The following is a 549,316-nucleotide window of genomic DNA, read 5'->3' on the forward strand; positions in this document are numbered from 1 at the left end:
TTTCATACCTCAGCCTCCTGAGTAGCTGGGACTACTCGGGTGAGTGGGCGGGCGGCGCCGAAAGGCAACCAGGCACTCACCTCCACGCCTGGCTAATTTCTTTCGTATTTTTAGTAAAGACGGGCTTTCACCATGTTGGTCAGGATGGTCCTGAACTCCTGTGCTCAGGTGATCCGCCCGTCTCTGCCTCCCAAAGTGCTGGGATTACAGGAGTGAGCCCGCGCCCGCCCTTCATAATATTATAGATAGATAGACATGTTTATTTTTTTCCGGCGCACCGTCTTTTGGAATCGAGCGACCACAGAGCGGCACGCGGCTGTGAGAGCGCACGGAGACCCCTCCCGGGGCCTGCGGCTGTCCTGCCCCTCTGACTCCCGCGCAGGAAGAAACTGGAACCGGGCTCCCGCCCTCCCTAGAGGGCTGAGTCCGAGCGCGGCGGGGGCGGAGTCAGTGAGCGGTGGGGGCGGAGTCAGTGAGCGGCGGGGGCGGAGTCAGTGAGCGGTGGGGGCGGAGTCAGTGAGCGGTGGGGGCGGAGTCGCTGAGGACGGGGCGGGGCCTCGCGCTAACGGTCGCCAGGCCGTCGCACCTGCACGAGGCGGTGGCCCGAGAGTCCTGTGGAGAAGCCGCGAAGCGCGGGTGACCCGGGGGTCGGGCGGGCCAGGTCCGCGAGGCCGCGGCTGCAGCTGTGCAGGCCCGGGGAGCATCTGGCCGGGCGAGCCTCGGGTGAGCAGCAGCGTGGACGGCCAGGTGGCGACGCCGGCCCGGCCTCCAAGAAGGGAGCTCGTGCGGGTCAGGGCCCGGCGTTCGGCTGGCGGAGGCCCTGAGGGAGCGGCGGGCGCGCGCGTGCGGGGAGGGGAGCGGGCCGAGCCGCGCAGCGTGTGGGGTACGTGCCTGCGCCCCATGCGGAGTCCGGTCCTGGCCGCATCCTCGGCTCACCGCGGGGTTGGCGGGGGCAGGTTGTCCTGTGGCGCCGCCCGCCCTCCCAGCGCCTCCCGCGGCCCCCGAGCTTTGCCCCTGTCGGAGGACACGCGGGAAAGCCCCTCGCGGAGCTGAGAGCGGCCGACATGGGGGTCCTACTTTGAGTTTTTCAAGCCCCGACCTGGCAGTTAAAAAGTGCAGTGGTGGCTTCTAATCGCAGCACTTTGGGAGGCTGAGGTGGGCAGATCACCTGAGGTCAGGAGTTCGAGACCAGCCTGACCAACATGGAGAAACCCCGTCTTTACTAAAAATACAAAATTAGCCGGGTGTGGTGGCGCGCGCCTGTAGTCCCAGCTACTTAGGGAGGTTGAGGCAGGAGAATCGCTTGAACCCGGGAGGCGGAGGTTGCGGTGAGCCGAGATCGCGCCACTGCACTCCAGCCTGGGCGACAGAGCGAGACTCCGTCTCACAAAAAAAAAAAAAAAAAAAAAAAAAAAAAAAAAAAAAAGCCGGGCGCGGTGGCTCAACCCCGTAATCCTTTGGGATTACCTCAGCTTTGGGAGGCCAATGTGACCAGCCTGGCCAGCACTGTGAAACCTCATCTCTACAAAAAATACAAAAATTAGCCAGGCGTGGTGGCGGGCGCCTGTAATCCTCGCTACTTGGGAGGCTGAGACAGGAGAATTTCTTGAATCCAGGAAGCGCAGGTTGCAGTGAGCCGAGATCACGCCGCTGCACTTCAGCCCCGGCGATAGAAAAAGAAAAAGTACAGATGTCTGCTGGGTGCAGTGGCTCATGCCGGTCATCCCAGTGCTTTGAGAGGCTGAGGCGGGAAGATCACCTGAGGTCAGGAGTTGGAGACCAGCCTGACCAACATGGTGAAACCTTGTCTCTACTTAAAAACAAACAAACAGCACTTTGGGAGGCCGAGGCGGGTGGATCACGAGGTCAGGAGATCGAGACCACAGTGAAACCCCGTGTCTACTAAAAATACAAAAAATTAGCCGGGCGTGGTGGCGGGCGCCTGTAGTCCCAGCTACTCCGAAAGGCTGAGGCAGGAGAATGGCGTGAACCCGAGAGTCGGAGCTTGCAGTGAGCCGAGATCGCGCCACTGCACTCCAGCCTGGGCGACAGAGCGAGACTCCGTCTCAAAACAAACAAACAAACAAACAAAAACAAAAATTAGCCGAGCTTGGTAGAGGTGCCCCTGTAATCCCAGCTACTTGGGAGGCTGAGGCAGGAGAATCGCTTGAACCCGGGATGCAGAGGTTGCAGTGAGCCAAGACTGCGCCATTGCACTCCAGCCTGGGCAACAGACCAAGATCCTGTCTCAAAAAAAAAAAAAAAAAAAAAAAATCATGGGAAATCATGGGAACCTCATCACTGAGCTCCCCGGAAACTTCATTTGTCTGCAGTAGCAAGATAGAAATCACACTTGTTCCCATAACTTTAATGCATGTTATAAATGTAAAATTAGCTGTAAACTAAAATTCTATTTCTCCAAAAGGCTAATTGTAGCAATATTATCCTCAGTTTACAAATTAGATCGCTTTTAAAAGGGCTCATGTATTCATTTAGTGAGCACATACCCGGCAGCTGCTGCGTGTGAGGCCCTGAACTGCGTGGTCACTGTGGGGTGCAGTGAGGACGTGGCTCTGTCCTGACGAGCTACCGTGTCACGAAGGAGAAAGACAACACAGCAGGCAACTAGCAGTGTCCGGAGGGGAATTCAGAGGCATGGCTGCATGAGGCAGGGTGGCAGGAAAGGCCTTTTCTGGAGACCTGAGGATAGCCTGTCCTGGGACGGCGGGGATGCTTGAGAAAGAGGCGCTACATCCGCGAAGGCCCGAGGCCCAGGCTGAGGAAATGCAGCCAGGGTACCGGAGAGCGGTTCTCAGGGGAGAGGCCAGGTCAGCTGGGCGTGGCACACTGCCGCAAGGAGTCTGGATTTGAGTCAGGGTGCAATGGGAAGGGTTTTTTGTTTTTTTTTTTTTTTTTTTTTTTTTTTTGGTGACAGAGTCTCGCCCTGTTGCCCAGGCTGGAGTGCAGTGGTGCAGTCTTTGCTCACGGCAACCTCCGCCTCCCTGGTTCAAGGATTCTCCTGCCTCAGCCTCCCGAGTAGCAGGGATTATAGGTGTGCGCCGCCATGCCTGGCTAATTTTTTGTATTTTTAGTATAGACGGGGTTTCACCATGTTGGCCAGGCTGGTCTCAAATTCCTGACCTCATGATCCGCCCGCCTCAGGTGCAACCCCATCTCTACAAAATACAAAAATTAGCCAGGTGTGGTAGCAGGCTTCTGTAATCCCAGCTACTGGGGAGGCTGAGGCAGGAGAATCGCTTGAACCGGGGATGCAGAGGTTGCAGTGAGCCGAGATTGCACCATTGCACTCTGGTCTGGGCAACAGAGCAAGACTACATCAAAAAAAAAAAAATTGGCTGGGCACGGTGGCTCACGCCTGTAATCCCAGCGCTTTGGGAGGCCGAGGCGGGTGGATCACAAGGTCAAGAGATCGAGACCATCCTGGCTAACACGGTGAAACCCCGTCTCTACTAAAAATACAAAAAATTAGTCGGGCATGGCGGCGTGGGCCTGTAGTCCCAGGTGCTGGGAAGGCTGAGGCAGGAGAATGGCGTGAACCTGGGAGGCGGAGCTTGCAGTGAGCCGAGATAGCGCCACTGCACTCCAGCCTGGGCGACAGAGCGAGACTCTGTCTCAAAAAAAAAAAAAAAAAAGCCGGGGCGGTGGCTCACGCCTGTAATCCCAGCACTTTGGGAGGCCGAGGCAGACGGATCACGAGATCAGGAGATCGAGACCATCCTGGCTAACACAGTGAAACCCCGTCTCTACTAAAAATACAAAAAATTAGCCGGGCGTGGTGGTGGGTGCCTGTAGTCCCAGCTACTTGGGAGGCTGAGGCAGGAGAATGGCGTGAACCCGGGAGGCGGAGCTTGCAGTCAGCCAAGATTCTGCCACTGCACTCCAGCCTGGGCGACACAGCGAGACTCTGTCTCAAAAAAAAAAAAAAAAAAAAAAAAATTGTAGGGTAAAAGAGACAGTAGTTGTCGATGAATGAAGTCATCTCTGAATTATTAGATTGAGCTCTTTAGTTCATGTTAATTTTGTGTCTGTTAAAGTGGCCAGGTAGAGAAGCAAGTCATATTTTTTGTGGGCAGACACTAATGTCTATTACCATATACCTCTAATGGTAGCAGACAAATAAGGGAATTCAGAGAGATAATAGGATACCATGTCCCACCAAGAGATGCTAAGGGGTAAAAATGTGGAGAAATCGCTTGGTGTGTAGGTAGTTGTGTTTGTACAGAAAGTTCAGCCACTGACTCAAATGTCTGACTCATCCTCTAGACTCACATGTCTGGCACTTTGGGCTGTAAATAAATATTGGTTGAATGGTTGGCTGAGTGATTGACCTTGTCACAGTTCCGCAAGTGTTTTAGATAGCGACATTGCATTGTAAGCCACATCCGACCAGGCCAAAGAATGAATGAAAAATTCGACACAGCTTAATTCCCAAATGTTTCTTCTGGCACTGGAAGGCCTTGAATACAAAAACTGTTACATTGGATAATATTGACAAGCAGCGCCGTCATTGATTGTGAGCCTGTGAACATCTAGGCATCTTGTATACATTGTTTCTATTTTTCACTGCAAGGTTGATGTTATCGACAATTTAAGGATGAGGAAATTAATGTTTAGTAATGTTAAAATACACGACTACAAACTAGAGGTGCTGCAATTCAAAATCATATTTGACTAACTCCAGAGACTGTCTGAAACTCAGGTGTCATGAGACACGTCCTTGAACTGGATCATGTGGGTGTGGGCATTCCCAGAGTTAAAGAGGCCCTGGATTATAAAGTGAAGTCAAGGCAATCTGTTTGGTGTAGCTTACAATTTTTCTACAATAGAACCTTTTAGAGTGGTGATATTGAGGGACAAACCACCATTTCGTTCATCTGATATTTATGGTTTTCAGTTATGAAATACATACATAAAAATATGTAAGATGCCACCTCTGCCCTCATGGAGTTTTACTATGTAGAGGTGTGTTTAAAATCACTACCTCTCCCGGGCTGGTCTCAGTGGCTCACGCCTGTAATCCCAGTACTTTGGGAGGCCGAGGTGGGTGGATTATGAGGTCAGGAGATCGAGACCATCCTGGCTAACATAGTGAAACCCCATCCCTACTAAAAATACAAAAAAATTAGCCAGGCGTGGTGGCACGTGCGTGTAATCCCAGCTACTCGGGAGGCTGAGGCAGGAGAATCTCTTGAACCCGGGAGGCAGAGGTTGCAGTGAGCTGAGATCGTGCCACTGCACTCCATCCTGGGCGACAGGGTGAGACTCCGTCTCAAAAAAAAAAAAAATCACTGCCTTTCCCTTCACACAGTATAATCAAATACTCAATTTGAGGTGTTTACAGTAGATTTTTGCTGTATTTTTTGAGGTAAGCTTGATGCTAATATATATTTAAATCCTTAAATGTCCCATCGAGCCCGGGCGCGGTGGCTCATGCCTGTAATCCCAGCACTTTGGGAAGCCGAGGTGGGCGGATCACGAGGTCAGGAGATGGAGACCATCCTGGCTAACACGGTGAAACCCCGTCTTTACTAAAAATGCAAAAACAAAATTAGCCAGGTGTGGTGGCAGGCGCATGTAATCCCAGCTACTCGGGAGGCTGAGGTGGGAGAATGGCATGAACCCAGGAGGTGGAGCTTTCAGTGAGCTGAGATTGCACCACTGCACTCCAGCCTAGGCAACAGAGTGAAACTCCATCTCAAAAAAAAAAATAAAAAAATGTCCCATTGAATCATTTTGCATGTAAAACTCTAAATTTGGCTGGGCTTGGTGGCTCACGCCTGTAATCCCAGCACTTTGGGGGCGGGCGGATCACTTGAGATCAGGAGTTCGAGACCAGCCTGGCCAACACGGTGAAACACCGTCTCTACTAAAAATACAAAAATTGGCTGGGCGTGGTGGCAGGCGCCTGTAATCCCAGCTATTTGGGAGGCTGAGGCAGAAGAATCACTTGAGCCTGGGAGGTGGACATTGTGGTGAACTGAGATTGTGCCAGTGCACTCCAGCCTGGGACACAGAGTGAGACTGATGTCTCAAAAAAAAAAAAGTTAAAAAAATTAAAAAATAAAATAAAACTAAATTTACATGGTGCTCAAAAACTACTAAATTTTACATGGTTTTAGAAATGAAAGTTAAAAATTGAAACCTATAATAGCTATATCATTCAAAATTATAAAAGGAGATTCTGAACATGTTTTCTATAGGTTGAATTGATATTAATTTACATTTTACCATTATAATAAAAATTTTCCAAAGCAGTAAACTATCCAGTGCGTTCCCAAATAATATTTTATTTTATTTTATTTATTTATTTATTTTTTGAGATGGAGTCTCGCTCTGTCATCCAGGCTGGAGTGCAGTGTCGCCATCTCAGCTCACTGCAAGCTCCGCCTCCCGGGTTCATGCCATTCTCCTGCCTCAGCCTCCCAAGTAGCTGGGACTACAGGTGCCCTCCACCACGCCCAGCTAATTTTTTGTATTCTTAGTAGAGCCGGGGTTTCACCATGTTAGCCAGAATGGTCTCTATCTCCTGACCTCGTGATTCACCTGCCTTGGCCTCCCAAAGTGCTGGGATTACAGGCATGAGCCACCGTGCCTGACCAGTAATATTTTATTTTATTTTATTTATTTTTGAGACAGAGTCTCAGGCTGGAGTGTAGTAGTGTGATCTTGGCTCAGTGCAACCTCTGCCTCCCAGGTTCAAGCACTTCTTCCTGCCTCAGCCTCCTGAGTAGCTGGGATTACTGGCGCCCGCTACCACGTGAGGTTTCGCCGTGTTGGCCAGGCTGATCTTGAACTCCTGACCTCAGGTGATCCACCCACTTCAGCCTCCCAAAATGCTGGGATTGCAGGTATGAGCCACCATGTCCGACCCTAAATAATATTTTTAACTCTTGGAATTTTTTAAATGATTTATTTCATTTATTCAATGTATATATCTAAATTATATTTTCTAAAATGCAGATTAAAAAAATGGCAAACTCCTTTGCAACGAGGACCTTCACTACCCTTTCAGGTCTGCAGCCAAATATGGCTAATCTGGTAGGTTTCAATGATGTGGTGATTTGCTTACTAATGACATTTTATGTGATAACATTACATCAACATTATTGATTCATTCAACACATGCTTTTATAATTGACAAGTATATAGATACTCATTGCATTGGTATAATTGTTAGATATTAAGTATATCTAAATTTCTTTGTATTCATGCCACCTAGATGAAAATTAATCTTTACTTGTGTGTAGAGTAGAAGATATGATTGTAGATATGACTAGTAATTGTTCAAAATGATCAATAGATATATTATTTTACTTGAATATTTAATAAAGTGAAAAATTTAATAAATGCTCAAATTTAGCATTGTAAAATTAAACCAGGCCGGGCACGGTGGCTCACGTCTGTAATCCCAGCACTTTGGGAAGCCGAGGCAGCTGGATCACCTGAGGTTGGGAGTTAGAGACCAGCCTGATCAACATGGAGAAACCCCATCTCTACTAAAAATACAAAATTAGCTGGGTGTGATGGCTCATGCCTGTAATCCCAGCTACTCAGGAGGCTGAGGCAGGAGAATTGCTTGAAGCCAGAAGGTGGTCTCAGTGAGCCGAGATCGCGCCATTGCACTGCAGCCTGGGCAACAAGAGCGAAACTCTTCTCAAAAAAAAAAAAAAAAAAAAAAAAAAAAATTAAACCGTTTTGTTCAGCAGTAGCAATTTCAATTTTCTGACCAAATTATCCAATTTATGGTCTAAGTACTTGACATTATGCTGCTTTTGTGATATAAGGTTTATAACAGGTGTGTTTTCTAAAATGCTTATGTGAAAATTGACTTTTTGAGTAGGAGTTATAGGGGAATTCAACGATTTTGAATACACCTCGACTGTTACTTATTTAAAAGAAAACTAGGTGGAATCATCTTTTTTTTTTTTTTTTTTTTTTTTTTTTTTTAAGACGGAGTCTTGCTCTGTCACCGAGGCTGGAGTGCAGTGGCGCAATCTCGGCTCACTGCAAGCTCTTCCTCCGGGGTTCATGCCGGTCTCCTGCCTCAGCCTCTCCGAGTAGCTGGGACTACAGGCGCCCACCACCACGACCGGCTGATTTTTTTTTTTTTTTGTATTTTTTGTAGACACAGGGTTTCACCGTGGTCTCGATCTCCTGACCTCGTGATCCCCCCGCCTCGGCCTCCCGAAGTGCTGGGATTACAAGCGTGAGCCACCGCGCCTGGCCGAGTGGAATCATCTTATAAGTTAAAGAACTTATTGTAAAGCAGCTACCACACACCTTTACCTTCCCTGCCCCTGAGCAGTCTATTTATATTTTGCTTTTGCAAACTAGATTTCTTACAATGGGATACATTTACATGTAACTTTAATAATTTAAAATTTAAAAATATCAAAAAATAACAATTGTTATAGTTTTTCTTGAAAGGTAAACTATTTGCTAATAATGGTCTCTTCAGATAGAAAGTTTTACTCAACATTTCCATTAGTTGGATTTTCCAACAAAATTCAGTGAGATCTGCATGTATAAGGAATTGAAGAAATAATATCAATGTGTCTAAATAAGCAATAAGGCTAGCTAATAGCTCACCTGGAATGTAGGAATCTTAAAAGCCTGCTTGTAATTTAAATGTCACAGATTATTGTAAGGTTAAAATCAGTTGCTGCAATTAGCAAGATAAGTTTAGTTTTTTCCTTTCAGAAAAGGTATTCATTTTTATTTTTATTTTTTATTTTTATTTTTTTTTTGAGATGGAGTCCTGCTCTGTTGCCCAGGCTGAAGTGCAATAGTGGGATCTCAGCTCAGTGCAACCTCTGCCTCTGGGTTCAAGTGATTCTCCTGCCTCAGCCTCGCGAGTAGCTGGGAGTACAGGCACCCACCACCACACCCAGCTAATTTTTTGTATTTTTAGTAGAGATGGAGTTTCACCATGTTCGTCAGACTGGTCTCAAACGCATGACCTCAGGTGACCCACCTGCCTCAGCCTCCCAAAGTGCTGGGATTACACGTGTGAGCCACCACGCCCAGCCCATTTTTATTTCTTAAAACACATTTAAAATTTTTCTTCAGTAGTCACTAAAGAGAACATTAAACATTTTAAGGAGATGTTAATATCTGTAAGGTTTAAGATCTAGGACTTTAGAATTTAGATTTATTAGCAGCAAAATATAAGTTTTGTTACAGTCTGATTTATATTACTGTCCAGCATGTTTGGATTAAGAAGCTAAGCGATTTTATGTGGATTGTTAGAAAACCCCATATAAAGGAAAGCTTTGAAGACCGTGGCAAATTAAATTGCATTATACATCTGCTTTGGGTGAATTCAGTAAGGATTGATAGCATAGGGCAGTTATTGTGCTCCATCTAGTGATTGAAAATAAAGTAGAAATATGCTAAGTATTAAATGATTATATTTGTAATAGTAGTTAACTTTTAGATTACTTTGTACTATTCCTTGTGGAATTGAACATTTATGAACTTATTTTAGATGTTCGCCTGGAATAAATACATTTAAATGGTGCCTAGTCAGAAATGTTTGTTAGAGCCAGTAAAGTATAACAAGCCCATGAAATTAAATTTACCAAGTACATCTGTGTTTAATATTGGTCTTCTGTGACCTTTTTGTTTTTCAGAAAGTTATCGGTATAGTTATTGGGAAAACAGATGTCAAAGGCTTTCCAGACAGAAAAAGCTGAGTTCTGTTTAACTCTTTGCTTCATTTTTCATCAACTTTGGCTTATGACTACAACAAAGTATATTTAAGTGATTAATTTTTCTATGCCTGTTTAACTCAAGAGCAATGGTCATGCTCTGTATTGGATGGTCAAGTACCTGATTCAAGGCTCTCTCTCTCCCTCCCTACCACATTCTCTCTCTTATATATATGTATATATACATATGTGTGTATAGATGTATATACACACGTGTGTATATATGCATATACATATGTATATATATGTATATATACATATGTGTGTATAGATGTATATACACACGTGTGTATATATGCATATACATATGTGTATATATGCATATACATTTGTGTATATATGTATATATACACACGTGTGTATATATGTATATTTGAGCACATGTGTTCTCTCTCTGTTTTTTTTTTTTGAGATGGCGTCTAGCTCTGTCACTCAGACTCCTGTCTCTCAGGAGCGCAATGGCACGATCTCGACTCACTGCAACCTCTGCCTCCCGGGTTCAATCGATTCTCCTGCCTCAACCGCCCGAGTAGCTGGAATTACAGGCACATGCCATCATGCTCAGCTAATTTTTGTATTTTTAGTAGAGATGGGGTTTCATCATGTTGGCCAGGCTGGTCTTGAACTCCTGACCTCAAGTGATCTCCCTGCCTCGGCCTCCCAAAGTGCTGGAATTACAGGTGTAAGCCGCCACGCCCAGCCCCTGGCTGATTTAAAAAAACAAAAAAATTTGTAGAGACCGGGTCTTGCTCTGTTGCCCAGGCTGGTCTCAAACTCCTGGGCTCAAGTGATCATCCCGCCTCATCCTCCTAGAGTGCTGAGATTAGAGGCATGATGCTTTCATCTTTAAGGTAAATAACCAAGCTGTCATCTGGTACCCATATCATTTGTGTGTGCACTTTATTTCATCTTAACTAATTAGATCAGAATTACTAAATAAATAGTTTGAGGAAGTCTATATATCTTTTTACCAAACTTCAGAAGGCATCACTTAAAATGTGTGAATTAGAAAAAAGTAGTTATTAAAATACTTGCTAAAATTATAAAAATGAAATATACGGTTTTTTGCCAGGCACAGGGGTCACGCCTATAATCCCAGCACTTTGGGAGGCTGAGGTGGGTGGATCACCTGAGGTCAGGAGTTCGGGACCAGCCTGACCAACATGTAGAAATCCCCTCTACTAAAAATACAAAATTAGTCAGGCATGGTGGCAGGCGCCTGTATTCCCAGCTACTCAGGAGGCTGAGGTAGGAGAATCGCTTGAACCTGGGGGGTGTAGGTTGCAGTGAGCCGAGGTCGTGTCATTGCACTCCAGCCTGGGCAGCAAGAGCGAAACTCTGTCTCAAAAAAAAAAAAAAAAAAAGAAATTCACAGTTTTTCACCTATCAGACTGTGAGGGAAGGAGAAAAACTTCTGTGTTGTTTGACTTCTTTTTATGATGACATCTGTGGTATTCCTTTTTTGGAGGAAGTATGCTTACTGACTTAAGACATTGTACATATAACATTATATTTTCATCAAAAATTCCAGCAGTACCAAAGCTCATAGAGTTGAAAAGTGAAATTCCCCTTTCAGCTCCTCACTCTTCCCAGCCTAGTCCTCTCCCCAGAGGTAGACACTAATAGATAGTTTAGAATATGTCTATAATTTACATGTATGTTGGGTTATATTACTTTTTAAAAAAATTTGAGATAGGGTATCATTCTGTCACTCAGGCTGGAGTGCAGCAATGTGAATACAGCTCACTGCATCCTCAACCCTGGGCTCCAGTGGTCTTCCTGCCTCAGCCTTCCATGTAGCCCGGACAGGTCCATGCTACCATGACTGAATACTTTTTTAATTTTTTTGTAGAGGTGGAGGGTCTCACTTTGTTGCCCAGGCTGGTCTCGAACTCTTTGGCTGAAATAATCTTACCCCCTTGGCCTCCCAAGGTGCTGGGATTATAGGTAGGAGCAATTGCACCCAGCCAGGTTGTAATTTTTAATTAGCAAAACCAATATGAAATTTCTATTTTGGAAAAAAAGTATTTGCTGACCCCTAGTGGTCCTCATTATGTAGCACATAAATTGTTTTGAAATAACTTATTTTAATTATTTTTAAAATTTATTTTTTTTTTTTTAGAGACAAGGTCTCACTCTGTTCTTCCCCACCTCTACTAAAAAACCTTGTCTCACCAGGCGCGGTGGCTCACGCCAGCGCTTTGGGAGGCTAAGGCAGGCGGATCACGAGGTCAGGAGTTCGAGACCAGCGTGGCCAACATGGTGAAACCCCATCTCTACTAAAAGTACAAAATTAGCCGGGCATGGTGGCAGGCGCCTGTAATCCCAGCTACTTGGGAGGGTGAGGCAGGAGAATTGCTTGAACCTGGGAGGCAGAGGTTGCTGTGAGCTGAGATCGCACCATTGCACTCCAGCCTGGGTAACAAGAGTGAAACTCCGTCTCAAAAACAAACAAACAAAAACAAAACCCGTTTTTACTAAAAAAAAAAAAAAAAATACAAAAAAAAATACAAAAATTAGCCTGGCACGGTGGTGTGTGCCTGTAGCCCCAGCTGCTCAGGAGGCTGAGTCCCAGCTGCTGGGAGGCAGGGGTTGCAGTGAGCTGAGAGATCGCGTCACTGAACTCCAGCCTGGGTGTACATTTCATGAACACCCTGAACTCATTCTTCCCAGGCTGGAGTGCAGTGGTGCATTCAAAGCTCACTGCACACTTAAACTGGGCTCAAGCAACCTTTCCTCCTCAGCCTCCCAAGTAGCTGAGACTAAAGATGAGTGCCGCTACTAATTTTAAAATGTTCTGTAGAGATGGTGTCCCTCTATGTTGCCCAGGCGGGTTTTGAACTCCAGGCCTCAAGTGATTCTCCCACCTCGCCTCCCAAAGTCCTGGGATCACAGGGGAAGCTGCTGTGCCTGGCCAATTTTTATTTTTATTTTATTATTATTTATTTATTTTTTTTGAGACAGAGTTTTTCTCTTGTCACCCAGGCTGGATCTCGGCTCACTGCAACCTCTGCCTCCTGGGTTCAAGCGATTCTCCTGCCTCAGCCTCCTGAGTAGCTGGGATTACAGGCGCCCACCACCACGCCTGGCTAAGTTTTGTATTTTTAGCAGAGACAGGGTTTCACCATGTTGGCCAGGCTGGTCTCGAACTAACCTCAGGTGATCCACACGCCTCGGCCTTCCAAAGTGCAAGGATTACAGGCGTGAGCCACTGCGCCCGGCCTATTTTTATTTTTATTTTTGGGATGGGGTCTTGCTCTGTTGCCCAGGCTGGAGAGCAGTGGTGCAATCACAGTTCACTGAAGCCTTGAACTTTTGGGCTTAAGCAGTCATTCTGCTTCATCCTCCTAAGTAGCTGGGACTGAAATAACAATTTAGATCTGAATTATGACTTAGGTTCAAACAACAGTAAGAGAGAAAAGGAGAACCTAAGGTAATACCTGGATGGCTCAAGTTTACATGTTTTTCCCTCCAAATGCACAGATCACCAGGGAAGGGAGCAAGGGGGCAATCTGTTACCACTTCAGTCTGAAATTCGTAGAAGCATAATGTTATAGAAAATACATCTAAAAGAACATTTTGTACCATGTATTTGAGTATTTTTATTTTCATAATCAATAGTTATTTGATTAAACAAATAATCATTTGTTCATAATTGAAATGAAACTTTTCATGTAACACTTATCAAAAGGCAGAGAAGCGATTGAAACTCTTCATTTGAAAAATAAAAGCATTGGCTTTCCCTTAGATATTGGATCAGAAAGGTACACTTTCAGCTTCACCATTCGGGATTCACCAGCACATTTTGTAAATGCAGCTTCCTGGGGCAATGAAGATTACATCAAGTCTCTTTCTGACAGCTTTAGGGTTGGTGACTGTGGTAAGTTGGCATTGATTCTTAAACTTTTTCCATTATAGTGTTATTCCTGTGGTATGTTTATGGTAACTATACTGAAGGAGTTGAAATGAGACACAGTTCATAATTCTCAAGAACTTTATCAGAAAAAGTTAAGTGTTAAGAGTATAATGCAGTGGGGCACGGTGGCTCACGCCTGTAATCCCAGCACTTTGGGAGGCCGAGGTGGGTAGATTGCGTGAGGTCAGGAGTTCGAGACCAACCTGAGCAACATGGCAAAATCCCATTTCTACAAAAAATACAAAAAATTAGCTGGGTATGGTGGTGTGGGCCTGTAGTACCAGCTACTAAGGGGGCTGAAGCAGGAGGATAGCCTGAGCCCTGGAGGTGGAGGTTGCAGTGAGCCAATATCGTGCCTCTGCACTCCAGCCTGGGTCACAGAGTAAGACCCTGTCTCAAAAAAAAAAAAAAAAAAAAAAAAAGACTGCAATGCGAGGCATTCAGAATGTTACTTGAAGCATACAAACATGATAGTTATATTTTTGCTAGATAACCTTACTGTCTTTGGTTTATTACATATTTCAATTTGCATCAACCCATATTATTATAATTGGTTATCTTTCTATAGACATATAATACGGCCACTGAATATATTTTGATAAGAGTTGACATTTGACCACTGAATAGATTTTGATAAAAACTGATATTTAAATTGTTAATGGGATTTTAAGGAACATTACTTTTAGTTGAAATACCATATCTTTTACATCTGCTCACCCTAGTATCTCTGACAGAACAGCCTCATATAGTAGAACGAACAGGAGACTTTGAAAACACAGAGGTCTAGATTCAAATCCCAGTTCCAACATTTACTTACATTATGGCTTTGAGAAAATTTCTTAATCTTGTTGGGTCTCAACTATGAAATAGTATCTCATTAGGTTCTTGTAAATATTAAATGAGATGGTGTACTTAGTATAACATGTGGAACTTAGTCACTCAACATATAACTTTTATGAGCCTCATAAAAGGAACAAGAAAGCATGTATACTAGTTCTTCACGATAGAAAAAGAGAAAAGAGTAATGCAGGTAATGAAAACACTCCTCTTTAATACTGTGGTCTCAAGCAGCCCACTCCCCATACTGCTTATTTAGAACCTAATCATATATTGCCTTGTATTGTTAACTTTCAGGACAATGTATGGTATCTCTCTAGTTGAATAATAGGGTCATTGAACACATGGACTATGAAGGCAGAAATCTTCACAAACTTCATAGGGCCCAGTATAGCTACAGACATCCCTTGAATAAGTGCTGGAATATTAGTTACATATGGAGATAAAGATTTCAATTATGACATCTCAGTATCAAAATATGTTATATGTTGATGATGGAGAAGATGAATGATGTGAGGAATTTTTAAAGCCTAGGGTCGATGATGATCATAAATTAAACAGGATGTTATTTAGGATGTTAGTGTTTATCTTGTTACTGTTTTGTAATATCATCATACTTTGCCCTCTGTTTTAGTGATAATTGAAAATCCTCTGATCCAAAGAAAGGAAATAGAAAGAGAAGAAAAATTCAGCCCTGCAACTCCTAGGTAAGCATCTGTCTAGCACAGAGATTGTGCCAGAATGATCATCACTAATAATGTTGTATCAGATTAGCAGAGATCTTACTAAAAGTGTTCTGTTTCTATTTCAATAAAAATAAGGAGTTTAATTTTCTCTTACAAAATTCATCTTTGATTATGATATAATTTACTTTGATACAGAGTCACATGAAAAATGGCTTTGGTTTTAGTACTTTGATTCTCATTCTTAGATTTACAAAAATTTGACTTTGTCATGTTAAAACTGAATGAGAAGAAAAGATAAACTTTGGAAATTACATCTATCTTTTTTCATGTCAAGGTATCCTTCTACTCACAGGCTTACCATCTTAGGGGAGGCTCCTTCGAAGCAGAGCTTGAGAGGAGGACTCTTGTGGGAGTGGTAGGTTGAGGGTGAGCTCTCAGGGGAACCCTGCAAGGATAGGTGGGGGAGAAGCTGAGCAGAGAAGTGGGTTCACCTGGAGCCTCAGCAGGAGCCCGGGAAGGAGCTCTGGAGTGGGAGTGGCCCCTTAGAGCAGTGCCCTGTCTGTAGTCCATCCACTCCCCAAACCCCAACGGTGGGGCGGGGCATCAGCTCAAAGGCGGGTCTGGCAGTTCTGGAGAGAAGGGTGTAGCTGTGCCCCTGTGCCAGCCTGTAAAGGGCTCTTGGTGGGCACAGCAGTCTATGGCATTTACACTTGCATCAATTGTGACCCATTCCCACCTTCTTTTCTGACCTCATCTTATGCCAGACTCTCAAGCCTCATTTCTCTGGAGCCACAGTGAATTTCTTTACATTTCATGAACACCGTGAACTCATTCTGCACTAAGAACTTTTGTATTTCCTTTTATTTTTGTTTTTTATTTATTTATTTTTTTACTGAGACAGAGTCCCACTCTGTTGCCCAGGCTGGAGTGCAGTGGCACAATTTCAGCTTACTGTAACCTCCACCTCCTGGGTTCAAACGATTCTCCCACCTCAGCCTCCCAAGTAGCTGTGATTACAGGCACACGCCACCACACCCAGCTAATTTTTGTATTTTTAGTAGAGGCAGGGTTTCACCATGTTGGCCAGGCTGGTGTCGAACTCCTGACCTCAAGTGATCTGCCCGCCTCGGCCTTCCAAATTGCTGGCATTACAGGCGTGGGCCACCGCGCCTGGCCAAACTTTTATATTTTCTATTCTCTCTCTGCATAGAACATTCTCCCATCTGTTTGACTATTTGCTTCTTTGGGTTATTGACTCACAGCTTAAATGTCATCTTCTTCAACCTTCCCCATCTACTCTGTTTGTGGTAGCGCTAATGGTCAATTACTGGGATTTTGCCCTGGCTTTTGTCACCATAACCCAAGTCACCGTCTGAGATTGTTTGATTCATTGTTCTTGGGTCTCCCCCTCACATATGTGAGCCTCATGAGATCAAAGGTCTTGTCTGCCTTCTTTACCACCATATCCCTTGTGCCTAGCATAGGGTCTGGCATATAACAGATTGTCAGTATTCATGGAAGCGATGGATGGATGGTTAGATGGAGAGAACATTCTTGGTAGAGGGAAGAAACAGGAAACCTCCTGTCTTTTCCAGAACAGTTAATATTAAGTTGAGCCATATGAAACTGCTGATGTTTTACTATTTTTCTTCTAGAAATACCAATTTCATAATGTAATAGTCTGATACGACTGGAATGCAGGGCATGGGCAGGAGGAGAAGCTTAAGGTGGAAGCAGAGATATTTCACAGACAGCTTTGCTTTCATACCGAGTTATTTCCTTTGTGTCTGGTAGCCACAATGACGGTCTTTGAGCTGGGAAATAATATTTTCATATTTGTGATTTAGGAAGATCACTTTGCTTGTGGAGGATGGACTATAGGGGAATGAAGCTTAGTTAGGAGAGCAAGGCAGTGGCTTGGGAGAGAAATGATGAGGTAGGTAAGTGAGGCCAAGCAGTGGGGAGGAGGAGGGGCTGGGTTAGAGGACTGCTGGGGCACAGAGTCCAAGGGCCGGGAGGGACTCGGTGCAGGAGGGAGAGCTCCTCAGTTCGGGCTCACTGTGCCAGTGTTCTGCGTCTGCTCCATGCAGAGCTTAGCAGGGGTAGGAAAAACACAGTCCCTGACCTGAGGTACTAAGGCAGAACAGCCAGGTCCATAAGAGACAGAAAAACCAGTCCTTGGGTTTGTATAACCCCTGGAAGTTTCAGAGTGCTTTTATGCTCCTATTTTTTTGGAGAAGGAAACAAGCGCAGTCTTGGGCAAGATCAGACAAATGGTATGCTTAGAACCCCAACACGAATCAATTCTCAAAACATTTCCTTAATGAAAGTGCACTGTAAACAAAAAATGTTTTGCCATATTATTCAATGTTTCTAAGAGTAAAAAGTATATATTAGTATTGTCTAAATTTCAACCAAAAATGTGGTTTAAATGTGGACCTGGAAATATTTTTCTATCCAAAAATCACTTTCATGTAACTTTCTTGTGTTTTTGCAATTCAGCAGTTGTAAACTATTGCTCAGTGAGAATCACTCAACAGTAAAAGTTTGTTCCAGTTATGAAGTGGACACAAAGTTACTTTCTTTGATACATTTACCTGTTAAAGAGTCTCATGATTATTATTCACTGGGTGACATTGTTGCAAATGGACAGAGTCTTAATGGGAGGATTATTAACGTGCTTGCAGCTGTGAAGTCGGTAAGTTAAAACCCCAACAAATCCAAGTGCAATTTGGCAGGGGAGGTGCAGTCACTTGATTTGTGTTTGGGATGGGGTGGTCACAATCAGCTAGGGTAACTTTTCTTCTCTATCTTGGTAGTATGTTGAATTAAGAAAACAGTAACACTTCTCATTAAAGGGAAAGCAGCATTTTATCTGTGGATGAGTAGTAAAACAAAATTATATTTGAATGCTAAATGCAGTGTTCCACTCTGCTCATAAATGATCTGCTAACTATAGGAGAACTTTTTATACATTGCTTAAACAAAGATGTAAATGCAAAGGGTAAGCTTATTGACTCGAAAATCTCCATGACCTTCCTTGAAGGGGCGTAGTTGAATAAGTTAAGGGATCAGCTCTGTGCCTTTGTGCTCAGAGCTGCCCAGAAACTGGGGAGGGAGTGGGAATACACGCTGCCCTGCTGTAGGGCTCCATGGTCTAATAGGTGGAGAGGGACCGTGCTGGTGAGGTGCAGGGGAGAATGGCACTCCATGGGGCACCAGGGGGGTGTTCCCTTCTGGTGCATCAGCGTCTGTCTGAATTATTGTATCAAGTTCTGAGCTCTGTAGTTGGACAGACCAGAGCCACAAGGCAGAGATTGAGATGTAGACCTCAACAGTAAAGTTTCACAAAATAAAGTACATGAAAATTAGTCCAGGCACAGTGGCTTACACCTGTGATCCTAGCACTTTGGGAGACCAAGGCAGATGGATCACTTGAGCCCAGGAGTTCAAGACCAGCCTGGGCAACATGGTGAAACTCCATCTCTACAAAAAACACAAAAATTAGCCAGATGTGGTGGTGTGTACTTGTAATGTCAGCTGCTTGGGAGGCTGAAGTGGGAGGATCACCTGAGCCTGGGAGGTTGAAGTTGCAGTGAGCCAAAATCATGCCACTGCACTCCAGCCTGGGCAATAGAGGGAGACCCTGTCTCAAAAAAAAAAAAAAAAAAAAAAAAAAGGTTTGGCATGGTGGCTCATGCCTGTAATCCTAGCACTTTGGGAGGCTGAGGCGGATGGATTACAAGGTCAGGAGTTCGAGACCAGCCTGGCCAATATGGTGAAACACCATCGCCACTAAAAATACAAAAATTAGCTGGGTGGCCGGGCTCGGTGGCTCACACCTGTAATCCCAGCACTTTGGGTGGCCGAGGTGGGAGGATCATGAGGTCAGGAGATCGAGACCATCCTGGCTAACACAGTGAAACCCCATCTCTACTAAAAATACCAAAAATTAGCCGGGTGAGATGATGGGCACCTGTAGTCCCAGGTACTCAGGAGGCTGAGGCAGGAGAATGGCATGAACCCGGGAGGCGGAGCTTGCAGTGAGCTGAGATCATGCCACTGCACTCCAGCCTGGGCGACAGAGCAAGACTCCGACAAAAAAAAAAAAAAAATTACCTGGGCATGTAAAAAATTAGCTGGGCATGTTCCTGCAGTCCCAGCTACTCAGGAGGCTGAGTCAGGAGAATCACTTGAACCTGGAAGGCGGAGGTTGCAGTGAGCCAAGATTGTACCACTGCCCTCCAGTCTGGGTGACAGAGCGAGACTCCATCTCACAAAAAAAAAAAAAAAGAAAAATTAGCTGGGCATGGTGGCAGGTACCTGTAGTGCTAGCTACTCGGGAGGCTGAGGCAGGAGAATTGCTTGAACCCAGGAGACAGAGGTTGCAATGAGCTGAGGTGGTGCCACTGCACTCCAGCCTGGGTGACAGAGTGAGATTCTGGGTTGATAAATAAATAAATAAAGGGGTAAGAGTAATTTCTTAATATAGAGAGGGATGATAGTCAAGAGACAAAAAAAAAAAAAAAAAAAACACAGACGCTTATGATAGTTCGTGTAAGTAAATGTGAATTGCTTGTTATATTAAATGGTGACTAACTGAGAGAACATGACCCTTTCAGATGGCAGGGCCCTGGCTGTGGAGGACATGCCTGCCACCTGGGGAGCATGTGTATACTTTAGGGAGAAGGAATAAGCCCGCTATATGATCATCTGGAAAAACAGGAGAAGTCACTTTGTAGGCAGTTTATGTTCAATCCTATTCAGTTGTTCAAAGGAGTGCTCAATTGTTTGCGATTTCCCCAAGTTCTAGACAATGCTATTAAGTTTATAATGAAGTAAGAATTGTCTACAACCCTGAATGAATATAGTAGTATAAGCAGGAAACTGCGGCAGCTTTCCCACCCCCTCAGTGAGTCTGGAACCTTTCATGTGTCACGTCACTTCTTCTTATGCCTTTCATCTTCCCTTTGGCTTTCAGCCCTCTTACATTTTCTTTTCTTCATACTTTTTTTTTTTCTTGAGATGGAGTCTTGCTCTGTCACCCAGGCTGGAGTGCAGAGTGCAGTGGCGTGATCTTGGCTCACTGCAACCTCTACCTCCTGGGTTCAAGCAATTCTCCTGCCTCAGCCTCCCGAGTAGCCAGGACTACAGGCATGCACCACCATGCCCAGCTAATTTTTGTATTTTTAGTAGAGACAACGTTTCACCATATTGGCCAGGCTAGTCTCGAACTCCTGACCTCGTGATCCACCCACCTCGGCCTCCCAAAGTGCTGGGATTACAGGCATGAGCCACCGCACCCGGCCACTCTTCACACTTTCATTTAACCTGTTGTTTCTTCCTCTCACCCCCACTGGCGTTTCACTTTAAAACTCCTTTTTAATACAGTGTTCTCCACCTCCCCAACCTCAGATGTTAGGCTGACCTCTCAGCCTCTGGCTATCCTTTCTAGGTCCCTTTCTCTGGGCACCACAGATGCAGTGGTGGCAGTGGTGGGGGTGGCCAGTGACTATCCATGCTGGGCCTGCTGCTGTGCATCTCTCAGAGGTGCCTGCCGTTCCCACATGAGAAGCCACTGGGTGGAGAGAAGGGTCCTAGGTTCAACTCTTTTTTTTTTTTACTTGCTTTAATGGGCAAGAGCATTTCCACTTCTTTGATCATCTCAACCCACAATGGACAGAATTGGACAGTGTCAAAGTTTCCTGTGTATCTTGCATGTGGCTCTCACCATGGTAGCCCTGGGGAGAAGGCAAAGGACGTATCTTATATTTGTTTTTTTCCTGCGGACACTTTTTATACCACAGATATGCTATATTTGATGTTCGCTAAGAAGATGCAGATGCTGAGCCCCAGAGAGCCTGAGTCCCTTCAGTCACATGGGTTCCACGCTGAGCCGTGGGGATACACAGGTGCTGGAAACACACTCCCTGCCCTCGAGGAGTCCACGTGGATGCCCCAGGGTAGCCTGTCGTGGAGCTTTGTTGTGACATGTTAAAAAGACTTTCAGCCTCTACTTCAAGCACTTGTCTCTCTGTGTCTCTTCAAAGTGTTGTGTGACTTACAACTTCAGCTATGTACATGTAGTTTAGAGATAGAAGATGCTTTAAAATAATCAACTATATATTACCAGTTCTTGCTATTTTAATATTTCTAATTTGGTGTTTAAAAGGTGAACATTTGAGTATTTTCATCAACACATACTTAAGTACTTCTACATACAGGTGAAGAGTAATGATTTCTTTCCATTTCTAAGGTTGGAGAGACAAAATACTTTACAACTTCAGACCGGAGAAAAGGCCAGAGGTGTGAAGTTAGACTCTATGATGAAACAGAGTCTTCTTTTGCAATGACATGGTAACCACCGACGTCTGCTCCAAACTGTGAAATCCCTGTTGTTATCACCAGGACATTTTCATTTTATCAAAAATATGATGAACTTCATATCAAGAGAGGATAATGATAGGAGATGAATGATATTTTAAAAAATAAATCTCACTCTTGAATGTTGAGTTGTTATGGACACCACCTTAAAATGAGGTCTTTAGATGGCATGGAATTGCTTAGGAGGACTCCACCGTGACCAGTTTTATTACTGAATTCTGTTTTATAACAAATGCTGCTTTATTAGGTCCCATGGAACAAGCCAGACTTTCCCTCTGTGCTTCCTGGGAAGTATCCTGGAGCAGAGCAGGGCACAGGGCACGTGGGCCAGGGTGGGAACTGCACCCTGAAGCACTGCCAGGTACAACAAGGCATTATCTAGACCTCTGATGCCTGGGTACCAAAGGAAATGATTTCAAAAATGCCTTCAACCCATCAAGGCCCCTGAGCAGTGTATCCACTGGGGGACACTTACCTTCATGGTCTGAAAGTGTGACTTTAAAGTCTTTAAGCTTTAGTTCTAACTAGCCTGGAGTGATTAAGTTTTGGAAAAATAAATAAAGAATTGGCAGAGCAGGGTATTACTAGAGTAAAGTGTGTGTTGAAGGAATGTTCTCTCATGGAGATGTTAAATTCTCCCTAGGAGGAAGCTGGCATCCTTAAGACCAGGAGGTCTTTGACCACCTTGGGGATGGCTGACCCCAGCCACTGAAGCTTTCTTTTATTGTTGTAAATAATGTGTCACTATCAGTTTTTTCTAGTGTATTCAATTTGTATTACTTCTTTTTAAACAAATGCAGTTGGGATAATGAATCCATTCTACTTGCACAGAGCTGGATGCCACGAGAAACAGGTATTATCATTCAATGATTGTGTCCAATATTTGTCATTTTATATCCCCCCATGTAATAATTTTAAATGGCTTTTTTCCCAAACAGTAATATTTGCCTCAGATATAAGAATAAGTTTTGACAAATTTCGGAACTGCATGACAGCAACTGTAATCTCAAAAACCATTATTACAACTAATCCAGGTAAAAAACTTTCTGAAATTTTTTATCCCTTTGGAAATGACTGAACACATTTCAATATTTATACAGTATATTTAAGAATGAAAATTCAGCCTGGATTTAATTCAAATTAGAAGTAAAAATTGCTTTATATAACTTTTTAAAAAACTTGCAATGAACTTTGATATCTTTACTAAAGAAACGTGAGGCTGGGCGTGGTGGCTCATGCCTTTATTCCCAGCACTTTGGGAGGCCAAGGCAGGTGGATCACCTGAGGTCAGGAGTTCGAGACCAGATTGGCCAACATGGTGAAACCCAGTCTCTACTAAAAATATAAAATTAGCCGGGTGAGGCCGGGCGCGGTGGCTCACGCTTGTAATCCAGCACTTGGAGGCGAGGGGGGATCATGAGGTCAGGAGATCGAGACACGGTGAAACCCTCTAAAAAAAAAAAATTAGCGGGCGTGGGGGGGCCTGGTCCAGCTACTCGGAGAGGCTGAGGGGAAATGGCGTGACCGGGAGGGGCTTGCAGTGAGCCGAGATTGCGCACTGCACTCCAGCCTGGGGACAGCGAGACTCCGTCTCAAAAAAAAAAAAAAAATTAGCTGGGCTTGGTGGTGGGCGCCTGTAATCCCAGCTACTCGGGAGACTGAGGCAAGAGAATCACTTGAACCCAGGAGGCGGAAATTGCAGTGAGCTGAAATTGCGCCATTGTACTCCAGCCTAGGCCCCAAGAGCAAGACCCCATCTTAAAAAAAACAAAAGGCTGGCGCAGTGGCTCATGCCTGTAATCCCAGCACTTTGGGAGGCCAAGGTGGGCTGATCACGAGTTCAAGAGATTGAGACCATCCTGGCCAAGATGGTGAAACCCTGCTTCTACTAAAAATAGAAAAATTAGCCGAGCATGAAAGCACGCGCCTGTAGTCCCAGCTACTCGGGAAGCTAAGGCAGGAGAATCACTTCAAACCAGGAGGTGGAGGTTGCAGTGAGCCGAGATTACACCACTCACTCCAGCCTGCTGACAGAGCGAGACTCCGTCTAAAAAAAAAAAAAGTGAAAAACTAGATTAATTTTTAAAGTATAATTCATTGTGCTAATTTTTGAGAGATCGATTTTATTGCTTGGATGCTAAATTATTGACTAATAGGTAAATTCAGTTTTGCTACCTTCAAATAACTTTTACTGCTAGGACATTGATAACACATGCACACACACGCACACACGCATGCGCACACACAGTACTCTCTGTGTAGTATCATTAGCTCATAACTGCACATTAAATGCCCAGATGACCCCCTGGAGTGGTTGTTGAAGGAGTTACAGTTTACTACAGCATGAAATCAAGGGAGCCAGATTGGGGAGATGAGGGGTTAATGCCCGTGAGCATTCCCAGGGTGCTTTATAGTGCAGACATAACCATCAACCCAGTACTGCCAAAGGAATGGAGTAATCAATCCTTGGCCATCTCATGAAGCTATGAGTATAGTATGTAGTGTATCATTTAAAACATGCTGGTCTGTAATAAAGCATCAGCAGTGACAGAATTATAAAGCAATGTGTGCTTTTGACCAAACCATTATCAGCATTTTTAAAAGATAGAATTACTATGAGGAATGGTGTAAAATATCAAGACTCTGGTTTTTATATGAGTACTCTGAATCTTGCACATCCAACACATGGACGTTGTCTCCTTGAAGGCAGCACCATGGGAGGGGATGTGCATGCCCCGAATTGCTCTTCACTGAATTAATTTACTGAGCACGTGCTGTATGCTGGGTGCTGTTCTGGGGTGCAACGACAAAATGGATAAATATTTCCACCCTCATGGAGTTTACACTCCAGCAGGGAGAGACAAAGAATAAATAATGAAGATAATATGTCCATGAATTATGAAATATTTAAGGAGAACAGGTGGAACAGAGTCAGGAGGACCTAGAGAGCCACAAGGTGGTCGGGCACGCTGCATGGGAAAGTGACCTTTGAGCAAAGACTTGATGAGGAGGCTAAAGGTTAACCAAGGGAAAGCCCTGTGCCTACATGTGGGAGGAACACCCAGGGGCTGGTGTGGCTGGAGCCCAGGAGTTCAAGGCCAGCAGGAGCTGTTCTGAGAAGGGATGGGGCACCCAGGAAGAAGGCCTCGGAGGCTGTTAGAGTGCACTGGCTTCTACTCTGGATGGGGTAGCAGGTTGGGGTTTGGAGCAGAACGGTGACAGCATCTCACTCAGCTCTGAGAGGTTCACTCCGACTGCTTTGTTGGAAATTGATGGTGACACACGATAGTCTATTATTAACACTTAGGACAATAGTGGGACACTCTTCAATTTTTTTCTCTTCTGGAGGGAGGTACTATGTGTGGTTTATTTATTTTTATTTTATTTTATTTATTTTATTTTTTTTTAGACAGTCTCATTCTGTTGTCCAGGCTGGAGTGCAGTGGTGCGATCTCGGCTCACTGCAAGCTCCGCCTCCCGGGTTCCTGCCATTCTCCTGCCTCAGCCTCCTGAGTAGCTGTGACTACAGGCGCCCGCCACCACGCCTGGCTCATTTTTTGTATTTTTAGTAGAGATGGGGTTTCACTGTGTTAACCAGGATGGTCTCAATCTCCTGACCTCGTGATCTGTCCACCTCGGCCGCCCAAAGTGCTGGGATTACAGGCGTGAGCCACTGCACCTGGCCTATGTATAGTTTATTATTAGAAATAACTTATTAATAAAAATAGTTTATTATTCTTTTTTTTTTTTTGAAATGCAGTCTTGCTCTGTCTCCAGGCTGGAGTGCAGTGGCACAATCTCAGCTCACTGCAGCCTCTGTCTCCTGGGATCAAGCGATTCTCCTGTTCCAGCCTCCCGGGTTGCCCAGGTGCCCGCTACCATGCCTGGCTAATTTTTATGTTTTTAGTAGAGATGGGGTTTCACCATGTTGGCCAGACTGGTCTTGAACTCTTGGGCTCCAGTGATCTGCCCGCCTCGGCCTCCCAAAGTGCTAGGATTACAGGCACGAGCCACCACGCCTGGCTTGTTATTTTTGCATTTACTAATACCAGTGATAGTAAAATCTTCATCCTCTAAGGGCAAATTTGAGCTGGAAAAGTTTCTAAAAGATAGATTTGTCTGATGGAAAAGATGATCAAGCTTGACTGTACAATGGTATAAAAAACTCAAGATCTAATTAATGAGAGATATTTTAGGATGTTGTACATTTGGCTCTGAGGACAGATTCAAAGAAAAAAATGTCAAAGTATTTTGAGCAATAACCAACATCATTAGAAAAAAATGCCTTCTTTCTCAAGGAGACACATTTTTAAAATTTATTATTTATTGGTTAACTTTTTAACTGACAAAAAATTGAATACATTTATTTTATACAATATGTTGTTTTGAAATATGTATACGTTGCAGAATGGCTAAATCAAGCTAATTAACATGTGCTACTTCACATACTTAACATTTTTTTTGTGGTGAGAACACTTAAAATCTGTTCTCTCAGTACTTTTCAAGAATGTAATATGTTGTTATTAACCATAGCTACTATGTTGTACAGCAGATCTAGATTTCTTGGATTTATTCTGTCAAGGAAACTAGAGAATACTCGCAAGAATGCATGAACCTGTGTGCTTGTTTATATCAGCTTTACTTTTTTTTTTTAGTTTTACTCTAAGTTCTGGGATACATGTGCAGAACATGCAGGTTTGTTACATAGGTATACATGTGCCATGATGGTTTGCTACATCTGTCAACCTGTCATCTAGGTTTTTTTTTTTTTTTTGAGACGGAGTCTCACTCTGTTGCCCAGGCTGGAGTGCAGTCGCGCGATCTTGGCTCACTGCAAGCTCCGCCTCCTGGGTTTACACCATTCTCCTGCCTCAGCCTCCCGAATAGCTGGGACAACAGTCGCTCGCCACCACGCCCAGCTAATTTTTTTGTATTTTTTAGTAGAGACGGGGTTTCACCATGTTAGCCAGGATGGTCTTGATCTCCTGACCTCGTGATCTGCCTGCCTCGGCCTCCCAAAGTGCTGGGATTACAAGTGTGAGCCACCGTGCCCAGCCTTTTTTGTATTTTTAGTAGACATGGGGTTTCACCATGTTGGCGAGGATGGTCTTGATCTCTTGAACTCATGATCCACTTGCCTTGGCCTCCCAAAGTGTTGGGATTACAGGCATGAGCCACCGTGCCCGGCCTAATTTTTGTACTTTTTGTAGAGATGGGGTTTTGCAGTGTTGCTCGGGCTGGTCTCAAACTGCTGGGCTCAAGTGATCCACTGGTCTTGGCCTCCCAAAGTGCTGGGATTACAGGCATGAGCCACCGTGCCCCGACTAAGCATCTTATATACCTTTTGCCTATCTGATGGGAGCTTATGACCCTCTCCCTAGAGAATTGCTATTCCCATGTGTAGAATTTGCATAAACTGTCATATTCGTGGACCCCAAATCCATGAAGCCTAGGCTGAGGCTCTTCTTTTAAAAGGATTCTGCTGGCCAGGTGCAGTGGCTCATGCCTGTAATCCCAACACTGGGAGGCCGAGGTGGGCGGATCACTTGAGGTTAGGAGTTCAAGACCAGCCCAGTCAACATGCTGAAACACCATCTCTACTAAAAATACAAAAATTAGCCGAGCGTGTTGGTATGGTGCCTATAGTCCCAGCTACTAGGGAGGCTAAGGCAGGAGGATCGCTTCAGCCGGGGAGGCGGATGTTGTAGTAAGTCGAGATCATGCCACTGCACCCCAGCCTGGGCAACAGAGTGATACTCTGTCGCCAAAAAAAAAAAAAAAGGAAAAAGGATTCTCCTTATTGCTATTGCTGGCTTATGCCAGACATGCGGGAGCGACCAGGAGGAACAGAGGGAAGTTGTAGATCACTCCTTGAAGGCATGTTCTATAGCATAGTTCTAGGAGATGAGTTACCTAGTTATCGTAGATGATGCTTAATTCACTTGAAGAGAGTAACAATGGAATTTAGCATGAAATAATGTATTCTGCAAGCCACGTTACATTGTGTGGAAGAGGAACTTTGCTATTGCTTTTGTGGAGGATATTTAATGTGTTTAATATCAGTAGCAGTCAGTGGTAGAAAAAGATACTACTGGATCAAAATTTATCATCTTTTTGCCTACAAGAAGGGACAAGCCATAAGTGAGACTCCATCTCTACAAAAAACTAAAAAAAGAAATAGCTGGGCATGGTGGCACGTGCCTGTGATCTCAGTTACTCAGGAGTCTGAGATAGGAGGATTGCTTGAGCCCTGGAGGTAGAGACTGCAGTGAGCTGTGTTCATGCCACTGCACTGCAGCCTGGGTGACAGAGCAAGACCCTGTCTCAAAAAATAATAATAAAATAAAGCCATGATTGTTACTTTGGAAACATTTTTTAAAATGTTGGGTCATTTGTAGATAATGCCATTTTAGGAAACTTGAGAGAGCACACAGGCATTCCGCGAGCTGTGAGGTAAACTTGATAGAGTGTATTTCAGTCCCTGTCCTGCCACACAACCCTAAAATGGGGACAGGAATGACAGTGTCTACAACCATTTTTAGGCTCCTCAAGGGCAGCCCGATTTATATGGGAAATTTTTTTTTCTGATCAGTCGTCATATTAGTCATAAGGCAGTTCCTTCTTTCTCTCTCTTTCTTTCTCTTTCTGTCTTTTTTCTTTCTTTATTTCTTTCTCCCCTCCCCTCCCCTCCCCTCTTCTCTTTTCTTCTTTTCTTTTTTTGGGGTCTCAAACTCCTGATCTCAAGATATGCTCCTGCCTCGGCCCCCTGAAGGATCACAGGTGTGAGCCACCTTGCTCGGCCCAAAAACAGGCTTTTTTTGTTTGTTTGTTTTTTGAGATGAAGTCTTGCTGTGTCACCCAGGCTGGAGTGCAGTGGCGCGAGCTCAGCTCACTGCAACCTCTGCCTCCTGGGTTCAAGCAATTCTCCTGTCTCAGCCCCCCAAGTAGCTAGGATTACAGGTGCGCACCACCACACCCGGCTAATTTTTACATTTTTAGTAGAGACGGGGTTTCACGATGTTGGCCAACCTGGTCTTGAACTCCTGACCTCAGGTGATCCACCCGCCTCAGCCTCCCACAGTGCTGGGATTACAGGCGTGAGCCACAGCGCCCAACCCAAAAATAGCTTTTTTTCTTTTTTTGAAATGGAGTCTTGCTATGTCACCGAGGCTGGAGTGCAGTGGCGCGATCTCGGCTCACTGCAACCTCCGCCTCCTGGGTTCAAGCGATTCCCCCGCCTGAGCCTCCTGAGTAGCTGGGACTACAGGCATGTGCTACCACGCCAGGCTAATTTTTTGTATTTTAGTAGAGACGGGGTTTCACTATGTTGGCCAGGATGGTCTTGATCTCCTGACCTCGTGATCTGCCCGCCTCAGCCTCCCAAAGTGCTGGGATTACAGGTGTGAATCCCCACGCCCAGCCCATCATCTAGGTTTTAAGCCCCACATGCATTAGCTATTTGTCCTGATGCTCTCCCTCCCCTCAGCCCCCATTCCCCAACAGGCCCCAGTGTGTGTTGTTCCCCTCCGTGTGTCCATGTTATCTCATTGTTCAGCTCCCACTTATGAGTGAGAACATATGGTATTTGGCTTTCTGTTCCTTTGCTAGTTTGCTGAGATTGATGGCTTTCAGCTTTATCCATGTCTCTGCAAAGGACGTGATCTCATTCCTTTTTATGGTTGCATTGTATTCCATGGTGTATATGTACCACATTTTCTTTATCCAGTCTACTATTGATGGGCATTTGGGCTGGTTCCATGTCTTTGCCATTGTAAATAATTATATTAGTTTTACTTTCAATTTCCTGGGCTACACCTGCAATAAGAAATTAAGAAGCTCTAAATGGCTTGTGTTCATCTTAGCCAGGTGTTGAGATTTCCTTGTTTCTTTCTCTGCCCTGAGAGTGCTTATCAGATAGGGAGGGCACAATTCCTGCCTTTCTCTGACAGTCAGGATAACCCTATTGTCAGTGAGGACCTGCAGTGCTGGTACCCACCCATCCCTGCCAGCCCCCATCACAGGAAGCTCATTGGCTGGATTTCTGTGGCCTCGTTCCAGCAGATTCTCCCATCTGAAGCACAGCAATTCATGGTGCATATCTCTCCAAGTTAATAGAGTTCTGCATTCATTCATTCGCCCATGACCTCATCAGTATTTTTGAATGCCTTTTACTTGCCAAAAATTGAGATAATATAAATTTCTGGAACAAGGAAGGAGATGAGTGGCTGGTCAGATGGATGTGAGGTTAGTCATCACATGGGACACTGTGTGCCAGCAAGGATTCGACAACCTCGTTCTGAGAAAGAACAGGTAGAAGACTTGTATTCTGGGAGCAAGGAGGAAGAAATGCCCAGATCTTCCCAGGGGAGTTAGGAAAGTACAGATATTGTCAGGACAATTTGTAGAATATTCAGGGGGGCCTGGGGTACTTAATCATATGCCAGAGGCTGGGGGCCTGGGGTCCAAGGGCATCATGGGGGAGCTCTTTCCAAACTCATGTTCCTGCCTTCTGGGACAGCACCCCTGACCTTTGAGCACACTCATGTGCCAACGTGGGGAGCTAAGGTTTTTATAGAGCCTATTTTATATATTTCAATTGCCTTTTGAAAACCTTTTTTTTTATGATGAGTAAAGAAATACATATAAAATTCAGAAAAAATATATAAAAACATAAACAAGGAAAACAAAGATCACCTACAACCCACTGTCTAGAGAGAATAATTTTTTCATATATATTCTTCCAGATAATTTTGCATTTATATATGTATTTTTTTTTTTTAGACAGTCTTGCTCTGTTGCCCAGGCTAGAGTGCAGTGGTGCTATCTTGGCTCACTGCAAGCTCCGCCTCCCAGGTTCATGCCGTTCTCCTGCCTCAGCCTCCCGACTAGCTGGGACTACAGGTGCCCACCACCACGCCTGGCTAATTGTTTTGTATTTTTAGTAGAGGTGGGGTTTCACCGTGTTAGCCAGGATGGTCTCCATCTCCTGACCTCGTGATCCACCCGCCTCAGCCTCCCAAAGTGCTGGGATTACAGGCGTGAGCAACTGCACCCGGTCCCTTATATATGTAGATTTTTTAATTAAAAGGGTATTGAACCACATAGGTTAGTAAGCTGCTCTTTTCACTAATATCTGTTTTAGATGTAATGTGGTGTACATCTCTCTATGTTTACAGAATTCTACATCACATTGTTAATGGCTGTGTAATATTCTATTTGATTGTATTCTTACAGGTCTTCACTTTGTACTATTAAAATGATTTTGGATGATTTAAATGTGATTTAAAAGATAATCAGTTTGCTTTTTACTTATTATGCATTTTCAATTTAAGATACACCAGAAGCTAACATTCTGCTGAATTTTATACGAGAAAATAAAGAAACAAATATTATGGATGATGAAATTGACAGTTATTTCAAAGAATCCATAAATCGTAAGTGACCCTTTAAATATATTTGGATTTTTTTTTAAAGGCTGAAATTGGGCCTGTAAAGGTCTGTTTGACATGGTAAAAGATACCAGGTTCCTATTCTGTAACTACTATATTTCAACTTTTCTAAAGGTAGCTTAAAATAGTGAGCATATTTTTCTTTTTCTTTTTCTTTTTCTTTTGAGCCCAGGAGTTCATGAGACCAGCCTGGCCAACATGGCAAAACCCCATCTCTACTAAAAACACAAAAATTAGCCGGGTATCATGGGATGTGCGTGTAATCCCAGCTGCTCAGGAGGCTGAGGCAGGAGAATCCCTTGAACCTGGGAGGTGGAGGTTCCAGTGAGCTGAGATCCAGCCTGGGTGACAGAGCGAGGCTACACTCCAGCCTGGGTGTCAGAGCAAGACTGTATCTCAAAAAAATAAAAAAATAAAAGAAACACAATACAGAATGCTTGGCCAGGTGTGGTGGCTCACGCCTGTAATCCCATTACTTTGGGAGACTGAGGTAGAGGGATCACTTGAGGTCAGGAGTTTGAGACCAGCCTGGCCAACATGGTGAAACCCCGTCTCTTCTCAAATTACAAAAAATGAGCCAGGCGTGGTGGGGGGCACCTATAATCCCAGATACTCAGGAGGCTGAGGCAGGAGAATCGCTTGAACCCAGGAGGCGGAGGTTGCAGTGAGATGAGATCACACCACTGTACTCCAGCCTGGGTGACAGAGTGAGACCCCGTCTCAAAAATAAAAAAGAAACATAATACAGAATGCAACAAACAGCCCCAAATAAACAGTTATTTGGTTAACATCTTTTAATCTATCTTTTTATGCATATATACTAATAGAAGGATAAAGACATAAACATATTATAGATAAATAGATATACATCACCATCTTTTTATTGAAGAAAATTAAATTTCATGCACTAGATATCAACAAAAGAAAAGAAACCAATGAGGTGCTGAGGGAAGCGGATAACTTCTCATAAAAGTTTTCTTACCCAAGTAATATTTGTTCCTGGAAGATTCTTCTAAGATAAAGAAAAATAAAAATGAATAACAGGTTATTGTTTTTAGTTTTGTAAAGTTTATTTTTGTTGTTGCTTCACATCCTCACTCATGTTGTGTTATTAGTCTTTTAAATGTTAGGTGTTTAGTGGAATTCTCTTTTTTTTTTGAAATGGAGTCTGGCTCTATCACCCAGGCTGGGGTGCAATGCCGTGATCTCGGCTGAGTGCAACCTCCACCTCCTGGGTTCAAGCGATTCTCCTTCCTCAGCCTCCCAAGTAGCTGGGATTATGGGCACACACTGCTACACCCAGCTAATTTTTTATTTTTAGTAGAGACAGGGTTTTGCTATGTTGGCCAGGCTGGTCTCAAACTCCTGACCTCAAGAGATCCACTGGTCTCAACCTCCCAAAGTGTTGGAATTACAGGCATGAGCCACCACATCTGGCCTACTCTTGTTTAATTTGTATTTTCCTGATGATTATTGAAGCCAGTACGTGTATTGGCCATTTTGGTAACTTTCATTTGTGATGTACTTTTATTTTATTTTATATTTTATTTTATTTTATTCTATTTCATTCTATTTGATTCTATTTTATTATTTTATTTTATTATTTATTTATTTATTTTTGAGACAGAGTCTCGCTGTCGCCCAGGCTGGAGTGCAGTGGCACGATCTCAGCTCACTGCAAGCTCCACCTCCCGGTTTCACGCCATTCTCCTGCCTCAGCCTCCCGAGTAGGTGGGAGGACAGGCGCCCGCCACCACGCCCGGCTAATTTTTTGTATTTTTTAGTAGAGACAGGGTTTCACCATGTTAGCCAGGATGGTCTCGATCTCCTGACCTTGTGATCCACCTGCCTCAGCTTCCCAAAGTGCTAGGATTACAGGTGTGAGCCACTGCGCCCGGCTGTGATGTACTTTTAAAAGTCTCTTCCCCATTTAAAAAATTGAGTCACTGTCGCCGGGCGCGGTGGCTCACGCCTGTAATCCCAGCACTTTGGGAGGCCAAGGCGGGCGGATCAGAGGTCAGGAGATGGAGACCATCCTGGCTAACACGGTGAAAACCCGTCTCTACTAAAAATACAAAAAAATTAGCCCAGTGTGGTGGCGGGCGCCCGTAGTCCCAGCTACTCGGGAGGCTGAGGCAGGAGAATGGCGTGAACCTGGGAGGCGGAGCTTGCAGTGAGCCGAGACCGTGCCACTGCACTCCCGCCTGGGCAACGAACGAGACTGTCTCAAAAAAAAAAAAAAATGATAATAATAATAATTTTTAAAAATTGGTCACTTTTTTTTTTTTTTTTTTTTTTTTTGAGACAGGGTTTTGCTCTTGTTGCCCAGACTGGAGTGCAATGGCGCCATCTTGGCTCACCACAACCTCCACCTCCCAGATACAAACGATTCTCCTGCCTCAGCCTCCTGAGTAGCTGGGATTACAGGCATGCACCACCACGCCTGGCTAATTTTTTTTTTTTTTTTTTTAGTAGAGACAGGGTTTCTTCATGTTGGTCAGGCTGCTCTCGAACTCCCAACCTCAAGTGATCTGCCCACCTCAGCCTCCCAAATTGCTGGGATTACAGGCATGAGCCACCATGCCCAGCTGAGTCACTGTCTTTTTCTAATTGATATTTAAGAATTCTTTGGATAATTCTAGATGAGTCCTTTATCTCATTGTAGACTGCTAGCATCTCCCACTCTGTGGCTTGCCTTTTCACTTTTTTAATGGTGTCTTTTGATGAACAGAAATTCTTCATTTTAATGAAGACTAATTTCATTTCCTTTTTTTCCTTATGTTTTGCTTTTATGTCCATTTATAGAATCAGTGTTTATATAGCCAACATAGTAATTTTTCTGTTACTTAAGCTACTGCATGTTCTCATTTGTCATAGCTTTCCATTTGGATGTAATCTTTTATATTTTTTAGAATATATAGAGAACTGTAATACTTCTTTCTATTTTTAGTAAATACAATAGTTGATGTCTATACAGTTGAACAATTAAAGGGAAAAGCTTTGAAGAATGAAGGAAAAGCTGATCCTTCCTATGGCATCCTTTATGCCTACATTTCCACACTCAACATTGATGATGAAACTACAAAAGTAGTTCGAAATAGATGGTAAGGATCCGTGTGTCACTTCTAGCAAATTCATTTTTGTAAGAAATAATTATTGTTAATAAATTTTAAGCTCTCTAAAAGTTAAAGCTGTTTGTTGACGTAACAGGGGTTATGTATTTGAGATAAATGTATAAAAAACTATGCTGAAAAGTTTCCATAGCAAACTAGATTAAAATATTATAATTGCCTTTTAAAATATAATCTATATTTCTGTAATTCTAACATATAAAGATATAATGTGAGAAACTTCTGACAAACTTGTCTAATGATTTGGCAGAAAACTATTTTGGTTGCTAGGCCCTATAGTAATGTAGTGACAGCATTAAAAAGAAATTATTTTCATGCCAGGTGCAGTAGCATGTGCCTGTAGTCTCAGCTACTCAGGAGGCTGAGGTGGGAGCATCAGTTGAGCCCAGGAGTTTGAAGAGTTTGAGTCCAGCCTAGGAAACATCAAACCTCTTGTAGATCGAAGTTAGTATTTACTTGCATAGAAAATAAACTCCAGGCCGGGCATGGTGGCTCACGCCTGTAATCCCAGCACTATGGGAGGTCGAGGCAGGTGGATCACCTGAGGTCAAGAGTTCGAGATCAGCCTGGCCAATATGGTGAAACACCATCTCTACTAAAAATACAAAAAATTAGCTGGGTGTGGTGGCGGGCACCTGTAATGCCTTCTACTTCGGAGGCTGAGGCCTGAGAATTGCTTGAACCCAGGAGGCGGAGGTCGCGGTGAGCCGAGTTTGCGCCATTGCACTCCAGCCTGGGCGACAAGAGTGAAACTCTGTCTCAAAAAAAAAAAAAAAAAAAAGAAAAGAAAGTAAACTCCAGTAGATTTAATACTCTTAGCTAAAAGATGCTTGGCAAGAAATGTGTAATATTATTAGGAAAGTCTCTCTATGGATTTTTATAATTGAATTTTCATTGAGATAATCCTAGATTCACGTGGAAGTATAAGAAATAATAAGAGGGCTGGGCGCGGTGGCTCACACCTGTAATCCCAGCACTTTGGGAGGCCAAGGTGGGTGGATCACGAGGTCAGGAGATTGAGACCATCCTGGCTAACACGGTGAAACCCTGTCTCTACTAAAAAATACAAAAAAATTAGCTGGGCATGATGGTGGGCGCCTGTAGTCCCAGCTACTCAAGAGGCTGAGGCAGGAGAATGGTGTGAACCTGGGAGGCAGAGCTTGCAGCGAGCCGAGATTGCGCCACTGCACTGCACTCCAGCCTGGGCGACAGAGCGAGACTGTGTCTCAAAAAAAAAAAAATAATAATAATAATAAGGGAGATGCCTTGTGGCTTTTGCCCCGTTTCCCCCAGTGTTACCATTTTGCAAGTGATAGTGCCATGTCACAGCCAGGATATCAGCACCATTCAATCCACTAGTCTTATTCAAATTCCTTCATGTTCACATGCAGTCATGTGTGTGCGTTCTAATTAGTTTTATCACACTTGTAAGTTTGTGTATCTATTGCCACAGTCAAGATACTGACCTCTGGATTTTTAAAACATTTTATGATGTGGTATTAAAGTTGAAAAAACTAATGTGGAGGATGCTGTGTAAGGCCTTGTGTTCATTTTTTGAAAAATAGTTTTCAAAAATTAAAAACTAATTTTTTTCCCTTTACGTTTATTATTGATATCTGAGGAAAAGCATCTAAAATTTGCTAGACCAAGTGATCTGTGGCTAGACAAGAAACCACTATCTTCAGTTCATTTCCCCTATTTGAGAAATTTGAATTAGGTTCCCTGTTTAAAATTGCTAAAGTAATGCTTCAGAAATATGGAATAGCATAAATCACTGAAAGAGAGGAGAGTGTATCACCAGCAGTGTTAATAGCACATAGGTGCCACCCGGCCAGCCTTGCAAGGCTTTCTGTATTTGTAGAGAAGGCCCCGTGCAGGCCCATCCAGTGAGTAGCTGTTGAACTCGTGCTTTCCAGGCACAAGACACAATTCCTGCCCTCAGAACTCCCAGCCGGGGAGGTGAGAATAAGGAGCTGATGTGACAGCACCAGTCAGTCCTGAGGCGTGCACTCTGCTGCTGTTCCAGGAGGGAAAGGCTGCGGGCTGGGATACGAGAAGGGAGGGCCCCAGCAAGGAAATGAGACTGGGATGGATCTCGAGGGCTTGGCAGAGCGAGGGAAGAAAGGAGGGCAGGCAGAGAACTGATGTACGCAGTTTCAGATGACTCCTGAGAATGGCTGCGTAGAAAGTGTGTTTTACTGTTTTTTACGACTGTCTTGTAGACTGCATAGCACTGAACACTCAGTAAGTTTTCCACACACTGACGTAGAGTTTTTAGTGATAATTCTTTTTCTGCTACAGATGAAATTTATCGCTTAGGGCATCATATTTTATCATTGTCTTTGTTTCTTTTCAGTTCCAGCTGTGGTTATATTGTAAATGAAGCATCTAACATGTGCGCAACTTGCAACAAAAACTCCTTGGACTTTAAATCTGTCTTTCTCAGTTTCGATATGCTGATTGATCTGACTGATCACACAGGCACCCTTCATTCCTGTAGTCTCACAGGAAGTGTTGCTGAGGAGACTTTGGGCTGCACGGTAAATAGCAAAAAGAAAGAAATGTTTAGAATATTTCCAAAGTGAATGCTTTTTCCCAAAAAAAAATAGGTTGTTTTGTCAAACATTTCATAGAAATTAATTCACTAATAAACAGCCTGGGAAAAAATCATCTTGCTTTAAACACACATCGCTTTGATGAACAAATGTTACATATTTTATATTAAAATCCTAGCTAATATTTACTATTATGAGTAATGACTGAGGCCATTAGCCTAAATGGATAAATAAACATGATGTTTTAGGGCTGGGCACCGTGGCTCACGCCTGTAATCTCAGCACTTTGGGAGGCCGAAGAGGGTGGATCACTTGAGGTCAGGAGTTTGAGACCAGCCTGGCCAATATGGCAAAACCCCATTTCTACTAAAAATACAAAAATTAGCTGGATGTGGTGACATGCACTTGTAATCCTAGCTACTCAGGAGGCTGGGGCACGAGAATCACTTGAACCCAGGATGTGGAGGTTGCAGTGAGCCAAGATCACGCCACTGCACTCCAGCCTGGTGATAGAGTGAGACTTGTCTCAAAACAAAAAACAAAAAAAAACCCACCAAGGAAACATGATGTTTGATATAGTCAAGTAACAACGGGTAAAACAACAAGTCGGAGATGTTGATCCGTCATAAGGTGGTTTTTCTAGGAAGATTTGGCTGTGTTTCACCTACTCAGTTACATAAAGTCAGCTACAGGTTTTCTCCCTGGTTTGTAGCTATACAACGGCAGCAGATACTTAGGGATTAGCATGTGCATTTGGCAGTAGGCACCTCTGTTTTATTGTTAAAACCAGCTCATGAAATTTACCATTAGACTTTAGTTCCAAATTCTGCTTCCACTTTATTGAGGGGATTTTTCCTTCCTGAGATAACTGATTACCTTTAGAGATTCTGCTTATATAGCCTTTCCTGCCTTATCTTCTCTATCAAAACAATTGAGTTGGCTGGGCATAGTGGGTCACACCTATAATCCTACCACTTTGGGAGGCTGAGGCAGGAGGATCACTTGAGGCCAGGAGTTCAAGATCACCCTGGGCAACATAGTGAGACCCTCTGTCTCTACAAAAAATAAAACATAAAACAATTAGCCAGGGAAGAGCAGTGCATACCTGTAACCTCAGAAACGGGAAGCTGAGGGAGGATTGCTTGACCCCGGGAGTTCGAGGCTGCAGTGAGCTGTGATAGCACTGCTGCACTCCAGCTTGGGCGACAGAGTGAGACCCTGTCTCTACAAACAAAAACAAATGATTGAGCTGTAATTACTGCAAATAAAATTTCATTTCTAATGAGAAAGTTTGTTTCACACTGTTGTCAAAATTTTCTTTGTGAACTTGATATATTTGTCTCATCTTTTTTTTTTTAACCAGGTAAATGAGTTTCTTGCAATGACAGATGAACAGAAAACAGCATTAAAGTGGCAATTTCTCTTGGAAAGAAGCAAAATTTATTTAAAAGTTAGTGCATTTTATAGTGCCATATTATTCTATATATTTATTATTCTGTATATTCAAACCATAAGAAAAACCTAGATAAATTGGAGAATTTATTATTTCTAATGCCTAGTTCCCAGATGTGCATGAGGATTCAGCTATCCTAAAAACAAGGGAAGTAGCCAGGGGTTTCCATATTGTATACAGGAGTCACCAAAGATAGCCAAGAAAACAGACCAACAAAGGAAATATCCTTTAAGGTTACATCCAAAACAAGGGAAAGGGCTTTAAAATCAGAGCTGCTGGGTGCAATAGTGCACACCTGTAATCCCAGCTACTTGGTAGGCTGAGGTGGGAGGATCGCCTGAACCCAGGAGTTTGAGGCCAGCCTGGGCAACATAGTGAGACCCCTCTCTTGGCCCCTGAACCCCAAAAGGTCAGACTAGGTTGTCCCCACCCCCACCCACCCTGTGGTGTTCCCTTCAGTTAGTGAGGCAGTGTAAGATAGCACAATTAAGTGCTTCGATTGTTGGGGGGAGACAGATTTGGTCTGAATCCTAATCCCACCACACGTCAGCCTGTGAGACCCTGCAGAGGTTAATTAAATATGCTAACCTGCAAAATTCCACGATCCTCCAACTCTGAAGGGCCACAGTTGCCTCCTGAGGCACTTCAGTGTGGGAGGATCCTCAAGTCTTAGTGTTCAAGTAGTCAGAGGGGGACAAGTGCAGTGAGACAAACTCCCCTGTTGCAGATGAGAAAAGTGGGTCCAAGAAGTGTTGCCACTTGCCCTGGGTCACAGGTGAGACTGGACCCAGCCAGCCTGGTTGCTTCACTTCATGGTTCTCAACTCTTTTCTCTTGTATTCTCCCCCAAGTTAATGTGCTCCCGTTTGTGTGGGTTATGTCTACTGATACTTGCTGTACTGGAGCTTAATACTGAAAAAATTTTAAAACATTCTAGAGCACACATTCCATTTGTGTCAGACTAATGGTATCATGGAGCCTCTAGAAAACATGGCATGCTGATGAGAGAATTAGTATTATTATGAAATTAGTTTTCATCTCATGGACATCCTGCAGGAGCATTTGTGAATGCTGCATCTCCTCCACCTCAGCCTCATAAGCAGGTTTTCCCATTTTCCATGGCCACCAACACATCTGAATAGTTTGCAGACATGGAGTCTCCAGTGGCCTTACCAATATTTCTAGGACCTCAGCTTGAGGCCTCTTCACTACCAGGCCAAAGGAAGAAAAGTTGCAGTAAGATGCTGCATCTCTTCAACGGTTAGCATGGGCCCCTAAATACTGTCTCTTTGCAAGTCAGGGCACGCTCAGGTCCTTGACCTACCCTGTATGCTTTCCCTCTAGACAGGAGGCACCACTTGCTAATGAGTCTGATCAACTTAAGTTCATGGGAACTTAAGAGTTTTCTAAATTTGATTCAAATACAACAATGAATGACCCTCAAGTGGATACTGCACTTTCCCAGAGAATGTGTGTAACAGATGTTCCAGATGGTTTTAACAAATATTCACAATTATGGACAAGCTGCTTCATGCATTAGGTAACAGAGTATTTTACAAATAAAAAGATATAAAATCCAAAACCAAAATCCAAAAACCATGATGCATACAAAAATAAAATAACACATGTTGAAGATTTAACTCATTAATTAATGAGGGAACCAGTAAGATATAGGGGAGAAGAAGTATTCAAAGGGGAACTGGTTCATGACCAGCCTGTCCAAGATGATGAAACCCCATCTCTACTAAAACTACAAAAATTAGCCGGGCATGGTGGCAGGTGCCTGTCATCCCAGCTACTCAGGAGGCTGAGGAGTAGAATTGCTGGAACGTGGGAGGCAGAGGTTGCAGTGAGCCGAGATCTCACCACTGCACTCCAGCCTGGGTGACAGAGTGAGACTGTGTCTCCAAAAAAAAAAAAAAGAAAAAAAAAAGGAATTGGAAGAATACATACATAGGCAGGCAATGCAAAATGCTGAATGGGTTTGCTTGTAGATGAACCACTGGGCTCCTCTATAGGGCAGAAGCAGTGCATCTTCATTCACTCAGACAGACTTCATGGGGAGTCCATGAGCAGGGTCATTCGAATCACTGTCAGCTTTCTACAACCTAGTTCTAAAACAGCTCAGTCCATGCAATGGGAGGTGTAGCCCCTGTAGAATCAGACAGCTCTCAACATGTTCTAGCCAATGTCAGACTACCACAACATTCCATTGAAAGGGTACCCGCTTATTGTTATTGCCCATTTAAAGTCTTTCACAGTTTTCCCTGGTGTTGGTACTTTTTTCCCTCTCAGTCTTGAAATTAAAGTGGTTGATATGTCCTTCCACTCTATATTAAATAAAATGTTGGTTAAAGTGCTGTATAAATTATAAAAAATAAGACTATTAAAATAAGACTATTATTAAATTATGTCATCATATTCCTGTAGTCTCACAGACTGAGTCCCTGCTACAGCTTAAAGTCTATCACAGTTGGTAGTTTGAACACACATTAAGCCCTTTTTCCTATGTTATACTCTGTTTTTTTTTTGAGACAGAGTCTCACTCCGCTCGCTCTGTCACCCAGGCTGGAAGACGTGGTGCGATCACAGCTTACTGCAGCCTCAACCTTCGCAGGTTCAAGGGATCCTCCCGCCTCAGCCACCGAGTAGCTGAGACCACAGGTGTGCACCACCACGCCTGGCTAATTTTTATATTTTTAGTAGAGACAGGGTTTCACTTTGTTGGCCAGGCTGGTCTTGAACTTCAGGCCTCAAGTGATCTACCTGCGTTGGCCTCCCAAAGTGCTGGGATTACAGGCATGAGCCACCTCGCCCAGCCCTGCATTAGACATTTTTTTTAGTGGGGGGTGGGGGCGGGGGACAGAGTTTTGCTCTAGTTGCCCAAGCTGGAGTGTAATGGCGCAATCTCTGCGCACTGCAACCTCTGCCTCCTGGGTTCAAGCGATTTTCCTGCCTCAGCCTTCTGAGTAGCTGGGATAACAGGTGTGTGCCACCATGCCTGGCTAATTTTTCGTATTTTTAGTTGAAATGGGAGTTTCACCATGTTAGCCGGGCTGGTCTCGAACTCCTGACCTCAGGTGATCTGCCCGCCTTGGCCTCCCAAAGTGCTGGGATTACAGGCGTGAGCCACTGCACCCGGCCACGTTAGACTTTTAATCCCAACTTTCCTACCTTAGAGAAACAGCATGAAAAGTGACATAAATTTTTACAAAATCAGTCAGAAGCTGGGCCTGTAAATTAACTGTACTCCGAGACTGGAACTCTTCCCATCATCTTCCAGCTCCAATGGAAGTTTATATTAATATCTGTAAACAAAACTTTCATTGCAGTTCTCTATTTGTGATCATTGATTTTTCAACTTGATATACAAGGGGATTTTAAAAATTAACCTTTTGTCTCTTTTTCTGTTTCTCCTCGCAGTTTGTTCTATCACACAGAGCAAGGAGTGGATTGAAAATTAGTGTACTCTCGTGCAAGCTTGCAGATCCTACTGAGGCAAGCAGAAACTTGTCTGGACAAAAGCATGTTTAAAATGGTCTATCATTTTAAACTCTGGAAAAGTATATGAGTTTCAACTCCCTTTAAAATGGGATATTAATTTGAAAATTATGGGGAAAATTGCATTTTGTTTACATGTGGTGAACATGTTTCTAGAAATTGTTATGGTGGAGGTGGTCTGGGTGAGTCTGAAGGCCTCTCTCATCTGACGTCCCTTCTTAGAAAGCCGCCTACTGTCTTTGCCTTGTCTCCTCCCAAGTTGGAAAATGTTTACATGAATTAATAAACAGATTTAATCTTCTACAGATTTGAATGATTTATTTTCTTTTCCATGTAGTTGAGCAGCTTTGAGTGAGTTTCTTAATCCTGAGTGAATGATTTATTTTCTTAAGCCAGTTTATTATTTGTCTTGGTTCCCTGGAAAAAGAGTAGGACCTCAAGGGCTGGGCACGGTGGCTCACACCTGTAATCCCAGCACTCTGGGACACCAAGGCAGTCAGGAGATCGAGACCATCCCGGCTAACACAGTGAAACCCCATCGCTACTAAAAATACAAAAAATTAGCTGTGTGTGGTGGCACATGCCTGTAGTCCCAGCTACTCGGGAGGCTGAGGCAGGAGAATCTCTTGAACCTGGGATGCGAAGGTTGTAGTGAGCTGAGATGGAGCCACTGCACTCCAGCCTGGGTGACAGAGCGAGACTCCGTCTAAAAAAAAAAAAAAGGTAGGACCTCTAAAGACTACTTTCTGAGAGCTGGGTGGTGACTCGTCATCTGACAGGATGAGGGCAAGGGGCTCTCGGCGCTGGGTGGGAATAGCCGAAGTCGTGGGCAATCCTGTGCTACTGTTTTGAGCACCTGGAGCTTTTCTAGCCCCTGGTCTTCTCTGGTGACACACTGGAGTGCCCAGTGCTTGTGGAGGCTTGCTGGCTCAGGGCTGACATGAGTGAGTCTGAATCAACTGGGAGGAGACCAACTTCAAAAGTTTCACGAGCGTGCCCGGGTCTCAGAACTCTGAGGGGGACCTACTCAGGACATGAGGATGACAGCTGCCATTTTATCTGTTTGCTTTGCAGCAGCCACAAAGTAAACTGCTCAGCTCCACACCACTGAGAGTCACTTGCTTCAGGGCACAGACTCCGGACTGTGAAGACCCACCGCTAAGGTCACTGTTGACCCACAGCCTGGGAAGTTTGGCCTGGTACTTTAGAAGGCTACACACCCTCCACCACAGGATTGAAAAAAAAGGAAAAAGTGAGTATATGAAACTGTTTCCTAAGGCTGGTGTTGGAAGATAAACTATCTTGTCAGTCATGTTTTATCTGGTTTTTACCATGTGCAGCCACAGAGGAGGGATGCAGGTTCATCCCTAAGTGTCCAAATTGTGGTGATAAGGTAATGAACGACTTGACCTAGTTGCGCAGAACAGGCCTTCCATCCTCCCTTGGGGAGAACTGGGGGGTTTGTGAAGCCAGGTGAATGGGGAGGGTGGACAGGGAAGGAAGGAGAGGAGAGAAGTGAGGGTGTCGTGGTTGGTGCTGGCTTGGCTCCCACTGTTGGTTCAGCAAGAGTGGGTATGGTGCCCCCTCCACTGAGCCCCGTGTCCAGGAGCTCAGGAGATGCCACCATACTCGGTTAATTTTAAAACATGTTGTAGAGACAGGGATCTTGCCATTTTGCCCAGGCTGGTCTTGAATTCCTGGGCTCAAGTGATCCACATGCCTCAGCCTCCCAAAGTGCTGGGATTACAGGCGTGAGCCACCACACCCAGCCGACACATTTTTTTAAAAAAGAGGAAAATAGGCCAGGTGCGGTGGCTCATGCCTGTAATCCCAGCACTTTGGGAGGCCGAGGTGGGTGGATCACAAGGTCCAGAGATGGAGACCATCCTGGCTAACACGGTGAAGCCCCGTCTCTACTAAAAATACAAAAAAGTTAGCCGGGTGTGGTGGCAGGCGCCAGTTGTCCCAGCTACTCGGGAGGCTGAGGCAGGAGAATGGCGTGAACCGGGGAGGCGGAGCTTGCAGTGAGCCGAGATTGCGCCACTGCACTCCAGCCTGGGCGATAGAGCAAGACTTTGTCTCCAAAAAAAAAAAAAAAAAAAAAAAAAAGAATGACCATAGCCATGGTGCCCAGCCTTAGCTGGGGTGTCGGTGTAAAGGTATTCTTAAACACTCTTGTCAAGTGCAACATGGTAGTTTTTTTTCCTCTGCAATTTGGCAAAAAGTGTCAAAATTTCAAAGTGCAAACCATTTCATTGATTTCACTTCTAAGACTTCCCTAAGGAAACAAACAAGTGCCAACGATGTAGAGCAGCGGCCCAAACTTTTTGGCAAGTGGGAATGGTTTCGTGGAAGACAGTTTTTCCACGGATTGCCGGGTCGGGGGGCGGGGATGGTTTCAGGATGAAACAGTTCCACCTCAGATCCAGGCATTAGATTCTCATAAGGAGTGCACAGCCTAGATCCCTCGCATGTGCAGTTTACAATAGGTTTCACGCTCCTATGAGAATCTAATGCCACCACTGATCTGACAGGAAGCAGAACTCAGGCGGGAATGCTCACTTGCCTCCTACTGTGTTGCTCCGTTCGTAACAGGCCACGGGCTAGTAGTGGTCGGTGGCATGGAGGTTGGGGACCCTTGCTGTAGAGTATATGGAGGACGCCCCTTGCGTCATTGTTTCTAATAGCAGAGCATCTGAAACGTGTGCAACCTGTCGGGGATGCTCCACCCACAATCTCTTCACTTGCTGAAGTCCCTCAGCTTCTATGAGGGTCAGAAAATTACCTGAGGAAGCTATGGAAGGGGCGGGGAGAGCAGATTCTGGTGCCAAGACTCACTGCTCCAGAGCTTCCCCTTGGGTTCACCAGCTGACTGAAGCTGATATCCAGCCCAGAGACCATTTTCTTCCTTGGAGTTTGCTCCCTGCCCTGCTTCATTACACTTCTCTTCTCCAGAGGGCACTCCTTCAGCAAATCACGGGAACAAGAATCCCCATCTTAGGCTGTGCTTCTGGGGTACATGATCTAAGATACAGCCATTAAAAAGGGGTACCTGTATTTACATTCACTGACCTGGAAATATGTTCATAATGTATTAAGTGGATGTGTAATACTCATTTTTTTATAAAACCCCAATGAACATGTTTTAAAAACACAACAGAAGAACAGATGTCAAGCCATATATTCTGTACAGACTAATACACTGTGGAATTATTTTCTTAAGTGTGATAATGGTCTCATTTCCATGTAGAATATCCTGATTCTTAGGGGATGTACGCTGAAAGGGCGGAGTCTTTCTGCAGTCACCATCCCGACGCATTTCCAAAATATGGGTGTGTGGGGTGTGTGTGTGTGTGTGGTGTGTGTGGTGTGTGTGTGTATAGAGAGAGAGAGAGAGAGAGAGGTGCATGTATGCATATATACATATATATGGCAGGGAGGAAGGGAGAGACATAGGACCAGAGGACAAACATAGTGAATGCTGGTAACTGTTGAAACTATTAAAGGGCATATGGAGTTCATTGTATTAATTTTTCAACTTTTTCATAGGTTTAAATGTATTCAAACTGTGGAAAAACATCATCTTCTGAATGCTAGGATTACTATGATTTTAGTAATATCAGGAACTGTCAGACTTGGTGTCTCTGTTTTTGATTCTTCCATCTAAGGACTTTGTGTGCCTACACCTGCAATGCTGATGTCGATGTTTGTGACAAAGCTTGTTCTACCACTGTGGTGAACACTGACCCCAGGGGCACCGTACTCGGTGCTGGCTTGTGCCACCTACTAGGGCTGCATGTGAGCACTGCTTCTACTTTATGCCTTTAATAGTCTGTCAACTTGGTAGATGTATCTCAGCTGAACCTTGTACCTGGTAGCTAGACTAATAATACACTTTCAGCATGAGCACACCCTTTGATCCAACTCTTCCACTTACGGAAACCTAACCAAAGGAAAAAACAGCACATGTGCTGATGCTAGCAAATCATTAGAGACAATCTCAAGGTCCAAAAATGGAGGATTGACTTCAGAATCTTATGCAATACATGAAAATTGTACTGCAGAAATGTGTCAGCTAACAAGGAAAAAGATGGTCACAATATACAGTAAAAGAAGCAAGTTAAATAATTGTACGGTATAGCCGGGCGCAGTGGCTCATGCCTGTAATCCCAGCACTTTGGGAGGCTGAGGTGGGTGGATCACTTGAGGTCAGGAGTTCGAGACCAGCTTGACTAACATGGTGAAACCCTGTCTCTACTAAAAATACAAAATTAGCCGGGTGTGGTGGTGCATGCCTGTAATCCCAGCTACTTGGGAGGCTGAGGCAGGAGAATCACTTGAACCCGGGAGGCAGAGGTTGCAGTGAGCCGAGATTGCACCACTGTACTCCAGCCTGGGCAACAAGAGTTAAACACCATCTCAAAAAAAAAAAAAAAAAAAAAAAGAAAAAGAAAAAAAATTGTATGGTATGAGCAAACTCTATTTAAAAAATTACAATTATATCCACAGATTTGGAAGAACTTGCACTAAATGCTTAACTTCGGCTGTCTCTGGGTAGATGAAATTTTTGGTGTTTTGTTCTAATTGCTAATCTCTTTTTTCTGACTCTTCTGTAATTACATGCATTGCCAAGCAATGAAAAAAAGAATACTAAAAGTAGTTAAGATAGCATGATATTTAATAAATAAATCAAATTATGGCACTTCCTCATACTAAATTATAATTTAAGCACGGGGTTGTAGCATATCTAAATGTCTGATTCTTCTTATATATCTACTTACAAGATGCAGCCTGCATTGTGGTCAAAACTTCAGGTTCTGGTCTTGGGGGAGCTGGGTTACACCTTGGCTCTGCCACTAAGGTGAGTGACTTTAGCCAGCCTTCCTAGCCTCTAGATTTTTTTTTTTTTTTGAGACGGAGTGTCACTCTGTCGCCCAGGCTGGAGTGCAGTGGCGCGATCTCGGCTCACTGCAAGCTTTTCCTCCTGGGTTCACCCCATCTACATGCCTCAGCCTCCTGAGTAGCTGGGACTACAGGCGCTCACCACCACGCCTGGCTAATTTTTGTATTTTTAGTTGAGACAGGGTTTTACCGTGTTAGCTAGGATGGTCTCAATCTCCTGACCTCATGATCCACCTGCCTTGGCCTCCCAAAGTGCTGGGATTACAGGCTTGAGCCACCGCGCCCAGCCCTACATCTGTCTTCATCTGAGTAATGGGGATAGTAGTGATAACACTAACCTTATGGCTTGGTTGATGGTTACATAACACATGGAAATACAGAATAAACTGCTTGACATGATGCCTAACGGTATTGTGTTCAATAAATGGTGACCATTATTACTAAATTAGATGTCCTAGGCTTTCTTCAAGGGGCCAGCAGATGATGTGTACACTAACAGGAACCCCTGCCGAAGCCCAAAGGACTCCTCCAGGAATTGATAGCTATGCTGTGCATCTTGCCTAGACTTTTTTTTTCAGAGAAGGGTGCAGGCAAGAGCAAAAGCAGCAGTCCCAGGCTATTCAACTTCCACAAAGCCTCCTTATCCCCGGTTGGGAAGTACAGTTGCTGATTAACTCTGTTAATACAGCACAGTGCGCAGAAGGCCAAAGGTCAAAGACTAAGGTCTGAAGCCCCACAAGGAGGAAATATCCTTCCTCATTACTGGGGGGAAAAAAACTTACACTTTTAAGCCACATAGAAGGGAGCACCTTTATTTGGAAAACAGTAATTTCAAAATCATCTCCTGAACTCACAATCGATGGGTCTGGGTAGATACCCTAAGTAAACAGGTAAAATCTGCATTAATTGTTCACTTATTAAGTAAAATTTTAAATTAACTGATTATGTACAAGAATGTTTTTCACATTTCCCGATAAGAATCACTTGGAATGCTCTGTAAACACAGCTTCACTGGAGATTAATCCTATCAAATTGATTCAGCGAGTCTGGGATGGGCCAGTAATTTGGAAATTTTTATTTTTACAAATGCTTCCTGACGATGACCAAGTCCAAGAAAATTTGGCAAACAATGGAAAGTTATCTGGAACATAACTTTCAGTTTTCTCTGCAGTTTTTAAGTGTTGAACTACTGATCATCCTAGAGATAACCCACTGAAAAGTCTTCTCTAATCCAGTTTTACAAAAGGAGACTCTTTTTAACATTTGGTTTGATAAAATGTTTTCCGAAGAAATACTTTACTTTGGCTGTTTTCATTTCTGGCCCATCTGTTCTACTTCATGTTTTCTTGAAGAGTCCATCTTCTATGAGTTGAGGCATAGCAATCTAATCATTTTTAAAATAAATGGTTTCTTTTTGTTTTTTTTTTGAGACGTTGTCTCGCTCTGTTACCCAGGCTGGAGTACAGTGGCGCAGTCTCAGCTCACTGCAAGCTCCGCCTCCCGGCTTCAAGTGATTCTCCTGCCTCAAGCCTCCAGAGTAGCTGGGACTACAGGCGCCCGCCACCACGCCCGGCTAATTTTTTGTATTTTTGTAGAGACGGGGTTTCACCATGTTAGCCAGGATGGTCTCGATCTCCTAACCTCGTGATCCGCCCGCCTCGGCCTCCCAAAGTGCTGGGACTACAGGCGTGAGCCACCGCGTCCGGCCAATAAATGGTTTCTTATTAAAGGATTGTGACATTTAATACCCGTTGCTTGCTCTTGTCTTGCTCCCTTCTCTCTGGAAACTTGTTAAGAAATAACTCAATATTCTGGCTTTTCCACCTTAAATCTCATACTGACCAGCCCGTGTATGCCAGCCTCGATCTCATCGTTTTCTTTAACCGGTCCAACTCCCTTTGGCGTCCCAGTCAAGATAATATCTCCTTCTTCCAAGGTTATGATCTTAGAAACATAGCTGATGATGTAGGGGATGGAAAAAATCATGGAGGATGTCTCACCCTCCTGTCTGAGCTCGCCGTTGACCTTGAGCCAGAGCTTCAGCTTGTGAGGGTCAGGGATCTTCTCCTTGGGGACGAACGCGCTGACCGGGCAGGACGCCGTGAAGCTCTTCGCTAGAGTCCAGGGCAGCCCCTTCTTCTTGCACTCGTCTTGCACGTCCCGGGCGGTCATATCCAGGCACAGGGCATAGCCGCCCACGTAGTCCATGGCCGCGGCCTCGGGGACTGCGCGGCAGCGCTTGCCCATCACCACGCCCAGCTCCAGCTCGTGGTGCAGGTTGCGAGTGTACGCCGGCATGAGGATGGGCGAGCCCTCGGGCGCATAGGCCGTGGACGGCTTCAGGAACAGCACGGGCTCACTCAACACCGCGCTGCGCATCTCCCTGACGTGGTCCGCGTAGTTCCTCCCCACGCAGACGATGTTCTTTCCCCACTCCCAGAAGCGGGACAGTGGCCTGGAGGCTGCCATGATTCCCATCAAGTGCCCCTGTAGTCACGTGGGCTGGGCCGGTCAGCTGATGCCTACGGCATCCCGGAGAAGACCAACTGCCTCGGAACGCTGTCCCCGCAGCGACGGCCCGTTCCACCTCGCGATCTGCCGGGTACCCGGGCGGCGTGGCGCTCGGCCTCCAGGAAGCCAATGTGCGGTGCCAAAAAGGAGGCGGAGGCTCGCGGCACAGCTCTCCTGGCGCAGCTCTCGGGCCGCTGCCGCCGGTCCCAGGCCCGTCTCCTGGCCCGTGGCTGTCGAGCCTCGCGGAGAAAACAAGTTGAGCGCGAGCGCGTTGATTGGTTGGCGGACGGTGCGAGGCGGACGCTGATTGGCTGAGGGCAGCGCGAGGCGGGCGCTGATTGGCTACGTCGCGCCGACGCCGGTGTTTTGCAGCCCCGGGCAGCCCGGCAATCCAGCCCGGCCCGGGTCATGTTGCTGGGACGCGGGCTGCTCGGCCGCCGCAGCCTCGCCGCGCTGGGAGCCGCTTGCGCCCGCCGAGGCCTGGGTGGGTGCGGCGGGGCGGTGCGGGCCGGGGGACGCGGGCCTGGCGGGGCGGGCAGCGGGCGGCGCCAGGCCGTCGGTTGGCGGCCGCTGACGCGGTTTCTGTTGCGCAGGTGCCTGAGGCCGCGCTGCCCGGCTCGAGCGGAGGCGGCGCAGGCGCTGAGGCGGGCGCGGAGCGGGCGCGGGGTCGCGGGTGCGGAAAGCGCTAGGTAAGCAGGACCAGGCCTACGTCCTCTGCGGTCTCCACGCTCGGGCTGGGCCGGCCGCGCCTCTGACGCCTCCAGGGCATCGCGTCCTGCGTGGTCCGCCGCCAAGGAGAGCCTGGGGCGCGGCTCTGAGACGCAGCGGGCAGGGCCCCGGGACGCCTGGCCCACCCCGCACCTGCCGCCAGGCTGCAAGGACCGCGCTCTCGCGGCGCCGCCTGCGGTGATGGAGCTGCCCGCCCGGCGCCGGAGCCCCCCTGTCTGGGGACCCGGCGTGTCATTCGCCGGAGGTGGTCGCGAGGCCGGGCCAGGCCAGCGCCCCGGGCGGGTGCGCAGCTCAGGGCACTGGGCGGACGGAGGCGCAGTCAGGGAGGCGTCCCTGGCGGTTTCCAGATCTCGCCAAAAGCTGTCAAGGCTCCGCAGTGGGTAGAATGTCGCCATTGCTAAGGAAAGGACATGGATTTTGAGGTCCTCAGAATTACAATTTTAGGGACATTAGGGACATTCATAAGGGCCCAGGCAGAGAGTTCCAGCAGGACTGTGTGCATCGGCACCCATTCTAAGGGAGCCCCCAGCCCCCCTATTTGGTGCCGCCCGGTTCAAGGGAAGCAAGATGTTGTGAAACTTCCTAATTTAAAAAAGAAGTGCAGTGAGGCACGCCTGTCATCCCAGCACTTTGGGAGGCCGAGGTGGGAGGATTGCTTGAGTCCAGGAGTTCCAGACCAGCCTGGCAACATGTTGAGACCTCATCTCTACAAAAACTAAACAAAATCAGCCGGGCGTGGTGGCACACAACTGTAGTCTCAGTCACTTTAGAGGCTGAGGTGGGAAGATCGCTTGAGTCCAGGAGGTCGAGGCTGCAGTGACCCGTCATCGCACCACTGCACTGTAGCCTAGGGGACAGAGTGAGACCATATCTCAATTTTTTTTTTTTTTTTTTTTTTTTGTGGGCCAAACCAAACATATTTCTGGACTTGGCCCAGGCCCCAGGCTGCAGGTCCTTGACCTGTTTGTACAAAGTATTACAGTTACAAAACAGCAAGCCAGGAACATTTTCCAGGCAGTGTTGGGCTGAGTGATATGGAAAGGGAATAAGGTTTCTGCTGGTGCTGACACCAGCTACGTCTTTCCTCAGAAATAAAGGCACCTCCCTGGGTTGTCAGCTTTTTCAGGAGGCTATGATGGTCCCCAGGGGAGGCTGAGCACCAGTTGTAAATGACATTTTCTTCACCTGAGCAGTGCAGTAGCCAATCTTGGCTCACTGCAGCCTCTGCCTCCTGGGCTCAAGCGAGTCTCCTGCCTCAGCCTCCTAAGTAGCTGGGACTACAGGCACTCGCCAACACGCCCAGCTAATTTTTGTATTTTAGTAGAGAAGGGGTTTCACTGTGTTGGCCAGGCTGGTCTCTAACTCCTGACCTCAAGTGATCAGCCTGCCTCAGCCTCCCAAAGTGCTGGAATTACAGGCATGAGCGACGGCACGTGGGCAGTATTTTTGTTTGTAATGTTCTGCTCCTTGTTTGTAATGGAGCTCCTTTCCAGAAGGAGGCCCCGGCACTCAGGGAATCCTGTTGCAACCCTTCTGCACCCCACCTGCAGCCCCCAGCACCCACACTCTGCTTGGTGTGCTCCTTGGGCTGGGGCGGTACCGAGGCTAAGGGCAAGGGGAATATCATAGGAAGCTGCTCATATAGAAATCTCGGTATTATTGTGCCTGAGGAGAATGATCTGGAAAATGCCCAGCTGGTTGTCAGGCGGGTAATAGGATGTCTTTGTGCAGTGATTGAAACTATAGTTTGGGCAGTTTCCCCGGCTGCGGAAATAAGGTCGGATTCCGCATTTCAATGGGCCGCGGAGACACGTGTGTCTGTCAGTTGGTGGATGCTGCCCATTTCTGGATCCCTTTTGGGAGAAGCCCCTGCCGTGGCACCTACCCCAGGACTGCAGTGTCCTCTGCCACTTCCTGTGGTTTCTTCCGTGTGTAGAGCAGAACCGAAGGTATTGTCGGGGTCCCCATGTATTTTTAGATTTAGTAGGAGTTTCATTGCTGAAAATATTTTTGCATTGGTCGACTGGGTGGCAGACACTTTTGTCACTTGGTCACCTCCTCCCAGCTCCTGGGCCTCCTGGGCCCCTGTGGCAGAGTCCTTTGGGTCAGTTGGATGGTGGTTTTGTGTCCTCCACACTTGAATCTGGGGCAGTTGTAGCCAACTTTCCGTCTCAAAGGAACTGCTGATTTTTGTGCATTCGTGCTGTTCAAGAGCAAGTATTGTTTTTTTTTTGTTTTGTTTTTGTTTTTTGAGACAGAATCTCACTCTGTCGCCCAGGCTGGAGTGCAGTAGGGCGATCTTGGCTCACTGCAACTTTCACCTCCCAGATTCAAGCAATTCTCCTGCCTCAGCCTGCCGTCAAGTATTGGTTCTTTCTGGCTAGAGGCTGAGAAGGGCTGTGAGTAACTGCATGGAAGGCAGGCTTGCTTAGTCAGTGGTGGCAGCACAGCTTGCTGGAGGGCAGATGGCCAGGCTGGGGCACCCCCAGTCTGCGTTCCCTTCTTCACGTTCTGTCCCTGAGTCCGGGGTGTGAATACCCCAGAACTGGCAGTGGTTTGCCTCACAGTCACAAGCTGGCCGTCCTGTCCTTTTAGAGTTCTCAAAAAGAAACTAGAGGTCATGAGTCTGAAACCATTGATTTCCGTGAATGTGAGCAGGAGTCGGTTCCTGTGTTTTCCTTAGGGTTATATGAAGATATTCCTTTTTTTTTTTTAGGAACAGGTTATTGTCTTGTCACCCAGGCTGGAGTGCAGTGGCACAGTCATAGCTCACTGCAGCCTCAAACTCCTCGGCTCAAGTGATCCTCCTGCCGCAGCCTCCGGAGTAGCTGGGATCACAGGCATGCACCACCATGCCTGGCTAATTTTTAAACTTGTAAAGACAAGGCCTTGGCCGGGCACGGTGGCTCACACTTGTAATCCCAGCACTTTGGGAGGCCGAGGCGGGTGGATCACGAGGTCAGGAGATTGAGACCATCCTGGCTAACAGGGTGAAACCCCGTCTCTACTAAAAAATACAAAAAATTAGCTGGGTATGGTGGCGGGTGCCTGTAGTCCCAGCTACTTGGGAGGCTGAGGCAGGAGAATGGCGTGAACCAGGGAGGCGGAGCTTGCAGTGAGCCGAGATCACGCCACTGCACTCCAGCCTGGGTGGTGACAGAGCTAGACTCCGTCTCAAAAAAAAAAAAAAAAGACAAGGTCTTGCTGTGTTGCCTAGGCTGGTCTCAAACTCCCGCCCTCAAGCAGTCCTCCCACCTCAGTCTCTTAAAGCACTGGGATTCCCAGCAAGAACCACCGTACCTGGCCAGGATATTCCCTTTCAGAGGAACCTAGAAAGGCTGGGAAGCACTGCAGCTTGTGCGTCCTCTTGTGGAGGGCCTGGCGCGGACGCCCGCTGAGTTGTGCTCTGTGTCTGCAGGTCCAGCCCTGCTGGGAGTTCTCTACCACACAGATTTGCGCAAAAATCTGACCGTCAACGAGGGCACCATGAAGGTGGAGGTGCTGCCTGCCCTGACCGACAACTACATGTACCTGGTCATCGATGATGAGACCAAGGAGGCTGCCATCGTGGACCCAGTGCAGCCCCAGAAGGTGCGCATGGCTGTGCCCGGCTCTCCCTGCCCTCGTCACCCAGCTCAGAGTCCTCACCCCCGATGGGTTTCCTAACCACAGTGTCCTTGCAACTATGCCTGAGCTAAATGGAAATTAGTCTCCGGCCAGTCTGTTAACAGGGCCCCAAGAAGGGTGCAGGCAAGAGGCAGTGACACAGAAAACGCTGTGCCGTAAAATCCCGGGCACTTGACTCTTCTTGGGGGCTTTCTGCCCCTGCATGCTGCCTCTGGGGGTGGTGCCCTCAGAGCTGGAGGGGCTTGGAGCGGTCGTAGGTGGTTGCAAGAGTGTCAGGCTGAGCAGGAAGGAAAAGGTGCTTTCACCGGCTCTCCTGGAGCAGGGCAAGCCGGCAGGGTCAGGACGGGCCACGTCAGCGGCCCCTCATGGCGTGTCCTTGGTTCCGCTGGGCACCCTACTATGTAGGCCTGCGAGCCAGGCCTGAGTGTGACAGGCCTTTGTCCTTCCCCCGGGTCACTGCAGGTCGTGGACGCGGCGAGAAAGCACGGGGTGAAACTGACCACAGTGCTCACCACCCACCACCATTGGTAAGTGCCAGCGCCAGGGGGGCCCGCGTCTCACCTGGGGGTGCGGGACCTGGCTCACTTCTCGCCCTGGTGGGTTTAGGGACAGCAAGGCCTGTGTCCCCCCAACGGCTCTGTCTGCTTTGTGAGGACAGGCCCCCAGCAGACTTCTGAGAAAGACCCGGGACTCACCGTAGCCCCCAAGGGGCAAGTCTGGTGCTGCAGTGACTGTGAGGCCCCGAGGCCTGCAGGGTGAGGGGAGAAGGCTACAGCCGTACCCTCAGGCCCCACCCCACCCCCGCTCTCTCCTGGGCCACACGGGCTTGTGCCCTGGCACGTTGGCCTCAATGTTGGGGAGGAAATGAGTCTACAGGTGAGTGTTTAAAAAAAAAAAAAAAAAAAAAAAAACAGCCGGCCAGGCACGGTGGCTCATGCCTGTAATCCCAGCACTTTGGGAGGCTGAGGTAGTTGAGTCCCTTGAGGTCAGGACCAGCCTGGCCAACATGGTGAAACCCACTCTCTACCAAAAATACAAAAGTTAACTGGGTGTGGTGGCGGGCGCCTGTAATCTCAGCTACTCGGGAGGCTGAAGCAGGAGAATCACCTGAACTCGGGAGGCGGAGGTTGCAGTGAGCCAAGATCATGGCATTGCACTCCAGCCTGGGTGACAGGGCGAGACTCCGTCTCAAAAAAAACAAAGACAAGCAGCCATATCTGGAGAGGTTGGGTTTTAAAAAATCCTTGAAAATGGATGAATAAAACGCCCTGTCTGGGTTCTAGGGCTAGCACTGCCTGCTCAAGGCCCTTGTTCGGCTTTTGGAAATTTTTGAGGCTCTTCAAAGCTAGAGAGACTTACTTCTTTTTGCCAAGCAAGCGCCCGAGGGCAACCGGCACCTTTCTCCTGAGCCAGGACCTGTCTGGCACTGCCCTAGGGCCTCTCAGCTGTGGCTTCCCCAGCCTCTGTGTTGGGGTGAAATGAAGCCTTTCGTCCTCTCCTTGGTGGTGGGAGCGCCGTGCTGGTGGCTTGGCCAGAGTTTGATGGAAGCGTCACGGTTCACACGCAGCTGGACTCAGGCCTGGAGAGTCTCAGGCTCTGTGAGTCGGGCCCCAGCAGCCTCTTCGGGGTCATCAGAGGTGTCCGTGCAGGGACCTGGGCTTGAGCGGCGGTGCCTTCAGCCTCCCTGGCCCTTGTCCTGTGTGGCTGAGCTGCTGTCTCTCAGCACATTCGCCTGCCTGTGGTGCGAGGCCCCTTCTGCCACCATGCCTCCCCCTGGGGACCTTGGTGGTGGCCTCCGTGTGGCTGCCTGGTGCATCACAGCTTGCTGCAGCTCCCTGCCTCTCCCGGCCTCGCTGCAGACGTCTCTTTCTAACACTGTGGTGCTTTTTAGTTCCCTGGCCCCTCTAACGTTCATGCCGGCACGTGAAGTCCTAAGCCAGGCCCTAGCTTCATCGGGGTGGGGTTTGCTCACCGATGGTGGGTGGTGATGGGCACACCAAGGCCTGTGGTGCCGCACCCTCCTGAAGGGTGGGAAGGGGAGAGGGCAGCGGCCACCACTCCACCCTGTTATCTTGGGGCCCAGTGGTGCCAAGGCAGGCGGTTTCTGGTGTGGTCGCTGGAGTTTTCATGGGAGGCACACGAAGGAGTCTGTGATATCATGTGAGGCCCGGGAAGGGCCCCTTCGACCGCCCCTTTCTGAAATGCGGGTCAGGCAGGCTCCCCTGGGGAAATCTAGGTGCGCAGGGGGCACCTCCACCTGCTGGAGCTGGCCCAGGCTGGCTTCCCCTGCAGACAACGCGTCTAGGGCCAGCTGCTCATCCAGACGCACCCCAGGTGATTCCCATGCTGAACAGTGTGATCTCCTGCCGGAGTGTCGGGTCACAAACTGGGCAGCACATCGGGATCACCTGGGGGCTTTCAAAAATCAAAAATCCACCCTCAGGCCCCTCCCCAGACCCACTGCATCAGGACGTGGGGGTGGGAACCAGGTGGTGCTTTGTAAAGACGTCCAGGTGGTAACCCAGGCCCCCATGCTCGGAACCCCGGCCACAAGATCATCCAGGTGTCTGTGATTTGCTTCGTCGGCTTCCTTTGTGAGTGCAAAATAAGCGTCCGGTTTGACCAGGGTTTAAGAGCAGCAGGCAGCCCAGCTCTCCTGTTTGACTTCCAGGGACCATGCTGGCGGGAATGAGAAACTGGTCAAGCTGGAGTCGGGACTGAAGGTATACGGGGGTGACGACCGTATCGGGGCCCTGACTCACAAGATCACTCACCTGTCCACGCTGCAGGTGAGGAGTGAGCCCTGGAGGTGCTCCAGCGTGGCCCTGCCAGGATCCTGGGGGGCGGGGGGGGTCCCTCCCCGCATCCTCCCCGCATCCTCCCCGCATCCTCCCCGCATCCTCCCCGCATCCTCCCCGCTCCCTTACCCCAGTGACCCAGGAGTGCTCTCAGTGGTCCTCTGCGGCAGTGTGGACGGTCTCTCTGTCTAGGCACAAGGAGGGGAGTGTACACATGGCTGTGTGCGGGGCTGTGAAGCAGGGCTCCGAGACCCTGGGGAGTGGGCCGTGTGGGCAGGGTCTTGGTGCGAGAGCGCAGCACACGGGTGGGAGGGCGCTGAGAGGGGGGTCTTCAGCCTTTTTGAAGGTGTGGGAAGGAAGGCCGTCTTTCCTTGCCAGATGCCGAGTGTGGATTTGGCCCAGTTTTGAAGGAGAAAAAACAAGCCCCTTGGTTTTTTACACGCAAAGCGCCCTTGTTCCAGGGTGGCCGTGCACTTGGGGCGCACCCATGGAGTGAGCGAGTCCCCCAGTCCTGTGGCGGGGAGCATCTGCCCCACCTTCACGGGCATTTCCCTCTGAGCCGAGGAGGCCCCGTAGGGCCCAGGCTGCGCGCCATGACCCCGGGAGACGCTCTCCAGGGTGTCGGGACCACACGCGGGTCGACTGTTTTGTTTAAGGTGGGATCTCTCAACGTCAAGTGCCTGGCGACACCGTGCCACACTTCAGGACACATCTGTTACTTCGTGAGCAAGCCCGGAGGCTCGCAGCCCCCTGCTGTGTTCACAGGTGCGTGTTGGGGTGGGGGTGGGGGTTCTCCATGAAGACCCTGTGTCTCCTGCCAGGCAGGCTCGCAGGGCAGCTTTGTGGCCTTCTCCGTTGCACCGGTGTGAGGGGCCCAGGGCTGGGTGCTGGGGAGCCTCGTGGTGGGGCTGGCCGACTCCTCCCACGATGCGTTTGGATTGTGGTCTGGGAGGAAGTTACGCCTGCAGCAAGGGCTGTGCTGGTGGAGACTGCTGGACAGCGGGGGTCGCGGCGGGTCCCAGGGGAAAGGAGTCAGTTTCTTCCAGCAGGGCGAGGGGTGGCTCAGCCCTGGGGCCATGTTCCTTGATGCCGTAGTGTGGACCCAGGGACCTGTGCCAGTCTAGTGGCCCTGCCTGCCTCCCAGGGTTGTTGCAGACCCGTGGAGCCACCTCTGGAGGTCGTATGGCCGGGGCACGGCCTCACTGTAGGCGGGGCCCTTTATGGCTGCGGCCTTCTAAGGCAGCGTGGAGGCTGCTGGTGGCGGGGGCTGCCTCCCGTGCTTGTTACTGTCGCCTGGTCCCGACTGGCCTCACAGTGTGGGGTTTCACCTGGTGACTCGATGTGGGCCTTGCATGGCTGGGAGGCCTCCTGGTGGGAGGTGGCAGCCCCAGCCATGAGCCCAGGTGGGAGTGACCCACGGCCACACTCGGACCCCTGAGTGGAGTCAAACCAGGGGTGCAGGGAGAAGGTGTGGCTGGGGAGCCCCAGAGGAGGGCAGAGGGCGTGGTGGGAGGGACGGGCGCCTCGCTGTGAGGGATAAGGCGCCTTCAGGCTTCGGCACACAGGGCTGGGGGATGAGCCTGGGTGGTGCCAGTGTGGGAGGGATGGAGTTGGGGACCTCACATTTAGGATTCTTCTCAGGGCAGCGAGCACTGAGGCCCTGGGTCTCACCTGTGCCTCCTGGGCTGTGTGCCTGGCAAGGACAGCCCCGTGGAGCAGAAGCCCCAGGCCCCAAGGTCGCCTTGGTCTGCCCTTCCCTTCCCTGTCTCTGGGGACTGCATGGCCTCTGGCTGGTCCTCAGACTCGAGGTCTAGGGCCCTTCAGGGGAATAGGCTCCCCACCATCCATTCCCATCTCTCGTGCCCAGGAGGACTCCTGGCCTTGGCCTGTGCCCAGCACCACTGCATGCTTCTCTGCCCCGGGCGGTGAGGAGAAGTGGGGCGGCCTCCGCTGTGCTGGGTGCCGGGCACCCTCCTCTCAGGGGACGGCCCTGTTTCTGGGACCGACGGCTGCGTGGGGTCAGCGAGGCCAGGACAGCCACGAAGCAGCAAGAGGAGGGCAAGCGGGGACAGAGGCCTGGGCAGTGATGGGGTGGGGATGCCGTCCTGAGGCTGAGGCCGGAAGGAGCCTGGGTGCGCCTGAGGTGCCCAGCGGTGTGGGCCGCATCTTCCGCCATAGGTGAGAGGTGGTCCCGGTCAGCTCAGCCAGGGTGGTGAGACCTTGGTCACGGGGTGGCGCTGGCTGCTGGGGCCAAGGGAAGATGGGAGCCAGGCATGGGCCTGAGAGGGGCTGCTGGGTGTTCGGGGAGAGGGCTGGGTTTGTGAGGGTCTCAGAGCCACAGTTGGTGGGACTGGGGGCAGTGAGGGAGGAGTGACTGGCGTTTCGGGTCTGCACGGCCAGTCGGGTGGTTGGACTGTCAGCTGAGACTTGGAAGGAGGTGCGGGAGCCGGAATGCAGGGGGCTGAGTGTGGGCAGCCGTGGCCGGAGGGCAGCCAGGGTTCGGGGCCTGGGCCTTGCTGGTGATGTCACCCTGCTCCTGGCCCCTCCTGAGTCCCAGCCGCCAGCCTTGAGTAGCCCTCACCTCGTGGCTGTCCTTGTTCCCAGGTGACACCTTGTTTGTGGCTGGCTGCGGAAAGTTCTATGAAGGGACTGCGGATGAGATGTGCAAAGCTCTGCTGGAGGTCTTGGGCCGGCTCCCCCCGGAAACAGTAGGCAGCGCCTCCCTGCGGGCCAGGGTGTGGGGGGCCTCACCCAGGGCGGGGCTGTTCTCCCTCCTGGCACCCGGACACCCCCCCCCGGGGGCATCCAGGTCCCGTCCGTGAGGACTTCCACGGGTGGTAACAGCCTTCCAAGCTCACCTGTCACCTCTGTCCTCAGAGAGTCTACTGTGGCCATGAGTACACCATCAACAACCTCAAGTTTGCGCGCCACGTGGAGCCCGGCAATGCCGCCATCCAGGAGAAGCTGGCCTGGGCCAAGGTGAGTGGGGCCGTCACTGCGCAGTGCCTTCCTGTGGGCTGCTCAGGGCTGCTGTGCACAGCGGGGTCGCCAGAGTGGGTAGACAGACCTCCAAGCCCAGAGAGCAGGCCTGGGATTCAGGCCAGTGTGGCCCAGCCCGCCCTGCACGGTGAACCCAGGGGTTCTGTCGAGATCCCTCTGCCTCGGAGGGTCTGGAGTAGGCCTCAGACACTGCGTGTCTAAAAAGTGCCCAGCCTGTTCCCACATTCTGAGCAGTAGGGTCAGGCTGGCACCACGTGGCTCTGCTGGCTCTCTAGGCCACAGAACGTGGCTCTGTGTCCAAAGGACTCTTATCTGCACGGTGGCCCCATGTGAGCCTCCATGGCATAGCCCAGGCCAACTGGGCCAAAGACTGCCAGGAGCAGGAGGGGGTTCTCCAGGGGTGTGTTTCCCGAATTCACTGGAAACGGTGTCACAAGCACGCACGCCTGGGTGGTCTCGGGCATGCGCTCCCTCTGCTGAGTGGAGTGACAGTTGCTGCCTCTGACAGGTTTGTTCTTGTAAATAAATCACCTGTTTTTTTGAGCATCTTTTTCAATTTCTTAGAGTAGAGGTTAACATTATTTTACAATATTTACTCGTAAAAGTTCAAACTCTAAATCAGATGAATCATAAATATTCATCCCTTTTTTTTTTTTTGACATGGAGTCTCCCTCTGTTGCCCAGGCTGGAGTACAGTGGCGTAATCTTAGCTCACTGCAGCCACCACCTCCTGGGTTCAAGAAATTCTCCCTGCTGGCCGGGCGCGGTGGCTCACGCCTGTAATCCCAGCACCTTGGGAGGCCGCGGTGGGTGGATCACAAGGTCAGGAGATCGAGACCATCCTGGCCAACGTGGTGAAACCCTGTCTCTACTAAAAATACAAAAAATTAACTGAGCGTGGTGGCACATGCTTGTAATCCCAGCTACTCGGGAGGCTGAGGCAGGAGAATTGCTTGAACCCAGGAGGCACAGGTTGCAGTGAGCCGAGATCACACCGCTGCACTCCAGCCTGGTGACAGAGTGAGACTCCGTCTCCAAAAAAAAAAAAAATTCTCCCTGCCTCAGCCTTTTGAGTAGCTGGGATTACAGGCGCCAGCCAACACGCCCAGCTAATTTTTCTATTTTTAGTAGACGTGGGGTTTTGCCATGTTGGCCAGGCTCATCTTAAACTCCTGACTTCAGGTGATCTGCCTGCCTCAGCCTCCCAAAGTGCTGAGATTACAGGCGTGAGCCACGTTGCCTGGCCCGTGTGTCTGTTTTGAGTGGACAGGTTGCACTTTGAGGAATGTTGATGATGTTTGCACCTGTGTAATCCCCTCCACAGTCCAGATGTGGAACTTTCCACTACCCCAAAGCCTCCTGTGTCCCTCCCATGTGGCGTCCCCGCCAGCTGTTGCTCTGCTGTGACCTCAGGTCACTTTTTAGTTTCCCATGAACAGAATCTCATCGCTCTGTCATCTCTGTGGCATTCTCAGCCCTGCTGATGTTGGTGAGGGTCAGCCACGCTCTTTGCTTCTGAGTAGCCCATTGTGTGGAAATGCTACAATTTGTTTATCCATTTGTCTGTTTCCAGTTTTTTGCTATTTGAATACTGCTGTGGACATTTGTGTACAAGTCTTTTGTGGACATGTTTTTATTGTTCTTGGGTATCTACCTAAGAGTGGAATTGCTGTGTTGTGTGGTTAAAGGTATGAACCGTTTTCCAAAATGGTTGTACCGTTCTGCAGTGCCCCCACCAGTGCTTGAGTTCCGGGAGCTCCGTGCTGTGCCAGCACTGCTTGGGGTTGTTGGTCTCTCCAATTTTTGCCATTCTAACTTGGGTGTGGTGGCGTCTCACTGCTTTTAAAATGTGTATTTCCCCATGACTAGTGGGGTTGACCATCTTTCCATGTGTCAGCCTTTGGATGCCTTCTTGTGAAGTTTATGTGCAATCTTTTGTCCCTTTTAAATATTGGGTTTGGCCTGTTGGGCTGCTGTTGTAAGAGTTCCTTATATCATCTGGAATCAAGTCTTTGTGATATATATATATATTTATTTTTTTTTTGAGATGAAGTCTTGCTCTGTCACCCAGGCTGGAGTGCAGTGGCGTGATCTCGGCTCACTGCAAGCTCTGCCTCCCAGGTTCACGCCATTCTCCTGCCTCAGCCTCCTGAGTAGCTGGGACTACAGGCGCCACCACCATGCCCAGCTAATTTTTTGTATTTTTAGTAGAGATGGAGTTTCACCATGTCAGCCAGGAAGGTCTCGATCTCCTGACCTCGTGATCCACCCTCCTCGGCCTCCCAAAGTGCTGGGATTACAGGTGTGAGCCACCATGCCCGGCTGAGATGTATATTTAAAAGATGTTTTTCTCTCCCAGCTCATGGCTTGCCTTTTCATTTTCTTAACATTGTCTTTTGGAAAATAGTTAATAGTTTTGGTGAAGTTCCATTTACTTATTTTTTGTTTCTTTTTTTTTTTTTTTTTTTTGAGGCGGAGTTTCACTCTTGTTGCCCAGGCTGGGGTGCAGTGGTGGGATCTCAGCTCACCGCAGCACCCACCTCCCGGGTTCAAGTGATTTTCCTGCCTCAGCCTCCCGAGTAGCTGGGATTACAGGCATGCACCACCACGCCCGGCTAATTTTGTATTTTTAGTAGAGATGGGGTTTCTCCACGTTGATCAGGCTGGACTTGAACTCCTGATCTCAGGTGATCCGCCCACCTTGGGCTCCCAAAGTGCTAGGATTATAGATGGGAGGGGAGCCACTGCACCCGGCCTACTCATTTTTTCTTTTATGTTTCTTGTGCCCTTTCTAAGATATCTTTGCGTATCCCTAGCTCACAAAGCCTTTCTCCTGTGTTTCTTCCTAGAGGTTTTAAAGTCTTAGCTTTTATATTTACAAACAATTACAATGTTCCCTCTCAAGATGGTGTGTGTGTGTGGTGCGGGGTGAGGGGAGAGGTTCACCCTGTCGCAGTGTGATGCCGATGTGTTGAGCGCTGTCTGTCGAAGGACTGTCCTTTCCTCCCTGGATTGCCCTCGCACCTTTCTGAAAACAATGGACCCTGTGTGCCCGAGTCTGCTTCTGGTCTCTGCTCTGTTGGTCTCTATGACTTGCCGTGGTGTCCGAGGACAGCAGCTTGATGACTGTAGCTCTGTGCTGAGTCTTGGCATGGGTATGTGTGAATCCTCCAATGTTCTTTTTCAAAATGGTTTTAGTTGGTTTAAGCCTTTTGCATTTCCGTTTTTAGAATCATCTTGTGAACTTCTACCGGAAAAGCTCGCTTGGCTTCTGACTGGGACTGCTGTGATAACTGATGTGGAGAGAATTGCGATCTTAACATTGTTTCTGTGAGCTTTCCATCTGTTAAGGTCTTTAGCTTTTCTCAGCAGTGTTTTGGAATTTGCGTGTTCAAGGTCTTGCACGTGTTACTCAGTGGGTCCCTAAGCACTTCTGGTCGTGATTATTTGTCTTTACTAGTTAGAAATACAGTGGATGCATATTTTAACTTGCTGGGTGTCTTAGTCTGTGTGGTGTTGCTATAAAGGAATACTTGAGGCTGGGTAATTTATAAAAGGAGGTTTGTGTGGCTCATGGCTATCAGGCTATGTAAGCAGCACGGCCTGGGCGTCTGCACCTGGCGAGGCCTCAGGCTGCTTCTGCTCATGGCAGAAGGGGAAAGGAGCTGGTGGGTGGGAAGCATGAGGCCAGAGGAAGGAGAAAGTGGAGGAGGCACAAGGTTCTTTTAAACAACCAGATCCTGTGGGAACTAACAGCAAAAACCCACACTTGGAGCAGGGCACCAAGCCGCTCACAAGGGATTCCCCCATGATCCAAGCACCTCCATTAATTGGGGATCAGATGTCAGCATGCATTTGGAGGGATGGACATCCCAGCTGCAGCCCCGAGTGAACACCCAGGAGAAGGGAGTGCCCGGGCTGGACGGGAGGTGTGTTTGACTTTCAAAGAAACTGCCAAACTCCCCTGCCCTGGTGCTCGTGGTGTTTGCTTTCCTGCCAAGAAGGCGTGGGCGCACCAGCTGGTCCGTGTCCTCTCAGCACGCAGCGGAGCCAGCCTTTTGGAAGGAGGTGCTGGAGCCCAGTCCCTGTGAGACGCCGCCTCCTGCAGAGCTCCTCCCGTTCTGCGGCCTCTGGTTTTCTTAGGAGTATCTTTTGAGCAAACATTTTTAATTTTGATGAAGTCCAATAGATTCTTTTATGCTTCATTTTTTTTGGTCTTCCGTCTAAGAAATCTTTGCTTATCCCAAGGTCAAAAAATTTTCTCCTGTATTTTCTTTTTGGAATTTGTATAGTTTTAAAATTTAGATCAGTATGAATTCCCACCCCCCAAATGTCTGCTGGATCTGTAATGATATTCCTGCTTTCATTCCTGATTTTGACAATTTGTACTTTTTTTTTGAGACGGAGTCTTGCTCTGTTGCCCAGGCTGGAGTGCAGTGGCGCAATCTCGGCTCACTGCAAGCTCCGCCTCCCGGGTTCACGCCATTCTCCTGCCTCAGCCTCCCAAGTAGCTGGGACTACAGGCGCCCGCCACCACGCCTGGCTAATTTTTTGTATTTTTAGTAGAGACGGGGTTTCACCGTGGTCTTGATCTCCTGACCTCATGATCCGCCCGCCTCGGCCTCCCAAAGTGCTGGGATTACAAGCGTGAGCCACTGCGCCCGGCCGTTTTTTTTTTTTTTTTTTTTTTTTTTTGAGACAGCGTTTCTCTCTTGCTGCCCAGGCTGGAGTGCAGTGGCACGATCTCGGCTCACTGCAACCTCTGCCTCCTGGGTTCAAGCGATTCTTATGCCTCAGCCTCCCAAGTAGCTGGGATTACAGGCATGTGCCACCATGCCTGGGTAATTTTTATATTTTTCGTAGAGAAAGGGTTTTACCATGTTGGCCAGGATGGTCTGAAACTCCTGACCTCATGATCTGCCTGCCTCAGCCTACGAAAGTGCTGGGATTACAGGTGTGAACCACTGTGCCTGGCCTGTCATTCTTTTTTTTTTTTTTTTGGTTGGGGAGAGACAGCGTCTTGCTCTGCTGCCCAGGCTGGAGTGCAGTGGCACAATCTCGGCTCACTGCAACCTCCGCCTCCTGGGTTCAGGCGATTCTGCTGCCTCAGCCCCCCGTAGCTGGGATTACAGGCCGTGCCATCATGCCTGGTTAATTTTTGTATTTTTGGTATAGAGGGGGTTTCACCATGTTGCCTAGGCTGATCTCTAACTCCTGGGCTCAAGTGATCCTCCTGCCTTGGCCTCCCAAAGTGCTGGGATTACAGGCATGTGCCACTGCGCCCGGTCTCATTCTTTTCAATAGGTGTAAAATACACTGTTGCGTGGGTGTCACCCATAAATCATTTTACCAATCCAAATAGGAGGGATGTTGAGAGTTTTCAACTCCTTTTGGACCCTGGAGTCCAGAACCCACACGAGGTGGAGCTCTTCTGAGCTGTGCTGCAAGGACTGACCTTATTTTTTTTTATTTTTTTTTTTTGAGGCGGAGTCTCACTCTGTCACCCAGGCTGGAGTGCAGTGGTGAGATCTCAACTCACTACTGCAGCCTCCGCCTCCTGGGTTCAAGCAATTCTCCTGCCTCAGCCTCCCAAGTAGCTGGAATTACAGGCATGTGCCACCATGTCCGGCTAATTTTTGTATTTTTAGAAGAGATGGGGTTTCACCATGTTGGCCAGGCTGGTCTCAAACTCCTGACCTCAGGTGATCCACCTGCCTCAGCCTCCCCCAGTATTGGGATTACAGGCGTGAGCCACCACACCCGGCTGATTTTTTGTATTTTAGTAGAGATGGGGTTTCACCATGTTGCCCAGGCTGGTCTCGAACTCCTGAGTTCAGGCAATCCACCAACCTTGGCCTCCCAAAGTGTTAGGATTACAGATATGAGCCACTGCGCTCGGCTGACTGACCTTATTTTTGTCTTTAGTAGGAAAAATAGCTAGAACATTAAAACTCGTTTTAATAGGTACCCCAAAAGCTTATGACAATTTGTACTTCCTCTGTTTTAAAGTTATCCTTAGAAGTGTTAACTTTTCTTCCCTCATAGGAGGTAGAGGGAGATTTCTTAGGATTGATAATATTGGTGGGAACACAGGGAATATTTTAAAACATTCTCAGATTCTTTTCACCAGAAGGGAAGAACAGATTAGTGAGAAACCATTTTGGCATCTGCCAGACCCCCGCTCGGTGCAGCTCTGCCAGCTGGAGTCCCTCACTGACGCCACTGCCCATAGCGGGTGGGCACCCTTGGGGGTGAGGCACAGTGGTCCTGAGCCTGTGCGTGGGCACCAGCAGCTTCTGTCAGAGCTCTGCCCTCAGGCCCTCCTGGCGTGGCTGCGGTAGAAGGGCCGGGGCTGCATGGAGACCCTGCTGTTGCCATCCTGTGTTTTCCTGCTAACTGTTGGCCCGGTGGCTGGGTTTGCATTCTCCTCCCTCCGCCCCCACCCCATCTGCCCCGGTCAGTGTTGGTCAGAAGGGAGACCATCTCTATCTCGAGTGGAGGTGACCGGCTACCTGCCTGCAGGGCTCAGGTGGCCTCCCCTGCTGCTGGTCCCTGTGCCCCTCCTCCCCGTGCTTGCTGTGAGGGTGCAGCTGTGGTGGTTTGTGTGTCTTCTGCATCGTTATTACCTCCGTAACGTGAAACGTAAACCATGTGAATGAAAAGGAAGCTCCGTCCCCGTCGTCTTCTCCAGGCCGGTGCGGGCAGGCGGATGTGTGGCTCATCCCGGACGCTGGCTTCTCTTCCGTCTTCCACACGCGCACACCCGCTGGCCTCTGCTCACCTTGCCTTCTCAGCCTTGGCAGTGGGCGGTGTCCTAAGGTCACCAGGAGGTGTTCTGAAGCATCTTGAGAGGTGACGTCGCTGTCACGCAGGCTGGAGGGCAGTAGCACAGTCTTAGCTCACTGTAGCCTCCACCCGTGCTCAAGCGATCCTCCCACCTCAGCCCCCTGAGTAGCTGGGACCACAGACACCCACCACCACGCCCGACTAGTTTTTTGTATTTTTAGTAGACACAGGGTCTCGACATGTTGTTCAGGCTGCTCTCAAACTCCAGGGCTCAAGTGATCCATCTGCCTTAGCCTCCCAAAATGCTGGGGTCACAGGCGTGAGTCCCCGTGCCCGGTCTGCCGTCGTGTGAAGTTCCTGTGATAAAGTGGCGTGTTTCTGTCGCAGGAGAAGTACAGCATCGGGGAGCCCACAGTGCCGTCCACCCTGGCAGAGGAGTTTACCTACAACCCCTTCATGAGAGTGAGGTGAGGCCCAGGGCAGGTGGTGTGCGCGGGCTCCTCCCCTTTGGCAGTCCCACTGCTACGCACACAGCAGGGTACGTCCAAGACCCCAGATGGCTGAGGCTGCCCTGGGGAGCTGTAGCAGGTGCAGCTGCAGAGCCTGAGCACTCTTCTTCAGGGGGGTCCGGCCTTTCCTGGCACCTTGGCTGGGGTGTGAGTCCTTCTGGACCCTGGAGTTCAGAACCTGTCAGAGGGGGAGTGGCTGCCGCCTCCCCGCCCTCCGTGTCCTCTTAGGGCTGGGCTCAGCCAGCACGAGTCGCCTTCCTCTGCAGTGACCCTGGCTCCTCAGGTGGGCGGTGGGCGTGGCTTGGCACAGCCTGCAGCCCGGTGCTGGCCTCCGCAGGGAGAAGACGGTGCAGCAGCACGCGGGCGAGACGGACCCGGTGACCACCATGCGGGCCGTGCGCAGGGAGAAGGACGGGTTCAAGATGCCCCGGGACTGAGGCGGCCCTGCACCTTCAGCGGATTTGGGGATTAGGCTCTTTTAGGTAACTGGCTTTCCTGCTGGTCGTGCAGGAAATTGTCTTGATTTAACCTTAATTTTACAGCCCTTGGCTTGTGTTATCGGATGTTCTAATGCATATTTATAAGAGAAGTTTAAAAAGTATTTATTCCCATAACTTCCACTTGCAGACTGTTTTCTTCTGCCCTTTAGGCCTCCCCTTGTCCCCTCGGGCCTTCTTCCTCCTCCGTGAGCCACTGCAGTCCCCCCCACCCACGCTTCAGGTCAGGACCCGGGGGGGGGGGTGCTCTCCCCCTGGGTTCCTGCTCGAGGAGGGGTGCCTCCCTGGGTTCTTCCTCCTTCCCTTTGCCACCACCACCACCACCACCACCACCCTGCCCCAGAGGAACTGACACCTTTCTGGCCCCCAGGCCACCGTCACAATCCGTGTTGACATGGGATGAGTGGCCTCGGGCCCTTTGAGAGCAGAACCCCATCCCACCAGGGCCATGGGCTCTCCAGCATTGCTGCTGTCCTGGGCTGGGGAAGGCGGCTCGGTGTTTGTGCCCGAAGCAGGCAGGGGCTCCTTACCAAATCTCCTGTCCATGCCTGGCCTGGGGGCCCTGGCTCAGCTGGAGTGGCCGCTGTGGCTGTGCCTGTGCTGTCTCCTGTCCTGAGCTCCCAGCATGGGGGTGGCCAGGGCTGCAGGAAACCCTGCCCCAGCTGCCCAGAGCCTCTGCCTCTTGGCAACGTGGCACTGGCACCACGCTCATCCCCACGCCCCATCCCGCCCTCGTCCCTTCAAAGGCTACCCTCACAGGTCTTCCTGGGGAATCCTGAGGGTTGGGACGGCACACTGCCTTGTATCACCCCCGGACTCCTGTCTGTGGGCGTGAGCCGGTGCCTTTGCTGTGGCCTTGGCTGGGTGCTGATGCCACCGTCAGACCCACTGTTGCGGTCGGTACCTTTGCAGCCTGTGCTTGTGGTCTGATCTTCTCAGGCCCCCGGCAGGGAGAGGTGGCCGTGTCTTCTTCCTGGAGGCGGCCAGATCACGCGACCTCCAGGCAGTGTCCCTGCTCGGCAGCACCCACCTGCCTCTGCTTGAGAAAGCACAAACCGCCCTCTGGGGAAGCAGCCAGCTGGGGAGTGCTCTCGGCATGTGACCCCAGGAGAACTGGGTAGGTGGCCACATGTCCTGCCCAGGCTCTGGGTGTGGCTGGTGGCAGAGGGTTTATGAGGGAAGGGCAGGAAGAGGCAGCCCCTAAGGCTAATCTCTAGGGCTAATCTGAAACTTAAAAAATATATGAGGGTTGGGCGCGGTGGCTCACGCCTGTAATCCCAGCACTTTGGGAGGCCGAGGCAGGCGGATCACGAGGTCAGGAGATTGAGACCATCCTGGATAACAGGGTGAAACCCCGTCTCTACTAAAAATACAAAAAATTAGCCAGGTGTGGCGGGCGCCTGTAGTCCCAGCTACTCAGGAGGCTGAGGCAGCAGAATTGTGTGAACCGAGGAGCCAGAGCTTGCAGTGAGCCGAGATAGCGCCACTGCACTCCAGCCTGGGTGACAGAGCAAGACTCTGTCTCAAAAAAAAAAAAAAAAAAACAACTATATATTTATATATGTATGTAAAAAAAAGTTACCTGGGCAGGGTGGTGTGCAGCTGTAGTCCTAGCTACTCGGGAGGCTGAGGCAGGAGGATCGCTTGAGCCCGGGAGTCCAAGGCTGCAGTGAGCCTTGCTTGTGCCACTGCATTCTGGCTTGGGGAACAGGGAGACCCTGTCTCAAAGAAATTAATTAATCGCGCAGTTGAGCAGCATTTAGTCCATTCACAATGCTGCGCCCGCCTCTCGCATGTTCTGAAACGTGACCGATTCACTGACTGACCGATTGCTCTGTCAGTGAGCTGTGAGGGGATGTGACCGTGTGGGGCCCACACCCCCTCTGCCACCTGGTCCTATGGACAGGCTCTTCTGAGTGGAGGGGCAGAGCGGCCCTGGGACATGGGAGCAAGGCTGGCCTGAGGCTTGTGGATTGAAGAGGAAGGCTGGCACTGCACTTCTAGACCACATGCATGCCCTCCCCCAGGAGGGGTCACTGGTCTGTTGGCGTACTCACAGACCCTTCTGGGATGCCACCGAAGCCAGGTGTGTGTGAGGAGGCAGGGCACAGATTCCTTCTCCGGCTTTCTTCTCCCACTACCCCCACCCCAGCTCAAAGAATTTCTTCTATTGGTCAGCAAATATTCTTAGGCAGAACTTTAAATGTTTCCATTCTATAACACTGTGCTCATTTGTCAACCAATAAGTAATTTTAACAGCCCTCTGTGGATGGAGCAAATGCCTGATATCTGATCTTTTATGTTCTTGAGACAGGATCTTGCTCTGTTGCCCAGGCTGCAGTGCCGTGGTGCAATCTCGGCTCACTGCAGCCTCTGCCTCCTGGGCTCAAGTGATTCTCTTCCCTCAGCCTCCTGAGTAGCTGGCATTACAGGTGCCCACCACCATGCACAGCTTAATTTTTGTATTTGTAGTAGAGATGGGGTTTCGCCACCTTGGCCAGGCTGGTCTTGCACTCCTGACCTCATGTGATCCACCCACCTCTGCCTCCCAGGGACTACAGGTGTGAGGCACTGCGCCTGGCCCTGATGTCTGATCTGAATGGTAGGGGTGGTGGGGCAGGCAGTAGTTGTGGGAGTTGACAGTGCTTAGAGGGAAATTTATAGCTTTAACCACCTATGTAATAAAAAGGGGTCTCAAAAAATGTTGCGCCGGGTGCGGTGGCTCACGCCTGTAATCCCAGCACTTTGGGAGGCTCAGGTGGGCAGATCACGAGGTCAGGAGATCGAGACCATCCTAGCTAACATGGTGAAACCCCGTCTCTATTAAAAATAGAAAAAATTAGGCAGGCATGGTGGCACGTGCCTATAGTCCCAGCTGCTCGGGAGGCTGAGGCAGGAGAATTGCTTGAACCTGGGAGGCAGAGCTTGCAGTGAGCCGAGATCAGGCCACTGCACTCCAGCCTGGGTGACGAATGAGACTCTGTCTCAAAAAACAAACAAAAAAAGTTGTCTTCCACCAGGCGCAGTGGCTCATGCCTGTAATCCCAGCACGTTGGGAGGCCGAGGTGGGCAAATCACATGAGGTCAGGAGTTTGAGACCAGCCTGGCCAACATGGAGAAACTCCATCTCTACTAAGAATACAAAAATTAGCTGGGCGTGGCGGCAGGTGCCTGTAGTCCCAGCTACTCGGGAGGCTGAGGCATGAGAATCCCTTGAACATGGGCGGCAGAGGTTGCAGTGAGCCAAGATCATGCCATTGCACTCCAGCTTGAGTGACAGAGCAAGACTTTGTCTCAAAAAAGAAAAAAAGTAGAATTCTACCTTAAATTAGAAGAACAAATGAAACCTAAAGAAAGATTAGAGAGGAAATTAGTAAACTAGAAATCAGAAAAACCAAAAGTTAGTTCCTTGAAAAGATCAACAAAATTGGCAAACTCTTAGCTAGACTGACTACCAAAAGCATGACAGAGGGGACATCACTACCAATCCTACAGAAATGAACAGGACTTGTCCGGGCACGGTGGCTCATGCCTGTAATCCCAGCACTTTGGGAGGCCAAGGCGGGTGGATCACGAGGTCAGGAGATCGAGACCATCCTGGCTAACACGGTGAAACCCCATCTCTACTAAAAATACAAAAAAATTAGCTGGGTGTGGTGGCGGGCACCTGTAGTCCCAGCTAGCTACTCGGGAGGCTGAGGCAGGAGAATGGTGTGAACCCGGGAGGCAGAGCTTGCAGTGAGCCGAGATCGTGCCACTGCACTCCAGCCTGGGCAAAAGAGCAGAACTCCGTCTCAAAAAAAAAAAAAAAAAAGAAATGAACAGGACTTGGAATACTAGGAAAACTCTGTACCAGCAAATTAGGTGAAACTGACAAACTCCCAGAGAGACACAAATCACTTATATTGACTCAGAAATAGAAAATCTGAATAGACCTATAACAAGAAATTATAGTAATGAAAAGTCCTCAGTCTTCCTACAGAAAGCCTGTGCCCACGTGGCTGCCTCTGTGCACTGTCAATAACACCAACCATTCACAATCTTCAGAATGTGGAGGACGAGACACACCCATCTGAGTCTAAGAGGCTAAAGGCAGCGAAAGGCATGACCCCCGCCCCCACCCCACAGAACAATGTCCATCATGAACACAGACATAAAGATCCTCAAAATATCAGCAACCCAAACTCAGCAACGTCATACACCATGACCATGTGGGCTTATCCCAGCAAAGTGAGGTTGCTTAAACATCGACAAAGCACTCAATGTCATAAGCCACAGTAATGGAAAAACAGATGCCTGTAATCCCAGCACTTTGGGAGGCTGAGGTGGGCAGATTGCTTGAGCCCAGGAGTTCAAGACTAGCCTGGGCAATGTAGCGAAACCCTGTGTCTACCTAAATAAACCAAAAAAAAAAAAAAACCCAACAAAAATTAACCAGGCATGGGAGTGCATGCTTGTGGTCTCAGCTACTCACAAGGCTGAAACCAGAGGATCATTTGCCCCTAGGAGGCTCAAGTTCAGTGAGCTGAGATCATGCCACTGCACTCTAGCCTGGGCAATACAGCCAGATCCTGTTTCCAAAAAAAAAAAAAGCACCCACGAGATCCATCTCAATCAATGCAGAAAAGCACAGGACAAAAGTCCCACACCTGTCCTGATAAAGAATCTCACAACCCGGGAACAGAAGGGGAAGTCCCCAGCTAGAAAAGGCCATCTGTGTTAGGTTCCAATTGCTGCTGGGATAGGTCACCGCCACCTCAGTGATTAAAAACAACACAAGTTTAGGCCAGGTGTGGCTCACACCTGTCATCCCAACACTTTGGGATGCTGAGGCGGGTGAATCACTTGAGGTCAGGAGTTCAAGACAAGCCCGGCCAACATGGCGAAACCCCATCTCTACTAAAAATACAAAAATTAGCCAGGTGTGGTGGCGCATGCCTGTAATCCCAGCTACTTGGGAGGCTGACACCAGAGAAGTGCCTGAACCCAGGAGGTGGAGGTTACAGTGACCTGAGATCGTGCCACTGCACTTCCAGCCTGGGTGACAGAGCAATACTCCATCTCAAAAAAAAAAACCCAAAAACCAAAACACAAGTGTACCTTGCGGTTTGGAGGTCAGTACTTTGACGTGGGTGTCATGGGACTAAAAGGAAGGTGTGGAGGTTTGGGCAGGGTTGCGTTCCCTGCAGAGGCTGTGGGGGAGGTTCTGTATCCCCATCCTTTCCACAGGCACCCTTGGCTCGTGGCCCTTCCTGCCATCTTCAAAGCCAGCAACAGCAGGTCGAGTCCTTCGTGCCTCAGGCAACTCCTCCTCTGCTCTTAAGGACCTCGCGATTCCCTAGGTTCACCTGGAAAAGCCATGCTACTCCATTTTGGGGAACTCACCTGAAATTGGCACCTCCTCTTGGTGGTGTGACGTCACATCATCCCAGGGCCTGGGGTTAGAATGTGGCCATCTTTGTGGTGAGCTCTATTCTGCCTCCCATGGCACCCGTGAGAAACACAGCTGGCAGCGTCATTCATGGTGGGTGACGATGGTTCCCTCTAAAGGCAGGAACGAGGCGTTTAATAAGATGCTAAAAAAATATATGTATTGGAAAGGAAAAAGTAAAAGTGTCTATTCATAGCACGAGGATCCTCTACATAGCAAGCCCTACGGGACACACACAACCGGAACACGGAAGTTCCGCTGGGCCCCGGGATCCAGAGTGAACAGATTCATCGCCTTTCTATAGACTACGAACAATCCAAACAAAGATGCCATTCACTAGCATCGAAACTAGAACACACACTTAGGAACCACCTTGGTGAAGGAAACTGAAGATGTATACACTGAAAATACAAGACATTGCTGACAGAAATGGAAAGACAGCCCACATTCATTGGGTAGGAGACTCCTATTAGGATTTCCGTCTCCCCAGATGGGCCCATGGATCCCATGCAGTCACTATTAAGATCCCAGCAGGGGCCGGCGCGGTGGCTCACGCCTGTAATCCCAGCACTTTGGGAGGCCGAGGCCAGTGGAACATGAGGTCAGGAGATCGAGACCATCCTGGCTAACACAGTGAAACCCCGTCTCTACTAAAAATAAAAAAATAAAAAAATCAGCCGGGTGTGGCAGCAGGCGCCTGTAGTCCCAGCTACTCCGGAGGCTGAGGCAGGAGAATCACTTGAACCGGAGAGGCGGAGCTTGCAGTGAGCCAAGATCGTACCACTGCACTTGAGCCCGGGCAACAGAGTGAGACTGTCTCAAAAAAAAAAAAAAAAAAAAAAAAAAAAAAAAAAAAAAAAAAGATCCCAGCAGGTATTTTGGAGAAAATGACAAGCAGATTCTAAATTTATATGGAAATACAAGAATCTAGACAAGCCACAACAGGTTTGAAACAGGATGAGTTGGAGGGCTCAGGCTACCTAATTTCAAAACTCACTATAAAGTGTGAGTGGCAGGCCAGGCGTGGTGGCTCACACCTGTAATCACAGCACTTTGGGAGGCCGAGGCGGGCAGATCACAAGGTTAGGAGTTCAAAACCAGCCTGGGCAATATGGTGGAATCCCGTCTCTACTAAAAGTACAAAAATTAGCCAGGTGTGGTGGCGGGTGTCTGTAGTCCCAGCTACTCGGGAGGCTGATGCAGAACTGCTTGAACCCAAGAGGCGAAGGTTGCAGTGAGCTGAGATCGTGCCACTGCACTCCAGCCTGGGTGACAGAGCGAGACTGTCTCAAAAAAAAAAAAAAAATGTGGGCCGGGCACGGTGGCTCACACCTGTAATCCCAATACTTTGGGAGGCCAAGGTGGGCGGATCGTCTGAGGTCAGGAGTTTGAGACCAGCCTGGCCAACATGGTGAAATCCCGTCTCTACTAAAAATACAAAATGTAGCCGGGTGTGGTGGTGCATGTCTGTAATCCCAGCTAATCGGGAGGCTGAGGCAGGAGAATCGCTTGAACCAGGAGGTGGAGGTTGCAGTGAGCTGAGATCGTCCCACTGCACTCCAGCCTGGGCCATAAGAGCAAGACTCCATCTCAAAAATAAAGTGTCACAGTGGTGCAAGGAAGGGCATGAAGATCAACGGGTCAGAGTCTAGAATAAATCCTTGTATTCATTGCCATCTGATTTTTCAACAAAGATGCCAAGACATTTCAGTTGGGAAAAGGAGAGTCTAACACATGGTGTTGGGACAGTTAGGTATCTGTGGAAGAAGTGACTCGAGACCCTTCCTCATATCCTCATAAAGTAACTCAAAACGCATCACAGACCTAAATGCAATAGCTGAAGCCATCAGACTTTCAGAAGCAGCTGCAGGAGAACATCTCTGTCATCTTGGGTTAAACAAAGAGTTGTTAGAGGAAAGAAAAAATCAGTTGCAACTTGTCACAGTGAAAAACTTTTGTGCTTTAAAAAGACAGGCCGGGCGCGGTGGCTCACGCTTGTAATCCCAGCACTTTGGGAGGCCGAGGCGGGCGGATCACGAGTCAGGAGATCGAGACACAGTGAAACCCGTCTCTACTAAAATACAAAAATTAGCCGGGTGGTGGGGCGCTGTAGTCCCAGCTACTCGGAGAGGCTGAGGCAGGAGAATGGCGTGAACCCGGAGGCAGAGCTTGCAGTGAGCCGAGATTGCGCCACTGCACTCCAGCCTGGGCGACAGAGCGAGACTCTGTCTCAAAAAAAAAAAAAAAAAAAAAAGACAACTTTTTTTTTCTTTTTGAGATGAGGCTTTGCCCCGTTACCCAGGCTGGAGTGTAGTGGCATGATCCTGGCTCACTGCAGCCTCAAGCAGTCCTCCAGATCCAGCCTCAGCCTCCCGAGTAGCTGGGACCACAGGTGCATACCCCCATGTGCAGCTAATTTTTGTATTTTTTGTAGAGATGGGGTTTTGCTATGTTGCCTAGGCCAGTCTTGAAATCTTCGGCTTAAGCAACCCTCCAGCCTCAGCCTCCCAAAGTGCTGGGATTACAGATGTGAGCCACCACACTGGGCCAAAAGACAGCTTTTTAAAAAAAAAAAAAAAAAGAGAAGCCACAGGGTGGGAAAAATATTTGCCAATCTTTTTTTTTCCCCCTTGTTGATCCATCACTAAGAGTTATAAGTAATATACAAAGTCTTACAACTCAAGAACATAACTCAATTAAAAATGGGTAACCAGCACTTTTGTGCATGTTCAAAAAATAAAAAGGGGGACTTAGATTATGTCACCAAAGACTGACATAAGAATGGCCAATAAACACATGAAGAGGTTTGACATCACTAGTTAACAGAAAAACATGAGTTAGAATAGCTTAGAGGAACGCACCAAATGCTGGTGAGGATGTGGGACAACTGCAACTTGCATACTTTGTAGAACAGTACACTCGACCGGGCGTGGGGGCTCACACCTGTAATCCCAGTACTTTGGGAGGCCGAGGTGGGCAGATTACCTGAGGTCAGGAGTTCGAGAGCAGCCTGGCCAACATGGTGAAACTCCGTCTCCACTAAAAATAAAACAATTAGCTGGGCATGATGGTGGGTGCCTGTAATCCCAGCTACTCAGGAGGCTGAGGCAGGAGAATTGCTTGAACCCAGGAGGTGGAGTTTGCAGTGAGCCAAGATCATGCCACTGCACTCCAGCCTGGGTGATAAGAGTGAGATTCTGTCTTTAAAAAAAAAAGTATGGGGGCTGGGCGTGGTGGCTCACGCCTGTAATCCTAGCACTTTGGGAGGCCGAGGCGGGCAGATCACCAGGTCAGGAGATCAAGACCATCCTGGCTAACACGGTGAAACCCCGTCCCTACTAAAAATACAAAAAATTAGCCAGGCGTGGCGGTGGGTGCCTGTAGTCCCAGCTACTCAGGAGGCTGAGGCCGGAGAATGGCGTGAACCTGGGAGGCAGAGCTTGCAGCGAGCCGAGATCACGCCACTGCACTCCAGCCTGGGCAACAGAGCAAGACTCTGTCTTAAAAAAAAAAAAAAAAAAAAAAAAAGGAAGCCCACACTGGAAAACCGTTTTTTAAAAGACATACAACACTATGAACCAGCAACTCCACTAAGACTGTACCCAAGAAAAATGAAACCTGTGTCCAAAGACTTGCACACAAATAGAGTAGCATTTTTCACAGTAACCCCAAAGGGAAACAGTCCAAGCCTCCAGCAGCTAAGGAGGCACCATGAACAAATGTGGCCACAGAGCGGCGCATAGTTCAACTGCAAAGCAATAAGCATCCTTCCATGTCACGGCATGGACGAGCCTCCAAAACACCGCATCCAGGGAAGAAACCAGATGCAGAGCGCGCGGCTCATGTGGGAAAGGCGGAGGGCAGTGCTGGCTGCACAACACGCATTTCCTGTCACTGACCTGCACACTTACAGTGAGGGAATTTTATGCTCTATAAATTATAAATCAGTAAAACTGTTTTAGAAACAGAATTATAGGGTAAAGGGAACACATTACTTCATAGTTATCCCAGCCTGTCTAGAAAACAATTCCAGCCCTGACAAACAGCAAATGAAATTGAGGAGGGAAAATGATAATGCATAGTAGTATCAAAAGCAACAATCATATAGGAAAAGAACCTAAAAAAATACATGCAACAGCACAACACAGAAAATCTACAAAAACACAAGAGACGGAAGTCCTAGGTAAAGGAGGAAATACTGCACATCCCCAGGTGGGAAGACTCAGTACAGGAAGATGTCACAAACTGCAGCGCTACTCAGAATTTGGTTTTGTTTCAGAGACTCAACAGCTGCTTCCAAGGTTTATATGGAAACGCAGAGGACTGGGAAGAGCCAAGATGCTCTTGAAGAAAGGCCCTACTCTACCAGATGTGAGAATTTCCTGAAAATAACAGGGAGACCCCATCTCTACAAAAAAATAAAAATTAGCTGAGCATGGTGGCACACAGCACACCTGTAAGTCTCAGCTACTTGGGAGGCTGAGGTGGGAGGATCACCTGAGCCTGGGAGGTTGAGGCTGCAGTGAGCCAAGATGGCGCTACTGCACTCCAACCTGGGAAACACAGCAATACCATGTCTGTCTCCAAAAAGAAAGAAAGGAAAAAAAAACCAAAACTCCAGCTTACCAAAAAGCCACCACTGTGCAGAGAGCGTGGCAGTGGATAGACAGAGGGGGCCAAGAATCCAGAAAGGGGTCCAGGCTTAGATGGGCTTGGTTTATGATGGGGAGTGACAGCCCTTCCACTAAACGGCACAGAGGCTGATGGTAACCCCCACATGGGAACAGTTAACCCTGAGCCCAGCCTCTCCCTCTTAGGAGGCCGATTAGAAAAGAGGACAGTGTCTGCACAAAATAGTACTTGAAACCATAAAAATAAAATAGAATTTTGCTGTTTTCCCATTTGTATTAGTCCATTCTCACATTGCTATAAAGGACTGCCTGAGAGTGGGTAATTTATAAAGAAAAGAGGTTTAATTGACTCGCAGTTCCGCAAGGCTGGCGAGGCCTCAGGAAACTTACAATCATGGTGCCTAAGGAAGCAAACGTCCTTCTTCACGTGGCAGCAGGAGAGAGAAATGAATGCCCAGGGAAGAGGAAGCCCCTTATAAAACCATCAGATCTCAGGAGAACTCGCTCTCAAGAGAACAGGATGAGGCCGGGTGCGGTGGCTCACGCTTGTAATCCCAGTACTTTGGGAGGCCGAGGCAGGCGGATCACGAGGTCAGGAGATCGAGACCACGGTGAAACCCCGTCTCTACTAAAAATACAAAAAATTAGCCGGGCGTGGTGGCGGGCACCTGTAGTCCCAGCTACTTGGGAGGCTGAGGCAGGAGAATGGCGTGAACCCGGGAGGCGGAGCTTGCAGTGAGCCGAGATTGCGCCACTGCACTCCAGCCTGGGCGACAGAGCAAGACTCTGTCTCAAAAAAAAAAAAAAAAAAAGAGAACAGGATGGCAGGAACCACGCCCATGATTCAACCGTCTCCACCGGGTCCTGTGCACAACACGTGGGGATTATGGGAACTACAATTCAAGATAAGATTTGGGTGGGGACACAGCCAAGCCATATCATTCCACCTCTGGCCCCTCCTAAACCTCATGTCCTCACAATTCAAAACACAATCATGCCCTTCCAGCCATCCCCCAAAGTCTTAACTCATTCCAGCATTAACCCAAAAGTCCAAGTCCAAAGTCTCATCTGAGACAAGGCAAGTCCCTTCTGCCTATAAGCCTGTAAAATCAAAAGCCAAGAGAGTTACTTCCTAGATACAGTGGGGGTACAGGCATTGGGTAAATACACCCATTCCAAATGGGAGAAATTGGCCAAAACAAAGGGGCTACATAGGCCCCATGCAAGTCTGAAATCCAACAGGGCAGTCAAATCTTAAAGCTCCAAAATGATCTCCTTTGACTCCGTGTCTCACATCCAGATCACACTGATGCAAGAGCTGGGTTCCCAAGGCCTTGGGCAGCTCCACCCCTGTGGCTTGGCAGGGTACAGCCTCCCTCCCAGCTGCTTTCACAGGCTTGTGTCGAGTGTCTGTGGCTTTTCCAGGTGCATGGTGCAAGCTGTTGTTGATGGATCTGCCATTCTGGAGTCTGGAGGATGGTGGCCCTTTTCTCACAGCTCCAATAGGCAGTGCCCCAGTAGGGACTCTGCGGACGGATCCAACCCCACATTTCCCTTCCGTATTGCCCTAGCAGAGGTTCTATGTGAAGACTCTGCCCCTGCAGCACACTTCTGCCTGGACATCCAGGTATTCCTATACATCCTCTGAAATCCAGGCAGAGGTTCCCAAACCTGAATTTTTTTTTTTTTTTTTTTGAGATGGCGTCTTGCTCTGTCACCCAGGCTGGAGTGCAGTGGCATGATCTTGGCTCACTGCAACTTTTGCCTCCCAGGTTCAAGTGATCCTCCCACCTCAGCCTCCTAGGTAGCTGGGACTAGAGGCACACACCACCATGCTTGGCTAATTTTTGTATTTTTAGTAGGGATAGGGTTTCACCATGTTGGCCAGGCTGGTCTCAAACCCCTGACCTCAGGTGATGATCCACTTGCCTCGGCCTCCCAAAGTGTTGGGATTACAGGGGTGACTCACTGCACCCAGCTCCCAAACCTCAATTCTTGACTTCTGGGCATCTGCAGGCCCAATACCATATGGAAACTGCCAAGGCTTGGGGCTTGCACCCTCTGAAGCAACATCTGAGCTGTACCGTGGCTCCCTTTAGCCATGGCTGGGAGGCAGGGCACCTGAGACTGCACAAAGCAACAAGGCCCGGGCCTGGTCCAGTAAACCATTTTTTCCTCCTATGCCTCGGGGCCTGTTATGGGAGGGGCTGCCCTGAAGACCTCTGACATGCCCTGGAGATATTTTCCCCACTGTCTTGGTGATTAGCATTTGGCTCCTTGTTATGCAAATTTCTGCAGCCAGCTTAAATTTCTCCTCAGAAAATGGGCTTTTCTTTTTTATGGCATCATCACACTGCAAATTTTTCAGCCTTTTATGGTTGGCTTCCCTTTTAAACGTAAGTTCCAATTCCAAACCATATCTTTGTGAATACATAAAACTGAATGCTTTTAACGGCACCCAGGTCACCTCTTGAACACTTTGCTGCTTAGAAATTTCTTTCACTGGCTGGGTGCAGTGGCTCATGCCTGTAATCCTAGCACTTTGGGAGGCCAAGGCGGGCGGATCACAAGGTCAGGAGATCAAGACCCTCCTGGCCAACATGGTGAGACCCTGTCTCTACTAAAAATACAAAAATTAGTTGGATGTGACAGCGTGCTTCTGTAGTTCCAGCTACTCAGGAGGCTGAGACAGGAGAATCGCTTGAACATGGGAGGCAGCGGTCGCAGTGAGCCGAGACGCACCACTGCACTCCAGCCTGGGTGACACAGTGAGACTCCGTCTCAAAAAAAAAAAAAAAAAAGAAATTTATTTCACCAGATGCCCTAAATCATCTCTCACAAGTTCAAAGTTCCACATGTCTCTAGGGCAGGGGCAACATGCCACCATTCTCTGCTAAAACATAGCAAGAGTCACCTTTATTCCAGTTTCCGACAAGTTCCTATTCTCCGAGACCACCTCAGCCTGGAGTTTGTTGGCCATATCACTATCAGGATTTTGGTCAAAGGCATTCAGCAAGTCTAGGAAGAGCCAAACTTTCCCATCTTCCTGTCCTTTTCTGAGCCCTCCAAACAGCTCCAACCTCTGCCTGCTACCAGTTCCAAAGTCACTTCCACATTTTTGGGTATCTTTACAGCAGTGTCCCACTGTAATAATAATTATTACAGTAATAATTTACTGTATTAGTCTTTTCTCATGCTGCTGATAAAGACATACCTGAGACTGGGTAATTTATAAAGGGAAGAGTTTAATGGACTCACAGTTCCACATGGCTGGGGAGGCCTCACAATCATGGCAGAAGGCAGAGGGTCTTACACGGCGGCAGGCAAGAGAGCGTCTGCAGGGGAGTTCCCATTTATAAAACCATCAGGTCTCAGCCAGGCACGGTGGCTCACGCTTGTAATCCCAGCACTTTGGGAAGCCAAGGCGGGTGGATCACGAGGTTAGGAGATCGAGACCATCCTGGTTAACATGGTGAAACTCCATTTCTACTAAAAATACAAAAAATTAGCCGGGCGTAGTGGCGGGCGCCTGTAGTCCTAGCTACTTGGGAGGCTGAGGCAGGAGAATGGCATGAACCTGGGAGGCGGAGCTTGCCGTGAGCCGAGATTGTGCCACTGCACTCCAGCCTGGGCGACAGAGCAAGACTCCATCTCAAACAAACAAACAAAAAACAAACAAACAAACAAAAACAGCCATCAGGTCTCACGAGACTTACTCACTACCACAACAGTATGGGGAAAACTGCCCCCATGATTATTTCCACCTGTCCCTGCCCTTGACACATGGGAATTATTACAATTCAAGGTGAGATTTGGGTGGGGATGTGAGGCCAAACCAAATCATCACCTTTGTTGTTGGTATCTGAGGAATCAAGCTCAACATTTAAGGGATATCATCTTAATTAAAATTAAGAACTCTCACCAGCCCCGTGGCTCAAGCCTGTAATCCCAGAGCTTTGGGAGGCCGAGGCGGGCAAATCACCTAAGGTCGGGAGTTTGAGACCAGCTTGGCCAACATGGTGAAACCCTGTCTCTACTAAAAATACAAAACATTAGCCAGGCATGGTGGCTCATGCCTGTAATCCCAGCTACTTGGGAGGCTAAGGCAGGAGAACTGCTTGAACCCGGGAGGCAGAGGTTGCAGTGAGCTGAGATCGCACCGTTACACTCCAGCCGGGGCAACAAGAGCAAAACTCCATCTCAAAAAAAATAAATAAATAAAAATAAAAAAAATCTCACCAGAATCCTAATGAGAGGACGGAAAGGCCACACACCTGGGTGTGCGTGCTGAATGCTTTTGTTTTTTTTTATATCTTGCAAATCAGAAATCAGCCAGCTAACTAGAAAATCGGCAAGAGACCGAAACCGGCAGTGTTTGAGGCCGGGTGACCCTGTGGCTGTGTGCCGGACGAGATGCTCGGTCTCCCGGGTGACAGCCACCGTCCACTCTCCAGTGGCCTGAGTGTAGACAGGTGTGCACCCACAGGATGCGGGGCCACAGGGCTCGGTGGCATTGCTGGAAACAGGACAGGGACAGATGTATTCCAGGATGGGACCTAGACATGGCCTCACCTCCCTCGGGTCCTGTCCTACAGAAAGCCAGGCCCTGTGCAGCCTGAAGGCAGGCAGAATGCGGCTCATGGAGGAGTCTGGGAGGCCCCCGGCCTTGAGCCAGGAGAGGCCACAGGGGGAATGGGACCACTGGGGTTGGTGGCAGTGATGGGGGCTTCTGGAACTCAATGGGCTGAATGTGTGTGGGCCTCTGTGTTACCACACGAATCAGAGGCCTGGAGCCCCTTACCCAGCTGCCGCAACCCTGGTGAGGCCCTGCCCGCCTGCGACTCCCGGCCCCTCCCAAAGGAAGAGAACAGGGACAGATTCTCCCTTCCCACCTGGAATGTGTGGGGCTCCCAGGTGGGGTGCGCAGCCTGACACAGGCCGGGGCCCCCACGGGGACCTCTCCTGAGAGGAGGCCGTCCCGGTCCGCTGGCGCCAGGCCCCAGGCCCCTGCTGAGTCTGCGTTTTCTGCTGAGTAAACGGATTGTGGGTCTTTCTGGGTGTGGACTTTCTCCCCGTGGATCTATAATTTCTCAGAAGAGGAGCCGAGACGCCACCTGGAAAATGATCAATTCTCGATAAACGGAAGACGATGACAGTGGGCCGGCGGCTTCCCACAGCTCTGCACGGGGCCTGCCAGGTGAGGCCGGAGCTGCGGATGGGGTAGGGCCCTGGAAAGCTGCGGTCTCCCCCAGCCCTGGCTCTGCCCCCACCTGCACCCCTTCCGGCCGCTTCCCTGCACACTTTCCCACTGCCGAGGGACTGGTGGGCAGGCCCTGCTGACAGCCAGGGGAGGGGCCTGCAGGGACCTGGAGGGGAGGGGCTGCACCTGCTCAGGCCCTGGTGGAGAGAGCGACTGGCTGGGAAGTGGTTTGAGCAGGTGGAGGGGAACCAGGAGCCTCTGGAGGCAGGTGGAGGCGGAGCCCAGGGGTGGCCTCGGACATGGCTGTGCACACATTCCTGTGGCCTCTCTGCACACAAGCGGTGACTGTGGGGCAGCCAGGCCCTCACCAGAGCCTTGGGGGACAGCAAGGGGCAGGTGAGGCTTGCCTGGGGCACAAGACCTGGCTCCCATGGCCAGGCCACTGCCACACACTCCCCAAGGATGGCGCCGGGCAAAAGCAAACAGGCGCCTGCAGCCCTGCCAGGCATTCCTAGAAGAGGCTGGGGGCGGGGCAGTGGCCAGACACCAGCGACCCTGGGGTCACGGGAGAGGCAGGGTGAGCTTGGGCCCTGGACAGCACCGTGGGCCTGAAGCCCAAACGGCAGCTCCCACCCAGGCTGTAGGGAACTCCCGGGAGGGCGGGTGGATGGCTGGGTGGGCCGCTGGGAAGGGGCGGCAGCCCCTTAGCCCCACACGGCTGGCTGCTCAGGCCAGGGGTGGGATCAAGACCCCAGGGGCTGCCCGAGGGGCCCCCTGCCCGCAACAGGACCTGGTAAAGCCCTGGGCTCCCCAAACCTGCCTCGAGCCCCAGCCCCTCCCAGGCTGCTGCAAGGGGTCCCCACCCCGACCTGGCTGCCCAGCCCTCCCCAGTCAGCCCTGCAGGGGTCCTGGGCACTGGCCATCAGCCCCTAGGGCCGCATTATGGCCACCTCGGGCCCTGACGGAAGCTCCCTCACCCCCTGCACTGTCTGCACCCCAGGGCTCCGGGCTGATGCCGGCCGCCCGGCACGAGGGAGTTAACAGAGCCAGGGCCAGCTGGGTTGGGCCAGCCAGGTGACAGGCGCGGGCTGCCCCGCAGTGGGGAAATCCAGAGGGCAGGGGTGGCCGGCGCAGCAGACATACCCTCCCTCGCTGCCTGCCTGCGGCCTGCCCTGCACGCGGGATGGCCCTGAGGAAAGGTGAGGCCCCCGAGTGCCCCGCCACCCACTCTGGGGGTGGCCAGTCTGTGACCCTTAGCCTGCTGCGGAGAGGCCAGGGGTGACCCCCAGGGAAGCTCTGGAGGGTTCAGCTCTGGGGGTTTGCGGGGGGACTCTGGGGAGCCCACAGTCGGAAATGCGGCTGCTGGGGTTGGCAGGGGGACACAGCTATGCCTGGCACCAGAGGGTCTCTGTCCCGTCCTCCACCCTAAGGGCGCTGGCAGAGGCACAGGGGAGGAGGGCCAGGTGCAGGCCGGAGCCTTCAGCCCCCAGAACAGCGGGCACAGCGACGGGAAGTGCCCCTCACAGCCTGCGTCGTGGGCCCGGCCCAGGCAGGAGAAATTGGCTCACACCCCATTGTCTCTGTGGGGTGACCCCTTGCAGCTTCGGCCACCCCAAGCCTGAGCTGAGCTCCAGAGCTGGCTCAGGCCACCCCCAACCCATCATGACAGAAGGGCAGTCAGGGGGGCCCCACCTTGCTGCCCCTGCCACCATCCCAGCGATTCCACACTCTCTGAGGATGGGGGGGCCATACAGTAGAGGTTTTGGGTCATCACTGCTTGGGAGGCTGCTGGCTGGGTCTGTGGGGCCTGTGGCCCCTTGTCCTGAAAGGCAATGTGAGCTTCGGTGGCTGACGGTCCAGGGTTCCTACCTGTCCCCTGACGGCGGTGCCCTGGTCCCTTCTACAGCACCTGACCAAGGCCTGGATGCAGGCAGGTGAGACCCCGCTGAGGGGGCCTAACTGGGGCAGGAGGTGCCCAGCTCCCTGTCCAGCCTCTGACGGCAGTGAGCGAGTGCCCACCAAGACCTGCTCCAGAATATTCTGAAAATGGCCGGACCTTGGCCAATGGCTCAGTTCCCTCCCCTTCCTCTAGGCCAACGTGGCAGACTGGCCTGGCTCAAGCGCCTGCCTTGGGGGTGCGGCTGCCACATGGCCAGACGGCCCGAGATCCAGCCTGGCCGAGCCCACGTGGCCTGCGCACAGCTGGAGAGCCAAGCCCTCAGCGTCTGTCCAGCGGGGCGGGGCGGCCACTCCTCTGTCCCATGGGGTGGGAAGCGCAGTGTCAGCTTTTGAGCTGGAGGACCTGTGGGGCTCACCGGCTTCTTCGCATCTCAGCGGGTGACCTCGAGCCTCAGTTCACACCTGAGCGCCGCTTCCGGCTGGCTGGTATCAGGCTCACTCAGGCAGAGCCCTCCTCGGGCCGCCTCCCCAAGCCTCTCCCCCCACCCAGGAGGCCTGGCCCTGGCGCTGCTGCTGCTGTCCTGGGTGGCACTGGGCCCCCGCAGCCTGGAGGGAGCAGAGCCTGGAACGCCGGGGGAAGCCGAGGGCCCAGCGTGCCCGGCCGCCTGTGTCTGCAGCTACGATGACGACGCGGATGAGCTCAGCGTCTTCTGCAGCTCCAGGAACCTCACGCGCCTGCCTGACGGAATCCCGGGCGGCACCCAAGCCCTGTGGCTGGACGGCAACCACCTGTGGTCCATCCCCCCGGCGGCCTTCCAGAACCTCTCCAGCCTGGGCTTCCTCAACCTGCAGGGCGGCCAGCTGGGCAGCCTGGAGCCGCAGGCGCTGCTGGGCCTAGAGAACCTGTGCCACCTGCACCTGGAGCGGAACCAGCTGCGCAGCCTGGCAGTCGGCACGTTTGCACACACGCCCGCGCTGGCCTCGCTCGGCCTCAGCAACAACCGCCTGGGCAGGCTGGAGGACGGGCTCTTCGACGGCCTCGGCAGCCTCTGGGACCTCAACCTTGGCTGGAATAGCCTGGCGGTGCTCCCCGATGCGGCGTTCCGCGGCCTGGGCAGCCTGCGCGAGCTGGTGCTGGCGGGCAACAGGCTGGCCTACCTGCAGCCCGCGCTCTTCAGCGGCCTGGCCGAGCTCCGGGAGCTGGACCTGAGCAGGAACGCGCTGCGGGCCGTCAAGGCAAACGTGTTCGCGCAGCTGCCCCGGCTCCAGAAACTCTACCTGGACCGCAACCTCATCGCTGCCGTGGCCCCGGGCGCCTTCCTGGGCCTGAAGGCGCTGCGATGGCTGGACCTGTCTCACAACCGCGTGGCTGGCCTCCTGGAGGACACGTTCCCCGGTCTGCTGGGCCTGCGTGTGCTGCGGCTGTCCCACAATGCCATCGCCAGCCTGCGGCCCCGCACCTTCAAGGACCTGCACTTCCTGGAGGAGCTGCAGCTGGGCCACAACCGCATCCGGCAGCTGGCTGAGCGCAGCTTTGAGGGCCTGGGGCAGCTGGAGGTGCTCACGCTGGACCACAACCAGCTCCAGGAGGTCAAGGCGGGCGCCTTCCTCGGCCTCACCAACGTGGCGGTCATGAACCTCTCTGGGAACTGTCTCCGGAACCTTCCGGAGCAGGTGTTCCGGGGCCTGGGTAAGCTGCACAGCCTGCACCTGGAGGGCAGCTGCCTGGGCCGCATCCGCCCGCACACCTTTGCCGGCCTCTCGGGGCTTCGCCGGCTCTTCCTCAAGGACAACGGCCTTGCAGGCATTGAGGAGCAGAGCCTGTGGGGGCTGGCGGAGCTGCTGGAGCTCGACCTGACCTCCAACCAGCTCACGCACCTGCCCCACCGCCTCTTCCAGGGCCTGGGTAAGCTGGAGTACCTGCTGCTCTCCCGCAACCGCCTGGCAGAGCTGCCGGCGGATTCCCTGGGCCCCCTGCAGCGGGCCGTGTGGCTGGACGTCTCGCACAACCGCCTGGAGGCATTGCCCAACAGCCTCTTGGCGCCACTGGGGCGGCTGCGCTACCTCAGTCTCAGGAACAACTCGCTGCGGACCTTCACACCGCAGCCCCCGGGCCTGGAGCGCCTGTGGCTAGAGGGCAACCCCTGGGACTGCAGCTGCCCCCTCAAGGCGCTGCGGGACTTTGCCCTGCAGAACCCCAGTGCCGTGCCCCGCTTTGTCCAGGCCATCTGTGAGGGGGACGACTGCCAGCCCCCCGTGTATACCTACAACAACATCACCTGTGCCAGCCCGCCCGAGGTTGCGGGGCTCGACCTGCGGGACCTCAGCGAGGCCCACTTCGCTCCCTGCTGACCAGGTCCCCGGACTCAAGCCCCGGACTCAGGTCCCCGCCTGGCTCACCTTGTGCTGGGGACAGGTCCTCAGTGTCCTCAGGGGCCTGTGCTGTGCACTTGCTGAAAGACGCAAGGGCCTAACTGGGGTGGAAGGCATGGCGGCCCCCCCAGCTGTCATCAATTAAAGGCAAAGGCAATTGAATCCAACAGGCACGGTGCGTGACTGCAAACGTGAAACCAGGGAAGGGGCTGGGTGCTCGGCGCGCAGCTGTGGTCTCACAGCTTTGGGAGGCCGAGGCGGGCGGATCGCTTGAGCCCAGGAGTTCAAGAGACCGTCCTGGGCAACACAAGAGAGACCCTATCTCTACAAAAAATAAAAAAAATTAGCATAGCATGGCGGCCTGTGCCTGTGGTCCTAGGGAGGCTGAGGCAGGAGGATCGCTGGAGCCTGGGAGGTAGAGGCTGCTGTGAGCCGAGACTGCACCACTGCACTCCAGCCTGGGCGACAGAGCAACACCCTGTCTCAGAAAAACCACCTGGCTTAGGGGAGGGGAGGATGGTGTTGCCTGGGTCCACCTTGGTCTCCTCACCTCTCTCCTCGCCGGCTTGGCCACGCCCAGGGCCCCGCCTGGATCCTGCCCCGCCACCGCCCTGGCCAACTGTGCAACACCCACGTGTCTTTCTGGTTCCTGCGGCTGCACCTCGGGCTCCCTGCAGGGCATCCCCCAGGAATGATGGCACCAACTCGAATCCCCAGGAGCTCTGCATCTCACCCCTCCTCTTCCAGGCATCACCGTGAGGACCAGGCAGTGTCCCCGAGGGGTGTGGTCCAGGCAGCCAGGGCGCGGCTGAGGTGGGGTGAGGAGTGAGCGCAGGGCGGGCCGTTGGCCCTGCGTGGGAAGCCGCACACCCTGCAGATGCCCCGGGCATTTGTCTTCTCTGCCCCCTCAAGGCACCGGCATTGTCAGCCCAGGTGGGCCTGGTGCCCTCCCACCCAGCCAGAGGCCGCGCGGGTTGGTTCCCGGCCCCCACCTCCAGGGTCCTCCTCTGCTGAAGGCTGAGCTCTTCCTCTGGGAAAAACGGCGCATTCTGCTTTCTGGAACGGCTTTCCTTTCGGGTCTCACTGGGAAGAGGTGCAGGGGGCCCCTGGGATCAGAGCTCCCTTCTCAACCTGACTTCTGGTCTCAGTCCCGGGATGGGCCCCGTAGTGTCCCAGGGAGGCCATTCTTCCACGGCGAAGGGGCCAGCTCTCAGGTTTATCACAAAATCTCCCCAAATTCCCAGCAAATAAGATGCGAACACATCAGCACCTGGGCCCAGGGGATTGTTGACAACGGAGCTTAACGAACCTGCCGGCCTGGCCCAGTCCAGCCGAGCCACTTTCAGAAGCAGGTGCTGTCTGACCCCGAAGGACAGAAGACTCTAGAAACATCAGACTTGTCACCACAGCAGCGGACACGTTTAATGGTGGGCCCCTCTACAGTTACAAGACATGCCTGAGGTCATTTCGCCCCCTTAGGGGGCACTCCCCAAGCTTAACACAGATGACAGTGACCCCCGGGTGCTGGAGGCCTGGGGTCACCTGAGGACGGCAGAAGTCCTGCGCTCTGCTGTGTGGACACGTGGCTGCCAGGCGCACAGGTGGGAAACATGGATGGGAAGAGAGCCCAGGCCACTCCCGTCGCACAGCTGCAGAGCACGCAGGCCACAGCACCAGGGCCCGAGCTGTCCTCTCAGCCACAGGCCAACCAGGCAGAGCTGCTGGTGCAACACATCCTGGGGCTGGGCTGGTCGGGGAGACGCTCTCCCGCTGACGCTGCCTGGGCCTGCCCCTGCAGGGCCCGGGAGCCGAGCCTAGGCCTGTTTCTCTGAGAGGCTGGAGCAGAGCCCTCGGTGGCCCTGGAAAGCGGCTGCAAGGTGGCCTTAGTCAGGGGAGGCACGCGGGTGTCGCGTCCAGAATCTTCTGGGCTATGGAGGTGAGTGCAGCGAAGGCGGGGCTGCCGGGGAACTCCTGGATGAAGTCGTGGCCCTCCTCCAGGCTCCTCATGAGCTCAGGGTCCAGGGGCACGGAGCCTACAGGGCACAGTGGAGGCGGTGGTGCCATGTCCACACCTTCCGCTCCCACCACTGGCTCAGCTGGACGCGCCCGAACCACCCGTGGCCATAGAGGAGACTGAGGTGCTGCCAGACGATTTCCACCTCCAGACCTGCGGCCCTCCCAGCAGGCCGGGTCCTGGCACCCGAGGGGGCCCTGAGAAGGGCACGGGTGGATGAGCCACAGGTCGCAGCGGCGTGGCCCGTGGCCCGAGGAGAGAGGAGGAAACCACTCCTGTCCCGTCCTCTCCCTCGGGCACTGGGGGCACAGAGGTCAAACCCACCCAGGGCAGAGATGGAATGGGAGGCCGGGACCCCAACAGCAGCTCGGGACACTCACCTAAGAAGGGCACCCCGGCGAGCTGGGCCAGCTCCTCTCCGCCGCCCCTGGAGAAGACGCTGGTGCACTCCTAGGAGACAGTGGTGAGCCCAGCGCCGCCCAAGGCCCCCGCCGGTCAGGTGCTGCCTCGCCCCCTCTGCAACCCCCGGGACTCACTGCGCAGTGTGGGCAGGTGAAGCCGCTCATGTTCTCCACGACTCCCATCACCCGCAAGCCCGTCTTCCTGCAGAAGGTCAGCTCGCGCCTCACGTCCCCCACGGACACCGCCTGCGGGGCAGCAGCCAAGGCCACGGTCGGCCAGGCGCACAGGCAGGGACACCCGCCCAGCCCTCTGGGAAGCCGCCCTCAGGGACTCGGGAAGGTGCCGCAGTGGTACCTGGGGCGTGGTGACCACGAGGGCCCCCAGGGGCTGGTGAGGACGCAGGGCTTCTACGGTGGCCATGTGCTCATCGGAGGTCCCCGGGGGCGTGTCCACCACCAGGTAGTCCAGCTCCCCCCAGGCCACGTCGGACACAAACTGCTTTATCAGCGCTGCAAAGACGGGGCAGACAGGGTGGGCAGGGCAGGGCAGGTGTGCACACGTGGCCCTGCGTCACTAAGAACCGGCCAGGTCAGGCCGAGGGGCTGCAGTCCATCAGGTGCCACTTGCCACCAGCCTCCGTCACAGGCTCTCGGGAGGCCCTGGCCAGGAGGGCAAAGATGGGGCCGGGCCATCTACAGCGTCCCTTTCTCCAGCGTCCAGCCCCTGCCCACAGAGCCCCCGCTGACTCCCCGAGGCCCCAAATCAGAACACAGAGCCAGGACCTTCCAGGGGTCTGTACCCACACATGGGAGCACCCAGAGCCTGCGCCTCACTCCACCAGCCTCTCCCTGCCTTTGGGGGCGTCTAATGCCACCTGCTCCAGAGGTACCAGAACCCCCTCAGCTCTGCCCCTATGACCTGCCACACTGGGGCCTCAGTTCCCTGCATGCCGTGGCCAGGGTCTCAGCAGACCGACCCCACTCTCTCTGACCGAGAGTTGGGGACAGCTGTGTGGCAGCGCGGACCCAACTCGACACACACCGCCAGCCAGAGCCCTGTGCCTGGTCGTGGGTGTCATGTGCAGGTCCCCAGGGACAGCCCTGGCTGCTGAAGGGAAGCACCTCCACAAGGAGAGGCCGGCACCGGCGCTAACCCCATTCACCAGGACAGGGGACGGACCGCCCGGCTGTTACCGTTTTTCTTGGGGCCTCTCCACACCACGGCCTCGTCCGGCTTCTCCAGCAGGAAGCCCACAGACATGAGCGAGAGGCTCTGCTCCTGGTCCAGGAAGACGGGCGCCCAGCCGCGGTCGCACTGGTGCACGGCCCTGCCCTGCGCCCCGAGCATGCGGGGGATGCTGGGGCCACACAGGTCCACATCCAGGATTCCCACCTGCAAGAGCGGCAAAGCCTGGGCCAGGGGCACCGCCAGGCCTCCGCCGGGACGCAGGCAGCTGCCCGGGGCTCCGCCCAGTGAGGGCCAGGGTGCTCACCTTCTTGCCCGCGTGGCGCAGTGCCAGGGCCAGCTCCGTGGAGACGGTGCTTTTCCCAACGCCCCCCTTTCCTGAGAGGACCAGGATGATGTGTCTGACGCCGGCCAGGTTTCCAGGATCTGGTCAGAAACATGACAGAGAAGGTCAGGACTCCTGGTGCCCACTGTGCCCGCACACACGGGGTCACCCACCGCCTCTTGCACCCACGTTTTGAGCGAGGCCGTGGTGAATCGCCAGACCCAGAGGCAGCCCCTGCCCCGCTTCGCCTGGATGTAAAGACCTCCAGGCAGGTCCCCTGCAGCCCCAGACCCAGGGGGGACGCTCTAAGACCACGGCACTCCCTGCACCTGCCTGAGGCGGCGCTGCTGAGACCGGAAACTGCCCAACTCTCCTCTCGCTGCGTGCAAGGGTGCGTGCGTTCCTTCATGCGCAGGCGTGTGCAAACTCACACACACGAGTGACATGATCGTGAAACTGCCAGCCCCCTGCTATTTCTAACAGGAACCCAACAGACTCCACTCTTTCCCCAGCCCGTGCACCTGGGCTCGGCAGAGGCAGCAGAGGGCCCAGGGTGGGTGGCAACAACCACGCGTTGTCGCACACCAGCGTCCCCAGCTCTCGGACCCTGCAATGTGCGGCAGGTGAGGGCAGCCAGCTGCTCCCGGCACAGCCCCAGCTCTTCTTCCTTCCAGGGTCCCATCCTGTCCCTGCCACGCGGCAGGGGCTGCTGTGTGCAGACACCTTGGCAAAACCCCTGCATTTTCACCCCAGCGCCACCGCTGAGGTCATGCCCCTCGTCTCCAGCACGCTGCTCCATCCCCGACAGGTCCTTGGGGGGTGCATGTGAGGGGCTCAACACACGACGCGTAAAACCTGCCCCCTCCTGATCCGCCTCTCAAGGGCAGGTTCAAAGGCTCCCAAGTGCAAAGCCTCCCGGGAGAACCTGGCATGCAGGCAGGTCCTCAGACCTACAGAGGCTGCCTGAGGTCTCCTCGGGACGCGGAAAAGGCAGCCCCAGGCCCACACTCCTGCAGACACAAAGCCACGGCCTCGCGGTCACCCCTGGGGCAGTAAAAGGGGTTCTGACTTAAATCACTTCAACACCAAGAGGTACTGGAAGTGACCTGTGCAGAGAGGGCGCATGCACTTCTGTAGCTGCCGGGGACTCTGTCAGGCCCGGGTCCTGACTGCCATGCTAACATCAGTGCTGGCACCAGCGGCAGTGTTAACCCCCAGGGGCTTTCCTCGTTGGCAGAGGTGGGGGAACTGTGCCTCTCTGGTGTGTTGGGCTGAGCACCACGCTAAACGCAGGCCCTAGTGTCAGGGAACCGGGACAACCACCCTGAGGGTTCCCCCAAGAACATTTCACTTCTCAGCAAACTGAGGCAGCTCCTAAGCAGATCCTCAGCAAAGTGCAGTCAGCATGAGCCTGCCAGGTGGAGCAGTGGGGCTGGAAGCGCAGGAAGGAGGCTAAGCACCATCTCCCCGTGGAAGGCGAGGGCGCTCTCCACGGACAATGAGTCCCGGTCAGCCTTATGGGTTACCAAACCCAGATCATTCCACGCGCTGGACAAATATATTTTTACAGTAAATTTATATGTTTATTTTGAGAGGCAGTCTCATTCTGTCGCCCAGGCTGGAGTGCAGTGGCGCAATCTTGGCTCACTGCAACCTCCGCCTCCTGGGTTCAAGCAATTCTCGTGCCTCAGCCTCCCAAGCCTCGGCTTCCAGAGTAGCTGGGACCACAGGCGTGCGCCACCATGCCCAGCTAATTTTTTTTTTTTTTTTTTTTTTTTAGTAGAGACAGTGTTTCGCTATGTTGGCCATGCTGGTCTCAAATCTGACCTCAAGTGATCCGCCTGCCTTGGCCTCCCAAAGTGCTGGGATTACAGGCATGAGCCACCTTACCCAGCCTAGGCCTTTTGAATTTTTATGTGCATATTTTCCCCGTTTAAAGAAAGCTTGGGGCCGGGCGCAGTGTCTCACGCCTGTAACTCCAGCACTTGGGGAGGCCGAGGTGGGTGGATCATCTGAGGTCAGGAGTTCGAGACACCAGCCTGGCCAATGTGGTGAAACTCTGTCTCTACTAAAAGTACAAAAAAATTAGCCAGGCATGGTGGCGTGTGCCTGTTATCCCAGCTATTTGGGAGGCTGAGGCAGGAGAATTGCTTGAACCTGGGAGGTGGAGGTTGCAGTGAGCCGTCATGGAGATTGTGCCACTGCACTCCAGCCTGGGCAACGGAGCGAGTCTCTGTCTCCCCCCAACAAAAAAATGAAAGCTTGGACTAGGGGCAGTGGCTCACGCCCGTCATCCCAGCACTCTGAGAGGCCAAAGTGGAAGGATCACTTCGGTAGAGGAGGAGTTCCAGACCACTCTCAATAACGTATTCAGAGCCCATGTCTACACATTAAAAACTTAGCCAGGCAGGGTGGTGCATCCTGTGGTCCCAGGTGCTCAGGAGCTGAGGTGGGAGGGTCGCTTGAGCCCAGGAGGGCAAGGCTGCAGTGAGTTACGATCGCGCCACTGCACTTCAGCCTTGGCGACAGTTAAGACCCTGTCTCAAAAAAAAAAAAAAAAGCTTCTCTCAATCTCAGTAATATCCTTACTTTGTAGTAAATCTGTCCTGATAATAAGGACAGGCTTTTCCGGGCTTCTCCTCTGGAATAAGACTCCAGCACTGGGCCAGGTGCGGTGGCTCACGCCTGTAATCCCAGCACTTTGGGAGGCTGAGACGGGCGGATCACGAGGTCAGGAGATCGAGACCATCCTGGCTAACACGGTGAAACCCCGTCTCTACTAAAAATACAAAAAATTAGCCGGGCGCGGTGGTGGGCGCCTGTAGTCCCAGCTACTCAGGAGGCTGAGGCAGGAGAATGGCGTGAACCCGCAAGGCAGAGCTTGCAGTGAGCCGAGATCGCGCCACTGCACTCCAGCCTGGGCGACAGAGCGAGACTCCGTCTCAAAAACAAACAAACAAAAGACTCCAGCACTGGGTTTCTCATCTGTCAGAGTTGTGCTACAAGACCTTGCTGTCCGAGGAATGTTTTCCTTTTGGCACCGGACTCGAGATCTGTTAGAAGATAAATGCGGCTCCCACTACTCAGGAGGGCCCACGGCGCTGATCTGGCGAACGGATCGTCCCCACTAGTGTGAATTCCGTCCCGCGCAACTTACACTTTTCTGAACACTTAGAGCGCCACTTCCACAAACAACTTAAAAGCATGTGAGATTCTGGAGTCCGTCTTAACTTTCATAACTGCGCGCGTGTGACTTATTTGGAGACAGGGTCTCGCTCTTGCCCGGGCTGCGGTGCAGTTGTGACCTCCAGGACAGCGGGGCCCACAGGCGCCACCGCGCCCGCCTACAACGCGGTATTCAACAAAGTTTCCTTTAAAAGCTCCCCCAACTCCACGACTCAGGCCCTCCGAGGTCACGGAGCTTCCACATCGAAGCAGGAGCACGCGAGAAACGACCCTGTTTAGAAAATGCGGCCTCTGGCCCGGCCCAGCCACGCCGGCCGGTGATGGTCGCACTGGAGGCGCGCGACGCAGCGAGGCCGCCGCCAGGAAGGGACGCGGCGGGGCCCCAAGCGAGGCCCTGGCCCGGCTCCGCACCCTGGCCCGCCACTCACCGGCCGCCGCCTCCATCCCGCCGCCGCCAGGAGCTCGCGGCCGCAGCGCGCTTACGCCCGCGGGCCGTCAGCCTCCCAGCTAGAGCGAAGGGTCTTCCAACCAATGGGCAGTGAGTGCCCGCCCCTGGCTCCTCTTGATAGGCCTAGTCCTGCTGTTTCAGCCAATCAGATTGCCGGAGGGGCTCTCGATCCTGTCCCGCAGGTTCCGGCGCAGACGATGACACGGACCTACTTTCGGGTCAACGCGGCCTGCGGTACCGCCTCCCGCCTGGGTCCAATGTGCGTGGGGGCTTTGTCTCCAACCGCGTGGGAACTGACCAATAGGAACGTTAGAATAGGATTGACAGTTCCTGAAGCCTCTCGGCAATAGCTTTGTCACCCGACTCCCGCCCCCTCCTCCGCAGATCCGAGACAGGTGTGCCCGCCCCTCGCCGCCGGAGCCAATGGACGCAGGGGGCGGGGATTGTTTACGTCTTGCTCCCGGGCAGAAAGTGGGTCAGGGCCGGGCCGGCGGAGCGCGCAGCGGGGGCTGCAGGTGAGCGGCGGGGCACGGGCCGCGGTCCCGGGCTCTGGGCGGGCGCGCTGACCTTGTGGGCGCGGCGGTAGCAGCGCGGCCAGGGCGCCGCCTTTGTTCCTCTCCGGAGGGCCGCGCCCGAGAGAGGCTTCCCTGGTGCCGCCGACTCCGGAACCCGCGCGCCCGCGGGAGGGGACAGCCAGGCCGGGCGGCCACCGGGGAGGGCGGCTCTGGCTGCACCCACGCTCGCCTGGGGCTGGGCAGGGTTCGGCGGTCCGGGCGCCGCGATCCGCCCCGGCCTCCCTGGAACCCCACCCGGGGGCCCAGCGGGCGTTGCCAGCTGCGAGCCCGGCGCAGGGGTCGGCCCTGGAAGGCGAGGCGGAACCCACGGGGCGCAGGGCGGGAACCCCGGAGCTGGCGAGGGAGGGGCCAGGCAGGTGGCCTGGGAAGCGCAGACCTGGCCCTCGCAGCCTTTTGCATTTTATGCCAAAACAGCGGCCAGCGCTGAGCAGATTTTAAGATTTGCGTTTCACGAGGAGCCCTGGCGGTAGCGAGCGGCGGGGAAGGCGAGCTGCGCGGCCCAGGAGATGGTGGCGGGAGGAGGATGCAGGCGGGTGCGGCGGTCGGGCAGGGCATGAGGGGAAGGTGTCGGGGAGGGGTGACCACCGTGCTTCTGGCATGAGGAACTGGGAGGCCGGAGATGCCATTTGTCAAACTGGACGACGGAGGAGGAGCGAGTGGAGGTTTTAGATGCCTGCGGGACAGGCGGGCGGGGCCCAGGTTCGTGAGGTGGAGCCGGAGAGAGGGGCTGGGATTCGCATTCCGGAGTCATGGGTGTCTGGGTGTCGTTTCGCAGGATCTACCTAGGTTTTATTGAGCTGCTCAGATCCTGGAGTGAGGTACGGGCTCCTGAAGCGTTCTGGGGCCCTGGTGCGGCCCCTGCAGTCCGCACTTTGAGTGGGTCCGTGGCCCAGCCTGGAAGCTCAGGGCTGGGAGCGCTGTGAGTCTTCCTTTGCCCAGAGCCTGTGTTTTCTTCTAGATTCTTTCCACCATGGCCAGACGCCCCCGGAACAGCAGGGCCTGGCACTTCGTCCTGAGTGCAGCCCGCCGAGACGCAGATGCCCGGGCCGTGGCTCTAGCAGGCTCCACTAACTGGGGCTACGACTCTGATGGGCAGGTAGGTCCCAGCGGGCGAGGCGGACGTGGCTGGCCTAAGGTGTGGAGATGCCCTAGGCAGGCATTACCTGAACAGGGAATCAGTCGGAGGGAAAGATGCTTCTGAGGCCAGAGGACCAGGCCAACCCTGGGCCCGTCTCCTAGATGCACCACATTCAGTAAGACTCTTTAATTTGACAAAGGACACACACAGCTTCAGGGGTGACAGGACCCCAGAACACCCTGCATTCTTCACTACGCTTTCTCCTCTGAAACACATGCTGTATGGAGAGGTTGGCAGTTGCTTTTGGTTCATTCAACAGAAATTCTCCACTATGGGGCTGGGCACTGTGGCTCACACCTATAATCCTAGCACTATGGGAGGCTGAAGCCGGAGGATCACATGAGCCCAGGAGTTTTGAGACCTGCCTGGGCAACATGGTGAAACGCTGTCTCTACAAAAATTTAAAAAATTTGTCAGGCGTGGTGCCACGTGCCTGTAGTCCCAACTACTCAGGAGGCTGAGCTGGGAGGATTGCTTGAGCCAGGGAGATGAAGGCTGCAGTGAGCCATGATCACACCAGTGGGTTCCAGCCTGGGTGACTGAGCTAGACCCTGACTCGAAAAAAAAAAAACAAAAAGATTCTTTGGTTTACCCAGCCCATTTCTGGAGGTGACCATTGTTAACTTGCTGGTTGTCCTACCGGACGCTTCTTCTGCCACTACAAACAGATACTCTTTATTCACATATATGTGTGTTAAAAAAACAAAACAAAACAAAAAAACCTTGATACTTGAAAAATTTCTGCACCTGCTCAGGGAGGCCAGGAACCTGAGGTGTTCAGAACAGCTCAGGTGTTTATCTGTCTGCAGCCCAGATGATCTGATGTGCCTGTGGGCTTTGCAGGCAGAGCTACCTGCACCCATGGCCCCTGACCCCCACCTTGGCAGACCCTGAGGGCAGCTGCCTGGCCTGACGGGGCGCAGTGAGGCTGGGAGGGGTGGGGGTCCCTGTGGGGGGTGATTTCCCAGTCGGTTTCCTGAGATCTGCCTCGGACCAGAGCAGGAGTGTGGCTGCGCCTTCCTGCCCCACTTCCAGCTGTCACAGGTCATGTGCCCTGGAGCAGTCTCTCCTGGCCTCGCAGGGTCATGGCTGTGGGATGCGGGCGTGTCCACAGGCCAGGCCAGTATCTGACACACGCACGCTGCCTGTCCTCTGTCATCATGGGCCGTGTCCTTCCGGGGCGGCTGCTTGCGTGGCCTGGCGCTGCTCTCTGCTGCCACAGCTCCCCTGCGCTGCTGTTCAGGCTCAGCCAGGTGTCCTGGGAGTGAGGACCCCCTGAGCCCGGTGGGTCCATTAGGCCTTGGGGGCAAATTGGGAAACAGGGTCCTTACCCACCGGGTGGGGGCTGTCCTGGGGTCCCCTGGAGCTCTCTGCTCCAGCCAGGGAGAGGCCCCAACCTGCCTTCCCGCCCGCCTCCAGCTCCTACAGGTCACATGTCCTGAGCCTCACAGGCTCGTGGCTGTGGCATGCAGGCGTGCCTGCGGGCTCGGCAGTGCCCGACACGTGCTGCTTGTCCTGTGTCACCAAATGGGCCTGCAGTCCGTTGTGGGCAGGAGGTAGGCAGTGGCGTTCAGTCTGTCTCCTCCTCTAGGGAGCCCGGCCCTGGGCCTGCAGTGCAAGTGCTCAGTTCTGTGCCCGGGCTCCTGACTCGGGGTCTCCCCTGGCTTTGGGGACCCGCACTTCTAGGCAGTGGGGTAGAGTCGTCTGGGCCTGCCTTGTCTGTGGGGTGGGGCCATCCCCTCTAGAGAGGACAGTGTCCTGCCCTGAAGCTGGCTTTGGATTGGTCCACGTTCACCTGGAAGCTGGTGGCGCCCATGTCATGGTCCCCTGTGGCTTCTCCTGGGGGTCACATCACCTCTCTGGACCAGCCCTCAACCCTCACTGTCACAAGGCCTCTGCCACAGGCCCCCCACCCCGCCACTTAGCACTCTCCCTGCTGACCCCCCGGTCCATTCAGCCCCTGGGTGACCCCCGCACAGCCTGTGACAGGGAGGAGGCTGGGAGGGGCACCGCCTCCCACAAGGAGCTCACATTCTGGTGGGAGGAGGCCAAGAATCAAGACCAAGAACTTCAGTGAAGCAAAAGAGGAAAAATGGAACAGGGACGAAGGGGCTGGAGAAGCCTCAGGGAGGTGACAGCTGAAACCTGCACCAGGAGGGGCGGGGCCTGTAATGGGCACTGGGCAGTAGGACCCTGTGGTGAGCCAGGTCTGCTCAGGTAACAGGAAGGTCATTGGGCCACAGTGTGGTGGGGACTGCCCTGAGGCCAGGTGGCTGCAGCTGGGCCTGATGCAGGGGTGGTGGCCTTGCCTGGGGGCCCCTGCAGGGAAGGTGTCCACACCATCTCAGCTCTGGGCAGGTGGGGTGGGCCTGGGGCTCATCTACCGTGTAGAAACCACTTGGAGGCCAGGCGGCCTTGGCTGCTGCTCAGTGGCTGGGCCTCCGGGGCCCTCCTGGTCATGCAGAATGGGGCAGAGCTGGAGCCTGTTGGGAAGGAGCCTGGGCCATGCGCTCGGGGTACTGTGAAGTCCCTGGAGGCCTGGACCCCCATCCTTTCCTGGGTGGGTCAGGGATAGGGGAGGAAGAGACTCAGGTTGGGCTGGCAGAGGGCAAGGGTGAGAGGGCAGACAGCGGGCGACAGGCAGGAACAGCCGGCCCTTCTCTCCCAGCACAGCGACTCGGACTCCGACCCCGAGTGCTCCGCGCTGCCGCCATCCATCCCCAGTGCGGTGCCCGTGACCGGCGAGTCCTTCTGTGACTGTGCTGGGCAGAGTGAGGCCTCCTTCTGTAGCAGCCTGCACTCGGCCCACCGGGGCAAGGACTGCCGCTGCGGAGAGGAAGATGAGTGTGAGCGTGGGAGCCACCCCTGCTGGGACTGCACTGCGGGCGGGCCTGGGGGCGGGCAGGGTAGAGCCCCATGGAGCTCTCAGGGCTGCCCCAGCCTGGGCCTCTCTTGCAGATTTCGACTGGGTCTGGGATGACTTGAATAAGTCGTCAGCTACCCTGCTGAGCTGTGACAACCGTAAGGTCAGCTTCCACATGGAGTACAGCTGCGGCACAGCGGCCATCCGGGGCACCAAGGAGCTGGGGGAGGGCCAGCATTTCTGGGAGATCAAGATGACCTCGCCCGTCTATGGCACCGACATGGTAAGTTGCTTCGGCCCAGGGTGCTTCTGGGGAACCTGGCTCCAGCAGCCCAGCCCTGTGCCCTCTGCCTGGCCCCTGTTCCTAGATGGTGGGCATCGGGACGTCAGATGTGGACCTCGACAAATACCGCCACACGTTCTGCAGCCTGCTGGGCAGGGATGAGGACAGCTGGGGCCTCTCTTACACGGGTGCGTGAGGCCCAGGGTGGGGCGGGGCTGAGCTTGGAGCTCCTGGGCTCACTGCAATCCTGGCTGCCCCCAGGCCTCCTCCACCACAAGGGCGACAAGACCAGCTTCTCGTCGCGGTTTGGCCAGGGCTCCATCATTGGCGTACACCTGGACACCTGGCATGGCACGCTCACCTTTTTCAAGAATAGGAAGTGCATAGGTGAGGCTGCCACAGGATTTGAGCTCCTCTCAGCGGTCACCCTGAGGGAGGTGGCCACCCCACCCCAGCCCAGTGGACACTGAGGTTTCCTGAAAGGGTTCCTCCCAGAAGCCTGAGGCCCCCGGGTCCCAGGGGGTGGGACAGTGAGGCCAGGCTGGAGTGGCAGGGGCTGCGCGTGTACCCTGCCTTGCCTTAGCTGTGGCAGCTGTCCACCCCGGTGACTGCAGCATGAGGTCTGAGGGGCTGCGCCCAATAGCTGGCCCCTTCCCTGCCTGGGGTTCAGGCTGGCCCCTCCCTTCCAGGTGTGGCAGCCACCAAGCTGTGGAACAAGAGCTTCTACCCGATGGTGTGCTCCACGGCGGCCCGGAGCAGCATGAAGGTCACCCGCTCCTGCGCCAGCGCCACCTCCCTCCAGTACCTCTGCTGCCACCGCCTGCGCCAGCTGCGACCAGACTCGGGGGACACGCTGGAGGGTCTGCCGCTGCCGCCAGGCCTCAAGCAGGTGCTATACAACAAGCTGGGCTGGGTCCTGAGCATGAGTTGCAGCCGCCGCAAGGCTCCGGTGTCCGATCCCCAGGCGGCGACCTCGGCCCACCCCAGCAGCCGGGAGCCTCGGCCCTGCCAGAGGAAGCGCTGCCGCCGGACCTGACTCACTTCCCAGTGGAACTGCCTTCTTGGGCTGGGACAGCCGTTTTCTCTGTCCCTTCCTTCCAGCCACACTCCAGGGCAGAGTTGGATGAGGCCCGTCTGGAGGGAGCCATCTCTTGCTCCCGAGGCTGGGACAGTCCTTTCTGTGGGGGTTCTAGGGCCCCTCTGCTGCTGTGCTGGGTGGGGAAGCGGCTGCGCTGAGCCCCAGGTCTTGTGGGGGGCTGCGAGGAGGAGAGCCTGTGGAACCCGTGTTGCTGTTCCCACAGGGCCTCGGTTTTTCCTAACTTGCTCTGCATGCTGTCAGCGGCTGCCCCGCCGTCACAGACTTAAAGGACTGCAATAAATGTAGAGGTGATGTCTAACACCCACATGGTGTGAGCTGAAACGTATCCATGCAGAGGCCGGGCTTGGGAGCATCCTGGGCCTTCTCCCAGGCCTCACTGCCCCTCCACATCCTTGGGAGTCCCCTACTGCTTCTGGCTGAGGGTGCCACACCCCAAGCCTCCAGGTGGCAGTGGGGCCCTGGTGCTGCCTTCTGGTCCCTGCCGAATGTGTGTGTGGGGGGCACACAGCCCTGCTGCTGAGCTCCCCTGTGGCCTGTGTTCAGGACTCAGCACAGGAACCACCAGCCACCTGCCAGCCAGCAGCCCCTCTTCTCATCCCAGCTACCTAAAACTTCCCCTGCAACCACCCACCCTCCCCCTGAGGTCAGACCTGCTCAGCCAGAGAACCCACCCAGGCTAGGGTCCTCCCCCACCGCCCAGGGTGTCTGGTCTGTCCCCAAGGCTGCATGCTGTCCTGGTGGTCCCACGTGTGGTCAGGAGCCCAGGTCCAGCAGGAGATCAGGGTTGGCCGTGGTCAGGAAGAGGCAGATGCGGCGGGAGAGGTCAGGCCCCACCCTGCGGGGACGCCCGCCTTCACTGGGCAGCACAGGAAGGTCGGCCAGGAGGCCCATGCGCTCCCGCTCCGTGCTGCAGGCCTCGAGCGCCTAGGGGCAGGCAAAGGCATGAGAGGGCGCCTGGGGATGGGGCCTCTGCACCTGGAGGGCTTCGAGGAGGGAGGGGCCCACCTGCTGCAGAAGGCGGGGGGAGGGGAAGGCTGTGACAACTGCATCAGCCACGGCTGGGCTGACCCGACTGAACTGCCTGATCTGCCTCTGCCAGGCTGCCTGCAGCCCTGTGCCGTCTCTTGCCACTGGCTCGCCGGCTGCCCAGCGCCCTGCTGTGCAGAAGGAAAAGGCCTGGGATTCCCGGTACTGCCTGGGGACAGGGAGAAGCCTTTTAGAACCTCATCTGAGCAGCTCCCCAGAGGCTGGGGAGGGGGGCACCACCACGTTGAGGTGATCCTGCCCCCCTTCAGCCCTGGCATCACACACTTGAGGGGACACTGGGCGAGAGCCTTGGTAATGGCGCACACGTGCCGACTCAGCTCCTGCCATGAGGCCACCAGTAGCACGTCCAGGTTTGCCCAGAGCTGCAGGAGTACCAGGGCCTGGGGAGGAGGCAAATTGGTGGGCATGACCCAGAGGAAGGCTCCCCGGGACACACAGCTGATAGCTGCCCCATGTACCACGCTGGGAACGAAACCCAGCCAGCAGCCCAATCGCTGGGACCCAAGCCACCTGACTCACCCAGTCTGACAGGTCCTCACCTCTTCCACCTCTGGCCAGCCCACGGCCACCTCAGCACCGGCCACCTTCGGGCTCTCTGGCTGCTGTGTCCCCCGGGAAACGTGCTGGCGAGACCTGAGCAGAGGTGACCGTTCCTCCCCGCTCCCCATGGGGCCGGCCCTGCCTGAGCTTGGCCTCTGCCAGAGCCCACCTGGGGAAGTGGGATCGGCTGTGCCACAGCAACCCCAGAAGTGTGCCCACCTCCCTTGAACCCCCGTCCCAGCCAGCCCTGCTGTGGGCATGAGAGTGAGTGGTACCACAGGTAGGCATCCAGCCCGATGACAGCCAGGTGGGGCCGGGCAGTGGTCTCGGGGGAGATCCAGGGCACCCAGCAGGTTGGGCCAGAGATCTGAAGATGAGAACGTGTGGCACAGTTGTTCACGGGAGGCTGCGGCCCACGGCCATGGGCCACCAGGCCACAGCTGGTTTGCAGAAGAACAACAAGCCTGAGAAAGAGCCAGTGGTGCCGAGAGGAGCCTCTGCTCCGTTACCCCTTCTGAGCAAACCAGCTCTGTGCCTCCCACGAGGCCAAGGAGGCTAAGGAGACCCTGGAGTGGCTGCTTGGGCACATCTCAGTTCCACTGAGCCCCTCATCCTGGTCCACCTCTGTACTCCAGCCTAGCTTTGATCTAGCACAAAGCAGGGGCTTGAGAGACACAGATCCTTGGACACAGGGACCTGGCAGGGGGTCTAGCCTACCTCCACGCTACCTGGCGCAAAAGCAGCTGAGCACTGCTCCTCGCAGGCAGGGGCCGGGCTGTCTGCTGTCAGAGGACGAAACCTGCAGCCTACTGCTTCCTGACACTTCTCAGGACCCTCTAGGAGCAGCTGTAGCCTCCGCAGGTGCCCAGGAGCTTCCTCCATCTCACCCTAGAAACCTCTACGGTTTTGGATCAGAGAGGAGTCCTGGCCTGCCCCATGCCCCCTCCAGCCCTGTCTACAAGGGCACGGACCGGCGGAGCAGGCGCCTCCCGGCTGGGAACCCACCCCTCCTAACTGGAGAGGGACTACCGCCACCACCAGAGCACCTGGGTCAGTGTGGCGACGCCCTGCAGAAACTCCTCGGGCTCCAGCAGCAGCAGCAATTCCTGTTCACCTGCAGCCCACACTTCAGGAGGCAGCTGTGGGGACACGGGGACGCGCTGCTGCCTGTCTCAACCCCGGGTGCCCAGGGGCCCTGCCTGGGCAGTCCAGCAGCAATGCGGTTCGCGGCCCCAGCCAAGCCCAGGCCCTGACAGGCCTGCTCTACAGAAGCCCAGTGTTCCCTTTCCTGCCAAGGCCAAGCTCAGGCCAGGTCTCTGGGGCCGGCAGGAATCCTGACCACAGCCTGACTCGGGACGGAACCTTCTCCAGCCAGCTCGGCTCTATACCAGCAGAACGGCTTGGGCACCTCCACTTCCCGTTCTCCAACCTTGGTTTACCCATCCGCGAGACGCGCACGGCCCAGCGCAGCTGCCTCAGCGACAGCTCCAGGGCTGAAATCAGGGAAGCAAAACAGCCAACTCGGGGCTGGCCCTCGGGAACCCGCGACCACTCACGCTGCTGGGGCAGGGGTCGGGACTTGCTCGGGTCCACCGCAGGCTGCGGGCCGGGCGCTGGGGCTCGAGGCGGCACTCGCAGCCCAGGGCCTCCAGGGCCTCCATCAGGACGTCGGCACCGGCGTCTTCCAGGATGGCTGGGACCGGGGGAGAGGAGCGCGGTCACTGCTTCCTTCCACCCTCAAGAGCGCCCTACCTGGGCGGGTGCCCGGACCGGGGAGTCTGCATTCGGCACAAACCCCCGACTGGGAGGCGGGCCCGGCTCCAGGACCCTCGGCGCGTGCGCCCCGCCCAGTCGGACGGAGGGCGCCGCCTGGCGGAGAAAGACCTTTCCTACCCCGAGGATCGCCCGTGCCCTCCGCCGCACCTGGGTCCACGCACACCGCGAGGCGCTTCAGGACCTGCTCCGGCCGCAGCAGCCGCAACGCCTCGGCAGCCGCCCTGCGCTCACCCGCTGGGTCCCGGGCTCTCGCGGCGGCCTCCGAGCCGGCGGAGCCCTCAGCGTCGGAGTCTGAGATCTCCCAGGTTGGAGGTCGCCGCTGACCGCTCCCGCCCCGTCCCCGTCCCCGGCCCTGGCCCTGGCAAGAGACCCCAGCCCTCCCGGGTCCGACCCGCGCCATGGCCGGACCGACCTCTTCTTCGCTTCCGGCCGCGCCCGAACACTTTAGCCTGGGACACCGGCCTCTTCCGGTGACTTCCGGCCGGAGCGCTGAGGACGCGGACCTGTCATGGCGCGGAAGAAGGTGCGTCCGCGGCTGATTGCTGAGCTGGCCCGCCGCGTGCGTGCCCTGCGGGAGCAACTGAACAGGCCGCGCGACTCGCAGCTCTACGCTGTGGACTACGAGACCCTGACGCGGCCGTTCTCTGGACGCCGGCTGCCGGTCCGGGCCTGGGCCGACGTGCGCCGCGAGAGCCGCCTCTTGCAGCTGCTCGGCCGCCTCCCGCTCTTCGGCCTGGGCCGCCTGGTCACGCGCAAGTCTTGGCTGTGGCAGCACGACGAGCCGTGCTACTGGCGCCTCACGCGGGTGCGGCCCGACTACACGGCGCAGGTGCGTGCACCCCGTCCGCACCCCGCCCCTGCAGCCGCCTGGTCTCCCCGCCTCCCTGCAGGTTTGCGTGGCTGAGGCTCCCACCTCTTGACCTCGGGGGCCGAGAGCTTTGCGAGCTGACCCCGCTTCTCTCTGGCTTTGCAGAACTTGGACCATGGGAAGGCCTGGGGCATCCTGACCTTCAAAGGTAAGGCTCGGGGGAGCGGGTGCGCTGCAGTTCGATGCCGACCACCGACGGCACAGCAAGTGTGTGCAGCACGCCTCTTTTCCTTCATCAGGGAAGACGGAGAGCGAGGCGCGGGAGATCGAACACGTCATGTACCATGACTGGCGGCTGGTGCCCAAGCACGAGGAGGAGGCCTTCACCGCGTTCACGCCGGCGCCGGAAGACAGCCTGGCCCCCGTGCCCTACCCGCCGCTCCTCCGGGCCATGATTATCGCAGAACGACAGAAAAATGGAGACACAAGCACCGAGGAGCCCATGCTGAATGTGCAGAGGATACGCATGGAACCCTGGGATTACCCTGCAAAACAGGAGGACAAAGGAAGGGCCAAGGGCACCCCCGTCTAGAATGCCAGAACCAGCGGGTGGCCTGAGGGGCTGTGAGCCAGCGGGGACCTTGTTGATGAAAGAAACCATCTTCGCATTACACCCGAGTCTGCCCCTCGGAGCAGGGAGCTCACCTTCCGCGACGTGTTCTGAGGGTCTGCATCTTAGTGGGGAGGGCTGGGGCAAATCGCCACCTGTGCCTTTCCTCTGGCCTTGCTGCCCCCACACCCAACTCCGAGGGCCCACGCTGGGGAAAGCGGGAAGCGCTGCCTCCCTTTCCCCCATTAGTGCTCTCTCTGCCTGGATCCCGGCAGAAGCTATGAAAGGGAATAAAGAGAAAAGAAGTACCCCGGGTTGTGGTGTCTTTGCGCGCTGTCTTTAGGGCCGGGGAGAAAAGGACTGACGCTGTGGTCGTGGCCCTGGCCTGGGGGCGCGGGGCGGGGGTTTGGGCGGTGCGGAGCAGGGCGCCGCGTGGGTGGAACCACCTGGGCGGGTTGTGGGGGATACAGTTAGTGTCCGAGCTACTGGAGGAGACTTGGCCTCCGCAGCTGCCCTCCGGCACCCCACGGCTGCTGGGTTCCGGGGTGCAAGTGAAGCAGCGTCCCCGCGGAGGCCGCCGCGCCCTGACCAGGCCTCTTTAAGTGCAGGCCCCGCCCCGGGCGCCACCGCCCCGCCCCGCGGATCCCGCTCCCGCACCGCCATCATGATCTGCCTGGTGCTGACCATCTTCGCCAACCTCTTCCCCGCAGGTGAGCGGCGCGGCGCGGGGCGGGGGCGGGTGGCCGGTGCTGGGCCGGCCTGATGCCCCGTCCCCGCCTGCCCCGCAGCCTGCACCGGCGCACACGAACGCACCTTCCTGGCCGTGAAGCCGGACGGCGTGCAGCGGCGGCTGGTGGGCGAGATTGTGCGGCGCTTCGAGAGGAAGGGCTTCAAGTTGGTGGCGCTGAAGCTGGTGCAGGTGGGGGCGCGGTGAGCGAGCGGGGGCGCGGTGTGGGGGGACGGGGGGCGGGGACCTGGGGACGCCTGGGTGCCGGGCGCGGGCGCAGGCGGCCTGACCCTCCCGCAGGCCTCCGAGGAGCTGCTGCGCGAGCACTACGCCGAGCTGCGTGAACGCCCGTTCTACGGCCGCCTGGTCAAGTATATGGCCTCCGGGCCGGTGGTGGCCATGGTGAGTACCCGGGAAGCGGGCGGGCGGCCCCGGGACCCCCACCCCCGCGTGATACCGCGCCCGTCCCCTCGCACAGGTATGGCAGGGGCTGGACGTGGTGCGCACCTCGCGGGCGCTCATCGGGGCCACGAACCCGGCCGACGCCCCGCCCGGCACCATCCGCGGGGATTTCTGCATCGAGGTTGGCAAGTAAGGCCCGCCTCGGGGACGGTCCCAGCCCTGTCCGGCCTCCCCCAGTTCGGCCTGCGTGGGACCCGTGCTGGAGGTCTCTTTCCCGCGCTCACGCGCGCCTCTTCCGCGCAGGAACCTGATTCACGGCAGCGACTCGGTGGAGAGTGCCCGCCGCGAGATCGCGCTCTGGTTCCGCGCAGACGAGCTCCTGTGCTGGGAGGACAGCGCCGGGCACTGGCTGTATGAGTAGCCCGGCAGGTGCGCGTCGCGGAGGCTCTCACACTCCAGCCTCCTCCAGGGCCCAGGTGGCCGGGCTTCTGGCCCCACCCTACAGCGCTGGGAACATCCCTTTGGATGCGCTGCTGAACTTCCATCCACCTGTCAGGACGTTGCATCAAGGGAGGCGCGGGCCTCTCTAATCCCTGGTGTACAGGGCTTCGTGCCCGAGGAGCTACTCCAGGAGCCTGCGCGGCTCACCTGGAAACGTGCCAGGACACTGTCCTGGTGCCCAGCCCAACGTGATCCAACTTTTCTTTTTATAATAAAGTGAAGTCCTCGTTTTCGTGTCGGTTTGGGCCCAGGAACAGGCAGCTACGACGTTAAGACGTTTATTACATACAGAGCAGATATGTGGGTTTGCTTGCAGGGCCAAAGCCTGAGGAGAATCGTCACCCCTCCCCCAGCCGCCCCACTGCTCAGCCCGGAGTCACTTCGAGATCCTGGGGGAACAGACGAGGGAGCGGACATACATCACAGTGGAGGTGGCAGGGTGGTGGGGAGAAGCCGGCAGCGCAGCGGCTGCAGCCCTCGGTGGCCAGCGGGGCTTGTGGGGCAGCTCCCCAAGATCTGTGCTTCTCTGGTTGGGGATGGGCGCGGGGGCTGGGCTGCCCTAATCAGGGCCTCCCAGACAGGAGTGCAGTGGGCCTGGAAGGTCGGAGTAGCCAGAGAGGCCCAGCTGGGCAGGGAGAGCAGTCCAAGGGTGGCGTCTGCCCTCTACGGGCTTGGAGTCGGCTGGGGGCGGCTCCATTCTCAGCCCCACGGGCCTCTGCTTGGTGGCCTCTCTTGCTCCCTGGGAGCAGGCCACAGCGGGCAACCCTAGGCACTTAGTAGCGTGTCTGGGAGCTGGGCTCCGTGGAGCCCCGTGCAGGAGGCAGGCCCCGGGAACACATCATCCCCCATCAACCTGAGGCTGAGCCTGCGTCCTAGGACTGATCCCGGAGAGGCCTGGGCCTGCCCTGGCAGCCTGAGAAATCCCAGCCTGGGGGCTTCTGGGAGGGACAGGACTCCAGGGCCCGCTCCTCCAAGGTGAGTCTTCTGCCCAGGCAGAGCCTGGGGGGCACACGGGTCAGAACGGGGCTGGCGAGAGCCTGCCTGCATGGGCAGGATGGGGTAGCAGTCTCTCTTCTCAAGCAGCTGCCCCAGGGAGCCGGGCCTCGTGCTTTCATGCCAGCTCCCTGGGCAGGGGACAGCTGGGGTGGGGACAGACAGAGGATAGAGGCTTGAGGACGGGGAGGCCCCAGAGAAGGCCGGCTGGGGTGCAGGCACCTGGGCAGCCTGAGGCCCACCTCCCTGGGCAAAGGCTAGTGCCTGGCCCAGCTCCCCTAGGCAGAGTGAGGGCCCAGGAGGTAGGGTGGCCCCATGAGCAGCATGCAGAGGTGGGCCCAGGGCAGGCAGCCTCGACGGCGGGGAGCCCCTGCCTCTTCCAGGGGTGCTGGGGAGTAGGAGGCCCAGGGTAAAGCCAGGACTACCTTGGATTCTACCTGCGCTGGGCCCAAGGTGCCCTGGACTTGAGGACTCTGGGCTGGAAGCTGGCCAGGAGCTGCCTGGGAAACTGTCCCGAGAGCATTTTCCCCTCGGGTGGAAGCACCCCTCCCCTCCTCCTCCCAGCTGATCGGCATCCCCACACTCCCTGCCCGCTGGAGGGGCCAGACTCAGGTGAAAGCTGCAGGTTGAGAGGTTAGAAGAGGGGCGGCGGCGCCTGGCTGGCTACCCCGCGGGGCGGGCGGGGGTCAGGTGGTCGGGGGTCCTATGTACAGGTCGGGCCAGGCAGGGCAGCAGCTTCACTCGGGGGTGTAGGACACCTGCCACACGATGATGTGACTGCGCTCCGCCTTGGACAGCACGGGCTTCACCTGGCTCACGTCCCCTGTGCCTTCCTCCGTCTCGTCGTCCTCTCCGTCTCCTGTGGGCAAAGTAGCAGAGTGAGGGCCAGGCTCCCCCCACGCGCAACCTCAGCCCTGTCCCCGGGCCCCGCTCACCAATGCGGAAGTCGATGTAGCCCTCCCCACCGCTCAGCACCAGCACGTTCCGCAGCTTCTGGCCCTCGACCTCCGAGGCAGGGGCAGCTGGCCCAGGGCCCTCGGCTGGGCTGTCCAGCACGCTCCCGTTCAGGGTGGCCAGCACGTTCCCTGGGATGGCAGAAGCGATTCAGGACAGTGGCCTCCTGGGGGAGGCGGCGGCCACTGGCGTGCAGGGGATGTGGATGGCAGGAGGGGCCCAGCCTCACCTGGCACCGAGACAAAGAACTTCACGGCATCGCGGTGCCCATGGAAGCATAGCTGGGCCTGGGCCATGGAGCAGTAGGGGATGAAGCTGCTGGCCGCCCTGTCACTGCTGTCATCGCCGTACACGTGGATGATGCCCCCGGGACGGGCGCCCTCCCCAGAGGTGGGGGATGTCTTATTGGCTGCAGGGAGAGAACCCAGAGGCGCTGAGCCCGCATACAGATGGAGGGTGGGAGAGGCTCCCGTGGGGGGGACACGAGGTGGCTGGGCTTACCTCGGAGCCCCAAGAGCTGGCCTCGGTGCAGGACCACAGCTGGGGACATGGGAGGAACATGGGAGAAGAGGAGAGCGGTCAGCGTAGGGGCAGCGAGGCACCCTCCCAGGTGGCCCTGCAGAGCCACCCTGTGAACCCACGTACACCTCTGGCAGCACCACTGCCCCTGCAGGGTTGCAGGCCACTCACTCTCTGTCAGGGGGATGGAGATGACCACTCCGTTGCCGGTGCCCACCCAGAGCCGGCTGCCCGCGACAAGCAGGGCCGTGATGCGTACGAAGGAGAAACCCAGCTTGCCAGTGCCTGTGGGGGAGAGCGGTCAGGGCGGCTGGCCTTGAGCCCCCCGCCGCCCCACCTGGCGTGGCCCCTCACCTAGCATCTTGCTGACGTAGGGCTCGATGTCCACGTCCTGTAGATGCTGGTGCGTGTGTGCGTGGTAGAGACGCAGGGTGGAGTCCAGGCGGATGGACACCCATACGCCATCGCCGATCCACGCCAGCTGCCGCACCTGGCTCTCCCGCCGCGGGTGGGCGTCAAATGACTTCTGTGGAGTCATGGCTGCCCATCAACAGGGCTGGGGAGAAGAGAGGAAGTGGGGAGCCCCAAACCTGCCACAGCCCCAGGGCCATCTGCAGCCCCCTCAGACCTCCCAGCCAGCGCCTGCTTTGCGCCTGTTCGAGCCTGAGTCATAGGTGGTACGGGGGAGATGGGACCCACACGGGGCCTCGTGGACTTCCGTACGGAAGACGCGGGAGAGCTGCTGGCCGGCAGGAGCCTCTTCCCCTCCCCGGGGCCCCTGGCCAGCACTCGCCTCAATCTGCATGGTCTTGGGCTGGATGACGTGCACCTTGTTCTTGTAGCCACACCACACGCGGTCGTACACAACAGCCATGCAGCGGATGGAGTGGTGTGGGTGGCCCAGGTCCATTAGGTGATAGTTGCTCAGATCCCACTGGCCATCTGGAGGGAGCCCCGGACACCTGCTCAGGCCTGGCCAGGCCCCACCTCTGCTCAGGGCGTCAGGGGTTGAGACACCCACTGCCAGGCTAAGGAGAGGCCTGGAACCCCGGGAGCCCCTTGGCTAAACACTGCCAGGGCCATCAGCTGCCACCCACACACCACACGCTGCCAGGCCCCACCTTCACCACGGTGGAAGATGGCCAGGGTCCCGTCCGCCAAAGCCACCAGCACACGGCCTTTGACATGCCTGAAACAGGAATGTGGTGAGACTGGTTTGGACCAGGCTATGCCGGCCCCTTCTGCCCTGTTCCCCCGTGACGCCCGGCCCTCAGTCTGGGGTCACCCACACCAGGCTCAGCACGGAATCCTTCAGCTTGATGGAGTGCAGGCACTTCTTCCAGTTGGCCACAGCCGAGTGCACATAGAGCCTAGAGAAAGAAGTGGCGATGAACGAGGGGCTCACCCGGGACCCTCCCTCCACCTTGCCCCGGGCCCTTCCTACCAGCCGTTCTGGGCTCCCAGCCACATGGTGGGTGCAGCACTGCTGCCTGCTCCCGTGGGGTCCCCGTTGGGCTCCGGCTCTGGCTGCGTGCTGCTGCTGTCAGGCTCTGGCCCATTCTCACTGCAAGAAGGACGGTGGCTCCAGGGGGGGCCACGGAGCATGCACCTGCCCCAAGACCCCGAGGCCCTTCCCACCTCTGCAAGCCTTGCCTCTGCTCCTGCCCCAGCCCAAGAGCTCACCTGCCAGGCTGGGGGCCAGAGGATGGGGTGGGGGCTGGGTCAGTGAAGACGTGTTCTGTGAGAGGCCCGGGCCGCAACGTGGCCGCCTCTGGCTCGCTGGGCCCAGGGTCTGGCACCTCCGTGGCCTCTGTGGCCTCCTCTGTGGACTGGGACGGGTTGACCTTCCCGTTGGCGATGGTGGCCACCTCCCCTGTGTTAGGAGAGGTGAGCTTGGGCTGGGCAGAAACGTGGGAACGAGGGGATGGGGGAAACTCGCCCAGGACTCACCCTGCCCCTTGTCTAGCACTGGGGTGTCCCCTCGGGAGGAGCAGTTGCTCCGCGGCACGTTGCAGCGGGTGGCACAGCCCACCAGGGTGATACCGGCCAGCACGCCGTCCGCGCCCGGGTCCTCTGGGTTCACGTCGCTGTCCAGGAACATCTCCCCGGGGGGGTAGTCGCTGTCACTGGCCGCTGGGGAGAGGGACGGCCCATCAGCCTGTGCTGGGGAACCCACTACTGCAAGGGCGTGCCCAGCACTCATACAGGGGCAGAGGGAGCCGGGGCTGGCCTTCCACTCTCCCAGCAGACCCAGCTTCCACACATGGCTCCACCCATGGCCCACCCAGGACCCTCTGCCTGGAGGCCTGGGGCTCCAGCAAGCCTGCTCTGTTGGGTGGGCCCCTGGGCCAAGAGAAGCTGAGTAGTAAGACTCTGGTCCTGGCAGCAAACAACCTGTGATCCTGTGGCAGACCCTCAGGACCCCAGACAGCCCTGTGGTTCCACACCAGAGACCTGGCAGAGCCCTCGCCACCCCTTCGTCCTCCCAGTGTTGGGGCTGGCCCAGAACATCACCAAGGCTACTGCCCACAGGGGTGACACGAAGCTCCTCACCCACACCCCCTTGGCCCCTGGTGAGGCCGTGAGATTTTGGCCCAACTGGAGGTTTCACATTCAGCATGAGGAAATGTTTTCCTGTGGTCTCCGAGTGAAGCTTCAAGCTGTGGGCCATGCCCACCCGTCGCCCTCTAACCAGGTGAGCGTGGGTTCCCGAGTAGGCAGGGAGAAGAGGGCGAGGCCGCCGCGAGCTTCCTCCCAGAAACAGGGCCCAGGGCCTCACTTGACTGGGTGCTGCCCCTCCCGCCGTCCACTGCCACATTCCCGTGTCCACAGGACACCCCGAGAAGGCGGGTGCTGGGTGGCAGGGCTTTTACTTAGCTTGCTAGTAAAAGGGAGTGGCGCCTGAGTGGAAACGCCCCCTCCGGCTGCTCACCGGGGATGCTGGAGATGCACAGCACGTGCGCGTTGCAGACGGTGAACTGGTCCACCACAGTGCCCGGCTGGTTGGCGTCGATGATCACCACCTTGCTGGTAGTCAGGGTGCTGGTCAGAATCCACACCCGGCTGGAGGTGGCGTCCATTTCAGGGAGCTCCTTGGCCTGTTTCAGGGCACGGGATCAAGGTCAGAGCCCGAGCTTGAGGCTACCCGGCAGCAGCACAGGGCCACGGGGCTCCCAGAATCTGTCCGGATCCAGCCTTGACTGTAGCTTGATGGGACATGGCTGTCCTCCCCCAAGGCCAGAACAATGTGGACTCAGGACTGCACTCTAAAGCACTCACAGACACGCTTTCGCCTCCACAGAGGAGGCCCCTGAGCTCCAAGAGGCCCAAACTGGGCCATAAAACTAAGCCTCCCACCACTGGGAAGCAAGCTCTGCCGCTCCTGGGCTCCTCTGTGCCTGCTGCCCGCCTGACCCCTGCAGCCCAGTGCAGCCCACTGCAGGCCACCTGGGCGGTGAAAACTGAAAACGCAGAAGGCGGCTCAGTCCTGGGGAGGGAAGACACTGCTTCCTGCAGTCTAGGAGTCCCTGCGCTGCCCTGCTTCCGGGTGGTGTCCCCAGCTGTCCTGTGTCTCACTCCCAGCATGCTCTGCAGGTGAGCTGTTCTGAGACTAAGCCAGGGAGGGTGCCCAGTGGCCTCCCCCATGCTCACCTTCTTCTTCTCGGGAGACGCGTGGGCGCTCTTGGGCTCGCCGTCTCCTTCGCGGTCGCAGGTCAGGGGGTCGCGGCCTGGCACTGGCTTGACTCCATTCCCAGCGACGTCCTCATTGGGCCTCCACCCGCTCAGGTTGACGCCCGCGGCACACCACAGCTGCAAGGGCCGGGGTCGGGTGTCACCGGCGCTCCCCAGCCTCCCACTCGCCCAGACAGCCTGAGCAGGGTTCTCGCGGGCTCACCTTCATGGTGGGGTCCTTCTCCACCAGAGGGCGGCAGTACACGGGCACCGGCACGTTCTTCATCCGCGTGTCCTCCTGGCCCCCGTTGGGACTCAGCTGCAGGGAGCAGGGAGGCGCCGTGGGCATGAGCCCTGGCTCCTACCCATCCCTCCAGAAATCTGAGTCAGGGAGAGCTGCCAGCTTCTGGCGGCAGAGCCACCTCAAGACTGGAGGCAGGTGGGGGTGTGGGAGCCTCGGGGCTCCTCCTCTGACCATCCAGACCCCTGCCCAGGAGGCTCACTAGGAACCTGCCAGGCCCTGCCCCACCCGCCGTCCCCTCCCACCCCCTGGCACCGCCTCGCCCTCGCCCCGCCCCACAGCGCCCCACCCCTTACCCACGCCCTGCCCGGTCCCCGCCCGCACCTGCTTGTACTTGGCAGGCAGGCTCCAGCCGCAGGCCTGCAGACGGCCGTCGTCGTTACGCACGTGCTCACGCACCTGGCGGTACTGCTCACGCTTCTGCTCTCGACGGGCGGAGGACGTGCAGTCGCTGAGTGGAAGAATGATGGGTGATGTCTCTGTCCAGGGTGAGCGGCACCCACAGTGCCCCAGGCTTGCCCAGGGGGAGGTCACGGCAGGGAGGCCCGCCTAGGCCCATCCTCGCCTTTTCGCGGCCACCAGGTGCCCAGCTGGGAAGGGTGGCTTTCCCAGCAGCGGGTATGCCCCTGGGCTTGGAGGCCACAGCTGGCACCTGCTCGACCCAGAGGCTGCTCTGCTGCCACAGTCACTGAGGGCTCCACAGACCGGGACCTGGAGTGCCACCGGGGCACAGGCATGGCCAGCGACTCCTTGCTGGACATATGCTTGAAATGGCTCCTTGCTGCAGAGGCCACTGTGGAGCCCAGCACAGCCCCCTGACTGTTGGTGGGCACAGGCTCTGCCAAGGGACATCCTGAACCAAACACTGTGGAGCCAGAGCAGCCCAGCTCCCCGCTGCAGGGAGGGGCAGGCAGTGTGCAGGGAGGGGTCACGACCCCTGGCATGTGGCCAGCAAGGTGGAGGCTTGTTTCAGGGCCTCGAGTGGAGGGGCCTCAGGACAGGGCCTCCCCAACCCCATTGCAGGCCACAAGTAGGGGCTGTGGGACACTCACTCGTCAGGGAAGAATTCCAGGGTCCGGCTGCCCGCCGAGATCGGGCACATGGCGTGGCTGCGGCGCTGGCTGAAGCCGGCCGTGGTGGGTGACTTGTAGTGGATGTTCACCGAGGGGTAGGGGCGCTTGGCCGGAGGGGGGCTGGAGGAGGAGCTGAAGAGGCGGCTGAAGCTGCCGGAGGCACAAGGAGGTGAGGGGTGGGCAGAGGACCAGGGAATCTCCCCGCCCCTTCCCCTGCAGCCGCTGCCCACACCCCCTAGGGGCCCCCAGCTTACAACTGCCAGATGGTCGACTTCTTCTTCTCCTGGACGGATGGGTGCTCTCGGGACGCTCTGCAGGGGAGGGCACAGGGAGCAGCTGCTAGCGCCCTCACACCTCCCTTGCCTGAGACTCTCTGGGCTCCCACCAGGAAGCACCCGGCGCACTTCAGTCCCCCCAGAAGACAGGGAGGTGCCGAGGAGGGAGCCGCAGTCCTGCCGTCAGGGGTGATCCCACAGCCCCTCCTGGGGCGGCGGCAGCTCCCACCTGATCATCTCCGTCCACCGCACAGCCTCCTGCAGCTCCATCAGCCGCTCCTTGTACTGGTTCCGCTCCATGAGCACACGGGCCATCTCCACCCGCGTGAAGCGGCGGCGCTGGGCCATGGGGATTTTGTCCTGCAGAGGGAGAGGCACAGAGGCTCAGCCAGCCTTGGGAGGCTGGGTTACACCTGCTTCCTCCTGGGGTGCCTCCACCGGGGCAGGGGCGTGGCCTCCAGGTGTAGGTGGATCTCAGTGCCAATTTCCTTCAGATCCTCAGGCAAGAAGCGGTGTGGAGGGGTGTCGGCAACGGGGGAAGGGAACCCGGAGTCGGCCTGACCCTGCCAGGGCTGCCATGACACGTGTGAAGCACGATGTGGGTGATTTTCCCTGCATGTCCGTGGAGGCCCCAAATGCCTCAGGTGAGGTGCAGGTGGGACTGGACCAGTGTGAAATGAGCAGACGGGATGCTTTAGGAAGGGTCCAGCCGGCTGAACACTTTGGGTTCTGACAGACCCGTGTGGGGCCTGCGGTCTGCTCCCCTACCCAGGGCTGCTCAGCAGAGCTGCTAGGGAGCGGGGAAGTGCGAGTCCCCACAGGGCCCCTGGCACTCAGCACTCTGTGCTTGCAGGTGCACGTCCAGCCTCAGGCCGTGACAAGGGGCAGAGGCCCAGGACCAGTGGCACCTTCAGCTCATGTAGGAGGGGCTGCAGGGGGGATATGAATCGCCTTCCACTTGTGTTTCTCCTAGACCATGGGGGGTGCGGGGTGCACGGGATGGCCAGAGACATACAACCTCACTTTATCGTCACCATGGCCCCCAGGTGACTGAGCTAGTGCAGGTGAGGCTGGCATCCTCCCTGGAGCCGGGCCTGCTCTCCTTAAGGAAGGAGGCCGGTGGCCAACTGACAGGCAGTGCTCTCTCTGGCCTCTCCTCTGGAGGGGTGGTGGTTCTAAAGGGGAGGGCCTGCAATGCCTAGGCAGCAGAGAGCTTGCCCTGGGGCCTCCCGGGCTTCTCAGGGGTGGCGTAGGTCCTGAGAAGGGGACAGCAGGTGACTGACTTGGAGCACTGGCCAGGCTGCAGAGCCAGGGAGACCCGCTTGTGACCATACAAAAGGCATGCACCAGGACTTGGGTGCTGACAGGGGACCCGACATCCTGCCAGGGCTGTGGTCCTGCCCAAGGGCCTGGTTCTGACTCCATGTGGTCTCGGGAGTGGGGTGGCAGATGATGCCGCTGGGGACAGGTGTCACCCAAGAGGGGTGGGAGAGCTGTCAGCCCAGAAGAGCCAGAGACTCCCCAGGAGCCTGCCTGAGCCCCCTGCCCGTGCCCACCCCAGCCCTGCATGTGAATAGTGGGATATGCTGATTCTCTACAGAGACAGAAGGGCCGGTGAGTCCCCGGGAGCCACCCCCCAATGCCCATGCCCCAAGTGTGAACAGTAAGATGTGCTGTGTGTGAATAGTGAAAGGTACTGCGTGTGAATGGTGGATGGTGGCCGCCCAGCGAGTGAATGTGTGGGAATGATGGCTGCCCCACGTGTGAATGCGTATGAACAGTGGTCACCCAGCGTGTGAATGTGTGGGAACAGTGGCCGACCCACCTGTGAATGGTGAATGGTGGCCGCCCCGCCTATGAATGGTGAATGGTGGCTGCCCCGCCTGTGAATGGTGAATGGTGGCTGCCCCGCCTGTGAATGGTGAATGGTGGCTGCCCCGCCTGTGAATGGTGAATGGTGGCTGCCCCATCTGTGAATAGTGAATGGTGGACGCCCCGCATGTGAAGAGTGAAGAGTGGATGTACCGATTCTGTACAGAGATAGCTGCTTACATCCTCCGCCTCTTCTTTGGGTTCACGGCGGGCAATGATGGCCTCAGACTTCACTCTGTGAGAAGGGGAAGGAGGCAGGGGGGGTGAGGGCCTCCCAGGGGCCTCGGGAACACATAGCGGGCAGTGCCCACCCCGAACTTGTGTCCTTGCCTCTGTGCAGGGCTGGGGGCTCTCCCCACAGGGACCCCTGCAGCAGCCGTCTGCTTCAGGACCCTGAACGCTTCTGCCAGTTCCCTGGGGACAGGCAGCCCTGAGCCACTGCTGGATGAGTGCCCTGAAGCCCAGCCTTCCATCCTGGCTGCCCGGGAATGCGGAGGGGGGCAAAGCAGAGGGGCCCTGGCTTTGGCAAACCCAGAGCAGATCTGGGTCCCTTCTTGGGCAGAGGCATGGTCTCAGGGACCCCACACCTCCTCTGTCCATCAGAGAAGGGATGGAGCCCCAACATACAGCTCTCCGGGGGCCATGGCCAAACCTTGGCTGATCAAAGGGCTGGAGGAGTGGGATGGTGTGAGCTGTGCCGAGCCCCGCACGACGCTGTGCAGAGAAGGAACGCGTAAGACAGGACCAGCGTGCGCTGTAGTAGGCTCAGGAGGAGACCACGGCTCCACTCGGCTGGTCGGGGTGGAGTGGCTGTGAGCTTGAGCTGGGGGTAGGCAGGCTGTGCACAAAGCCACTCAGGCTGGAGAGCAGGCACTGGAGGAGGCAGCCACTCCAGAGCCCTGAGGCCGGGGTCCCTCTGTGAACAGCTTTCCATGCCCTGCCCTCACCTTTTCAGTTCCTCTTCCAGCTCCTTGATACGGTTTTCCAGCTTGACTTTGGCCTGCTTGGCAGCCTCCAGCTCACCCCTCAGCACCTCCTGCTCCCCAGACAGCTGGTCGACCTTGGCAATCAGGTCGTTCTTCACCACGTTCAAGGCGTTTCTTTGAAAAAGCAGAAAGATGGGAGTGCCACGAGCGCGGCATACAGGTACGTGAAGGGGCCTTCCCAGGGGCGCCTGCACTTCCGCCCTGGAGAAGGCACAGCCTGGTTAAGAAGGTGGCTGAATGGGAGACCCCATCCCTATCTTAGCTAAACTCTATAGCACGCTTGCTAGAGGCTCCTGGAGATAAGCTTTCTAAAGAAACCAGGCAGAGTCCTGCTCTAAGTTCCTCCCGCCGGAGATGAGGACAGCTGCTGGCGTTGGAGCCAGGTGCTCCCAAGGCGCCCTCCGGCCCGGCTCACTCTCCCAGCCCTGATGAGGAGGGCTGCCTCAGCCCCACCACACGGGAGAAGGGCACTCTTACTTGGTTTCCAGAAGCTGTGAGTTTTCCAGTAGCAGATTCCCCACTTCTTTGCCCATTCCTGAAATAGAAGGTGCGGAGGTTTCACCTGTGCCCTTCAAGACAGGACCCTGATGCCGCCGCACCTGCCTCAGGGCAACAACGCTTCCGAAGAGGGTAGCCTGGCTGGGGGTGATGCCCGATTTGCAGGGAGCGGGGGCCGTGAAGGGCGGGGCTCATGCTGGGCCTGCAGTCTCTGTAGAGAGCAGGCTCCCAGGCCTTGGGGTGGTTCTCATGTCCGACCAATGTCACAGGCCGGCTGGCCGGATGCAGGCCCCTGAATGGCCGCTGTGCTGCCACCTCAGTGCCCCCAACAGGTCCGTCACCAGGCAGGCCCTCTTGGAGCCACCACCCTCAGGCAAGTGATGTTGGAGCTGCGGTGAGGGGACAGGTGGGCAAGGAGAGGCCTGGCCCTCACGGCAGGGCCAGCAGGGCTGGGGTGCAGCGATGGGGCACGGCTGTGAGGACAGGGCTCCCTGGCAGGACTGATGGCTCCTCTGCCACCAGGCCCCAAGTGGACCTGGACTGAGCTCCCTGCAAGCATGCCCCAGAAACCCCAAAAGGATGGAAAGAAACTCCAAGGTCCTGCCCTCCCACACACTCCCCCACTGTCTATGCAGTCATGAAACAGCATCACACGCCTCTGTGCCTGGGCTCAGGGGTCCTGCCTGCTGTCTCTATTATGACCTCCCTTGCCTCAAACATGGGCCTTCCTCCCCACAGGCAGGGTCTGCCCTGCACTTGTGGGGGTTCAGAGAGGCTGGGGCTGCCCTCCTCGGGCCTTCAAGTCTGTCCCTTGGGGGAAGTCGCCACCTCCCACAGCCCAGAGGCAGCCTGGACAAAGCGAGCTTCACCCAGGGCTGCCCCCCTGACCCCGGCGGCCCCAACACTGTCCCCATCATGCAGAACAAAGCAAACGGCTCATGAAGCAGGAGACCATGTCGGGGTGGAGGAGCGACGCGCGCTGGAACGGGGCCTCAGCCTTACCAAAGAAATCATCGCGCACTAGGGAGCCGTCCCCGTCCCACAGGAGATGGGCAACCAGGGCGGGAGGAGAGGGAGAAAGGGAGAGAAGAGAAGCGCGTTAAGCCCGTGTGGACAGCAGGCTGGGAGGAATTCAGAGCGGGGTCTGCTGGGTTAGGGTGGGCGCAGGAGGGAGTTAGGAGGGCAGGAGGTGGGATGGAGCCAGCTACTCCTTCTGCAAAGTTTATCCTTGGGGTTACGTGAAGACTACCAGGCCAATGTCACCTGTGGAGCAGGCAGCTAACATCTCACCCCAAATTCTGGGCTGGGTGGGGCTGAGGACCGAAGGCACCCCTGTGGGGATGGGCTGCGCCTGGAGGCTGGGGGGCTGCACCTGGACAGCCTCTGGGTGGGGCCTCAGAGCCTCCTGCTGTGCAGCCAGAGAGCAGGACTCGGCCTGTCCACCCACGTGGGGAGGGGACCCCGGGCTGGGCTTCGTAGGGGCCTCAAGGACCCCTGACTTCTGGGGTGTGCCTGACAGCAGGGGAGGCCCCAGAGCTGGCCTTGGCCATGTCCAGTCACTGCCGTGTGTGGCTTAGGGCTCCGCGGGGCCTTCAGAAATGGCCCGCGGGGACTCCTCAGGCTGGGGGGGTTGGATTCCAGGTCATTGTCAAGTGGCTGGTGGAGCAAACTGAACAAGCTTCCGAGCGGCGGTGGCTGCGAGCAGAAGCACAGGCGCTGCGGCGACGTGGGGGGCAGTCCACACAGCCACGGTGACGGGATAGCTTGGGGCATCCCCCGTCCACCCACTCCCCCCCTCCACACAGAGGGGAGACAGACAGGAGAGTGAGATACTCACCTGAGAACTCCCCTGGCGTGTCCAGCGAGGCACAGAGAGGCAGGGGAAGGAAGGGACAAGGTCAATTAGTGACTGGAACTAACAAAACAAAGAAATTCTTATTACAGAAAACCCAGCAGTGATTCAGCCACTCCCATGTTGCAGGGCAGGAGAGAGAAGGAGCAGCCTCCAGCAGGTCCAGGTGCCCCGTGCCCCCAGGCAGAAGCCTGCAGGGAACCAGGCCCAGGCGCCGTGGTCCAGCCCAGGGCTGTGTTGCTGAGCCCTGACCCTAAAGCCTGCTCCCCTCTGCTCCCATCGCCCATCAGGAGGGCAGGCCCCCTGCAGCCCCCAAGATGCAGGCCTGTGAAGAGGACAGTGTGTGTGGCAGGTGCCCAGCCTTCAAAAGCCCCCCAGTGTGGGCGAGGGAGAGAGTGGCGAGGCAGACACCGCAGACGCAGGCCTGGAGCTGGACTCCTAGGCTCCTGGGTCAGCCCGGGTAGGGCAGGACCTTGGTGAAGGATGACTGAAGACACAATGGGAGCAAGGGCCCCACAGTGGAGGGCGGAGAGAACACGCCAGAAAGCAGAGGAGGGGTGGGGAGCGTGGGGCGAGGCATCCTCACTGGGTCCTGGCCCCTGTCTGCACAGGAGGCTGGCGAGGGAAGCGCTCTGCGGGAAAACACCGCTTCCTCCAACAGAGGTGAGGACGCAGTTCTCTTCTGCTTGGTTGTTTCACACAGAAAGGAAAACGGCATTAAAAAGTCACTTGAGCTGGGCGCGGTGGCTCACGCCTGTAATCCCAGCACTTTAGGAGGCTGAGGCGGGCGGATCACAAGGTCAGGAGATTGAGACCATCCTGGCTAATGTAGTGAAGCCCCGTCTCTACTAAAAATACAAAAAATTAGCCAGACATGGTAGCGGGCGCCTGTAGTCCCAGCTACTCGGGCAGCTGAGGCAGGAGAATGGCTAAACCCGGGAGGCAGAGCTTGCAGTGAGCTGAGATCGCACCACTGCACTCCAGCCTGGGCGACAGAGCAAGACTCTGCCTCAATTTAAAAAAAAAAAATGTCACTTGATTTAGATGACAAAACGGTTGTTTGTTATAGGAATTCCAATAATGAAGCAATTCCCAATTCAAGAGCAGATGTCCTTCTCTCTCATCTCGGCTTCCCAGGGCAACCACTGCTAACGGCCAATATTCTCTTCTCAGGTTTCCTTCTAGATAAGCAACAGGTTTCAAAGAACAAAAATGGGACCCCATTATCCGTCTCTCTGGGAGGCTTCCCGTGTTCCACTCAGCACTGTTACGGGACTTTCCTGTGCTGAGGTTCCTGGATGCCTTTATTTATTTTTTGAGACGGGGCTGGAGTGCAGTGGTGCTATCATAGCTCACTGCAACGTTGACCTCCCAGGCTCAAGAGATCCTCCCACCTCAGCCTCCTGAGTAGCTGAGTCTGCAGGTACATGCCACCACGCCCGGCTAATTTTTGTGTTTTTTTTTTTTTGTGGGTTTTTTTTTTAATAGACATGAGGTCTTACTATGTTGCCTAGGCTGGTCTTCAACTCCTGGGCTCAAGCAATCTGCCCACCTTGGCCTCCCAAAGTGCTGGGATTCTGGGTGTAAGCCACGGTGCCTGACCCCGGTTGCTTTTTTTTAGATGGGGTCTCGCTCTGTCACCTACGTTGGAGTGAAGCGGCGCGATCCACCTCCCAGGCTTAAGTGATCCTCCCCGTCAGCCTCCCAAGTAGCTGGGGCCATGGGTGCACACCACCATGCCCAGCTAAGTATTAGGTAGAGATGGGGTTTCGCCATGTTGCCCAGGCTGGTCTTGAACTCCTCAGCTCAAATGATCCACCTGCCTTGGCAGGCATGAGCCACTGCCCCTGGCCTGGTTGCTTTTAATGCCCTGCACTGTTTCTCTATGGGAATATCTCATCATCTGTCACTGCACCCGCTCCCCTGAGACTTGGTGTCTCTGTGTGAGGGCTTGAGGTACTTTTCAGCCCTGTGACTGCCCGACTGCTCCCTCGAAGGTTGCACCTCCAGCTGCTGCTCCACCACCACCACCACCACCAGTGTTCGGTGGGGCTGCACCCATCACCTCTGGCTGGCGTGGAGGGCAGCACCTGCTCCACCCAGTCAGCCTCGACTGTCTTCTTTATTTTCAATCTTTTAGGGAAAAAGTTTTCTTGATTTTCTCTTTATTTCTTTATTCTTTCTGAAATTGAGCATCTTTTCAGATGTTTATTGCTATAGCGTATAAATTTCCTTTTCCTTTTTTTTTTGAGAAAGACTCTCACTCTGTCACCAAGCTGGAGTGCAATGGCGCAGTCTCAGCTCACTGCAACCTCCACCTCCCGGGTTCAAGCGATTCTCCTGCCTTAGCCTTCTGAGTAGCTGGGACTACAGGCACGTGTCACCAGGCCCAGGTAATTTTTGTATTTTTAGTAGAGATGGGGTTTCACCATGTTGGCCAAGATGGTCTCAATCTCTTGACCTCGTGATCCGCCCACCTTGGCCTCCCAATGTGCTGGGATTACAGGCATGAGCCACTGTGCCCGGTCAAATTTCCTGTTTTATCTTCTGACAATTCCTATTGTACATGGCTTCTTTTCTTTCTTTTTTTAATCGTCAAGGACTTGCTTTGTTGCCCAGGCTGGAGTGCAGTGGTGTGATCACGACTCCCTGCAGCACTGGTCTCCAGGGCTCAAGCGTTCCTCTCACCTCAGCCTCCTGAGTGGCTGGCATGATTCTCAGGCTACACACTAAACTCAACTTGAGCTAAAATTCACTTCAGCTATGTCCGTGGCTGCTACATGTGTGCACCACAATGCCCGGCTGATTTTTGTACTTTTTTGTAGAGGGGGGTCTCCCTATGTTGCCCAGGCTGGTCTTGAAGTCCTGAGCTCAAGCGATCCTCTTGCCTTGGCTTCCCAAAGTGCTGGGATGACAGGTATGCGTCACCGTGCCGGCCTTTATTTTGATTTTAATGATGTCTCCATCATTAGCCACAGCCGTCATTATTTTCCTTTATGGCTTTGGTCACATAGAGAGGCCCAGATTATGAAAATAATCTCCAATATCCTTTTCCAGTTATTTTTTCTTTTTTCTTTTTCTTTTTTTTTTTTTTTAAGACAGAGTCTTGCTCTGTCACCCAGGCTGGAGTGCAGCGGCGTGATCTCGGCTCACTGCAACCTCCGCCACCTGGGTTCACAGGAGTCTCCTGCCTCAGCCTCCCGAGTAGCTGGGATTATAGGCACTCGCCACCACGCCCAGCTAATTTTTTTTTTAAATTTTTAGTAGAGACAGGGTTTCACCATGTTGGCCAAGATAGTTTCGATCTCTTGACCTCATGATCTGCCGGCCTCGGCCTCCCAAAGTGCTGGGGTTACAGGCATGAGCCACCGCGCCCGGCCCCTTTTCCAGTTCTACTGTCCTTTGTTGACGTTCTTATTTTTCTGAGACAGGGTCTTGCTCTGTCCCCCACGCTGGAGTGCAGTGGCGCAATCATGGTCCACTGTATCCTTGAACTCCCATGCTCAAGCGATCCTCCCGCCTCAGACTCCCAAGTAGCTGAGACCACAGGTGCCAGCACACCCAGCTGCGTTCTGTTGTCCTCGTAATTGTGTGCTTAGATCTTTAATCCACCTGGAAATCACTGCTGTTTATGGGGAGGTCAGGCTTAGACTTCATTTTGCACCAGCAGCAACTAAGGCAGTACATTTACTGACTCATCTGCCCGTGTTCCACGGTTTGAGATGCCATACTTGTCATACATAGATGGATTCCCCGTGGCTCCAGGTCTGTCTTGGCTCTTGGCCCTGAGCTCATGAGCTCGTATCACGGGTTGTTGCTGCCTGCCTCAACTGCCGCAGCTTTATGTGGAATCCCGCAAGCTTGTTCTCTCCCCACATTTTCTGGGATATTCTCACACGTTTCCTCTACTGCATCAACTTCAGATCCGTTTATAGAGTTCCAGAAAAATCTCCGACATGCATGTGGGTACTTTTACTGGTAATGAACGGATTCCCGTGGGAACGGTGGGCTGCCTGTGACGTCAGCAGACAGCTCACAGGGCGTGTCTTCGGGTCGGGGCACATGGCAACACGCTCTGCGCGTATGGCTTCTTTTATGTCTTTCAATGGCGCTTCCGAATCTTACACAGGCTTGTCTTTTCTCAAGGTTATTTGTGGATATTTTCTTCTTCTTCTTCTTTTTTTTTTCCGAGATGGAGTCTCGCTCTGGAGAGCAGTGGCGTGATCTCAGTTCACTGCAACCCCCGCCTCCCAGGTTCAAGTGATTCTCCTGTCTCAGCCTCCTGAGTAGCTGGGACTACAGGGCCCGCCACCATACCGGGGTAATTTTTGTATTTTTAGTAGAGATGCGGTTTCACCATGTTGGCCAGGGTGGTCTTGAACTCCTGACCTTGTGATCCGCCCACCCTGGCCTCCCAAAGTGCTGGGATAACAGGCGAGAACCACTGTGCCCGGCCTATATGTGGACAGTTTCTATGTCTGGCTACGACATCGGTGGAATCTCTCCTGAGGGCTGCCTCATCTGTGCAGAGCAGAGCGGAGAGAAAGATCAGCTGTGCGAATTCCAGATTCCAGCTCAGCAATGTAGGGCACGTAGTATAACTTCTCTGAGTGTTAGTCATTTGTAAAACAGAAAAATAAGTTCGTCAGTGAACATTTGCTGTGAAATTCCCATCAGGTAGTGCGGTAATAGCTGGTACAGATCCCAGCACCAGAGACATGCTCAGTGAGTGTTAATTCCCTTACTCCCTATTAGGCCAATTTTTTTTTTTCTTTTTTTTTTGAGACAGAGTTTCGCTCTCATTGCCCAGGCTGCAGTGCAGTGGCGCGATCTCGGCTCACTGCAACCTCTGCCTCCCAGGTTCAAGCAATTCTCCTGCCTCAGTCTCCCAAGTAGCTGGGATTACAAGTGCCTGCCACTGCGCCCAGTTAATTTTTTTGTATTTTTAGTAGAGATGGGGTTTCACCATCTTGGCCAGGCTGGCTTGAACTCCTGACTTCACGACCCACCTGCCTCGGCCTCCCAGAGTGCTGGGATTATAGGCGTGAGCCACTGCGCCTGGCCGGTCCTATTACGCCAATTCTAAGATGCACATTTTTTCCTCATGTTAACATTTCTGAAATTTCAGTAGGTCTTAAATAATCAGTCACATTATAGTTTCATTTGCAGCAGTTTTTTCTTTCTTGAAGATTCCTAAAATAATGGTATGTGGGGCCGGGCACGGTGGCTCACGCCTGTAATCCCAGCACTTTGGGAGGCCGAGGCAGGCGGATCACGAGGTCAGGAGATCGAGACCATGGTGAAACCCCGTCTCTACTAAAAATACAAAAAATTAGCCGGGCATGGTGGCGGGCGCCTGTAGTCCCAGCTACTCGGGAGGCTGAGGCAGGAGAATGGCATGAACCCGGGAGGCGGAGCTTGCAGTGAGCCGAGATCGCACCACTGCGCTCCAGCCTGGGAGACAGAGCGAGACTCTGTCTCAAAAACATAAATAAATAAATAAATAAATAAATAATGGTATGTGGGCTGGGTGCGGTGGCTCACACCTGTAGTTCCAGCGTGATTTGGTAGGCCAAAGTGGGAGGATCACTTGAGTCTAGGAGTTTGAGACCAGCCCTGGAAACATAGCAACAGCCCACCTCTATAGGAAACAAACAAACAAACAAACAAAGTTTTAAAATTGGTGTTGTCTGAGATTCAATGGAATACAACAGATGCCCGACGTGGGCTCTTTTTATTTCTCCATCACCAAAGGAATTCAGAGTAAAAATGCTGAGAGAGGTGCAGGGCCGCCCACGTAGGCGCTGGATGGAGGGATGTCACCCTCCACCTGCCGACTTTCGGCAGAAGCACCCCCCCGTCACGTGCAAAGCGGACGTGTTTCTGAAATGATGCTCTTTCCCAGATCCGTGCAGGCTCCAGGCTCTCCCCTGCTTGGCAGCCACACAAGGGTGTACTCCTTTTCCTGCTGTCTTCAGGAGTTTATGCCCGTTCTGCAGCTGAGCTGGACATGGGGCAAGTTGATTAGGGCAGAGGGGCGCAGGCCCCAGCTCATTCGTCCATCCTGGTTGCCAGAGAGCAGACTCCTCTGTTTCAAAAACCTTCCATCAACAGATTGCAGCAGCAGGAGGTCCCCACTCATCAGAACTGCCTGACTTTTTCTTTTCCTTTCCTTTTCTTTTTTTTTTTTTTTTAAGAGACAGGGCCTCACTCTGTTGCCCAGGCTGGAGTGTAGTGGCGTGCTTACAGCTCACTGCAGCCTCAAATTCCCAGGCTGAAGTGATCTTCCTACTTCAGCTTCCCAAGTAGCTGGGACTTACAGGTGCACACCACCATGCCTGCCTAATGTTTTATAAAATGTTTTGTAGAGATGGGGTCTTGCTACGTTGACCAGGCTGGTCTTGAACTCCGAGGCGCAAGTGATCCTTCTGCCTTGGCCTCCCAGAGCTCTGGGATTACAGGTGTGAGTGACTGTGCCTGGTCTCCCTGCCTTTCTTATACGCATTATGTTTAAGGCTCTGGAAAGGCACCAAAAGGTCTCTTACTCCCAAGAGCAGCCTGTCATGCCAGCCGGAGCTCGGCAGTGCCCAGATGACCAGCACCCTGCAGAGTAGGGTGGCAGAGCCCAGAGTGCACAGAAGGCGTGGAACGCACAGTGACTTGAGGCCTCATCGTGATATGAGAAAAGGACTGCCTCAGGGTCTCGTGGGAAAGCAGGCTCCTGGCCAGTGCCCTCTAGGTGGGCGCTGCAGGCAGTGGCTGTGCAGCAGGGCAAGGCAGCACAAAAGCCATGGGTTGAGCACAGGGTACCACAGCCAACAGGGTGGGTGGATGCGCAGGCCACAGAGTCCCTGGGTGGTGAGAAAGCTGCCAATCCCGGTCATCTCTTGGAGCCGGGTGGGGGTCAGAGTGTGGCTGGAGCACGATTCACAGCCCCCCAAAGGTGGAAAGCACCAAGCAGGGGCCCATCAGGGCAAACAGATGAGCACGTGGTCTGTCCGTGAGACGGGCACTACTCAGCAGTGAAAAGGCAGGAGGCACTGACATGCTGCAGCTGGGATGGACCCTGAAGATGTGACGCAATGTTAAAGAAGCCAGGCAGAAAAGGCCCATTGCTATGACACGTCTGTAACAGGCAAATCTACAGAGACAGAGTGTGGATTTGTGGTTGCCTGGGGCCGGGGAGGGGGAGACAAAGCGACTGCTAATGGGCACGGGGTTTCCTTTTGGGGGTGGAGACGATGTGACTCTAAACACCGAGCATGCTAAGACCCCCTGGACTGTACACCGTAAGTGAATGAATTACATAGTGTGGACATCACATCTCAATAGAGCTGCTGAACAGCACAGACCTTGCTCAGAGTTAGGGCTGCTGTTCTGGGTTGGACCTGCATTCCAGTCCGAGCTCTCACCATCATCTCACCCTCTCTGACCTCAGTTTTTTTTTGAGACAGAGTCCCTCTCCCTGTCACCCAGGCTGGAGTGCAATGGTGCGATCTCGGCTCACTGCGATCTCCGCTTCCTGGGTTCAAACGATTCTTCTGCCTCAGCCTCCCGAGTAGCTAGGATTACAGGCGTCCGCCACCAGGCCCAGCTAATTTTTTTTTGTATTTTTAGTAGAGACGGGTTTCACCATGTTGGCCAGGCTGGTCTCAAACTCCTGACCTCAAGTGATCCACCCGCCTCAGTCTCCCAAAGTGCTGGGATTACAGGTGTGAGCCACCGTGCCCGGCCTCAGTTTCTTCATCTATAAATGGGGACACTGGCAGGAGGACGGCTTGATGCTGCAGTAAGGACCGACGGTGGCCATGCCCGTCAGTGCTGCCACCCATGGAAATAAGATACCGCCCACAATGAGAAGGGCAGCTGTGACCTGACACTGTGTGTTCTGCGTACACATGTGTCATACGTCTGTGGGCCATGGGCCATGGTGCCCGGTAGGGTGTCACCAAGACATTAAAACACTCGGCCAGGAGTGGTGGCTCACGCCTGTAATCCCAGCACTCTGGGAGGCCGAGGTGGGTGGATCACGAGGTCAGGAGATCGAAACCAGCCTTACCAACACTGTGAAACCCCATCTCTACTAAAAATACAAAAATTACCTGGGCATGGTGGTGCATGCCTGTAATCCCAGCTACTCAGGAGGCTGAGGCAGGAGAATCGTTTCAACCCGGGAAGGCAGAGGTTGCAGTGAGCCGAGATCGCACCACTGCACTCCAGCCTGGGCCACAAAGTGAGACTCCATCTCAAAAAAAAAAAAAAAAAATCATAGCATGGTGGGGAGGTTCCCTCTGGTTTTTACTCTCTTCTTGGCATTTGCTGATATTATTTAAATATTATTATAAGCATATATAATTTTTTCAAAAAATAAAAAAATAGCTAAAAAATATACATTATCGGCCGGGCATGCTGGCTCACACTTGTAATCCCAGCACTTTGGGAGCCTGAGACGGGTGGATCACCTGAGGTCAGGAGTTCAAGACCAGCCTGGCAAATATCGTGAAACCGCATCTGTACTAAAATACAAAAATTAGCCGGGCACGGTGGCACATGCCTCTAATTCCAGCTACTTGGGAGGCGGAGACAGGAGAATCTCTTGAACCTGGGAGGTGGAGGTTGCAGTGAGCCAAGATCGTGCCACTGCATTCCAGCCTGGGCGACAGAGTGAGACTTTGTCTCAAAAATAAATAAATAAATAAACAAACAAACAAACAAACATCTGAATTATGTAGAGTGGAAGGATATCAAAATATTAAAAGAGATTACCCCTATTTAGCAGAATGTTTCTGAAGATTAATCTCCTTTGGATTTTTTATATATATTTTTGCAACACATGAGAACAGTTCCATAGAAAATTCACAGCACCAAAGCGCGCCCCCTCGGCTTCTTCCTGATCTCAGGGGAGCATTCCGTCTTTCACCATGGAGTACAGTGCGTCCAACACTACTGAACTGAACACTTCAACTCGGTTAAGATGGTAAATATGATATTACTTACACATGGCCTCTACTGGGGCACTTTCTGACTCAAGCCAGGCTGAGACAGGCCTCCCTGTCAGGCTGAGGCCCTGCTGGTGCTCAGCACTCCACATTACTCTGCTCCCTGGAGGTCCCCCTGCCCCAGATAAGACAATCAGCTCAGGAGTACACCAGGAGGCAGCCTGGGATCCAGGAGCTTCTCACCCCGTGGGCTGGCGGAAGCAAGACCATGGCGAAAGGCTCGGACCCTGATGCGTTCAAGGGGACAGACTGGGCTGTCCTACTGCCCGCCTGCCATGCCTGAAAGCCCGGGGATCAGAGCCACACGGCCAGTGCTCAGCTGCCAGCAGGCGCCATGAGCACAGGAGACTCCACAGGCTGACAGGAAGCAGGTCCTGATGTTTGCAGCCGCCGCAGACCTAGGCACAGAGGGTCCAGTGTAGACCTGTGGCGCCGAGTTGAAGCCAGGGCTGTCTGCGGAGGAGTGGGCAAGTGGGCACCCTCCCAACCTCCTCCAACGTCAATGGTCCCAGGGCGTGTGGCGAGGCTAACATGCACGGAGCAGGGAAGCGGGCACCCTCTCAACCTCCTGGAGAGTCGACAGCCCTGAGGGTGTGTGCAGAAGATGAGGCGAGGCTAACAGGCATGGATTTCTTTTAGGGATGGCGGAACATTCTAAACTGAGATAGTGTGGGTGGCTGCACCACCTGTGAGTATGCTATAAACCACCGAACCGTGCACTCGAAGGGGGTGAATTTTATGATACAGTCAACCCTCGATACCCAGCCTCATGGAAAATGTACAGGCCTGTGATGGCTGCGTCTGTACTGACGTGTACACTTTTTTCCTGTCATTATTCCCTAAACGACACAGCATAACAGCAACTACTTACACAGCATCTACAACATAACCTAGAGGTGACTTAGAGTACACGGGAGGGTGCAAACACTACACCACTTCAGAGCAGGGACTCGAGAAGCCTCAGATTTCGGCATCCTTGGGGCAGTCCAGAAACCAATCCCCTGTGGAGATGGAGGGACAATTCCATGTGAAATGTAACTCAATAAAGCTGGAAAAAAAAGGGTTCCTAGCTCACAGCTGACAGAGGACTTTCCTTTCATTACAAACAAAACGAACAGCAGAAAAGCCCCAGCATTGTGCAGGCACGGCGGCGGTGGGGAAGGCTTGCGCTTACCTAGGAGGTCAGCCCCTTCGTCCACATCCCCGATGACCTCAGAGCCTGCCGTCGACAGCTCGTGGTACAGGGAGTCCGTGTTGATGCCGAAAGCTTTGTTCACGATGCCCTGGGTTGGGCTGTTGGGATGCACAGGTCGGGAGAGAGAGCAGAGTCAGCGGCCAGCCCAGAGTGGCTGCATCTGCAGACTCTTCCAACACCTCCCACTGTGGCCATTCAATGCCCACACTGCCCTGCAGGCCAGTTGTGGATGGAGGCGGTAGGCCACAGCCTTGATGGTTCTCCCAGTGGTGGCAGAGGAAGCCTTCACCAAAGACACCGACTTGGATAAATACTGAGCCCCCAGGACCCCAGGGCCTGGGCTGAGCCAGTACCTGCTTCCTGTGCGGTCCAGGCGGGTCTCTGGACACATGTCCAGCTCTGGCGTGGAGTCAATAATGTCCTGAACATCAGACCACTCGTCACTGCTGCCCATGCCTAGGGGAGAGCACAGGGGCACCTGGGGTCAGGAGAGGGTCTGGCAGCCTCTGCCCTGCTCATGGCTGCCCTCGGAACCCGAGTCTGGTGGGCTGGAGCTGGACCACCTGCTAGGTGGGGATGATCAGGTAACGGCTCTTCCCAGGCTGGCTGGGCAGAGGTCGAACTCTAGCACAGTGGGTGTCTGGGGCGGGGCCTGGAGGACGGTGGGGTGCAGCAGCCTCTCTGCATGGGAGTGTCAGCAGTAAGCCCAGTCCCCAGAGATCCCACGTCCAAGCAAGCCAGTGGCTGGACCTCCTCTCGGCCCTCATTCCCCTCTTCTCTTTCCCTCACTGGCCTGTGTGCCGTGGGGCGACGCCAGTTACTGGTTAGTGGGGCTGTGTGTTGTCGGGTGACATAGGCTACTGGTTAGTGGGGCTGTGTGCCGTGGGGCGACGCAGGTTACTGGTTAGTGGGGCTGTGTGCCGTGGGGTGACTAGGCTACTGGTTAGTGGGACTGTGTGCCGTGGGGGCAGGTACTGGTTAGTGGGGCTGTGTGCCGTGGGGGACTAGGCTACTGGTTAGTGGGCTGTGTGCCGTGGGGTGACATAGGCTACTGGTTAGTGGGGCTGTGTGCCGTGGGGTGACATAGGCTACTGGTTAGTGGGGCTGTGTGCCGTGGGGTGACATAGGCTACTGGTTAGTGGGGCTGTGTGCCGTGGGGTGACATAGGCTACTGGTTAGTGGGGCTGTGTGCCGTGGGGCGACGCCGGTTACTGGTTAGTGGGGCTGTGTGTTGTCGGGTGACATAGGTTACTGGTTAGTGGGGCTGTGTGCCGTGGGGTGACATAGGCTACTGGTTAGTGGGGCTGTGTGCCGTGGGGCGACGCAGGTTACTGGTTAGTGGGGCTGTGTGCCGTGGGGTGACATAGGCTACTGGTTAGTGGGGCTGTGTGCCGTGGGGCGACGCAGGCTACTGCCTTAGTTGTGTCTCCCCAAATCCATATGTTAATAGATACCCCCTAGCATGACTGTATTTGGAGGCTGGGCCTTTCAAGAGGTGATTATGGTAAAATGAGGTCACGTGGTGGCGCTAATCCAATGGGGCTATGTCCTCATAGGAGTTGGAGATGAGGACACAGGGGATGACCGTTGAGCACACAGGGAGAAGGTGGTGTCTACAAGCCAAGGAGTGGCTGCAGGAGGAACCCACCCTGCCAGCGCCTTGATCTTGGACCCCAGCCTCCAGGCTGTAAGGAACACGTCTCTGCTGCCTGCACTGCCCGCCTGGCGCATTAGTTTCACATCTACCCAAACCAAGCCCTGCCTCCTGCCCAAGGGAGCCCAGAGTCCCGGAGGTGGGCACCCACCTATACTGACGTTGCGCATCTCCTGGGTGACCTGGACTTCCATGTTGCGGCTGTCGCGCTTCTCCCGGGCACGCTTGCTGTTTTTGGAGCCCACGCCATAGTCCCCCAGGGGCTGCAGGCTCTCATTGAGGGGTGTGACGGCGGCTGAGGGCACGGAGGATGTGGGCGTGTTGGACTTGGTGCCTGTAGTGCTGGGTGTGGCGGCTGCCGAGGACTGGCCTGACTCGGACATTTCATCCTGTGGACACTAAGGCCAAACACAGGGAGGAGGGAGAGCGAGTCACTGCAGGTCCCTGGCCTGTGGCTCTGGTGTGGCTGCCCGAGGCCCCGCGCACCAATACTTTGCCTGGCTCAACACCCTGCGGGCCAGAGCTCCTCTGCCGCCTGCCGGGCTAACCCTTGCGGGCCTCACCACTCCTGAGTGGCTCTACTCATCCGGCCGCTGACTCTGGCTCCTCAGAAGCAGTGCCACCCTCCTGAAATGGCTTGGAACGGGGCTTTCCACTGGTGCCCCCCCCAGACAATTGCTTGTAATGGGCCAGCGCCTCGCCGGAGACACAGAGGCAGCCCCCTGTGGCTTGTGGCTGTTCAGAAACAAGTCCAGCCCAGGTAGGGCAGAGGGCTCTGACTGGGGACCCAAGAAGGGTTGGCCGTGCCGCCACCGCTGCCCCGTCACCATCACTGTGCTGAAGAGCTCGAGGCTGGGCCCACCTGTGCCTGCCCCGTGTTCCTCTCCCTGGGCTCAGGTCAGGGCCAGGGAGTGACCAGAAGGTGCTGACCCTGCGGCTTGACTGGACCAGAGGTCAGCCCTGAACACCAGCGCAAGCACGAAGAAACCACAATCCCCTTCTCACAGAATGGGACGCCACCAAGATATTCTGGAGGGTGGGGGCAGCCCAGACTATGAGGAACGGCAACCAGCTGTCCACCTCAGGAAGCTCACTGGGGAGAAGCACATTCTATGTGACCAATACGGAATGCGAAACAAACATTCTTTCCGATGGTCTTTCCTAACGAAGATACTGAACCAGCCTGAGAAAAAGAGCCCTACACGTTCTCCTCTTAGCTGACCTGATCACCCCCTGTGGCAGAGCTTGCCTGTGGCCCCTGGCCCTCCTTGAGGTGTAGGAAAGGGCAAGGCCTCAGAGGCACCCAGGTGGCTCCTGTGCCTGTCCCAGGCAGCCGCTGGGGGGGGGCCCGTGGTCTCTCAGAGGGTGCACCGCGGGGGACGCTAACGCTAAGGATCTCACCCAGGGAGGAGCTGTCGAGGGGGTATCCAGCCCTCTCCACAGCTGACTTATACTGGCCTTTAAGTGACCAGGGCAGACGGGACTTCCAGAAGTCACGGCCAGTTCTGACCTCTGCCTCTGCCCAGCCTCTCTGGTCACCACCAGGCTCAGGGCACGGGGACTCTCAGTACCGGACATGGCCACTCACTCAGAGGACAGATTTCTGCTTCATCTACCAGGCTCCTAAGTTTCTCTAGAAGGAATCTCAAAATGACACACCTTCCTCTATAGTAGCCATTCTCAGTTGGGCTGACTGTCCCGAGGGGATGCTTGAAAAGTCCAGAGACATTTTTGTGGTCACAAATGAAGGGGGTGCTCCTGGCATTCGTGGGTGGAAGCCAGGGATGCTGCTCCACACCCACCGTGTCCCAGCGGCCCAGGGCCATGTGTGACCAGCCCCAAAAGGTGAGCAGTGCCGAGGGAGAGCCCTCACACGGGCGCAGCCCGCCTCCTGGAGTGGCTTTGTAGAAATGTCTGAGACAGGCTGTGGCTCTGCAGCTATGCCCAGTTTGAGAGGAACACCCTTCCTCTTCATGTCACTACCCACGCTGGAGGAAGCGAGTACCGCTCATGCAAGAGTCTGCACTGATGTTCTCCAAGAACCTGTCTAACCAATGCATCACAGGCACCTGGGGTCCCACCGGACTCTGCCACCACCCGGCAGACAGAAAACAGGGAACCGCATGTGGCCAGGCAGGGTGTAGCTGTGCACATCAGACAAACGCTTCTGGGCCGCCTTCCTCCATGGCTGGGTCCCCAGCCTGCTCCTGACCCTCACGGTGGCTGCGGGCAATTCTGCAGTCTGATTGCGCCTCCCCTAGCTCTCCGTCACCCTACGGGGCCACCACTTACCCATGGGACACTCCCCCTGGCCACAACTTACCTAAAGGCAAACCTCTCAACCTCCTAAACATCAACGTGTAGCAGTGACCTCCAAATGCATTGAAAGAACCCAAACTCTTAGCGGTCATTCCTCACCATGAGTAGCCACAACTGTTTGGTTAAAACACTGAAAATACAGTACATAAAAACAAAAACAAAACAAAACAAAAAACAACAAAAAAAATTAAGAAATTAGAAAAACTTCAAAACCTAGAGCATAAAATAAAAAGAACTTAAATGTAATAATTTAAAATAAAGAAAAATCAAATAAAACACACCTATGAACGAAAACATAAAACGCTACAATTTATGAAGAGAGAGACGATGTCAGACAACGCAGGAGGTGAAAGGAAAGACATCATGAGAAGAAGAGCAGGCCCAGAGTGGGCGCGAGGAGGCAGCCCGGAGGCCAGAGAGCGCCAAGCAAGGGCTACCCCCAGCTGAGGCTGACGTGTCTTCAGACGCCTGTGGGCAGGTCCCAGCTCCAGGCCGGGGAGTGTGAGCCAGAGAGGGTGAGAGGAGGTGGGCTCAGGTGGCAGGGCTGGGCCCAGAAGGCCCGGGGAGCCTGCAGCCCCACCGCCCTCTCTCCAGCCCTGAGCACAGGGAGGACAGGAGAGTGTCCCAGATGCCATGGGGGAGCTTGCTCCCAGAGCAGCGCAGCAGCAGGTGGGCTGACAGAGCAGGAGCCTGCAGCAGCCCCCACAGGCCCGATGGACACTCAGAGGTGGAAGGACAGTCGGCAAAGCGTGCAGCAGGAAGTAAGCTTCTGGAGAAGTCCCAGACCCCACGTCCACCAGCCCAACCCAGCCCACAGGCCCCAAGGGCTCTGCCTCTGCGGACATCCTCTGACAGCCCCTGTGGGAAATCCACCAGACCCGGGGCACCTCCTCTTCCCAGGAAGGTGGCTGTCCTTACCTGGCACTGAGGCCAGTGAGCTCACAGGCCAAAACCGGCAGCAAGCGACCTGGGGCCTTGAAGGAGTGGCCTGACTCTGGGCCCCCGCACTCTGAGGTGCACTTGCCGGCTGGCTGTGAGAACCTGCTGGGGCCCCCGCACTCTGGCTGTGAGAACCTGCTGGGGTGAGGCTCTGCTTTCTCAAACTCAGGACCCAGGAGGCATTACCAGGGACAGGCAGGGAGGGGCCCAGAAAAGAGGAGCTTTCTCCTCACCTTTCTGCCAGCGGAGGGCAAACCCCACACTCTAGACACTGACGTTCCTCCAAGAGCAGAGGCGCGGCTCTCGGGCAGGCTGTGTCTGGCTGGAGCCCGGGTGAGCGCGAGGCTTTGTGTGGGGGGGTGGTTTGAGAGAGGATCACTAAGCTCAACCCTGACAGGCACTGGACACCCCTGGCTACAGAGCGGTTTATCCAAGGGCAGGGAGGTCTAGCCTGGCTTAGCAGGTGCCGACGCGAGGCCGCGTGGAGCAGCCACAGCCACACAGGGCCTGCTGGGCAGCCCGAGCCCCCGACACCCTGGTTGGGTTTCTCCATCCTGCCACACACAAAGGGAGAGGGTGAGTGGCCCAGAGAGCCGCGAAGGGCTGCCTGCAGACGAGGCTCCCGCCCCAGTGAACGGGGAACACCAGCAACAGGGAGGAGCCTCTCACTCCACGGCACGGCTACAAAACCTGGTAGCTGGAGCTGGACTGCAGCTGGCCGAGGTCACTCAGGTGCCAGTGGTCCCCCGCAGGCACAAGCTTGCCCCCGATCTGTGCACGTACCGTGCCGTCAGCCAGGGGGAACACGTTCAGGGAGGTGGGGCGCTCCTTCCTGCTGAAATGGGGGGCGAGAGGAGAGGAAGCAATGGTTAGAGGGTGGCCGTGAAGATTTCCCAAGCCCTGCCAGGGCAAGCAGACCTCGAGGGATGGGGCCGCTCCACGCCAGCCCGCAGCCCAGCTCGAGCATCCACTCTGTTATAATCCTACGTGGCGTTTCCCCTCCCATGATGCTGCAGTTTCTCATTTTTATTAAGTTCAATTTTAAACAGACACAAGCTGGGTGTGCTGAGACGCCCCACAGCAGAGCCAGCCACGGGACTTGGCATCACGGTCAGCGCTGCACGGCCACCGTGAGCAATGCCTTTTAGGACCATGGTCTTATGTGTGCCCAGCCCTGCCTCCCTGTGGTGTTACTGCCAGCCCTGCCTGTTCCCCGGCACCAGCAGAGGGAATCCAGCCTTCCTGCCCCTGTGCCTTGTTCCTTGGCCCCTCCTGCCCATCCTCATTGCTCCTGTTTATGAGGCTGCCTCACTGCAAAATATCTGAACACGACACATCCAGGGTAAGGACTGGCCCTGTCACATCTGCTGGAGCCTGAGCCTGAGGGGCGTCTTCTCCCTCCCCACGCGTCCTCTCTGCTGTCAGGGAGCCCCGAACCTGAAGACGGACCCTGGGAAAGCCTGGCCTTGGATAGCCTGGCAAGACAGTGGGAGCGCCTGGGAGCTGGAGCTGTTAGGACAGTGCTCAGTGCCCCCTGCTGTGGGCTCAGTCCCTAGGGATGAGCTCCTGCGGGCCGTAAGCAAGAGCAGGGACGGAGCCCAAGGTCTCCCTTCACGTCCTCCTCCGCGGGAGGTTTCCAGTCAACAGCCCAGAGGTCCCAGAGGCCACGCTGGCTCCTCACCTCCTCAGGTCTGGGGGGCAGGCGACGCGGTCAGATGCTGGAGCCCACACTGCTCAGGGCTATTCAGGACAAGAATTAAGAGTCTGCTTGCACCACAGCCTCTGCCGCTTACATCTCAGCCCTGAGACTGTGGGAGGGAAGGGAGCTTCTTCAGGGGTCCAAGGAACCCGCTCTGGCCATGCTTGGAGGATGCAGACGGCGACGGGGGAGCGCAGCGGCCGCCGCTGACTAGGAGCTCTGCTACCTGGGTGGGGAGCTATCAAGAATGACCCCGGGAAAGGGTCTTTTGTGGGGTGCATACAGCACTAGGGACTGGCCGCCTGCTCGTTATGTTCAGGGCAACACCGTATCCTGTAGCACGACGGAACCAGGGCCGGCTGGGACTGAGCTGTGCCATCTTGGCTGCTGGTCCATGGCACTCAAGCTGTTCTGACAACAGGCATGAGATTCCCTGGCAACCGTGAAGGCAGCCAGCCACCAGGCCCAGGGAGCATGACCCCAGTGGGAGGCTGAGCCTCAACCGCCCTGTCTGCACCAGGGGCCTCCTGGCCCCACTTCCACTGGGCTCCCAAGGCTGGTGCGGGGAGCGTCTCTCTTGAGGCCAAGTTCTGATGCCATCAGACATGTCTCAGTCCCTAGACCGAAGCCGATGCGGTCCCGGCTGTCACCAGATGCTACAGGGGACAGCAGGCACAGAGGGGCCTCTCGTCTCCCAGGAGGCCAAGGGAATGCACGTACGGCTCTCCCACCCACACAGCTCCATGCTGGGCCGTGGCTCAGCCAGGCCACCACCTCCGACGAAAATCACCCAGGATCAGGAGCTGCCTTCACTCTTTCCTCTGCTCCTCCCCACCGGCCCTCAGGCCCTGGCCTCAGGCTCGTGAGCGTTTGCCGACTGACCCCGTCCTCCCGATTTGTCCTCGCAGCTCCCTCGGGATGCAGATGCTCCCTAGTTCAGAGACCACCACCCCCAGGGGCCACACCACCCTCGGGTGTCACGCTGCCTTTGGGGGTCTTGGGTGTGTCACCGGCTCTGACACAGGCTGGTGAGTGAGGGAGCTGGGCTATGAGTCCAGGTCCGACTGATGCAGAGCGGGGCCCTTCCTTGGCCCGTCGCCCCCGAGTCAGCACCAGCCCCACCTGATGCACACTCCTCCTCAGCAGGAGTCGGTGCCGTGCCTTCGTCTGTGACCAAGGCGGTGCTTGTGGAGCGAGGGCAGAGTGTGGGCGGCCTGGACGGTGCTGCCCAGCTGCGTGGCTGTGCAGGGGACCCGGCAGTCGCCACCTTCTCAGTGTCAGTCTCATGAACGTGACCAGATGGTCCTTCCGACCTCTCACATCTGCCACAGGAAACACCTCACAGCAGACCAAGCAGCCGTCCTGGGCTGGTAACTGACACCCTAATGTGCCTGCTGGTCAGCCCCCAGCACCACCGTGGACACACCTCACGGGTTTTACCTTTTCCTCCACGACTGACGAGGACTGCAGGGCAGCGACAGACACGGCAGCACACGGCAGCAACAGCACAGAGGGCGAGACAAGGAGACAGGCGTTAGAGGGCGTGGGCAGCAGTGTGCACACACGCCACACAGATGGTCAGCATGTGGTGATGCCACAGAGGGCGAGACAAGGAGACAGGCGTTAGAGGGCGTGGGCAGCAGCGTGCGCACACGCTCACACGGATGCTCACACGCTCACATGGATGGTCACACAGATGATCACACGGATGCTCAGCATGTGATGACAAGGAAATAGGTGTTAGAGGGCGTGGGCAGCAGCGTGCGCACACGCTCACACGGATGCTCACATACTCACATGGTTACGCAGACGCTCACACGGACGGTCACACGGACGCTCACACGGATGGTCACACGGACGCTCACACAGATGGTCACACGGACGGTCACACGGACGGTCACATGGACGGTCACACGGATGCTCACACGGACGGTCACACAGATGCTCACACGGACGGTCACACGGGCGGTCACACGGACGCTGACATGGATGGTCACACGGATGCTCACACGGACGGTCACACGGACGGTCACACGGATGCTCACACGGACGGTCACACGGACGGTCACATGGATGGTCACACGGATGCTCACACGGACGGTCACACAGATGCTCACACGGACGGTCACACGGATGCTGACATGGATGGTCACACGGATGCTCACATGGATGGTCACATGGACGGTCACATGCTCACACAGACGGTCACATGGACGCTCACATGGACGGTCACACGGACACTCACACGGACGGTCACACAGACGCTCATACGGACGCTCACACAGATGGTCACATGGATGGTCACATGGATGCTCACATGGACGGTCACACGGACAGTCACACGCCCACATGGACGGTCACACGCCCACATGGACGGTCACATGCCCACATGGACAGTCACAAGTTCACACGAACGCTCACACGGATGCTCATATGGACGCTCACTCACACGGACGCTCACAAGGACACTCACACAGACACACGGACGGTCACACGGACTGTCACACACACAGACGGTCACAGGCCCACACGGACGCTCACACGGATGGTCACATGGACGCTCACACGGACGGCCAGCATGTGGTGATGTGAGACATGCGGAGTGGCCATACCCCGATGAGACAGAAGCCACACACAGGCACCCACGAGGGACAGACGTGCGACACACGAGCCCTCTTGGCTTTGACAAGAGGCCCTGGAACGGGGCTGTGTGGCAGTTCAGCTAGTGCCACGTGTCCCCAGTGCAGTGCACTGCGCGAATGTCTCAAGACAGCGCCTGGCACGTGTGTACACATGGCACGCGGTGAGGGCACACACGTGGCCACACAGACACACTCTGCAGCAGTGGCCCGAGAACACTGCCTGGTGTTTGCACTCACACCGACTGCATTCCAGACACACATTCAGTAAGCCACGCCAGGCGTGAAGGAAAATGTCTGTCTGGGTCAGGAGGGATGGCGCCCAGCGCTGAGGATGGACGGCGCCCTCATGGTGAGCCAAGGGATTTTGGCTGGGCAGATGGGACTGACTCAAATATGTGTCCCCCAAGGGACCAAAGGTTGTGGCAGGACAGAATCCACACCAGAGAAGAGACAGCAGGTGTCCAGCAGGGACGGGCTCCTTCCAGCTCAACTGCCCAGCAACAGCATACATCACCAAGGTCTGTCCCAGCACCCCCGACCCACAAAGGCAAGCACTCGGGACAGGGGAGAGGCCGTGCCTTCCTCCTTTAGCGGGCTCATGCCTTCAGGGGCACAAGGCTGTGGCTGCCGTCCACGTCTGCAGGCAGGTGGCAGACAGCACGTGAGCCCCACCCTCTCCTTCCCGGCCAGGGTCTCGGCCTGGGGAGGCAGGGGACACACGAGCCCGGAGGTGGCTCTTAATGCCACCACTGCAACAGCAGGCGTGACTGATTCCGTGCGCTGGTGGTGCAGCTCAGCACCACCGCTGGCCAGGGAGGGAGGCAGGGGTAGCCTAGCCACAGCCCTGCTCCTCCGGTCGCCCCCATGGAGCACGCTCCTCTCGGGGCCACGGCATGCTCAGGGAGACCGAGCCGCTAGCCCCAGCGCCTTCTTCCTGCAGGGCCAACATCTTCTCACGTGCTGTGGAGATCTGGCAAGGAGGCCCAGGGGCCAGAGTGATGCAGCTGCTCAGACCCCACTGCAGGTGCCTTCTGGCTGGATCAGGTCATGGCAACCAAGGCTTTGACGTAAATCTGGATAAGAGACCCCTCCCTCTCTTACAGAAGTGCAGGGGTCCTGTTTCACAAATGGAGGCCTCCTGAGGTCCGTGGCTGGGGAAGGCCCCTACCACACAGCCGCTGCTGCTGGCGTTGCTCCCACGGCCAGTGCCAAAGGTCCTGTGTGCCCAGAGGAAGTGAATGGCTGGGGCCAGGTCAGGCAGAAGGACCTGGCTGTGGCAGTGCTGACAAGAGAGCACCTCAGATCCATCCCTTACAAAATGATCGAGGGGCTTCTTCCAGAGGGCACCATCTGGTTCCCTGAGGGGAGTGCAGCAGCCCTGACACAGCCTTCAGGAGCTGTGGCAGAGCTGCAGAGGGGACCCCAGCAGTGGGGCCCTGACAAGGACGAGGTGCACCACCATGGGGCTTCCCACTGAACTCTCAGCGCCAGGATGAGCCGAGGGACGGGCGTGGCACCCAGCCCAGCCTCAGCTCAGGTCCCTGGGTCCCGCGGGGACACCTCGACAGCAGGTTCCTGGGCCACCTTCTGCCTCACACCATGAGAGAAACATGCAGGACGAAGTACTCCTTGCCCCGCAGCTGCGCACCTCTTCCAGCTAGGCCTGGCCTGGCCCACGACGACGGCAGCGTCAGGCGGCTCTGGAGCTGGCGCAGCCTCTGCTCCTGGCTGAGCTCACGTGGCCCTGGGGCTCTCAGGACCTCTTGGGTGTTGTCTGTGGGCCTGGGGTGGGGAGCACTGCGACTCGGAACCTGGGCTCTCCGCCGGTGTCCTGAGTTCACACGTCACACCTCGGGGATCGGGGATGAGCTGGGCACAGCGTTGCTGGGCTCCTCCTGCCCAGGCGCCCTGTGACACAGCCTCTGAGGCGCTCCTCTCTGAGGCTGCGCTGGCAGGGAGGCAACTGAAGGTTCTGGAATGCTGCAGCTCCCAGGCGATGGCCAAACTGCCTGCCTCTGCCCCCAGCTCCCCCGAAAAACAACACAAAGATCCCAGGTCCAGGTTGATTTTAATTCCAGTTAGCTTGGAATCCTCTTCCAACTGCCGAGAGCCAGAGTGAGGATGTCCCAGCGTGCGTGCCCTGAGAAGGGAGCTGTGAATGAGAATCTCCCACTTTGGGATCTGATGGAAACACCTGCAAGGCTTTCACAGCTTGCCAAGCTGGCATCCACATGCCCCGGCGTAGTTCTCACGGTGCTCCAGGTGGGTGGATGGCCGGCGCTGCCCGTTCTCAGGGCAAGTGCTTATCATGGGATGGCTGCAGGTCCCTGCTCCAGCTGAGAGCAGCGAGACTGCCTGAGGACCTGCTGCTGCAGGCTCCACGGCACCCCCCTGGCCAGCTGGGCCTTCGCGCATACCGTGCGTTTGCTCTCACGTCCAGAGACTCGGAAGGAGAGTCTGGCAGCTTCTTCTGTATCATCCAGAACGTGACCCATGAAGCCCAGAGCTGGACGTTCTGACCCTTCTCGTTTGCAGGTGTAACCCCCAGAACAGGCAGGCACGAAGCAGCTTTCGCAGCTGGCCAGGCCTTGATGGGGTGTGAGGGAGGCTTTTGCCATCACAGCCCTGACTGTGGGAGGCTTGGGGGCAGAAACAGGCTTCCCCCCTTCCAGCTGCCCCAGCTCTGTGGGATGGGAGCTTCTGACTGCAGGCTCTTCCTCCCCGCGGCTGGAGACTCAGAACAAGAGCGCCAACCTCCCCAGCCCAGGTCGCGTCTCTGGTCTCCCATGCATGGTCCCCTGGAGCTGGCAATACCCTGGCAAGATCTTTGATGCTCTGCTCCCTGGGGCCTGCAGCCTGGCTTTCTCCTGACTCAAAGGGCACAGAAAACGGAGAGGAACCCAATCTGGGCAGGCTCCCCCCGCTCTCCAAGGAAAACCAGCACCGAGCCCTGGAAACCCACCGGTGTCCCCACCCTGTGGAAGGAATGAGACTCAGCGCAGGGCTGGCCAAGGCTCCTGGGCTCATCCACACAGTTATTTGAGGCAGCATGTTCTAGAAAGTCCCTCAAACACTAAACCATTGCCCCTAGGGGAAATATGTACACATGCAGGTACGCGTATAAGATTGTGATCTCAAATCCTCAAAGCAATGCATCCCGGTCAGTTCTATTTCCTTTATTTTATAGAAACGAAAAGGAGGTTGGAAATATAGGGTGGCTGGCCACCCCACTACCAGGGAATCCTCAAAGCAATGCATCCCGGTCAGTCCTATTTCCTTTATTTTAAAGGAGGTTGGAAATATAGGGTGACTGGCCACCCCACTAACAGGTGCTACAGCTGGGCTTGGAGCCCCTGGAACTGACCCTAGAACTGGCCTCATGCGTGACACGTGACACTGCCCAGCCCCCCTATCTCCTCTCTGGGCATCTAGGTAGGAGGTGAACAGGAGGGCAGAGCATTGCCTTGTCCCACCTCTGTGGGGAGCAGCACAGGGACTCCCGTTTCTCCCCACCGTGTGCCTGTCTGCAAAGGACTGTGAAGTGCTCTGAGTACTGATTCCCTTTCTTTCTTTTTTGAGACAGGATCTCACTCCACCACCCAGGCTGGAGTGCAGTGCACGATCTTGGCTCGCTGTTACCTCCGCCCCCGGGGTTCAGGCGATTCTCCTGCCTCAGCCTCCAGAGTAGCTGGGACCACAGGCATGCACCATCACACTGGCTAATTTTGGTATTTTTATTATTTATTATTTAATTTATGTATTTATTTTTGAGATGGACTCTCACTCTGTCACCCAGGCTGGAGTGCTGGGGCATGATCTCGGCTCACTGCAGTCTCCGCCTCCCACGCTCAAGCGATTCTCCTGCCTTAGCCTCTCTAGTAGCTGGGACTACAGGCATGTGCCACCACATCCGGCTAATTTTTGTATTTTTAGTGGAGACGGGGTTTCACCATGTTGGCCAGGCTGGTCTCAAACTCCTGACCTCAAGTGATCTGCCGGCCTCAGCCTTCCAAAGTGCTGGGATTACAGGTGTGAGCCACTGCGCACACCCTTTTTTTTTTTTTTTTTGACAGAGTCTCGCTCTGTCGCCCAGGCTGGAGTGTAGTGGTGGGATCTTGGCTCACTGCAACCTCTGCCTCCCGGGTTCAAGTGATTCTCCTGCTTCAGCCTCCAGAATAGCTGGAACTACAGGCGTGTGCCACCACACCTCGCTAATTTTTTATATTTTTAGTAGAGATGGGGTTTCACCATGTTAGCCAGGATGGTCACGATCTCCTGACCTCGTGATCCGCCCTCCTTGCCCTCCCAAAGTGCTGGGATTACGGGAGTGTTTAATAGAGATGGGGTTTCACCATGTTAGCCAGGATGGTCTTGATCTCCTGATCTTGTGATCTGCCCACCTCGGCCTCCCAAAGTGCTGGAATGACAGGTGTGAGCCACTGAGCCTGGCCTAATTTTTGTATTTTTAATAGAGACGGGGTTTCACCACATTGGCCAGGCTGGTCTCGAGCTCCTGACCTCAAGCGATCCGCCTCTCAAAGTGCTGGGATGACAGGCGTGAGCCACCACACCAGCCTCTTTTTTTTGTTGTTTATTCTTTGACCTCACGTGAGCAGATGATTTTCTTTTTTTTATTTTTTTAGAGACGGGGATCACTCTGCTGCCCAGGTGGGAGTGCAGGGGCGCGACTGTAGATCACTGCAGCCTCCAGCCCCTGGGCTCAAGCTATCCTCCTCTCTCAGCCTCCTGAGTAGCTGGGACTACAGGCAGTTATTTGAGGCAGTATGTCCTAGAAGTGCCACCCCATGCTTAGCTAATTTTTAAACAAAATTTTTTTTTTTTTTTTTTGCAGAGACAAGATCTTGCTGGTTGCCCAAGCTGAGCTCGAACTCCTGGGCTCAAGTAATCCTCCTGCCTTGGCCTCCCAAAGTTCTAGGATTACAGGCGTAAGTCACTGTGCCCGGCTGAGGTCACAGATATATTTTAGCGAGTAGATACATTTGCAAACACAGAATCTGTGGAGAGTAAGGGTTAAATGTGTGCGAGCTGCCCGGGGCCTCCCTGACTGAACTGTGGACCAAGCAGAAGGGACACAGGGGCTCGACACATGCCCGTCGCCCAGGGCCGCCCCCCAACATCCCTGCTCAGCCACGCTCCAACCAGCTCCCTCCTCCTGGGTCTCCAGAGTGCTCCTTGTCGTCCTGAGCCCAGAGCGCGGGCCATAACAAGCACCACGACCCTGGCCTGCGCCATGTCCTGCGTACCTCCACCCCCCGCCTGCGTACCTCCACTCCCCGTGCCCCGCGTACCTCCGCCCCGGCAGGCTGCTCTCGGTCTGGCTGTTTCCTCCGACCTGCTGCATCTTGGACCTCTCGATGTGCTCCACGTAGGTCTGGATCATCTGCGAGGAGGGAAACGCCTGCATTAGCGCTGCCGTGGGGGCTCTCTCCGGCCCCTCTCTAACCTGTGAGGCTTTTCCGGCTGCCCTGTGCAGGCAGAAATCAAGACAGCGTCCTGGAGGCGAATCTAACCAGCCTGGGGCTCACAGCCTTCTAGCCTGGCAGCAAATGCCAGAAAAGGGACATGCTACGGAAGAAAACCACGGTCCGCAAGAGTCGCAGGCGTCAGGCCGCCTCCCCGTCTCCAACCCTCGCCTCCGCCCTTGCCTCTGGGCGCCCACCTCTGTGTGCCGCTGGTGCAGGGCGTTGTACTCCTTCTTCATCTCCGACTCCCGCTCCTCCAACCGGGAAACTGGAAAACACAATCACTTCTGAGCCGCACGAACCGCTTCTCCATGGCCCTGAATTCTGGGTTGTAACCGCAGAGGGAGAGGGTTCCAGGACAAGGCTGGGACTCTGGGGCCTGGGACAACCAGCAGCAGCCCGGCAAGTGCAAGGCCGTATGGGGGGCTGCTGTGTGTGCTGCGCCATGGGAGAACTCAGCTCTGTGAAGGCCGTCTGGGGGGCTGCTGTGTTCTGTGCCATGGGAGAACACTCAGCTCTGCTGGGAGTTAAATATGGGGGTGGGGAAACCCACAGGCGCTCTCTGTGCTAAAGTCAGCCACAAGCTTCTGAGATGCAGGCAAAACCCAGGCACGCCAGGCACAGGCAACAGGTGCACGAGAAGCTTGTGGGAGGAGGCAGGATTCAAAGTGAGTAACCTCCTGGACACGTCAAAGGGACGTGTCTGGCAGAACTAGGAGTGGGGTCCCTCACACACGCCGAGGGCTGGGGAGGCCAATCATGCCTATGGGCCTTCTGGGCTGACAGTCATGTCTCCCTTACACGGGAGGCCCTCCGTGACACCAACACAGGCCCCTCTGGCCCCAGACGTGATCTGCCCAAGAGACGCAGAAGCAGCACGACAGGCCGACGGGCAGCCGCAGCCAGGGGACCCCACTCTGTCCCGCCGATGATGCATGTGTGCCCGTGACCTGATGGCCGCCTCCACAGCTGTGTTCAAACCTCAGCTCTGTCCTGCAGCCCACCAATGGGGAGGGCTGACGCGGCGAGGTGAGAGACAGCCCCGGGGAGCGCGTGGCCGGGACTCAGCTGGTAAGGTGCTCTACCAGCTTGTGCCCTGTCCTCGGTGTGGTGCCCTCCCATCCTCCCCGGCTTGCTGGTGTCTGTTTAGAAATTACTTAACAGATTATGTGGCTCAACGTCTCACTTTGGCCATCCTGCTCTGTGACCTGGGGGGTAACATCCTTGGAGACCACGGCTGCCTACACTGGGCTCTTGCATCTCTACCAGGCACCCAGGGAGGCTGCACTGCTGGCGTGGGGATCTCACCCCGAGGAGCAGCACAGGCGTCAGTGCCAAGCAGTCAGTATGGTCTTCCCTAAGGAGCCTGAGGTGCTTACAGACATCACACCTGACACGTGTGACTTAGACTCAGCACCCAACATGCATAACTTACAGACGCTGCACCTGACACACGATGTACAGACACTGCACACAACACAGGACTTACAGACAGGACACCTGACACATGTGATTCACAGACGCTGCATGCAGCAAACGTGACTAACACACATGGTAAATAACACACGGCTCACAGACACTGCACAAAGCACACGACTCACACAGACGCTGCACACAGCACATGACACTCATACAGATGCTCCACACAGCACACAACTCAGATGCCACACACAGCACACGACACTCATACACAGCACACGGCACATGACTCACACAGATGCCGCACACAGCACATGACACACAGACACTGCACACAGCACACGAGTTACAGACACTGCATGCTACACACATGTAACTGGCTGCTGGAGGAGGGAGCCAACCAGCCATCCCAGGCTTGTGCTGACCCCGGCAACGGTTGTGGCCCCGCGAGAGGCTGCCTGTCAGTGTGAGGTCAGAGCCCCACAGCCTCTCTGTGAGCTCCCGCTGGGGCAGAGTACAGCCACCACCTGGAGGGAGCCCGGGGCCTGCTCTCTGCACTCATCTGGCCCCCACTCCTGGTGCTGGCCCAGTGAACAGCCTCAGCCTGTAATTCGATTTTATTTTTTTTGATACAGGGTCTCACTCTGTCACCCAGGCTGGGGTGCAGTGGCGTGATCAAGGCTTACTGCAGCCTCTGCCTCCTGGGTTTAAGCAGTCCTCTACCTCAGCCTTCCGAGTAGCTGGGCCCACAAGTCTGTGAGCCACCATGCCTGGCTAATTTTTGTATTTTTTGTAGAGATGGGGTTTCACCAGGTTGCCCAGGCTGGTCTGGAACTCTTGGGCTCAATGGATCCTCCCACCTCGGCCTCCCAAAGTGTGGAAGTCATAGGTGTGAGCCACTGTTCCCAGCCTTGCCTGTAATTTGAGCTTATGTTTTTCTCCTTCTAAGAAGACAGCTGAGAATGTTGCACACATGAAACGTGCTGAAAGCTGAGGGACCAGGAGAGACTCTGTAATTATGGAAAGGCATTACCTAGGTACGCTCAGCACAGGCCTTAGGTTTGCTTTGCGTTGTGAATGCCAGCGTGTTTCCATGTGTGTGGCAGCTGCCACCGTGGTCACCCTCTGGCCCCCAGACTCGTCAGCAGGTCATTGTCAGCACAGCAGCCTTTAGGCCTTGGCTGGGGACAGGAGTAGGTCTAACATATCAAAACAGTTTCTTTCCCCAGTTTGATCTTAACTTTTCTGAGATGAAGGAACCTGCTGTTGAGGTAGCTAGGGAAACCGCAGCTGGATTGGTTTCAATCATTAAAACACCTGGGGCCAGGCACGGTGGCTCATGCCTGTAATCCCAGCACTTTGGGAGGAGCACGAGGTCAGAAGATCGAGACCATCCTGGCTAACACAGTGAAACCCCGTCTCTACTAAAAATACAAAAAATTAGCCAGGTGTGGTGGCGGGTGCCTGTAGTCCCAGCTACTTGGGAGGCTGAGGCAGGAGAATCACTTGAACCTGGGAGGCAGAGGTTGCAGTGAGCTGAGATCGCACCATTGCACTCCAGCCTGGGCAAAAAGAGCAAAACTCTGTCTCCAAATAAAACAAAACATCTAATTACAGAAAAGGAAAATTACACAGGAAATCATCACTTCTTCTTTAAATTTTTTCTTTTTTTTTTTTTTTTTTTTGAGATGGAGTCTTACTCTGTCGCCCAGGCTAGAGTGCAGTGGCATGATCTTGGCTCACTGCAACCTCCGCCTCCTGGGTTCAAGCAATCTTCCTGCCTCAGCCCCCCGAGTAGCTGGCACTACAGGTGCCCGCCACCATGCCCGGCTAATTTTTGTATTTTTAGTAGAGACGGGATTTCACCATGTTGGCTAGGCTGGTCTCAAACGCCTGAGCTCAGGTGATCCACCCGCCTTGGCCTCCCAAAGTGCTGGGATTACAGGTGCGAGCCACCACGCCCGGCCATTTTTTTTTTTAAGAGATGAGGTCTCTCTGTGCCCACACTGCAGTCTCGACCTCAGCCCAGCTGAGACCATGGGTGCATGCCATCACGCCTGGCCTGTAACGTTGACAGTAGAGTTTAAGCAAAGACTTTTAAAGGTAAGTAAACCAATTGTTCTTATAATAATAATAATGATAAACCCCTTTTGCCACTTTGCCTTGCAGGGGACAGACACCCTGATCAGCTGTGCCCCCCACCTAGGCGCTGTCACTCCAGTGGGGCTACACCAGCGGGCCCACCCTCCTGCCTGAGAAGGAGCCATCACTCCTCAGCAGTGTGAAGAGGTGGGGACCCCAGGGGCTGCAGGAGCTCTGTTCAAAAGGTGCAGGAAGGACCTTCAGGACCACAGACTTGTGATCTCGGGGTCAGAATTCACTCTGAAGCAAAAGTGCTAAGGGGCCATAGTGGCCTGATTTACTTATTTCCACACACAATTTGGGGTCCATTACAGAAACAGGCAGCAGTGCAAAGAGCTGGAATACATGGCTGAGGCTCCCACTGGGCTTCCTCTCATCCCCTTGTGTGGAAGGCGCTCCATGTCCACCCCAACCAGAGCCGTCCCAGGGCAGCGCCCATCAAGCGCGCCTCCAGGCTCCCGCCAGCCACTTACTCTGATCGGCATAGTTCTTGGCCTTCAGCTCCAGCTGGCGCGTCTGGAACTCATAGTGCTCCACCTGGATTTGCAGCTCTTTCTTCTCTTGTTCCAGAGCATCTTCAAACTCAATGAATTTCTGTGCATGGAAGGGAGGGAAAGAGCAGTCATCATGAGTCAGTGTGGAGCAGCCGCCTTTCACTTGAAGGGCCGCAGGCTTTGAGGGCCCAGGGGCCAAAGATGTCCCCAAGGCCACAAGCTGGCCCACGGCGAGGCTGAAATGGGGGCTTCCCGCCATATGGCTGTGGCCACCACCCTCCTCAGGCACAGTGAGGAGCCATAAGGGCAGGGCGGGAGAGCCCTCCAGGACCGCACGATCACACCCTCCTCTCCCGGGAGGATGTGCTGTGAAGGGAGCCTGTTGTTTCCAATTATGGCTGCCTTCGTGGCTGCATGAGACCCGGGCAGCAATGCGGGGCCCTGCACTCAGAAGGCCTCGTGCTTGGCTTGGCTGCTGCCATCTTGAAATGTTTGCTAAGCTTTGAACATAGAGCCCTGTGTTTCCATTTTTACACTGGGACCCATGAGCATGCAGCCAGTCCTGTTTGCAATGGAGTCATCTGACTCCTCTCAACTCCACGCCTAAGAACAAGGTTGAGCCTCCTTTTCTGCATCTCCGAGCTCAGCTCGGGACACCATCGTTACTGGGACAACCGGCAACACCGTCTTGCTCCTAGTCCTTAAATAAAAAGGCAGGGGGATTGGCCTAGGTTTGGAATCTTAACCCTATGTGGTAAGTTTCAGGACAAAATTATTATCAAACCAAGTGAAAAGAAAACATTTTGCAAAATAAAAGCAGCTCATAAAAGGTCTGAGGAACAGAGGGGCCAGTGAGGCCCCAGGTGTGGCCAGGCATCGATGCCGTAAGTGTAGTTCCTACAGCAGCCCAGAGAGGCAGCTGTTAACACCTCGTTTTTACAGAGTAGAAAACTGGGGAATATTATCAAGAAATTTCATTGGAAGAAGTACAAATATCAACTGGGCTTTTTTTTTTTTTTTTTTTTTTTTAAGACAGAGTCTCGCTCTGTCTCTGAGGCTGGACTGCAGTGGTGCGATCACAACTCACTGCAGCCTTGAGCACCTGGGCTCAAATGATCCTCCTGCCTCCACCTCCTGAGTAGCTGGGACCACAGGCGTGTGTCACCATGCCTAGCTAATTTTTAAAACTTTTTTGTAGAGGCCAGGCACAGTGGCTCACGTTGTGAGCCACCAGCCTGAGTGAGTGTTCGAGACCAGCCTGACCAACATGGTAAAACCCTGTTTCTACTAAAAAATACACTGCAACCTCTGCCTCCTGGGTTCAAGTGATTATCCTGCCTCATCACAGAACTTTGGGAGGCCGAGGCAGATGGATCATGTGAGGTCAGGAGTTCGAGACCAGCCTGACCAACATGGTGAAACCTTGTCTCTACTAAAAAATACAAAAATTAGCCAGGTGTGGTAGCACACACCTATAATCTCAGCTACTTGGGAGGCTGAGGCAGGAGAATCGCTTGAACCTGGGAGGTGGAGATTGCAGTGAGCCCAGATCACCCCACTGTACTCCAGCCTGGGAGACAGAGCAAGACTCCATCTCAAAAAAAAAAAAAAAAATTGGCCGGGCATGGTGGCTCATGCCTGTAATCTCAGCACTTTGGGAGGCTGAGGCGGGCGGATCACGAGGTCAGGAGATCAAGTCCATCCTGGCTAACACAGTGAAACCCCGTCTCTACTTAAAATGCAAAAAATTAGCTAGGCGTGGTGGTAGGCGCCTATAGTCCCAGCTACTTGGGCGGCTGAGGCAGAATGGTGTGAACCCGGGAGGCAGAGCTTGCAGTGAGCCAAGATAGTGCCACTGCACTCCAGCCCGGGCGACAGAGTGAGACTCTATCTCAAAAAAAAAAAAAAAAAAATTTTTTTTTTTTTTGAGATGGGGTCTTGTTATGGTTCCCAGGTTGGTCTCAAACTCCTGGGCTCGAGCGATCCTCCCACCTCAGCCTCCCAAAGTGCTGGGATTATAGGCCTGAGCGACTGCACCCAGCCTCAGCTGGGTTCTGAAGACAAAAGAGTTTCTCAAAAGACGGGAATATAAACCGGGCGGTGGATTTCATCTTTTGGGATCTGGAAGATTCATGGGTAGTGGCCACAGCTGTGTTCCCTATAATAACTCTACCCACTCTCCCACCCGGATACTAGGCCCCTCGACGCTTCTTCCTATAGCAGCAGCTTCTAAAAAGGTCTTTGTGTTGAAACCACTGGGGCTCTGCCCAAGAGGTGACTCATTCTGCGCAGTTACTGAGAGGGCAGAAAACCACAGAGGAGGCGGGAGGGGCAGGCAGGGAGCAGGAGGCAGCAGGAAGAGTCTGTGTTACGGGCATCACATGCAACGTAAGGAAAAGGAAGAAAAACAAACACTCCACAGCTGAGAAAATGCATGACTGTTTTGTGCAGCGGTACAAAAAGTAAAAATAAGTGATTCTGAATTAACTGTGGCTACAACTAGCATATGAAGAACACACACATGCTATTAATTGACTGATAAGAATTTTTAACAAAAAGTTGTCTGCGTGCGGTGGCTCACGCCTGTAATCCCAGCACTCTGGGAGGCCGAGGCAGGGTGGATCACGAGGTCAGGAGATGGAGACCATCCTGGCTAACATGGTGAAACCCTGTTTCTACTAAAGATAAAAAAAATTAGCTGGGCGTGGTGGCGGGCGCCTGTAGTCCCAGCTACTCGGGAGGGCGAGGCAGGAGAATCACTCGAACCCGGGAGGCGGAGGTTGCAATGAGCTGAAATCGCACCACTACACTCCAGCCTGGGCAACAGAGCGAGACTCAGTCTCCAAAAAACAAAACAAAACAAAACAAAACAAAACAAAACAAAACAAAACGATAAAACAAAGTTTTTATAGGCCAGGAGCGGTGGCTCATGCCTGTAATCCCAGTACTTTGGGAGGCCGAGGCGAGTGGATTGATTGACTCCAGGAGTTAGATGCAACATGGAGAAATCCCATCTCTACAAAAAAATTAGCTGGACACGATAGTATGTGCCTGTAGTTCCAGTGAGCTGGGAGGCTGTGGTGGGAGGATCACCTGAGCCAGGAGGTCGGGGCTGCAGTGAGCCCTGAGGCTTAGACCACTGCACTCCCGGATGACAGTGAGATCCTCTCTCTAAAAAAAAAGATTTTGTAGAGATAGGGTCTCACTGTATTGCCCAGGCTGGTCTCAAATTCCTGGGCTCAAGCAATCCTCCTGCCTTGGCCTTCCAAAGTGCTGGGATTACAGGCATGAGCAAAGGATTTTTTTTTTTTTGAGATAGAGTGCAATGGCACGATCTCCGCTCATCGCAACCTCCGCCTCGCGGGTTCAAGCGATTCTCCTGCCTCAGCCTCCCGAGTAGTTGGGATTACAGGCATGCACCACCACATCCAGCTAATGTATTTTTAGTAGAGATGGCGTTTTGCCATGTTGGTCAGGCTGGTCTCAAACTCCTGACCTTAGGTGATCCGCTCGCCTCGGCCTTCCCAAGTGCTGGGATTACAGGCATGAGCCCCCATGCCTGGCCTTGTTTTGCCTTTTTTTTTGAGACAAAGTTTTGCTCTTGTTGCCCAGGCTGGAGTGCAATGACACCACTCAGCTCACTGCAACCTCCGACCCCTGGGTGCAAGCGATTCTCTTGCCTCAGCCTCCCAAGTAGCTGGGATCGCAGGCACCCACCACCACGCCCAGCTAATTCTTCGTATTTTTAGTAGAGACGGGGTTTCACCATGTTGGCCAGGCTGGCCTCGAACTCCTGACCTCAGGTGATCCACCCATCTCAGCTTCCCAAAATGCTGGGATTATAGGCGTGAGCCCCCCATGCTCAGCCTGGATATTTATTTATCTATTTATTTATTTGAGACGAAGTCTCACTCAGTTGCCCAGGCTGGAGTGCAGTGGCGCTATCTTGGCTCACTGCAAGCTCCGCCTCCTGGGTTCACGCCATTCTCCTGCCTCAGCCTCCTGAGTAGCTGGGATTACAGGCACCTGCCACCACGCCCGGCTAATTTTGTTTTTGTATTTTTAGTAGAGACGGGGTTTCACCGTGTTAGCCAGGATGGTCTTGATCCCCTGACCTCGTGATCTGCCTGCTTCGGCCTCCCAAACTGCTGGGATTACAGGTGTGAGCCACTGTGCCCGGCCTGGTCTGGATATTTTTTAAAGTAGGTAATTTTATTTCCTGTTATATAAAAAATGAAAATAATTATATAAACAATATGTTTTTGTAGGAAAATCAGTGTTAAATAAAAACAGAAAAAATTTAAATTACGAGGCTCGGTCTATAGGGTCAGTTAAAATTGTGTGACGTGCTTCTGGATTTGTATGTGTGTGTGTAGAGCAGATGTATGATCATCCTGTACACAGTGTTTTGTAACCTGATTTATTCACTGATTTATATTGAAATGCCTTTCAAAACCAACAGGCGTATTCTACCACTTCCATTTTTGGCAGGTGTGTGTTCTGCTGAGAGTGTGTGGGTAGAGCACAGTTTGCTCAATCCATTATCTCTTTATGGACTTTCAGGTTGCTTTAAAATGTTTGCTATTACAAAAAGCTGGCCGGGCACGGTGGCTCATGCCTGTAATCCCAACACTTTGGGAAGCCGAGGCGGGTGGATCACCTGAGGTTGGGAGTTCAAGACCAGCCTGGCCAACACGGTGAAACCCCGTCTCTACTAAAAATACAAAAAATTAGCTGGGTGTGGTGGCGTGTGCCTGTAATCCCAGCTACTCAGGAGGCTGAGGCAGGAGAATCACTTGAACCCAGGTTGCAGTGAGCCGAGATTGCCATTGGTTGTGCCATTGCACTCCAGCCGGGGCAACAAGAGGGAGATTCCATCTCAAAAGAAAAACCAACAAACAAACAAAAGCTGTGTGCACACACATCTTTGTATATTCACCTGCTGGCTTCCTGCTCTCCAAGGCTGTGGTCATGCACTGCTAAGTGACTCTTCAGAGGGTGTCCCAACTTACTCTTCCCCCCAAAAAGTGGGACAGTGCCCTTTTGTAGAACTCTCAACACGTCTTTCTTTTATACTTTTTCGGTTTGTTTTTGAGGCTTTTTCTCCTTTACTTTTATTTTTCAATTTTTTGGGGACAGGGTCTCCCTCTGTCACCCAGGCTGGAGTGCAGTGGCACAATCAAGGCTCACTGCAGCCTTGACCTCGTGGACTCAAGCGATCCTCCCACGTCAGTCTCCTGAGTAGCTGGGCCCACAGGCACATGCCACCACATTGCGCTAATTTTTGTGCTTTTTTTTTTGTTTTTTGTAGAGATGGGGTCTCCCTATGTTACCCAGGCTGATCTCAAACTCCTGGGCTCAAGGGATCCCCCCTCAGCCTCCCAGAGTATTGGGATTACAGGCATGAGCCACTGTGCCTGGCTACATTTCAGTCTGTTTCTGAGCCAGCACCACAGGTTTTTAAACTGGTGTTGTGGTGTAATGGTACTTTCTAGTATCTAATATCTGCTCTCCCTCTTACATCTTCCTTTCCAGCATGTTCCTGGTTATTCCTAGTTTCTCCTTCTAGATTAATTTGAGAATCATTTTGAATCACCTACATACATATTTATTTTTTGGTTATGCATTTCACCTGTCAGTAGGCACCAGGTCTCTGTCCCTTAGGAAGGGGCCTTTTTTTTCTTTCTTTTTAAAGATGGGGTCTCAGGCTGGGCACAGTGGCTCATACCTGTAATCCCAGCACTTTGGGTCGCTGAGGCAGGAGTGTCACTTGAGGCCAAGAGTTCGAGCTCAGCCTGGGCAATATAACAAGACCTTACCTCTACAAAAAATAATTAGCTGGGCATAGTGTCGCATGCCCATAGTCCCAGCTACTTGGGAGGTTGAGGCAGGAAGATTGCTTGAGATGGAGTCTTGCTCTGTTGAGATGGGTCTTGCTCTGTTACCCAGACTGGAGTACAGCAGCATGACCAAGGCCCACTGCAGCCTTGACCTACTGGGCTCAAGCAATCCTCCTGCCACAGCCTCCTGAAGCACAGGGACTACAGGCGTGAGCCACCTCGCCCAGCCCCTAATGCTGAGTCGTTTTCACTGAGAAGATGCTCAGGGCTAGACTTGGGGTGAGAGAAAACTCATCTTGAGGAAGTGAAGAGTCCCCTGATGGGGCTTCCGGGGCTGGACGCTGGAATATTCTTTTTTTTTTTTTTTTGGAGATGGCTCTGTTGCCCAGGCTGGTGTGCAGTGGTGCGATCTTGGCTCACTGCAACCTCTATCTCCCAGGTTCAAGCAATTCTCCTGCCTCAGCCTCTGACTAGCTGGGATTACAGGCGCCCACCATCATGCCCGGCTAATTTTTGTATTTTTAGTAGAGATGGGGTTTCACCACGTTGGCCAGGCTGCTCTCGAACTCCTGATCTCAAGGAATCTGCCTGCCTTGGCTTCCCAAAGTGCTGGTACTACAGGCGTGAGCTACTGCAGCCGGCCCAGAAAATATTTTTATTTAAAGATCATTGGCCAGGTGCAGTGACTCATGCCTATAATCCCAGCACTTTAGGAGGCCGAGGTGGGGGGATCACCTGGGGTCAGGAGTTCAAGAGCAGTCTGGCCAACATTGTAAAACCCTGTCTCTACTAAAAATACAAAATTAGCCAGGCATGGTGGTGCATGCCTGTAATCCCAGCTACTTGGGAGGTTGAGGCAGGAGAATCTCTTGAACCCGGGAGGCAGAGGTTGCAGTGAGCCGAGGCCATGACATTGCACTCCAGCCTGGGTGACAAGAGTGAAACTCTGTCTCAAAAAAAAAAAAAAAAAAAAAAATCATTTACTTCTGATTTAAGAGAACCAAGAATTTTCAGCTGGGCTTGGTGGCTCAAGTGTGTAATCCCAGCACTTTGGGAGGCTGAGATGGGCAGATCTTGAGGTCAGGAGATGGAGACCATCCTGGCTAACAAGGTGAAACCCCGTCTCTACTAAAAATACAAAAAAGATTAGCCGGGCAGGGTGGCGGGCGCCTGTAATCCCAGCTAATCAGGAGGCTGAGGCAGGAGAATGGTATGAACCTAGGAGGCAGAGCTTGCAGTGAGCCAAGATCGTGCCACTGCACTCCAGCCTGGGCAATAGAACGAGACTCCATCTCAAAAAAAAAAAAAAAGAGAGAACCAAGAATTTTCAGTAGGGGGGACTTGGGGAATAGAGATGAATTTAAATCTATAAAGCACGATTACAAAATATAAACGGAGCTGAGAAAAATAACATTTTAACTATCAGCATTTTTGTTGAATGGGCCTGCATAGTACTAGATGATAAAAAAATAAAAGAACTACCCGGAATACAGCACGGTAGTATCTTGGTCCCAGAGACCTACTGAAGGTGTGACGAAAGCAAAGTGAAAGGTTTCTGTACACGTGCTCGTGATCCATGCTGCAGGGCAGCGTGTATTTGACACAACTACCTACCTAACCGAGTCTAGTGAAATGCCGTGTGGCATCCGGACACGCGAGGCCACCTGTGGGTCACCTTTGAGAACCCGAGGAGCAATGACTCGAGATGACAAAATGAAGGAAAACACGGGTGTCGCTCCTCAGTCGAGACACGAGACAACTCTCACATCTAGGTACCAATATGCCACAGGATTCCCTTTTTAGACATGTTTTTAAGATGTACTTCCCCATCCCTCCCACGACCAAAGGGCTCTGCTTGAAAATTAAATTCAACTTATGTTTTCAGAATTTGCTTTTCGGTGAATTTTTTTCTTTCTTTTTTTTTTTGGGGATGGAGTTTTACTCCGTCACCCAGGCTGGAGTGCAGTGGCACGATCTTGGCTCAGTGCAACCTCCGTCTCCTGGGTTCAAGTGATTCTCTTGCCTCAGCCTCCCAGTCTCCTGAGTAGCTAGGATTATAGGCGCCCACCACCACACCTAGCTAATTTTTATTTTATTTTTTTTGAGATGGAGTCTCGCTCTGTTGCCCAGGATGGAGTGCAGTAGCGTAATCTCAGCTCACTGCAACCTCTGCCTCCCAGGTTCAACTGTTTCTCCTGCCTCAGCATCCCGAGTAGCTGGGATCACAGGCGCCCACCACCACACCTGGCTAATTTTTTTTATTTTTAGTAAAGATGGGACTTCATTGTGTTAGCCGGGATGGTCTCGATCTACTTGACCTCGTGATCTGCCTGCCTTGGCCTCCCAAAGTGTTGGGATTACAGGCGTGAACCACTGCGCCTGGTCATACCTGGCTAATTTTTGTATTTTTGGTAGACACGGGGTTTCACCATGTTGGCCAGGCTGGTCTCAAACTCCTAACCTCAGGTCATCCACCCACCTCAGCCTCCCAAAGTGCTGGGATTAGAGGCGTGAGCCACCATGCCCAGCATTTTTGGTGAATTTCAAGATACATATTGAAATAACCTGGCTGGGCACAGTGGCTTACTCCTGTAATCCCAGCATTTTGGGAGGCCGAGGTGGGCGGATCACGAGGTCAGGAGTTTGAGGCCAGCCTGACCAACATGGTGAAACCCCATCTCTACTAAAAATACCAAAATTAGCCGGGCGTGGTGGTGCGTACCTGTAATCCCAGCTACTCAGGAGGCTGAGGCAGGAGAATCTCTTGAACTCAGGAGGCAGAGGTTGCAGTGAGCCGAGATCGTGCCATTGCATGACAGAGGGAGACTCTGTCTCAAAAAAAAAAGAAATGACTTGAGAGCATAGGGTCTTCAAAAACCTAGTAATCCACGTCAGTTTTTTCAGTATTCCATAAAACGATATCATCCTTCCTTTTATATATAAACAAAGTTAATGCAGTGACTGACTTTTAATGTCCAACATAAAATCAAGATGACAGTTTTCTGGGCTCAGAATGTCAGAGCAATGGCCAGGTAAGTTCTTTCACAGGGCGATCAACAGGCTTTTTGGTGACTTTCACAACCCATGGACACTTTCCTGCTGAGTAAAGTCACACATTAAATCCAAACCTCGGCCAGGCGCGGTGGCTCCCGCCTGTAATCCCAGCACTTTGGGAGGCTGAGGTGAGCAGATCACCTGAGGTCAGGAGTTCAAGACCAGCCTAGCGACCATGGTGAAACCCCATCTCTACTAAAAATACAAAAAATTAGCCGGGTGTGGTGGTGGGCGCCTGTGATCACAGGTACTCAGGAGGCTGAGGCAGAATCGCTTGAACCCGGGAGGTGGAGCTTGCAGTGAGTGGAGATCGCGCCGTTGCACTCCAGCCTAGGCAACAGAGTGAGACTCTGTCTCAAAAAAAAACAAAAAAAAAAACAAAAAAACTTCCAAACCTCCTCTCTCATACGTTCGTTAGGCCAGGTTCACCAGCGAGAAACAATTCAGCTCTGGCTGGTTGGTTAGAAATGAATCTTGACACGAATCAAAGATCTCGTTCTTGTGCAATACCGATCAACTTATGTCCTTCCCTGGGAATGAGGGGGTAGTATGAATTTCCAAAGGAAAAACGCTCATTTTTGGTCTTTTATCTTAAGCAGGCAGACAGGCACTGGGCACATGCCTGGCAGATGCCCTTCACGGCTAGTTCCCAGGTACGGGCAGGGACCTCGCATGGCTGTGGTTACCCAGGGCTGGCAAGGGGCAGTCAGAGCTCTTTCCATTTCCCACAACTGCCTGGCCACCTAGATCTAAAACACAGAGAGAGGACGTGCAGGGGGTGGCTCTGGAGTTACAAAGCTGCCCCTGAAGCCTGCTGGACGGGACATGGGTCGAGGGAAGGACATTTCTCCATTCAGGTATTACGTGTGGGGCTGAGAGATCTGGCCACCAGCTCGGGAATCCAAAAATCAGGTTGAAAAGCAAGGCTTCCTCACGTTCTGTGAAAGGGACTGCTGGGTTCAGTGTCCACATGAAACAAATCCCAACTGGTTGAACACGCACTGATTTTCAAGAATGGGTAAGACAGATGGGAAATAGATATATATATATATATATATATATTATATATATATATATATATATACATCTATGCATATATATATATGTATATGTGTATACTAGCACATATACATTTGTATTGGGAAATACGTATATATATATAAATTTATATGGTTGGTACCAGCAGAAGAAAAATGGGGATAAAACTAAAACCCCAAGTTAAATGTCCCATCCTATGAAACATCTCCCTGGGAAAAATTATTCTCAAGTAAACTTTTATTCTCTGGTGCATTCTTAGGAGTTTACATTGGCTTCTGAAACTTCCTAATCAGCCCCAGCCTCCAACTCCCTCTGGTTCCACCGAACGAGGGGCCTGCTAACCGTGCCTCAGTTCACTCTTCTCAGTAGACAAAGGGTCCCTGCTCCCAAAACATGAATGCTTTAACCTGAGGCAGGGACACAGAGACACAAGTGTGCAAGGGCCCACTGGGACTGTGCGTTTATCTGGGAATTCATTTCCTGGGGGGAAGGAAAGGTGATGGGCAGGCTGGCTGGGGAAAGGTTAGGGAACAGGAGCCCAAAACTCCCCAGAGGGCTGGGGAGGAAGGGGCACCCAGAAACTTTAACGAAAGGCAAGTTTTGAATCTGGTTGTTGATAACAAGAATCGAAATGTCCTAGGCCCTGTGTGGGAAACGTAGACAGAGGAGCGGTCTTGAGGAAAGGCCCTGTCGTGTTTCACGTCGCATGCCCCGGCTCTCTTGCTGTAACAGTGGCTCAAAAAAAATGCAACAGAGTAATGATGTTGTGGGCTCTAAGGGTCCCTGCAAAGACTCATCCCCTCAAAAGCGGATTCTAGTCTCTGGGTTTCACCGCCAGCCTCCCCCGGAGCAGTGCTTGGCCCAGCACCCTGCCACGGGGTGAGCGGGCTTACAAACCGCTCATGCGTGAAGGTTACGTAAAAGCAAGCCGCCCAGCTCCCCTGCGGGCAGGCGGACGGACAAACAGCACTGCTGGGACCCTGCTTGGCCATGGGGGAAGGACACACACAGCCTGGGTGAGTCCCCGAATCACTGTACAGAGCGGAAGATGTCACAGGAAACCACGTATGCACTGCAGGAGGCCATTGTGCAAAGCTCTAGAAGACGCAAATCAACCCACAGTGACTGAAGGCAGGTCAGTGGTTACCTGGGGACAGGTGGGGCAAGGACGGGTTGGAGGGGGGTTACACAGGACACAGGGAACTCTGGGGTCTGGGCGTCTACACTGCTTGGACTGCAGGGATGGCTTCAGGTGTTTATACGTATTTCAAAACCCATCAAATTGTACTCTTTAAGTATGTACAGTTCAGTGCATGTCAATGATACTGCAATAAAATTGTTACCCACAGAAAGAAAAGAAAAAGCAGCCCAAGGCGAAAAAGTCGATCCTGTGCCCTGAGCACAGGCAGTCCTGAGGTGCGAGCGGTTTCCCACCAGGCTCTTCTTGGCCTTTCGAGAACTTCAGCCCCTCTCTGCTGTTTCCTGTTACTGGCATCCACTTTCCCATCTCACAATATTTTCTCCTGTCTGGTCTCCTGTATGTGAAACCCACTGCTACGGGGTCTCCCCTCTTTCTGGAAAATGTTCATTAAACAGGAAACAAACCCACCCTTTAAGCATCTTCCTTTCTTGCATGAAGCTGAGTAACTCACCATCTGCCCTTGTGTGCAGGCAGCTCGGCTAGACTGCCCACAGCCGCACTGTCCAGTATGGAAGCCCTGGCCACATGTTTACATTAATTAAAATAAAACACAGCCGGGCATGGTGGCACGAGCCTGTAGTCCCAGCTACTTGCGAGGCTGAGGTGGGAGGATTGCTTCGGTCCAGGAGTTTGAGACCAGCCTGGGCAACATGGCGAGACCTCATCTCTGAAACAAGTAAATACAACTAAAAACCCAGTTCCTCAGTTCCATGAGTCACGCCTAAAATGCTCAACGGCCCTCTCTCCATGAGTCACACCTAAAATGCTCAACGGCCCTATGTGGCCAGCAGCTACTGAAGTGGACAGCACCAAATACAACATTTCCATCATCCCAGAACATTCTGTCAGACAGAAAGGCTGCTCCAAAGAGACAGTCCTTGACCTTCAGGAACTGCAGTTTGGTGAGATGTGTGCAGAGGCAGAGGAAAGCCGGCTTCCCCTTATCCACAAACACAGATGGCCAGCATCTCTGGGTGTGCCGAGAAAGAGAAACAACAGGCTCAGGCTGAATGAACCAGAGGGTGCTGGCCCCTTGTTGGCAGGGAGCAGCTTAACTTGCGGAAGCCAGGAGAGAGGCCTGGTGGGGGCTCAGCTCCCCAGGCAGGGGCGGGCAGAGTGGGTGATGGGGGCTTCTCTGCAGGTGCACTGGGGAGGTAGACACCAGCGAATCAGGCAGAGACAGGAACTGGCCAGGTAAACCCCGAGGGTGGGGTGGGGGCAGGTGGTCTAGGAGGCAGGAGCTGCAGGTCTGCAGAATGGGGGGCAGCCAGAAGACCAGAGGCAGATGAGGCTGGTGAGAGGCGGGCCCAGCGGGGGGCCACCTGGGGGAGACAGCCTCACTCTGTCCACCCAGTGTCCTGGCCCACCTTGTCACTCAGATCCCCTCATGTTACCACCATCTGAGATGTCCCCACAGGAGAGCAATCAGCTAATCCCCCTGCCTGGAATTCAGCCTAGCACTCAGAGACCAGATATGCTTTGTGAGGATTCTCTGGGCTGGCGAAGTGGCGGGGGTGGGAGTGGCCGGGAGACCCTGGGATGGTGGTGACTGGAAGCAGAAGGCAGCAAAGGAAATGAAAAATGGGGACATTAAAGAACTCCTGAGGCCGAAAGAACACCAGAACCTAGTTGCGGCTGGATACTCGGGGTGACAAGGGGAGCTCGGGACCCCAATTTTCTTTTCTTTTCTTTTTTTTTTTGAGACGGAGTTTCCCTCTACTGCCCAGGCTGGAGTGCAGTGGCGTTGCAATCTCAGCTCACTGCAACCTTCACCCTGTGTTGAAGCGATTCTCCTGCTTCAGCCTTCCAAGTAGCTGGGATTACAAGCGTGCATCACCATGCCCAGCTAATTTTTGTATTTTTAGTAGAGACGGGGTTTCACCATATTGGCCAGGCTGGTCTCAAACTCCTTACCTCATGATCCACCTGCCTCAGCCTTTCAAAGTGTTGGGATTACAGGCGTGAGCCATTGCGCCCGGCTTTGGGACCCCAACTTTCAACAGGGCAAAGGAAAACAAGCGCGGAGAGCCGGCACCCCATGCAGCTCCCGGCGAGCTTCTGCAGTGATTTTCATGCACTAACAGCTCATCCTCCCGCCCTGGTAATAAACGAGAACCTGGGAAAGGGGCCCATCCAAAAATCTTGTGCCCCTCACCTAATGCCCATCTGGCACAGATTAAGGATCTAGCAGGCTCTGCACGCCATGGGTCTTCCTGCTGAGGCCTGAGGACATGCCCCGTGTCTGGTCCCCAGGGCCCATGAGCCAGACTGAGGCACAGCTGCAAAGTGACTGACCTGTGCTGTCGCAATGGTCAAGGTCGCAAAGAGTAGAGAATGAGCAGCCACCGCAGAACACAGGACACAACAAGGACACAGGGGCCCCTGAGCCCCTTACACAGCCAGAGAAAGCAGCGTGGGAAGACGCCCGCACTTGGGAAGCTGGATGAGGAGTGTTAATTCTGCAACCTTTCTGTACGTATTTCAAAATGGTTTTAAAAACTGAAAGATGAAACAGATATTTCACTTAGAAATCTCAGTTTTGGAAGAACTGACTTCTCTCACCTCTCGGCCCTGTCTGACTGCTGCCAGCATGGCCCGGGGCTCCTGCAGCGGAGCGGCAGAGGGCAGGCTGTACCCAGCGGCCTCCAGGCCCACTTTGGCCTCTGTCCCGTGTTCTCTCTGGCTGGCAGGTACCTCCTTCTCCATGGTTTCTACATGTGTTTGCTCCACTTTTTAGGGAGACTGCTGTACTCCTGGTGAGTGATGCAGCTACACCAGGCCAGCTTTCAGAGCCACCTAGGAAAGGCAGCTCTGGCAGCCCCATCTTGATAGCTTCATTTAAAGCAAATTTTTAAAAAAACTGTTCTTAATATCATAACATGGCAGGAAAAGAAATCGCATACTCTGGCCAAGCAGTGGTGAATTTACTATCTGTCATATGAAAAACAAAAATAAAAATTTCTGATTCAGCATCTTAATTCATTTATGGAAAAGACTTCCTACAGATCGTCTGGGGCAGAGGAAAAAAAAGAAGAAAAAATGGCAGACTAATGATCTCTGTAGAGCGGGGTTATGGTGTTTGTCTTCTCTAGCTGAATCCTACCCAAATATTCTATGAAATGGATGACATTTATTTATTTTTTATTTTTATTTATTTATTTTGAGACAGAGTCTCACTTTTGTCGCCCGGGCTGGAGTGCAGTGGTATGATCTTGGTTCACCACAACATCCGCCTCCTGCGTTCAAGTGATTCTCCTGCCTCAGCCTCCCGAGTAGCTGGGACTACAGGGGCCTGCCGCCACACCTGGCTAATTTTCTAATTTTCTTTTTCTTTTTTTTTTTTTTTTAGTACAGACAGGGTTTCGCCAGGTTGGCCAGGCTGGTCTCAAACTCCTGACCTGAGATGAGGAGGTCAGCAGTTCAATGTCAAATGTTGGGAGGCTGAAGTGGGAGGATTGCTTGAGTCCAGGAGTTTGAGACCAGCCTGGGCAACATGGCGCGACCTCATCTCTCGGCTGCCTCAGCCTCCCAAAGTGCTGGGATTACAGACCTGAGAGCCACTGCGCCTGGCCGGTAACTTTTATTTAACTAGGAAAAAATAAGTTTTGGATAAAACTGTCCTCCCTTGCATCCTTTCCTTACATAGCATCAAATGCCGAATGATCAGCAAACATCACGATCTGGTCTTGTTGAGAGAACGCCCACTCCAGCTGCCTGCCATGAGCCTGGGGGGTGTTACCAGCAGCAGTTTCTTTAGGGTAAAGAAGATTTTAAGGCAAATAATGACTGCTAATACTCACATGGCATCTCTCACACCTTATTTTTCCTCTTGTAAGCTAAGCAGTTGATCACTATGGGAGAAGGGCTCTTTGCTGCCCGGGTAAGCACAGCAAACGTGGTGGCTCTGCCCGGCCCTCCTCTGGAGCTGCACCGGACGGTGAGTGTGGAGGCAGCATCTGCTCCTTCCAGCCCCCACCCCTTTCAGCTGCTGTTTCCCACCTTCTTCTTTTCCACTGGGAAATAACTTGAGGGTTTTAAAAAACTTTGTATCAGAACCCGCACAACCAGAAACTGCATTGTCTGGTAGGCGGCTAGCAATGTCCGGTGCCTGCGGTCCACGGCGGCCCTGAGAACCCGTCAAGGGCTCTGCCCTGACTCTGCTACATCTGCCTGCCCACAATTCTCCAGGCAACCAACAGCCAGTGATGGTGCTTGGATCTTGAGATGAAACTGACTTGCAAAGCCCGCGGCCACTGCAGCCCAGCGAGGGGAAGAGGACGGACCCAGGGTGTGTGGCTCCTCAGGGCCGGGCTGACACTTAGGCTGGGGTCTGCAGACTCCACTGCTTGGGTCAGTCTCTCGGGAGACCCCACCCTCTCTAGCTCCTGTCACTCCCATACACTCAGCTGCCTGTTGTTATCAGAGCACACTGGGAGTCACTGTGGTTGTGACCGGCAAGAAGATGGGAACATGGATGTCTGCTCTGCTCAGGCTTTTATAAAACCCTGCGGATTCTGTCTGCTCAGAGGCTGCAGTGGCTCAGGTTACCCATCTCTGACTAAGCCTTCTTGAGCAGAGTGGCTGGGGATGGAGCTTCTGCTGACAGCTCACCCAGGAGCTCCTCTGCAACAAGACATGCCTACAGCGTGTGACGTCCCGCTCCCCTCTTATCAGACACACATCTATGTGATCACAAGTCCCTGCTTAGAAAAGACGCCGACCCACAGGGCACAATGATCTACAAAGTTCGAAATGAAGGTCTGCTTGACTCAATAGAGGAGGAGGCATGCCAAATGTTGATAGCATCGAGCCCTTTTCCTTAGTTGTAAAGCCCTGAGGTCTTTCCAAGGGCGCCCTATTGGTGTTTAATCACAGCCTCCATGCTGGCCAAGCATTGGCTGGCTTCGGGGCTCAGCTCCCGAAGCTCTCAGTGCAGCTTCTCTAAAGAGCTGGGGCAATGGTGGGTCTCAGACTAAAGGTGATAGCTTTGCAAACCACACGCACACCCGCCAGCTCGGTCCAGCGGGAGCCCTGGGGGAGGGCAGATGCACTCACGGCAGCTTGCATGTAAACCGCACAGAGCCGGGCAGCGCCTATCCTGTGCAGAGCTCATTTTTAAGCGGCAAGGTTATAATTCCTAGCCTTAACATTGTCCATCTTGATTTTCTCCTTTCAGTTCCTTCTCATCCACTATACTGACCACATAGGTACAAGGTGGAAAAAAGAAACCCACCCGAAATCTAGGTCAGGCCACTGAGTGTGGGAGAGAAGTGGAGGGCGGTGCCCAGCACAGGGGGGCAGCCACAGCTCCACAGCTGAGCAAGGGCAGCCCTGGCACTCCAGGCTTCTGGGGAGCACCCCTCCGGTGCCTGCAGCTGCCTGACATGGAAGCAAACGCTCAGGCCAGCGTCGGGTTCACTCTGCATCCTGGCTGGGCACTTCTGGGGTAGGTGACCTTGGTTCAGCCCCTCCACTTCTCGGGACAAGTTTCCTTCCCAGTAAAATGCCTACAGTCACCCTGAGCTCCAAAATCCATGAATCCCTGCGTTCCCTTAGGTTGAGAGCTTTAACTGAGCTTTGCTGGAACCGGGGCATTCCAATCAACGCATAACCACCTCCCGACAGACCCGACGCCCAGACGCAATAGAAACCACAGGAAAGGAGGAATGATACAACATACTGTTATGATTTTTATAAACACACTTTAAACCAAACTAGGCCATAAATCACCTTGGTTTCAGAAAAAGCCAAAATACTGACACAATCTTTTATTTTCCTATTAAAGTCAAGAATGTGTTAAGCCGAATTAATTGAAAAGGAATTGAAGCTCATTTCCTAAGACACTTCTATTCATAAGTCAAACAGCACTACCTAACTCCTAGAATGAGAGAATTTCTGGGCTTAGAGATGGCCTAGTGCAATTCACTCCTTTGATGGAAAATCAAACCCCAGGCAGGCGACAGGCCAAGGTCACAGAGGCAAAGCAGGGATGGGAACCAGCCTCCCTGAACCTGTTTCTGACAAAGGGCGAGGCTCTGGGCCCACACGCAGGCAGGCCGAGCTCAGTATCTGACGGTGAATGAATGAAGCTAAGTGGTGCTTCCCACAGGGCATGGCTCCTGTAACTGCTTCACAAATAAGCGATTTCCAGGTTATGGAGACATCCTAGCACAGAATCAAACGCTTCAAACTCAGACTTTTAACTCCTCAGAAGCCAGAGTGGAGTTCCTCAGCCCTGGCTACATCAGCTAACAATCTCGCCAAGCAAGGAACCAAGGGGCAAAGAGATCACCTCCAGAAACTTGAGTGTTCCTTCTGCTGACACAGGAGCAGCCCGCCTGCGGCCTTGTTCTGTGTTTACATCAACCACCCAATTCACCCATGTCACAGACCTTCAAAATACGGGATTAGGGACAAGGGAAGGGTCTCCAACATCATCCACAGACGGCTGCAGCCCCCTAAGAACACCAAAAGATTCCTTTTCTAGATGGGTTTAGAATGGCAGCCAACAGAGGTAGCACTTGGGGCCGGGAAACGGTTTTGACTGAACACACGCACGAAAGCAAAGGGAATTGGCATGCAGAGGTGGGTGGGGAGGGGAGAGTGAGGCCTGGCTTTGAAGCTGAGCTCCCCGGGGATGACGCCAGGCACATCGGATTTGGGGCTGAAGGTTCAAGGCTGGGGGCCCGGAGGAGGGGGCCAGGGTCCAGGCCTGGGCGGAAAAGGGGGTCCCCGGGAGTCGGGGTGGGGTCCCGGGGCAGGCGGGGGAGTGCTCTAGGGAGGTGTCTCACGGCGGGCAGAGGGGGTGGGGAAGTCCCGAGGCGGGGGACAGGGGGTCCAGGCGGGTCTCGGGGCGGGGCCTGGGGGTCCCGAGGTCCGGGGTGCCGGAGCGGGGTCTGGGGTCGGGAGGGGTGTTGGGTCCGGGGCCAGGGGCTGGCTGGGGGTCCGGGACGGGGATGCGGGCGGGTCCTGCGGCCCACGCACCTCCTCCGCCTGCCTGCGCAGCGCCTTCTCGCGCTCGTACTGGGTGAGCAGCTGCTCGTTGTCCTCGCGCAGCAGCTCCAGCTCCACCTCGTGCTCCTGGTTCTCGCTGAGCACCGAGTCTAGGTTCTCCAGCACGTTCACCACCAGCGGCATGAGCTCCTTGACCACCTCCTCGTCGTAGCAGTGGATGAGGCGCTCGAACTCGCGGTAGATGGAGCCCGCCAGGCCCGACACCCGCTCCGACATCACCGAGCCGGAGCAGTAGTCGTCCTGGTACACCACCACGCCGCCGCCCTCGTCCATCTGGATCTCCATCATCGCGGCCACCGCCGCCGCCAGCGCGGCTCGCTATCCGGCCGGCGCGCCCGGCCCTCCCCGGCTGCCTCAGGTCCTGCAGGCCGCGGCCCGTCGCTTCCCGCAGCTGCTGTCGCCTCAGGGCTCCGCCGCCGCCGCTGCCGAGGCTGCGCCCGTCATTCACTCGCCGGAAGTCCCGCCCTCCAGCCGGAGGGGGCGGTGCCCGCGCGTCTCGCCGCAGCCGCGCCGCCAGGGGGCGCAGGGGCCGTGACGTCAGAGGAAGCCGGGCTTCGGGCCGGAAGCGCGGCTGAGCGGGGCAGAGGGAGCTCCCGGCCAGGCTGATGGGATCCGCGGAGTGGCAGTGGTCGCTTCCCCTAGCGCGCGGTAGCTTCAGCATGTCCCCGCCACCCTGGGCTTCCGGTGACCTCGGTCGCATCTCCAGGCTCTGCACACTTCGGCGGACTGAGGTGAAGGCTCAGCGCCTGCGCCTCAACCCCGGCCGCCCTGATGAGCCCACGTTCCCTACATCACCGCGCCCCGCTTAGTCAGCGCCCAGCGCCTCCCCTCTCCTAGTGCCTTCCCCACTCAGCTGGCTCCTCCCGGGATTCTGTGAATGCACCCTCAACGTCCATGTCATCCTGAAACCCAGCAGCGTGGCCTCCTTCCTTTCGCCCACTTCTCCCTACTGCATTGACTGCTTCAGATTTTTTTTTTTTTTTTTTTTGAGATGGAGTCTTGCTCTGACGCCCAGGCTGGAGTGCAGTGGCGCGATCCTGGCTCACTGCAAGCTCCGCCTTCCGGGTTCAAGTGATTCTTCTGCCTCAGCCTCCGGAGTAGCTGGATTACAGACCAGCTAATTTTGTATTTTTAGTAGAGATGGGGTTTCGCCATGTCGGCCAGGCTGATCTCAAACTCCTTATCTCAAGTGATCCGCCCGCCTCGACCTCCCAGAGTGTTGGGATGACAGGCGTGAGCCACCGCGCCCGTCTAGATTTTGTTTCTTTTCAGCTATGTGCAATCTGTTTAACCCATCCACTGGGTTATTAATTTCAGCAATTTTTTTTTTTTTTTTGAGACGGTGTTTCGCTCTTGACGCCCAGGCTGGAAGTGCAATGGCGCGATCTTGGCTCACTGCAACCTTCACCTCCTGGGTCCAAGCGATTCTCCTGCCTCAGCCTCCAGAGTAGCTGGGACTACAGACAAGCGCCATTAACGCCTGGCTCATTTTTTTGTATTTTTAATAGAGATGGGGTTTCACCATGTTGGCCAGGCTGGTCTTGAACTGCTGACTTAAGTAATCCACCCGCCTCCCTCGGCCTCCCAAAGTGCTGGGATTACAGGCGTGATTTAAGTAATCCACCCGCCTCCCTCGGCCTCCCAAAGTGCTGGGATTACAGGCGTGAGTCACTGCACCCTGCCAATGATTCTATTTTTGTCCTATTTGATTTCTTATATTCTAGCAGTTTTGATAGGCTCTTACACTTCCAACCACATATTTAAGCTTTGTGTGTGTCTCATAACTACAGTATCTGCAGCCTTTGCAGATCTGATTCTGCATGTCATCCTGGTTGACTCTTGGCTCAGGGTCCCCTTTCCCCCATTCTGAGCTAGTGTCCCCAGGATTTTTGTCTCTGGAAGTACTTGAGGCCTGAACTTAAAATGTGTTGCTCCGTAAGATTTGCACTTTATTTTGCTGGGCAGGGGGACACCATGAACCCAAGACTTTGAAACTCAATTTGGGAGCCACACATGTATTGTGAGTTCTGATGAAACCACATCAGTGACTACTTAATGCTAATAGAAATGGCCACTTACCGTCTTTCACCTGCTGAAATGCTCATCAGTTCAGATCCTCTCATCCTAATCTGATTGCACCTAAACAGTCATTCCCGTAGCTGACACCCTACTGATTGTTTGTTTGTTTTTAGAGGCAGGATCTTGCTCTGTTGCTCAGGCTGGAGGTAATGGCATCATCAGGGCTCACTTGAACTCTTAGGTTCAAGTGCTCCCACCTCAGCCTCCTAAGAAGTTGGGTCTACAGGTGTGCGCCACCACTGCTGGGCCAATTTTAGAAACATTTCTGTAGAGACAGAGGTCTCACTGTTACTCTGGCTGGTCTTGAATTCCTGGCCTCAAGCAATCCTCCCCCTTGGCCTCCCAAAGTGCTGAGATGACAGGTGTGAACCACCATGCCAGGCTCTATTGTGTTTCTCACATTTTCTCCTTGCAACATAATTTGCCGTACAGATCCCACTAAGAGTGTTTCAGTCTCAGATTCCAATTTCCTGGGAAATTTTGCCAAATCTCCATTTCTTTTTTTTTTTTTCTGAGATGGAGTCTCAGTCTGTTGCCCAGGCTGGAGTGCAGTGGCGCCATCTCAGCTCACTGTTACTTCCACCCCCCATGTTCAAGCCATTCTCCTGCCTCAGCCTCCTGGGTAGCTGGGACTACAAGCGTGTGCTACCATGCCCAGCTAATTTTTGTAATTATTAGAGATGGGGGTTTCACCATACTGGTCAGGCCGGTCTCGAACTCCTGACCTCAGGTGATCCACCCACCTTGGCCTCCCAGTGTTGGGATTACAGGCATGAGCCACCGTGCCTGGCCCCAAATCTCCATTTCTAAGCCTGCAAAACTGAGCCTAAAATATCCAGCCTACTAGGAATGTCGGCTAATCCATGAAAGGAGCATGGCACCATCTCCAGCAAATAACGTGCGATAAAGTTTATGGAGAATTGTGAGGTTCTATAAAGTGAAAATGACGAGGCTGGGCAAACAGATGTAATCTATAATTCTTCCTGGTGAACAAGTTAGAGCAAGCTTGCATTTTGGGGGATGTTTAAAGCTTCTGCTTTATACCTTTGAGAAATTTGAGCCCTCTGAATTCCTGAGGTAGCACACTACAGTAGGAGCAATGCTACCACAGGGAGAGGCCAACAGACTTGGCCATCAACTCAGTTGATTATCACTACCATGAATGCGCAGATTTGTTACTTGAAGTTGGTTAAAATGAAATTTTAACAAGATGCTGGATAATTCCTGACACTTATGGAATCATACAAATGGTCTTCTCCTGAAAGTTGGTGCTGAATTAGAACTTCTTACAGCTGGGCATAGTGGCTTACACCTGTAATCCCAGCACTTTGGGAGGCCGAGGAGGGAGGATCGCTTGAATCCAGGAGCTTGAGACCAGCCTGGGCAACATGGTGAAACCCAGACTCTACCAAAAAAAAAAAAAAAAAAAAAAAATCAGCCAGGCGTGATGGTGCATGCCTGCAGTCCCAGCTACTTGGGAGGCTGAGGTGGGAGGATCACTTGAGCCTGGGAGGTCAAGGCTGCAGTGAGCAGATTGTGCCACTGCACTCCAGCCTGAGTGACAGAATGGTGGCACTCCAGCCTGGGCAACAGAATGGCTCTGTCTAAAAAAAAAGAAGAAAGAACTTCTAGTAATAGAGTTGACTTCCTTTCAGATTCAGAACTATTATTTGGGATGCAAGTTTTTCTCATTAAAATATCTTACAATGTAAGATGGGCACGTAAAATGTAAGATGTAAGTTTCTAAAATTCAACTTTAATTTCTAAGTATCTGCCCTGATGCCTGCTAAGAAGTCACACAGTTCCCTGTGATGTTCCTCTCATCTTCATGAGCTGAGTTTTAGAGAGCATCTTTAGATAGCACTTTGTAGCCACACATTAAACAGGAGTATTTCAATGATGATCTTCAAGATGGTCAGGATTATGAGTACAGAAGAAATTAAGCAGCCAGCACGGGAGGAGGCATCTACACGCTCACAGGGTGTGACCTACCAGGTACACCACAAAGATCATACGGCAAAGTTACCTGACATCCAAAGAGCCTGTGTATTCCTGGACAAGGCACGGGGCTTGAGGTGGCAACCCTTCGGGGTCTGTTATTCACACCCTCACCCTGTACCAGGTGGCGCCACCTGCGTCCTTCTAGACTTGGCCACTGCCAGGCCTCTGGAGACAGAGGAGTTGTGACTCTCAGAGGTTTCCATGCTTGCCGATGTCTTTGGCAGCCGCTAGAAATAGGAAACTTGGCGTGTCATTGCCTAGCCCAATTCTTAGAACTCGCTCTATACCCTGTGGATGAACAAGTGAAGACGGTGTTTCGGTTAATGCATGTTGGTTTTCTACTCGCTCTATACCCTGTGGATGAACAAGTGAAGACGGTGTTTCGGTTAATGCATGTTGGTTTTCTTTCTCAAGTGTTGACTTGAATCTCATCTGGCCCTGATCTAGCAGGCACAATGGTGTGGAGCCTCCTAGAGGGGGACTCTCAGGCTCATAGTCTGAGAAGTTTACCCTGACTCCACATAATGCCTGTAAGGATATTAAGTATGTTTGAGGACATATGAAAATAGCTAATACATCAGAAGAAAGACATCCAATCTGGTTTTTTTTTTTTTTTTTTTTTTTTTTTTTTTTTTTACACAGGGTCTTGCTCTGTGGTCCAGGCTTAAGTACAGCGGCATGATCATCACTCAATACAGCCACAACCTCCTGGTCTCAAGTGATCCTCCTGCCTCAGTCAGCCTCTCGAGTAGCTGGGACTACAGGCATGCACCACCACACCTGGCTAATTTAGGAAAGTTTTTTTTGTATAGACAGGGTCCCAGTATGTTGTCTAGGCTGGTCTCAAACTCCTGAGCTCAAGTGATCCTCCCACCCTGGCCTCCCAAAGACCCAAAGACTACAGGCCTGAGCCACCATGCCCGCCTGTTTTCTTGACAGGACTTGCATATGACAAGCTCTCTGCTTCTCCTCACCTATGCATTGCAAGCCAGGTCAGAGGCAGATTAAACACCTTAAGGACATGTTAGGACAAGTGGTATACAAGGGAAAAAAAACTCGTTCATTTAAGTTACAGAAACAGAAAAAAAAAAACTGGCTTATTCCCACACTTATTCTACTCAAAGCTTTGAGAAGACTAATTTTGGCATCCTCTGGCTAAATACAAAACAACGAAAACAAAACAAAACAAGGCAAACCCTTTCAGCAAGAGCTGTGGGGGAAGGGACTGTAAGGGACACACACAACTGACAGGCAAAAGCTCTGAGCACGTGATTGCTAAGTTTAATTCAACTGTTACACCCCATTCTGCCTTGTAAAAATAACAAAACGCTCCTATCAAAATGACATTGTGATGTGAGTACAGGCTTTTTGTTTTGGTACAGCTCTAGAAAAACGCTGGCACCGAATGCACTTAAGAAAAGTGTTAAGGCTTAATACAAATACAGAGACGAGTCATTTCTCAATGCAGCTTAGAGGGTGAGAACAGGATGCAAGGTTTTTAAATCTTCCAAATACAGGCAGTCCCCAATGTACAGACATACAGAACACCTCCCAAATGCAAACGACAGCCGCACAGCAGGGCTTGCATGTGCAGGAACTCCTCTTCTCCCAGTGAGCAGACTAAGCACTCTGAATCCTGCCCCACAGCCTCGCAGAGGGAAAGAAGGCAGGACAGATGCGAGAAGAGTGACGTCAGGGGCTCCATCACAGCTGCCCAGGGGCTTCTGCTGTAGTTCGTATTTTCCTCATTCCCATCTCTGGTTTCTTCCATCACCCAAAAGTCCCTGCCAGGGGTGGAAGTAAAGAGCTTTTCCTCTCACCTAGTGGACGGCAGGGGCTGGGAGAATCACAGGGCCCAGTACGATCACATCCTATTTCTTCCTGGCAATCTGATTTGGAATTCGTGAATCATTTTCTCAATTAAAAAAAAGTTATAAATGGTAGTTCCTTTCCACCATTACCTTTTAAGTTGCATCAATGACTTTGAAGCACAAACCACCTGAAGTATGTGTAGAGTCACAAAGAGTGTTTCTTGGCTCCAAAGTCTACAGGCAATCAAAAGGGGGAAGCAGTCTTTGGTCCTTGTGCAGACCCCTCAGTGTGCCAGGTGTAGGAAGGGGAGCTTGGCAGTCGGCTCCTGCAGGCACTTAAGCAGTGAGGCAGCATGAGCCTGACTGAACACGGTTGCTGCTTTTCTAAAGTTTAATAATGATGATGTTTCTAGCACCAAGCATTAGCTTTGTAGGCACTCAGAGCAAAGCTGCCACCACCCAGACATTCTCCTCTGTTAACAGACGCCCACCCAAGGGCAGCATGAGAACTGAGCCTGCAGCCCTTGAGGGGGATGGGGAGAGGCTTCTGTCTGAAGACGAAAGCAACACCACCTTTGCCATCCCATTAGCTGAGTGAGCAAAGCTCAGGGAATTGGAGAGGTGTGACTTTGCTACTGAACTCCTTCATCTCCTGGCCTAAGGTCTCTAGTCTCTTCCGGAAGCTTGTTTGTGAGTTAGATCCAGAAGTTCTACAAAGCTTTGTAGAGGGTGGCCTACACAGCTCTTCTTCCTCTTTGGTGTACCTGAACAATTGACTTTTTTCTGGAAAGGTGTCAGACCAGAGTCAACAATCATTTATGTAAAGCTGGTATTTAAAATTTAGCTTTTTAGATATTATTAAAGAATCCAAACCTAAGAACCCAAGGTTCCCAAGCATCTCTTCTTTCCACCAACCAATTAAGGAATAAAGTAAGACACAGGAAGAATTTAAATAAGCCACTTGCTCGGAAATATCTGAATAGATTTTTAAAGTCCCGCAGAGGTGAGTAGGCCTCATTCATGCGAAGAACTGTGGCTTGTGAAGGGAACTGTCTACATCATTGGAGAACAATAAAGGCCTAGACTTAAGGCTGATGAGAGGAAAAAAGGAAGAATTCACAAGCAAAACCGGCATGTAAAGGACCAAGACCAGCCCTGTGCGAAAGACAGGCAGATTCCGACGTGAGATGAGATCAGGCCGAGGTTTCCGATGGGAGGAACTGGGCACTTCAGATGGTCAGGGCACCAGAACAATCTTCCAGGAAGTAGAAGACGGATAACAGTTATTATTTGGTTTTTTGAAAGCTGCCAAGGAAAAGCAATCAAGATGTTTCAAGAAAAGACTGCAGAACAATACACTGGGGGTAAAATGAAGTGGGGATGCTGGATTTAGCAGCGGTGATCTCCAGAGTAGAAGCCGTTCTGCTGAGAGGTCAATATACTGTTAGTGTTTCTGCTTACGCCTCCTCCATCCCACAGCAGCAGCGACAGGTTGTTTTGGTTTCTTTCAGTCATTCCTAGACATCCAATCAGCTGGCGGACTGTTGATCCAAGGACCATGCCCTGCCCCACCTCCCCACCCTCGCCCCCGTTCCAGTTCCTCTCAACCCTGGACTTCACATGAGTGATGGCCAGGGGTACCCCATTTCATCCCCACAGAGGCATCTCCCAGCCGTCTGGAAGGCACGGGTCTCCAAGCAGCTGTCATGACGGCCAGGAGACGCTGAGCAGCCAGGCTCACAAAAGACCAACCCGCTTCCCACCCCGCTTATTTGGGCAAAAGGAAATGAAAACATTGCTACCCTATCTCTTGAGTTTCTGGTCTGGCTCCGGGTGAAGCAGTGGCTTCTCTTAGTAGAAGGAGATGCTGGATTTGCCTCCCGGTGGGTTCAGGACCTTGTTGTGAGAGCGAGGCCGCGGCCCCAGCCGGGGCTCATGGCTGTCGACTGTGGGCATGGGCTTCTGCTCCTTAGCGGGGCCTGCTTCTCTGGCGCTGCCTTTCTCACCTGGCTCTGCTCCAGCCAGGATGCTCCTTGCAGCTGTGGGACACAAAGTTAGCACAACATCCCATTAGAGGCAACCCGTGACCCTGACAGGCAGGCTGTGGAAATAAAAAGTGTGTCATGGAGCAACGTACAAGAAATTCATGCTGTAATTGGGAAAGAGAAGACAATACAGACAGGCTTTTCATCTGGTACCAAAACAACTCACTGCAATTGGCAGATGCAGTTTTGAAATGGGCATAAAGTTGGGGCTTGCTACTATAAATGCTCCTTGATTTCTTCCTAAGTGAACTGTTTCTTTATTTTGCTTGTTAGACACCACTCCCATTTCTTCCATCTCAAGTATAAAAAGCAAGCTCCCTGAGAGTGACCATGAGGAGGCCAGCAAATGCATCCTAGCTGACGGCTTAGCAAGGCAAAGGCAGGCCCTGTTGCTGTTACCCTGGGCTTTTCCGAGGTGAATGAAATCCCACAAATCTTGGTCATTAGTTAAAGGAAATGGAGACCCAAAGGCAGAAACCGATGCCCATGGTCAGGCTAAAGAGCCGTGGGAAGAGTCGAAGTCTGCCACTCAACCTGAGCAGTGGCTCACTCCCCCAGGGTGACCCACCATGGAGACACCCGCCTCCCCATCCTCCATCCCTCCCCTGTGCCCCTCTCTTCTTGATTAGTTCTGCCAGCTCTACACTTGGTCATGCGTTCATTGAAGGTTTGGGATCCCTGCCTTTCACTACACAGATCAGCTGCTAGGAGACGACCCCATGGCCCTGGGCCTAGGCTGATGAGCAAGACAAAAAAGTACCAGAGTTTCACCTTAGCCTCCTTCAAATGCTGAATCCTCTTGCAGTGGATACACCCGAGCTCATTTTAATCAGGTGGCCCGGAAGGTGCAGAGAAAAACTCCCTTTCATTCTCAAGGGACAGACTAGCAACTCTTCCAGAAAGAATGAGGCCACTCAGAAGGGAAAGAAAACAAAAGCTCACCTTTAAGATCCGATTTTGGTTCTTCTCCTTCACATAAGAAAACATGATCCTGCAACAAGGCAAACCACCAAATCAGGACTCACTCAGAAAATTTTACCCTCATTCAAATGGGCAATGAAAATCAGGGCATATAACCTTTTAATTTACAAAAATGTTGGTACATCTGACCTCAGTACCCCCCCCCAACCCTTTACAGATTATTCTGAAACCCGATATTTCATTTATCCGTACATACTTCAAGATGTAGCTCTTAAAAACATCCTTTAAAAAATAACAGTAACACCCTCAAAACTGCAAATATTAACGATTCCTTAAATATCAAAGTCATTTTTTTTTTTTTGGAGACAGAGTCTTGTTCAGTCACTCAGGCTGGAGTGCGGTGGCATGATCTTGGCTCACTGCAGCCTCTGCCTCCTGGGCTGAAGTGATCCTCACACCTCAGCCTCCCTAGTAGTGGGGACTACAGGCGTGAGCCACCACACCTGGCTAATTTTTCTATTTTCGTAGAGACAGGGTTTTGCCACGTTGCCCAGCTCGTCTCAAACTCCTGGGCTCAAGTGATCTGCCTGCCTCAGCCTCCCAAAGCGCTGGGATTATAGGCGTGAGCCACTTTGCCCAGCCTCAAAGTCAAATTTTTAAATATTGGCATATTTTCAAGGTTCATCCATGCTGCAGTGTGTGTCAGTGCTCCATTCCTTTCTATGGCTGAGTAATATTCCATTGTATGGACAGACCACATGTTGTTTACCCGTTCATCTGTGGATGGACAAATTAGTCATTCCTGCCCTTGGGCTACTGTGAATAATCCTGGTGCAAGGATCTAGTGATTGACTCCTTGTTTTCAAATCTTGTGAGTACGTACTTAAGAGTGGAATTATTCGGTCATGTGGTAATCCTGTTTAACTCTGAGGGACTGGCAGTATCCACAGCCACTGCACCATTTTCCATTCCCACTAGCAATGCACGAGGGCTCCAGTTGCTCCGCATCCTCACCAACTCTTATTTTCCATTTTTACATCACACCATCCGAGCAGGCATGCACTGGCATCTCATGGGTTTCTGATGTGCATGTCCCCAATTATTAATGACACTGAGCATCTTTGCAGGTGTTTGGCTGCTTGTATCTCTTCTTTGGAGAAATGTATATTCAAGTCCACTGCCATTTTTGAATTGGGTTTGTTATTTCGTTGTTGAGCTGTAGGCATTCCTTATATATTCTGGATAGTAATCCCTTATCAGAAATGATTTGCAAATATTTTCTCCCATCCTCGAGTTGTCTTTTCACTTTTTTTTTTTGATGTGGAATCTCGCTCTGTCGCCCAGGCTGGAGTGCAGTGGCGCAATCATGGCTCACTGTGCCCTCTGCCTTCTGGGTTCAAGCAATTCTCTTGCCTCAGCCTCCAGAGTAGCTGGGAGTACAGGCACCCACCACCACACCTGGCTACTTTTTTTGTATTTTTAGTAGAGACAGGGTTTCACCATGTTAACCAGGATGGTCTCGATCTGACCTCGTGATCCACCTGCCTCCGCCTCCCAAATTGCTGGGATTATGGGCGTAAGCCACCATGCCCAGGCCTTTTTTTTTTTTTTCTGAGACAGAGTCTCATTCTGTCACCGAGGCTGCAGTGCAATGGCACAATCTCAGCTCATTGCAGCCTCAGTCTCCCAGGTTCAGTTGATTCTTCTGCCTCAGTCTTCCGAGTATCTGGGATTACAGGCATCCACCATCACGCCCGGCTAGTTTTCGTATCTTCAGTAGACATGGGGTTTCACTATGTTGGCTAGGCTGGTCTCAAACTCTTGACCTCAGGTGATCCGCCCACCTCGGCCTCCCAAAGTGCTGGGATTACAGGCGTGAGCCGCCGTGCCCGGCCTGTTTTCACTCTTGATATTGTCCTTCGATGCACAGAAGTTTATAACTTTAATGAAGACCTATTTATTTACTTATTTTTTCAGACAGTCTTGCTCGTTGCCCATGCTGGAGTGCAGTGGTATGATCTTAGCTCACTGCAACCTCTGCCTCCTGGGCTCAAGTGATCCTCTCACCTCAGCCTCCCAAATAGCTGGGACCACAGGTGTGTACCACCATGCCCAGGTAATTTTTTGTATTTTTGTGGAGAAGGGATTTTGTCACGTTGACCAGGCTGGTCTCAAAATCCTAGGCTCAAGCAATCTGCCTGCTTCAACCTCCCAAAGTGCTGGGGTTATAGGCATGAGCCACTATGCCTAGGCTTTTTATAATTTTTTTGAGACAGGATCTCATTCTGTCACCCAGGCTGGAGTGCAAATGGCAAAATCACTGCTCTCTGCAGCCTTGAACACCTGGACTCAAGCAATCCTCCCACCTCAGCCTCCCAGGTAGCTAGGACCACAGGTGGACGCAACCATACCCAACTGATTTTTTTTTTTTGAGACAGAGTTTCACTCTTGTTGCCCAGGCTGGAGTGCAATAGCACGATCTCAGCTCACTGCAACCTCCACCTCCTGGGTTCAAGCGATTCTCCTGCCTCAGCCTCCCGAGTAGCTGGAATTACAGGCATGTGCCATCATGCCCAGCTAATTTTGTTTTAGTAGAGATGGGGTTTCTCCATGTTGGTCAGGCTGGTCTCGAACTCCCGGCCTCAGGTGATCCGCCTACCTTGGCCTCCCAAGATGCTGGGATTACAGGCGTGAGCCACTGTACGCGGCCTCCAGCTAGTTAAAAAAAAGTTTTTTTAGAGATGAGGTCTCCCTATGTTGTCCAGGCTGATCTGGAACTCCTGGGCTCAAGTGATTCTCCCACCTTGGCCTTCCAAAGTACTGGGATTACAAGTGTGAGACACCATGCATGGCCCAATTTATTTATTTTTAATTTTGCTGCCTCTGTTTTTGGTGCATATCTAAACCTCCATTGCCAAAACCAAGATCATGAAGATTTGTCCCTAGATTTTCCTCTAAGAATTTTATAGTTTTTGCCCTTAACTTTAGGTCTTCGATCCATTTTGAGTTCATTCTTGTGTATGGTGTAAGGCAGAGTAAGCTTTTATCCTTCTGCATGTGCATATGCAATTGTACCAATGCCATTTGCTGAAGAGACTGTTCTTTCCCCACTGGATGATCTTGGCACCCTTGTGAAAAAAATTAATCCACCAAAGGGGTTTATTTGGAAGGCTTTATTTCTCAGTTCTCAACTTGACTCCACTGGTCAGTGTGTCTTGTCTTCATGCCGGTGCCATGCTGTTTGGATTACTGTTGCTTTGTAGTAAGATTTGAGAGCAGGAAGTATGAGCTCCAACATCTTTTTCAATTATTATTATTTTTGGATACTTGGGGTACCATGAAATTCCATATGAATTACAGGACTTTTTTCCCATTTCAGAATAAAACACCATTAGGACTCTGATAGGGCTACATTCTTGTCTCTCATTAATCCTCAGGACCTCTCTCTATTCTTTTTTTTTTTTTTTTTTTTTTTTGAGACGAAGTCTCGCTCTTTCACCCAGGCTGGAGTGCAGTGGCGCAATCTCGGCTCACTGCAGGCTCCGGCCCCCGGGGTTCACGCCATTCTCCTGCCTCAGCCTCCCGCGTAGCTGGGACTACAGGCGCCTGCCACCGCGCCCGGCTAATTTTTTGTATCTTTAGTAGAGATGGGGTTTCACCGTGTTAGCCAGGATGGTCTCGATCTCCTGACCTTGTGATCCGCCCACCTCGGCCTCCCAAAGTGCTGGGATTACAAGCGTGAGCCACCGCGCCCGGCCACCTCTCTCTATTCTTGTCATGTCGTTTCCTACGTAGGCCATTGTTCTGAGCCCAGCTCTGTGGTGTTAATTAGTATGTGGCTTGGTTTTTCTGATGAGACAGGATCAATGGGGGCCCATGGTGGACTTCCATTCCCAGGCCCATAAGTGTTGGTTCTCTCTCACTTTGTGATGTTAATGGCCACTGATAAACATTTCTCAGACCCACGATTTCAGTACAAGTTTATAAAACAGTGATATTCTAATTCCTTTATTCCTTCTTCACTTACATCCCAGAGACTTTTATAAAAGGGAACTTTCTTTCAACAGCTGCTATCCTAACACACACTTCAAGCAGGAAATGCTGGCTAAATGCCCCCTTCTGTCTTCCGCCTGCTTTCGCAGTGACGAGCTGGTCCTCCAGCATTCTCCCAAGGTCATGAATTACATTATTTTTAGTATCAATATGAAGCCTGGAATTCTAAACAGTTGGTGAATTTAAATCCACTGCAATTATTTCACTTATTGATAATCAAATGGTCCCATCTCTGGCCCCATGGCTGCTCTTCACCTTGGTCCCCAAGTCCTCTGATACCACCCCAGCAGCCTGTAAGGGCTTCCTCATTTTCTGGCATTACGAGATATTCTAGGCTCATTTTGTACATTCCCTGACCCTGACGTGGAATTAGTCATTTCTGTGGTGATGCTAGCGATGTCCAATGGTCCTGGACCAAAAGAACTTTATTAAAAAATCAAAGAAAGCTCTACCCTGTTTCCGTTTGTTCTATGCCCAGTTGTACTGATGGCCTACAGTCCTCTACCTGATCTACATTCACTGGAACATGTGAATCTCAGCAGGAAGCACCTTGCTCTTGTGTTTGGCTCATTCGAGTGCTTTACGTAGTGGAGAATTGCTGACTTTTAGGACATTTCTGGTCTTGCCAAAGTTCACCTTGTAGTAAAGCCCCCAAAGATACTTCCCAAAGAGATGCTCTCTTGAAAATAACTCAGACAGCATGGGGGGGCACAGTGGCTCACATCTGTAATCCCAGCACTTTGGGAGGCTGAGGCGGGTGGATCACTTGAGGTCAGGAGTTCAAGACTAGCCTGGCCAACATGGTGAAACTCTGTCTCTTCTAAAAATACAAAAATTAGCTGGACGTGGTGGTGCACACATGTAATACTGGCTACTTGGGATGCTGAGGCAGAATTGCTTGAACCTGGGAGACAGTGGCTGCAGTGAGTTGAGATCGTGCCACTGCACTCCAGCCTGGGTGACAGAATGAGACTCTGTCTCAAAGAGAAAAAAAAAAAAACAAAACAAACAAACCTCAGCAGAGTCTAACAGGTCCTATATAAGACTCTATACACTGGAAAGAGATGTCGCTGCAGAGATGCCAGCACAAGAGAGATGTAGAGCAATCCAAACGAGGCTGGCTGCGGTCGATGCCCTCATCCACTCATGTCCTCTCATTTCTGTCTACGTTTCCATTTTAATTCTGCAATGGGCCATCTTCCAGCATATAAACCAACAGACGTGTAGCAGTTTTCCAGGCGTAAGTAACTCCAGAAATGGTTAAGAATTTTATTTTAAGAATTTTCTGCTTTAAGGAACTAGACTGTATCTTTTAACCACAAAAAAGGTAGAAAAGTGAATAAATAGATTAAAAAATATTGCTAATTATGTTAGTAACAAATCCTGGTCTTTCTTATTGATGAATGGTGGCTGCACTAAACCCTAGAAATGTTCTGCCACCACTCAAATGTCCAAGCTAGGGTAGTGCAGGCTCTGGTCCTCATGGAAGCCGAGACGGGCCTTAGGCAAGCCCTCCACCATAGCCCAGGGAGGCTGCAGATCTAATCAATCCCTGCTAAGGCCATGCCCGAGGTCGCATTGCTCAGGCATTCCTCTCCTTTCCAGGCCACTTGTCTTATTCTACTGATGCCATTACTGGGTCAGAGGCGTCAGCTACGCTTTAGTCAAGTGCTGACAATCTGCACAGGTAACCAGTCGAGGACCTCGACTGTGCGGGGAAAAGCCCAGCAAAAAAGAACTGTCACCTTTCCTTTCCAAGATGAAACAGGAAGAGTGGAAGACGGACAAGGGCCCAGCTCCTCTGCTGCATGTTCCGCTCCCCACCTCTTCTCCGTGCTCCGCAGCGCTGCAGTGAGGAGCCACCACAGCCTGTCTGCAGTGGGCGTCCGCCACCAGCACAGGAAGAGCTTCCCCCACGGCTTCAGTCAGCACAAGGCTGGACTGTTTCCTGGGTGACTCAGGGGAACTTCCAAACTCGATGACTAATGCTTGCATCCAGGATAATCCATGGCACCCACCATGATTCTCCCTAAAAACATGTCACATCTGCCTTGGAGCCCTTTTGGAAAGAGCACCTGGTATACCTGCTGCTTCTCTGTCATGTCTGAATGCAGTCCATACCTTGGGTTTGTTTGGGTGTGCCAAGCGTGAAGTGGCAGTGACCGGAGACCCAAAAATGTCACTGGTCTTCCCTCCAGGTGGGTTCAGGTGCTGTCGAGTCTGCACAGGGGTTGATTCGTCAAAGATACCACTTCCTTTACCCCCTGCAGAAACAATCACAGAACACTGAGCAACCAGACGTCAACCAGATCCCGCCCCACCCCTGCAGTGCTTTGGAGACCTCCTCTCATAGGAACCCCGAGTGCCAGCCCTGAGCTCCAGGCCAACAGGGCAGGATGCTCAGACTGAAACCCATGAAGATCCATGGCTAGATCAGGGGCCTGCCTGCAGCCCTCATGTCTAGAACTGAGCTGATCTAGGCTGGCCTCTAGAGGTGAGATGGCATCAAACTGCAGATTTTCCCTCTAGAATTTCTTTAACCCTGAACATTTCATGCTTTCCTGTTGAAGTGTCTGCTCACAAAACCCATGAAAAGATCTTTGGTAGATTAAAAATAAACAGCTAAATGTTTAAGTCACACAGATAAGAGTTCTGAATTTAATAACATGCCCTATTCAAGGGAAATCTGCCATCCTGAAAGTATTTATCAGTCATTCTTCTGACCTCATTCTGGCCGGTACTTCCAGTGACTAGATATGTCAGCAAATTAGAGACATGTAACATCTTTCTTGCCAAGTATAAGTGACTTGATAAGCCATAATGAAAATGTGCATCTAAGATGTAACTTCCTAGTAGCAGCTGACTAAGGGCTAGATGTTCAGCATAAATGCCTGTGCCTAACGTTCCACAGAAAGATGGCTACCCTGTGGGACCAACTGATCATCTCTTCATTCAGCAAACACCAAGCACCCACTTTCAACAAAGTGCTATGCTAAATGGAGGTTGGTGTCATTAAAATCACGGCCCTGGTGCACCAAGAACTTATAATCTAAGAGGAAAGAAGATGCATTCTGCTAACTTGCTGTGTGATCCTATGGAAGTTACTTGGCCTTTCTGTGTCCCACAGTCCTCATCTGTAGAATGGGGATAATAAAAGGACTCCCTCACAGGACTGGAAGAACGCTCAGTGAGTTACTGTAGCTCATATGTCAAATGCTTCCAACAGTGCCTGGGATGGAAATAAACATGTCAACTCTATTTTCTATGCAATGATAAAAAGGTATCTATACATATCGTCCAGTGAAAAAACAAGGGTGCAAACAATCCATATAGCATGCAATGTTTTCACGTAAAAGGGGAGGTGTTCTTATTTGCTTTTATCTGAAGAAAAGCAGTCACCTGTAGGGGATACCTACATGTGTGAAGAAACAGGATTAGGGGAATGCAGGGGCTCAACACTGCTTAACACAGTCTCCTTTTTTTGCTTACAGAGTTTTGATCTTTTGCATTTTCTGTTCTCAAAAAACTACATTTTGTAAATGGATTTATTTAACTTAAAGAGAGTTTATTCATTGCAATGCTTGAGGATAGCCCACCTGGAAACACCAACTCCAAAGGAATGGAGTCAGTGTTCTGAAGTAGGGACATTAGGGTTTCATTTGTATAGGCAGAGACACAGCTCTTAGCAGGACTACAAACTTTTTTCGCACAAGGTTAGTGTACGGCAATTTGGTTACAGGAAGAAACTACATTTTCAACAGTTACTTCCTAGTGTTAACAATCCACACTGCTCCACAGAAGCAACCGGATGAAGAGCCCATGTGTGCCTGCGTGGAGATGAGGCTCGGCTGGGGGTCTGTGCACCTGCTCCTCTTCAGACCCGCTTGAGGGCCCCACTGCTGCGGCGGAGCCTAAAGCAGGGTGGCTTTCTGGGACACCAGTTCTAGGGGCACAGAGTGCAGCGACAAGGACTATAACAGAGTACAGCAAGTGGGGGCTCGGGCGGGCGTGTCTGCCTTTTGCGGGTGGTAACAGAACACCTGGGGATATGTGGGACTCGCCCTGCAGAAAAATGTGTACATTTTTCACATGACTTCAGGGTGATTATAAACCTTCTGAACCTCAGCCATGGACCTCCCAGGGACCCACAGTCCCCAAGCTTGAAACCCCTGGCCAGGGAAAGCAGCACAGCACGGTGGGGAGAGTGTCCTGTGGCCAGACCGCCTGGGTCAGGGAGTCTCTGCTCAGCTGCTCACTAACTGTGAGACCTTGGACAAGTTATGTCAACCTTCTTTCATCTCCATCTTCTTAACTTTAAAAAGGTAACAAACAGTCCAAGCGCATTGGCTCACACCTGTCATCTTAGCATGGTGGGAGGCCAAGGTGGGAGGACTGCTTGAGTCCAAGAGTTCAACACTAGCCTGGGAAACAAGTGAGACCTTGTCTCTACAAAAATACTTTAAAATTAGCCTGTGGTCCCGCTCCTCAGAAGATTGAGGTGAGAGGACTGCCTGAGCTCAGAAGCTGGAGGTGGTGAGCTGTGATGGTGCCATTGCACTGCAGCCTGGGTGACAGACTGAGATCCTGTCTCAAAAAACCAACAAAACAAAAAAAAGGTCATAAATAATAATACCTACCTAGGGTCACTGGTAAGGCTAAACAAGTTAACTCAGGTGACGTGGTTAAAACAGTCCTGGCCTGCTGAGTAAGCCCTCGGCAACGCTGCGGGGCTGTGTCAACAAGCACGTCAGGGCCACGGGGCGGAGAAAACTGTGTGTGCAACCCCCAGCCCCCACTGCATTGTTCCTGGCTCTGCTATAACGGCTGACTTTTTTTGAGACGGAGTCTCGCTCTGTCGCCCAGGCTGGAGTGCAGTGGCGCAATCTCGGCTCACTGTAAGCTCCACCTCCCGGGTTCACGCCATTCTTCTGCCTCAGCCTCTCAGAGTAGCTGGCACTACAGGCGCCCGCCACCACGCCCGGCTAATTTTTTGTATTTTTAGTAGAGACGGGGTTTCACCGTGGTTTCGTTCTCCAGACCTCGTGATTCGCCCGCCTCGGCCTCCCAAAGTGCGGGGATTACAAGCGTGAGCCACCGTGCCGGCCCTTTTTTTTTTTTTTAAATGTGACTCCAGCTTTTTAAAATAGAAGATAAAAGTAACTCAATTTGAAGTTTTTGGCCAAAGACATCACTCATTTTTAAAAAATAGTTAAACTGTGAAACATAACACAGAAAAGTCTGTAAGACATTAACTATCACAAACAACTACAAGGCAGACACCAGGTAACCACTGCCAAGGTCATCGAGAACAGTGCCCGTTCCCAGAAACTCTTGTGTTCCTTCCCTCTCCCTCAAGGTTACCACGCTCCTGAATTTTTTGGAAATCACAAACATTTTTACCACGTATACGTACAATAGGTACTAAACAATGTACCTCTGCTTTTGACCTTCATAACTAGGTAGTCATACCACATATGTCTATTACCATTTTACTTGAAAAATAAATTCAGCTTTGAAGCAAGAAAACATGCTTAAATTCACTAATAATTGAAGATAAACTCGAGAGATGTTTTTTCCTCCTGCTAGATTTTTGATTTCCAAGGGCTCTGTGTTATCTTGTTTTTAAAAATATCATTTATTTATTTGGGAGATTGGGCCTCGCTATGGTGCCCAAGCCAGTTTCAAACTCCTGGGCTCAGGCAATCCTCCCACCTCGGCCTCCCAAAATGCTGGGATTACAGGCGTGAGCCACCGCACCTGGCCTACAAGATTTGTTTTTAAAAGCAAAACTAAAAGATAAATACTGTTGGTGCAAATAAGCACATATACAAGAATGGTAAACGTTGAGCAATGCCTTGAAAAACCGGTTGGAAATATCTATCCGTATTTTAAACTCATGTATCATCTGATCTACCAATTCCATTTTCAGAAATTTATCCCAGTGGATACATTCAGGAAGTCAGTTTAAGGCATGGAATCTGGAGTCAGAAAAACCTCAATTCGAAGGCTAGCTCTGCTACCGACTAGCTCTGCTACCGGACCGGCTAGCTCTGCTACCGACTAGATTGTGATTTATGCATGCCAGTGACCTTTTCCGAGCCTGTTTCCTCCTCTGTGAAAGGAGCAAAACCACCTACTCCTAGTTATAGCAAAGACCAAATGAAAAATACACATACAAAGCACTTAGCACAGTCCCAGGTAAATATTAACAATTCATAGACATCGGTCATCATTGCTAGAAGAGGAAAAACAATTCACGGAACACCTAAACCAGGCAACTAACAAAGAACACAGAGACGACTGAAGATTCACTCAAACACTGAATGGGAATTGATAAACGTTCGATGGCTATGATGTGGTCGGTCACACACACTCTCGGCCTCTGCATACTTTTCTCAATCAGGCCCTGCAACTAGAAGGCTGTGGGGCTAGGTCTGTGTGACTAAGTATAGAAAGAGGGCAGGACTCCAGATCTCGTCGGGTGGTGAACACAGCTAGCAGTTTCCCTTTCAGGCTTCCTTTGATAACACATCATAAACTGTGTTCCAAGAGCACTGGAGGGATAGAAAAACTCATGAGAAGGACCATGAGAAGCAGGAACCTGGCATGGGGAGCCATGATGGCCGGGAGTAGAGGCTGGCTCACCAGCCGCAAGGGGCCGGGCTCCCCACTGGGCATGAGACCATGTGGAACGGGTAAAGTGGTACCGCCTGCCTTCCATGGAGTGCTCTAGGGACAGCTCCAGACATGACTGCTGAGTAGGGGCCAAATAAGCAGACTCACACACCTGGAAACGCCTCAGATAGGATTCTATCTTGCATGCGATGTATTATTCTGCTATCCTTGCTAAAAAGGACATGCAGGAGTCCCTGGGCCTAAATTCATAAACCGGAAACAATGAGAATGTCAGTCACTTAATAAGAAACACTCATTTCTCTAACTACATCCAAAAAAGCAACCAAACAGACCAAAAAAAAAAAAAAAAAAAGGGAAGCAGCAAACCTAGCTTCAGCCAGGCACAAGGGTTGCATGTCTGTAATCTCAGCAATTTGAGAGGCCGAGGTGGGCAGATGGCTTGAGCCCAGGAGTTCAAGACCAGCCTAGGCAACACGGTTAAACCCTGTCTCCATAAAAAACACACAAAAAATTACCTAAGCATGGTGGCATACGCCGGTAGTCCCAGCCACTCAGGAGGCTGAGGAAAAAGGATCACCTGAGCCTGGGAAGTCAAGGCTGCAGTGAGTCATGATGGTGACACTGCACTCCAGCCTGGGCGACAGAGTGAGACCCGGTCTCAAAACAGACAAAAAACAAAGAAAAAACTAGTTTCTGGATCTACTGCTTTTTTTCCTCTACATTTGGTCAAGAAATATTGGTACCCCAAAACGGAGTGAGGTTGGGAGTGGATCTGGCTCCGATTCATGACCTGCCTGACACAATGACACCTAAGCATGGCCTCTCAAACCTTCTAAGGACGGAAGAGACCATGCTTTCCCCTCCTGTACAGACAGGGGAAAGCGACTCAGGTAACCTCCACTGGGTGGTTATTCAACTGGACAGTCTATCAGTCAAAAGAAACCTTTTTCTATTTTTTTTTTTTTCTTTTTGAGACGGAGTCTAGCTGTCACCCAGACTGGAGTGCAGTGGCGTGATTTTGGCTCACTGCCACCTCCGCCTCCCAGGTTCAAGCGATTCTCCTGCCTCAGCCTCCTGAGTAGCTGGGATTATAGGCGTGCACCACCACACCCAGCTAATTTTTGTATTTTTAGTAGAGATGGAGTTTCGCCATGTCGGCCAAGCTGGTCTCAAACTCCTGACCTCGTGATCCATCTGCCTCGGCCTCCCAAAGTGCTGGGATTACAGGCATGAGCCACCATGCCCGGCTGAGAAACCTTTTTCTTTTTCTTTTTTTTTTTTGAGACGGAGTCTGGCTCTGTCACCCAGGCTAGAATGCAGTGGTGTGATCCCAGCTCACTGCAAGCTCCGCCTCCTAGGTTCATGCCATTCTCTTGCCTCAGCCTCCTGAGTAGCCAGGACTACAGGTGCCCGCCACCATGCCCGGCCAATTTTTTTTTTTTAGTAGAAATGGGGTTTCACTGTGTTAGCCAGGATGGTCTCGATCTCCTGACCTCGTGATCCGCCCACCTTGGCCTCCCAAAGTGCTGGGATTATAGGCATGAGCCACCGCGCCTGGCCAAGAAACCTTTTCAAAGAGTCCCTCCCACCATAACCATTAAGAGGTCAGGTAAATACTGAAGAACTATGTAGACGTGTGCTAGATCAATTCTTCCTTGTTAAGAGTTTCAATCCCACTGACGATCTGAATAAAAACACTCTCCCTTCCTAGGAAAAATGTTTAAATGCACAATAATTTGCACGCAATTTCAGGAATCTCAAGGGTGTCCGTGGAACAATTGGGAACGGCTCCCTGGCAGGAACAAGAAGCCCCCGTCCACTTTTGTGTCCTCAGTGCCTGTATTCAACCAAAGTCTCCAGAATAGATGGAGAATTCAAGACTACTCAAGCCACCTTCAAGAGAGAAAGTACAAATCAGAACGTTTTCCTTTTGAAAGAAGTCTGATGACAAATGATTACCTGAACCAGACAATATGGGAAAGGATCAGTATAAAGAAACAGAAAATATTTTCAAAAGAGAAATGTGGAGGCCAAAGGATTAAGGATTTCCAAAGGCCCATACCTGGGGGATTTGTCCTCTTGGGTATGTTCTGAGGTTCTTCTGTTGGTCCAAAAATATTAGATGCCATCCTATTAGGCCTGCTGGAAGGAGTAGCTTCTTCTGGACTTCCAAAAAGATTGCTCGATTCTCCTCCTGGGGGCTTCATGGCCCTACAAGCACAGAGTACATGCTAATTACTGATGGCAGACCTGAAAGCTTGTCACTGTGCAAGGATTTCGGCACAACTAGACACGGTAAAAGTATTTTGTTTTTTTCTTTTTGAGACAAGGTCTCATTCTGTCACCCAGGCTGGAGCGCAGTGACGTGATTTTGGCTCACTGCAACCTCTGCCTCCTGGGCTCAAGTGATCCTCCCACCTCAGCCTCCTGAATAGATGGGATTACAGGCACCCACCACCACAGCTGGCTAATTTTTTTGTATTTTTGGTAGAGACGGGGTTTTGCCATGTTGCCAAAGTTGGTCTTGAACTCCTAAGCTCAAGTGATCCACCCACCTTGGCGTCCCAAAGTGCTGTGATTACAGGTATGAGCCACCACACCCAGCAAAAGCATTTTCTTAACATCTACTGAGAAATCACATACCACCATTAGTTAATACTGGTATGACTAGTTTACAGACGCCAGACTTCTACTGCTCTTTAGTTTCCCTTAAAAGTATTCTTTAATTTTTTTTTTTTTTTTGAGACGGAGTCTCGCTCCGTCGCCCAGGCTGGAGTGCAGTGGCGCAATCTCAGCTCACTGCAACCTCTGCCTCCTGGGTTCAAGTGATTCTCCTGCCTTAGTCTCCTGAGTAGCTCAGATTACAGGTGCCTGCCACCACACCTGGCTAACTTTTGTTTTTTTGAGATGGAGTTTCGCTCTTGTTGCCCAGGCTGGAGGAATGCAATGGCACAATCTCGGTTCACCATAACCTCCACCTCCTGGGTTCAAGCGATTCTCCTGCATCAGCCTCCCAAGTAGCTAGGATTACAGGCATCTGCCACCACACCTGGCTAATTTTGTATTTTTAGTAGAGACGGGGTTTCGCCATGTTGGTCAGGCTGGTCTCGAACTCCTGACCTTGGGTGATCCACCTGCCTTGGCCTCCCAAAGTGCTGGGATTACAGGTGTGGGCCACCACACCTGGCTCTTGAATCACTTTTTATTGTAAAAACTTAAACTTAACAACTAATAAGGAATTGTTACAAAGCTCTATTTCTAGAGCACCATCTACATTAGCAAACCAGTGAAACGCTGAATTCAGAACAACTGGAAAAACTTTTTAAATGCATTTGAGAGAGAGGCTTACTGAAATTGAGATTTAAACCACTCCTCAGTGGCTCATGCTCTCTCACTAGTCCTAAGCAATGGGACTGTCTGTGATCCCAGACGTTTAGAAACGAAGTCAGCCCTCTGTAACCACGGGCTCTGCTTCCACGAATTCAACCAACCTCAGATCAAAATGTCAGAAATAAAAGGATGGTTGCATCTGTATTGAACATCTATAGGCTTTTTTTCTGTCGTTATTCCCTAGGTAATACGGTATAACGACTATATACACAGTATTATGTATTATATGTAACGCTGTAACCTAGAGATGATTTAAAAGCATATGGGAGGATGTGCATAGGTTATATGCAAACACTACACCACTTTATATCAAGGACTTACGCATCCTTGGATTTTGGTATCCTGGGGATCCTGGAACCAACTCCAGCAGGATACCAAGGATGACTGTACTTGAAATTACAGGGCTCAATATCACACAAAAACTATGATATGAGGTTAGATCTCACTGGAAAGCTTTGCAAACACTGACCACTCAAGGTTTGGTTAACAAAAATAACACTTTCTCCTCAAAAGATCTAGAAAGAGCACTGAGGGCTCCTCGTGATTGGATGTGAATGGAGTTCTCAGATCTCCCACTATAAGCAGGAAGGCAGAGAGTGCTTCCCAGTCTCCGCCTGCAGAGACCCATGGGCTGGCTACTCTACCCCAGAAGCCAAGTGTGTGCTGGCTGACCTCTGAAGTGGTGCCCAGGGCCCCTGTCCACTCAGGAGGCTGGGGGAGGTGGATGCCAAACTTCCTGTCAGCAGTTGCCATTTCCTGGAGGATTTGAGGAGGAAGAAAAAAAGACAGGTGCACTTGAGAAAAATTATTTTTTAAAAATAACCAATAACCAAGCTTAAATTAGAAAAGGCTGTCTGGGAGCAGTACCTGGCACCTATAATCCCTGCACCTTGGGAGGCCGAGGTGGGAGGGTTGTTTGAGCCCAGGAGTTTGACAGCAGCCTGGGCAATATGGGGAGACCCTGTCTCTACAAAAAAATACAAAAATTAGGCCGGGCGCGGTGGCTCACGCCTGTAATCCCAGCACCTTGGGAGGCCGAGGTGGGCGGATCACGAGGTCAGGAGATCGAGACCATCCTGGCTAACACGGTGAAACCCCGTCTCTACTAAAAATACAAAAAATTAGCCAGGCATGGTGGTGGGTGCCTGTAGTCCCAGCTACTCAGGAGGCTGAGGCAAGAGAATGGCGGGAACCCAGGAGGCGGAGCTTGCAGTGAGCCGAGATGGTACCACTGCACTCGAGCCTGGGCGACAGAGCGAGACTCCGTCTCAAAAAAAAAAAAAAAAAAAAAAAAAAAAAAAAAAAAAAAAATTTAGCCAGGTGTGGTGGTATGCGCCTATAGTCCCAGCTACTCGGGAGGCTAAGGCTGGCTTGAGCCCAGGAGGTCAAAGGTGCAGTGAACCATGATTGCATCACTGCACACCAGCCTGGACGAAAGAGTGAGACCTTGTTTCACTAAAAGGAAAAAAAATAAAGGGTGGTGGGTGGGGGGCGGTGGCTTAACAAGATTTTAGGTGAGGTGCTCTGATAGTGGCCATAAGGCCATCTGACTTCCATATCCATTTTTGAATCACGCAGCCCCGGTAATTCTGCATTTTTTTTTTTTTTTTTTTTTTTTTTGAGACGAAGTCTTGCTCTTGTTGCCCAGGCCAGAGTGCAATGGAACAATCTCGGCTCACTGCAACCTCCACCTCCCGGGTTCAGGCGATTCTCCTGCCTCAGGCTCCTGAGTAGCTGGGATTACAGATGCCCGCCATCATGCCTGGATAATTTTTCTATTTTTAGTAGAGACAGGGTTTCACCATGTTGGCCAGGCTGGTTTTGAACTTCTGACCTCAGGTGATCTGCCCACCTCAGCCTCCCAAAGTGCTGGGATTACAGGCATGAGCCACCTGTCCGGCCTATTTTATTTTTTTGAGATGGAGACTCACTCTGTTGCCCAGGCTGGAATACAGTGACGCGATCTCAGCTCACTGCAACCTCCACCTCCCAGGTTCAATCAATTCTCCCGCCTCAGCCTTCCGAGTAGCTGGGATTACAGGTGCATGTCACGTTGCCTGTTTATTTTTTTGTATTTTTAGTACAAACGGGGTTTCACCATGTTGGCCAGGCTGGTCTCAAACTCCTAACCTCCAGTGATCCGCCCAGCTTGGCCTCCCAAAGTGCTGGGATTACAGGTGTGAGCCACTGCGCCCAGCCAATTCTGCATGATTTTTCTTGGCTAGTGTAGCACGTCTAAACATGCGTGGGTCTCTACGGTTCTCTCTTTGGAAATAAGGGATGAAGGTCTGCAATCTTTAGAACTGAACTGAATTTATCATCAAGTCTCACGTAAGCTGAGCATGAGCTATAATTCCTTTTACTGACTTATTTCAAACATGGCTTTTCTCTCAAGCTCTCAAGGTGCTACAAACTGTCAGATCCGATTCCAGGTAGACTCGCCTTGACTGCAAGCTCTCTAGGACTGTTTCCCGACCCCATACTCCCTACGTTCACAGTCTCCTGTCTCCTCTGCCTTTCACCCTTGCTTCAGTTCAACTTGCACATCTCTTGAGCACCTATCATTGGCAATCCTTCCCCAGACGCTGTAGATAGAGGAAAGCAGGTCCTTACCCCGGAGGAGCTTCAAGTTTAAACAGGAAAGCTAGAGCTCTGCACAGGTGGTTTCAGTGCCTGTGTGAGTGATATGACAGACGCCTAGTGCCATCGGGACTCCAAAATTTGGAAGAGGTGAAACCCAAATTGAGTCTGTGGCCTCCATGTGGAATGGGGACCAATAGGCGCAGGAGGTGAGTGGTGGTTACTTGCAATGACCAGTGTTACTTTGGGGTGATGGAAACACAATATTTAATATTGTTCTATGTGCTTTTCTGAATTTTATTTGAAAACAAGCAAAGAAAAAAAAGTGGTACCAAAGAATGTTTTAGCAGAAATTATGGCGCTTACAGGCCCAGCCCCAGGCAAGGGGCAGCAGCTATCTCGGTCACAAAAGCAACAGGTCCCACTGCAGGTTTCACACAGACCGCAGGGCTGGGCTGCCTCAAAGGGGTCTCGGATGAATGGAACTGAGCGTTCAATAGACCTTTCAATAAGAACAGCCTGACAACAATGGCGCAGTGTGGCTTTCTCTAGGCTACAGGCACTTACCACTATGACACTAGTAGGGGGAGGGGAACGCTACAGCTCACACATTTGGGGACAAATTCACAATGTGGGTGGGGGGTGCTTCCCAATTATTTTTTGCCTTTTGTGGTACCCCTTCAATATATTTCCGTGAAGATATTCAAAACACACAAGAGAAACTCAAGAGCACAGGAGAAGAAAAACCTCACACAGCTGGAGTGGACTGCAGCACTGGAGAGGTAAGGAAAACCTGTGTGGCCCTCCTCGGGGGTCTCCATGCTCCTGACCCTAATAGTTTGTCCCCGAGTTTCAGAAAGGATTAGGGGACTGCTCAGGCTTAGAGAGAAGCAGTGAGAAATAAACTTGGATTAAATTCCTTACAAATATAAATGTTACAGCTTAAAGGAAGATCTCAGGTTAATCATGGCTAAAGCATAATGCTTTTACAAAATCCCTTTAACACAAGACAATCCTTCAGCAAGAAAACAAGAGATGTAAGGTCTCAAGAGAGGAAAACCTGGCTGGGTAATCTTACAGCCACCACTTGATTCTCTTCACAGCAAAACAAAGTGTGACGCTTACAAGGCGCCCACCCTGTGACTCAACCGCATTCAGATGAGTGGCAAATGTGCAGCATCTGGTGGACCCCAAGCAGAAGCTTCCAGTGATATCTCAACATCCATTTCAGACCGGCTTTCCTTCCTCACCATCCTAAAAGACAGAGTTTTCTCCCTTTCACAACACCTTGTCCAGAAACCAGTCCCCCAGAGCAGCGTGAATGACTTTAGCGCGGCACCTCTGCACCTAACTTCTGGAGCGTGAAAGTCAACATAAAAACATCGGTGTCCCTCAGGGTGATAATAAACACCATCATTTACTGGGCAGCCAGCGCCAGGCGGCACAAACAAAAACGAAACGTACTAAATGCACACAAGTGGGACAGGGCTGGGGATGCAGTCCCTCACCCCACTGTGTGGGTGGTGCAAAACTCTGGCTACCAGTAACCAGAAACTGGATTCGCTCTGAGCACTAGTTTAAACAACTGGTCCCACATCGGTGCAGACCTAGGCATAATAATCACTGTTCCATAGATTAAGGGCTGTTTCTTTGAGACTGTCGTCCAGGCTGGAGTGCAGTGGCGTGATCTCGGCTCACTGCAAGCTCCGCCTCCCGGGTTCACACCATTCTCCTGCCTCAGCCTCTCAAGGAACTGGGACTACAGGCGCCCGCCACCACACCTGGCTAATTTTTTCGTATTTTTACTAGAGATGGGGTTTCACCGTGTTGGCCAGGATGGTCTCAATCTCCTGACCTTATGGTCCACCTGCCTCGGCCTCCCCAAGTGCCGGGATTACAGGCGTTGAGTCACCGCACCTGGCCAGGGGTAATTATTTGGTTACGAGTATTACTGAATACTGACCTAACTCCCTCAAATCTAAAGGGTTTTTTTGTTTGTTTGTTTTTTTTTTTTGAGACGGAGTCTTGCTCTGTCGTCCAGGCTGGAGTGCAGTGGCATAATCTCGGCTCACTGCCACCTCTGCCTCTGGGTTCAAGTGATTCTCCTATCTCAGCCTCTCCAAGTAGCTGGGACTACAGGCACAGACCACCACGCCCGACTAATTTCTGCATTTTTAGTAGAGACCGGGGTTTCACCATGTTGGCCAGGCTGGTCTCGAACTCTCAAACTCAGGTGACTTGCCCACCTCAGCCTCCCAAAGTGCCGTGATTACAGGTGTGAGCCACCGCGCCCGGCCAATCTAATGGGTTTTGGTTTTTATTTTTAGCAAGTTGGAGCAATTCTTTTATTTAGTATTTATTCAATACAGTATTTGTCTTCACTTGATCATAGCCAAAAGGCCAAGAAGCAATATAGTATTTGTCTTAACAGTCATGGCACACACATTCTCTTCTACTTCTCTGGCGAGGCTGTGCCACAGAGGGGCTCATCATACAGAAAACCTCAGGCATCTGAAGACCCAAACTTCACAATGCAAGTTTACTGCTCAAGTGGCACGAAAGACCTTGTAAGCTCTGTCACTCTAATTTATTTGAGTCCCAATACCCAAAGAGTGCTTTAAAAGTTCAAAAACATAAGAAAAGTGTGCTCGGTGTTCCTGGCTATTAAAGCTGAGTCAGGAGATCTTGGTCCCAATCCACTTCTTCCCACAGGGAAGCCCAGGAGCGCCATCCACCTTCCCAGGCTGTTGAAGATTAAAGGAGATAGAACTGACTCTTCCCCAGACGCCCTGGCACTTTCCAAAGGAAGTGGACTCACACGAACTAGTGGAAGCGCGGCCATGGGCAGGGCACAGGCCACACACACACCAGGGACACGGGCACACGGCCACACGCACACGACGGGGGGCACGGCCAGACACACCCCACGAACACACCGCCGCACACCCCTTAGGGACAGCCCCCCGAGCACATGGACACGCACCCCACAGACAAAATGGGCCGCATCCACGGGCACGCCCCGCCCCCGGGGAACCCCCCACGGAACGCACCACACGGAACGCGGGCGCCCAGGCGCGAGGGAGCGAAGTCCGCCCTCCGCACAGCTTTGTTCCCAGAGCCCGGGCGCCCCTCCCCGCCCTCGGCCTCGGTCGCGGGCAGCTCTCCACAGTCCGGGCCTCAGCGAGCGGCCCCTCGGGCTTCGGGCCTCAGTCTGGCGGCGGCGCAGAGAGGCGGGCGGCGGCCCCGGCGGCCTCTGTGAAGTCGCCCTGCCCCCCAACCCCACACGGCTCGTAGACGCCCTGGGCTCTCCCGCTCCCGCCACGTGGTCGCGCTACCCGCCCGTCTCCCGTGTGCCCCGCGCCGCACCTGGAGCCGGCGCGGCCGCCCTCGCTATCCGGGCCCTGGAACATGTCGACCGCCGCCACCCTCAGCTCGCCGCGCACCGTTCCCGCCCGCCCAGCGCAGGTACCCAAGGCCTCCCGCCAGCGCCCATTGGGCGCCAAGACGCCAATCATCCCTCCGCAGCCTATCGCAGCGCGGCCCCCGCCACTCACGCCCACCCCCGACGACTTAGGCTCCGAATGGTCGGCGCCGCGCCCGCAGCCGATTGGGGAAGGCGACGCCGCTCGTGCAGTTGGGAGCTCGCATTGGGCGGCGGGCTGGGCGGGCCCTGGGCCGGCAGCGCCCTCGGGAGGAAGCCCGGCCTACGGGAGCCCGCGAGCCGACCGCGGGGCCGCACCTGGGCCACACCTGCCGCACCAGGGACGGGGGGGCTTGGGCGCGCGGCCCTGAAGAACAGGCACAAACGACAGTCCTTAGATCAACATTAGTATGTATTTATGCACAATAAAAACATTTACAAGTTGAACTGGAAATTTAAACAGAAGTTTAACAGCTCTTATTATATTAAATAACCAAAACACCTTTTATTCCCAAAATTGGTAAAGAATAAATAATATAATTTACAATATGGTACAAAAAATAACCAGGAAAGGCAGGCATTCTGCTTTATACATACACTGTATATGCATATTTATAATCTATAAAACAAATTCACATCTGAAACGAGCGGAGGCCTCGCTATGGCTTAACCGAGAAGAGAGAGAAGGGGAGCGGGGCACGGGAGGCAGGGCCAGGGGCTCGGCTCCCCACACCTCACCCACCCCAAGGACACGCAGCCACTGTGACATCAGGAGAGCGCTGACAGCCCCGAAGGGTGTGCTGTGGGTTTCTTTCCTTCGTTGTAAATTACTCTTTCCTTGCTTTCTTTTCTTTTCTTGAGACTGAGTTTCGCTCTTGTTGCCCAGGCTAGAGTGCAGTGGCGCGATCTCAGCTCACTGCAACCTCCGCTGCCGAGGTTCAAGCGATTCTCCTACCTCAGCCTCCCCAGTAGCTGGGATTACGGACATGCGCCACCACGCCCGGCTAATTCTATATTTTTAGTAGAGACGGGGTCTCTCCATGTTGTTCAGGCTGGTCTCGTACTGCCGACCTCAGGTGATCCGCCCGCCTGGGCCTCCCCAAGTGCTGGGATTACAGGCGTGAGCCACTGCGCCCAGCCTCTTCCTTTTCTTAAGACCAAGTGCTGTATTTCCTGACAAATGCATCGGCTAGAGCTCAAGGTTTAAAGAGAAAACACAACTGTCTTCCTCCTCCCTCGTTCCCGGTGTCTTATGCCCCACAACTTTCTTTGCAGAAGAAATTTTGAATTCAATGCTGTGATCTAATTAAAGATGCTATTAAACTAAAAAGGTTATCCACCAGAAACGAGGCCACGGCCTCTCATGCCCAGAACCTGGAGGTGCGGCAAAGCAAGGAGGCCAACCGCGGAAACGCCGCCAAGACCCCACTCCCTGAGCTGGCACCCTACAGCTACAAGACACAGGAGGACAAAACAGCCAGGAAGCCACGAACTAGGCATCCCCCGAGGCACGCAATGCCCGCTCATCACTGTACATTCACAACAGAATTGAGGCCAGAGAACTAACTTCCCTGGACCACAGATGCTCTGTCCCAATCTCCAGAAAAGGTGAATCAGCAGAAAAATCCCAGACAACATAAGAGGGATTCAGGAAAGCTTTTTCTAAGAAACTGATCTCATCTTAATTACAGCATGCTCAAATGCACAAAGGAAGCCACAGGCTCACACTGAGACGATCACCGCTTCTGTTGGAAAGACAGAAGATGCAGGAAGTCTCTGTTTGGATCTTTTGAAAATTCCAGCCTTTAACAGTTGCCTATGTTTGTACATAAATATTCATTTAGGCCAGAAGAAAATGCATCCATTGTTTTTCTGCAACAAATGACACCATTTTCCCTTAATGTGGCAAGCAAATGTGTATCACCTGTCTAGTTACTAGAGAAGCAGAATTCTCTAGAACTCTGTCAGCTTTATTACAAGAGACGAGTCAGCCCGTCCTCCTCCCTAACCCATCTCCCCACTGGATGGCAATGGCTGCAGTCGGCTGCTCCCAGGAGTCTACGCTGGAGAACCAAGTGGTAGGTGCTATCTGAAGAGCCTACGAAAGCAGACTCTGACCTCCAAAACTTCACCCCACTTAGTTGTCAGGGGGTAACAGGTACCCTGACAGGCAGTTCATAAACCCTCCTGTCCCTGGCAGCATGCACAGCTCAGTGCTGTTAGGACTTGGCATCTCTGGTCTAGCCTGTGGGAGTATGAGAAAGCTAGCAGTGGCCTGAACTCGGCCTGGTATCCTAACCCTCTAGAGACACAGCAAAGCCAGATGCCCAGAGGGAGATCTCCTTGTCTTCTCTGGCTCAATGAGATGCTAATTTTGGAAGCTGGTATACTTAGCACAAAACACAAGCTAATGTAAAGATGCTGAGGTTCAAACACTGCTGTCTCTCTCCCAATCAAGTGGCACCATGTTTCTTTTTTCACCCCTAAGAGGTTTGGGACTATTTGCTTAAGATCTCATGTCAATGTCTGAAGGAAGGAAGCCAGCTCAGGCAAGAGCTCTAAGAAAAACTCGTGAGACAAAAGAAGGAAGCTCTTGCCTGGAAGTTCACTGTCCTCTCCACGTCCTCCCAGTGGTGCAGTGCAGGGCCTGCCTGTGGTCTACAGTGGCTGTGGTGGGCTGGCAAGACTGCAGGACGGAGGGCGTCCACATGCTTGTCCATGCCAAAGGCCTTTCCCTCCTCTTTTCACGTTCTTCATTGTGGATGGGGAGAGAAGCAGTGGAGGGGCTAGGGCTGGCCTTGAGGGCTGCTGCGTGCCACACGTGTGGGGGAAGACGAATGGTAGGGAGGAGGGAGAGTAGGTCCAAGTGGGTTAGGAAAGCACAATCAATCCCAGCTGCTGCGGGGGATGAAATGAGGCAGGAAGGGAGAGATGGTGGCACAGGCATGGCCTGCCCAACACCTCTGTAGCAGCTCCAGGCCACATTGGATGTGGCTGGACGGTGACTCATGTGCTTGGAACTCCTGAGGATGAGAAGGCAAAGGGGCCCTTGTTAGCTCTGTCCTGGGGAAACACTGGATGTTGGGCCGTCTGCAGTAGGAACGCTGGCCACCCTTGGTAGGAACACTGGCCACCCGAGAGGGCGCAAGGAGGGAGACCACCACGAAGGCATACATTTGGTGAGGTCTGACCACATCCAGATGTCTGGGCCCTCGCCTGGGTGTCCCAAATGGGAGGGAGACACGGAAGTCTCAAGGCAAAGGTATGCAAGGGACTGAACACGTATGTCAGGCATGCCCACACCAATGCCCGTGAGAGACACTTTCCCTGCAAAGGCAGGTTTGTCTCAAGTGCCAAATAGTCACACACCGAGTTTAAGAACTTATCAGGAAAGTCTTCACTGTCATCATATTAGTGCCTAAGGGTCACCCCAGGAGGCAGAAATGACACCTTAGATCACCTGGAAGCTTGCAAAGGGACACAGGAAGGAAACCAACTACAGAGGGGACTTTGTTCTTCCTCTTCCATGTCTCCTAATTCTTAAAACACAAGAAAAACATTTTCAACCAGCTTAGCAGAGTCCCACGTAAAGTCCACACAACCTGCATAGTACAGGACTCTTCCTGCCCCCATTCCCTGTTAAGAGTCCGAACAAAACCTCTAGGGAGGGGAGGCACCAGCCCAGGGCCCCAGGACTCCGCAGCAGCCCTGTGATCAGTATCCATGCTCTTGCTGCCTTGGGATGTGACACCACCAGGCACGAGCCCTGGCCACATCCAACTGTCCTGCCCATTACAGTCCACAGAGGGCACAGCTGATGCATAGCACAGGTTTGGCAGAAAGCAGGCAGCAGGGGCTGGGGCCTCCCTGCAGAGAGGGAGATCACAGCTCCTAGTGCACAGCAAATACACCAAGGCACACATACTCCCTTGTCTCAGAAGGAAATGCCATCGGAATGTCCAACACAACAGTCGAGGCAGAGCACAGGCTGAAATGGGATCACTATGCAGACCCTAACATGGGCCCAGGCGTGGTGAAGAACGGCTCTAGCACCACAGTGATTTCTAACGCTGGCCCTTCCCAAGAACTCATCCTAGTCTCCTTGGACGCCGTTGCCTGCTGCTCGTGGGGAAGCAGCTCTGTGACCAAGTTCCTGCCCCTTGTACAGTCTTGGGTGCGGAGATGCCTCTGTTCAGACCATCTTCTGGGGCTGCTGGGCTTATCTATTTTTCTCTAGCTCGAAGAGGGCTTCATCCGCCACCAGGACGTGTGGTCACTGGGACAGGTCACTGACAGTGGGGCCGCCTCCACCACCATCAAACAGAGCTTCTCGGCGGCCAGGCTCAGTGATGGACAGCTCTTGGGCCAGGTCGTTGAACCGAGAAATGTAATCAATGCTGTTTTCGTTCATCATGCACACCAGCTGGGAATCCACAACCTGCAGGAAGAGGAGATAGGAAGAGCAAGTCACTGCGACCGGCCGGCCCTTCAGCGGAGGGCAGGTCCCGAAACAGGACGAGAAGCTCCTATCGACTCCCACTGCAGGAACCTGGTCATGGACGGCAGCGGAATCACAGAATCACCTGTCGTCTGCCCGCACACTCTTTAGATAAGTGCTCGCAGAGAGCCTACGATGTGCCTGGCACATCTGATGGCTGGGATGAGGGTGCTGGTCCCCCCGCCCGCCATGAGACCGAAGGGGGAAGACACCTAACAGGTAGAGAGACTGTATGCAGCAGACACAGGCATTGGGGGCAGCCTGCGGAAACAGATGCAGAGTGAGGGGAGACAGTGTGCCGGGGAAAGGAGACCAGGGACGGTGCTCCAAGGACTGGGACCTGAGTGGGAGGTGGGGTAAAACCCGAGGACAGGTGGGGGACACGCTCCCGTCACAGACATGAGGACAGGTGGGGGACACGTTCCCGTCACAGACATGAGGACAGCTGGGGGCATGTTCCCGTCACAGACATGCGGACAGCTGGGGGCAGGTTCCCGTCACAGACATGAGGACAGGTGGGGGACATGTTCCCGTCACAGACATGAGGACAGCTGGGGACACGTTCCCGTCACAGACATGAGGACAGCTGGGGGACACGCTCCCATCACAGACATAAGGACAGGTGGGGGACACGTTCCCGTCACAGACATGAGGACAGCTGGGGGCATGTTCCCGTCACAGACATGAGGACAGGTGGGGGCATGTTCCCGTCACAGACATGAGGACAGGTGGGGGGCATGTTCCCGTCACAGACATGAGGACAGCTGGGGGCATGTTCCTGTCACAGACATGAGGACAGCTGGGGGACACGTTCCCGTCACAGACATGAGGACAGCTGGGGGCATGTTCCCGTCACAGACATTAGGACAGCTGGGGGCATGTTCCCGTCACAGACATGAGGACAACTGGGGGCATGTTCCCGTCACAGACATGAGAACAGCTGGGGGCATGTTCCCGTCACAGACATGAGGACAGCTGGGGGACAGAGGACAGCTGGGGGACACGCTCCCGTCACAGACATGAGGACAGCTGGGGGACACGCTCCCGTCACAGACATGAGGACAGGTGGGGGACACGTTCCCGTCACAGACATGAGGACAGGTGGGGGACACGCTCCCGTCACAGACATGAGGACAGGTGGGGGACACGCTCCCGTCACAGACATGAGGACAGGTGGGGGACACGTTCCCGTCACAGACATGAGGACAGGTGGGGGACACGTTCCCGTCATAGACATGAGGACAGGTGGGGGACATGTTCCCGTCACAGACATGAGGACAGCTGGGGACACATTCCCATCATAGACATGAGGACAGCTGGGGGCATGTTCCCGTCATAGACATGAGGACAGGTGGAGGGCACGATCCCTTTAGAGTCCCAAGGACATGCGGTGAGGGCACGTTCCCATCGGTCCTGACGACATGTGGGGAGCACATTCCCGTCAGAGACGTGAGGACACGTGGGGAGCACGTTCCTTTTTAAAGAAGCAACAGGCATGCTCCCTGAGACAGGAGGAGGCTGACTGAAAAGCACGACCAAGGTGGTGGCCATGACAGAGTGAGTGAGGCAGCACGGAGCTGAGGAGATGGAGGACAGGAGGGCCTCGGCACCAGGATCTTGTCCCATGAGCAAATACGTAGAATGTGCCATTTTCACTGCTTATTGTCTGCGTCCTGCTCTAGAGTAGAAGCCTCATGAGGACAGGGGCCATTGTTTGCACACAGTAGACCCTGCATAAATAGCCCTTAATGAACTGCATGACACTGTGAATGCAAGAAGTCTGGAAAATTCTGAGTAGAGCTATGGCGTAAATGAAATTTTATGCTTTGATTATGAGAAATGTCAGACAAATTAAAATTTGTTTTCAAAAGCAGAGCAAAGAGTAACTCTCCTTCCCCTGTGTGTACATCAGCAGCTCCCACCCCTTTCATCCCAGGGCCACCCAGCTCCACCCCTGCCCCTTTCATGCTAGCCCTACCACCAGACCCTTTCATCCACAAATGCCTCAGACCATCCTTCCAGATGACGAGGACCTGCTGACAAACACACTCACGTTCTGGGTGGAGGGCTCTCAGGAAAATCCCATGCTAAATGCTGATTTGCTCTTTCTGCAGGTGAATACGTGTTTGCATTACTCGCGATGGGCACCCTTTCTCCGCTACTCACTCCCATGTGCCATCTGTTGCCCAGGATTTTGTTAAAGGTGCAAATTCTGATTGGGGTGAGGCTAACACTCTGCATTTCTGACTCTAAGGGGCTCCTGTCACTGGGCTGTGGCCCGTCCTTTCAACAGCAAGGTCCTGGCATGCTGCCTCAGGGCACAGATGCAAGGCCCACCTCCACAGAGCCCAGCCCTTAGGAACACGCGCACAAACACGGGACGAGACAGAGACTGGTTTCTCGGGAAACATCAGAGTCCAAGGTGTGCTCTGAATGATGATTCTGGGGCCAAACAGGTTTGAGAAACGCCACACACTGTGAGATGGAGATCTACTCTATTAATTGTGTCTATCTGTATATTTGGCTAAAATTTCCAGTCATACCATGGCTTGGCTTGGAATTCTCCAAATTCTCCATGAGTTCATCATCTCAAGAGTCACGATTCACATTCGGATACTGGGTAGTAGAGGTGTCCGTGAGAAACAGCTGTTTTGAGCTTTTTTGGATCCAGGGTTTCCCTCAAGTACCTGCCTACAAAATCCTCAAGGAACACCTGCCAATGTCCCAACATTGTGGGGACTAGATTCGGGGAATGCTGCTCCAGGACTTTCACATGAGCTAAGCCCATGCGGATGACCTCCTGGACCTGGAGTTCCCTCCCTGTCCATAAAGCCCTCACCCGATTGCCCACACACCTGCCACTCTGCACTTTACGTCACAGTGAAACGGGCCTGTCTTCACCCTGCAAGCCTGACCTGCCCACGAATGCCACACAAACCATGTGGTGGATGCCTTGAGGGCTACGACCAGATGGCCTGGCCAACAAAGAGGGACGCTGCATCTGGTCAAAAGAGGAGAGTCACAAACCACGTTTTGCCTTCGCATCAAGAACCTGCCCCAGTGACTCCTCCTATCACTACCCTGGGCACGGGAGAAGCATGAGGACAGCAGAGCTCATCCCAGCTCCCCTGCACCACAGCTCAACATGACAGGCAGACGCCGCTCAAAGGTCCTGCTGTTAGGATGGGAGCACTGACAACACAACTGCTGCAACCACCCCTTACTCCTCCACAACACTACCCGCACCTCAGCACCTCACAGCCAGTGAAGGAGAGGTAACATCCCCGCTCGGCTCTGGCTGCCTTCAGAGACCCTGCTCTGCACCCCAGACCAGGGCTTCCAGTTCAGAGGCCTGCAGAGTTCAGCTATGACTAAGTCTGTCATTCTGCATGTGCGGACGAGAGCCAGCCCAGTGTCCCCAGATCTCTCCATTCTCAGTAGTCAGGGACCTGAGTGTGTACGTGCTGTCTCCTATTCTTCCACTCTTGGCAAACAGCTCTTACTAACCCACAGGTGTGCAGGAGAGTGCTGGCAACCTCTGGCACGAGGGTTGGTGGTCAGGTGCAGCTGTGAGGTCAATGCACTCACCTCTGCGACGTCAGCCAGGGACCTGGACACAAATGAGTCCCGCGAGTTTCCATCCAACAAGCTGGGGCCAAGCAAGGAAGTGCCACTGTTGGTCCCAATGGGAGTCGGCAACATCTTCCGGCTCTTCTCTGGGGAGATGAAGCTTGCTGTGGAGAAAAGGCCAGAGGAAAACACCCTGAACCCTGCTTGGTCTGGACCAGTCCAGCGGAAGGGTCCTGAGGCTGGGGGCAGCTAGGCCAAGCCCCAGCCCCAGCCCCGGCCCCAGCCCTGGCGCCAATCCAGACTTGTGCGAAGAGCTTCTGAGGGACTCAACACGCCATGACGAGCTCTTCTCGTTTAACAGGCCTTCGTGGATACAGACGTGCACCTTGTTTTCCACGAGTCCCACGGTCTCCCACCCTCACTGCCATCCCCCACCCCCAGGACGGTCTCCCACCCTCACTGCCATCCCCACCCCCATCACGGTCTCCCACCCTCACTGCCATCCCCACCCCCATGACAGTCTCCCACCCTCACTGCCATCCCCCACCCCCATGACGGTCTCCCACCCTCACTGCCATCCCCACCCCCATCACGGTCTCCCACCCTCACTGCCATCCCCACCCCCATGACGGTCTCCCACCCTCACTGCCATCCCCCACCCCCATGACGGTCTCCCACCCTCACTGCCATCCCCCACCCCCATGACGGTCTCCCGCCCTCACTGCCATCCCCACCCCCATGACGGTCTCCCACCCTCACTGCCATCCCCCAGCCCCATGACGGTCTCCCACCCTCACTGCCATCCCCCACCCCCATGACGGTCTCCTGCCCTCACTGCCATCCCCACCCCCATCACGGTCTCCCACCCTCACTGCCATCCCCACCCCCATGACGGTCTCCCACCCTCACTGCCATCCCCCACCCCCATGACGGTCTCCCACCCTCACTGCCATCCCCAGCCCCATCACGGTCTCCCGCCCTCACTGCCATCCCCAGCCCCATCACGGTCTCCCACCCTCACTGCCATCCCCACCCCCATCACGGTCTCCCACCCTCACTGCCATCCCCACCCCCATACTTTCTTCTGTGTGACTAGTCTCATGCAGGTTGTTTCCAACTTTATTTTTCTTTAAATTTTTTTTAAGGCAGGGTCTCGCTCTTGCCCAGGCTGCAGTGCAGTGGTGATCACGGCTCACTGCAGCCTCAAATTCCTAGGCTCAAGCAATCCTCCCACCTCAGCCTCCCGAGTTGCTGGGACTACAGGCATGCACCCCCACACCTGGCTAGTTTTAAAATTTTCTGTAGAGACGAGGTCTCTCTATGCTGCCAAGGCTGGTCTCAAACTCCTGGCCTCAAGCAATCCTCCTACCTTGGCCTCCCAAAGTGCTGGGATTACAGACATGAGCCACCACGCCTGGCCTGTTTCCAGGTTTTCATGATTTATGTGTGACTTTCCAAACATCTGCACTGCTACATGCGACAAAAGGAAACGCTTGCAGGGTGCTGGGTCCCTCAGCACCTCCCAGACCCAGGTCGCCCAACTGGTTCAGGGCTGTCAGGCATGGTACCCGCCATGCCTGATGTGCCCAGCCACAAGCCCTGGCCCCATCCAACTGTGGGCGGGAAGAGCCCAGATATCCTAATGGGAGCTCTCTCTGGGCAGACAACAGCAGCAGGGTGTGTCTTTCCCTGATACACCCCCTTCCTGCCACACTTGCTACCCAGTGGGCAAACGGGCAGTGGGGGAGGAGGATGGACACGTCCTCTGAACTCTCCGATCTATATTCAAGAATGTGTCAGGTGGCAGCTGGACCATCCACTTCTGAATACCTTACTGACCACAGAAAGAGAAGAGCCAAGAGAGTGCCAAGACACCAGTTTCCTTTTCTCCCCTGGAGAGAACCCTAGTCGGGAGGAGCCAGGCTAGCTGAACAGACTGGGAAGGCACACAGAACCCAGCATCTGGGGTCACGAGAATGTTCTAGGTCTCCATTGGGTTGTGGGTTACCAGGCTATACATGCTTGCCAAAGCTTGGTGAACTGTACACTAAAAATGTGTACGTTTTCCCACGTGTAAATTACACCCAAAAATATTAACTCAGAAAAATACAAACACTTGAGAAGCGAACAAGCCAACAGTCCTAGTGGGAGTTTGAGTAGAACAAGAATCCAGCGTCCCGCGGACCCCAGCCCCTGCTGCTCTGGGAAAGGAGACGGGAGCCCTCCCCATACACTCACCAAACAGGCTGCTGAGCGAGGAGTCAGTGGAGTCACTGGGGTACCACTGGGGGTCGTGGGTGGGAGAGGCGATCCAGTGTGGCTGGGGGCTGCTGGACGGGGAGGGAAGGCTCTTGGAACTGTCACTGCCATTCAGTTTTGCTGGAGAAAGAGGGACTCCTTCACCTGCCAACCAAGATCCCAGATCAGAAACGCCTTGTTGCGGGGTGGTGAACGGCAACTCACTTCTCCAGCCCACCACGGAGCAGAGCCCTGCTGAACCAGATGGATGGCACAGCTCTGCAGGTAAGGAGCGCAGCACCTCAGAACAGCTCTGCAGGGAGGGAGGGCGCAGCAGAGTGAAGGCGACGGCAGCAGCCACCACGGATTCCACGTGAGTCATCTCACGGCACCCACAGCAGCCCTAGGAGCTGTACCTTATTCTCAATTTACCGCTTAGGAAAGGGAGGTTCAACAAGTTGGTGACCTGCCCAAGGCTACATGCTAACACACTGTGAACTCACATCTCTCTCAACCCACAGCCTGGGTCACACCAGTGAGCAACAAACCACTGCTCCCAGGACCTTTGTCCCAGACAGCAGGTGAGACCAAAGCCCACAGGGCCCAGCCCAACTGCTTCACAAGCTGTGCAAGACCTCAGACCGCCTGCTCAGGTTCAAGATCAACTAGGAAACCACTCTGTGATCCCCAGGCTGAAGAGCACCTGGGGGCCATCCCACTGTCTCGCCTAAAGGTCAGGAGCAAGCCTACCAGGCCATCAGCTGCCTTAGGTCCCACAGGTACCTTATCTACCTGCAAGGTCCCTGCCAGAGACAGGCGGCAGCTTGTAGGTGACAGGTTTTCAATTCGTAAAAATCACAATACTGGAATATCCCCAGGAAGTGTGGCAAACACTGGGGCAGGCGATCAACACCTGATGACAGGAAGGGCTGTGAGGCTGCCCTGCCCTTACCGTACTGACCGGAGCTGATGGCGATCTCAATGATGGAGTCGCTAATGTGTGTGGCAGGCTCGCCCTGTGACAGCGCATCCTCAGGTGGGCCGGGCAGGGAGATGTCGAGCAGAGCAGAGACGTCTGGTGGAGACAGCCGGGTGCTGGAGCTCTCTGACGAGGACAGCGGTGTGGAGAGGCCATTCTGGAGAGGGGCCTTGGGCAGCTCAGATAAGGAGAGAACAGATGAGCCCTGCTGGGAGACAGGTATTTTTCAGACACAACCAGGTCTATCAGAACCCATGACAAGGGAGGAAACACCAGCTTACTCTCCTAGCTTGCGGGCAAATCAATGATCACTGCAGTCACCTCATCCTTCCAACCCAGGAACACACTTGGGGAATTTATTTCTCCCAAAAACACTCACTATGGCAGAGTCAGAAGGTCAGGCTGCAGTGGCCTGGACCTACTTTGACTGCCGTCAGAAAGAGAGTGGGGGCTGGGGGAGTTACTAGCTGACAGCCTCCTCCTCCCAGAAAGCTGAGTTCTTCCAGAGCGCTGAGTTCTTCCAGAGCTGGGTCTGAAACGGCCCGCTCTGGAGAGGAGAGGAGGGAAATGTGAGGTGGCGGACAGCTGTATTCATTTATCCACCCTGGGCAGTCGGCACAGCAGGTGGAAGAACAGCAAAGCCACTGCACAGTCTAGGAGAGAAGCCGGGCCACTGCAAGACTGCAGGTGGCAGCTCAGGGCACTGAAGGGAGTCCTGGGGCAGCTGCTTTGCTCAGCAGCCCAAGAGCACACTCTACCTGGAAACTGTCTGCCACTGGCTCCTGCTCAGGCCTCGAAGGGATGCTGACGAATGGGTCGGAGCCCTGCAGGAAGAGCATGCCCATGAGCAGCCGCAGGGTGCACCAGATGCCACCCATACCCTCATCTGTGACAGAGTTCCAGAAAAGGGGTGTTCCATCCCCCTGGCCTCCTAACAGCAGAGGGACAGTAAACGGACAGGGGTCTAAGGTCAAAAACACTGAAAGGCTACTTTCAGGTGTGGACCCTGTACTTGCAATTTGTTGTTGCTTCCAAGAGTGAAGTCAAGTCCTATCAGGAAGTCAACCTTGTAGCAGGCAGGGCTGGGCTCCCTGGAGTCTTAACAGCATCAGCCCACCCCACCCTCCTTGGGGCAGCTCTGAAGTGGCCATGGGAGGCCAGAGAAACCAGGTGCTCGGAGCCTCGGAAAGGAGCAATGGCCAAGGCCGTGCAGGCTGCTCTCTTCCCAGATGAAAGAGATGCTCAGTGGTGTCCGAGCACAGCGCTGTAGGCTTTCTGCTGCCAGCTTGGTTATGGTCACTCTTAGATGGAGCTATGTTTCCACACCATCTTAGCTCTGGGTTCTCCAGTGCCACATGGCAAGCCTGTCCCCACCTTTCGTCAGTGGCTCTGGACGCCTGTCCTGCTCTGTACTACACAGAGCTTGCTTACACCACGGCACCCCTGGTCCGGAGACTCTCCTCCAAAGGCAGAGCTGGAGTCCAGTGCGATCGCAGCCCCATGGCTTTGGCGTCCACACCAGAAGTTGGTGGTAATGCTGAAAAGCCCTTCTAAACATACTCACCCCCACGGTGGGGAGGGCACCTCCATCCTGGTGAGTTCCAGTGGAGTCCTGCCCCGAGATGGCACCCGTCACCTCGTCTGAAGACAGTGGAGAGATGCCAGACAAGCCCTCGGTGTCCAAGGCAGGGAGGGGGTTCCCGGAGAGGATGCCAGCACTCGTAGCTGCTAAGTCGATAGCACCTGGCAACAAAAAGGACGCTGCACATCTCTGCTCTACTGACAACCCATAAGATGTCCCAAGAGGCCTCGGGGAACAGCTTCTCCCTCACACCTCATGTCAATGCAAGAGCCAAGGGCTTAGATGTTCTCGGTGAAGGGTAATGAGATATTACGATTTGGAAAAGAAAACATTAAAAAAACCTGGTCACAAAAACATCCCTCAGAGGCTCACTCAGTGGCTGTGGCCATGCAGGTACAGACTTACTGGCCAGGTGACTTGTGGCCTGGGGTGGAAGGACCTTGGGCACGATCGGCCGAGACAGAGCTGCTTTGGTCAGAGAAGACTGGATGGGCCGGAACGAACCTCTCCCTGCGAGGGTGAGGGCAAAAGCAGACATGTCGAGCCCGCCCACCGCGCCCTCACAGCAGGATGGGGCCGCAGGGGGCTTCCTTTACAGCCACTGCTGGGAGTGTGGGAGCCGAGCCAAGCTGGAAGCCACTGAACATTCCAAATGCTAATGTGAGGAGTCAGAGGTCACACAGGCCCCTAACGTGACACAAGCTCTGGCACCCACCACTGTGCCTCCCAGGAGCTACTGGAAGGCTTCGGTCACCACTGTCATCCTGCGGAAATGGCTCTTGAAGGGTGACAAGCCCCCAAGCTGAGGTACAGGCCCCAGGGCAGTCAGAGCATCAGATTCTGGACTAAGATGCTGCCACTGCAATTTGGTTTTATCTTGCCAGGCTTTCCACAGTTGAAAATTGACAAGTAGGCAGGAGAAAAAGCAATCGACAGCTGTTAAGGGTCTTGCAATAAGTCAGTGAGAGACGTGGAAGTCAACACTGGTAGAAAAGGGAAGTCAGAGTATGTGTTTCACTAGAGGCTTCTCCCTGTGTAAGATCTACTGCAAGGAGTCAAGGCCCCCACTAGTACAGACTGATGGAAGCATAATACATACACCCCAAGAACACATCCATTCCATAAAACGGCTGACAAGACATTACACAGAGAGAGCAGACAAAAGACGCAACTCGAACCAAGCCAAGCGCCTCACACAGGGCCATGTGAGGCCACAGACGAAGGGCACCCTTTGGACTAGCTGCCTCGCCCGCCACCGCAGCCTGCAGCCCAGGACATAGGGCACACTAGGTATTTGTCGGTAGAATGGACAAAGGAATGCCTGAAAATAAGCCATGGAAATAAGCACCCATTGTCTCCAAAGCCAAGGCCCTCATGTGAGGAGGAGGGACAAGCTACCCCAGAAAAGCTTAGGGTCCTTACCAGTTACGGAAGAGTTAGACAGGATGGAGAAGGAACAAACGTTGTGGGACTGGTTTTCCGATGGTCTAGGGAGCAGTGTTCTCTGTGGGAAAATGGTCAACAATCAAGGTGATGAAACTCCCACACCAAAAAATCACTCCCAGTTACAAAGGAATGTCCCAAGTATGAGGGTGCCCAGCATAGCCAGGTGGGGCTTTTTCCAGAGCCGATGACACAGGGTGCCTGGGACGGCTCAGACAGTTAGGACCTGTGCACCCCAAGCCCCAGTTGGGTCCTCTCTCCAACAAACACAGGTAATCAAACTCTCCCCGGGGAAATGAGGAATGTCAGAGTCATCCAGTTTTTTTTTTTTTTTTTTTTTTTTCGAGACGGTGTCTTGCTCTGTCACCCAGGCTAGAGTGCAATGGTGCAATCTTGGCTCACTGAAAGCTCTGCCTCCCGGGTTCAAGTGATTCTCCTGCCTCAGCCTCCCAAGTAGCTGGGATTATAGGCACTCGCCACCACGCCCAGCTAATTTTTGTATTTTTCGTAGAGACGGGGTTTCTCCATGTTGGCCAGGCTGGTCTTGAACTCCTGACCTCAGGTGATCCACCTGCCTCGGTCTCCCAAAGTGCTGGGATTACAGGTGTGAGCCACCGCGCCTGGTCTGATCCACTTTTAATCCAGAACTTTCTTCTGGATTTGGCTGGAATGCAACTAGTTATATAAACCTGTTTATAACCACTGGATATGGACTTTTATGAGTGACACCCCCCATTCTGGGCTTCCTCACACATGGGGTGAGGAAAATAAAGTCACTGCTTGTAACACACAGGCACCAAAGGGCATGAAGTGCTCCTTTCCAGGTCTTTTGTGTGTGAACAATTAGGCTGAATGTGCTACGGCAGGTTTGAGTGACAAGGACTACCATCTGAGAAACCGTGTTCATCACTGAAACTGCTAGTAATCAAGATAAAACACGAACAAAAAAGTGTCTCTCGACCTACAAGTGTCTGAGGCGCTTCGGCCTCTGGGGGTGCCGCTGCAGTTCCCTGACCCTTTGAAATGCCCCAGGACACTGGCGTCGGAGAGACTAGAGAGGAGGCACTACTAGAGACAGCGGTAGGCTGCAGCCTAGTGGCGTGAGCTTTCACTCCAAAGGCTACACTTTTTGTAGCAGAGATTGACACACTTTTTCTGTAAAGGGCCAGGCAGGAAATATTTTAGGTTTTGGGGCCATACTTGACCCTGCCCGTGTGGAAAATAGTAGATAGTACAGAAATGAATAATCACGGCTGTGTGCCAGTAAAACTTTATTTACAAAAATATTATGTGGAAAAGAACACATATTGTATGATCCCATTTATAGGAAATGCCCAGAATAGACAAATCCATAGAGACAGAAAGTGGACCCGTGGTTGCCAAGGGCTGGCAGGAGAAGGCAACGTGAGTTCACAGGAGCAGGGTTTCCTTTCTGGGTGCTAACGTTCTGGGATTAGACCATGGTGATGGTTGTACACATTGTGACCACTGAGTCATAGGGTTTAAATGGGCAAACATTATGATATGTGAATTCTCTATCTATAAAGTTGTTTTAAATTAAACAAGACAACAGTCAGGCTGGAGGTGGCGCCTGTGCCATAGTTTTCAAGAACGCTGGTCTTAGTCTGAACAAAGAACACCCAAGATTTAGCAGGCCCTTTCTTCCTAAGACTGTTCAGGCAATGGCTCATTACTAATCTCAAGGGAGAAAGAGATTTCTAAGAGTCTAACAAAAGGGAACCTGTGCATTAATCCAAAATAACACACGTCCATAAATTTCTAAGGCCATAATTACCTCAGACTTCCCATCTCACTTTCTGTATTTTTATGCTTCAGAATGCCAGGCTCTTCTTCTGAGGTGCCTCTGAGTCCCTGGCTGTCCCCCAGGCTTGTATACGGCATCCTCGGGGACTCCCGGGGAGCTCACGAGAGGCCTGGGCTCTCGCCGACCCACAGGCCCTGGCACCTGCTCCCACAGACTAAATGTTTATAAATAGGTGTTGAGAGTCCATAAATACATCCCAGTCTGGGACACTCTTTGGACTTGAATCCCTACAACTGTCTTTTTGGCAAGTGGATTTCCATGTTGTTGAAAGATTACCTTCACTTCTGGGTACCATTAAGTTCACTGTTATTACTTGTATTTTTACCCTACTCACAAGAGGGAAGTAAGGGGCAGGAATTTCCCACATTTTACACCATGAAAACGTGAGAGAGGGAAGAAGCCCTGTGTCCTGGTTGGCCCAGCCACGAGGCGACACGTTCAGACTTGAGAAGACCCTGACCTGGACCACCAGTGGCTTCCGCAGGTGCCGGTTCCGCAGCTTCCGGGGCTTTGGCAGGAAGAAATCCGACTGCATCTGTAAGGGAGCAGCGTCCGGCACCTGAAGGTGCGCTCTCCAGACCACGGGGACGCTCACACACGGGCGGCCCGGCCCCACACACTCACGCTGATGGAGTTCAGATGCTGGCGGAAAGTCAGCTCTGCTTCTTTACTGGGAGAGAAGAGCTTCCCATGTCGGCTGTTGGGTGGCAAGGTTGTCGGGACAGCAAAAAGGCCGCCATCTGAGTCATTGCTTCCTGTGCTGGAGGGACCAGGCACCAAGAGGGGTCTTGGAGGATTTCTCAAACCTGGAAGAGGAGAGGAGAGAATCAACGTGACAGCATTCATACCTAGCAACAGGTCCAGGGTCACGGAATTCTGTTGGGAAGAAAGTCAGAAAGACATTCTCGTGGCAACCTGTTGGATTGTCTTGAAAGGAGACACCTCTATCTCAGTCCCATATAAAGACTGATTTTCTGTCCTTCTCACTGAAATTCTTGTTCCCATTTTGAGCAGACCACTGGTCTCCTGGATAGGACAAAAGCACTTCACCACTTCGCCCAGTGCTCAGGGGTAAGGGCAGATAAGACACCAAAGATGTTCCAGGGCTAGAAGAGCCTTCAGGATCTCTAGGGGAGACCAGAAGTCAGTCAACTTTCTTGGTTGGGCCAGATAACCAATGTCCACTCTGTAGACCATACTGTCTCTGGGGCAACTGAGCCGTGCACAATAGCAACTACAGACAACATGTGAACAAATGAGTGTGGCTGTGTGCCAATAAAACTTTATTTATAAACAGCAGGCAGTGAGCTGGATCTGGGCTGCAGGCCTATAGCTTGCTGCTGCCTGGTGTAAATCTCTAGTTTTTAGAAAACAGACCCAGAGGTAAAAGAACAGGAAATATTTGAGAGTTAGTACTGTGGGATCCTGCTAAATGTTTTCATCATTGTCAGTGCTGCTATAAATCACCCTGAGAATTCATGGTAGGCCAGCCTGGCCAACATAGCGAAACCCTGTCTCCACTAAAAACAAAAATTAGCCGAGCATGGTGGCACATGCCTGTAACCCCAACTACTCAGGTGGCTGAAGCAGGAGAATCGCTTGAACCCAGGAGGTGGAGGTTGCAGTGAGCTGAGATCACGCCATTGCACTCCAGCCTGGGCGACAGAGCGAGACTCCATCTCCAAAAAAAAAAAAAAAAAAATTCATTCATAGTAGGGAATGGCCCCCTCTCACAGGACCCCTCACCTGGCCCCTCTGTCACCCAGGAGGCCAGGACCTCTCACCTGGCCCCCTCTGTCACCCAGGCTGGAGTGCAGTGGCAGTCACGGCTGAGTGCGGCCTTGAACTCCTGGGTTCAAGCGATCCTACCACCTCAGCCTCCTGAGTACCTGGGACCACAGGTATGAGCTGTAACATTCAACTACTTTTTTTATTTTTACATTTTGTAGAGATGGGGTCTTGCTATGTTGCCCAGGCTGGCCTCAAGTGATCCTCTTGCCTTGGTCTCCCAGGGTGCTGGGATTATAGGCATGGGCCACTGTTCCAGGCCTTATTTTACCTTGAAAACTCATTCTTTTTTTTTTTTTTTTTTGAGATGGTGTCTTGCTCCGTCGCCCGAACTGGAGTGCAGTGGCGCAATCTTGGCTTATTGCAACCTCCGCCTTCCGGGTTCAAGTGATTCTCCTGCCTCAGCCTCCAGAGTAGCTGGGATTAACAGGCACGCATCACCACGTCCGGCTAATTTTTTTTTTTTTTTTTTTTTTGAGACGGAGTCTCGCTCTGTCGCCCAGGCTGGAGTGCAGTGGCGCAATCTCGGCTCACTGCAAGCTCCGCCTCCCGGGTTCACACCATTCTCCTGCCTCAGCCTCTCCGAGTAGCTGGGACTACAGGCGCCCGCCACCACGCCCAGCTAATTTTTATGTATTTTTAGTAGAGACGGGGTTTCACCGTGGTCTCGATCTCCTGACCTCGTGATCCGCCCGCCTCGGCCTCCCAAAGTGCTGAGATTACAAGCGTGAGCCACCGTGCTCAGCCCAGCTAATTTTTTGTATTTCTACTACAGACAGGGTTTCGCCATGTTGGCCAGGCTGGTATGGAACTCCTGACCTCAGGTGATCCACCGGCCTCGGCCTCCCAAAGTGCTGGGATTACAGGCATCAGCCACTGTGCTCAGTCTAAAACTCACCATTTTTACACTTAAAAATTCACCATTCTAACCATGATAATCTGCTTTATTCTAAAAATACTATGGGTTGAAAGCGAGTGAAACTGATGCTTCGGGAAACTGTTCATACTTGTCTTGAGGTTTTATGTACCAGGAACACAATTTATGATCCCTGAATTTAAATTATTTCCTATACGCAGCTGGGGTACACTGTGGACTTGCAGATTGCTCCATCTTTCTTTCCGGGACTTGTGTTAACCTGCTGGCACCTCCCCTAACTGAAGGATTCTCTATTTTGAGGTTTTACATGTAAAGAAAAACAGAAAAAAAAAAAACCTCCTCAGGGACTTTGAACCACCAACTCAGCACATTAGCGAGGCTTTTGCTGGCCCCATGAAGCAGACCCAAAGTGACCAGACTGGCAAAGGCCGGCTTCTCGCCAGCTTCTACACCCTGGGACCCCAAAGTCCTTCGCGACAAGCCCTGGCATTGCCCTCCCAATGAGGAGGCACGATTCTGCACCTTCACCCTGTCCGCTGGATCGTGGCGAGCTGGACAGTGGGGTCTGGCCTCAGGCACACCTGTGCCCTCAGCTTCAGCACGGCCCCTGAAGCCTGAGATGCCATCAGGGCAGCCGAGGCACAGGGAGTGTGGCTGCCACAGCCTCACCTGAGGAGCAGGGTGCAGAGCTGGGCGGGAAGGTCTTGCTGCTGCGGAGGGAGGCCTGGTTCCGAGGGCAGCGGGGGCTGCGAGAGCTGACGGTCACTACCTTCCCTGGGGGCGTCATCGACTGCTCCTCCTGGGCGGGCCTCACCGAGGCTGTAGAGACCGTGTTTGCTTCCAGAGCCTAGGACAGAAATGGGCCAAACAACGTCCAAACTCAGCACATGAGAAACGGCTCTTGTGTGCCCTGGAGTAGGAGGCACGAGAAAATCATCAAGCTCAGAGAGCACAGTGTCATGATGGCAAAGGCCAGGGCCATAGATGCCCGACCTCGGTGTCCCCAGAGTCGCTCGGCAGCTTGCCAGTTTTAAAAGTTACTGGTCGGCCAGGTGTGGTGGCTCACGCCTGTAATCCCAGCACTTTGGGAGGCCGAAACGAGCGGATCACGAGGTCAGGAGATCGAGACCATCCTGGCTAACACAGTGAAACGCTGTCTCTACTAAAAATACAAAAAATTAGCCGGGTGTGGTGGCGGGCGCCTGTAGTCCCAGCTACTCCGGAGGCTGAGGCAGAATGGTGTGAACCCGGGAGGTGGAGCTGGCAGTGAGCTGAGATCGCGCCACTACACTCCAGCCTGGACTACAGAGCAAGACTCCGTCTCAAAAAAATAAGAAAAAAATCAATCAATCAATAAATCAATCAAAGCCACTGGTCAGGTAAGTAATGAAAACCACTCCCTTCCTCACAAGTGCCTTTCCACGTGCTACGGCAGAGGTGGGAGGGAGGGGACCAGCCCGAAGTGCCAGCATGGGCTGTGGGAAGAGGTGCCTGATGGCAAGTGACAAGTGTCAAGAGCTCAAAGCTATATTAAAAAGTCAACATGAGACTGCAGCAGCCTCTCTGCTTGTGAGTCAGAGGAAGGAAATACAGGTCGACTTTCTAGAATCAGACACAAGCACAGATGAAGAGCACTCTGCCGGGATGAAGCCCAACTTTGGGGGGTGTGCAGGCCCATGGAGCCCAACCCCAGGGGATGTTCAGGACCACGCCACAGCCTGCAGAGCCTGCTGCCAAGTCCTGGGGTCCCTGCCTGGCTCACCACAGAAACACCACCACCGCTGGGACGACTCGGCCAGCACCCCAGCCTCTTGGCTCTCTTCCTTCTCCTCGCTCTCCTGAACACCCCACACACCCCACCCAGGGCAACCTCCCTATGGACTAAGAAGCCCTCCACCCCGTACTCTCTGCACAGCCCTGCCCGTCTGCCCACTCAGAGCCTTCAGGCCCTAGCCCCATACCCCAGGCTTTCCCCAGGACCCCTCCCACCTCATGACCCTTCCTATGCTGCTCCTTCCACCTGCGACAGTGGCTCAGCAGCCTCTGGCATCTCCTGATCTCTGGGGCTCAGGCCTTTTGGGGTGCTTCTCACAGCTCCACCAGGCAAGAGACAGCACAGGGCCAGGTGGCCCCACACCTGAGCTGCATCAGGCACCTGTCTGTCTGTCCAGTCTGCCAGGCCCACTCCAAGTCAGCATCCCTAACTAGCTCCCAGGGGATGGGGATGCCTTTCCATGTGAGATTCCTACCTGCTCTGTGTCCCAGAACTGCTGCCTGCCCTCTCAGGAGCCTACCCTGGCCCCTTCCCTGGGGCACCCAAACACAGGCGCCATGTCTCTCCTCAGCCCCTCCCATGAGCCCACCAAAAGCCAAACCTGAAAAGCCTTCTAAAGACACTGTCTTTCTCCCGAAAAGCCTTCTAAAGACACTGTCTTTCTGGTCCCTGCTTACTCACCCTGGTGTCCCCCCTACACTACCCCCGAGCCACTTTCACCCTCAGGCTTGGCCTCAGAGGTGCCTGAGGGTCGGGCTCACTCTCCATCACCCCTGCAAGAACTTTCCTTCCTCCAGCCCCCTTGATGCTCCTCAGGCAAATCTGCACATTCCTGCCACCTGTTGATGGACCAACTCTCCAGGGCAAGCCCTGCACGGGTTGGGGGCGGGAGCGGAAAACCAGCAGGAGGTGTGGGGAATGCAGGCAGAAGTGAGCATCACTCAGAAGCTGTAAGACGGCCTGTGTGGAGCAGCGGGTGTGTGGGGGCTCATGAGCGCCCGAGTCCCGAGTCCCCCCAGCACAGGGACATGTGAGCCTCACACACATTCCGACCATGAAACAGCGCTAAGGGGTCCACGGTGACCTGCAGCTCCTGCCCAGCTCATCCTTTGAGCCTCTCGCTCATGTCCAGCAGCTTGCCAGCCCCTAAACATGCCATTTCAGGATGGATCTGCCGTGGGACCTTGCCCTCTTGCACCCAGAGATCCTATCGTACTTGGGGCTGTGGGGTAGGATTACTCCCAGCAACAGTGCCTTCTGCACCCCATCTGTTGGCTCCACCAACTGGCCTCCCTGTGGTAAGGGACCCTTCCCTAGGCTCAGGGACCACCCACACACTGCAGGGACCGTCCTGTCTGGTCTCCAGCTCCAATATTCTGCTGCGGCACCACATCCCTGCTCTTCTGTCACAGCCTCTGACTTTGCCACATCTGCACAGCAGCTGGGATGGTCTTTCCAGAGCAAGAACTACACCCATCATTCTCTCTGTGGAAACCTGTTAAGAGTGATTAGATAAGCCAGAAGGCTAGCTCGGCTCCAGGCCTCACTCTGCCATCCTCGGTCCTGTGCACACTGTCCCTTCAGCTGCATGATTGGGCTTGGCAGACTCCCAGGAACACGAGGAGGCTCACAAGGTACTGCCTGCCTGTTGGCTGTCTTCTTCCACGCCCCACACAGAAGAGAGCACCCAGGCCACTCATCACTGCACTTCTGGAGCCGTGCACGTAAGTGGGGACACTCATCAAGTGCCCGAGGATCCCTCCTCAAGGGAGAGGGATGTGGTCTGTGGAGAGCCTCTGTCTCCTGGATCATTTGGGTCCCTGCCTCTCCCCCTTTTTTGAGGTCCTGCAGGCTCCTGGCCCCCTGCCACAGGACTCTGTCTCTCTCATCTGGACCCCAACCATGCTGGCCCTAGCTACCCAGCAGGGAGCCCTCCAAGGCTGGGCTTGGCTTCCCTTGGGCCACCAGAGGGGCTGGGCTCCAACCCACTCACCAGCTTGGGGTTGACCTCGGTAGAAATGAGCTTCAGGAGGCAGCTGAGGAGGCGCTGCTTGTGGAGGGCGGTGGGCGGGCAGCCGGGGCGGGGGTCCTGGCGGCTGGGCCCCAGCCAGTCGTACTCCAGCTGCAGCTTGCTGGGCTTGCCCATCATGAGGTAGACTTCGGCTAGCGTGAGGCTTTCGGAGGTCTGCAGGTTCCAGCCCTCCTCACGGAGCTGCTGAGCCAGCCGGCTGGCGGGGACCTCCTTCGGGGGCCTGGTAGCAGGCTGTCCCTGAGGCGGCGGAGGCTCCACGGGGCTCCCCTTCTCCTGGAGCTCCTCTGCAGGTGCATCTGCCAAGTCTTTAGTGCAAACATCCAGCAGGAGCCCGGGGCCGGGCCTTGGGGATGGGCCAGTGGGAGCAAGGTCAGCAGACTCCTTGCTGACAGGAGCCAGCACCTCTGGGGAGGCCGCCCCACCCGGAGGGGGCTGCTCGCTCCCAGGCCGTGTGTCCGCACAGCGGCACTGCTCGGGGACAATGAGGTCCTGACAGGACTTCAGGTAGCGGGGCAAGGGGTCTAGGAGCGAGAGCTCGTCCTCCAGGTCTGGGAGCTGGCCACAGGCACACGGCAAGGCCCCTGGCTCCCGGGTGGGACTGTCCCTGCCTTCTGCAGGGGTCTTCTCAAGACATGGCCCGGTGTCCTGGTGCCTGGGAGGAGGCCCATCAGGAGCGTCTGGGCTGCTCAAGCTTAGGACAGCCCCCTCCCCAGGGGCGCTTTCGGGGGAACTCTCTCCGGAGCTCTGCGAGGCGTCAGCCGCGGGAGGGGGCCGCCCCACACCCTTGCCCTCGGCTCCGCTCCGCGGGCATTTCACCTGGCCCCGGGCCGTGCCCTGCCCACTCTGGATGCCCAGGATCTGGGCTGGGGGCAGCACGTGGGCGTCCTTGGCACTCTGCTTGCACCGGCCGCCCTCCTGCCAGTGCACTGTGCAGAAGGCCTTGGAGTGCACCACGCGAGCCACGCCCGGCAGCGGCGTCAGTGTACAGTTCTCGCCTGGGAACAAGTGCAGTGTCACCTTCTCCTGCGTTGGTGCGGAGCATGAGTCCTGCAGCTGCCGCTCCTCGAGTGTCTTCCGCTGAGTGCCCGTCAAGGAAGGCCCATGCTGACTGGCACTGAGGTCGGGATGCTTACCAGGCACACAGGTACAGACACGAGCCATGCTCCCCACTGGCATCCCCCAGGGTATAAATCATGCCCCCAACCCAGGGCTTTCCTCACACCACTACCCAATAATGCTGACCTGGGCACTTAGTACCTTCAGGAAATTCACACCTGACACGCACCAAGCCTCTGTGGGGAGCGGGCAGGGCCGGGAGCCAGCCATGGATGTGAAGAAGGCTGGGCTGACCCCTGGTCGTTTTGCTCAACCTGCGGGCAGGAATGCTTTGGCCACACCCCATGGGCCAGACACAGGCCACTGACATCGTGGAGAGCTCGCTGTGACTGAGTTCTAGCACTGCAAGGCCACAGAGGGGCCTCCACACCCAGGGAATAAGGGGCTCCGGGTTATGGTTCCAGATGTACACCATGTCACGGCACGGCTGTTCTGCCCACGGGGACCATGACGATGACAGGCACAGGGAGGCGTGGTCCATCTCCGGGCAGCGGAGGCAGCGCAGCCTGGACGGTTTGCTTTAGCTGGAAAAGGATACAACTCGCACCTCGTGGAGTGCCCACTTCTGCTTCAAGAATTCGATGAGGCTGGAGACCTTTCGATGTAGCTCCACGATCATCCTATGGAGACGACAGACAGGAGGAAGTGAGGTTCGCAGAACAGGGAGGAAACCATCTGAAGAGTCGTGAGGCTGCTTACAGCAGGAGGGTGCCAAAAGAGACAAGGGACCTCCGGAGAGGCACCCAGGAGCGGGCGTCCGCAGGGCCCTTGGCTCCTGTGGCTAAAAACCCGCCCTTCCAGCTGTGATGGCCAGAGATTCACACAGAGCTAAAGAAAACAACACAGAGATCCCAAGAATTCTTTGCCAGCAGAACGTCTCCGCCAGGGCGTGGACGCTGGCGCACAGCCTCTGCCTAGTCTACGAGCTCCTTTTGGCTTCAGGAAGGGCGGGCCTGGACAGTGTTAATACATTCTGAGGAAGAAGTACACGAGCAGAAGGAATGAAGTACTGATGCGCTATAATGGGTGAACCTCGAAAGCATCACGCCCAGTGAAAGATGCCGGGCCCAGAGGCCTCTGAGTGTGATTCCATTTCTACGAAACATTCACAGTAGGCAAGTCCACTGAGACACAAACAGGACTGGGAGGTGCCAGCGGCTGTGGGAGGGTGAGAATCGAGGAGTGAGTGCTAAGGTGCACGGGGCCTCTTCTAGCGTGATGAAAATGTTCTGGAGCTGGACAGAGGTGGTGGCCGTACCACACTGTGATTTGTGTTAAATGCCACTGAACTATACACTTAAAAATGGCTAAATTCACCAGGCATGGTGGCGCACACCTGTAATCCCAGCACTTCGGGAGGCCGAGGCAGGAGAATCACCTGAGGTCAGAAGTTCGAGACCAGCCTGGCCAACATGGTGAAACCCTGCCTCTACTAAAAATACAAAAATTAGGCAGGTGTGATGGTGGGCGCCTATAATCCCAGCTACTCGGGAGGCTGAGGCAGGAGAATCGCTTGAACGTGGGAGACGGAGGTTGCAGTGAGCCGAGACTGTGCCATCTGCACTCCAGCCTGAGCCACAGAGCAAGACTCCATCTCGGAAATAAAAAAAAGAAAAAAGAAAAAAAGGCTAAGTTCATTTTATGACATGTGAATTCTACCTTTTTTTTTTTTTTTTTTTTTTTGAGATGGAGTCTTGCTCTGTCGCCCAGGCTGGAGTGCAGGGGGTGCAATCTTGGCTCACTGCAACTTCTGCCTTCCACGTTCAAGCGATTCTCCTGCCTCAGCCTCCAGAGTAGCTGGAATTACAGGCACCCGCCACCGTGCCCGGCTAATTTTTTTTTGTATTTTTAGTAGAGACGGGGTTTCACCACCTTGGCCAGGCTGGTCTCAAACTCCTGACCTTGTGATCCACCCACCTTGGCCTCCCAAAGTGCTGGGATTACAGGCGTGAGCCTCCACACCCCGTCACCTCAATTTTTTTTTGTTTCTTTGTTTTTCAGACAGTCTTGCTCTATCGCCCAGGCTGGAGTGCCCTGGCGCGATCTCAGCTCACTGCAAGCTCCACCTCCCGGGTTCACGTCATTCTCCTGCCTCAGCCTCCCAAGTAGCTGGGACTACAGGTGCCCGCCACCCTGCCTGGCTAATTTTTTTTTTTATTTTTAGTAGAGATGGGCTTTCATGGTGTTAGCCAGGAAGGTCTCGATCTCCTGACCTCATGATCCACCCGCCTCGGCCTCCCAAAGTGCTGGGATTATAGGCGTGAGCCTCTGCACCCGATCACCTCATTTTTTAAAATCTACAAATGGAAAAGGGTCCATTTCCACGGTGGCGCCTTGTGCATATGCGAGCCACACGTCTCCAAGAAGCGGGTGGGAGAGGAACTGTATGGGCCTTATTGGGGGACGAGAGGAAGGCTCTGCAGCTCCTCTTCTGACTGCGACATCCCCTCCATGGCCTGAACACTGGCTGGGCGATCGCTGCCCAGGTACAGGACTGCAGCCCAGTGCTCCCTGGACTCCAGTCGCCTCCACACTGCTGCGTCCTCCTGTGATGACAGAGCATGGGGTGGACCTGCTTCTCTTGGAATTTCCTTGAGGGAAACTCACACACGTTGCTTCCAGTCCTGCTCAAACAGTTGGGACCCCGCTGCGTGCCAAAGGCCATGTTACCTGAGGCGTGGGTTCTGGGCAAGGCTCTGCACGCGGGCCCAGGCGTGGTTGTTCCGTGGCTGCAGCTCTATAGGGACTTTCAGAGGCAGGCGCACTGGCTTCTGGTCCTCTTCATCACTCAAGCCTGCAATGCAGAGGAACCATGAAAGTTTAGTGCAGACCAACCTTAAGGTAGAAAACCAAGGGCTTGGTCAGAAAAACCAGTGAAATCAGCTGTGAGCAGACGGCCTTGCAAACAGAGGCAAGGAGAGCAGAGAAACCCCAGTGAAGAAGAAACTCCAATGTGGCTGCTCAGGGGCTTGCAAAGGCCACAGACTGGTCCAGAGAGGCCATAGGAGACTCAATCCTGACAACCTCCGACCCCTCTGCTGACTGCTGTCACGGCTCTGAGCTCAACTTGACTGAGTGGACGAAGGGAGCATTTCAAGTTCAAGAGTGGTCCGTGTGCAGCCCTGGGATTAAGCAGGGTCAGACACAAAGCAACTGTGGCGGCAACCCTGTAGCTCAGCCTGCCTGTCATTGAATGGACACCACGGCAACCGCCATTCACCTACCATCCGGATCGCACAGCTTCTTCAGGGCCCGGCACATGGGCGCTTTGATCCGCAGGTTCCGCCCTTTGTAACGTACAGTGGTGGCCCTGGGAAAAGAGTTTTGAAGGAACGCTGAGGCCTGTGAGTGAACAGAAGGACAGAAGGGCCAGCACACGGAGAGGCGCTGAGCCAGGCCAGGTGGGGCCTGGCCAAGCATCCACCCCAGCCTCTCGAGCCCGCGTAGGACAGTGGGAGGACACAGTGACAAACAAGAAGTGGTGACTCTGCACATCCTGCTACTTTCCTGACCACACCTCACACTCCAAGGGACACCTGCTGTTTACAGAAAATGTGCTGTGCTCTCCTGCCTTGGTGACTGGCTTGGCACAAGCTGATGTCCCAGGCCTGGAAAAGTCACTGTCCTGGGGTCCCCTCAGATGGCCACCCTTCTCTCCACTGCCCCAGCTCTGTGCAGTCCTCCCACTTTGGGTCCTCACAGCAGAAGCTCTCAGTCCTCCTCCCCATGACCTCTCAGTCTACCTCTCCGTGACCTCTCAGTCCACCTCCCCGTGACTTCTGTGTGACCTAAATGCACCTCTACATGACCTGTGACCTTAGTCCACCTCCCCATGACCTCTGTATGACCTCAATCCACCTCTACATGACCTGTGACCTCAGTTCACCTCCCCGTGACCTCCGTGTGACCTCAATCCATCTCTAGATGACCTGTGTGACCTCAGTCCACCTGTGACCTCTGTGTGACCTCAATCCACCTCTAGGTGACCTCTGTGTGACCTCTCAGTCCACTTCTCTGTGACCTCTGTATGACCTCAGTCCACCTGTGTGACCTCAGTCCACCTCTCCTGACCCAGTCCACCTTTCTGTGACCTCTCTGTGACCTCAATCCACCTCTAGGTGACCTCCCAGTCCACCTCCCAATGACCTCTGTGTGACCTCAGCCCACCTCTCCGTGAATTCTGTGTGACCTCAATCCACCGCTAGATGACCTCTGTGTGACCTCAGTCCACCTCAACGTGACCTCTGTATGACCTCAACTCACCTCTAGGTGACCTCTGACCTCAGTCCACCTCTCCGTGACCTCTGTGACCTCTCAGTCCACCTTTCCGTGACCTGTGTGTGACCTAAATCCACCTCTAGATGACCTCTGTGCGACCTCTCAGTCGACCTCTCCATAACCTATGTGTGACCTCAGTCCACCTCTCCGTGATCTCAGTCCACTTTGTTGTGACCTCTGTGTAACCTCAGTCCACCTCTGTGACCTCTGAGTCCACCTTTTCATGACCTCTGTGTGACTTCAGTCCACCTCTCCATGACCTCTGTGACCTCTCAGTCCACCTTTTCGTGACCTCTGTGACCTCAATCCACCTTTCCATGACCTGTGACCTCTGAGTCCTCCTCTCTGTGACCTCTCAGTCCACTTCTCCGTGACCTGTGTCACCTCAATCCACCTCTCCATGACCTCTGTGTGAGCTCAGTCTACCTCTGTGACTTCTCAGTCCACCTCTATGTGACCTCCCTGTGAGGAGTTTCTGATCTGAGAGAAAAACCAACTTGAATTCCAAGGAATGGACCCCAGTCAAGACACGGCTCTGGGCAGCGGCCCACTGGCTGGTGAATGACGACAGGCTTGTGTTTTACAAAACGCTCAGGGCATGTGTATCTTGTTTTTACGGCTTTCTGCCTTAACCAATTTTAGCAATTCACCAACTCCCAGTTGCACACATCAGGTAGGAGAGTTGCTGCTTCTATATTTGCTGTTGCTATTCAATTTCTAAGAAACAGTCTATGAGAAAAGCTACAGAACACATACAGCGTGATTCTAAGGATGTGTAAAAAATTACATATTCATCTCTGTATGTATCTATATTTGTACCTGTACACTTACTTATGTAAATTCACTAGAAAAAAATTCAGAAAGACACACATGAAATGACTGTAAGTGGTTAGCTTTGATGAGATGAGCAGGATGGGGTGGTGAAGAGGGTCTTATATTTTATCTATGAATTGTTTGAAAATTGCTTAAGACTTATATTTATGCATTACTTGTATAGTTTTAAAAAAATCTTATTCCAATACAATGCTGACCAAAATTAGAGATCAAAATGTGAACAAGAGTCTGAAGCGAGTGCTGCGTGGGAGGGACTCTCCAGATGACTCCCGCAGTTTGGCTGAAAAGCAGCCTCTGCTGAGGGCGTCTAACGGAGACAGCCAGTTCTGGCAACCTCAGACAGGAAAAAAGGGTGACACCACAATCTCCATATCCCAGTAAACAAGGCTGCAATCCCCTTCCTTTTAAAAGGGTCCTAGCTCTAATTTCAGCATTATGCAGTCTCAATACCCCACAGAGATTTTACCATCACCCCAAAAACCTAAGGCTTTAATCAAGTGTCTAGGGCCAAACAAGCCGGGTACGGTGGCTCATGCCTGTAATCCCAGCACTTTGGGAGGCCAAGGTGGGCAGATCAGCTGAGGTCAGGAGTTGGAGACCAGCCTGACCAATATGACAAAACTCTGTCTCTACTAAAAATACAAAAATTAGCCGGGCGTGGTGGCATGCACCTGTAATCCCAGCTACTCGGGAGGCTGAGACAGGAGAATCACTTGAACCCAGGAGGCTGAGGTTGTAGTGAGCTGAGATTGTGCCACTGCACTCCAGCCTGGGCAACAAGAGTGAAACTCCATCTCAAAAAAAAAAAAATAGTGGCTCATGCCTACTATCGTAGGCTCAGCTCTTTGGGAGGCCGAGGCGGGCAGATCACGAGGTCAGGAGATTGAGACCATCCTGGCTAACACGGTGAAACCCCGTCTCTACAAAAAATATAAAAAATTAGCCGGGCGTGGTGGTGGGCGCCTGTAGTCCCAGCTACTCGGGAGGCTGAGGCAGGAGAATGGTGTGAACCCAGGAAGCGAAGCTTGCAGTGACCTGAGATGGCGCCACTTCACTCCAGCCTGGGCAACAGAGCAAGACTCCGTCTCAAAAAATAATAATAATAATAAGGCCAAACAAACAGTGACGTCCCAACTGGCAGAAGGGCAGGAGCAGCAGCTGGGTTTCAGTAGCTATGGAAAGCTCAACAATCCCTCGTGCATGGCAGCTACTCTTCTATCTATCCATTGACCGTGCCTATACCCACCCACTCATGTGTCCATCCATCCATCCACTCACGTGTCTGTCTGTCCACCCACCCAACTACTGACTGAGTGCCTTCTATGCTGGGAATCAAACACAGGATACCAAAGGACAGAGCTGAGCCTTGGAAAGCCTAACCAAAGAGTCAAGAAGACGGTAGAAAAAAAGCTTCCATGCCCTCACCCCCTTTCTGTCTGTACAGATTTTGTCTTGAGGGATAATTTAGAGAGGATGAGTCCCCAGAGAACAACATGTTCTACTGAGACAAAATTCTTCTTTTTTTTTTTGACATCGAGTCTTGCTCTGTCGCCCAGGCTGGAGTGCAGTGGCATGACCTCGGCTCACTGCAAGCTCCGCCTCCCGGGTTCACGCCATTCTCCTACCTCAGCCTGCAGAGTAGCTGGGACTACAGGCGCCTGCCACCACGCACGGATAATTTTTTGTATTTTTAGTAGAGACGGGGTTTCACCGCGTTAGCCAGGATGGTCTCGATCTCCTGACCTCGTGATCCGCCCGCCTCGGCCTCCCAAAGTGCTGGGATTACAGGCGTGAGCCACCGCTCCTGGCCTGAGACAAAATTCTTAAACCACCTTAACCCAGCTGAAATACACAGATAAGTGCCACAGCAGTTTTATGAACATTAATGATGTCAGAGTAGGTCTGCAGCAGAAGGAACCAGGGGAAACATTGGTCAAAAGCAGTCATTAAGCATGGAAGCATGGAGCGTGGCGTCAATTCTTTTTTCTTTTTTTTTTTTTTTTTTTTGAGACAGAGTCTCACTGTGTTGCCCAGCCTGGAGTGCAGTGGTACAATCTCGGCTCACTGCAAGCTCCACCTCCTGGGCTCAAGTGATCCTCCTGCCACAGCCTCCCAAGTAGCTGGGACTACAGGTGCCCACCACCACCCCTGGCTAATTTTTTGTATTTTTAGTAGAGACAGGGTTTCTCCATGTTGGCCAGGCTGGAACTCCTGACCTCAAGTGATTCGCCAGCCGCAGCCTCCCAAAGTGCTGGGATTACAGGCGTGAGCCACTGTACCCGGCTCGAGTCAATTCTAAAATAATCTCCTCCAATGAAGTGCTCTGGAAACAAATGGACGTTTCCGCTCACCGTTTTTTATTCCATCTGCCCCAAAACAGTGGTAGGCAAGATTTAAACAGCTGGCAGAGCTGTGTCATGTGGCACCTGTGTTTTCAATAATCACATTTTCCGTTAAACTGCTATTTTGTGACTTCCTTTTTTTCCTTCAATAAAACTAAGTGCACCCTTCTGCATTCATACGGAACCATTCTGAGATTATAATCCTCCGTCTTTTTCTCTCAAATGGAAGTTCTACGACCGACTTGAGGCTGTGGCACTGAACAAGATGAAAAGCCATGTTAAAGTGCGAAAGCCAGGAGGACCCTTAGGCCTGGTCACAGTTCCGGGACGTGGTCCATACCTCCCCACCCTCGCATCAGCCTGGAAGCTGTAAGACAGGCTAAGACTTCCCAGATAGGCCCGGCACAGGGGTTTAAGAGGTGCTGTCTATAGAAGAATCACAAGCTGACCTCTAAGTGAGCCCTCAAACAGAGGCTCTATTTACACCCCTCCATGAGTAGCTTTTTTTTTTTTTTTTTTTTTTGAGACAGAGTCTCGCTCTGTCACCCAGGCTGGAGTGCAGTGGCATGATCTCGGCTCACTGCAAGCTCCGCCTCCTGGGTTCACGCCATTCTCCTGCCTCAGCCTCTCCGAGTAGCTGGGACTACAGGCGCCCGCCACCACGCCTGGCCAATTTTTTTGTATTTTTAGTAGAGACGGGGTTTCACCGTGGTCTCGATCTCCTGACCTCGTGATCTGCCCGCCTCGGCCTCCCAAAGTGCTGGGATTACAAGCATGAGCCACCGCGCCTGCACACTTTTTTTTTTTTTTTAAAGGCAGAGTCTCACTCTGTCGCCCAGGCTGGAGTGCAGTGGTGCCATCTTGGCTCACTAAAACCTCTGCCTCCCAATCCAGGGCCTTAGGCGATTCTCATGCCTCAGCCTCCCGAGTAGGTGGGACTACAGGCATACATCACCATACACCCGGCTAATTTTGTATTTTTAATACAGACGGGATTTCACCATGTTGGCCAGGCTGGTCTCAAACTCCTGGCCTCAAGTGATCCACCCGCCTCGGCCTCCCAAAGTGCTGGCATTACAGACGTGAGCCACCACGCCTAGGTGAATAGCATTTCAGAATAGAAGTATCACTGCAGAATAGAATAGCATTTCTGAATCGAAAACAGAGTAACTCCTCTATGTGTATGGGAGCCTGGCTTTTGTTTCTGATAGATTTATTTTCTTCTCTGCAAAGCCACTTGATAAATCTAATAAGTACGTGATAAACTTATGCCTCTGGGTCTGTGAACAACGTAGTAAGCTTTCGCTTTAGTTTAGAGCTTTACTCAATTCATTTAGTCCTTAATTTAATTTTACAATTCTAAAACCAAAAGAAGATTCACAGTTAATCGAAACAGGTCTGCATGAGAGGTAGGGACGGCAGCAAGTCAAATACCGCAATCGCTTTTGGGCTGAAATCCAGGGGTAGCCTCCCACTGGCACTTCAGTCATTTTTCCAATCTCTCACCTTGACAGGTTTCCCTGTTTGATCGTAAACACAAACGTCTGCTGGTCAAAGAATGGTCACAAAAGTTGACAGAACAGAAGGTCCAGAAGGGACCCACACGGTACAGTCAACTGATGTTTGACAAGGATGCAAAGGCCACTCAGTGGAGGAGAGACAGTCCTTTCAGATGGCGCAGCTTGACACCCACAGGCCAAAAGCAAAGCTCCACCTAAACTTCACATGGTACACAAAAGTTAATTCAAAGCAGATCATGGATTTAAATGTAAAACTAGAAAACTTCCAGAAGAAAACACAGGGGCATATCTCTGTGACCTTGGGTTAGGCAAAGAGTTCTTAGATGTCATATTAAAAGCATAAACCATAGAAGAAAACAGGGACGGACTTGACTTCATCAAAGCAAAGGACTTTCACTCTGTGCAAGACAGTAAGTGAACGAAAAGACAGGCCACAGTCTAGGAGAAAGTATTAGCAGATGGAGTATCCGACAGAAGACTTGTGTCTACAATATACAAAGAATTCTCTAAACTCAGGAAGAAGAAAACAGGCACAAGATATGAACAGGCACTTCACCAAAGACACACAGCAAATAAGCACGAGAAAGACACTCGGCGTCATGAGTCATCAGGGAAACCCATCAAAACCACCGCATGATGCCACTCCACACCTACTAGGGTGCCTTTAGAAAGACAAACACCCCGAACGCGCGAGTGCTGGGGAGTGTGGGAAGCAACTGCAACTCCCTTGGAAGAGTCTGGCAGCTCCATGTAAAGCCAAACACACACTCCCACCTCCTCCTCCTGGGGACCAAAAACCATACTCACACAAAAACCTGGAGGCAAAGCCTGGGCACTTCTTCATCAACACTAAAACACTGCAAACAGCCCTGGGTCCTTCCACTCGGAAGGGATAACAGAGTGCAGCATGTCGACACCGTGGAACATGACTCAGCAGGTGAAAGTATAAGCTGTAGATCCACAAGTCAACACAGAAGAGTCTCGAGGGTATACTGCTGAGTGGGGACACCCATCTCAGAAGGCTGCACACCACGATTCCCTTTAGATGGCTTTCTGGAAAAGGCAAAATTACAGGGAACGGAGAGCGGCGCAAAGGGTGCCTGGGGCAAGGTGTGGGGGAGGGACAGAAGGGGACTTGGGGGTTGCTGGCAGTGTTCCATATCTTGACAGCGGTGGCAGCTACACAACTCTACGAATTTGTGAAAACTTCTAGGACTGTAAGTGAAGAGGCCAATCTACAAAACCAAGCCCAGGATGATTCCAATGTGACGACGACACTCGGGGAAAGGTGCAGCTAGACAGAGTGGGAGACCAGTGGCTGCTGGGGTGCAGCTAGAGAGAGTGAGACCAGTGGCTTCTGGGGGCACTAGGAAGCAACATGCAGAGCACAGGGTGTTCAGGGCAGTGAACTGCCCCCGTGTGACGACAGAAGGGTGGGCACATGTCATTACCCATCTGTCCAAAGCCACAGAAAGCACACCACTGAGTGGGCCTGTAAGTAAACTACAGACTCTGAGTGATGAAGAAGGGTCAAGGAAAGTTCATGAGTTGTGATAAAGGGACCACACGAATGCAAAGTGTTAATTACACCTGTAATCCCAGCACTTTGGGAGGCCAAGGTGGGAGGATAACCTGAGGTCGAGAGTTCAAGACCAGCCTGGCCAACATGGTGAAACTCCATCTCTACTAAAAATATAAAAAATCAGCCGGGCGTGGTGGTGGGCGCCTGTAATCCCAGCTAGTTGGGAAGCTGCGGCACGAGAATTGCTTAAACCTGGGAGGCGGAGGTTGCAGTGAGCCAAGATCGCGCCAGTGCACTCCAGCCTGGGCAACAGAGCAAGACTCCATCTCAAACAAAACAAAACAAACTAAACCAACAAAGTGTTAATAACAGGGGAAACCATGTGTGGGGCAGGGGAGGGGCGTAGTTCTGTACACAATTTTTCTGTAAACTTAAAACTGCTCTAAAAACTAAAACGTTTCAGAACAAACTTCTATAACTGTATGACAAAAAGCAAAAAAAAAGAACGAAAGTTAAAATATTAAAGCAAAAAATGGGTCGGGTGCGGTGGATCATGCCTGTAACATCAGTGCTTTGGGAGGCTGAGGTGGGAGGATCACTTGAGCCCAGGAGTTTGAGACCTGCCTGGGCAACATGGCGAAACCCCGCCTCTATTTAAAAAAGCAAAGAAGGAAAAAGAATGTACACACCACACGGCACCACCTCCAACAGCATCCCCATCTCTTCTCCACAGGGAACGAGGCACAGTTTTACCCAGAACGAGAGGCTCTCCTGCTGCAAACCCTCCTGTGCTCAGAGCCGGGACTGGCCCAGCCCTCCAGCCTCAGCTCTGCACTCTTCCTCTCCCCTCCCCTCCTGAGGCTTCCATGACCCAGTTCCTCCTTCCCACCTTCCTTTCCCTGGGCCAGGTGATTCCCCAACTCTTTGTGTGGCCCCTGATCGCTTCTTTCTTTAAGACGTTGGCCACCACCTTGGAAAAGCCTTCCCTAGATGCCCCAGGCAGGTTCCCTTCCTGCCAGTTGCCATGTCTGCACCCACCTGCCACGTCAATTTCATCATAACTTCCATCCCCAGTTACTGTACATGTCTACACCACACGCTAAGGTGACCCGCTCAATGGACACACATCAGCTGCCACACCACAGCTCTCACTGCTGCATAACCAGCACCCATTCGTGTGCCAGGCACACACAGGCACCCAGACATTTCTAGAACCAATGAACACACTAATTAGCAGCCCTTCTGCCTCAGATCTCTCCGTGGGTGCAGACAGAAATCTTTCCTTGCTGGTACCATGCTGTTCCAAACCTTTTCTCCGTGTCTCACACCTCTCTGGAGGATGACAACACGACAGGTGAGGCTGGGGCCCAGAGAGTCAGGTGAGCATGGCCAGGTCCCTTAGTGCAGGCCCCCACTCTCGCTGGGGCCTCACCCAGCACTCGGTCCAGGAGTCAGCACTGCCTTTACCTGCCGTTTGCCAAAATCCTTGGCTACACGGGCAAATTCTCCATCAGCGCCCACACCTGAGCTCACCCTTTCTTTTGCCACCTGCCCAGTCTTTTCCAGACAAGCTGGTAGCCAGGTGAGCTACCTCGACACTAGCTTCTTTAAGAAAAAGGGGGGCCGGGCGCGGTGGCTCACGCTTGTAATGCCAGCACTTTGGGAGGCCAAGGCAGGCGGATCACGAGGTCAGGAGATCGAGGCCATCCTGGCTAACACAGTGAAACCCCGTCTCTACTAAAAATACAAAAAATTAGCCGGGCGTGGTGGCGGGCGCCTGTAGTCCCAGCTACTCGGAGAGGCTGAGGCAGGAGAATGGCGTGAACCCGGGAGGCGGAGCTTGCAGTGAGCCGATATTGCGCCACTGCACTCCAGCCTGGACGACAGAGCGAGACTCCGTCTCAAAAAAAAAAGAAAAAGGGCAATCAATCTTGCCATCCTGCTGACAGGCCCACCGCCTAGGCCCACACTCAGTCATCTCAGAGCCCCTCCACTGTGAGAGCACAGCAGAGGATGACAGCCGACACTCAGCCATGCCGCCTTCTGGCCAACATGCCCAACATGCAGCCTGGAGGAGCTGGGGACCCACGCCAGGCTCTCTCTTCATTTGGTTCTCAGAGTGGCACATGGCACGACTGTAAATGGCACCAAGCGTGCTGCATAAGCTCACGACGCATTTCAATGCCGCTGTCCATGCACCTGCTGCCTGGGAGGACGAGGCTGGAGGGGCGCTGCCACACATGCTACTGAGGACAGACATGGCCCAGGCCCATGCCTGCTTCTTGCCCTTCCCTCGGCAGAACCACCTGAGGGTTTTTTTTTTTCTTTCTCCTAGACAAAGTCTTCCTCTGTCACCCAGGCTGGAGCGCAGTGAAGCGATCTTGGCTCACTGCAACCTCCGCCTCTCGGGTTCAAGTGATTCTCCTGCCTCAGCCTCCCAAGTAGCTGGGATTACAGGCATGCACCACCACACCCAGCTAATTTTTGTATTTTTAGCAGAGACGGGGTTTCACCATGTTGGCCATGCTGGTTTTGAACTCCTGACCTTCTGATCCACCCTCCTTGGCCTCCCAAAGTGCTGGGATTTCAGGCGTGAGCCACCAGGCCCGACCAACCTGAGAGTTCTTTATACCAGAAGGCACTTCCCCTCTGCACACTTTAGCGAGCACCTCTAGTCCTGCAAGCCACAACCCCGTCATCACTAGGGAGACTACACTCTATGACACAGCCCATAATCAAAGCCCCCCAGTTGTCCCTAGAATACCCTTTGTAACCATTTCTTCTCTTTTCCTTCCTTCGTTTTTTTTAAAGGCCCAAGACCTGCACAAAGCTACTACCTGCATTTGTTTGTCAAGTGTCTCCAGTCCCTGGGAACTCCCTGTGCCCGTGTCGTCAGAAGTAATCTATTTCTTAAATAAGTTCTCCTGTGGATGGTGCTGCAGATGCCCACCACGCCCCTGCTGGGCAGCACATCTGTGTTTTGGCAAAAGGAACACTCGTCGGACAGGCCACTCCGTGCACTGTCCTCAAGCATAAAGCAGAGTCCAGAACTCTGGCTTCATTCCATGAATCATGGAGGAAATGAAACAAAAGGTGAAGTAAGATTTGCCCCAAGTCTGGATCCTGGGGCAGTGTTTTCCCTCATGGGACAGCCCCTTGCCTACTGGTCAGGTGACATCAGAAACCAAGGAAGCCCTGGATCTTGGGCCTTCTCAAGACGGTACCTCCAATGTGCCCAGTGCTGCTCAGGATAAGCCAGATACTGCCTGAAGGAGGTAGAGCAGGAGCGAGAGTGGGAAGGAAGCAGGGCTCTGAGGCTGGGAGGGGCGCCTGGGCAAGGCAGTGAACACCCTCCCTATGGCCGGCAGCCCCTGGCTGTACCCCAGACCCACTCTGGGAAGTCTGTTCAGTGTTGGGGCAAGCTGCACCTTCTGGTGGCTGTGGTCACCCAGTTACAGTCGTGGGCTGCAGGCTGATGGCAGCTCACACAGAGCCTGGGAATCATGCCTGACACCTGCTGTGCTGGGACTGGAGGGAAGGCCTGTGCTGGCCCAGCAGGCACTGCTCCCACTGGGGCAGGGAGGGTTACCAGGTCATCAGACACAAGCCTGGAGGAGAAGGGCCAAGGCGAAAAGCAACCAGAGGTCCAAGGGTGAAGTGCTATGGACGGAAGAGAGATGGGTAAGGACTGCTGAGGAGTGGCTGCAAGGGCAGGGCTCTGGGGTGCGGGTGGCACACCCACAAGGATCGGGGCCGGTTGTGCAGACCCAATATCTGGGGTTCAGTGAACTGGGAGCAGTCAGCCAGACTGCCGGGATAGCTCTGGTGTGGTCAGTGGGCGGGACAGATGTACGATGGGATGGCTACCCATGAGGACCCACACCAGGTGAGAAATGCACATGCACAGAACCCCACCAGGCTGTGCAGTGGGAACCCCCAGGCTGCAGAGTGGGGACCCCCTCAAGCTGTAGAGCAGGGAACCCCCAGGCTGTAGAGTAGGGTGGTGGGGCCCTGCCCTGGAGTGCAGCCCAACAGCAGCAACTGGGCAGATGTCGATTGGACCACCAGGGGCCCGGGTGTTTGTGTGGCCAGGAGAGCATGTGCCCTCTGGGAGTCAGGGGTGTGAGGGGAAGAGAGTGGCCAGTCGGAGACAGAAGCATCCGGGGCACAAGAAGGCAGGGAAGCTGTCAGAAGTGGCCCAGGACACGACAAAAATGCAATGGAAAGGAGAGGCCCTAGAAGCCGGGGACCAGCCCCACAGCACGCACAAAGGTGGAGGAAAAGAAGCACAAAAAGCAGGGCCCTGAAGGCTGCGTTGAGACCACAACGCCCAGCCAGAGACCCTCGGGAAGGAGGAGTCCAGAGAGGGCACTTCCTTCCCTCCCCGGGGCAGGCACAGGCTCCGGGCACAGTCACCACTCCCTGGACCAAGCACCTTTTGTTGGGACTGAACACGTAACTGAGAGGTTATGAAGTTTTAACTCGGAAGGTCCTCACTGAGCGTTTCAGGTTCTTTATTTTAGAGAATAAACACAAAACACCCAGAGAAGTGATGTTTCACATGGAAACTGGGACTTACCCAACCTGAATGAGTTCATTCAGCTTTGTTGCATTCTTGTCATCCATACCTTTAAATGGAAAAAATAAATAAATGAGACCATGATGTAGTTAGGAGCAAAGCCACTGAAGATTCCCATACAATTCTCCTCAATATAGACTCAAATCCCATTACCGAATATTAGAGCTCCTCTGGAATAAAAGCCCTGCAGTAGCTGCAGCCCCTCCCTCAAAGTCACACCTGCGGGTCAGCTGCCCTGGTCGTCTCCGCTCACCTGAAAGGCTGGCACGCCCCTGCCTGGCCCCCTCCTCAGGCAGGCCCACTACCCAGCCTCTGCCCAGGTGATCTGTCCTCCCAAGAGCTCCCTCCTAGGTCCCCCAGCGCCGGCCTTCCACTCATCCCTATCTGCATGGCTCAACAGCTGCTTCCTGCAGGCACCACACCTGCCCGCACACACTTCCTCCCGGGCTCATACTGACAGTGTCCGGTGTTGACCCTCCGGCCCACAGTGTGGAACCCCCAGGGCACCCAGGGTCCGCAGAATGAAGACTCCGACACCCTCTGAGTTTCCTGGAGCAGACGCCCCATTTCCTGTGACCTGCTCGGGACTCTTCACTATCTTCAAGATGTGCAAAAATGCAACTACAGTACGTTAACGGGAGAAACTAGGTGGTGGGTACTTGGGTGTTCACTGTAAAATTCTTTGAATTCTTCTGCATGTTTTGGGGGAAAAAAACTCCACAAATGACCAGGCTGAAAACCAAAACCAAAGACAAAATTGTCAAAGCAGCCGGAGACAGACAATGCACCTCGCACGGAGGAATGACGACATAGATGACCACTGACCCCTCTCATCAGAGCAGCACAGGCCAAGAGGCAGCAGACAACGGTGTCAATGTGATGAAAGAATGAACCCGTCAGATCAGAATTCTCTATCCGGCAAATACATCTTTTAAGAATGAAGATGAAATACAGAAGTTTCAGATTAATAATAACTAAGAATTCACAGCCCGCACAACTGCATGCAAAAAAATACAGGAGGTTTTTCAGAAAGAAAGGAAACAAAGCCAGATGGAAACGGAACTTCAGGAAGGAATGAAAAGCACCAGAAAAGGCTCTCATCACCAGGCGAGGCACCAAGAAAGGAACCGGTTGCGGAAACCGGCCAGGAATGGCATGCCACAGGGTCACCGTGCCCCACCTCGCCTGCTCCCGGATGAAGGGTTGGAAGCCTGGGTGCAGTGTGCCCCTCACTCAGCAATCGAGTCATTTATTTTCATCAAACTTGAGTATCCTCATGAGGCAGGAGAAAAGGGTCTAGAGGTAGGGAACCTGAGGGCAACTCACGCTGACTTCCTAGAACTAAATCACAAGGAAAACCCCAACTTTCCACACCTAAGTAACAAAACGACCAGATACGCTACTCCCTTTGCAACCCCCCCCCTTCTTTCTTCATGGCAGATGGGAAATTGAAAGTATCTCTGATTGGTTGCAGAAAGCAGAAAGCAACCAGACATTTAACATAGGAGCGTAACTTTGTAACTTCATTTCAGCCTGATTGGTTGCTTCTGCTAGGTTTGAAAAAGTCTTCCCCAAGACTGGGGCCAAGTCTTCCTTTGCAAAGAAGTGTAACTTTGTAACCAGTTTAGCTTCTGATTGGTTGTTTTCCATAACCGATCAGATGCTTGCATAGAGTGTAACCTTTGTAACTTCACTCCAGCCTCTGATTGCCGGCCACTACTTCATTTACATAGGGTGTACACCAAGCAGCCAATGGGAAACCTCTAGAGGGTATTTAAACCCCAGAAAATTCTGTAAAAGGGCTCTGGAGCCCCCACGTCCGGGCCCACTTCCACCCTGTGGCGTGTACTTTGGTTTTCAATAAATCTCTGCTTTTGTTGCTTCATTCTTCCCTTGCTTTGTTTGTGCATTTTGTCCAATTCTTTGTTTGAAATGCCAAGAACCCAGACACCTTCCACCTCTCAGAAACTTCTAGGGAGGAAACCAGAACAAGTAGTGGTGCAAAAGGACCAGGAAACAAGGAGTGGGAACACGTGGTCAAGATGGGGTTTTCCTTTATCTGGGGAAGATGAGAGCTGGGAGAGCTGTGGCGTAAACTTGGGGCCTGGGATGCTTCCTGAGGCTGAGAAAGGGCAGATGAGAGGCGGCAGGAACAGGCATGAGGAGCTGGGACACGAGGCTCACAGACATGAGTGCAGGCTGGGACAGGCGGGCTGGAGGAGGGAAGAGAAGGAGTGGCTGGGCCCACAGGGGACAGACCCAGTGGGGAAGTGCAGGAGGGCAGGGCCTCCCACACACAAACGCCACACTAGATTGCAGCAGCCACCCCGCAGGACACAGCAAGGCATGGAGGGGCAGCAAGGGGTCAGAGTGTGGCGCAGGCCTGGCACAGACAGGGCGACTGCTCCGTATCTGTCCTCTCAGCCCCACCACCCGCCCTGAGCTAGCTGTGACATGCTAGCTGGCGTGGTCGTGCGGTATCCCACTGAAGAGGGGGGATCCCCTACAGTGCCCACTGGACAGCCCAGGCATGCTCTCTTCTATGAAGTCAGGCAGAAGAGGCAGGGCTGAGGGGCGCTGGGCACAAGCGCCTGGTAAGGCTACAATGTCCCTACCTAGAGGTCGTGTCAAAAATGTCTAAAGGGAATCTGCTCCCGAGGAGACGATCGGAGCAAATCCAAGCAAGGCCTTGCGTGAGGAAGGCCTGAGTGCGTCGCAATGTCTCAGAAGCCCAGGCAGTGCGGCTGCTCCAAGTCAAAGACACCCAAGGGAGACTCCACAGTCACATGCGTGGCAACGGCCCTCGACAGAAGCCCTGACTGATATTTTGGGATGTTTTAGAAAATGTGAATACGGGCAGGAAATCAGGTAAGATCACTACACCTGTTTGGTAAATGCTAAGAGTCTAGGTGTGACCATGGTATCAAGGCTATACAGGAGAAATGTGCTCTGAGGTGATGCCGGTGGAGGTATTCTGGGCTGTGGCGTGACATCTTATAGTCGAGTGGAATGCAGAGCATGTGAACACATGTGTGCATGCGAGCATGTGTACACGTGCATGGAGAAAGAGAGCAAATGTAGCCAACGTCAGCAACGGGTCCATCTAAGCTAAAGAGCACGGCCGCCATCATATTCTTCACCTCTTCTATTAACATTTTTTCAAGATAAAAGTTAGAGGGAAAATAGAAACAACTCTGCGCACTAAAGCCTAAAGGTGACTAGGACAGGAGGAGCCGTGGGCAACCCCACAGGCAGCGTACTCACAGCCCCCGATCTTCTTGCGCAGCTCGCCATAGCAGATCAGGCCATACAGTTCCTGGGATGACTTCTTCAGGCCTCGAGAGAACACTGAGAGACAGAAGAGAAGGCGGCTTTAGAGAGGGGAACGGGAGGCGCTGCCTGGCTCGGGCGTGAGACCCACGTCGGGCTCACGTGGTGTCTTGGATCTCCTCCCTGTACCTTGGTCATGCAAGCTGTCAACCACAGGAGACACTGGGCAGAGTGTATAGAACACGGTGCTGTGTCTGCGACTTTCAAAATAAAAAGTTAAACCAAAGCAGGGGGTTAGAAATTTACCCCGATAGGCAGAGGAAACGTCCCCTGGAGGAGAAAACACAACACTCAGAACAGCTAGTACTCGTGGAGGCGGCGGATGTGGCCAGCACTAAACCTGTCATCCATCTCTGCACACAGGTGAGGCCAGCAGCCCTGCAACCTGGATGCTGCCTTCCTGCCTCACCTGTGCCCTCCCGGACAGTGGATCTGCACAGCCCGGGCCCAGGCGGGAGGAGGAGCCAAGGACAGGTGCTCACCCCTGCCTGAGGCCCATTCTCTTTCCTCAGTAAGGGGCCCTGTTTGTTTGTTTTTTTTCTTTTCTTGGAGACAGGGTCTCACGCTCTCGCCCAGACTGGAGTGCAGTGGTGCAATCTCAGCTCACCGCAACCTCTGCCTCCCAGGCTCAAGAGAGTCTAGTCTCCTGCCTCAGCCTCCCAAGTAGCTGAGATTACAGGTGCACACCACTATGGCCTGGCTAATTTTTCTATTTTTAGTAGAGACGGGGTTTCACCATGTGGGCCAGGCTGGTCTCGAACTCCTGACCTCAAATGATCTACCTGCCTCAACCTCCCAAAGTGCTGAGATTACAGGCATGAGCCACCGTGCCCAGCCAAGGCCCCTGTTTTATTTGGGAGGCAAACAGGCTGCGACATGGACAGCTGGTCATGGCTACACCACTGGAAGTAGTGGATACTTCCAGAAGCCTCCTTAAAGAGCCTGATTTGGGCAGGAGGGTTCCCCTTTTCCCACCCCTCTTTCCTCAAGAGCCACTGCCTGCAGTTGTCACCAAGGACAGCCAAGCACAAGAATGGGAGGCACCTGGGTCCTGCCCGCCCTGGGCGCCAGCCTCTAGGCGTCTCTGCCACGAGAGTGAATTCTGAGGCGCTTGGGCCACTGTTATTTTGCATTTTGTTACTGTATTACACCAGACCTAATCCTGCTAGAGAAACCAAGTGACAACACAGTCCAGGCCCCTTTGGATCACTTCACAGAGCAGGGGTGAAGGCCATTTGTCCCCTCTACTCTCACAATTGTCCTCCCTAGTTCTCTCCTCAGAGACCTGTTCTCAAGGCCCTAAGACTGACTGGTAAATGGAGAAGCAGGCTTTTAAGATATGAGGAGGATTCTGGACCATGGGTCTTAGACACAGCTAAGCACAGGCCAACTGCTCTCAAAGGCTCTTCTGAGAGAAAGACCTAAGACAAGACCTAAGGGCTCATCAGACTTTCTTTTTTTCTTTCTTTTTTTTTTGAGACGGAGTTTCGCTCTTGTTGCCCAGGCTGGAGTGCGGTGACGCAATCTCGGCTCACTGCAACCTCCGCCTCCCAGGTTCAAGGGATTCTCCTGCCTCAGCCTCCCAAGTAGCTGGGATTACAGGCATGCGCCACCACACCCTGCTAATGTTTGTATTTTTAGTAGAGACGGGGTTTCACCACGTTAGTCAGGCTGGTCTCAAACTCTTGACCTCAGGTGATCTGCCCACCTTGGCCTCCCAGAATGTTGGGATTACAGGCGTGAGCCACCATGCCTGGCCTCATCAGACTTCTTAAAGGAGCCCATGACTCGGGAAGCTTTAAGATCCACTATTCAGTAGACAAGCAAAACGTGGCCATCCACCCAATGGAAGATATCCAGCCATAAAAAGGATTGGCACACGCTACAACACAGACGAACCCTGAAACCCGACGCTGAGTGAAGGAAACCAGGCACAGAAGGACACGTAGCACATGATCCCATTTCTATGAACCATACGGAGTAGAAAGATCCACAGAGACAGGAGGTAAACTGAGGGCTCCCAGCACCGGGGCACAGGGCTTCCTTCTGGGCAATGGACGTATTCTGCAACTAGAGAGTGGCAATGGGTGCATAACCTTGTAAGTACATTAAGAACCACTAAGTTGTATACTTTAAAAGGGTGAATAATATCCCCACTTCTAAAATATATTTTTACAAGTCCACTATTTGAAATGGCAAAAAGAAAAAAACCCACAACCCAGAAAGAAGAGAGTAGCACCAGGAGCAAGACAGTGCAGACAAGGGACCCCTGGGGAGGTGGGACCCTGGGACAAAGCAGGGCTTCTGGGAGGTGTCCCTGATGCCCCGCCTGGCCCCACGGCCTCCTAGGTGGCACCTCATGTTTTGTTACACACTCAGGGACAGGAACCAAGCTCACCTCCTCCAACTTTGAGTTCGTGAAGCAAAATCTCCACCGAGCAATGGACAGCAGCAACGAGACGCGGATGTGCGTGGAAACCACGGGAGATTAATAAGACGAACACACACGCAAGGCCCCCAAGCTGGGGGTAGAGTCAGTCCCTTCCACGCTCCTCGCTTGCCACCACTCTGTGTCTCACTCCACCCGATGAGTCAGACAAACCCATATGAAGTGCACATGGTGTGCTCTTCAAAACTCCAAAGCACAGGCCAGGCGCGGTGGCTCACGCCTGTAATCCTAGCACTTTGGGAGGCCGAGGCAGGTGGATTGCCTGAGCTCAGGAGTTCGAGACCAGCTTGGCAACACAGTGAAACCTCATCTCTCCTAAAAAATATAAAATTAGCCAGGTGTGGTGGTGCACGCCTGTAATCCCAAGTACTCGGGAGGCTGAGGCATGAGAATCGCTTGAACCTGGGAGGTGGAGGTTGCAGTAAGCCGAGAATGCGCCATGGCACTCTAGCCTGGGCAACAGAGCAAGACTCTGGCTCAAAAAACAAAACAAAACAAAACTCCAAAGCACACCAAAAATACATGTAACGTGAAAAAGTTGCCACTCTGTTTGATGCTCAATGACAGTCCATGGAGCCAGTCACTTCACAGTGTCCTAGTGGCCTCCAGCCTCATGCTCCTGTTGGGCAAGTCAGCATCGGGTGCCCCAATGCCGCTGCACGCTGGCACGGAGGCAGGCAGCCCTGCTGAAGAGACAATCAGAGCCGTCAGAGAACCCGGGAGAACACGGGAGAACAGTGAGCTCAACAGGAAGAAGGCACATCATGTGGGGTCACGCCAAAGACGCACAAACAGGAGACAACAAAGCTGCAGGAGCCTGCTGTGCCAGGTCAGGAAGAGAGGAAAGCCCAGGGGCCCACACGGAGAACGGGAAAGGACCTGTGTCGGGTGTGACCCCCCTGAGAGGTGTGAGGGAGCATTTACCCTTCACGCTAGATGGAGAGAAGGGCCAAAGAGGAATGAGGCCTCCTCGCACCAGGAAGTTTAGGATTAGGAGGTTGTTTAACAGGGACAGGTGACAAAATTAGAAAAGAAATGTTTGCTTTGACTGCCTTCTGAAATTGACATGGGAGAAAGCCTGGGTTGGCAAGTAGAATATGCACTTGAGCCTCCTAAGAGATAAGTCTACGCCAGGAGCCTGAGGGTCCAAAGACGCTTCCCACCCTGCCCGCAGGTGGTTCAAGCAAAGCACGCTGGACCGAAACTCCTGGAATCCCATCCCTCTCTCTATACCTCATCTACTAAACAGCTGCCCAGTCCCCTCCGCTGCTGGCCAGCTTCTCCAATGGAGAGCTTTTCAAGACCAGCCACAGTGGATGGCAGATCCACTCTCATGGACTGACTTTTCTTTCTTTTTTTTTTTTTTTTTTTTTTGAGACGGAGTCTTGCTCTGTGGCCAGGCTGGAGTGCAGTGGTGCAACTCTCCTGCCTCAGCCTCCCGAGTAGCTGGGAGTACAGACGTGCACCACCACGCCCAGTTAATTTATTTTTGTATTTTTAGTAGAGATGCGGTTTCACCATGTTGGCCAGGATGGTCTTGATCTCTTGACCTCGTGATCCACCCGCCTCTGCCTCCCAAAGTGCTGGGATTACAGGCATGAGCCACCGCGCCCAGCCTGAACTGTCTTTCAAAAAGGCACTAATGAACAATGCAAAGGACAGACGACACAGGAAGAGGCCGACAATGAAAAGTTGGTGCTGCCACTCTGGAAGGCACAAGGCCACTCACCACAACCTGACATTAATCACAACAGCCTTGGATGACGGGATCTGACCAGTGCTGAGATTTCAAATAAACAAGTGAGCTGAACATGAGAAGACCAGCACAGGCATCAAATATAGGACAAAACGGAATTGATGTGCCATAAATAGGTGAAGTCAGCAGAAAATCTTACATTAGTGGTCACGTGGATACCAAAAGCAAACAAACAAAACCGCATCGGCGGCAGACCCGAATCAAGGGGTGCCCCTAATGTGCAGAGACCAACAGCCGTTTCCATGGATCTCCAGAAACAGCGACAACCTCCCAGTGGAGGTTCTTCAGTGGAGAAGCTGCGTGGTGGGCAGGGGGTGTCTGCGGCCCTCAGGGCTCTGCCCAGTCACACAGGGGAGCTGGGTCCTGGCTCTTCCCAAAGCTCCAGGCAATGCTGATGCACCATGGTCAAGACGCCATAACCCACCCAGACGACACCACAGGAATGGCCAAGGCAAAGGACTTTAGGTCACCACAAGGCACAGGCAAGGGCACAAAGAGTGGCAGCGTGGCCACAGTCCAGTTACCCTGGGTCAGAACGTGATACATCTGAAAGAAGGGTCAGAAGGCAGAGGAGTGCTCTGGGGGTACATCTGGAAGGACCATGCTGTGCGTGAAGCTACAGGAATGAAGAGCAGGGCCCAGCACAGGAACGCTGCTGGAGAGGTAGTTCTGATAGGCGGAGGCAGGAGGCAGCTAAGCCTCACGAGGACAGATATGGTGATGGACAAAGCATCATCCGGAGAAGCCACCAGTAGCCAAAGGGTGCTCTGAGCCAGAAGCCAGAATTTTATCTGGGGATGACTTGGTCCCGTGACTGAAGAAGGGTCGACACAGATCTGCGTCCCAGTATAGACGGCGAGAGGCCTGGAAAGGCTGGCTGTCCCCCAGGAAGACCAGCGCCAGGTACGGTGCCTGCAGCCCAAGCCCCTTGCTGGACCATGGTGCTATCATTTGCAGTGGAGACCACAGGCTTCAGGTGAGCCAGGGACCCAGAACTCACGCACACTCAGAGTCACTGGAAACACACAAACCATAGCTCAGAAAAGCAGTGGTAAGAACCCTGGAGCATGGGATGGGGGCCATTTCCTGGCAACTTGGTTTGACCAAGTTAGACAGCACACGATCAGCCAAAGTGCTGCAAGGCGAGGAGCCCCAGGCTGAGCGGCTGGTGAGAACATGCCAGAAAGCAGGTCCAGCGGGCTTGCTGGGAGCTGCGCTCTGAGCAGAAGCTAGCCCTGCCTGTGGGCACCCCTGAGCCTGGCCTGCGGCACACTCACCATGGTCAAAGTCGATGTACTTGGTGATCTTGTGCCAGGTGCGGTAGTAGAAGTGGCGGACCTGCTCCTTGTTCTTCACCATGCTCGCTGGCTTGCCTTTCTTCTTGTACTTCAGCGCAATGTTGTTCTGAATCGCTTCAAAGTCTTTCCCATGCTGGAAAATAAATTCCAAGATAAATGTAGAGGGGTTAAAACAATGCAGCTTTCTGTGCGACCTGGACCCTTTCCAAGGTTCCGAGAAAGGAGAAAGGAGACAGGCTGTGGTCAAACAAGCTGCCCTTCCAAGCTCTTATCTGTGTATGAACTTAAACTTGGATTCCCTAGAACCTTAGGTTTTAATCAGGATAAAGGAGCAATGGAACCAGGAACAGAATGATCAGAGCACATGGATACTAAAGAGGCAAGCACCCCAGACAGGGGAAACATAAAGCTCATCACTTGGACAAATGGCTTAATTGCTAGAGTTCTTCAAAGATCATGAAATGAGACACTTCCATGAAGAAAAGCTCTGGAAGAGAAGCAGTTATGGCATCTTAAAGAACAGACCAGAAACATCCTCACTGCTTTAATCTGACAAAATATATTCCATATTCAAACAAGGACAGCAAACGTGAACATTTAGTAAGCGAACTGCACAGAATATACTCTGATCATACCTGCAGGCCAACCCTTCTTTGAACGCTTCTTTGCAAAAGCTGAGTGTGACTTAGATTTTCAGAAGAGAACTTGTGTTCCACAGAACAGCGTCACCTCAGTGCTGCTTCAGGCACTGCCACAGAGAACCTAGTGTTTGATCATCTCATCAAAGCCAAGCTCCTAAGTACTGAAGGGCTCAGCAGTAACCAGCACCCTTAGCGCCCAGGTCTTGGTTTCTCAGTACCACTTTGCAAAGGGAAGCTGGGCTCCCAGGAAAAACAGCCGACGGCAGAGCAGCGAGCAGCCACTGAGTCTGGAATGCCTAACGGCACCAGCACATGAGAATACACTGGCAGGCGATGGGGATGTGAGAAGAGGACGCAGGAGCCAGCATGAGGCTCCCCAGTGGCCAAATGGGGAACCAATGGGGCGAGAAAGCCAACAATGGCATGATGGATCATGACCCCCAGAATAAAGCCATCATCTGCTAGTCTACATGGGTGTAGGTAACAGAGTAACTGCACATGTGGGGGAGAACGCAGGGCTCTTCCTGGCACAGGACTTCCAATCAGCAAACACAGAAAGAATAAAGGAAACAGAAGGTCCTCACTGCGAGCAAACACCACAGTAACAACTGCTTCAGGGAAAAGGCAGCAATGGTTGCTGAAATCAGTGGGAGCAAAGAATGATGAGAAACACGGTATTTACACAGCCTCAAAGCCAAGCCATGACCCAGCCACGGTGAGACCTGGCAGAGGCCGCCTGAGGGCAGTGACCAAGGCAAACACCACAGGACAGAGACAGAAAGAACACCACGGGCCGCCAACTGGATGTGCCAAGAAGGACACGGTATCACCGTTGTGGAATTCTTGACAGAAATGCGTAACACAGAATCATGAGGAAACTGCAGATCAACCCAAACTGACACAAGGGACGTTCTACAAACCACCGCGCTGTGAGTCTCCACAAGTGTTGAGGTCATCAAAGACAAAAAAACATGCCAACAAAAAACAAAAACCCAGGAGCTGTCCCAGGTTACAGGAGACTGAGGAGTTTGGGCAGCCGAGTGCGGCGTAGCGTCCTGGCCAGGCTGGACCTGAGTGGGACCCTTGCTAATCTGAATCCCGCCTGCAAATGAGCAGGCAGGGCTGTGTCTGTGCTCATACCCTCACAGTGCGGCTGCCCTAATGCTGTGGAGGCAGGGTGGAGGGGACCTGCTTTGTGCTGCTTTTGCAACTTTTAAAAAGTCTGAAACGTTTCAAAATGAAAAGTTAAGGGAGCCAGGTGGTGGCTCGTGCCTGTAATCCTAGCACTTTGGGAGGCTGAGGTGAGAGAATTTCTTGAGCCCAGGAGTTTGAGACCAGTTTGAGCAACATAGTTAAACCCCATCTCCACAAAAAACTTAAAAATTAGCCAGGCATGGTGGCACATGCCTGTAGTCCTAGCTACTTGGGAGGCTGAGGCAGGAGGATCATCACTTGAGCCCAGGAGGTCAAGGTTGTAGTGAACTAAGATGGCAGCCCTGCACTCCAGCCTAGGTGACAAAGCAAGACTGACTCTCAAAAAAAGATGTTTTTTAAATTAAAAAAGTAAAAAACATGCTGATGGGGGTAAGGGGTAGTAACTGGGGAGCAGGATCCTCAGGGAAATGAGAACCTGGGGACTGCTGGGGTGCTGGCCCCCAACCCTGTCCTCCTCAGAAGATTCTTGGCAGCTGGGGGACCATGAAGTGAGCGGGAGGGGCCGGACGGGAGGTGGCATTGTGCTTGACACACTGACACATTTTAGGATCTGTAACTCCCAGCAACACAGGGGCTGAGGGAGGTGAAGACAGAAGCTGCTGTGGGCTGGAGGGTAGGGCTGGAAGGCTGGCACCCCAGTCTGGGTGCAAAAATGAAATGAAAAATTAAAAACTTTAGAAAAATTAAACCATGCTCATTGTTTTCAAAAGGAATGGCTGATAAAGAATAAAGAAGTGAAGCAGCATGTGAAAGGCCTTCCTGCAGGGTCCAGGCAGGCCCAGCCCTCCCCATGCTCCCTGGGCCTTGGCAAGAACCACGATGAAGCAACTTGACAGCCTCTGCATGTCACTGCGGGGTCGTCTACTCAAGAGGTTCCCTGAGAACCCGGGTTCCAGGCCTCCTGCTCATGTGGTCTTAACCTCCGCTGCCTCCTAAAGTCCCGGGGCATCTGTGTTGCGTCTGCCATGTGTCTCCAAGGCAGCAAGCCCCACCAGACAGAAGCTTTTCTGTATTCTCAGTGTGGCGAGAGTGCTCTGTCCTGAGTCAGGAACCAGATATGCACATGCTAACGGCAATGAGAACAAAAGACGGGCAGGGCTGAAAGTCTGAGAAAGTTGTCGGGGTGAAGAAACAGAAACCTGCAGTGTCCACAGAGCTGTGGAGATGGTAACAGGCTGAGGATGCCCCTGGCTGCCTGTGCAGACGGGGAAGGCCTCGGTGGGGACAGAGAAGGAGAACACCGCGAAGCACAGAGGCCAGAGCTGAGGCCGCAGCCATTGTGCAGACAGTGAGAAGGAAGCACAGGACGCTGGCTGTGTGGCTGTCAGGTAGGAAATCAAGAACCGTATGGCAAAAACAGGCATGGAGGATGGACAGGAACAGGAACATGAAATGAAGTCAGGGCTGGGTCTGTGCAGACCTGCCAGAGAAATGGAAGGGTATTCAGAGGAAGGAGGCAAGTGCCCTGCCACAGGTGAATGCCCACCCTGCCACAGGGAGAAGTCTGTACGGGCCATAAGTGGACAGGCGCCAATTTGAGCATGCCCAGCACTACCCAAAGTAGGGCGCACAGGGGCCGCACTCTCGTCTGAGGAGCAGCTGAAGCAGGAGGGAATTCAGCCCATGATCAGGAGTGACCAACTGAGGCCCAGTGACGGCAGTGGGGTCCCTGCATCCAGTCAGGCCCCAGCCAGCCTTGCTGCACCCCTTCCAGGGAGGCATTAAAAAGGCAGCGGTGGCCATGACAACATGGTAGGAGCTGCACTTCTCAGGGCAGAGGCCTGTGCCCAGCCACCGTCACCCCACAGCTCGAGGATTCACAGCCACACCTGCCACCAGCCAGTCAGCCATACATCAAGACCCCAGCAGAAGACCACCTACTTTTGATGAGACACACAATGCAGAAATGAAACGTGTTAGGCCAGGTGCAGTGGCTCATGCCTGTAATCCCAGCACTTCAGGAGGCTGGGGCGGGTGGATCACCGGAGGTCAGGAGTTCAAGACCAGCCTGACCAACGTGGCGAAACTCGGTCTCTACTAAAAATACAAAAATTAGCCGGGTGTGGTGGCGGGCACCTGTGATCCCAGCTACTCGGGAGGCTGAAGCAGGAGAATCACTTTAACCCGGGAGGTGGAGGTTGCAGTTAGCCAAGATCATGCCACTGCACTCCAGCCTGAGCAACAAGAGCAAAACTCCGTTTCAAAAAAAAAAAAAAAAAAGTCCTCTCTCTTGCCCTTGCTCTTTCTTATATACAAACTCAGATACAGAGAACCCACAGCAGAAACCATTACATGATCAGAACAGCCAACTATTAATTATTATTACTAATTCAGGATTTCAGAATCCTCAAAAAGCATCTACCCAATAGAAAAACTCTTATGAGCAGCTTAACCCAATGGGAAGGAAACGAACTAAACTGCTTGAATAAGGGTAAAGGGTAGGTCATTAACAAGGAACTCCTCCTCTGCTACTTTTAATGGACAACCACATCTCCCGCTCCCGGGCACCCAGACCCTCTTGCAGAGGCTACAGTCTTGCCAAGGAGGAAGGGCCACCCCACAGGAGTAATTGTTTCGGGCAAGAATCAGCAGTGGTTTCAGGCAAGAATCAGCTGATTCTGAAAACATTCCAGGAATCGCAGGTCTTCCAAGACCAACAAACAGCTTAAAGGCACGATTTGGGGCTCAAATCTACACAAAAACAGCCTCCTTGCTGTACTCTAGAACCATTCAAGGGAAGAAAAGGAGCACAGGAATGTGTTTAAATGGCTTCATATCTACTGAAATGGGACTCATGCACACTTGTCTTTGGACAATCATAGTCAAGCCACACTGTCACAGCAGTCCGGTCCACCCGGGGTGGGCAGAACCTCACCTGCAGCCCAGGGCGGGAGTGACCCTGGCCACAGCATGCACCGTAGTCAAGTTTCATGCCCACATTTACGAGTGCCTCCTTTTCTAATGCCTCTCCAAACACCTCATGCCAGAGCCTCCATTTCTTTCATGAGCATTCTGCTTCCCAGGCTTGACAAGACTTCTCCATCACCCCAATTAATTAGCTATTAAAAGAACAAGGCTCCTGGGAGGCCAAAGTGGGCAGATTGCCTGAGCTCAGGAGTTCGAGACCAGCCCAGGCAACACAGTGAAACCCCGTCTCTACTAAAATACAAAAAATTAGCTGGGCTTGGCGGTGTGTGCCTGTAGTCCCAGCTACTCAGGAGGCTGAGGCATGAGAATTGCTTGAACCCAGGATGCGGAGGTTGCAGTGAGCCCAGATCGCACTACTACGCTCCAGACTGGGCGACAGAGTGAGACTCCGTCTCCAAAAAAAGAAAAAAAAAAAAAAAAGAACAAGGCTCACTGATCATGAACCTACTTCTAATACTGTATGCCAAAGAAGCAGCCTAAAGTATGAAGCGTGCACACCAATGTTCACCACAGCATTACTTACAACAACAGAATCGGGAAGGATCTCAGTCGTCCTTAACCACACAGGAATGGCCAAGCAGAGCAGTGGCTGGCCAGGGCCTCAAGGGCCACCCTGTCTGGTGCAGCTCTTCAATTCTGCCACTGCAGTGGCATCAACCACAGACAGTACATCGACCCTGGCCATGGCCGTGCTCCAATACGATGTTTTTACAAAAGCACACAGTAAGCACACAGGCAAGGAGAATACTCACAGGCATTAAAAAAAATACAGAGGAAAAGAACTATGAAACACCATGAAAAATGCAAGCAATGTTAATTAAAAAGTATGCTCACAATAACTGCAAGGATTTAGAAAACAATAACGCCAGCAGGGAACACAGGCATTCCCTGGGCGGTGGGGTCAGGGAGTGACTTCTCTCTATTTTTAGGACTTTCCATTTTGTCCCAAGTCAGCGGCAACATCTCGTGAGGTTTCTCAGCTACACTGACCCCCGAGGCAAGCATCCCCTTGTGCCTCCCCTCCGAGGCCATCCCTCCTAAATCAGCCCGCTCAGCACAAAGGGAAGGCCCTGAGACCAGAGGGCCTTCAGTCAAGAACATCTTTGAGAGACAAGGGGTGAGAATATCCAAAACGAAATGAAGGAAACACACAAAAACACCTCCTCACAGACACCTCACCAGTAATAGCTTCTAAAATCTCAACGAGGAGATAAAACAGCCAAGGTCAGTGGGCAAGGCCTGGAGCACAGATCAGCCTCGGCCACTGCGGGGGTCCCCCAGGAACCTGCGTTCTAGAATCTCACAGCAGAGGGGAAGCACAGGGAGCGGAGGGCAGGGCTCCGAGAGGGACATCCAGGCTGCCTGGCCGTGCCTCCACAGCCTACTCACCTCGTACAGCCCCTCGAAGAAGGTGTTCTTGTCCTCCGTGCTCCACGACTCCCACTGCCGCCGAACCTTTTTGCCTTCTTCCTTCTCGCCACCAGAAGACCCTAAGTTCCGGGAGGAGGAGCGCGAGCCCGCTGCAGGGGCAGGAGGCGCAACCCCAGACACATTTCCAGACGATGATCCACCACCTTCAGCTCCTTGGAGAGAAAGCACCGTACAGTGATCTGTCCCAGAAAGCTGGCGGGCCGGGCACGGTAGAGGGCCAGAGGGAGGGAAGGGTCCGCTGCCCTGAGGTCCCACTCCACACTCCTCGATCGAGGATGCTGGCAGGCAGCACCCAGGACCCACGGCGCCAGCGAGGCTGCTCAGGGCTGCCAGGATCTTTACCTGGCCAAATAACCCTCAAATGTTTTTACAGTTAGAAAAGGAGCAAGATTTTACGTGGAACCGTGTAACAGCACAACGACGCTGCAGCCTAAGACGCACTGTCCACAATGGAGACAGAGATCCCTTCCCTCTGCAAAATGAAGCCTCACCTCACATTTCATGCGTGTTTCTTTTGTAAATGAGGTTTTGGCTGAAATATTCTTATCATCTTTTCAAATAAGTAGGTTGAGATTCAAACTCAAGAAAACATTTAAACGTGTAAAACATCACCTTCTTTTAGATAAAATCAGTGCTTCAGAATATGAACCGTCCAATGCTGAAGAATCTTTAGTCTTAAAACTCCTTGTCCTCAATCAATGACCACCACCAAAACGTAGTGTTCTGAGAATGACCTGATAACCTTGCAAATCCTATGAGAGCATCAGTTCCCAATCTCAGGCCAAGTCCTCCGAGACCAGGCAAGGAGGGAAAAGCCCAAGACGACCCCGAGGAGGCTTCATTCCCCAGCTGTGGACCGAGAACCCCAGCCAGGCTCCTCCGAGACTGCGGGCAGAGATGTAGCAGGAGTCAAAAGACCACAGATGAAAACTTTTCATGGCCTAACACACTCCTCCCACTCATTTCAGTTCCTCCTCGCAGAGGGAGCGGGAACTGTCAGCATATCCCTGTGATAACCAGGGTTCTCTTTTTATGGAACTGCAGGACCATAAAAAGCTGGGAAACCTTCAAACTCTGAAACAAAAATGCTTTAAAAATCAAAAGCTGGCTAGGCGTGGTGGCTCACTCCTGTAATCCCAGCACTTTGGGAGGCCGAGGCGGGTGGATCACTCGAGGCCAAAAGTTCGACACCAGCATGCGCAACATGATGAACCCCGTCTCCACTAAAAATATAAAAATTAGCCAGGCGTGGCCAGGTGCAGTGGCTCATGCCTGTCATCCCAGCACAGTGGGAGGCTGAGGTGGGCAGATCACGAGGTCAAGAGATCGAGACCATCCTGGCCAATATGGTGAAACCCCATCTCTACTGAAAATACAAAAAATATTATCTGGACATGTTGGCACACGCCTGTAGTCCCAGCTACTCAGGAGGCTGAGGCAGGAGTATCGTTTGAACCTGGGAGGCAGTGGTTGCAGTGAGCCGAGATCGCGCCACTGCACTCCAGCCTGGCTACAGAGCAAGACTGCATCTAAAAAAAAAAAAAAAAAATTAGGCAGGTGTGGTGGCATGCACCTGTAGTCCTAGCTACTTGGGAGGCTGAGGCAGGAGAACTGCTTGAACCCAGGTAGTGGAGGTTGCAGTGAGCCGAGATCGCACCACTGTGCTCCAGCCTGGATGGCAGAGCGAGACTCTGCCTCCAAAAAAAAAAAACAAACAAACAAACAAACAAAAAAAGCACAAGCCAAGCAAATGTAGATTATTGTAAAAATGCTTTCCTAATGAGATAATCACAGGCTTTTCCATCCAGATTTGCTTCTTCACCGACCCAGAAGAGAGCCCTGCCTGGGCAGCCACGTGCAGGCTGGAGGCTCAGAGCCTCACCCGGTGGGGGTCTGTCTCCAAATTTGGAGGTGGAGGTTGCAGTGAGCAGAGATCGCGCCACTGCACACCAGTCTGGGCAACAGAGTGAGTGAGACTCAGGCTTAAAAAAAAAAAAAAAAAAAGAACTTAGAAAAAAAAAACAAAAAACTCAGCCTCTCAGTCACGCCAGCCCCATTTCTGGTAGTCAATGTCCACATGCGGCCGTCATTGCAGAGAGAGCTACCAGACGGTGCTGCACCAGAATGTCCAGTACTCACAGCCCAAAACACACTGGCATGGAATAAACAATGAGTTCCAAGTGTGTCCCACCCAGGCTGCTTTCCGGCTGCTCCATTCCCATCCTGCACAGACAACAGAAACAAAACTCAGGTATGCATATGCTCTGTGCTACAAACCAGGCTAATCAAACACCTGACATGTTATCTGGCCCTGCCCATTCCTCACCAAACCTGGACTTAATCAACCAGGTGCTTCCCCAGAACCTGGTGCTTCCGCAGATGATGGACAGGTACGGATGCCATTTGAAACATAACTTTTCAATTCAGGGCACTCTGGCTCACTAGGAGCCTGGATTCCTCACGTGGAGTCACTTCAGCAAGGACTGCCTGTCCACCTCTGCACCACCCACAACAAAGGCTTTCAGAGCCATTTTCAGGTTCCTAAGAAACACTCACTAAACTATCATCTTCCAAGACTACAACTTGCTAACCAGCCCTGCCGTTATATATCAGGTTTATTTTTGCTAGCCCATGTTGGCATTAGGTATATTTGAAAAAGTAACAGACATAAATTTCCTAAAATTCCATAATCCAGATATCTTGCTAAATGTTACTGGATCACAGCACTGGTGATCCAAGACAAGGAGAGTGAAACAGTAAAGGCTGACAGAATGGAGTGTCTGAGCTGCACGGGCTCTCGAGGTGGAGAGGAGGCAAAGGCACACAGGAGATGTGAAAAGAAGGCACAACAGTAAAGGCAGCTCTGATGAGGCTGGTGAAGCGGCACTCACTCCTCAGAGGAGCAGGCCACCTCCCAGCAGCCTGAGGCTGGTGTGAGGGGCTCACCCTTTCCTTCTGATGTTTTAAAAATGACACATCCTCAGTAGAGGAAAGTAAAGCAAGATAAACATTCAGAAAAGAAGGCAGGCCTGAGGTTAGGAGTTCAAGACAAGCCTGGACAACATGGTGAAACCCTGTCTCTACTAAAAATACAAAAATTAACTGGGCGTGGTGGTGGGCGCCTGTAATCCCAGCTACTTTGGGAGGCTGAGGCAGGCGGATCTCTTGAGGTCAGGAATTCGAGATCAGCCTGGCCAATGTGGTGAAACCCTGTCTCTACTAAATATACAAAATTAGCCCTGTGTGGTGGCGTGCACCTGTAGTCTCAGCTACTCCAGATGCTAAGACAGAAGAATCACTTGAAACCGGGTTGCAGTGAGCCGAGATCTAACGAGTGCACTCCAGCCTGGGTGACGGAGTGAGAGACTGTCTCAAAAAAAAAAAAAAAAGGGAGACTGCCAGGCATGGTGGCACACACCTGTAGTCCCAGCTACGTGGGTGGCTGAGGCAGGAAGACTGCTTGAGCCCATGAGTTCAAGACCAGCCTGGGCCACACAGGGAGACCTTGTCTCTACAAAACAAAACAGACAAAAAACCCCAAAAAACAGACAAGAAAGCAAATCGCCCCAAGTAACGTTTTCTAATATTTGGTGCCCATTACTCTAGACTTGGAATGCTTTTTTGGTTGTTGCTGTATAAGGAGTCTTGCTCTAATACCCAAGCTGGAGTGCAGTGGTGCAATCTTGGCTTACTGCAACCTCTGCCTCCCGGGTAGTCAATTCTGGCACCTTAGCCTCTCAAGTAGCTGGGATTATGGGCGCACACCACCACACCTGGCTAATTTTTTTGTACTTTAGTAGAGACGGGGTTTCACCGTGTTGCTCAGGCTGGTCACAAGCTCCTGACCTCAGACAATCCGCCCGCCTCAGCCTCCCAAAGTGCTAGGGTTACAGGCGTGGGCCACTGTGCCCGGCCTAAACTTGGAATGCTTTTTAAAAAAGAATCACAAACTTCAGAGCAGAAACTGAAGGTGGCCTCTGGTTCACCCCTAAAATTTCAGATGCAGAAGAGGCTTCCCTGCTTGACCTCGGCTCACTGAGTACAGCTCAAGTGAAATGAAAATAGAAAGTGGGACCAGAGACACCTGGTAGAATACAATGATGACAGCCTGGGCAAGGCCACCTGACTCGGCTCAGAGAAATTCAGATGAAAAAGGTGATGATTGAAGGGGAAGACAGAGAAGCAACAAGAAAAATGGGAGGAGAAAGGCAAGAGACGGAAAGATAAGATGATGTAAACAAAACTAGGTGGGCTTGTCTGGGTGCAGGACACCCAGTGAAAAGCAGGCCAAAGCCAGGTCCATCTGTGACTGCTGCTGAGACCACAGAGGCTGAGCATGGTCTGCACAATGAGGAGAACCATCGAGAAGCCTGCAGGGAAGTGGGGTGCAAAAGCAGGATCGCCAACAGTTCGCTCTTTGAAAGCAAGAACCGTGTGGAACTTCCCCACATCCAAGCCTGGTCCCAGGCCTCACACACGGCAAGTGCTCAGTGACAGCACAGGGTCCCACGGAGCCTAGATAAAGGGCCTCCCCAAGCTCCCTCTGCCCCTCGGCAGCCCCAGACAGTGCACCCCAGGCTGCTGGGACCCAGGTCCTCCCAAATGGAACCGGCCTTCCTGCTTACCCTGAGTCAGTGCCACAGTTCTCCAGAGGCCACACTGCCACCTGCTTTCCCCTTCCCATCTGCACTGTGTGTTTCCCAAGCCAGCTCTGTGCCGCCCAAGTAAGACAATTTCAACAGCCTCTTCTCGGGTCTCCCAAACCCCTAGCACCTGCCGTGCAGCCTGCTGTGCAGAGAGTGCAGTGAGGGCACAGCCATGTGGCCCCAGCACACCCTCCCAGCTGCTGGCCCCTCTACCTAGCTCCAGATAGGCCCTACCACCTACTCTTTGCAACACGTCCTCTTCCCCATCCATGTCCTGGGTTGGCCTGGAATGCCACCACCTGCATCCCTTCATATCACCTTAAGAAGAAAAAGTATCCATATCTTTCAACTGGGGAAGCTGAGGCACGGGCCGAGTAGGTCACCCACAAAGCCACACAGCTGCTCAGTGCCCAGCAGGCCTGGAAGTAACAGAACCTGTATTTAAATGGCACCTTTAAAATGCATTCAAATGCCCTGCTTCTCGCAATGGGTAGTTATCTCCATTTTAGAAATGGGGAAACTTTCAGAAGTTATTAATAGCATTATGTCATGTAAAAAAAAAAATGACATGCGGGAAACTGAGGCTTTAAAAGCCCCAAAGTCACCAGGCAGCAAGAACCACGCAACCTTCTCACTCCAAACCCAGGCGTTTCCCGTGCCGTGCCGTCAGAACATCTCTGAAAGCCAAGCAGCCCACACTGTCCTGTCACAGAGCTGGAGGATCAGGGTCATGGTGGAGGACACCAACCTCAAAGTCCCTCCCTCAGCCTGGGAAAGGTGAGAAGTTAAATGACTCGCCCAAAGGCACGCGGCTAATAGACAGCCAGATCTGGGCCTTTGGAAGACGTCCGTCTCTGGACGTCAGAGGTCAGATGCAGAAGCCCAGGGACACCCTGTCATCGTCTCTAACATCAATTCACTGTCCTCGAGCACTCTTTCTGCGGTTTGGTGAACTTCCTTCCGAGGGTTAGGAATAGTAAAATCAAGAGTGACAGAAGACCAACTCACTGCGAGGGAGTCAGTGTCTGGTCTGGAGGTGAGAGGACTGCAGTGAACACACCCATCTCCCCCATGCTTCACTCGTTCTCAGCTAGAAAGGCACTGACGACACCTGCTCGTGGAAGTGCATGTCCAGACTTGACCGTGCCCCAACCCCAGCACAGGGAAACGTCCTCATGGCCTACGTCTGCAGCATAAGAGAGAAGGGACCCTTCCCAGGAGGCCAAGGATGGCGCAGAAACTGAGAGGTCCAACGCGTCCACCTCCAAGTCTCCTGAGGCATATTCCGGACGTCTCCTAACACAGGACATCTCATCAGATGCTGGTGCCGGCAGCTCTGGTCTTGGAGCCGGAGTTGTGGTTGAGGGCTTTGTGGACACCACCTCCAAGGTCACATGGGGGGATCCTTCAAGCAAGCCAAGTCGCAGGCGAGGTATCACCTCAGATGAGTCCTGAGCCTCCCCTACCCAGCCCCACCGTCATGCAGGTGCAGTGCTGTCGCTCCATCCTATACGACAGGCAGTCAGTGAGCAAACGGGGACCCCTCCTGACCTCGCATCGTCCCATCAATCTAAAGATCCGGTCCACACTCCGGGCGTGCCTGCAAGAGCCCTGGTCAGGGTCGCCAGACTCTGAGACGTCCTCTTCCAGGTTCTGAAGCTGACCTGAAACCTAATGGTCTCCACGACACCCTCTGGGAGTCACTCATACTGGCCCCTTCTCTGCCGGGACTCCCACCCTCAGTGCCTGCAAGGCTCAGCGTCCTCCTGCATGCTCTGACCAGCGCTGTCTCTCTTGAAGATTCTCCCTTTCCCCGCCTACAAATATTTGAGAGAAACACAACTAGAATTCCACTGTTTGTACAAAAGCGTATGCCCTCTTCATCAAACACCAGCAGATTTTCTAATTGTATCCTGTAGGTACTGCAAGATATCCCAACTAAACTACAAACTCCTGGAAATGTCTCCTTTTTTCAGCGTTTCTCACGTGGTTCTTTAGTGTTAAAAACGCTGTTGTGCCGGGCGCAGAAATCCTAGCACTTTGGGAGGCCGAGGCAGGCGGATCACCTGAGCTCAGGAGTTCGAGACCAGCCTAGGCCACATGGTGAAACCCCATCTCTACTAAAATAAAAAAAATTAGCCGGTGTAGCAGCGTGCGCCTGTAGTCCCAGCTCCTCAGGAGGCTGAGACAGGAGAATTGCTTGAACCTGGGAGGCAAAGATTGCAGTGAGTTGAGATCGCACCACTGCACTCAAGCCCAGGCAACAGAATGAGACTCCGTCTCAAAAACAAAACAAAAACAAAAAACAAAACCCCACTGTTGTTACTTTTGTGACAAAGAGCTTCTATACACCACTTTATACGATGTTAATTTTCACATTTCTGACTTTGCTATCTGGAATCATCTCCCTGTTATATCCTTACATAAGCCAAAATAAGACACAAAAATGAAAACCCAAAAGTCTACCTCATTAGACAACTTCACAACAGACACCACAGAAACTAGTTTTAATACTAAAAGTATACAGGTATTTGAAAAGCAGCTCAGCCTTCAAACCAATGTTCAAATTTTGCCTTATCTACTTTATCTTTTTTTAGATTTGTTTTGTTTTTGAAACAGGGTCTTGCTGTGTCACCCAGGCTGGAGTGCAATGTCCACAGCTCACTGCAGCCTCCTACTAGCAGCCTCAGGTGATCCTCCCACCTCAGCCTCCTGAGTAGCTGGGACTACAGGTACAATCTTTTATGAGACATCTTTTTGAAACATCTAGGAACTACAAACAGTCCACAGATTATACAAAATATAAAGAGTGAATTGTGCACAGTCATTTACCGATTCCTACACACAAACGACTGTCACTTCAGACTACATAACCCTATTCTGGAGATGGTGCATTTCCCCATCCTTGATGGAAGTGAAGTTCTTCGGGGTGAGTGAGGGGGACCAAAATAAGCAGAGGCTCTCTGTCCCCACCCCCAGTGTTCTCTCATCCCATCTGCCCCAGCAGAGCACCAGCATTCCTGGACTTCTACTCACCCCACAGGTAGGCCCCCCCCACCCCGCCAGCCTGTGCAGCTTCCTCCTGCAGTCCTGTAATCTTGAAGCTGCATGCATTTTTCATGGCAGAAACACCAGGTGCCTGTTAAATACCTTGTGGCTTAAGGCAGGTGTTTATTTTTATATTTATTCATTTATTTAGAGACGGAGTCTTGCCCTTGTTGCCCAGGCTGGAGGGCAATGACGCAATCTCCGCTCACAGCAACCTCCACCTCCCGGGTTCAAGCGATTCTGAGGCAGGTGTTTATTTTATCCAAAAGATGGACTAGTTTGCCCAGGGCTAGCTGGATCATGAACTGGCCAAATAGGGAAAGGTATCAGGACTCTGTCTCCTGACCGATGTCTTTCAGATGGTTTCTGCGGCTCTAAGCCGAAATCTCCAGTGCGTCCCAGGGTCACGTGGGTGGTGTAGTAGAGCTGCAAGAATGTCTGTTTTGGGATTTCTGGTCTGCAGCTTACCTTCTGTTTAGGTTGAGCATGTGACTTAATCTACTTCAGGTTCTGTACTCATTTAAAAGCAAAATTACAGAGATGCAAGATGCCTGGCACACCGGCACTAAATCCCAGCTACCATCCCTTTATCAATGCAAGAAGATTTAAATTTGAAATTGTACTAGAAAAAAAAGCATTTTTCACTGAAGTCAATAAAAGAGTCTCTTCTTCCGAGAAAGAAAACACACTCGCATGCAGAAAAGCCAAACAAGGAGACTTTCCTTTTCTCCACAAGTCCTTTCTTCCAAATTCACTGTAAGAGGCTCAGGCCCACTGAGACTGAAATTGGCCAGGGCAGTAAGTAATCAACGAAAGGAACTGCCAGTGATTGAGCTATGTATTCCTTAGACATAATCGAAGTTACACCATTTCCAAGTGAAAAATTGAAAAATGAAGTATTGATCGTTTCCTCCCTGACAGATGCTCACCACTCCAGATGCAGATTTCCCCGGAATGTAAGAGGATTCTCCCCTGAGCATCGTTCTCAAAGGTGAGCTAAAGACTGTTGCGGGGCAACTGCCACCACCTGGCCTTCTTTTCTGACGGGTAATGGAAGCAACGACTGAGCGGAGGTCTCTCCAAAGACTGGTGTCAGAGGATGTCCTGGGCACAGTGAAGTGCCTCCCAAGGCACCGAGGAACCTGAAAGCAGAGAGCAGCGGACAAGCAGCCTTCCTTCCCGGGAAGCTCCGAGGCAGACAGTGGCAGAGAAGTTCTGTGATGCAAAGGAGACCCACTTCCTACTCCTCTCCTAAAAGCCACCATTACAGCTTAGCTTATTATTTGCTTAAAGATGTATTTGCTTGTGGCCAGGCGCGGTGGCTCACACCTGTAATCCCAGCACTTTGGGAGGCTGAGGCGGGTGGATCACAAGGTCAGGAGATTGAGACCATCCTGGCTAACACAGTGAAATCCCGTCTCAACTAAAAATATGAAAAAAAAAAAAAAAAATTAGCTGGGCGTGGTGGTGGGCGCCTGTAGTCCCAGCTACTTGGGAGGCTGAGGCAACAGAATGGTGTGAACCCAGGAGGTGGAGCTTGCAATGAGCTGACATCACACCACTGCACTCCAGCCTGGGTGACAGAGTGAGACTCGGTCTTAAAAAAAAAGATATATTTGCTTGCTAAAGTGGGATAATGGATATGTCATGAGGAGCACAAATTCTAATAAATTTGCATTTTATTAATATTAAAACATAATGAAAAGTCCCACGCTTCTCCAAGCCACACAATGGGACAAGAAGCAGAGAAAGAAGTGCCAGCAACCTGAGCGTGAGGCAAGCTCAGGAAACCTTCTGCACCTTAGCAAGCCACTCTCTACTATACAAACAAAAGCAAGCCTCCCCTCATCCCAACTGCCAAAAATCGACCTGATCACTAACGTCTCAGCAGCACTTCACTTATACATACAAGTAGCCACGTACACGTCTGAGAGTGCTTTCATACCAATGCACTATTTCATTTTAGCAGCCGCACTTCAAGGGGGTGAAGCAGCTGCTCTCATTCCTTGCCTCACAGGTGAGGACACCCGACAGAAAAACATCTCCAAGAGGGTGAAGGGGCAGAGCAAGGTTGGAGGCCAGGGACATGGGGGACGAACGCCGGCTGGACTCGAGGTCCAGGGCTTCTGAACCATGAACAACAAACCTTTGAAGGAACCATGGAGCTTATATGAGCTTAGACATATCTGTAACTAGCAATAAAAAACTAGTAACAAGCAAAGCCACTCATGTTTTCCAAATTGATCAGCAACTTTCACATCAAAATAAATTCATACGAGGCAAGTTTTAAATTCTGAAACATGCCAAGTTATCTTATATTTACATATTTAAATAAGTATCCTTATATCAGAATTCTTTACCGATGAGCAAGGCCATGATTCCGGAGGCCAGCCTTCTTTGGTTGAGAATGCGGCAGGAGAAGTGGGCTCAATGGAACACATTTGGCACAGATCTCCAAAGCAGGTTCTCCATTAGTTCCTAACATATTTCCTTTTCAAAACTACCAGGACCGTTCACTAACTTTAAATGAGCATTTCCCAAGGAAGGAAGTGAAAGATTTTTTTTTCACGTGAAACTCACTGGAAGCTGATGTTATATTTGCTATTTATACAAAGTGCTGCAAACGTGGTCGGAAACAAAAAGAATCAAAGAGTCATTCACCTGTGTAAGGAAAAGCACAAGGCTGAAATAGAAATAAAAGCAGACAACAATGAAGGACTGGGACATGGAGAACAAAACTAACATGCCGTTTTCTTACTATCTTGGCAGAGACTCCAGCTAAGCAGCAACATTCTCCATCACCTCAGAATACAAGGGCGAACACTACAAGCTGTTGCTTGTTCGTGTCAATCGTTTTCACCACTCTTCCCTTTATTTGGCACAGAAGTAAACCCCTGTCGCAACTCAAAGGGCCCTGTCTCTATGCCTTTCCTACTCTCAAGCCAGGAGCACTTGAAGGAGAGGTCAACGAGTTCAAGTCAGACCCCAAGGCTCCTTTCTCCGCTTCTTATCCATCTTCCCCCAGAGAGTTTCAAAAGCCCGCTCCTTTGGTGCATCTCCACCACCTGATGTCTGGGAAAGAGATACAGCAGGTATTTTTTTCTCTTCCCCTTTCCCAACTATTGTCCGCTGTTTGAAACAGAAAACCACAGAAAACCATCAGTGATCCTTTGGAAAGGAAACAGCTTTAAGGGATCTCTTCGACTCCCCCAAAAAAAAGGATACTCACTGCCTCTTCAAAGAGTTTAAATATAGAAAGTCGCAGCCTCTTCGAAGGAGAGAGGGGACACATGCCCGATAAATGCCACCCAAAGTGAGGGCCTCAGTGCAGGCCGCGGGATGGGTGAGCTAGGGTGGAGCCCGGCTGGGGCGAGGGGTTCCTCTCCCCAGCGGCACACCCCGGAGAGGGGCTGGGGTCTCCCAAGGGGACTGGCCGCCCTACCTTTTCCGCGGGGCCCCGAGCCACCAGCGTTGCTGCTCCCCACAGCGCTCGGAGGGTCCTTCCTTGGCCTCTTGCTCTGCGGCCGCACGCTGGACCGGAGGAAGTGGTGCTGGTCCTGGGGGCTGCCCTGCGGCGGGGACGGCGCCTGCGGCGCGCCGGGGGGCGCGGGGACGCCGTCGGCGCCGGCCCGGGGGGTCTTCTCGTCCCTCTTTGTGCCGCTGCTCTCCTCGGCCGCGTCTGCGCCGCCGGCCCCTTCTCCTTCCAGGGACTCCTCATCGGCCGCCCGCTTGCCCAGCTTCTTGAGCCCGTCCTCCCCGCTGCCGCCGTCGCCCAACTTCACTGTCATCCTGCGGCCGGGAGAGGGGAGGCGGCCGGTGAGGCGGGCGCAGGCCGGGAAGTTTAGCGGCCCCGACGCGCTCTCAACATGGCCGCCGTTGTTTGTTCCAAATCCCCTCTCGGCGGCTCGGCCCGGCCCGCCCGAGCCCGCCCGAGCCCGCCGCGGCCCCTGCCACCCCCGCGCCGCCGCCCCCGGCCCTGCCCACCGGCCCGGGACCCTCCTGGGCCTCCCCGAACGCCCCCTGGCCGAGGCCCGCGTCCAGACGCCCGGGGCAGCGGCGGGAGGGCGCGACAGCTCGGCAGACCCTGCCCGGCCCCGGCCCCGGCCCCGGCCCCGGCCCCGGGGTCTATGGGAGCCCCGGCGCGGGCGCGGGTCTTTTCGGTTGCGGGTCTGGGCCGCCGCCCCGCCCGCAGCCACCTACCCGGCGGGGCCGCGGCTCATGGCCTGGCCCTGCGCGCCGGCCTCGCTCCCTGCGCCGCCTTGGCCGGCCGGGCCGCAGCCCCAGCCCTAGCCCCTCGTCCCACCCCCTCCCCGCCCCCCGAAAGGCGCGGGGCTCCCGGGCCCCGCGCACCTGCCCCGCGCGCCGGCCCCCAGAGTTGGCCCCGGAGGAGGGCGGAGGAGGCCGGATCCACCCCGGGACGGGAGAAGCGCGGGCTCGCCTGCCTGCACAGGGAACTCCATGGTGGCCCAATGCCGCCGGCCCGCCTGCTTATTTTAAAACACACATAAAGAATAATCAGCTCCGGGTCTCTGGGAATCTTCTTCCCAGGGTGGGAAATGTGAGCTGCTGCGGGGATTTACCAGTTAAAAATGCTTTTGCAACAAAGGAGCCTGTTGCATGGAACAGGTTGGAACCACCCTGGAAAGTGACAGCCCAGTTATGTCCGGGTCCAAGTGCAAGAAGCGGTAGAAGACAATGGTGTTAAAACTCTTGGCAACAATTAATAAAATTATTGCATCAACTTTGCTACCCACTGCCCTGTAAAATGTCAAGAACAAAGTGCAGTGACTAAAAATGCTGCAGCCCAGAAAGCAGAGCCACTCAAAAATAAACTCAGAGAATCAGGTACACACCAAGAGCTTCAGCCCAGAAACAGTCCGGGACGGGCACGTGTGAGGAAGCAAAAACGCTGAAGATTAGATTCCTCAGCAGATACTGACCCTGCGTTCAACACAACTGTTGAGAACGGGGGCATTTCCACTTCCAAGGAACACACGATCCAGGCACCAACACCAACCACGAAATACAGGGACGCGGGCGAGGACCTCTCTTTCCGAGAGATGGGGAAATGGCTTCAAAGTCGCAATGATGCCCCCACTCTGAGATGCAGATCACACAAGGATCCGTGGCCGTTTTCTCCTGTCGGAATTGCTCTAGGGAATCTCTTGAGTTCACGCTAGTTTTAAAAAAGTCTGCCAAAGAACAAAACCACCCACGACAAACACCCCAACTTAAGGGATTTCGTGGCAGGACTTCCCACTCTTCCTCCTCAACCCGCCTCTTTCTACTCAAGAAACCCAAACCCCAAAGACCTCGTCTCGGGCTGAGGACCCCGCTGCCCAGGGACCGCCCGCAGGCCACCCGGGACCCAAGCAAAACAAACTCGGCCACCAGAGTGAACTCGCCCGCTCGCCGGGCTCCACACTCAAGACGCCGACCCAGCACGGGGAAGCGCTTTTCGCCACTGAAAGGACCGACGCCGTCCAGACTTTACCCTAAGGGCCAACAAAAGCAGGGGGATGGCCTTTTCGCGAGAACCTCGAGACCCTCCAACGAGACTGGATCATTGTCGGAGGCGCAGTCTCCTCCAGCCCCGTCCCGCTCCGCACCGGCTCGCGTCTCGGGATGGGAACGCAGAAGCCTCCTCGCCCTGAGGCTGGTTCTGGCTGTACCCGGCGCTGTGGAAACGACGCCTCCCCCCCGTGCTCTCCCGCGCCCCCGACAGGACCCCCCGGCCGGGCCTCGCCATGACAGCCCCAGCGCCCAGCCTTGGTCACCTTTTTCATCAACGCCGGGCGGCAGCCTGGCTTCCCGGGGCCTCCCCGGGTGCCCGCAGAACCAGCCGGGCCGGGCAGCCCCGGCCCCCGAGCGCCGGCTACAGGCAGGCCGCGACGCCGGGCTGGTCGTCCGCCTCGGAAGCGACTGGTCGAGCGGCGCTAGCCCCGGCACGTCCCCTCCGCGGGCCGGCGCGCGGCTGACGGGGCTGCGGAAGCAGATACTGCCGCCGCTCAGCCTAGCGAAGCCGGCCCGCCGCCCTCAGCAGCAGTTCCGGCTACGGCGGCCGGTGGGGACCGCACGGACGGCGCGCGGGGGCGGGGCCGGGGAGCGCGGGCGCGCGGGGCGGGGCGACGAAAGCGGGGGCGAGCACCCGCAGTGTTTCTTCAGGCGCGTCTCCCCAAAACGGCGCTCCCATTGGCTAGCGCTGGGCGGGTGCGCTCGCACGTACCAGCCCGGTGGGCGTCGGGGGCGAGCCCGCGGCGCCAGTACTGTTGTGACGCCAGCCTCGCGACCTTGCGGACTGTGCGTCTCTTTGGATTGGTGGACAGACAGCCAATAGGCCAGGGCCCGTGCTGTGATTGGCCGCAGTAGTATTGACGGATACGTGAGAAGAAAACGCCGCGGTAGCTCGGAGTGTGGAATCGGGCGCGAAGCTGAGTTCTGAGAAGCGTGGAAGCGCGTCTGAGGCAGTAGCGCGCACACTTTCCTGGGTGGAGTGTGTGCTTCTGCGCTACGTTAGCGTGGCCGAGCGGCGCTGGGCACTTGGTCATTTTCTTCTTCATAGCAAGAAAGCAGAGGGGTGTTTTTCAAATTCTAGTGTTTCTTTCTTTTTTTTTTTTTTGAGACGGAGTCTAGCTCTGTCGCCCAGGCTGGAGTGCAATGGCGCAATCTCGGCTCACTGCAAGCTCCGCCTCCCGGGTTCAAGCGATTCTCCTGCCTCAGCCTCCCGAGTAGCTGGAATTACAGGCGCCCGCCACCATACTCGCTAATTTGTGTGTTTTTAGTACATACGGGGTTTCACCATGTTGGCCAAGCTAGTCTCGAACTCCTGACCTCAAGTGATCCGCTCGTCTCAGCCTCCCAAAGTGCTGGGATTGCAGGCGTGAGCCACCGCGCCCGGCTTAAATTCCAGTGTTTCTTTTTCTTTTTCTTTTCTTTTCTTTTCTTTTTTTTGACTCGCTCTGTCGCCCAGGCTGGAGTGCAGTGGCGCGATCTCGGCTGGCTGCAGTCTCCGCCTCCCGGGGCTCAGGCGATCGTCCTCGCTCAGCCTCCTGTAGCCGAGACTACAGGCGCCACCGCGCCCGGCTAATTTTTGTGATTTTTTTAGAGACAGGATCTCGCCATGTTGCCCAGGCTGGTCTCGAACTCCTGGGCTCCAACGATCCGCCCGCCCCGGCCTCCCAAGCGCTGGAAGCCCAAGCGCGAGCCCCGCGCCCGGCCGCCAGCTGTTTTCTGGGGGGCGCTCCCTGCCTCGCTCCGCTCTGTGGAGTCCGGGGCCCGGCGATAGAACCGGCCCTCAGTCACCCAACAGCTCAGGACAGTCACCCAACAACAGCTCAGGACACTGCCGAGCGCATCGACTTTCCCAGAAACGCCTGACCCACGCCCTCCACTCCGAAACTAGAAAAGCGGAGCCCAGCGAAGGCCTGGGCCGAGACTGCCCGGTGCTGGAAAGGCCCCGCTTCGGGATGCACGGGAGGGGAGGATGCCGCGGTCGATCGGGGCTGTGACAGCGCGCCCTCGATACAAAGGGGACCCGGACGCCGGCCCGGCGCCGCCTTCTCTCCTAGAAAAAGCTCGTCCCGCTTCTCGTAGAGCGGAATAACCCGGCCCCCGGCGCTCGGGCCGCGGAGCCGCACGTGCGTGCCCGATCACCTTCGGCTTTTCCCGGCCGCTCGGGGCGCTTCGGGCGTCCTCGGGACAGCCTCTCTCACCTTCGGCTATTTCCGCGTTCTTGGCGCGCCGTTGTCCCGGCAACGCGCGACGGCTCAGCGGCCTGGCAGAGGTGAGTGGCCTTAGGGCTAGGGCGGCCGACCCAGGTCCTCAGGAGCCAGGCGGGGGTTTGGGGCCGAGGATCTGACCGGTGGCGGGCGTCGGGACCCTCCCGTCTCCTCCCACGATCCCGGCGCCGCCGAGTCCCCGCGGCCCCTCGCGGGTCCCATCGAGGCTGGGGCGGGCTTGGCGCGGGGTCCAGGTCGCCCGTAGGACCATGGCTGTCGCCCCCGCACGGCCTCGAATCGCGGCTGATTCCGGTCGCTGGGAGAGTCTCTTTGGAATGGGCGGGGTGGGGAGGTGGGCGGCACCATCACAGCCCCCAGGTGAAACGGGACAAACGAGAGATGCAAAACAAAAACATTCTATGCTTGGTCACACGCTGGGTCGGCCCTGAGGGTCGCGTTGCATCAAACCGCCAGCGCATGGCTTCTCAGTTCCGTCCGCTGGATGCAGCGAGGACCCTGCGCAGGCCGGAGGCTCTGGACTGTGGCCTGGAGGGCGAGTCTTTGTAGGGTGGCCCCGAGTGCCTGCCCCCGAGAGTCCACCGTGGAGCCCCATCCCGGGGTTCCCTACTCAGCGTCACCGAGGAAGGCTACTCAAAGCCCTGTGACCCCGTGCCGCCTAGCTGAATGGCTTAACAGATTCTTTCCCAAAAACTGGTTTAATGGAGGCACTTGTAGAGGCTCTGGAGACGCTGGACGCCTGAAAGTGAGAGGAGTATTTCGGTTACAATAAATACAGTTTTTCTCCGGTTCCCCAAAGTTGATACATTTCCCAGTTTTATGTTCCAGAGACTGGGACTTTGTTTCAAGAAAAGGAAGGGTACTTGTTTCCGGCCTGAAGCTATTATAGATTGTCATCAAGTACATAACTATTTTATTGTCAGCCATCTCCTCCTTGTGTTAACTTTTAAAATTATACTGATAATATTCATTTTGGGAACTTGTTAAGATGCAGTTGAAAGGAACTATGAACAATTATATTAATGCATTGTGTATGGAACTCATTCAGGCAGGCCTGCAACCCGTTTCTTATATTAATACAACAGGAAGAATCTCTCTCCTTGCTAATACACAGCTTCATCCGCGCAGGTCCTGTTCTGTGCAAGGCACTGTTGTAAGGAGCTGGGAATACTGGGTGCCTCCTGCTCTCTGGGGAAGATAATATGGGGGGCAGTGTGTGAGCAGTGAAACTCACATTTACGGTAAAGTCCAAATGCAGCCACGGAGAAGCGCAACGTTGTATGGGGACACTGGGCAAGAAGCACAGGACAAAGGCAAAGCCATCAAACCCTGAGAGAGCTCCCTTACCCAAAGCCCGGGGGAGGGGGGGAACCTTGAAAAACCCCAGGCAGGAAAGAAAGTAATTAGGACGGTTTGCCTTCATAGTTATTACAAAGTGTTGTCCTAACGTATCACTCACTTTTCAGAGAAATATTTTCACAGAGTAAACTTGTTAGGTACCAACCAATTTCCCATAGCCCAGGATTTGTAACCTTGGCTGGCTGCAACATGTTAAAACTCTTTTTTTTTTTTTTTTTGAAACAGAGTCTCGCTCTGTGGCCCAGGCTGGAGTGCAGTGGCGCGATCTCGGCTCACTGCAAGCTCCGCCTCCCGGGTTCACACCATTCTCCTGCCTCAGCCTCCGGAGTAGCTGGGACAACAGGCGCCCGCTACCGCGCCCGGCTAATTTTTTGTATTTTTAGTAGAGACGGGGTTTCACCGTGTTAGCCAGGATGGTGTCGATCTCCTGACCTCGTTATCCGCCCGCCTCGGCCTCCCAAAGTGTTGGGATTACAGGCGTGAGCCACCGTGCCTGGCCAAAATATGTATTTTTTAATTTAAAGGTTTCTTTTGCTATTTTAAATTGCCCAGGTTTGGATCTGGAGTGTTTGTTGTTTGGGTTTCTTTTTTTTTTTTTTTTTTTTTTTGAGACGGAGTGTTGTTCTGTTGCCAGGCTGGAGTGCAGTGGCACGATCTCAGCTCACTGCAACCTCTGCCTCCCAGGTTCAAGAGATTCTCCTGTCTTAGGCTCCAGAGTAGCTGGGATTACAGGCATGCACCATCACACCTGGATAACTTTGTATTTTTAGTAGAGGGGAGTGGCGTTCGCCATTTTACCCAGGCTGGCCTCGGCCTCCCAAATTGCTTGGATTACAGGCATGAGCCACCGCGCCCGTCCTGAATAATTTTAAATGGTGGCAAACCCGGCTACAAGTATGTTCTTCTCTGCCAGTTAACTTCCCCAAATTGACTGAAGTGTTAAAAAGTGAGCAGTAACCAGACCGTCACTTCATTTATCACCCTAACCTGCCTGAAAAGGGATGATATATCTTTTCCAGATCTGAAAGGAAGAATGAAAGAGAGAGATTAAGTTCACGTAATTGATCAAGCTCAACTTCTCACAGCTGCTGCGGCTGGGCATTCTTGACTCTCTGATAGAGGAAGCCTTCTGTCTTCTACCACCTGTGACTCAGAGGGAGAAGACAGTCTTTGATTTTATGCTTTATTGGAAATTGAGTACTGGTTTTTTTCTGTACCAGTACTCTCTTCTGGAGCAGTTTGCTTTTATTTTGTTTGAAAATGTTGTTTAAAAGGGAGCGGTGGCTCATGGCTGTAATCCCAGCACTTTGGGAGGCCAAGGCAGGAGGATTGCCTGAGCTCAGGAGTTCAAGACCAGCCTGGGCAACATAGTAAAAGCTTGTGTCTACAAAAATTATTTAAAAATTAGCTGGGCATGGTAGTGCATGTCTGTAGTCCCAGCTACTTGAGAGGCTGAAGTGGGAGGATCACTTGAGCCCAGGAGTTTGAGGCTGCAGTGAGCCGTGATCACATCACTGCACTCCAGCCTGGGTGACAGAGCGAGACTTGGTCTAAAAAGGAAAAAAAAGGCAACTACAGAAATAGAACTTGTTGGGCTGGGCGCGGTGGCTCACGCTTGTAATCCCAGCACTTTAGGAGGCCGAGGCGGGCGGATCACAAGGTCAGGAGATCGAGACCACAGTGAAACCCCGTCTCTACTAAAAATACAAAAAATTAGCCAGGCGTGGTGGCGGGCGCCTGTAGTCCCAGCTACTCGGAGAGGCTGAGGCAGGAGAATGGCGTGAACCTGGGAGGCGGAGCTTGCAGTGAGCCAAGATCGCACCACTGCACTCCAGCCTGGGTGACAGAGCGAGACTCCGTCTCAAAAAAAAAAAAAAGAAATAGAACTTGTCCTTATTGTGACTGGAATGAAAGTGACTGAGGATTGCGTGTGTAGTTAGGCTGCAGGCCTTTTCTTTCTTCCCTTCTTTGACGGCCATGTGTTGTATTCATTTCTGTCACAGCCTGGGTGATTCCGGATCTAACTGCTTCTCTTCTGCATTTCTCCCTGTTGGAGATCTCCTGGCATCAGGTTGCCTGCTCAGTCCACAAGGCATTTTCAAGTTGCCGATGGTCTTCCGATGGTGGCTTTGGGATGCTTCCGTTTTGTCATTCCATGTACAGTCATTTTGTTTGTTTTATTTAAAACTGATTGGACTTGGTCATTTTTTTTCCCTGCAGGTTTCAGTGCTGAGCAGGCCTGAGTTCCGTCATGGCCCTCTACTTTGACCACCAGATAGAAGCCCCAGATGCAGCGGGGTCACCCTCACACATCAGCTGGCACCCTGTCCATCCATTCTTGGCAGTTGCTTACATCAGCACAACCTCAACAGGCAGCGTGGATATTTACCTGGAACAAGTGAGTGCTCAGAAGCAAGGAGCCTGACTGTGGTAGCTTCTGGCCCATGTTGTTTGTGTTGCTGTTGTGCTCATGTGTGTGCACACGTGTATGTGTGCCTATGGGTGTGTGTCTGTATGTGTGCATCTGTATGTGTGTATATGTGTGTTGGTGTGTGTATGCACATATGTGTGCATCCGTGTGTGTGCGCACACGTGGGTGTGTGCATATGGGTGTGTGTGTGCATCTGTATGCGTGTATGTGGGGGGGTGTATGTGCATGTGTGTGTGTGCAACGTGTGTGTGTGTCTGTGTGATGTATGTGTGTGTGTTTTCAAATGAACTCTACTCTAGCTTATTCATGAAGAAAACAGCATCCATCAGGCCAGGCGCAGTGGCTCACGCCTGTAATCCCAGCACTTTGGGAGGCCGAGGTGGGTGGATCACTTGAGGTTGGGGGTTCGAGACCAGCCTGACCAACATGGAGAAACCCCATCTCTATTAAAAATACAAAATTAGCCGGGGGTGGTGGCACATGCCTGTAATCCCAGCTACTCGGGAGGCTGAGGCAGGAGAATCGCTTGAACCCAGGAGGCAGGGGTTGCAGTGAGCAGAGATCACGCCATTGCACTCCAGCCTGGGCAACAACAGCAAAACTCTGTCTCAAAAAAAAAAAAAAAAAAGAAACAGAAAACAACATCCACCATCAGTTTTCACAGAGGTCAAATCCCAGTATTATCAAAGCCCTACTATGTGGCAGTTCTTTCACCCTGGCTATTTTGGTGGCTTGGGGACATGTTTAGGAATTGTTAATGCTTATCAGCATTAAGCCACTATCAGTTCACGGTCACCACCAGAAATGGCCCCACAGTGCTGTTCATGGATCCTGAGGCATCTTCCTCTGTCAATGAAGTTGTGGTGGCAACAGGGAGCCTGCAGAGGGCTGAAGAGTGAGTGGAGGAGGAAACCTCATTTTCTTATTTATTTATTTATTATTATTTTTTGAGATGGAGTCTCGCTGTGTCGCCCAGGCTGGAGTGCAGTGGCACGATCTCGGCTCACTGCAAGCTCCGCCTCCCGGGTTCACACCATTCTCCTGCCTCAGCCTCTCAAGTAGCTGGAACTACAGGCGCCCGCCACCACATCCGGCTAATTCTTTGTATTTTTAGTAGAGACGGGGTTTCACCATGTTAGCCAGGTTGGTCTCGATCTCCTGACCTTGTGATCCGCCCGCATGCTCCATAGTGGCCATTTGGAACTCTAATCATTTCCACAAACTGGGTGGCTTTAAACAACAGAAAGGTTCTCTGGCAGCTCTGGAGGCGAGAACTTCGAAATCAGGTGTCAGCAGGGCCCGCTGGCTCTGAAGGCTGAGGGGAGAGTCTGCCCCAAGCTGCTGTCCTGCTCCTGCTGTTCCCAGCAAGCCTTGGTGCTCCCTGGCTGGCAGATGTGCTGTCCAGCCCTGCCTCTGGTGTCATCCGGCCTTCCCTTCTGTGTGTCTGCGTCTCTTCTCCTATTCCTAAAAGGACACCAGGCATATGTAACTAGGGCCTGCTCTAATGACCTCACCTGAGCTTACCCATCTGCAAAGACCCTGTTTCCAAAGGAGGCCATGTCACAAGGACCAGGGGATAGGACTTCCACATATCTTTGTGGGGACACAATTCACCCCCTAACAGAAACTTTCCCCAAGCTCCTCAGACTTCCATAACCACCCTCTCGGTGCCCGGTGTACCTCACACTCCACAAAGAAAATGAAGTGCCGGGCGCAGTGGCTCATGCCTGTAATCCCAGCACTTTGGGATACCGAGGTGGGCGGATCACAAGGTCAGGAAATTGAGGCCATCCTGGCTAACACAGTGAAACCCCGTCTCTACTAAAAATACAAAGAATTAGCTGGGCGCGGTGGCAGGTGTCTGTAATCCCAGCACTTTGGGAGGCTGAGGCGGGCAGATCATGAGGTCAGGAGTTTGAAACCAGCCTGGCCAATGTGATGAAACCCTGTCTCTACTAAAAATACAAAAATTAGCTGGGCATGGTGGCGCGCACGTAGTCTCAGCTACTTGGGAGGCTGAGGCAGGAGAATTGCTTGAACCTTGGAGGCGGAGGTTGCGGTGAGCTGAGATCACGCCAGTGCAGCACTCCAGCCTGGGCTACAGAGTGAGACTCCATCTCAAAAAAAAAAAAAAGAGAAAACACAGCACATATCTCACGATCTGTCATTAGTGACGTCACGACACCACACAGCCTTTGAAAAGCTCCACTGTAGACGCGTGAGAGAAGGAGAGTGTGAATGGCACTAACCTGTCACTTGTTCTGAAAATAATTTTCACCTTTCAGATCCCTGAAAGGGTCCTGGGGTTTCTGGACCACACTTTGAGATCCTTGGGGCCACAAACCTCACCTGCTGGCTCGCTGCTGGTTTTTGTAGATAAGGTTTTATGGAACCCAGCCACACCCACTAAAATGCGTGCCAGCCATCCAGCAGCCATGGGGAGGAGGTGGCACTCCATGACAAGCTGGTTGGGATTGTCAGCTGAGCACAAGTTACCTTCTGCTTTGGTAGCTCGGCTAGGGGCAAGGTTGGTGCGTTTTTATGAAAAAGAGTCTACTGAGAACATTGCCCCATTGCCTTAATAAATAGCTTTTCTACCTTGTCGCCAATGTGGAGTCCACAGATCACACAGTTCTTTTTTGTTTTTTTTCTTGAGAGAGAGTCTTGCTCTGTCGCCCAGGCTGGAGTGCAGTGGTGCAATCTGGGCTCGCTGCAACCTCCACCTCCCGGGTTCAAGCAATTCTCCTGCCTTAACGTCCCGAGTAGCTGGAACTACAGGCGCCCGCCACCACATCTGGCTATAGTAGAGACGGAGTTTCACCAAATTGGCCCAGCTGGTCTCGAACTCCTGACTTTGTGATCCTTAGCCTCCCAAAGTGCTGTAATTACAGGAGTGATCCTCCGTGCCTGGCCTAGACAGAAGTTCTTAACAGTAGCTGTCCCTCTCTGAACTGCGGGATTTTGCCTCTTGTCCGATGCAGGGGGAGTGCGTGCCGGATACACATGTCGAGAGGCCATTCCGGGTTGCTTCCCTGTGCTGGCACCCGACGCGGCTGGTGCTGGCTCTGGGCTGGGAGACTGGGGAAGTGACGGTGTTTAACAAGCAGGACAAGGAGCAGCACACGATGCCTCTGACGCACACGGCCGACATCACCGTGCTCAATTGGAGCCCCAGTGGAAACTGCCTGCTGTCTGGGGACAGGGTGAGTCAACACATGCAAGATGCTGTTCTCAGACCTTGGCCTTTTCTGACCACGCTCAAGAGTATGAAAGATCAAAATATGTGAACTGTGTTGTTCCCAAATTCAGTTGATCTTGTCAGATGCAATTGTAGATTTTGTTTTATATTGGAAGCAAGGCTTGAAAATTTGCCACTCTGTGGCAAAGGTCCCTAGGCCTGTTTGTCTAGCTCGGGGCTTCTTAACCAGGATTGGTTCTGCCCCCCAGGGGACATGGCAGTGTCTAGTGACATTTTCTGTTGTCACAATTTGGGGGAAGGATTCAGCCGGACCCCTGTGGGTGGGTGGTGGATGCTGCCCACCATCGCACAGTGCACAGGACAGACCCACAGCAGAGCGACACGGTGCAGAGGCAACTGAATCACAAATACATGGCAGAAATGTTTTAATGTGTTTACTTAATTAACCACAGGTAACACATGCACGTGTTCCAAGATTCAAAAAGGGTAACAGGCATCTAGAGTGAAGGCTGAGCCATGTCCTGTCTCCTCAGTCCCCTGGCTGCTGCCCTCCAGCACACACAAGTGCATTCTTACCACCTCTCCTGCTTCTTCAGGCACACACAAGTGCATTCTTTCTCTCGCTTGAGATTTTGAAATTTCTACATTATGAGAGGAGTTGAAAGAACAGTGCAAGGGCACGCATCCACCCTCTGTGTCAATTCGCCAGCCGTTCCCACTGCCAGGTCTGCTTTCCCTCTTGCTACACGGGTATTTTTCCTGAGTATTTGTGAGTTTATCACAGATATGATGCTTCAGCCCTACATGTTTAGACGTCACTCTCCTAAGGCCTCGGGCATTCCCTACACAGCCACAGTAGAGTTCTCACACTCCAGGAAATGTACCAGTGACAGTGCTGACATCCAAGATGCAGTTTATGTTCACATTTCTCCAGCTGTCCCAGGAATGTCCTCTAGAGCAGGATCTAGTAAAGGCTCATACATTGCATTTCACGGTTATTTCTCTCTAGTCTCTTTTTTTTTTTTTTTTTTGTGATGGAGTCTTGCTCTATCGCCCAGGCTAGAGTGCAGTGGCACGTTCTCAGCTCGCTGCAACCTCTACCTCCTGGGTTCAAGCGATTCTCCCGCCTCAGCTTTCTGAGTAGCTGGGATTACAGGCGTGTACCACTGCGCCCAGCAAATTTTTGGTATGTTTAGTAGAGAGGGAGTTTCACCATGTGGGCCAGGCTGGTTTCAAGTTCCTAACATCAAGAGATCTGCCTGCCTCGGCCTCCCAAAGTGCTGGGATTACAGGCGTGAGCTACCACGTCTGGCTAGTTTTTTCTCATCAAGAACAATTCCCTGGTCAGTCTGTTGGTTAGTCTGCCTGCATTCCTTCCTTTTTTCCTCCCTTTCCTTTTTTTTTTTGGTCTTTCATGAAATTTACATTGTGAGAATGTAGACTGGTTGTTTTATAGACTCTCACTCAAGTTGGCTGTGTTTGTCTCCTCATAATCCTTTCATTTCAAACATTTTTGGCAGAAATATCACGTAAGGGACATTGTCTCCTGATTTCCTCATTCTTTTTCACATAAGTGATGGCGTCCTATACACACTGTCATGTCTCTTGCTTTTTTCATTTTACAGTGTATCCTGGTGATTCTTCCATATGGGTAAATAGTAAACTTCCTTGTTTTCTTTAAACCAGCTCTTCTTTATATGAATGTTATTATAATTTATTGAACCAGCCCCCTGTTGATTAACATTTTGGTGGTTTTCAATCTTTTGCTAATTAGACAATGGTGCAGTGAGTAACCTTATGCTTTTGCCATTTTGCACATGTGTACATTTACAAAAACACCGAGAAGGGGGTGCAGATGGGTCCCAGGGCATGCCCTGTGGCATAGCGGATGCCCAAACCACTGTCCTTGGGGCCTGGACCAGCTCATAGTGCACACCAGCCTCTCTCCCTAGAGAGTTGTGTCTGAGTAGCAAAACTGCTTAGAAAAGTAGTATCTCAGAGTGTTTTCATCCAGAACCGTTCCCTGGTGGGTCTAAGTGTTTCTTAGAATTCTCATTTATGTTTCTCTTGCTATCAAGGATGAATATCATTTATAGGAGCCATTTGTGTTTCTTTTTTTTTTTTTGAGACAGTCTCTCGCTCTGTCACCCAGGCTGCAGTGCAGTGGCGCTATCTTGGCTCACTGCAAGCTCCGCCTCCTGGGTTCACGCCATTCTCCTGCCTCAGCCTCCCGAGTAGCTGGGACTACAGGCGCCCACCACCACACCCGGCTAATTTTTTGTATTTTTAGTAAAGATGGGTTTTCACCGTGTTAGCCAGGATGGTCTTGATCTCCTGACCTCATGATCTGCCCGCCTCAGCCTCCCAAAGTGCTGGGATTACAGGCATGAGCCACCATGCCCAGCTTGTGTTTCTATTTCTGATCATATTATTCGCCAGTTTTTTTTTTTTATCAGGTTGTTCCCATTTTCTGGATGATTTTTCTTCTGCTTTTCTGTTCAGTTCCCACAGGACATTGGCCTGTCCCCAGATTTCTACTTCCTTGGTAATCTTTCCTACTCCCTGCAGTGGAACCGTCTGCCAATCCCACAGTAGTATAAAATAACCCAGGATCATTGACTTTTGTAATTCTCAGCTTGACTGTATTAAGAAACAAGTAAGCCAGGTGTGGTGATATGCACCTGTAGTACCAGCTACTTGGGAGGCTGAGCCAGGAGGATCACTTGAGCCCAGGAGTTTGAGTCTAGCCTGGGCAACATAGCAAGACCCCATCTCTTGAATAAAAGAAAGATAGAAACAGCTAGCAAAATAGATTATCCAGGCATAAAATGAAACCCAGGTATCAGTTGATCAAGTCTTCTGAGTCAGAATATTTAAGAGCAGAAATGCCTAATCCTTCTAAGAAAATCTAAAATTGTGCTGGAACTAATTTAATAATGCGTTCAAGCAGGAAGAGAAGTAATAACGAGGGAACAACTCTCGGAACTCCATGCTGCAGAGACATCTCTTCCCCAGACTTGGTGCAAGGGGCTTCCCTGCTCTTCCACCAGAGACCCTGTTGTGGTTACCGGTGGAATCAGCCCAGACCAGCTGAAGTTAGAGGTGCACTTAACCTGAGGCCACTGGGGTATCCCACAGTCTCCCAGGAGAGCACGGCCAGGTTAGGACGGCCTGCTCCTGCTCCGTGTCGCAAGTCCAGACCCAGGGAGGGGCCTCAAAGTCCAGCTCAGGCCAAGTGCCCACAGTGCACCAATCAGCAGTAACCGGGGAGGCGGGCGATCCCTAGAAAGGGATTTCCCACTAAGTGTCCTTAGAAGTCCCATCAGTAGAGAAGAGGAGAGCACATTAGACGGGCCAGGCCACTCACGCCTTCTGGGGAACTCCTGCGAAGCCAAGTCTGAGGGTCAAGTAAACCCTCACCTGATGCGCACCCTGATGTGGGGCCAGCCAGCCTTTAGCAAAGCTTCCCAGTGACGTGCCGCTGGAGAACCCACCACTTTAACTGGCACTTTGATGCCATGATGCACCCCCAAGATGCTCATCCAGCACACGCCACTTTCCCATTAGTCCCTTAGTCCACTTAACTCCGGCTCTTCACAAGGAGAGCTGGTTTCTCACCTTTGGGGTAGCTTTTCTTTAGGGTCTTGCTGTGTAAAATTATACTATGTGAAATAACATAGAATTCACAAGTGGTAGAGAGATGCCCCTCAGGAGTGGTGAGAGGTACAAAAAAATGAAGGCAGAGAAGACCCAAGCCTGGACCCTGGGGCAGCTCAATGCTAGAGTCGGGTGAGGAGCAGAGGGTGCAGCCAAGGAGGTGGAGGTGCCTCAGGCTCAGTTCTACGTCTTGTACTTCCTGCTCACATTCCTGGATCATTGGGCGGAAACCTGAGGATCAGGAATATTTGACTCATTGCGTCCTGTGATTTCCTTTCTCCTGAGTTAATGGAAGTTGAGCTCTTGATGGTAGACACCTGTCCCTCTCTCAGAATGAGGGTTTACTTCCATCCTCCTGAGCAGAGATCTCTGCTTTTGGGTGCAGGAGCTGTAAACATTTGTATCCAACAACCTCTTCCCCCAGAGCAGCAGCCTGGAAACTTGGACATTCCAGGTGGCAGCCTGGAAACTTGGACATCAGCCTGTCTGATGATGTTCAGAATGCTGGTTAAGTGGTCAGCTAGAAGCTGGTATGTGCTAATAAAGATCTCTAAAGTCACTTGTGCAAAAAATCAAAACAAAACAAAGCAAAACAAAAAACTAGCAGATGACACGTGAAGGGCACAGGAATGAATGCCGCTGAGGATGTGGTGTGCATAAAATGCTTTGCAGACACGGGAGCCACTGCGGTCCTCGGCTCCAGGGAGGAGGCTGGGAGGGGGATGGGGGGGTCATTCGTTTTCATTTCTATCATTAGGTGGGGTTTTTTCTCAATATGCAAGCATTATTTTTAAAATATTTTTTAAAAATTACTAAACACAAATACACCAATAGTGGTTTTGTTTGTTTGTTTGTTTGTTTGTTTGTTTTAGACAGAGCCTCACTCGGTCACCCAGGCTGGAGTGCAGTGGCGGGATCTTGGCTCATTGCAAGCTCTGCCTCCTGGGTTCAAGCAATTCTTGTGCCTCAGCCTCCCAGGTAGCTGGGATTACAGGCATGCACCATCACACCCGGCTAATATTTGTATTTTTAGTAGAGACAGGATTTCGCCATGTTGGCCAGGCTGGTCTCAAACTCCTGACCTCAAGTGATCTGCTCACCTCGGTCTCCCAAAGTGCTGGGATTACAGGCATGAGCCATTGTGCCTGGGCTGCCTAGTGTTTTTATTCTTGTCTTCATCAAGCTGTTAGAGTCAAGAATCATATGATAATATACACTATTCCTATGATGTGTACTTACATGCCACATGCTGTTTTAGATCTTGCAAAACCTTTCTTAGAGGTTTCTTGTGTAAGTTTCCTTTTTTGTTTTTTCTGAGATGGAGTCTTGCTCTGTCGCCCAGGCTGGAGTGCAATGGCACTGCAACCTCCACCTCCCAGATTCAAGTGATCAGCCTCCTGAGTAGCTGGGACTACAGGCACGCACCAACATGCCTGGCTAATTTTGTATTTTTAGTAGGGACGAGGTTTCACCATGCTGGCCAGGCTGGTCTTGAAATCCTGACCTCGTGATCTGCTTGCCTCGGCCTCTCAAAGTGCTGGGATGAGAGGCGTGAGCCACTGAGCCCGGTCTGTAAGTTTCCTTTATTTTATTTATTTATTTTTTTAATTTTTTTTTTTGAGACGGAGTCTCACTCTGTCGCCCAGGCTGGAGTGCAGTGGCGCCATCTTGGCTCACTGCAAGCTCCGCCTCCCGGGTTCATGCCATTCTCCTGCCTCAGCCTCCCGAGTAGCTGGGACTACAGGTGCCCGCCACCACCCCCGGCTAATTTTTTGTATTTTTAGTAGAGCCAGGGTTTCACCATGTTAGCCAGGATGGTCTCAATCTCCTGACCTTGTCATCCACCCGCCTCGGCCTCCCAAAGTGCTGGGATTACAGGCGTAAGCCACCGTGCCTGGCCTGCAAGTTTCTTTTAAATCTGACATTATTTGAAAATACTCTTCCTGTGTACAATAAAAACCATGTTATCCAGCATTTGGGGAGATTGGAGTCGGTGCTGCCTTAAAAGGTGGTGGGAAGAAGAGCGTACTGTGGGCTAAAGTGCCCCCCAGTTTTGGGCCAGGAAGCGTCCCCTGGGGAGTGCTTGGCGTCAGAGCAGAAGAGCCATGCACCCTGACTCAGATTGAGATGCTGCCCTTGGGCGCCGCCTAACCGCATCCCCTAGTCCCGGGAGGCCCCACCAGCTGTCCCTGTGGAGCCGTCTCCCCGTTCCCGGAACTTCACTCACCCTTGTCTATGCCATGCATTTGCGACTGTGATGAGTTTAAATTGAGCATGCCGTGTACCCAGCACGAGGACTTCGCTTCTTACCCCATTCTCCAGTAAACAACCACGGCTCCTTGGAGAAATGGCTGATTCCAGGACTGGAATAGAGAAATGAGTCTAGGCCAGGCGCTGTGGCTCACACCTATAATCCTAGCACTTTGGAAGGCAGAGGTGGGAAAGTTGCTTGAGCCCTGGAGTTTGATACCAGCCTGGGCAACATAGTGAGACTCCATCTGTACAGAAAATACAAAAATCAGCCAGCTGTTGTGGTGAGCATCTGTATTCCCAGCTACTCGGGAGGCTGAGGTGGGAGGATCACTGGAGTCCTGGAAGCAGAGGCTGCAGTGAGCTATGATTGCACCACTCCATTCCAGCCTGGGCGACAGAGTGAGACCCTGTCTCAAAAAAAAAAAAATTTTTTTTTGAGAAATGAACCTAGGTAATATTAGGGCACCAGAAAGGAAGTGCTCACCAAACCCAGGTAATGGGGGCACATCAAAGGGACAGAGAGGCCAACTAGAGAGCTTAAAGCTGGCACAATGTGAGCAACAGAATACACGAGGCAGCCTTGGATGATAACCCAGCATGGGAAGTAAATACCCACGTGTCCACCCTGATGCAAACACAGGATTGAATGAATGAGTTAATGGTGGTGAAGAGGCAAATCTCCCATGCTGAAGAAGCCCGGGTGGTTTACATGGATGCTCCACCCCGAGGGTAGGGCGTATCTCCCACTCCTCAAGTACGGGCTGCAGAGAGTGACTTCTTTCTGAATAGGACAGGATGGAGGGGGATCCAGGGGAAGAGCTACTTCACAGTAGAGAGACCCCACAAGCACAGCCTCCACCAGGTGGTCAAGGTCAATGCCGGCAGTGACCAGTCATGGGGACGCAGCACGCAGAGAAGGCACCTCAGCTTTATGCTCCTCCTCCCCAAGCCCTCCACCCCAGGCAACTAGGAGAAAAACTATCAACAATCCCAGTGGAGGAGCATCCCATGATATACCCGGCCAGCAGGTCTCAAACTGTCCAGGGCCTTAAGACAAAGAGCCTGAGACACTGTCATAGCCCAGAGGAGCCCAAGGAGACATGGCAGCCAGATGTCACATGGTGTCCCAGCCTGGCCAACATGGTGAAACCCCATCTGTACTAAAAATACAAAAATTAGCCGGGTGTGGTGTCATGCACCTGTCGTCCCAGCTACTCAGGAGGCTGAGGCAGGAGAATTGCTTGAACCCAGGAGGCGGAGGTTGCAGTGAGCCAAGACCACACCACTGAACTCCAGCCTGAGTGACAAAGTGAGACTCCACCTCAAAAAAAAAAAAAAGTTTATTTTAAAAAGTTGAATATATAGCAGTTGCTATCTCTAGGCATGGAGATGTGGAGACGCTCTGCGGAAGAGTTTCCAGTTCTTTCTTTAAAGACTTTTGAATTGTTTGAAATTTTCATGGTGTATACACAGTAGTTTTGTAACTTTTTTAAATAAGGAATATGCATGTGTCCTGTTGCACAGTTCAACTTTTGCCTTCCACCAGTCACTCTGCCAGGACACCTGTCCTTCCACCCATCACTCTGCCAGGACACCTGTCCTTCCATCCGTCACTCTGCCAGGACACCTGTCCTACCACGTGGTGTTGGGTCTTTCCAGCTTGGTGTCTTGCTCTTGTGGAGGTTGGACCAAAGGGGCCGAGTGCGAGGGACGCCCCTGCTGAAACTTGAGTATGGGAAACACCTCACGCACTGCATCTTCCGGCTCCCCGCTCCCGGCGAGTAAGTGTGGGGCTTGCCCTGTGACCCGTGCATGTGTTTACATCAGGGGAAGTGGGAAGCGGGCTGCTCCTGACCCAGGAGGGGCCCCAGCCCTGAGTTGCTGTAGGAGTGGCAGAAGAATCTTGACTTCATGTCGTGTTTGCTTTCAGGGACCTGCTTCAGTTGGCAAAGGCAGCTGTGAGTGGCGATGAGAAAGCCCTGGACGTGTTTAACTGGAAGAAGAGCAGCTCTGGAAGTTTGCTGAAGACAGGATCTCAGGAGGGACTGTGGTTCTTTGTCAGTCTGATGGATGGTGAGGAACTTTGGTTGTGATTCTCAGGGGTCCTAGCATTTTAGGGGTGTCTGGTAGGGAGTTTAAACTCACAGATGGTGTTTCTGCATAGAACAGTAATGGTGATAGCAGCAGGCTGCACGGAAGGATGACGTGTGCCAGGCGGAGTGCTGCAGCCGCTCTCTGCAGCCGTCCATCCAGTGTTGAAATGTTGCCCTCGCTTTGTTCTGATAGACAAGTTGAGCTTTGCTTGTGTTTGAAGGGTTTTCATGAGGAGGCTTTTAATCCGCATTTACAGGCTGACTGCATGGCACCAGAGACAGTTTTGGAAAATTCTTTGGTGGCACCCCTGGTATTCAGTCTGTGTAATTATCAAGCACCTCTTGTATGCCAGGTACTTGGCTAGGGTGTGGGAATGAGGTGTGAGCAGGGCAGGGGGTTTCACTCCAGCCTGCGGCCCCCGGCCAGCCTTCACGGGGAGGTCAGCGCTGGGCACCGTGTGGCTGGTGTTCAGCCCGTTCTTCCTCACTGTACGAGGGGGACAGGCTGCCCAGCCAAGGCCAGAATAAATGCAATATGAAGTTAAAAGAAAAAGCGCATCTCTTAGAGCCGTGTGACAGTGGCCCAGGTGTGTGGGTTGCTGGTGTGGCTGAGGAGATGAGAGCCACACAGAGGTGGCCGGGTCTCGGGAGAAAGGAGGCTTTTGCTATCGGTTTCACCAAGCAGCCAGATCTGGACAGGAAGATGAGAGCAGACGGGGCTGTGTGGTTTTTGTAATTTTTAAATAAGGGAAATCTTTCATTTTAGAAGGTGAAGACATAGAGCTAATGGAGGGGGGACATTGGGAAGATCCCAGTGGGGACATCCGAGTGGGCACAGCACCGTGAGATGGCAAGGAGGGGGTGTGCCAGGATAGGGGCCCCCCAGGAAGGCTAATGAGAAGGGGGTGGAGAGAGGAGGCCCACAAGGAAGAAGCGCTGGTCACCTAGAGGAGGGGGTGCGTGCCAGGGAGGAGCCCGGCTCTGGTGGCTTATGGGCTGCGAATTCCTGCCGGTTGTCCGGGAGCTGTAGGCTTTGTGGGTGAGTTCATTGCTGTGCCTCACGTCCTTATGTGGAAAATGGGGATAATACTGGTGTCTACCCACTTATCATCTATAAAGATGCTTAGAACTGAGCCTGCCACGTACTATGCACTTATGAAATACTAGTTGGTGTCACCATTCACCGCTAGGTAATCTTGAACTTCTGAGCTGGATAAGAACTTGTGCTCGGTGTGCTGGTGTGTGCCTGTGGCCTCAGTCACTTGGGAGGCCTAGTTGGGAGGATCACTTGAACCCAGGAGGTTGAGGCTGCAGAGGGCTATGATCATGTCACTCTGCTCCAGCCTGGCTGACACAGTGAGAACCTGTATCTTGAAAAAAGAATTAATAATAAAAATAAGAACTCGTTATCCATCGGGAAAAAGATGAGAGGGGAGGGGCAGGTGAGAAGGCTCCCACAGGAGTCTCCTGCAGAGCAGCAAAAATGAGCCTGGGTCCCCGAGCTCACACAGGGCCTTCAGACAGAGTGGCTGGCCAGCACTGGAGCAGGCTCAGGTAGGGCAGGGGGACGGGGATTCCAGGCTGGGTACCGTTGAGTCCCGTAGCTTAGACCAGGAGCAGCTGGTGGAGGTTGAGAGAGGGAGGTCCAGAGAGAGCCTGGCAAGAGGCAGATGGCACAGCAGCGACACCTGGGGCAGAAAGGACAGGGAGTAGTGGCCACAGAGAGGGCTTGTCATTTAGGGCCTCAGCGTGTGGAGGGTATGAGGTGGACACAGAGCTACGAGGCTGCCAGATTTGCAGGGTCAGCAGTGTGGACGTGAAACCCTCCAAGACAGGGGCAGAGAAGGAATCAATGGAGACAGCTTGAGGCTGAGCTGAACCCATGAAGTGGAGGTTGCAGCCTGTAAGGTCAGGTCACATGCTCCATTTTTAAGTTCTTTTTTTTTTTTTTTTTTGAGACGGAGTCCTGCTCTGTCACCCAGGACAGAGTGCAGTGGCGTGATCTTGGCTCACTGCAACCTCCACCTCCAGGGTTCAAGTGATTCCCGTGCCTAGGTCTCCTGAGTAGATGGGATTACAGGCGCACACCACCACGTCTGCCTGGCTAGTTTTTGTATTTTTAGTATAGACAGGATTTCACTATGTTGGCCAGGCTGGTCTTGAAATCCTGGCCTCAGGTGATCTACCAGCCTCGGCCTCCCAAAGTGCTGGGATTACAGGCATGAGCCGCTGTGCCAGGCCCATTTTTAAGTTCTTATAATGAAGATGCTTTGCTTTGAAAATGTCCTTAAGTTGATAGAAATGGCTGCTGGTGAGGGTCATGGAAGCAGATAAACCAGGGCCTCCTCATGTAGTGACCCCACGTTTGCCCCCAGGGACAGTGCACTATGTGGATGAGAAGGGTAAGACCACTCAGGTGGTGTCCGCAGACAGCGCGATTCAGATGCTGTTCTACATGGAGAAGAGGGAGGCACTGGTGGTGGTCACGGAGAACCTCCGGCTGTCCCTGTACACGGTGCCTCCTGAGGGCGAAGCAGAAGAAGTGATGAAGGTGAGTGGGAGTGGGCTTGGGGGCTCACGCTGGGGAGGTGGGGCCAGGTTCTCTCTGGCCTCGTTAACGGTCCTTTCTCTTCTGGATAGCAAGACTGAAAAAAAGCCTATCATCTGTGTTAGGGAGGCTAACGTAGCTAGCGGTGTCATTATTTATCATACTACATTCAATTCATAGGTGAAGGAAACAGAAGAGATGGAGATTTTCCTGCATCTTTGGGTGGATGTGGGGCCTGATGGGAGACAGCCCGGGCTGACCCCCAGGCTGCACCCCTCATGACCTGGGGCGCAAGTAAGAGAGTCACACTCACTGCACAGCCTCTCATTCCACTTGCAGAACTCAGCGGGCAGGCGACCGTATCCCCGTCTTCCAGCTGGTTTGTTCCACAGGAATCCCTGCTCCTTGGAGGCCACTGAACTTTCCCTAAAGATGCTCTTACAGATAACAGAGCTGATTTTTCCTCAGTCAGTGTTTATTCGGTCCTTTACATGCCCTGTAAGGGCGGCTGAGGACACGGGCACTAGTCACAGGGACCTCGTCACAGGGGCCAGCTTGGGCCACCGTAACAACCTACCAAAGACTGCGTGACGTGACAGCAGACATTTGTCACAGTTCTGGAGGCTAATGTCCCACATCAAGCAGCCTGCAGGGGCCTCTTCCTGGTGTCCTCACAGGGCAGGGAGGGAGAGGGAGCGCCAGCTCTGGTGTCTCCTTCCATGGCCACAGCCCTGTCAGACCAGGGCTCACCCACCCTATGATCTCATTAACCTTAAGTACCTCCTGAAGGCAAGTACAGTTGCACTGGGGGTTAGGGCTCCCACATATGAGTTTGGGGTATGCAGTTCAGTCCACAGACCTTGCTTTAAATACCCTGCTCAGCTCCTCACTGGCTGGTAGGCCGTGGCCAGGTTTGTTCGCTACAAAACAGGGATGATAGGCCTGCCCAGAGGGTGTGGTTGGATGAATAGGGAGCACCAGCTTAGCTTAGTGATCACTCCAGAGCGTGTCCGCCAATGGCCACCCAGCCATGCTGTGCGCTCAGTAGCCATTATTATTATTATTTTTTTTATTTATTTATTTATTTTTTTTTCTGAGACGGAGTCTCGCTCTGTCGCCCAGGCTGGAGTGCAGTGGCCCAATCTCAGCTGACTGCAATCTCCACCTCCCGGGTTCACGCCATTCTCCTGCCTCAGCCTCCCGAGTAGCTGAGACTACAGGCGCCCGCCACCACGCCCGGCTAATTTTTTGTATTTTTAGTAGAGACGGGGTTTCACAGTGTTAGCCAGGATGGTCTCGATCTCCTGACCTCGTGATCCATCCGCCTCGGCCTCCCAAAGTGCTGGGATTACAGGCGTGAGCCACTGCGCCCGGCCCAGTAGCCATTATTTAATGTGCAAGAGTAGTGGTTTGCTTCGGCCCATACATCTCAAAACCCAAAGCTACCTCACAGAGTTTTCATCATTTGTCCCCACGTTTCCCCCACTTGGTGAGTCTCCATGAAGTCACTGAGGACCAGAGACTCCAGGCTTCTGAAGCCGGAACAGGCCGTCTCTTCAAGCACGGTGCCTCTGCTCGGTTGTTTCCTTACACAGGTCAAGCTGAGCGGGAAAACCGGCCACCGGGCAGACATCGCTCTGATTGAAGGCAGCCTTCTCGTGATGGCCGTCGGGGAGGCTGCCCTCAGGTGAGAGTCTGCCTTTCCAGTGCCCCTTGATGAGAGTTCCCTGAGGAACAGGCTCTTCTGAGTCGGCTTCGTGTTGGAATGTAGCATATGTAAAATGCACATGGGATGCTGACTGCTCACATACAGGACATACCCATTCACCAGCTCCCAGACTGAGGGGCTGAGCATTAAGAGACCCCAGGAGTCCCTGCCCGCCCCACTGCACTCCCTTGGGGCTCCCCTTGCCCCCAGGTGGCCCTGCCCTGGTGTCTGCCTGTGGAATCTCTTTGCCTGGTTTTTCGGAGTGTGGCATAACTAGAATCAGTCGTTCTGGTCTCTGCTGCCTGCTGCGTTAGCTCAGTGTGCTGTCCGGGGCCATCTCGTGCTCTGTGTGGTGCTGCAGTTCCTGTGTTCTCGTGGTGACCTCCTGCCATATACAAACCATCGTCTATCGGCAACTGCTTTCATTATAAACAGGACATAAAATGTCCTAAATGTAGCAACAGTGTTCGTTTTCATATCAGGAGTCTGATGAACTTTGTCTTTTTCCTGACTTTTAACGTTTGCTCCACAGGTTCAAAAACCCCTCAGAGGGAAACGCCACTAACACAGGCCCTCCATGGGGCTCGCTTTCTTCTGTTGCAGATTCTGGGATATAGAACGAGGAGAGAATTATATACTGAGTCCAGATGAGAAGTTTGGCTTTGAGAAAGGAGAGAATATGAACTGTGTTTGTTACTGTAAAGTCAAAGGTGAGGCTTCCTGGCCTGGCACAAGAGAAACAGAACCAACCACAAGCATTGTGCTCCGGCTGCAAAATAATTGTAGTGAAATATGGGGGCTATTCACACAATGGTAACTTGGTAACTCACAGCCATTCAAATAGTCGGGCAAGGGCAAGCAAGCAACAGCAGAGCTTTGTGATCCCACATGAAGGCAAAGGGGTTTGGTCAGAAGCATGACAACCTGCATCCCAGCACTTTGGGAGGCTGAGGAGGGAGGATCACTTGAGCCCAGGAGTTCAAGACCAGCCTGAGCTACATAGTGAGACCCCGTCTCCACAAAAAATACACAAATTAGCCAGGTGTGGTGGTGTACAGCGGTGGTCCCATCTACTCAGGAGGCTGAGGTGGGAGGATTGCTTGAGCCTGGGAGGTTGAGGCTGCAGTGAGCTAAGATGGTGCCAGTGCACTCCAGTCTGGGTGACAGAGCGTGACCCCGTCTAAAAAGAAGCAAACCGATTCCTGCTCATTGATCTCTGTTCCCTCCTGAAATGCCACGGGAAAGACAGTGCAGGAAGTGTGTGTGCGCGTGTGTGCATGCACATGTGTGTATGTGCGCATATGCACATCCAGAGCACAGGAGACTAGGAGGTGAGCCAGAGCCGTGTCTCTAGTGCCTGCTCAGTGCTGAGCACGGGGCAGCCCTGAGCCAGGCCGACTGGCCTCTAGGAAAGCTGGGAGAGCAGCATCCCCCACCACCCCCTCACTAGCACTGTGAGGTCAGGGCAACAAGGACCTGGGCGGAAAGATGCAGCCAGGGATGGGGTGGAGAGGCACCAGACTGGGCGAGGGCTGATGCTTTGAAGAAGGGGGTCAGAGAACAGAGCTTGTTGCTGTTTTGTTCCCTTTCTTTAACTCTGTTCACATGCAGTTTGTTTCTACCTGTAGGTCTTCTGGCCGCTGGTACTGACAGAGGGCGAGTAGCCATGTGGAGAAAAGTACCAGGCTTCCTGGGCAGCCCCGGGGCAGAGGGCAAGGACAGGTGGGCCCTTCAGACCCCTACTGAGCTCCAAGGAAACATCACGCAAATCCAGGTACAGCCTCCGAGGGTGTTCGGTGCACTCACTTTCTGCTGCATGAAAGTGGAGGCCGTGGCCGGGCGCGGTGGCTCACGCCTGTAATCCCAGCACTTTGGGAGGCCAAGGCGGGTGGATCACGAGGTCAGGAGATCGAGACCATCCTGGCTAACACAGTGAAACCCTGTCTCTACTAAAAAATACAAAAAATTAGCTGGGCATGGTGGCAGGCGCCTGTAGTCTCAGCTACTCGGGAGGCTGAGGCAGGAGAATGGCATGAACCCAGGAGCTGGAGCTTGCAGTGAGCTGAGATCACGCCACTGCACTCCAGCCTGGGTGACAGAGCGAGACTCCGTCTCAAAAAAAAAAAAAGAAAGTGGAAGCTGTAAATGACTCTGAACCTATTTTTATCAGTTATTCAACTTAAGACTATGTGAAAGTAACAATAATAAGGCATTTTACAAGACCTTTCGGATTTCAGAATTGCATATAAGAGATTGTGGACCTGTATTAGTTATAATATATATCTACCCACGAACCCATCCCTCCATCTCCATCTCTGTCTCTATATATATTTGAAAAAGAGCTTTACTGAGATACAATTCATGATATATACAAAGTGGTTTTTGGTATATTCACAATTTTACAAACATCACTGCAGTGAATTCTAAAACAGTTTTATCGCTACAGAAAATCTGTACCTTTTAGTGGTCACTCTTATTTTTCCCTCTCCAGCCCTTGGCAGCCACTAATCTTACCTCCTGTCTCTAAGGATTTGCCCATTCTGGATGTTTCATGGAAATGGAATCACACAACACCTGGTCTTTTGTGCCCGGCTGCTCCCACTGAGCTGAGGTTTCAAGGCCCCTCCAGATTGCAGCCTGTGTCAACGCTTTGCTCCTTTTCGTGGCTGAATCACATTCTCTGCTGTGAACAGGCCACATTTTCTTTCTCCATTCATCAGTTGATGGACATTTGAATAATGCTGTTATGAACACTTGTGTACAAGTTTTTGTGTGAGGATGTTTTAATTTCTCTGCAGCATTTGGTTCTTTCTTATGCTTTCTCTCTGTTCCCGTTCTCTGCCTGATGAGACACTGTCATTGTAGCTTCCTTCACTTCACCAGGCTGGTTTCCTTCAGCTCCTTCACCAGGTTTCCAGTGGCTACTTTGAAGTTTTTGCCAAGTCCAACATCTGAGCCCTTTCAGAGCAGTTTCTGATGTCTGGGTTTTTTCCTATATGGAATTTATACTTTCCTTTTTGCATAGCTCTTTATTTATTTTAGATAGATTTAGGAGTTTAATATAAAATTATGAAACCAACATTTCACATCAGCAGAGGAAAGCTGGATAATCTAATCCATTATGTAAACTTCCTGTTTATGAAAAACATAAACACCCCTATGTCACGCTGAGAAAAACTCTAGAAGACGCTCTTCCCATCAGAACAGACAAGTGCTGCCTGTCCAATCGCAACTCCTGCGTGTCAGTGTCTTAAAGTCTGTCTACACAGCACACACTTTACCTTTATAAGGCATTTCTTGAGATCATTTTTTAAGTCCAGAACAATGGTACTTGGAAATGGTTTCTGAGTTCTCGTGCGTGTAAGTATTCTCCTGACTGCATCTTTCTCCTGCTCTGTTCACACATCTGGTTCTTTCTCTTGCAACCTGGAAATGAAGTGGGGTTCCAGGAAGAACCTGCTGGCAGTGAACAACGTCATCTCCGTGGCCATCCTCAGCGAGCGGGCCATGTCGTCACACTTCAACCAGCAAGTGGCCGCCGTGCAGGTCTCCCCAAGCCTGCTGAATGTGTGCTTCCCGTCCACGGGGATCGCGCACAGCCTGCGCACCGACATGCACATCAGTGGGGTGTTTGCCACCAAGGTGACTGCCGAGGGGACCCGTGGGTTGGACACAGACAAAAGAACTGCCCCATTGCCAGGTAGTTCAGGGCAACAAGGGCCCCAGATGGCAGGTTAGGCCACTCTCAGTTCCATCCTAGATTCTCTTATTTCCTGGATATCCATGTACATCATATTCATAAAGAAAATCATAATAAAAATATAGGCCAGGCACGGTGGCTGACGCCTGTAATCCCAGCACTTTGGGAGGCTGAGGTGAGCAGATCACTTCAGGTCAGGAGTTCAAGACCAGCCTGGCCAAGATACTAAAACTCCAAAATACAAAAATTAGCCAGGCGTCGGGGTGCATGCCTGTAATCCCAGCTACTCGGGAGGCTGAGGCAGGAGAATCGCTTGAACCCAGGAGGTGGAGGTTGCTGTGAGCTGAGATCGTGCCACTGCACTCCAGCCTGGGTGACAGAGTGAGACCCTATCTCAAAAAAAAGAAAATAATAATAAAAATATATACACCTGCCATGTACCCTTATCAATTAAAAAAATTAAGTTAAAAAATAAATTTAAAAAGTAAATAAAGAGAGGGATACTTTCTTTGCCATTCCCCAAACCTAAAAAAAAAAAAAAGTAATAAAACCCATGGATATCTTACGTAACACGGAAAACAGCCTCAACCCATCCACAGAGGACCCAGTGATCTCATAGTCGTGGGGTGACGGAGCAGCAGCGTTCTGAAGTGCTTAGAGGAGGCTTTGGAAGTGTGCAGTGGGGTGTACAGTTGCACCTCACTTTTCCCGCCCGTTGCCTTGAATGTCCACGTTTCTTTTCAGGATGCTGTCGCAGTCTGGAACGGAAGGCAGGTGGCGATCTTTGAGCTTTCTGGAGTCGCGATACGGAGTGCAGGTGGGTTCTTTTCACCCCGACAGAGGCACTCCCACTACCTGGCTTTATTTCCTCCCTGCCTAATGAGAGGGCCACTGTGGTGCAGTTGAGGGCTGGCACAGGGGCTGGGGAGACCCTCATGCCAGTGCCTGCATTTCCAGACCCAGGGCTGCAGCTGTGGCCCCGTGCTGCCAGTGCCTCCTGGGGCCTGCTGTGTGGGCGCAAACAGCCACAGTGCTTCTGTGGGGTTCCTTCCGGGGCGGGGGTGGCTGCCTCCCATCTTCTGAAATGTTCCCAGACCATGCACAGCAGTGAGACCTGTGGTGTCTTGACCCAAGGCCAGCCTCTGTCTGAAACTTCAAGGTGGCTCTTCAGACATGCTCCGTTAATCTCAAACACCCTTCTAGGTCCCCAAGATCTCTCCAGCTCTCTGCGGTTAGTTTCGCCATCATTGCCCAGGCTGGAGTGCAGTGGTGCGATCTCACCTCACTGCAACCTCCGCCTCCCGGGCTCAAGCAGTTCTCCTGCCTCAGCCTCCCCAGTACCTGGGATTACAGGCGTGCGCCACCACGCCCAGCTAATTTTTATATTTTAGTAGAGACGGGGTTTCACCTTGTTGGCCAGGCTGGTCTCGAACTCCTGACCTCAGGTGATTTGCTCGCCTCGGCCTCCCAAAGTGCTGTGATTATAGGCGTGAGCCACCACACCCAGCCTTGGCCATTGTTTTCTTCCTGCTCTCTTCAGCACGTCTGTGGGAGTTTCCAGAGATAGCTGTAGCAAAGGACCACAGACTTGGCGGCTTCAGACAAAGATGTGAGGGATGGATTCTCCCATCGTTCTGGAGGCCAGAGGTCCCAAATCTGTTTCACTGGACAGAAGTGATCGCGTCAGCAGGGCCACGCTGCCGCTGCAGCCCCAGGGGAGAACCTGTTTCAGCTTCTGGTGGCTGCCAGCAGTCTTTGGCTTGTGATCACAAACCTCCAGTCTCTGTCTCTGTAGTCACATTGCCCCTGGTCTGAAATCTGCCTCCCTCCCTCTTACAGGGACACTCGTGACTGTATTTAGGGCCTACCTGGATAACTCAGTATAATCTCATCCCAAGACCTTGCCATCTTCTGCCACATAAAGTAATATTCACGCATGCCAGGGAGCAGGACCTGGCATCTTTAGGGAACATTTCCCAGCCCATTGCAGTGGCCCCGCCACCAGGATGTGCTGCTTAGCTCCCCCCATTCCACAGTTATCACCTTCACCAACCCTGCCCCGTCAGCCGCCTGCGCACACAGGAGGCCTCGTGCCATGCTATTCCCAGGGCGGTTGCCCCCTCGTGTGTTTGAACGCCCCCGCCTCTTCAGGCACGTCTGTCACTAGCTTCCGCCCCTCTCTCAGATCTTTCTCACGCTTTTTTTTCTCTGCTAATACTTTGTTGCCTAAAGTTCTCTCGTAACATTTTCCACACTCTGTCCAGGATTGTGCCAACACTTCACATCTGCTCTCCTCTCCTCTCTGTAGACTCCCTAGGAGCAAGGGTGAACTTCTGATTTCCCTCAGTAGGACCAGCACAGCAGGTGCTGGGATATTTTTTGTTTTGTGTATATTATCATCTCCCTAACTAGATTCTTTTTGAGACAGAGTCTTGCTCTGTCGCCCAGGCTGGAGTGCCGTGGTGTGGTGGTGGCTCACTGCAGCCGCCGCCTCCTGGGCTCAAGTGATTCTCCTGCCTCAGCCTCCCACGTAGGTGGGATTACAGGCATGCACCACAATACCTGGCCAATTTTTGTATTTTTAGTAGAGACAACATTCCACAATGTTGGCCAGGCTGGTCTCAAACTCCTGACCTCATGTGATCCACCTGCTTCAGCCTCCCTAAGTGCTGGGATTACAGGTGTGAGCCACCGCGACCACCTCTAGATTCTTATCTGTTATGTTGCTGCAAAAGTAATTGTGGTTGATGGCAAAAACTGCTTTTGCACCAACCCTAATAGTTAGGTCCATGGACTAGGGCTTGTGGCCACCAAAGTTCCACCTAAAATGAGCAAACATTTGCTTAAATGGGTGTGTTGTCATAGATGCTGTGCTGCTGGGAGCACCAGCTGCCAGATGGGAGGGGTGCAGGGCAGGGAGCCCAGAGCCCAGCATGGAGTCTCCACGTCAGCCCGGGACCTGCACACGCTGCCACTGCTAGCCGTGGCCACGGACAGTTCCCTGTGCCTCAGAGCCTCATTTTCTTCATCTGCAAGGTGCAGATAGCGCACCCCCACGAAGCTGTGGTGAGGCTGAGATTAATTAGGGATCGTGTGTGGGAATGCTCCTGAAACTCCTGGCAAATCTCGCAGATGAATGGCCACCATCCTGACGTTTGTCTTTCATTTTAGGGACTTTCTTGTGTGAGACACCCGTGTTAGCAATGCATGAAGAAAACGTTTACACGGTGGAGTCAAACCGAGTTCAAGTTCGAACCTGGCAGGTAAGTTGCTGCTCCACGGCAAGAAAACCAGAGCAGAGTTTGAAATCGTGCCTCTCAATTTAGCCAAAGCCCGTTTATTGATTTACCTAAGGGTATTAGTCCTTTCTCACGCTGTGTAAAGAACTACCTGAGGCTGGGCAATTTATAAAGAAAAGAGGCTTTGTTGACTCACATTACTGCAGGCTTTACAGGAAGCATGGCTGGGGAGGCCTCAGGAAACTTACAATCGTGGTGGGAGGCGAAGGGCAAGCAGGCACATCCTACATAGCCAGAGCAGGAGGAAGAGAGCGTGAAGGGGGAGGGGCCACACACTAAACAGCCAGATTTGGTCAGATCTCTATCACAGAACAGACTAGGAAACTGTGAGAAACCCCCACCATGATCCAGTCACCTCCCCCCAGGCCCCACCTCCAACACTGGAGGTTACAATTCATCATGAGATTTGGGTGGGGACACAGAGCCAAACCATATCACCTCGCTAGATGGGATTTCCCGCGTCAGGTGCTTGATGGTAAAAATGAATCCTGGGACAGCTGTTCAATCTATGGCTGTCACTTCAGAAATCGGGAGACAGGGCAAGGACCTTTTGCAGTGAAAAGGATGACTTTGCAGGACTTTGAATACACGGGGCTATGGAAAGAAAATCAATCCTTGCTGGGCTTAACATGCACCCTGACGGCTGGCTGGGTGGCTCCAGTTCAGGACATAATGTCCTTAGCCAGGCTGTCTCCTGCATTTGTCTTGTGGGAGGGCCAGGGCTGGAGTACAGTGGCGTGATCTCGGCTCACTGCAACCTCTGCCTCCCAGGTACAAGTGATTCTCCTGACAGCCTCCTGAGTAGCTAGGACTACAGGTGTGCACCACCACGCCCAGCTAATTTTGTATTTTTGGTAGAAACGGGGTTTCACCATGTTGGCCAGGCTGATCTTGAACTCCTGACCTCGTGATCCGCCTGCCTCATCCTCCCAAAGTGCTGGGATTACAGGCGTGAACCACCACGCCTGGCCAAGAGGTTCCCTTCTGAGTAAAGTCAGACATCCACTGCCCTGTCTGCATCCCACACACACTGGCCGGAACCTGGGGGCAGACACAGTGTGTTGATTTCCTGTGGCTGCCCGAACAAATTACCACAAACTGAGGGGCTTCCGACACAGACATTTATTCTCTCACAGTTCTGGAAGCCAGAAGTCTGTGATCCAGGTGCTGTCCAGGCAGGTGCCTTCTGGAGGCTCTGAGGGTGAACCTGCCCTTGCCTCTTCCAGCATGAGGTGACACTGTGGGCTTTGCTGTTCCTTGGCTTGTGCACTTGACCTCGAACCACAAGATCTGAACTGCAGGGGCCACTTAGACTTGACCTTGAACCACAAGGTCTGAACTGCAGGGGCCACTTAGACACACATTTCTTCTGGCTCTGCCACCCCGAGACACCAAGATCAAAAACTCCTCCTCCTCTGCCTGTTCAGTGTGACGATGATGAGGATGAAGAGCTCGATAATGACCCACTTCCACCTCACAAATAGTAAACATATTTTCCCTTCCTTACGATCTTCTTAGCAACATTTTCCTTTCTCTGGGTGACTTTATTGTGAGAAAAACAGTATATAATACATACAACGTATACATATGTGTCAATCAACTGCTTACGTTATTGGTAAGTCTCGTTGTCAACAATAGGCTGTTAGTAGTTAACGTTTTGGGGAAGTCAAAAGTTATATAAAGACCGAGCGCAGTAACTCACATCTGTAATCTGAGCACTTTGGGGAGGCCGAAGTGGGAGGACCACTTGAACCCAGCGGTTTGAGACCAGCCTGGGCCACATATTGAGACCCATCTCTTAAAGAACAAAAAAAAATTGGCTGGGTGTGGTGGCGCACGCCTATAGTGCCAGCTACTCAGGAGACTGAGGTGGGAGGGTGGCTTGAGCCTGGGCAGTCAAGGCTTCGGTGAGCTATGATTGCGCCACTGTCCTCCAGTCTGGGCAACGGAGCAAGACCTTGTCTCAAAAAAAAAAAAAAAAAAAGCGTCATGAGGATTTTCAGCAGCAAGGTGGTTGGCCCCTCACACCCCTGCATTGTTGAAGGATCGTCTGTGAATACCTTGCTCCAGCCTCTGCCCTGTCCTCACATGGCCACCTTCCCTGTGTCTGTGTCTTCTCTTCTGTGTCTTGTGTTTTGTCTTATGTATTTGCCACTGGATGTAGCTCTCACCCTGAACCAGAATGATCTCATCTCAAGATCCTTCACTGCAAATACCCATTTTCCAAAGAAGTTCACATTCCCGCGTTCCAAATGACGCATCTTTTTTTTTTTTTTTTTTTTTTCAGACAAAGTCTCACTCTATCACCCAGGCTGGAGTGCAATGGCGCAATCTCGGCTCACTGCAAGCTCTACCTCCAGGGTTCAAGCGATTCTTCTGCCTCAGCCTCCCAAGTAGCTGGGATTACAGGCACCCGCTGCCATGCCCAGCTAATTTTTGTATTTCTTTTTAGTAGAGACAGGGTTTCAACCATATTGGCCAGGCTGGTCTTGAACTCCTGAGCTCGTGATCTGCCCACCGTTGCCTCCCAAAGTGCTGGGATTACAGGCGTGAGCCACCGCACCCGGCCATATCTTTTTTTTTTTTTAAGGGACAGGATCTCACTGTGTCGCCCAGGCTGGACTTGAACTCCTAGCTCAAGTGATTGTCCTGCCTCAGTCCCTCAAGCATCTGGGACTACAGGTCTGAGTGGACATATCTTTGGGAGGGGCACCGTTCAGCCCACTGTGTGCAGCAAGGTTCTGTGACCAGGTTGAGAGCTTTTGTCACGAGCCTGATTTTAGCTATCATTGTGATTTTTATCCATCTCCAAGTTCCTTCTTGGGACCCAGCGTCTGATTGCCTCGGGCGGCCACATTCCTGTCCTTGTACCTTACGTGGTGCTCGTGTGCTCCCATCATGGATTGTCGATTCTCGTTGGCATCCAGACGGGAGACAAGTCAGCGATAAGTGCCAAGGAGAAGACGGAAGCGGGTGGGCCCCTCTGTGGAGGACTTCTGTCTGAATCAGGTGGAGGGAAGACATGGGGAGGAGCCACGTGGCTGTGGTGCCAGCTGGGAGAGAAGTACGGGCAGAGGGAGCTGATGACATCACGTTTTCCCGCAGCCTGTTGGGTCCAAGGGGAGGCAGTAAAGCTGGAAGGGAGTAGTTGAGAGCCTTCTGGGCATCCCATCCCCAGACCAAGCACACCTTTGTCGCTGCCATCCCTGCCCACCCCTCCGTCTTTTTACCTATGCCTCTCTGACTCCTGCCGCTGCATGTGGGCATCTGTTGTGGACATAAAGGGAGGTAGAGCAAGGCTTTTTTTTTTTTTTAAGATGGGGTTCTGCTTTTTTTGCCCAGTCTGGAGTGCAGTGGCATGATCTCAGCTCACTGCAACCTCCGCCTCTGGGGCTCGAGCCATTCTCCTGCCTCAACCTCCCTAGTAGCTGGGATTACAGGCGCCCGCCACCGTGCCCGGCTGATTTCTTGTATTTTTGGTAGAGATGGGATTTCACCATGTTGGCCAGCCTAGTCTTGAACTCCTGACCTCAGGTGATCCACCTGCCTCAGCCTCCCAAAGTGCTGGGATTACAGGCCTGAGCCACCACGCCTGGCTGGGCTGTGTTCTTACGGACAGATGAGGGGCAGCTGCTTAGACGACCCTTGAACAATGCAGGGGTAGGAGCGCCAACCACCTGAGCAGTTGAAAATCCACATATAACTGTTGACTCTCCCAGAATTTCAGTACTTGCAGCCTACCATTGACTGGAAGCCTCACCAATAACATGAACAGTCGATTAACACATATTTCATATGTTCTATGTATTACATAGTGTATTCTTACAGTAAAGTAAGCTAGAGGAAAGAAAATGCTACTAAGAAATCATGAGGAAGAGAAATGCATTCACAGTACTGTACTGTGTTTGTCGATACCCTAAGTCTACAGGATGAATCATCTTTCTGAAATGGTGGCATCCACAGGTGGCGTCCACATCTGCAGACCTGAATCTACTGTCCATATCAAGCAATTCCACGTTTTCTTGTAATGTCATGGCTTTCCCTTGCTTCTTGGGAGCACTTCTAGCATCACTAGTGGCATGTCACATGGGTCCCCCGGGGTTATTCAGCGTTTACAGTATTGCATGAAACGCATGAAAAATCCTGTAGAACCGTGAGAGGTCACTTTTTACTGTGATGTGCATTTTACTGGAGAGAGGAGCTGCCCACTCGGAGGTGATTAGCACTGCACAACGTTTTAAGGGGATGCTCGCAACACTTGAGTGAAATTGAGCACAGTGGCAACAGGAGGCGGCTGTGAAATGCCGACAGTAGCACAATGTGGGCCACGGTTCCCTGTCTGCGGTTATGATTGCAGACCGCATCTTTCTGTTGGTTTACACTTCGCTCAGCTGCACATAGTGCCATCTCTGGAAGCATGTGCAGATTTGTGTATATTTTATGGACGTGGCTGATAAAAGACTAGTATCTACCTATGTTTTATGCATTCGTGACATACCTGTAAATTTTTTTTGTTCTTTCTAGGCTACATGGTTTGTCTGAGTTTTCTCAAATTGTTACAAATCTCCAAAAAAAAGTTAAATTTTTTTTTTTTTTTTGAGACAGAGTCTCGCTCTGTTGCCCAGGCTGGAGTGCAGTGGCATGATCTCGGCTCACTGCAAGCTCCGCCTCCCCGGTTCACGCCATTCTCCTGCCTCAGCCTCCCGAGTAGCTGGGACTACAGGCGCCTGCCACCACGCCCGGCTAATTTTTTTGTATTTTTGGTAGAGACAGGGTTTCACCGTGATAGCCAGGATGGTCTGGATCTCTTGACCTTGTGATCTGCCCACCTTGGCCTCCCAACGTACTAGGATTACAGGAGTGAGCCACTGCGCCCGGCTATACTTTTTTTTTTTTAAAGACGGAGTCTCACTCTGTTGCCCAGGCTGGAGTGCAGTGGCACGATCTCGGCTCACTGCAACCTCCACCTCCCAGGTTCAAGCAGTTCTCCTTTCTCAGCCTCCCGAGTAGCTGAGATTACAGGCATGCGCCACCACACCTGGCTAGTTTTTGTATTTTTAGTAGAGACGGGGTTTCACCATATTGGTCAGACTGGTCTCAAACTCCTGACCTCAGGTGATCCACCCGCCTCAGCCTCCCAAAGTGCTGGGATTACAGGCGTGAACCACTGTGCCTGGCCTTTAAATATCTTTATTGAAAAAAATAGTTCATGTAAGTGGACCCTTGAAAATCAGACCTGTGTTGTTCAAGACCTGTGTTTGCCAAGAACAGACCTCCAGAGGTGGGGTTGTGCGGGCACCAGTGGCCTGCAGGGAAAGGGCCAGGGGCATGATGGGAAAGGGTGAATGGCCTGCTAGGAGAGGGCCAGTGGCATGATGGGAAATGGTGAATGGCCTTCTGGGAGAGGGCCAGTGGCATGATGGGAAAGAGTGAATGGCCTGCTAGGAGAGGGTCAGTGGTATGATGGGAAAGGGTGAATGGCCTGCTGGGAGAGGCCAGTGACATGATGGGAAAGGGTGAATGGCCTGCTGGGAGGACGCTAGTGGCATGATGGGAAATAACAGTAGGCCCACTGAGAAGTCCTATTTGTAGAGCTTGGGAAGACACCTAACAACAGTTGCCATGGAGTTGGGTCCTTTTATTCCTCTGTTAATTTTTTCTTTTGTTTTATTTTCAGAAACGGGTTCTCACTTTGTTGCGCAGGCTGCATTGCAGTGGCAATCATAGCTCACTGCAGTCTTGACCTCCTGGGCTCAAGCGATCCTCCCACCTCAGCCTCCTGAGCGTGGGACCACAGGTGTTCACCACCATGCCTGGCTAATTTTTTCTTTTCTTTTTTTTTTTTTACAGATAAGATCTCATCCTGTCGCCCAGGCTAGAGTGCAGTGGTGCCATCATAGCTCACTGCAGCCTCAAACTCATGGGCTCAATTCATCCTCCTGCCTCAGCCTCCCAAGTAGGAGGTGCCAATCACCATGCCTGGCTAATTTTGTTATTATTATTATTATTATTACATTTTTGTAGACATGGTGTCTCCGTATCTTGCCCAGGCTGGTCTTGAACCGAGCTCAAGTGACCCTCCTGCCTCCGCCTCCCAAAGTGTTGGGATTACAGGTGTGAGCCACCATGCCTGGCCACTAATTTATTAAGTTACAAAAGGAATACATGTCAGTTGTAACTAGTAAGGTGGTTCTGGCATGAGTAAGGGTGGGTTAGTGATCTCTCACGACCCTTGTTGGACAGCCAGCATGTGCTTCCAGGACACTATCCCTCCTCAGGATGCAGATGCATGGCTGCTGTGAGTGTTTGTGTCAGGGGCGCAGTGACTGCAGACACTTAGGAGCTTCCAGTCCTTAAAAGGACAGCTTCCTAGGCCAGAACTTCGGGGCCCCAGCCCTGTGTATGTTTCAGGGAGTCACGTCTGCCCCACGGAGGACCTGAGGGGCCAAGCAAAGGTCAAGCGCCATGGAAGGGGGTGGTGTGTGGGACCAGCGGTGGTGGGAGGTGGGAAGGGAGGCAGGAGGGCTGGTCACCTGGACCCTCACCCTGAGGGCAGTTGGGGTTGAAGCTAGGAGTGACAGGGTACATTTTGTTGACCAAAAAGAAAGAGGCTGAAGCACAAAATGTGATTTAAACAGTCTCCTTGGCTGGGCATGGTGGCTCATGACGGTAATCCCAGCACTTTGGGAGGCCCAGGCGGGAGGATCGCTTGAGCCCAGGAGTTCCAGACCAGCCTGCGCAACGTAGTGAGACCTCGTCTCTGCAAAAAAATAAAAAACATTAGCCAGGCATGGTGGCAAACCTATGGTCCCAGCTACTTGGGAGGCTTAGGTGGGACGATTACCTGAGCCTGGGGAGGTTGAAATTGTAGTGAGCTGTGGTTGTACAACTACACTCCAGCCTGGGCAACAGAGTGAGACCCTGTCTCAAAAATAAATAAGTAATTAAGTGAGTATTCTACCTGAGCCAGGATAAGGGCAGCTGCCCAGAAAACTCAGCCCCGAGGAACACTGGGTGTGGGCTCCATTTGACCTTTGTTACAGGCAGGTGTTTAAGGCCAAAAAGAGGGACTGGGCACAGGCTGATGTCAGGTTATTGGTCAGGAATGCTCTTTGGTTGATGGAAATACCATTGATTAGCAATGGGCTAAGCGTTGGTGCAGGTATGGTCTGCGGCAGCTTATTAGGTTAGTTCTCAGCTACCTGTGGCAGCAGCAGGCAGTTTCTAGAGAAGAACACAGCTCAGGGGAGAGCAGGGCATGGCTGCTGCCTCATATAAGGTCTCTGGGGGCCTGATCCCTGAAAAGGACTCACCTTCCTCTGATAACTTTTCTTTCCTTTCCCCAATTTTGACTGACTTTCTTGGCTTTGTGCCATTTTCTCCCTAGAGAGTAACTTCTGTGCCAGTGTAGTGGGGAGCCGAGCTTAAGGGTGGAGAAGAGTGAAGTTGTGGGAGACGCTGCAGGAGAGCAGCTCAGCCTGGCCCCAGGTCACAGCCACCAGCAGAGCTGGAGTGGAGGGGCACCGTGGCTCTTATGAGGGGGGTGACCAGTTGCATGATGGGTGGCTACAGAGAGTATAGAACTGAGGACGTTCTGAGTTTTCTAGCCTGAGAGGTTGGGTTTGTCGTGGCACCTTTAAGACAGGAACTCCAGAGGCAGAGCTGGCATAGGTGGCGGGCCAGGATGCGAGTTCAAGGTGCCTTGGAGAGCCCTTAGGGGTGTCCAAGAGACAGTTGGAAATACAAACTCCGGAGGTCAGGAGCTGGGTCAGTGCCCTGAAGACAGTACTTTGGGAGTTGGGAATGTATTGACATAGAGATGTTAGTTGAAGAATGTGAAAGAGGTGAGCTCAGATCTGAACCCGGGGCCCAGCTGGTAAGGGGCAGGGCAGGGAGTGAGCTCACTGAGGAGCCTCCAGTGTCCTCTGTCATCATTAATAGTGTCAGCCTTGGCCCCATCAGCTAGTCCGCTCCCCCTGCTCTCTTTTTATCCTGTGTTCAAGCAGCCACTTGCTCATTCCGTAAGCATTTATTAGGCTCCCACTGGATACATCAAAATGAAGTGAGCTTCCTCAGCTTGGAATACTCCCCCCCTGACTCCAGCCATCCGTCCCTCACCCTCAGTTTCCTAAACACACTGTGCAGGCTCCTGCCTCTTTGCTGGCTTTTGGAGTCTGTGTTTAGATTTCCGTGCCCACTGAGTTCTCCTGGAGCTGTACCCACCTTCCAGCCTGTCTTGCCACTCAGATTCTGTGCAGCTCCCATGCACTAGATCTGTGCCTTCCCTGCTGCCTGTCTTGGCCCCAGGATGCATTCAGCCGTTCGCATCTGACTCGCTGCCCCCACGTGGAGTGCCCTGGGGATGCGCCACTCACTTGTGATGCTCCTCCCCCAACCCACTGCTGGGCAGGGTGTAGGCATTCCCTGGGCATTGGTTGAATTGAGCCAAGAGCTTCGCTTTGAAACTCGGAGGACTAAGGTTAGTCCCTAAAAGACACACCACAAAGCATGAGGTGTGCTCCAGCGCGACTGTGGGGCGACTGTGGGGTATATGCTTTCTTTTTGTTGTTTTTTTGAGATGGAGTCTCGCTCTGTCGCCCAGGCTGGAGTGCAGTGGTGCGATCTCAGCTCACTGCAAGCTCCACCTCCCGGGTTCACGCCATTCTCCTGCCTCAGCCTCCCAAGTAGCTGGGACTACAGGCGCCCGCCACCACGCCCGGCTAATTTTTTGTATTTTTAGTAGAGACGGGGTTTCACCGTGTTAGCCAGGATGGTCTCGATCTGCTGACCTCATGATACACCCACCTCGGCCTCCCAAAGTGCTGGGATTGCAGGCGTGAGCCACCGCGCCCGGCCTGTGGGGCATGCTTTCTAACGTGCCAACTGTGGGACGTGCTTTCTAACATGCTGGAAAGGGCAAGGTGATGCTTTGAAAATATAAATGATACGAAATCACTTACTAGCTCAAAACTCTGCAGTCTTCCATTTCCACTTAGAACGAAATCTCACTCTTCCCCTCAGCCTGCGGGAACACCTCTGTGGCCTCTGCCCACCTGGCTGACTTCTTAAACATTTTACTGAAATACCCACACACTTAGAAAGAGTGGGCGCGTTGTGCCTAAGCGTACAGTGCAGGGGCTTTTCGCAGGTGGGACGTTCCCAGCATGTAACTAGCATCCTTCCTCTCCCCCACCGCCTCACCCAGGGTAACCACTCACGTGACACAACGTAACAAGTATTCCCGGGGCTTTCACATGACAGGGCCTCCACAGACAGGGCCCCTAGAGCTCCCCGGTGGATGGAATTCGCCCTCTCTCCATGCCTGGCACTTTCCTGAGATCCCATTCTTTACCTACGTGGCACTTACTCAGCTGAGATTACATGTATATTTGTTTGTCGACCACACTGCTGTCTGTTTTCCCCTCTAGACTGGAGGCACCAGAGCTCTCCTAAGGACAGGGCCCCGTCCTTCCCCCGCAGCACTAGAGTCTAGCAGAGTGCTGGGCACACTCTGAGCCATCAGTAAACACTGAGAGAGTGAATGAGTGGAGTGTACAAGGTTATCTGTGAACAATGTTCAGTAACTAACATGAAATATATCCGTTTCTTGTTCCTTTCTTTTCCTCAGGGGACTGTCAAACAACTCCTCCTTTTCTCAGAGACTGAGGGGAACCCCTGCTTCTTGGACGTCTGTGGGAATTTCCTGGTTGTAGGGACAGAGTTGGCTCACTTTAAAAGCTTTGATCTTTCCCGAAGGTAATTTTTTTTTCCAAATAGAAGTGTGAACATTTTTTTTAATCAGTCGGGAGACAGTGTGATGGGTAGAAAGTGAGTTAGAAGGCAGAAGACTCCTTAGGTGCCCATTTTAACACCGACATGCCACTCGTGCTCTGGAATGCGTCGTGTTGGGGCTCAGTTCCTGGCCTTTGCCTGGTGGTGGAGCTGTGTGAGGGAGAGGAGGCTTGAACAGTTGAAGCACAGGGAGTGGTGGGGGTGGGGAAGCTTCTATATGATGAGTACATGACATTGTACATTTGCTGGAAATCATAGCGCTTTATGGTGCAAAGTGTGAACCTTAATGTATGTAAATGTTTAAAAAATCATTCAGGCTGGGCAGGGTAGCTCACACCTGTATTTCCAGCACTTTGGGAGGCCAAGGCGAGAAGACTGCTTGAGCCCAGGAGTTTGAGACCAACCTGGGCAACATAGCGAAACCCTGTCTCTACAAAAACTTTTAAAAATTAGCTGGGCATGGTGGCACGTGCCTGTAGTCCCACCTACTTGGGAGGCTGAGGTGGGAGGATTGCTTGAGCCTCAGAGATCGAGGCTGCAGTGAGCTGTGGTTGTGCCACTGCCCTCCAGCCTGGGCCACAAAGTGAGACCCTGTCTCAAAAAAAATCACTTAGAATGTTAGAGGACCCCAGGATGGAACACAGAAGGTAACAAAACAGTCTCACCGTGTTAACAAACGTATGAAACAGCTTCACTAAAGGGTATGGGGGAAAAGTGCTGACCTAAGTGGCTCTGGGAGTGAGGGGAGGCCCTGGCGAGCACTCAGGCCAAAGGAACTGCACAGGAGCTCGGCTCTCTAGTTGAGAATCCTGCCCCCCACAGGGAGTGGGATGAGCACGCTGATCCTATGGTGCGTGTGCACTGGAATTGGACAGCTGAGCAAATGGAGGGTAGATGGCAGGAGCCTGGCATCGCAAGGTGGGAGTGGGAATGACAGATTAGCAAGGGGAGGGACCAGAATAAGCCCTGGGAGAGTAGATGAGAGGTAGAGGTGTCAGCATGAACAAATGCCTGGCTTCATGTAGGTGGGGATGGCTCCACGCACAGAATCGTAGGTGTGTGTCGATGTACCCGTTGGTACACACATATTTCCTCGCTCTGTCAGCTGAGAGGGCCTAGAAGCAACAACTCTGTCCCAGGAGGCACACCTGGTGCCCAGACCTTGGTTTCCACCACCGTCCTCCAATAAAGGAGCTATGGATCCTTGGAGAGATGCTGACTCTAGGACTAGGACAGGAAATGCACAAATGAGCTGGCAGCGTCTGTGCTGCCCGCAGGTGAGGAAGTGCTAAAAACAAAGCAGACCAAAAAGCCTCATAAAGATGGCAGGGTGGGGGTCACAGAGACACAGAACCCACCAAGAGAGGTCCTAATGGCCAAAGTTGGAATAATTGGAGCAACAAAATGAATGAAACAGGCCAGATGCAGTGGCTCATGCCTGTAGTCCCAGCATTTTATTTATTTGTTATTGTTATTTTTTCTGGGTGGCCCATTTCATCCTGCAAGTCCCAGTACATTGGGAGGCCGAGAGAGGTGGATTGCTTAGGCCCAGGAGTTCAAGACCAGCCTAGGCAGCATGGTGAAACCCAATTTCTAAAAAAAAAAAAAAATTAGCCAGGCATGGTGGCTTGCATCTGTAGTACCAGTTATTCAGGTGACTGAGGCAGGAGGATCACTTGAGCCCAGGAGGTCAAGGCTGCAGTGAGCCAAGATCACACCACTGCACTACAGCCTGGGCGACAGAGTGAGAGACCCTGTCTCAGAGAGAGAGAGAGAGAAAAGGAAGGGGAGGGGAGGGAGAGGAGGGGAGTGGAGGGAAAAAGACAAAAAGAGAGAAAGAAAGAAAAAGAAAGGGAAGGAAGGGAGGGAGGGAGGAAGGAAGGAAAGAAGGAAGGAGAGAAGGGAAGGGAGGGGAGAGGGAGGGAGGAAGGAAGGAAAGAAGCTTGAATTATATCCCAGAGTAAAAAAATGACTATGTGTGAGTCCGAATGATATAAGTAAGTCAATAAATAGGGGAGAAGAGACAGATGTCCCATAGAAAAGAATTTCACGGCCGAGCGCGGTGGCTCATGCCTGTAATCCCAGCACTTTGGGAGGCCAAGGTGGGCGGATCACGAGGTCAAGGAGATAAGAGACCATCCTGGCTAACACGGTGAAACGCCGTCTCTACTAAAAATACAAAAATAAATTAGCCGGGCGTGGTGGCGGGCGCCTGTTGTCCCAGCTACTCGGGAGGCTGAGGCAGGAGAATGGCGTGAACCCGGGAGGCGGAGCTTGCCATGAGCCGAGATGGTGCCACTGCACTCCAGCCTGGACGACAGAGCCAGACTCCGTCTCAAAAAAAAAAAAACAAGCTACCACTACATAGTTTGTATTGATTATGTCAGCAACAAACTAGAAGCAGCTAAATGTCACTGGCAGGGGACGAGTTAAATAGCTCAGTGTGTCCCTACAATGGGAAACTGTGAAGCTGTCACAGCAGGTGATGAAGCAGTCCCCACGTGCTATGAAAAATCGCCGAAACAGAGCATAAGGCACAAACTCCAGGTATAGAACGGCATACAGCAGCGTTGTTTTGTTTTTTTTCGTTTTTTGTTTTTGAGATGGAGTCTCATGCTGTCGCCCAGGCTGGAGTGCAGTGGCATGATCTCGGTTCACTGCAACCTCCGCCTCCTGGGTTCAACCCTCAAGTAACCTGCCTGCCTCAGCCTCCCAAAATGCTGGGATTACAGGCATGAGCCACCACGCCTGGCCTAGAACAGCATTTTTAATAAGCTGCTTGAACGAGAGGAAGGGAACGAAGCACTCACATTCGTCTTTGTTCGTAAGAGTAGCTGAGGTGGAAGAACTCACCCTGTGTTTTGCGTTTGCGCCACCTCATGATGCACACGTGCCACCCAGGGTGAGAAGCAGCCGAGGAGCTGTGCAGCACTCAGCCGGTGAACAGAGGTTTCAGGGTGGGCGGAGAATCGGGAACTGGGCCTCTGGCGGGCACTGAGGTCCCTCTTCCTCCATGCAGAGAGGCCAAAGCATACTGCAGCTGCAAGAACCTGGCGGAGCTGGTCCCCGGGGCGGGGGGCATCGCTTCTCTGCGGTGCAGCAGCAGCGGGAGCACTGTCAGCATCATCCCCAGCAAGGTGAGGCCCCCCCTCGTCCACTCGCCCACTCCGCCTCCTCACCTCTGTCCTCCGAGGCCGGGCCTCCTGCCTGCCCGTGCCTCTCCTCCTGCGCAGGTCTTCCTGTCCTGTGTTCTGTTCAGCTCCACCCTCCTTCCCCTCCTCTCCCCGGGTCTCTCCCTTCCGCCTTCTCCGGGAACCTCCCCAGCATGGTCCTCACCCAGCCTCTATTCCTCGCAGACCTGCCACCTTCTGTCCCCTGCCTTTCTCCAAATCTTCCTTCATCGAAACAGTCGTTTCCTTGTCAGAGAGTTGCTCGCTTCCTCTTCATCCCTGCCTTCCTCATCCCACTCAGTTTTCTTTGGCATGAGAGGAGGCACAGGACTGTCGGAGAGTCCTCAGGCGTCCCGCTCAGAGAGGCAGGGTGATGTTGGTATGCTGAGGGCCGGCGGCAGCCACATGGAAGGGTCTGGCAGGGGTGGCAGGGCATGGCAGCGCTGTTTGGGGCTGGTTGGTTCCTTCCCTTCCGCTGGTGCCAGTTCCCTTGTTCATTCGCTCATTCAAGGGCCGTGACTGGTCTCCTGCCGTGGGCCAGATGCTTTGCTAGGCACCATGGACACAGAGGTGCTCAGGTGAGCACAAGGACTGCGCCCACTGCCTGTGGATGAGCAGGGAAGGAGGCATGTGTGCTTGGAGGGTGTGGAACTGCACAGCGTTGCGCTGCTGTGGAGCTCGGGCCAGACCTGCTGAGGGGGTGACGGCCCAGCCAAGGTTGGGGGAGAATGAGCAGCTGAGAACTGGTGGGGACAGCAGAGGGCAGAGGGCAGAGGCCGGCATCGGCAAAGCCTGTCCTCATCGAGGGTCTGCACTCGTGGTGAAGGGCAGGGCTGAGGCTGACGCAGGTGGGAGCTGACTTTCACCTCAGGGCAGAAGGATGAGGGTAACATCAATATCATCTTTCTAGAGGGTTCTTTCTAGAAGATAGATCAAGGGGTCGGTGGGTGCAGACGCCTACTTGGTCCCCATGGCAGCCACTGGAGGGCTCGAGCAGCCGCAGTGGGGCTTGACGATGGACTGGCCGAGGGGTAGGGCAGGACAGGGCTGCAGAAGGCGTTTTTAACCCTTGCAGCCAGGTGGGAAAGGAAACCAGGTGAGGAGACGTTTGCAGTGAAGGTGGATGAGCAGAAGGGCAGGTGCCTGGGAGGCAGCCAGTGGGCAGTCCCACACCTGGTCAGAAGGGAGGGCCAGGGCTGCAGGCGGAGCTCAAGGGACAGGCGAGAGGATGTCCCCAAGGAGGAAAAACAGCGGCCACTGTGGCCCTGAGAACCCAGATGGGGCCTGGGAAGCCAGATGAGCAGGTGCCGCCAGGGAGGTGGGGCCACTGGGAGAAGGAGGCAGCCAGGAGCCTCAAAACGGTCGAGGGTGCATTCTGAGGGGGTTAACACTGACGGGAAGACCCAAAAGAGAAAGCACAGGGTCCCAGAGGTGCCATGGGGGAGAGCATGGGGCTGGGAGGAGGCAGGGGCTGGAGCAAGGGGCCCACTTGACCATGGCAGAAGGAAACAGTGGAAAAGTTCAGCTGTAATAAAGGAGTTTCCGCTGAGAACGGTTGTCCCGCACCTGCAATCCCAGCTGCTGGGAGGCTGAGGTGGGAGAATCACTTGACCCCCAGGAGTTCGAGACCAGCCTGGGCAACATAGCGAGACCTCGTCTCTACAAAAAAATATTTAAAAATTAGCTGGGCACAGTGGCACGTGCCTGTAGTCCCAGCTACTTGGGAGGCTGAGGCAGGAGGATCTCTCAAGCCCAGGAATTCGAGGCTGCAGTGAACCGTGATGTCGCCACTGCACTCCAGCCTGGGTGACAGAGTGAGACCCTGTCTCAGAAAAAAAGGAAATTCATTTTTACTCGCCTGTGGGAGATTCAGTTTATCAGAATCCAGATTCCTTTTTGTTCCCTTGGTTAACTACTTCAGGTTACTATTGAGAGCAACTGGACACAATTTCTTAGAATTCGTTTTCCGTTCTCTGAAAATATAGTGATTCAAAACCTGTTTCAATGGGACAAAAGGAAGTTAATGTTCCAATTTCGAATGCTGGGCTGGGCATGGTGGCTGTGCCTGTGATCCCAACACTTTGGGAGGCCGAAGTGGGTGGATTGCGTCAGTCCAGGAGTACAAGACCAGCCTGGGCAACGTGGTGAAACCTTGTCTCTACTAAAAAATAAAAAAATAAAATAATTAGTGGAGCATGGTGGCATGTGCCCGTAACCCCAGCTACTCAGAAGGCTGAGGTGGGAGGATCACCTCAGCCCCGGAGGTGGAGGCTGCAGTGAGCTAAGATCGCACCACTACACTCCATCCTGGGCAACAGAGTGAGACCCTGTCTCAAAAAACACCAAAAGCAACAAATTGTGAATGTTGAAAGCATGCTAGTCCTTGGAAGCTGAGCGGCCTGTGGACTTGGTGACACTGGGTGTGTTTCTCTTGACATGTGCTGCGTCAGCCCCCTAGCACAGCCCACAAACCCGCTGGTCTGGGCAGGCGCCGTGAGCTTTCTGGTTTTCTCTTCTCCTAGGCTGACAACAGCCCCGATTCCAAAATCTGCTTCTACGATGTTGAAATGGACACAGTGACCATCTTTGACTTCAAGACTGGACAAATTGATCGGAGAGAGACGCTGTCCTTTAATGAGCAAGAGACTAATAAGTAAGATTGTGATTCAGGAGGATTTTGTTGGAAAAAATGATGTTCAGTTACTTCTCAGCTTCTGGGCAGGTTGTTGCTAAGTTAACAGGCCAGACTCCAAAGGCCCCAGCAGGCAGCCATAGGAAAAAGAAAGAGGAAAACAGAAGCACACTCTGGCAGTGGGCAGATTTGAGTTCTTAGTCTCTGTCCTTCAGGTGGAAGGTTCTGGAGTTAGCTGAGTGGAAACTGGAACTTCTGGAAGGGTTCTGGCCGGGAATCTGTAGAAGTGGCTCATGAGTCACTGCAGAGAGAGAAATGTGGTGACCTCAGACCCGTCCACGTCTCTGATGTTGGGGGGCATTTGCCTGTTTAAAGAATGTACTTCTAGGGAGAATAATCGTCTGTCTTCACTATATCTGGAGTTCCTTCTGCGACTGAGTGCGCGTTTGGAGAACTTTGAGTGCTGTTGATAGTTCACTCACCGTTCATGGTTGATTCTGCATAAAGTGAGGCACAAAAGCAAAGTGGGCCGCGGAGCTGAGCTTGCCTAGCCTGCGTGAGCCAGGCCTGCAGGGCAGGAAAGCAGGACAGGCGCCCTGGGGCCTGCATATGCTCACAGAGGAGCAGAGCAGTTACAAGGCTGGGCTCGGGGGTGGTTTTCTCTCTTTTTTTTTCCCTCCTCCATTACTTGACCACCATCAGACACACCCCTTCTGTCCAGCCCCCCTGGATTCCCCCTGCCTCTCTCCCACACACCTTCCGCCTCAGATCCAGTTCTGGAACCTTCTTTCACCTGGTGGCCTCATTTCATCCCTCTGCCGGTGACTTCCTGTGGAACTCTCCATCTTCACAGCTCACCGAGTGCAGGCCCCGTTCTCCCACCTCAGACAATGATGCCTGACTCGGCCAAGTGGCAGCTCTCCCCCCGCTGCCACTGTTCTTGGGCCGCTCCTCGAACCTTTCCTCTAGTCCCCACTGCCCGTCACCCAGCTTTTCTCATACCAAAATGTCTTTTCATTCATGCTTTTCCCTCTCGACTCTGCGCCTGCCATGCGTGGCTTCCCCTGGGAGCTGTGGGAGCCTCAGTTCCTTTCTGCATTTGAATCTTGCCGCCTTCCTTCTGTCCGTTCCCATCCCATGCCAGGCCGGTCTCACCTCATGGGAACCAGCTTGTGTCCCCGGGATCTGTGGGCCTCAGAGCCGCCTTGTCTGGAACATGGCACTCGCCCCTCTGCCCTGCTTTCTGCTCTGCTCTGCACTGGTGCGGAACGTGGCTGTGAGGGCACCTCCGTTGTTGGGTGCAGCGGCTTACTAGGGGATCTTCATGTTCGGCAGCACCGGGTCCTGTCCTTCTTCAGCAGCCATGGGTCGTGCTGCCCGGCAGGGTCCCACTCTGCAGCCAGGGTTCGTGACCCCCTGGGGGCAGCGAATGAGGCTCATAGGACTCCTCACCTTGGGCACCTGCTCTCTCTCGAGACCTTGTGTGTCCTCTGCCGGCACATCATTGTGTTTCCCCACAGCATTTTGTTCAGTTCTGGACCCATCCAACATAGAACTTTAGAGATGGGAGGGACCTGGGTCCAAGGGGCAGCACGGCACAGGGACCAGTGGGGACAAGGAACCCGGCATGACCACAGAGCCAAAGCCTCGACCCCGCCCAGCAGGGGGTGCCATCCCACCTCGAGGTTGGCCTGCTGGTCCTGGAGAAGGAAAAGGGTCCCTTTTGCTTTGGGGAGTCTTCTGGGCCCCCATAAGCCCTCCAGAATCAAAGCGTCATCTTTCTGTGGTTCTTTCAAAGCGGGCTTTGCTCGGACCCTTAGCCCAGTTGTTAAAATCTGAGAACACGTTCCAATAGGGCGCATGGCAGTGAGGCCCCAAAGGTTCTCCCAGAGCTGAGCACGTGGACACCGTGGTCTGGGACAGCACCTGGAGGCCTCGGGAATGTGTGTGGGAGGGAGACTGGTAGCAGGAGTGCCCTCCCTGGGGTTGAGACGGGTCTTCCTTTGTCTTTTAGGAGCCACCTCTTTGCGGAGGAGGGACTGAAAAATTATGTTCCCGTGAACCACTTCTGGGACCAGAGCGAGCCCCGGCTGTTTGTGTGTGAAGCCGTGCAGGAGACGCCGTGCTCCCAGCCTCAGTCTGCAAACGGGCAGCCCCAAGATGGGCGCGCTGGCCCTGCGGTACGCTCTGCCTGTTGTATTTGAGTTTAGACACGCTCAGTGGCCGTTTGCCAGACTTAAGATCTTCATGGGCTGGGCACGGTGGCTCACGCCTGTGATCCCAGCACTGTGGGAGGCCAAGGCGGGAGGGATCGCTTGAGCCCAGGAGTTCGAGACCAGCCTGGGCAACATATTGAGACCTTCATCTCTAAAAAAGAATAATAATAAGAAGAATTAATTGAAAAAATCTTCCTAGCGTGGGGTCTGGGAAAGGGGTCCTGAAAATTCATTCACATGGAGTAGAGCATCTGCCTCATGGCTCCCACTGACGGCAGCGTCACTGTAACCTCAATGCCACCTCTATGGATTTGCCGTTGCTAGGTCTGTTCTGAGCTATGCACAAAAGCCACGGTGTGCGGTGTCTCCTCTGAGGTTTTTGCCCGTGGGCCTGCTCCACACTTACGGTCTGGTCGGACCTGAATGGCATTGTTTTTGGTTCTCTTGTCTCAACTGCTACATGTGATTCTCTCTCTAGGAAAGAAATCTTTTGTTTGTTTGCTTGTTTGTTCTGTTTGTTTTTTGAGTATCTCTCTGTCGCCCAGGTTGGAGTGCAGTGGTGCAATCTCGGCTCACTGCAACCTCTGCTTCCCGGGTGGAGTGAGCTGGGATCGCGCCATTGCACTCCAGCCTGGGCGACAGGCGAGACTCCGTCTCAAAAGAAAAAAAAAAGTTATCTGCAGTCAGTGTTGATACCCTGAGTTCAGAAGCAAATCCACCCTTGGTTCTGAGGCGCTGAGTGGGAGGACATGTCCAGGTGGCATCTCTGCCACCAGAGCTGGGAGAGGAAGACATTGCCAGAGTCCTCACTTCAAGATAGAGGCTGTGGGGGTGACCAGGCAGTCAGGAGAACGGGCGGGGAACCCGGGGAAGATGAAGACGTGGCAGGGCGGTCTCCTGGCAGTTTGATGCTAGCGCTCTTTGTCTGCTCTGTGATGATGCACCCTTGTCTGAACTCATACCAGGTAGCAAGGAAGGGCTTTGTCTTCCCTTCACCTCTTCTGGTTTCCTGTCCAGAGCAGCTGCAGGTATGGGCGCATGTTCTGGTGTTGCTTGTTCTGCTTCTGTGCAACAGACCCGCAGAGCATGTGGTTTCTGTGCTGCGTGTTCCCTGTTCCTTGAAAGCAGGGTTGGGGCTCTTTGTTGGTAGTGCCACTGTTTATTTTTATTTATTTATTTATTTTTTTGAGACGGAGTCTTGCTCTGTCACCCAGGCTGGAGTGCAGTGGCACGATCCCGGCTCACTGCAACCTCTGCCTCCCGGGTTCAAGCGATCCTCCTGCCTCAGCCTCCCGAGTAGCTGGGACTACAGGTGCCCACCACCACGCTTGGCTAATTTTTGTATTTTTAGTAGAGACGGGGTTTCACCACGTTGGCCAGGCTGATCTCAAACTCCTGACCTCGTGTTCTGCCCACCTCGGCCTCCCAAAGTGCTGGGATTACAGGCGTGAGCCACTGTGCCCGGCCTGCTAGTGTTGATTTTTAAATCAGGGTAAAGCAGCCAAAGAGGGAGAACTTTTAAACCATGAAAGCTCTTTTGAGTTGCAGTCACGAATTCAGGGTGGGAATGATGAGCCTTTGCTGCAAGAAAATCAAGTCACTTGGGAGAGTCCAGTGGTTGCAAGCTGGACGAGGTGCGTCCTTCCAGTAGGCGTGTTGGTTTTTCCCAAGTGGAGCAGATAAAAGGTGGTGTAATCAAAGCAAAGCACCCGACCCCGCCGTGACGCGGTGTGTGTAGCAAAATGGCACTCATACCCCAGAAATTTATGTAAGTTAAAAAAAAAAACAGAAGAGTACTTTTCTTTCTCTCCCAGGCAGATGTTTTGATCCTGTCCTTCTTCATTTCCGAAGAGCACGGCTTCCTGCTTCATGAGAGCTTCCCCCGGCCTGCCGCCTCCCACAGTCTCCTGGGGATGGAAGTGCCTTATTACTACTTCACAAGAAAGGTACGAAGCCACCACGTCCACACAGGTGTCTTCTGATCTCTCCCCTTGCCTGGCTGGCAAGCGTCCCAGGGAGCTGAAATGTGAGTTAGCCCTCGCAGCTCTTCCGGGCTCCCCTCTCCGTAGACAACATCAGCCATCCAGGCTCACTTGTCACCTGAAATTCCAGCAAACACTGCAGCCTGTCTGGGGAAAGTTGGAAGTGGTTTTGCTGTCAAGATAGAGAGAAGTCATGCTGATGAGTGGTGTCTCCAGGTGAAGGAGCTCTCGGTCAGGACTCAGGACTCTGCACCCTTCCCCCTTGCCTTTTCCCTGAATGCTCAACACCTTTTTAGCTTTCTTGTCTTTCTAAAATTCTAGCTGCCTTCTTAAAATCATGCATTTCTATATTCACTGTAGGGATCTTAGGAACTACAAAGAATGAAGTAAAGACCCTAACAGTACAAATCTCCATAATCCCAGCCTGGAGGCGGCCACTGTGGGCAGGCTGGTGGCTCCTTTCAGTAGGGTTCTGGCTTCTGGATGCCCGTCCGTGTGTGACTCATGCATGGACGTGTTTTTAAATTACTGAGAGAATGGGATCGTCATCAGTACACACACCCCAATAGTTCTTTTGAACAAATTATTTACTTCTCTGCGACTTGGTCCCATGTCTCCAAGGTCCCTTTTGGAGCTGAAACGGTCATTCTCTGCTTCTGAAAGGGCGTGCTGCTCAAAGGATCTGCAGCTTCTCTGCAGAACAGCAGCCCATGTGTGCCCCATGAGCATTCTGAGACCCGGTGGAGTGCCTGGCTCTGAGAGAGCTGCTCCCCTCGCTTCACTGACCTGTTGTTCTCAGCCTCTGGGAGCATCCCAAGTCACATGTGGGGGTTTTTCAGAGAGGAGCCTGGCTGACCTAAGGCTCAGACTCACGTCCCAGCTGGCGCCGGCCTGTGAGCCCCACAGGGGTTCTGCAGGCGGGAGGCAGGGGGCCACCAGCTTCCACCTTTCGGGACCTAGGATGCCACCAGCTGCTGCTGCTTTTATTTCTGTGAAACATGGAAGCTTCTCTCCTATTAGATACACTCCTTCAGCAAACATGTACAGTCTTCCCTGCCACTTCCTGTTTACTGTCACATCAGAGGAAGGACTAAACCGTGTAGACTCTGACCTGGATTGCTTTTGGATTTCCACATACAGTGGCTTATCAACGTTAAGAATGAACTCTGTACTTTTCTAATTTTCTTCAGTAAGCCTGTGCTACTTTTATAACCCAAGGTGGGTCAAGGCAGCATTTAAACTGGAACAGAGGGAGCATAGACCCCAGAGGGACATTCCAAGAAGGGGAAGGACAGGCAGCCCTGCATGGCCATGAAAGTCAACACAGATGCTACTGCACCGGCAGCCAGCACAGTGGACCGCAGGTGCGCTGGCTCCACACACACCCCCTAGCTGGTGTTCACCTTCATGGGACCTGGCATAAAGGACACGGTGGTGGTGGGGTGGGGCACTGCCTAACTTGTGACAATGACGTGACCAGGTGTGTGCTGGCCTCTGGTCCTCGGGCTCTGCTGGAACCTTGTGTGCCGTGATGAATTAACAGCATTCACACAAACGCGAACCTGGGTGCAGTTGACGGCCATGTTCCCAGTCACCATGTAGAGCCAGGTTGCACAGCCAGCAGAGGCCGGCATGGTGCTGATTTATGCATGACACTGGTCCCTGCGGTGGAGGCAGTCTAGCTTCATGAAGACTGGGAAAGCATCGTGTGATTCGCCAAATCGAGGGCTCCCTGCTCTGTCAATGCTTGTTTCCTTAATTCCCGTATTTTAATAGACAAGTGTCACCAGATTGGCGTTCCTCCGAATTTCATGCTGGCTTTACGTTTCTTACGTGCTTTAATTTCTCTTTTATTTCAGAACTCAAAGCATTAACAATGTTTTACATTATTTCTGTTGAGTTTTTCCCCATTAATTTTGCATGGTGGCATTTGTGTCTTGCATGCACTCATGCATCTGTTCTTTTCTCTCTCGTTTCTCACCTTCCCGCATGCGTCCGCTCCTCATAGTTGTTGTTCCAGAGAGCAGGCGTGTATGACGCAGTCGTAAGTACAGACGCCCGGGTCGTGTGTCGTTTGCTTCACCGGGTTGTTTCCTGAGATCCTTTTCCTCCCTTATTTTCAGTACAATTGTCTGTGCACCGATACTTTCTGCTTAGCTCGCGTGTTCACTTTACCGAGGTCTATTGGAAGCCTGAGACACTCAGTGTCAGCTCTCTTTGAGCAGGACGCCCCTCACCTAGCAAAGCGCATCAGGAGCCCGCCAGCCGTGGTCATGGCTGGGACGTGTGACACAGCAGCTCTTTCCTCTGCTGTGTGGGACACAGGAAGTACTTAGTTTACCTACATTTGCAATAGAGGGAGTTTTCGTAACTCAGCTTTTCAAGTCTAGTGAGGACTAGCCATGACGTCTTTTGTCTGTTAACACTGCCCTTGTTCACATTTTCAAATGGCTTGGCCTAGTTTCTCCGAGGTATGAGGGTGGATCCGGGTCCAGCAGCTCTTTGGACCCTGCCCCTGCACCGTGTGTCTGATCAGCTGTGACATGGGATAGACAGTCCCTCCCTCAGAGCTGTGAGCAGGACATGGTGAATGATGAGAATTCCCATTCACACGGCGAACTGGGTACCCATTCGGTCCACACCAAGCTGACATTGTTATTAGAGGTCAGGGCGCTTCCTTGCAGTTTATTAAACCAGAGCAGGCAGGAATTCCCTGTTGTTTTTGTGCGTGGACGTTTTCTGACAGTTTCCACTCAATGCAGAAGCAGTCCAAACCCTTCAGCACTCAGCACCCTGCAGATGGGCCCCGGTCACATCCAAGCTCAGGCCCTCCACTCCATCGCCTCTCTGCGGAGCCTCGGGGCCTTTGCTTATACTCTGCACTGTGCCAAGAAGGGTCTCCCCATCACAACTGGGTCTAACAAATCCCCCAGATTTCTTTGAGACCCAGGCCAAGTGCCGTCTCGCCCATGAGGCCTACCCACCGGGGCCGCAGGTCAGCTTCTGCGGGAGCAGTGAGCTGATGGGAGCGGAGCTGGGGAGGCAGGTGGCTGGAGTCACCCTTCAGGAAGTCAGAATAGCAGATACAAGACCAGGGAAGCCTGACACAAGAAGGCTGCATCGTGATCGTTTCACACAGGGGAGTGCGTGTGCTCTCAGAGAAATGGGACCCAGGTGAGGGGCAGGGCTAGAGCCCAGAGAGAGCGTGCAGAGCCCCTGCCCCACAGAGGAAGGGACCCATGATTAAAGACGAGGCAAGCAGTTGGAGGGGCTCGTGGAGGGGCAGTGGTCCCTTGGGAGCACCGATTTCCAGGAACTGGGTATAAGAAGATGCCCAGGCGAGGATGGGGCTCCAGCAAGCCATAGCAGTGTGCTCCCACGCTGGGCCCACAGCCGCGTCCCTCCCTGTGCCATGCGGGGCCTCACTGCCCAGGCTGAGGGCTCTCCTGAAAAACACCTGTAAGGGTACACAGCCAGTCCAGGTTATTGTTTTGGAAAATTCTACCTGAAATCATGATCCTGTTACTTAATTTTAAGAGAGTTTAAAAAACAAATTCATGCACGGGCAGCCTTTGCTTACCTATTATCTGAAGCCAGAGCCAAAAGCTCTGACCATTGCCAGTGACCCTAAAGGTTTTCAGTGCATCTGGCAGGGACTGGGCCTGTTGCTAAATATCTGTGTCTGTCTGCAGAGGGATTTCTCCCTGACAATGGAGCTAAATCTAGAGGACGAGATCTGGGTGAGGGCTTCAGCTCTACGTATGAATTAACAAACACGTGGGTCCTTTGTCATTTAGCCCGAAGAAGCAGACAGAGAAGACGAGGTAGAGCCTGGGTGCCACCACATCCCTCAGATGGTGTCCAGGAGACCCCTGCGAGACTTCGTGGGGCTGGAGGACTGCGACAAGGCCACCCGGGACGCCATTCTCCACTTCAGCTTCTTCGTCACCATCGGAGACTTGGACGAAGCCTTCAAATCCATCAAGCTCATCAAAAGGTGAGGATCCCGACCACTGGCATGTCGGGAGATAGCGCGCGCTCACGGCTCTTTCCTTCCTCCGTGTCTTCCTTCTTGGTTCGCCTGTTGAAATAGTTAGCTCCTCATGACTGCGCCATGGTGTGTTTCATGGGCTTCCCACTCGATGAAATGCTGCCCAGCTTGCAGGTGCCACGTGGGAAGCTCTCAGCCTCTGTGGCGCCGGGAGCCTCTCGGGCTGTTTAGTTGCTTCCTAGTGGAAAGTTCTGCCGTTCCTAAACATCTGTAATACCCATCCCTCTGGGAATAATTGCTCCCAAACAGAAGTTTCGACAAGTAAACACTAAAAACAGCCAGGTGGAAACACAATTAAAATTGCTGTAAAAGAGGTTGTCAATCGAGGGCTGTCTGCAAGCACCTTCTTCTCCATTCCTGAGAGAATCTAGAAATTCTTTCATCTTCACAAGAGCATTTCATAGATTTTAATGTCCAAAGGGTAGAAAATCGAAGAATGAAACTAAAGAGGTGAAAGGAGGGTATGGCCTTAGGTTGCCTGGAGCGAGCCCTCCCTCAACGTGCAGTGATGATGCCTGTCACACAGGTGTCCGAGAGGGTGCAGGACCCTGGCCCACTGTCGTCCTTCTGAAGCAGCATGGCCAATCCTTCATTCCCCATGCCGGGCCTTCCACACTAGCTGTGCAGATGAGCTCTTTCCGGTTTGCACATGCACCAGACAGGCTGAGCAGCACCGCCTGGCCCTCCAAGATTACTTTGACTTAATATAAAGGTAGTTGCAGACCATAATTGACCCTGTGGCCAGTTTAAACCTTCAATGTGGCTGGGCGGGGTGGCTCACGCCTTTAATCCCAGCACTTTGGGAGGCTGAGGTGGGTGGATCACCTGAGGTCGGGAGTTCGAGACCAGCCTGACCAACATGGAGAAACCCCATCTCTACTAAAAATGCAAAAACTAGCCAGGCAGTTGTGGTGCGTTCCTGAAGTCCCAGCTACTCAGAAGGCTGAGGTGGGAGAACTGCTTGAACCCGGGAGGTGGAGGTTGCCATGAGCCAAGATCACGCCACTGCACTCCAGCCTGGGTGACAGAGTGATACTCTGTCCAAAAGAAAACAAAACAAAACAAAAAACCAATTATTTTCAGCCTATGATTGGAAATAAAAAATTCCTTGTCAGAAAAAAGTTGAGCAGGGGAAGATAAAAGCCAACTGTCTGTGCTAGTGTGTACCGTGGACGTGAATCTGGTATTTCTATGCTGTGTGCTGAGTGTGTCATAGACAGTCAGTCCGTAAATGCTTTCCAGTCTTTAGCAGTTGAAGACCAATTCCTGGAGCAATACGGGCCTCAAAATCCAAACTGATCCCCTCAACTCGCTAGAAGGCCAGAAGCAGCCAAACTAAACATTTATATTAGCAGCGGGTGGCCTGACGGCCCGGCCCCGACTGTACACATCACAGCAGTTTCTCCTTCCGGCCGATGCCAGCAGGGCATGGGGCCAGGCAGTGCCTCACCCAGGCAGAGGAGGCGCCAGGCCAGGCCTACCAGGACTGTGGTTGCAGCCCTGGTTGTAGTGTGACCAGGCAGCCTTGGGTTCTGGGTTCTGCCGGGGTGGGGGTGTGTGGGCCGGTTTTGACCCCTCAGATGCAGATGTCAGATGTTTTCTGCCCAACTCGAGGACTTACGGCTTGTTCCTCTCTTAACAGATTTAGGACACGGGGTTGTTTGGACCCAGTGCAGCATCATGCAGGCATTTTGTAGCCCACCAAGCATTTTGCTAAAGATAGGCTGAAGGTTTTTTGTTTTTGTTTTTTGTTTTGAGATGGAGTCTTGCTCTGTCACCCAGGCTGGAGTGCAGTGGCGCAATCTCGGCTCACTGTAACCTCCGCCTCCCGGGTTCAAGCGATTTTCCTGCCTCAGCCTCCCGAGTAGCTGGGACTACAGGCACCTGCCACCACGCCTGGCTAATTTTTTTTCATATTTTTAGTAGAGACAGGGTTTCACTATGTTGGCCAGGCTGGTCTCGAACTCCTGACCTCATGATCCGTCCGCCTCGGCCTCCCAAAGTGCTGGGATTACAGATGTGAGCCATCGCGCCTGGCCTGGCTGAAGGTTTTTAAGCAAATAGACTTCATCCCTTTTATTCTACTAGTTGTTGATCAAAGAGTCTGTAAGGACTTGGGCTTCTGAGACTTGGTTGAACAGAAGTGTGGATAAGGGTGTGTATGCCTACGGGGTCTCTGAAAAGGTCGTTTTGACCCTTAGCGTGAGCCCCCAAAAAATCACAGAAAAGTGGATCAAATGTTTTTCAGCCATGTCGCAGTATAGATGGAGAGAACACAAGTTATAGACAGAGTTCAGAGGCTTGCATTTATTTAACTTAGGAAAGGAATCGAGCAAAACAGACACGAACACGATTCTGTCTGAAACCATCACTAATCGGCTATAGATTCTGACTCACTCAAGGAATATTGTGGATATTTTAAGAAAATTTTCCTGGTTTTCTGCTTTACCAAAGTGTAAGATATGACTGGGGTGCCCCTCTCAGCAGATGCAGAATAAATTAATCCCAAAGCAAAGCGGAGCGCAGGGCAGCCTCGCGCCACCTAACCTGTGTCTCAGCTTCCAGCCTCCACCCTGAAGCGCGCGTGGCCGTGGAACCGCGTTGCGCTAACCAGGAAAGCTGGAGGCAGAACGAGGTTGGCCCACGGCACATACAGACATATGACCGACAACAGTAAACGCACACGCGTCTCGCACACATGGCACAGAGGTCACCCAGACTCATCCTGTGCCTCTGCACAAGCAGGGGAAGTGACTTGGTGGTGGATTCCCTTGGTTCGTGGGCTGTTCCATGATAGCAGGTGCGCGTCGATGGAGTGCTGAGAAGGGTGACTCAGCATGGTGACTCCACGTAGTCATTATCCAGCCCACGGCGAAAGCGCGCCGTCAGGGAGCGGCTGATGACAATCACCCGGGGGGCCATGCAGTCCTCCCTCTTGTGGAGAATGTTCCAGATGAGCATGGCTGCCGCCAGTGTGGCCAGAAGGCAGGCGCCAATGTTCAGGTAGCAGGACCAGGACAGGTTGGTGTATGGGCCAATTCTGTAGAAAGTCACCAGCCCGATGACCAGGACAAAACCTGCAGATGAGAAAGAAGGGTTGAGAGGCCTTATCTGAGAGGAAGGCGGGTTCCACTCCTTCCCCGGCCCTCTGTCCTAGAGCGAGTTCCTGCTTTACGGGGCGGCCGCCCTGGTGTTGAGCCACCTTGTATTAGTCCTTCTGTGGCTCTTAGGACGTTAGGCTCTGGCGGCCGTGGAGGGGTGGTATGTGTCTGCTTAATTCTGTCCTGGCGTGCTGCTGCTGTGACCTGGCCAGGTGGCAGGCCTTTTCTTCAGGTCAGCACTGATGCTTGCAGCACCAACCTGGGGGGGCCTTTCCTAGCCCCCCAGACCCAGCGGTAATTTTGTGTTAAATCCATCTCTGACTTGTAAATGCTTAATTCGTTCAAAGTGAAAGTAAACAGATATTTTCTAAGTCTTATCTGGAAACAGGTCAGTTTGGTGCTCATCACGCCCAGAGCTATGCTTCTGACAGTTTGCTTGCTCTTGGCCTTTGCTTTGGGAACTCCAGATGGCCTGGAGTCTGCGGCTCAGGCAGGGCGGAAGTGGGGCTGGGGCCTTGTCTAGGGCTCCTTGGCTATGTCTGGTGTCTTCCCTCACTTCCAAGTCAGTGCTTCTTGTTCTAGACCATCCCTCCTGCCTGGCGGATTTTCCTTCCATGCTTTCCCCTCTCTTTCCAGAGCCTGAAACCAGAGAAGGAGAGGTGGGTCATGAGTAACCCTTGGTTGGCGCAGCTTGTTCCCGTCTAGTTAGTCGCTGATACTACAGTTTCACTTACAGTTTTATCTTTAAGGAGCTCCAAAGACTTTTTTAGTTCTTACAACAGGAAAATCAGGGTTTCATGCCTAGAATCTACCAACTAGGTTAACAGGACACTGTGGCTGCACCGATGGAGCTGGGCGTCCTAATCCAGCTGGGAACATAGGCTCCAGGATGGAGGAGAGGCTGTCCACATGGCCCTGCCCCTCCTCATCCCCTACAGCCACGGGGACGTCGCCACAGATTGTCCTGGAGGCCATGGGGCCTCCAGCCAGCTTTCAGCCCCAGCCCCGCTTCTGCCCACCCAGCACCCCTCCCTCTCTGTTACAGTAACCTGAGTGAGTCTGTTTCTTGTACGCAAAGTGCCAGAGACTCTCTGTAACTCATACTGGTCCCGATTAAACTCTCCAGCCCCTCTTGTCCATGGGGGACTTGTCCATATCCCTCCCCAGGCTCCGCCACGCCGAGCCCCACTGCTGTCCCTCCGCCTGGCCTGCATGTTGACACCTGTGCGTCTATTCACGCCGGTCTCTCCACTCCCAACCGCCTCCCCTGCATTCCCCAGGAAACCAAATCATGCCCTGCCCTGTGTGGCCCCAGCATCGAGAGAGGATGGGAGAGAATGAGACACAGGGACAGAGACACAGAGAGACAGAGACAGAGACACAAAGAGACAGACAGAGAGACAGAGACCAAGAGAGATACAGAGAGACAGAGAGACAGACACAGAGACAGACGGAGACAGAGACAGAGACAGAGACAGAGACACAGGGAAGGAGAGACAGAGAGCAAGAGATGGGTAACCAGCCTTGTTTTTCCTAAAAACCCAAGCATTATCTTCTCATCATCACTGTACCCTCCAGAAAGTATTAATTAAGCATTTATCTATCTCCATTTTGTCCTGAACAATGACAGTGACTGGTTGCTGTGTTCATTCTTTATACTACCTCATGGAGCTTTTTATACATGGGTAGGTCCTGGATACTTCTGTTTTATTAAAAATAACATTCTAGACAAGGCACAGTGGCTCACGCCTGTAATCACAGCACTTTGGGATGCTGAGGCGGGTGGATCACGAGGTCATGAGTTCAAGACCGGCCTGGCCAAGATGGTGAAACCCCATCTCTACTAAAAATACAAAAAAAAATTAGCGAGGTGTGGTGGCAGGCACTTGTAATCCCAGCTACTCGGAGACTGAAGCAGAGAATTGCTTGAACCCAGGCAGAGGTTGCAGTGAGCCGAGATCGCGCCACTGCTCTCCAGCCTTGGCGACAGAGCGAGACTCCCTTTCAAAAAAAAAGCATTCTCTTTGTAATGAATACTAACAAAGGAAACTTCTGGCATTTCTACCAGTGCGGAACGTGCCCTCTGCTCACGATTGTGTGGTATCGATGCTTGTGTTACTGCGGTGAAGGAATGAGCCTGTGTTGTGTGTGATGAAAATGAGAGCACTTTGAACAGTGTCCTCTCGTGTTCACGGTGTCTGGCACTTTCTGCCGGTGGTGGGTGGGTTGTGCTGGTGTCAGGGCTCAGAGGAGGTGGCCCTGGAGGCAGGGCAGGTACAGCAGAGAGCTCAGGACACCTGGGACAGAGGCGAGCGGGAGGGGTGGGCGCTCTTGGCAGGGGCAGTGGGAGCCTTGGGGAGAGTCCCAGCCCAGCAGGGGGGCGATGCAAGCGCCGAGACCCTCGAGGGCGGGAGGAGGTTATACTGGCAGCAGCTGGCCTTCATCAGGCTCCAGCCCGCCATGGCCACAGCCTGTTTCTCCCCCTCACCAGGCTTCCTTTCTACTTGCGGGTGTTACAGAAACATGTTTAAAATCCATGTGGCCTCCAGTTCCACACATCATTCATCCGAATGGAACAGTGGAAAGGGATTGGGACCCCCATGGCTTCCAGGGTCAACCTCTCTCACGGTCCGTGGTTGCCGTGGGGGTCAGTTTCCATACATAGGGGACCTGGAGGTACTGTCATTGAAGAAGTCTGAGGGATGAGAACTGAGTCCGGAGGGCCGACCCTAAGGCTTTTGGAATGGACAAAATGCACTCATTTCCTGGACTGAGAAAAATGAGAAAGGGAGAAGCACTGACTGGTGCAGCCGCGAGTGGAGGGGCTGCCCTCACCGGGGACTGTGCTGGTGCTGACTGCTCTGGAAGCCACTGCTGCCCTGGGACCCGCAGCCCCACTCCCAGGAGGGCGAGTAGACAAAGCTCAGCACAGCCGAGGCCCCGGGTCAGCTGCCCTCAGAGCGCGCACCCCAGGGACAGATGTGCGCTGGATGGCCCAGCAGTGGACAGTGGTCCAGTGGGGAGGAGGGGCTTGCAGGGGGACAGCATGGGCCACACGTCACCAGGGAGAGGCCCGGGGACATCACCAGGGACACACCCGGGAGGCTTCTGAGTGCACGGCTCGGCTTCATATCGGCTTTCTAGGAAAACCTCGGGAAGAAAACTCTAAGGAAACATGGGGCAACCAGCCTGGGGAGGAGGCCCTGCAGAGTTGATCTTGCCGGGTCTGCCAGACCACGTGTGTGTTGTGTGGCCTCCTCTGTATAGGCAGCTCCCAACAAAACCCAGTAGAAGACCGAAGGGCCGCTGATCTTAGGCTCTTCCGTGAACAAGCACATCCTGAAGTTGGGTTCGACAGTGAGGAATGTGCTGGACGTTTCAAGGTGTCTGCAGCTGTGCGGGGTGACCTTGCTGGGGTTACTGATGCAGGCGGCCCTCCCTCCACCGCTGCCCCCTGATCTGTATGAAACTCACATCCTGTCTCCCCAACACTCAGCACCCTTGTGGTTCCCATTGCCCTAGGATCTCCCCTGCTACCTGCGGCTGCCCCTCTGCCACCCTGTGGCCCCAATGGCCCTTTCCACCCCTCTGAGTCACCGGGTCCACCTACTCTGGACTTCTCCTCGAGCCACTGTCCCCAGCTTGACTGGCCCTGGGGAGGAGGGGCCCCTCCTGCTTCTGATCCTTCCGGCCTCGGCTTAGAGTTGCACCTACCCCCCCCCCCCGCCAGCCGTGGTCATCGTGTCTTTACCCATGGGTGGCTCTGGCCACTCTCCCCCGCTGTAGGGCAGGCTCCCCGGGGCCAGAACTTGCCCCACCATTAACCACAGCTTCCCAGAATTCTCTCCGCAATTACTTGTTGAGTGACTCATTTAAGGAGATCAAAGTAGACGTGAAACAGAACAGAATGCAGTGTGGACCTGCGGGAAAGGCGAGGAGGGACAGCAGCCTTGGCATTTTAGTGACCAGCACCCCTCAAAGGGACAGGACCCTTTGGCCAGATCACGTAGATGCCGCTACCCTGGTGCCTTCGAATGCTCACGGAGGGGCATCACAATTCCCAAGGACCCACTGGCATCAGCTATGTGGCCCTGTACTCAGCAGGCCTGTTCAGCCTCCACTGGCACACCGGGGACCACGCTAGGGTTAGCGTCAGCCACAGAGACGGCTAGGACCAGGGACCACGCTAGGGTTAGCGTCAGCCACAGAGACGGCTAGGACCGGGACCACGCTAGGGTTAGCGTCAGCCACAGAGACGGCTAGGACCGGGGACCACGCTAGGGTTAGCGTCAGCCACAGAGACGGCTAGGACCGGGGACCACGCTAGGGTTAGCGTCAGCCACAGAGACGGCTAGGGCGCTCTTGACTTTCCTTGGGGAACTGGCATTCCTCTTAGAGAGATGGAGAAGTTATTAATCTCTGTGTCCCCAGAGGGTGGCATTTGGCAGGGCCTTGCCCTACCTGGAGGGTCAAGCTTGCGGGGAAGGTTCTCCAGACTCTAAATTAAAAGTGGAAAGACTAAATCATGGAGCAAAGCACAGAGCGGGTAGGCAGAACTGAGCCTGGCCTCCTGCCCTGAGGCAGCCTGCCGGGTGCTCTAGCAGTGTGGACCAACCCCAGCCCTGAGATGCTGGGTCCCTCGAGGCCCACCTGGAAAGCCCTTCTGCCTGCCTGGCACTGGCCAGCGTCACAGGCTGCTTCCTGAACTGTTGTTTTATTGTTATTTATTTTCTTAAGTGCTTTTTGTAACAAAGGAGTTTTACTTATTTTCTTAAGATCAGTGCCATATAGCTTTTGAAAATGCGTCGTTTAGAGCGTTAGAGTGGGTCAAGCATTCTAATCCATGCATGACCTCCCTGTGCATGGTTGGCCGTGTTGCTTACCATAAACACAAGCTCAGGCCTCAGAGCATCTGTCTGCTTCCAAAAACACTGTTTCTAAATATAGAAGACGAAGGGGCTGGGGCAGTGGCTCAAGCCTGTAATCCCAGCACTTTGGGAGGCCAAGGTGGACAGATTGCTTGAGCCCGGGAGTTTGAGACCAGCCGGGGCAACATAATGAGACCCTGCCTCTACAAAAAAATACAAATAATTAGCTGGGCGTGGTGGTGCACACCTGTAGCCTCAGCTATTCAGGAGGCTGAGCCCAGGAGGTCGAGTCTGCAGTAAGCCGTGATCACACCATTGCACTTAGCCTGGGAGACAAAAAAGAGAAGAAGAAAAAGAAAAAAAGACTCAGAATGTAGATAAACTGATTAAAGAAGTATGAGTTCACATGTCCACACACAACCTGGACATGGCCCCTGCATCCTGAAAGTGTGAGTGGAAAAGGAATTAAGGTGCCAGATCAGGTGTAAATGGCAAGCCTAACAGGCAGGGACTGTCACAAAGCAGGAGGGAGCAGGGCAGGCCAACCCTGAGTCATGAGTCTAGAAAGCTGTGTCTTGAAAATCTAGCAACAAGTGGCCGGGCACGGTGGCTCACGCCTGTAATCCCAGCACTTTGAGAGGCCGAGGTGAGCGGATCACCTGAGGTTAGGAGTTTGAGACCAGGCTGGCCAACATGGTGAAACCCCGTCTGTACTAAAGGTACAAAAATTAGCCGGGTGTGGTGGCGGGCACCTGTAATACCAGCTACTAAAGAGGCTGAGGCAGGAGAATTGCTTGAACCTGGGGGGGTGGAGCTTGCGGTAAGCTGAGATTGCGCGCCATTGCACTCCAGCCTGGGCGACAGGAGCGAAACTCCGTATCAAAAAAAAGAAGAAAGAAAGCAAGAAAAGCACCTGGGGCGCGTCTGGAGCTGCCTTCTGGGAGCGGGGTTCTGGGAGCCTCGCTTCACTCGCTGGTGGTACAGCTCCAAGGCTGGAGCTTGCCTGGCATTTTTATCGCCACAAAAGCAGAAGGGAAAATTCTAGGTCTGTACCTTGTGTGAAAAAAAGGCTAACTAAAGTTTTGCATTTACATGACTTCTATGTGAAGACCAGTGTCGGCTTTTGTTTGTCTTTGGTTCTGTTTAGAGCACATCTAGATAGAGAGGGGTTTGTAAGGTTAGAACAGTGCTCTCGGACACCAGTGAGACCCAGAGGCGCCACCAGGCCCCGAACCTCATGAACCTGCGCAGCCCTAGGCATGCTGTGAAAAGGGGACATTGCCCTCGTCCTAGCACCAGGGACTAGAGCAGGCAGGGGCACCGCTGCTGGAGAGCGCCGGGTGGCTCCTGTGGAGGATGGTGGTCCAGATCCTACCCTGATGGAGAAAGGTTCACGTCATGAACAGATGCCTGCCATGAGGGAACCTTCCATGTGTTCCACGTGTCAGCAGTAAAAAGCCAACAAATACACGGAAATGCAGAGGCGCCTGTAGCCACATGCCTCACTGTGTTGCTCTAACCTTGGCCTCCAGACGCTCATAAGAAGGTGACTGAGTCAGCTGCATAATCGCACTGTGCTGTGGATGCTGTTCTGAAATCAAGTTACCCTTTTACTTCTGTCCTTTCCACCTTCCCTATGTGGAGGAGATAGGAAGGGGTGGAAGGAGACAGGGCTGGGGCTGGCCCTAAACCTTTTGAGTTTTCCATTCTCCCACCGTCTTTATATTAAGATTCCCTCTCTCCTCATGTCCTGTTTCCTGAAGACTTTTCTCCCAAAACTTTTCAATGATGTTCATCAGTTTATCTAGAAACAAATGTAAAGGAAGAGTTTTAGCAAACACGAAATTCTGCCCATGGAATCAATTCCATTTCATGAAGTTGTGTTGCCAAAGCAAACAGCCTCTTCCTGTGAGCCACCCGGACGGTGTGAATTACAGCTCCGCAGCCCAGCCAGCCCTTTCCCCTCTCCTTTCCTTCCTGCGGCTTCTTGGGGCTTCAGCTTCTGTCACAGGCCATCCTTTTGGAATGGCTGTCACACATGCACACAGGTGGCAGAGTGGAAAGACCCCGGGGCTGACCCCTGATGCTCTTCGTACAGCTGCAGAGCTAGCAAACTAGGTACAGTTGGCTCTAAAGAGAATCCGTGTGGAGCAGACGGCTCCCTGGCCACCTCAAGTCCCTGTGGGGGCTGGCATTTCCCACCTGTGAGCAACAAGATGACGGTGACCCAAACAATCCTCTCTAGAGGGAGAGGCCCTGGGAGGGAAGAGTGAAAGGCTCCGAAGCTCTCAACAGCCGAAGTTGGAAGGGAAAGAAGAGATGAAGGGGACATAAACTGATGCCTGGGGAGTGGGTACCAAAGACAGGCAAGTGAGCTGTCCAGACCAGGCTGATTGCAGTGGCCCACACCTTCATCCTAGCACTTTGAGAGGCCGAAGCAGGAGGATCACTTGAGCCCAGGAGTGTGAGACCAGCCTGGGCAACATGGCAAGACCCCATCTATGCTTTAAGAAATAAATAGATGATTTGCCGGGCACAGTAACTCACGCCTGTAATCCCAGCACTGTGGGAGGCCAAGGTGGGTGGATCACCTGAGGTCAGAAGTTTGACACCAGCCTGGCCAACATGGTGAAACCCCATCTCTACCAAAAATACAAAAATTAGCTGGGCATGGTGGCTCATGCCTGTAGTCCAGCTACTTGGGAGGCTGAGGCAGGAGAATCACTTGAACCTGGGAGGCGGAACTTATGTTGAACCCAGATTGCACCACTGCACTCCAGGCTGGGCATCGGAGACCCTGTCTCAAATAAATAAATAATCCAGACCAAGCAAAGAACCGGGTTATTGTAAATAACAAGAAAGTGTATATTTCCACGAGACGATTCCCAAGTCTAAGGAAACAGCAGACTTTCTCACCAGCGAGCAACATTCCAGGTCAGTGAGCGAGTATCAACCCTGCTGGCCATTTAAGGACTGATAAAGTCAGCATCTCCGGGAAAACCTAAATGCCGTTGTGAAGGCAGTTCAGAATAAAACACGAACAGTTGACTTCTACAAGTCAGCTTCTCAGCATGTCATGGGGCATCGGGACGGACCAGTGCCATCCATGGTGCCCTTTCTAGTGTCCTTCTGGTGCCCTGATGTCATGTTCAGGGAATTTTGGGTTATATGCCACCATTTGCCAAAAAGGATTGGAAGTCATTTATACAAATTACAAGGTAATGGGGAGCGGAAAAGAGGGATTGTTTCAAGGAAGAAGCAGGCGAGAAGCCTTAGGCATCACGCCCATCTCTCTGGCACCAAAACAAGGGGAAACCCAGCTAAGCCCAGCATACTTATAGCAAAGATGCCACAGGTCCCCACACGGATGCAGAGAGTGTCATGTGAGCACCGACTGGGGGACGGCGGGGACTTCACTGGCTTGACCCCAATGCATGGCCATGACCTCCTCATGCTGGCCCAAGTTAAAACAGCACAGCTGCCCTGGGGCTCCAGCGATGGCTGAGGAGTTGCCCTTTGAAGATACGACTCAACCCAAGTACAGAGCTCTGAAGGGCTGCTAGATCGAACCACCGAAAAGTGTTCTCTTCAGGCCAGGCTCAGGACAGCATACCCTGAGACCCAGGCCCTGTGTGAAAGCCAGAGCTGTGGGCGGGAGGGCCCTGCTCCATGAACGGATCCTGGCAGCGTTCTTGCCAAGAGGACAGTTTGCCCCCCCGAGGGAGACAGACCTAGGTGGGGGCACAGGTGCTGCACCAGGGAGCACGTGGGATGAGCCTCGGGCCTGAAGCTTCTCAGCGTGCGTGTTACCCAGCAGGGCTTCAGAGGGATGCTGGAATAACAGCTGCGAGCACTGCTGACGACGGCACATCTGTGGGCTGGAGTGGTCACTCTCTACTGCACAGATCACACCAGGGGAAGGGAGGCTCGTGCAGGCACTCACGGCTGACCGGGGCAGAGCCAGGAGCAGAACCCAGGTCACCTGCTCTGGGCTCCCGCAGAATGAGCCAGCGATCCAGCCGGGAAACACCTGAGGGCTCGGAGCATCCTCAGGCACCAGAGAGCGCCAGGGAGCCTCCCGACCTAGGCTGCCTGCAGAAGTCGCCCTCAGCCTTGTGCCACTCAGGCGTCGGGTGCCAGGGTCATGCCGCGGCTGCAGCCATCAGAGGCTGTAATGACCTTTTACCTTCCATTGGCCACTTGCCCTGACCCCCTTCAATACTCCTTTCCCTCTCTGCCCGTGCCTATCTGCACAAATCAACAAGACCACAGACTGTGAAAGAACAGAGGTGCAGTGCAGAGAGAAGAGGCCACGAGGAGGAGAGGGGAGAAGCAAGGGGTCTGTGGAGTGAGCAGAATGCAAGCTCTGAATAGAATGCCAAGGGTGGCGGCAGCCAAGCCAGGACAGTGGGGTCCCCGCACATCTCAGCTCCTCTCTCTGGGTGTCACAGCAGGGAAGAGGGAGCCTTGAGGGGCAAGGAGGGTCGTCCCTTTGCAGACCCAGGAGTCGTGCTGAGCATGGCACTGAGCCCAGAAACATTCGTGGAGTGAGAGCAAAAGCACAGGCCCCATCGCCTCTCTCTCGAGCTGACAAGGAGCCCTCCTTTCAGTGTGTTGCACTCTGGCTTTCCAGGGTGTTCCAGCCTCCCCATAATTCCATGTACTTTTCCTCCTTTCATGAGCATCTTCTCTCCCCATTGCCCACCCCACCTCTGCCGAGCCCTGGGATCGAGGTTCACTTGCATAACAGGTAATAGCAGGCGTTTCCTTGTCCTGTGACAGGACATCCTGGCGCCCTTCAGTCTCTCCCTGACTGTTTAAAACAGACGCGAGCACAGGAAAAAAACCCGACTCTAAAATTAGCAGCATGATAGAAGAAAGGCACATAGCGGCTCTCTGTCCTGTTTGTCAATGAAACAAGTCTAAACAGGGCCAAAATGCATTTCCTTTTTGGGCAAAACAGACCTGTTAGGGGTGATGGTTGGACACTGAGGGGGAGAGGCGGCCTGTGGGGGCAAGAGAAGCCGCCGAGACACCAGGGGCCCTCTCGGTGCTGCTGGCCGTCGCCCTGGTGCCTGCCGTTCTGGCAGTTGTTGAACAGAGCCTGGTCCAACCTTGTCAGAGGTCGTGCTGGAGCACAGTCCCGCCCCTGCCACCACCCCTCCTGACCAGGACAGGCCTCCGAAGGCCTCCAGCCCCGTCCCCCAGGAATGCTGCAGGACAGCTCAGTCTAGTCCATCGGGGTGCTTGCCCCCATGTGTGATTTTTAAAATACATTTGGAAACACTATCTTGTCCTGAAATAAGATTTTGCAGGAAGTAAGCTGTCATTTTCGACATGCCAAATCCACAGTAGTCCTAATAATTCTAAACAAGAGTTTCAAGGAGATTTATTAAGAAACACAGTGATCTGGGCCGGGCACAGTGGCTCACGCCTGTAATCCCAGCGCTTTGGGAGGCCAAGGCAGGCGGATCAGGAGGTCAGGAGATCGAGACCATCCTGGCTAACACGGTGAAACCCCGTCTCTACTAAAAATACAAAAAATTAGCCAGGCGTGGTGGCGGGTGCCTGTAGTCCCAGCTACTCGGGAGGCTGAGGCAGGAGAATGGCGTGAACCTGGGAGGTGGAGCTTGCAGTGAGCCAAGATCGCGCCACTGCACTCCAGCCTGGGCGACAGAGCGAGACTCCGTCTCAAAAAAAAAAAAAAATTAATGGGGCGTGGTGGCGGGTGCCTGTAGTCCCAGCTACACAGGAGACTGAGGCAGGAGAATCGCTTGAACCCGGGAGGCAGAGGTTGCAGTGAGCCGAGATTGTGCCACTGCACTCTAGCATGGGTGACAGAGCAAGACTCCATCTCAAAAAAAAAAAAAAAAGAAAAGAAATGTAGCGATCCATTGGGTTATCCTACAGAAGGAGTTATTTTCAGAATCAAAAACTATTGCTTTTGCTTTCTCTATGCCACTAAAATCTCTTTATTCTGACCCAGCATTTCCAATTACATTTTCAAAATCTTCCATTTCCTTCTTTAAGCCACGGTGTTTCCGATCCCCGCACACGGTAGAGATTGGCCGTTTCAGTGAGACAGGAAAACCACTTCTCTGTTTTATGGCCCTCGGGTCAGCAGAGGGCCCCGTGGGAGCTTTCCTAGCCTGGGTAGTTGTTGAGAGTCTCATGTTTTCCCTGCAGTCATGCAGGAGGGGAGGAGGCGGAGTCAGTCCTAGGTCACGCATCCCTGTCTCATTCGTTCTTACAATCAGTTGGGTGGGGGCAGAAATTACCCTTTTCGAAGTTGGGCATGCAGAGGCTCACATTGGTTTAGTGATCTGCCCGACCCCACGTCGATGGTGATGGAGCCAAGACAGAGCTCCAGTTCCGGGCTCCACGCCCTGTGCTCTTCCACTGAAGCCTCGAGGCACCCTCCCTTCCCGCCCCTGCCCGCCAGGGGAAGTGACTTGCCCAGGGCCACGCCATGCTATTAATAGCGCTCAGAGAGCCCAGCCTGACTCGCCCGGAGCACTTTCCAGCACAGGAATACCTGCCCCCACAGTCTGTCAGCCTCCTTCTGGAAATTGTATTTCTTAAGAAAGATAAGGGCCCAGGATCATTATTCCTAGAATGATTCACTCTGGACTTCCTGCCACTTCCTCTGTGGGAACTGTGGGGCAACCTGCAGAACGCCACACCGGCCCCGAGGAGGAGAAGGAGGGTGCGGGCAGCTCCGTGCTGGCCACGCTCAGCCATGGGCTGACATGCTCGCTTTCTCTGTGTCCCTGTCTCTGCAGGCACTGGGCTGACCTGTCCCAGTAAGCAGCAGACCTGAGCCTGCCCCAGATGCCCACAGTCCTCAAACCTCTCAGTCAGCCACAGAAGACCAGCAGAGCCCCCTCGGGTCGCTGGGGGTCATGGCTGGACACTGCTGTGGCTCCACCACTTGTCTAGAACACCGCAGGACCATTCCATAGGTCATTTACGACAGCTCCGTCACTGTCACCCTCTGTGACGCCAGGTCTTCTCAAGACCTGCCCCAAGTTATTGGGTCCAGAGCGTTGAGAGGAGGCTCTGAGCACCGATGGCCCCTCGCCTGCAAGGCCGGGCCTCCTCCCCCACTCACATGGCGGCTTGGGGAAGCCAGGGTCCTCGTGATGGTCCTGCTGTCTGCATCTGTGTCCGAGCCAGGCACACGGCATGTGCTCATGCAGGCACTTCACTGTCGGCTCAGGCAGTGTGGAACGTGCTAGTGTGTTCTCCTCACTCTGTCCTGTCCCGCTCACGGAAAGGGCCTCTGCTGACCCCAGGCAGGTCCTAGGAAGCTGCGTTTATAACAGAGACATGCCTTGGCCTCCCTGGGCCTGACCTGTTCTAGGCCTCTTAGCTGGGAAGGGGCACAGGGCAGGGCCAGGCATGGGCCCTTCTGTCTCTGCCCAGGGGCTGCTCCCCACCAGCTGCCTCAGCATTGAGGAAGGGGCAGGACCCAGGCCGCCCCATGTGGGCTGCACAAGGGCCAGTCAGCAATCAGACCCCACAGACTCAGGAAAGCAAAGCGCCTCAGCCTTTAAAGTGGAAAAGGGTGTGACAGACACGCCAGGTGGTCGCGGCCTCCCTGCTCCTTGGCCTGGGTGTGTTCCTGTCATTCATCATTCTTGCCTACAGCAGCCCATGGGGAGGGAGAATGCCCCATGGGGCTTCTCAGTGGCCTGTGGCCACGTTGAGAGGTGCGGCCTGCAGCTTCCCCCCAGGCCACCCAAGGCCTCAGGACCCTCCTGTGACACCAGAAGGCCACAGGGGGCAAAGGCGCAGTGGCCACGCCTGCCCGGGTACTTACTCGCCAGTTGGAACGCAGCGGCCATGGCCTCCTCCCAGCACGGGGCGTCGGGTGACAGCAGGGGCAGGCCCACCAGCCCCAGGAGGAAGGTGAGCTGGCCTGCGGCGAGCGCGGCCGTGGCCACCAGGTTGCAGGCGCGCATCATGTCGAACTGCACTGTGGGCCAAGAGCAGAGAGGCAGTGGTGAGTGCAGGCGGGCTCCAGAGGCCACGCCGGCCGCCACGCCGCTTTAGTGGTCTCTGTTCGCCTTGGAAAGGGCGGTCAGCACAGGCCGTGCCTCCTTTGGGCAGAGCCTTCTGGAAGCATCACGCCCTCCCCCGCACCTGCCTGCAAGCCCTGGGTCCCATGTCTTCCTGATTGGAAGGGCTCATCCCAGCCGCTAGGCCTGGCTGCAGTGGTCGTATCCCTGCAGGGACAGGCCCTACTCTGCTATTTCTGTCTTCCTGAGACAGCTGTTCCTCTCTGCCTGACTTGACCCTTGAAGGCGCTGGCATGGGGGTGGAGGTGGGAAGAGGAAGCCCACCGGCAACACTGGCTCCCCCGTCACTGAACTCACAGCATCCAAGACAAGGGCGCCGCCTGACCGGAGACTCCGCGGGGGGCTGGCTCCTCAGGCTTGCTGTCCTGCGTACTCGGCCGCCCGACCCCCAAGCGGCCCATGGTGGTGTTCCCTCCTCCCAGCAGCTGAGGGACTTGGGCCCGAGGAGAAGCAGCTCATCTGGGCCCCTCATAACCAGCAAGGGGCTGAGCAGGGGTCGGACATGGGTCTGAACCAGTGCCCCCCACCCGCCCCTCTCACGCCCTGGGGCCCGCGCACCCCCACCCCATGCGCCTCCTGCCACCAATCCTTCACTCAGCGGCTTAAGTCAGGGCCTGCTTCCCCACTAACAGTAGGCCTGCGCCCAGTCTTCTCTGTCCCCCACCTACACCTGGTTGCAGGAGCCAGGCGGGCAGGGCACATGGGCGCGTGGTCAGGAGAAGATGGAGCCTTCTGTGAGCGAACTTTAGAGGGAGACGCGTTTGTTGCCCTCAGGGACCAGGGTTCGTCACGTTTCTGTAGCAGAGAAATGTTCTCCCTCAAATAAAACCTTACACAGAGGCCTAAATGAGGTGGTGGTGAAGCAGTGTGTTCCCAGGCCCCCACATGCTGCAGAGCAGACAGTGTGTGTCCTGACGGACCCTCAGCCCGGAGTCAAGGACTGCACGTGAAGCAACAGCCCCACAGAGTCCCTAGCCTGTCATCGCCATGCCTTGTTTTCGATTGGACAATATTTGGGAAATTCGATTCCCAAAACTAAGTCGTTACAAACAGTTGCACCTTTTTAAATGGCTTGCCTTGAAATTTCAGGGCACTCCTCAGGTAACTGATGCAGGAATCTTAAGAGGGAAGCAGCCTCACCACTCAGGAGCGGGTCCATGTGCCCGCATCCATCACAGACACCAGAATCCAGGGAGCAGCAGAATCTCCCAAGAGCCCTGAGGGTGCTGGCCTCTCGGGTGACTGCTGTGTGCCCTGGGTAGAGGCTGAGAGGGGATGGGGAGATCCTCAAGCGGCCTCCTCAGAGCGCGCCTGTGGGAAGCCAGCCCAGCAGGGGAGGCTGTCGAGGTTCACACGTGCACGGGGCAGGCACGCTGGCATCAAGGCTCAGGGGTGGTGGGGGATGCGGGCTGCTTTACTTCGTGTTTACGTGGTTAGAAGTATCCGTTGGAACCACTATTGCCAGTATTAGCAATTCCAAATGGTTCAACCTCAACATTTATTGAAATGCAATCTGACGGCCGGGCACGGTGGCTCACGCCTGTAATCCCAGCACTTTGGGAGGCCGAGGTGGGCGGATCACGAGTTCAGGAAATCGAGACCATCCTGGCTAACACAGTGAAACCCCGTCTCTACTAAAAATACAAAAAATTAGCCGGGCGAGGTGGCAGGCGCCTGTAGTCCCAGCTACTCGGGAGGCTGAGGCAGGAGAATGGCGTAAACCCCGGGGGGCGGAGCCTGCAGTGAGCCGAGATCGCGCCACTGCACTCCAGCCTGGGCCACCGCGAGACTCTGTCTCAAAAAAAAAAAAAAAAAAAAAAAAAAAAAAAAAAAAGAAATACAATCTGAAATCACAGAATAACCTCAAAGCTCCAGAGCCGAGGCGTCTGCTTCCCACCTGGCCCTTGGGCTGGGCGCTGCTCCAGCCCTCACATCTGACCCTGGCCCCAGGCTGAGCTGGTGTCTGGGATCGTCTCTGTCTAGGCTTTTGGCGTCCCAGCATCCCTGGAGGCGCACTGCTCCTCGCCGCTGAGGGTCCCCCCGCCGTCCTACCCACTGTATTTCAAGCTGCTTCCCTCCGCAGCATCCCCTCCTGTCACTCAGGGCAGAGGGAGCTCTCCTTCCTGGGTGCCAGGCTTTTCCAGCATGCCCGCTCCGGCCTGGGTGGCACCCCCAGCCCAGGGCGTGAGGGCACTGCACAGAGAGTGGAGGCATGAAAGACCCTGGGGCATGGGGGCCACCGGGCTGCTGAGGAGTCGGAGCAGCTGGTACATGGTACCATGAGCCTTCCGCCGGCAAGGGGGAGAGCCGAGCACGCTGCCCGCCCGCGGACAGGCGGGCACCACTGACAAGGCCGTGGGAAGCGGCAGCAGCTGCCCCTCACTCATTTTTCTCGCAGAAAATCAGACGCCCCAGTGAGCGTCACTGCCACGTAACTGAGAGCTCATGTTCTTTCATCTCCAAAGTAACTGCAGAGTTAGAAACCATAGCACTCCCGCAAGGTTCCCTCAAAAGAAGAAACAGAAGATGTGGGGGCTGAGAGACAGCCTGGTGGCCAAGGGGTTCCCATATGGACAGCGGGAAAGCCTGGCAGCAGGTGAGGACCTGGCTCAGCATGGGCACAGGTGGCCGTGGGGCCAGAGTGCTTGGAGGAAGGGGCAGAGCCCAGGGCACTGGAAATGCCAGGGTATAGCAGAGATGTGCTTGACCTCAGCCTGGCACCCTGCGGCTTGGTGAGGCCCAAGGTGTGGGGCAGCGTGGCACCATGTGGCTTGGTGAGGCCTGAGGCTTGGGGCGGTGTTGGCACCGTGCGGCTTGGTGAGGCCCAAGGCATGGGGCGGCGTGCCACTGTGCAGCTTGGTGAGGCCTGAGGCATGGGGCCGTCTGGCACCGTGGAGCTTGCTGAGGCCTGAGGCGTGGGGCGCCTTTGCCCTGGGTTTCTCACCTGCCCCAGGGCCTGTGCAGGTGGGAACAGCAGGAGCCAGGGTTCCGGCAGACACTGCCCCGGCCGACTGGCAGGACCTTCCAGACTGCTCCAACGGGCTCCACAGCCAGCCCCAAGCAGTGACCACATACAGCCTGCAGGGACCAGAGTGAGGCCTGCATTTTGAGGGCGTCCTGTCCACACGTTAGGGACATGTGTGAGCTCTGGAGGCTTCCAGCAGGATCTGTGGCACGGTGCTGTGCCATCTTTGCTCTTAACTGTCTTGGCAATGACTTCCGTCCAGAAGCCTCTGCTTCTCCAAACATTGCAAAATGAGGGAGGCATTAAAACATCATGCAGAAGGTCATGTTCGAGAGAGGAGCAGCTCAGATTCCCTGCCCAGGGCTCCACGCTCTTCCCTGGAGGGGAGGAAAGACCGGAATGAAGGGGGAGGAGGGATGCAGGGCTGCCCCGGAAGGAGCATAGCCCGGAATGGCATGACCGAGGTGGGCTTGAGCACCAAGCACAGCTGCACGTGTAGTTGTGGTGAGGCTGAGTGACCGAGGCTCCTGGGAGCTGGGAATACGCAGACGCACCCCTGACCTGTCCTCTCGGCCTCAGCCCTGGCCTCTCAGCCTTCCTTCCTGGCAGCTCCAGGCACACAGCCCTGTGCCACACACCATGGCAGGGGCTCTGTGCAGCAGCCATGCCCCACAAGCCACTGTGCAGCCTCCAAGTCCCCAAGGGCACCCACAGACCCACTGCCCTGCCAGGAAGGAGGCACTCCTGACGGAGCCTTCCTGTCCTGACCGAGCCTTCCTGTCTGAGCCACTCTCCCGCCTGCCCCAAGAACGCTGTTTGGAGCTGGCATTCACTGCTCGGGTGTTTTGCGGGTTCCTGTGGTGCTGCCTGTGTGCGTAGCTCTGCGTGGTAGCAGCTGACTTTTAAAGGTGTCGGTGAGAACATGGTTCAGCTGGGTCCTGGCTGAGCAGGGGGTGAAGCCCGGGAGCTCTGTCCTCCACCTGTATTCAGCAGGGTCTGACGTGCCCGTTTGATGTGTGGCGGGGCGTGCATGGTGACGGAGACACGTGGAGCCACCGGAGAGAGGGGTGGGGCTCCCCCTTAGCTGGAGCCAGGCTCCCGCTCACATGCCTCAAGATTGAATCATACGGTCATCTGTTCCCAAGCCACCTTGTTTCAGATCCCTGACAGAATGCACGAAATACAGAGAGATGAAGTAAATATCCAAAACGAGACGAAGTGAGGAGGAGAAATTGAGACCCGCTGTGGACATGGCATGTGAGGTGGACCTCAGGGCTCCCTGGTCCCCTGAGCTCCTCACAGGGAAAGAGCACCCCTGCTCCATAATGAAAGTCCCATTCACCACAGGCCACAGGACACCCCAGGCAGGGGCACGGGAGGGCCTGAACCTGGATGAAGTCGAGACCAGGCCCCTCTGCCCTGGGCCCAGCCCTCTTTGCCCTGACCAGAGTTGAGGATGTCCGGGGTGCTTCCCCTGTCCCTCAGGCAGGCTCCTGGTGATGTTTGCGAGTGACAAGCGCTGGATGATTTTGACTCCGTGTGCTCCGTGGGGCAGGGCCTTAGGGCACAGAGCCGTCCGGAGACATCCACGCGGGCCTCAGCAACATCCAGAAACTCCGAGGATGGCCTGGCCTGCGTGAGGCACGCGGTGTGACGTTGCCTTCCCTGGCCTGCGTGAGGCACGCGGTGTGACGTTGCCTTCCCTGGCCTGCGTGAGGCACGCGGTGTGACGTTCCCTTCCCTGGCCTGCGTGAGGCACGCGGTGTGACGTTCCCTTCCCTGGCCTGCGTGAGGCACGCGGTGTGTGGACGTTGCCTTCCCTGGCCTGCGTGAGGCACGCGGTGTGACGTTGTCTTCCCTGGCCTGCGTGAGGCACGCAGTGTGACGTTGCCTTCCTTGGCTTGCCCCACCCCGACCCTAGACTGGTTTTCGGGATGGAATTGTGAGCAAACCAGCACCCAGCCTCACAGCACAGATGGTCACAGCCCATCATACGTGCTGGGTGATTTTACAAGGAACACTAGCCAAGGCATGAAGGAAGATGCTAGAAGCTGGCCGGACTGAGTGGGGTGGCCAGGCTAGAGCTGCTGCCCCCCGCCAGGGCTGACTTCCAGGCACGCCTAGGTCACAGGGCAGGATTTTGCAGGAAGGCTCATAGGCTGGCTTGATGTGCGGTGGTGGCAGGTAGCAGCCCCTCACCCGGTTGGGGACGTGGGTGCACGTGAGTGGGGGCAGCGAATGTTGCTGTGGACAGAGGGGCCACCCCGTGGGAGAGCAGCATGTGGGCTTGGAGAGGTGGGCACCAGTGCAGATGGACGTCGGTAAAGGAGAAGGCGAGAGGCAGGAGGGAGACACCAGCACGGCCAAGGGAGACGCTGGGCGCCTCCCCGTCTTGGGGCCGTGGGGGATGTGGTGGCTGCAGTCCAGCCTGGGTGACAGAGCAAGATTCCGCCTTAAAATAAATTTAAAAAATTAAAGAAAAGTTACCCGTTGAGCCTGTTCCTTTTCCTGAGCTGAGTCTCGTTTACAAGGAGCTTCCGTGACGCTTCCCTTGTGTGGACAAACCTTTGCTGCTCAGGTTCGCTGAGGGTCAACCACCTGCAGATGCCATACAAGTTGCAGGAGGGTGTTGTAAATACTGTCCAAGGGGCTGACCAGGGCACAGGGAGGGGCAGCAGACGCAGGCAGGTGAGCAGGAGGCAGTCCAGGGGGCTCTGTGAGGGGCCTCGTGTGTCCTGCTGGCCTGAGGTGAGCAAGGCCTCAGCAAGTGGACAGCCGGGGGCCTGGGACGGATGCATAGGTTGTCCCAGAGGCTACACGCGGCCCTGTGACTGGAGAAATGCAAGAGGTAGCAACAGGGAGGGGCGTCAAGGCTTCCAGCTGCCCTGAGACTGTGCTGCCTGGCCACATGTGGGTGTTGGTGGCAGCAGTTAGGAGGTCTGGAGGTGCAGAGTTGCGGCCGAGGGCCGGCCGGGAACTCCCTCCCCTGGGGGTGCTCTGTGGGCTGGATGCCAGGGATGGTCCCAAAGCACATGAGCGCCCGGCCCCACCTCCAGGGGCCTGCTAAGCCACTGCCCCTGCGAGAGGCTCAGCACAGTAGCGGGGCTGCGGCTCCTTCTTCAGCAGAGCAGGCAGAGTCTGGAAGAAGGGGAAGAAGGGCGCCTGGCCTGAGCCACGCAGAGACTCAAGCCTCGGGCTTCCCATAAGACACCGAGTTCTGAGAGCCGGTGGAAGCTTTGAAGTTATTCATAGGCTTTGATCTTTTTAAAAGACGGCTGTTGGTCCCTGCTGGTGAAGGACGCGAGAGGAGGTGCCCAGTCCAGGCTGTGCAGTGCAGCCGAGGGCCTTTGAGTGGACAGCAGGGCTTGAATTCCCTCGTGGGACCTTGTCCAAGCCACATGCCTTCTGCAAAGCCTCAGTTTCTTTGCCTGTGAAATGGGGATGACGTTCCCCGCTGAGGGTTCTGAGCGCGGCAGGTTGGGGATGGAGCTGTGTGGTTGAGGCACACGTGCTATGTGTTACCCCAGGACTCCGGGACACCCTCGGAAGCCTGGAGCAGAGGCACTGCCTCAGAGACCAGCATTGTCTTGAGAGCAGAAGGAGCGTCCAACCCCAAGTCTGTGAGGCTCTGCAGCAGAGACTTGGGGTGTCTGTGAGTCAAAACCTTGCTGGCAGTTTTACAGAGTCAGCCTTTGGGAGACCTTGTGTCCCCGTGCCGTGACTGTTGAGATGACCCCGTGGGCTGTAAGCACCTTCCTATTTATGCAGCCCCACATCTGCCACTCAAACCCCACGGCGCGGCGGCATCATTCTGAGCCTCTTCCTCTCCTCTGCGACCGCTCAGCATCCCTGTCCCCTTCCGAGTGTCCTGGCCTCCCCGTCTGTCTCCTTTCCAGCGTCCCATCTGAAGCCCATCCCTAGGGATCCTTTTGCTGCTCTCCGCCTCAAAGACCCCAACAACCGTGAGAACAAAGCCAGAACTCACCCGCGTATTTTTAAACTTCTTGTTTACTTTCCTCATTTCTTGTTGATTTTGCTCATGAGTAAAGAAACAGTATTTCCGTTTCTTTTTTATTTTTAGAGACAGTCTCTCACTATGTAGGCTAGGTTGGTCTTGAACTCTTGGCCTCAAGCAATCCTCCCGCCTCAGCCTCCCAAAGTGCTAGGATTACAGACGTGAACCACTGCACCCAGCTATAATAATTATTTTCAACCAAGGAAAAATGCCTTTCCTTGATTTGATTAATGTACCCGTCTCTTAACTATGCGTAACGGCAGAGAGGCCCCCCAAATGCCTGAGATGAATTCCTGTGTAAAAGAGCTGGAGGCAGATTCTGTGCTGAGCAGGAGGAGTGTGTGGGGCCGCCACTCACCAGGGAGAGGGGGCCGTGGGGCCTGGTTCCCTGGGAGACCCAGTGCCCCCTCCTGCCTGCCCAGAGGCCACGCTCAGGGCAGAGCAGGGGCCAGGCCTCCCCACCCGCTCACCAGTTCCACACCTGGCATCTCCTCGAGCCTCGGCCACGCTGAAGGCATCAGGAAAACAAGTGGACTTACGTTTGACGGTGCCTCGGGACTCCTGGAAGCCGGCCGCCTCGGAGCCCCAGCCCAGCGCCTCACAGTCACGTGCGTCCACCTGGCTGGCCCTGGCCCCGGCCCCAGGGCTCGGCTCTCCCCGGGCCCTGTCCACCAGCCAGCAGGACCTCCACAGCCCCACGCTGCGCCTGCGCCCGTCCTCCAGCGTCTGGTACACCCAGTTGGAGGTGAAGGCCGCCACGTTGTTGAGGATGAGTGAGACCAGGGCCACCAGCACGGCCGCGGCCACAAGTCTCTGCACGGTCATTGCTGACGCCGGTGCCGCCGCTTATCCGGAGAAAGCCAAGTCCCAGTCCGCGGCCGCACGTCCAGGGAGAGCCGACGCTGCTAGGGACGGCTAGAGGACATCACCGCTCATCCTCGGCCTGGCGCGGGCGGAGGCCCATGGGATGGTCCAGGTGAGCCGCGTCTCGGCCCAGCCTTATCCTCCTTCCTGCACCTGGAGCAGGGCCAGGCCTGTGCTGAAGCCGCTCGCCTCGGGGCCCATCCCAGGGAGGAGAGGGTGGGCAGCAGCAAGAACCCAGGGCCAGGAGTGCGCCGTCTTCCTGGGAAGCGGAGGCCGGCCTGCGCCGCGCGTGCCTCTCCTCGTCTGCAGCAGTGGAAAACAGAGTCACTCCGGACGGAGGCTGGCAGCCGTGGGAGTCGAGCCCGCACCACGCTCCTTAGCACCGGCCCGCTGTGAGCGCCAGGCTCCGGGCAGGGTGGCCGGCGTGGAGCGGGTTCACAGCTCCTCTGTGCTGCCTGGACCCCTGTGCAGATGCCTCCAGGGCAGCTGGCCGGTCCTGGAAAGCAGAGTGGCTGCCGCAGGGACGCCCGTGTGCGCGGAGCTCGCCTTCCCCGGCTCTCAGCAGAGAGGAAATGGTTGTTTTTGAGACTGTTTTTGGTGAGCTGGAGGGCGTAGCCAACCGCAACAAATAGCGGCGCTGCCACGGCAGCCCGACACCGACAGGATGTGCTTCCTGATGGGAAAGGCCGGGAGACTTCTGAGGCCCTGCTCCAGGCCCACCTCCTGCCGCCCCCGCCCCCCATCTTCCTGTCCCAGAGGAGAGGCCAGGGATGCCGGGCGCGGGACAGACCCCTCGTCTCGCCTGTTGCTTTTAAGCCTGGTGGCCCCCGGGGCCTGGAGGCTGGTACTGGGTAACTATTGCCTGCCCTGGGGACTTCACACCCCCCAGCCATCCAGTTGCCCCCAGGACCATAGGTACCCCCAGGACCATAGGTACCACAAGCCTCCCCCCGCCCGCGTGTTCCAGGCCTGACCCCGTCACGGGAATTCTGCCCTCAAAAGAGGGGCAGATGTCACAGGATTGCTGGGAAGGGGAGAGACCCTTGTGCCTGGAGGGAGCAAGTTCACCCAGACCTGTGGGGCCAGGGACCTGTACTTGGAGGACCTTGGGGCCAGGTCATTCTTAGGTGGCAAGAAGGGTAGGATTCTGGATGTGCTGGGTGGGGCTCTCAGTGGGGCCTGGGACAGAGCAAATGTCATGTGGGGCCTGGGCCACCTCTGCTATTGATGGGAACGGTCACCCCCCACAGCTGGGAACAGGACTAGGCAGGTCACCTTGTGAGTGGTCAGGCTGTCAGGCAGAGCTTATGCTGCCAGGGAGCTCGGAAGCGTCTTCGTCTATTCTGCTCAGAATTATTCTGCCCCGCTGGGCAGACACCACGCGAGGGTCTCATACTGTGTCCCATCTCCAGAGACCCCAAACGCAACATGGGATTCCCACCCCACCTGGGCTCCAAAGCTTTGTGAATGCAGGTGTCCCACATCCGTGCAAACCGTTCATGGGCACACGCCCAAGACACTGCTGGGACAGAGAGTCCTGTTCCCAGCCCATGGTAACAGCAGAGCTTTGACCGTTTCCTGTCCATGCACTGCCCGTGCGTGGGGCCCTGGCGTAGGGCGGTCCCGAGAGCTGCCATTTCCTGGGACCAGTCTCCATTCACACATTGGCGTGTGGCTCTGTATATCCACAGGTGAAGCAAGGTTCCCCACACACGCCCCGTGTCTGTTCCAGAAAGGCAGCAGCTCCGTCCTCACCAGCCCGTGGTGCGTGCTGGGTCCTGAGAAGCGTTTCTCCACTGGCTTACTGAGGGACGTTGCCTGTGGGGGATTTTCCCTGGGGGTTTGTCGCAGATGTGTCCGTCAGGTTTCTCCTTTCCCCTTTTCCTTGGCTTGTGCCCAGGGAAAAGTTGCTGTTTCTGTTTCTGTTCTCGGCCCCCGGAACCTGACGGGGCGTGCGGGGCACAGTGGTGCTGCTGGCCCCCACTCTCCCGGGTGGCTCGGAAGGCCCTGGGGGGATGTCCCCAACCCTTTCTGCCTATGCCCTGCTCCTCGGAGGTAGATGGGGGTGCAGTGTCTCAAACACTCAGTGTTCTTAAGCACACAGTGCAGAAGGGCGCCTTGAAAGGGAAGTTTCCCAAAAGTTTCCGTGCGGGAAGAATTTATTTCCTCTTTAATTAACTAAACCATTTATCTTTCCGGAGTCTTCAAATGGCTTACTTCCAACAAAAAGCCAGTGCTGGGTTTCAGAGCCCAGAGGACACATCTGATTGTCTCAGCGGCCCCCTCTGGTCCCTTCCTCAGGTTGAGTGGGGAGGAGGCCACGGCCAGACTCCCACACAGCGGCGGCAGCACCCCCAGAGGTCCTGGTTCGCAGAGGCCAGCATTGGCCCCCGCCCTCCTGGCACTTCTGGGGTGCTCCAGGTCCCTGTGCCCTCAGCTGTCACGCACTTCTAACCCTGCGCGCTATGAGAGGCTGGGCGCAGGAGGGCGGGAGGCCTGGGGGCAGCATTTAAGTTAAGAGCGACCCTCCTGGGAGGATCTGTGGCTCTCGGGGGCGACTCCCACTAAGCAGACTCACAGCTGGGCCGTGGGCTTCCCCCACAGCCCGTCACGCCCTCCTGCTCTCCCTGTTGCTTGGGGTCTTGGTCGCAGTGGAGCCCCACTGCCCCCTCCCACATGTGTGTCTGCAGCTCCCATATACCCAACAGAGCGGAAGCCCTGGCACAGAACAGGGACACGGAGGGAGATTTTTTAAAGATTCCAAGCGCAATCGTCAAGCCGCTGTTCGCCAGCCGCCCTCGTCCTGACACAGAGGGGTCTCGGCAGAGCTTCTGCAGGACCTTTGAAGGCTGCGTCCCCTGCCGCCCATCTGCTTCTCGTCCCAGTGCCTGGCGGGGCTGATGAAGTGCAGATGTGGGTGACTCCACAGACCGGCCGGGACAACAGGAAATTCTCAAGACTTGGATGGGAACTAAGAGGGTGTTTACTTCTTGGAATTTATGTCCGATGCACAAACCCCAGAACCCCACACTGGAGTCGAGGCTGTCCCGAGAGCCCTGGCCGGCCGTCGTGGAGAGGACGCAGGAATCACGCGGGGCTGGTACCTTGCTGGTGGCCAGAGCAGGAGGCTGGCTGTGGAAGGAGCTTGCGGAGAGTACCTGGGTCTGGACGCCTCTGGAGGGTCTGTGACCGCCCTTCCCATGGGTTCTCCCAGCAGCCTTGGCCTGGCAGGTAGGGGCCTGTGGGAGGGCGTGTCCAGCTTCCACTGGCGGCTGCACATCCAGCACACGCTTCTCCAAGCCCCGCATGGTGCAGACTTAATGCCCAAGACAGGGCACATGGAAGTGCGGGCATCTGACGGTGTGCTGGCTGGGTCCTCGGTCACACATGGGCCCCAGGAGCCGGAGCAAAACCAAGGCCGACCTGCGGGCTCTCTCCCACTCCCCACGGGCGGCCTCCATGTGGGAGAGACGGGGCGTTTAGAGCACAGGGGAGCCCGGCTGGGACCCAAGTCAGCTGCCAGGTTCCTGTGCTTGTTTGTGATTTTCCACCGCGATTGGATGTGGACAGAAGGAACCAGTTGTTTTCAGGACAAGGGAGGGGAAAGGAGCCATGCCTGGCAGGTAGAGGCAGGTCCCAGCCCTGTCCAGCCCCACATCTGGGCCTCGGGAGAGGGTGCGCACAAGCAGGAGATTTTTTAAAGATTCCAGTCGTGGGCCGGGCGCGGTGGCTCACACCTGTAATCCAAGCACTTTGGGAGACCCAGGCGAGCAGATCACAAGGTCAAGAGATCGAGACCATCCTGGCCAACATGATGAGACCTCATCTCTACTACAAATACAAAAACTAGCTGGGTGTGGTGGTGCATGCCTGTAGTCCCAGCTACTCGGGAGGCTGAGGCAGGAGAATCGCTCGGGAGGCAGAGCTTGCAGTGAGCCGAGATCACGCCACCACACTCCAGTCTGGTGACAGGGCAAGACACCGTCTCAAAAAAAAAAAAGATTCCAGTCGTGAAATCTTTTCGTACAGGAAAATAAAAAAGACCGCGTGTCTCACAACGTGCTGTTTATGAAGTGGCCATCCCGCCTCACACACTGAGGCCCCAGCGCCGCCACCACCCGGATGTTAGAGAAGTGAGACGTCTGTGAGGAGCCGTGGCATCCCTTCCATCCGATCTGTAGAATTGACTGGAAGCTGTGCAGTGAGGACACAATGTTTCTTTTGAGATTCAGATGTGACCCCTGCACTGCACTCCACGTGCATCATTAGCTGACGGATGAGGCCCAGCAGCGTTTTAGGGAGCCCTGGACCCCCAGTCTTGAGGTGTGTCTCAGCACGGGGCAGCTGTGTCTAAGCGGTTTATAAACTAGTTTTACACCCATGGGTCCTTCCACGTGGATTTACCCAGGACCTCAGGATAGAGGAGAAAGACAAGCCTTGGTTTTCTGCTGTTAGATGTTTCGGTATGAAGGTGTGACTTCCTGCCTGGAGCTTTAGAGGACCGAGGGCAGCACAGCCTGAGGGACTGGTGGGCCGGGTGCTCAGGCGTCTCCCTGTGCTGAGTTGGTGGCAGGAGTTCCAAAGCCAAAAGACTGAGGAGCATGAATCAGGACGCTGCTGCCTGTGGCACCTCCCTGGGGTCCCATGCACCCGGCGTCACCTTCACCGCAGCGCCGACTGAGCATCCAGGAAGCTGCCAGTGGGTGGCACCCAGGTGCTGTGAGGAGCCCCATGTGAGGCCATCAGAGGACACGCATGCGATGGCAGTGGCAGGGAAGCAGGCTCACTTCCCGGCCCCCTGGACGCTTGGCCCCCCCACAAGGGCCTGGCCCGTGGGTTTGGACACACCCTGTCCTAGCTCCAGGCATGACTATGCCACGTGGCAGGGGCCCTGGGCTGGGCTGGCACGTGTTGCCGCATAAACCTACGAGCAGGGGCTGCCTGGACCAGTTGCTGCTAAGACACACGCACCTCCCTGCCCTGCGTCTCTGGGTGGTGGAACGCGTCCATGGTATTCACCCAAGTACATGTAAAACCAGGCACAAAGTACCTGCTGGCTTTCAGGAGTGGGCACCTGGGTATGCTGCGTTGCAGCCACAGACACCACCACAGGGCCCGTCCCAGGAACCTGCCTCCAGCCCCCAGACTCAGACGCAAGTGCGCCAAGCTTGCCCGGGGCTGCCGTCTGGGAGCCATCTGCCCTGTGATTCTGTGGGAGCTGGGGAACCTGAGATGTGGGTAGCCCACACCTCCCGGAGACAGAGGCACCATGGTGGGACTGGGCTCCCTGGCTGTCCTCCCGAGGCCCTTCTCCTCACGGGCAGGGCCGCTAGGAAAATGCCCAGCTGCACGCACCCCAGCTCCTCTCACTCATCAGGACAGCGGGCTCGGGGCTCTGTGGGTGGCTGGTCCCTCCAGTCCTCAGAGCGGCCTGTGGCTGTACCAGCAGGGAGGTTGCAGGGCTGCTGCCCTGCCAAGACTGTGGGCTGGGCTGAGGCTTACCTGCAGGGAGCAGCTGGAATGCGAGGGTGGGCCTAGGTGGGGTGCTCCAAGGCCACTTGCGGGGTGTGCTGCCTGTGCTTGTGGGAGTGTGTGCGTGCGTGTGTGTGCCTGTGCGTGTGTGCCTGCGTGTGTGCGTGTGTGTATGTGCATGTGTGTGCATCCGTGTGTGTGCGTGTGCATGCATGTGGATGTGTGCATGCATGTGTGTGGGTGCGCATGTGTGCATCCGTGTGTGCATGTGTCTGTGTGCATGTGTGCGCATGTATGCGTGGATGTGTGTGCGTGTGTGTGTGCATATGTGTGTGTGTGGCTTTGGGGGGGCTTGTAGGGGAGGCACGTGTGGCAGAGGAGAGAGATTCAGGAAGTGACCGGTGCGTCCTCTGCCTGTCCCTGCTCAGTGACCACACTGAGCTGTGGCTTGGAATGGGGCCTTTGTCTGAGGCCCTGAGCCCACATCAGGGCTGAAGCCGCAGGCCAGCCCTGCCCCAAGGCCCCTGCGGTGGGGTCTCCCTGGATGGCCTTGGACCCACCTCCTGCCCAGCCCCACCAGGAGGCCTGGCTGAGTGCCCCCCGCCGCATGCGGACACACGGTTCTCATGCAGCGTCATGTCCCCAGGGTGACTGTCAGCAGCCTTTGCCTACCCTGGAGCTGACACAAACCAAAGCCTCAGTCATTTCTGGTCCTGCCTGGATCAGCGCCAGCAGGGGAAGAATGCAGGAAACCTCACGGAGAGGCGGGGGGCCGGGCGCGGTGGCTCATGCCTGTCATCCCAGCAGTGTGGGAGGCCAAGGCAGGTGGATCACTTGAGCTCAGAAGTTCGAGACCAGCCTCGGTAACATGGCGAAACCCTGTCTCTACAAAAAATACAAAAACTTAGCTGGGCGTGGTAGCACACACCTGTGGTCCCAGCTATTCAGGAGGCTGAGGTGGGAGGATCGCTTGAACTCAGGAGGTTGAGGCTGGAATGAGCTGTGATTGTGTCACTGCACTCCAGCCTGGGCAACAGAGGGAGACCCTGTCTTACACAACAAAAGCACCCTAAGGCAGTGTGACTTCCACCATCCCTGCACCTGTGCCCTGACGCAGTTCTGCCCACTTGGCACCCTGTTCCTTTGCACACACAAAACTCACTGCCCAAGAGTGGGGCACAGGGCTGGGGTGGAAGGTGCTGTCCCCTGTGTCCCACTGGTCAGCCCGTCTGCAGGCCTGCCTCCAGGGACCTCTGCTCAGCAGACCTCCAGGGCTCTGCAGAACCCTGCATGGGCTGGGTCACCCTCTCCTGGGGAGGCAGGCCTGGCTCCAGGTTCCAGGGCTGAGTCAGGGTCTGGGCCCTGTACCCCATGCCCCAGGCTCCGCCCTTTGGCTGCCAGACTGTCGGGTGAGGGCCCCTGCTGTGCAGGGCTGGTTTACTGGGGCCCTGCAATCCCAGGCTCAGGCGAGGGCAGGAGGCTCTGTCTCAGAGCAGGTCCTGTGTGTGCAAGCAACACAGGAATCCCACATTTCCTGAGCAGACAGCCGCTTAGAGCAGGGGAAAAGGAGGAGGAGCTTGGTGACCTGCATAATAGGTCCTTCTTTTAATGGGACCCGGCGCCTGCCTCTTGGGGGTTGGGAAGGCCGTGGGACTCGGGCACCTCTCTGCATGGCCTGCAGTCTTGCCCAGGGACGGAGCTGATAGGTGAAGGCCCCGCCTCATGCCCCTTTGGCAGCTGTGCCTGATGACTACTTGACCCAGGAGAAGAGGCCGTAGGGCCAGGGGGCCCTGAGGTGCTGGGCAGGAGCCTCACAGACCCCCGTCTGCCCGCAGCAAGGCCGTCTGGGAGAACATGGCGCGCATGTGCGTGAAGACCCAGCGACTGGACGTGGCCAAGGTGTGCCTGGGGAACATGGGCCATGCCCGCGGGGCCCGAGCGCTGCGTGAGGCGGAGCAGGAGCCGGAGCTAGAGGCCCGCGTGGCCGTGCTGGCCACACAGCTGGGCATGCTGGTGAGGGGCGCCCACCGTGGGGTGGGCGGGAAGGCACCACGCCTGCCACAGCCACAGCCCCCTGGGGAAGGAGGAGGCACGCCCACCGGCCTGAGCCTGCACTGATGTGGGCAGAGCCGAGAGGCATGGCCCAAGAGAGCTGGGCAGACAGTGGCGGTGCAGGTGAGGCCGGTGGAGGCTAGGCGACCGCCGGCTCTCCAGGGTGTGTGCCTGTCAGGTGTGTGGACCTTGAACAGAGCGCCCGAGAGACCCCCAGGTCAGCAGGGCTAAGCACGGGACTTCTGGGGGGGCTGTGGGAGGTGGGGCTACCCCTTGGTGGTGCATCTCACTCTCCAGCCGTGGGACAGGGATGCCCCGTGGGTGTGTGCCGTTCGCTGTGCCCGCAGCGGCCCCGTGTGTCAGTGTGCTTGGCAGTGTGGGAAGGCGCAGTGACCGGTGTGCTGGCGTGGAACAGTGTGTTTGAAGCGTGGGTTTGCGGAGGCTGCACGACACCTGCCCGTCCTCATTCCTCAGGAGGATGCCGAGCAGCTGTACAGGAAGTGCAAGCGCCATGACCTCCTGAACAAGTTCTACCAGGCTGCGGGCCGGTGGCAGGAGGCCCTCCAGGTAGCCGAGCACCATGACCGCGTGCACCTACGCAGCACCTACCACCGCTACGCCGGGCACCTGGAGGCCAGCGCCGACTGCAGCCGGGCCCTCAGTTAGTGAGTGCGGCCCTCGCGGCCTCTTCCCTGCCTCTCTGAACGGCCCTGGCTCGTGAGGCCTCTGTGTGTGCTGTGGTGAGGTGGCCAGGGAGGTTCTCAGAGGAAGCATCTGTCTCAGGGCGGTGGCAGCCTTCTCGGCAGGAAGCTTCTGGGAGTCTTGGAGATGTGGGGTTGCCCCTTCCATCCTGGGCCACCCAGCTTTCAAGGCAGGAGGCAGACGTCTGTCCCATTGCTGGTGTCGGTTGCCGAGCACAGATGGGTCTGGTGTCTCCTGAGCTCAGGACAGACAAACCCCATGTCACCCTCTCCAGAGGAGGAGCTGCTCTTAGACCGGTTCCCAGGGTGCAGATGGGCGACCCGCCTCCCAGGCCCCCACAGTGCAGGAAGCCCCCACTGCCCCCCGGCCGCGTGTGCTCTGGCTCCGCAGAGCTGCAGGCCGGGAGCCCACACCCTGAGGGCCGCCGCTCTGATGCGTTTCACCAACGCTGCCCCTCAGGCCACCTCGTTCCCGTGGGGCTGGGATGGGAGGGAACGAGGACCTCTGTCTTCTCCTCTCACAGCTACGAGAAGTCAGACACGCACCGCTTCGAGGTGCCCAGGATGCTGTCGGAGGACCTGCCGTCCCTGGAGCTCTACGTGAATAAAATGAAGGATAAGTGAGTGTCCCCACTAGGGCTGGTGGGACCGCACTCCGTCCTGGAGGTTTGCAGGGAGCCCAGGGCTTGCTGAGGCGACTCCCTTCCCGAGCTTCCTGCATGAGTGGGCAGCGTCCTCCTGTCTCCTCAGAGCCATGCCAGGGCCCTGAGCCGGGCCCTCCCTTTGGGCAGAGCCCAGGTTCCTCACTCTTGGCCCGGCCTGTTTGCAGGTCAGGTGACATACACTCTATGGGTGGCACAGGGGCGGGGTGGGGGCCGTTCTGGGTTGGAGCGGGGCTCGGATGGAGAACCCATGGCCTTGGGGCTGCCCGCAGGACCCTGTGGCAGTGGTGGGCGCAGTACCTGGAGAGCCAGGGCGAGATGGACGCCGCGCTGCACTACTACGAGCTGGCCCAGGACCACTTCTCCCTGGTCCGCATCCACTGCTTCCAGGGCAATGTCCAGAAGGTAAGAGCCCCTCAGGGGAGCCAGCCAGGTGGACACGAGGCGGACACAAGGCCACCGTGTCTTGTCTTTCGGCTCTTTGTCTTTCTAGGCTGCGCAAATAGCCAACGAGACAGGAAACCTGGCAGCCGCCTACCACCTCGCCCGCGAGTACGAGAGTCAGGAGGAGGTCGGTCAGGCGGTGCACTTCTACACCCGGGCACAGGCCTTCAAGAATGCCATCCGCCTGTGCAAGGTACCACGGGGCCGGGGCGGGGAGCCGGCGCTTCTCGAGGTCCCCTGAAGGGAGCTTCAAGTAGAAAAGTGGACAGAGAGAATCGTGTCAGTGATATGTGGTCCGGCTGGTGTCTGCCACTCACTGCTCACCCCGCCTGCCTCATCCGCCTACCCCTCTGCCCACCCCTGGCCACTTCCATCTGACATTGTTTGCAAAGCACTGAATTGTCCCCAGATGTTTCCCAGGCTCCAGAGTGGGGTGTGAGGCTGCTCACGGCCTATGGCCTTGCAGACGGCAGACCCTTCCTAGACAGCTGGTGGGCGTTCTGCACCACACAAATGTCCCAGCCCGGGCTCTCGCTTCCAAAAGCATCTCCCGTGTCGGGTATTTCTTGCAGTGCTCTGTGAAATAGAGCCCAGAGCGTCGGAAAATCCTTGTAGACAAACCCAGTAAGTCATCAGCTCCTTAAAACCCATAACCGCAGAGATCGCTGAGCAGCATATCAAAGTGAAGGGATGGGTTCACACCCGGCCACATTCCAGAATCTCAGCGGACCCGGGGAAGCCAGGGGAGCCGCTTCAGGGCCCTGCCTCCCTCCCTGCAGGAGAATGGCCTGGACGACCAGCTCCTGAACTTGGCCCTGCTGAGCTCACCCGAGGACATGATCGAGACGGCCCGATACTACGAGGAGAAGGGCGTGCAGATGGACAGGGCGGTCATGCTGTACCACAAGGTGAGGGCCGGCCACCGGCGGGGACCTGGGGTAGGGCAGCGGGCCGGGGGGCCCTTGCCTGTGCGAGGCCTCCGTTCTTGGGCCCCCAGGCCTCGGGCAGCTGCTCAGAGCCCGCCATATCCGCAGGCTGGCCACTTCTCCAAGGCCCTGGAGCTGGCCTTTGCCACCCAGCAGTTTGCGGCCCTGCAGCTCATAGCAGAGGACCTGGATGAGACGTCAGACCCTGCACTCCTGGCCCGCTGCTCCGACTTCTTCATCGAGCACAGTCAGTACGAGAGGGCAGTGGAGCTGCTGCTGGCTGCCAGGAAGGTACGGGGCCAGCGGGGCCTGGGCTCAGCTGCACGCAGGCACCACGGCTCAGGTCCCCTGTCCCCAGAGGCCGTGGGAATGGCTGCTTGCTTGGTTATGAGTTCTCGAGGGAGGCTGTGGTGGGTGCCCCCTGCACTAGGTTTCACGTACGGCACACCCAGGAGGTCCGCAAGTGGAGACTCGCCATCTTTCACGTGGGCATCTGATCATACACAGGGAATTGCACTCACCTATGGTGGGGGGTAAAAATGCATAGAACACAAAATTTACCATCTTAGCCTTTTTTTGTTTGTTTGTTTGTTTGAGACAGGGTGTCACTCTGTTGCCCAGCCTGCATTGTGGTGGTGCCATCTTGGTTCACTGCAGCCTCAACTTCCCAGGCTCAAGCAACCCTCCTTCCTCCTGAGTAGCTGGGAATACAGGTGTGTGCCACCATCCCCAGCTAATTTTTTAAATTTTTTTTCATAGACTCAGGGTCTTGCTATGTTGCTCAGATTGGTCTTGAACTCCTGGGCTCAAGCAGTCCTCCTGCCTCAGCCTCCCAAAGCACTGGGACTATAGATGTGAGCCCTGTGAGTGGCCAGGAACAGTTTATTCAAATGGAAATAGGGGTGGTTCCCAAATATAAAATGCTTAGCTTTATTCACGATAGAAATACAGATCAAAATTCACGGAGATGCCATTTTTTACTGGGCTACTAAGGGTGAAAAGGTGAGAAAACCCACTGGATTATCATGGGAAGCAGATATACCCAGGCCCTGTGGAACGCAGCAGGCAGAACCCATCATAACACAAGGTCTCCCTTGTCCCAGCCTCGCCTTCCCTGGGGAGTTCATCCTGACAGACACACTGACGCACGTGTGAGTGGTGTGTGCACAGGGCAGGCTCCACAGAGGGTTCACACAGCAAGGACACCGGCCCTCGTGTCTGTCACCAGGACGGTTGAATCCCCAGGGCTTCCTCAGCAGTGTGGACGTCTACGCAGCAGAGAGCGTGTGGCAGCCCCCAGCGTACTGAGATGGAAACACCTCCAAGGCAGAATTCTTTTTCTTCTGAGACATACTATTTTTCTTTTTTCTTTTTTTTTTTTTGAGACGGACTCTCGCTCTGTTACCAGGCTGGAGTGCAGTGGCGCGATCTCGGCTCACTGCAGCCTCTGCTTCCTGGGTTCGAGCGATTCTCCTGCTTCAGCCTCCCAAGTAGTGGGGACTACAGGTGCCCGCCACCACACCCAGCTAATTTTTGTATTTTAGTAGAGACGGTGTTCCACCATGTTGGCCAGGATAGTCTCGATCTCTTGACCTCGTGATCTGCCCGCCTCGGCCTCCCAAAGTGCTGGGATTACAGGTGTGAGCCACCGCGCTCAGCCATATTCTTTTTTTAATATATATATAGATGTATTATTACTTCATATATATTTGTGGGTTATTACTGTTTTTTTTCTTGTGGAGATGGGGGTCTCGCTATGTTGCCCAGGCTGGTCTCAAACTCCTGGGCCCAAGTGATCCTCTCACCTTGGCCTCCCAAAGTGCTGGAATTACAGGCGTGAGCCAACATGCCTGGCCTAAGACATATTCTCAGGTGAAGAATATAAAATTTTTCTTAAAATGAGGGCTGGGTGTGGTGGCTTACATCTGTAATCCCAGCACTTTGGGAGGCTGAGGTGGGTGGATCACCTGAGGTCAGTAGTTTGAGCCCAGCCTGACCAACAGGGAGAAACCCTGTCTCTACTAAAAAAAAATTATAAAATTAGCTGGGCATGGTGGCAGGCGCCTGTAATCCCAGCTACTTGGGAGGCTGAGGCAGGAGAATGGCTTGAACCCGGGAGGTGGAGGTTGCAGTGAGCCGAGATTGCGCCACTGCACTCCAGCCTGGGCAATAAGAGTGAAACCCCATCTCAGAAAAAAAAATATATGTTTCTTAAAATGTTAGGAAAATCAGGCTGGCGCGGTGGCTTGTGCCTGCAATCCCAGCACTTTGGGAGGCTAAGGCAGGAGGATTGCTTGAGCCCAGGAGTTCAAGACCAGCCTGGGCAACATAGCAAAACTTGGTCTCTACTGAAAATACAAAAACTGAGGTGGGAAGATCACCTGACCCTGGGGAGGTGGAGGCTGCCATGATGGCACCACTGCACTCCAGCCTGGGGGACAGAGTGAGACCCTGTTTCAAAAATTTAATTTTAAAAATTCAGAATTATAGAAGAAAATTACCAGTTTCCTTTTCTCCCAAACATAATATTCTCTTAAGCATATATCACTTGAGACTATTGTTTCCTTCCTTCCATTCTGGAATGTTAACAGTGTGAGAAAGTAACGTGAATGACTGTAGGTCGGTGAGGCAGCGGAGACATCCTTGTCCCCTCCATTCCCACCCCAGCTAGACAGAGGCCGCCGCTGAGCCGAGGGGCCTGGTTTCCTCTGAAGCGGTGGCAGATGAGGGGCACACCTCGGTTCCCGGCCCCCTCGGCAGCCGCGTCCCGTTTTTGCACCTTTGCAGTATCAAGAAGCCCTGCAGCTGTGCCTGGAGCAGAACATGAGCGTCACCGCGGAGATGGCGGAAAAGATGACCGTGGCCAAGGACTCCTCGGACCTGCCTGAGGAGTCGCGGCGGGAGCTGCTGGAGCAGATAGCAAACTGCTGCATGCGCCAGGGCAGCTACCACCTGGCCACCAAGAAGTACACGCAGGCCGGCAACAGGCTGAAGGTGAGCGCCGGCCCCTCTCCCAGCCCCAGCCCGCGGCTGCCTCACAGGCAGTTAGGCTGCGGGCCCCCTGCATGCATCTCCATTTGCCTTCGTGATTACCCCGAGCTAGGGCTGAGCCTTTCTGTCCAGGAAGAGCACAACCACCAAGATCTGTCTCTACTGGGAAGCCCTGAGCCCCTCTTCTTGTGAGAGCTCCTGCTCGGGGTCCCAGCCCCTGCTTGCCTGAGCCCCGCTGTCTCTCTGCCTAGGCCATGAGGGCGCTGCTCAAATCCGGAGACACAGAGAAAATCACGTTCTTCGCGAGCGTGTCCAGGCAGAAGGAAATCTACATCATGGCTGCTAACTACCTGCAGTCCCTGGACTGGCGGAAGGAGCCAGAGATCATGAAGAACATCATCAGCTTCTACACCAAGGGGCAGGCCCTGGACCTCCTGGCCGGCTTTTATGACGCTTGTGCCCAGGTGCAGGCCCTCCCTGGGATGCCAGCGGGGCCCCGGGGAGGGCTGTGGAGCCCAGCAGGTCTTGACGGGTCTCATCTGTACAGGTGGAGATTGATGAATACCAGAACTACGACAAAGCCCATGGGGCGCTGACTGAGGCCTACAAGTGCCTGGCCAAGGCCAAGGCCAAGAGCCCCCTGGACCAGGAGACCAGGCTGGCACAGCTGCAGAGCAGGATAGCACTGGTGAAGAGGTTCATCCAGGCCCGCAGGTGCGCCCCCGGGGCCAGTAGGGACAGGCCGGGGCAGATGTGACTACAGGGCCGGGGCTGACCGTGAGAAACCCCAGCCAGCAAAGGGGCAGGACAGCAGACGGGAGCTCACTCAGGACAGCGCTGCTGCTGAAGACACACCCCACCTCCTCCTGGGAGCCCTCAGAACCCGGGCACAGCCTCGGGAAGGCGTTCTGGAAACACAGAGACGCTGAGAGAGAAACCTGCTGGGGGAGTGGGAGGAGGAGGCAGATCTGGAGAAGGAGAGGGTGTGTCTAGGGAGCCATAGACCTGCTTAAGGTGTGCAGGGGCCGGGCAGGGGAGTCCTGAGTGAGCGCCACTGTGTGACCTGGGGTGGGGGGACCATGGTGACCAGTGGGCTCATGCCTCTCCACAGGTCAACTGCCACCAGCTCCAAGCTTGTGGAGAGGAGACCCACGCAGCCGATCGTCTCGGTTTTCAGGAGAGGCCGAGATTCTAAGTTTATTTGAACACCTCCCCGTCTTTCTTATGGGCAGGTGACTCAGCTTTTCAGAGAGCTGTTGTGTGGACCGCACGGTGGGCATTCGCCTGCGCGCGTCAGGGCCCAACTTCTGTCTCAGCTGGCAAAGGCGTTTTCCTTATCTGAGCACCTTTTCCAAAACAAGAGTTCTAGAAGTACTTTGAACAATGTCGTACAAAGCGGTGCCCCTTGGAAGGGCACGGTCCGCCTGCACGTGTCGATTCTGGGGTATCAGCATCTCACAGATGTCTGCTGAGCTGAGGCCACAGGGCAGGAGCGGAGGAGAATCGATAGCAGCTGGTTGTCAGGGATAGCACAGGACGTGGGTGGAGGGGAGACAACGTGTGAGGGCCAGGGTGGGCAGCCTTCCACGGGCCAGGGGTCAGAGGGCAGGCCAGGCGCCTGTCTGGAATGGCCGAGTCAGTGGGTGGCCAGATGGGCCCTGGACCCTCCTGACATGGGAGCCTGAGCTCCACATGGCTCCAGTCACCTGCCCCGGACCACGTTGTGTTCCAGCAGGCTCACCTCCCTGGTGTCGCCCCAGCTCACAGGCCACACACCCTGCCCTGCCACAGACCCTCATGCCAGGACACACACGCAGCCTGTGTGCGGGCAGCCTCTCTGCTTGGAGGGTTCTTCCCAGCGGCCTCGGGCAAGGGGTGCCGTGTGCCTCTCCATGCACCCTGTGCACATGCACCAAATCCCCTCTGGGTCACACTTTGCCCAGAGGTTTCTAGTTCCATAGAGCAGGAACTAGGGGTCCGAAGTCTTTGGTCTTCAGTCCAAGCATAGGACCCAGCATTCAAGTGATCAGTAAGAGTGTTAAATGGATGAGTTAATTTATGAATGAACAAGTTAAGGAATTAATGAATGAATTAGCTTCATAGAAAGTTTCCTCCTGCCGTTCCGGAGAGCTCCTCTTACAGGCCGAGAGTCTCCTCTGGCCTCTGATAGCAGTAGGTTTTCAGGGCTTGGGGCGCAGGCCTCATTTCTGTTCTCGGCAGGACATACACGGAGGACCCCAAGGAGTCCATCAAGCAGTGTGAGCTGCTCCTGGAGGAACCAGACCTGGACAGCACCATCCGCATCGGGGACGTCTGTGGCTTCCTGGTGGAGCACTACGCGCGGAAGGAGGAGTACCAGACGGTGAGGCCCGAGTGCTGCCCACTGGCAGCATCCCGCTGCGCAAGGCTCCTGACACGAAGGCTTAAGAGCTCAAATTGAGGCTGTGCGTGGTGGCTCACTCCTGTAATCCCAGCACTTTGGGAGGCTGAGGCAGGAGAATGACTTGAGCCCAGGAGTTCAAGAGCAGCCTGGGCAACATGGTGAAACCCCATCTCTACAAAAAAGGAAAAAATTAGCCAGGCATGGAGGCTCACACCTGGGGTCCCAGCTGCTTGGGAGGCTGAGGTGGGAGGATCACTTGAGCCCAGGAGGTTAAGGCTGCAGTGAGATCTGATGGCGCCACTGCACCCCAGCCTGGGTGACAGAGCGAGACCCTGTCTCAAAAGAAAAAAAAAAATCTGTCGGTAGCAAAAAGTAACAATCTCACGCTGTTACTGGCTGTTACTAGCAGTGTCACAGGGAAGCCACAGACTGACTTTGTTTGTGAAGAAATGTCTGCATGTGCCCAAGTCTGAATAACCACGATTTCTTTTTCAGGGATTTTTACAAAAAAAGAAAATGGTGTTCCATTTTTTAGTCGCTTTGTTATTTTTTAATTTTAGAGACAGCATATAGTCACTTTAAAGTGACTAGCTAATAACTTACTTAGCTGCAGTGTTTTAGTGTTTTTCCTCATCTTCACCAACATTTGATCATTCTTTCTAATTCTAGCTGTCCTAGAGGGTGAATGGTACCTCGCTGTGGTTTAAATTTACATTTTCTGGATGAGTAGTGATGTGGAGTTCCTTCTCATGTGCTTATGATCCATTTACACATCTTCTGTGAAGCCTTCAAGTCTTCTCTCATCATTTTATTGGGTTTTTTTTTTTTTTTTTTTGAGACGGAGTCTCACTCTGTCACACAGGCTGAAGTGCAGTGGTGTGATCTCGGCTCACTGCAAGCTCCGCCTCCCGGGTTCAAGCGATTCTCCCGCCTCAGCCTCCCGAGTAGCTGGGACTACAGGCGCCCACCACCACGCCCAACTAATTTTTTGTATTGTTTCAGTAGAGACGGGATTTCAATATGTTAGCCAGGATGGTCTCGATCTCCTGACCTCGTGATCTGCCCAGCTCGGCCTCCCAAAGTGCTGGGATTACAGGCGTGAGCCACCACACCTGGCTTATTATTTATATTTTTATATATTTATTATATAATAATTTTATATATAATTATTATTTAAAATAATTTTTAAGTCTATTAGGAAGTCCTTTTTTTTTTTTTTTTTTTTATTTTTTTTTTTTTTTTTTTTTTTTTTTTTTTTGCGACAGAGTCTTGCTCTGTTGCCCAGGCTGGGGTGCAGTGGTGCGATCTCGGCTCACTGCAAGCTCCACCTCCCGGGTTCAAGCGATTCTCCTGCCTCAGCCTCCCGAGTAGCTGGGACTACAGGTGTGCGTCAGCATGCCTATAGAGATGGGGTTTCACCATGTTGGCCAGGCTGGTCTTGAACTCCTGACCTCAAGTGATCCACCTGCCTCTACCTCCCAAAGTGCTGGGATTACAGGCATCAGCCACCGCGCACAGCCGAAGTTCCCTTCTATTCCTTTTTTCCTCTGCTTCTGAAATTCCAATGACTTGTATATACAGTACCATCCTCTAGCTCAACTGATGCTCTTCTTTTCTCCCCCAAGGATTTTTTCTATTTTTCATTTTAGGGATTTGCCATTCCCGTTGCTTCAAGTTTACCAGCTTTCCTCCTGCAGTGTCTCACTCTGATGCTAATCCCATCCATCTTTTTAATGTCAGTTTTCTACCAGTCACCTTTTTCTACCAGTTTTTATTATTGTTCCTTTGAACCTTCTTTCCTGCCTTCTTTTTAGTTGATTTTTTTTTTTTTTTTTTGAGATGGAGTCTCACTCTGTCGCCCAGCCTGGAGTGCAGTGGCGCAATCTCGGCTCACTGCAAGCTCTCCCACCTGGGTTCACGCCATTCTCCTACCTCAGCCTCCCAAGTAGCTGGGACTACAGGCGCCCGCCACCACGCCCGGCTAATTTTTTGTATTTTTAGTAGAGACGGGGTTTCACCGTGTTAGCCAGGATGGTCTCAATCTCCTGACCTCATGATCTGCCCACCTCGGCCTCCCAAAGTGCTGGGATTACAGGCGTGAGCCACCGCACCTGGCCTTGGTTGAATATTTTTTACAATTTCATTTTAGCTATCAGCTTTTTATCTCTACTTTTCACTTCTTTCCCCATATCTTTCATGTCTCTATTATGCTTACTCTTAGCTCTACCTTCTTGAGCATATGAAGCACATTTATAATAGTGGTTTTAACATCCTTGTCTCCTAACTCAATCTGTGTCATTTCTGGATCTGTTTCTGTTGATTGATTCTTATTATTATGGTTCATATTTTCTGTCTCTTTGGATGTTTGATCGTTTATTATTGGATTCCAGACGTTGTGAGTGTTTTAGGTTGTTGGGTGATGGAGTCTCTCTCTCTCTTTCAACCTTTCTCTCTCTCTCTCTCAGTGTGTGTGTGTGTGTGTGTGTGTGTGTGTGTGTGTGTTCTTTTAAATATTTTTGAACTTTGTTCTGGGACAAGGTTAAGTTACTTGGGAACAATGTGATCATCTTGCAGCTTGCTTCTTAGCTTTGTTAGTGGGGTCTAGAACAGCCTTGAGTCTAGTGCTAATTTCGTCCCACTATCCAGGCAATACCCTTGTGAGGTCTCTGCTCTTCTCACTGACTCCTGTATTGGGAGGTCTTTCCACTCTGGCTGCTGGGAGTGCAAACAATTCCTGGCCATGTGTGATGACTCACTCTCCGGCCATGTGTGATCACTCTCTGGCCTTGTGTGATCACTCACTCTCCGGCCATGTGTGATCACTCTCCGGCCATGTGTGATTACTCACTCTCTGGCCATGTGTGACCACTCCCCGGCCATGTGTGATCACTCTCTGGCCATGTGTGATCACTCCCCGGCCATGTGTGATCACTCCCTGGATATCTGTGATCACTCTCCGGCCATGTGTGATCACTCCCTAGCCATGAGTGGTCACTCTCTGGCCATGTGTGATCACTCACTCTCTGGCCATGTGTGATCACTCTCTGGCCATGTGTGATCACTCACTCTCGGCCATGTGTGATCACTCCCCGGCCATGTGGTCACTCTCGGCCATGTGATCACTCCTCTCTGGCCATGTGTGATCACTCACTCTCTGGCCATGTGTGATCACTCACTCTCTGGCCATGTGTGATCACTCACTCTCTGGCCATGTGTGATCACTCACTCTCTGGCCATGTGTGATCACTCCTCCATGTCATGTGTGATCACTCACTTCTGGCCATGTGTGATCACTCACTCTCTGGCCATGTGTGATCACTCACTTCTGCCATGTTTTCACTTCTGGCATTGTGATCACTCACTCTCTGGCCATGTTGCCATGTGTGATCACTCACTCTCTGGCCATGTGTGATCACTCACTCTCTGGCCATGTGTGATCACTCACTCTCTGGCCATGTGTGATCACTCACTCTCTGGCCATGTGTGATCACTCACTTTCTGGCCATGTGTGGTCACTCTCTGGCCATGTGTGATCACTCACTCTCTGGCCATGTGTGATCACTCACTCTCTGGCCATGTGATCACTCACTTTCTGGCCATGTGTGATCACTCTCTGGGGATTGTTCCACCTGATTATTTCCTGTGGTCTTTCCCTGGCCTCAGTTACTTTCTTCACATACATGCACTATTCAGCACTCAGATGAAGACACGGATAGAACCCTCTGCAGGACTCTGAAGTGCTCTCTCTCTATTCTCTCCTGTCCAGTACTGTATCCCACAAGTTCTAGCCACCTGGGCCTCCTCAAACTATGAACTTTCTTCTCAGCATAGGCAGACTGCTGGCTCTGTTACCCTCTTCCTGCACTGAGGCCTGAAAACTCTCGAGGCAGTAAGCTGGGAAACTGAATTTATCTTTGTGAAATGTCCCCTTGATCTCCGGCAATACTGTCTTGAGGTATACCAAATCTAACACTAATAGCTAGTCCTGCTGTCTTATGCTGTGTTGTATAGTGTATCTTTTTCCTTCCTTTTACCTTCTGCCTATCTGTGTCATTGTGTTTAAAGTATATTGCTAATAGCATATAGTTGAGTTTTTCTAGATTTCTGATAATCTTTGCCTTTTAATTGGAATGTTTTGTCCATTTACAGTTAATATGATTGATTTCAGGCTACCATTTTTGTTTGGTTTGTCCTACCAGTTTTATTATTGCTTCTTTGAACCTTCTTTCCTGCCATCTTTTAAGTTAGTTGAATATTTTTTACAACCTCATTTTAGCTATCAGCTTTTTATCTCTACTCCTCTCTTTGCATTGTATTTCTAGTGTTTGCCCTGGAGATTACCATAAACATACTTACCACATTAGAGTTAGCAGGTAGGTCCATTTACCCACCCATGTCCCTACCTGTATTTGTCATATGTATAACATTTACATGTATTATAAACACAATATAGTGTTATAATTGTTGCTTTCAACAGTCATATGTATTTTAAAGAAATTAAAAGGAAAGAAATAGTCTTTTACATTTACCTACATATTTACCATTTCTAGTGTTTTTTGTTTTTTTTTTGAGATGGAGTTTCGCTCTTTGTTGCCCAGGCTGGAGTGCAGTGGCGTAATCTCAGCGAGCTGAGATCACCTGAGATCACCTCCACCTCCCAGGTTCAAGTGATTCTCCTGCCTCAGCCTCCCGAGTAGCTGGGATTACAGGCATGCACCACCACGCCTGGCTAATTTTGTATTTTTAGGGGAGACGGAGTTTCTCCATGTTGGTGAGGCTGGTCTCGAACTCCTGACCTCAGGTGACCCACCTGCCTCGGCCTCCCAAAGCACCATTTCTGGTGTTCTTACTTCTTCCCAATGATTCAGATTTGCATGCGGTATCATTCCTCTTCAGCCTGAGCTCCCTTTAACATTTCTTCAAGTTCAGATCTCCTGATGATGAATTTTCTTACTTTTCATTAATCTGAAATGTATTTATTTTGCCTGTATTCTTTAAGGTTGTTCTCATCAGATAAAGAATCCTGAGGCCAGGCATGGTGGCTCATGCCTGTAATCTCAGCACTTTGGGAGGCCAAGGTGGGAGGATTTCTTGAGGCCAGGAGTTCAAGTCCAGCCTGGGCAACAAGTGAGACCCCACCTCTGAAAAAAACAGCAAGGCATGGTGGCATGCACCTGCAGTCTTAGCTGCTTGGGAGGCTGAGGTGGGAGGACTGCTTGAGCCCAGGAGGTTGAGTCTGCAGTGAGCTGTGATAGCACCACTGCACTCCAGCCTGGCTGACAGAGCAAGATCCTGATTCAAAAAAAATCCTGATTTGACAGATTTTTTTCCTTTCAGCACTTGAATGTTTTCCCTGTCTGGGCCTCCACTGTTTCTGGAAGAGTCAGCTGTGGGCTGTCTGTGGGGCCCTTACGTGTCATGTGTCTCTCCATCTCCTACCGCTCTGGCTGCTGTCATGATTTTCTTTTTGAATTTGTGTTTCAGCAGTGTGATAATGATGCTCCTAGGTGTTTTCATTTTATTTATACTGGGCTTTTTGGATCTATATTTGTGTTTTGCCAAATTTGGGAAATTTGCTCTTTTTCTCCTTCTGGGACTCCAATTAAATGTTGGGTCTTCCATATCTAGTAGACACACATTGGTGATTACTGCTCATTATTTTCTTTTTTCTGTCCTTTGCATTAATTTGTATTTATCTACAGACTTTCTTCAGCTATCTTCAATCTGCTGTTAACCTCTCCAGCTATTTTTTTAGAGCTTGTATTTTGCAGCCCTAGAATTTACCCTTGGTTCTTTTTATTATTTATTGGCTAAAATTCCCTATTTGTTAATTTGTTTAGAATATATTTTATTTTTATATCCTAAAGCAGAGTTGTAACTGCTGCTGTAGGATCTTAGCTACCAGTTCCAATATCTGGGTCACGTAGGATTGATCTCCATTACTTGCCTTTTGAGTATGGGTCACATTTTCCTGTTTCTTATGTCTAGTCATTTTTTTGTATCGTGGACATTGTGGATAATCCATTGCACAGACGCTGGGTTCTGTTACATTCCTCCAAAGAGTATTGCTTTTTTGGTTCATTTTATTAGGCAATCACGTTTGCTCGGCTCCGAGCCGGAACTCTCCCCTGTGGTGGATAGCAGCTGAAGTCCCTGCTTGTAGCTGGAGGTGGCCCATCTTAAAGTCTGCGCCTCCCCTGCCTCATGTGTAGTGTCGGAGCAACTAGTGACAAGGGCACTGTATGCTTAGGATTTGGAATCCCCCTCTATGACTGCTGTATCCCCATATTTCCACCTTCACATTCTAGCTGCTGTGGTCAACAAAAATATTTTTATTTATTTATTTATTTTATTTATTTGAGACGGAGTCTCACTGTGTTGCCCAGGCTGGAGTGCAGTGGCACGATCTCGGCTCACTGCAACCTCCACCTCTTGACCTCAAGCAATTGTCTTGCCTCAGCCTCCCAGGTAGTTGGGACTACAGGTGCCCGCCACCACGCCCAGCTAATTTTTGTATTTTTTTTTTTTTTTAGTAGAGACAGGGTTTCACCGTGTTAGCCAGGATGGTCTCGATCTCCTGACCTCATGATCCGTCTGCCTCGGCCTCCCAAAGTGCTGGGAGTACAGGCGTGAGCCACCGCGCCCGGCCTCTTTTTCAACCATAATTCTGTTGTAGCCAACATACAGAACTGCATGCACCTGCATCTGTCAAGAGCCTGCAGCTATGCCAATGCCTGCAGGGCCTCCGCGCCCACTAGTTGTGTTGCCCTAGCAGATAGTTCCTGGGGCTCACAAACTGAGTATCGAGAAATGAGCCTGGGAAACATGCTGGCGACCGTGTCGGCCTCACTGGGCTGCAGCCTCCAGAATTCACAGGAAAGCTCCTTGGCAGTGGCTGTCCCTCAGGGCTGAAAGTTCAGCTCCGTGAGACGCAGACTTCCTGGTCCGGTTGCTCACTCCCCTCTGCACCCTTCCACTTCCATTCACTGACCCCTTTTGCTGCTGGAGAAAACAACTCAAGTCTAACCCTAACAAGGTTTCTTTTTTGTTGTTTGGTTTGGTTTTGAGATGGAGTCTTCTCTGTCGCCCAGGCTGGAGTGCAGTGGTAAAACCACAGCACCCTGCAGCCTCGGCCTCCCGGGTTCAAGGGACCCTCGTGAGTGGCTGGTGTGCAGCACCGTGCCCTGCTCCAACACGGTTTCTATTTCTGGGAGAACTATAGTTTTACGTATAAAAGCAAAATGGGAGTAGAGAGATGACCAGACTGCTGTATCCTCAAAATTAACAGAAAATCCACCTTTTAAATGTTTCACCAACTTCTTTATTGTCTCTGGTTGCTTGAAGCCTGTAGGATTTAGTAACTCGAGATACAAAAGAAAAAAGAAACCGGGAAGGCCAGCTAGACTGAGAATGCCCAGGCACACGCTCCCTCGCTGCTGCAGTAGCACCACCCGGGGTCACATGCACCACCTCACCCAGGCCACGGCTCCCACATCCGCTCAGCTTTCCCGCCATCATCTGAGCACAGCCCGCACACACTCCTCATGCTGGAGACCGGCAACATTTCTGTCCCCCCGTCCTGCCCCCCACCGCCCCTCACCCACCTACGCCGCCTGTCCTGCCCCCCACCGCCCCTCACCCACCTACGCGCCTGTCCTGCCCCCCACCGCCCCTCACCCACCTACGCCGCCTGTCCTGCCCCCCACAACCCCTCACCCACCTACGCTGCCTGTCCTGCCCCCCACCGCCCCTCAACACCCTCTGCCTGCCTTCTGGAAAACACTTCATTCATTGCCCTCATCGAAGCTAGCTCTGCACACAGAGCAGTCACACGCGCCAGGCCCTGCTTGCATCAGGAGGATGCCGGCCCTTTCTGACCACAGGGTCCCTCTTCGACCCTGGTCAGCTCCTTCCTCTCCCTCCCTCCCTGTGCCAGCCCTTCTCTGAATTCTGCCACTGCAGGGCCTCGGCCTGACCTGGGCTCCCCGCTGCAGCATTACCCGAGCTTGTTCTGTACCCTTACATCCTGTGTCCCCTGTGTCCCCAGCACAGCACCTGGCACATGGCAGGTGGTTTGTCAGCATCTAAGGCAGCATCTTTTCAGGTGTAGATGTTTGCCCTCAGCCTCTCGTTTGAGACTGTGTGGAAGGCTTGCACTCCACCAGCGCCCACCCCAGCTGAGGCCTTCCTTAAATGCAAGTCCACTGCTGGGTGATGGAAGGGGGCCATCCAACAAGCTTATTATATCTTCATAGTTGAGACTCCATCTCAAAAAAAAAAAATACCCAAGACAAAGCACTAGATATTGCTGCCTGCCCTCCAATCTGACATGCATGTCCGCCCCCGAGACTTGAGTGCAAAACGCGGGGCCTCTGCCTCCCCGGGAAGCTCTGCCCGCGCACGCAGGGTGAGCAGGCCCCTGGGCACAGCTGCTGAGGGACTTTCCAGGGCCCTGGCCCTGCATTTCCAGCTGAAATGCCCACCGAAGCTTCCTGTTGAGTATCCACACCTGGCATGTGTGCAGTCCGTGGGCACCGCATCCCCTCATCACCACATTCCCCCATCACCAATGGGAAGCCTCGGTGCACCGTGTCCTCCAGCCAGGAGGCACCCACCCGCCTCCAGGGGCAGCAGCACGTGTCTGGCCTGCAGGCAGAGGGTCGTGCCCGGTTGTTCAGGAAAGCTGAGTAATGTCTGCTCCTCTGCCCCAGGCCTACAGATTCCTGGAGGAGATGCGGCGGCGGCTTCCCTCGGCCAACATGTCCTACTACGTGAGCCCGCGGGCCGTGGACGCCGTGCACCAGGGGCTGGGTCTCCCGCTGCCACACACCGTGCCCGAGCGGGTCCGCCACAACAGCATGGAGGACGCCGGGGAGCCACACGAGGAGGTGGTGGAAGAGGCAGACGACGACCCCTGAGGGGCCTGGGCCCCAGGACCGGCGTGCTGCTGCAGAAAGGTATCTTCTGGAATTTTTTCGTCAGCTGCAGCAAAGCCAGCTTTTTTGCTGGGAAAAAGCATGTCTGTTGGAATACACAACAGAGCTGGGCGAGAACGCAGCAGCCCGGGCCGGTGGAGGGTTTGCCCCGCCTGCACCTCGCTGTGCCCCGCCTGCACCTCGCTGTGCCCCGTCTGCACCTCGCTGTGCCCCGCCTGCCTCTGGGTGCCCGGCACTTCCAGTAGATTTTTGGATTCATTCCTTTGAAGGGAGTCGGGTTCACCCTTCCGTCGTGTTCTCCCAACTACACATTGTAAAGCCTGAGAAACTTCCAGAACCTCAGTTAGGAAGCTGCAGCTGGAGGGCTGGGGCACCTGCCCCCTGCTCCCCACACATCACATCCTCTCTACACTCCTGCAGGGCCCACGGCTCCTGAGCAACAGCTGGGACACCCGGGCCCTGGTGGCTGCACCCTCCGCTAGGCTCTGCCCACCGGCCACCAACACTCCGGTAATTCCAATAAAGTAGTTTATTTTCTGAGAGCCCGTGCCCTGTCCCATCCCGCCCCACGAGCCCATCCAGAGCCACACACCCGGCCTGGGCTGTGAGCACCATTCTCCTGCTGACACGGCGCTCAGCCTGAGGGACCTGGGACGAGAGCTGCTCCGTCCTGCTTGGTGGCTCTCAGAGGAGAGCCTTGGGGGCTCTGAGCAGCAGGTACACCATCCTCCCCTCCTGCCAGCCTGCTTCTGCCCTCACTGGAGTCAACCCCGCCAGCAGCGCCCACAGCCCCAGCCCCACGTCCAGGCTGCCATGTCCCAGCGGGCAGTGCCCAGGCCCAGTGTATTTTTAGCAGACTTGCTGCACTATAAATAGCGGCAGGCCGGGCCTTCCTGCATCTGCACTCTCCGTACCGGATGTCGCCGCAGACCTGGCCTCGCTACAAAGCCTGGCTCCGCTGCTCCCGGCCGATGCTCGGCTGCCTGCCTTGCCGCCAGTGGGGGTGGTCCTGGGGAGGCCTCCAGGGACTAGGGAGACGCGGGTGGGAGGAGCCTGTTCTTGAGTCTCTGCAGAAGCAGCAGGGCCCTCAGTGCCAGTGTCCTGCAGTCCTCGTCCGGGTCTTTCTCGGCCACATCTGCCAGACAAGAGTGACAAGCAAAGCTGAGGCAGCGCGGAGGGCGTATTCTCCCTCCTCCTGTCTTCAGTCTGCCTGAACCAGCCCTGCCAGGCCGGACTCCATGGAAGAAAGGGGGCTCGGGTCTGCAGTGAGCCCAGACTCTCCCCAAGGCCCACGTCCTTGGGGCCTGTGTGCCACAGGCTCTGTGCAGGCAGCACTGTAAACGGAGGGCTGCCCTGCGCCGCGGGACAGGCAGCCATGGGAAGGGGGCCTGGGGTGGGGCACACAACCCGGGAACAGCGGAACACCGGCAGGGCCTGCTCCTTGCTGGATGGCAGACACGGGCTGTGGTCGGAGGTGGGAGACCCTAGGAATCCCGGTGGTGGGCGTCGGGAGGCGCCACCCGCCTGTGGGAAGGCCTTTTGGGTGTCTGGGACCGCACGCTGCCCCCTCCCCCGGGGTGAGAGCCAGAGCTCTTGGCTGCCTGCAGTGCTGGGACCCTCACCAAGGCTTCCTGCAGCCTGGGGCCCCAGGGAGCCTTGGGGGGCTCTGCTGGCCACAGCTCCTCCCCAGACTGGGCTAGAATCACAGGGTGAGGAGGCACCTGGAGACCCTTGTGGGAGGTGCCTGTGAGAGGGGAACACCCTGTCCGGAGCGCACCAGCCCTGCGCAGAAAGGGATCTGGAAAGGGATCGGCGGAGGGACAGGCCCCTCTGCTCCTCCTGGTGCTTCAGGCCCCCAAGGCCCCCACATGATGACGTCGCAGGCACCGAGTCTCGGGAAGGAAGTAGGCCGGGGACTGCAGGGAATGTGTCCGCCCACCCAGCCCCATCAGTGGCTCCACTGGCCAAAGGGGAATCTCTCCTCCAGGCAGGGCGAGTGGGCAAGAGCATGCCGAGGAGGGGCTGGGCAGCAGCTCCAGGGACTGGTGTCTGTGGGGCCCCATCTCCCTTGAAAGAAGCAAAGCCCAGCACAGCACTCCCTGCACTTTGGGCCCAGGACCCTCCAGCTGCTCCGTGGGAAGACGTTCACGGCCACCCTGAGCACAGGTCCTGGGAAGGGACAGGGCAGAGCTGGGCCTGCCCTTCCCGTGTCCATCGGTACCGTGCTCCGCTCTTCAGCCCGTCCCCAGGGACTCATCGGCTCCACTCCCCGTGGGAAACACCCGTTCACACCCAGCAGGCTGGCACTGTGCCCAGGTGGGGAGAGGGGAGATGGCCGGGGCAGAAGAGGCACACAGCCCAGCCCCACGGGAAAGGAAAGGTGACCTCACCACAAGCATCCCCCAGCACACAGGCCTGAGCGCAAGTCCCTGGGAAGGACCCGCATCACCCGGGACCCTCCTGACAAATGTGGAAACCGAGGCGGTGTCCACGAAGCCACCCTAAGGGCCCCACAAACCAACCACTGGACCACAAAGGCCAGCAAACAACAAAAGGTGCCGGGACTGGCCGGGCGCGGTGGCTCACGCCTGTAATCCCAGCACTTTGGGAGGCTGAGGCAGGTGGATCACGAGGTCAGGAGATTGAGACCATCCTGACCAACATGGTGAAATCCTGTCTCTACTAAAAATACAAAAATTGGCTGGGCGCAGTGGTGGGCACCTGTGATCCCAGCTACTCAGGAGGCTGAGGCAGGAGAATTGCTTGAACCCAGGAGGCGGATGTTGCAGTGAGCCAAGGTTGCGCCACGGCACTCCAGCCTGGGCGACAGAGCAAGACTCTGTCTAAAAAAAGGTGCCAGGACTGCACTGGCAGGAGGAGCCCCGGGAGGCGGGCGGGCGGGGTCACAGAGGGACCCCAACAGGGTCCAGGATCGGGACCAAAGGAGGGAAACAGCCAGTGCTGGGGTGGCTGCACCTCCGGCCTGCACACTCTGCCTGTGTGGGTCCCAAAGGGTCACAAGAGCCTGGCCTGCAGGAACTGCACCCCCCCCCGGCCCCCACACACCCCCACACAGCCCGGGCCGACACTCACCTGCCAGCCAGGACCGGGCTTCCAGCAGCTCGTCCGGCAGGTCCTCCAGCAGGCGTGCAGCAGGCACGCTGAGCAGGACAGAGGAGACGGCTGACAGCAGACCCTGGCGCACGTAGCTGCCGGAAGGAAGGCGGGGGCTGAGCTCGGCAGGGACCACGCCTCAGAACTCCTTCTCCCCTCAGTGTGGCAGACCACCCACGCTGTGGCCCTGCCTGGCACATTTCCTATCTGGGAAGCACCAGGCCAGGCTGCCTGTCAGCCACCTCGAGGCTCCATGGGGCCCCCACGATGAGACCCCTGTGTCTGCGTGCACCCCTGGCCCGGCCCAGCCCAGCCCCACAGGCCACTCACGCGTCGACGTGGAAGCGAAGGGCCCACACGAATTCCAGCAGGGCCTTGCCCATGGCCACAGCCACCTGGACACCAGCAGAGGGACAGTCAGTGGGACCCCGACGCTGTCCCCACATCCCAGCAGCCATGGGCAGCTTCCGCTGCTGGGCAGCAGCAGGGACAGGGCCTGCCTGACAGCCGAGGGGATGCTCCTGATCCACGGGCAGCACAGGCCGGCGCCCGGCAACCTCTCCCGGCTCACCGTGGTGTTAACAGCCAGGCACATCAGGGCCCCTAAGGTGTGCGTCAGCCTTCCGAGAACCAGCTGGTCTTCTCCCAAGAGGTCGAAGGTCACCAGAGGCCTAGAGCACAGAATGGAGCCCAAGGTGCAGTGGGCGCCTCAGGGCCTGGTCCCCAACCTCCTGGGCCACCGTGGGAGACCGAGGGAACCCCACACAGCCCCTCCTCCTGTGCCCACCACCTTGCCTGCACCGAGAACGTAGGAGCAGACATTTCCGGGTGCCCACTCACCCTGCAGGGCTGTCTGGCACAAGTCCACCTGGGCCAGGAGTTCCCAACGCCGAGACCCCCACCCCTGCTGCACCATGACCCGGGCCCCACACTTCTCTGCCATCTCGAGAGCCTCACGCCCTGAACGTGGGGCCAGTGCAGCGCTGGCTGAAGCAAGAGGAGGCGAGCAGGGCACGGCGGGTGATGGCGTCGGGCACGTGCAGGCGGCACTGCTGGCCATGCCGCAAGCCCAGCATCGGAGCAGATGCCTGGTGCCTCATGACAAAGCTCAACCGCAGAGGAACCTTGCGGGACGCTCCCTGCTACTTAACACAGGCTTACAAAAAGCCACAGGAAAGCCACGACCCTGTTCACACCCAAACGCACTCAGACCCCAGCCCGAACTTCTTGGCCACGGGTACGTCCAGGGTCCCTGTCCCCCACGTCCACAGGCCCATGGAAAACCCACTCACCTGTCAAAGCGCTGAAGGAGGGGGAAGAAGAAGTGGCCGGCCACGGAGCTGAATCTGCTGGGGCTGCCTGCTGGGCCCTGCCTCGGGCCACCCTGCCAGACACACACGGCGCTCACGGAGGCGCAGGCCTGGGCAGCAGGCACGGCACCCCCAGCCCGAGAGGCTCCCACAAAGCAGCGTGGCCCCCGGCCTCTCCTGGCCTCCCTGCGCTACTCTTCCGGCCCCGCCCCGCTCCCAGGCCCCGTGGGGTTGGTGACGGGACTCAGGCTCCACGGCTGACGCCTGAGCAGCAGACCAGGCATTCCCGAACTTGCAGGCAGGACATTCAAGGCTGGAGGAGCGTCATGGGGGGGCTGCCCTGGGCACTGCAGGATGACCCTGTGGCCTCCAACCCACCCCCAGCGACAACCAAAAACATCTCCAGACACCCCTAAACATCCTCGGTGGAGCAACACCACCCCTGGCCTCGATGGGCTCTGAGGACAGAGCACCACCAGGGCACCTGTCACTTAGCATGTCCCCAAGCCCAGTCTGGGTCTCGTACAGCCAAGATCCAGTTCCTTGGTGCACACCATGGACCCTGCCTTTCAGGAATCCCGGCATAGGCACCATCCGCAGGGAATGTGGCTGCCCCTCACTGGAGACAGCGCCTGGAGGTGTCTGACCGCCCTTCCCACCCACCCACGGTCCCCATGCCCGTGAGGAGCTGACCAGGCGCCCACTAACCTTGGAGAGCCGCCGGGTCTTACTTCTGATCCGCTCCTCCACCACCACCCGCCAGTCGGACGCCACGGCACTGCCAGGCTGAGAGGCGGCTGCCTCCGGCAGGAACTGCGTGTTGGGACTTGGGGAGCCAGGTTGGGGAGTCCTCCCGAGGCACCCAGGCCTAGACAGCTCCTGGGCAGCCAGAGTCAGCACCTGGAGGGAGAAAGGCCCAGGGCAGTTGCCACCGCTCCAGGGAAGAACATTTCCCAAGAGTCAAGTCATCAGCCAAAGCCCCAGAAATGGGCCCAGGGGCCCTCACAGCCTGGGAGAAGGCGTGTTCTGGGAACGAGGAGGAAAGTCACTTCCCCGTATCTCATAGCCACCGCGCCTTGGTAGGCGGGAAGGTGGGGAAGGTGGGCTCCGTGCTCCAGGAGATGAGAACACGCCCAGGGCCGAGCACAGCCTCATCCTAAAGCCACACAGTCCCGCCACGCCAGAGCCACATGCCCTTCTCCCAGGAACTCAGCCTCACAGCAAAACCAACGCTGCAGTGGCACGTGCCACGGGCGGGTGGACCTCAGAACATGGCGGAGGAGGAGGCACCAAAGACCAGTGTGCGCCTCCCTCTCCAGGACACCTCAACAGGCCAGTGCCAGACCGGAGGCTCCCAGGCTGAGGGGGTCGGGGCAACTGCTGACAGGGATGGGGTTTCCCTCTGGGGTGATGAGGACGCTCTGGGACTAGAGAGAGGAGGCGGCTGCGTGACACTGCGGATGTTCCGAATGCCACCCAAGTGTGCACCTTAAAACCAGTTACGGCCGAGGCAGGCGAGTCAAGAGATCAGGAGATCGAGACCATCCTCACTAACACGGTGAAACCCCGTCTCTACTAAAAATACAAAAAATTAGCCGGGCGTAGTGGCGGGCGCCTGTAGTCCCAGCTACTCGGGAGGCTGAGGCAGGAGAATGGCGTGAACCCAGGAGGCGGAGCTTGCAGTGAGCCGAGATCGCGCCACTGCACTCCAGCCTGGGCGACAGAGCGAGACTCTGTCTCAAAAAAAAAAAAAAAAAACAGTTACCGTGAGTTCTTTCTCATGTTCTCAGTCTTTTTTGCTTTATTGTGGTAAAATATATACAGGATTTACCACACTAACCCCTCCCCTCCCCTTTTTTTTTTTTTTTTTTTTGAGATGGAGTCTCGCTCTGTCGCCCAGGCTGGAGTGCAGTGGCACGATCTTGACTCACCACAACCTCTGCCTCCCGGGTTCAAGCAATTCTCCTGCCTCAGCCTCCATAGTGGCTGGGAGTACAGGCGCCTGCCACAACGCCCGGCTAATTTTTTTGTATTTTGGTAGAGACAGGGTTTCACCGTGTTAGCCAGGATGGTCTCGATCTCCTCACCTCATGATCCATCTGCCTTGGCCTCCCAAAGTACTGGGATTACAGGTGTGAGCCACTGCGCCCGGCCTCCCACCTTTTTTTTTTTTTGAGACTGAGTCTTGCTCTGTCACCCAGGCTGGAGTGCAGTGGAACGATATTGACTCACCAGAACCTCCGCCTCCTGGGTTCAAGCGATCCTCCTGCCTCAGCCTCCCAAGTAGCTGGGACTACAGGCGTGCACCACCATGCCCAGCTAATTTTTTGTGTTTTTAGTAGAAACGGGGTTTCACCATGTTGGTGAGGCTGGTCTTGAACTCCTGACCTCATGATCCGCCTGGCTCAGCCTTCCAAAGTGCAGGGATCACAGGCGTGAGCCACTGTGGCCGGCCTGCCTTTTTTTTTTTTTTTTTTAAAGAGACAGAGTCTTGCTCTACTGCCCAGGCTGCAGGGCAGTGGTGCCATCACGGCTCACGATAGCCTCAACCTCTGGGCTCAAGCCATCCTCCCACCCCAACCTCAAGAGTATCAGGGACCACAGGCACCACCACACCCGGCTAATTTTCTTTTGGTGGAGATGACAGGGTCTTGCTATGTTGGCCAGGTTGGTCTGAAACTCCTGGGCTTGAGCAGTCCTCCCACTTTGGTCTCCCACAGCACTGGGATGACAGGCATGAGCCGCTGCACCCAGCCCGTTTTCCCCGTCTTTAAGTGCCCAGTTCCATGGGCAACCATCACCTCCACGCTCGCCAGAACTCTTTTGTCTTCCCAAGCTGAAACTGTCCCCGTGAAACACTCACTCCACATCCCTTCCCCAAGCCCCGGCAGCCCCATCCGCTCTGTGAACTGGCTCCTCTGGACGGGTCGCTTACGGGAAATCCAATGATATGCAGGCCCTGGGGCTGCTTTAACTAAATGTTCTCGAGGTTCACCGTGTGGCAGTGCGTATCAGAATTGAATCATCTTTGAGACAGTGTCTCCCTCTATCACCCACATGGGAGTGCAGTGGTGCAAACACAGCTCACTGCAACCTCCAACTCCTGGGTTCAAGGGATCCTCCCACCCCAGCCTCCCGAGTAACTGGGGCCACAGTCGCCCGCCACCACACTCGGCTAATAGAGATGGGGTCTCGTTGTGGTGCCCAAGCTGGTCTCGAACTCCTGGGCTCAAGCGATCCTCCCGCCTCAGCCTTCCAGTGCTGGGATTCAAATTTTTCTTTTCATTGCTAAATAATATTCCCTCACCTGCGCAGCACACATTTTATCCTAAAGTGGTGAATTTTACGGCGTGTGAATTATATCAGTAAAGCTGTTATTTTAAACAAACAAAACTCTGCCACGGGAGCCCTGACTCCCCCACTGCTGAGTCCTGCCAGGTCACACACTCACGAAGGCAGTGGACAGGCCTGCACGAGCCCCTGGGGCCCAGCAACAAGGAGACCCAGGTTTCGGCAGCCCCACCTGAGGGCAGCTTGGGCCGGACCAGGGGGACTGAGGCCCAGGAGGCACTTACGTCCAGGACGTCCATGCGCTGCCGGAGGCTGTAGTTGAGGGCATAGAACTGCGAGGTCAGATAGTCGGCCACCTGAGGACACAGGGGAGAGGATGCTGTGGTCCGGGACCTGAGGGCTGCCCGGGGTGACCTCCAGGCACCTCACAGCCAGCTCCAGCACGGGACCGAGCCTCAGGCACCGGAGCTCCCAGCGCTTCCCACCGTGCCTGCACTGGCCAGGGCCACGGGTGCGGGAACTCACCTGGGCCGGGTCTGCAACCGTGACAGCCACCAGGGCTCTCTGGCGCAGCCCCGCAAATCCCACCACACAGGTCTTCTCCTCCAGATGCAGAAGCACCTTGGCCAGCTCCACGCTCACCTGCACACAGGGGTTAGGGCTGGGAAACCTGTCGGACCCAGCCACCCCCGCCGAGGCCTCACCGAGGCTCACAGGGCCTGAGCCACCCACCCCGGCAGAGGCCCCAGGCCATAGGCCTCCCGGGAGAGGCAGCAGCCCTGTCACACGCGGGAGCCAGATGTCACCCTCAGTGGCCAGGACACAGATGGCATTGGGGAAGCTACCGTCTTGGGCCTCCCCACTCACCTCCCGAGTGGCCGTGGGGCTCCTGTAGACCAGGCCCTCAAGGGCCCGCAGGGCCGCCTCCCAGCGCTCTACGTCCTCAGACGTGGTCAGGGCTGCACAGAACCCAGACAGGCCTCGGTCAGCCTCAGCCCTGACCTGAGCCCATGAGAGCCAGCAGCACGGTCGGCACCCCAGGCCCAGGGCTTCCTGGTGGCCCCCTGAGGCAGAACCAGGCTATGGGCGAGACCCATGCCCAGCCCAGCAAGGCCCTCCAGGGGCCCATGCCCACCTTCCACGCAGTCCCGGACATACGCAGGAGCCTTGCTGCTCTTCAGCTCTCTGTCCCCCGACATGTCATAGGGAACAAACTCATCATCGCTGTGGGAGGGCAAAGCAGACATGAACAGCCCATGGCCTGTGAGAGGAAGTGCCCAATGGCAGAGCCAACCCCTCTCCTCCCCAAGATGCCGAGCACACGCCGCAGCCCCTGCGCCTACCGTGGAGCTGGGAGCTGTGGGCCCTCACATGAGGACAAAAGAGAACAAGCACGGAGCGGGCAGGGAGCCCCCCACGGGGCCGCAGCTTGGAGTGTGAGGGGTTCGCCTCCCGGCCTCCCGCACGCTGCCCACTGGGGTGGCAGAGCCCCTACCTGTCCAGATCCGAGTCAGAGCCCGCCAGCTGTGCTTGGGGGACGCCGCCATCCACGATCTCTGCGGGGGTCTCTGCAGGGGGCTCTGCTGCGGCTGGAGCGAGGGATGTGCTTTAAGGAAACAAGGAAGAAATCCTTTAGGGTCCCCTCGAGCCTCTGGTCTCAGGACTCACAGGACCGAAAGAAAGGCTTTCACCCCCTCCCATCCCAGCGGCGGAATCCAGAGCAATAAGATGTGCACGCGGTGGGGTCCCGGGGTGGGCAGAGACCCTCACCCCGCCTCCGAAGCGCCATCACCCGCAGGCTGGGGGGAAGCCAAGGCCAGCAGCTCGAGGCTCAGCTCATCCTCTTCGTACTAGAGCAGGGGAGCAGGCTCAGCGGCATCCGCCAGGCTGCAGCACCCCTCCCCGAGACGGAGCCGCGGGAGCCACTCCCCGCCACGGCCTCCCTCGCAGCCCGGTCTCACTCAGCGGCTGGGCCCCGGACGGCCAGGTGTCTTTTTAAAAGCGACTTTCTGAGATTCCACCTCAGGCCAACGGTAGCACTGGGAGTGCTCAAAGCTGGGAGGCCGTGGCCCCTCTCGAAGGAGCTGGGCCTCCCGCCAGCCCAATGCCCCAGAGAGATCCCAGGTTCTCAGCAGATAAGAGGAGAGGCCGTCACCTCCACAGCCTGAAGGCAGACAGGGCTCCTCCACGGCCAGGCAGCCGCCCACACCGGGCGGCAGGCAGCAGAGAGGCTGACACCCACGCCCACCGTCCCAGAGCGACCTGGCTGCCCTGCAGCCCTGGCCAGACAAACTGCAGGGGTGGCTCCCGTAATCCCAGCCTCCCCCGGCCCCTGTCTAGAGGGAGTCTGTGAACGTGTCCAGGCAATCCCTCCGGGGGCCCTGGGCTCACCCGACCCTGTGTGGCCCTAGGAGCTCAGGGCTGAGAGCCTGCCACAGCTTCCAGCCTCAGCCCTGCGAGAAGCCAACACGGACGCTCTCCAAGTCTGGACCCCGGGAAGAGGCGCTGACCCTGGGGCTGGAGAGGCAGCCGCTCGGGAGACCCGGGCCAGCCACACGGGGACGTGGAGGGGACGGCCGCTCACCTGGAATTTCAGGGGAGGCCCCTCGGGGTGGATCCGGGCACTAACGACCTCAGCCACAATCATGCCCAGACGTCGCACGGGGGGCAGGCTACTGTCCAGGCGGCACTTGACGCCCGCCATCATGCTGGCCAGCAGTTCTGCACACACCGGACAGGCCCCCTGAGCACCTTGGGGCGCCCAAGGCCGGGGGGAGCCCAAACCACCCACTCACCATTCCGGCTGTCCTGCAGCTCTGGCTCCCCGAGGTGCGCCAGGCAGATGAGGACGGCCTTGCTGATGTGGTGCTGCTGCGGCAGGGGGGTGTGGCGGATGGCACTGCTGCTGCCCCACGTCTCCAACAGCTCCTTCAGCACCTGCAGGTGGCATGGCCCAGGACTGCATGGGGCTCGGGCCCGGCTGTCCCCGCCAGGCCCACAGCCACTCTGAGAGAGCTCTGGCCCCAGCCCAGCCACCCTCACCCTGCCCGCCCCCAAGGTGAGCCCCGCACAGCTCTTCTCTCGCGGGGACGGAGAACCAGGAGGAACGTACCTGCAGCAGGAGCGGGCGCCGCTGCCTGTCCATGGCCAGATGGCCCAGCAGGCTCTGCAGCATGGGCGTCTGCAACAAAAGCACATGCGTGTCCACGGGGCTGAGGCCACCGCCTGGCCAGCCCGGGGCTCCCAAGGCCAAGAGCCATGCCAGGACCGGGACCGGACTGAGGGCAGCAGACGGACAAGAAGAATGGGGGCGGCCGCTGCCTCCTGGAATGCGGGACCCCTCCCCTCCCGCAGAAGCTGCCCCCTGGGCTCAAGCGACCCATCCACCTCTATTCCTTTGAACTGAACGTGATAAAACGGTTCCATATAAAAACGTGGGATGCAGCTGCTGCCATGCTGGGGCGGGGCCTCGCCATCTTAAGTTCTCGTGTGAGCAAAGGAGGAGGGTGAAGCAAGATGTGGCCGGGAGTCAGGGGACCCGGCTCACCCCTCCAGGCTCCAGGCCATGGGGACGGGAGTCACAAGTCCCGGAAATGCACGACCTCCTCTGTGTCCTGACCTATCCCCCACCCACCCCACCCCCTCAGGCCCCTGGCACAGAACGCAGCTAGAGCGGGTGGCTTCTCGGGAGTCTAGAGGATAAAGAGACACGAGAAGCCCTCACTCAGCGCCGTCACAGCAGGGCCTGTCATCGGGGCAGGGAGGCACCCACGGCCTCGCCAACTCCTGCCAGTCACCGCCAAATCACAGGCAGGGTCTCCCAGGCAGCAGACACCTGCTCCGACCCCATGTTCTACAGCGATTCTTGCTGTGATGGGGCAGCCAGCAGCCTGCACCCTCCGTGGCGTCCTCACCGTGAGCCTGGACTGTAAGAACAGAAGCTTCCGGGTCATCACAAACTGGGCCTTCTTGTTCTTCACCACCAGGTTCCCCAGTAGTCGTGACAGGACCTCAGGCCTGCAAGACAGAGTCAGGGGGCCAGAGCTGCAAGCTGGCCTGGAGACAGGGAGGAGTGAGAGAGCGTGAACTCCGATGCCCACAGACCCCGGCCTGATTCCGGGCCCGCCAATTCCTAGCCACGAGCCTCTGGTTGCATCCTCCGACTGCCTGAGCTGGGCCTTCATCCTCCCTTCTCCGGGGCATAAACGCCACAACCCAGAGAGCACGTGCACCCCAGCCCGGGCGGAGGCGGGTCCACCACCGACGGCCTCCTTTGACAGTGCCAAAAAAAATTTATTTACAAAAACACGCAGCGGGCCAACTTTTGTCCAAGTAGCCTGTAGACCCCTGGTCTAGACTGAGAGAGTCCTCCCAGTGAGAGGTTACGGGTCTCCAGAAAGAGCCCCACAAGTCTCTCCAGCCAGTGTGGAAACAGATATGGCTGGATTTCTCCCTCACTCCTCACTTAAAATTCCACACAAAGAAAAAACGGTTAAAAAAACATTGGAGGCCAAGGCAGGAGGATCACTTAAGGCCAGGAGTTTGAGACCAGCCTGGACAACAAAGTGAGCCCTGTCGCTACAAAAAATGTAAAAATTAGCTGGGTATGATAGTGCGCACCTACGACCCCGCTCCTCAGGAGGCTGAGGTGGGAAGATCGCTGGAGCCCAGGAGGTCGAGGCTGCAATGAGCTATAATCACACCACTGCACTGCGGCCTGGGAGACAGAGCAAGACCCGGTTCTAAAAACAATCTCCCCAACAACAACAACAACAACAAAAACCATGAAATAGAATGTGATTATATGATTATATAGTTCACAGAGAAAAGAACACAAATGCCTTCAACACGCACGCCCTCGCCCAGAATCAAGAAGGCAAAGTCAGCCGGACGCAGGGGCTCACGCCTGTAATCCCAACACTTTGGGGAGCCGAGGTGGGTGGATTGCTTGAGGCCAGGAGTTCAAGACCAGCCTGGCGAAACCCCATCTATACAAAAAATACGAAAATTGGCCGGGCGTGGTGGCGGGCGCCTGTAGTCCTAGCTACTCAGGAGGCTGCGGCAGAAGAATCACTTGAACCCAGGAGGTTGAGGGTGCAGCAAGCCAAGATTGCACCATTGCAGTCCAGCCTGGGCGACAGAGCGAGACTCCACCTCAAAAAAAAAAAAAAAAAAGAGGAGGAAACACTTTGGGCAGAGACAGGCGCGTCCTTGCACATGTTGCGGGGAGGGGAGACGTCTGAGGCAGGCGAGCTGGCAGGGTTTGTGGGGGTTACATGGCCGGCAGTCTTGCTTCCAGAAATGCAACCTTGATTCTCCTGCACAAAGACGTGGGGAAGTGAGTCACCGCCCGTCACCATATCAGAGCCTGGACGTGGCGCACACGTGTGCGAGGGGGACCACAGGCGCAGGACGGGTGGATGGCCCAAGGTACAGGCGCCTTTTACGGTGTGGGCTGTTCACAGCATCGATGCCATTTCATAAGAGAAAGGGACGCTCTGATGCAGAGGTCACCATCAGCACGTGCGGGAACTGAGAGGGCACCACCCACACCCTGTGGCACTGACATGGGGGTGCCAGCTGCAGCAAGGCGCCCAGGAGAAGCAGCGTGAAGGAATGGCAGCCTCTGGGGGTCCAGACCCCCAGAAGCCAGTGCAGCTGAAGGAGAGCCCGGCTGCTTACCCCGGCGCAGCCTCCACCAGCCCGGTCAGCACCGCCTCCATGGCCCGGTCCGGCACTTGCTCCACCAGACGCCAGCAAACGCGCTGGTGCAGGTAGCTACCCTGGGTGAGCGCTGCCAGCTGGGGCACCAGCACGCCCAGGATCTCCTCTGAGGGGACAGACAGAGGACCTGAGCCTGGGGAGCTGCACCCACCTGGTGTCCGGGGGCTGTGTGGGTCCAGCAAGGACAGCCCCACAGCTCCCCGTCAGCACAGCTGAGCCCCAGACCCCAGGGGCCCAGGACAGGACCGGGCAAGGGGACCCCGCAGAGGGCCAGGGTCGGGAGGGATTCTCGGCCTTCTGCAGAAGGCTGATGGGGTGTGAGGGTCAGGGCAGGGCGGGCAGAAAGGCACAGCTCTACTCACCCTGCCTCCCGTGGACACAGGCTTTCCCGAGGACCTGAGACACGAAGGACACGGAGGAATCCAGGCCACCTGGGACAGAAAGGGAGGCTTGATGAGGAGGCCGGCGGGAAGGGCACAAAAAAACATCGAGGTGTGGGGAGAGCTGCTCTCAGTCAGGCGGACTCCAATCGACAGCAAAACTCACTCAAAACAACAGCTGGTGCCCATCAGCCTACCCAGCAAATCTGAACAGGAGCACATGGAACTTGACCAGCAAATCACAACCCTTTCGAACCTTCACCCATCTTAGCCCACTTAATCATCACAATGGTTCTAGGAGGTCGGGACGGGTATGACGTTGCCGAGGAAGGAGAGGAAGCGCCAACAGGGCCCGGCCAAGGTGGGTCAGCCACGCAGGGTAGGCCTGGGCCCTGAGCCGGGCATGAGACCCCGGAGCAGCACTACCACCACGGCTGCCCGCAGGAAAGGAGCGCACACCAGGGAACGTGGGGAACCAGGAGGGGCCGGGCTGTACCAGCCCCATGGAAGAGCTGGGACTCGGGGGAGCGGCAAGCACAGAGCCGCGTGGGGACCAGGACGGCCCCAGCCAACCCCGAACGCGTGAAAAAGACGCATTCCACGTATGTCCCAAATGTTCTCAAAGCCTCCTTAACACATCGGCCCACACAGAGCAGAAGCTGCGAGCCTAGGGCTACGTTCGGAAAAGACAGGAGGGGCTGGGGAGGTTGCTGCAGGAACCCCCAGGCGAGGCGAGGGGGCTTGGGCCACAGGCCCCACGCAGGGACTCGAGGGGCCCAGCTTCCTCCCGGGCTTTGAGGGGGTGCCGAGCTGCTCCAGGACCCCAGGGTGCCCCTGAGCGAGGGAGGGAGTTTCAGAACGAGGTGGGGGCAGCATGTGGAGGGTGGAGTCCAGACCCAGGTGCTCGACCTGCATCTGAGCTGTCGCCTGGAGCTCGGGAAAGGCAAGAGAAGGAAGGGGTCACCCTGCAGGGAGAGGCAGACGCTCTGGGTGGTGCGCAGGCCCCCGGCCCAGCCTCCTTCTCGCTAGTGAAACGCACACTCGTGGCAGCCGCCATCTGACGCCCCAGGGAAAACAGAGCAAGCATGGGCGCTCACGGGGCCCTGGAGCCCAGCAGCGGGCGAGGCCGTTCCCACAGCACCCACTCTCCAGGGCACCGCCAGCATCTGCCTCCAGACCTGAGAACCTCGAGACCCCCCACCTGGCCACCGCAGCACAGTTGGGCCCTGGAAACCAGCAGTGACTGCAGGGACAAGAGAAGCCTGTGTGGAGGGCAGCGGACTTCAGCCCACAGCGGATGAGCCCTTCCGGTCACTACGGTGCAGGACGCGGACATCCCCACCTGCCTGACGGCACCACCCAGAGACTCCAAAGTCTCCAGAGGCCGTGAGGCACCAGAGGGTGGCAGGGGACGACGACCCAAGAAGATGGGTGGCAAAGGGGGTCCCCGAGGCAGGGCCTCACCTTGGAGAGAGTCCACAACCGCCTGCAGCACCCGGGCGACCTCCTCGCCGAGCAGGCGGAAGTAGTTCTGGGGGAAGAACTCGGCCAAGTTCTCCTGCTGCAGGCGGTTGCCCAGGTGATCGGGCAGGGCCACCACCTTGCCCAGCAGCGTCTCCCGGAGCAGGGTGAAGCCGGGCTGCGTCTGCTGCCGACACTGCGCCTCCATCAGCACTGCCAGCCGGCCCTCGCGCAGAAACCTGGCCAGCAGCCGCGCCATCTTCATCAGCCGGAAGCTGGGGCTGAAGATACAGGCATGTTGGGCAGAGCCCCCAACCCCCATCCTCGGGGTCCCCTTCCTGCCACAAGGAACCAGCAGCCCAGATTACACGTGCGGCCCCAACAACATCACCAGCGTGAAGTCCAAAACCACAAGCCGGATAGGGAAATCTGTTAATCCATTCCTAAATAACTTCAATTACTGCGTGAGTTCTCGGGGCCCTGAGCGGCTTCCCCAACCTGGAGTCTCACTGGACACCCCTCCCCTGTTGCTGACGCGGATAACTGGGCGCTTGCTTTGATCACAGCAACCTCTGAAAACCCAGCTTCTCAAGGTGCAGTGTCCTGGCAAGGACTGCACTGTGATCTGAGGCTCAGCCTGGCAGCCGGCTGGGGCTGGGAGTCCACATGGGACACGTGTCAGTGATGACAGCTGTGCTTCCCCGGAAAACCTGGAACGTTCCCCGCTGACGGGCTGCCTCTGCCGCCTGGGATGTGAACACTCCCGCCCCATCCCTCTCTGACACAGCCGGACAGGGAGGAAGTGAGGGACTTTGTGGGACACGGCAGGTACCTCCCGTCGCAAAGGACTCTGCTTCTTCTGTTCAGGGGTTCAGCCATGAGCAGACTGTCTAGTCCCTCGGTCCAGTCCTTCAAGCCACTCTCATCACTTCTGAGGCTACCAGCAACCCCAAGATGGGCCCAGCCCACTCACCCCACAGCACCCTCGATGGTCTCCATCAGCACCAGGAAGGCTTGGTCCGCCGGGCCCTCCAGGAAGAAGCTGGCCCACAGCTCCTCCAGGCGGCCGTCGGGCAGCAGCTCCAGCCAGGCCGGGCTCAGCCTGCCGGCAAGACATCTGAGGACAGGCGAGAAGTGGGCTGAGGCAAATTCCTCCTTCTCTCTCGGGAGCGCTGGAGGCTCCATGTCACCAAGATACCGCTTCAGGGACTCCAGGGTGCAGAAGATGTGGCCGCCATCCTCCGAAGACGAGAGGGAGTGAATGGCTTCCCGGACGGCGAGTCGAACCCCTGAGGGTGCTGGCTCCATCCTGCAGGACAGATCTGGGCGTCACGGGAAGGCGACCTGTGGCATGGACACAGGACTCAGCTTGGGGCAAGGAAATAATCCACACACGCTCAGGAAGCTCCTCGGTGAGCGCCTCGGGACCCTACACCCCTCACCCCTGGTCCCACCCAACCCTGTCCCGCCTCCTTCCCCTCCAGTGCCTGCCGGTTTCCACCCAGAGTTCGCTCCTCCGCTCGGACCCCCACGCTACCGCCCACTGCAGGGCTTCTCAACCCGGGCCACTGTGCCCAGGGGACATTCTCAGTTGTGTCAACCGGGAGTGCCACTGACGCGAGAGGGAGGTGGAGGCCAGGGATGCTGGTGAGTGTTCCTCGGGCACAGGGCGGCCCCACGCGTCCTCGCACCCACACGGGAAACCCGGCCCGCGGGAGCTGCCGGCCCTCCCGGCTCCCTGAGGGTGACGGGTGGCTCCAGTCGCCATTCCTCCGCCCCTCAGAAACCAAGAGCTTACGGGGCACACGGGTTCGGGGCTAGAGGAGCCGCACGCGGACCCCGCCCCCGATCCAGGCCCGGACCCCGACCGGACTCCTACCCAACCTGGACCCGACCCAACCAGACCCGGACCCCCCGACCCCCCGACCCCCGACCCCGACCCAACCCGACCCAACCCGACCGACCCCCGACCCCCAACCCGACCTGGACCCGGCTCCCGGGTGACTGCAGCGCCCTCAGGCCCCGCGCAACACCGATTCGCTGCCGCCGATTCCCCACGGCCGCCGCTGCCCCGGACGAAACGCGATCGCGGCCCAGCCGGTTGGCCCCGAGCACGAGTTCCTGGGTCCGGGCGAGGCTGCCGCGGGTTTTTTTGAGCCTCTGGGGCCGGTCTCCGCGGGCCTCTCAGCGCGAAACTGCGGACGACGCCTGGCGGGAGGGCGCATCTGCGCCTGCGCTGCGCCGGGACGGGGCGGAGCCTGAACGCGGGGGCGGGGGCCGGTGGGTGGGCGGGGCCTGACGCGTGGGTGGGGCTTTGCGTGGGGCGGGGCCTGAGGGCGGGGCTGCGCTTCCCCCACGTGGCTGCGAGCTGGGTTCGCTGCGCCCGGGTGGTGGGTCCTCGCCTTAGTTTCTCCCATCTCGATCCTTCCTACCCTGGAGTGATGTCAGCCATCTCTTCCCTCCGTCCCGGGTCCCACATTCTTTCCAGAACGCCGAGCGTTCGCTCTACGTCAGATGTTTACCAAGACAGGCCTGGCTCGTCTTCCCGGAGTGTAAGGCCCTGCTTTCAAGGGTCAGAGGCCAGTAAGGGAAACGCACGGTACACAAGGGAGTAAAAGAACAGTTGAGATCATGTCAGATACGAACAAATGCGGCTCCGTCATGGAATAAAAACTGCGACCAGTAGGGTAAGCGCTAGACGCCATGTGGCTCTGTAAATTAACTGAAGTTAAGTAAGTCCAGTTCCTTAGTAGCACTAGCCCAATCTCAAGGGCTCGGTAGTACCTGTGGCTGTGGCCGCCAGGCTGGACAGCCGGACACTGAACATTTACAACATGCAGCGCCTTCTGTAAACCGCACCGGAGTGTGGGGGGCTTCAACTTTGTGGAGGGGGCAATCCAGGAAGACACCTAAGGAGGCGCCATTTCAGCAGCGATGGATGTGGGAAAAGCTGGGGAACAGTTATCCATTCAACAAACATTGATTAAATGCCTGCTTGGTGCACCAAGCCCTCTCAGCAACAAGTGATGCAAAGTTCCTACTCCCCTATCGGGGGAACAGATAAAGTACATACGAAATATGCCAGGTGACAGGCCTCGAGCACAAAAACTGGCAAAGGCTGGGCCCGCTCACGCCGGTAATTCCAACACTGGGAAGCTGAGGTGGGATAATCATTTGGGCCCAGAAGTTCAAGACTGGGCAAAATAGTGAGACCCTGTCTCTACAAAAAATTTAAAAATTAGCCAGGCACGGTGTCATGAGCCTGTGATCCCGGTTACTCGGGAGGCTGAGGTGGGAGGATGGCTTGAGCCCGGGAGGTTGAGGCTGCAGTGAGCCATGTTCACTGCCACTGCACTCCAGCCTGGACAACAGAGCAAGACCCTGTTTCAAAAAAAAAAAAAAAAAAGGGAATCAAAATAAAAAAACAGCAGGGTAAGAAAATAAGAGCCAGTGGCTGGGCGCAGTGGTTCACACCTCGAATCCCAGCACTTAAGGAGGCCGAGATGGGTGGGTCACAAGGTCAGGAGTTCAAGACCAGCCTGGCCAACATGGTGAAACCCCGTCTCTACTAAAAAATAATAATAATAATAATACAAAAATTAGTTGGGCATGGTGGCATGTGCCTGTGATCCCAACTACTTGGGAGGCTGAGGCAGGAGAATTGCTTGAACCCAGGAGGCAGAGGTTGCAGCGAGTGGTGATCGTGCCATTGAACTCCAGCCTGGGTGACAGAACAAGACTCCTCCAAAAAAAAAAAAGAAAGAAAAGAAGAGCCAGAGAGCAGTGGGTGCTGTCTTAAGTAAGGTGAGAGCTCTGAACAGAAGACCTTAGAGCAGAACCCTGAATGTGGGGACAGCCAGGGAAGAGGCTCACTGGCAGGAAAACGGCAGGTGCGAAGGCCTGAGGCCGCAACTGTGGCCCGGGAGGTGGAGCCAACGGAGGCAGATGGAGGGGTGAGGCCTGGAGGGAGTGAGGCCGTGGGCCGGGCCACAGAAGGCCCTGGCAGGGGCTAAGATTTTGCTTATGTGGCAGCTCCTGGAGGCACTGAAGGCATGGGTCCATGCTGGTGCAGTTAGGAGAGCAGACGGTAGGGGGTGACACGGACGCGGAGACTAGGTGGCCATTGTGAGGATGAGCTTGGGGCGGAATGGGGGTGTAGAGAAGCAGCTGAACTCAGGGCATGTCTCTGCAGGCAGAGCTGATGGATGGGATGTGGTGCGGGCAGCATGCCATCATCCCGGAAACTCCTCCTCCGTCTGCTTCTGGGTTCCAGCCCTCGCCAGTGCCCACGGCAGCTCCGTCCTTCCCTATTCCCTTCTTTCCCTGAAGCCCCGCATCCAACAGTGGGTGCATGGAAGGCAAATTTCTCAAGCCTTTGTGTATCTGAAAATGTCTTTATTCTTCGCTCTGTCACCCAGGCTGGAGTGTAGTGGCGCAATTTCAGCTCACTGCAACCTCCGTCTCCCGGGCTCAGGCGGTCCTCCCACCTAAGCCTTCCGAGTAGCTGGGACTGCAGGTGCACACCACCACATCCGGCTAATTTTTGTAATTTTAGTAGAGACGGGCTTTTGCCATGTTGCCCAGCCTGGCCTCGAACTCCTGGACTCAAGTGATCTGCCCACCTTGACCTCACAAAGTGCTGGGATTACAGGTGAGAGCCACCACACCCTGCCTCAACCCACGACTTTAAATGGAAATCAGGCAGGCTGAGTGGCACATGCCAGTAAACCCAGCACTTTGGCTAGGCTGAGGCGGGAGAATCGCTTGAGCCCAGGAGTGTTTGAGAACAGTCTGGCAACATAGCAAGACCCGTCTCTACCGAAATAAAATAAATACCTAAATAAATGGAACTCATTGTCAGTTGGAAGCTGCGAGATCCACCGCTCTGTGTGTGGCGCCAGGGTCGCTGTCATGGTGGCCGCCAGTCCCCCGGGGCCTAAGGCCCCAACCCCGTGCATATGCCCAGGATTTTCTCTCCGATGCTTTCTGCATCTTCTCCATGTCCATGGTGTTCTGACACTTGACAAGGGGAGCCTGGGGGCCACTGATGATTCCCTGGCTTGGCACCCTCTGGGCTCATGCCACCTGAGGAATGATGGATGCCCTCACTGGGACAACTTCGTGGATGATCTTATTCCCGTGAGCTGGGTGGCTTAAAACAACAGAAATGAGTCCTATCACAGTTCTGGGGGCTGGAAGTCTGAAGTCAAGGTGAACACTCCCTCGAAGGCTTGGCGGGGGGTCCCACTTTACCTCTTCCAGCTTCTGGGGGCTCCGGGGGCTCCTCGTGGCAGCGTCACCCCAGTCTCTGCCCCATCTTCACAGGCCGTGTCCTCTGTGCCTCTCCTCTGTCTCTTATACTCCTGTCATCGGCTTTAGGGCCACCTGGATAACGCAGGATGGTCTCATCTCAAAATCCTTCATGACATCTGCAGAGACCCTTTTCCACATAAGGCCTGCCTGGGGCTTATGTGTGTTTTTAGGAGGGTCTCATTGAAGCCAGTACACAACCTGTAACCAAAAATACCAGCCTGGCCCACATGGGGCAACCCCGTCTCTACTAAAAATACAAAAATTGGCCAGGTGCAGTGGCGCACGCCTGTAATCCCAGCATTTTGGGAGGCCACAGCGGGTGGATCACCGGAGGTCAGGAGTTTGAGACCAGCCTGGCCCACGTGGCAAAACCCCATCTCTACTAAAAATACAAAAATTACCCGGGTGTGGCGGCACACACCTGTAATCCCAGCTACTTGGGAGGCTGAGGCAGGAGAATCCGTTAAACCCAGGAGGCGGAGCTTGTGGTGGCACGAGATCACACCACTGCACTCCAGCCTGGGTGACAGAACGAGACTCCGTCTCAAAAAAATTAATTAGGTCGAGCGCGGTGGCTCACGCTTGTAATCCCAGCACTTTGGGAGGCCGAGGCGGGCGGATCATGAGGTCAGGAGATTGAGACCATGGTGAAACCCCGTCTCTACTAAAAATACAAAAAATTAGCTGGGCGTGGTGGCGGGCGCCTGTAGTCCCAGCTACTCGGAGAGGCTGAGGCAGGAGAATGGCATGAACCCGGGAGGCGGAGCTTTCAGTGAGCCGAGATTGCGCCACTGCACTCCAGCCTGGGTAACAGAGCGAGACTCCGTCTCAAAAAAAAAAAAAAAAAAAAAATTAATTAATTAATTGGCCATGTGCAGTGGCTCACACCTGTAATCCCAACACTTAGGGAGGCTGAGGTGGGCGGATCATGAAGTCAGAAGTTTGAGACCAACCTGACCAACATGGTGAAACCCCGTCTCTACTAAAAATACTAAAATTAGCCAGGCATGGTACAGCGCGCCTGTAATCCCAGCTACTCGGGAGGCAGGAGGCTGAGGCAGGAGAATCGCTTGAACCGGGGAGGCGGAGGTTGCAGTGACGTGAGATTGCGCCATTGCACTCCAGCTTAGGTAACAGAACGAGACTCCATCTCAAATAATAATAATAATAATAATAACAACAAATTAAGGTGGCTCCCAGTCACATTTCCGTTGCTTTACTGAGAGAGACGGGGCCTCCCAGGATGCAGACGTGCATGGCCTGGGTGACGGGTGCCCGTGCAGATGTGGCTCTGTTGACTCCCCAGCCCCCGTCGGTTCCCTGTCTTGCTTCGACTTCTCTGGAGCACAAGTCCGTGTGCTCCTGTTAAAGCCATCACCTCCCACCCGCGGGCGTGCACCCAGCTGAATGATTCTTCAAAGAAACTGTCTGCATCTGTTTTAAGCTTGTCTCCTTGGGAACCTGCAAGTCTTAGAGCCCACTGGCTTGAAGGCAGATGCCTTTCATGGAGGCGGCAGGAAGAGCCTGACATCCAGCCAGGGCCAAAGAAGGAAAACCACTCAACAGGAGAGCTGGGGGGACGAGACACCAGACAGACCCACAGAGCCACCTTCACCCTCTCCTGCAGCTGGAGGGAGACTGCTGGGGCCTCGCCGTCTCTCCGGATGGGTTGCTTGTGGAGGAAGACCTTGTCTTTCTTCCTCGTTTTTGTGCCTATATATCTACATGGGGCTTCATCGCAGGCAGCCGCCCCAGTGGGGCCCAGGAAACCGTTTCTCGAGAGGCTCCGTAGACTGGAGGAACAGGCAAGTTATACCCCTGACATGGTGCGGTCGGGTTTTTAAATTGGCAGCAGATGGAAGACGGATGTGACAGAAGCAGAGTGGTAAACATCAGGGCTTGGCGGACACGAACACGGCGTGTGACGCTCTTTCCATCCGTGGAGATTATTTCACCCGCGGATGGACACCAGGGAAGAGCTGAGCTGGGCTCCGCTCACACAGGACACAAGCCTCATAACATGTGGCCGTCAGGTGGGGCCAGGGGCTAGAAGAGGGTCTGGAAGGAAGTTGGGGGAACTGGGGGCCGTGGGGGCCGGGTAGTGTCATGAGTGGAAATTGGGAGGTCACAGGTCCGCCTTGAGGCAGAGGGTGTGGACGGCCTCCCGGACACCCACGCGGGGTCCATGGACAGTTCCGGAGTGCCATGTGCCTGTCGGGCCTGCGCTGGGTGCTTCCTGTTTGGGCCTCGTAAAGCACTCATGAGGCCACCTTGCCATCCCCCGCTCACAGGCAGGAGCTGGAATCACGGGGGGAAGTGACTTGCTGGTGGTTATGGGGTAAGCGGTGGGGATCAGAGCCCCAGCTGTGGGCCTGGAGTCCACACCCCACGTGGTGCAGCTGCATGGCCTGGGTTCAGTCCCTGGCACCCAGCACATCTCACGGCATCACAGTGGGGATCAAATCAGTGGGCAGATAGCCAGTGCTGGCCGTGGGCCGGGCACGCGGCCGCTGCTCCCAATGTGAGAGGGCAGAGCCTTTCCCGTCCCTCCCAGCCGGCCCGGCCCGCCCCATCATCACCATGTCCTCCTTACAGTTCCGGAGATTCCAGGAGGTGACCTGGACACACCTGCAGAGCATCGCCAGCAACTACAACGTGTCCTACAATGTTGACGCCCGGTTCCGGAGCCTGGCGGAAGAGAGCCGGGCTGTGGCTCAGGCAGTCAACCGGTCACAGGCCTCGGTGCAGGGGGAGCTGGCGCAGCTCAAGGCCTGGGTGAGGAAGACGCAGCGCCGAAGCCGGAAAGTAGACACGCGGCTGCGGACCTTGGACCTCGCCCTGGGCGAGAGGAGCCAGCAGCGGGCCCGGGAGAGGAAGGTGCACAAGGCCCAGAGGGACGCCCTGCGGGACTCACTGGCACGCCTGGAGGGCCTCATCCACAGCCAGGGCGCCAGGCTAGCTGCTCTGGAGGGGCGGCTGCCCGTGTCCCACCCTGGCACTGCAGCCCTCGGGCCGACCCTGGTCCCAACCCCAACCCAGCCTGAGGAGCTAGGCCCGAGCTCCCTGACGCTTCAGAGGGACAGGCAGGAGCTCCGAGCTGCATCTGAGCACAGGGGCCCCCCGCAGGACTCCTCAGCCCCTCTCCATGGAAGGCAGGAGCCCCCAGCCTCAGGCAGCCATCGGGTACTCAGTGGGACGGCCACAGCCCCAAGAGACCCTCGGCAGCAGGCATGGTCCCCCCAGGGACCAGGAGAGAGTAAGTACCACCGGCTCCCAGCTCATGGCCAAGCTTCCCTCCAGCTCCTCCTTAGACCAGGACCCCTGGAAAAGGCTTCTCAAAAGAGATTCAGTTAGGGGCTGGGAGATGGGGAGAGGGTCTTGGATCATCCGGGGGGCCTGCCGTCATCACAGAGGATTTCTAAGGGGAGGCAGGAGGAACACAGAGGAGGGCATGAGGGCAGAAGCAGAGGTGGCGGGATGCGCAGACAAGGAGGCCCCACGCCGAGGGGTGCAGGCGCCTCTGGAAGCTGGAAAGGGCGGGAGATGGTTTCTCCTGGAGCCACCAGAGGAACCAGCCCCGCCCACACCTGATTTGAGCCCTGGGAGACCGTGTTGGCCTTGTGACCTCCAGAAACGTGAAACACTAAACCTATGCTGTTGTGAGTCATGAAATTTGCAGAGACTCCCTGGCAGCAAGGGGCGCTGGCTCAGCTGGTGCGGAGACTCCCTGGCAGCGAGGGGCGCTGGCTCAGCTGGGTGGGCCGACAGGGCTCCCAGCGGGACCCCACCACTCCCGAGTATGGCCCTCACGTTCAGTCTGCCCGCCTGTGGAACTGGGGTGATCCCATCAAGAGGGTGAAGGAGACGCTGCAGGGGAGCCGTCGGCAGGGCCAGCGCAGAGTCAGTGCTCCGTGAAGGGTGGCAGCCGGGAGTGGGAGGCCCGGCACCCACAGCACGAGTGCTTCTGGATGCTTCTGCTCCGCCTCCTGCAAGGGGCTGACCCTCCTCCTCTGTTTCTAGTTTGCGGCGTGGGCCCCACCCTCGTTTTCCCAAACGCCTCCACCAAGAACGTGGTCTTCCTCAGCCCTGGCTTCGTCACTGCCCTGCGAGCCCTGTCCTTCTGCAGCTGGGTCCGCACGGCCTCCGGCCGCCTGGGCACCCTCCTGTCCTACGCCACCGAGGACAATGACAACAAGCTGGTGCTGCACGGCCGAGACTCCCTGCTGCCCGGATCCATCCACTTCGTGATCGGGGACCCGGCCTTCAGGGAGCTGCCCTTGCAGCCGCTGCTGGACGGCCAGTGGCACCACATCTGTGTCATCTGGACGTCCACCCAGGGCAGGTACTGGCTCCACGTGGATCGCAGGCTGGTGGCCACAGGCTCCCGCTTCAGGGAGGGCTATGAGATCCCCCCCGGAGGGTCCCTCGTGCTGGGTCAGGAACAAGACAGCGTGGGGGGCGGATTCGACAGCTCCGAGGCCTTCGTGGGGAGCATGTCTGGCTTGGCTATCTGGGATCGGGTGCTGGTTCCCGGGGAAGTTGCAAACCTTGCCATCAGGAAAGAGTTCCCGACAGGTGCCATCCTAACGCTGGCCAATGCTGTGCTGACAGGCGGATTCGTGCAGAGGGCCAACTGCACCTGCCTGGAACGCTGTCCCTGAGGCTGAGCCTCACAGGCGTTGAGGCCAGCAAGAGGGGCATGCCCCCATCCACATTCTGCCACCGCCCCCCGCCAGCACATTCTACAAAGGCCACCCCCACCTGTCCTGGCTGTGCACACCTGTGCCCTCACATAGGGGTGCCTGTTCTATCTTGGGGGGTGGGGAGGTGGACAGGGATTGAGCAGGGACAGAGAGAGCCTGGGGTCAAGGTGGCCCGCAAGCCCTTGTTTCTTCCATCACCATGGCGTTCTTACTTCCTGCACTTTCTTCCTTTCTTTCTTATCTTTTTTTTTTTTTTTGAGACAGCGACTCACTCTGTCTCCCAGGATGGAGGGCAATGGCATGATCTTGGCTCACTGCAACCTCCGCCTCCCAGATTCAAGCAATTCTCATGCCTCAGCCTCCTGAGTGTCTGGGATTACAGGCGCACGCCACCACAACCGGCCCCTTCCTCCCTCTCTCCCTCCCTTCTTCCTTTCCTTTCCCGTTCCCTCCCTCCCTCCCTCCATTCCTTCCTTCCTTCTTCCTCTTTCTGTCTCTCTTCTCTCTTTATCTCTCTCTCTTTCTTTCTGATAGAGTCTTACGCTGTCGCCCAGGCTGGAGTACAGTGGCACAATCACAGCGCACTGCAGCCTCAACCTCCCGGGCTCAGCTGATCCTCCCACATCAGCCTCCTGAGTAGCTGGGACTATAAGCACACACTACCACGCCTGGCTGAAAATTTTTTATTTCTTTTTTCTTTTTCTTTTCTTTTTTTTTTTTTTTAAGATGCGGTCTTGCTCTGTTGCCCAGGCTGGAATGCAGTAGTGCAATCTCAGCTCACTGCAACCTCCACCTTTTGGGATAAAGCGATTCTCCTGCCTTAGCCTCCCAAGTAGCTGGGACTATAGGTGTGCACCACCATGCCCAGCTCTAATGTTTGTATTTTTAGTAGAGACGGGGTTTCACCCTGTTGGCCAGGCTGGTCTCGAACTCCTGACCTCAGGTGATCCACCTGCCTCGGCCTCCCAAAGTGCAGGCGTGAGCCACTGTGCCTGGCCCAGGCAATGCTTTTAAAACAACTTTATTGGGCCAGGTGCGGTGGCTCACACCTGTAATCCCAGCACTTTGGGAGGCTGAGGCGGGTGGATCACGAGGTCAGGAGTTCAAGACCTGCCTGGCCAAGATGGTGAAACCCCATCTCTACTAAAAATACAAAAATTAGCTTGGCATGGTGGTGGGCACCTGTAATCCCAGCTACTCGGGAGGCTGAGGCAGAGAATTGCTTGAGCCCAGGAGGTGGAGGTTGCAGTGAGCCAAGATCGTGCCACTGCACTCCAGCCCAGGTGACAGAGCGAGACTCTGTCTCAAAAAAAACAAAACAAAACAAAACAAAAAAATAATAAAACAACTTTATTGGCTTGGCACAGTGGCTCACGCCTGTAATCCTAACACTTTGGGAGGCAGAGGTGGGTGGATCGCTTGAGTCCAGGAGTTTGAGACCAGTCTGGTTAACATGGCGAAACCCCATCTCTACTAAAAAAAAAATACAAAAAAAATTAGCCAGGTGTGATGGCACATGCCTGTAGTCCCAGCTTCTCGGGAGGCTGAGGTGGGAGAATCACTTGAGCCTGGGAGGTTGAGGCTGCAGTGAGCCGAGATCGCGCCACTGCACTCCAGCCAGGGCAACCGGAGTGAGACCCTGTCTCAAAAAACAAAACAAAACAAAACCTTATTGAGGTAAAATTTGCATATCATAAAATTTCCGTTTCAAGCATATAGTTCAAAGATTTGTAGCGAATTGACGGAGTTGTACAGCCATCGTCACAACCCAGTTTTAGGACCTTTCTGTTCCCTTCCTTAAAAAGTGTAGCAATTGCTCCTGGGTGCCCTGCGCCCTCCGCAGCCTCTGGCAGCCACCCATCTGTTTTCTGTCTCTATGGATTTGCCTGTTCTGAACACTGCATATAAATAAACCAAAAGAAATTGTCTGTTTGTGTCTGGCTTTTTTTAATTAGCACAAGGTTTTCAAGCTTCGTCCACGCTGCGGTGTGTCTCAGCGTTTCATCTGTGTTGTTGCCAAAACATGCCGCGTTGTATGGATGAACCACATTTCGTTTATCCGTTCATCCGCTGGTGGACATCTGGGTTGTTTCCAGTTGGGGTTACTGCGGATAAAGTTGCTCTGAGCACCCTCAGACGAGTCTTTATGCGGGCGTTTTTTTCGCTTTGGTGGATACCTAGCAGTAGAATTGCTGGTCGTATGGTAAATTCATGTCTAGGCTTCCTTTTTTTTTGAGACAGAGTTTTACTCTTGTCGCCCAGGCTGGGGTTAATGGCACTATCTCAGCTCACTGCAACCTCCGCCTCCCGGGTTCAAGCGATTCTCCTGCCTCAGCCTCCGAAGTAGCTGGGATCCCAGGCGTGAGCCCCCACACCCGGCCCACGTCTAGGCTTTCAGAGAAACTGCCCAACTGTTTTCCAAAGCTGCTGCACCATTTTTCATTTCCACCAGCAATCTATGAAGGTTCCTGTTTCTCCACATCCTTGTCCAGACTTGGTTTTGTCTTTTCTTTCTTTGTTGTTTTTTTTTTTTTTTTGAGACGGAGTCTCATTCTGTTGCCCAGGCTGGGGTGCAATGGAGCAATCTCGGCTCACTGCAACCTCTGCCTCCCAGGTTCAAGCAATTTTCCTGCCTCAGCCTCCCGAGTAGCTGGGATCACAGGTGCTGCCACCACCACGCCCGGCTAATTTTTTTGTATTTTTAGTAGAGACCGGGTTTCACCATGTTGGCCAGGCTAGTCTTGAACTCTTGACCTCAGGTGATCTACCTGCCTCGGCCTCCCAAAGTGCTGGGATTATAGGCATGAGCCACCGCGCCCAGCCTCTCTTTTTGATAATTTTTTTTTTAATTCCAAATCATGGCAGGGTAAAAACAAAATTTGCATTGACCCTTAGAACAGACTTGTACTGAAGTTTCAGTCTGGTGTAGATTGACTTCATGACCTTGGAGATTCCCAAGAACGGCCCAAACACAAGATCTCCAAGAATCAGAAAGTCAGCTGGTACAGACAGGAGAAAGCACGGCATGGGGTGGGGTGGGGCAGAGGAGGGGCCCAAAACCGCTGACTGAGAGAACAGGCCTGGTTTTCAGAATTCGCCAATCCCTCCCATTCTCCTTCTTCCTATTTGAAAAGTGAGGAGGCCAAGGAGAGGGGTCCCACAGCCTTCACTAGCAGATCCACAAGGGCCCCGAGTTCCTCCGCCCAGCGCGTAGGTAGTTGCAGCTGTGCGGATGCCTGGGCCCTGCCCAGCTGTTGCCGTGGGGAAGGTGCCCTAAGTCAGTCGCTGGAGTCTCCTAGCAACGTCTCCGCAGAGCAGCCTGTGGACCCCAGCTGGACCCCAGCAATTCTGGGCTTTCAGGTCAAGATCCCCCAGCCCACCTCCCCCAGCGCTACCTGTGTGTGACTCAAGGTCAGAGATGGGATTTTAGAGCTGGAAAGCCCCGCGGATGGTCGGTGTGACAGTTCCCTGAGTCACTCACGGAGTTCTGCTTCTGCACGACAGTGTCTAACTCTATGGATGGCAGCTGCTTCCCAAACCTCTTTCCTTCCCCAGCCTCCTCAGACGCTTTCTGGAACGCCCTTGCTCCGCCCCACTCTGCCTTTGAGGAAGGAGCCATAGGACGTCTTTTTTGGGGGAAAGATTGGTCATTCGGGTCACAAATATTTCTTGTGACAGTGATGTCCTTAGTACAGTTGTCTTGCCCAGGGTCCCAAGAAGGGGAACTGGGGCAGGGCTTTGAGACAAAGGCTCTAGTGGCCCCCAGATGAGTGCAGAGGTGGGGAGGGAAGGAAGCTTCCAGGCCCTGGGGTCCCAGCCCCTCCCCAGCTTGCGGGTGCTTCCAGCGCCCTGGAGGACCAAGATGTAGCCCAGGCCACAGCAGTATTCAGCTGCATGGCCACAGAATCTAAGCCTCAGGGACTCGGCAGAGGTGGGCATTCAGGATGCTTCTCGGGGAGGACTCAGCTCACTCCAGGTGGGAGAACAGCAGAGTGAGGGCTTGCACTTGGGGGTGTGGGGGCAGCTTGGGGATTGTGGGGATTTGGGGCCCGTCTCGGGTTTGGAGCAGGGCTGTCTGGGCATCCATCTCACCTGGCTCAGCAACCCCGCTGGGAGCAGCAACAAAGCCACCTGCTCTTTTCTTTTTTCCTTTTTCATCATATTTTTTGCTCTTTCTCAGCAGAATCACGCCTGTGCATTTTGAGGTGTGAACCACACCCACCTCCAAGGCCCACCGAATCCCACCTTTCACCAAGGGTATTACGTTTCTGGGTGAGGAGGACCAACCACACACAACACAGACAGAAAACCCACAGGGGCCCTTGTCTTGCTGAGGAAGTCAGTTCCCGACAAGGAGCCCCTCCCCCACTCTACCCACCCCCGGCCCATTCCTCTTCTGAAACAGCCACTTGTCCCAGCAAAGGACACACTCAGGTCCCTGGGCTGAGAAGGATGGCCTTTGGGACCTGGCTCCTCCTCCCCAGTGTGACCCCCTCTTCCCAAGCTCTGTTCTTGTGGGTTCTGCATCCAGCCCCACCATGCCCCGCTCCAGCACTCTGCTCAGCTCTCTGCCCACCTGGGTATCTTCATCCAAACCCTCCTCAACCCACAAGACGCAAGTCCACCCATTCAATTCGATCAACAATGTGCTGCACTCCTACTGTGTCAGGTAGCACGATGCCTGCCTCTGAGGAGCCTGGGGAGGGGACCTGTCCCACCTCTGAACCCCCCAGGGGACTTGCTGTCAGTCCTTGACTCAAAGCATTTGAGAGCAAGAGTTTTGAAATCAAACTAACCCAGGTTCAACTCCTGCCTGCTTGTGGGAAGCCTTGGAAAAGTCAGCTTCATTTTCATCTTTAATGCTGTCCTGTATGACATGGGGGTGCAATGCCCTTGTCACCGTCCCTCAAAAGAGCAAAGCCAGCCAGGTGTGGTGGCTCACACCTATACTCCCAGCACTTTGGGAGGCTGAGGCGGGTGGATCACTTGAGGTGAAGAGTTCAAAACCAGCCTGGCCAACATGGTAAAACCCCGTCTCTACCGAAAATACAAAAAATTAGCCAGGCTTGGTGACGCGCACCTGTAATCCCAGCTACTCAGGAGGCTGAGGCAGGAGAATCGCTGGAACCCGGGAGGCAGAGGTTGCAGTGAGCCAAGATCATGCCACTGCATTCCAGCCTGGGTGACAGAGCGAGACTCTGTCTCAACAACAAAACAAAACAAAAAAAGCACAAAGCCAGGGCACACCCATGAGAAAAATATCTTTTTTCAAAGAATGTTCTTCATGATATTTCAGAAAACGTATTGTAGTGTAATCGGTGGGGAATTCAAAACCCTGTCAGATTTCCTTCCTCTTATTTTGGGCTTAGTTTTGGTCTTATTTTGGTATCAGGGAGGGAGGGTTCCATTATCTTCTCAGCTTTAGAGGCTCTGAGGAACTTTTTTTAAAATTTTTTTTAGGGAAGGAGTCTCGCTTTGTCGCCCAGGCTGGAGTGCAGTGGCGTGATCTCGGCTCACTGCAATCTCCGCCTCCTCTGTTCACTCCATTCTCCTGCCTCAGCCTTCCGAGTAGCTGGGATGTCAGGTGCCCGCCACTGCGCCCAGCTAATTTTTTTTTTTTTTTTTTTTTTTGTATTTTTAGTAGAGATGGGGTTTCACCGTGGTCTCGATCTCTTGATCTCGTGATCCACCTGCCTCGGCCTCCCAAAGTGCTGGGATTACAGGTGTGAGCCACCACACTCAGTCAGCTTTATTTATTATTTTTAAACTTTTAGGTTCAGGGATACCTGTACAGGTTTTTATATAGGTAAACTCATGTCATGGGGGTTTGTTGTACACATAATTTCCCCACTCAAGTACTAAGCCTGGTACCTGACAGTTACTTTGTTTTGTTTTTGAGAAGGAGTCCCGCTCTGTCGCCCGGGCTGGACTGCAGCGGCACCATCTCCCTCTGCCTCCTGGGCTCAAGTCATTCTCGTGCTTCAGCTTCCCAAGTAGCTGGGATTACAGGCACGTGCCACCACACCTAGCTAATTTTTGTTTTTTTTTTTTTTTTTTTTTTTTTTTTTTTTTTTTTTTTTTTTTTTTTGAGACGGAGTCTTGCTCTGTCCCCAGGCTGGAGTGCAGTGGCGCAATCTCGGCTCACTGCAAGCTCCGCCTCCCGGTCACGCCATTCCCTCCTCAGCCTCCCGAGTAGCTGGACTACAGGCGTCCGCCACCACCCGGCTAATTTTTTTTTTTTTTGTATTTTAGTAGAGACGGGTTTCACCGTGTTAGCCAGGATGGTTCGATCTCTGACCTTGTGATCCCCCGCCTCCCTCCAAGTGCTGGATTACAGCTTGAGCCACCGCGCCGCCGTAATTTTTGTTTTTAGTAAAGATGGGTTTCACCATGTTGGCCAGGCGGGTCTTAAACTCCTGACCTCAAGTAATCCACCCACCTCGGCCTCCCAAAGTGCTGGGATTACAGGTGTGAGCCACCACACCTGGCCCAACATTTTGTTATTTTTTCTACTCCTCTCCCTCCTCCTGCCCTCCACCCTCTACCCTCCAATAGGCCTCAGTGTCTGTTTTTTTCCCTTTGTGTCCATGTGTTCTCATGGTTTAGCTCCAACTTATGTGAGAACATGTGGTATTTGGTTTTCTGTTCCTGGGTCAGTTTACTAAGGATAATGGCCTCCAGCTCTACCCATGTTCCCACAAAGGACATGGTCTCATTCTTTTTTATGGCTGCATAGTATTCCATGGTATACATGGACCACATTTTCTTTATCCAGTCCACCATTGATGGGCACTTAGATTGATTCCATGTATTTGCTGTTGTGAATAGTGCTGCAATGAACATACGCATGCGTTTTTGGTTTTGCTTTTCTGAGACAGAGTCTTGCTCTGTCACCCAGGCTGGAGTGAGGTGGTGCAATCTCAGCACACTGCAACCTCCACCTCCTGGATTCAAGCGATTCTCCCGTCTCAGCCTCCCAAGTAGCTCAGATTATAGGCGCCTGCCACCACACCTGGCTAATTTTTGTATTTTTAGTAGAGATGGGGTTTCACTATGTTGGCCAGGCTGGTCTCGAACTCCTGACCTCAAGTGATCTACCTACCTCAGCCTCCCAAAGTGTTGGGATTACAGGTGTGAGCCACTGCGCCCGGCCTGCATGTTAATTAATGACAGAACAATTTATATTCCTTTGGGCATACACCCAGTAAGGGGATTGCTGGGTCAAATGTTAGTTTGGTTATCAACATTCAAAGTCTGAATTTTAAACAGGTGGTTGGGCTGGGGGCTCATATCTGTCAGCTCATTCACATTTAGCACCGGTCTCATTCCCAGTAGCTTTTCCAGGACAGCGACCTTCACCACGAAGCTTGAGTTTTCCCACTGCAAGCCTGGGCTTCCCAAGCATTTTACTTTTCTAAGGAAGGCATCCTGGAGAGGACACCTGGATAGACCGGGGAGCCTTCTCTGTGTCTCTCCCAGTGCTGTCTGGCATCAATTCATGGGCCACTTCTTTCGAGTAATTTGTCTGCACCTCTTGGGCCATGATTTCCGCCATCTTTTCTGGATTTGACGGGCCTGCCGGTGCTGCCTGTGAGAAGTCTTCCCAATCTGCTTGCTGCACTGTTTTAGTAAAACCAACACAGAACAGATGAGGCAAATGACCATCTGTAGTTTTGACAACCATATGAGCTTCGATCATGGTCTTTTTTTTTTTTTTTTTTCCATGAAAGTTGGTCAGGCTGTTTTTGCACCGAACATCCTCAGTAATTAGCTTCAATTTTCCAGATGCAACTTCACCATTCTGCAGATGAGCAGCACTGACTTCAAAAACACGGCCCTTGAGGCCATCAGGTGCAATTTTGGTTCCTGGCATCCCTATGCCTGGTGTTTTCCATACTCCTTATGCCAAGCACGGCTGGCACTTTCGCCTCATGCCAATCTCTCTCAGACAATCGACCAACCTCTTTCTTCTCGGCTCCCTTCCTGCCACTTTGGTAAGGTGCTCATTCTTGCCCGCTGCGTGGTGGTGCAGAGAGCCCAGGGCCAGGTGTTAACATTGCCATTTTCCCTCCGTCTCAGAGGCTGCTACTCATTATGATAATAGTCAGATTTTGAATTGTCCGAGTGTAAGCTGCAGACATCACAACACAAGGTCCCAAGTATTTCAGTATGTATCTCTTAAGATCGAGGAGCTTTCCTGATGTAACCACAATATAATGATCATGTGTGGGAGATTCACTATTGCTCCAACACTGTTAGCTCATACAGTGTATGCCCAATCTTTGCCAATTGTCTCAATCATGCCAGACCCACGTGAGGTTGTCTCCCAGCCTCTCTTTATCTCTTTCACAACACTGACATTGTGGAAGAGGGCCTAGATGTTCAGCAGGCTGTCCCTCAAAGTGGGATTATCTGGTGTTTCCCCTTTATGAGTGGACTCAGGGTGAGCATGTTCTGCAGGAATTCTACGGAAGGGACGTTGTGTCCTTCCTGGTGCATCACATCAGGAGGCACACGATGCCACCTTATCCCATCACCAGTGATGCTGAACTGGGTTGCTTGGTTCAGGTGGCGCCTGCTAGGTTTCTTTTTTCCCTTTACCATTAAGAAATGCTGACCCTAGGCCGGCCACGGTGCCTCATTCCTGTAATCCCAGCACTTTGGGAGGCCAAGGTGGGTGGATCACCTGAGGTCAGGAGTTCGAGACATGCCTGGCCAACATGGCAAAATCCCGTCTTTACTAAAAATACAAACATTAGGCCGGGCTCTGTGACTCATGCCTGTAATCCCAGCACTTTGGGAGGCCAAGGCAGGCGGATCACGAGATCAGGAGATTGAGACCATCCTGGCTAACATGGTGAAACCCCGTCTCTACTAAAAATACAAAAAATTAGCCGGGCGTGGCGGCGGGCACCTGTAGTCCCAGCTACTCGGGAGGCTGAGACAGGAGAATGGCGTGAACCCGGGAGGCAGAGCTTGCAGTGAGCCAAGATCATGCCACTGCACTCCAACCTGGGCAACAGAGCGAGACTCTGTCTCAAAAAAAAAAAAAAAAAAAAAAAGAAAAAAAAAAAAAAAGAAAAATTAGCCAGGCGTGGTGGCTGGTGCCTGTAATCTCAGCTACTCGGGAGGCTGAGGCAGAAGAATCATTTGAACCCAGGAGGCGGAGGTTGCAGTGATCCAAGATAGCACCATTGCACTGCAGCCTGGGTGACAAGAGTGAAACTCCGTCTCAAAAAAAAAAAAAAAAAAAAAGAAAGAAAGAAAAAGAAAAAAAGAAATCCAACCATGGCCAGGCATGGTGGTTCACACGTGGAGTCCTAGCAACTCAGGAGGCTGAGGCAGGAGGATCCCTTGAACCCAAGAGGTCAAGGCTGCGGTGAGCTATGATCTTGTCATTGTACTTCAGCCTGGATGACAAAGTGAGACTGTGTCTCAAAAATAAAAAAATGATAATAATAATTTTAAAAAAGGCCAGGCACTGTGGCTCACGCCTGTAATCTCAGCACTTTGGGAGGCCGAGGCGAATGGATCACGAGGTCAGGAGATCGCGACCATCCTGGCTAACATGGTGAAACCCCATCTCTACTAAAAATACAAAAAATTAGCCAGGCGTGGTGGCGGGCGCCTGTAGTCCCAGCTACTCGGCAGGCTGAGGCATGAACCCGGGAGGCAGTGAGTCGAGATTGCGCCACTGCACTCCAACCTGGGCGACAGAGCGAGACTTCAAATATCGACTTTTTAAAAGGAAGAGGATGAGGCACAAAATATAAAGAGTTTACTCTAGAGGCTAAGGTGGAAGGATCATTTGAGGTCAGAAGTTTCAGAAAAGCCTGGGCAACACACTGTGAGCTCCACGGCAAAAATGAGCCGGGTGTGGTGGCGCAGGCCTGTGGTCCCTGTTACTCCAGAGGCTGAGGCACGGGGATGGCTTGAGTCCAGGAGGTCAAGGCTGCACTGAGCTTTGACCGCCCCACCGCACTCCTGGGCGACAAAGGGAGACCCTGTCTCAAAATAAATAAGCAAATGACCCAAAAGGTGGGGACAGGGTGTGGGCTGATGTAAAGTTGTCAAGAATTCTCTTTGGTTTATGGAAATACCATTGATTAGTGATGGGCTGTGCACTGGTGCGGGTACAGGGTCTGGGCGGCTATTTGGCCAGTTCACAGCTATCTGCGCAGTAGGCGGCAGTTTCCAGGCGCGACCCTCCTGTACTGTCTCTGGGGCCTGACCGTTGAAGAGGACTCGCCTTCTGCTCTTTTCTCATTAGGCGGGAGGAGCCTCCGGGGCTGCCTGGAGGAAGCCTCCACTCCGACCCTCGCCCGAATGCCTACTGCGAGGGCGGATGCATACTTCGGGACTTCTAATTTCGTCCTTCACGTCTTTAGCTGCCGCCTATGGCAAGGAAGGGCCTGCCCTCGCCCCTGCCTCCCTCCTCCCTTCCCCACCGCGGCTCCGTCACGATCGGCGCGGCCGACCGGGGCTGGGGGAGCCCCTCCAGCCAGCTCCTGCCCTCAGGTCCCGGGGGCGGCCATTCGCCTCCCAAGCACTCGGCGCTCAGCCCCACGGGGCCGCCTTTGCAGTCGCGTGGGCAGAACGGGGTCCTCGAGGCCGCGGCGATTCTCTAGGGAGGGCGGCGCCAAGACCCGCGGGGAGCGCGGCTCCCATGAGCCCCCGCGCGACCGGGCCTCGGTGGGTGCCGTTGCAGGTCACGTGGTCGCCGTCGCTCATCATGTGGGCCCGTCGCGCGTCACGTGGCTGCCATCTCCTGTCACGTGGCCGCCGGCGCGGGTCACGAGAACAAACACCGGGGCAGCCGGCGCTTCCCGGCCGGTGTCGCTCCGCGGCGGGCCATGGCCAACGTCTCTAAGAAGGTGTCGTGGTCCGGCCGGGACCGGGACGACGAGGAGGCGGCGCCGCTGCTGCGGAGGACGGCGCGGCCCGGCGGGGGGACGCCGCTGCTGAACGGGGCTGGGCCCGGGGCTGCGCGCCAGGTGAGGCCGGGTAGGGCGCAGGCGGGGAAACTGAGCCCTCGTGCGCCCCGCAGCCCGCGCCCTCGTGAGCCTCCTGGCGGCGCCGCGTATCCCGGTCCTGGAGGCGACCGAGGCGCGGGGGACTCGGGAACGCGCCCCGGGGCTCCTCGGCGGGGCAGGGCTGGCGGGGGCGCCTGGGGTCTGGAGTCTTCGGAGGCAGCACCGGGCTGGGTGGCCGGGAGGGCTGGGTGAGCAGGCGGATCTCGCCGGACCCCGCGGAATGTGGGGCGCTGAGGGGCGCCGGGGCAGCCTTGGCGCACGTTCATTCCCCCCGGTGTCCCCCAAACTGGCCCTAAAGGGGTGCAAGTGGCTTTCTGTTCAGGCGACTTTTTAGAATTGTCATCCTACACGAGCAACTGATTTTGTTTGCGTTTTGACCCCCTGGGAGATGGGAACAGTTAAGATTGCAGCCGGGTCTCTTTCAGTGAGAATGACTGGGCGCCTTTATCTGCCATCTTTCTGTGTGGGGATCAGTCCCGACTTTCAGGTGATCTTGGGAGTGACGAGTATTTGTACTCAGTCTCCCTTAGCACCGATTTGAATTTGGAATGTGCAGGCAAACACAATAAGCAGCAAGTCAGAGGTTGGAATGCGTTCCGCAGGTCACCCTGCAGCGTGCGTCTGAGCAGTGTTAAGGTCTGGAGAACCGTTACGGGTACATTTGTTTCCCTGTCTGTGTATTGTTTTAATTTTTTTTTTTTTTTTTTTTTTTTTTTTTTTGAGACGGAGTTTCACTGTAGTTGCCCAGGCTGGAGTGCAATGGCGCGATCTCGGCTCACGGCAACCCCCACCTCCAGAGTTTAAGTGACTCTCCTGCCTCAGCCTCCCAAATAGCTGGAATTACAGGCGTGCGCCACCGCGCCCGACTAATTTTGTATTTTTAGTAGAGACGGGGTTCCTCCATGTTGGTCAGGCTGGCCTCGAACTCCCGACCTCAGGTGATACTCCCACCTTGGCCTCCCAAAGTGCTGGGATTACAGGCGTGAGCCACTGCGCCTGGCTGTATTGTGTTACTTTTGAGTTAGTGAACCGTTTTGTTGATGGGTCTTAATCTGCTTTGCACTTATTCTTTACATTTTTTCTTGTCTAGTCCTTTAAACACTTGTTTTGTGCCTAAAGATTAGGAAGGACGGCCGGGCGCGGTGGCTCACATCTGTAATCCCAGCACTTTGGGAGGCCGAGGCAGGTGGATCATGAGGTCAGGAGATTGAGACCATCCTGGCTAATATGGTGAAACCCCGTCTGTACTAAAAACACAAAAAATTAGCCGGGCTCGGTGGCGGGCGCCTGTAGTCCCAGACTCGGGAGGCTGAGGCTGGAGAATGGCGTGAACCCGGGAGGCGGAGCTTGCAGTGAGTGGAGATGGCGCCACTGCACTCCAGCCTGGGCGACAGAGCCAGACTCCGTCTTAAAAAAAAAAAAAAAAGGTTAGGAAGGACACGAAAATCAGGCTGTTTCCACAGAACCTACATTTAGGTTTTCCCAATTCCTTAGAAATGCACCAGACAAAGAAGGTCAAAGTCTGCCTTTTGCTGATAAGAAGCAGCAGCTCAGCTCCCTTTGAAGTGGGCTGTCCTGCTCTCCGTGCTGTAGTCTGCATGAAAAGTGATCTGAAGGGGTTAATTTGAAGTGGTGGGGCCATGGGTGATTAGTTATTTGTGTGTATGTCTGTGTGTGTGTGTGTGTGTGTGTGTGTGTGTGTGTTTCTGTTTTAAAAGAAAGTAAGGCCAGGTGTGGTGGCTCATGCCACTTTGGGAGGCCAAGGTAGGGGAGGATCACTTGAGCCCAGAAGTTCAAGACCAGCCTGGGCAAAATAGTGAAACCCTGAAACCCTGTCTCTAAAAAAAAAAAAAGCAAAATTAGCCAGGTGTGGTGATATGCATCTGTAGTCCCAGCTGCTCGCTCGGGAGACTGAGGCAGAAGAGTCGTGTGAGCCCAGGAGGTTGAATCTGCAGTGAGCTGCTTTTTTTTTTTTTTTTTTTTTTGAGGTAGTTTCTCACTCTTTTGCCCAGGCTGGAGTTTGAGAACCTATCTTAAAAAATTTTAAAATTTTTTTTTTAATTAAAGAAATCTGAAGTTCACAAGGTAGAAGGAATAAACCAGCTTTAAGGGCTGAAAGGTAAAGATTGGGAACCTCGATGGAGGTTGAATTTGAGTTTCTCTTGGGACTGAATGTGCTTGGGGTTTCCTGTTTGTCTTTGCAAATAGAAGAGTTGATTTTTTGGGAAATAATCTGTTGATCTCTTAACCTTAGAAAGTATTCCCGGCTGTGCGTGGTGGCTCATGCCTATAATCCCAGCACTTTGGGAGGCCGAGGCGGGTGGATCACCTGAAGTCAGGAGTTCGAGACCAGCCTGGCCTACATGGTGAAACCCCGTCTCTACTAAAAATACAAAAATCAGCCGAGTGTGGTGGTGAGCGCCTGTAATCCTAGCTAGTCAGGAGGCTGAGGCAGGAGAATCGCTTGAACCCGGGAGGCGGAGGTTGCACTGAGCTGAGATCACGCCATTGCCTGGGCAACAAGAACAAAACTCCATCTCAAAAAAAAAATTTTTTAAGTATTCCCTTAAAAGTCATTGTAAGCTTATTTGTTTGTTTGCATTTAATAATGGCAGATACCCTGCTTACAAGCAATTAAAAAAAATAGTTTATCGTGCACTTGCTCTGTGGCTGCCTGGGACGCAGGCACATAAAGCTGCTTCCTTCCTGCTGGAGACAGGCCCAGTGCCCTGTGCGGATGGTCTGCAGGGCCCCCGGGGCAGGAGCAGTCACAAGGCTTGGACTTGAAGAGCACAAGATCTTCAGGCAGGCGGACGGGTGGGAAAGGACAAAGGGAGTGTGTGTGTTTGGGATGTGCTGTGGAGCATGGAGGTCAGCCCTGCTGCGCACATGAGCAGGCTTTGAATTTGGCTCATCTCTAGGGGAGCCCATGGGAAGCTAGGACCCCATGCCTGAAGGGCCCCAGCCTTGCCCCGCAGACAGACTGGAGAGGTGGAGTCTAGAGGCCAAGACGCCACCTCTTAGGCCAGGCGTCCTCGGAGGCCTTTGTGCTCTGAGCATTGGACTCGCCGAGGGTCTCCTGCAAGGCCTGTAGCCTCCCTGTTGCCCGGTTTTCCCATCTGCGAAAAAGTTAACACATGCGTAGCGCTGAACACGGCGCCTGTCACAAACCATGCTCCGAAGAAACGTGAGTCGTGCCCGGTCGTGTTAAAACCAGCAACACAAGAGGGATTCGTGTTCGTTGTGACTTTCCTGCCCAACTTCCTGAGTAGCTACTGGATTTCTTGGTGCTGTTTTTCTGGGGGAGGGTCTGCTCTGACTGGTGGGCACAGCTCATAGTTAGGCTCAGGCGCACCCCAGTGTGGCCACAGACGGGGTGCTGTAAGCTGCCGTTGGATTCAAGGCCTCCAGAGCTGTTTTGAACTAAAATATCAACCCAGGCCATCCCCTGCCGACAGGACTGTTCCAGTGAACGTGAGAACTGGCCCTAGCTGCCTCCAGGCTCTTTAGGGTTTGTTGCAGGATTTTCAGGTTGGCTGGTGGTGTTGTTGCCACCTCAACGTGGGCACAGCTGGCCAAACACTACGAGGTGGCTGCCCTGGGCAGGGCAGACTGTGGAGTGGCTTGTTGGTAGCTGGGTGCCAGCTGAAAGCCCAGGCCCTTCAGAGCCACCTGTGGGTTGCTGTTCCTGTTCTCAGGCCTGTCTTGCTTTGTGTGGCGTAGTGATGAATTGACAAAGCCAGTCATTGCTCATCTGGTGGTGCTGGGACAGGGCGAGGGTGAGGTCAGCCAGCCCTGGCCGTGTGTGGGCGGCAGGAAGCAGAACTCCTTGAGAACTGAGAGAGGGAAAGCCGCTGGAGCCAGAAACACTTGGGTCTCAGGGGGCAGTGAGGGGAGGCGGGTATTTGCAGGACATCCCTGGGAACTCATGTTGGGATGCTCCACCTAAGACCCTGGCAGGGCAGGGGTCTGGGTTAGTGTGGGCCTGTGTCCTGCCTGGGCACCCAGAGCCACAGACCGCAGCCTGAGAGAGAACTGTGGGCGCAGCGAGGCCATGGGGGAGGGTCTGGGGTCGTCCCCAGTGGCCCCTTGAGCTCTGCTCTACTTGAGGAAGTGCCCCTTGGTTCTTTTCCGGCCTCCAGGAAGTCCTCTGCCTGCCTGGGAGGGTTCCCCTGCTGTCGCTTGCCCTTCCCTGCCCTCCAGCATTGCTGTTCAGTGTCTGTCTTGCTTTAGGTCTCTGCCTTAATGCCATGGGGACACTGCGTGGACAGCAAAGGCCTCTCCTTGGTCTCTGTGGCCTTTGTGTGTCACCTCTTTTCCTTTGACTGTAACCCCCATCCCCCCGTGGGGCAGCTGCTGTATCTTCTGTGCCTAGCGTCTAGCCTGGTCCTGGCAGCACCCTGCTGAATGTTAGGGTGCAGTGCAGGCCAGGCAGAACAGCAAATGGTCTTTCATACGGCTTTAAGTTTTAAAAAAAAACTGTGGTAAACAACACATACCATAAATTTACCGTTTTAAGCCGGGCATGGTGGTGCACGCCTCTCATACCAGCTACTTGAGAGGCCAAGGCGGAAGGATCACTTGAGCCCAGGAGTTAGAGACCAGCCTGGGCAACATAGCAAGACCTTGTCTCTAAAAAATATTTTGTTTAATTACCGTTTAATCATCTGTGAGTGCAGTCAGTAGGCTTGAGTACGCTCATAGTGTTACACAACCCATCCCTTGCCGAACTGAAACCGCACCCATTCAACGCTCTCCCTCCTCCTGCCACCCAGCCCGCTGGTTGCCGTCTGCCTCAGCGGACCTGACGGCTCCAGGGCCCTCACGAGAGTGGACCGGTGGGGGCTGTCTTTTTCCGACTGGCTTACTTCACAGAGCACGGGGTCCTCTAGCCCGTTGTCCTGCAGCACGGGTCGGTGGTCGTTCCTCTTTATGGCTGAATTATTCCACTGCGGGGAGAGGCTGCATTTCCTTGACTCACTCACCCATCGGCAGACACCGGGTGCTTCCGCATTTTGGTCATTGTCAACGGTGCTGCTGTGAACATGGCGTACAAATGGGACTTTCAGACGCTGCTTTCTATGTTTGTTTTTGGTTTTTGGTTTGTTTGTTTTTGTTTTTGTTTTTGACGGAGTCTCCCTCTGTCGCCCAGGCTGAAGTGCAGTGGTGTGATCTCAGCTTACCGCAACCTCTGCCTCTTGGGTTCAAGTGATTCTCCTGCCTCAGCCTCCCGAGTAGCTGGGATTACAGGCGCCCACCACCATGCCCGGCTAATTTTTGTATTTTTAGGAGAGTTGGGGTTTCGCTACGTTGGCCAGGCTGGTCTTGAACTCCTGACCTCAAGTGATCAGCCCACCTCAGCCTCCCAAAGTGCTGGGATGACAGATGTGAGCCACCTCACCTGACCCTGAGTTTTTTTATGTATTCTGAATATTAATCCCTTATCAGATATTAATTCCTTATCACGTTTGCAAATATTTCCTCGTTTCATAGGTTACCTTTGCTCTGTTGCTTTCTTTGATGTGTAGAAGTTTTAAAGTTTGATGTAGTTCCCCTTGTCTATACATTATTTTGACTTTTATTTTATTTTATTTTATTTATTTATTTGAGACAGGGTCTCGCTCTATTGCCCAGGCTGGAATACAGTGGCAGGATCTCGGCTCACTGCAACCTCCGCCTCCTGGGTTCAAGCAGTTCTCCTGCCTCAGCCTCCCGAGTAGCTGGGATTACAGGTGTGCACCACCATGCCCGGCTAATTTTTGGTTGTTTGTGTTTTTTTTGTTTCGTTTTTCGTTGTAGTACTTGAAGGATTTCGTTTTGTTTTGTTTAAGTAGAGACCGGGGTTGTTTCTTCCATGTTGGCCAGGCTGGTGTCGAACTCGTGACCTCAGGTGATCTGCCTGCCTCGGCCTCCCAAAGTGCTGGTATTACAGGCATGAGCCACCGCGCCCAGCCCTTTTTTGACTTTTAAATCACTCTGGATTCACAGGAAACTGCAAAGGTAGCATAGGGGGCTTGTGTACCCTTCACCGAGTTTCCCCCACTGTTTACCTTTTCGTAACAGCACGGCACCAAAACCAAGAGAGTGTCGTTGGTGCAATGCGTGTAGATCCGCGTAAGCACCAGGAAGGGGGTGCAGGCCATTTTCAGGCCCCTCTTTCTAGTCCCACCCACCCCCAACCCTGACGACCTTGCCTCCCCTCTGGCCCAGTCCCGCCTCTCGGGAGTGTTGGCTCACGCGTTCCTGAGCCTGGCTGTTTTCAGTTAGTGTCTGGCACTTGGGACCGTGTAGGTTGCCGTGTGTGGCAGGAGTTTGAGGAACAGCATCTAGTGTTTAATTTATAAGAACTTGCATTTAAAAAAGAAAGTAACCGCACGGAATGCATTGCTGAACTTGAAGTAAACGTCGTGTTTTTCCATTACAAAAGCCACCTTCTCAAAGTCCTGGCAGAGTTAAGGAAAGAGATGCTGGGAAGGGAAGGCGCCAGAGCCCCATCCTTTGACTCCGGGCAGGGGCAGCTGATGCCCTGCTGGGGGGAAACCCCTCACCCCTCACCCCTCTTGAATCTGCCAAGGCGGTGGCGGTGGGGGTGGCCCGCTGGTCACATACTGCACCGTCAGCCTTCACCTTGGCCTGACTGCATTCACAGCTCTGCCTGCTGCTGCGGGACAGTGCTGTCGCGGTGTAGACGGTGGCCCACCTCAAGGCCTCCCAGGCCTGGCGCCCAGGACGTGTGACTGTGGCTGTTTCGTTTTGGTTGGGTTTTTTTTTTTAATTTTAGAGATAGGGTCTTGCCGTGTCACCCAGGCTGGAGCGCAGTGGTGCAATCATAGCTCACTGTAGCCTCAACTTCCCAGGCTCAAGCGATCCTCTTGCCTCAGCTTCCTGAGTAGTTTGGACCACAGGTACACGCCACCATGCCTTGCTAATTTTGATTTTTTGTAGAGACAGGGTCTCACTACATTGTCCAGGTTGGCTTTGAACTCCTGGGCTCAAGCGATCTTCCTGCCTCAGCCTCCCGGAGTGCTGGGATTACAGGCGTGAGCCACCACGTCCGGCCAGAATGATCCGTTATTTCCAACAAAGAACAGCCTTAGAAGCACAACAGGCCTTGAGTGGCGTTAGGAGAGAAGTGCCGACGTCTTGAGTGATGGGGAGAGTGGCCCTGTGGGCAGGACGTATCCCACGGGGTGCCCGTTTGGATGTGGGGTCCTTCCTCATGGTGAAGTGGGTCTTTTGGGTTCCATGGTCTCTGTTGGGGGCACCGGGGCACCTGTCCACCTGGGAGCTGGGGGTCAGAGGCCCAGCGCTGGCCACAGGGCTGTGTTTTCTGGTGATGAGACCTGGAGTCCAGGGGCTTTGATGTGAGTGTGAGCGGGAGGGAGTGGGCAGCTGGCCAGGCCACTGCTTCCATCACACCTGGACCGTGGCACCTTCCTCCTCCCACCCTGTCAGCCCGTGTGGCAGGAGACTCAAGCTGTGAGTTTCGCCTGTGACTGAGGGCTCAGGGAGAGCCACTGGCATGTGGCAAGGCTGGGGGCAGAGGAAGGGCAGGCGCCCTGTGACTCAGGGCTCTGTCCAGCAGGACCTGTGCACTCCAGCCCCTCCCACACTCTCACCTGGGCGTGGACATGCCATGGCAGACACCTGCGGGTCTGTCTGTCTGTCTGTCTGGCCTCTGCTTCTGGCTTCTGATGGAGATGGCCTGGGGGTGCTCTTTGCCTGGGGAGAGGAGGAGGCTCTGACTGATGTCTGCCAAGGGCCAGTGGCACGTGCCCAGGTTCCCCCCCCCGCCGCCAGGGCCACTCGCTGAGTCATCAACACCGGGGGGGGGTGCACACCAAGGGTGACGGTGGCTGGTAACAGGACAATGGTTGGGGAAGGGGTCCCTGGAGGACAGTGGGCTGGAAGGTCAGGTTCTTTTTTTTTTTTTTTTTTTTTTTTTTTTGAAACAGAGTCTTGCCGTTACCTAGGCTGGAGTGCAGTGGCGCGATCTCAGCTCACTGCAGACTCCACCTCCCGGCTTCAAGCGATTCTCCTGCTTCAGCTTCCCAAGTAGCCCGCCTAATTTTTGTATTTTTAGTAAAGATGGGGTTTCACCATGTTGGCCCAGCTGGTCTCGAACTCCTGGCGTCAAGTGATTTCTCCTGCCTCGGCCTCCCAAAGTGCTGGGATTACAGGCATGAGCCACTGCAGCCCTCCGGGAAGGTCTGGTTCTGAAGGCAGTTTCTGGGATGACGGTTTGGGGAGCCCGTCTCCTTCAGGGGTGAGCACTCCAGAGAAAGCAGGACCGCCACCCCTGGCTCGCAGTGACCTCACATGCCAAACTTTCCTTCTCTGCCTCCATGTCCTTGCCTGTGTGTGGTAATCGTGATCCCTGTGGATAGGTGGAGGTTGAAGGAAAATTGGGCCCCAGTGCAGGCCGTTCCCATACCTCTCCCTGTCCCCACCTCGGCCCAGTGGGCTTCTGGCGTCATCACCTGCAGTTCTATCACCAAGAAGCACTTTCAGGCCCTGCTGAAATCTCGTGCGGGAGGCTGAGCCCAAGGAAGGTGGAGGGAGAGATGGGGGGATGAGGAGGGGATGGCGTTGGGAGCCAGGAGGGCTGCTCCCAGGGAAGGCGGGCGGCAGCCTCGGTGGTCTTCCCACGGCCGGTACCAGCCACTGGACTCCTCTGCCAACACTTTCGTCACAGGCGCATGGTCTCTCTGATGCAGAGAGCGGGCACTCTGGGCATGTGGCCCCTCTACCTGGGAGGCAGCCCTTCTTCCCTTCACATCCCCAGATGCTGGTAAAGATTCAGGAGATAGTGGAAATTGGAGCCATCTCCAAAGGGTCTCTTTGGGGAAAGGAGGCTGAGGTCTTGGCTCCTCCTAGCCTGGCCTCAGCGCCTTGGCTCTAGTAAGGAGCTGGAGACTGGGACAGGAGCTCTGTAAGTCACACCTGCACCATGCCACCCAGGGCCCGCTGCCCTGCCCCTGCCCTGAGTTGGGGCGGCTGCAAAGCCTTAGGTGGCTGAGACCCCACCCAGCTCTGCCCGACAGCTGGGCGTCCTGTGGGGAGGGCAGCATGAACACTGTGGAGCCGTTTGTGTCTCAAGACCCAGAGAGGCCACAGTGGAGGTGACTCTGTGGAGGTGGCAGGTGGCTGAGCAGGGCCTCGGGAGCAGGGTTGGGCAGGATGGCCCAGGGCGCTGTGGCGGGCACCGCATTGGTGGTGGCGTGTTGCCCAGCCCTTCTTTCCTGGTGGGTGGCAGGTGCCTCGCCTTCAGTCTAGAGCAGGGAGCTTGCGCCCTGGGCTCAGGGGCCGGACGTCTCGTTGACAGGCTGAGGGGCAGCCGGAGCAGTCCTGCTTCCAGGGCCTGACCTGTCCCGGCCCTGCTGCCCCCACCCAGCAGGCAGGCCTGACCTGGCCCATTCCTGAGCTCCCAGGCAGGGTCAGGCGAGGCTGGGGTGCGGCGGCGGGAGTGAGAATCCACGGTGTGAGAATCCACGGTGTGAGAATCCACGGCGCAGAGCGTGTGACGCCCGAGCGCCCTCACAGTTTCTCTTCTGCTTTTAGTCACCACGTTCTGCGCTTTTCCGAATCGGACATATGAGCAACGTGGAGATGGATGATGAACTTTTGGACCCGGTGAGTTGGGGGTGTTCCCCGTCCTCCCTCGGAGCTAGCTGCATCTTAGCAGAGGATGACAGGGATGGGCAGGGGCCGAGCGGCAGGGAGATAGTGGGGTCCCAGGTCCAGGGTTCAGGGAAGATTTCCCTGGGGGGACACGGTCCCCGAGGCCGAGTGAGCAGAGGCAACCGGGCAGAAGTGCTCTCAGACGGAGGAGTGCAGGGCGCCAGGAACCTGGACGGGCTGTGCGGGGTGCAGGAAGCCGGTCAGGACAGCAGTGACAGCATGGGCAGCGAGGGGACTGGACCTGGCTTTGGGACAGGGCAAGGACAGGGATCTTGGGGGGCAGTGAGGAGCCCCAAGAGAGTGAGAGGGGGCCGGATGCCTCTGACTTCAGAGAGCAGGGGTTGAGATGGTCCCGTGCCAGTGGCTGCCCCGGGAGTCCTGAGCTCAGCGGCAGCGTGCTCGTCTTCCTTCCCCTTGGGGGCATCTCCCGCCGGCCTTGGTTTGTCCCCCAGCCGCTGGTGAGGCCGGGAGTCCTCCGCTGCCGCTGGCCGTTCACTCATCGTCTCTGGGGAGATGTCTGTGCGGGACTCCTGTTGAGATGATCCTGATGTTGGCGACACCCCGGGCGTCCTCCTTCTCCCCATCAGGCCCCACCCGGCTCTGCCCTGGGCCACGTCAGAGGCTGAGGCGTCTCACAGTCCACCTGTCCGGGCGCTCTTCGGCCTTGCGTCCCTTTGAGCTTTGCCGCTGCAGTCGCTCCCGAGGCTGGCGCCGTGCTCAGATGCCGTCCGGCACAGCCAGCAGCGCCTCTCCCGGGGCTGCCCTTCTGATATGTTTGTGCTGCCTCTGGAGCCACAAGGCCTTCGGAAGATCTGTTGCGTGGCCGTGGGCACCTTCAGCACTGCCTTTTTGGACTTCAAAGCCTTTGCTCTGGTGTCAGCCTTGGGAGGCGCAGGAGTCGGGAGACAAGGGAAAAAGCGAGCGCGTGAGATTCAGCAGTCAGTCCTCTCCGGTCTCAGGCCCTGGAGTGGGTGCCTGGCCGGCCACACGTGTCTTGGTTATGCTCATTTTTAAACTGGGTTTGTTGTCTTTATAATTGAGCTGCAGGAGTTCTTTATATGTAGATGCAAATCTCTCATCCAACACATGAGTTATAGAAGTTTTCTCCCGGTCAGTGGGTTTTCCGTTCACTTTCTCAGTGGTGTCTTTTGATGCTCAAATTTTTTTAATTAAAAAAGTTTTGGCCAAGTGAGGTGATTCACGCCTGTAATCCTAGCACTTTGGGAAGCAGATGGATTGATTGAGCTCAGGAGTTCAAGATCAGCCTGACCAACATGGTGAAACCCTGTCTCTACAAAAAATATAAATATTAGCTGGGCCTGGTGATAGGCACCGGCAGTCCCAGCTACTTGGGAGGCTGAGGTTGGAGGATGACTTGAGCCCAGGAGGTGGAGGTCTCAGTGAGCTGAGATGGTGCCACTGCACTTCATCCTGGGTGACAGAGTAAGACCCTGCCTCAAAAAAAATTTTTTTTTTCTGGGCAGGTGTGGTGGTTCACACCTGTAATCCCAACACTTTGGGAAACCAAGGCTGGAGGATCGCTGGAGCCCAGGAGTTCGAGATCAGCCTAGGCAACATAGTGAGACCCTGTCTCTACAAAAAACAAAAACAAAAACAACAATTAGCCAGGTGTGGTGGTGTGCGCCTGTGGCCCCAGGTACTCAGGACGCTGAGGTAGGTGGATTTATTGAATCCAGGAGGTTGAGGCTGCAGTGAGCCATGATCACACCATTGTACTTCAGCCTGTGTGATAGACGGGACCCTGTCTAAAAAAAAATTATTATTATTATTTTTTGAGATGAGGTCTCAGTGTGTGGCACAGGCTGAAATCCATCTCTCAGGCTCAAGCACTCCTCCCGTCTCAGCTTCCTGAGGAGCTGGGACCACAGGCGCATCATACACAGCATAGGTTGTATTGCTGAAGTTCAGCTAATCTGTTTTTTCTTGTGTTGCTTGTACTTTTGGTGTCATGTCTAAGAAACCATTGCCTAACCCATGACAATTGACCCGTTTTTTCCTAAGAATTTTACAGTTTTAGGTCTTTCATCCCTTTTGAGTTAAGTTTTGGATGTGGTGTGAGGTAAGGGTCCAACGTCATACCCTCCCTCTCTCTCTTTTTTTGAGACAGGGTCTGATTGTCACCCAGGCTGGAGTACAGTGGTGCAATCATGGTTCACTGCAGCCTCTGCCTCCTGTCTGTCTCCCAAGTAGCTGGGACTGCAGGCACATGTCACCACACTCAGCTAATATTTTGTAGAGATGGAGTCTTACTAGGTTGCCCAGGCTGATCACAAACTCCTGGCCTCAAGCAGTCCTTCTGCCTCAGCCTCCCAGAGTGCTGGGATTACAGCTGTCAGCCATTGCGCCCGGTCTAGCTTCATTTTTGCATATGGAAATCCAGTTGTCCCAGCACCATTTGTTGAAAACACTACCTTTCTCTGTTGAAATGTTTTGACACCATTGTGGGAAATCAATTGATCATACATGTTTTGGATTTCTTTCTGGACTCTCTCAATTCTCTTCCATTCTTCTGTGTCCATCTTCGTGGCGGTACCATGCCTGTGGTTTTTCTTCTTTTTTTTGGCTTTTTTTAAGAGTTGGGGTCTCACTGTGTTGCCCAGGCTGGGTGGATCACTTGAGGCCAAGAGTTTGAGACCAGCCTGGCCAACATGGCAAAACCCCGTCTCTACTAAAAATACAACAATTAGCCAGGCGTGGTGGTACACACCTGTAATCCCAGCTACTTGGGAGGCTGAGGCAGGAGAATGGCTTTAACCTGGAAGGCGGAGGTTGCAGTGAGCCGAGATTGCGTCACTGCACTCTAGCCTGGGCAAAAAGAGTGACTGTGTCTCAAAAAAAAAAAAAAAAAAAAGAGAGAGAGAGAGATGAGGGTTTTACTCTGTTGCCCAGGCTGGTCTTGAACTCCTGGCTTCAGTTGATCCTCTTGCCTCTGCCTCCCAGAGTGCTGGGATTCCAGGTGTGAGCCACCGCACCCTGCCTCGTGGATTGATTTTTGGATGTTAAACTAACTTGTATTCCTAGGCTGAATTCACCTTGCTGCTGGCATTGCTGGAATCGCTTTGCTTGTGTCTTACCAAAGATCTTTGCATCTGTGGTTGTAGGGGTGTTGGTCTGTAGTTCTCTTTTTTTTTTTTCTTTGAGACAGGGTCTTGCTCTGTCACCCAGGCTGGAGTGCAGTGGCGCAATCTCAGCTCACTGCAACCTCCGCATCCCGGGTTCAAGCGATTCTCCTGCCTCAGCCTCCTGAGTAGCTGGGATTACAGGTGCCCACGACCACGCCCAGCTAATTTTTGTATTTTTGGTAGAGACAGGGTTTTACCTCGTTGTCCAGGCTGGTCTCGAACTCCTGACTGCAGCTGATCCACTTGCCTCGGCTTCTCAAAGTGCTGGGATTGTAGGTGTCAGCCACCACGCCCCACTTGCAGTTCTCTTGCTGCGTCCTTGTCCTTGGTGTCGGGATGATAACGGCCTCGTGTGTGAGCTGAGAGGGGCCTCTCTCCTTGTGGCCTTGTCCACTGGGCTTCTCTCTTTGCCTTTTTCTGCCATAGGATATGGACCCTCCACATCCCTTCCCCAAGGAGATCCCACACAACGAGAAGCTCCTGTCCCTCAAGTATGAGGTGGGCGTCCTCCTGTTCCCCCGACCCTGAGACCTGGCCTCTGCGCCCTCCAAGCCCACTCCCGGTCCCCTGTGCTCGCACCCAGAGCGTCCCGTCGGTGCTGAGCGCTGCCCTTGCTGTCCCGGCCTGCAGAGCTTGGACTATGACAACAGCGAGAACCAGCTGTTCCTGGAGGAGGAGCGGCGGATCAACCACACGGTGAGCTGGACACCAACTCCGTGCAGGGTCCCGCAGCGCAGGGCCTGGTGCCGGCCGGGCCTGGGGCTGCTCTTCTGCCGGGGTGGGGTGACACACCTCCTCCCTCCTCCTCTGACTCCGCCTCTGAGGCCTGTGGGTTCCTCTGGTTTCTAGAGACCGTGGGAGGGTCACTGTCACTATAACCAAGAAGGCTGCTCTTACGGCTGCCAGCTGCGGTGCCCAGCGTAACAACCGCTGGCCGTGAAGGTGTTGGGAATTCACCCACCCCCCCCCGAGTCACCCTCGAGCCCTGGGTGCGCCTCAGATGTTGGCCAGAAACTGCCCTTTGTGGGACTCGGCGCACCGTGCGCGCTGGGGCCTTCATAATCCCGGGGCCTGCAGGCGGTCTGGGCGGTCCTGCTGCTGCCAGAGTGACTGCACCAGGGCCCTGCCTGACCCTCGCCCTGACCGCGCCCTGCAGGCCTTCCGGACGGTGGAAATCAAGCGCTGGGTCATCTGCGCCCTCATCGGGATCCTCACGGGCCTTGTGGCCTGCTTCATTGACATCGTGGTGGAAAACCTGGCTGGCCTGAAGTACAGGGTCATCAAGGGCAGTATCCTTCCCGGTACAGCCGGTGCATCTTGGGACGGGGGACGTGGCCTGGGCTGAGTCCCGGGCAGGAGTCCTGAGCCCAGCGTGTTCCAGTGCAGGTGGAGGTGGCCTGGCCCGGCTGGCTGTGTCCCTGTCATGGTTGGGCCGTGAGACGTCTCTGGGATGTCCAGTGCACGTCATGGCTCCACCCAGCAGGGCGGCGTCTGCCAGGCTGGGCCATGGGGCAGGGCTGGGGTCCAGGGTGGGTGGTGGTCCTGACAGGGAAGCAGCCAGCCCTCCTTGATGAGCCCCAGATATCGACAAGTTCACAGAGAAAGGTGGACTGTCCTTCTCCCTGTTGCTGTGGGCCACGCTGAACGCCGCCTTCGTGCTCGTGGGCTCCGTGATTGTGGCTTTCATAGAGGTAGGTGGCAGGATGCCCCAGCTATGTCGGACCCCATGAAGGATTGGGGGCCCTGGTGAATGGGCGGGAACCCCTGCAACTCACCCACCCCCACCGTCACGTTGGCTGACAACCCGGGCACTTTCTAGAATCATGCGGTCCAGACTCACAACCTCAGGAGGAGCAGACACACCAGGGCCTCTTCACCCCCAGAGCCCTGGGGTGCTGCTCCTGACCCAACAGCACAGGCCTGGGCACCCTCACCCCGCTCCGCCCCTCCTTCCATCTCCTCACTCTGCCCTCCCCTCCTTCCATCTCCACGTCCACCTCCACCACATCCTTGATCTGTGTCTGGGCTGGGAAGAGTGAGAGCAGCTACCCCAACGACATGAGGCCCTTCCCTGGGGCCCCGACGTGTGTGCTGAGCTCCCCTTCCCTGAGGCCCGACTGTGCCCCCCCCCCCCCCCCCCCCCCCCCCCCCCCCCCCCCGACCCACTGTGTGCTGAGTCCCCTCCCTGAGGCCCCGACGTGTGTGCTGAGCTCCCCTTCCCTGAGGCCCTGACGTGTGTGCTGAGCTCCCCTTCCCTGGGGCCCCGACGTGTGTGCTGAGCTCCCTTCCCTGGGCCCGACGTGTGTGCTGAGCTCCCTTCCTGAGGCCCATGGTGCTAGTCCCTCCTGAGGCGTGTGTGCTGAGCTCCTCGGCTCCTGGGGCTCCTGGGGCTGGGGGGTCGCATCTGTCTCAGCCTGGCCATGACCCGCTCAGCCGTGCTTCCCCTCTTTCAGCCGGTGGCTGCTGGCAGCGGAATCCCCCAGATCAAGTGCTTCCTCAACGGGGTGAAGATCCCCCACGTGGTGCGTCTCAAGGTGAGGGTGCGGTGGCCCTGGCTGGGCAGGGTGGGCGCCCGCTCTTTGCTGGTTCAGGAGCAGCTCTCTTGGCTGCCTGCTTTCCAGAACTGGCCTCAGCCACCTTGTGTACTGGTGGCGCTGTGTGCAGATGGGCTGGCTGGGTGTAAAGGCGTCACCTTTTTTTTTTGAAAGTGGTAAACAACTGGTATTTGTGCATATTAAATTACATAAGAAATGAGTAGTCTTGCAGAAATGCTTGCGTGGTGCATGTGTCACCACAGCTGTGCAACGCGTCTGTGACTGTGGGCTGCGTGGCGGTGACTGATTCACCACGGAAGCTGTCGTGGTAGTGGGCGTGTAGCAATGTTTCCCGCTTTCAGTTTGCCTCATGGTCGTTTACACTTGGTGTTATCAGAGCATCTGGTTCTGGAGGTGCTGGGAGTCCTGACCCAGTTCCGCTGTGGTCGCTTCTGTCTGTGCCGCCAGCGTTCCTTAGCCTGAGACTTGCCGCGGCCCCGTCCCATCTGAGGATGGGTGGGCAGCGTGGCAGCCGCCCCCTGAGGGTGCTTCCGGGGCCTAGTCCCCCTGGCCAAGGAGTGGGGCCAGTGTGTCCCCTCTGGCGAAAGCTCCCAGGTGACCTTGGGGTGCCCTTGCCCTGTGGCGGGAGATCAGGTTTACTGGAGCAGCTGGGAATGGTGACCAGCCTGTCACCCATGCCAGGCTGGCCTGAACCTTCTGGGATGTTGCTGTATACCTTTTGTTGCCTGAGAGTTGAGTTTGCTTTTCCTCGGCATCTTTAACATACATCCCTCCCCCCACGCACTCAGCGCCCTTATGTCTGGGGTCTGCGCCCTCGTGGCTTCTGCCCTGGGGCAGGGAGGCTGATAAACACCTTACACACCTTCTCAGGTGGAGAGGATGAGGCCCCTGGGGGCGGGGAGCAGCCGGGGAGGGCATCGTGGAGCCGCAGGTGACCCCCTTTCCAGTGCCAGGGGTGTATGAGGAGCCTTGCTAGGCAGGGCTAGCGGGAACACCTCCTCTGTGCTGGCCACACTGGCGGAGGCAGGACATGCCTGTAGGATGGGGTGGGTGGCCCAGCTTTGCCTCAGGAAGGAAGGAAACGAAAGAACCCCTTCCCTGCTGAATGCTGAGGCCACAGAGGGCGGGTCCCCTGAGTGAGTGCAGGGGACGCTTGGCTGCTGTTTAGCATCCACTGTGGCCATGGTGACACCCAGCCTGGGGGTGCCAGCCCCTTCCCGGAGGCCCCGTGTCCCAGCCACTCTGCCTGATCAGGGCTGTGTGTGCTGTTTTACGGCTCAGGTCCAAAGACAGCGCCTGCCTTTTCATCGGAGGCCGTGCGTCTCCCTGTGTTTCAGACGTTGGTGATCAAAGTGTCCGGTGTGATCCTGTCCGTGGTCGGGGGCCTGGCCGTGGGAAAGGTAACAAAGTGCACATGGCCGCCCCAGCTGGAGCCTGAGGCCGCTGGGCCCGCGAGGGCTGCCACGCCTATGTGTGTCTCTGAGCGCGGGTCCTTCTGGTCTCCAGGAAGGGCCGATGATCCACTCAGGTTCAGTGATCGCCGCCGGGATCTCTCAGGGAAGGTCGACATCACTGAAACGAGATTTCAAGGTGAGTCCCACCCTCCACCTTGTGTGGGTGACATGGGCATGGGTACGGGCGCCACGCAGGGAGATGGGCTTCCCTCAGCACCTCCTGGCCGAGAGCCCCAGCCCCCTCTGAGGACAGCCTTGCGGGTGGCTCCCAGAGCCAGCAGGCATAGTCCCTGCCCGCAAGGCCTCCCCACGGCCCACTGCTTCCCTCCTTGAGTCCCCTGCCACACGTGCATCAGTGTTTCCCGTGGGAGGGTCTGTGGCTCCAAGCGGCTTCTCAGAGGGGCACAGAACCTGAGACCAAGTGTGCCCACCTGATGTTTATTTGTCAGGATACACTTTGGAACACTTTTTCCCCAAAAAAAGTCCCCAGCATGTTGATGGGGATTGAGCTGCATTTGTGCGTGAATGTATTTTTCTTTTTTTTTTTTTGAGATGGAGTCTCTCTTTTGCCCAGGCTAGAGTGCAGTGGTACAATCTCAGCTCACTGCAGCCTCCACCTCCCAGGTTCAAGCAATTCTCCTGCCTCAGCCTCCCGAGTAGCTGGGATTACAGGTGCTTGGCTAAGTTTTTTGTATTTTTAGTAGAGATGGGGTTTTGCCATGTTGGCCGGGCTGGTCTCAAACTCCTGACCTCAGGTGATCCGCCCGCCTCGGCCTCCCGAAGTGCTGGGATTACAGGCGTGAGCCACAGTGCCCGGCCATGTGTGAATTTAGAGGCAAGCAGTGTCACGCAGTCCAAAGAACAGCAAGGCTGGGTTTCCATCCGTGCAGTTTTTGGTAGAGGGTAGAGGTTTCCGGCATCTTGCGTGCGCTGGAAAGTGGAGCTCCTGGCTGGCTCTTTGCGTGTTTCCCTGGGCTGCCGGTGGTGGTGCTGACCCTGCTGTCTCTCGCCGTGGTTTGCAGCACGGTGCTCTGCAGGAATCAGAGCTGCTGACTCGGTCGTCCTGAAAGCCCCTTCCCCTACACAGCCCCTGTCCTGGCAGCCGCTCTCCCTTTCTGAGAGCCGTGCCCTCGAGGAACCTGCCCCGACCCTGGGTCTGTCCCTGTTGCAGATCTTCGAGTACTTCCGCAGAGACACAGAGAAGCGGGACTTCGTCTCCGCAGGGGCTGCGGCCGGAGTGTCAGCGGCGTTTGGAGCCCCCGTGGGTGAGGAGGGCCGCACTTGGTCCGAAGCTTTGCCCTCGCCCTGTGTGTTGGAAGGAACGGTCTCCTGTCTGTAGGCCCAGTGCCCGCTGAGGGTGGCAGAGGCTCGGAGTCACGGCCGGGGCATTTGGAAGAGGCCGGCAGCGTACTTGGGTCCGGCCCTCAGACCTCCCTCAGGGTCCCTCTCTGTGTGGCTGGGGCCCACCCCATTAGCTTCTTTCTCACGTGGTCTGGGTTCCCTGGAGCCTGGGGGAGGGAGTTGGTGGTGGACATGGTGCCCTGTGTCCAGCTGGCACCCGAGCCGGCCGCCTGCCTTCCAGGTGGGGTCCTGTTCAGCCTGGAGGAGGGTGCGTCCTTCTGGAACCAGTTCCTGACCTGGAGGATCGTAAGTGCCTGCTGATGGCTGCCTCCCCATCAGGGTGCATGCTGCCTCTCAGTTCCCACCATGGGGTCCACCTTGGGGCCACCCATCGAGCTGCGGCTGGAACTGGACCGCCTGTGGGTCTGTCAGGCCTTGGCCCTGCCCAAAGCAGCGGTCGTGCCTTTGCTGCCCAGTTTGCCCCTAGTCCCGGGCACCATTGCCAGCCCTGGGTGGCTCCCGGGTAGGGGATCAAACAGCCGGGAACCCAGCCCTACTCCACCTTCCCCTCTTGCTCTCCACTGGCAAGTCCAGAGAGGGCCAGGCCCCTCCTTGCCCGCACAGTGCGCCCACCCCTGGCTCCAGCCCCTTCCCTTCTGCCTTGGGCATGGTCTGCAGACTCCGGGCCCCAGGGCTGACAGGAGGGGCGTTGGTCCCTGCTGGTCCGTGGGCCCTGGGCTGGGAGCGTGGCTCTGAGGGCGCTGGTTTCCTGCCCTCCGCCGCAGTTCTTTGCTTCCATGATCTCCACGTTCACCCTGAATTTTGTTCTGAGCATTTACCACGGGAACATGTGGGACCTGTCCAGCCCGGGCCTCATCAACTTCGGAAGGTTTGACTCGGAGGTAACCTGCCCCATCGCCCACCTCGCCCACCTCGCATCCTGGTCCAGGACCCTGTTTGCTTAAGGCCCAGGTTGAGAATTTGGTCCTTTAGAAAACTCTGGTTGATAGCTGTGGAGCTGAGCTGTTGTTTGAGCTCCAGGGCCCCGAGGGGCTGCAGGAAGACACCCCAAGCTGCCCCTCAGGTCAGGGGGCCATGGGACCAGCAGGGCACCTGGGATGTCACACAGTTGCTGCGTGCATGGGGCCTCCCACGGCCTGGGGGCACGTGCAGCAGGCGCTCTCAGGGCAGCTGGGCTCAGGCCTAGTTTCCAGGGCAGCCCGGGGCCTGGGCTGGGGAGACTCTCCATGCCGTTGATAGGGCGGCTCTGTGCGCAGGAAACTGGGGGACCACGGGCTATGTTCCCAGTGCTTGGGGCCCTCCCCGCCCCGGGTGCTGAGGGTGGCAGGGTCTCTGAGAGCCTCCCTGGCCGCCACACCAGGTGGGGGCCAGGCCTCCTCAAAACACCCAGCGTGTTTCTCCCCCGTGGACTTCTGCGGCCTGTGTGTGGAAGGGCGGGAAGGCTCTCTGTGGGGACAGCTCTCTTAAGATGGTGGTCCTTGAGTTTCAGCAGAAAGGAGCTGTGAGCCTTTTCCCTCACATCCTCTGCCTTCTCCCTCTCTCTGCACAGAAAATGGCCTACACGATCCATGAGATCCCGGTCTTCATCGCCATGGGTGTGGTGGGTAAGGGCTTCCCCCAGCACTGCAGGGACGGCCTGCGGGCCTGGCTCAGCTGTGACGTGGCCATAGAGACGAGGACTGGAGGCTGTGGCTCCCTGGAGTCTGCCCTCATCCCAGGGCCACCCGGGGGCTTGCGCCTCCAGATTCTTCGATGGGCAGCACACGTGGGGGGTGGGGAGCCAACAGCTTCGCTTCTGTGGCTTCCTGTCGTTTACCTCTGCTGGGAAAAACCACAGGGCTGCAGGGATGGATGGGTTTTCCTCTAAGAGATAGAATTGGTCCCACCAGCGTTTATTGCTCTGCTAGACACCTTTTCCCTGGAAGGAAGGCAGAGCCTTTGAGAAACAGCTCCCCCAGCCCTCAGGGTGTGACGATGTGGAGGAAGCATCTTACCTGGATCCCCCAGCCCCTTGCCGTCCCCTTCCCTCTGCAAACCCTCGAGCTTCTCCTGCCATCTGGGAGCCGGCGGGCGGAGGCCTGCACTTTTCCTCCGGCGTCGCTGACTGGCCTTTCTCCCGTTCGCAGGCGGTGTGCTTGGAGCTGTGTTCAACGCCTTGAACTACTGGCTGACCATGTTTCGAATCAGGTGAGGAGAAACCGCATTGCTTATCGCGTTGGTGGGCGTGGCCACACAGGCCTTTTGAAAGCGGACGTGGTGGAATGGGGTTGACACTCCTAGGCCACAGCTGAAAGAAAGGCTGTGTATGCAGCATCCTTCCTGATGGTGGAGCTGCTCACAGGAGATGTGTCCCGGGGCCTGGAGGTGACGGACTAGCCCAAGGCTGGGAGTGCGAGGGCTCCTGGAGGACGGCCCCTGGGTAGGAAGTGAGGCCCTGCGTGGGATCGGGCCTGGGCGAGGCATGCCCAACCTTCGCCGCCTGGCTCTGCCCAGTAGCAACTGCAGCTGTCCTGGGACGCCGGGGGCTCCCGGCTTCTTCCTTCTTGGTCTGTGCTGATTTCAATACTATTGGGTGCAGCCGGGGCACGGGTAGCGCCACTTCTGACACGTCAGGAGGGGTTGCTGCCGAGGAGCCTTTACCCCAGGGAAGAGGACGACCCCAGGACATTTGGGTGCCTGATTGATGATTAAACACAGGCCTGGCCGGGCGCGGTGGCGCACGCCTGTAATCCCAGCACTTTGGGAGGCCGAGGCGGGCGGATCACCTGAGGTCGGGAGTTCCAGACCAGCTTGACCAACATGGAGAAACCCCGTCTCTACTAAAAATGCAAAAAAAAAATTAGCCAGGTGTAGTGCCGGGTGCCTGTAATCCCAGCTACTCAGGAGGCTGAGGCAGGACAATTGCTTGAACCCGGGAGGCGGAGGTGCGGTGAGCCAAGATCGCACCACTGCACTCCAGCCTGGGCAACAACAGCGAAACTCCGTCTCAAAAAACAAAAAACCCACAGGCCCAGTGTCCTCCATCAGGGACTCGGGTTGCCATGGGGGCTGCAGAGGGGCCGCGCTGCCGTCCTACCCGCCATGCAGCCTGATTCTTGGTTCCAGGTACATCCACCGGCCCTGCCTGCAGGTGATCGAGGCCATGCTGGTGGCTGCCGTCACGGCCACAGTCGCCTTCGTGCTGATCTACTCGTCGCGGGATTGCCAGCCCCTGCAGGGGGGCTCCATGTCCTACCCGCTGCAGGTGGGAGGCTGGGCCTGGGCGGGGTCCAGCAGGCAGGGCAGCCACAGGGCGGCCTCCAGGAGCCTCGCTTAGGCCACGGGAGGAGGGCTGCCCACCCCACAGAGTTCCAGAAGCGCACAGGCTGGCGTGTCTCAAAGAGGATTAGTCCTGTCCACCCAGATCTCAGAGGAGGCCAGGTGTCTGCTGAGGTGCCAGGGGAATGGGCGGTGATATGGGGGCCAGAGGCTCCCCTCAGTCCTCTTCCCAGAATGGCAGCCTGATGGGGCGAGCCTTAGAAGCCTGGGGGCACCATAGATGTGGGCCCAGGAGAAATGCAAACCTCCGTCCACACCTGGGCCTGTGCCTGGTGCTCACGGCTCACCACAGTCCGTGTGTCCGTCCACACTGTGATACGGTTGCTCTGGAAAGCTCTGCGCTTAGAGGAACCACACTTGAGGTCACGTGGCGTAGCCCCGTTAACATGAAGCATCCAGAACAAGAAGAGCCTAGAGGCCCAGCAGACCAGTGGGTGCCGCAGCAGGGGTGGGCAGGATGGGATGGGACAGGTGTGAACCGTTAGAGGCGTGGGAGGCCGGGGGCCGTGGGATTGACCAGCCTTGCTACACTCTGCTCCAGCCACGTGGACAACATCCCCTGTGCTACTGGAGCCTGGGAGGCTCTGGGCCTGTGGCACCGGGGTGCCAACAGCCTCTTTTAGGAGCTCATGTGAGCGCCTGGGCCCACCTTCCGTGGCACCAGGGATGGACGGCGTCCCAGCCCATGGTCCTGCTGACCCACCCCTAGGGCTGGACACGGCCCCCTGCTGGGCCTAGGCCGTGTGTGTCCTCCTTCCTCTCTGTGACCGTGGCCTGGGCCGTGTGTGTCCTCCTTCCCCTCTGTGACCGTGGCCCTGACCCGATGGCGGGATCGTGTGTTTCGCACCTGATGCTGGCCAGGCACAGGGTACACGGCCTCTCACGGTGACACCAGGTTTGTGCCTGCAGCCCACCAGCCCGTCTCCCCTCCCAACGTGTGCTCTCTCCCGACCCCACAGCTCTTCTGTGCAGATGGCGAGTACAACTCCATGGCTGCGGCCTTCTTCAACACCCCGGAGAAGAGTGTGGTGAGCCTCTTCCACGACCCGCCAGGTGTGTGCGGGCGGTGCCGCCCGGCAGGCCCTGCGATCAGGGCCTGGGTGATGCCTTCTGGCTGAGTGTCCCCTGTGGGTTGAGGTTGCAGCCCTGGGCTGGGGGGTCATCCCTATCATGGGTCGTAGCAGGGACTCACTCCTGTAATCCCAGCACTTGGAGAGACCAAGGCAGAAGGATCACTTGAGCCTAGGAGGTTAAGACCAACCTGGGCAACTTAGCCGAGACTCTGTCTTTCCCAAAAAAGCAAAATTATCCGGCCAGGGTGGTGCACCCACAGTCCCAGGGACTTGGGAGGCTGGGTCAGGAGAATTGCTTGAGCCCAGAATGTTGAGGCCGCAATGAGCTGTGATTACATCACTGCACACCAGCCTGGGTGACAGAGCGAGACCCTCTCTCAAAAAAACAAAAGAAAACCCAGCCTGGTGACTCCCACACCAAGGCCATGGCCTGTCCTCGCTCGACCATGAGTGTTGCACGGAAGCGCAGACCGCGACCTTGGAGTGCCGGCCTTTCACCTCTGCAATCGTGTCACTGGCGGCCTTACCCGCCCTGCACGCAGTACAATGCTGCCTGCTCCAGGAAAAGAACCCCAGGCGTGGGGGACACCCTCTTCCCGGAGCCAGGCTGCGAGCTGCACCACGGTGCCCACCCATGGAGTCTAGACCTGGCGCTGCTAGACCCAGCTGGGCCGCCCACCTGGGCGCAGCTCCTGCTGCTGCTGGCATCGGCCCCGCAGAGCCTCTTCCCCTGTGGCCTCCCCATGGGATCCTTTTAGCCTTTCTGGTTCCCAGGGAGGCTGAGAACAGGGAGCCTTCTGGGGACCGCTGGACTCCTGGAAGGTGACTGTGAGGCGCAAGACTGGCAGCGGGGCAGGGTGGTCCTGCGGAGGGCGGGAGTCGTGGAGGCCCCGTCAGCGCCTCTTCTCTCCTAGGCTCCTACAACCCCCTGACCCTTGGCCTGTTCACGCTGGTCTACTTCTTCCTGGCCTGCTGGACCTACGGGCTCACGGTGTCTGCCGGGGTCTTCATCCCGTCCCTGCTCATCGGGGCTGCCTGGGGCCGGCTGTTTGGGATCTCCCTGTCCTACCTCACGGGGGCGGCGGTGAGTGGGGCCGGAGGGGAGGCTGGGGGGCCCTGCGGCTGAGCCTGGTCTTGCGGCATCGCGAGCCGGAGCAGAAGTCCCAGGGCAGGATAAAAGTGTCGCACCTCGCGTGGTTCATGGGCCGTGGGCGTTGTCCTCGCGTGGTTCACGGGCCGTGGGTGTTGTCCTCGCGTGGTTCATGGGCCGTGGGCGTTGTCCTCGCGTGGTTCAGGGCCGTGGGCGTTGTCCTCGCGTGGTTCATGGGCCGTGGGTGTTGTCCTCGCGTGGTTCATGGGCCGTGGGCGTTGTCCTCGCGTGGTTCATGGGCCGTGGGTGTTGTCCTCGCGTGGTTCATGGGCCGTGGGTGTTGTCCTCGCGTGGTTCACGGGCCGTGGGCGTTGTCTTCGCGTGGTTCACGGGCCGTGGGTGTTGTCCTGCTGTGGTGGCAGCACGTGTACTGTGGCAGCGCAGCCCGTGTGTGGAGTCTGGACCAGGCGAAGGTAGGGGCCGGAGGCTCGTGTCCTCATTCTTGAGAACATGATAGAAAGCATAGGTGATCCTGGGCTGCTGCAGAGCTGTTTCTAGGCTCCATGGGGTGGATGCCCGGCCAGGGCTGCTCTCTGTGAGGCCGGGGGCCAGAGCGGCATACGCTGCCCTCCAGACCTCGGCCCCCGCAGGCCTGCCTTCTCTGCCTGCCTCCGCTGGGGCTGGGTTCCCTTGTATGTTTTCTGTTTCTCATTTCAGTCGCTTAAATAAGACTGAAAACCCGTAAGAGGCCCTGGCAGGAAGCCCCCGGCCATGCTCGTCAGCCCCGGCAGGAAGCGCCCACTCCTGCTCCCCAGACCCCTGTGCTCTGCCCATCTCCCTCCACACAAGAGTTTGGTTTGGTTTGATTTTTAAAATTGAAACATGATTCAAATACCGTAAAACTCATCGTTTTAAAGAGGACAATTCAGCGGCGTTTCTCACGTTCACGAGGCAGTGCGGCCGTCACTACCACTTCTAGAATGTTCTGTCACCCCAGAATGGAAACCCTGTGCCCGCCGACACTCGTGCCCCGCTTTCCCTGACTCCAGCCCTGGCAGCCAGCAGGTCCTCCGGTCTCTAGCTTTGCCTGCCCTTCACGTTGCCTCTACGTGGAGTCGCCATCTGCGGCTGCCATGCCTGGGTTCTGTGGCTGAGCCTAATGTTCCCGGGGCTCTCTGTGTCTTGTGTGCTGGAATTTCACTCCTCATGCTGGGCGGCGCTCCCTAGTTGGCCTGGGCTGCTGCATGGTGACTGTGCCCTCTGCACCCTCCATGCCTGCCACTCCCCTGTTGCTCAGGTGCCGAGCGCCTGGTTCAGGCCAAGGGCGCAGCCTCTGCTGCAGGGTGTACTGTGCTAGGTCGTTCTGTGTGTGTGTACATAGCCACGGGGTTCATTCCTGGCTGTGGGGCTGCTGGACAGGGCCTCCTCCGTCTGTGTATCTTGGTGGGTTTGGGCCAGCCACCACACTGACACCTCCTCCATGTCACCTCCCGCAGATCTGGGCCGACCCCGGCAAATACGCGCTGATGGGAGCTGCTGCCCAGCTGGGTACGTCCTGGCTCTTGCCCGATGGGTGGGGGGCTCCACGGGGTCTGGAGGGGGCCGTGGCTGCCCTTGCGGGGCTAGGGTCTGGGGGCAGGTGGATGGGATGGGTGCTGCACGGAGAAGGCGGTGGCCACGTGACCCTGAGCCGGGAGGGTGGACGTGCTGGGGTTCATGATGGCTCCCGCAGGCGGGATCGTGCGGATGACCCTGAGCCTGACGGTCATCATGATGGAGGCCACCAGCAACGTGACCTACGGCTTCCCCATCATGCTGGTGCTCATGACCGCCAAGATCGTGGGCGACGTCTTCATCGAGGTGTGCCGGGGCCTCGGAGCCTCACCCTGAGAGTGTGGGTGCTGCCGTAGGGGAGGGGCCCCTGTGAGCCTCCAAACAGCCGGTCCCCAAGGGGTGGGCTCAGGGTTTCCGGGGGCGGCCTCTGGGCTCCCAGGGGTAGGCTCGGGGCTCCAGGGGTGGGTGTGGGCTCCTAAAGCCCTGTGTTCCCGCCCCGCCCGCAGGGCCTGTATGACATGCACATTCAGCTGCAGAGTGTGCCCTTCCTGCACTGGGAGGCCCCGGTCACCTCGCACTCACTCACTGCCAGGTACAGCGCCCGGGACAGCTGTGGGTGGGGAGGGTGTCCAGCGGCCTCTTGTCACACAGGGGCAGGGTGCACGGCTTGCGGGCTCCAGGCAGCCACGCATTACCTGTCCAGTGTCTTCACACCTCACCAGCCGACAGGGCTGACTGTGGGAGTTGGTGGCGTGTGACGGGTGTGTGTGGCCGGGCTCCTCCCACAGGGAGGTGATGAGCACACCAGTGACCTGCCTGAGGCGGCGTGAGAAGGTCGGCGTCATTGTGGACGTGCTGAGCGACACGGCGTCCAATCACAACGGCTTCCCCGTGGTGGAGCATGCCGATGACGCCCAGGTACCGGCCACCCCATAGACCAGGTTCCGCCCACGTGACCTCTGTCCAGTCCAGTGGTGGGAAGCACACGGCAAGGTTCGCAGGACGGGGAAGCTGCGCGTTTGGGTGCCCTGGTGGTTCCAGGAGTGCCGGGAGCTGAGTGTGCGGCCACGGAGGGCCGTGTGGGCGCTGAGGCTGGGCGGGGCTGTGACCTGGCAGGGTCTTGAGGTCGGCACGTGGGCTGAGAGCCGCGGCACTGGGAGCCGTGACTTTGTCAGGAGGCCCTGACAGGACACACAGCTCGGCCACTGCTGTGTGTCCTTTAGACGTGGACACTGGGGATTTGGAGGTTGGTTTTTACTGGGACCCAGTGGGGCTGCATCTGCCCTGCAGCAAAGCCACCATCCCTGGGCCCTTGGTTTTTCTGCTGTGCATGGTCAGGCCCCGCTACCCTGTCGCCGATCCTTGGGTCCCGTGGCATTGTGCACGTGGAATGCCATGGCGAGGCTGGTGTGAGCAGGTGGCCATTGACACGGGGCCCACGCCCAGATGGCACATCTGGCTGGAACAGGGTCAGAGCGGGGCCCGACACAGCATTCCAGCACAGCCTACCACCCCCGGGCCTGTGGCCCTGACCGCAGGCCTGTCTTGCAGCCTGCCCGGCTCCAGGGCCTGATCCTGCGCTCCCAGCTCATCGTTCTCCTAAAGCACAAGGTGCGTGCCAGGCTCCAGGCCATCGGGCGGGTGGGGGCCCCAGGGGGTGCTGCCTGGGTGCCTGACACAGGGCTCTGCCGCCTGCAGGTGTTTGTGGAGCGGTCCAACATGGGCCTGGTGCAGCGGCGCCTGAGGCTGAAGGACTTCCGCGACGCCTACCCACGCTTCCCGCCCATCCAGTCCATCCACGTGTCCCAGGATGAGCGGGAGTGCACCATGGACCTCTCCGAGTTCATGAACCCCTCCCCCTACACGGTGCCCCAGGCATGTGCAGGGCCTGGGCAGGGCCTGGGACTGAGCAGCAGGGGGTGGGGTCCAGAGCCTCGGGGAGGGGCGGTCAGGAGGGCCACAGCGGGGAGGACTCAGTGACTCTGTCTCCTGTGAAGGGCCTGGCAGGCTTTAGGCCACAGAGCCGAAGTCAGGGGGCTGAGCAGGCTGGCCAGACGGGCGTGGGGGCTCAGGACGTGCCTGGACGCCATGGTAGGGGGTGCAGGGAGCCTGCCTCTGCCGTGCGGGCCGTCACTGACAGCTGTGCCCCTGCTGCAGGAGGCGTCGCTCCCACGGGTGTTCAAGCTGTTCCGGGCCCTGGGCCTGCGGCACCTGGTGGTGGTGGACAACCGCAATCAGGTGAGCGAGGGCGGTGGGGGTGCAGGCATGTGCCGTGCAGGGCTCCCCTCTGCCTGCTGCCTGTGCTTACTCTCAGCTCCCGGCCGGGGACAGGAGGCACGGGACCCAGCACTGAGTCGGCCCATGCCCCATGGCTGCACCCCTCCCCAGCCCCGTGCTCAGCTCGGGGGCTGTGTTGAAGCCCCCAGGGCCCCCAGCCTGTGCTGCCCCAGCCACACGCAAGGCAGGGATCTCCACAGGCAGCGGGAGCCGACCCGTGCGTCACTGTGGCCTGGCCTTGTCGTGCAGGTTGTCGGGTTGGTGACCAGGAAAGACCTCGCCAGGTACCGCCTGGGAAAGGGAGGCTTGGAGGAGCTCTCGCTGGCCCAGACGTGAGGCCCAGCCCTGCCCATGGTGGGCACCAGCGCTGGCACCCTGGCCCCTCTGCACTTCCTCCCGGAGTCACTGGTTTCTCGGCCCAAACCATGCTCCCCAGCAGTGGCAATGGCGAGCAGCCTGCAGCTGGGCGGGCAGGCGGCAGGCGTGGAACTGACCCTCTCGCGGGACTGACCCTGTTGTGGGCAGTGGTCTCCCCCCTTGGCGCCTCCTTGCGCAGGCCCAGCCTCCGCTCTCCTCGTCTAGGTTTCTTTACCTCCAGGGATCAGCTGTGTGTGTGTGACCTCCCTACCGGGCTGTCGGCCTCTTGGGAGCCAGCGGCAGGGCCGGCACCTGCGTGCCTGTGCCCGTGTGCGTGAGACAGAGCCCTCGACTCTGCTGCTGCCCCCAGGGCTGCCCTGCCCTGGAAGGGGGCCCCTCTGCCTCCACACCAGTGGAGTCTTCGAGACTTGGGAGCTGCTTGGCCTCATTTTCAGCCATGAGCAGACGGCCTGTGGTCCCTGGGCCTGAGCCACGGACTCGTAGCAGCAGAGTTTGGAGGCTGGGACCGCCCTGGAGAGCAGCTTCCCAGTGGCACCACAGAGGAGCCCCATGTGCACTCCCCGGCCTGCATCCGGCTTGGGTACACAGGCCCAGAGGACTGGGGTGACGGGCCCTGTGCTGTGATGTTGAGAGCTGAGAAAAACCTCCAAGGCCCTGAGCCCCATGCCCAGCCCTGCCTTGGTCCCCCAACCCCCAGAGCTTGGAGTCTGGGCCCCCACCCAGCCCTGCCTTGGTCCCTGAGCCTCAGAGCGTCGAGTTGCTGCCCTGTGGACACTGGCTGGGAAGGCAGGTCTTCCCCCAGCACATGGGGACCCCGGCCTCGGGGGTGCCCTCCCTACCCCGCCCCTGCCAGCCATCAAGTGCAAGTGCAGCAGGGACCGGCCTCAGAGGACACCTGGCCCAGCACAGGTGGCTAGAAGGGCCGGTGGGCACTGGGGCCAAGAAGCTCCCCCCGACCACCTGAGGGCCCCTGGGAGGCTCCTCTAGCCTGGCTGGGCTGGGTCTGGGGCCGCCACAGGGCCCTTCACAGGGCATTAGAGGCAACTTTAATGTCCCTGTTAGAGCAACACGGGTCCCTCCGTGGGGGGCAGGGGGGGCTGGGTGCGGCCCCCTGCCGTGTATTTCCTCCCCAGGGAGTGGGGCTTCCCCAGGAGCTGACGCCACACCCCCTGTTTAGCCCTCACAGGGCCCCAAGGCGTCCGAGTGTGTTGGGTCTGAACGCGTGAAATAAAGAAATCCTCTCAGCCCGCCTTTGCCTGCGTCATCCATCCCACCCCACCCAGACCACGTCCAACAGCCTGGGACTTTCGGGACCCTGAGGTTGGGGCACCGTGTGGAGTGAGACAGGCGTGAAAGACAGCGGCTGTGGCCACCCAGGGCACCAGCCACATCCTCTTCCTCATCCCCGCCCCTCAGCCTCCCTCCTGGGGGCCTCTGGCTCCTGGCTGGTGGGTCTGGGGGACAAGGCAGAGGCGCTCCAGGTGGAGGGGGGTGGGGCCGGGGTGCCCACCCTGCAGTGACGCAAGAAGAAAATTCCCGGGCCTGAGTCGGCGCTGGAAGCTCCGGTCTGGGTTTCTCTCACGGTGGTCCTGTACTGAGGACCTGGAAATGATCATATTTTGAATATATTCGGTTAAATAAAATCAGCGTTTAGGATTCACATCGCTGCTTCTTGCCTTTTAATGGGGCTGCTGAGCAAGAATGGGGTTCCCGTGGAGCCCGGCTGTGCCCCTCATCCCGATGGCGCTGCCCAGGCCTTGGGCTCTGCTCACTCTGCTCGGGCGCGGGCCTGGCTGTGTCTGGGGTGCCCTGGGGCTCTCGGCCTCCCTGCTCCTGGCGTCCCTCCCTCCTGCCCAGGCCTGGTCAGGGCCTCCTTCCCCTCCCTCAGCAGCTAAAGGAAGTCCCCTTTGCCAGAGGACACGTGTCTGCACCCCCTCGGGAGTGGGGACCCTCAGATCCATCCAGAAGCAGGCAGTTGGGGGGTGCCTGCAGGAGTGGGAGAGCTGAGGGCTAGAGTTCCACTGGCAGTCGGGCTGTGAAGCCATGAGTTTCTGGGGAGAGAAGGAAGGTTCCGGAACAGCCCACTGCCCCACACCTGCCTCCCTGGGGACCCTGGGAAGGCAGCCAGACGAGGGCGGCAGCTTGTCCCTCAAGGCCCAGAGCTCTCACGGGACTTCCTCTGGCTCCTGACCCTGGCCTGTGCCCAGCTCTGGGCAACCTCAGAGGCCCCGGGCCCAGGCTACAGCCGCAGGCAGGGTGGATGGTGCAGCCCAGCAGCCATGTCAGGTGAGCCAGAGCCAAGGGCGGAGTGGAGGAGCGGGGCCCAGGGAGGGGCCTGCCACAGGTGTCACGGTGGGGACCGCTCTGCTTCTGACCTCAGGCTCCCTCCAGCTCGCTGGGTGGGGCGCTGCCTTGTTCCTGCCACCCAGTGCTGTGTGTCTTCAGGCAGGGCCCCGGACTTCTCTGAGCCAAGCCCATCTGGATCCTGTGTGACTCAAGGAGACGTGTTGAGCTCTGGGTGGTGGGCGAGGGTCCTGCGGGGGTTTGGGGCCTTGCTCCTGTAAGCTCCAGAGGGGGCCGGGCCCCAAGGGGCAAGCTCCCAAGACGCCTCCTTGCAGAGCCGGCCCACAGTGGCCCCTCAGGGGCATCGGCCCCTTCCCAGCTGAGCACCGTCACCCTGGAAGACCTGGGGCTCGTCCTGGCAGGAGGCCTGGCCAGCCTCGAGCCCTTGAGCCTGGAGGAGCTCTCAGAGAGGTATGAGTCCAGCCACCCGACATCCACGGCCTCTGTCCCCGAGCAGGACATTGCCAAGCACTGGAACCAGCTGGAACAGTGGTGAGCCCTGCGGGGGGCGCTGGGGCGGGAGGACCACGCCGCCGCCGCCTCCGCCTCCACAGCGGGCACCGCCAGACTCGCCCACTCTCGCCCTGGCCAGGGTGGTGGAGCTGCAGGGTGGTGGAGGTGGCCTGCCTGCGGGAGCACAAGCAGCGCTGTGAGCGCGCCACGCGGAGCCTGCTGCGGGAGCTGCTCCAGGTGCGGGGCCCGCGTGCAGCTGCAGGGCTCAGAGCTGAGCGCAGCAGGAGGCGCGGCCGGCGGCCCAGGCCCCCAAGAAGGAGGCGCCGGAGGTGAGCGGCTCCCCCACCCACAGGTCGAGCTGCCCCTTTCCTGGGTGTTGGGGACAGCTGCTCCTGGGCCTGAGGCCAGCTCACCCCTGCCGCCCAGGCCCAGGGCTCCCAGGGGCCAGTGGTGCCGGAGCTGGGTGGACTCCAGGGGCACGTGAGGTCCAGCCCACAGCCTCCTCTTGCTCCTCACAGTTCTCTGGTCTCCAGAACCAGATGCAGGCCCTGGACAAAAGGTACCCCCCACACACCCAGGGGCACAGGCCCAGGGCGGGGAGGCGGTGGCGAGAAAGCAGCAGCAGGTGCTGTGGGGGGTCCCCATCTCCCGCGGGGTGTCACTGGAGTAAGGGATACACATCCAGGTCCAGGTAGAAAGGGGTGGGTTTATACGTGCCTGGGCGGCCTTCAGCGGCCCAGGAAAGCCATGGGAGGTGGCCACAGGGGCCCCTTGGCCAGACCCGCAGCCCCCAGAGGCTGCTCAGCCCGCCTGGGCCTCTCGGGAGTGGCTTGTTGTGTCCCAGGCTGGTGGAGGTCCGGGAATCCTTGACTCATCTCAGGAGGAGGCAGGCGCAACAGGAGGCAGAGGGAAGGGGCGCCGAGCAAGAGGCCGGCCTCAGGTGGGCACCCACCGCCAGCGGCTGGCTCCGGAGCTTGCATGGGGTCATTTGAGAGTCCCTGGCTGAGCCAAGACACGGGTCCGCCTGCCGTGTGTCCCCAGTAACCCAGCGGGGCACCCACCCTCGGTGCCGAGCGTGCTGGGGAGCCTGGGCCTGCTGCGGACCCTCCGTGGGGAAGACTCGCAGCAGTCCTTCCCTGCCACCGGTGCTATGTTTCCCGTTCCTCTGTTTTCCGGGGGGCAGGGGGTGGGGGTCGTACACCTCCTGCCTGGCCAGCCTGTGGGTCACCCTCACCCTGCTGGACCCTCCGGCCAGCTGGGCTGGCGTGACCACAGCCGATTTCTCTAGGCTAGCCAAGCTGACCGACTTGCTGCAGCAGGGCCGGGAGGTGGCCTGCGGCGCCCTGCAGAAAAACCAGGAGGACAGCAGCCGAGGGTGGACCTGGAGGTGGCCAGGATGCAGGTACCAGCAGGCCCAGCCTTCTGGGGGGCCGCCCAGAGGGCTGAGGAGGAGACCCCAACCTTCTCGGCCTGTGCCGTCCAATACAGCGGCCGTTCACCACGTATCTGTGTCCATTGAAATCAGCTACAGTTGTAAACAATTTAAAACTCAGTTCCTCAGCCACACATGCTCCATTTCAAAAGCTCAGGCGGGTCGCGCGCAGTGGCTCACGCCCATAATCCCAGCACTTTGGGAGGCTGAGGCAGGCAGGTCACAAGGTCAGGAGTTCAAGACCAGCCTGGCCAACATGGTGAAACCCCGTCTCTACTAAAAATACAAAAAATTATCCGGGCGTGGTGGCGGGCGCCTGTAGTCCCAGCTACTCGGGAGGCTGAGGCAGGAGGATCGCTTGAATCCGGCAGGAGGAGGTTGCAGTGAGCCGAGATCCCGTCACTCCAGCCTGGTGACAGAGTGAGACTCCACTTTCCAAAAAAACAAAACAAAACAAAAAAACAAAAGCTCAGGCCATGGGCAGTGGCACAACGCCTGTAAATCCCAGCACTTTAGGAGTCCGAGGCAGGAGGATCGCTTGAGCCTGGGAAGTCAAGACCAGCCTGAGCAACACAGCAAGACCTCATCTCAAAAAAAAAGCTCAGTCGTCACGTGGGGCCCGCAGCTGCAGACCGGGCGTTCTTCATCCCAGGAAGCTGCCTGTGTCCTGCCGCCTCCATCCTTTGCCACACAGCCAGCGCCTGCCTGGATCAACAGATTGCAGCCCCGAAGCCCCTTCCACGGCCACTGTCAGGCTCCACCTTTCCCTGCACACAAAGCGGAGTTCACCTTCCTTGAGGACACGAGTTCCTAGAAGCCAGGGTCCCACCCACGGGGCTGGAACGGCTCCCCCTCCCGCTGTGGCCTTAGCAGGGGCCTCTGCTATGGGTGGGGAGGGGACGGGCAGCTGCACATTTCAGCAGCCCAGGTCCGAGCTCCACAAATAGAGACCGGGGACTGCAGCCAGCCCCCGTGCGCATCAGGCAGTACGCGGCGTGCGGGGCCAGGACTGCCGGGGCACCCCAGCTGCCACCCACATAGCTCCGCTGCCCGGAGCCGGCAGCCTCCCTCTCGCTGCCCTTTAGGAAGTTATTGAGTGGCCGTGTGGAGCAGGCAGAGGTGCTGGGCTGAGGATTCCCGAGGTGCCAAGTGTCGGGGAGCTGCCGCTCGTGACGGCGTCTGCCTTTCCCTGAGTCTGGGTGTCTGAGTGCTCTCTAGGGCCAGAGGCAGCAAAGCCAGGCCGACGCTCGTTTTTTTGTTTTGAGACAGGGTATTGCCTGCTTGTTTAGGCTGGAGCGTGGTGGTGCGATCACAGCTCACTGCAGCCTCAAGCCCCCAGGCTCGAGAGATCCTCCTGCCTCAGCCTTCCCCGTAGCTGAGACTGGGGGCGCATGCCACCACGCCTGGCTAATTTTTTTTTTTTTTTTTTTTTTTTTTTTTTTTTTTTTTTTTTTTTTTGAGACGGAGTCTCCCTCTGTCGCCCAGGCTGGAGTGCAGTGGCGCAGTCTCGGCTCACTGCAAGCTCTGCCTCCCAGGTTCACGCCATTCTCCTGCCTCAGCCTCCCGAGTAGCTGGGACTACAGGCACCCGCCACCACGCCCGGCTAATTTTTTGTGTTTTTAGTAGAGATGGGTTTTCACCGTGTTAGCCAGGATGGTCTTGATCTCCTAACCTCATGATCCACCCACCTCGGCCTCCCAAAGTGCTGGGATTACAGGCCTGAGCCACCGCGCCCGGCCCGCCTGGCTAATTTTTTGATGTTTTGTAGAGACGGGGTCTCACTGTGTTGCCCAGGCTGGTCTCAAACTCCTGGGCTCAAGTGATCCTCCTGCCTCAGCCTCCCAAAAAGTTTTCTTTTCTTTTTTCTTTTCTTTTCTTTTTTCTTTTGTTTTCTGAGATGGAGTCTCACTCTGTTGCCCAGGCTGGAGTGCAGTGGCTTGATCTCAGCTTACTGCAAGCTCCACCTCCCGGGTTCACACCATTCTCCTGCCTCAGCCTCCCAAGTAGCTGGGACTACAGGCACGCATCACCATGCCCAGCTAATTTTTTTGTATTTTTGGTAGACAGGGTTTCACCGAGTTAGCCAGGATAGTCTTGATCTCCTGACCTCGTGATCTGCCTGCCTTGGCCTCCCAAAGTGTTGGGATTTCAGGCGTGAGCCACTGCACCCAGCCTTTTTTTTTTTTTTTTTCAGACAGTCTCGCTCTGTCGCCCAGGCTGGAGTACAGTGGCGTGATCTTGGCTCACTGCAACCTCCATCTCCTGGGTTCAAGCGATTCTCCTGCCTCAGCCTCCAGAGTAGCTGGGATTACAGACAGCTGTCCATGTCTGGCTCATTTTTGTAGTTTTAGTAGAGACAGGGTTTCACCATATTGGCCAGGCTGGTCTTGAACCTCTGACCTTAGGTGATCCACCAGCCTTGGCCTCCCAAAGTGGGAGTGAGTCATTGCGCCAGCCACTGCTTGTTTTTGTAAATAAAGTTTTATTGGCACACAGGAACATTTTTTACATGTTGTCAGTGTCTACTGTGGGGGCTGTAACCGCCGTGCTGAGAGGGTTACAACAGAGACCCCATGAGGTGGGAACATGTACCATCTGGCTTTTTACAGAAAAATATCTACTCTGAGGTGACCTCCTGAGGGGCAGGAGGCCAGCAGGAGCTTGGGTGGAGGGCAGGTTTCCCGGGAGGCGCCTCTCTGTGGCTGACGAAGGGCCTGTGCCGCCTGCCCACCCTTTGGGTGTATGAGATGCAGGGATGGGGCCGGCTGCGCCTCCCCCTTCCCTCACCTTCGGACCCTCGGTGCGACAGGAAAGCAGCTGTTGGGGTGGAGACAAGGCCTCAAGGCTCTGCCCAGCCCGCCTGGCTCCCCGTGCATGGGGACACCTGCACGACACTCCTGCTTCCCTGCCGGGGCCTGGTGGCGGTTGAGGGGCCTTCCCTGGGCGGCATCGGTGGTGGGTGCCAAGTGTGTCTGGACACCACGTGAGCGTGGCCTTCTGATGCTTCACGAACCCATGCCTGGTCGGTCGTCTGGGTACAGAGTGGTCCTGCCTGCCCTGGCTTTCTTCAGGCTGAGGGTATGGCGGGCCTGGCTCAGCTGGGCTCGGGGCTTGGGGACAGCAGGGGACTCCAACTCTGATGGAGACCGCGGGCAGGAGGGGGACCGGCTGCGTGTCCAGCAGAGGCTGCACACGGGACAATGTGCCTCCGCCCCAGGCCCAGGTGACCAAGCTCGGCGAAGAGGTGAGCCTGCGCTTCCTGAAGAGGGAGGCCAAGCTGTGCGGCTTCCTGCAGAAGAGCTTCCGGGCCCTGGAGAAGGTGGGAGCCTGCCCGCGGCCGGCCTGCCCCGCCCCCCTTCCCAGACGCAGACCTGAAGCTGACAGTGGGGTCTCCCTACAGAGAATGAAGGCCTCGGAGAGCTCGCGGCTGAGGCTGGAGGGCAGCCTGCGGGGCGAGCTGGAGAGCCGGTGGGAGAAGCTTCGGAGGCTGATGGAGGAGCGCCTGCGGGCCCTGCAGGGGCAGCATGAGGTGGGGCTGGGCAGGCAGCGGGCAGGTGGGGCCGGGGCCGGGCTGCGGGTCTCAGGGCGGCCTCCACCCCTCAGCAGGAGAGCCACCTCCTGGAGCAGTGCCAGGGCCTGGATGCCGCCGTGGCCCAGCTGACCAAGTTCGTGCAGCAGAACCAGGCATCGCTGAACTGCGTCCTGCTGGCCGAGGAGAAGGCCTGGTGGGTGTCCTGGGGCCTCAGGTGCTGTCAGGTGGGGGGACCCCTGATATCCCACTCAGGAGGGGGCTGCAGTGGCCGACTCAGCAGGGAATGACCTTGCCTCCCCCGAGCAGGGTGCTCGATCCCGAGGGCTGCAGCTGGCTGGTGCGGCCCCTCCTCCCTCCTGTGGGGCCTCCTGTCCCTCGCCCAGCCTGCCCTCCCTGGGGCACTCAGCTGTGGCCATGGGGAGGGAACCCCTGTCTTGGTGGCCGTGGGGAGTGAACCCGTCTTGATAGCACTGTGACTGCATCCCGTCTTCCGATCCCAGGGTCTCCTGGGAGGTTCTGGAGCCAGCAGCCAAGCTCCCCTCCCTGGCCCAGGGCTGAGGGGTGGGCAGGCTCCGCTGAGGGTGTCTATGTGTCCCCAACCCCTAGGGATGCCAAGGGGCGCTTGGAGGAGAGCGGGGCTGGGGAGCTGGCCGCCTGTGTGCAGGAGAACCTGGAGGCCGCACAGCTGGCCGGCGAGCTGGCCCGGCAGGAGATGCATGGCGAGCTGGCGCTGGTGAGGGGTAGGGCAACATGTCCCCCACGGGGTCCCCCACGCACACAGGATGGGCGCTCAGCCAGGCCTCCCCACGCCCACCTGTCCCCCTGCAGCTCCGAGAGAAGAGCCAGGCTCTGGAGGCATGGGTGGCGCAGCTGGCCAGGCAGCTAAAGGAGCTGAGTGGACACATCTCCCGGCTCTGAGCAGCCGGTTCCATCTGCAGAAGCAGATGCTGTGTCTCAGGCTGTCCGAGGTGCGCCAGGCAGCGGGAGCCAGGCAGGGCTATGGGGAGTCCCCACCCCTCCGGCTCGCAGCCCACCATTGCCCCCAGGGTAGAGCCTGACAGGCCGGTCCCAAGCCTCCCATCCCACCCAGCGACTGTCCCCAGGGCCTGGGAGACCCTGAGCCCCAGAGACTCCTGTGTGGGGCAGGACAGCCGCTGAGCAGCCTCGGCCCAGCATCTGCAGCCCCTGAGGCCCAAGGTGGAGCCTCAGCCCACGGCTCAGCCATGCGGGCAGCTCACGGCAGGGCAGACAAGCGGCCTCCACCCCTCGTGCTCTTGTTCACTTTGTAACAGCTCTGTTGAGATGGATTCACTCCCCACACAGTTCGCCCGTGAAGGTGCACAGTCCGTGTGTCTATTCACAGTTCAGAGCATTCATCCCTCAGGAAGAACCTCAGCCCCATAAGCACTCATTCCCATCCCCACTTCCCCTCGAGACCGCCGGGCCCCTTCCTGTCTCTGGGGAGCTCATTCCCATCCCCACTTCCCCTGGTGACCATCGGGCCCCTCCCTGTCTCGGGGGCTGCCTGTTCTGGACGTTTCCACGAAATGGAGCCACGCACTCTGTGGCCGCTGCGGCAGTGACACCCACGGGCGTCCCGTTTCCCGCTTCTTAGGGCCTTGTGCACAGAGCTTCACCTCTTCCACCGCGGTGTAACGTGCATTGCGTAGGCGCCGTCCCCCAGTTCCCGCTCATCCACTGACACGTGAGTGCTGCCGTGAACGTGGGTGACACCCTGCGTTTCGGGGCTGGATCCCACCGGGGCCTGCCCTGCCTCCCTCGGGCACCTGTGTGGTCAGAACAGCCCCCACGGGCCCTCAGCTGCCCAGGCCTTGCCTTGGCATGTGTCTCCAGAGCGTGCCTGGCCAGGCCATCCCGGCTGCCTGCAGGCCTGTGCACAAATGTCTCAGAGTTGGAAATGGGGGTGGGGGCCGCCTGCCCCCCAGAGCTCCCCGTGTCCGTCTGTCCATCTGTCTGTCTCCCCTCTCTGGGCTTTGTGCCTCACTGGGCGTCTGTACCCCAGGCAAAGACCGAATGGGAAGGTGCAGAGAGGAAGTCCCTGGAGGACCTGGCCAGGTGGCGGAAGGAGGTCGCCGCACACCTGCGAGGGGTGCGGGAGAAGGTGGATGGCCTCCCCCAGCAGGTGGGCGAAGGCACAGCCAGCCTCGGTGTACTTGGGCCTTGGAGGTGGCGTGGGACCCTTCTCCCCCCACCTTGTCCTCTCCCCTCCTCCCTCTCCCTGTGCGGGCCGAGGCCAAGGCCGGCACTAGATGGCGCCTGGGGCTGCCTGCCGCTCCCGGCTCTGTGTTCAGATAGAGAGTGTCTCCGACAAGTGCCTGCTTCATAAGAGTGACTCAGACCTCAGGATTTCCGCTGAAGGCAAAGCCAGGTATAGCCTCCAGGGCCCTGGGAAAGGGGCAGGGGCTCTGCTGACCGTCACTGGGCTGGGCCGGTCCCCACGCTGCTCTCCACAAGCCCCCTGGTGTCACGACAGACCTGTTCCCCCTGAGCCCGGGCCCGGCCCAGCACTGGGCTCCCCTGCCACCCTGGTGCAGCCTCTGAGGAGCCTCCAGCCCCTCCCTCTACCCCCCATTGGGGACCCCCACCTTCCCCACTGGAGGGGTGACAGGGCTGAGCCCCCTCGAGCCTCCTTCACCCTGTGATGGCTGTGGAGTGGCCTTTGTCCCCGGTCCTGGCCCTACCCCCAAGCACACCCCACAGCCAGCCCCGGCCTCTGCTGCCCACAGGGAGTCTGAGGTTGGGGCCATGCGGCAGGAGCTGGCCACGCTGCTGTCATCCGTGCGGCTGCTAAAGGAAGACAGCCCTGGGCGGAAGATCGTGGAGATGCAGGGCAAGCTGACCACGGTAGTCCTGGGGCTGCCTGCACCCAGCTGGGAGAGAGGGGAGCCATCGGGTTCAGACGGGGCAGCCGTGCAGACAGGCAGGACCCCCAGCCTACGGGGCATTTTCCAGCCAGCAGGAGACGCTCAGAAAACCACCTGTCAGAGGCCAGGCGGAGTGGCTTACATCTATAATCCCGGCACTTTGGGAGGCCGAGGCAGGTGGATCACCTGAGGTCAGGAATTTGAGACCCTCCTGACCAACATGGAGAAACCCCGTCTCTACTAAAAATACAAAAATTAGCCAGGCATGGTGGCGCATGCCTGTAGTCCCAGTTACTCAGGAGGCTGAGGTAGGAGAATCGCTCAAACCCGGAAGGTGGAGGTTGCGGTGAGCCAAGATTGCGCCATTGCATTCTAACCTAGGCGACAAGAGTGAAACTCTGTCTCAAACAAAACAAAACAAAACAAAAACAAAAAAGCCAGCTGTCCCTGAGCCACCTCAGCTTGTCTAAGCCTCTGGCAGTTCTAAATGGAGGCACATGCCTGGAGCCACGAGGGCGGGAACAACCCTGAGCCCTGGCCAGGTCCCCGCAGGGCTACTCTCAGGCTGCGGCTTCCTCAGCGGAGCTTGTCCTAGGCCCTGCGGTGGGGGCGAGGACCAGCGTCTCAGCGGGTGGCCCCTGCCCAACCTGTAAGCACTCAACAGCGGATATGGGGGCGCCTGTGGGGACAGCAGGACGCTGGCAGACTGGCCCTGTCTGTGCCCAAATCGGGGCCGTGTTTAGTTTCAGAACCAAATAATGAAGCTGGAAAACTGCGTCCAGGCCAACAAGACCATTCAGAACCTCAGGTTCAACACTGCGGCCCGGCTGGTGAGGAGGCCCTGCCCGGCCGGCACTGCCCAGCTCCTACCCGCTCCCTCAGCCCTGCCGCCTCCCCGCCTGCGCTGCTGCAGGTGCCAGTGTCTGTCTGTCCAAGTGTCTGGCAGTCGGCAGGGTTTCCCTGAAGATAAATGGTTTCCAGGCTCCTGGTGGGAGATAAGCCCCCTGTTTGCCGTCCCCTGCCCAGAGGTCTGGCTCCTGGGTGACACCGGCGTCCCCGTCCCACAGCGCACGCAGGAGATGGCCGCCCTGCGGGAGAGTGTGCTGCGGCTGCGGAGTGAGGAGGGCCCGCGGATGCCGTTGGGCAGCTGGAAGGCGCTCCCATCCCTGGCGAGGCCGCGGGTCTTCATCAAGGACACGGCGCCTGGCAAGGTGGTGCCTGTGAACTGCTGGGGCGTGCACCAGGCCGTGAGGTGGGCAGCAGGGATCCCGGCGAGACCTCCTGGGACTTTGGGTCGGGGTTCGGGGCTGGGGGCCCATGGGCAGCAGGTGGGCCACAAGGGGTGGGGCAGGGGTGCAGGGGCCACGTGCTGTATCTCCGGACAGGTGGCTGCGGTGGAAGGCGTCCCTCATAAAGCTCAGGGCCCCGCGGAGGCCAGGAGGGGTCCCAGAGAAACCCCACAGCCAGGAGCAGATGCCGCTGCTCACACCCTCGCTCTTCATCCAGAAATAAACGTGCCGGCTTTGCACTCATTAGAGCCGAGGTTCCCTGATGCATGCGGGGAGACAGCCTCCCCGGGGCCTGTGGGGCTGAGAGGGGTAGCGAGGTCCCGGGCAGCGGGGGGTGCCCAAGCCTGGAGGGACCCAGTCCCTTGACCCCCACGACTTCCTGTCCTGCCCAAGCCCAGCCTGGCTTCAGGCTGTTGCTTTCCATGGCACTTCAGCAGCCCCTCTCCTTCCCTGCCAGAGCCCCCCGGGGTGGAAGGGGCTGGGCTGGGGCCTGCACAGAAGCACCTAGGCCTGCCCCCGCCAGGACCTGCTGTGAGCCGCCCCTGCTCGGGTTGTGAGGAGGACCCGGGGAAGCCCCCTGGACTCGGGCTCCCTGGCTCTGCCTCAGAGCCCCTCCAGCCCAGCAGCCCTGCAGTGGAAGAGCTTTCCAGCATCTGGGGAGGAGGCAGCCCTTGTTTGCTGTCTCGGTTGGGCAGTGGGCCCCTCTTCCTGCCTCTCCAAGAAAGCCCTCACTCATCCTGCGGTCGCCGGCCCTGCCGCCTGCTGCCGGGGGCTCAGGGGAGGGGCTGCAGGTTTGGGGTCGCTCAGTCCTGGGGCCTCTGCGGGGTGGGAGGGCTGGCTCGGGGGCCCTGTCCTCCACTGCCCCTTGCTGCTGACCTGGAATCTCTGGGGCTGGCCCCTCAGCCTCCCCTGGGGACCCTGGTGGGTGGGGCCCATTGAGCTCAAGCCTCCCTTTTCTGCGGGCAGGGCTCTGGGGGTCCCTGTGCCCCTCCAGGGGCTCTGCTGGGGCTGAAGGCCAGGGCATGGCCAGGTCTGGGCACCACCCTTGCTGCTCCCACTGCAGCCCAGCCCTGGTGACCTCTGGGTTTGCCCTGTGGTGGCCGTGAGGGACGGAAGAGGCTCTTCCCAGGAGGACGGGAGCAGAGTCCAGTGCCTTGGGGCCCCGCTGCCGCCAGCTAACTCTGACCCCGGCCCCTTGCTAGGCCTCGGCTGGCTGTGCCCCTTCCAGGGTTGGGGATCCCCTGCTGGGCAGCTCAGGACAGGCCTCGGCTGACCAGCTGGCCAGCAGGTCGCTGAAGTCCGGCGTGCCAGGGTGCAGCAGGCCCAGGGGGCTAGGGGTCGGCTCCTTCCAGAAGGACGGGGGCAACTTCCTCTGGGCCATGGGGGTGATGTGGCCGTACTTCCGCTCCAGCCTCAGGCTCCAGCCGGCCGCCGCCCTGGACCCCCAGTACCGCTGCAGCCCGTAGTCAAAGAGCTCGGCCAGGGGTCCCAGGGGCTGCGCCCTGTCCCCGCTGAGGCCCGGCCTGCGCACCTGCCCTCGGGGGACCCTGGGCTCCGGGGTGTCCTCATCCTCCAGGGACCCGCCGCGGGCCAGGCGCACCAGGTCTGCGTAGTAGAGCTCCCGGGCAGTGCTGCTGGCTGGGCGGCTGTCGGCGTAGACGTCGCAGGCATCTGGGTCCTGCCCCTTGTCCTTGCGGCCAAAGTACCGCTGGATGTCGTCGCTGATGAGCTCTGAGAAGCGTAGCAGCTGCAGCGGTGTCTCGGGGCTGCTGGGACCCTGGGTGGCTGCTTCCTCCGTCGCCTCTGCCCGGCCTGAGCTTGGGAGGATCCGGCCGCAGCTCCCCAGCCCCTCGCCCTCCCCCTCCTCCCCTCCTCCCCCTCCCCCTCCTCCCCCTCCCCCTCCCCCCTCCTCCTCCTCTTCCTCCTCCGAAGTCTCTGGGGGCCCCGGATCTGAGGGCAGGAAGGGGTGGTGGCGCAGCAGGGGCAGCTGGAAGTCGCACAGGGGCCGGATCACACCAGCGGCCATCTCCACGCGTCCCACGCTTCTGGGGCCTCCTGGGCAGCAGGCGCTGGTTGGGGAGGGAGACAGAGGGGCAGGTTCCCTGTCAGGCCTGGCCATGCCCCCGCCGCCCTCGGCTGCTGCACTCGGATCTCACACATCTGTGGCCTCCCGCAGAGACCTTCCTCAGCTCCTGGGCTCCCAGTTGCGCTGTCGAGGGCACGGATTGCCACAGGAGTGAGGCATGGAGAGAGACGGGGTGGGCACTGTGGCCTCATGGCTGTGGCATGAGGGGGATGTCTGGCCAGGGGCTGTGAGACCTGCTGGACGGCTGGCCCGGGATGGTGACTGGGTGGGAGCAGTGGGGTCCTGTCGTGGGGGGCAGTTGGGGACATGGGGACATTGTGGGGATACTAGAGTTGTGGTCACTTGGGAGGGGAGGATGCTGGGTGGGAGAGGGCAGGCCCTGGGGACAGGGCCTCGAGAAGCCAGGCAGGGGGACAGGGATCCCCGCGGGCCAGGGCATGGGTGCTGGGGCTGCGGAGCCGGAGCTGGGTCCCAGGCTGGGGCTGCTGTGGGTCAGAACCAGGGGCTCCAGGGCTCTTGATCAAAGTGGAAGCGTCAGCCGTAACTGAGCCCAGAGCCTGTGCAGCCCCTGCGGGGTTCTTCTGGGCCATCACAGTTCCAAGGGAGCAGGAGGCAGCACCCCAGCGGCCCTAATTGGGAAGTCTCCGCGATGGTGAAGGCGGCTGGGGTGGGAGGTCCCTGCAGGGGTGGGCTCCAGGGGCCGCTGCACCTGGCCAGGAGGACTCAAGTGTGGTACCTGGGTCAGGGGCCTGGCAGGAGGGTGTCTGGACAGGGACTGTGGGGTGGGTGCAGCTCTCCTCTGGGCCAGCTGCCAGGTAGAGCCCACCACACAGACGAGGCCTGCCCAGCCCCTCCTCGAGGGGACAGGTGGGTGCCCCGGGGCCAGGTAGCCTGAACCCATCTTGTCTGGAGCCTGCGGCAGGAGTGCAGAGGGAGGGAGGCGGGCTGTGGGGAGTGGGGAGGGCTGCGGGGAGGGAGGGGGGTTGCGGGGGGGGGAAGGCTGCCAGGTGGGGGCAGGGCTGCGGGGAGGGAGGAGGGCTGCGGGGAGCGTCCATGGCACTGGGACAGGCGTTCCTCGGGGTCAGGATGTTTCCCGGCTGGCTGTCGGGGAGGTGAACTGCGAGGCCCCCTGACCTGGCCGGCCGAGCTGTGGTCCTGATCTCACTCAAGAACTGGGGTCCCCATCGTAGGAGGCATCCAGTGTCCTGAGCGCTGGACTTTGGGGCTGACTGCTCACGGAGAGCCCAGACGCAGGCGCCCTCCCATGGCCCTCTGTCTGTCCCAATGCCGGCCCAGCGCTCTGGGGGACTCTCCCAGGGGTGGGTGGTCCCCGCAGAGCCCTGGGCAGGACTCACAGACTCCAAGTCCCCAGTGCTGTGGTGGTCCCCAGCAGCACCTGCCTCCCCCAGGCCCTGGCTCCTACCTGGCCGGGGCCGACAGCTCTTACTCCACAGGCACCCCTCCACCTGGACACAAGCATTTATAGCCGCGCTCTGCAGCCGCCAGGGGCTGGCAAATATTTGGCGACAGCATTGTCATCGCAGACTGGGCAAATAGAGCCCGTTTGCTTTAGCGCCCGGCAACCAGGGCCCCGAGGGGGGAGCACGCCCCCCGCCTCACCTGCACGCGGCCTGCCTGGGGACCGTGGAGTGTTTGTGCGGGCGCAGCTGGCTCACCCCCGGGCCCCGGGACCCTTATCTCTGCTGCTGACTGGGGCCCGGACCCAGCCTTGTCAAATAGGCGGAAAATTAAATTTCATGCTATTTTGAGTTCTGGAGTAGGCCTCTCTAGAGGACATCCTGCCTCTGCAGCCAGCGGGGTGAACAGCACTCCTGGCCGCCGCAGGAGGGCCCTGGGGAAGGGGGAGGGGAAGGGAGCGAGGGCCCAGGGACCCCCCAGCCAGGGCCCAGTGTGTGGGCTGCAGGTGGGGCTCCTGGAGCACCTGCCCAGCTCCCTCGGCCATCGGGACCTCCTGGACGGCCATGACCATCTCCACTGGCCCAGTGGCTACCAGGACACCTGCTGGGCTGCCGCCGCCCACCTGCCCAGAGCTCAGAGGTGTTTGCAATCGATCCTTAATGGTGGAACGCCCTGCTTCCCCAGGCTTCTTCCCAGGGGCCTTCCTTCCTCAGCTGCAGCCACCCCTGGGGTGGGAATGGGGGGCTGGGAACCCTCCCCTCACCTATTGCTCCCAGGAAAGCCTCCCCAAGAAGCGTCCCCAAGGGCTTCTGCCGCCCCCACCAACTCCCTGGCTCCTCCTGGGTGGCCCCAGCTGTTCCACGGTGGGGGCCTTGTTAGCTTCCTGGGACTGCTGTGACAATGACCACACCTGGGCGGCCTGGAACGCAGGTCAGGAGGCCAGAGGTCCTGGTCCGCGGTCGCCAGGAGTGGCTTCTCTCCTCGTGGTTGCGTCTCCCCAGTCTCTGCCTCTGTCCTCACGGGGTCTTCCCTGTGTGTGTCCTCTGCCCTCCTAGGGGGACTCCGTCCTTGGATTTAGGGCCCACGCCCACCCAATGTGCCCTCAGCTTCACCAGTTACACCTGCAGGGCCCCCGTTTCCAAATGAGGTCCCATTCAGAGACCCAAGGTGGACATGCATTGTGGGGACACGGCTCAGGCCGCACAGGCACCACCCGCATGTGACCGTCCCTGACCTTGGCATTTGCCATGTGTGTCCCCGCTTGGCACTGTGCTCCCCAGAGCAGCCCCAAGTGGCCCAGGTTGGGAGGATTCCACAGCGTCCTTCCCAGGGACTCCGGCTCTGAGGACGGGACAGCAGCCCCCAGCCTGGCCTGGCCCCAACACTCCCTGTCCCGAGCCCCCAGCTCCTGGGCCTTCACCTTCCGGGGGCCAGGAGGGTTCTGGACGCCACACCCCACGCTGGTCCTCACCCCTACGCTCCAGGCATCCCCCAGTCAGATGGGAGACCAGCCCCTCTCACCCAGTGACATCCAACACGCAGGGATTTGGACACGGGCCCAGCCCTTGTCTGCACCTGGGGACCTGTGGCCCTGCCTCGATTTCTTGGGCACCCGGAAGGCAGGAGATCCCAGGGGGCCTCAGGCAGTCAATGCAACCACTCAGTGTCCGGGGGCTGCAGTCAGGACCCCCGGCTTCGAGGGAAGGGACAGGAAACGAAAAGTTCAAGCTTAAGAGTGAGATTCTGCAGAGGGCAGGCCGGCGGCCTCCACATGGGTCTCATGGTGAGGGGTGGGGTCACCTGCAGGTCCCAGGAGAGGCTGCTGGGAGGGGGAACAGGGACAGCATCCGCAGAGCCACCAGTTACGGCTTCTCCTTACTGCTCCTTCGCAGGCAGAAACCGAGCTCACGCCCCGGTGAGCCCACAGCCCAGGTGAGCCCACAGCCAGGTGACCCCATAGCCCAGTGAGCCCACAGCCCAGTGAGCCCGTGCCCCAGGCGAGGTGCATCTGGCCATATTTAGCCCTGAGCGTCCAAACCATGTAGGGGCCTCTGTCCCTGGCTTCATGGGGGCCGCCCTGAGACTCCAGGGTCTGAGGACGCTTGGCCATGCCCTGGCTGTGGGGGGCTTTGCCAGCCTCACCAGCTCCCCTCTGACCCAGCTGTCGCTGAGGATGTGCAGCTGCCTGGGGTTCAGGGCCCTAGGCCCCCATCTCTGACCAGAAATAGCCCCTGCCCCTCCCGACCTGGGGAGCTTCTGGCCTGGGGCCCTGGGTGCACCCGCCCTCGTGGCTCAGAACCCCGGGTCCGGACCTGCAGAGGGTGGGGGTTCTGCCGCTCCTGGCAGTGGCTGCAGCGCCCTCTGCCGCATGCTATGGAATGGCCGGGGCCTGCGGAGGGAAGGGTGGGAACCAACCCAGCCTGGGGTCTGGGCACTGCAGGCCTCCACCTTGCGGGTCTCAGCAGGGATGGGGTTAGCAGGGGCACCGAGGGAACTCCAGTGGAGGACCCAGAAGGGCCTCTGGGCCCCTGTGTTCTGCCCTGAAAGGCGCGGGCTGCGGGAAACGGCAAGCCCAGGCTTCGAGCGCAGGTGGTCCTCAGCTCGCTCGGTTACTGGCCCTGTCGGTGCTGGTCGCTGTCCTGGACGCCGAGGGCGAGGAAATGAGATCCAGCCCCTCGTGAGGGAGGTGTGTGCGGGGGCTCGGCGGGCAAGCCTTGGGAAGCGGAAGGGGTTCCTCCAGAGCGGACAGCCTGGAAACACCGGCCCTGTGATGGCCCCAAGACGTCCGCGCCTGAACCCCCCGCAACGACACAGCTGAGGGACGGCGGGTGTGGCTAAGCGAATGACCTAGAGACAGGAGGTCACCTGGTGGATCCTTGTCCGAGGGAGCAGGAGACTGAGAGGATGGAAGAGGCCACGCTGCTGGCTTTGGCGCTGGAGGCAGCGGCCAGGAGCGGGACGCGGGAGCCTCTGGATGCTGGAGGGGGGTGAGCCGGGGCTGCCTGAACCTCGGCGCTTCCCCTGTCCCTGGAGAGAAAGTCTCAGCGGGGTGACCTGCTTCCCCGGAAAGGCCGCACGCTGCTCCCGCCCCAGGGCCCTAGGTTTTCCCACTGTCCTCTGACTCCGGTGCTGGGGGCCTGCCTGTGACCCTGCCGGTGACTCCGCTGTCCCGGAGCTGTCTGGATGCTCGTCTCTGCCTGACAAGAAACCACAGAGAAAACCCAAGTCTGGGATGGAAAATTCTAGAGTGGGCGCAAACCGGAGCAGACAGGCATTTGGGAGGAGGTGCTGGGGCAGAGCAGTGTGGGACTGACGTGGACTCCCGGGGAGCTGGCCTGACGCTCAGGGCTGTCAGTGCCACTGCACCGGTCCAAGCAAGCAGTGAAGGGGAACCCAGGGGTGGCCGGAGGGGCGAGGGTGGGATATGGGGACCCCTGGGGGAGGGGTGGATGAATTAGCCCCTCGCTAATTAGCTCCCTACTCCTGAGTTCTGCGACTCGGGAGGCCTTCAGGTGGAGGTGACTGCGGTTTCTGGTGAGGCTGGGTGGGGCAGCAGCCTCTAGGGCATCAGGGATGGTGGAGAAACGCATGTCCCACACCACTGCCTGCCTATGTCCTGCCTGGGGTGGGGCGGGCGGCCGGGGCCGGGCTGAGGAGCACAGGAGGCCCTGGCAGTGGGGCTGGGCCCGAGCGACTTCCAGCATCTGCGGCCAGCGCGCCTCTCGTGGGGGGCGGCGTCGGGCCCAACCGAGCTCCCGGCCCACAGCCCTGCCGGCTCCCACCCTTGCCGTGGGGCCTCAAGCCCTGGGGGAAGGCGCTGCCCTTCCAAGTGCAGCATGCCTGCTGTGCCCACGGACCCCATATTGATCTTCCTGGCGAAAATCAATAGCTCCAATATGCCAGCTCTCAAGAGGCTCTGTGGCTAGTCACCCGCCATTAGGCACACGAGGGCTGCAGCCTCCGCCGCCCATTAGCGGGACATTAGGCCTCCCACGAAATTTCTCTGTGTGCTTTGAGATAATGAAGGCTGAGGTGTTGGTTTACGTCCCTGGGGGAGGGGGAGGATGAGAGCAGCTTTCTGGGCAGGGCCAGTGCCAGCTCCACCTGGACTCACCAAGGAGAGCGGGGCCCCGGGGACACAGGCGCCCCGGCACATCCGGCTGTGGCTTTTCCCACCCGGGGTCAAGCAGACACAGCATTCGGGGGGTGGGGGGGAGTCAATGCCCACCAGTCAAAGGCCACGGGGGGCAGATGGGCACCATGCGAGCCTGCGGTGCACTCACCCCTGGAGTCCCAGCTCCTCCAAAGTGGGAGGATCCACTGAGCCCAGGAGTTTGAGACCAGCCTAAGCAACATAGTAAGACTCTGTACAAAAAAATAAAAAAGTTTGGCCGGGCACAGTGGCTCACGCCTGTAATCCCAGCACTTCGGGAGGCCGAGGAGGGTGGATCATCTGAGGTCAGGAGTTCAAGACCAGCCTGCCCAACATGATGAAACCCTGTCTCTGCTAAACACAAAAATCAGCCTGGTGTGGTGGAGGGCGCCTGTAATCCCAGCTACACGGGAGGCTGAGACAGGAGAATTGCTTGAACACAGGAGGCAGAGGTTGCAATGAGCTGAGATAGCGCCACTGCACTCCAGCCTGGGTGACAGAGAGAGACACCATTTCAGGAAAAAAAAAAAAAAAAGACACAGGAGTGCTCTGGCGTGGCTGCTGTCAGAAGTGGGGCCCCTCTGGTTGGGCCCCTGTGTTTGTGTCCTGGGACCCCACAACCAACCACCACACACTGGGTTTCCTCAGGGTTCCAGAGGCCGCAGGTCCAAAACCAACACGTCAGCATCACCCTGCTCCGAGGGCTCCCGGGAGAATCCATTCCATACCTGTCTCCCCTCCCCTGTGGTTGCCAGTGGTCCTAAGCATGCCTGGGCTGTCGGCACCTCACTCCAGCCTCTGCTGCTGTCATTGCCTTGGCCTCCCCACGGGCGTCTCTGTCTGTCCTTTCCCCTTAACTTGTGTCTTATATTTTTTGTAGAGATGGGGTCTATGTTGCCCAGGTTGGTCTCAAACTCCTGGGCTCAAGCAATCATCCCCCCTCGGCCTCCCGAAGTCCTAGGATGAAAGGTGTGCGCCTCCATGCCCGGCCTCATCTCACCTTCTTGTAAGCACTCTGGGTGTTAGATTTGGGGCCCACCCTGGTCCAGAAGGGCCTCGTCTTAAGTAATGACGTTGGCAAAGACCCTGTTTCCAGACAAGGTCAAGTTCTTGCGTTCTGAGGGGACATGAATTTGGGGCACTGTTGAACCCAGGGTGGCGTCTTCCAGCTTCACAGTGGGCTGAGTGGGACGGGGGACGCCCATTTCACACGCTTCCCAGGTGTCTCATTTCTGTTTGAGACCGAGATTAACTTGGTGGCCTGGCCCCTCAGAGGCTGGCCCGCCCCCCGAGTGAAGCCTCAGCCCCTGCCTATACCTTCCAGCTCTGCCCCCGACTCTGCTGTCCTGGGCAGCTTGTGCTCAACTGCCCAAAAGCACGCCAACCAGGCAGCTGCACCAGGCTAACCCAAAGGCTCCATGGCTAACCAGAAGGCCCTTCGATTTCCACCTCCTCCAGGAAGCCCCCCGGGCTGCACACCAGGATGAGACTGACCAGTCCTCCCCAACCACACATTGAGCCCCCTCCTCCAACAACAGTGGGTGCTCCCAGGTCCCTACAGGGGGATTGCTTTGGCAGTGATTCCAGGTGGGGTTCTGGGGTTGAACAGGTGGGGCAGGGCCCGGTGAGGAGGACCTGGGCAAACAGGTGCCTCTGTTGACACAGCAGCCCCAAACACAGTCTGGGGCCGGGCCGCCCAGGTGTTGCTGAGCTCAGGACACCTCCAGCCCCCCTTCCTGGCCTTGATGCCAAGAGCTCCTGGGGGAACAGAACTGGTCCCAGATCTGGCGCTGCTTCTGCTGGGAAGCAGGTGCAGGAGCCGGTGCTCCAGAGGCGAGCAGATTCTGGCTCAGGGGAAGGGGCTTGTCCAGGACCACCGGCCACACACAGTGCAGCAGATGGGCCGAGGTCCCCGCCACCACCCGGGCGACAGGAGGGGTGACCTGCACCGGCAGTCAGGAGCAGGCCTTCTAGCTCCAGGGCCATCCTGAGACGAAAGAAGCACTTCAGCTTTCACCATTCACTGGAGGCACGTCCAGGCTTCCAACTAACCTCTCTACTGGAACGAGGGAGAATTCCTCTCTGAAACTCTGGGCATAAGAAATGACAAGTTTTTGTTACACAGACATATTGCAAAAATAAAAAATAAAAAAGATGGATTGGGTGTGGTGGCTCATGCCTGTAATCCCAGCACTTTGGGAGGCCAAGGCGGGAGGATCACGAGGTCAGGAGGTCGAGACCAGCCTGGCCACTATGGTGAAACCGTGTCTCTGCTAAAAATACAAAAATTAGCTGGAAATGGTGGTGGGTGCCTGTAATCCCAGCTACTTGGGAGGCTGAGGCAGGAAGAATCACTTGAACCCAGGAGGCAGAGCTTGCAATGAGCCCAGATCACGCCACTGCACTCCAGCCTGGGTGACAGAGCGAGACTCCGTCTCAAAAAAAAAAAAAAAAATTACCCAGGCATGACGGCACCGACGTGTAGTTCCAGCTACTTGAGAGGCTGAGGTGGGAGGATGGTGACAGCCCAGGAGGTCGAGGCTGCAGTGAGCTATGATGGCGCCTCTGCACTCCAGCCTGGTCTTTTGAACAAGACCTTGTCTCAAACAAAAAACGGGGGATCCTGTTGCTGTGGGGTGCTCCTTGTCAAGCCTTCACGGTGAGGGGTTAGTACAGCTGCTGGAAGGTTTCAGCTCGCCTGCTGCACAGATGAAATCAATTCACTGAGATCACAGCATTGCAGTAAAGAAAGACTTTAATTGACTTGAGGCGGGCCCTGCCACTCGGGAGACGAGCCATCACACACATCAGTCTCCCCAAAGGCGCCAAGGTTCGGGCTTTTCAGACACTGGTGGGGCTGCTCTGTCTATGGAGTAGCCATTCTTTTTTTTTTTTTTTTTTTTTTTTGAGACGAAGTTGCCCAGGCTGGAGTGCAATGGCGCAATCTAGGCTAACTGCAACCCATGCCTCCCAGGTTCAAGTGATTCTCCTGCCTCAGCCTCCCGAGTAGCTGGGATTACAGGCGCCTGCCACCATGCCCTGGAGTAGCCGTTCTTGTACTCCTTTACTTGCCTAATAAACTTGCTTTCACTTTACTCCATGGACTTGACATGACTTCTTTCTTGCTCGAGATCCAAGAACCCTCTCTTGGGGTCTGGATCAGGACCCCTTTCCTGTAACATATTTCTGGGGAGCCACAGAAGAGACTGTTGTGTGGAAGCCCCCTTCCCAAAGGCTAACTTTGGGAAAGTGTTCAGGTCCTGTAACATCTTTCTGGTGAACGCTGAAGGGAGAATACTCAGGGGGCCCCAGACCCAAAGGAAATAGAAGACTCTCCAGCCCTGATGGGACGACTCTGAGTAAGTGGCGGGTCCCCGGTAAAGAATGGGAGTGGGGCCCAGGCACAGTGGCTCACGCCTGTAATCCCAGCACTTTGGGAGGCCAAGGCGGGCGGATCACGAGGTCAGGAGATCGAGACCATCCTGGCTAACACGGTGAAACCCCGTCGCTACTAAAAAATACAAAAAAATTAGCCAGGCGTGGTGGGGGTGCCTGTGGTCCTGCTACTCAGGAGGCTGAGGCAGGAGAATGGCATGAACCCGGGAAGTGGAGCTTGCAGTGAGCCGAGATCGTGCCACTGCACTCCAGCCTGGGCAACAGAGCGAGACTCCATCTCAAAAAAAATAAAAAAGAATGGGAGTAGGGTAGAGGCCCAACTTAGGGGAATTAGAGTCTCTCCTAAAACAGAGAGGGGGCATGGTGGATCACAACTGTAATCCCAGCACTCTGAGAGGCCGAGGTGGGTGGATCACTTGAGGCCAGGAGTTCGAGACCAGCCTGGGCAATATGGCGAAATCCCGTCTTTACTAAAAATACAAAAGAATTAGCAGAGTGCGGTGGCTCACCTCGCAGCATGTTGGGAGGCCAAGGTGGGCAGATCATCTGAAGTCAGGAGTTTGAGACCAGCCTGGCCAACATGGGGAAAACCCATCTCTACCAGAAATACAAAAAATTTAGCCGGGTGTGGTGGTGCCCACATGTAATCCCAGCTACTTGGGAGGCTGAGGCCAGAGAATCGCTTGAACCTGGGAGGCAGAAGTTGCAGTGAGCCGAGATCACACCATTGCACTCCAGCCCTGGCGATAAGAATGAAACTCCTCAAAGAAAGAAAGAGAGAAAGAAAGAGAGAAAGAGAGAAAGAAAGAAAAAGAAATAAAGAAGAAGGAAAGAAGGAAAGAAAGAAAGAAAGAAAGGAAAGAGAAAGAAAAGAAAGGAAAGAAAGAAAGAGAAAGAAGAAAGAAAAGAAAGAAAGAAAAAGAAAGAAAGAAAGAAAGAAAGAAAGAAAGAAAGAAAGAAAGGCAGGCTGGGCGTGGTGGCTCACGCCTATAATCCCAGCACTTTGAGAAGCCAAGGCTGGCTGATCACCTGAGGTCAGGAGTTCGAGACTAGCCTGGCTAACATGGTGAAACCCCGTCTCTACTAAAAATACAAAAATTAGCCAGGCTTGGTGGTGGGCACCTGTGGTCCCAGCCAGTCAGGAAGCTGAGGTGGGAGAATCACTTGAGCCCGGGAGGCAGAGGTCTAAGTGCCAAATAGGTTCACCTTGCCTGCTGCCTAGAGAGAGCCAATTTATCAAGACGGGGGAGTCCAATAGAGAAAGAGTAATTCACGCAGAGCTGGCTGTGTGGACACAGGAATTCTATTATTACTCAAATCAGTCTCCCCGAGCATTTGGGGATAGGAGTTTTTAAAGATAATTTGGTGGGTAGAGGCTTGGGAAGTGGGGAGTGCTGGTTGGTCAGGTTGGAGATGGACTCATGTGCAGACTCTTCTGTTCCTGGGTGCCATGGCAGAACTGGTTGGGCCAGATTACCAATCGGGGTGGTACCAGCTGATCCATCCAGTGCAGGGTCTGCTAAATATTTCAGGCACTGATCTTTGAGCTTAGTTTTTTGTTTTTTTGTTTTTGTTTTGAGACGGAGTCTCGCTCTGTCGCCCAGGCTGGAGTGCAGTGGCGCAATCTCGGCTCACTGCAAGCTCCGCCTCCCGGGTTCACGCCATTCTCCCGCCTCAGCCTCCGGAGTAGCTGGGACTACAGGCGCCCGCCACCACGCCCGGCTAATTTTTTTGTATTTTTAGTAGAGATGGGGTTTCACCGTGGTCTCGTTCTCCTGACCTCGTGATCCGCCCGCCTCGGCCTCCCAAAGTGCTGGGATTACAAGCGTGAGCCACCGCGCCCGGCTAGGTTTTTGTTTTTGTTGTTGTTGTGTTTTTTGAGACAGAGTCTTGCTCCGTCACCCAGGCTGGAGTACAATGGCATGATCTTGGCTCACTGCAACCTCCACCTCCAGGGTTCAAGCGATTCTTCTCCTTCAGCTTCCCAAGTAGCTGGAAGTACAGGCGAGCGCCACCACCCCAGGCTAATTTTTGTATTTTTAGTAGAGCCAGTGTTTCACCATACTGGCTAGGCTGGTCTCAAACTCCTGACCTCGTGATGCACCCAACTCGGCCTCCCAAAGTGCTAGGATTACAGGCGTTAGCCACCACACCTGGCCCGATCTTAGATTTTACAATAGTGATGTTATCCCCAGGAGCAATTTGGGGAGGTTCAGAATTTTTTTTTTTTTTCAGACTGAGCCTCGCCCTGTCGTCACCCAGGCTGGAGTACAGTGGCTCCATCTCGGCTCACTGCAACCTCTGCCTCCCAGGTTCAAGCGATTCTCCTGCCTCAGCCTCCCGAGTAGCTGGGACTACAAGCGTGTGCCACCACACACGGCTAATTTTTTGTATTTTTAGTAGAGACGGGGTTTCATCATATTAGCCAGGATGGTCTCGATCTCCTGACCTCATGATCTGCCCGCCTCGGCCTCCCAAAGTGCTGGGATTACAGGCGTGAGCCGCCGCGCCCGGCCAGTTCAGACTCTTGGAGCCAGAGGCTACATGACCCCTAAACCATAATTTCTAATTTTTTTTTTTTTTTTTTTGAGACGGAGTCTCGCTCTGTCTCCCAGGCTGGAGTGCAGTGGCGCGATCTTGGCTCACTGCAAGTTCTGCCTCTCGGGTTCACGCCATTCTCCCGCCTCAGCCTCCGGAGTAGCTGGGACCACAGGCGCCCGCCACCGCGCCCGGCTAATTTTTTTGTATTTTTAGTAGAGACAGGGTTTCACCCTGTTAGCTAGGATAGTCTCGATCTCCTGACCTCGTGATCCACCCGCCTCGGCCTCCCAAAGTGCTGGGATTACAGGAGTGAGCCACGGCGCCCGGCCTTTTTTTTTTTTTTTTTTTTGAGACGAGTGCTTACTCTGTTGCCCAGGCTGGAGTGCAGTGTCGCAATCTCGGCTCATTGCAATCTCTGCCTCCCGGGTTCAGGCAATTTTCCTGCCTCACCCTCCCAAGTAGCTGGCATTACAGGTGTCCAACACCACGTCTGGCTAATTTTTTTACTTTTAGTAGAGACAGGGTTTCACCCTGTGGGCCAGGCTGGTCTCGATCTCCTGACCTCGTGATCCGCCCGACTCGGCCTCCCAAAGTGCTGGGATTACAGGTGTGAGCCACGGCGCCCGGCCAATTTCTAATTTGGTAGCTGATTTATTAGTCCTGCAAAGGCAGATTGGTCCTCAGGCAAGACGGGGTTCTTTTCTGGAAAGGGCTGTTAACTTTGATTAAGAGTGAAACCATGAACTGAAATCCTTCCCAAAGTTAGCTCTGCCCATGCCCAGGAATGAACCAGGGCAGCTTAAGGGTGGGAAGCACGACAGAGCCCCTTAGGTCTCTGGAAGAGAGAGAGAGTCCCTGTCTCATGAAAAGAACTAAAAGGAAAAAAAAAAAAAAAATAGGGCGGTTCCACGGCCTTGGGGGAAGCCGGCAGAGAGGTGCGGGCGCCCAGCCCACGGCAGGCAGGGCAGGGCTGAGGGCGCAGATCCCCAACCAGGCCCCGCGCACCTTCATGACGGTTCAGAGCTGCTCCGAGGCAAACTCAGACAACTCTCTGAGGACAACGTCCGCCCCCGCGGCGCCACGCCTCTGTTCGGGGCCAGGGACCGAGTTCTCGGTCCTAGCCTAAAGGGACGAAGAACTACATTTCCCGGCATGCCGCCGCTCTCTCGGGGGGCGCTGGGGTCTGCGACGGAAAGAGCTCTCCGCAGCCGAACGTCATTTCCCCTGCGCTACTGGAACCACGTTCTGTAGTCGTGAGCGGAGGCCTGGTATGGCGTCCGGTTTCCGGTTTCCTGTTTTGGGCGACGGAAGTGACGCTCACGGCGCGCCACGGCGTCAAACGGGGAGTCAAGGCAGCAATGAACCGTGTCTTGTGTGCCCCGGCGGCCGGGTGAGCTGCTCAAGGTGTCGGAGGGCCGAGGGCAGGCACCAGCGGGCGGGCGGAGCTCTTACTGCTCTCTCTTTTCCAGGGCCGTCCGGGCGCTGAGGCTCATGGGCTGGGTTTCTCGAAGCCTTCATCCGCTGCCCGGTTCCCGGGATCGGGCTCACCCTGCCGCCGAGGAAGAGGACGATCCTGACCGCCCCATTAAGTTTTCCGCCAGCACAGCCAACCCTCACCGCTGGTCGGTAGGCCATTCCATGGGAAAGGGACATCAGCGGCCTTGGTGGAAGGTGCTGCCCCTCAGCTGCTTCCTCTCGGCGCTGGTCATCTGGTGCTACCTGAGGGCGGAGGGCGAGGCGGACCAGTGGTTGAGAGAGGTGTGGGGAGAGGTGCCAGAGCCCAGTGATCGTTCTGAGGAGCCTGAAACTCCAGCTGCCTACAGAGCGAGAACTTGACGGGGTGCCCGCTGGTGCTGGCAGGAAGGGAGCCGACAGCCGCCCTTCGGATTTGATGTCACGTTTGCCCGTGGCTGTCCTGGCTATGCGTGCGTCCTCAGCACTGAACAACTTGGCTGGTGGGTGGGGCACTTGGCTATGCTGATCCGCGTGAAGCCGGAGTAGAATCTCAGCAGATCGGAAACTGCTCCTCGCCTGGCGCTTGATGTCCAAGGATTCCATCCGCAGGACTTCTCAGATCCTTATGAAAGGTTTCAGTTGCACTGTATACTGTTGGATTGCCAAGTCTTTGTATAACATAATCATGTTTCCAAAGCACTTCTGGTGACACTTGTAATCCAGTGTTAGTTTGCAGGTAATTTCCTTTCTGAGATAGAGTATCTGGCAGAAATGTGAAACTGTATTACGTGCTGTGGCCTGTGCAAAGAACACTTCTACATGTTAGTTTTGCACAATAACAAATTGAAAATAAATTTTAATTTTATAATATGGGATTAGATGATTCCCTTTTTTTTGCATCTAGTTTTTAAAAAGGGGGTATTTTAGTAGTTACTGTTTTTTATTTTAATCTTTTCTTATTTACCAGAGCATGAAAGTTAGTTGGACCAGCAGCTATTTTTAAAAGTTTCGTTTTCCGGTCGGGCGCGGTGGCTCACGCCTGTAATCCCAGCACTTTGGGAGGCCGAGGCGGGCGGATCACAAGGTCAGGAGATCGAGACCATCCTGGCTAACACGGTGAAACCCTGTGTCTACTAAAAAATACAAAAAATTAGCCGGGCGTGGTGGCGGGCGTCTGTAGTCCCAGTTACTCCGGTGGCTGAGGCAGGAGAATGGCGTGAACCCTGGAGGCGGAGCTTGCAGTGAGCCGAGATCGCGCCACTGCACTCCATCCTGCACAACAAAGCGAGACTCCGTCTCAAAAAAAAAAAAAAAAATTTTCGTTTTCCTTTTTTTTTTTTTTTCGAGAGTGGGAACTGAGGAAAGAAACCTATGTATATATTACCAAATGGTACCAGAAATGAGGAACTTTTGCAGTTTTCTGCGAAACTTTTTAAGCAAGGCAACAATTTTCTGAGTAGAATACAACTAGTGAGTATTTCTTTTCACAAATGATGGGCAGTATTTTGGGTTACCTAAGTGATATTTTTTGTTGTTTTTTCTTGTTTTGTTTTTTTGAGACAGGGTCTCACTCTGTCTCCCAGGCTGGAGTGCAGTGGCACAATTTTGGCTCACTGCAACCTCCGCCTCCTGGGTTCAAGCGATTCTCCTGCCTCAGCCTCCACGGTAGCTGGGATTACAGGCACGTGCCACCACACCCGTCTAATTTTCGTATTTTTAGTAGAGACGGGGTTTCGCCATGTTGGCCAGGCTGGTCTCAGATTCCTGACCTCAAGTGATCTGCCCGCCTTGGCCTCCCAAAGTTCTGGGGTTATAGGCATGAGCCACTGCGCCCGGTCAATTGTTTTCATACATATATACCTATACATGTTTCAAAGACAGAGTGGGATAGTCACATTGTTTTTTCACAATGTGACTATCCCACACGCAGCAGATCCCAAGTGCCTCCAGGGCAGCGATCTGCGAGGGCTTTTCCAGTTGCTGACCTCATACCTGTGCCGTGGACAGACCCAAGGCCAGCTGGGGATGGTGGGCGGATCTTCCCTACTCCTGGAGTTTTCAAAGGATGGCAACAGAGCAGGTTGATAGGTGAATGGTTAATTCAGTACAGTTAGTATTTATTATTATTTTTTGAGATGGAGTCTTGGTCTGTTGCCCAGGCTGGAGTGCGATGGTTCAGTCTTGGCTCACTGCAACCTCTGCCTCCTGGGTTCAAGCAATTCTCCTGCCCCAGCCTACTGAGTAGCTGGGATTACAGGCACACCACCACGCCCGGCTAGTTTTTGTATTTTTAGCAGAGACAAGGTTTCACCATGTTGGACAGGCTTGAACTCCTGACCTTAGGCGATCTGCCCACCTTGGCCTCCCAAACTGCTGGGATTACAGGCAGGAGCCACTGCGCCCAGTTGTATTTAACTATTTTTGTAGTGTGTTTGTCTTCTTTTCCCAACTGGGCTGTAGCTTTTATTTTCCCCAGGGCACATGGCACACTGACCTCCCCAGATAAGCATTTGAGAGGGAGACCACTGTAAGCATACTAGAACAGACGCAGCTGCAGTGATTCCTAAGACGACAAATGGCTGGGCAGGAGGTGGAAATTGTTTTTTGTTTTTTTTGAGACGGAGTCTCGCTCTGTCACCCAGGCTTGAGTGTGGTGCCGTGATCTCGGCTCACAGCAACCTCTGCTTCTTGGGTTCAAGCAATTCTCCTGCCTCAGCCTCTTGAGTAGCTGGGATTACAGGCGTGCACCACTGCACCCAGCTATTTTTTTTGTATTTTCAGTAGAAACGGGGTTTCACCATGTTGGCTAGGTGGTCTTGAACTCCTGACCTCAGGTAATCCACCCACCTCGGCCTCCCAAAGTGTTAGGATTACAGGTGTGAGCCACTGCGCCCGGCCGGAAATTGTTTTAAAAGAAAAATTCTTGAACGGGCGCAGTGGCTCATGCCTGTAATCCCAGCACTTTGGGAGGCGGAGGTAGGTGGATCATAAGGTCAGGAGATCGAGACCATACTGGCTAATATGGTGAAACCCCGTCTTTAGTAAAAATACAGAAAAATTAGCCGGGCGTGGTGGCGGGTGCCTGTAGTCCCAGCTACTCGGGAGGCTGAGGCAGGAGAATGGCGTGAATCCGGGAGGCGGAGCTTGCAGTGAACTGAGATTGTGCCATCGCACTCCAGCCTGGGTGACAGAGCGAGACACTGTCTGAAAAAAAAAAAAAAGAAAAAAAAATTCTTTCAAGGAAAGTGTTAACCAAACGATCACGTCTAAGCTGATGAACTGTCTATATAACTCTGGTACCACCCTAGACTGTAAAGAACTTTTCTTCCAAAGCATGAAAAACATGATACTGGCCAGGCGTGGTGGCTCACGCCTGTAATCCCAGCACTTTGGGAGGCCAAGGCAGGTGGATCACAAGGTCAGGAGATCGAGATCATGCTGGCTAACACGGTGAAACCCCGTCTCTACTAAAAAAATACAAAAAATTCGCCGGGAGCGGTTGCGGGCGCCTGTAGTCCCAGCTACTCCGAAGGCTGAGGCAGGAGAATGGCGTGAACCCGGGAGGCGGAGCTTGCAGTGAGCCAAGATCGCGCCACTGCACTCCAGCCTGGGCGACAGAGCAAGACTCCGTCTCAAAAAAAAAAAAAAAAAAAAATGATACTTTCCATCCTTAACTCTTAACATCAGTTTCCTTTGATTTCTTCAAGGAAGATGCCCCTACGGTGTGGAGGAACAGCAGGTGTCTTCACTCATACCTTTACAGCAAAGATCCCCAGATTCCTAAACCCTAAGGCCCCAAACCCATTTCTTAGCTTTAGCAGTCTCCATAGACACCTCTGCTGGACAGCTCACAGGCTCCTTAAACTCGAAAATGGAATTCATCTCCCCCAAACCTGTTTCTTCTCCCTTGTTCTGTATCCCTGCAAGCCAGAGACCCGGGCGTCATCCTGGACTCCCTTTCCATTCCTAGCACCCTGGGAGTCTTCAAGATCTGTTTATTCATCTCTGAAGAATTTGGAGGCCCTGTCTTTCCTGCTTGACTTCATTTTCCTGCTTTACTTAACTTGAAAATATCATGTTCTTCGTTATCAAGATTTCAATGTAATGTTTGTAGAGATAATTCATTTAGAAAATGTGATCCTGGCTGGGCGCGGTGGCTCACGCCTGTAGTCCCAGCACTTTGAGAGGCTGAGAGGTGGATCACCTGAGGTCGGGAGTTCGAGACCAGCCTAACCAACATGGAGAAACCCCGTCTCTACGAAAAATAAATTAGCTGGGTGCGGTGGTGCATGCCTGTAATCGCAGCTACTCAGGAGGCTGTGGCAGGAGAATTCCTTGAACCTGGGAGGCGGAGGTTGCAACAGTGAGCCGAGATCGTGCCATTGCACTCCACTCTGGGCAACAAGAGCGAAACTCCTTCCCCCCTCCCCGCCCCCCGCCAAAAGAAAGGAAAAGAAAAGAAAATGTGAACTTATGAAGAAATTTATCCTACCAACAAATGATAGTTTTTGTTGTTTTACAGTGTTAATATTAAAAAAAAAAACCCTGAGATACTTGGAACACATCTATAGGAAGTGATTTGCTTTCAACCTAAATGGGCACATTTTTCTTTTTTCTTTTTCTTTTTTTTTTTTTTTGAGACGGAGTCTCGCTGTGTTGCCCAGGCTGGAGTGCAGTGGCGCGATCTCAGCTCACTGCAACCTCCGTCTCCTGGGTTCAAGTGATTCTCCTGCCTCAGCCTCCTGAGTAGCTGGGAAATGCAGGTGCCCACCACCACGCCCGGGTAATTTTTTGTGTGTGTATGTGTTTTTAGTAGAGACGGGGTTTCACCGTGTTAGCCAAGATGGTCTCGATCTTCTGACCTCGTGATCCGTCCACCTCAGCCTCTCGAAGTGCAGGGATTATAGGCGTGAGCCACCGCGCCCGGCCAATGGGCACATTTTTCATATCACTAAAAATTTCTTTTTTTTTTTTTTTTGAGACAGAGTGTTACTCTGTCATCCAGGCTGGAGTGCAGTGGCGCAATCTCGGCTCACTACTAAACCTCCGCCTCCCGGGTTCACGCCATTCTCCTGCCTCAGCCTCCAGAGTAGCTGGAATTACAGGCGCAAGCCACCACACCCCGCGAATTTTTTTGTATGTTTAGTAGAGACGGGGTTTCACTGTTGGCCAGGTTGGTGTCAAACTCCTGAACTCAGCTGATCCGCCGGCCTCGGCCTCCCAAAGTGCTGGGATTACAGGCGTGAGACACCGCGCCCGGCCCCCTACCACTAAAAATTCTTAGGAAACACTGTTTCCATAAAATCGCGCAGAGCACTTAGAGTTTTTCCCTTTTCTCAGCTACTGCGCTGTTGGGGGAGGGGGGCCTCAAGTGTTTGCAAAATAACTGTGATAATTACCTTTGTAGATAAATCTCTGAGTATGTTTTCGAGGTCAGGGTTCGAAATGGAACAAATTCCTTTCTACAAAGGCCAGGACCCCTTGGCCCTTCCGCCCGGTGCCTGGCTCCCTCTGACATCAGCCTCTTGGTTCGTTTGTGAAAGAGCAGCTCTATTGAGATACAACTCTTGTGATTAATTCATGTAAAACACACTGTTATGTCAGGTCATGTCACAGCAGGTGCGACCATCGCGGGTCCCACGCGCGTCCCCGGGCAAGGCCGCCTCCCACCCGCATCCCGGGCCGGGGGCCGCAAGGCAGCGCAGGGCAGGGCGGGGCGCGGGGCCCGGGCGGGGGCGGGGTCTGCGGGCCGGGGGCGGGGCCGCTGGGGGGGCGGGGGCGGGGCCGGGGGGGGGTCTGCGGGCTGGGGGCGGGGCCGCGGGGGGCGTGGTCGCGGGGGCGCGCGGGGAGATCCGGGGGCGGGGGCGCCGGCGCGGCGCATGCGCGCTGCATTGTTTTGACTGAAAATGCCGTCGGTTTCGAAAGCGGCGGCGGCGGCGCTGAGCGGGTCCCCCCCACAGACTGAGAAGCCGACCCACTACAGGTCAGCGCCCGTCCGGCCTGCGGCCCCCCGCCCGCGCCCGGTGCAGGTCGGAGCCTCCCGCCGGGGCTCGCACCGCCTCCGCCTCCCCTTCGCCGCCTCCGCGCCCCCCGGCCTCCGCGCCGCGCCTGGGCTGGGGGGGCCACGACCCTCTGCGCTCGGCGGCCTCCGCCTGAGGTCGGAGCGCGGCGCCCAGGGTCTGGGATGGCACCTGGTTCCGGGGTCCACGCGCTTCTGGGGAGGGAGGAACGCCCCGGGGTTGGGGGTTGCGCCTGGGCTCGGGGACCGGGACCCTCTGCTCCGGCTGCCGACACTGAGGTCACAGCGGGTCGCCCAGGGTCCGGGGTGGCGCTTGGGCTTGGGGACCAGGGTCAGCGCCTGGGCTACGGGGTCGGGTGAGGGTCGCGTCTGGAGTCGGGATGGGGGTGGACGCAGCGCCTGGGGCCCGCCAGGAATCAGAGTGCGGGTCGGCCCTGGGGTTGGGGCGCCTGACGCCGGTGGGTCCCACCGCCCACGAGTCCCTGGAGGTGCTGCCGGAAGCGAGCCGCGGCGCTGTCTGTGTTTGTAGGTACCTGAAGGAGTTCAGGACGGAGCAGTGCCCCCTGTTTTCACAGCACAAGTGCGCGCAGCACCGGCCGTTCACCTGCTTCCACTGGCACTTCCTCAACCAGCGGCGCCGCAGGCCCCTCCGCAGGCGCGACGGCACCTTCAACTACAGCCCCGACGTGTACTGCTCCAAGTACAACGAAGCCACCGGCGTGTGCCCCGACGGCGACGAGTAAGCGGCCGCGAGGGGGCGCCGCTGCCCGGGCGGAGGTGGGGGGCCTCCACCCGGGGACGCGGCCGGGACCCTCAGCGGACGCCTTGGTGTCCATACCTGGCCCCTGCAGAGGGAGTCGTAATTATACGCTGAAGTTTTCTAGTGACCAGGGATGCTGGGGAGGCATTTCCTATTCTCAGGCCAGTTCCAGAGGGATTATGTGTGTTTTAGGGGTGATCCTTGTGTGACTCAAACCAATTTTGCTTCACCTCCCACTTTTTTTTATTTGTTTTTTGAGACGGAGTTTCACTCTTGTTGCCCAGGCTGGAGTGCAATGGCACAATCTCGGCTCACTGCAGCCTCCACCTCCCAGGTTCAAGTGATTCTCCTGCCTCAGCCTCCCGAGTAGCTGGGATTACAGGCATGTGCTACCACGCCCAGCTAATTTTGTATTTTTAGTAGAGACAGAGTTTCTCCCTGTTGGCTAGGCTGGTCTCGAACCTCTGCCTTCCAGGTTCAAGTGACCTGCCTCAGCCTCCGGAATAGCTGGGATTACAGGCACCCGCCACCATGCCTGGCTAATTTTTTGTATTTTTAATAGAGATGGGGTTTCGCCATGTTGGCGAGGCTGGTCTCAAACTCCTGACCTCAGGTGATTCTCCCTCCTTGGCCTCCCAAAGTGCTGGCCACCATGCCTGGCCCCTATGTAGCACTTTTAAAGTTAAGAAATCAAGATTTTGTTCTGGTTTATTTTTTTCTTTTTTTTTTACAACTTTCCTAATAGTGTTATGAACAGATGTCTTTATTTTGAAGTATGTAAAATGGGAAAGCAGGGAAAATACAAGTCAGATTTTATATTCACAGACTGGCGGGAGGTGGTATCAGGTTCTACTTGCTTCCTATGGGCTGCTGGCGGAGGGTGGAGGGCGGAGGGTGGTCCATTCCTCCCTAGCGGTGAGATGGCAGCAGTTGCGGTCTTGAAGTCTTCTTCCCCTGATCTTTTGGAAGGAGCTGATTCTCCAGGGACCTTCCCGTTGAAGGCTGCTTTCAGCGCGGAGACCTGTGTGAAGTCTGTTTTCCTTTATTTTTTCAACAGTGCTTAGCCCAGGGGATACATTTTTAATTTTTTTTTTTTTTTTAGGGATGCTAGAAACTTTAAATACTGAAATGTTTTTAATTGCACATTAGTTAAATAGTGTTTGTTTTGAGACAAAGTCTCTGTCACCCAGGCTGGAGTGCAGTGGCGCGATCTCGGCTCACTGCAACCTCTGCCTCCCAGGTTCAAACGATTCTCCTGCCTCGGCCTGCCGAGTAGCTGGGACTACAGGCGCCCACCACCACGCCCGGCCAATTTTTTGTATTTTTCATGGAGATGGAGTTTCACCGTGTTAGCCAGAGTGATCTCAATCTCCTGACCTCGTGATCCGCCTGCCTCAGCCTCCCAAAGTGCTGGGATTACAGGCGTGAGCCACAGTGCCCGGCCACGCCCAGCTGATTTTTGTATTTTTAGTAGAGACAGGATTTCTACATGTTGGTCAGGCTGGTCTTGAACTTCTGACCTCGTGATCTGCCCGCCTGGGCCTCCCAAAGTGCTGGGATTACAGGCATGAGCCACCACGCCCGGCTGTTTTTGTTTTTTGAGACGGGGTCTTGCTCTGTCCCCTGGGCTGGAGTGCAGGGGCACGAACATGGCTCACTGCAACTTGTAACTCCAGGGCTCAAATGATCTTCCTGCCTCAGCCTCCTGAGCAGCTGGGACCACAAGAGTGTTCTGTCACTCCTGGCTAATTTATTTTATTTTATTTTATTTATTATTATTTTTTTTGAGACCGAGTCTCACTCTGCTTCCCCAGGCTGGAGTGCAGTGGTACGATCTCAGCTCACTGCAGCCTCTACCTCCTGGGCTCAGGTGATTCTCCCACTTCAGCCTCTGGAGCTATAGACTCTCTACACCACGCCTGGCTAATTTTTTTTTGTATTTTTAGTAGAGATGGGGTTTTGCTACGTTGTCCAGGCTCGTCTCAGTCTCAAACTCCTGGACTCAAGAGATCCTCCCACCGCAGCCTCCCAGAGTGCTAGGATTACAGGTGTAAGCCACCACACACCTCGGCTCATTTTTTATTTTTTTGTAGAGATGGAGTCTCACTGTGTTGCCCGGCCTCAAGCGATCTTCCCACCTTGGCCTCTCCAAAGTGCAGAGATTGTAGGTGCAAACCACCACACCCGGCCATAGTGTTATTAAGGCAGGTTGGTGCCTAAACCTGAAATAATGTAGTCAGCCCATTTTGGTTAGGATGGTGATGTACTTCTAGGTGGTTCTGAAAGTGCATAATTGAATTGCTTTTTGAGCCACTGTTTTCTGCAAATAGGGCTTTCAAAGGCAGGTATTTGTCTAGTTGATGTCTGGGCTCAGCCCCTAATTTCCCTTGGTCAAGCCCCTTATGTCCCCAGACCTGGGATCCTGAGTTGCAAGTAGGGCCACTGCTGCCTAACTCTGGTGTAGGGATCCCGGAAGTGTGAAGACGAGCACGCAGCCTGTCTGACCCCACTCCAGTGTTGAATATGGGGCACTGATTGGCAGCACTCTGTCGTCCAGGCTGGAGTGCAGTGGTGTGATCTCGGCTCACCACAACCTCCACCTGCCGGGTTCAAGCGATTCTCCTGCCTCAGCCTCCCAAGTAGCTGGAATTACAGGCATGCGCCACCACGCCCGATTAATTTTGTATTTTTAGTAGAGATGGGGTTTCTCCATGTTGGTCAGGCTGGTTTCGAACTCCTGACCTCAGGTGATCCACCCGCCTTGGCCTCCCAGAGTGCTGGGATTACAGGCATGGGCCACCGTGCCTGGCCAGGTGATGCTTTTAATGCATAAAGATAAAGCGTCTTTTTCTCTTTTTTTTTTTTTTTTTTTTTTCTGAGACAGGGTCTTGCTGTGTCACCCAGGCTGGAGTGCAGTGGTGCCATCACAGCCCACTGTAGCCTCGACCTCCTGGGCTTAAGCAGTCCTCCCACCGTAGCCTCCCAAAGTGCTGGGATTACCGCTGTGCAGCCCTGCACCCAGCGAGAAAGCATCTTTTCATAACTGTTTCTTTTTTTGGAGATGGAGTCTCGCTCTCGCTTTATCTCCCAGACTGGAGTGCAGTGGTGCGATCTGGGCTCATGTATCCTCTGCCTCCTGGGTTCAAGCAATTATTCTGCCTCAGCATCCTGAGTAGCTGGGATTACAGGCATGTGCCACCATGCCTAGCTAATTTTTGTATTTTTAGTGGAGACGGGTTTCACCATGTTGGCCACGCTGGTCTTGAACTCCTGACCTCAGGTGATCCGCTAGCCTCGGCCTCCAAAAGTGCTGGGATTACAGGCATGAGCCACCATGAGCCACCGCGCCCGGCCTCCTAACTGTTTTTGTTCCGGAGTCTGGGTGTCCTGGTGTGGACTCAGCCTCACTGGTAGGCACAGGGTGGTATCCAGTTCTTACAGGGACGGACAGTCGTGCGGTAAGCGCCTGCCTCTAGGTGGTCACTTCAAGCTGTGCTCAAGTAGCAGTTCCATAACATCACTACAAAAATATTAGCCTGCTGTCTGAATGGCTTACAGTTTATAATTGAGGGTGGTAAGTGAGGCTGAGATGCCTTTTTGGTGTTTTGTTTTGGATGCATCCTGGGTATATGCACACATAATAAGGAAATTTCCTTATTTTATTTAAGATTTTCTTTGTAGCGTGTGAATGACTTACTTCGGCCAGCCCTTTAGGAAGCGTCTGACAGGCTGCCTCCCCTGGGACTCTCTCCTCCGTAATTACCCTTCATTCGACGGGAGTGGGACTTTCTCATCGCTGAACAAAGGGAATAGCCAGTTTGTCCTATTGAAGTTCCCGTTATGGTTCTCCTTAATGGTTGCCTCGGAATTTGTAAATAGATGAACGTTCAGAATAAGGACAGGGCCTTCCTTTTCTTTAGTTCATTGGTTTTTGAAGTTTCTCTTTTGGCTGGGCGCGGTGGCTCACACCTGTAATCCCAGCACTTTGGGAGGCCAAGGCGGGCAGATCACGAGGTCAGGAGATCGAGACCATCCTACATGGTGAAACCCCGTCTCTACTAAAAATACAAAAAAATTAGCTGGGCGTGGTGGCGGGCGCCTGTAGTCCCACCTACTCGGGAGGCTGAGGCAGGAGAATGGCGTGAACCTGGGAGGCAGAGGTTGCAGTGAGCTGAGATCGCACCACTGCACTCCAGCCTTGGCGACAGAGCAGGACTCCGTCTCAAAAAAAAAAAAAAAAAAATTCTATTTGGGTGTTGATACTATAATCTGTTATTTTACACATGAATGTGTATCAGAGAGCAGAGACCCTTAGCTCGTGTCAGGCGTTGCTCTTGGTTGTGGCTGGAGGCTCTGGGGCTGAGCTGTGGGGCAGAGCAGGACTGGGACCCCAGGAGGGCCCCCCCTCTGCTGGCATCTCCTTTCCAGGGCAGGCTGCCACCTCGCTTCACCCCTGCCTGCTCAGTTGCTGCCTCTGTCAGCCCCTCCTGGGGGCAGCCCCACCGGCACCAGTTCCTGCGGGCGCCTCTGCCGTCACCCCTCCCTCCGTGGAGGGTGACCTCCTCCAGCCTCTGCTGTTCTCTCTTCTCTCTTCCTCATCCCATGGCCCCCCAGGTCACTTCTCGGCGTCCTCCCTTATCTTCTGTGGGCACCCCTCCGGTGCGTGCCCCTGTGGGTGCCCCCACTGTGCACCTTTTCCTAGGTGGGTGGCCGCCCCTTGTTGCACGCCACGCCGTGCCGGTCCTGTGGGCATCAGTGGGATCCCGGCCCTTACCCGCCCCGCTCGGGAAAGGCCTTTTGTTCTGCGGGACACGCCTCTCCGCAGCGAGCCCGCGATTGGCTGTCCCGGGTCACGTGTGAAGCCCCGCCCCCGTGGGAACTGTCCTGGACGTGGGGGCGGGGCAGCTCCCATGTGGGCGTGGCTTTGAGGCTGTGGGCCTGTCACTGAGGGGCAGGGCGCTTGCTTTTCTCTTTAAGCAGATTGTGGTAAAGAAATAGAAAAGGCGCCCCGCGGGACCCCGGGCCTCTCCAGGATCCATCTTTTTTTTTTCTTTTGAGCCAGGGTCTGGCTCTGTCTCCCAGGCTGGAGTGCCGTGGCTCGATCTTGGCTCACTGCAACTTCTGCCTCCTGGGCTCAGCTGATCCTCCTACCTCAGCCTCCGGAGTACCTAAGCGATCCACCTGCCTCGGCTTCCCAGAGTCCTGGGATTACAGGCGTGAGGCACCATGCCCAGCCTCTAGGCCCATTTTCATTGGGAAAAAAAAAATCCATGTGGCTTGCAGCTGTGTAGGAACCAGTGGCCATCTGCCAGCCCGCCCCTGTCCAGAAGAGCGCTCCTGCCCTGTGACCCTACAGCCACCCTGGGTCTCTTGTTCTCAGAAAAAACGGGCTTGCCCCGTTCCTGTGGTGCAGCTTTTCCAGGTTGACACACGGCTTTGTCCTTCTTTTTTTTTTTTTTTTTGACAGGGCCTCACTCTGTCGCCCAGGCTGGAGTGCAGTGGCGTGGTCTTGGCTCACTGCAACCTCCGCCTCCTGAGCTCAAGTGATCCTCCCACCTCAGCCTCCAGAGTAGCTGGGACCATAGGCGCACACCACCATGCCCAGCTGAATTTTTGTATTTTTTGTAGGAATGGGGTCTTGCTGGTTTTGAACTCCTGGGCTCAAGTAATCCACCCACCTCTCCTCCCAAAGTGCTGGGATTACAGGAATGAGCCACTGCGCCCGGCCTCTGTCTTCTTTCCAGAGCTCTGTTTGGCGGTGTCACCTGACAGACCTGACACTTCCCACTTGCCCTGTGGGGCCTCCCCAGGCCTCTGTCCTCCGGCAGGTGCAGAACTCCTGTCTGGATGGGTCTGGGGTGTGCGTAGCTGGGTCTCCACTGTGCATTCTGTGAGTAACTGGTGGGAGGAGAAACTTTTCCAAGTATCCATATCTAAGAGTAACTGTTGCTGCTTGTATCTGGCAGGTCTGGAGTCTGATCTTTTTTTTTCTTTTTGAGACGGAGTCTCCCTCTGTCACCCAGGCTGGAGTGCAGTGACACGATCTCGGCTCACTGCAGCGTCCACCTCCCGGGTTCAAGTGATTCTCCTGCCTCAGCCTCCCGAGTAGCTGGGATTACAGGTGTGTGCCACCATGCCCAGCTAATTTTTGTGTATGTGTGTATTTTTAGTAGAGATAGGGTTTCACCATGTTGGCCAGGCTGATCTCTAACTCCTGACCTCAGGTGGTCCATCTGCCTCAGCCTCCCAAAGTGCTGGAATGACAGGCGTGAGCCACTGCGCCCGGCCAGGAGTCTCATCTTTCTATTAAAACATTGTCTTGCAATATTTAATTTTAAAATGTTGAATGCCTTAGGACCTAAGGTGTAGGTGAAAGTTCCACTCACTTCAGGGTGTGTAGGATTTGCTGTTTAAACTGATCTCATGATGAGCTTGGGCTTTGGGAGCGAGGGGAAAGCCCGGGGCCGGCCTGGGACGTGAGAGCAGTCTTTAAAACTCAGAGGCATCTGGGCACAGTGGTTCATATCTGCAGTCCCAGTACTTTAGGAGGCCTAGGCAGGCGGATCACTTGAGCCCAGGAGTTTGGGACCAGCCTAGGAAACAGCAAGATTCTGTCTCTACAAAAGATTAGGCTGGGCTCGGTGGCTCACGCCTGTAATCCCAGCACTGTGGGATGCCAAGGCCGGCGGATCACCTGAGGTCAGGAGTTCAAGACCAGCCTGGTCAACATGGTGGAACCCTGTCTCTACTAAATATACAAAAATTAGCCGGGCGTGATGGCAGGTGCCTGTAATCCCAGCTGCTCGGGAGGCTGAGACAGGAGAATCGCTTAAACCCAGGAGGTGGAGGTTGCAGTGAGCCCAGATTGCGCCATTGCACTTCAGCCTGGGCAACAGTGAGACTCCGTCTCAAAAAAAAAAAAAAATTAACAATATAGCCCAGCATGGGGGTACGCCTGTTCCTCCCATTCTCCCCAGCTGTTTCTGTGCTGTGCTCTGGGCCCCCCACCTATGCCTGCATCCTTAAGCTGGAAGGGAGTCGTGTACACTGCCTGTCTCCTAAGCCCGGTGGTTCTCGCACGTGCCCTGGGAACTAGCCAGCAGTGCAGATCCACGGGCCTCATCCACGCCAGCTGGGGGGTCTGCATGGGCCACGGGCTTCCCAGGTGAGTTAGATGCACGTGGCTCACAGTCTCGAGAATGTGTTAAGGGGGTCTGGTGGACCCTCCTTGGGTTCAGGTGATTGATGCCTGAGGGAAGGGCAGCTTCTTGCACTCTGGGATCTGGCTGCCTCCTATCCTCTGGTCTCGGTGGGTCCAGGGCATTGGAGCATGAGGCAGAGCGGTGCCCATGCACAGGGTGTAATCACGTGGCTGTGCTCACTGATTGTCTCGGATGAGCTTGAGAACCATGTTTGTCACCCGACCCTTGGGGGCTTGTTTGTCCCCTCCTTGGGCATCCGTGAGCAATGGGTCTGTGCTTTCTCTTAGGTATTCCCTCTCACCTCCTAGATGTCCGTAAGAGTAAGGCATTTTCCTAAAACTTTTTCCAGTTTCTTTTTTTTTCTTTTTGAGATGGAGTTTTGCTCTTGTCACCCAGGCTGGAGTACAGTGGTGCGATCTCGGCTCACTGCAACCCTCGCCTCCCGGATTCAAGTAATTCTCTGCCTCAGCCTCCTGAGTAGCTGGGATTATAGGCGCCTGCTATCATTCCCGGCTAAATTTTGTATTTTTAGTAGACCAGCTAGGCTGGTCTTGAACTCCTGACCTCGTGATCCACCCGCCTCAGCCTTCCAAAGTGCTGGGATTACAGGCGTGAGCCACTGTACCCAGCTGGCTGGCTGGCTGGCTGGCTGCCTGCCTGCCCGCCTTCCTTTCTCCCTCCCACCCTCCCTGTCTTTCTTTCCTCTCCCTCCCTTCCTTCCTTGTCTCCTTTTTTTTTTTTTTTTTTGAGACAGGGTCTTGGTCTGTTGCCCATGCTGAAGTGCGGTGGCACAATCACGACTCACTGCAGCCTCGGCCTTTTGGGCTTTAAGCGATCCTCCTAAGCCTCCCAAGTAGCTGGGACCACAGGTGTCCACCACCATGCCGGGCTAATTTTTAAATTTGTTGTAGAGATGGGGACTCACCATGTTGCCCCGGCTAGTCTCGAACCCCTAGCCTCAAGCAATCCTCCTGTCTCTGACCCCCAAAGTGCTGGGATGACAGATGTCAGCCAGTGTGCCAGTCCTTCCTTCTAAGGCTGAAAAATACCCCATTGTGTGGCTGGAAGCCCGCGTTCGCCCCATCGTGCGGACAGAAGCCCACGTTCGCCCCGTCGTGCGGACGGAAGCCCACTTTCACCCTGTTGCGTTCACCCCGTCGTGCGTACGGAAGCCCGCCTTCGCCCCGTTGCGTTCGCCCCGTCGTGCGGACGGAAGCCCGCGTTCGCCCCGTTGCGTTTGCCCCGTCGTGCGGACGGAAGCCCGCGTTCACCCCGTTGCGTTTGCCCCGTCGTGCGGACGGAAGCCCGCGTTTGCCCCGTTGTGTGTTGCTGAATCGCTGTTGGTCCCCAGCCATCCCTGCCGGAGCTCCTGGTGCCCAGGTTGCAGCCCTGTGCACAGCGAGGTGGGCGGGGCCCTCACGGAGCTGGAGGTGAAGGTTTCAGTCCTTACATTTGGGGACCTGCAGTGACGGCCCCTGTCATCCTATGCCTTGGCCCTCAGGCCACTCAGGGTGATTCTGTGACCAGCTGGGGCTCAACACCATTGATGACTCAGGGTCCTCTGTGCGTCCCCTTGCTTCCTTCTGGAGTGACCCACCTGGAGGTGCCCAGGAGTGCTGGAGTGGTTTGTGTTGTCTCCTTGTCTCCGTCGCTGCTGCCTGCCTATGATTTGAGGCTTGGCAGCTGCTTCCCCTCCCCACTGTGCCCCATCCTGCTTCAGGAGTCGCCTGTGACTCCCCAGGAGCTGCCTGTGACTCCCCAGGAGCTGGCTCTGGGCCTGCAGGTGGCCCATGGGATGGTGATGCTGCCTCACCTGTGCTCCCCACCGCCCCATCTGCCTCCTCTTCTGCCCATCCCCTTCGTGTCCCCCAAGCCGTGCCGCCCTGTACTTATTCCCTCCATTGCCTCCCTCCTGGGGTCCCTGAAAGCAGCAGGACGCTGGGCAGGAGGGGCCCCCACTTTGTGACCGTGACTGGTCAGGAAGGTGGTGCAGCCTGTGTGCAGGGCGTGAACTCTCATTCCCACACAGGTTTAAAAGTTTATTTGGAACATTAGGAAGGATAAGCTTTGTGGAAATTCAGCGTTTTGTTTCCTGCTGTGTTTGGCTGACTGGGGGTTTGCGGTGGTCTGTGTTTCTTACTGTGTTTGACTGGTCGACTAGGGGTTTGTGGTGGTCTGTGTACCTGGGCGGTTCCACATCTGGGGACAGGTGCTGCGTCCAGTGTGTCCGTCCTTCTGATCAGAACGGGAATCTGGAAGAAGGGAAGGGAATTCACTGCTTGCCACGTGCTGAGAGGGCGTGGACCCAGGGAGCTTAGGGCTGCCTCTGGGTCCATGAGAACCAGGCATTGCGTGCCTCTCTGCTCCCCAGGTGTCCCTACCTGCACCGGACGACGGGGGACACAGAACGCAAGTACCACCTGCGTTACTACAAGACAGGAACCTGCATCCACGAGACAGATGCACGTGGCCACTGCGTGAAGAACGGGCTGCACTGTGCCTTCGCGCACGGCCCCCTGGACCTGCGGCCGCCCGTGTGTGACGTCAGGTGAGTGGGCATCCACGAGTGGGCACTCGGCCAGTGGCTCACCTGCCTGCTGCTGTGGGCTCTGCTGGCCCAAATCTCTCTCTTCCAGAATTTCTTTCTGAGTCTGGACGTTAGTCCTTTTTTTTTTTTTTTTGAGACGGATTCTTGCTCTGTCACCTAGGTTGGAGTGCAGTGGTGTGATCTCAGCTCACTGCGAGCCCTGGCTCCTGGGTTCACACCATTCTCCTGCCTCTGCCTCCCGAGTAGCTGGGACTACAGGCGACCACCACCACTCCCAGCTATTTTTTTTTTTTTTTGTATGTTTAGTAGAGATGGGGTTTCACCATGTCAGTCAGGATGGTCTCAATCTGCTGACCTTGTGGTCCACCCGCCTTGGCCTCCCAAAGTGCTGGGATTACAGGTGTGAGCCACTGCGCCTGGCCTCTGGATGTTATTTCTTTCTTTTCTTTTCTTTTTTTGTTTTTTGAAACGGAATCTCGCTCTGTCACCCAGGCTGGAGTGCAGTGGCATGATCTCAGCTCACTGCAACCTCTACCTCCCGGGTTCACGCCATTCTCCTGCCTCAGCCTCTCAAGTAGCTGGGACTACAGGTGCACACCACCATGCCCGGGTTATTTTTTTGTATTTTTAGTACAGACGGGGTTTCACTGTTGTAGGCGGGATGGTCTCCATCTCCTGACCTCATGATCCGCCTGCCTCGGCCTCCCAAAATTCTGGGATTACAAGCGTGAGCCACTACGCCCAGCCTCCGGATGTTATTTCTAATGAAACAATCCCTCACCTCTTCTCACTGTGTGTTTCTCTTCTGGGTCCGGAGGGCAGCTCATTGGGGTTGAGGCTGTGAGGCACTGCTTTCCAGGAGAACGAACTCAGCACAGTCTGGGGCTGCAGAAAAGCAAATCCTTCCCAAAGAAAACTCCGCTGTTACTTGGGTGGGGCTAAGTGTAGTGGCTCATACATGTAATTCCAGTGCTCTGGGAGGCCAAGGTGGATGGATTGCTTGAGCCCGGGAGATGGAGACTGCAATGAGCTGTGATTGCGTCACTGCACTCCCGCCTGGGGGACAGAGCCAGACCCTGTTTCAAACAAAACAAAGCAAACAAAATGAAATGGTTGGGATTTGGATGAGGACTGTGGGCCAGGACAGGGGAGCGCCACACACAGAGACTCCATCCTGAACCCTTCAGCAGCAGCCTCTCTGTGCAGTGGTGGGAGGGGAGCGTGCCCTCCAGTGACCTCGCTTCGGCTTTGGAGGCTCCGGACGCAGAGCCGTGACCACTGTGTCCTCGGCTTGCAGGGAGCTGCAGGCCCAGGAAGCCTTGCAGAACGGCCAGCTGGGCGGCGGGGAAGGGGTCCCGGATCTGCAGCCTGGGGTCTTGGCCAGCCAGGCCATGATTGAGAAGATCCTGAGCGAGGACCCCCGGTGGCAAGGTAACTCCACGGCCGCAGCTGAGGGTGGGTGGGGGCGGGCAGGGCGCCAGAACAGCGCGGGCCACTTGGTTCCCCGTGCCTTTCGGTTTACGTGCAAGGCGATCAGGGGAAACCGAGGCTCATGGAGTCCAATACCAAGCCCTCCCCAACAGGGGGTGGGTGCTGAGTGGGTTTTGGGCCCAGGCGCCTTCCCCGCACCTGCTGTGAATCTCTGCAGCGACTGGCATCTCAGTGGGGCCAGCCATTGACCAAGTGGCCGAGGAGGTAGCACAACTCCCACTGGAACTCATGGGCGTCCTCTCCCAGAGCTGGGGCGCCCACCAGGCACCCACCAGGATGCCTAGAGGAGCCCCCTGCCTACCAGGCACCCACCAGGATGCCCAGCGGAGCCCCCAGCCCACCAGGCACCCACCAGGATGCCCAGCAGAGCCCCCAGCCCACCACGTACCCACCAGGATGCCCAGCAGAGCCCCCAGCCCTGCGCCTCTCTGGGGTGGTGCTCTAGACAGCAGCTTTCAAATCCCTGAGCTTGGCCAGAAACACATGGACCAGGGGGGCTGTCCTTCGGGGCTGTGGGACCTACATTCCTGGCCGGCACACAGATGAGGTTATATGCAGGGGAGAATTTGATTTGAAAAAAAAAAAGTGTAGTAAGGCTGGGAGCACTGGCTCCTGCCTGTACTCTCAGCAATTTGGGAGGCCGAGGTGGGCAGATTACTTGAGGTCAGGAGTTCGAGGCCAGCCCGGCCAACATGGTGAAACCATGTCTCTACTAAAAATACAAAAAATTAGCCGGTTGTGGTGGTAGGCGCCTGTAATCCCAGCTACTTGGGAGGCTGAGGCTGGAGAATCTCTTGAACTCGGGCGGTGAAGGTTGCAGTGAGCCAAGATCACGCCACTGCACTCTAGCGTGGGTGACAGAGTGAGACTCCGTCTCAAAAAAAAAAATGTGGTAAAATACACACAACATAAAATGCACCATTTTTAAGTGTACAGGTCAGTGGCATTTAGCACATTTGCAGTGTTGTGCAGCTGCCACCTCTCTCTAGTTCCAGAACATTCCATCCCTGCAGAAGGAACCCCCCTGCTTATGAGCAGTTCCTCCCCATTCCCTCCCTGGCCCCTGCACTCACTGGCCTGCATCCTATCTCTATGAATTTGCCTATTCTGGATTATTATTTTTGAGACGGAGTCTTGCTCTGTCACCCAGGCTGGAGTGCAGTGGTGCACGATCTCAGCTCACTGGAACCTCCGCCTGCCAGGTTCAAGCAATTCTCCTGCCTCAGCCTCCTGAGTAGCTGGGATTACAGGCAGGCACCACCATGCCCAGCTAATTTTTTATTTTTAATAGAGACGGGGTTTCACTGTGTTGGCCAGGCAGGTCTTGAACTCCTGACCTTGTGATCCGCCTACCTCGGCCTCCCAAAGTGCTGGGATAACAGGTGTGAGCCACCACGTCCGACCCAGTGAATGACTTCTAAAAATAGGCTTTATTTTTTAGAGCAGTTTTGGGTTCACAGCAAAACTGAGTAGAAAAATAGATTTCCCAAATACCCCCTGCCCCCTCAGCCTCCCCTGCCGTGCACCTCCTGCGCTGCGAGGTACGCTTGTTAGCAATGGTGAACCCACACTGAGGTGTGCCTGTCACCCAGAGGCTGTGGCGGGCATGAGGCTCAACATGCGGCATTTCAGGGTGTGTGTTTCTCTGGATTTTAGCATTTCACAAAGCTGTGCAACCATCACCTCTATCTAGTTGGAGAACGTTTTTATCCCCCAGCAAGGAAGCCGCACACCCACAGCAGGACTCCCTCCCACCCCTGGTGGTCTCGGCTTCACTCTGTCTGTGTGGGTTCCCCAGTTCTGGGCATTTTCACATAAACAGAATCACACCACGTGGCCTTCGGGCTTGGCTTCCTCAGAGCGCGAGTCCTTTGACATCCGCGTGTGCCGTGGTGTGTGTCTGCGCTCTCCGAGTCCTCCTGCAGCTCCTTCCATTGGGGGACAGCCAGGTCCTTCCACCTTTGGTCTCCTGTGCCCAGCATTGCCTCCAGTCACGCTGCTCAGGCACCATGTGGCCCATTTTTCAGATGCCAACTTCGTGCTGGGCAGCTACAAGACAGAGCAGTGCCCGAAGCCGCCGCGCCTGTGCCGCCAGGGCTACGCGTGCCCGCACTACCACAACAGCCGGGACAGGCGGCGTAACCCCCGGCGCTTCCAGTACAGGTGAGCCTGCGGGACCGTGCTCAGAGGACCCCGGCTGGTGGGTATCCTTCCCGGCCCGTGGTCCGCATTGCCCACCCCGGGGTTCTCATGGGACGGCTGCCCTTGTGGCACCATCATCCCTGGGAGGTGAGGGCATCTCCAAGCACAGTGGCTGTGGGAGGCGCCATGGAGGCCCACGCGTCCGTCCTGGGGACGGCCCTCCCCACCCACGCTCAGTGTCTCCCATGCAGTCCCCTACCGGGGCCCCTCTGCCAGGCAAGGGGACGGAGCACTGAAGGAGGGACCCCAAGCCTGGCTGGGACCCCCGTGTGCCCCACCCGTGCCCCTGGTCGCAGCCACGCTCTCCAGGCTGTGGGCCCTGTGCTGTTTCCTCACCCAAGCCGCCAGGGCCTCGGGCACTGTCGTCACCTGGGATCAATCTTCTCTTCACAGCTGGCAGCTGGGACGCCGGGTCCTTAGGCTGAGTCCCAGGGCCAACAACCCAAGGGTCGCCCTGCCCAGGGTGCACACAGGACCTTCCCCTACTGCCTGAGCCCCAACTGTCCCCTGGGTCTGGCTTGCGGGTTTGGCACCTCACAGCCTGCTTGCCTCTGAAGCCCCTTTCTCCTCCTTGCTCCAGCCTGGCCTTCTGGTTGTGCCTGGCCTGGCTTGCCTCCCGTCTGCAGTTTGCACCTGAGAAGGGGGGTGTGGGGTGCAGACCCCACAGGGTGTCTGGATGCCTTGGCCTCGGCCTCCCTGCGGCCCTGTCTGTGTCCAGCTCTTCCTTTGAGCAGAGAGCCACCCTCGCCTCTTTTGAATGACCTGGTGCTGCCTCGCATGCCCCGGAGAGCACCTGTGCTTCCCATGGGAAGGACGCCCCCGTCCTTGTTGTTTTGCCACGTTCAGTCTCCCTCTCAGCAGCTTCCGAGTAAGGGACCTGAACGGCTGTAGAACAAACCACAAGTTAGTGTCTAAGATTTTGTCATTGCCCGTCGTGGAAAGAAAAGAAAAATTATTGTCTTCAACAGGCACTTAATGTTTCCCATAAATCCAAGTCAGTTACAATAAAGCCGCTAGAGATTCCACGAAGAGCAGAGGATTTTGTTTTTTTATGAGACAGAGTCTCACTCTGTCGCCCAGGCTGGAGTGCGGTGGTGCAGTCTCAGCTCACTGCAGTAGGAACATAGGTAATTTGAAATTGGTGCGGAGTTTTAAATTGTGGGATCAAAACTCTTGCTTCCATTTTATAGAAAGTTGGCGAGACAGCCCCGTGCTGTCCGCGCGCCCGGCCTCACTGCCCCCAGGAGGTTCGGCTGCATCTCCCCTGCGTTCTCCACGTCCGTGAGGGTGGCTCTGACTCAGACTCAAGTTAAATTCTGTAAAGAGGCCGGGCGCGGTGGCTCACGCTTGTAATCCCAGCACTTTGGGAGGCCGAGGTGGGCGGATCACGAGGTCAGGAGATCGAGACCACGATGAAACCCCGTCTCTACTAAAAATAGAAAAAAAATAAGCCGGGCGTGGTGGCGGGCGCCTGTAGTCCCAGCTACTCGGAGAGGCTGAGGCAGGAGAATGGCGTGAACCCGGGAGGCGGAGCTTGCAGTGAGCCGAGACTGCGCCACTGCACTCCAGCCTGGGCGACAGAGCAAGACTCCGTCTCAAAAAAAAAAAAAAAAAAATTCTGTAAAGAACAGCCCCGGGGCTCCTGACCCCATCCTGGCACTGGCGGGGCCTGCGTGTCCGTGAGCACAGAGCTGGGTTGCCTGTCACTCCAGGGCCCCATGCCCGAGGCCCCTCCTGGTGGGAGACAGACACCCCTGGGCACATGAGGAACCATGTCCTCCTGTGTCCCCCTGACACCTCCTCATCCCCAGGTCCACGCCCTGCCCCAGCGTGAAGCAGGGGGATGAGTGGGGGAAGTCCCCCCCCCCCCTCCCCCCCCCCCGCCCAGCGTGAAGCATGGGGATGAGTGGGGGGAGCCCTCACGCTGCGATGGCGGCGACGGCTGCCAGTATTGCCACTCCCGCACGGAGCAGCAGTTCCATCCTGAGGTACGTCCCTCTGATCCCGCAGGCGTAGGGGTCGCTGGAAGGCCCCGGAGAAGCTGTGGGGTTCACAGTGTGGTTATCACATAGAAAGAACAGTGATTAACTTTGGCCGAGGGCTGGCACGGGTCGGGAAGCCTGGAGGGGGCACGAGGGCTGTACCTGCTTGCGTGTCTTGCTTGCTGACCTTCAGGCTGCCCTCAGCCGGTGAGTCTCTCCACTTGGCCTGTAACAGAAAAAAGAGTCGTGGGAAAAAAGCGGGGAGAAAATGTCAATTAAAAACATAATATTCAGGGCCGGGTGCAGTAGCTGACGCCTGTCATCCCAGCACTTTGGGAGGCTGAGGCAGGCGGATAACGAGGTCAGGAGATCAAGACCATCCTGGCAAAGCCCCGTCTACTAAAAATACAAAAAATTTGCCGGGCATGGTAGAGGGCGCCTGTAGTCCCAGCTACTCAGGAGGCTGAGGCAGGAGAATGGCGTGAACCCAGGAGGCGGAGCTTGACGGAGCTTGCAGTGAGCTGAGATCGCGCCTCTGCACTCAGGCCTGGGCAACAGAGCACGAAGACTCTGTCTCAAGAAAAAAAAAAAAAGAAAAAAATATATATATATTCAGGCCGGGCACGGTGGCTCGCACTGTAATCTCAGCACTTTAGGAGGCAGAGGCGGGCAAATCACTTGAGGTCAGGGGTTCGAAACCAGCCTGGTCAACGCGTCTGTACTAAAAATACCAAAATTAGCTGGGTGTAGTGGTGCGCGCCTGTAGTCCCAGCTACTCGGGAGGCTGAGACGCGAGGATCACTTGAACCCGGGAGGCTGAGGTTGCAGTGAGCCGAGATCGCGCCACTGCACTTCAGCCTGGGGGATAGAGCAAGACTCTATCTAAAAAACGTAAAATCCTCAGCCAAGGAGGAGGTGTGCAGGGGCTGGGAGGGACCAGGCGCTGCTTCCCGTCGTTTCTTGACGCATGTTGTCCCAGACGCACATCATGCTTTCTGGGTGTCGGTGACCACACACTCAGCGGTGCCACCAGGGGCCTGTCGGGAGTCCGGTGTCTGGGGCCTTTTCTGTGTTCAGTCACGCAGGCCTGGCTGCAGACCCCAGTCTCCGGTACCCAGCTGAGTGGAGCTGGCACCACGTGGGCCACAGCCGCACCATAAATCCTGAGTGAGATAAACCCTCCTACCTGGGCCCTGCCCCAGGTAAACAAGGACTCTTCCCAGGCAGGAAGTTCCTGGGGCTGAAGGGGCAGCCTGAGCTGGAGCGAGGCCTGTGCCTCCACTAGAAGGTGCAAGGTATGGATGGTACAGGGAGGCTGTGTTCACACCCAGCCGTGTAGTTGCCAAGGGACCATATTCAGATTTGTATTAAAAACAAACAGGCCAGGCACAGTGGCTCACGCCTGTAATCCCAGCACTTTGGGAGGCCGAGGCAGGCAGATCACCTGAGTTCAGGAGTTCGAGACCAGCCTGGCCAACATGGTGAACCCGTCTCTACTAAAAATACAAAAATTAGCCAGATGTGGTGGCTCATGCCTGTAGTCACAGCTAGTCAGGAGGCTGAGGCAGGAGAATTGCTTGAATCCAGGAGGCAGAGGTTGCAGTGAGCCAAGTTGGCGCCATTGTACTCCAGCCTGGGCGACAGAGCCAGACTCTGGCTCAAAAAAAAAAAAAAAAAAAATGAACAGACCGGGCATGGTGGTTCATACCTGTAATCCCAGCACTTTGGGGGGCTGAGGCGAACAGATCACCTGAGGTCAGGCGTTTGAGACCAGCCTGGCCAACGTGGCGAAACCCCATCTCTACAAAAAATACAAAAATTAGCCAGGCGTGGTGGCACGTGCTTGTAATCCCAGCTACTTGGGAGGCTGAGGCAAGAGAATCACTTGAACTCGGGAGGTGGACGTTGCGGTGAGCCGAGGTCACGCGACTGCACTCCAGCCTGGGTGACAGAGCGAGACTCTCTCTCAAAAAACAAACAATATGAACAAGCAAACGAGCCCCCCACCGGGTGCCTGATGTGGTGGGAGGGCCGTGGGGGGTGGGGCCAGGCTGGAGGTCAGGAGAGAGGCTTCCTGCTGGGACCCAGGCAGGTGTGGGCACTGGGGGCCGGGTGTGCCAGGTGCCGTGTCCTTTCCAGAGAGCTACGGAGCAGGAGGGGCTGGGCCAGGCCTCCCAAGGCAGACTGGGGGCTTCCAGGCTGGTCTGTCCCTTGCCACGTCTTAAGTGTTGTTGACCTCATGAGAGGGGCTGTCACCCTAGGTGAAGGGTCAGTGGGTCTGGTCAGGGAACAGACACACGTGTTCCTTTTAATAGGCACTTATTAGGCACCTGCTGCATACCAGACTGAATTGGGTGCATCTTTCAGAAAATATCAAGCGGGGAAATGACTTTGCCTGTGATGTGAGGGCAGATGCCGCGGGAATGGCCCCACACGTGTGCATGTTCCCTGCGGGTCAACTCTGCAGAGAGGAGGGATATGGGGACCAAGGGCACACAGTGGAGGAGGGCAGGGCCCACGCCCCCCTTTGCAGGGGCATCTTGTTGTGATTTGGAGCTTAATCCTCTCCCTTGGGATGACGCCAGCTGTGGTCTTTCCACAGAGTCCCATTTCCAATCCAGCCTCTGTATTTCATTTTCTTCCCCTAGATCTACAAATCTACAAAATGCAACGACATGCGCCAAACCGGGTACTGCCCGCGCGGCCCCTTCTGTGCCTTTGCACACGTTGAGAGTGAGTAACCGTCCCTGTGGCAGGTTCACCTTAGCAGGTTCCGCGGCTCTGCAGGCCCTCACTGGAGTTACTGATGACCCGGAGCTGGCCACGAGGACCTGGAAGACAGGCGGGAGCTCAGCACCGTGGTTGGGGGCTGGGGGTCCCTGACATGCCCGTGGAGGCTCCCTGGGGTGTTTGTGCCATGTGAGGCTGGGCTCCCTCCATGCCAGTGTGGGCCAGGCCTGGTGGAACCTGCAGGGACCCTGTCTCCAGGCACGCTGGGGCCCTGAGCCTGGAGGCTGAGTCCTGGTGTGGGCCGGCTGGCACCTCCACCTGCCTCCTGGGCATCCAAGCTGGGTCCTTCTGCCACCCGCTGCCTGGGCCTTGCTCCGAGACTGCCATCTTGCCAGGCACCCACCCAGAAGCACCACCTCCCTTGTGGAGAGAGGGGGTCTGTCCGCCCCAGCTCGGGGAGGCAGCAGAGACCCTCGAGCAAGGGTTGCTCAGGGTGATCCCGTGCTTTCCAGAGCCTGTTTGCCGTCCAGGGGATGAGGGCTTAGCTTTGGCGATCACGTGGTCCCTAATAAGTTCCCAGCAGCAGAAACAAGCCCCATTGGGAACCCACGTGGCCTCCTCTTCGCAGCCCTGGGGTTTGGGTTCAGTGGGAACCCACGCGGCCGCCTCCTCGCAGCCGTAGGATTTGGGTTCCAGGTTTTCTGTGTGTGGTCCGCAAGCTCAAATTTTCCTTTGTTTTTTATTTTAGTGGGGAGGACAGCTCTTCTTGTTCACATTTTCAACATTGCTTTTAGTGTTAAAAGCATGAAAAACTGGTCTAAGGCCCGAGGGTCCCGTTGCCCTGAGTGTCCCCTGTCACTGCCCAGCCGTCCTCTGCCGCACCCCTGAGGGATGGTTGTGACGAGGCCGCGCACGCTCGGCCCTGACGTGTGGTATGGAGACTTCTGCGTGTCACTGTCGCCCACCAGCGGCCCTCAGAGTCTGCTGCTCCCCTGTCCTTTCAGAGAGCCTGGGGATGGCGAATGAATGGGGCTGCCGCGACCTCCACCTCACAACTCCTGCCTCCACGGGCAGCGGCCAGCCGGGAAATGTAAGTGAACAGCATTCCCAGGACGATGCCCAGTGTCCTTTGGTTTAATTGAACTGTTAGGGATGTGGATGCATGGGTTTTCAGCAGTGTGGTTGTGGGCAGTCTGTGGAGTTCGTGGCTCTTCTAGAAGAGTCTACAAAAATCCTTGCCACTAGGCTGGGGGCAGTGGCCCATGCCTGTCATCCCAGCACTTTGGGAGGCTGAGGCGGGTGGATCACCTGAGGTCAGGAGTTCGAGACCAGCCTAGCCAACATGGCGAAACCCCGTCTGTGCTAAAAATACCAAAATTAAACGGGTGTGGTGGTGGGCGCCTGTAATCCCGGCTACCCAGGAGGCTGAGGCAGGAGAATCGCTTGAACCCAGGAGACGGAGGTTGTGGTGAGCTGAGATCCCACCATTTCACTCCAGTCTGAGTGACAGAACGAGACCCCGTCTCAAACAAAAAAAGGGGGGAAGGAGGGAGTTGGGCTCCTAGGAAGGTAAGGCTATGGGGGAGACTGGCGGAAGGTAAGAGTAACTTCAGTGAGGTTGGTTATGCAGCCTCAATCTGCAGTCTCTCCTCCTGGTGTGGAGAGGGGAGAGGACACCTTCACAGAGGGAATTCACGCCCGGCTTCGAGGCAGGAAGGAAGCAGAGAGCTGTTCCCACATCTGCTGTTTCTCAGCTGCCTTCAACTCAAAATAATCTTTTTGTCAAAGAGTGGCATGTTTGGGGGTGGCACACTCTGACCCCCTTCATATATTTCTTACAGTTTCACCTGAGCCTCTGTCTTAGGTGAACGGCTCGGTTTGGGGTTTGATGCTGTGGTTGGTTCAGGGAGTGCAGAGCTGACACCCTGCCTTCACATGGACCAACCCAAGGTCAGAGAGCCACGTTCAAATGTAAGAAATGGAACTCAGGGCCGGGCGCGGTGGCTCACGTCTGTAATCCCAGCACTTTGGGAGGCCAAGACGGGTGGATCACCTGAGGTCAGGAGTTTGAGACCAGCCTGATCAACATGGTGAAACTCCATCTCTACTAAAAATACAAAAATTAGCCAGGCGTGGTGGCCTGTGCCTGTAATCCCAGCTACTCCAGAGGCTGAGGCAGGAGAATCACTTGAACCCAGTAGGCAGAGGTTACAGTGAGCTGAGAATGCGCCACTGCACTCCAGCCTGGACAACACAGTGAGGCTTTGTCTCAGAAAAAAAAAAAGAAAACAAAAGAAATGGAACTCAGGAAAACCGACGGAGAGCCAGCAGATTCAGACGTCTCTTCTGTTTGATGAGACCTTCAAGATTTGGCATCTTTGGCCAGTTGCAGTGGCTCATGCCTGTAAACCAAGCACTTTGGGAGGCTGAGGTGGGACAATCGCTTGAGGTCAGGAGTTCAAGACCAGCCTGGGCAACATAACAAGACCCTGTCTTTACAGAAAGCTTTGAAAAATTAACTAGGTCCAGGGGCAAATGCCTGTGCTCCCAGCTTCTTGGGAGGCTGAGGCAGGAGGACTGCTTTAGCCAGGGAGGTCATGCCACTGCACTCCAGCCTGGGAGAAAGAGTGAGATCTTGTCTCAAAAAAAAAAAGCATTTGTCTCAATTCTGAGCAGAGCTTACATCTTTGTGTGTGTGTGTTTGTGTATCTTCAAGGGACCAGGAGTACCGCTGAATAGGTGTATATGTGTGTGTGTGTGTCTGTGTGTGTGTCTGTGCGTATTTTTTTTTTTTTGGAGACAGAGTCTCACTCTGTCGCCCAGCCTGCAGTGCAGTGGTATGACCTTGGCTCACTGCAACCTCCACCTCCTGGGTTCAAGCAATTATCCTTTTTTAAATTTTTTATTCTATTTTTTGAGACAGAGTTTCACTCTTCTTGCCCAGGCTAGAGTGCAATGGTGCCATCTCGGCTCACTGTAACCTCCACCTCCTGGGTTCAAGCGATTCTCTTGCCTCAGCCTCTTGAGTAGCTGAAACTACAGGCATGTGTCACCACGCCTGGCTATTTTTTGTATTTTTAGTAGAGACAGGTTTTCACCACGTTGGCCAGGGTGGTCTCGAACTCCTGACCTCAGATGATCCGTCCGCCTCAGCCTCCCAAAGTGCTGCCACTGTGCCCAGCCTGAATTGTATATTTTTAATTTACATTTCCTCCCTGCTTTTTCCACACATGACTGTTTTTTATGTTGCAGGCCAAGCGGAGAGACTCGCCAGCTGAGGGCGGCCCGAAGGGCAGCGAGCAAGACAGCAAGCAGGTACAGGCCCCCGAGGCTTCCCGCCCTCGTGCCTGACATCGCGTTAGGGCCGAGGCTTCCCGCCCTCCTGCGTGACAGCGCGACATTGTGTTAGGGCTGTGCTCACGTATCCTTGGTCTCACCCCCTTTCGGCTCGCAAAGCCATCTGGTTAACGTCCGCTTGTTATGGAATTAGCTCTCTCCTGGTACCCCCGTGTTTGTCCGTTTGAAACATTCGTGTTATACCTTGGAAACAACAAAGCCAAAACCTCCTGCCGTTTTCAGCTCGGGGAAATAAGGGGCCCTTTGGGGCCCATCTGTGTTACTTTCCTTGGGCTGCAAGGGAAGGATGCAGATGGGCCCGTTCAAACAGCAGAACTTGCCGGGCGCGGTGGCTCACGCCTGTCATCCCAGCACTTGGAGAGGCCAAGGCGGGCGGATCACGAGGTCAGGAGTCCGGGCCCAGCCTGGCCAACGTGGTGAAACCCCGTCTCTACTAAAAATACAAAATATTAGCCAGGCATGGTGGCATGTGCCTGTAGTGCCAGCTACTCAGGAAACTGAGGCAGGAGAATCGCTTGAAGTCGGGAGGTGGAGGTTGCAGTGAGCCGAGATCGTGCCACTGCACTGCATCCTGGGTGACACCGCGAGACTCTGTTTCTAAATGAATGAATGAGGTAGTTTTGGTTGGGCACAGTAGCTCACACCTGTGGTTCCAGCACTTTGGGAGGCTGAGGCAAAAGAATTGCTGGAGCCCAGGAGGTGGAGGTTGCAGTGAGCCAAGCACTCCAGCCTGGGCAACAGAGTGAGGCCCTGTCTCAAACCAAACCAAAACCAAACCAAGACCAAACCAATCCCCAAGCAGCAGCACTTGACTCTCTCCGCTCTCGGCGCTGAGTCTGAGCTTGAGCTGTCCAGAGCTGGCTCCTGGGTGCAGATGCTGCCTCCTCCGTGTCCTCTGGAGTCACCCCTCTGTGCTTGGGCATCCCTGGGGTCTCTTCCTGAGGACAGCGGCTGCGTAGGGCCCTGCCCCAACACCTCATTTCATTGTTGCTCTTGTTTTTTACAGTTTCTTAAATTTTTTGAGGCAGGGTCTGGCTCTGTCACCCAGGTAGAGTGCAGTGGCCCAGTCCCAGCTCACTGCAGCCCGGGACTCCCAGGCTTGAAGCAGTCCTCCCACCTCAGCCTCCTGAGTCGCTGGGACCCCAGGCATACACCACCAGGCTTGGCTAATTTTTGTATATTTTTAGAAATTGGGTTGTCCAGGCTGGTCTCAAACTCCTGGGCTCAAGCAGTCCTCCTGCTTTGACCTCCCAAAGTGTTGGGATTACAGGTGTGAGCCTCCACACCTGGCGTAAGAACTAGTTTCACCTTAATTACTCCTCACAGGCCTTATCTCCAAATTTAGTCACACCAGGGGTCAAGGCTTCCACGTAGGAATTTGGGCGGGACACGTTTGGTCCATAACAAAGACACTGCTGACTGAAGTGAGCCAGTTACCGAAAGGCAAATCCTGCATGATTCCACTCACAGGAGGTCTCTGGCGGAGTCACATTCACAGACAGCAGGTAGCGTGGTGGGGGCCGGGGCCGGGGGAGGGGGCGAGTGTTCACCGGGTCAGAGCTTCTAGCTGGAAGATGAGGAGTTCTGGAGGTGGACGTGGTGATGGCTGCACAGTGGCGTGGATGGAATTCGTGCCACGGACCACACCAAACCATGGTCATTGTAGTACATGTCATATTATATTTCACCATAACACAGAGAAGAAAAACCAGGCAGGCAGTGCCAGTGGTAGCTTGGGGTGTGCTGTCCCCATGGGGCGGACGGTGCCGGTGTTAGCGGAGGCGCGGCGTCCCCACAGGGAGAATGGTGCTGTGTTAGCGGAGGCGCGGCGTCCCCGTGGGGCAGGCAGTGCTGATGTTAGCGGAGGTGTGGCGTCCCCATGGGGCGGACGGTGCCAGGGTTACTGGAGGTGCGGCATCCTCACGGGGCTCCCGTCTGAACCCTCTGACCGTGCCCAGCCCTCATGTGGATGGGCTCCCACACCAGGCCCGTCATCTGTGGCCATTGTGCCTTGGGGGACAAGGAGTGACATGGATGTTGATGATTTTCAGGTGATCATTTGGGCTGAAGTCAGTGTGCGTATCACCCTGGCCAGCTCCTGGGCAGGGTCAGCACAGGGTCTGGGAGTCACTCAGGGCTGAGGCTTCCTCTCTGGTCCCTGTTGGTTAATGGCCTCCAGGAGGCTGGGGAAGGCCCCCGGGGTGGGGTCCCCTCCTGCAGACACCCGGGAAGGAGGCGGCCTTGGCTTCTGAGGCTGCTGCACTCACCCTGGGCCAGGCAGCGCTTTGGGAGCCTGAGGTTGCCTGTCCCAGCCGAGGGTCAGCGTGTGCCCGGCCCTCAGACCAGTGCTGCTTTGGGGGCAAACGTGGCACCTGCACTGTGGTGCCTCCCGGCTTTGTGTGCTCTTGGGCTCTATGCAGACACAGGTGGGGGCCACAGACTCCCTGTGCGATCCAGGGCAGGGCAGGCCTGCTCTGCAAACCCCAGCATTGTCTGTGGCTTCTTGGTGGGCGCGGGGCCCTTCCAGGCAGCAGTCCCTCGGCTCTCCCTTATGTGGGAGGTGGCCTCTAGGCCTGGGTGATGCTCTGGAGTTGGGTTCAGGCAAGGACTGAAACGCCACGGGGGTCAGGCACGTTCTTGTTGGGGATTTCTGACCCTTAGGAAATGCACATCAAAATTTCTTCGTTATGGACAGTTTTAATTAAGCAGACAGACTAGTAAAATCACACCCCCCAAGGTAAAACCCAGTTACCATACCATTTCAACTGTAATATTTCAGGATGCAATTCATTTTTTTGGAAACAGAGTCGCTCTGTTGCCCAGGCTGGAGTGCAGTGGTGCGATCTGGGCTCACTGCAACCTCCGCCTCCCGGGTTCAAGTGATTCTCCTGCCTCAGCCTCCCAAGTAGCTGGGATTACAGGTGCCCGCCACCACGCCCGGCTAATTTTTTGTATTTTTATTAGAGACAGGGTTTCTCCGTGTTGGGCAGCCTGGTCTCGAACTCCTGATCTCAGGTGATCTGCCCACCTCGGCCTCCCGAAGTGCTGGGATTACAGGTGTGAGCCACTGTGCCCGGCCTTGGCTAATTTTTTTTTTTTTTTTTTTTTTTTTTTTTTTTTTGTATTTTTAGTAGAGACAGGGTTTCGCCATGTTGGCCAGGCTGGTCTCGAACTCCTGACCTCCAGTAATCTGCCCACCTCGGCCTCCCAAAGTGCTGGGATTACAGGCATGAGCCACTGTGCCCAGCCAGAAACTCATTCTAATCCAGCTTTTGATGCTTGGTTTTGCAGTGACCTCATAGGTGGCTGTGGGTCTTTTGTGTGGGTGTTTTCTTGTGTGCAGCGCCCTTCCCGTTACTGGGTTTTTATTCAGCACTGCTCTGTGTTTTGCTCTTTTTCTTTTGATCTGTTATCCACCAAATACAGATCATGTGAACTGCCCTGTGTTTTACTTTCCCTGGTGACGAGGTCACAGGACCACACTATGGATGTTTTGGAAGTGGTGCTGGGTCTTTTTTTAAGTCCCTGGGAGGACATTTCTCTGGGGGCCCCCCAAGGTGCTCAGGAGCCAGTCCTGGGCGAGAGCTGGGGCGGGGGCACCCAGGAGGTGTGGGGAGAAGGGCAGGCAGGCTGCACGGCTTGCCCATCGGGCTGGCAGGCCCCTGGCCGCTAACACATCTTTCTGCACCTGCCAGATTGATTTTTACTGGCAAATGTCTGCTCCTGAAACGTTTTCTGCAGAAAAGCTCATGAGACACTCCCCAGAGGTGTCTGTGCCTGTCCCAAGTGCACCGTAGCCTGCTGCCCTGCCGTCCTGGTGTTTCTCGGTGCAGTCAGAGTCCCTCCGGGTCTGGGAAGTTCTCCCTGGGCCTCGCCAGGGCGTGGAAGTCGGCCGCCGTCCCGCGGTGCTTTCTGCAGGATGCTGACGTGGCGCTGCCTCCTCCACGCAGAGGGCACGCACTCACGGTGTTCATGTCTTTGAACAGAACCACCTGGCCGTGTTTGCAGCCGTCCACCCGCCAGCCCCCAGCATGAGCTCCAGCGTGGCGTCCAGCCTGGCGTCCAGCACCGGCTCCGGCAGCTCCTCCCCGACTGCGCTGCCCGCGCCCCCCGCCCGCGCCCTCCCGCTCGGCCCCGCCAGCAGCACCGTGGAGGCCGTCCTCGGTAAGTCTGGCACCATCCTCCCTTCTCCCTGACCTCCTTCTGTGTTCATGCTGTAGCTTTTCAGGAACAGCGCTTCTATTTCAGGACACGTTACAGAATCGTCATTTCTGTAGAGAAGCCAGACGTGTGTTTTCAGTCATCTGTCACTTTGGTTGTGTTGCACATGTGGTTGTGGAAACAAGCCCTGGCTCAGGCTCCTGGCCTGGGTGCCGCAGGCGCTAGGGACGAGGAGGCTCGCAGGAGCCAGGCAGAGTAGGCGCTGTCCGGCTCAGGGACTGGGAACAGGGAGGTTGCTGACAGATGATGGCAGCTGTGGGAGTTGGCCGCCTGTGCTCCCAGCGCTGTGGGAGGCCAAGGCAGGAGGATCACTTGAGCCCAGAAGTTGAAGACCAGTCTGGGCAACATAGTGAGACCCCATCTCTACTAAAAATAAAATAATTAGCCAAGCATGGTGGTGCACACCTGTGGTCCCAGCTACTTGGGAGGCTGAGGTGGGAGGATCCCTTGAACCCAGGAGGTCGAGGCTGCAGCGAGCTGTGATTGCACCACTGCACTCCAGCCTGGGTAAGAGAGTGAGACTATCTCAAAAAAAAAAAAATTGAAAGTAGGGGTTGTGGGCCAGTGAGGGCACTGAGGGTGAGGGACAGTGATGGGGTGGGGAGCCTGGCGAAGGCTTGGTGTCAGGGGCACAGCTGTGAGCACCTGGGCTGGCAGCTGTGGGAGGCCTTTAGTTGGAGGGAGTCACTGGGCACTGAGACACGCGATGATGCTGGGCCATGGGGACCTGTTGGGGCCTGGCTGGGAGCCCAGAGCCTGGGGGGCAGATTCTTCCAGAAGCCCAGAGCGGGCAGCAGGCAGAGCTGGGGGCGAGACAGTGCCGGGAGCTGGGCTGTGTGTGTCCTTGGTCCCTTTCAGCCCTTGGGGAAAGGCCATGTTGGGGTGGTGGGGGACTCCTGGCCCCACCTGGGCAGGGCTTTGCTTGCAGAGGTGCTTGGTGTGTGATGGGACGTGCTGAAGCCCCACGTTCCATGGCCACCAGCGCCCAAGGGACCCAAACCTGCCTCTCTGTCCTGACAGTGACAGTGAGGGACTCAGGGAAGGCCGCCACCTGTGGTGGTCTCCAAGTTCTCTGTCCCTGGGCTGGGGTGGAATGGGATGGGGTTGGGGGTACAGCGAGGCTGGGCCCTGCTCAGGTCAGCCCAGGCCTGGCCTCTGCACTGCAGCCCTGGAGCCCACCCCTTCCTCTCCTACATCCTCTGCTGTCCAGGGTGTGGCGGGGGAGCTAAGCATGGGATCAGGACAGGGCTGCTGGAGCCACGTGGTGGGGGCCCTCACTGCAGTCCCTGCATGCGCACACTCTGGGGACTCGGAGTGGGATCCCAGCACTGTCAGGGCCTGCATCGATGCGGGAGGCGGCCCGGCGGCCAGACCCACAATGACTCCTGCCCGAGAGCCGCAGCTTCTGGTCGTTGGTTGTTGCCCCACACGGAACTGCTCGGACCCAGCTGCAAGCCCCCAGCAACTCCATCCACACAGGCCTGGACGACGCCGGCCAAGGAGGCCGAGGAGAGAGAGACTTTTCCCAGCGGCCACTTAGGCCCCAGACTGCACTCGGCAGGACACTAGACCAGTCTCATCCTGAGTGGTGTCTGCGAGGAGAGCCAGGTGCAGCTCCTGAGGCCCCAGGACGGTCCTCAGTCCCCCAAGCACCCAGGGCCCTGCTCTCAGCACCTCTGCAACCGGGTGCATCTTCTGGGCACAGCTCTTGGCCTGTGTTGCTGCTGGGCCGTCCCATCCCTGCATCCGCTTGGGGTTGAGCCCAGGCCTTTACATTTTTCTTTTGTGTGTTTGTGGGTTTTATTTTGTTTTTGATTTTTTTTTTTTTTTTCTTTTTTGAGACAGAGTTTCTCTCTTGTTGCCCGGGCTGGAGTGCAGTGGCGTGATCTTGGCTCACTGCAACCTCCGCCCCCCCGACTTCATGCCATTCTCCTGTCTCAGCCTCCAGAGTAGCTGGGATTACAGGCACCTGCCACTACGCCCGGCTAATTTTTTTTTTTTTTTTTTTTTTTGTATTTTTAGTAGAGATGGGGTTTTACCATATTGGCCAGCCTGGTCTTGATCTCCTGACCTTGTGATCTGCCCGCCTGGGCCTCCCAAAGTGCTGGGATTACAGGTGTGAGCCACTGTGCCTGGCATGTGTATGTGTGTGTTTTGAGACAGAGTCTCACTCTGTCACCCAGATTGGAGGGCGGTAGTGCGATCTTGGCTCACTGCAACCTCCACCTCCCAGGTTCAAGTGATTCTCCTGCCTCAGCCTCCTGAGTAGCTGGGACTATAGGCGCCCGCCACCACACCTGGCTGTTATTTGTGTTTTTAGTAGAGATGAGGTTTCACCATGTTGGCCAGGCTGGTCTCGAACTCCCAACCTCAGGTGATCCTCCCACCTCAGCCTCCCAAAGTGCTGGGATTACAGGTGTGAACCATTGTGCCTGACCTGAATTTTTTAAAGGGTCTCTTTCCCAAACACTGGGACCTTTTGTGGCCATGTGCATCTCCCCCTCGCAGCCCTGGTGTTCCTATGTGGGGCTGTGTTGCACGCCTGCCGGAGAACCCTCCAGAATCCAGGGCCATTCCCTCCCTCAGGAGGCCATGGGGAGAGCAGGAATCCTGGATGGACCCAGCGCCCAGTGGTGGGGCTCGGTCGGGGCGGGGGCAGGGGCACAGGGCAGGCAGTGTTTGCATTTGTTTCGTCCTCACTGGCTGGGAGCACTGGGCTGCCCTGCCCAGGGAAGGGCTCCTCGTTTCTGCCTTGCCGTGGAGGGCTCCCCTGGTTTCAGGACAGGACTCAAACTCCGCCCTCCGGTCTGTTTTGGAAGTCATCCTCTCTTGGAGTCTCTATGGAGGAGGAAGCGTGTGGTGTGGGATGACTCCTGTGAGGGCTTCACCGTAAAGGGTAGGTGTTTAAAATTGTGAATGCTCCATGGGTGGGAGTGCTGTGTGCTGTGTTAAGATTTCTCTCAGGCAGAAACAAGCCCACATGTGTTTTCAGTTTGCAACTAGGGCGTACATGTTGTTCCTCTTGAACCAGAGAGGTCTCGTGAGTTGACTATGCTGGGGTGCCCACCCCCATCCCATTCCATCCCAGCCCAGAACAGAGCACTTGGAGACCACCACAGGTGACGGCTTTCCCTGAGTTTGTTTTTGTTCATTTTGGGGTTTTATTTTTTGAGACAGGGTCTTGTCCTGTCACCGAGGCAGGAGTGCAGTGGTACAGTCAGCTCGCTGCAGCCTCCAACTCCTGGGCTCAAGAGACGCTCCTGCGTCAGCCTCTCAAGTATAGCTGAGACCACAGGCAGGCACCACCGGGTGCGGTGAGAACATGCTAGTTTTAATTTGAGATCGCTATCATAAATGGGTTGCATAATCCAAGGCCCTGGATCTTGCTAAATCACACCCTCAAATTCACACATCCCCGTCAGAAACTCAGAGGTCAGGGATGAAGTCTACACAGTGGCTAAAGCTGCATGAGGGTCTGGCCTCTGAGCAGGTTTTTTTTTTTTTTTCTTGCTCTGTTGTGCAGGCTGGACTGCAATGGCACAATCTCGCCTCACTGCAACCTCTGCCTTCCAGGTTCAAGCAGTTCTCCCTCCTCAGCCTCCGGAGTAGCTGGGATTACAGGTGTGTGCCACCATGCCCGGCTAATTTTTGTATTTTTAATAGAGATAGGGTTTTGCCATGTTGGCCAGGCTGGTCTCAAACTCCTGACCTCAGGTGATCCGCCCGCCTCAGCCTCCCAAGATGCTGGGATTACAGGCGTGAGCCACCACACCTGGGCACTTATTTTTTTTTTTAAACAAATAAGGACACATTCTTTTAAAATAAAGTTTCTCGGCCGGGCACGGTGGCTCACGCTTGTAATCCCAGCACTTTGGGAGGCTGAGGTGGGCGGATCACGAGGTCAGGAGATCGAGACCACGGTGAAACCCCATCTCTACTAAAAATACAAAAAAATTAGCCGGGCGTGGTGGCGGGCGCCTGTAGTCCCAGCTACTCGGAGAGGCTGAGGCAGGAGAATGGCGTGAACCCCGGAGGCGGAGCTTGCAGTGAGCTGAGATCGCGCCACTGCACTCCAGCCTGGGCGACAGAGCGAGACTCTGTCTTAAAAAATATAAAATAAAATAAAGTTTCTCTTCCCCAACCTAAAAGTAGTAATGCTAGAATTTGAGCATAGCAGAAAAATACTTAGGAAAATTAAATCCCAAACAAGAAAGACCATCTTGGACTGTGCTCAGTCGGTTGGAAAATACAGCCAGGTGCCTGTGTGCTTGACAGAGGCGTGGCTGCATCTGCATAGCCGACCTTCAGATGGACTGGAGTTAGCACATTTGTAGTAATTTTTCCAACCATTCTTTCATATCTGAGGTATGTTTTTGACCTGTTTTAGTATGTCACTCGCGATCTTGAAGCACACTCTTTCATTGACTTAAATATTTCCTGAGCCGTGAGCAGTGGCTCACGCCTGTAATCCCGGCACTTTGGGAGGCCAGGGCGGGTGGATCACCTGAGGTCAGGAATTCAAGACTAGCCTAACCAACATGGTGAAACCCCGTCTCTACCAAAAATACAAAAATTCGCTGGGTGTGGTGGCTTGCGCCTGTAATCCCAGCTACTCAGGTGGTTGAAGCATGAGAATTGCTTGGACCGCGATGGCGGAGGTTGGAGTGAGCTGAGATCGCGCCACTGCACTCCAGCCTGGGCGACAGAGCGAAACTTGTTCTCAAAAAAAAAAAAAAAAAAAAAAAAATCCTGAACCAGCTACTCAGAGGTGAAGAGATGGATTTTTTTTTCAGGATCGACACTGCCTTAGAGGCAATGTATTGCTGCGGCTGCGGCTGAAATTGTGAGCTTTGCCACCCAGTGCCAGCCTCACTTTTCCTCTGTCCATGCCTGAGGCATCGCTGTAAAGTTACATCCCTGCACTAGCCGCAGGCACCGGAGGCAGTGTGCTGCCCGCTGACCCTAGGGCACTTGCGCGCCCCAGGCTCAGGGACTCCCCACCAATGGCTCTCGGTACTATCTGGCCCCAGGTGTAGGCCCTCCTGCCTGCGTGTGTATTAGCTGTTGTAGAGGGTTTTGGGCAAAGCTGGTGTGTAGACTGGGTCGTTTTTTCCTTGTGTTAATAGTACAATTTCCTTCAGGTTGTAGATGTACTATGACTGAAGCACGGAATAGAAGAAATGAGCGGATTCTGTATTTAAGGGATTTTTAGTGGAATCATTTCAGACCCATCTGATAGGTTCCATTTTCCTTCATCTTCCAGTTCATAGGAACAGGTTTCAGATTAAGAGTGACCTACGAGCTCCGTACCCCGCGTTTAGATGGGGCTGGGCAGGCACGCGGACTTGGGAGGGAGAAGGGTCTTGCAGGGCAGGCAGCGGCTCGAGGTCACGCCGCCCCCGCCCCGCCCCGCCCCGCCCCGCGAGCGCCCCTGTTGGGTCGACCGTGTTTCACCTGAGTCCTCCTGGAGCAGCTGCAGGTGCATGTGGGCAGGGCAGGAGGAGCCGGGCAGCGGGGCGGCTCCGGGGCTTTCTGCCTCAAGACCTCTGGCCCCCGCTGCCCGCGCCCAGTTGCCCGCCCAGCTCGTAGCCAGGAGCCGCGGGGACCGGGTGCAACCGAGTCGGGGGGAAGGTTTGGGGAGGGCAGCGCGGGGGGCGTGGCCAGTGCGGCGGGGGCGGGGCTGAGTCACGTTGCGGGGCGGGGCCAGCGCGGAGGGGGCGGGGCTCGGGCCGGGTTTGAATCCCCGGCGGCGGCGCGGGGCGGTCGCGGACCGTGAGTCAGCATCGGCGGCGGCCCCAGCGCGTGGCAGCCCTGCGTCGCCAAGGTGCGGGTCTCGTTACTTGGCGCTCAGGAGCGGCCCCTCCCCTAGGTGCGCCCCCCAGGTGCGTCCCCCGCGTCCCGGAGCCGGGTGTGACAGCCGCGGGGTAGGCCCGGGCTTCTCAGAGGCCCGGAGCGAGGCGAAGGCGCCGCCTTTTCGGAACCTGCCTCTGCCGGGCGCTCGCCGGTTCCTAGCGCGGGCTCGGGCCGCCTGCGTCCCCTAGCGAGGCGGGGTCGGTGCCCCGAGGGAGGGCAGGGGAGTGGAGCGGAGCGGGGCAGGGGAGCGGAGTGGAGCGGGTCAGGAATGCGGAGCGGGGCAGGAGAGGGCACGGGAACGGGGCAGGGGAGGGCACGGGAACGGGGCAGGGGAGGGCCGACCCTCTGCGTCCTGGCCTGGCCCGCCTGCACTCAGCCTGCGTGGTACGGGGATTTCCCTGGCGTCGGGGGCTCCCCCGCCCTGTCCTGAGTTCCGAGCAGTCTGTAGCTTGTCCTCGCGTGTCCCTGACCCCGGGGGACCGCGGCGCCTTGAATGTGCTGTGTCACGGCAGAGCCAGGCTGTGTCGCCGTGACTCAGCGGGGCCGGTGGTTTCCTAACGCCCGGGGCTGAGGCAGCCTGGTCTGACCCAGCTGTACTCGCTTACGTGACCAGCTTCACCTAGATTTTGCCTTTGCACAAGGGTCAGCTGTTTCTTTGAGAATGTTTCAGAAGATCTGTGTCTAACCTTGGAACAGTGAGGTGAGGTGGGGGAGAAGCTGCGGGCGAGAAAGTGGGCCAGGACGGTGCAGCAGCCGTCTCCCCCCCTAGATTTCTGGGAGTGAGCCCTAGATAGCACCCTAGGGGTGGTGGAGCCCCCTGGGACCCTCCTCGGTGTCCTCTTTGGAGCAGGGGCATTTGGCTCTGAAGCAGGGCCGGAGTGTCTCGGGGGCACCCACACGCTCCCCGAACGTCCCCTCTCCAGGCAGCTTCCCGGGCTTCAGCGCAGGTGACTTGGCTGAGGTGGGTGGCGGCTGACGCCCTCTGAGCTGAGTGCGAGCCTAGTTTGTCGGGTGAGCGTTGAAGGCAGCTTAGCCCCTCCACATGCTGTGCGCTCTGCACCTGGTGGGTGAAGCCTCTGCTGACGTAGCGCAGAGCCTGGTGCGATCACCCCACTCCAACGGGAGAAAAGGCGCTTCCCTTCCTGTCCCCCAACTTCTTTGCATCTTTGATTTTCATGAGGAATTTCTGGATCTCTGCCAGGTGTGAGGGGCGGTGAGCTCTGAAGGGGCTGCTATATCCTGATCCCGGGACTTGGGTGCAGAGGGCAGGTCCAGGTTCCCGAGCCTGGCTGACCTGACCATGGGCAAACGGCTTGGCCCTGCCCGTCATCAAGCCCCAGTTTGGGAGCACGAGGGGGCTGTGGGCAGGCCGGCGGGTTGGGGGGTCGGTGCCTGTACTCAAGTGAGTCTGTCCAGGGCCCTGAATGGTTCAGGCTGACACCTGCAAGGATGCGGTGGAGGGCATTCCACGCAGAGCTTGGAGGTCGAGCAGCTTTCTGGGGACTGGTGGGGCTGATCTTACTGAACGGAAGGCACGGCCAGGCTGAGCCTGCAGTGGCACGACAGGTTAGGAGCCCGGCAAAGGACCCATTGGGAAGCGGTGACTGGCACGCGCAAGGGCGCAAGCTCCCTCTTTTCTTGCAAGCCAGGACTCAGGACGCGATGAAGCTTTTCTTGGTAGGAAGGTCACTGTTGCGATGCACGAAGGCAGGCTGCGCATGGGCCTCTGGGGGTGGGTTGAGCAAGCAGCCCCTGAGGAAGGGATCCTGCAGTGCCAGCTTCCAGGAGCCCCTGCACACGTGGTGTCTGGGAAGGGCCTGCAGTGGGGGCATGGGAACGAGCAAGGGATCCTTTGCCAGGGAGGAGGAAGGGCTGTGGCCCCTGCTGGGGGACATCCAGGACGTCTGGGCTTTGGGGCTGCAGAGCCACTGTGTTGGGCAGGTCCAGGCCACAGGAGAGGCTGCCAGCCCTCAAGGAGGAGGGTGGGCACGGGGGTGGGCCTGGGAGGGAAGCTGGTGCCTGTGACCACAGGCAGTTCAGGGCACAGGCGCAGGGCTGGAGGGAAAGGCCCGGGGTAACAGTGGACAGAGTGAGTGGTGAGGAGGCCCCAGAAAACAGCTGTAGGGGGAGTGGAGGCAGAGGGGGGGTCTCCTTCCTGAGGGAGAACTCAGGGAGGGAGGATTGTGCACAGCAGGGGGCAGATCTGTTGGTCCAGTCTTGAGGGCCCTGGGGAGGATGGGCAGGACCAACAGGGGCATCTTGTAGGTGGACCCCCGTGTCCTGGGTTGAATTGTGTCCCCTGAAAGTTGCATTTGAGGCTGGGCATGGTGGCTCACGCCTGTAATCCCAGCACTTCGGCAGACGAGGCAGGCGGATCACCTGAGGTCGGGAGTTCATGACCAGCCTGACCAACATAGAGAAAACCTGTCTCTACTAAAAATACAAAATTAGCTGGGGGTGGAGTAGTCCCAGCTGCTCGGGAGGCTGAGGCAGGAGAACAGCTTGAACCTGGGAGGCGGAGGGTGCAGTGAGCTGAGATCACGTCATTGCACTCCAGCCTGGGTGACAGAGCAAGACTCTGTCTCGGTTGGGGGGCTCGGTGGGGGCGAGGAGATGCACCTGAACCCCAGGCCTCGTACCTGGGTACGTGGCGTTTCGTGGAAACACGGCAGGTTCTCTTATCCCAGGGTCTGCTGTCCTCTGCCTCAGTGGCTGCTGCAAGGTCTGGGTTCAGGACAGCAGCATATGCCGCATGTGATTGCTCAGGTAACTTTCATTACTGTGCGGTGCTGAAATCTGTCTGTGTTACAGTTAATCTTGTTAATCTCTTACTGGGCTTGACGTGCAGATGAGGTCATTCGTGTAGGAAAAAGTCTGGTATATAGGGGTTCTGTGCTATCCGCAGTGTCAGGCGTCCATGGGGGGTCTTGGAATGTATCCCCCCTGCTACAGATCGCAGGGTGCTACTGCAGGGTCCTCATAACCAGGTTAAAATGAGGCCGGTAGGGTGGGACTCTGAGCCAGTGACCAGTCTCCTTATAAGAAGAAACTTGGACAGACACTCGGAAGAGATGGCCCCCAGAGCAGAGGCAGACACTGGAGCCACGCGGCTGCCAGCCGTGAAGGAGGATGGACGCCAGGAGGAGGGGAAGACCCTAGTCCTGGAGGGAGGAGGGAGGAGGAGGAGTGCACCCCAGCCTTGGAGGGGGGAGGGAAGAGGAGCGCCCCAGCCCTGGAAAGAGGGAGGAGGAGTGCCCCAGCCCTGGAGGGAGGAGGGAGGAGGAGCGTGCCCCAGCCCTGGAGGGAGGGGGGAGGGGGGAGGAGGAGTGTGTCCCAGCCCTGGAGGGAGGAGGGAAGAGGCCCTGCCCACTGCGGATCTGACTTTCAGCCTTGGAGCCACCTGTCCGAGGCTACTCAGTGCGTGGTCCTCTGCCACTGCCTCCAGTGTCTCGGCTGGGTGCTTCTCAGCATGACTTCAGTCAGGCTTTGAGGTTGTGCCCTCTACGGCCATGGCCTGAGGACATCAAGCGGATGACGGGGACTGGGAGGGCTGGCCCACCCTGCAGGCCAGGGTGGATGTCCGCTCGGGGGCGCCACTGTCCTGTGAGTGGGAAGGAGAGGAGTGAATGGCTCTGGATGCCACTGGCCCAAGGCCTGCCTTTGGCTCCGCTGATGAGCATCCTTGAGGGCTGAGGCATTCGCGGATGCTACTGTGGGTTCCTGGTCCCCAGGGGGTCTTGGCCTGGCTGCCCCCATCCCCAACCTGTTACTCTAGTTTCTGGATAAGACCTTCGGAAGTCCCTAAAAGCTTCACTTGAATGGTGTCTCCGTGGGAGCGGAGACCACTCCTGCATGCATCATGCGCTGTCCCGGACACCCCAGGGGGTCACGTTCTCTGCCCCGGGCCCTGCTGCCTCTGTGACGGGACGGGGAAGGACAGTGTTGTCAGGTGGCGCCACAGCCCAGCCTCCGCGCCCCGGAAATTCCCTCACAGCTGGCGTGTGGATGAGGGTTGAGTCTGGGTTGTGCTGTGCGGTGGAGTGGGGTGGGGGTGGCCTCTGCCTTGTAGCCTCTGGAGTCCACCGTCCACCCCCGAGCCAGGCTCCTCTCCCACCTGCTGCTCTGGGTGGTGGAGCACGGTCTCCACACAGTGTGGCTGCTGAGTGAGGCCAGATTCGGGGTGAAGTTCAGAGGCCCAGACCTGCCGGGCTGCGCTGCATCCACACCAGCCTGTGCCTGTGCAGCGATGGGCTGTGCATCGCTGGGGCCACCACCGTGGCACGAGGATGTTCTGGCTGCTCCTGCGATGCTCGGAGTGTGTGGCCGCCGAGCACCAGGCCTCGGGCAAGGGGCCACCCGCCACCCTGTGGTTGCTCTCATGGTCCCTGTGGCGATGACTGGTGCCAGCTGCTTCCAGGGAGGAGAAGTGGAGGCCTGGGTGAAGGGGTGAGGTGCAGGCAGGCCATGTGCTGAGGCTGGGCCCCACAACTGCGTTCCCGACACATCTCGTGTGTGGCTAGGGCCGCGTTTTTGTTTTTTTGTTTTTTTTTTTTTTTTTTGAGATGGAGTCTCGCTCTTTCACCCAGGCTGGAGTGCAGTGGCGCGATCTCGGCTCACTGCAGGCTCCGCCCCCGGGGTTCACGCCATTCTCCTGCCTCAGCCTCCTGCGTAGCTGGGACTACAGGCGCCCGCCACCTCGCCCAGCTAATTTTTTTTGTATTTTTAGTAGAGACGGGGTTTTACCGTGTTAGCCAGGATGGTCTCGATCTCCTGACCTCGTGATCCGCCCGCCTCGGCCTCCCAAAGTGCTGGGATTACAGGAGTGAGCCACCGCGCCCGGCCAAGACCGCGTTCTCCTTAGAAGTCACCTTCCTGCCTTTCCTGCTGATTATGCTGAAAATGTCTGGAAAGGCCCCAGCTGTCTTCCCCGGCATAGTGGGGTTTTGTCCCTCTGCGGCCCCTTGGCTGCCGAGTCCATGTTTCTCCAGCCGTTTCCTGGGACGCCCCCTGTGTGGTGAACCTGCTGTCACCCTGACATGGCCACCAGGTCCTGACAGCCCTGCCTGGCTCAGCCAGCTGCACGCTGGGTGGGGTGGGGTGTGGGGAGTCAGGCCACAGGAGGTCTGTGAGGGCGGGACTCGATGTCGGGTAGGTGGGGCAGTGACCGCCTCTTCGCTTCTTCTGGGCCCCACCTTGTCTGAACCGAGCACCAGGCAGGGGCTGGCCAGGCTGGAGGTTCCCGGCGCGCCAACCCCCACGGTCGTTCTGACAGGTGTCCCCCGGGTGCAGTTGCCTGGGGCTGTGGAGGGACCATCCGTCCCAGGTGAGAACAGGAGGAAGGGGGTGTGGGGCCCTTCAGGGACAGGCAGGGGTGGCTTTGCGTGTCTCAGAGCAGGCCTCAGCAGCACACTGTCCAGTACCAGGCATCAGTGGGGGTCCAAGAACTTGCAGCCAACAGGGATGACAGGGCAGGGCCACCCAGGAGAGACCCCACACAGCGCACGTGGGAGAGTGGACACCAAAGGCGCGCAGCGGTGAGGGTGGCTGGGCAGCAGTCCCTGTGCGGTGTGCTCCACACTGCTGAGGTCTCTGTGCAGTGTTGGCCACGACACTGGGCTGGGCTGGGGAGACGGCGCCGGCCCACACGGTGTATCCCAGAGCTCCTGCAGCCGCCGCAGTCCCCTGGCCTGCCCCAAGTGGTACGTGGGTTCTCAGATCCCAGATCACCCCTCACCCCCAACCCAACCTCTGTGCAGTGGCTGCGGGAGTTCGAGACGCGCTGTGGCTTCAGGGGCAGGTGGCCTGAGCTCAGCCTCCTCGTGATGGCTTCCTAATTCTAGGAAGGGGCCCTGGGGTCACTGCTTGCCATTCAGGGTCGGGGGTGGGGACTTGGGAGGGAAGGGCCCGTGCAGGAGGGCAGCCCCATGGCCTGCAGGGGATGGCTGGGGACAGCCTTGGAAGGCAGGGCTGGCTGGGTGAGGCCACTCCGAGGGGGGTCCTTCCCACTCACTCTTGAGCCTTGGGAGTTGAGGATTTGAGGTCTTGGTGCTCGGCATGAAATTGCACGTGAACACCTGCTCCTTGAAATCACCGTCACGGAAAGTTTTTTCTTTTCTTTTGAGACGGAGTCTCGCTCTGTCCCCGAGGCTGGAGTGCAGTGGCGCGATCTCCGCTCACTGCAAGCTCCGCCTCCTGGGTTCACGCCATTCTCCTGCATCAGCCTCCCGAGTAGCTGGGACCACAGGCGCCCACCACCACGCCCGGCTAATTTTTTGTATTTTTTTTTAGTAGAGACGGGGTTTCACCGTGTTAGCCAGGATGGTCTCGATCTCCTGACCTCGTGACCCGCCCGCCTCGGCCTCCCAGAGTGCTGGGATGACCAGCATGAGCCACCGCGCCTGGCCGTGGAAAGTTTTTTAAACAGTCGAGTGTGCACACGTAGACAGATGGTAACATACACTTAGGTATTTAAACTCCGAGGGGCAGCCAGCAGCGTGTCAGAGGCGAGGACCCAGCTGCTGGGCCGTGGTGCGGGGCGTCCCACCTGAGCACGCTCCTTCTGCCGGAGGAACAGCCAAGCCTTCCCACTGCCTGCGGGGGGCTGCGAGGACGGGCTGGGGGTGTCCTTCCCGGGCTCCCCCAGCAACTCCCACGCCTTCTGCCCTTGGTCTCACTCTAAGCCCAGGCAGGACGGTCGTTATCCTCAGCTAGGCTTCCTGAGCTCTGCAGCACTGGGTGGGCTGTGGATGATGGGGGGCTCTGTTGACAGGTTCTGCATTAGACCTGCATCTTAGCAATGTGAATATTGCATCCCTAGAGAAGGACCTGGAAGAGCAAGACGGCCACGACCTGGGACCAGCAGGTGAGGGTGGGGAGGACCTGCGGCCCTGCTCCTCCAGCCGCTGAACAGCTAAGTGCTGTGGCAGGAGGATCGCTTGAGCCCGGGGAGGTCCAGGCTGCAGTGAGCTGAGGTTGCACCACTGCACTGCTGCCTGGGCCACAGGGCAAGACCCCATCTCTGGTTTTCGGGGCGGGAGGATCCCCTTCTGGTGATACCTCCTCCTCTCCCTGGCTGCCTCTCCCCTTCCCTCCCCTGCGCATGGACTCCTCAGCGTCTCCCTCCTGCCTGCCCACTTCTTCAGAAGAGGCCTGCCCACTTCTTCAGTTGACCTTTGTCCCAGCAAAGTGGCCCCGCAGAGACAGGCGGGGCTTTTCCTGAAAGTGTTGATGGTCCCCGAAAGACAAATGTATTCAAATTGTAGACAAAAGATCGACATCCATACAAATACATCTTTTTTTTTGAGACGGAGTCTCGTTCTGTCACCCAGGCTGGAGTGCAGTGGTGCGATCTCGGCTCGCTGCAAGCTCCGCCTCCCGGGTGGTTCACGCCATTCTCCTGCCTCAGCCTCCCGAGTAACTGGGACTACAGGCGCCCGCCACCGCACCCGGCTAATTTTTTGTATTTTTAATAGAGACGGTTTCACCGTGTTAGCCAGGATGGTCTCGATCTCCTGACGTCGTGATCCGCCTGCCTTTGCCTCCCAAAGTGCTGGGATTACAGGCGTGAGCCACCTCGTCCGGCCCCATACAAATGTATCTTAACATTCTATACAACATCTTTCTCTTCAGCCTAAAAGTGTTTTCTTTCTGCTTTTAAAAGAAAGTAAACCATTTCAGGGGGCCTGGACAAGTGCTGGGAGGATGGTGCCAGTGACTCAGTTGGCCGGCCGGGTCTGGTGGGTGTCCGGCCTCTGGGGGGGCCCACGTTAAACCCCGTGTCCCCACCTCTGGTTGGACTCCCTGTGAGCCCATGGCTTGCCCAGCTGTGTGGGACATGGTCACTGGAGGCGCCGTGGCTCCACACCCATAGACGGTGGCGGCTGGCCTGGCCCCCATATTCCCATCCCCCATATCCCCCCCCCCCCACCACCACCTGCTGGGTCTGTCTTCCGTGGCTGCCTTCCACCCGTGGCAGATATTTGAGCAGAGGCCCAGCGGTACTCCCTTCGCTGACTGGTCCGCCCCCGCCAGGTCCCAGGTCGCTGGCCGGCTCTGCGCCTGTCGCCATCCCCGGCTCCCTGCCCCGAGCACCATCGCTACACTCGCCATCCTCCGCGTCCACCTCGCCGCTCAGTTCGCTGTCCCAGCCCCTCCCAGGGCCCGTGGGCTCCTCGGCCATGACACCTCCCCAGCAGCCGCCACCCCTGCGTTCAGAGTCGGGCGCACTGGGCTCTGCAGCCTCATCCTACAGCCCCCTAGGTGAGTGCCGGCTCCCTCCATGCCGGCGTTGCCGTGAAGCCTCCGTGGGGCTCCCTGCCAGATGCCGTCCTGACTGAGGGGCCTCACACGGAACCTTGTGCCCTATCCATGGTGGCAAACCCCATGGCCTGCTGCTCATGGTTCCCCCACCCTGCAGACTGAGTCTCGCTCCGTTGCCCAGGCTGGACTGCACTGGTATGATCTCGGCTCACCGCAAGCTCCGCCTCCCAGGTTCAAGCAATTCTCCTGCCTCAGCCACCCGAGTAGCTGGGATTACAGGCGCGCGCCAGCCACCACCCCCAGCTAGTTTTTGTAATTTTAGGAGAGACAGCGTTTCACCATGTTGGCCGGGCTGGTCTTAAACTCCTGACCTCGTGATCTGCCCACCTCGGCTTCCCAAAGTGGGATGACAGGCGTGAGCCACTGCGCCTGGCTCTTTGTTATGTTGTAAAAGAACTAACATTTGGCCGGACACGGGCTCACGCCTGTCATCCCAGCACTTTGAGAGGCCGAGGTGAGCAGATCACCTGAGGTCCAGAGTTCGAGACGAGCCTGATCAACATGGAGAAACCCCATCTCTACTAAAAATACAAAATTAGCTGGGCATGGTGGCGCATGCCTGTAATCCCAGCTACTTGGGAGGCTGAGGCAGGAGAATTGCTTGAACCCGGGAGGCAGAGGTTGCAGTGAGCCAAGATTGTGCCATTACGCTCCAGCCTGGGCAACAAGAGTGATACTCCATCTCAAAAAAAAAAAAGGGAAGAAAAAGGCCCGGCAAGGTGGCTCATGCCTGTCATCCCAGCACTTTGGGAGGCTGAGATGGGCGGATCACGAGGTCAGGAGATCGAGACCATCCTGGGCAACATGGTGAAACCCCGTCTCTACTAAAAATACAAAAATTAGCCGGGCGTGGTGGCACATACCTGTAATCTCAGCTACTCGGGAGGCTAAGGCAGGAGAATTGCTTGAACCCGGGCGTCGGAGGTTGCAGTGAGTTAAGATTGCGCCACTGCACTCCAGTCCAGCCTGGCGATAGAGCGAGACTCCATCTCAAAACAAACAAACAAACAAACCTAACACTTTGGGCCAACATGGTGGCTCAAGCCTGTAATCCCAGCACTTTGGGAGGCCGAGGTGAGCGGATCACTTGAGGCCAGGGGTTCAAGACCAGCCTAGGCACCTTAGTGACACTCCTGACTCTACAAAAAAAAATACAGAATTTTAAAAGTTTTTTTTTAAAACAAAGTCTCACTGTTGTCCAGGCTCCAGCAATCTTGGCTCACTGCAGCCTCTGCCTTCCGGGTTAAAATGATTGTCATGTCTCAGCCTCCCGAGTAGCTGGGATCACAGGCACCTGCTACCACACCAGGCTAATTTTTGTATTTTTAGTAGAGATGGGGTATCACCGTGTTAGCCAGGCTAGTGTCAAATTCCTGACCTCAAGTGATCTGCCTGCCTCGACCTCCCAAAGTGCTGGGATGAGAGGCCTGTTTTTTTTAAGTAACATTTAAACCATCTCAGTCACATTGGCATATCTCACACACATTGGCAGCCACCACATGGACACAGCTTTGTAGGGTCTTTGAGAGTCTCGGTGTGTGAGGGGTTCTTCGGGGTGGAGTCTGAGAACCACTGCCCCTCCCACCTCGTGGTGTGGTCCCAGGAACTCGAATTTAATTCCTCTCTGTTCAGACTCCTCAGGTGGCCAGGAAGGCATAGATCTGGTGGGGAGAGCGGCCGGGGCAGGTGTCATGTCAGCGCCTCTTCCTGAGCCTGGTGGGGTCCAGGAGTGGGGCAAGGGGCAGGCGTGGCTGCAGCCCTGCTGTCAGGGCAGGTGAGCCCCAGAGGGTGCCCGCGTAGCGGTGGGGCCTCGCGCATAGCACCCACCAATCCCACCAGGCGGCGAGCACAGCGGGGCTGGGCCGTCATCGACCCTTTCACACTCAGGTTTGAACGGTGTCCCCGGGAGCATCTGGGACTTTGTTTCCGGCAGCTTCTCCCCCAGCCCCTCCCCTATCCTGAGTGCGGGCCCCCCATCCTCTTCGAGTGCAAGTCCAAACGGAGCTGAGCTGGCCCGGGTCAGGCGGCAGCTGGACGAGGCCAAGAGGAAGATCCGGCAGTGGGAGGAGTCCTGGCAGCAGGTGAAGCAGGTGAGTGTGTGGGGAGCCAGACAGGTGAGGAGGAGGGAGGGCTGCCGGGGACTGAGGTGAGCATGTGGGGGTGAGATGGGAGGGGAGGGAGGGCCGAGGGGGATTCAGGTGAGCGTGTGGGGGTGAGACAGGAGGGGAGGGAGGACCTCAGGTGGCACAGGTGAGGTGGGAGGGGCTGAGATGGGCCCTGGCCGTCTCCTGCATGGGCCCTGGGTTTCAGGTCTGCGATGCCTGGCAGCGAGAGGCACAGGAGGCCAAGGAACGTGCCCGCGTGGCCGACAGCGACCGGCAGCTGGCGCTGCAGAAGAAGGAGGAGGTGGAGGCGCAGGTGAAGCAGCTGCAGGAGGAGCTGGAGGGCCTGGGCGTAGCCTCCACACTGCCGGGGCTGCGGGGCTGTGGGGACATCGGCACCATTCCCCTGCCGAAGCTGCACTCGCTGCAGAGTCAGCTGCGCCTGGACCTGGAAGCGGTGGACGGCGTGAGTCCTGCTCTGGGCAGGGTGAGGGGCCAGCCTGCCTGCAGGGCTGCTGTCCCTGGCTGGTGCAGTGTCCCCTTCCTCCCTTGCCCCAGGGTCCCCATCCTCCCTCGCCCCAGGGTCCCCTTCCTCCCTCGCCCCAGGGTCCCCTTCCTCCCTCGCCCCAGGGTCCCCTTCCTCCCTCGCCCCAGGGTCCCCTTCCTCCCTCGCCCCAGGGTCCCCTTCCTCCCTCGCCCCAGGGTCCCCTTCCTCCCTCGCCCCAGGGTCCCCTTGCTCCCTCGCCCCAGGGTCCCCTTGCTCCCTCGCCCCAGGGTCCCCTTGCTCCCTCGCCCCAGGGTCCCCTTGCTCCCTCGCCCCAGGGTCCCCTTCCTCCCTCGCCCCAGGGTCTGCTCCAGGCCTAGGGAGGAGACAGTACCCCGCTCCAGCACAGCCCCCTGTGGCCTCCTTGCCTGTCTCCCTGGGAGCTGCCTGTCCTGTCAGGCTGGCCCTTGCCCTTTCACCCCTCCCTCTTGTCAGCGAATGCCACGCTGCACCCTCCACAGGGAAGGTGGCCCCATCCCTCCCTGTTCACAGCTGCAACCCTCACACACGCCCCCTCCACTTCAGCGTGCCCCTCCTCACCTCGCCTGCTAAGGGTGGGCTATTGGCCTGGTTGCTGTAGGACAGAGGGTCCTGCGTAGCCCACATCCTGGGCACCCAGCCACCAGGGCCCTCAGGGGCCTGGCCTGTGGCCACTGCCGTGTCTGTGGTGGCCCCAGGAGGCCGTTCTCTGCCCAGGGCTCTTAAGACAGAGTATCCCCCCCGACCCCACAGCTGCCTTCTCCCTCAGGTGGCCCTGGCTGGGCCGTCTCCCTGACCCTGTCCCTGTAGCTGGTGGCCAGGCGGCCTGAGATGCTGAGTCTTGCCTGGAAGGCCCTCTGGCTCTGCAGCTGGCCCAGCCTGGGCCTGCTGACCGCGTCACCGTTCTGGCCCTGCAGGTGATCTTCCAGCTCCGCGCCAAGCAGTGTGTGGCCTGCCGGGAGCGGGCCCACGGTGCCGTCCTGCAGCCCTGCCAGCACCACGTCCTGTGTGAGCCGTGTGCGGCCACCGCACCTGAGTGCCCCTACTGCAAGGGCCAGCCCCTGCAGTGGTGACCTCAGTGGGGACAGCCACCTCCTGCTGGGTACCCTGGCTCCAGCGCTCGTGACCATGGACACGTCGTCACTCACTTCTGGTGCCACCGACGTGAGGACCGAGGCTGGGAGCCCCTGCCCGCACTCGGCCCTACAGCCCTTCCTGTTACATGTTATCATGACGCTGGGAGCCCCGCCCGCGCTTGGCCTGACAGCCTTTCCTGTCACACGTTATCACCTGTCTAGTCCTCCCGACGGTTTCAAGGTATTTTCCTCAAAAACCTTAAATGCAAACCCAGAGCCCGCCTGCCTGTCCTCGAGGGGCCTGGTGCCTCGGGGTCCACGCGGCGCTGTCGTCACAGCAGTTTGTGGTCCTGACACTAATGTGACTAGGCCACTGGGAGCTGGGGTCTTTCCAAGCACTTTGTAAAGCAAGGAATTTAGTTAGAGGTTATAAATTGCTCTAAGCTGCTTTCTATGTTGTTTTTAATATGCGATAATATGAAGCTTTATATGTGTACTGTGAACTTAAATATTTCATATCAGTTTATTGTCAATTCATAGTATGCTAAATATATTAGATTTCATATTCTGAAACTAGTACTTATTAAATGAGCGTTTATCTAGTAGTAAGACCTAGGATTTTTACATTTTCCAATTAAGTGCGAATAGTATTTATAAGCAGAGTGATTATGGATTGAGATGTTTTTAACTTGATGGAAGGAGCTAGTTTTCCTGAGCCTGTGTGTGCACAAGGCACTGGGGTTTGATATTCTAGCCTCGTGACGTGGGAGCAGGAGAGCTCCGTCCTGCATTGCTGTGATCCGTGGCCGGTTTTTCTATGCGCCTGTGCCTTGAAAAACAGGTGAAGGAACATCATTGCTTTTGTTTTCTCCCTTAAACCTCTGAAAGCTTGATACAAAAAATGCAGCAGAGGGGATCAGACGTCAGAGGTTTTAGAATTACTTTTTTAAGCAGCTGTCTTCTGGCTGGGCGCCGTGGCTCACGCCTGTGATCCCAGCACTTTGGGAGGCGGGTGGATCACCTAAGGTCAGGAGTTCAAGACCAGCCTTGCCAACATGGTGCAACCCCGTCTTGCTAAAAATACAAAAATTGGCCTGGCATGGTGGCGGGCACCTGTAGTCCCAGCTACTCGGGAGACTGAGGCAGGAGAATCGCTTGAACCTGGGAGGCGGAGGTTGCAGTGAGCCGAGATCACGCCACTGCATTCCAGCCTGGGTGACAGAGCGAGACTCTGGCTCAAAAAAAAAAAAAAAAAAAAAAAAAAAAAAAAAAAAAAAAAAAAAAAAAAAAAAAATTTCTGATTACTTAGATCTGTCCTAGGCAATGGTGCTTTGTAGCTCCTTGGAGGTGTCGCTGGGTGTCCTGGCGGGGGTTCGGCAGTGAACTGGGAGAGTGGCTGCCTCCCCAGCACCTGTGACCACCCTGGTCCTGCTCGTGTGGGAGACGCTCGAGCCGTGTGCGCGCCAGGGCCCAGGGTGCCGGGTGGATGTGGCAGTCAGCTGACCCACACTGTCACTGTCGGAGCTTATCCACGTGGCCAGCGAGGTCCCAGGAGAGCACCCAGCCACAGCCTCTCAGTGGCCTGGAGCACAAGGGGGAAGCGACCCTCAAGGTCCCGGCTCTGCTGCGGTCCCCTGGCCCACCTGCCCCTAGAGTGACAGTGTGGCTTCCGGCTGCAGCAGAAACGTGACTGAGAACGCTGTCCCCGCGATGACCTGACCCTTCTGCTCAGGGCTGGGACTGTCCCTAGGAGTTGAGCAGGAACAGGTGTCTGTGGTTTACGGCAACCTGGCTCTCCGCGGGCCACGTGGGTTGTGAGGGCACACGCGTGGGAAGCGGCACCAACGTGTTTCTCCCCACCCGTGGCTTTGCCAAAGACTTTTAATAGCATTTTTTAAGTGCAAAACGTCTAGGTAAAAATTTTTATCAGTGACCAAATTAGAATGTATTTAATATAGTAGGTTAAAAAAGTTGTTAAACACGTAAGACAAACTGATTGATAGCAACGTTCTATCGTTTTAAAGGAAGTGGATCCGTGACATTCTGCAGCTGGTCCACTACTCCAAGGTAACTATCGACTTGGTTTTAGTGAATCTATTTTGTTTTTAATTATAGTGATTTATTAGCTCAGTATCTAGAAATTACGTATATTTTGTGCTACTGTCATCAATGTGTAAAATCCTGTTTTTATTAGTATTTATGCACTTGGTTCCCATTTCGAGCCTCTGGTCTTTTCTGGGATAAGTGGTGTCTGCCCAGCGTCTCCCGGTTGTCAGTGGTCAGGAGCAGCTGAGCTCTAGTCTGCCAGCTGCTCTGCTCTTTCTGGGAATGAGGTGGCGGCTGCCCCTCAGGGTGTCTCCATGGCTCAGCTTCTGGGGTGGTGGAGCTGAGGAGCCCCAGGGGTGGGGGGGGACAGCTGGGAGATGGAGGTAGCACCTGCTCCCCCAGATCAGTACTGGCTCTGAGGACAGGTGAGTGGTGGGAAGACCAAAGAATGGCTGGTGGCGCTGCCAGGGTTGGAAATGGGGGCAAGATCCTGGGTCTCTCCGCCCTGGGGCCTCCCTCACCCGTCTTGGCGGCCAAGGCCTCAGGGATGGATCCTAGGTGGCTGAGGCACAGCAGTGGCTGGAAGGTGCCCCGTGGAGGCAGAGGTGGAGGTGGGCCCAGCGGCTCCCACCTGTGGCCATGGCGGGCACCGGGCATAGGAGCTGGTTGGTGGCCGGTTCTGCGTGTTCTTGTTGCCTGTCGTCTGTAACTCTAGTGTTCAACATTAGCCGTGATACTGTGGTGTCACGACGTGTGTAACTGTGGTCAGCAGACCTTGTTCCGTGTGGACGCGTCACGTGGATTAATTTCTGGAAGCCTCAATCTGTATGTTTATTTAGATGAGAATGTTATTTGAATGGAATTTTCTTAACCCAGAAGGGTAGTATTTATAATCATTTACTTGTAGCAAACTGTTTAAAGTTAACACTTGTTTAAATTTTTTTACACTATAGCATTTATGCAATGGTTTACAGAACTCATGGAGTTATTTTTATCAGTATGGGAATTAATTAAAACCTTGAATCTTTGCTTTGTTTGCTTCTCTGAGCACAAGCCTGGCCAGCTGGTCCCTGGGGGTCCTACCAGCCAGCTTCTCTGTAGGGCTCTCGGCCGTGTCCACCTCTGCCCTCCCACCACAAGGTCACAAACTGCCACGCAGTCCTGGGTCACCCCGCAGCTGTGCTGGAGGCTTGGCTCTGGGCGTCTTGTGGCCCAAGTGCTCCAAGTTGGAAGTTTCTGCCAAAACACCAGGTGGCCAATCCTCACCTGGACCCACAGGTGGTGAGTGTGACGGTGGACCTGGCCCTCTCCCCACAGGTGACTCACCTGTGGGCCTCGTGTGGGGGATGCCATGCTGGGTGAGCAAACCTTTCAGCCTTTTGATCTCCTTTGACAGTTCTTTATGAGCCTACGACAAAAAGAGTTCAAGGGAAAGGCCAGGTGAGGGGGGGCTACTGCATGCCGCCACCTCCCCCCAATATGGTACCTTCCTGCAGTTTTCCAGGGTCTCAAACCCTAAGCTGTTGGGACCTCCCTCGAGCTGAGTGGGTTCGTTTTCTTCTGGGGTCTTTAAGTAGCCAGCATCCTCAAAAAGTGTCCTCAGCAACTTCTCATGGCCCTGAAGGTGGAGGATGCAGGGGCAGCACCCAGCTCCCAGCCAGGCCCGCCAGGGGCCACCCCGAGCGCACACTTACCTGGGAGGTGATCAGCTCATCCGCCAGGTCCTGCTCTACCCGGTCCCACCGCCGTTGCAGGGCTTCTGGCAGGGTCGGGTACACTGAGGACCCAAGAGAAGCCAGACTCAGCTGCACCCCGTGTCCCAACCCTGGCCCCCACCACTGCAGGGCCTCCAGCAGGGCTGTGTGCACAGCTGACCCCCCTGGGCTCAACTGCGTCCCGCACCCCTACCTAGCAAGGCGTGGGGGTGGCAGACGAGGGGGGTCTCGAATGTCAGCGCGTAGACGCAGGTGCTTGGCTCGGACACGTGGGCCAGCCTGTTGCTTTTTCCACACGCCAGCTCCACCTGGGGAGGGAACATGGGTGGGTGGGTTGGGGAGACGGGGGCCCCTCTTCCCGGGCTCCCGTCTGAGATCCCACCTTGCTCTGCCGGCTGCGGGAACGGCAGGCGTCACCGTCCCTCATCCACATGCCCGTGAAGGTGTTGTTGGCGATCTCCCACTCGTGCCAGATGCTGGGGAGACACGGGCACGGCGCGTGAGGCCGGGCGGGGAGCGGCGCTGCTGCTGGGATCCCTGGCCCGGCCCCACTCACCCGAGGATCCCACTGTAGGCGTTCCAGCGGAAGGTCTGCTCGTGCTGGGTCACGTTGTGGAACGGGCAGAACTCATACTTGTACCTGGGGACACAGGTGGCATGAGGGAGGGTCCGCAGGCTGCGCCCCAGCCCACCCTCGCACCCACCCTGCACTCACGTGGACTCCACCAGGCTGAAGCACTTGCCCGAGAGTCGGAAGAGATGCGCGGGCCCTGGAAGAGACCTTACACTGATCCCCAGGCTCCTGTCTGCAAAGACTGGCAGAGCCTGTCTGCAAAGGACCAGTTTTCTTCTTTTTTGAGACAGAGTCTCGCTCTGTCACCCAGGCTGGAGTGCAGTGGTACGATCTCGGCTCACTGCAAGCTCCGCCTCCCGGATTCACACCATTCTCCTGCCTCAGCCTCCCGAGTAGCTGGGACTACAGGTGCCCTCCACCACGCCCGGCTAATTTTTTGTATTTTCAGTAGAGATGGTGTTTCACCGCATTAGCCAGGATGGTCTCGATCTCCTGACCTCGTGATCCGCCACTTTGGCCTCCCAATGTGCTAGGATTACAGGCGTGAGCCACCGTGCCTGGCCAAGAACCAGTTTTCAACAAAAAGCACAAGACGTTCAAAGAAACAGGAAAACAGGTACCATTCAACGGAAGAAACTGACAAAACCAAGAATTCTAAAAATAGCCCTTCAAAAATGGGAGTTAAGGCTTGGTATTGTGTGGCTCACGCCTGTAATCCCAGCACTTTGGGAGGCCAAGGGGGGAAGACTGCTTGAGGCCAGGAGTAGGACACCAGCCTGGGCAACACCGTGAGAACCCCGTGTCTACACAAAAAGCATACAGAAAAAATTAGCTGGGTGTAGTGGTGTGCACCTGTAATCTTAGCTACTTGGGAGGCTGAGGCAGGAGAATTGCTTGAACTCGGGAGGCGGAGATTGCAGTGAGCTGAGATTGCACCACTGCACTCCAGCCTGTGTGACAGAGCAAGACCCTGTCTCCCCACCCCCCAAAAAAGAGAGGACATTCCCAGATAAAAGCTTCAGGAGTTGGTTGCCTGCAGGCCCGTGTGCTCTCCGGGGAAGTGAGCAGGCAGACAGCAGCTCAGCTGGAGGGAGACGGAGGTCCTCGTGCAGGGGTAAATTAAATGCCAGTTGCCTTTCTAGCTGTGGCTTGTAAAGCTGCAGGACTTAAACTAGTGGTCCCCAATCTTTTTGGCACAGGGACTGGTTTCATGGAAGGCAATTTTTCTCCCAGCCGGGGGGTGGGGATGGATGGTTTTGGGATGAAACTGTTCCACCTCAGCTCATCGGGTATTAGATTCTTTTTTTTCTTTTGGAGACAGTCTCACTCTGTCACCCAAGGTGAAGTGCAGTGGAGCGATCTCGGCTCACTGCAGCCTCCACCTCCTGCGTTCAAGTGATTCCCCTGCCTCAGCCTCCCGACTAGCTGGGATCCCAGGCATGCGCCACCACGCCCAGCTAATTTTTGTATCTTCCAAAGAGACGGGGTTTCACTATGTTGGCCAGGCTGGTCTGGAACTCCGGACCTCAAGTGATCCGTCCACCTTGGCCTCCCAAGTGCTGGGATTACAGGTATGCCCAGCCAGAAAGACTAACTTCAGATTTAAAGACATGAACAGGTTGAAAGTGAAGGCATGGAAAAGTATTCATGCCAACAGCCAAAAGAGAGCTGGAGTGGCTGAAACTATTACAAGAGACAAAAACGTTATAAATTGATAAAAGGGTCAATGTGTCAAGACACCACAATTGTCCATGCACAAACTGTATCACCCACTACATAAAGCTGACAGGAGACATCCATCCATACCCCACTTTTTTTTTTTTTTTTTTTTTTGAGACAGAGTCTAGTATTGTTGCCAGGCTGGAGTGCAATGGCACGGTCTCAGCTCACTGCAACCTCCACCACTGGGTTCAACCGATTTTCCCGCCTCAGCCTCCCCAGTAGCTAGGATTACCAGTGCCTGCCATCACGGCTGGCTAATTTTTGTAGAGACGGGGTTTCTCCATGTTGGCCAGGATGGTCTCGAACTCCTGACCTCAGGTGATCCACCCGCATCAGCCTCCTAAAGTACTGGGATTACAGGCGTGAGCCCCAGCACCCAGCCTGATGGATTCAATATTTTTAAGATGACAATACCACCCAGAGTGATGTGCAGATTCAATGCAACCCCATCAAAATCCCAATGACATTTTTTGCAGAAATAGGAAAACACATCCTGAAGTTCACAGGGAGTCTCAGAGGACCCCAAATCATCGAACAATCTTGAAAAGAAGAACAGAGTTGAGAGCCTCGCACATACTGATTCCAAAAATTACTTCCAAGCTGTCGTGATCGAAACAGTGTGATACTGGGTGAGATCCGCAGAGAGACCAGGCGCGGTGGCTCACACCTGTCATCCCAGTGCTTTGGGAGGCCGAGGCGGGCGGATCACGAAGTCAGGGGACTGAGACCATCCTGGCCAACATGGAGAAACCTCATCTCTAATAAAGCACAAAAAATCAGCCAGGCGTGATGGCGGATGCCTACAGTCCCCGCTACTCGGGAGGCTGAGGCAGGAGAATTCCTTGAGCCTCGGAGGTGGAAAGGTCGCCGTAACCCGTGATGGTGCTACTGCACTCCAGCCTGGGCTGCAGAGTTAGACTCTACATCAAGGGAGTGAAAAGACAACCCACAGAATGAGAGAAAATAAACACTGGCAAATCACATATATAAGAGATTCATATCCAGAATATAGAAAGAACTACAGCCCAACAATAAACTCACTTTAAAAATGGGCAAAGAAGCCTGTAATCCCAGCACTTTGGGAGGCCGAGGCAGGCGGATCACGAGGTCAGGAGTTTGAGACCAGCCTGGCCAACATGGTGAAACCCTGTCTCTACCAAATAAAAATTGGCCTGGTGTGGTGGCTCACGCCTGTAATCCCAGCTACTTGAGAGGCTGAGGCAGGAGAATCACTTGAGCTCGGGAGGCAGAGCTGGCAGTGAGCCGAGACTGCACCACTGCACTCCAGTCTAGATGATGCAGTGAGACTCTGTCTCAAAAAAAAAAAAAAAAAAAAAAAACCATAAGCAACTGAAAAGATCCCACATCACTGATCATTAGGGAAATGCAAATTAAAACAACCCTAAGGTACCACTTCACACCCACTGGGATGGCTGTTAGCAAAAAACAGTGTTGGTGAAAATGTGGAGAAACTGGACCCCCCGAGCAATGCTGGCTGGAATGGGAAACAGTGCAGCCACCATGCAAACAGTTTGGTGGTTCCTCAAAAAGCTAAACATGGAATTCTAATAAGATCCAGCAAAGCTACTCTCAGAAATTGGAAGCAGAGACTCAAACATTTACACCCAAGTTCACAGCAGCCTATTCCCAGCCAGAGGGTGGAAGCCACTCCAGTGTCCATGGACAGACGACGGGTAAACAACACGTGGTCTGTCCTTGAAGTGGGACAGTCCTCAGCCATATAAACAGGAAGGAAGCACTGAGAGCCTCCAGCCTGGGGGACCTTGGGGACACTGTGCCAAGAGGATTTGGTCAGACACAGAAGGTCGCACACAGTTATGAGTCACCTGTGTGACGTCTGTGCAACAGTCAAGTTCATCAGAGACAGCAGAATGATGGGTGCCGGGGCTGGGGGAGCGGGCAGCTGGGAGTCAGGGTTTGAAGGGGACAGAGCAAGTTGTGGAGATGATGGTGCTGACGGTTGCCGGGCAGTGTAACCAGCCCCTGGGGGAAGAGGGAAGGCGTGCAGCGTCCCTACCCTCCAGCCAGGCCGGCCCCAGGCAGTGTTACAGCGAGGGCGTGTACACCTCAAGGCCAGTGGCAACTCGTGAGTCAAAGAAGCCACGGCAGCCACCCCGTTCTTTACGCTGGGGAGTCGGGACCTGGCTGGGGACGCCACCTTAACACAGCGCCCACTGAGACTGTCAGCCACGGGCCATCCTCCGGGCTGTGGGCACGGCTGGGGCTTGGGCCGTGGAGGCGGGGAGGAGACCTGGCCCCCATCCCCGTCCCCTGGAGGGCCTGCGCTGCGGCAGCAAGTGCACTGGTTAGAGGAGGATGCTTCCAACTCTCTGCAGTTTTACTGTATTAAGAATAAAGCCGAGCCCGGGCGCGGTGGCTCACGCCTGTCATCCCTGCACTGTAGGAGGCTGAGGCGGGCGGATCACGAGGTCAGATCGAGACCATCCTGGCTAACACGGTGAAACCCCGTATTAACTAAAAATACAAAAAATTAGCCGGGCGTGGTGGCGGGCGCCTGTAGTCCCAGCTACTCAGGAAGCTGAGGCAGGAGAATGGCGTGAACCTGGGAGGCGGAGCTTGCTGCGAGCTGAGATCGCGCCACTGCACTCCAGCCTGGGCGACAGAGCGAGACTCCGTCTCAAATAATAATAATTATAATAATAAAGTCGAAATACACACGAGGTGCTGGGTGACTGTTCCCTGGGAACCTGGCCAGCCCAGGAGCCAGATGCCACACTGGGGCCACCCTCAGTCTGGCCCCCGCCCCCGGAGGGCAGAGGCTAATGCCACTGGGACCTCTGGGGTGCTGGCCGGGCCTGGCCTTCTGTTCCCTGACACTACAGTCACCCCTGGGCTGTCCCCTCCCACGATAGATGGAGACCAAGATGGCCAGGCTGCCCTGCTCGGGACAGGGGCTGGATATAGAAAGGTCCTGGTCCTTCCTTGTCAAACACTATCTGGGTGGCCCCTACTCCCAGGCTCACCCACTGTCCTCCCCGCTGGGGACTATATCTCAGCCCCATCATGCCTGCTGTCCCATAGCCTGGGGTGCTTGGGCTTGGTCCCTCCAGTCTGGCCCTAGGGCCCTGCCCAACAGGCACATAAGGAAGCCTTTGGAGCCATCCCAGAGACCCTGATGTGTCCCTCACCCATCTGCCACTCACAGACTCCCACTTGCAGACTCCCACTGGGAGGGTGGCTGGTTAAGCTCCTGTGTCCTGGGAACTCACGTTCCCACGCTTGCCCCAGGCAGACACTGCTTGGAGACACCCCAGGAGGGGCGTGGGCACCAGGCTCAGCTCTGCACCTGCAGGGCCATCCGTCCCAACAAGACTGTGAGGGCAGCGGGGTCTGGCAGTGCCCAGGACCCAACTGGCAGTGCCCAGGACCCCAGGTCCTCTGCTGCTGGCCCACAGCACAACCCCGGCCACAGCCCCTCCCCTCTGCCCGGCCCTCAAGTCTCAGCAGCCTGCCCTCCTGAGACAGGTGGGGTCCGGCCCCTCCACACCTCTTGAGCCAGACACAGCCATACCTGGGCTGGAGTCTCCACCCCCAAATACCACCACCCCAAAAGCCATCACCCCCAAATACCACCACCCCCAAATGCCACCACCCCCAAATGCCATCACCCCCAAATGTCGCCACCCCAAATACCAGCCCCCAATGCCATCACCCCCAAATGCCATCACCTCCAAATGCCATCACCCCCAAATACCACCCTCCCAAATACCACCACCCCAAATACCACCACCCCCAAATACAACCCCCCAAATACCACCCCCCAAATGCCACCCCCATACCATCACGCCCAAATACCATCACCCCAAATGCCACCCCTAATACCATCACCCCCAAATACCACCCTCCAAATACCATCACCCAATACCACCCCCCAAATACCACCACCCCCAAATGCCATCACCCCTAAATGCCACCCCCCAATACCACCCCCCAAACACCACCCACCCAAATGCCATCACCCCTGCCGGGAGGCTTCTCTGCTCCTTCACCCACACGTCCGCTGCAGGCTCCATGCTCACAGCCTGCATGGCCAGGACACTCGCCGGTGCGTTGGCTCCCGCGGACCCAGGTGGCCTTACCACCACCTGTTCCTGCACCCGAGGCCACAGCTCCTCAAGGCCCCGTCAGCTTGGCTGAGCCCGGACTCCCTCGTTTCCCCTCTGCCCCTGGTCAGGCTTCAGCGGGCAGCACTCCCCCTAGGGCTGCGTCTCTTGGTGACAATCCCTTCTCAAGGGTGGTCCTCCGTCCCATGCTACTCCCTGGCCTGGCCCCACACCTGGTCCCAGTGCCCTCCCAACCTCCACAACCCCCACACGCCACCAGGAACTTCCCGGGGGACCTCACCCTTGGGCCTCACGCATCCCCACTGATGAGTCCTGTGCCCACCATGACCCCTCTCCAAGCACCAGAACTGCCTCGTAGATCCAGCCTGGCCCCAACCAAAAGCAAACTCCCAGCCTGACCACCGCAACTCAGATGGTGGGGGCCCCACTTTCCATGGCTTCTCTAGCGAGGATCCCGGGGCCACTCTGCTACTCCCCCAACCCTCCCCAGATCCAGGCCCCTGCCAAGGCCCCGGAGTCCTGCCCAGCTGGCCACTCCCTCCCACCGACACCGAGGCAGAGCTCCCTCCTGCACAGTGTGCTGGGCTCTGCTGGGCTCTGGCAGGACCACCACACTGACCGTGCCCCATCCCCTCTCCATGCCACAGCGGGACACTGTCTCCAAATCACAGACCTACCAACCTCTGCTCCTGCTGCTGTCAGGGGACGAGGCTCCCGACTCATCTGGTGGAGGCCATGGAGGTGCCCACTGCCCAGCCCAGCCCCACTAGCCTCGGCCCTGGCAAGCCCACCCCTTCCTTCTCCTCGGCAGACACTCTTCTGCGGGGACCTTCTGAGCCCTAGGCCACAATCACCACGCCCCTGAGTTTCTCAGCCTGATTATCTTTCTGCTCAGCTCATTCCACAGACCGCACTCTCCTACCCACTGCGCACAATGTGCCTCACACGTTGATGTTGAAGGACTGCTACGTCGAAGACAGAAAAAACACGTAGAATATCCACACCCAACCCCACAGACGCGGGAGACGATCCACGCCCCCACCCCACAGGCGCGGGAGACGATCCACGCCCCACCCCACAGGCGCGGGAGACGATCCACGCCCCCACCCCACAGATGCGGGAGACGATCCACGCCCGGCCCCACAGACGTGAGAGACGGTCCACACCCGGCCCCACCCCACAGACACGGGGGACGATCCACGCCCGACCCCACAGACGTGAGAGACGGTCCGCACCCGGCCCCACCCCACAGACACGGGGGACGATCCACGCCCCCACCCCACAGGCGCGGGAGACGATCCACGCCCCCACCCCACAGATGCGGGAGACGATCCACGCCCGGCCCCACAGACGTGAGAGACGGTCCGCACCCGGCCCCACCCCACAGACACGGGGGACGATCCACGCCCGACCCCACAGGCGCGGGAGACGATCCACGCCCCACCCCACAGACGCAAGGAGACAAACCACGCCCAGCCGCACAGACGCGGGAGATGATCCACGCCCGGCCCCACAGACGTGGGAGATGGTCCACACCAGACCCCACCCCACAGGCACGGGGGACGATCCACGCCCGACCCCACAGACGCGGGAGACGATCCACGCCCCCACTCCACAGACGCGGGGGACGATCCACGCCCCACCCCACAGACGTGGGAGACGAACCACACCCAGCCGCACAGACGCGGGAGACGATCCACGCCCGGCCCCACAGACGTGGCAGACGGTCCACACCCGGCCCCACCCCACAGACGCGGGGGAGTATCCATGCCCCACCCCACAGACGCGGGGGACGATCCACGCCCCACTCCACAGACGCGGGAGATGATCCACGCCCGACCCCACAGATGCAGGAAAAAATGGTCTGGAGAAAAACACCATCAACAAAACAAAAAGATTGGGAAACTGGGAAACAAACGTGCCACTTATATCCGAAGGTGGGAAGACAACTGTTCCAGATTAAAACACTAAAGACACATAATGAACCAAATGCACGTGTGAACCTGACTGGCCCTGATGTGGGGGTGGGGGTGGGAACTGTTCCAGATTAAAACACTAAAGACACATAATGAACCACATGCACATGTGAACCTGACTGGCCCTGATGTGGGGATGGGGGTGGGAACACTAGAAAAGGTATTCTTTTTTAAATTTTTATGGTTTTTTTTTTTTTTTTTTTTTTTTGAGACGAAGTCTTGCTTTGTCACCCAGGCTGGAGTGCAGGGGCGTGATCTCAGCTCACTGCAACCTCCACCTCCTGGATTCAAGCAATTCTCCAGCCTCAGCCTCCCAAGTAGCTGGGATTACAAGAGGATACCACTATGCCCGGCTAATTTTTGTTTTTGTGGTTTTTTTTAGTAGAGACGGGGTTTCACCGTGTTGGCCAGGCTGGTCTTGAACTCCTGGGCTCAAGCGATCCTCACACCTCAGGCTCCCGAGCAACAAGCACGTACCACCACGACCAGCATATGCTGTTTTCTTTCCAGGACTCTCACCTCCAAAAAGCTGTGGTGCCCTTAGCCAAGGCTGCCTCTCTCCTACTGGAAGGGGTTCCGTCGGGAACTGCGCTCTTACACAGCGGCGTGCCTCCTCCCCAGCTTCTTGGGACAGGTGGTGGCCCGACTCCAGCACTTCAGGCCCTGGGAAGCCACCATCCCATGGCTTCTGGGCCGCAGGGAAGTGAGCCTAACCCCAGGTGCGCCATCACGCCCAGCCACACAACAAAAAACTTAAAAACATGCGTTTGGAGTCAAAGTCCACAAAACCTACCAACAAGGTGCGGCACCATCTGATCCCCTTTATCTCTGATCTGTGGCTACCCCAGCTGAATCCCCTCTGGCCCTGGCTGTGCTGCTCAAGGCCTTTGGCCACTCCCTTTCCCGGATCCCTTTCCACAAATAGCCACAGCTTTACTCCCTTTTCTCCTTTAGCTTTTGGCTGAAATGTCACTTCTTAGACTTTTCCTCAGCACCCTATTTAAAGCAATCCCCACCAAAACAGGAGGATTGCTTGAGGCTGGGAGTTTGGGGCCAACCTGGGCAACATAGTGAGACTAGCATCTCTATAACAACACTTAAAATTTGCCGGGCATGGTGGCGTGCACCTGTAGGCCCAGCTACTCAGGAAGCTGAGGTTGGTGGATTGCTTCAGCCCAGGAGTTCAAGGATGCAGTGAGCTATGATTGCACTACTGCACTCCAGCCCGAGTGAGAGGGCAAGACCCCATCTCTAAAAAATAAAAAAAGCGATCCCCCAAACAATACTGTAACACACATACACACACTCCCTCCTCTGCTTCACATATCTACATGGCATTTTTCATCATTGACCATTCTATGTATTTTACCTAATTATTTGTTCAGTGCCTGTTCCTCCATCCCTCCCCATTAGACTGTCAGCTCCATGAGGACAAGCATTGGTATATCTGTGTTCGTTTCTGCAACCCCAGCACAGACCCTAACACATAAAGGTATTCGATAATAAAATTACTAAAGCTGGGCGCGGTGGCTCACACCTATAATCCCAGCACTTTGGGAGGCCGAGATGGGCGGATCACTTGAGGTCAGGAGTTTGAAACCAGCCTGGTCAATACGGTGAAATAAACCCTGTCTCTATTACAAATACAAAAATTTGCTGGGCGTGATGGTGATGCATGCCTGTAATCCCAGCTACTCGGGAGGCTGAAGCATGAGGATCGCTTGAACCTGGGAGGCAGAGGTTGCAGTGAGCAGAGATCATGCCACTGCACTCCAGCCTGGGCGACAGAGCGAGGCTCTGTCTCAAAGAAAAAAAAAAAATTCTTGGATTTTTGTCTATTATATTTAATACTCATTCAGTGTTTAAAAGGCATATATACTCATGACCCACCAATTCCACTTCTGGAATCCTGCCTTGGGAAACCACTCACCTGAGGGCAAACCAAGGCACCTACACAGCATGTTCTCCACAGCACTATCTCTAATGGCCAAAAAATGTAAAGAACCTAAATACAATGGAGGAATGCAGTGCCATCCTGTCGCGTGCTGAGCACCAAAAGAAAGAAGACCTGTATCACCACCATGAAGCGTCCCGAGACATACAGCGAGTGACAACGACAAATCAGCCAAATACTCGCGCAGCATGACTTTTTAAAACAGCTATTAGATTACAAAAACTACACGTTTTTCAGCAGCATAGATACGCACGTAAAAGCACAGAAACGCGTCTGCAAAGTCACCAGACTATTAACAGCAATTACCTCTCAGAAAGGAAAGAAAGGACTAAGTCTGGAGATAACTTTTAATTCGGTACAAGAACGTTCTGGTATATTCTCTCGCACTTCCACATTAATTTTAGAAGGCTGAAAAACCAATGCTTTAGACTCCGGGCCGTAACTCTCAGTGTTTCTGATCCATCCTCCATTGTTGCTGCTCCCCGCGGCCACCCCCGCGCCAGCCAACAGCGCTCCTCACTCACCAGACACGGGTGAAGGATCCCTCTTGGCCTGGAGGCGACTGGCCTGGGGCAAGAACGGGTTGTTCACCCTACGGGAAGCGGCAAGGTCAGCGGGGAATGGGCCCGGGCCGTCCCCGCGCCCGAGCGGCCAGCCCGCGAGGCTGCTCACCCGAACGTGTTGGGCTCCTCCACCACCTTCATCTTCGCGGCACCTACCGGCGCGGGCCCTACGGGGAGCGAGACCGTGAGCGGGGAGGCTGGGGTGCAGAGCGCGCGCGGAGCCTGGCGACGCGGACGGCTGGGCCACTCACCGCGGGCCGACAGCCCGAAGAGCAACAGGAGCCGCGCCAGCCCCGCCGCCATCGCGCCGCAGCGGCCGCTGCGTGGTCACGTGAAGTGACGCTCACGTGACTGCGGGAGCCGGAAGTGGCGCCGGGCGCATGCGCTGGCAGCAGCACTGCCCATCGGGAGGCCGAGGGGCGCGCCCCTGGGGTGGGGAGTCACCGGCACCCCATATCCGCGCCATGGGCCGCAGGAGGGCAGCGCGCGGGCCGGGGGCGGAAGGCGGCCGCCCTCGGCACCGCCCGACGCGCTCCCTGGAGGCCTTCGCCGAGGAGGTCGGCGCCGCGCTGCAGGGTGAGCGAGGCGTGATGGGGCGAGCGGGTCGGGGTTTGAGGGCCTGCCCGGGGGTCCCACGCTGAGGCCGAGTGCCCTTCTCTCTCTCGTGCAGCTTCCGTGGAGCCAGGGGCGGCTGAGGGCAAGGGCGGCCCGGGCCCGGCGGCGCTGCCCTGCACGCTGGCCATGTGGGAGTTGGGCCACTGCGACCCCCGGCGCTGCACGGGCCGCAAGCTGGCCCGCCTGGGGCTGGTGCGCTGCCTGCGCCTGGGCCACAGGTTCGGTGGTCTGGTGCTCAGCCCCGTGGGCAAGCAGTACGTGTCCCCCGCAGACAGGTAGGCGCGGGAGGCCTGCCCTAGGTCGTCTTCATTTCCAGCGCGTGGTTCCCTTCAGGGATGGTTTAGTGGGACTTGTATGTCACACCGACACCCACACCCACGTGGGCAGGGAACGTCTGTCTAGTTTGCCTCCATTGCATAGCGCAGAGCCTGGCATAAAGGAGGTTTTGGGGTAATAAACGTTTTTTGAGTGAATAAACGCATGCTCTAGGTGCCCCAAGCAGCTGCCTCAAAAGCTTGCTCGTGAAGTCCGTTTGAGGGTGTTTGGGGATGGCGGAATGATGTCCCTGAATCCCTAGCGAGGCCATTCTCCCGGGACATGCTCCACCTTGGGTACTGCTGGCTCCTGAACTTACCCCATGCTGTCCCTGGCAGACAGCTGGTGGCGCAGTCTGGGGTCGCCGTCATCGACTGCTCCTGGGCCAGGCTGGACGAGACACCGTTTGGGAAGATGCGAGGGAGCCACTTGCGCCTGTTGCCCTACCTGGTGGCCGCCAACCCCGTGAACTATGGCCGGCCCTACAAACTTTCCTGCGTGGAAGCGTTTGCTGCCACCTTCTGCATCGTAGGTGAGTCCGGGGGTCCCACAGCAGCTTGACCCGGTGGCCTGCTGTTCCTGCTGTGCTCCCAGCATCGTGTTTCCTGCCGACAGACCCCAGGAGGAGCGTAAGGGACAGACAGGGAAGCAGTTCAGACAGACCAGGGTTCCAGCCCCAACTGTCACTTCAGGTTTTCAGCCTGTGGAGCTGCAGTAGAGGCAGGGCCGGTGTGTGGGGTGCCATTCATTATCATGGCAGCGCTGCCGCGAGAATCCTCCTTATCCTCCACGTCCTCCTTACTGAATTGCTGATCTAAAGAGGCCCTGATGGGGCAGTCTTGGTGGGAATGTTTGCGTTTCGCAGCAAAGGAGGGGGACTTGGTTGGCTGCAGAGGGGCGGGCTGTAGCAAGGGAGGTGCAGGCTGGGGGCAGCACAGGCTCTCAGGACTGTGAGCTGATGTTTGGTGGGGACCCTACAGTTACTTGGGAGAGCGCCGCCATCCAGCAGCAGGGTGATCAGGAGGCACTCGAGGGGACCGTCGACGTCTTTGGGTTTCCTGTTTCTCACACTGTCAGGCTTTCCGGACCTGGCTGTCATTTTGCTGCGGAAGTTTAAATGGGGCAAGGGCTTCTTGGACCTGAACCGCCAGCTCCTGGACAAGTACGCGGCCTGCGGCGGCCCGGAGGGGGTGCTGCAGGCGGAGCACGAGTTCCTGGCCAGTGCCAAGGAGAGCCCCCAGGAGGAGGAGATCGGTGAGCCCTGGCGGGCGTGGGAGCCAAGGCCCTCCAAAGCCTGGGTGGTGGGAGGCCTGGTCCTGCTCTGAGCTCACTTAGAGGTCGCTTTCCTCTCTCGGCTCAGATCCCTTCGATGTGGATTCAGGGAGAGAGTCTGGAAACCTCAACAGGCCTGTGGCCAGCACCCGGTAGGTCCTTGGGCTTAATTTCATGATCACTCAGACCCAGGGCTCTCCTCTACCTCTGGCCTGAGCCCTTCCTGATGCCTGGGGGTGGTGTCGTAAACAACACCCCGATGGTCTTCTGACTAGAAAACCTGCAGTGGACGTCCCACTGAAGAGGTTTGGGTTTGGAGAGTACAGGGAGGAAGAGGAATCTGTCCTCGGCTGGGGGCTTTTTCTGGATGAGGTTGCCTCCAGCTAGCCAGGGAGGACATCATTTGGGAACGTGCTCCCCCTCCCCTCCCAGGCTGCCCTCGGACACTGATGACAGTGATGCGTCTGAGGACCCAGGGCCTGGCGCCGAGCACGGAGGAGCCGGCAGCAGCTGCTCTGAAGAGGAGCAGACTCAGAGATAGGGGGCTGAGGCCGGGGCCCCGGCTGAGGTTTGGAAAGGAATCAAGAAACGGCAGAGAGACTGAGGGTTGCAGACATATGTATTTTTGAGGCCGGGTGACGAGAAAATCTGGAGACATGAAGGACACAGGTGGGCCTGGCAGCCTCGGCTCTTTGCGGCTGCTGGCAGGAGGGAGCTGTCGGGGTTCTCCCCGAACTTCCAGCATAGCTGTGCTCTGCGTCCTGCCTTGGTGCTCTTGCAAATGAAGCTGCAGGCCAAGAAGCCCCGTGTGAGTCTCTGTTTTTCACACTGGGCCTGGGGAAGGGTTGGGGCAAACTCTTGGCTCTGCCTGGAAGGGCCGTGGAGCAGCTCTCAGGTGGCCACGGATATGTGTGTGAAGGACAACTGGCCAGTTGGCACGGAGCCCTTCACGCTGACCACCAGCCTTGGGTGACGTCCCTGGCCTCAGAGTGACCTCGGGAACATTTCCCTGGCCTGGGAGCCCCGTGGGGACTGGAGACCTATGCGGTTCTTGCCTCACCTGCCCTCCACATCCCCTCTGTGAGTGGAGGCTCTGGACGCTCCACCCAATGGTACCAGTGGCACCCTTTTCACTCCCCAGCTGGGACTACCAAAAATGCTTCTGCACATTGCGTGTTGTGCAGAGAGCACAGCCACTCACTGAGTCCCTGGAGACCAGCTGCCCACCGTCCACCCAGGGCCGGGAGCCCAAGGAAGCGGGCAGGGAAGCCCACCTGGCGGTCAAGCCCACTCTGGCCTGCACTGTGTCCTGGGCAGCTGCTGGCCAGGTCCTGCCAAGTTGGCCACCCAGATGTGGGGTTGGGTGCAGGGGTTCACAGCACACAGCAGACAGACACAGCCAGGGCGATGGGAGCCACGGGGCCAGCCACGACACACACGTCACGGCACAGGAGGGGCGCCGTGGGTCCTGGTTGCACAAAGCTGCCACAGCAAGCTGGAGGATGCTTCAGGGAGCTCGGGGTGGGGGCCGGGGCTGGGGCTGGCGGCTGACGGACTCAGGGGTCCGCCTCCATGCACTTCTCCAGCTCCTTGAGTTTCTTCACGAACTCCTGCGCCTCCTTGCTGGTGCGGCCTTCCAGCATCCTCAGCGCAGACCTCACTGCAAGCAGGCGCGGGCAGATGTGTGGGAGCCGGGGTCAGGCCCGCTGTCCCTCCCTCCACCCAGATGCTCACTCACCCTGGGCTCTGGGCCGGCACAGGTGCAGGGTGACAGGCTGCCCAGCCCTTGCACCCCCGCCAACCTGGGGCCGGGCAACACCACTGACGCCACCTAGGCCGAGGGCCGCCTCCCCGGCGAAGTCATTGGTGGATAGCCAGTCGTGGTCCATGACGGTGAACAGCACACAGGCCCCACGGCGGCGGCACGCCTCAGCAGGCACAGAACTGCGGACAGAGGCCAGTGAGGGGAGTCTCACTCCGGCAGCCTGGAGCCTGGGGCTGGGGCTGGGGCTTGGGACACTCACAAGTAGAAGAGCTCGTCGTATACAGGGTGCAGCGTCCGGGTCTTCACCTGGGTCCTCTGGCTGCGGACCAGTGGGAAGAGATGCGGTGGGCCCAGCTCCACAATCACAAAGGGGTCACTTAGACCTGCAGGAGTATAGTCGTGAGCCCCCCTGCCCCCATCCCACCACCACCCGACCCGTCCCCGCTGCAACTCACCGTTGGCGTCCAGGGGGAGCAGGTCGGCGGCGTGCAGCACCTCCACGGCCAGCCGCTGCTCAGCCGCCTCGTAATGGCAGCGGACGCTCAGGCGTCCAAACCGGTTCTGCCCCAGGGTCCTCTGTGGAAAGGCGGGTGAGCGCAGCTGGGCTCTGGGAGCCTCGGAGGCAGCACCCTGTCCCTGGCGCCTCCCTACCTGTTTGAGCTTGTCCAGGTAGAACTGCTCGATGCACTCACGAGTGGAACATTTGTGCAGCCGCAGCTCCTCCTTCAGCCTCTGCAGGGGGAAGTGCATCAGGAGGGGGCCCCTGGGTGCTGCTGGTCAGCGCTGGCACTTGGAGACCTGACTGCCCGTGGGGCCACCTCATGCTCAAGGACACAGCCCGTGCGGGGCTGCAGTTTGAACTCAGTCCCCTCCTCCACACCCCTGCCCCACAGAGAGTGCCGCCTCACCTTGTAGCTTCCGTCCCTCAGGCTCTCCAGGGGCAAACCCTGACCCTCTGCGTGGAAAAAACTGACCAGGGCCTGGGGCAGGGAAAGAAGGCAGAGGTGTCAGGGAGCCTGGCTTGTGCTGGGGACAGGTGGAGACCCCCAGCACAAAGGGGCCCAGGCAGCAGTGGGGGCTCAGCAGCCCGGGGCAGAGCCCTTTCCCACACCCTGGTGGGCATCGGAAGCTCCCAGGAAGCCTGGGGAAAGGCTATCACCAGAGGCCACACCTCGGCATTCACGGGAGGAGGCGCTGTGGACAGCCCTGGAGTGGCTGCTCTCCAGGCAGAGGAGACCAGGCAGGCCCGTGGGGACAAAGGGAGGGATCAGAGCAGCCCTGAGGCGGGGGCCGGCGGGGAGGACTCCTTCACGGAGCTCTACCTCCAGCGTGAAGTGGAAGCGGCTGTAGAAATCAGCGGAGACGTCATGGTTCGCACCCAGCGCCTGCAGAACGGCCTGGAGGAGCAGCTCCCACAGGGCCTCCAGCACCCTGCAGGGCGGCATCAGTGACCACGGGCCGGCCCCGCCTGCCCCACCTGTCCCGCCGGCCCCGCCTGCAGAACGGCCTGGAAGAGCAGCTCCCACAGGGCCTTCAGCACCCTGCAAGGCGGCATCAGTGACCACGGGCCAGCCCATCCCACCCCACCCGCCCGCACCTGCTCAGGTTCCCCTTCACCAGCGAGGCGTTCAGCAGGGCCAGCTTCTCATCCAGGTACTTCATGAGCGGGGCCACGGCCTGCGGGCAGGGGTGGTCAGGCCAGGCTCACCCCGCACCTCTACCCTAGCCCCAGTACACACAGTCCCCCGCAGCCCCTCGCCCTGGCACTCACCTCATCGTTCTGGATGGAGTCAGGCGAGAGGCTGATGTGCTGTACATACTTCCGGATGTCGCCCACCATCTGAGGGCAGGAGCAGCGCTCAGCATGGGCAGGGGCACCAAGGACTGCGTCCACGCCTTGGTCTCCAGGCCCCACCCACCTTAGAGGTCAGGTGCGCTGTCACCGTGTGGGCCTCCCGTTGCAGATCATCGTCCAGGGCCTGTGTGCAGCTGAGCAGGGGGCGGGGGAGCACCCCCGCGGGCCCCGTGGCCCCCTCTGGCCATGCCAGGCCCTTCAAGGCCTGTCCAGCAGCCTTGCGCACGAGCTCCACGTTGTTGAGGACCACGCAGAGCTGGAGGAGGTGTGGCCAGACAAGGATGGGTCGGGGGCCTGGTGATGGCCCCCCACCTCCTGCCGGCTCCCCTCCCCAGCTGGCCACTCACCGCCTCGCTCACTGCTTCACCAGCTGCCCCTGGCTGAGTGTCCACCTTCTTCCGAAGCAACTCCGTGTAGAAGAGGGTGGCCTCACACATGTCCTGAGGAGGGGACGGTGGTGGGGAGCCATGGAGCCCCCCCCCACCCCATCTCCTCTCCCACCTGTTCCCCTCACCCCCAGGCCCCACCCACACACCTGGCCGAGCTGGGTGCCCAGCCCCTGAGCCTGGGCAGGGTCAGGCCACGCCAGGCGCACCCACAGCTCCTGGATGTGGCTGAGGCAGAGACTAGCAGTGGCTGCAGAGCTGCTATGCCTGGAGGAGGTGTCCACGGGCTCCAGCTAGGGAGGCAGGGGAGGCTGGGGTTGCTGGGGAGGCAGGGCAGGCTGGGGAGGTGGGGGAGGCTGGGGAGGTGGGGGAGGCTGGGGAGGTGGGGGAGGCTGGGGTTGGGGGGGAGGCGGGGCAGGCTGGGGAGGTGGGGGAGACTGGGGAGGCTGGGGTTGCTGGGGAGGCAGGGGAGGTGGGGGAGGCTGGGGAGGTGGGGGAGGCTGGGGAGGTGGGGGAGACTGGGGAGGCTGGGGTTGCTGGGGAGGCAGGGGAGGTGGGGGAGGCAGGGGAGGTGGGGAGGCTGGGGAGGTGGGGGAGGCTGGGGTTGCGTGGGAGGCTGGGGAGGCTGGGGTTGCGGGGGAGGCCGGGGAGGCTGGGGAGGCAGGAGAGGCTGGGGTTGCCGGGGAGGCGGGCGAGGCTGGGGGCCTGGACCAGCCCCAGTGTCCTCAGGCCAGGGCAGCTGTCACCGTATCCATGTCCACGGCTCCCTGAAGCCTCCACTTGGCCTGGTCCCGCAGCACTTGGAGCCAGAGCTTCACAGCAGGCAGGAATGGGGCGTGGATGCCAGCCAGGGCCAGAGAGCGGCTGTCCCTGTGGTGGGAGGGTCGTGAGGGCTCGGCCCTGACTCAGATACCTTAACCAGCAGGTTCCAGGCTCACAGCTCCAGGACAGTCCCCCTCACAGGTCCTGGGGCCCTGGTCCCAAAGTCTGTCTGCGAGAGATAGGGACGGGGCACCCACCGGCCAGGGATGCTATCCCAGAAGCGCTGGAGGTCAGCCAGGGTCAGGTAGAGCTCAAAGAGCCCCGAGGCCACCTCCAGGGTCATCTTGGGGCTCAGCTCCTCTGTCAGCACCCACGCCTCCTCAGCCACCTGTCCGGGACAGCAGAATCAGGCCTCCCGCAGTGAGGAATCCCAGGCCCCTCTTAGCCAAGGGCATCTGCCCACTTCCCCATGCCTGGCAGGCACCCGGGGTCAGGGACCCTCCTCACCAGACGCTCCAGCTGCCGGAAGGTCAGGGTGAAGATGTCCACACTGAGGATGCTGCAGAGCAAGGGACACACCTCATCCACCTGCGCCCTACCTGCAAGCCCTGTTGGCTCCAACTCCAGCCCCAGGACAGCACTGAGGGGCTAAGCCCACCTGTGGAAGAGGCTGGCGTAGACACTGTAGCAGGACTGGAGGTCGTCATAGATGGCATCGGCCAGCACAACCAGCCCAGGCAGGCGCTGTGGTCCTGGCTGCAAAGAAGCCTAGCTCGTACCCACCTCTCGGCTGCCCGTACCCACCTCTCGGCTGCCCGTACCCCTCACGGCCAGGGTCCCCCACAACCGTACCTGCTCTCGGGGACTCTTGGCATTCAGGATCCTGTCATACCACTCACGGTTGCCTCTCTGCAACAGACGCCACCAAGACAGCATGGTGGGTTGCAGGGAAGAGGGAGAGGTGGGCAAGAGACCGTGGTGCAGAGGTGCAGGGGACGGGAAGGCAGGGAAGGGGAGGGGAGGGCTTAGCAGCCAGCCCCTACTGGGCTTTGGAACACACCTTCAGGGCCGCAGCAATGTCCATGTTCAGCTCTGTCTCGAAGGGGCAGATCTCAAAGGAGGGCTGGAAGAGCTGCAGCTTGCCCAGACACCTGGGTGGGGGCAGCATGCTGACACGGGGCCTGCCCTGCCAGCCGCCCCCACCCACGCTGACACGCGGCGCTGCACCCACTTCAGCAGCAGCTCCAGGCGGTAGACAGCAGTGCTGTTGGTGGCAGGGAAGTAGTCTCGGAGCTGGCGCAGCAGCTGCAGCCCGAACTCAGAGAAGGCGGAAAGGCTATCAGCCAGGCTCTCCTCCTGTGGGGACAGGGCCCTTCAGTGCCAGCAGCCCCGACCCGTCACTGATAAGGAGAAACACCCTCCCTGCCTTGGCCTGCAACACCCTTCCCCTGGCATGGTCAGCCCAGCTCTGCCCTGAGCAGCACCCTCCACGGGCCCAGTCGGCCGGTCCCAGACGGCCTGTCCCAGCCTCGTTTCCACCCACGCAGCTCACGTAGGGCCTGTGCCGCTGCAGTTCCCACGTCCGTCCTGCCAGGGCCGCTCCCTCCTGTCGCTCAGATGGGTGCCACCTTGGCGGCTTTCCCCAGCCCTGTCCTAAGTCCTGGCCGCCCCCCGAGGTGACTCCCACGAGTCTCCCGTCTCCTTTCTGCAGAGCGCAGGCTCTCGCCCACGTCATACAGTTTGTCCGTTCGTCTTTGAACCCCACGCAGGCAGGACTCTGCCCCTCGCCGACCGGCAGTGAGCGGCCCCAGTCCTCAGCACTCCCTTCGCCATGGCTGGCAAGAACGCCCCGGCTGCACCCACCTGCTCCTGGGGCAGTGAGGGCGCCTCCTCCCAGTGTGCCTGCATGTCCTCCAGCAGCCCCAGCAGGTAGCTGTAGTCCAGCGTGCGGGTTTGATGGTGGCGGCTGCTGACCTGCCAATGCCTGTGGGGCCCGGCCCATGGTCAAAGGGTATGAACCTCGCCCCTGCCGTGCCCACTCAGCACCGCCTACAGCACTACCCCTTTCTCTGCCCCACCCAATCAGCACTGCCGCGCCCACTCATAGCACCGCCCCTTTCCCTGCCCTCCAATTAGCGCTGCCACACCTAATGGTACCGCCCCTTTCGCTGCCCCACCTACTCATAGCACCGCTTCTTTCCCTGCCCACCCAATCAGCGCAGCCCCACCAACTCATAGCACCGCCCCTTTCCCTGCCCCACCCTCCCAGCCACGACATCCACTCACCACGTGGCCCCCGATGCCCGATTCGCCCATGCCTCGCCCACATTCCCCGCCCACTCGTAGCTCCACCCACTCACAGCACAGCCAGCTGCAAGAGTGACAGGTTGCTCTGGGCGCCGTGCAGGCAGAGGATGGTGGCGGCTGGTGTGCTGAGCTCTCCTCGCCAGCTGCTGGATTTGGGCTGGGGGAGGAGGTCTGGCGTGGGTGGAGGCGGGACAGCCCCACATCCCCTCCTCAGGCCCCCTGCCGGGTGTTCCAATCCTAGGAGCACCCACTACCTCCTCTGCTGGGTGCTCGAACCGCAGCAGATGGCTGAGCAGCAGCAGGTGGGACAGGAAGCCGGATCGCCCGCGCTGGCTCATGGCTGTGTCCCTCTGCAAGGCAGAGCGCACCCAGTCACCAGCTCTGCCCCCGCCCCAAGGGTGGGGGTGGAGGACGGGGACGCCCACTTTCCCCACCTGCGTAGTGATCAGCTTGAGAACCAGGTGGCAGTCTCCCTGCACACGCGAGGCACTGGAGCGTGGCTCCAGCTTGAACCAGCGGTCGACGCCAGCCACAGGCACCTCCTGGGGGTAGCATGGGGGTCAGGCCCACCAGACTCCTCCCCCTCCCTCTCCTTCCACACTGACTGTGAGACCCGGGAAAGACCACATGGCCTGGGCTTCCCTTCTCCGGGGAACAAGGGTGACAAGCAACGGTGCGCACTCAGTGGAGGCCCAAAAGCAGGAGCTCCTCCAGGCAGTGCCCTGCCCCTTGAAGGCTGGGACACCCCCCAGGCCCTTCTCCAAGTGTCACCAGCCCCACCGCACACCCACTCACCCGGACAGGTATGTTGAGGCACCCCAGGAAGTCATCGGTGTGATCCTCAGTGGGTCCTGCTGTCCCGTTTGCGCGGGCTGACTTGACGATCTGTTTGAAGTACCTGGCCACCGCGGGTGGTGGGCATCACGGTGATGGCTTCTGGGGAGCCAATGCCCCCCAGGCCCTATGACCAAGCTGAGGGCGCGGGTGAGGGGTAGAAAGGTCCCAGCACTCATACCTGCCCATGCCCTTCAGGCCGATGACTTCATTCAGCTTCCTGCACGCTTCTACCAGGGACACATCGTCGTCATGATCCCTGGTGGGGAGAGGGGAGGACCTGGCTTGTCTGGAGCCCGCAACCCGGCGCTGAGTCCATCCTGCTCCCCCGCAAAAGGTGTGCATCTCCCCCGCCCTGCACGGCGCAGGGGCCTGTACCAGATGTCCAGGTGCAGCTGGTCCATGTTCACGTCCTCAATCTCACTACAAACAGAACAGAGATGCCCATGAAGGTCCCCGGCGAGGCTCTGCTCAGGCCTGGGTCAGGGAGTTCAGAAGCAGCAGGGACCAGGCCACAAGCACCCGCTCTCCAGACAGGCTGTTAAGGTCCAAATCCCGATCCCGCCACGTGTTGCCAGCCGTGTGGCCCTGGTGGCACAACACCCATCTCTGGGCCTCAGTTTTCTCCTCCGGAAAGTGGGCACATGGCCCCACAGAGACCGGGAGCTGCTGTGAGCCACCACCCTCCAGGCACAGCCCAGCTCTGGACCCCAGGCAGAGCCCCCCTCCCACACCCAGACGGGCGAGGGCCTCACAAGAGGAAGTGCTCCTTCCAGACGGGGTTCAGGGTGCTGCTCTTCACCTCGGTGACCTGGATGCACTTGGCGGGGAGGGGTCCGCCACGCTTGCTGCCCTTGCGGAAGCCGAAGCGCTGCTCCTTCTGCGCACGGGGCTCCCGCGCGGCGTCCGAGGCAGGCAGGATGCCCAGCATGCAGTACGGGTCGCTGAAGCCTGGGCACGGCAGGCACCTCAGCCCCGGCCCCACGCCCTCTGGCCCTCCACGGCCGCCGGGCCTGGGCACAGCCGAGGTCTGCTGGGTCCCCACTCACCGTTGGGGTCCTTGGCCAGAAGGTTCTTGGCACGCATGACAGAGACTTTCAGGGCGTACGTGGGAGCCTGTGGACAGAGGGACGTGGGGGGCCTGGTGAGGCTGAGCTGCTCCCCGGACGCCCTGCTTAGCATGGAGGTGACAGGGCCTTCCCCCGTGCCCCCGCCACGCAGGCACGTGCTGGGCAGCGCCTGCCCAGGCAGCGGCGGCCTCACCTTGGCCTTCCTCACTCGCTCGATGGCCTCGGTGTGCTCCTCAGGGCTCATGCCGAACACCTGTGGAGGGCACCTGGGTTGGCAGGGCCTAGGCAACCCCTGAAGCGAGGCTGGCCACTGTCCTGGGACCTCGGGCTCAGCCCGTCACAGACACCCAACCTCAGTCCTCACGGGTGCAGGGTTGGGGGAAGCCTGGGAGGGAGCAGCAGAGGGTTTGTGCCAACGGGCCCGGGCATGCCCAGAGATGGCATGATGAGGGGCACGCAAGTGCACACGCGGGAATGGGGGCCACGGGAGGACAGGGGAGTTGAGAGCACACGCAGGTGGAAGCCAGGTGCGTCCTTCGAGGTGCGTCTGTCAGCCTATGTGCATGTGTGTGTGTGTGTGTGTCTGTGTGCACCTGCAGCCTGTGTACATGTGTCTGCGTGCACCTGCAACCTGTGTGTGTTATCTGTGTGCACTTTACCTGTGTCATGTGTTACCTGCGTGTGTGCGTGTGTCGGTGTGCACCTGCAACCTGTGTGTGTTATCTGTGTGCACCTGCAACCTGTGTGCTTGTATCTGTGTGCACTTGTAGCCTGTGTGCATGTGTGTACACCTGCAGCCTGTGTGTGTACACCTGCAGCCTGTGTGTGTACACCTGCAGGTGTGTGCGTGTGTCGGTGTGCACCTGCAGCCTGTGTGGTCTGTGTGCACCTGCAGCCACCTGCGTGTGTGTGTACACCTGCAGCCTGTGTGTGTGTCTGTGTGCACCTGCAGCCACCTGCGTGTGTGTGTACACCTGCAGCCTGTGTGTGTGTCTGTGTGCACCTGCAGCCACCTGCGTGTGTGTGTACACCTGCAGCCTGTGTGCATGTGTGTGTGTGCACCTGCAGCCACCTCCGTCTGTGTGTGCACCTGCAGCCACCTGCGTGTGTGCACCTGCAGGCATCTGCGTGTGTGTGTACACCTGCAGCCTGTGTGTGTCTGTGTGCACCTGCAGCCTGTGTGCGTGTGTGTGCACCCGCAGCCTGTGTGGTGTGTGCACCTGCAGCCTGTGTGCGTGTGTGTGCACCTGCAGGCTGTGTGTGTGTGTACACCTGCAGCCTGTGTGCATGTGTGTGTGTGCACCTGCAGCCATCTCTGTGTGCTGTGCATGGATTGGGGAGATTCTGCATTCTGTTTGGGTGATGATGGTGTCAGTGGGTGGGGAAGGGTTTGAGGTGGGGAAGCTGTCAAGGTCTGGGTCGGGGCCAGGGTGGGCTGACCTGCTGGAGATAGCTGAGCAGGGCCTCCTCGTCGTCCACCTGGTCAGGGCCCATGGTCCCCGCGCGGTAAAGCACCGTGTACAGGGCCTCCTCGTAGAGCATCTCCACCTGCAGGTGGGGGAAGGGCCGCCACAGTGCCGCGTCCCAGGCCCCCAGCCCTCAGCAGCACCTCCTGTCTGCCGAGCCCAGGCCCCACCTCTGCCGCCTTGCACAAGGAGCTCCTCCGCTCCTCACTCACCCACCCACCCGGGCTCTCCGCCGTCACCAGACCCTGTGCACACAGTAGGTGCCTATAAACGGCTGAGGGAGCAGCCGCTGCAGACGACTGCCCCTGGTTCCGACCTCCACCTTTACCTCCTCTGGGGCCAGGGCTCTCAGGCCGCGGCTGGGATCCACAGGCTCCGGGGGTGCTGGTGAGCCACTGCGCAGGGGGACCTGTGTGTGGGGCCCAGGGTGAGGGCTCTGACAGCAGGGAGAGCCCCAGGCCTGCGGCGGGGAAGACAGGTGGTGCCCCAGGAGGTGGGAGCGAGGGAAGGAGGGAGGGGGGAGGAGCGAAGGGGGAGCCCCATGCTGGGCTGAGGTACTGGGCCCTGGGGGTGGCACCCTCACCTCGAAGCACGGCAAGCCCTGTCTGCCTTCCCCCTTCTTCAGCATGAGGCGCATGTGGGCAAAGAACTCCACACCATCCCCGGGTTTCCTGGAGAAAGGGCCGGGTCAGCTCACAGCTCTCAGCACGCTGGCCCCCGCCTGGGACCCTCGACTCCAGGGGCAGGCAGGGCCATGTGACATCCACAGTGTGGCACAGCTAAGTGCAGACCCTCCTTCCCGCCCAGGGGTGCTGGGGCCGGGGCGGCCATGTGTGAAGTCTGGTGGGAAATGGCCCTGTGGGCGTGTGGGGCTGGGCCCCTCGGCACCCACCAGGCCCCCGTGGCAGGCTCCTGCGGGTCGGCGCTGGCACTCCCTGGGTCCTGCTCAGTCCTGCGGCGGAAGGACGGGCACACCTGCACCTGCCTGAGCACGCTGCTCTTAATGTCCAGCAAGGTCGACATGGCGGGCGACCTACAGCAGAGAGCACAGCCCGCAGCCTCACGTCGTCCACTCAATCCTCCGTGCACCACAGACGCCACAGCAGGTGGGGGGGTGGGGCAGAGCCCTGGGAGCTCACCCACGGCCTGGATGGCACTGGGCACCTGGTCAGGCGGTGAGGGCTCCTGTCCCCACACCTGCTGGGTGACCGGCTAAGTCCCTGCGTCCCCTGCAGGGCGGCTTCAGGGAGGAGGCAGCAAATGCTGTTAAAGGCGGGGCTGGTGGCCACCCAGAGCCGGGGGTCCATCAGGGGCTTATGGGGTCTCACTGGAGAGGGAGGTGGTTGCCACACTCGCCCCCCAACACCCCTCCCCGCGACAGCACAGCAGGAGCCGCCTGTTTCCTGGGGCTGCATCAAGAGGACCAAGATCTGGGCCAGAGCACTCGGCTCCCCCAGCCCCCGTGCCTACTCGGGCCAGGACGGATGCCAGGTACCCAGCTCTCCTATGCAGGAGGTAAAAACTACTGCCAGAACCCTGACATCCTGGGTGGAGGATGCTCACGTGGCCAGGAGGCCCTGGAGGGGACTGCCTGGGGGTCCTCGCTCGTCGAGCACAGCGGGGGTCAATGCCCCCTCCTCACCCCAGGAGCAGGTCAGCAAACCTGAAGTGGACAGTGGAAGGTGGGGGGCAGTGCCCCCACAAAGCAGGGCCTGCTCCCCATAGTTGGTACAAACGAGAACATGAAGCGAACCGGGCCCCGCTGGAAAATGCCGGGCATGGGGGCTACAGTTCCCTCCCAGTCCATCCAGCGTCAGTTCCCCTCATGTTGCCATGACAACTGAGCCACCCTGTCAGCCTCCTGCTTGGAGCAGCAGCAGCAGCAGCAGCCCAGATGTCACCACTGGGACAGAGCTGCCCTCTGCCGATGCCCGGAGCCTCGCCCAGGCAGACCCGGAAGCCCCCTGGAAGGCCCCACCCATTTTTTGTTTTGTTTTGTTGAGATGGAGTCTCCGTCCAGGCTGGAGAGCAGTGGCATGATCTCAGCTCACTGCAACCTCCACCTCCAGATTCAAGTGAGTTGCAGTGGCGCAGTCTCGGCTCACCGCAACCTCTGCCTCCCAGGTTCAAGCGATTCTCCTGCCTCAGCCTCCCAAGTAACTGGGATTATAGGCGCCCGCCACCACGCCCAGCTGATTTTTTTGTACTTTCAGTGGAGATGGGGTTTCACCATGTTGGCCAGGCTGGTCTTGAACTCCTGACCTCAGGTGTTCCACTCGCCTCGGCCTCCCGAAGTGCTGGGATTACAGGCATGAGCCACCACCGCCCAGCCGTGTCAGGGAGGAAGGCTGGGTGGTACCGCCCTGCATACCCCCTTCAACAGGGGTAGGATGATGGCTAAGACACCGCAGCCTCCTGAGACCCTCTTCCTCCGCACGGGTGCGGGTGCAGACCCTCCACCTCTGCACTGCCTCTGCCTTCCACCCGTGTCAGGGAGGAAGGCTGGGTGGTACCGCCCTGCATACCCCCTTCAACAGGGGTAGGATGATGGCTAAGACACCGCAGCCTCCTGAGACCCTCTTCCTCCGCACGGGTGCGGGTGCAGACCCTCCACCTCTGCACTGCCTCTGCCTGCATGGCCCCCCAGCAGCCCCAGGGAGGTCTCCTCCCCGCTCCATGAAAACTGTCCCAGAGCCAGGCAACCTCTGCCCCACCACAGAAGAGGTACCCACTCTTGGGCTCTTGTCCCAGACTTGCCGGCCACACTCCCCCAGCCCCCCGGGGTCCTGGCCTCGCTGTCTGGGTCCCCTTCCCTTGCCAGTGCTCTCTCGTCCACCTGCGGAGGGCGCCTCCGGGCTGGGCACACTGGCCCTCGCAAGGGGCATAGACATTCTCACGGGACAGGAGAGGAAACGAAGACCAGCAGGTTCTACCTCCCACCCAGGCTCTCACGGATAGTTGGTGGTGAGAGCCAGTTTAGCCCGCCCCTCCCCTGCATGCCAGGCCAGCTCCCCATGGTGGCACTAGACTGATAAGCTCAATGGGCAGTGTAGGCGCCTGGGCACACTGTGCCAGTGGTGGGTTCCAAACGGACTTGGTCGAGCCAGCTCCCGGGCCCCTGCTGTGTCTGTGGGGGTTGAGGGTCACCAGCCCCAATCTACACCCACACCAGCTCAGACACCATTCCTGGACATCTCATCCCGATTCCAGGGTCCCTGCCAGGCCACGAGCCCTGGGTGCAGGCTCTTACGGGACCAGACCCTAGAGCTGAGGACAGGAAGGAGGGTTTGCGGCTCCCACCCTATGAAAGGCAATGCTTGGGGCGGGGGGGCTCACCTCCTTCAAACCTATCAGTGCCTTCCCCTGTGAGCCTCCCTCCCAAAAGATAGGGGGCTTAGTGGGCTGGGTACAGTGCTTCTGGAAGCTGTCACCCCCACAGCCAGTCATGAAATCCCCAGGGGCCTGGGAATCACAAGCCCCCTTCCCCTCCCTTGCTGGGTGGAAGAGGCTGCTCCCCCTGCCGCCCCCCGAAGCCAGTGGAGCAGCCGCTGCTGGAGCTGTTGCCAGGGCAACCGCCGGCGGCATGTGCGTGTGACAGGGGCGATGGGGGCTCGCAGTCCTGGAGACAAATGTGACGCAGGAGCTAAGTGGCCTGAGCTGCGGGGTTGGGGAGGGGGTGTCTTTGTGATAACAAGATGTTCCAGGCAGAATGAGGGGGCTTGGTGCCCTCCCTGCATTTTCCCCTCCACACTCACCTCCTCATCCCCAGAGCAGCCCGAGAGGGGTGCCCTTTGCTCCCTGCATCTCAGATGGGCAAACGGAGACACAGGGTTGGGAGCCCGTCCAAGGTCCCAGAGCCAGCAAGTGGGCCGGGGACGGCCATCCAGGTCTCTCTGGTGTCCCCAGTGCTAAGCTCCTGGGACAGTCAGCTAGGCCAGCCACCCTGACCCCAACCGCAGCTCCTGCCCCTCCCGCTGCCCGTTGCTAGGATGGGTGCAATAATGGCGTCTTGGCACAGGTGTACAGAAGACTTGGCACATTCTGGATGCGCAGAAACCCCTTTGGTTCCCCCTGGAAACCCCAGGCTGTCTGGGCAGCTGATAGCCTGGCTGCAGCCAACTGCGTGGGCCCTGGGAACCACCTGCCACAGAGGCCAGAGCTGCTGTCAATGGTGGGCATATGCATGTGTCTGTGACCAGTACAGGAAGTACTGGCTGCCTGGGTGGCTCTCAGCACTTACGGGGCAGGAGTGAGCCAGGTGCAGGGGACCCCCCCTCCCGCCGTCTTTCCCATGGACCCAGATGTGATGTGACTCCTTCCCAGGCTCTCACCCTGGGACAGTAGCATGAGGCAGGATGAACCCCCCCCAGACTCCGCTCATGCCTGATGCCAGGACCAGGACCCCACTCCCACCTGTCCAGTGAGCAGAGGGAAGACCACCAAGGAGCTCCTGCCTTGTGGCACTGGGGCTGAGCCACACCTGCCCACCCCACCTTGCTCCCTGGCTGTCCCCCAGGCCTGGGCTGAATGGGGAATGACACTTTGCAAGGAGGATGGCACGTCTCATTTCACAGCCCGGGGTGGGGGCGACTTGCCCAGAGCCCAGATGTGAACCTGGTACTCTCAAGCCAAGCCGTCTCCTGCCAGGCCATTTGGGGGCTCGGGGTTGGGGGCAGTGAGCCAGCTGAGTCTGGGGGCAGCGGAGCAGAGGCTGGGTCAGCCTTCCTCCCCAGTGCAGGCTGTCTAGGAACAAACGCCTTCAACGTGCTGGGGGCGCCCTTCTTACCACATTTGGGGTAGGGGGTTAGCTGATGGTGCCCTGGGTGTGTGCCTGGGGCGGGAGATGGCAGGACATCTGCCCCACAGGCTGGCTCTCCACGCTGCCCTCTTGGTCTTCTCTCCACCTTCCCCGCTCTTCCTCCCTCAGCCCCCGAGTCCCCTTCACCAGGCCCTGGGGGTTTCCCGCAGGAACCTCTCCCTGGTCTCACCGACTCCTCCAGACAGCCCCTGCGAAGCCGATGGCAGTGCCCAGGTGCAGGTCACCTGGCGGGCCCGCTACAAACGCTGCTCCCCGGGGTCTCATTCCAGTCGAACCCCGGGAATCTGCATTCTAACAAGCGCTGCCGGTGGCCTTGGGCTCCCTGAAGCCTGAGACCGCTGCCAAGGTCCAGCCGCTGGCGCCCAGCAGGAGCGCAGGAGACCGGAGTCCGCGGCGCCTTCTTCCTTCCCTCGCCTGTGTCTGCGCAGCGCTCCCTCCTCCCTCTGCTCACCGACCCCCTCCCTGCCCCGCCTCGCGGCACCCCCTTTCCCGGGGCCCCGGGCGCCCTCAGGAGCCACACCCCCAGTTCTATGGGGGTCTCTCCCCTTGGAGGCGGCGGCCGGTCCGGGGGGAGTCTGGGGGCGGGTCTAGTGCGTCACTTTAAACTCCTCCCCCGGAGACCCCGGCCCAGGCAAGAGCCCACAGCCCTTTGCGGAGTGGGGCTGAAGGAGGGGCCGCTTTGCACTCTCAGGGATTTCGCGGGGACTAAAGGGCCCTACGAGGACCTGCGGGAGGACGGAAGGGACGAGGACGCTGGGGGCTGCAGCCCGCCCGGGAGGGGAACCGGGAGGCCCCGGGCCCGTCTGCTCCCCTGGGGAGGGAGGCGCGGGGGTCGAACCCTCGCTTGGCGGCCCAAGTGCGGGGGAGGTCGTCGCCAGCGCCCCGATACCCTCCCCGTCCGCTCCGCAGTGCGGACCCCACCGCCGCACCCGCTCCTGCGCGTTCGGAGGGGAAATGCCCCCGAGACCCCGCCCCTCCGAGCATGCGCGGCCTCAGTTTCCCCAGGGCCGAGGGGGCGTCGAGACCTTTCCACCGCCTCCCGCCTCGGAGGCCACCCCCGTGCCTCCTGGTGAACCCGGACCAAGGGGGCGGCGGCCGTCGGTCCGTCCGGGTTGGGGTGCGGGGCCGAGCCCAGACGGCGGCCCAACAGCACCGGCTGCAGCCCGCGGCACTCACCGTGGGCCGGCGCGGGGAGGGGAGGCTCCTGGGGCGCTGCGCTCGGGCACCAGCTCGGGGACGCCGAGGCACAGCGACCGCTCCCAGCCGCGCGCGCCGACGACTGAGCAACTGCTGGGCGGACGCCGCTGCGGGGGCGGGGTCTGACTGGGGGCGCGGCCGGGCCTGACCGGGGCGGGGCCTGACCGCACTCGCCCCGCCCACGGTCCCGGGCTCGCCCCTCCCCCTGCATCCACTGCGCCTTAAGGGGACCCGGCCGGAGTCTCCGTGCCCTGAGCCGGGCCGGAGCCCCCTCCCCCGGGATGCTGGGCTGTCAGTCAACCCACAGGTGGCTGCGGGACGGGGAGCGGGTTTGGCTGCCTCGGGACCCCGCCAGGCCGCGCGCGCCCTCCCCGTGGCGCGTGGCGTCTAGAAGGGGGTCGTCGGCGGGGTCTCCTCCGCGGACCCCAGGGAAGCCACAGTCACGAATACCAGCAGCGGTACAGACCTTTATGGAAGGGTCTGACTCAGGGACCCCTCGCGGGCCCCGCCGCTCTCTTCTCGGGGCGGGGATGCGTCCTGCAGGGATCCACTCGGGACGCCCCACGCCCACGCGGACGGCCTCTGGGGCGATCGTCCCTGGGGCTCTGGGAGGGCCCAGTTGGCGCTTGTCGGGTCACAGCCGGCCGGAGCCCCTGGAGGCCTTTGGGGTCTGCACTGGACCCCGCCAGCCCCTCCCGGGTAGCTCCCCACTCTCCCTCCGCCGCGCTGTCCTGGAACCCCAGCGGGCCCGCGGTCTCCTGCAGGGTTTGTTAAGGCATTGATGGGTCCTGTCCCCAACCCGCTGGTCCCAAAGTCTGGGCGGGGGCGCGATCTGCATTTTTTCCCTTTTTTTTTTGAGACAGGGTCTCAAAAAAGCTCTCAAAAATAGCTCTCAACCAGGCTGGAGCGCAGTGGTGCCATCTCCACTCACTACAGACTCGAACTCTCCGGCTCAAGTGATCCTCCCGCTTCAGCCTCCCCAGTAGCTGGGACCACCCGCCGGCTAACGTTTTTTGGTTTATTTTGTGAAGATGGGGGTCTCCCTATGTTGCCCAGCTGGTCTCACCCAGGCTGAAGGGATCCCCCTTCCCCGGCCTCCTAAGGCGCTGAGATCACAGGTGTGGCCCCCGCGCCAGCCAGCGCCTGCACTTGCCAGCTCCAGTCGGCTGCTGCCAATCCAGGGACCACACTTTGAGAAGTCCATGCTAGGCACGGTCCTGGCGGGGGCCTGAGGCTCTCGGACTTGCCGAGGGTGCAGCGGCCCCCCGGCCCCACCTGCGCTTCGCCGAATACAGCTGGACACTGGCAGCCCTTTGGGGACGGGGGGTGGGGGATGGTCGGACTTTGGAGTTTTCACCCGAAAGGGCACCGGGGCAGTCCCAGGCCAGACGGGCTTCCAGAACACAGCTCTTCAAAGGGAGGAGGCCCGTCTGCCAACAACTGTCTTGGCTTCTGGATCCCAACTCACTCACATCCATGCCCGCCCCACACCTGTCCGTGCAGGATGGGGGGCAGGACCCGTGCGTGGGCTCTCCTTCGGGACGCTCGGCCCAGGCTCTGCCGGATCCTGACCCAGCACAGGCAGGCCGGTGGGGGAGGGCAGGGAGCTTGCAGGAAATGCAGGGACTGGCTGGGACAGGGACGCGGCGGGGGAAGCAGGGGAGGGGGCCTGGGCCCTCATCCGCCCTCTGCAGCAGCGTCCCTCCTGAGGGGCTGGTGGGTCTCGAGACCGGGTCTGGGAGTGACGCCTCTGCCTCTGCTGTCTTGCACCAGGTTCTGCCCACCTGTTGGAACAAACACGGGCCGGTTGCCATGGTGATCACACTGGCTTTGAGTGAAGGGACAGGCTCTGCAGCCACGGTAAACAGGAAGTTGGGAGGGGCAGCCGCTGCTCGGCCCCTACGAGAGCACCAACCGTGAAACCAACACTGCAGTCCGTCGGGGGCGGGAGCGCCCTTGGGGACCTCTCCCCACTCTTTTCTAGGTAGGGAGACTGGAGTCCGGAGATGGGAAAGGGCTTTTCCAGGGCCACATAGCGACAGGCTGAGTCCCAAACCAGCCCTGGGCCTCCGTTTCCCCAGGACAGAATGGTCACTAGGACTGTCCCCTCCACAAACGTTCGGTGCGGAGTCACGGAATGAACGAGCCGAGCGACGCCCCGCTCAGTGACCGAGGCCTTCATTCTCCAACTTGTTCTGAGGCTGACGACAGGCTGACCTGGATCAAAGTCCCGGCACCCTGCTCACCCCTACCCCAAGGCGACCCTCCACTGCCCGGGCCTCAGTTTCCCTCTTCTGTAAAATGGGGACAACAGCAGCGCCCACGTTGGGTGCAGCTGGGGGACCTCAGTGAGCCAATCTCAACTCACAGCAGGTCACCCTCAGTCCCAGTTGGTGGGGGTAGGAACTGCAGCCACCCAGCCAGAGCTCCGGCCCCTCCAGTGACCCAATTTACCTTTCCATAGCTTGGGGCTGGAAGCCCATCCTCGTGTGAGTCCCCTCCCACTAAGAGAGAGGGCAGGAGAGTGGGCCACCCACCCTCCCCACTCTGAGCCCCAGGCCTCACTCTGAAGGGGCTACCCTGGCGTCTCTGCCCTCTGACCCGAGTACAGACAGTTGCCATGCCCCGGGGACAGTAAGGGGATGGCGTCGGTGCAGGAATACCTCCCAGCGATGTGTCGGGACACGAGACCCCCTGCCCAGATGGGGTCAGAGCTTGAGGAGGCTGCTGGGGCACTGGGGCTGCTTGTGCAAAGCTGAGAAAAGCCATTTTTCAAGCCTGGCTCTTTTCACATTCTCAGGACTTTGTGCTGGAAAGGGTCTGGCGGGCAGGGAGAGTAGCTTTTCCTCCTTAGGGCCGGGCCGGGGGCGGGGGTGGGGGGTTGGTAAAAACACCAGGCTCTGGATACGCAGGCACCAAAGCCTCTGAAGCACACAGGTGAGGCCATGGCAGAGTTAAGACACCCCCTCCTGTTCCATGCTCATGAGCACAGCGCAGGGCCCAGTGCTACCACCCTCTGGTGGCAGCCCTAGAAATTGCAGGCACAGGCTAGGCACGGTGGCTCACGCTTGTAATCCCAGCACTTTGGGAGGCCGAGGCGGGCGGATCACGAGGTCAGGAGATCGAGACCATGGTGAAACCCCGTCTCTACTAAAAATACAAAAAAATTAGCCGGGCGTGGTGGCGGGCGCCTGTAGTCCCAGCTACTCGGAGAGGCTGAGGCAGGAGAATGGCGTGAACCCGGGAGGCGGAACTTGCAGTGAGCCGAGATTGCGTCACTGCACTCCAGCCTGGGCGACAGAGTGAGACTCCATCTCAAAAAAAAGAAAAAAAAAAAAAAAGAAATTGCAGGCACAGCCTCCCAGAATCTGCCCCCAACTTCCCTCTGAGGACCCAAGCAAGGAAAGGCAGGGACCTTGGAGAGCTTGTGGGGTCAGAGCCCAGGGACTCCGGCCAGGGACCCTGCCTGCCCCAGAGCTGGAGGACCCTGAAGACTGCCAGAACCTGTTCCTTGCCCACACTGGCCCTGGGATAAAAGTGCCCCATCAAGAGAGCCCTCTTGGGGCACTTCTTGGGTGGGAGGGCCCCAGCCCAGGTCTGGCCTCATGCCTGAGATGCTGGTCTCCAGAGCCCACACCAGAAGCTCCGGGAGTCCTGCTGCCGCACGTGCACAGGTGGAGCCGGCTGCAGGTGACCACCCAGTGTCATGCTGGAGTTCTCTCAGGCCTCCGTGCTACTGCAGCATCTGTGAGGGGTACAGGGCAGGGTGGGGACAAAGAAGTGGGCCCAAGACAGGGTCCTACCAAGCCCCCAAAGGCCATTGGTGTGCCAGAGCCCTGCAGGCACGACAGCCCCTGCTGTGGTGAGGCTTGGAAGGCAGGGAGGATGGCACCCTGTGCCCTGGCCAGGCCTCCCAGCAGCCTGAGGGTGGGGGTGTCAGAGGCCCCTTCCCAGCGAGGTGGGCTTCTGTGCTCACTGTGGTTAGGGGCCCAGCAGGGAGAGGCCAGGCTCTCAGTGTGCATCCTTCTGTGCAGAGCTGGGGGTGGGAGGCGACTCCTCCCAGCTCTGGGGGCTTCAGAGTCCCTCCTTTTCTTTCTTTCTTTTTGTTTTTTTGAGACGGAGTTTCGCCCTGTTGCCCAGGCTGGAGTGCAGTGTTGCGATTTCGGCTATAACCTCTGCCTCCTGGGTTCAAGCGATTCTCCTGCCTCAGCCTCCCGAGTAGCTGGGACTACAGGCCCCCGCCACCATGCCCGGCTGATTTTTGTATTTTTTTTTTTGTTTTTTTTTTTCAACTGGTAATCAATTTATTAAAATAGTTGACTTAAGCATCTGCAATGGTGACTTCCACTTCAACTCCTGGCTCAATACTGATGGAAGTAATCTGCTTAACAATCTCAGAAGGACTGTGCACGTCAATGAGTCGCTTGTGGATTCTCATCTGGAGTTTTTTTTTTTTTTTTTTTTTTTTTTTTTTTGAGATGGAGTCTTGCTCTGTCACCCAGGCTGGAGTGCAGTGGCGCGATACCGGCTCACTGCAAGCTCCACCTCCCAGGTTCATGCCATTCTCCTGCCTCAGCCTCCGGAGTAGCTGGGACTACGGGCGCCCACCACCACGCCCGGCTAATTTTTGTGTATCTTTAGTTGAGACGGGGTTTCATTGTGTTAGCCAGGATGGTCTCGATCTCCTGACCTCGTGATCTGCCTGCCTCGGCCTCTCAAAGTGCTGGGATTACAGGCATGAGCTGCCGCCCCTGGCCTCATCTGGAATTTTTCTTGTAGTGATTCTCAAAATGTTGGTAGGATTCAAACCAGTCCTTTCACTTTGAGATTCTTTTCCTTTGTGCCTCTGATCAAGTCAGCACACACCTTTTGCAGGGATTTTACGCTATAGCTCGTTAGAGTGATTTGAATTTGGTGAATTTTGGTGAATTTGGTGAATTTGGCGAATTTGGTGAATTTTGGTGAATTTGGTGAATTGCCATCTCCGGCTCCTTGGGTGTTTTTCTGGTATCCTTAAATGCCAAAAAAAATTTTTTAGGCTGGGCGCGGTGGCCTGTAATCCCAGCACTTTGGGAGGCCGAGGTGGGCGGATCACAAGGTCAGGAGTTCGAGACCATCCTGGCCAACACAGTGAAACCCCGTCTCCACTAAAAATACAAAAGTTAGCCAGGCGTGATGGCGCATGCCTGTAGTCCCAGCTACTCGGGAGGCTGAGGCAGGAGAATCGCTGGAACCCGGGAGGTGGACGCTGCAGCAAGCCGAGATCGCCCCACCACACACCAGCCCGGGCGACAGCGTAAGACTTCATCTCAAAAAAATAATAATAAATAAATAAATAAATAATTAAATAATAATAAAGCCATAGCTGCTGGCGCCGCTTCCTGACCAATTTGTTCCTTGGCGACAGCGAACAGTGGTGAGTCCGGAGCAGCAGCGTGCAGATCAGCGATCCACAGCACCTACCACCACATCTTCCTCAAAGAGCTAATTTTTGTATTTTTAGTAGAGATGGGGTTTCACGATATTGGTCAGGCTGGTCTTGAACTCCTGACCTTGTGATCCATCCACCTCAGCCTCCCAAAGTGCTGGGATTACAGGCGTGAGCCACCGCGCCCGGCCTAATTTTTGTATTTTTAATGGAGATGGGCATTTGCCATGTTGGCCAGGCTGGTCTTGAACTCCTGACCTCAGGTGATCCTCCCACCTCGGCCTCCCAAAGTGCTGAGATTACAGGCGTGAGCCACCGCGCTCAGCCTCAGAGTCCCTCCTTAAAGGTACAGCACAGGCTCGGGAGGCTGAGGCAGGAGAACTGCTTGAACCCAGGAGGCGGAGGTTGCAGTGAGCCGAGATCATGCCACTGCACTGCAGCCTGGGTGACAGTGAGACTCCATCTCTGAATAAATAAATAAATAAGGCACAGCCCACATCGAGGAGTGAGAACTTGCCTTCTTTGGCAGTGGGCATCCTGGAGGAAGGGCAGAGGCCTGGGGAAGGAAGAGCCCAAGCCACATGTGCCCGGTGCTTTTCTTGTGCCTGTTCCTATTTCTTCCTAAGAGCCGGATAAGCCGACCCTCTGGCAGGTGCAGGAGCCTTTGGACCAGGCTGGGCTGGAGACAGGCAGGGTGGATGGGACCAGTTGCCCCAGCCCCTTCCCACCCAATGGGCCAAAGCCAGGAGCCCCCACCCCAACTGGGCCCAACGGCTTCCTCGGACCAGGTGGTGCCTGGGGATCTCAGGCTGCGTCTCCTGAGCAGGTGCTTCAGGACACGCCCAGACCCAGAATGAGGGTTGGCTGGGGATGGATCCCAAACCCAGCACTGCCGGGCCCCTGCCTCCTGGAGCTGGCTCAAACCGGCTCCAGCCAGTCCGAACCAGTGCAAGGCCCTCCCACCTGACAACTTGTCGTCATGGTAATCATGAGGAAGGCTTCCCATCAGCGGCTCCCAGTGAGTGATGGCGGGGCCTGGCCTCAGGCCCGGGAAGGTGAGGGGACCTGGGGACCAGCAGCCTGCATTCCTGGGGGCAGTGGCCAGCATGGTGGCCAAGTCTCCTAGCCTCCTCCGGCCCAGCCAGACCCAAGTCCCAAGGGACCTGAGAGACAAAGGGCACCTGTGGCCAGCCTGACCGCCAAAGCCAAGGGAGGGCTCCCCCGACTCCAGCTCAGGCCAGGCTAGCCCGTCCCACAGGGGGCTGGGGTCCCTGCACCTGTGCACCAGACTCCTACCTGGTGGCTCTAGCCAGCCCTGGATGGGCCCTGTGATGAGAACTCTCTGGACACCTGGGGTCCCTGCTCCCCAAGGAGGTCCCCTGCCAGGGGCAGCAAAAGCAGCCTCGAGTCCCAGGGAGGAGACCCCTAGAACAGGCCAGGGAGGTGCAGGCAAAGAGACCCCGAGGCTGGGAGTCACCTTGACTAGAGGGGATGTCACCCGGAGGGGCGGACGAGGGGCTGGAGGCAGGATCAGAACAAAGCCCTGGGGGGTAAGGCTGGGCCTTGAGGTTGGGGGGCCGCCATGTGGCCTCAGTGGGCTCCCACCCCCACAGCCCAGGGGAGCCAGGGACAGGGCAGGAAAGGACACACCCGGCAGGCCGCAGTCTGTGCAAATGCTTTAATTGGTGGATGCTTACATACAGTGGTTAATCCATTGCCCACAATTCTTCACTAATTCCGAGGCACCTCATGCCGGGAACGCACTTTTCCTTCCACTAAACAAAGGTGACCGCGTTTCAGAGCTCTCCTCTTACAAGGTTCACGTCCTTCGTGAGGCCGAGGACTATAGTACTACAAAAGGAACATTTCGTTAGCTGAAGTCACTACGATTGGCTAGAAACATCCGTTACTTCAGAATACGTTAACTACAAAATATATTGAATTTCCATATGTATTAACCATACAGGTGTAACTATTACTAAATGTAGTTCAGTCATTACAAAATAAGACATTCTGGGAGCGGGCTACAAATATTCAAACCAGCTGAATTCCCCAGGTAAGGCCCCCTGTGTTATAAACAAACCACAAACATCAGACTTCAGACAGATCTCAGTGACTGCAGGGTGCGTAGCCGGAAAAGCCAAGGCACTGGCACCGCAGAGTCGCTGGGGGGGAGGGCGGGGGGCATTGCCGGCTCCGGGGGTCTTTGGAAGTCACCTCTAACTTCTATTCGCAGGCAACAAGGCACTGCCGGCTCCGGGCGGCCTTTGGAAGTCACCTTTAACTTCGATTCCCAGCCAACAGCGGCTGGGGTCCCACACAGACCCGAAGGGTGCCAAGCTCCCCTTCCCAGGGCCCTGGGCCGCCCTGCCTGCATTCTTTGCTCCTTTGGGGAGCACCCGCTCTGCCCCCTCGGGACCCTGCACTTGGGCCACGGGGACCCAGCTCCAGCCGCCAGGGTGTGCCAGGGCAGCAGGGCCAGCTCCAGCCCCAAGGCTTGAAACGAAACTGAGGGCCAAGCTCGCTAGGATGGGGAGACTGGGTTGGGGGTCGGAGGTCGGAGGGCTGGGAGTACCGGGGCTGGGAGTGCCTGGCTGTGTCCCCCAGGGCTTTCCATCTCTGTCCACTGCGCCTTCCTGCTGGGAGGTGACCGGCACCCAACTTCCCAGCCAGGCCACTTCCTGCAGTGGCTTGGCCACGGCTCAGGCAGCCCCAAGAGGCCTGGCTGGTCCAACCTTTGCAGAGGGCTCAGCGTCAGGGCGGCTTCTGAGGGGCACAGCCTCCCCAGGACAGACCACGCTCAGGCGGCGTCAGGACAAAGAATTCCAGACACAGGCTGCCCAGGGCCCTCCACCTGGCGCTAAGGGTCGGGGAAGCCCTGGAGGAGCCACGGCTGTGGGCTCTCCCGGAAAAAGCACCTGGCGTTTGCCAAGGGTGGTAGCAAGGCTGCCTCCCGAGGACACGAGGGACAGACACCTGAGGTGGCACCCTATGCACAGCGTGGCTCCATCCCCTTGACCTGGCCACTGAAGAGGGGCACCCCCGCCAGCAGGCTGCCTGGATGGAGTCCTCAGGCAGCCTCCAGCCCTGGTCTGGACCTGGCCTTGTGGCCCCCTGGTCTGGACCTGGCCTTGTGGCCCCCAAGACAGCCGGCACCGGTGCACCGCTGCCAAGGTCTCCACGCCAATCCTGACCTATGCAGATCTTAGCTGCCCAGCGCTCTACAGCCCGAAGATCCGGGAGCACAGAAACCTCAGCAGCACTTGGTGTACACAGCCCTGTTTACAAAGATCCAGGGCAAGACAGAGCCACGCAGCCTAGGAGCATCTGAAGCAGATGGGAGAGCCTGGTCCTGGCCCACAGTGGGGCTGCAGGCGGGTGCGGAGGGCCGGGCACGGGGAGGCTGCCTCCTCACACTTTCAATGATAATAATGCAACCAAAACCTTTATATAAACAGTTTATTTACTCTAAACAGCAACACAGACAAAACGCCATATAAACACAAAGGAAGTGGCGCAGAACCGAGATGCTGACCTGGGGTCTGAGGCTCAAAAGCAGCACAGCCCAGGTTCTAGAAGGTTCTAGAGAGGAGCGGCAGGAGGGAGGGTGCATTTCCATACAGCCAGCTGAGGCCAAGTGCAGCTCTGCACGGTGAGAAGCATGCCTGCATCCCAGAGCGAGGAACTCGCTCCTGGGGGACTTACCCAAGTATAAAAGTTTATCATTTTACAGCAGTTGAAATACTGACATCAATATTAAAATAAAAGCGAGTTTTACATAACAATCAAAAATACAAAAGACCGAAGGAAGAGACCCTGTATGGAAACGGGCAATTCAGCGAATCGAGACCGCGCACCCGCGGCGGCAATGGAAGATGGCGCCCGCCCAACCCCCCAGGTGACTAGTCATTGTACGGAGCAACTTTAGATTTGCAAAAATGTTGTAAACAAGTTCTTGCCAAACCAATCCCTTCCTTTTGACGATGCCACAAGGTCGCTGCTTATGAGGGCGCAAACTTCTTGGCTTGTGCTCGGACCCTTTTCTCGTACTCCACTCTGTTTTGGCTGAGGAGGTCAAAAGAGAAGAGACGCGTTAGAGGGCTCAGCAGCCTGGCCCTCACGCTCGCCCCGGAGCCGGCTCGGCAGACCAGGCTGCAGGACGGGACCTCCTGGGCAAGGGCAGTGTGGAGCTTGTCATAATAACAGAAGCAGGAAGCCTGGAGAAGCAGGGAGGCCTGCGTGGTGGGGAGCCCAGGCTGGCTCTGACGTGGCTGGGACTGACCTGTGGTCTGAGGGGGGGGCAGAAGGGCAGGGAGGAGAGGAACCCATGCTGGGTGGATGTGGCGTGCGAGGGGGACAGAGGGGCACCGCAGGGCTGCGAGGAGGGCTCAGGCCCTGGTGTTCGAGGGGGACAGAAGGGCCCCGCAGCGCTGCGAGGAGGGCTCAGGCCCCAGGGGGCCCACGCCAGGGGCCTGCAACATCATTGCCGGTGCCAAAAGTCTGGTCCTAACTAGTAATCAGCAGCTTCTCTTTTCTGTAGGTCTGGGGACAGTGCTAATAAACTGAAAACACTGACTGCTTGCTACTGTTTTTGTTAGTTCCCAAAAACAGACACAAACATCTGGAGGGTTTTTCCATGAGGCTCTCAGCCCCAGGGGCAAAGGTGTGGGAAGCCAGGCCTGGTTCAGAAGGGGCTGTGCCAGAGCTGGGCAGTGCACGGGCATCAGGGAACAGGTCTGGAGCTGGGCAGCGTGAGGCTCAGCCTGCAAACAGCTGCACAGGAGAGTGGCATGGCACACACTGCCCGGGCAAAACAGGTGAGCGGGAGGGCGGCCGAGGCTGCACCTAGGGACTGATGGGTCACAGGGGGCAGCGTGACCTTGAGGACGGGGGAACACCGTGACATTTATGGAAGTGCCTCCTGGGGTAGCAGTCCTGGCAGGCTCGCCAGGATTGGACCTGGTCTGAGACACTGAGCTTCACTCTACATGGTGCAGAGTGAAGGCCCAACAGCCCAGGACGGCAGCAGCGCAGGTGCCACCTCCACCCAGGCCAAAGGCCTGGACCGCAGCCCAGACCCCAGCGCCCTCCTTGGGCCACCAGCCAGCCCCAGGGCAGAGCAGCTCAGCTGGGTGGGCGTGGAAGGAACCAGAGGCGGTGGCCACAGGTCCCAGCTCTTCCTTGACCAAGCAGGGACCCTGAGAAAAGGCACCTGCCAGGGCAGGAACACGGTCCAAGTCCTCCAGGAAATCCAGGAAAAAGGATCTGAAACCCACAAACATGCTTCACAAAGGGTGCTTTTCAAGTGGATGGTTGTAGGAGAAAGAACGTTTACGTGCACGCAAGTGTACAGTGCAGCCCAGCAGACACCAAGCCCAGGAGACACGGGCGGAGTGACACGGGGGGAGTCACACGGGGCGGGGGACTGCCGCAGATGGGAGCCACAGCCCAGCTCTGGAGATGGTCGGCAACGGGGGTGCAGGCCAGACAGAGCTCACGCCCACACCATGCCGGGAATGGCAGACCATCTAAGGGCTAGGCAGGAAAACATTTGCCTTTTTTTTTTTTTCCTTTTTTGAGACAGAGTCTCACCCTGTCGCCCAGGTTGGAATGCAGTGGCGTGATCTCGCCT

The 549,316-nt window shown here is 55.3% G+C and overlaps 26 protein-coding genes, 1 long non-coding RNA gene and 1 pseudogene across 78 annotated transcripts in view; 15 read left to right on the forward strand and 13 right to left on the reverse strand.

Moving 5' to 3' along the window:
* Positions 1 to 557: 557 nt before the first annotated feature.
* MEIOB (meiosis specific with OB-fold) lies at positions 558 to 41,945 on the forward strand. Of its 2 annotated transcripts, XM_030797849.1 has the most exons (14): positions 558 to 723; positions 6,982 to 7,059; positions 9,654 to 9,711; positions 13,480 to 13,611; positions 15,119 to 15,191; positions 17,673 to 17,868; positions 21,427 to 21,527; positions 22,355 to 22,407; positions 22,493 to 22,588; positions 30,887 to 30,988; positions 33,954 to 34,107; positions 36,491 to 36,674; positions 38,053 to 38,139; positions 41,565 to 41,945. In XM_030797849.1, the coding sequence occupies exons 2-14, from the start codon at positions 6,991 to 6,993 to the stop codon at positions 41,673 to 41,675; spliced, it is 1,416 nt and encodes a 471-aa protein (XP_030653709.1). In that variant the 5' UTR covers positions 558 to 723; positions 6,982 to 6,990; the 3' UTR covers positions 41,676 to 41,945. The 2 variants fall into 2 exon arrangements, with proteins under 2 accessions (XP_030653709.1, XP_030653710.1); XM_030797850.1 differs by lacking the exon at positions 38,053 to 38,139 and having other exon boundaries at positions 41,565 to 41,943.
* A 5,395-nt stretch (positions 41,946 to 47,340) lies between these two features.
* Positions 47,341 to 49,274, reverse strand: FAHD1 (fumarylacetoacetate hydrolase domain containing 1). The gene has a single exon (XM_003269055.4). The coding sequence runs from the start codon at positions 49,020 to 49,022 to the stop codon at positions 48,348 to 48,350; it is 675 nt and encodes a 224-aa protein (XP_003269103.3). The 5' UTR covers positions 49,023 to 49,274; the 3' UTR covers positions 47,341 to 48,347.
* Positions 49,058 to 67,118, forward strand: HAGH (hydroxyacylglutathione hydrolase). 5 transcript variants are annotated; one of them, XM_030797851.1, is made up of 9 exons: positions 49,058 to 49,539; positions 53,203 to 53,375; positions 53,874 to 53,938; positions 56,083 to 56,200; positions 56,866 to 56,974; positions 58,814 to 58,917; positions 59,087 to 59,188; positions 66,383 to 66,462; positions 66,842 to 67,118. In XM_030797851.1, the coding sequence occupies exons 1-9, from the start codon at positions 49,464 to 49,466 to the stop codon at positions 66,939 to 66,941; spliced, it is 927 nt and encodes a 308-aa protein (XP_030653711.1). In that variant the 5' UTR covers positions 49,058 to 49,463; the 3' UTR covers positions 66,942 to 67,118. The 5 variants fall into 5 exon arrangements, with proteins under 5 accessions (XP_030653711.1, XP_030653714.1, XP_030653715.1 ...); XM_030797854.1 differs by having other exon boundaries at positions 49,101 to 49,310; XM_030797852.1 differs by having other exon boundaries at positions 49,408 to 49,533.
* Positions 67,119 to 83,371: 16,253 nt separating this feature from the next.
* IGFALS (insulin like growth factor binding protein acid labile subunit) lies at positions 83,372 to 86,699 on the forward strand. Its single transcript, XM_030797848.1, has 2 exons — positions 83,372 to 83,462; positions 84,713 to 86,699. Exons 1-2 carry the CDS (start codon positions 83,447 to 83,449, stop codon positions 86,512 to 86,514), a joined length of 1,818 nt encoding a protein of 605 aa, XP_030653708.1. The 5' UTR covers positions 83,372 to 83,446; the 3' UTR covers positions 86,515 to 86,699.
* Positions 86,700 to 87,929: 1,230 nt separating this feature from the next.
* Positions 87,930 to 94,180, reverse strand: NUBP2 (nucleotide binding protein 2). Its single transcript, XM_003269141.3, has 7 exons — positions 94,076 to 94,180; positions 90,444 to 90,562; positions 90,145 to 90,343; positions 89,306 to 89,460; positions 89,086 to 89,196; positions 88,930 to 88,999; positions 87,930 to 88,568 (listed from the first exon to the last, which is right to left on the reverse strand). The coding sequence occupies exons 1-7, from the start codon at positions 94,089 to 94,091 to the stop codon at positions 88,423 to 88,425; spliced, it is 816 nt and encodes a 271-aa protein (XP_003269189.1). The 5' UTR covers positions 94,092 to 94,180; the 3' UTR covers positions 87,930 to 88,422.
* A 321-nt stretch (positions 94,181 to 94,501) lies between these two features.
* Positions 94,502 to 100,357, forward strand: SPSB3 (splA/ryanodine receptor domain and SOCS box containing 3). Of its 2 annotated transcripts, none has more exons than XM_030798329.1 (7): positions 94,502 to 94,610; positions 95,629 to 95,766; positions 98,477 to 98,654; positions 98,767 to 98,954; positions 99,040 to 99,142; positions 99,216 to 99,341; positions 99,644 to 100,357. In XM_030798329.1, exons 2-7 carry the CDS (start codon positions 95,641 to 95,643, stop codon positions 99,988 to 99,990), a joined length of 1,068 nt encoding a protein of 355 aa, XP_030654189.1. In that variant the 5' UTR covers positions 94,502 to 94,610; positions 95,629 to 95,640; the 3' UTR covers positions 99,991 to 100,357. The 2 variants fall into 2 exon arrangements, with proteins under 2 accessions (XP_030654189.1, XP_030654190.1); XM_030798330.1 differs by lacking the exon at positions 94,502 to 94,610 and adding an exon at positions 94,622 to 95,136 and having other exon boundaries at positions 99,644 to 100,353.
* Positions 100,358 to 100,449: 92 nt separating this feature from the next.
* Positions 100,450 to 103,908, reverse strand: EME2 (essential meiotic structure-specific endonuclease subunit 2). Of its 3 annotated transcripts, none has more exons than XM_030798332.1 (8): positions 103,648 to 103,908; positions 103,197 to 103,333; positions 102,687 to 102,779; positions 101,916 to 102,007; positions 101,640 to 101,733; positions 101,365 to 101,480; positions 101,059 to 101,248; positions 100,450 to 100,977 (listed from the first exon to the last, which is right to left on the reverse strand). In XM_030798332.1, the coding sequence occupies exons 1-8, from the start codon at positions 103,814 to 103,816 to the stop codon at positions 100,807 to 100,809; spliced, it is 1,062 nt and encodes a 353-aa protein (XP_030654192.1). In that variant the 5' UTR covers positions 103,817 to 103,908; the 3' UTR covers positions 100,450 to 100,806. The 3 variants fall into 3 exon arrangements, with proteins under 3 accessions (XP_030654192.1, XP_003269187.2, XP_030654193.1); XM_003269139.3 differs by having other exon boundaries at positions 103,564 to 103,836; XM_030798333.1 differs by lacking the exon at positions 102,687 to 102,779 and having other exon boundaries at positions 103,564 to 103,908.
* On the forward strand, positions 103,868 to 106,694 carry MRPS34 (mitochondrial ribosomal protein S34). Of its 2 annotated transcripts, XR_004026727.1 has the most exons (6): positions 103,868 to 104,245; positions 104,390 to 104,432; positions 104,524 to 104,950; positions 105,545 to 105,963; positions 106,040 to 106,152; positions 106,267 to 106,694. XR_004026727.1 is itself a non-coding variant. In XM_003269138.3 (3 exons), exons 1-3 carry the CDS (start codon positions 103,925 to 103,927, stop codon positions 104,814 to 104,816), a joined length of 657 nt encoding a protein of 218 aa, XP_003269186.2. In that variant the 5' UTR covers positions 103,868 to 103,924; the 3' UTR covers positions 104,817 to 105,145. The 2 variants fall into 2 exon arrangements, 1 of the variants encoding a protein (XP_003269186.2); XM_003269138.3 differs by lacking the exons at positions 105,545 to 105,963; positions 106,040 to 106,152; positions 106,267 to 106,694 and having other exon boundaries at positions 104,524 to 105,145.
* On the forward strand, positions 105,444 to 106,724 carry NME3 (NME/NM23 nucleoside diphosphate kinase 3). Of its 2 annotated transcripts, none has more exons than XM_003269136.4 (5): positions 105,444 to 105,544; positions 105,623 to 105,753; positions 105,862 to 105,963; positions 106,040 to 106,152; positions 106,267 to 106,724. In XM_003269136.4, exons 1-5 carry the CDS (start codon positions 105,499 to 105,501, stop codon positions 106,382 to 106,384), a joined length of 510 nt encoding a protein of 169 aa, XP_003269184.1. In that variant the 5' UTR covers positions 105,444 to 105,498; the 3' UTR covers positions 106,385 to 106,724. The 2 variants fall into 2 exon arrangements, with proteins under 2 accessions (XP_003269184.1, XP_012352659.1); XM_012497205.2 differs by having other exon boundaries at positions 106,040 to 106,144; positions 106,267 to 106,699.
* MAPK8IP3 (mitogen-activated protein kinase 8 interacting protein 3) lies at positions 106,699 to 167,046 on the reverse strand. Of its 8 annotated transcripts, none has more exons than XM_030798322.1 (32): positions 166,562 to 167,046; positions 148,424 to 148,544; positions 144,587 to 144,657; positions 144,216 to 144,307; positions 135,256 to 135,397; positions 131,459 to 131,705; positions 130,007 to 130,109; positions 129,633 to 129,751; positions 119,445 to 119,456; positions 118,610 to 118,627; positions 117,587 to 117,644; positions 117,071 to 117,223; positions 116,277 to 116,358; positions 114,481 to 114,611; positions 114,231 to 114,287; positions 113,956 to 114,126; positions 113,228 to 113,354; positions 112,826 to 112,921; positions 112,582 to 112,740; positions 111,863 to 112,028; positions 110,881 to 111,063; positions 110,614 to 110,803; positions 110,375 to 110,494; positions 110,220 to 110,300; positions 110,052 to 110,119; positions 109,724 to 109,872; positions 109,285 to 109,456; positions 109,102 to 109,215; positions 108,913 to 108,951; positions 108,641 to 108,820; positions 108,393 to 108,542; positions 106,699 to 108,316 (listed from the first exon to the last, which is right to left on the reverse strand). In XM_030798322.1, exons 1-32 carry the CDS (start codon positions 166,877 to 166,879, stop codon positions 108,195 to 108,197), a joined length of 4,011 nt encoding a protein of 1,336 aa, XP_030654182.1. In that variant the 5' UTR covers positions 166,880 to 167,046; the 3' UTR covers positions 106,699 to 108,194. The 8 variants fall into 8 exon arrangements, with proteins under 8 accessions (XP_030654182.1, XP_030654185.1, XP_030654181.1 ...); XM_030798325.1 differs by having other exon boundaries at positions 116,304 to 116,358; positions 135,256 to 135,400; XM_030798321.1 differs by having other exon boundaries at positions 135,256 to 135,400.
* On the forward strand, positions 159,048 to 159,984 carry LOC105737859. Its single transcript, XR_001113546.2, has 2 exons — positions 159,048 to 159,511; positions 159,726 to 159,984. It is a non-coding gene; the product is annotated as an uncharacterized LOC105737859 (long non-coding RNA).
* A 4,884-nt stretch (positions 167,047 to 171,930) lies between the features above and the next one.
* On the reverse strand, positions 171,931 to 195,575 carry JPT2 (Jupiter microtubule associated homolog 2). Its single transcript, XM_030798351.1, has 5 exons — positions 195,474 to 195,575; positions 188,200 to 188,348; positions 181,623 to 181,765; positions 175,470 to 175,518; positions 171,931 to 174,521 (listed from the first exon to the last, which is right to left on the reverse strand). The coding sequence occupies exons 1-5, from the start codon at positions 195,515 to 195,517 to the stop codon at positions 174,334 to 174,336; spliced, it is 573 nt and encodes a 190-aa protein (XP_030654211.1). The 5' UTR covers positions 195,518 to 195,575; the 3' UTR covers positions 171,931 to 174,333.
* Positions 195,576 to 195,922: 347 nt separating this feature from the next.
* On the reverse strand, positions 195,923 to 263,140 carry CRAMP1 (cramped chromatin regulator homolog 1). Of its 16 annotated transcripts, none has more exons than XM_030798341.1 (21): positions 262,845 to 263,140; positions 260,510 to 260,856; positions 249,332 to 249,525; positions 243,138 to 243,291; positions 237,590 to 237,673; positions 234,326 to 234,374; positions 222,475 to 222,560; positions 221,921 to 222,044; positions 219,789 to 219,870; positions 218,096 to 219,211; positions 214,998 to 215,175; positions 212,288 to 212,469; positions 212,124 to 212,198; positions 209,818 to 209,899; positions 208,801 to 208,905; positions 208,378 to 208,556; positions 207,572 to 207,637; positions 206,787 to 207,018; positions 205,835 to 205,999; positions 203,615 to 203,760; positions 195,923 to 199,966 (listed from the first exon to the last, which is right to left on the reverse strand). In XM_030798341.1, the coding sequence occupies exons 2-21, from the start codon at positions 260,853 to 260,855 to the stop codon at positions 199,802 to 199,804; spliced, it is 3,810 nt and encodes a 1,269-aa protein (XP_030654201.1). In that variant the 5' UTR covers position 260,856; positions 262,845 to 263,140; the 3' UTR covers positions 195,923 to 199,801. The 16 variants fall into 16 exon arrangements, with proteins under 16 accessions (XP_030654201.1, XP_030654200.1, XP_030654198.1 ...); XM_030798340.1 differs by having other exon boundaries at positions 206,787 to 207,021; positions 262,845 to 263,101; XM_030798338.1 differs by lacking the exon at positions 262,845 to 263,140 and adding an exon at positions 261,268 to 261,320 and having other exon boundaries at positions 206,796 to 207,018.
* A 1,515-nt stretch (positions 263,141 to 264,655) lies between these two features.
* IFT140 (intraflagellar transport 140) lies at positions 264,656 to 363,894 on the forward strand. 2 transcript variants are annotated; one of them, XM_030797798.1, is made up of 31 exons: positions 264,817 to 264,850; positions 267,182 to 267,307; positions 268,383 to 268,560; positions 271,575 to 271,796; positions 279,362 to 279,483; positions 279,633 to 279,775; positions 282,171 to 282,346; positions 283,939 to 284,030; positions 284,655 to 284,761; positions 285,680 to 285,825; positions 287,490 to 287,693; positions 288,496 to 288,568; positions 290,923 to 291,014; positions 300,679 to 300,806; positions 303,862 to 303,979; positions 306,535 to 306,665; positions 308,659 to 308,824; positions 310,675 to 310,806; positions 314,640 to 314,839; positions 346,095 to 346,272; positions 346,786 to 346,976; positions 347,537 to 347,632; positions 347,947 to 348,079; positions 348,168 to 348,311; positions 348,898 to 349,026; positions 349,153 to 349,335; positions 351,832 to 352,038; positions 352,287 to 352,499; positions 352,583 to 352,749; positions 354,256 to 354,397; positions 363,130 to 363,336. In XM_030797798.1, exons 3-31 carry the CDS (start codon positions 268,414 to 268,416, stop codon positions 363,334 to 363,336), a joined length of 4,389 nt encoding a protein of 1,462 aa, XP_030653658.1. In that variant the 5' UTR covers positions 264,817 to 264,850; positions 267,182 to 267,307; positions 268,383 to 268,413. The 2 variants fall into 2 exon arrangements, with proteins under 2 accessions (XP_030653657.1, XP_030653658.1); XM_030797797.1 differs by lacking the exon at positions 267,182 to 267,307 and having other exon boundaries at positions 264,656 to 264,850; positions 363,130 to 363,894.
* Positions 317,174 to 339,464, reverse strand: TMEM204 (transmembrane protein 204). Its single transcript, XM_003269135.4, has 3 exons — positions 338,463 to 339,464; positions 330,685 to 330,840; positions 317,174 to 317,970 (listed from the first exon to the last, which is right to left on the reverse strand). Exons 1-3 carry the CDS (start codon positions 338,746 to 338,748, stop codon positions 317,726 to 317,728), a joined length of 687 nt encoding a protein of 228 aa, XP_003269183.1. The 5' UTR covers positions 338,749 to 339,464; the 3' UTR covers positions 317,174 to 317,725.
* On the reverse strand, positions 363,335 to 380,878 carry TELO2 (telomere maintenance 2). Of its 4 annotated transcripts, XR_004026676.1 has the most exons (22): positions 380,618 to 380,867; positions 379,608 to 379,978; positions 378,638 to 378,915; positions 377,156 to 377,224; positions 376,752 to 376,899; positions 374,984 to 375,086; positions 374,182 to 374,250; positions 373,865 to 374,006; positions 373,654 to 373,790; positions 372,840 to 372,919; positions 372,565 to 372,675; positions 372,205 to 372,293; positions 371,937 to 372,028; positions 371,595 to 371,711; positions 371,354 to 371,425; positions 368,487 to 368,678; positions 367,761 to 367,852; positions 367,040 to 367,139; positions 366,799 to 366,863; positions 366,448 to 366,563; positions 364,269 to 364,489; positions 363,335 to 363,423 (listed from the first exon to the last, which is right to left on the reverse strand). XR_004026676.1 is itself a non-coding variant. In XM_030797801.1 (21 exons), exons 2-21 carry the CDS (start codon positions 379,940 to 379,942, stop codon positions 364,383 to 364,385), a joined length of 2,514 nt encoding a protein of 837 aa, XP_030653661.1. In that variant the 5' UTR covers position 379,943; positions 380,618 to 380,878; the 3' UTR covers positions 363,869 to 364,382. The 4 variants fall into 4 exon arrangements, 3 of the variants coding, with proteins under 3 accessions (XP_030653661.1, XP_030653659.1, XP_030653660.1); XM_030797801.1 differs by lacking the exon at positions 363,335 to 363,423 and having other exon boundaries at positions 363,869 to 364,489; positions 379,608 to 379,943; positions 380,618 to 380,878; XM_030797799.1 differs by lacking the exon at positions 363,335 to 363,423 and having other exon boundaries at positions 363,869 to 364,489.
* Positions 380,879 to 385,534: 4,656 nt separating this feature from the next.
* On the forward strand, positions 385,535 to 388,897 carry PTX4 (pentraxin 4). The gene is made up of 3 exons (XM_030798592.1): positions 385,535 to 385,752; positions 386,543 to 387,203; positions 387,968 to 388,897. The coding sequence occupies exons 1-3, from the start codon at positions 385,612 to 385,614 to the stop codon at positions 388,606 to 388,608; spliced, it is 1,443 nt and encodes a 480-aa protein (XP_030654452.1). The 5' UTR covers positions 385,535 to 385,611; the 3' UTR covers positions 388,609 to 388,897.
* Positions 388,898 to 399,398: 10,501 nt separating this feature from the next.
* On the forward strand, positions 399,399 to 429,228 carry CLCN7 (chloride voltage-gated channel 7). Of its 2 annotated transcripts, none has more exons than XR_004026679.1 (25): positions 399,399 to 399,644; positions 409,245 to 409,316; positions 412,934 to 413,005; positions 413,138 to 413,203; positions 413,664 to 413,796; positions 414,089 to 414,198; positions 414,961 to 415,041; positions 416,400 to 416,462; positions 416,569 to 416,652; positions 417,688 to 417,781; positions 418,099 to 418,163; positions 418,643 to 418,759; positions 419,428 to 419,482; positions 420,005 to 420,065; positions 420,984 to 421,122; positions 422,156 to 422,249; positions 423,184 to 423,353; positions 424,856 to 424,907; positions 425,092 to 425,219; positions 425,420 to 425,505; positions 425,702 to 425,831; positions 426,452 to 426,524; positions 426,612 to 426,788; positions 427,071 to 427,151; positions 427,440 to 429,228. XR_004026679.1 is itself a non-coding variant. In XM_030797861.1 (25 exons), exons 1-25 carry the CDS (start codon positions 399,504 to 399,506, stop codon positions 427,524 to 427,526), a joined length of 2,418 nt encoding a protein of 805 aa, XP_030653721.1. In that variant the 5' UTR covers positions 399,399 to 399,503; the 3' UTR covers positions 427,527 to 429,228. The 2 variants fall into 2 exon arrangements, 1 of the variants encoding a protein (XP_030653721.1); XM_030797861.1 differs by having other exon boundaries at positions 426,465 to 426,524.
* A 619-nt stretch (positions 429,229 to 429,847) lies between these two features.
* Positions 429,848 to 430,666, forward strand: LOC115831172 (coiled-coil domain-containing protein 154-like). The gene is made up of 3 exons (XM_030797794.1): positions 429,848 to 429,854; positions 430,037 to 430,403; positions 430,504 to 430,666. Exons 1-3 carry the CDS (start codon positions 429,848 to 429,850, stop codon positions 430,562 to 430,564), a joined length of 435 nt encoding a protein of 144 aa, XP_030653654.1. The 3' UTR covers positions 430,565 to 430,666.
* Positions 430,639 to 439,743, forward strand: LOC100585270 (coiled-coil domain-containing protein 154). Its single transcript, XM_030797863.1, is given in 17 exon segments — positions 430,639 to 430,693; positions 430,883 to 430,923; positions 431,209 to 431,304; positions 431,653 to 431,732; positions 431,735 to 431,766; positions 435,014 to 435,115; positions 435,197 to 435,325; positions 435,403 to 435,542; positions 435,935 to 436,061; positions 436,157 to 436,228; positions 436,231 to 436,296; positions 437,352 to 437,471; positions 437,641 to 437,717; positions 438,076 to 438,193; positions 438,957 to 439,043; positions 439,281 to 439,465; positions 439,599 to 439,743. Coding segments are annotated over 16 exon segments (1,578 nt in total). The 5' UTR covers positions 430,639 to 430,693; positions 430,883 to 430,903; the 3' UTR covers positions 439,726 to 439,743.
* PERCC1 (proline and glutamate rich with coiled coil 1) lies at positions 439,743 to 441,781 on the reverse strand. The gene has a single exon (XM_030797862.1). The coding sequence runs from the start codon at positions 441,619 to 441,621 to the stop codon at positions 440,701 to 440,703; it is 921 nt and encodes a 306-aa protein (XP_030653722.1). The 5' UTR covers positions 441,622 to 441,781; the 3' UTR covers positions 439,743 to 440,700.
* Positions 441,782 to 454,380: 12,599 nt separating this feature from the next.
* C18H16orf91 (chromosome 18 C16orf91 homolog) lies at positions 454,381 to 455,427 on the forward strand. The gene is made up of 2 exons (XM_012497294.2): positions 454,381 to 454,487; positions 454,567 to 455,427. Exons 1-2 carry the CDS (start codon positions 454,456 to 454,458, stop codon positions 454,931 to 454,933), a joined length of 399 nt encoding a protein of 132 aa, XP_012352748.2. The 5' UTR covers positions 454,381 to 454,455; the 3' UTR covers positions 454,934 to 455,427.
* A 4,977-nt stretch (positions 455,428 to 460,404) lies between these two features.
* UNKL (unk like zinc finger) lies at positions 460,405 to 508,011 on the forward strand. 9 transcript variants are annotated; one of them, XR_004026779.1, is made up of 17 exons: positions 460,405 to 460,535; positions 461,101 to 461,310; positions 470,905 to 471,081; positions 472,379 to 472,512; positions 474,600 to 474,735; positions 476,586 to 476,598; positions 476,658 to 476,762; positions 479,405 to 479,489; positions 480,491 to 480,576; positions 482,739 to 482,801; positions 486,830 to 487,007; positions 499,687 to 499,779; positions 500,949 to 501,176; positions 503,124 to 503,326; positions 503,547 to 503,804; positions 504,779 to 505,178; positions 506,962 to 508,011. XR_004026779.1 is itself a non-coding variant. In XM_030798749.1 (16 exons), exons 1-16 carry the CDS (start codon positions 460,459 to 460,461, stop codon positions 504,932 to 504,934), a joined length of 2,202 nt encoding a protein of 733 aa, XP_030654609.1. In that variant the 5' UTR covers positions 460,405 to 460,458; the 3' UTR covers positions 504,935 to 505,510. The 9 variants fall into 9 exon arrangements, 8 of the variants coding, with proteins under 8 accessions (XP_030654609.1, XP_030654612.1, XP_030654610.1 ...); XM_030798749.1 differs by lacking the exon at positions 506,962 to 508,011 and having other exon boundaries at positions 504,779 to 505,510; XM_030798752.1 differs by lacking the exons at positions 500,949 to 501,176; positions 506,962 to 508,011 and having other exon boundaries at positions 504,779 to 505,510.
* GNPTG (N-acetylglucosamine-1-phosphate transferase subunit gamma) lies at positions 507,104 to 519,931 on the reverse strand. Of its 4 annotated transcripts, none has more exons than XR_004026780.1 (11): positions 519,845 to 519,910; positions 519,703 to 519,760; positions 519,555 to 519,622; positions 509,414 to 509,468; positions 509,255 to 509,338; positions 509,081 to 509,174; positions 508,892 to 509,006; positions 508,678 to 508,760; positions 508,470 to 508,601; positions 508,001 to 508,391; positions 507,104 to 507,806 (listed from the first exon to the last, which is right to left on the reverse strand). XR_004026780.1 is itself a non-coding variant. In XM_030798759.1 (11 exons), exons 1-11 carry the CDS (start codon positions 519,894 to 519,896, stop codon positions 507,802 to 507,804), a joined length of 828 nt encoding a protein of 275 aa, XP_030654619.1. In that variant the 5' UTR covers positions 519,897 to 519,910; the 3' UTR covers positions 507,104 to 507,801. The 4 variants fall into 4 exon arrangements, 3 of the variants coding, with proteins under 3 accessions (XP_030654619.1, XP_030654618.1, XP_030654617.1); XM_030798759.1 differs by having other exon boundaries at positions 508,310 to 508,391; XM_030798758.1 differs by lacking the exon at positions 507,104 to 507,806 and having other exon boundaries at positions 507,865 to 508,219; positions 508,310 to 508,391; positions 519,845 to 519,931.
* A 28-nt stretch (positions 519,932 to 519,959) lies between these two features.
* TSR3 (TSR3 ribosome maturation factor) lies at positions 519,960 to 522,596 on the forward strand. The gene is made up of 6 exons (XM_030798761.1): positions 519,960 to 520,169; positions 520,264 to 520,483; positions 520,862 to 521,055; positions 521,601 to 521,777; positions 521,884 to 521,947; positions 522,228 to 522,596. Exons 1-6 carry the CDS (start codon positions 519,974 to 519,976, stop codon positions 522,334 to 522,336), a joined length of 960 nt encoding a protein of 319 aa, XP_030654621.1. The 5' UTR covers positions 519,960 to 519,973; the 3' UTR covers positions 522,337 to 522,596.
* Positions 522,397 to 538,378, reverse strand: BAIAP3 (BAI1 associated protein 3). The gene is made up of 34 exons (XM_030798760.1): positions 538,236 to 538,378; positions 533,133 to 533,273; positions 532,824 to 532,911; positions 532,569 to 532,649; positions 532,215 to 532,322; positions 530,968 to 531,027; positions 530,754 to 530,820; positions 530,460 to 530,655; positions 530,083 to 530,127; positions 529,886 to 529,963; positions 529,666 to 529,768; positions 529,305 to 529,412; positions 529,125 to 529,220; positions 528,924 to 529,027; positions 528,427 to 528,547; positions 527,795 to 527,919; positions 527,624 to 527,714; positions 527,416 to 527,472; positions 527,222 to 527,319; positions 527,071 to 527,122; positions 526,821 to 526,951; positions 526,548 to 526,671; positions 525,951 to 526,094; positions 525,763 to 525,855; positions 525,480 to 525,671; positions 525,332 to 525,400; positions 525,158 to 525,237; positions 524,883 to 524,991; positions 524,469 to 524,540; positions 524,212 to 524,292; positions 524,016 to 524,136; positions 523,820 to 523,943; positions 523,534 to 523,739; positions 522,397 to 523,455 (listed from the first exon to the last, which is right to left on the reverse strand). The coding sequence occupies exons 2-34, from the start codon at positions 533,261 to 533,263 to the stop codon at positions 523,352 to 523,354; spliced, it is 3,459 nt and encodes a 1,152-aa protein (XP_030654620.1). The 5' UTR covers positions 533,264 to 533,273; positions 538,236 to 538,378; the 3' UTR covers positions 522,397 to 523,351.
* A 4,168-nt stretch (positions 538,379 to 542,546) lies between these two features.
* On the reverse strand, positions 542,547 to 543,280 carry LOC100583625 (annotated as a pseudogene).
* Positions 543,281 to 547,126: 3,846 nt separating this feature from the next.
* The window catches only part of UBE2I (ubiquitin conjugating enzyme E2 I), a 15,260-nt gene continuing 13,070 nt past the window's right edge, over positions 547,127 to 549,316 (reverse strand). For 3 of the 4 annotated variants that reach the window (XM_030798765.1, XM_030798768.1, XM_030798764.1), the window contains exon 7: positions 547,128 to 547,749. In XM_030798765.1, the coding sequence (XP_030654625.1) occupies positions 547,686 to 547,749 (64 nt within the window). In that variant the 3' untranslated portion in view covers positions 547,128 to 547,685. Of the gene's footprint in view, positions 547,750 to 549,316 lie in introns of all 4 variants that reach the window. The other variant, XM_030798766.1, reaches the window with a different exon arrangement.

This window comes from Nomascus leucogenys, chromosome 18, assembly GCF_006542625.1.
Source record: "Nomascus leucogenys isolate Asia chromosome 18, Asia_NLE_v1, whole genome shotgun sequence".
NCBI classification, from domain to species: domain Eukaryota; kingdom Metazoa; phylum Chordata; class Mammalia; order Primates; family Hylobatidae; genus Nomascus; species Nomascus leucogenys.

What these genes read in the sequence shown, in the direction of transcription:
- MEIOB (XM_030797849.1), top strand. Translation starts at nt 6,991, where the DNA reads ATGGCAAACTCCTTTGCAACGAGGACCTTCACTACCCTTTCAGGTCTG. An exon ending in CATTATTACAACTAATCCAG is followed by an intron (nt 22,589 to 30,886) that starts GTAAAAAACTTT and finishes TTTCAATTTAAG; the next exon opens with ATACACCAGAAGCTAACATT. An exon ending in AGGAGACTTTGGGCTGCACG is followed by an intron (nt 36,675 to 38,052) that starts GTAAATAGCAAA and finishes TTTTTTAACCAG; the next exon opens with GTAAATGAGTTTCTTGCAAT.
- FAHD1 (XM_003269055.4), bottom strand. Translation starts at nt 49,022, where the DNA reads ATGGGAATCATGGCAGCCTCCAGGCCACTGTCCCGCTTCTGGGAGTGG.
- HAGH (XM_030797851.1), top strand. Translation starts at nt 49,464, where the DNA reads ATGTTGCTGGGACGCGGGCTGCTCGGCCGCCGCAGCCTCGCCGCGCTG. An exon ending in CTCACCACCCACCACCATTG is followed by an intron (nt 53,939 to 56,082) that starts GTAAGTGCCAGC and finishes TTTGACTTCCAG; the next exon opens with GGACCATGCTGGCGGGAATG. An exon ending in AGAAGCTGGCCTGGGCCAAG is followed by an intron (nt 59,189 to 66,382) that starts GTGAGTGGGGCC and finishes TTTCTGTCGCAG; the next exon opens with GAGAAGTACAGCATCGGGGA.
- NUBP2 (XM_003269141.3), bottom strand. An exon ending in TGCGCCACGCGGGCAAGAAG is followed by an intron (nt 90,344 to 90,443) that starts GTGAGCACCCTG and finishes CCGCTCTTGCAG; the next exon opens with GTGGGAATCCTGGATGTGGA. An exon ending in TCACCTGCCCACACTGCGCA is followed by an intron (nt 89,000 to 89,085) that starts GTGAGTCCCGGG and finishes ACTGTCTCCTAG; the next exon opens with GAGTGCACCAGCGTCTTCTC.
- SPSB3 (XM_030798329.1), top strand. Translation starts at nt 95,641, where the DNA reads ATGGCCAGACGCCCCCGGAACAGCAGGGCCTGGCACTTCGTCCTGAGT. An exon ending in CTGGGGCCTCTCTTACACGG is followed by an intron (nt 99,143 to 99,215) that starts GTGCGTGAGGCC and finishes GGCTGCCCCCAG; the next exon opens with GCCTCCTCCACCACAAGGGC. An exon ending in CAAGAATAGGAAGTGCATAG is followed by an intron (nt 99,342 to 99,643) that starts GTGAGGCTGCCA and finishes CCTCCCTTCCAG; the next exon opens with GTGTGGCAGCCACCAAGCTG.
- EME2 (XM_003269139.3), bottom strand. Translation starts at nt 103,816, where the DNA reads ATGGCGCGGGTCGGACCCGGGAGGGCTGGGGTCTCTTGCCAGGGCCAG. An exon ending in CGCGGTGTGCGTGGACCCAG is followed by an intron (nt 103,334 to 103,563) that starts GTGCGGCGGAGG and finishes CCCCGGTCCCAG; the next exon opens with CCATCCTGGAAGACGCCGGT. An exon ending in GCGTCGCCACACTGACCCAG is followed by an intron (nt 102,008 to 102,686) that starts GTGCTCTGGTGG and finishes TCTCATCTTCAG; the next exon opens with ATCTCTGGCCCAACCTGCTG.
- MRPS34 (XM_003269138.3), top strand. Translation starts at nt 103,925, where the DNA reads ATGGCGCGGAAGAAGGTGCGTCCGCGGCTGATTGCTGAGCTGGCCCGC. An exon ending in GGCCCGACTACACGGCGCAG is followed by an intron (nt 104,246 to 104,389) that starts GTGCGTGCACCC and finishes CTGGCTTTGCAG; the next exon opens with AACTTGGACCATGGGAAGGC. An exon ending in GGGCATCCTGACCTTCAAAG is followed by an intron (nt 104,433 to 104,523) that starts GTAAGGCTCGGG and finishes TTCCTTCATCAG; the next exon opens with GGAAGACGGAGAGCGAGGCG.
- NME3 (XM_003269136.4), top strand. Translation starts at nt 105,499, where the DNA reads ATGATCTGCCTGGTGCTGACCATCTTCGCCAACCTCTTCCCCGCAG. An exon ending in CGCCAACCTCTTCCCCGCAG is followed by an intron (nt 105,545 to 105,622) that starts GTGAGCGGCGCG and finishes CCTGCCCCGCAG; the next exon opens with CCTGCACCGGCGCACACGAA. An exon ending in CCGGGCCGGTGGTGGCCATG is followed by an intron (nt 105,964 to 106,039) that starts GTGAGTACCCGG and finishes CCCCTCGCACAG; the next exon opens with GTATGGCAGGGGCTGGACGT.
- MAPK8IP3 (XM_030798321.1), bottom strand. Translation starts at nt 166,879, where the DNA reads ATGATGGAGATCCAGATGGACGAGGGCGGCGGCGTGGTGGTGTACCAG. An exon ending in GCTATCTCTGTACAGAATCG is followed by an intron (nt 114,612 to 116,276) that starts GTACATCCACTC and finishes CTCCCTCTGCAG; the next exon opens with GACAAAATCCCCATGGCCCA. An exon ending in CCAAGACCATGCAGATTGAG is followed by an intron (nt 109,457 to 109,723) that starts GCGAGTGCTGGC and finishes ATGACTCCACAG; the next exon opens with AAGTCATTTGACGCCCACCC.
- JPT2 (XM_030798351.1), bottom strand. Translation starts at nt 195,517, where the DNA reads ATGTTCCAGGGCCCGGATAGCGAGGGCGGCCGCGCCGGCTCCAG. An exon ending in GGCGGCCGCGCCGGCTCCAG is followed by an intron (nt 188,349 to 195,473) that starts GTGCGGCGCGGG and finishes CTGTGCTTGTAG; the next exon opens with GGCCATGAAGCCCCCAGGAG. An exon ending in CACACCCAAACAAACCCAAG is followed by an intron (nt 175,519 to 181,622) that starts GTATGGACTGCA and finishes GCCTTGTTGCAG; the next exon opens with GATCATGTTTTCTTATGTGA.
- CRAMP1 (XM_030798335.1), bottom strand. Translation starts at nt 261,287, where the DNA reads ATGAGCCGCGGCCCCGCCGG. An exon ending in GTACATCGACTTTGACCATG is followed by an intron (nt 237,674 to 243,137) that starts GTGAGTGTGCCG and finishes TCTGTCTCTCAG; the next exon opens with TGTTCTCTCGAGGCCTGAAG. An exon ending in CTCGCTCAGCAGCCTGTTTG is followed by an intron (nt 203,761 to 205,834) that starts GTGAGTGTATGG and finishes TTTTCTCCACAG; the next exon opens with CAAGCTTCATCTCCCCAGAG.
- IFT140 (XM_030797797.1), top strand. Translation starts at nt 268,414, where the DNA reads ATGGCCCTCTACTTTGACCACCAGATAGAAGCCCCAGATGCAGCGGGG. An exon ending in TCAGCATCATCCCCAGCAAG is followed by an intron (nt 303,980 to 306,534) that starts GTGAGGCCCCCC and finishes CTCTTCTCCTAG; the next exon opens with GCTGACAACAGCCCCGATTC. An exon ending in CCACACAGCTGGGCATGCTG is followed by an intron (nt 346,273 to 346,785) that starts GTGAGGGGCGCC and finishes CTCATTCCTCAG; the next exon opens with GAGGATGCCGAGCAGCTGTA.
- TMEM204 (XM_003269135.4), bottom strand. Translation starts at nt 338,748, where the DNA reads ATGACCGTGCAGAGACTTGTGGCCGCGGCCGTGCTGGTGGCCCTGGTC. An exon ending in GTCCCGAGGCACCGTCAAAC is followed by an intron (nt 330,841 to 338,462) that starts GTAAGTCCACTT and finishes CTTGGCCCACAG; the next exon opens with TGCAGTTCGACATGATGCGC. An exon ending in CGCTGCGTTCCAACTGGCGA is followed by an intron (nt 317,971 to 330,684) that starts GTAAGTACCCGG and finishes TCTCATCTGCAG; the next exon opens with GTTTTGTCCTGGTCATCGGG.
- TELO2 (XM_030797801.1), bottom strand. Translation starts at nt 379,942, where the DNA reads ATGGAGCCAGCACCCTCAGGGGTTCGACTCGCCGTCCGGGAAGCCATT. An exon ending in TCTGACTCGGATCTGGACAG is followed by an intron (nt 372,294 to 372,564) that starts GTAGGGGCTCTG and finishes GCCCTCCCACAG; the next exon opens with CGATGATGAGTTTGTTCCCT. An exon ending in AGCCCGGTCCTGGCTGGCAG is followed by an intron (nt 364,490 to 366,447) that starts GTGAGTGTCGGC and finishes CTTGTCTGGCAG; the next exon opens with ATGTGGCCGAGAAAGACCCG.
- PTX4 (XM_030798592.1), top strand. Translation starts at nt 385,612, where the DNA reads ATGGGTTGCTTGTGGAGGAAGACCTTGTCTTTCTTCCTCGTTTTTGTG. An exon ending in TCCGTAGACTGGAGGAACAG is followed by an intron (nt 385,753 to 386,542) that starts GCAAGTTATACC and finishes TCCTCCTTACAG; the next exon opens with TTCCGGAGATTCCAGGAGGT. An exon ending in CCCCCAGGGACCAGGAGAGA is followed by an intron (nt 387,204 to 387,967) that starts GTAAGTACCACC and finishes CTCTGTTTCTAG; the next exon opens with TTTGCGGCGTGGGCCCCACC.
- CLCN7 (XM_030797861.1), top strand. Translation starts at nt 399,504, where the DNA reads ATGGCCAACGTCTCTAAGAAGGTGTCGTGGTCCGGCCGGGACCGGGAC. An exon ending in AGCGGCGGATCAACCACACG is followed by an intron (nt 413,204 to 413,663) that starts GTGAGCTGGACA and finishes CGCGCCCTGCAG; the next exon opens with GCCTTCCGGACGGTGGAAAT. An exon ending in CCATGTCCTACCCGCTGCAG is followed by an intron (nt 421,123 to 422,155) that starts GTGGGAGGCTGG and finishes CCGACCCCACAG; the next exon opens with CTCTTCTGTGCAGATGGCGA.
- LOC115831172 (XM_030797794.1), top strand. An exon ending in TGGAACCAGCTGGAACAGTG is followed by an intron (nt 430,404 to 430,503) that starts GTGAGCCCTGCG and finishes CGCCCTGGCCAG; the next exon opens with GGTGGTGGAGCTGCAGGGTG.
- PERCC1 (XM_030797862.1), bottom strand. Translation starts at nt 441,621, where the DNA reads ATGGCCAGGCCTGACAGGGAACCTGCCCCTCTGTCTCCCTCCCCAACC.
- C18H16orf91 (XM_012497294.2), top strand. Translation starts at nt 454,456, where the DNA reads ATGAACCGTGTCTTGTGTGCCCCGGCGGCCGG. An exon ending in TTGTGTGCCCCGGCGGCCGG is followed by an intron (nt 454,488 to 454,566) that starts GTGAGCTGCTCA and finishes TCTCTTTTCCAG; the next exon opens with GGCCGTCCGGGCGCTGAGGC.
- UNKL (XM_030798749.1), top strand. Translation starts at nt 460,459, where the DNA reads ATGCCGTCGGTTTCGAAAGCGGCGGCGGCGGCGCTGAGCGGGTCCCCC. An exon ending in CCGCCCGTGTGTGACGTCAG is followed by an intron (nt 471,082 to 472,378) that starts GTGAGTGGGCAT and finishes CTCGGCTTGCAG; the next exon opens with GGAGCTGCAGGCCCAGGAAG. An exon ending in AGCAGCAGTTCCATCCTGAG is followed by an intron (nt 476,763 to 479,404) that starts GTACGTCCCTCT and finishes TTCTTCCCCTAG; the next exon opens with ATCTACAAATCTACAAAATG.
- GNPTG (XM_030798757.1), bottom strand. Translation starts at nt 519,896, where the DNA reads ATGGCGGCGGGGCTGGCGCGGCTCCTGTTGCTCTTCGGGCTGTCGGCC. An exon ending in CCCGCAGCCGGCAGAGCAAG is followed by an intron (nt 509,007 to 509,080) that starts GTGGGATCTCAG and finishes TTCCCTCCCCAG; the next exon opens with GTGGAGCTGGCGTGTGGAAA. An exon ending in CCCTGGAAAACTGCAGGAAG is followed by an intron (nt 508,392 to 508,469) that starts GTACCATATTGG and finishes TTTTTGTCGTAG; the next exon opens with GCTCATAAAGAACTGTCAAA.
- TSR3 (XM_030798761.1), top strand. Translation starts at nt 519,974, where the DNA reads ATGCGCTGGCAGCAGCACTGCCCATCGGGAGGCCGAGGGGCGCGCCCC. An exon ending in GGTCGGCGCCGCGCTGCAGG is followed by an intron (nt 520,170 to 520,263) that starts GTGAGCGAGGCG and finishes TCTCTCGTGCAG; the next exon opens with CTTCCGTGGAGCCAGGGGCG. An exon ending in TGCCACCTTCTGCATCGTAG is followed by an intron (nt 521,056 to 521,600) that starts GTGAGTCCGGGG and finishes TCACACTGTCAG; the next exon opens with GCTTTCCGGACCTGGCTGTC.
- BAIAP3 (XM_030798760.1), bottom strand. Translation starts at nt 533,263, where the DNA reads ATGTCGACCTTGCTGGACATTAAGAGCAGCGTGCTCAGGCAGGTGCAG. An exon ending in TGGAAGGAGCACTTCCTCTT is followed by an intron (nt 530,128 to 530,459) that starts GTGAGGCCCTCG and finishes TTCTGTTTGTAG; the next exon opens with TGAGATTGAGGACGTGAACA. An exon ending in GCCTCAACATACCTGTCCGG is followed by an intron (nt 529,413 to 529,665) that starts GTGAGTGGGTGT and finishes TGCTACCCCCAG; the next exon opens with GAGGTGCCTGTGGCTGGCGT.